We start from the raw sequence: 418,202 nt of genomic DNA, 5'->3' as shown, positions 1-418,202 counted from the left end.
TCTTTCTCTAAACACAATTGCAAGTGCAACGAGGAACTTTTCGTGAATAAATGTAAGTGCAACGAGGATTAAAGTGCCACGAGAAAAGAGAGAAGAAAGCAAAAGAAAAAGGAGGTTTTAGAAGTGGAAGGATCAATAAGAGATATGATGTAAGTCATTAATATAAATTATTTATTACATTCATTATTTATTATATTGTTGCGTCCCCGCGTCCCGTCCCGCTGAATGTATTCGTCACCCGTTGAATTCTTTCGAAGAAGATCGTTTTCGCGCGCGTTGTCAAGATATTGTTATAAACAACGACTGTCAGAGAGTCTAAGCCTAGCTGTCAAGTGGTGCGGACGCGCGTCTATTTGTGATCCGTTTTACGATTATTCTGAATTCTTGTATGTTACTCGCGATTTATTAAAATTCTTGTGTACCTTAAATCGCGTTATTATTTACGAGTACACGAGCGTCAGCGTATGTCGATTGTCGCGCGCGTTCGATATATATCGTTCCGCGGACGTAACAATATATAAATTATTTATCATTAGTATATATTCAAAATATACATATTTCACGTTTCGTTTTATTTCTTTGATAGTGATTCAATAGTGATTTTAAATTGTAACATATATAATACATACACTTATAAAAAATATTCCATTTTATTTTAAAATAATTAAAACATTTATAAAATTTTTTATTAATTATTATTTTCAGATACTTCTTATATTTCATAAAACATTTCATATTAATATATTTATTTAAATATTTCATGTATAAAAAAATAGAAATTTTTTTATTCATCATATTTTTAAAAGTTTATATCTAAGAAATATAAATTATTTTGTAATTATGCAATTTATAATATTAAAATATATCTATTTAAAAGTAAAAATGTAAAAATTAATTCCGCGCAATAATTAGTTTTAAAATCAATTATTTTGAACATTGCTTTATATAATAGATTTTTTCTCTTATCTTTTATATTTTTATTTATCGTTTATTTGCGAATTAAAATTAATATAGTTTATTACAAAATATATTATATATTATATTATATATAAAATATTATATATAATATAACCCTCCCATGGGGTACACCTTGTCGCGGTGGGAGGGCTTAGTACTTGGATGGTGCCTTGAGGTTTGTCTTAAAATTTTCTATTTATGACAAATCTTAAGGTGCTTGAATGGGAAGCTAAGTACCCTTTCCGTCGTCGGTGCTGTCAACGTGTCGCGGACGGCGGCGTCTCGTTACCGCGTTTTCGCGTTTAGCTTTCTCGCGTCATCGCGTTTTCGCGCTTCCGCGTTGGACATTTTCGTATAAATCCCAATTTCATTATTTTAGAGTCTCTACTTCCGATGCCAACTAACTAGGATTTCGAGTTTGCACACGTTGCTATGCAACGTACACTCGTGCTTCGTGCTTCGTCAAGTGATTCGGCCCGAATTCGTTAGAAGTCGATCGATTGCTCGGAATGGTCGTCAATGGGTTCCTTCTCTTTGCTCGTCTACAGCCACACGCACTGCGTGTGTTAACCCTGTCGAGGAGTCGAGTGGATTCCCCTAGGCACGATTTTCGCTCGGTAAAAGGGGTTGCCTCCCCATTTTCTAAATTGCTGAATGTTAGCATTTAAAAAATGTGGGTATCCTCTTCTTTTGCCGTCTACCAGCCTGGTGTAGCCATATCCTGCATTGCGGGAAACTTCGTGTTCCGGACGAAGCACCTGAAATCGTGCTTAGCGGGTCCAGGTTCGGTACGAGATAGGATAATTATGCGCGAAAAAGAGTTGGTGAACATCATTTTCCTCTATTTCCGTCAATCGTTTCGTCTTCTTTCCGGTTTGGGCTTAGTCCTTGCTCGTTGTATCGTTGCATTCCTGACCTGTTGGCTCGAAGCTGATTCTCATAAGTGAAATGGGATTTTCGCTCGTACCGAAACCGGGAGTGCCGTTCAAAGTATATACATATTAAGTATATACATCGCGCGACCAAATAGAAAATTTTTTAACGTATCGAAATAGTGCGGAAACCGTTTAGTATCGCGCGCAAAAGTGCGAAAATAGCGATATAAAAATATCGCTCGTGAGTACGGGAGTGCCGTTAAGTATCGCGCGTCTAACTGAGAGGAGGAGGAGGCCTAGGAGAGGCATCAGGCTCCGGCAGAGCAACCTTCTGGTAAGCAATTTATTTATTTGTAATTTGTAATTGTATTATATATTAAATATTAAATATATTTATTATAATTTAAATTAAACAATTAATCGCAACAATTAATTTGATGTTTTTATTTATATTTTTTCATTTATATTTAAATAAGAGAGAATTAAAGAAAAAGATTTTTAAATTAAAGCTATAATCTTGTAAAGGTGTAAGCTTTTATAAAGTTAGAGAATTATTAGTAATGTTTTTTAAAATTTATAGAATTATTTTATTAATCTGCTATTATTATATGCATCGAATATAAAATTTAATATATACAATAATTTTTGAAATATTAATTATTTTGAACGCTGCTACATTAGAATCTTCTTTTGTATGTTATAGATCGATGCAACAACCCTGATGATCTGAGAGGAGGAGCAGGCCTAGGAGAGGCATCCTGCACCGGCGGAACAACCTGATGGTGAATATTATTATTTATATATTAATTGTTATAAATCGTTAACTTGTTATAAACGAATAATAATTCGATCTTATTATTTAAATGAATTAAAGAGAAAGATTTTTATAGAAGTGATAAAATTTTCTATTTAAAAAACAGTTTCAAAAATTTATAAAATTTTTCCATACGTGTTTATCTGCTTATTATTTTACACATCGGATATAAAATTCCGCGCGATAAAAATATTAATTGCATTTTGTGAGCATTATTATAAATGAATTTTATATTTGTATGTTACAGACAACTAGCTTCGATAACAACAACTCCGCCGTTGCGCATCAGTGCCGGTGAGTGAAAAAAACTTTTATTTAACTTTAAGGTAACGGATTCGTAGAAATTGTAGATGTAAATTGTAGATTGTAGATAAATCCGTTGCCTTAAAATGGATGAGCTAGGATGGATTAAATTAAATAAATTAAATTAAATAATTAAATTAAATAAATTAAATTAAATAATTAAATCATATTAATTAAATTAAATTAAATAATTTAACAAGTTCTTTCGAACTTATGCTTTGCATCTACTGCGAAAATATATTGAAATATTAATTAAAAAAAGAAGAGATCAAGAAAAGATTTTGTTGTAAAGATTTTGTCTAACTTATTAAATAAAGGACACGCATTAACAATTATCAATTTTACCAATTTTTGATGCTAATTTATTCTTATAATACGCACTTATCTTCTAATTGCTCATAGCTTATCCATCGTAGAATTTGTTTGTAGATATTGTTTTTAAACTTTACTTTAACTTAATATAAAGCCAAATGATTAATTAATTAAATAATTTGTAATATGATAAATACACATATTAATATTATATTTTATTATAAAATATAATTTATAGGAATTTGTAGTAATTTGGCTTTATTTCAGTTAAAATAAAGTTATATTCAATATTTAACGAACGATCGTGAAATCGAACGATCGTTACTAAATGAGCGTAAATATTTCACGCTCTTTTGCCAGTAATTATCTGGCAAAAAAAGAAGTAATTATCTCCTTCTTCGATCTCTGATTAGAGATCGAGAATGAAAGTGGCCAGGATCAACGAAAGGTAGGTTCAACTGGCCTGAAGAGTACGGTTAGGGTACGCGGTTAGGGCACGCGGTTAGGGCATGTGACTAAAATATATACATGATTAGGTGAGGTGATGATTAGAGATAGGTTCCTCAAATCTCGAATAATTTTAGTTAATCAGGAAGTAGGGTTGTTAAGGCTATTAAGTAAAATCATTAGAATTCTTCTATTAATATTAGGGTTGTTAGGGCTCTTAAGATCATTAGAATTCTGTAATAGTAGGATTGTTAGAGCTATTAAAATTATTAGAATTCTTTAATAGTAGGGTTGTTAGGGCTATAAGAAAGATTCATTCTTTCTTTTAATATTCCAATAATCCTAGAGGTAAATTAAAATTATTTTAATTAAGTTGAATTTATTTTTAAAAACGGTGTGAAAATAAATATAACATGTTTTAAAAATAAAAATGTTTTAAAAGTGAAATTTAAATTATCAAAATTATCTTCAGAAATATTAAAGAAATTGCATAATTATTAACGTTTAAGAAATCTTAACATGTTATATTTTATTTTAAAACTTAAAAATATATGTGTATTAAATCAAATATAATATTTAATCCAAATGTTAATGCTATCAATATCAAATTATTATATCGATGTTATTGAATATTTGAATAAGTCGAATATTATTATTTGATGTTGATAGCATCATAAATTTGTAAATTGTAAATTGTAAATTGTAAATTGTAAATTGTAAATAGTTATAATTGTATTTTAATTATAATCTAACATTGATATTTTAATTGTAAAATACAATACAATTATGACTATAATTATATTATATGAAATTGTATTTACGATTGTAAATTCTTATGTAAATTACACGAAAAATTATCGAAAGTATACGTATAATGATTACATAATAGTAATTAACATAATAGTAATTCATTAAATTAAAATATTTGTTTCTGTAGTATATATTTTTGAAATATTCATAAAAGAATAACTGTTTGTATTTTCACGTTAGAGAGTCATTAATAAATTCGGAAAATTTTTATATAGAATGTAAAAATTCGATGCTAAATTAATGATTAAATATAAGCATTATAAAATTTGACGGACACCTTCGTTACAGAATCGCGAGTCAATTATTATAAATTTAATGATATGCTTTCCGTTAGCTTTATTTATTTGTGAATTCCATATCGCGCGGAACTGAATATTCTTAAAATAAATTATTAAAGTATGATTGCGAAAACACCATACTTTTTCCGCGTCCTTTTTGCGTTCTTGTACAAGATTACCATTTTAACAAAAGAATTTTATCGCTGTCCCTCTCGTCAAATAATATTTCTAAATATTGCTAATTAAATATAAAGAAATGTTGAATAAGAGAGTGAAGATTCGATGTGATAAGTCAACGATTAAATATTAGCTTCACAAAATTTAACGATCACCTTCAATATTATAGAATCGCGAGTTAATTATTATGAATTTAATAATTTGTTTTTTCAGTTATATTTGTATTTACGAATTTTTTTTTTTCGTATCGGAAAATATTCATAAATAAATTAATAAATTACCGTTGCGAAAACATCGTGTTTTTCTCGCGTTCTTTTTCGCGTACTTAGACGAGATTGTCGTTTTAATAAAAGAATTATCGTTGTTCCCTTCGTTAAATAAACGTTAATGAAAGTTGCGTGGCTCGTACCGCCGAGGAGTCGAAGTGATTTTCATCATGGAGAATTATTTCTCACCGGTTCTTGTGAGATCCATTCGCGACGTCTAGTTCGGTGCCCTGTTGAAAATTGGGGATTTTTATTGTAGGAATGGAACTAATTCCAGGTTTTCCTGGCAATTTCCGACAGCAATGATTTCGGTAGTCATTCAACGACGAACGCCATACGTTTCTTTAAAGTCGAATTAATTTAAATAATATATATTTAGATGTGAGAGAAATGCATCTATTCTTTTCTTCGTTAAAAATGTTCTGTCATTATTAGGATTGGTATTATTATTGCCTAATGCCAGAAATATTGAATAGTAGATTAAATATGGATATAGCGTTGTGTATAAATTTTTATTTTTCAAGTAATTTCATATTGTAATAGTTTTTATTAACTGTTTGATAAAAATGATTACGAACGAATATATTTTATTATTAATTATTAATTATTTCTAGGTACTGAGGATATTAATATTAGTTTTTAGTTTCTTTTAAGAAACTATTTACAGGTATTGGACATCCATCGCCATTTTAGAATATTAGTTTTTAGATATATACCATTTTTTATATGTATGTATAATAAAATACATGCACAAATTAACGTATCCAAAACATTTTTATAATTTTTATTAATATTATATATTATATATACGCGAAATTATACATGAATGTTACATAAAATGTGCGAGTACTTGAAAATTTCGAGACAAATCGAATGGGTATCCCTATATCAGTAAGATATTGATTAAAAGAAAAGAAATTATTAATTTAAGCATTATAAGAATAAGAATCTAGAGAATTAATCTAGAATTAATTATATATATAAAATTATTTGATTTATTTTGCACGCTATTTGAATTGAAATATTTTAAATCTTGCTGTTATCGGGTTCGATTCGTCTCGCGCGCGCGAACGGTACCCCAAATTACGTGTTCGCACATTTAACACAAACTCCAGTGATGCATGTATTTTATTATTTATAAATATAATGGTTCGTAATCACATTTGTATAAAAAAAATGGTTATATTCATTTATTTTTCAATAAAGAAATATATTTCTTAATAATGTAAGAACATGTTTTCTGACGTGAATATCAATTTCGTGAATTGAAGATAATGACGAGGGATAATTGTCGTTGATTTATTACTGAAATCATTGCTATTGGGAATAGTCCGGAAGATCCGGGATTTGTTCCCTCCTACAGTGAAGTTCCCGACGTTCAATGGATCACTTAACTTTTCTTCGCAGATTGATCTTGCGAAATCTGATGTAGAAACAAGATGTTAATCGTTCTCCATTTTTAAGATCGCTCCTCTTTTTATCGGATATTATCGGTATGTCACTCGCGTATCTGCATTTGAATATTTTGAATATTATCGATTTATTTATTTGTCGTGTTTTATCGCGAATTTTAAATCGCGATTTATCTTATAAAAATTCGCAAATATATCGGTCGGTGAATTGTATATTCGCAAACATTACAGACCTCAAATGTTTATCGAAATATCTTCGATTTTCTATATTTACGTGACAATAATTATATCACGCTCGTGTCTATTGAGAGCTTCGATTATTATACCATAAAAATTATACGTATCGCGATCAAATATTCCGCATATTATCGATTTATTTATTCATCGCGTTTTCTCGTGAATTCGAATCGCGATTTATCTTGTAAAGATTCGTAAATGGCAGTGAGTTCTATATTCGTAAATATTACAGACATCAAATTGTCTGTCGAAATATCTTTACATTTATGTGATAATAATTATATCGCGCGCGATTATAATGTCTATTGAAGCTTCGATTATTATATTATAAAAATTATACATATCGCAATCGGATATTCCGAATATTATCGATTTATTTAATCGTCGCGTTTTCTCGGGAATTTTAAATCGCGATTTATCTTATAATTTAACGTTATCTTATAATTTAATCGTTGACTTATACATCGAAGCTTTTTCTCTTTTACCATGTCTTTGAATATTGTCTTTAATGAGTCCGCACAAAATGCGCCAGTAATGCAAATACTTTCTTCTACAATCGTAGAAATGATTTTATTAATGACTCTTTTGATCACGATTGTTTACGTTACATATAATTACGTTACATTAAATTCTATTATTGCATATCTATTATTAATAATAAATGTCGTGTAATTAATTATTCTCGTCTAAACTACGTAAAAATTTTTAGTAAATTTTATATTATACGTATATTTTGGACATTTTCGTGTAATAAATTATTCCATGTAATAAATTATTTTGTATTAAATTTCATTTCGTGTAATAAATTATTCCATGTAATAAATTATTATGTATTAAATTATATTTTACATAAACTTTTTTATTAAACCCTATGTATTGAAAAAAAATAAAAAAAATTTTTCCTCCTCGATATATCTCTACCTTAACGAAGGCATTTGCCAGGTGAGAAGGTTTGAGTACTCTAATGAACCTAAGAGCTATGCCGGCGATAACACACGCCGATATTCATATAGAATTCTATTCTTATGTTTAAAATTATCTTAAGTATCTTAGATTGCTTCTGAAGGTTCCGTTTAGTTAGTAAAATAAGTTATATAATAAGTTATATAATAAGTTATATAATAAATAGTTATATAACATTTTCCAACTTACTTAAATATAAGAGTGAATTATGAATCTTAAGACGATCTTAAATATAAGAGTGAATTATGAATATTGGCCGTCGTTACCGGCAGGGACACTCATGCCGGACAGGTCGAAGGGGAAGAGTCAGACTAAGAGAGATACCAATATTATTTATATATTAATATATATTAATTATTTATTATATTAATATATTAATTAATACATATTAATTAATATATAATATTATTTATTATATTATTATGTTAATATTTTTGAGTAAAATGAAGCAAAAGAGACAATAATCGAAAGAATAAAGAAAAATAGACTTCAGCAATTTGAATATTTGTTAAAAATGCCTGAAGACAACAAATGGCCACAGAAAGTATTCCGATGGACATCACAAGAAGAAGAAGCGTTTCTATAATTTTTAGGACGAGGCAGTGCGACAGTTCATAACAATCCGAAGATTCTAAGGAAAAGATGCATTGGACAGAGACGCATAATGATTAGACATGTAAAAAGACAGCTTGCAAAGAGTAATAAAATTTACTAATAATATAATAATAATATATTTTGTAATTATGTTATACTTTATTATTAAGTACATTGTATTATATAATATAGAGCATTTTAAATATAAAAAATATTGCAGCAATGAAGATTATAATAAAATATTATGTGATTATAATATTATAATATTATATATATATATATATATATATATATATATATATAATTGTATATTGTTAATCGTGCTAAGGAAGGGCCAAAGACGATCCGAAATATTCGTTATTTTTGTAGTTTTTTAGTTCAAAATAAACAACAATTAATAAGAAGGAAATGTTGTTTCTTTCCTGCGCTCCAACTACCGCGCTGTGGCATTTATGTGCAATTTTGATTTAATTAATATGAAATAAATTTTTATGAGGGAAAATTATTTTTTGATATTTATATAGAGTCAAATATAATTCGTTTCCGACGTTTCATCTATTTTTCAATCATTTAAACATAATTCGGATTAAAAACGCGCACTTTAAAACGTCGAATGGTAGAATCGTCTAAATAATTAACATATAACGAAAAGCTCCATAAAAGATACATTAATCTTTTAATAAATAATTATGTAATTAATCTATATAATCTAAAATATTTCTCTATACTTTAATATTCCGCGCATATATTTATTAAAGAATGTAAAATATTTCGATGATGAACGGACAATAACATCTTGGCCTTGGTGGCGTAAACAACAGCGCGCTAATATTTATATGCCATATGACTTTGGTATTATTCGCACAGTGACACTCGAGCAAAGATAGTGATACAAAATACTTTGTATATTATCGAATTAATAATTAAATGATTATTACATATCATGACTTCAATTACATTAATCTGTCGATCTTATAATTCGTGTTAATATACATATATTATACATATATCAACAATGAAAATAGCATTTAACAAGTAGTATTGAATTTGGCCCAATATAAATGTCGAGCGAATACGTCCCTCGTGTGTTCTCTATCTCTTACAATATAATAAAGTATATTTCTTGTATAATTATTCCGCGATGAGGCATGCCGTGCAAGGTATCTCGCAATTGTTTTATAATTATAATTAGTCGTATTTTCGAGAGTGAGTGCCACGAAAAAATAACAAAGGACGAACAAGGGAGGAAAAGGATATTGGGAAAGGCATATAGGTCAGGCAGCATACGGAGTAATGAAATTGCGTGGTAAATGATTTATAAATTTTTTATATCATTTATATTATTTTTTAATTAAAAAAATTACTATCGTAAAATATTATTAAAATTATTATTACCTGATTAGTAAAATTATGATTACCTAATGGATATATCGTTACGTTTTGAACGGCTTCAACAAATCTAAAATAATAAATACTTTATCACGAAATATATTTAACTATATGTATTATTAAAGAAGTAATTTTATTCGTATAAAACATATAGTAATTTTATTCGTATCACTATCTATATGTTACTGAAAATTCATTGCCGAAATATGTATTTTACGTACTATAAGATATGTATACAGGATATCTGATAACTTTTTGTAGTCCCGAAGTGTGAAGGTAGATTGGCTCAAATTAAGAAGGAAGGTGCTCTGTTTTGCAATATTAGTAATAATTAACGAAAAACTAATTAAAGAAAAGCGGCCAATTTGGGTGAGGCAATGAGAGTCGTCCGATTATAACCTTATACTAGGCGCGCGGCGAAGAGTGGGGAAAGAGTGGTAAGTTGGGGCACATTGTTTAATAAATAATCAATTTTAATTAATAAATTAAAATACTTCTATAATTTATTTAATATTACGTAATAGTGTATATTTTATAATATATAAAATATTTCGGCAACAAATTATCAATAACATAGTGTTCGACTTTGGCAATATAAAATATAAACAGTAGCGCGCTATACGTTACCGCTTTGTTATCATTCGCAGGATGACTCTCGAGTAATAAAGTAGTGGTGAGAAACGCTTCGTATATTGTAATTTTTTTACTAAACACGATTACGATTAGTATCGAAACATAATTTGCTATAATTATTAATAAAAATTAATTAATTAAAAATTAATTAACGACATAAAACTGTATCGTAACTATAAATCTTTATCGAATCGCAATCATTCATTATCGCGATTAAAAATTGATATAGGGAATACATAAAAGAGTATATGTAGAGTATATGAGAATTAATTATGCTATGATCTTTCGATCATTGCTGCTTATTATAATATTCTTTAACAATATTAGAATTAAATATATTTCGACCAATGTTTTAAATTTTCTCAATCCTTGTTAATTAAACACACAATTTAATCGAGAACCGATTAAATTATAAGAATATTAAAATATTAAATAATTCAAATAATCCAAAATATTAAATAATCACTTCGACTGTTGCGATTTTTACGGACAATAATTATTATTTTAATATTTAGAATCACAAATATATTTCATCCGTGTTACTTTATCGTTCTTAATAATCTAAATATAATTTGGATTGCGAGAAAACACGAAGTAAAACAATCGAATTATAGATGCAAATAATTAGCATAACGAAAAGCTCCGTGATAAATTGTTTAATAAATAATCAATTTTAATGAATAAATTAGAATACGTCATTAATTTAATATTCTGCGTTAATGTATATTTTATAATATATAAAATATTTCAGCAACAAATTATCGATAACACGGAGTTCGACTTTGGCAATATAAAATATAAACAGTAGCGTCCTATACGTTATCCCTTTGTCATCATTCGCACGGTGACTCTCGAGTAATAAAGTAGTGGTAAGAAACGCTTCGTATATTCTAATTTTTTTACTAAATACGATTACGATTAGTATCGAAACATAATTTGCTATAAATATTAATAAAAATTAATAAATTAAAAATTAATTAACGACATGAAACTGTATCGTAACGATAAATCTTTATCGAATCGCAATCATTCATTACCGCGATTAAAAACTGATACAGGGAATACATAAAAGAGTACATGAGAATTAATTATGCTATGATCTTTCGATCATTGCTGCTTATTATAATATTTCTTTAACAATATTAGAATTAAATATATTTCGACAAATGTTTTAAATTTTCTCAATCCTTGTTAATTAAACACACAATTTAATCGAGAACCGATTAAATTATAGGAATCTAAAATATTAAATAATCACTTCGATCGTTGCGATTTTTACGGACAATAATTATTATTTTAATATTTAGAGTCACAAATATATTTCATCCGAGTTACGTTATCGTTCTACTTGATAATCTAAATATAATTTGGATTGTGAAAGAACACGAAGTAAAACAATCGAATTATAGATGCAAATAATTAGCATAACGAAAGGCTCCGTGATAAATTGTTTAATAAATAATCAATTTTAATGAATAAATTAGAATACATCATTAATTTAATATTCTGCGTTAATGTATATTTTATAATATATAAAATATTTCAGCAACGAATTATCGATAACACGGCATTCGACTTTGGCAATATAAAATATAAACAGTAGTGCCCTATACGTTACTGAATGGTTTAATAAATAATCAATTAATCTTAATCAATAAATTAAAATACTTCTATAATTTAATATTCCGCGCACGAATATTTTATATTACAGAAAATATTTCGGCAACGAGAGAATTATCAATAACACCGTGTTCGACCTTGATAAACAGTATCGTGCTATTGTTAATATGTTACACGGCTTTATTAATGTTTTTGACTTACGATCATTCGCACAGTAACCTTGAGCAATAAAGTAGTGACGTTTCATATATTATCAAATTCTTTCTTTACATAGTCGATCTTGGCGATATAAACAGTACCGCGGTAATGTTTCTGACTTACGGTCATTCGCACAGTAACTTTGAGCAATAAAGTAGTGACGTTTCATATATTATCAAATTCTTCCTTTACATAGTCGACCCTGGCGATATAAACAGTACCGCGGTAATATTCTTGACTTACGATCATTCGCTCAGTGGCTCTTGAGCAGTGAAGTAGTGATGTGAGACGTTTCATATATTACCAAATTCTTTCTCTAAACACAATTGCAAGTGCAACGAGGAATTTTTCGTGAATAAATGTAAGTGCAACGAGGATTAAAGTGCCACGAGAAAAGAGAGAAGAAAGCAAAAGAAAAAGGAGGTTTTAGAAGTGGAAGGATCAATAAGAGATATGATGTAAGTCATTAATATAAATTATTTATTACATTCATTATTTATTATATTGTTGCGTCCCCGCGTCCCGTCCCGCTGAATGTATTCGTCACCCGTTGAATTCTTTCGAAGAAGATCGTTTTCGCGCGCGTTGTGAAGATATTGTTATAAACAACGACTGTCAGAGAGTCTAAGCCTAGCTGTCAAGTGGTGCGGACGCGCGTCTATTTGTGATCCGTTTTACGATTATTCTGAATTCTTGTATGTTACTCGCGTTTTATTAAAATTCTTGTGTACCTTAAATCGCGTTATTATTTACGAGTGCACGAGCGTCAGCGTATGTCGATTGTCGCGCGCGTTCGATATATATCGTTCCGCGGACGTAACAATATATAAATTATTTATCATTAGTATATATTCAAAATATACATATTTCACGTTTCGTTTTATTTCTTTGATAGTGATTCAATAGTGATTTTAAATTGTAACATATATAATACATACACTTATAAAAAATATTCCATTTTATTTTAAAATAATTAAAACATTTATAAAATTTTTTATTAATTATTATTTTCAGATACTTCTTATATTTCATAAAACATTTCATATTAATATATTTATTTAAATATTTCATGTATAAAAAAATAGAAATTTTTTTATTCATCATATTTTTAAAAGTTTATATCTAAGAAATATAAATTATTTTGTAATTATGCAATTTATAACATTAAAATATATCTATTTAAAAGTAATAATGTAAAAATTAATTCCGCGCAATAATTAGTTTTAAAATCAATTATTTTGAACATTGCTTTATATAATATATTTTTTCTCTTATCTTTTATATTTTTATTTATCGTTTATTTGCGAATTAAAATTTATATAGTTTATTACAAAATATATTATATATTATATTATATATAAAATATTATATATAATATAACCCTCCCATGGGGTACACCTTGTCGCGGTGGGAGGGCTTAGTACTTGGATGGTGCCTTGAGGTTTGTCTTAAATTTTTCTATTTATGACAAATCTTAAGGTGCTTGAATGGGAAACTAAGTACCCTTTCCGTCGTCGGTGCCGTCAACGTGTCGCGGACGGCGGCGTCTCGTTACCGCGTTTTGGCATTTAGCTTTCTCGCGTCATCGCGTTTTCGCGCTTCCGCGTTGGACATTTTCGTATAAATCCCAATTTCATTATTTTTAACGAGTCTCTACTTCCGATGCCAACTAACTAGGATTTCGAGTTTGCACACGTTGCTATGCAACGTACACTCGTGCTTCGTGCTTCGTCAAGTGATTCGGCCCGAATTCGTTAGAAGTCGATCGATTGCTCGGAATGGTCGTTAATGGGTTCCTTCTCTTTGCTCGTCTACAGCCACACGCACTGCGTGTGTTAACCCTGTCGAGGAGTCGAGTGGATTCCCCTAGGCACGATTTTCGCTCGGTAAAAGAGGTTGCCTCCCCATTTTCTAAATTGCTGAATGTTAGCATTTAAAAAATGTGGGTATCCTCTTCTTTTGCCGTCTACCAGCCTGGTGTAGCCATATCCTGCATTGCGGGAAACTTCGTGTTCCGGGCGAAGCACCTGAAATCGTGCTTAGCGGGTCCAGGTTCGGTACGAGATAGGATAATTATGCGCGAAAAAGAGTTGGTGAACTTCATTTTCCTCTATTTCCGTCAATCGTTTCGTCTTCTTTCCGGTTTGGGCTTAGTCCTTGCTCGTTGTATCGTTGCATTCCTGACCTGTTGGCTCAAAGCTGATTCTCATAAGTGAAATGGGATTTTTGCTCGTACCGAAACCGGGAGTGCCGTTCAAAGTATATACATATTAAGTATATACATCGCGCGACCAAATAGAAAATATTTTATCGCATCGAAATAGTGCGGAAACCGTTTAGTATCGCGCGTAAAAGTGCGAAAATAGCGATATAAAAATATCGCTCGTGAGTGCGGGAGTGCCGTTAAGTATCGCGCGTCTAACTGAGAGGAGGAGGAGGCCTAGGAGAGGCATCAGGCTCCGGCAGAGCAACCTTCTGGTAAGCAATTTATTTATTTGTAATTTGTAATTGTATTTGTAATTATATATTAAATATTAAATATATTTATTATAATTTAAATTAAACAATTAATCGCAACAATTAATTTGATGTTTTTATTTATATTTTTTCATTTATATTTAAATAAGAGAGAATTAAAGAAAAAGATTTTTAAATTAAAGCTATAATCTTGTAAAGGTGTAAGCTTTTATAAAGTTAGAGAATTATTAGTAATGTTTTTTAAAATTTATAGAATTATTTTATTAATCTGCTATTATTATATGCATCGAATATAAAATTTAATATATACAATAATTTTTGAAATATTAATTATTTTGAACGCTGCTACATTAGAATCTTCTTTTGTATGTTATAGATCGATGCAACAACCCTGATGATCTGAGAGGAGGAGCAGGCCTAGGAGAGGCATCCTGCACCGGCGGAACAACCTGATGGTGAATATTATTATTTATATATTAATTGTTATAAATCGTTAACTTGTTATAAACGAATAATAATTCGATCTTATTATTTAAATGAATTAAAGAGAAAGATTTTTATAGAAGTGATAAAATTTTCTATTTAAAAAACAGTTTCAAAAATTTATAAAATTTTTCCGTACGTGTTTATCTGCTTATTATTTTACACATCGGATATAAAATTCCGCGCGATAAAAATTTGTTTAAATATTAATTGCATTTTGTGAGCATTATTATAAATGTATTTTATTTTTGTATGTTACAGACAACTAGCTTCGATAACAACAACTCCGCTGTTGCGCATCAGTGCCGGTGAGTGAAAAAAACTTTTATTTAACTTTAAGGTAACGGATTCGTAGAAATTGTAGATGTAGATTGTAGATTGTAGATAAATCCGTTGCCTTAAAATGGATGAGCTAGGATGGATTAAATTAAATAAATTAAATTAAATAATTAAATTAAATAAATTAAATTAAATAATTAAATCATATTAATTAAATTAAATTAAATAATTTAACAAGTTCTTTCGAACTTATGCTTTGCATCTACTGCGAAAATATATTGAAATATTAATTAAAAAAAGAAGAGATCAAGAAAAGATTTTGTTGTAAAGATTTTGTCTAACTTATTAAATAAAGGACACGCATTAACAATTATTAATTTTACCAATTTTTGATGCTAATTTATTCTTATAATACGCACTTATTTTCTAATTGCTCATAGCTTATCCATCGTAGAATTTGTTTGTAGATATTGTTTTTAAACTTTACTTTAACTTAATATAAAGCCAAATGATTAATTAATTAAATAATTTGTAATATGATAAATACACATATTAATATTATATTTTATTATAAAATATAATTTATAGAAATTTGTAGTAATTTGGCTTTATTTCAGTTAAAATAAAGTTATATTCAATATTTAACGAACGATCGTGAAATCGAACGATCGTTACTAAATGAGCGTAAATATTTCACGCTCTTTTGCCAGTAATTATCTGGCAAAAGAAGGAGTAATTATCTCCTTCTTCGATCTCTGATTAGAGATCGAGAATGAAAGTGGCCAGGATCAACGAAAGGTAGGTTCAACTGGCCTGAAGAGTACGGTTAGGGTACGCGGTTAGGGCACGCGGTTAGGGCACGCGGTTAGGGCACGCGGTTAAGGCACGCGGTTAGGGCACGTGACTAAAATATATACATGATTAGGTGAGGTGATGATTAGAGATAGGTTCCTCAAATCTCGAATAATTTTAGTTAATCAGGAAGTAGGGTTGTTAAGGCTATTAAGTAAAATCATTAGAATTCTTCTATTAATATTAGGGTTGTTAGGGCTCTTAAGATCATTAGAATTCTGTAATAGTAGGATTGTTAGAGCTATTAAAATTATTAGAATTTTTTAATAGTAGGGTTGTTAGGGCTATAAGAAAGATTCATTCTTTCTTTTAATATTCCAATAATCCTAGAGGTAAATTAAAATTATTTTAATTAAGTTGAATTTATTTTTAAAAACGATGTGAAAATAAATATAACATGTTTTAAAAATAAAAATGTTTTAAAAGTGAAATTTAAATTATCAAAATTATCTTCAGAAATATTAAAGAAATTGCATAATTATTAACGTTTAAGAAATCTTAACATGTTATATTTTATTTTAAAACTTAAAAATATATGTGTATTAAATCAAATATAATATTTAATCCAAATGTTAATGCTATCAATATCAAATTATTATATCGATGTTATTGAATATTTGAATAAATCGAATATTATTATTTGATATTGATAGCATCATAAATTTGTAAATTGTAAATTGTAAATTGTAAATAGTTATAATTGTATTTGAATTATAATCTAACATTGATATTTTAATTGTAAAATACAATACAATTATGACTATAATTATATTATATGAAATTGTATTTACGATTGTAAATTCTTATGTAAATTACACGAAAAATTATCGAAAGTATACGTATAATGATTACATAATAGTAATTAACATAATAGTAATTCATTAAATTAAAATATTTGTTTCTGTAGTATATATTTTTGAAATATTCATAAAAGAATAACTGTTTGTATTTTCACGTTAGAGAGTCATTAATAAATTCGGAAAATTTTTATATAGAATGTAAAAATTCGATGCTAAATTAATGATTAAATATAAGCATTATAAAATTTGACGTACACCTTCGTTACAGAATCGCGAGTCAATTATTATAAATTTAATGATATGCTTTCCGTTAGCTTTATTTATTTGTGAATTCCATATCGCGCGGAACTGAATATTCTTAAAATAAATTATTAAAGTATGATTGCAAAAATACCGTGCTTTTTCCGCGTTCTTTTTGCGTTCTTGTACAAGATTACCATTTTAACAAAAGAATTTTATCGCTGTCCCTCTCGTCAGATAATATTCCTAAATATTGCTAATTAAATATAAAGAAATGTTGAATAAGAGAGTGAAGATTCGATGTGATAAGTCAACGATTAAATATTAGCTTCACAAAATTTAACGATCACCTTCGATATTATAGAACCGCGAGTTAATTATTATGAATTTAATAATTTGTTTTTTCAGTTATATTTGTATTTACGAATTTTTTTTTTCGTATCGGAAAATATTCATAAATTAATTAATAAATTACCGTTGCGAAAACATCGTGTTTTTCTCGCGTTCTTTTTCGCGTACTTAGACGAGATTGTCGTTTTAATAAAAGAATTATCGTTGTTCCTTCCGTTAAATAAACGTTAATGAAAGTTGCGTGGCTCGTACCGCCGAGGAGTCGAAGTGATTTTCATCATGGAGAATTATTTCTCACCGGTTCTTGTGAGATCCATTCGCGACGTCTAGTTCGGTGCCCTGTTGAAAATTGGGGATTTTTATTGTAGGAATGGAACTAATCCCAGGTTTTCCTGGCAATTTCCGACAGCAATGATTTCGGTAGTCATTCAACGACGAACGCCATACGTTTCTTTAAAGTCGAATTAATTTAAATAATATATATTTAGATGTGAGAGAAATGCATCTATTCTTTTCTTCGTTAAAAATGTTCTGTCATTATTAGGATTGGTATTATTATTGCCTAATGCCAGAAATATTGAATAGTAGATTAAATATGGATATAGCGTTGTGTATAAATTTTTATTTTTCAAGTAATTTCATATTGTAATAGTTTTTATTAACTGTTTGATAAAAATGATTACGAACGAATATATTTTATTATTAATTATTAATTATTTCTAGGTACTGAGGATATTAATATTAGTTTTTAGTTTCTTTTAAGAAACTATTTACAGGTATTGGACATCCATCGCCATTTTAGAATATTAGTTTTTAGATATATACCATTTTATATGTATGTATAATTAAATACATGCACAAATTAACGTATCCAAAACATTTTTATAATTTTTATTAATATTATATATTATATATACGCGAAATTATACATGAATGTTACATAAAATGTGCGAGTACTTGAAAATTTCGAGACAAATCGAATGGGTATCCCTATATCAGTAAGATATTGATCAAAAGAAAAGAAATTATTAATTTAAGCATTATAAGAATAAGAATCTAGAGAATTAATCTAGAATTAATTATATATATAAAATTATTTGATTTATTTTGCACGCTATTTGAATTGAAATATTTTAAATCTTGCTGTTATCGGGTTCGATTCGTCTCGCGCGCGCGAACGGTACCCCAAATTACGTGTTCGCACATTTAACACAAACTCCAATGATGCATGTATTTTATTATTTATAAATATAATCGTTCGTAATCACATTTCTATAAAAAAAATCGTTATATCCATTTATTTTTCAATAAAGAAATATATTTCTTAATAATGTAAGAACATGTTTTCTGACGTGAATATCAATTTCGTGAATTGAAGATGACGAGGGATAATTGTCATTGATTTATTATTGAAATCATTGCTATCGGGAATAGTCCGGAAGATCCAGGATTCGTTCCCTCCTACAGTGAAGTTCCCGACGTTCAATGGATCACTTAACTTTTTTTCGCAGATTGATCTTGCGAAATCTGATGAAAAACAAGATGCTAATCGTTTTCCATTTTTAAGATCGCTCCTCTTTTTATCGCATATTACCGGTATATCACCCGCGTATTTGATAACTTCGATTATTATATTATAAAAATTATATGCAATTAAATATTTGAAATATTATCGATTTATTTATTCGTCGCGTTTTCTCGTGAATTCAAGTCACGATTTATCTTATAAAGGATTCGCAAATGAATCGGACAGTGAGTACTATATTCGTAAACATTATAGACATCAAATTGTCTGTCGAAATATTTTCGCATTTATATGATATTAATTATATCGCGCGCGATAATAATGTCTATTGAGGGCGCTTCGATTATTATATTATAAAAGATATACATATCGCAATCGGATATTCCAGATATTATCGATTTATTTATTCGTCGGGAATTTTAAATCGCGATTTATTTTATAATTTAATATTTTATAATTTAATCGTTGACTTACATCGAATCTTTGTCTATCTTTCCACGTCTTTGAATATTGTCTTTAATCCCGCGCAAAATGCACCAATGATGCAAATACTTTCTCCTACAATCGAAGAAACGATCAATAATTTTATTAATGACTTTTTTGATCATGATTATTTATATTTATACATTATTTATATAAATCTAATTAAATTCTATTAAATTCTATTATTGTATGTCGATTATTAATAATAAATATCGCGTAATTAATCATCACTAATCAGTCTTGTCTGGTCTATATAAAAATTTTTAGTAAATTTTATATTATACGTATACTTTGGACACTTTCGTGTAATTCTGTATAATAAATTTTATTTTGTATTAAATTTCAAATATTTTATATTAAATTTGTATTATATTTTGTAATATACATTGTATATTATATTTTGTAATATACATTGTATATTATATTTTGTAATATACATTGTATATTATATATTCTGTATTAAATTTTGTAATATATTTTGTAATATATTTAGTAATATATATATTTGTAATGTAATTATTTTTATACTACATAATTTAATATATTATTTAATAATTATATTTAATAATTTAATATTTTGTAATGTGTTTTTTATGTAAATTGCAAATTATAATTATAATTTACGTTGTATACATTATAATTATGTAATATATATTTTATATATGTATTATATTCTCTGTTTGGAAACTCTGTATTAAAAGAAAATAAAAATAAAATAAAAAAAATTTTCCTCCTCAATGTATCTCCCCACCTTAACGAAGACATTTGCTGGGTGAGGAGGTTTCAGTACTCTTATGAACCTGAGAGCTATGCCGGCGGTAACATACGCTGATATTCATATTCTTATATTTAAATTCATTTTAATAATGATCTTAGATCGCGTCTTAAGATTCCGTACAGTTATTAAAATAGTTGTGTAACAATTTCCAACGCATGGGCACACACATACATATAGGTAAGTAATTTATAAATATTATTTATCACGTTTATATATTATTTTCAAAATAATGATTTAATTGTTTTATAAATAATCAATTAAATAATCTATAAATGTTAAAATTCTTCATTAATATTTCGCGTGTATAATATATAATGCATAGAATATTTCGGCAACGAATTACCAATAATATGTTCAGCTTTGTTGATATAAACAGTAACGCGTTATTGTTTACATATTACGGTCTCGTTGTCGTGTGTGTGTGTGTGTGTGTGTGTGTGTGTGTATGTGTGTGTGTGTGTGTGTGTGTGTGTGTGTGTGCGTGTGTGTGTATGTGTGTGTGTGTGTATAGATGTAAAAATGTTTTAAGGCTTCAAAATTACAGTTATATTAAATTTTAAGATTACCTTTGATTAAATAAATCCCAGTATGGGTCCTAGGTGATTGTGCGAATAGTTCCCAGAGACCGGGTATTAGTGTTCAAAGATGAGTCGTCTGAGAGGTTTTTTAGTTGCCCAACACTACCCCATCAGATCCGATCGATGGGATGTGCTATAAAGTGTATTTCTCCCTGCGCGAAAAAACAAAATTGAATTAATTAATACATTATTCAAAAACAATCGAATAAATTTAAATAATTAGCTCCGTGATGAATTGTTTAATAAATAATCAAATTTAATCAATAAATTAAAATACTTTTACAATTTAATATTCTGCTTGTGTATATTTTATAGTATATAAAATATTTCGGCAATGAATTATAAATAACATTATGTTCGACTTTGATAACGTAAACAATAGCGTGCTATTGTTTGTACATTACGGTTTTGCTATCATTTGTTCGGTGACATTCGAGCAGTAAAGTAACGATGGGAAATGCTTCGTATGTTAATTAATTGTTTAATAAATAATCGTTTAATTAATCTATAAATTGAAAAACTTCTACAATTTAATATTTTCATGTATATATTATAGTACGTAAAATATTTCGGCAACGAATTATCAATAACACGGTGTTCGACTTTTGACAATATAAACAATAGCACGCTATTATTAATATGTTACGGCTTTGTTATCATTCGCACGGTGATACTCGAGCAATAAAGTGGTACGAAACGCTTCGCATATTGTCGAATTTTTTTCTAAATACGATTACGATTAATATCGAAACAATTTGATATAATTATTAATAATTAAAAATTAATTAACTTATGAAAAACGACATAAAATTGTATCGCAGCGATAAATCCTTATCGAATCGTAATCATTAATTACTGCGAATAACAATTGAAACAGAGGATACATAAAAGGAGATAAAAGAATTAATTTTGTTATAATCTTTCAATTATTAATGCTTATTATAATAATTTCTCTAACGATACTTATTAAAATTAAATAAATTTCGATCAATTTTAAATTTTCTTAATCGGCAATCACTCATAGAATATTTCAACGACGAATTATAACAATAACATAGTATAAGTCAGCCTTGGCGATATAAACAGTATCGCGATAATGTTTATGACACGATCATTCGCACAGTATCCTTGAACAATAAAGTAGTGACGTTTCATATATTATCAAATTCTTCCTTTCCATAGTCAACCTTAGCGATATAAACAGTACCGCGGTAATGTTTCTGACTTACGATCATTCGCTCAGTGGCTCTCGAGCAGTGAGGTAGTGATGTGAGACGTTCCATATTATCAAATTCTTTCTTTAACGACAATTGCAAGTGCAACGAGAAACTTTTCGTGAGTGAGTGTAAGTGCAACGAGGAGTTCAATCGAGTGTAATGAGGATTGAAGTGTCACGAGGAAAAAGCGAAAAAAGCAAAAGAAAAAAGGAGATCTTGGAAATGGATGGATCAATAAGATATGATGTAAGTCATTAATATTTTAATTATTTATTACATTAATTATTTATTATATTGTTGCGTCCCCGCATCCCATCCCCTTGGATGTATTCGTCACCCGTTGAATTCTTTCGGCGGGAAGTACGTCGACGGAATAAGATTGTTTTCGCGCGCGTTGTCAAGATGTTATAAACAATGACTGTCAGAGAGTCTGAGCCCAGCTGTCAAACTGTGCGGACGCGCGTCTATCTGTGATCCGTTTTACGATTATTCTGAATTTTTCTGAAGCGTGTGTCGATCGATTGTGTCACACGCGTTCGATATATATCGTTTCGCGGACGCAACAATGTATAAATTATTTATCAATAGTATATATTGTTGTATAACAACGACGGTCAGCTGAGTAGAAGGATAGCTGTCAAGCTATTCTTCCGGACGCGTTTTACATTACGGGTCGTTAACGCGAGATTTCCCCTGTTATTATTTGTTGTTTGTGTATTCTGTGTTTCTAATTAAAATTCTTAATTTCCGTTAAGAGTGTCTTGTTATTTTACGCGGTACGCGAGTGCCCGATTGTGTTGAACGTGCTCCGATATCTCGAAGTCGCCGCCGCGAATGTAACAATATATTGAAAATTTATATATTTCTCGTTTGGTTTTATTTCTTTAATTGTAATTCAATAGTGATTTTAAATTGTAATATAGAAAAAATAGAAAAAAATAGAAATTTTTTTATTTATCATATTTTTAAAAGTTTATATCTAAGAAATATAAATTATTTTGTAATATGAAATTTATAACATTAAAATATATCTATTTAAAAGTAAAAATGTAAAAATTAATTGCGCGCAATAATTAGTTTTAAAATAAATTATTTTGAACATTGCTTTATATAATAGATTTTCTCTTATCTTTTATATTTTTATTTATCGTTTATATTTGCGAATTAAAATTTATATAGTATATTACAAAATAAATTATATATTATATTATATATAAAATTATATATAATATAACCCTCCCATGGGGTACACCTTGTCGCGGTGGGAGGGCTTAGTACTTGGATGGTGCCTTGAGGTTTATCTTAAATTTTTCTATTTATGATAAATCTTAAGGAGCCTGAAGGGGAAGCCAAGTACCCTTTCGCGTCGTCGGTGCCGTCAACGTGCCGCGGACGGCAAGCGCTTCGTTACCGCGTTTTCGCGTTGTAGTATTCTCGCGTCGTCGCGTTTTCGCGAAACTTTTGGACTTTTTCATATAAAATTCCAATTTCATTTATTGTCACGAGTCTCTACTTCAGATGCCAATTAACTGGGATGTTTCACCGAGTTTGCACACGTTGCTATGCAACGTACACTCGCGCCTTGTGCATCGCGGCACTTGGTGATGCCGGCCGCGCAGAACGTATGTCCAGTACAAAATGTACATGGGCGCGCGGGTTCGAGCTTCGCGCTCGATCGGCTTAGTGATGGTCACGCTCTACTTCGTCAAGTGATTCGGCCCGAATTGTCTAGGACTCGATCGATTGTTCGGAATGGTCGTTAATGGGTCCCTTCTCTTTGCTCGTCTACAGCCACACGCCCAGCGTGTGTTAACCCTGTCGAGGAGTCGAGTGGATTCCCCTAGGCACGATTTTCGCTCGGTAAAAGGGGTTGCCTCCCCATTTTCTAAATTGCTGAATGTTAGCATTTAAAAAATGTGGGTATCCTCTTCTTTTACCGTCTACTAGCCTTGTGTACTGCGCTAGTGATATAGCATCCGTGCGGGTCACCTGAAATCGTGCTTAGCGGGTCCAGGTTCGATATGAGATAGGATAATTATGCGCGAAAAAGAGCTGGTGAACTTCATTTTCCTCTATTTCCGTCAATCGTTTCGTCTTCTTTCCGGTTTGGGCCTAGTCCTTGCTCGTTGTATCGTTGCATTCCCGACCGGTTGGCTCGAAGCTGATTCTCATAAGTGAAATGGGATTTTCGCTCGTACCGAAACCGGGTGCCGTTAAAAGTATATACATATTAAGTACATACACGCGCGATCAAATATACAATTTTTAATCGCATCGAAATAGTGCGGACATCGTTAAGTATCGCGCGTAAAATAGCGGAAATAGCGATATAAAAATATCGCTCGTGAGTGCGGGAATGTCGTTGAAAGTATCGCGCGTTAACATCAGAGAAGGAGGAAGTCTGGGAGAGACATCAGGCACCGGTAAAGCAACTCTATGGTAAATAAATTATATTACTTATATATAATTATTTATTAATTTCTACGCGAGATTTAAATTAAGTAATTAATCGCGTAATTTAACTTTTTATTTACATGACTTAAACAAGAGAAAAAAGCGAGAAATTTTTACATGAAAACTGTAATCTAAAAGTTTTTACTTTTGAATAGCTTTTAATAGTATTATTAAATCATTAAACTTATTAAAAAGAATTATAATTTATTAATAGAATTATAATTATAAACTTCTTAATAGAAATATTAAATTATTAGTTAATAGTAGAATCTTTTTCAAAATTTATAAAATTGTTTATCTACTTATTGTTATATGCGTTGGATATAAAATTAAATACATATAATAATAATTTTTTGAAATGTTAATTTTTTGACCGTAACTACAATTGGAATCTTCTTTGTATGTTACAGATCAATGAACTATTGTGAGAGGAGGAGGAGGCCTGGGAGAGGCATCTTGCATCGGCGAAGCAACTTGACGGTGAATATTTATTATTTGTATATCGATTGTTATAAATCGCACAATAATAGTAGAATCTTTTTCAAAATTTATAAAATTGTTTATCTGCTTATTGTTATATGCGTTGGATATAAAATTAAATACATATAATAATAATTTTTTGAAATGTTAATTTTTTGACCATAACTACAATTGGAATCTTCTTTGTATGTTACAGATCAATGAACTATTGTGAGAGGAGGAGGAGGAGGCCTGGGAGAGGCATCTTGCATCGGCAACTTGATGGTGAATATTTATTATTTGTATATCGATTGTTATAAATCGCACAATAATTCGTTCTTATAATTTAAAGGAATTAAAGAAAAAATTAAAGAGAAAGATTTTTATAAAAATCATATTAAAAATTTCTATTTAAAAAATAATTTCAAACTTTATAAATTCTTTCCATACGTGTTTATATCTGCTTATTATTATACACACCGGATATGAAATTCCGCACAATAATAATTTTTTGAAATATTGATTGTATTTTGAGCTGTGTTATAAATGAATTTTATATTTGCATGTTACAGACGTAGTTTCAATAACGACAACATATGGTAGTTTCGATAAAGACAACTCCGTAACTTCGATAACAACCCTGTAACTTCGATAACAACAACTCCGTTATTGCACATCAATGGCCCGGTGAGTGACAAAAACTTTTATTTAATTTTAATGTAACGGATCCATAGAGATTGCAGATGTAGATTGTAGATAAATCCGTTGCCTTAAAATGGATGAGCTAGGATAGTTTAAATTAAATAATTTTTAATAGATTCGTTCGAAATGTAATGCATCACGAAAATATATTGCAGTATTTTAATTATAAAGAAAGAAGATCGAGAAAAGATTATTTTTGTATAAATTTTACCTAATTTATTGAAAAGAACACTAAAAGTTTTATCAATTACATCTGATGCTAATTTATTTTTATAACGCGCATTTATCTTATTCACTTATCTTATTTCTAATATCTTATAGCTCATCCATTATAGAATTTGTTGTAGATATTGTTTTTAAGCTTAATATAAAGCCAAATAATTCATTAATGAAATAACTTGTAATATGATAAATGTAATATGATTAATGTTATACACATATTAATTTTATATTTTATTATAAATTGTGTATTACTATAAAAATTTATTATTTATATATATTATTATAATATCAATCAATTTTTATTGGTAATCTGGACAGAGGTTTTTATATTATCAGAATTTTATATATTATACTAGGCTGCTAACAACTAAAGTCAGGATAACCATTTACAATTGGGCAGGATACATATACAGATTAGATTAATATATACATATTGTGTCATTTCATTTCGCCGGCATTTATTAAAATAAATATAAACTGCAACGAGATAAAAATAAATATAAGCAGTTATAAAATATTAAAATATAGTATTAAAATAAATATACAAGCAATAATTATATAAATTACAATTTTGCATCTTTCGAAAGTGACAGTGTTATGTTAAATTCTGTGATACCCGGAATAAATTCTGCCCAATTATAAACGGTTGCTCTTGTTTTATATTTTACCATATGAAATATGGCCGTGTTAGCACTCTAATACAATATATAGAAATTTGTAATTTGGCTTTATTTCAGTTTAAAAAATGAAATTGAATTTATTTTCAAAAATGCTTTAAAAATAAAATCTAAATTATTTAAATTATTTTTTTCAGGAATATTAAGAAAATTGTACATAATTATTAGTGTTTAAGAAATATCATGAATACATTCTTATGCAAATTACACGAAAAATTATCCAAAATATACGTATAATAATTATATAATAATAATTTATTAAATTAACGTATTTAATTCTATATATTTATTGAAATAATTATAAAAGAGTAACTGTTTGTATTTCCATATCAAAGAGTCATTAATAAATTCGGAAAATTTTTATATATAAATTTTAGATATATATGTATAATTTTATATATTTTAAATTTCATAAATATTTGATTAGAAACTTTACAAATATTGCTAATTTTCGTGTCGGTATTAAATATAAAAAATGTAAAAATGTAAAAATACGATGTTAAATTAATGATTAAATACAAGCTTCACAAAATTTGACGAACGTCTTCGTTATAGAATCGCGGCTCAATTATAAATTTAATGATACACTTTTCGTTAGATTTATCTATTTATGAATTCCATATCGCGCGGAACTGAATATTCATTAAATAAATTATGATAGCGAAAATACCGTGCTTTCTCCGCGTTCTTTTCGCGTTTTTAGACGAGATTGCCGTTTTAATAAAGGATCTTATTGCCGTCCCTCTCAAATAATATTCTTAAATATTGCTAATTAAAAATAAAAAAATATCGAATAAAAGTATAAAGAGTCGATGTTAAGTTAGCGATTAAGTATTAGCATCACAAAATTTAACGATCGCCTTCAATATTATAGAATCGCGCGTTAATTATTATGAATTTAATAATTTATTTTTTCAGTTATTATATTGGTACATTTACGAATTTCGTGCCGGAAAATATTCATTAATAAATTAATAAATTACGGTTGCGAAAACACCGTGTTTTTCCTTCGTTCTTTTCGCGTTCTTAGACTAAATTGCCATTTTAATAAAGGATCTTATCGCTGTCCCTTTCGTGAAATAATATTCCTGAATATTGCGCTAATTAAATAAAAGAAATATGGAATAAGAGTGTGAAGATTCGATGTTAAGTCAACGATTAAATATTAGCTTCATAAAATTAAACGATCACCTTCGATATTATAGAATCGCGAGTTAATTATTATGAATTTAATAATTTGTTTCTTCGGTTATATTTGTGTATTTACGAATTTCGTATCGGAAAATATTTATAAATAAATTAATCAATTACGGTTGCGAAAACAACGTGTTTTTCCCTCGTTCTTTTCGCGTTCTTAGACGAGATTGTCGTTGTAATATAAGAGTCTTATCGTTGTTTTTTTCGTTAGGTAAACGTTAATGAAAGTTGCGTGACTCGTACCGCCGAGGAGTCGAAACGATTTTCATCATGGAGAATTATTTCTTATCAGTTTTTGTAAGATCCATTCGCGACGTCTAGTTCGGTGCCTCGTTGAAAATTGGGAATTTTTATTGTAAGATTGGAACTAATCCTAGGTTTTCCTGGCAATTTCCGACAGCAATGATTTCGGTAGTCATTCAACGACGAACGCCATACGCTTCTTTAAAGTCGAATTAATTTAAATAATATATATTTAGATGTGAGAGAAAATGCATCTATTTTTTTCTTCTCGTTAAAAATGTTCTGTCATTATTAGGATTGGTATTATTATTGTCTAATGCCAGAAAGATTTAATAGTAGATTAAATATGGATATAGCGTTGTGTATAAATTTTTATTTTTCAAGTAATTTCATATTGTAATAGTTTTTATTAATTGTTTGATCAAAATGATTACGAACGAATATATTTTATTATTAATTATTAATTATTTCTAGGTACTGGGGATATTAATATTAGTTTTTAGTTTCTTTTAAGAAACTATTTGCAGGTATTGGACATCCATCGCCATTTTAGAATATTAGTTTTTAGATATATACCATTTTATATATATGTATAATAAAATACATGCACAAATTAACGTATCCAAAATATTTTTATAATATTTATTAATATTATATATTATATATACGCGAAATTATACATGAATGTTACATAAAATGTGCGAATACTTAAAAATTTTGAGACGAATCGAATGGGTACCCTTATATCAGCAAGATATTGATTAAAAGAAAAAAAATTATTAATTTAAACATTATAAGAATAAGAATTTAGAAAATTAATCTAGAATTAATTATATATTTAAAATTATTTTATTTATTTTATTTTGCACACTATTCGAATTGAAATTTTTTAAATCTTGCTGTTATCGGGTTCGATTCGTCTCGCGCGCGCAAACGGTACCCCAAAATTATTGTGTTCGCACATTTAACACAAACTTCAATGGTGCATGGATTTTATTATTTATAAATATAATCGTTCGTAATCACATTTCTATAAAAAAAATCGTTATATCCATTTAATTTTCAATAAAGAAATATATTTCTTAATAATGAAAGAACATGTTTTCTGACGTGCATATCAATTTCGTGAATAGAAGATAATGACGAGGGAATTGTCGTTGATTTATTACTAAAATCATTGCTATTGGGAATAGTCCGGAAGATCCGGGATTCGTTCCCTCCTACAGTGAAGTTCCCGACGTTCAATGGATCACTTAACTTTTCTTCGCAGATTGATCTTGCGAAATCTGATGAGAAACAAGATGTTAATCGTTCTCCATTTTTAAGATCGCTCCTCTTTTATTGGATATTACCGGTATGTCATCCACGTATCAAATGACGTCGAATTATATTATAAGAATTATGCGCAATCGTATATTTTGAATATTATAGATTTATTTATTCGTGTCTATTGAGGGCGCTTCGATTATCATATTATAAAAATTAATACATGTCGTAATCGGATATTCCGAATATTATCGATTTATTTTATTCGTCGCGTTTTCTCGTAAATTTAAATCGCGATTTATCTTATAAAGATTCGCAAATGACTCGGATAGTGAGAACTATATTGGCAAACATTATAGACATCAAATTGTCTGTCGAAATATCTTCGCATTTATGATAATAATTATATCGCGCGCGATAATAATGTCTATCGAGAGCGCTTCGGTTATTATATTATAAAAATTAATATAGTTATCGCGCAATCGGATATTCCGAATATTACCGATTTATTTATTTGTCGCGTTTTCTCGGGAATTTTAAATCGTGATTTATCTTATAATTTAATTGTTGACTTATATATCGAACCTTTGTTTATCCTTCTACGTCTTTGAATATTGTTTTTAATAGTCCGCGCAAAAGGCGCTAGTAGTGCGAATATTTTTTGCTACTATTTAAAAGACAATCGGTAATTTTATTAATGAATGTTTTAATCGCGATTATTTACAAATTGTGTGATAATTTGAGTGATAATAATATATCGCGCACGCGTCTTGATGATTTCGATTATCATATTATAAAATTTTTCCATTTTATCTTATTTTTAACTAATCATACGCGAGATAGGATATGTATCTTATTTGACGGCGTTTATATAAAATTGCGTGTTAATCGCAAATAAATCGGATAGTGAATTTTATATTTGCAAATATTACAGACCTCGAATGTCTGTCGAAATATATCTTCGCACTTATATGTGACAGCATAATTATATTGCGCGCGTATCTATTGAGGACTTCGCGATTATTATATTATAAAAATTATACGTATCGAATATTCCGTGTATTATCAATTTATTTATTCGTCGCGTTTTCTCACGAATTTTAAATCACGATTTATCTACTTAATCGCTGACTTACATCGAAACTTTGTCTATCTTTCCACGTGTTTGAATATTGTCTTTTATAGTCTGCGCTAGTAGTGCAAATATTTTTTTTCTACTATTTAAATAGACGATAATTTTATTAATGATTAATCGCGACTATTTAAATCATTATATAAATCTTATTAAACTCTACTAATACATCGACAATTAGAGATATAGTTAGATAGTTAAATTATTAGAGAGGGACTTCGATAAAATCATTCGTTCCGTTATTCTCTATTAAGCGTGACGAACAACGCGATTTTTTAATTATATGTTAATTATATTCAAAATTGTAAAGTCTTAAGATTCATTTTATTTCATTTAACTAATCATGCGCGAGATGCAACATGTATTTTCAATATGTATTTTTTCAATCGCGACATTTATATAAAATAGCGTATTAATCGCAAACAAAACGCAAATAAATTCGCAAATATTACAGACCTTAAATGTCTGTCGAAATGTCTTCGCACTTGTGTGTGATAGTAATTATATCGCGCGTATCTATAGCGGCACCGATTATATTATAAAAATTATACATATCGCAATCGAATATTCCGAATATTGTCGATTTATTTATTTGTCGCGTCTTCTCGCGAATTGTAAATCGTGATTTATCTTCTAAAAATTCGCAAATAAATCAGACAATAAATTCTATATTCGTAAATATTATAGATCTCGAAATATCTTCGTATTTGTTTGATAATAATTACGTCGCGCGCTGTCTATCGACGGTTTCAATTTTCATATTATACAAAAATTATGCGTATCGTAATCGAATATTCCTAATATTATCGATTTATTTATTCGTTATTTTTTCTCGCAAATTTTAAATCGTCATTTATCTTGTATTTAAATCATTGATTTATAATCGACGCTTGCTCTATCTTTTCGCGTTTTGAATATTGATAACCTACATAAAATGCGCCAGTAATGCAAATACTTTTCTCTACAATCCAAAAAACGATCAATAATTTTATTAATGACTCTTTTGATTACGATTATTTACGTTTAAACGTTATTTATATAAAACTATTTTCTATTCTTAAATTCTATTATTGTATGTCAATTATTAATAATAAATATCGCGTAATTCATCATTGCTAATCAGTCTTGTTTGGACTATGTAGAAATTTTTAATAAATTTTATATTATTCATATATTTTGGATACTTTCGTATAATTCTTTGTAATAAATTAAAATTATTTTTAAAAAATAAAATTGAATTTAGTTTTAAAAAAGTTTTAAAAATGAAATCTAAATTTTCAAAATTATTTTCAAGAAGATTAAACAAATTGTATAATTATAAATATTCAAGATATATTTTAAAAATTAAAAAAATATCATATATATGTGTAAATTAATATATAGCTATAATATTAAGTCCAAATATTAATGCTATTAATATCAAATTATTTATGTTATTAAACATTTGAATAAATCGAGTATATATTTGATATTGATAACATCATAAATTGTATTTTGTAAATTGTAAATAGTTATAATTGTATATTAATTATAATCTAATATTGATATTTTTAATTATTGACATAGTTTTGTATAAAATACAATTATAACTATAATGATATTACATAAAATTGTATTTACGATTTCAAATTACGTGAATACATTCTTGTAAATTACACGAAAATTTATTGAAAGTATACGTATAACGATTATATAATATTAATGTAAAAATTCGATACTAAATTAATGATCGAATATAAGCTTTACAAAATTTGACGAACGCCTTCGTTATAGAATCGCGATTCAATTATTATAAATTTAATGATATGCTTTTCGTTAGATTTATCTATTTATGAATTTCATGTCACGCGGAACTGAATACTCGTATTCGTAAAATAAATTAATAAATTATGATTGCGAAATTCCGTGCTCTTTCCGCGTTCTTTTCGCGTAGTTATACAAGATTATCGTTTTAACAAAAGAATTTTATCGCTGTCCCTCTCGTCAGATAATATTCCTAAATATTGCTATTTAAATATAAAGAAATATCGAATAAGAGTGAAGATTCGATGTGATAAGTCAACGATTAAATATTAGCTTCACAAAATTTATCGCGATCACCTTCGCTATTAAAGAATCGCGAATTAATTATTATGAGTCTAATAATTTGTTCCTTCAGTTATATTTATATTTACGAATTTCGTATCGAAAAATATTCATAAATAAATTAATAAATTACGGTTGCGAAAACACGGTGTTTTTCCCGCGTTCTTTTCGCGTTCTTAGACGAGATTGTCGTTGTTCCTTTCGTTAAATAAACGTTAATGAAAGTTGCGTGGCTCGTACCGCCGAGGAGTCGAAACGATTTTCATCATGGAGAATTTTTTCTCATCGGTTCTTGTGAGATCCATTCGCGACGTCTAGTTCGGTGCCCTGTTGAAAATTAAGAATTTTTATTGTAAGATCCCACAATGGCTCTTATGTGGCACGCGCATTTAATGCGTTGAACGCATTGCGTCGTCGGTGCCGTCAACGTGTCGCGAACGGCGGCGTCTCGTTACCGCGTTTTCGCGTTTAGCTTTCTCGCGTCATCGCGTTTTCGCGAAACTTTTGGACTTTTTCATATAACATCCCAATTTCATTTATTGTCACGAGTCTCTACTTCAGATGCCAATTAACTGGGATGTTTCACCGAGTTTGCACACGTTGCTATGCAACGTACACTCGCGCCTTGTGCATCGCGGCACTTGGTGATGCCGGCCGCGCAGAACGTATGTCCAGTACAAAATGTACATGGGCGCGCGGGTTCGAGCTTCGCGCTCGATCGGCTTAGTGATGGTCACGCTCTACTTCGTCAAGTGATTCGGCCCGAATTGTCTAGGACTCGATCGATTGTTCGGAATGGTCGTTAATGGGTCCCTTCTCTTTGCTCGTCTACAGCCACACGCCCAGCGTGTGTTAACCCTGTCGAGGAGTCGAGTGGATTCCCCTAGGCACGATTTTCGCTCGGTAAAAGGGGTTGTCTCCCCATTTTCTAAATTGCTGAATGTTAGCATTTAAAAAATGTGGGTACCCTCTTCTTTTACCGTCTACTAGCCTTGTGTACTGCGCTAGTGATATAGCATCCGTGCGGGTCACCTGAAATCGTGCTTAGCGGGTCCAGGTTCGATATGAGATAGGATAATTATGCGCGAAAAAGAGCTGGTGAACTTCATTTTCCTCTATTTCCGTCAATCGTTTCGTCTTCTTTCCGGTTTGGACCTAGTCCTTGCTCGTTGTATCGTTGCATTCCCGACCGGTTGGCTCGAAGCTGATTTTCGTAAGTGAAATGGGATTTTCGCTCGTACCGAAACCGGGAATGCTGTCCAAAGTATATACATATTAAGTATATACATCGCGCGATCAAATATAAAAATTATATGTATCGTGATCAAATATTCCGCATATTATCGACTTATTTATTCGTCGCGTTTTCTCGTGAATTCAAATCATGATTTATCTTATAAAGATAATTCGCAAATGACTCGGACAGTGAGTACTATATTCGTAAACATTACAGACATCAAATTGTCTGTCGAAATATCTTCGCATTTATGTGATAATAATTATATCGCACGCGATAATAATGTCTATTGAGGGCGCTTTGATTATTATATTATAAAAGATATACATATCGAAATCGGATATTCCGAATATTATCGATTTATTTAGTCGTCGCGTTTTCTCGAGAATTTTAAATCGCGATTTATCTTATAACTTAATATTATCTTAATTTAATCGTTGACTTGTACGTCGAAGCTTTGTCTATCTTTCCACGTGTTTGAATATTGTCTTTTATAGTCTGCGCTAATAGTGCAAATATTTTTCTTTACTATTTAAAAAGACGATAATTTTATTAATGATTAATCGCGATTGTTTAAATTATTTAAATCTTATTAAATTCTACTAATACATCGACAGTTAGAGATATAGTTAGATAGTTAAATTATTAGAGAGGGACTTTGATAAAATCATTCGTTCCGTTATTCCCTATTAAACGTGGCGAACAACGCGATTTTTTAATTATATGTTAATTACATTTAAAATATGTAAAGTCTTAAGATTCATTTTATTTCATTTAACTAATTATGCGCGAGATGCAATATTTATTTTCAACATGTATTTTTTCAATCGCGACATTTATATAAAATAGACATTTATATTAATCGCAAATAAATTCGCAAATATTACAGACCTTAAATGTCTGTTGAAATGTCTTCGCACTTGTGTGTGATAGTAATTATATCGCGCGTGTTTATTAGGGCTCCGATTATATTATAAAAATTATACATACCGCAATCAAATATTCCGAATATTGTCGATTTATTTATTTGTCGCGTCTTCTCGGAAATTGTAAATCGCGATATATCTTCTAAAAATTCGCAAATATATCAGACAATAAATTCTATATCCGCAAATATTATAGATCTCAAATGTCTCGAAATATTTTCGCATTTGTTTGATAATAATTATGTCGCGCGCTGTCTGTTGGCGGTTTCGATTATCATATTACAAAAATTATGCATATCGTAATCGAATATTCCTAATATTATCGATTTATTTATTCGTTATCGTATTTATCCGTTTTTTCGCGAATTTTAAATCGTTATTGATCTTGTATTTTAATGTATTTTGACTTACATCGAAGCTTGATCTATCTTTTCGCGTTTTGAATAAAATTCTATTATGTCGATTAATAATAATAAATATCGCGTAATTCATCATCGCTAATCAGTCTTGTTTGTAGAACTTTTTAATAAATTTTATAGTATACGTATATTTTAAATACTTTCGTGTAATTCTTTGTAATAAATTAAAATTGTTTTTAAAAAATTAAATGTAATTTATTTTTAAAAATATTTTAAAAATGAAATTTAAATTATCAGTTATTTTCAAAAAGATAAAACAAATTGCATAATTGTAAATGTTCAAAATATATTTTAACATGTTATATTTTATTTAAAAAATTAAAAATTAAATATATAATTTACACATATATGTGATATATAATATTAAGTCCAAATGTTAATGCTGTCAATATCAAATTATTTATGTTATTAAACATTTGAATAAAACGAATCCATTTATTTGATATTGATAACATCATAAATTCTGTATTTTGTAAATTGTAATTTGTAAGTAGTAAATTGTGTTTTATAAATTGTAAATAGTTATAATTGTATATTAATTATAATTTAATATTGATATTTTTAATTATTGATATTTTTGATATTGATATTTAATATTGATATTTTTATTTTATTGAGATAATTGTATATAAAATACAATTATAACTATAATTATATTATATAAAATTGTATTTAAGATTGTCAATTATATCAATGCATTCTTATGTAAATTACAGGAAAAATGGTCGAAAGTATACGTATAATGGTTATAGAATAGTAATTTGTTAAATTAACATATTTGTTTCTATAGTAAATATTTTTGAAATATTCATAAAAGAGTAACTATTTATATATTCATATCAAAGAATCATTAATAAATTCGGGAAATTTTTATATGAAATGTAAAAATTCGATGCTAAATTAATGATTAAATGTAAGCTTTATAAAATATGACGAACGTCTTTGTTATAGAATCGCGAGTCAATTATTATAAATTTAATGATATACTTTTCGTTAGATTTATCTATTTATGAATTCCATATTGCGCGGAACTGAATACTCGTCTTCGTAAAATAAATGAATAAATTATGATTACGAAAATACCATGCTTTTTCCGCGTTCTTTTCGCGTTGTTTTCGCATTCTTATACAAAATTATTGTTTTAACAAAAGAATTTTATCCCTCTCGTTAGATAATATTCCTAAATATTGCTAATTATATATAAAGAAATATCGAATAAGTGAAGATTCGATGTTATAAGTCAACGATTAAATATTAGCTTCACAGAATTTAACGATCACCTTCGATATTATAAAATCGCGAGTTAATTATTATGAATTTAATAATTTGTTTCTTCGGTTATATTTGTGTATTTACGAATTTCGTATCGGAAAATATTTATAAATAAATTAATAAATTACGGTTGCGAAAACACCGTTCTTTTCCCTCGTTCTCTTCGCGTTCTTAGACGAGATTGTCGTTGTAATATAAGAGTCTTATCGTTGTTTTTTTCGTTAGGTAAACGTTAATGAAAGTTGCGTGACTCGTACCGCCGAGGAGTCGAAACGATTTTCATCATGGAGAATTATTTCTTATCAGTTTTTGTAAGATCCATTCGCGACGTCTAGTTCGGTGCCTCGTTGAAAATTGGGAATTTTTATTGTAAGATTGGAACTAATCCCAGGTTTTCCTGGCAATTTCCGACAGCAATGATTTCGGTAGTCATTCAACGACCATACGCTTCTTTAAAGTCGAATTAATTTAAATAATATATATTTAGATGTGAGAGAAAATGCATCTATTTTTTTCTTCTCGTTAAAAATGTTCTGTCATTATTAGGATTGGTATTATTATTGTCTAATGCCAGAAAGATTTAATAGTAGATTAAATATGGATATAGCGTTGTGTATAAATTTTTATTTTTCAAGTAATTTCATATTGTAATAGTTTTTATTAATTGTTTGATCAAAATGATTACGAACGAATATATTTTATTATTAATTATTAATTATTTCTAGGTACTGGGGATATTAATATTAGTTTTTAGTTTCTTTTAAGAAACTATTTGCAGGTATTGGACATCCATCGCCATTTTAGAATATTAGTTTTTAGATATATACCATTTTATACATATGTATAATAAAATACATGCACAAATTAACGTATCCAAAATATTTTTATAATATTTATTAATATTATATATTATATATACGCGAAATTATACATGAATGTTACATAAAATGTGCGAATACTTAAAAATTTTGAGACGAATCGAATGGGTACCCTTATATCAGCAAGATATTGATTAAAAGAAAAAAAATTATTAATTTAAACATTATAAGAATAAGAATTTAGAAAATTAATCAAGAATTAATTATATATTTAAAATTATTTTATTTATTTTATTTTGCACACTATTCGAATTGAAATTTTTTAAATCTTGCTGTTATCGGGTTCGATTCGTCTTGCGCGCGCAAACGGTACCCCAAAATTATTGTGTTCGCACATTTAACACAAACTTCAATGGTGCATGGATTTTATTATTTATAAATATAATCGTTCGTAATCACATTTCTATAAAAAAAAATCGTTATATCCATTTAATTTTCAATAAAGAAATATATTTCTTAATAATGAAAGAACATGTTTTCTGACGTGCATATCAATTTCGTGAATAGAAAATAATGACGAGGGAATTGTCGTTGATTTATTACTGAAATCATTGCTATTGGGAATAGTCCGGAAGATCCGGGATTCGTTCCCTCCTACAGTGAAGTTCCCGACGTTCAATGGATCACTTAACTTTTTTTCGCAGATTGATCTTGCGAAATCTGATGAGAAACAAGATGCTAATCGTTCTCCATTTTTAAGATCGCTCTTCTTTTTATCGGATATTACCGGTATGTCACTCGCGTATCTGCATTTGAATATTTTGAATATTATCGATTTATTTATTTGTCGTGTTTTATTGCAAATTTTAAATCGCGAATTTTAAATCGCGATTTATCTTATAAAAATTCGCAAATATATCGGTCGGTGAATTGTATATTCGCAAACATTACAGACCTCAAATGTTTATCGAAATATCTTCGATTTTCTATATTTACGTGACAATAATTATATCAGGCTCGTGTCTATTGAGAGCTTCGATTATTATACCATAAAAATTATACGTATCGCGATCAAATATTCCGCATATTATCGATTTATTTATTCGTCGCATTTTCTCGTGAATTCGAATCGCGATTTATCTTGTAAAGATTCGTAAATGACAGTGAGTTCTATATTCGTAAATATTACAGACATCAAATTGTCTGTCGAAATATCTTTACATTTATGTGATAATAATTATATCGCGCGCGATTATAATGTCTATTGAAGCTTCGATTATTATATTATAAAAATTATACATATCGCAATCGGATATTCCGAATATTATCGATTTATTTAATCGTCGCGTTTTCTCGGGAATTTTAAATCGCGATTTATCTTATAATTTAACGTTATCTTATAATTTAATCGTTGACTTATACATCGAAGCTTTTTCTCTTTTACCATGTCTTTGAATATTGTCTTTAATGAGTCCGCACAAAATGCGCCAGTAATGCAAATACTTTCTTCTACAATCGTAGAAATGATTTTATTAATGACTCTTTTGATCACGATTATTTACGTTACATATAATTACGTTACATTAAATTCTATTATTGCATATCTATTATTAATAATAAATGTCGTGTAATTAATTATTCTCGTCTAAACTACGTAAAAATTTTTAGTAAATTTTATATTATACGTATATTTTGGACATTTTCGTGTAATAAATTATTCCATGTAATAAATTATTTTGTATTAAATTTCATTTCGTGTAATAAATTATTCCATGTAATAAATTATTTTGTATTAAATTATATTTTACATAAACTTTTTTATTAAACCCTATGTATTGAAAAAAAATAAAAAATAAAAAAAATTTTTCCTCCTCGATATATCTCTACCTTAACGAAGGCATTTGCCAGGTGAGGATGTTTGAGTACTCTAATGAACCTAAGAGCTATGCCGGCGATAACACACGCCGATATTCATATAGAATTCTATTCTTATGTTTAAAATAATCTTAAGTATCTTAGATTGCTTCTTAAGGTTCCGTTTAGTTAGTAACATAAGTTATATAATAAGTTATATAATAAGTTATATAATAAATAGTTATATAACATTTTCCAACTTACTTAAATATAAGAGTGAATTATGAATCTTAAGACGATCTTAAATATAAGAGTGAATTATGAATATTGGCCGTCGTTACCGGCAGGGACACTCATGCCGGACAGGTCGAAGGGGAAGAGTCAGACTAAGAGAGATACCAATATTATTTATATATTAATATATATTAATTATTTATTATATTAATATATTAATTAATACATATTAATTAATATATAATATTATTTATTATATTATTATGTTAATATTTTTGAGTAAAATGAAGCAAAAGAGACAATAATCGAAAGAATAAAGAAAAATAGACTTCAGCAATTTGAATATTTGTTAAAAATGCCTGAAGACAACAAATGGCCACAGAAAGTATTCCGATGGACATCACAAGAAGAAGAAGCGTTTCTATAGTTTTTAGGACGAGGCAGTGCGACAGTTCATAACAATCCGAAGATTCTAAGAAAAAGATGCATTGGACAGAGACGCATAATGATTAGACATGTAAAAAGACAGCTTGCAAAGAGTAATAAAATTTACTAATAATGTAATAATAATATATTTTGTAATTATGTTATACTTTATTATTAAGTACATTGTATTATATAATATAGAGCATTTTAAATATAAAAAATATTGCAGCAATGAAGATTATAATAAAATATTATGTGATTATAATATTATAATATTATATATATATATATATATATATATATATATATATATATATAATTGTATATTGTTAATCGTGCTAAGGAAGGGCCAAAGACGATCCGAAATATTCGTTATTTTTGTAGTTTTTTAGTTCGAAATAAACAACAATTAATAAGAAGGAAATGTTGTTTCTTTCCTGCGCTCCAACTACCGCGCTGTGGCATTTATGTGCAATTTTGATTTAATTAATATGAAATAAATTTTTATGAGGGAAAATTATTTTTTGATATTTATATAGAGTCAAATATAATTCGTTTCCGACGTTTCATCTATTTTTCAATCATTTAAACATAATTCGGATTAAAAACGCGCACTTTAAAACGTCGAATGGTAGAATCGTCTAAATAATTAACATATAACGAAAAGCTCCATAAAAGATACATTAATCTTTTAATAAATAATTATGTAATTAATCTATATAATCTAAAATATTTCTCTATACTTTAATATTCCGCGCATATATTTATTAAAGAATGTAAAATATTTCGATGATGAACGGACAATAACATCTTGGCCTTGGTGGCGTAAACAACAGCGCGCTAATATTTATATGCCACGACTTTGGTATTATTCGCACAGTGACACTCGAGCAAAGATAGTGATACAAAATACTTTGTATATTATCGAATTAATAATTAAATGATTATTACATATCATGACTTCAATTATATTAATCTTTCGATCTTATAATTCGTGTTAATATACATATATTATACATATATCAACAATGAAAATAGCATTTAACAAGTAGTATTGAATTTGGCCCAATATAAATGTCGAGCGAATACGTCCCTCGTGTGTTCTCTATCTCTTACAATATAATAAAGTATATTTCTTGTATAATTATTCCGCGATGAGGCATGCCGTGCAAGGTATCTCGCAATTGTTTTATAATTATAATTAGTCGTATTTTCGAGAGTGAGTGCCACGAAAAAATAACAAAGGACGAACAAGGGAGGAAAAGGATATTGGGAAAGGCATATAGGTCAGGCAACATACGGAGTAATGAAATTGCGTGGTAAATGATTTATAAATTTTTTATATCATTTATATTATTTTTTAATTAAAAAAATTACTATCGTAAAATATTATTAAAATTATTATTACCTGATTAGTAAAATTATGATTACCTAATGGATATATCGTTACGTTTTGAACGGCTTCAACGAATCTAAAATAATAAATTATACTTTATCACGAAATATATTTGACTATATGTATTATTAAAGAAGTAATTTTACTCGTATAAAACATATAGTAATTTTATTCGTATCACTATCTATATGTTATTGAAAATTTATTGCCGAAATATGTATTTTACGTACTATAAGATATGTATACAGGATATCTGATAACTTTTTGTAGTCCCGAAGTGTGAAGGTAGATTGGCTCAAATTAAGAAGGAAGGTGCTCTGTTTTGCAATATTAGTAATAATTAACGAAAAATTAATTAAAGAAAAGCGGCCAATTTGGGTGAGGCAATGAGAGTTGTCCGATTATAACCTTATACTAGGCGCGCGGCGGAGAGTGGGGAAGGAGTGGTAAGTTGGGGCACATTGTTTAATAAATAATCAATTTTAATTAATAAATTAAAATACTTCTATAATTTATTTAATATTACGCAATAGTGTATATTTTATAATATATAAAATATTTCGGCAACAAATTATCAATAACATAGTGTTCGATTTTGGCAATATAAAATATAAACAGTAGCGCGCTATACGTTACCGCTTTGTTATCATTCGCAGGATGACTCTCGAGTAATAAAGTAGTGGTGAGAAACGCTTCGTATATTGTAATTTTTTTACTAAACACGATTACGATTAGTATCGAAACATAATTTGCTATAATTATTAATAAAAATTAATTAATTAAAAATTAATTAACGACATGAAACTGTATCGTAACGATAAATCTTTATCGAATCGCAATCATTCATTACCGCGATTAAAAATTGATACAGGGAATACATAAAAGAGTATATGAGAATTAATTATGCTATGATCTTTCGATCATTGCTGCTTATTATAATATTCTTTAACAATATTAGAATTAAATATATTTCGACCAATGTTTTAAATTTTCTCAATCCTTGTTAATTAAACACACAATTTAATCGAGAACCGATTAAATTATAAGAATATTAAAATATTAAATAATCCAAATAATCCAAAATATTAAATAATCACTTCGACCGTTGCGATTTTTACGGACAATAATTATTATTTTAATATTTAGAATCACAAATATATTTCATCCGTGTTACTTTATCGTTCTTAATAATCTAAATATAATTTGGATTGCGAGAAAACACGAAGTAAAACAATCGAATTATAGATGCAAATAATTAGCATAACGAAAGGCTCCGTGATAAATTGTTTAATAAATAATCAATTTTAATGAATAAATTAGAATACGTCATTAATTTTATATTCTGCGTTAATGTATATTTTATAATATATAAAATATTTCAGCAACAAATTATCGATAACACGGCGTTCGACTTTAGCAATGTAAAATATAAACAGTAGCGTCCTATACGTTATCCCTTTGTCATCATTCGCACGGTGACTCTCGAGTAATAAAGTAGTGGTAAGAAACGCTTCGTATATTCTAATTTTTTTACTGAATACGATTACGATTAGTATCGAAACATAATTTGCTATAAATATTAATAAAAATTAATTAATTAAAAATTAATTAACGACATGAAACTGTATCGTAACGTAAATCTTTATCGAATCGCAATCATTCATTACCGCGATTAAAAATTGATACAGGGAATACATAAAAGAGTACATGAGAATTAATTATGCTATGATCTTTCGATCATTGCTGCTTATTACAATATTTCTTTAACAATATTAGAATTAAATATATTTCGACAAATGTTTAAAATTTTCTCAATCCTTGTTAATTAAACACACAATTTAATCGAGAACCGATTAAATTATAGGAATCTAAAATATTAAATAATCACTTCGATCGTTGCGATTTTTACGGACAATAATTATTATTTTAATATTTAGAGTCACAAATATATTTCATCCGAGTTACGTTATCGTTCTACTTGATAATCTAAATATAATTTGGATTGTGAAAGAACACGAAGTAAAACAATCGAATTATAGATGCAAATAATTAGCACAACGAAAGGCTCCGTGATAAATTGTTTAATAAATAATCAATTTTAATGAATAAATTAGAATACGTCATTAATTTAATATTCTGCGTTAATGTATATTTTATAATATATAAAATATTTCAGCAACGAATTATCGATAACACGGCATTCGACTTTGGCAATATAAAATATAAACAGTAGTGCCCTATACGTTACTGAATGGTTTAATAAATAATCAATTAACCTTAATCAATAAATTAAAATACTTCTATAATTTAATATTCCGCGCACGAATATTTTATATTACAGAAAATATTTCGGCAACGAGAGAATTATCAATAACACCGTGTTCGACCTTGATAAACAGTATCGCGCTATTGTTAATATGTTACACGGCTTTATTAATGTTTTTGACTTACGATCATTCGCACAGTAACCTTGAGCAATAAAGTAGTGACGTTTCATATATTATCAAATTCTTTCTTTACATAGTCGATCTTGGCGATATAAACAGTACCGCGGTAATGTTTCTGACTTACGGTCATTCGCACAGTAACTTTGAGCAATAAAGTAGTGACGTTTCATATATTATCAAATTCTTCCTTTACATAGTCGACCCTGGCGATATAAACAGTACCGCGGTAATATTCTTGACTTACGATCATTCGCTCAGTGGCTCTTGAGCAGTGAAGTAGTGATGTGAGACGTTTCATATATTACCAAATTCTTTCTCTAAACACAATTGCAAGTGCAACGAGGAATTTTTCGTGAATAAATGTAAGTGCAACGAGGATTAAAGTGCCACGAGAAAAGAGAGAAGAAAGCAAAAGAAAAAGGAGGTTTTAGAAGTGGAAGGATCAATAAGAGATATGATGTAAGTCATTAATATAAATTATTTATTACATTCATTATTTATTATATTGTTGCGTCCCCGCGTCCCGTCCCGCTGAATGTATTCGTCACCCGTTGAATTCTTTCGAAGAAGATCGTTTTCGCGCGCGTTGTCAAGATATTGTTATAAACAACGACTGTCAGAGAGTCTAAGCCTAGCTGTCAAGTGGTGCGGACGCGCGTCTATTTGTGATCCGTTTTACGATTATTCTGAATTCTTGTATGTTACTCGCGTTTTATTAAAATTCTTGTGTACCTTAAATCGCGTTATTATTTACGAGTGCACGAGCGTCAGCGTATGTCGATTGTCGCGCGCGTTCGATATATATCGTTCCGCGGACGTAACAATATATAAATTATTTATCATTAGTATATATTCAAAATATACATATTTCACGTTTCGTTTTATTTCTTTGATAGTGATTCAATAGTGATTTTAAATTGTAACATATATAATACATACACTTATAAAAAATATTCCATTTTATTTTAAAATAATTAAAACATTTATAAAATTTTTTATTAATTATTATTTTCAGATACTTCTTATATTTCATAAAACATTTCATATTAATATATTTATTTAAATATTTCATGTATAAAAAAATAGAAATTTTTTTATTCATCATATTTTTAAAAGTTTATATCTAAGAAATATAAATTATTTTGTAATTATGCAATTTATAACATTAAAATATATCTATTTAAAAGTAATAATGTAAAAATTAATTCCGCGCAATAATTAGTTTTAAAATCAATTATTTTGAACATTGCTTTATATAATATATTTTTTCTCTTATCTTTTATATTTTTATTTATCGTTTATTTGCGAATTAAAATTTATATAGTTTATTACAAAATATATTATATATTATATTATATATAAAATATTATATATAATATAACCCTCCCATGGGGTACACCTTGTCGCGGTGGGAGGGCTTAGTACTTGGATGGTGCCTTGAGGTTTGTCTTAAATTTTTCTATTTATGACAAATCTTAAGGTGCTTGAATGGGAAACTAAGTACCCTTTCCGTCGTCGGTGCCGTCAACGTGTCGCGGACGGCGGCGTCTCGTTACCGCGTTTTGGCATTTAGCTTTCTCGCGTCATCGCGTTTTCGCGCTTCCGCGTTGGACATTTTCGTATAAATCCCAATTTCATTATTTTTAACGAGTCTCTACTTCCGATGCCAACTAACTAGGATTTCGAGTTTGCACACGTTGCTATGCAACGTACACTCGTGCTTCGTGCTTCGTCAAGTGATTCGGCCCGAATTCGTTAGAAGTCGATCGATTGCTCGGAATGGTCGTTAATGGGTTCCTTCTCTTTGCTCGTCTACAGCCACACGCACTGCGTGTGTTAACCCTGTCGAGGAGTCGAGTGGATTCCCCTAGGCACGATTTTCGCTCGGTAAAAGAGGTTGCCTCCCCATTTTCTAAATTGCTGAATGTTAGCATTTAAAAAATGTGGGTATCCTCTTCTTTTGCCGTCTACCAGCCTGGTGTAGCCATATCCTGCATTGCGGGAAACTTCGTGTTCCGGGCGAAGCACCTGAAATCGTGCTTAGCGGGTCCAGGTTCGGTACGAGATAGGATAATTATGCGCGAAAAAGAGTTGGTGAACTTCATTTTCCTCTATTTCCGTCAATCGTTTCGTCTTCTTTCCGGTTTGGGCTTAGTCCTTGCTCGTTGTATCGTTGCATTCCTGACCTGTTGGCTCAAAGCTGATTCTCATAAGTGAAATGGGATTTTCGCTCGTACCGAAACCGGGAGTGCCGTTCAAAGTATATACATATTAAGTATATACATCGCGCGACCAAATAGAAAATTTTTTATCGCATCGAAATAGTGCGGAAACCGTTTAGTATCGCGCGTAAAAGTGCGAAAATAGCGATATAAAAATATCGCTCGTGAGTGCGGGAGTGCCGTTAAGTATCGCGCGTCTAACTGAGAGGAGGAGGAGGCCTAGGAGAGGCATCAGGCTCCGGCAGAGCAACCTTCTGGTAAGCAATTTATTTATTTGTAATTTGTAATTGTATTTGTAATTATATATTAAATATTAAATATATTTATTATAATTTAAATTAAACAATTAATCGCAACAATTAATTTGATGTTTTTATTTATATTTTTTCATTTATATTTAAATAAGAGGGAATTAAAGAAAAAGATTTTTAAATTAAAGCTATAATCTTGTAAAGGTGTAAGCTTTTATAAAGTTAGAGAATTATTAGTAATGTTTTTTAAAATTTATAGAATTATTTTATTAATCTGCTATTATTATATGCATCGAATATAAAATTTAATATATACAATAATTTTTGAAATATTAATTATTTTGAACGCTGCTACATTAGAATCTTCTTTTGTATGTTATAGATCGATGCAACAACCCTGATGATCTGAGAGGAGGAGCAGGCCTAGGAGAGGCATCCTGCACCGGCGGAACAACCTGATGGTGAATATTATTATTTATATATTAATTGTTATAAATCGTTAACTTGTTATAAACGAATAATAATTCGATCTTATTATTTAAATGAATTAAAGAGAAAGATTTTTATAGAAGTGATAAAATTTTCTATTTAAAAAACGGTTTCAAAAATTTATAAAATTTTTCCATACGTGTTTATCTGCTTATTATTTTACACATCGGATATAAAGTTCCGCGCGATAAAAATATTAATTGCATTTTGTGAGCATTATTATAAATGAATTTTATATTTGTATGTTACAGACAACTAGCTTCAATAACAACAACTCCGCCGTTGCGCATCAGTGCCGGTGAGTGAAAAAAACTTTTATTTAACTTTAAGGTAACGGATTCGTAGAAATTGTAGATGTAGATTGTAGATTGTAGATAAATCCGTTGCCTTAAAATGGATGAGCTAGGATGGATTAAATTAAATAAATTAAATTAAATAATTAAATTAAATAAATTAAATTAAATAATTAAATCATATTAATTAAATTAAATTAAATAATTTAACAAGTTCTTTCGAACTTATGCTTTGCATCTACTGCGAAAATATATTGAAATATTAATTAAAAAAAGAAGAGATCAAGAAAAGATTTTGTTGTAAAGATTTTGTCTAACTTATTAAATAAAGGACACGCATTAACAATTATTAATTTTACCAATTGTTGATGCTAATTTATTCTTATAATACGCACTTATCTTCTAATTGCTCATAGCTTATCCATCGTAGAATTTGTTTGTAGATATTGTTTTTAAACTTTACTTTAACTTAATATAAAGCCAAATGATTAATTAATTAAATAATTTGTAATATGATAAATACACATATTAATTTTATATTTTATTATAAAATATAATTTATAGAAATTTGTAGTAATTTGGCTTTATTTCAGTTAAAATAAAGTTATATTCAATATTTAACGAACGATCGTGAAATCGAACGATCGTTACTAAATGAGTGTAAATATTTCACGCTCTTTTGCCAGTAATTATCTGGCAAAAAAAGGAGTAATTATCTCCTTCTTCGATCTCTGATTAGAGATCGAGAATGAAAGTGGCCAGGATCAACGAAAGGTAGGTTCAACTGGCCTGAAGAGTACGGTTAGGGTACGCGGTTAGGGCACGCGGTTAGGGCACGTGACTAAAATATATACATGATTAGGTGAGGTGATGATTAGAGATAGGTTCCTCAAATCTCGAATAATTTTAGTTAATCAGGAAGTAGGGTTGTTAAGGCTATTAAGTAAAATCATTAGAATTCTTCTATTAATATTAGGGTTGTTAGGGCTCTTAAGATCATTAGAATTCTGTAATAGTAGGATTGTTAGAGCTATTAAAATTATTAGAATTCTTTAATAGTAGGGTTGTTAGCTATAAGAGAGATTCATTCTTTCTTTTAATATTCCAATAATCCTAGAGGTAAATTAAAATTATTTTAATTAAGTTGAATTTATTTTTAAAAACGGTGTGAAAATAAATATAACATGTTTTAAAAATAAAAATGTTTTAAAAGTGAAATTTAAATTATCAAAATTATCTTCAGAAATATTAAAGAAATTGCATAATTATTAACGTTTAAGAAATCTTAACATGTTATATTTTATTTTAAAACTTAAAAATATATGTGTATTAAATCAAATATAATATTTAATCCAAATGTTAATGCTATCAATATCAAATTATTATATCGATGTTATTGAATATTTGAATAAGTCGAATATTATTATTTGATATTGATAGCATCATAAATTTGTAAATTGTAAATTGTAAATTGTAAAATGTAAATTGTAAATTGTAAATTGTAAATTGTAAATAGTTATAATTGTATTTTAATTATAATCTAACATTGATATTTTAATTGTAAAATACAATACAATTATGACTATAATTATATTATATGAAATTGTATTTACGATTGTAAATTCTTATGTAAATTACACGAAAAATTATCGAAAGTATACGTATAATGATTACATAATAGTAATTAACATAATAGTAATTCATTAAATTAAAATATTTGTTTCTGTAGTATATATTTTTGAAATATTCATAAAAGAATAACTGTTTGTATTTTCACGTTAGAGAGTCATTAATAAATTCGGAAAATTTTTATATAGAATGTAAAAATTCGATGCTAAATTAATGATTAAATATAAGCATTATAAAATTTGACGGACACCTTCGTTACAGAATCGCGAGTCAATTATTATAAATTTAATGATATGCTTTCCGTTAGCTTTATTTATTTGTGAATTCCATATCGCGCGGAACTGAATATTCTTAAAATAAATTATTAAAGTATGATTGCGAAAATACCATACTTTTTCCGCGTCCTTTTTGCGTTCTTGTACAAGATTACCATTTTAACAAAAGAATTTTATCGCTGTCCCTCTCGTCAAATAATATTTCTAAATATTGCTAATTAAATATAAAGAAATGTTGAATAAGAGAGTGAAGATTCGATGTGATAAGTCAACGATTAAATATTAGCTTCACAAAATTTAACGATCACCTTCGATATTATAGAATCGCGAGTTAATTATTATGAATTTAATAATTTGTTTTTTCAGTTATATTTGTATTTACGAATTTTTTTTTTTCGTATCGGAAAATATTCATAAATAAATTAATAAATTACCGTTGCGAAAACATCGTGTTTTTCTCGCGTTCTTTTTCGCGTACTTAGACGAGATTGTCGTTTTAATAAAAGAATTATCGTTGTTCCCTTCGTTAAATAAACGTTAATGAAAGTTGCGTGGCTCGTACCGCCGAGGAGTCGAAGTGATTTTCATCATGGAGAATTATTTCTCACCGGTTCTTGTGAGATCCATTCGCGACGTCTAGTTCGGTGCCCTGTTGAAAATTGGGGATTTTTATTGTAGGAATGGAACTAATCCCAGGTTTTCCTGGCAATTTCCGACAGCAATGATTTCGGTAGTCATTCAACGACGAACGCCATACGTTTCTTTAAAGTCGAATTAATTTAAATAATATATATTTAGATGTGAGAGAAATGCATCTATTCTTTTCTTCGTTAAAAATGTTCTGTCATTATTAGGATTGGTATTATTATTGCCTAATGCCAGAAATATTGAATAGTAGATTAAATATGGATATAGCGTTGTGTATAAATTTTTATTTTTCAAGTAATTTCATATTGTAATAGTTTTTATTAACTGTTTGATAAAAATGATTACGAACGAATATATTTTATTATTAATTATTAATTATTTCTAGGTACTGAGGATATTAATATTAGTTTTTAGTTTCTTTTAAGAAACTATTTACAGGTATTGGACATCCATCGCCATTTTAGAATATTAGTTTTTAGATATATACCATTTTTTATATGTATGTATAATAAAATACATGCACAAATTAACGTATCCAAAACATTTTTATAATTTTTATTAATATTATATATTATATATACGCGAAATTATACATGAATGTTACATAAAATGTGCGAATACTTGAAAATTTCGAGACAAATCGAATGGGTATCCCTATATCAGTAAGATATTGATTAAAAGAAAATTATTAATTTAAGCATTATAAGAATAAGAATCTAGAGAATTAATCTAGAATTAATTATATATATAAAATTATTTGATTTATTTTGCACGCTATTTGAATTGAAATATTTTAAATCTTGCTGTTATCGGGTTCGATTCGTCTCGCGCGCGCGAACGGTACCCCAAATTACGTGTTCGCACATTTAACACAAACTCCAATGATGCATGTATTTTATTATTTATAAATATAATCGTTCGTAATCACATTTCTATAAAAAAAATCGTTATATCCATTTATTTTTCAATAAAGAAATATATTTCTTAATAATGTAAGAACATGTTTTTTGACGTGAATATCAATTTCGTGAATTGAAGATGACGAGGGATAATTGTCATTGATTTATTATTGAAATCATTGCTATCGGGAATAGTCCGGAAGATCCAGGATTCGTTCCCTTTTACAGTGAAGTTCCCGACGTTCAATGGATCACTTAACTTTTCTTCGCGAATTGATCTTGCGAAATCTGATGTAGAAAGAAGATGTTAATCGTTCTCCATTTTTAAAATCGCTCCTCTTTTTATCGAATATTACCGGTATGTCATTCGCGTATCTGTAATTAAATATTTTGAATATTATCGATTTATTTATTCGTTGCGTTTTATCGCGAATTTTAAATCGTGATTTATCTTATAAGAATTCGTAAGTAAATCGGTCGGTGAATTGTATATTTGCAAACATTACAGACCTCAAATGATTGTCGAAATATTTTTGATTTTCTATACTTAGGTGATAATAATTATATCGCGCTCGTGTCTATTGAGAGCTTCGATTATTATATTATAAGAATTATACGTATCGCGATCAAATATTCCGCATATTATCGACTTATTTATTCGTCGCGTTTTCTCGGGAATTTTAAATCGCGATTTATCCTGTAATTAATATTATCTTATAATTTAATTAATCGATAACTTATACATTGAAGCTTTGTCGATCTTTCCACATCTTTGAATATTGTTTTTAATAGTCCGCGCAAAATATGCTAGTAGTGCAAATATTTTCTTCTATAATTTAAAAGACGATCGATAACTTTATTAATGCCTCTTTTAATCGCGATTGTTTACATTATATAAATCTTATTAAACTCTACTATTACATCGATAGTTAGAGATATAGTTGGATAATTAGATTATTAGAGGGACCTTGATAAAATCATTCCGTTATTCTCTATTAAACGTGGCGATAACGCGATTTTTTAATTATATATTAATTATATTTAAAATTATAAAGTCTTAAGATTCATTTTATTTCATTTAACTAATCATGCGCGAGATGCAACATGTATTTTCAATATGTATTTTTTCAATCGCGACATTTATATAAAATAGCGTATTAATCGCAAACAAAACGCAAATAAATTCGCAAATATTACAGACCTCAAATGTCTCGAAATATCTTTACATTTGTGTAATAGTAATTATGTCGCGCGCGTGTCTATTGATGGTTTCGATTATCATATTATAAAAATTATACGTATCTCGCAATCGGATATTTCGATTATTGTCGATTATTTATTCGTCGCATTTACTCGCGAATTTTAAATCGCGATTTATTTTATATTTTAATTATTGATTTACATCGAAGCTTATTCTATCTTTTCGCGTTTTGAATATTTCCTTTGATAATTTACACAAAATACGCCAGTAATACAAATACTTTCTTCTACAATCGAAGAAATAATCAATAATTTTATTAATGACTCTTTTGATTACGATTATTTACGTTACATAAAACTTATTAAATTCTATTATTGCATATCGATTATTAATAATAAATATCGCGTAATTAATCATCGATGATTAATCGATCGTTAATCAGTCTTGTCTGGACTATGTAAAAATTTTTAGTAAATTATTAGTAAATTTTATATTATACGTATATTTTGGACATTTTCGTGTAATAAATTATTCCATGTAATAAATTATTTTGTATTACGTTTCAAATTATATTTTACATTAACTTTTGTATTAAACTCTGTATAAAATTAAAAAAAATTTTTCCTCCTCGATGGTATTTTCACCTTAACGAAGGCATTTGCCGGGTGAGGAGGTTTGAGTACTCTAATGAACCTGAGAGCTATGCCGGCGGTAATGTACATCGATATTCATATAAATTATTCTTATATTTAAGATCATCTCTTAAGTACTTAAGATTCTACTCGGCTAATAAAATGGTCATATAACATTTTCAAACTTTACTTAAAATGATCTTAAATATAAGAAGACTATAAATATCGATCGTAGTATTATTACCCATGCTGGACAGGTCGAAGGGGAAGAGTCAGACTAAGAGAGATACCAAAATTATATAAATATATATTATATTAGTTATATTAATATTTTTGAATAAAATGAAAGAAAAATACCTAATATAACTTTTAATTTTGTATTTCAAATTAAATTATTATTATTTTAGACATAATAATTTCCTTTCTTTGCATTTCTATTGTAATCTAATCTACTAATCGATTGTTTCTCTTTGATTTAAATTTGCGATGATTAACCGCTTCGTGAAGAAAATCGCTCTGACGTCAGACTGCACGTCATTTTCACGCAGTGAAAGTCGTACGGACTATATTCGCACCTCTTTATTCGTCTTTTAAAAATAAATAACAATATATAAAAATAAATCCAATATACTGTGCATTTTCTTGAGCACGTTATTGAATTGAAATTGCACGAAAGAGGAAAAGAAGAACAAGACTATGAATAGATATTTCCATCCTTTACTAAAGAAAACCAAAAATATCTCTCAATTTTTTCTTTCTTCGGGCAAGTCTACATATATGACCAATATGATTAATTGATTCTATCTTTATATATTTATCATTATGTGTTATTAATTAAAGCCGTAGATAATGTTCAGAAATCAAAGTCGCGCGAATGTTGAGCGCAGTAATGGCCATGCGCAGAAACGAATGCGCACCGGTTCGGCCGCCATATTAGTTCGCTCCATTGCTACGTCATACGTGAATCGGAGTCATACGCAATTACGCGGATCGTCGTACATCCGCATTTTTCGCGTCTTTTAACCGTAAATAAACGAATATCGCGAGTGAACAAGCGTCGAGAATGTCCAAGGATAATCGCGCGACTTTTATAACATGTCGATGGAAGCGCGGGACAGCTGTTTTTGACAGTTGGTGACGGCGTGATCGCGAAGGTGGAGCGAAGTCGCGTCGCGTTATTCGCGTCCTTGATGATGATTATCGGTTGCGAGCGAGTATCGGGAGTGCCGAATAAAGTGTCGCGCGTTCGCGTTGATGATATCGTGTGAGTTTGCGTGCATCAAGATCGAAATAGGACGTCCCGAGGCGAGCGAACGGAGCGGCCTGTGAAACAGCCGGTGAACGGTGAGTTGATTTGATTTATCATATTTGCGTGACAATTCGTGCTCATTCGACGCTTATACAGCATCGCGATGTCCCGAATTACGTTCGGGCAAATCGGCGCCGCATCATAATTCGATGCGACGCGATGCAATTCAAGTAAAGTCGATCGAGTGAAGATGGTTAGGCTTGAAATGATTTGAAGTTTATTTTGTATACGCGCGTGCAGTGCTGGCGCAGCCTATCTTGTAGGGCTGCCAACTGTCAAATGATAATTTTTTCGATCTAACCCAACCTAACCTCTCAATGTCTTCAGATGTCGAATGTAAACACGAGCATATGTTGCGTGGATTTTACCATGCTTTTAAAAATAATATTTAATCATTAGTGTAATACATTTTATTACATAGTATATCAATCGTATTAAATGTGCGACTTAACAGTGGTACAGTTTTACACATTTTAATGAGAAGCATATAATATAATTGGTTAGGTTAGATTAAATTAATCAAAACAAGCTGCTGAGATGATGCATTTAACGTAATAGTATTAATTTGACGAATGTGCAGCTACTGAAGTTAAATGATATTTATGGATACATTTTTAAAGTAATCATGAGTGTTGTGTCTTATCTCAATTACATGAAACTAAAATACAAAATATTTATGTATTTCACATTAACGTTATGCATTACAAGTACTATATTACTTATATTTCAATTGTATTCAACCATATTATTTCATCGATGAAGCTTTTCATATACCGCAGATAATACAATACTATGCATGGAATACGCAGGTAATACATGGCACAAAAATAACTTGCTCTCAAGTATTGTGCGCAATTCTCAAAAATAAATCAAATTAAATTATTTTCAGGGATCCAAAAATCATTACATTGCCAGTTTTGTATCTTATTACAACTGCGATATTATCACCTTTTAATATGTGCGATATTACATACACAAGATGTATAAATTTATTTGGAACGTGCCTAAATTTTTATCTTGTTTATAACATTAGAAGAGAAAATTGCAATCTAATGAAACAGCGGTGGAATAATTGGTTGATGACACTGGCCTACAATATTACTCTTTCCATCATTATACTTTTGGTGCTTTTTTTATTATGCGGATGTTATATTCGTAAATGTAGTACTTGTAATGTTGTTTATTATATTGTTTCGGAAACATCACAAGAAGATTATTCATGAGAAAAATCGCGATATTTTTTGAAATATTGTGTATAGCGGTTCAAATATTGATATATTTTTAGAATTTGTAGAGTACTATCCAGAATTTTCCAATTAAAAAGCCAGACATGTGAAAAAATTTTTTTTCATAGAAAAAATAGTAAAAATATAACGTTCAAAAATTACATTTATATAAAGTTTATTTTTATATTAATTTATTTATATGTATTACACATTACTTTTTTATTATACATATATAATGGTATATTATTTTTTTTTTATTTTACATAATTAATACTTATAAACATATACATGTAATATACTGTAAACACTACAAAAATCAAACATCGTAAATCAAAATAAAAAATCATATTAATTTGTTGTTGAAATTTTGTACATATACTAAATGACGATGTAATGTGTATATACATATATGTATATATACCTATGAAGAGAGAGAAGAAAAGAGAGGACTACAAAATTCATTTAAATTAAAAATTTATTTACATTTATATACAGCATTAGTGCTACCGGTATTTCGTGCACATAGCACGGAACAGAACCGGAAATTGTGCACGTTATATGTTACCCTCTGGGAACATTCGTCGATCTTAGCTTTGTAGTTCACATCCACGTGTTTAGTGTTCACAGAGAGCGTATCGCTTTCAGGGATCATCTAAAAGCGAGCGTCATAATAGCTTTCGATCTTGTCCACGGTCTTACATACAGGTCTGGAAACTCCGGTGGTGGGGGAAGTCTCACTTAGTGTGTCCGTTTTTCGGGAGTTCACAGTTTGCCTGCTGGGTTCGCTGCGATCTAGAAGTCGCATTTAGACGTATGTTAGAGAGAGAACGACTACTGCCGTCTATCTCTGTCTCTCTCGCTCGTATTGCGACTTCTAGTCGAAAAACGGACACACTAAGTGAGACCTCCCCCACCACTAAAAAAGGCCTGAGTTTCCAGACCTGTATGTAAGACCGTGATCTTGTCTCTCTGGAGTTACATAGTTGAAAACGTGTTTTTGTAGTGTTTATGGTAATTATAAATTATAATGCAAATAAGTATGCATTAAACAATGGAAAGTGGCAGTCACAGTTGTTTTATTACTGCGCCTGGATTCTGTCCGGATTGTGGTTCGATTTTGCCATTACTTGATGAAAATAAAGCTACCGTTGTATGTTTCGCATGCAAAAGGGAATGGAATTCTGAAAGTACGTATTCCGAGATACAAGAAAGTATGTAAGCGAGATACTCGAGTCTCAATTATTTAAAAAATACATGACTTAGAGTTTCATTGAAATGTCACTCAAGTATGCTATTGTGAAATCTTTCACATTCAAAATTAAGTAATAGAGTTATTATATTCAATTATAATTACAAGAATTTACATTCGTTTGAAGTCAGGTTTTGGTTTTTCAGCATTCGGGGATATGAAAATGACACATACAATTCATTTTAATTCTAAAGACACTTATATATCCGCCAGAGAAGCAGATGATAGTGACGATGATGCGGATGGGCCAATTGTAGAACGACCATGTCCTCAGTGTAAAAACGATAAAATGTCATATGCTACATTACAATTAAGATCTGCTGATGAAGGGCAAACTGTATTTTACACGTGTACTAAGTGCAAGTATGTTTCTATGCAAAACAATATTATCACTTATATAGACTATTTATATTTGTTTATATTAATCCCTTGCGGTTAGATAGGCGCTGATCGCCAAAGCTTTTTCAGCACTATATAATCCGCAAGAGGATTAAAATAAAATATATCAGATTTTTATATTGCTCATAATATTTTATTAATAAATAATTTATCTTATATTTGCAGATACAAAGAAACAGAGAATTCTTAAAGTAAAATTTTTTATTACATATATTATTTTGCGTAAAGTACTTATTATAACAAATATATGATTTTTTTATTTCTTTTACTTCCCTTTCTTTATATTATATGAGATAATATATTGAAGAAATATAAAATTCTTGATGACAATTGTAATTTTTTAATTTTTTTTGAAATTTGATATTCTGCGCATTTTTATTAGAAAGTATGTGTGATATTAATCTACTAGTTTATTATTAAATGTTTATTATTAATCAATCCACATAAATGCTTATAACAGGATAGTTAAGATATAAACACTTCATCTCTTAATAAAACATAGAGCTTTATTTATAATACACTCAACAAATAGTGGTGAAAGAGAGTACATCTGTCATAATTTTATAACTCTACTGGGCCATTGTTACAATATCTTCTTTCTAACAATGCTTTATTACCTTAGTGTTCAATTACCTTAAGTGTTCAATTAAGTAATTCTCTATGTACAACATGTGTGTCAGGATAAAAGTTAACAATTATTTTAATAAATTCATCTTGATCCACTCTTGAAATTGTTACAGTGGTCCTTGTATTAAAAAACTTTAATAGTTAGAGAATTTGTCGATAGTTTCTTATTTAGGTATATATAATATATATTGTGTGCATTTACACATTGGCACTAATATTTGCCCATAATCTAATAATAATAAGAAATAGATATGATATCTCATTTTAAGAAAAAGATGTCTCGATAAACTAATTGCTGTCTAAAGTTTATATTTAGTTCTTATATAAACTATAGAAATACAAATATGATATAAAGTGATGTAATTGCACTTTCTTAATACTCTGGTATACCCACAAACATTAGAATAGAGGAAAATAAAATTTATATTTGTAACTAAAAGATTTCTTCAATTTAATTAATACATATATGGAATGTGTGAATTCTTATTTCTACAACTAAAATTTAACACACATCAAAAATTTTTAAAAAGCTTGCTCTCTTAAAATCTGCCTATCTTTGAAGAAAATTTGAATCGATTTTACTTTAAATTTTACAGATTTTATTGTAGTATTTTCAAGACTATAGAGAATTTTAAAGTAAAGAGGGAGAACTGCGGAAAATATTTTAAATTTACTTCGTTATTTAATTATATACGATTTCATCATCATTTAACATATTTGAGATATCAACAGCATTTGTTAATCTTGACAACAAAAATTTTTGCCATGGTAAGATAGAGTCCAAAGATCTCGAAAGATAGGATTTTATTATTTATACATCTCTCGCATGAAAACACGTGTTCCTAATAATCTATGTATTAAAATAATATTATTAGAATTAATATTTTTACAACGCTGTTATCAAACGTGATGCTCACACTTCCCAATATTATGCTCGATAGCATGTAATACATATGTCTTATAAAAAACATACATTTTAATAATTTGTATATATTATCATATACCTTTATTACATGTTCTCTTTGCAAATGCTTTGTACATATTTTTATAATGAAATAGCTCTTTCTTAAAATGTGCAACAATTTCATCATGATTAAACTGATCTATCATGATACTAAAAATAATATCTATAGTTATCTATAACTATAGATCGTTATAAAACATTCCTTTTACGTATATTTTCGACTTTGAAATAACTTGGTTACTATTTTGCATATAATTTTCATATATAATTTTTCGGTTACCATGAATTGTATTTTGTGTTGTCACACTTTCTTCCAAATTACATTATACATTAACAACGTTACAATAGTTGATCATAAAACAGTGCTGTGAAAATATGTAACGCTTCAAGAACAGTTCTTTCTAAATACATTTTAAAAATTAAGTGGCACAATTCCATCTTTTTTTTGTATGCAAAAGTTTGATTTTTACATTATATATTAATTGATTACATTGTCGGCGAATGTTGTAGAGTTCAATCAGCAAATTTGTGCTTGTACAATATTCTTACTTTATCTTTCGATTAGCACAACAGTATAATTATATAGCACTAGCATCATCAATATCGTATATCAGAGTAAGCGAGATTAATTTATTCTCTTTTATGAAACTTTTACTTAACTTTTTGCTGAGTATTCCAGAGCCTTAAGATAACATATATGAGTTCAGAAAATTCAGTTTTGCACAAAAATTAAAATTGCTTATAGCATTTAAAAAATATTGATTATAAATATATTATCGAAAGTTTAAATGTTGCATTGTAGATATTTAACAGATGCGTTTCAAATATGAATATGAATAGTTTACATGTCGCGTTGAATAGGCCGTAATAATTGTTTTAGAGGATCGTCGGTAATATTATTGTCGGACAGTATACGCAGTATACAATAACGTACTTTGGTTTTTTATCATCAGAAATATATCAAGACATACATATAAGAAATTATTTGCGAAAAAGAAAAAATATTTTAAACAGCTTAATGTACATATACATACATACATACATATATATATATATATATATATATATATATATATATATATATAAATTATATATATAAATAAATTGAAAAATATTGCATATCCATATTTCATAAAATAATAACATATTTCATATTATATGTGATATTTTCTTAAATGTTAACCACATTAAAAATATTCTTAATTTTTTCCTGAAATTTTAATATAGAAGATTTTAATATAGAAGATATCTTTTATTTTATTAAATTCTATATCATATGAAACTATTGGTTCTTGAAAATAATGTTTGTTTCTATTTTACTTCAAATGCGATATCAAATCTGATTCATAAAATTAGATTTTTCAAAAATGTTAGCCTCGTCTTAAGATGTACTAGCTGAACTCATATATGTAAATATTTTAATTGTAGTAATTTAATTTAACGTTGTACCAAAGAAGAAAAGAGACTGCGGTAAATAGTAAAAAAATTGAACGAATTCAAATAAGGAACACGATATTCCAGATGATCAAATGTGTATATATTTAATTCAACTAGTTTTTAAAAATGCAATTTTTAATTTTAAGATGCAAAATCTTTCATTAAATCGATACAATTAAATAATATTGACAGATGTTATTAAATGGAATTCTGCCAGTATCGAATCGCGAAACTATGAACTTACAATTAGTCGTGTCAATAATCAATGTTCATTTGATCATCCGGAAAACAACAGTTCATGCATTAATACAACATTCAAAGAATGCTAAGCTAAATCAAGTCGCGAATGTAAGTACAATAGCATTGCAACGATACGATATAATACTTTGTGGAATGTGAATAGTTAGGCGACGGAGCCCGCGCCGTGATTAGGCCTTCGATGCACCGTTTAACCGGGTATCTTAAAAAACGTATCAAACATGTTTCTCACAGACCTGCCCTGCGTAGTTTTTTTTCTTGATTCTGGTTAAGTCAAATTATTCTACCTCTTTTTTTTTCGCTCTTTTTCTCTCTTTCTCTCTCATCTTTCCACTCTCCCTTGTAATTTCATCGCTATGTACATTTTCTAAAAACGCTCATGTTACATATTGTACATAAACTCTGTACATACGATAGATTATTTACAAATTGGTAAATGTGAGGCAGGTGGTGTACAGCGTCTAGATTGTCATCACTATTCCATGCTCCGATCATGATGATGTTTGAAAGCATTCGTCGAGAAAGTTTTCTAGCGAGTGATACAGATGCGCTCGCGATTGGGCGATACCGTGGTCCTCGTCTGTATAAGTCTGCGAAGCACAATTATATTTATTTATCATTTCTATAGATTAAATTATATTTGTCACATCTCGATATTCATTGAGAATTGAATGAGACGCGTACCTGTTGTCTGAAGAGGATATCTTTCTGTTCCAACACTTTCGCAAGCATAAGCGATTGTTGGTAGTGCACATTGTCGTCTAGAGTCCCGTGAATTAAATAGTACATCTTATTTTTAATATTTTCAACTTTGTTGAGTAACTGGCCTTGCTCGTAACCCTGTAGATTATCAGGAACGGTTGGTAAACCCATAAACCGCTCGGTATAAATCGAATCTGTAAATTAAACAATCATGATTATCTTAATAAAAATTGATTACGCAAATTTGCTGAACAAAAAATGGAAGAACAAAAATCGGTCCAGATATTCGCACACACAGACACACATACGCTATTATATATGCGCGAAATATTTTATGCAGAAATTGCACAACTGACGCCGCATAAGTCTTTCTAACATCACCCTGTAAATCACGTATATTTTTCTCGCGTGTTCTAATGAGGGGAGGTAATGCTGACACGAATTTAAAGTAGTTGAAAAAGTAACATTAAAGCTGCAGCAGCACGTCTTTTTCACGGAGCATATTTTTCTTCGTTAAAATGTCGCCGCGTAAAAAATTCTTAGACAAATCCGAGGACCAAAAAGACTTAACATTCTCCACAAGTTTCTTGACAACATTCCCTTATAATAAAAAGTGTCAAGCGTATAATGGAAAAATTCTTCTTCGTGATGTTACTGATATATCACAATAAGCTAGAATACGTTGCAGGTTTGATTAATTTTTTATTTTTTCTATTTTTATCTCTTTATAAAGATTTCAAACGGGATATCTAGAACGAATCGGTAAATTTCAAAATGATTCAGCTCAATCTAAGATTAGATTTTACACCAATCGATTTTATTTAATTATATAACTAATATTTAATTCTAAATTCAGTTTCAAGATACAAGTTCTTTCCTACTTAACGCTGAAAATCCAACCACTTGTTGATAGAAAAGTTTTCCGGCTTTTATGTTATCGTAAATCAGGATTGCCTTATAAGAAGAAGAGTAACTTTACGGCACAGCTTTTGTTTTAGTTGTTTATTAAGAATCCTTTCTTTCTTTATTGGCCATCGTTAAAACAACCTGTATTATGCGTTAAGTAAGATTTAATAAATAACGAAAGAGGAAGAGAGTTATGCAGCTATCCTCATAAAATAATCCTGATTTACGATATCGAATCATTTTTCTTTTCTGTGACAGAACTTTAAATTAAATGTTATACCGTGAAATAAATTGCCATCGTGTGTTGTGTCATTAGTTTGGTTTTAATTACTTTATTACGTACCATAAAGGGCCCAATCCGTAACGGGCGCGACGGACATTCCACACTTGAAGACACCCTTTAAATCCATGGCGAGTGTCATGCCGGTCGCGTATCCACCATAACTCCAACCCCATATCGCCGTTCTTGTACGGTCGATGAAGGATAATTTGTCCTGCAGATGTCTAAGAAAAAAAAATGTTATATTTTATAAATGCTATTCGTGATATAAAATATTATTGAAAATATATGTTAAATTAGATATATGATTATTTATAATATATAATTGTGTGAATTTCGCAAAAAAATGCCAGTAGGAATCTAGTAATTCCATTTATATCGCAAATTACCTCAGCATAAGAAAAATGACTGTGGAAGAGAAAGAAAAATGTGAAAAAATGAGGATTTTTCTACTTACAAATTTTAAAACACGATATTTAAAGGAATTTTTCCGTGATAAAATCTTTTATCTCCATCTAAGCTCAAGCGGATCGCGCAGAAAAGCGCTACGAGATTACCTCTTTTCGTCGAAGAATACCATAACGCTCGTAAAAAGACAATCCTTTTCTCACTAAAAAGCATGAACACGGAATAATCGAGCACTTTGATAAGAATCGATGTTACTTTGTAATTTCTGCTTCCCTTTCTCCATTATCTTGCGTGCACTCTGCCCGATTATACATGCGATCAATGTGCTTCGCGTTAAAGAACATGGGGCATATAATCACCTTTCGCAAATTGTACGTGGATTACAATTTTCTATAAACTAGCGCATTATAATATATTATTACAATTATTTATAATTATTAAAAATTATTATTATTATTATTAATAAATAATTTATTATTATTAAAAATTCTCGAGAAGCCTAATTATCAATGTTTTAATAATTGTATTTTTAAATCGAATTTCTTCGTTTAGAACATACATCATAAATAATAATTTTTCTCAGAGATACTAATATAAAATCTTACAAATAAGCATATTTAGACAAATTTGATAAGGTTTATTTTGCATTTAATTTCGAATTTGCATTAATTTTGCTCTCTCTCTCTCTCTGACAGCATCTTATTTCTTCGATTATTCACTACTATAAAGGCAAAATTTTGAGAAAAGAAATTCAATCACAATATTCTTAGAGAGAAACGCACAGCACACAATTCGATCGAACACATCGACAGGCGAGAGGTGTGCGCGGTGACGATACCTCCGGGACCGTCCTATATATTTTTTAGATCTCCGTCGGAGATCGAGTGCCGCGTCCTGCCTCATGATTTCCGGAAACCCGGAGAGGGTTCCGCGCGCGAAGTGCCGCGCATCGCTCCCTTCATCCCCTTCATCCCTTCGACCCCCTCCCCGGGATAGAGTGGAAGAGAAAAGAAAGGGAAGAGAATTCGTATTTCTTCCTTCCAATCTCTTCGGACTATTGTCTCTGGCATCTCGTGTGTTCGATAATAATGGCCCCGCCGGGATCAGGGTGCCCATACCTATGCTCGGTCGAGCGCCCGTAGAAATAGTAACGGCTCCTCGTGCGGCGACGCGCGGCAGATTTCGTTTGCCCTCCTCCCGTGCCCCCGGCTCGGTGAAATTTATTTACCTCGTAAATCGACCGGCGGTACGTTGAATTCTATTTCTTCTCATAAGGAGAAAAAAACAAGAGGGAGAGAGGGAAAAAGAGAGAGAAAACTCGAACCGAAACTGCGCTTCCCCTCTTTCGTTTCGCACACACGTTACGTATCCTAGAATACGTATTTCGGGTCCTACGACGGTATTCCGGATGACCCTTTGTTTCGCCTTTTGCTCACCCATTGCTCGCTTGTTGCTTATCGAAAACGCCGCGACTCGATCACTGCGTGAATTTAAAGCAGGATTTTTCCGGCGCTTCGAATAAAGTCGCATCCGGGCTTAAATCATTGGGAGGTTTCGGAGGGATTAAATGAAATTGGGAAGGAGCGCGATAAAAACAAATACTAAAGAGCAAAGAAATAGATGTTTAAATCGCGATTATGGGATGACGACGTATTTTAAGATCTGATTTGGAATATCTCCTTTTTTATTATTACAAGGAGCAAAATACATATTTTATGCAACTTTCACGTCTTGTATTTCAGGAAATATAATTGCTTATCGGCATCAAATTTTTTTTCTCTAACATAAAAAAATCTTGTAACAAAATTTTTGAATTTCTCAAATATTTTTAAAATTATTTTTTTCAATATAATTAGAAGTATACATATCTTTATTACCTGATGCCGTTTATAAATATATTTTCTGAAATCTCACGTATTGCATTAATTTGTTCTTAGAAAATTTTTGGTATCTTTGCTTTCTATATAATTGTCATCTAATTCTGCAATATTCAGTCTCAATTAACTACAAGTTCATTTGCAGTCCACTCTCCCTTGGAGCAAACGATTGCTAATCGTTTCCTTTCAAGGGTTCATTTACGCTTATGAGGGGTGCGTCGCGTCGTCCCCAAGATTTTCGCGTTTCAACGCCGATTACAGCACTCGTTATTCACCGGTTAAGCGATCGTGGAAACAAGTGGGTAGGACTGGTTAGTTCGGTTGGCCGACTCGATGACGGAACAAAGGCAGACAGAAAGGGAACAAAACGCAGGGGTTTCGCGAAGAGGTCGCCGAGCGGCGAGCGGGTGGATGGAGCGGAGGGTTGCGAATGCGAGAAACGAAGAGGGAGAGATTCGCCGCAAAATGATGCGTAGGTTGAAAAGAGTCGGACGATTCCGCAATCGTTTGGAACGATTCCAAGTTCGCGGCTCGCTTTTTACGAGCCGGACGCCATGCGATGCCTCGGCAAAACACCATGCCGGAAAAATGTACGGATAGAGAATACGCTACTCGCGTTTTCGTGTATCTTTACATTGCGTGTCTGTGCTCACAATTGCGAAATTCGACGATAGAGAAGCGTGATAGTGAGGGTGACGATAATTTCAAACATTGTCCACCGTATCTGTTTGTCAGAGAAGTGACTTTTTGATTTCTCGGGAGATTTAAAAGCTTGTCACCCTATTAGTAATGCGAAAATTTCCGAAGTTCATGCACTAAGATTTTACTGACACTCTTCTTAAAGTTTTATGGAGATCGTCAGAAGTGGAAAATGCATCACAAATAATTCAATATATAATTTTTTCTTTTTTTTTTTAAGTGCAAGTATAAAATATGATATTCAAATTTCGTTTTATTTACACAATGACCTAGTATCTTTCAAATAAACGCTTATCATAGTAAAAGCATCATACAGGTATGTCGATTACTTTTGGTCTATTCAATATTTAAATACTGAATTTAAAATGCACACGAATATCTCCAGATATCTCTCAGATGTTCCTTGAATTTCCTTTTATTTATGAATATTTCAGTCCATAAAAGGGAATAAGCCGATGTACAAAAGTAGAGTTTCGTGGTTTTTTTTAGAAGAAATTAATTATTTATATAACAAACTAGATTATTATTTTTAGAGAAGCAACTGAGTTTTCTTATCTGTATATTGAGATTTCTATCATGATATAAGAAAAGACGGACCATACTTTGTCCTCTCTTACATTACAAATAAAGAAGTCGCTCGTCAAGTGAAGAAATAATGAAGTTATAAAAGTCGGTACTTCGGTGAAGAAATAATGAAGTTACAAAAGTATTCGGAACAATACAAAAAGAAAAAGCGAGTTTGTAGCAATATGTGTCTGTTATTATTAACATTATTCGAAAGGGGAGTCAAGGAAAAAGTGGAAAAACGACAAAGCAAATAAAGGAAAATACCGTTATTCGATTCCATCAAAATTTACTATTTATGCCATCGCGTTTTATCTCCGGTATATCTTCTCTCTCGCATCCACTTAATTCAACATTTATTTCGAACATTGCCACGAACCTCGACACTTGGGGAACTTCTTGTTGCTATTGCCTAAATTACAGTGATTCCGCGCCGAGATTTGCGGAAATGTCAGCCTACGCGCGATGTCGAGTTTGCGGCTTCGCGGTTGCAGCGCGTTGTCGTTTAAACGGTAAAGTATGACTCTCCCGGTGGTGGAATAAGCATTATTCATCACGGCCGGAAGTTTGATGTTTCGGTTTAAAGATGGACGAGCGTATAAGTGGCGGAATTGTATGCCACCGGGCCTGCCCATTCTCTCTATCTCTCTTTTTCTCTCCCGGCATCGAGATAAATTACTTTGGCGGCAGCCGGTGAAAATACGAGAGGAGAACCCTCTTTCCCTTTCCCCGGAGCGGAAGGGAAGAGGGTCAGCCGATAAATTCAGATGAAAGTACGAGCAATTTTCTTCTTGTTAACGCACGCCGCGGTTCACGGACATCCGGGCCGTGAAAAGAACTTTGTTAAACCCGCGCTCTCTGTTCGTTCTGATCGTTACCGGAGTTGGATTAGTTAACTTAGGGGGTTTAGCGGATTACTCCGATCGCGGGACGATAAGTCACTTCGGAAAGTAGAGGCCGCAACTCTATAATTAGGTTTGTCCTAAAGCGAAACTTTGCTCGCTACGCTTTCAACGATGGACGCTACCAGCTGTTTCCAGCCACGGATTTCGGCCTGCGATGGCTCGTTCGTTATTCTTAACGTCGTCGAGCGGCTAAGAAGTACACGTCTGAGGTAATTTCCGGTTAACGAGCCTCCTGCATCTCAAACGAATATGCGCCCTGACTACCAGCACCGGGATTAAAACCGAATTATATGTGACCACCTAAAGCTAAACCATTGTTGAGAAACCAACCGGGAATGTATTAAGAGAATTTAGAATAACGGAATGGTCGGTTATACATTTCGAGAGAAATCAAGCGAAATTTAATGAGTTTTAAATTCGAGATCTCAGGTGAGATGTTAACAATAAATTTTGTTTTGACAGTTCTCGGTACATCTTTCGATAATTGTGGAAGACTTGAAAATCTGTAATGAAAATTATACTCTTACAACGATAAATTCTCTCACCTGGTAACGTTAATCTGGTCGAAAATTTCGACGGTACCGAGCTGCCGGTATCCGGCGAACAGCATGTCGTTGCCCATTAATCCAGAGCCGCGGCCGTCGATGGCAGCATATATAATGCTTTTGTTTGTCACAAGATACATGCCCCAGTCCATGTTAAACTTCTCCGTCACCTGATACGAGTCTGGTCCACCGTACCTAGAAAGAGGAGAATTAGATTGTAAGACACAGGTTATCATAGACAATTATTGTCGCGGCATTTTTTTTCGTTAATAAATGTCGCGCATATATTTTTATTCGTACGTTTTGTAAATTTAATTCCTGATATTTGAACGAATTAAAATACAAAAAAAATTACTAGCAATTCTGTTATTATTGATTTATGGTATATTGCTTGGAGTATCATGCTGGAAAATTTTTTTGGATAATTGTATAAATTTTTGTATTTTAAATAAAAAAAGTAATATATGTGATCTCTTCTTATAATATAGTTACAGGAAAATTTTAAAATATAATTTTAAAATTTAATTTTAAAATATAAAATAAATATTAATATAAAATAATATAATATAATAATATAAAATATAAAATGAATAATAATTTAAATTTAAAATATTAAAAAGCAAGCTCTATATTCGCGACATTTGCTTATTGTTGGCCAAAAGAAATTGACCTTTCCTTTAATTAAAAATCCAGCCAGATTCGGCGATTGTAGTAGGCTACGCTTTCTCGATTATTTCACGAAATTCCCTCGGTTTTCACGCTCATTATTGCTCTCGACGGTCGTTTGCGGGAAATCTCAGGTGCCACTTGAGGGATTCCTCGAGAGAAGGCTCGAGAGGACGAGCACAGAGAGAAAGAGAGAAAGGAATCGAAGACGATGGCGAGAATTAGGAAATGGAAGTTCACGGAGGAAGATGGCTTTTCTGATACGGCATCTTTCGAATAGAGCAACCGACAGTAAAGCGGAAATAGAGACAGATAGTAACGATCCCGTAGATGGTGTGATGTAAGCGCGAATGTGTGCCTGAGTATGATGGCGTGGCAGTAACATGAAACATTATGGCACGTTCGAGGCGAAATGGACCATACGACGACAACCGATGATCTGCTCTATCGGATACCAACTCATAGAGGAGAACGATGAACGTAAGACAGAAAGATAAAGATGCTCCAGAAAAAAGAGAAACAGATTTTGGATCGTTTGTTCATTAAAAAAAGTACGTGTACCTTTTTTAATTAGTTTAATTAATTTCCGTAATATGTTTTTATTTTTCTATATTTTTAAATGAATTTATGAGAGACAAAAGTGTCTGTGAACATTATAATTATTAATTCCAGATGATTAATATAATCAAAATGTATGCTAAATTAATTGCAATGCTGCATTGCATAATTTTTTTAATTCAAGATAGAATTTTTCATATTCCGTTAAAATCCAAAAATCATGCGTTCTTTCTATTCTCGATTCGTGTAAATTAGTAAGACATATGGTGGTTTTTAAAAAATATCAACCTAAGTCATTAATAACAAAATAAAGTAACATTATAATAAAGCGAATTGGATAAAAAAGAGGATATGATCGGGACTGCATTGCGAATGGGAACGCGATACATCGAGTGGTGCTTTTTATCGTGTCGATGTTGTTTCATCGTAACGATGGAGACCGCTGCGAGCTTACATGGAAAACTCATTAAGTGCAGAAACACGTGAAAATAAAGTACTAATGTCATTAACTCGTGTATTTAAATCTTAATACGTTCGCCGTTATCGTCCATTTTAAAAAGAGAAAAAAGTAGAAGAAAGGACATTTTTTTCTCTTATGCACCTTAATGTAAGAAATTCTTTGATTATGTATCACTTTTAAAATAATACGACATAAATTTTAACTTTTTTAACATATCGATTAACTTTCCGCGCCAATCATTCATTTTTCTGGCATCGCAACTTTAGTATCGTGAAAGATGCGACTTTTGAGCTTGATGATTCATTGTCTATTCCGGCAACACAGATTCGTATAGCGCGAACAATACGCGATCGATAATCTAGACGTAGGAAATTTCATCAGATGTGAGAAACTAGAGAGAAAACAAGCGATCGTCCGGATACCTGTGATATGTGAAAAGTCGGCGGAATCCAATATATCGCTTCGAACACGAAGACACTACAATTACTCGACTATAAAGCGAACGGGAGCTCAAACTTCTCTTTATTCGCCATCGTCAAGCGAACGAGACGCGTTCATCGTGGCAATAGTTCCTCTGAAAGTCTAGCTTTTAGTTACGTTGTTTCCCTCCGCACCGTCCTGCATTTTCCAGTCGGTAAAAGTCTAAATCTAATACGGATAATATGATGTATATAGCATTTGCAATGTATGTAAATTATCCATTAATTGTCATGTACGAAGAATTTATTGAAGGTATATATGTTTATTGAAAATATGAATGTTTCGTTCTCTATCTTGTATCTTTTTTATAAGAAGATTATTATATATTTTAAGAATATTTTATAATAAAATATTTCATAATAGTTTATATTTTATAATATTTTATTATATAATATTTTAATATATATTTTAATCTTCACAAATTAAGCAATCCCTTAAAACTGAAGATATTCTTTTAGAATTTTTTCTTTCAATGAAAAACGGGATGACAATTAATGTAAATTGATCATACGTTTGAGAAATTTTTCTAAAATTAATTACAATCGTCTATAAAATATTACACAGTGAAATAATAAATATAGGATCCTTTAAGATTTCTCGTTAAATATATTTTTGCGGATGTGCGCAATTAAACTCTACTAAATTATCTAAATTTTGATTATCTTTAGCAAACAGAGAAATTGTTGAATATATTTTTCGTTACTATCTTCCTTCTGACCGTTAATGCATAATGCGAAGCTTGCACTTTAGAAACGCGAACATCGCAACACACATAACTTTTACCACAAACTCTTTGTACTTTCAAAAGTTCAGACCTGTCTACAAATTAGGTGTTATTAGAATTTATACCAGAAAGTTATATCAACCTTTCTAGAGCGTGTCGAGCTTACCGCGTACATGTGTTTTTTCTGAGAAACGCATAAAGCTCGCCATAATGACTAGTCGAATTATTTTTTCCGATAGAAAAAGAAGTGTACTACCTTGACAATATTTTTCATTAATGTAATTATGGACGAGTACGGGTCAGAATCGATAACGGTCCGCTTTTATCGGGGAAGCCGCTCAAGTTTTCGTTCGTGAGAGTGAATACGGAATGACTCATCGCTTCATGGTTTTACATCCTGCCCTAATTCAGGCCACGTAAAGGAGAGCTTCGTTTTCACGTCACGGCGCAGATTGCGTTCCGCTGCTGCACGTTCGTCATTGCTCTCCATTACGCTTATCTCGCGGCTGCATTATGACGGAACCGATTGATGATGCCCGCGGAGTGCGTTGTCACATTTCTTGTCGCTTCTCGAAAAATATGGGTGCTTTTAAGTGTACGAGAGACGCGCGACGCCGAAAAGCGACTAATGTAAGAACGGTTGGGGTGGTTAGAAAGTGCCACTATGTCGGGCATGACAATTTGCCAGAATACACGGTATATCTCTGATATATTTTATCGATAGAATTTTATCGGTCACGGGGTTAAATGATTAAGAATATCTTTCGCTCTGTACCTTAAGAAGTTTTCTGCGAAATCTCAAAGTAATTCTGTGTACAATACATATAATCTTAAAATATTTATCTTAATTTTAGCAGAGATTAAGCGAATTATAAAATTATTGTTTAATTTATTCAAAAATTTATATATATAAATATATAATATAAATATTAATTAATATTCATAAGCATCTGAATATTATTTGTAAACTTTGATTTTTGAGCGAGATACAGCAATACGTTACTTTCGTATATCTTTATCAGAAAAAGAGAGAGAGAAAAAACTATGTTCATTGGAAAAATTAAAGAACTTACACATAAACCAGCATGGGATACTTGGTGGCACCGCTCAAATCAGCACCGGGCGGTATCAGGAGCCTCACCTGGGCATTAAAGCCACCAGGAACTGGGATTTTGTATTTCCGGACGATCGGCTGCGATCTCTCCACTATTATCTCAGTTACCACGTCATTATCCTCCCACACGAAGAACCACGTGGAATTCTGAAAATGAGAAAATGCTGATTTAATATACAGAGGATAGCTTCAAATGACAGCATAATGCAAGATTTATAGAGATTATTTTATGCTTACGAATATACGTATAAATATATGCAATTTTCTAATAATAATGCTAAAAATCGTGCAAATTAAATATTATTAATCATGCAAATTTTTTAATGCATAATAAATAAATATATATACAATATATTATGTATATATAATTTATACATATTTTATATATTTATATGTGGTTAAATTAATCACGTCTATCTTAATAATAACATCATCTTCTCAACACACTCGATTTTCCTTTCATCTTTATCCTCCACCTTGGATCATCAATTGTCGGTTGCCTCCTAATTTCGACGCCAGCATAACCATAATAGATTATACCGAGGGCGGAGAATAACACATCGTCAACACACAGAGACATCGCAAACTTACGACGAAGTCGTAAGACCAGAAGAACCTTTAACGGTTTGCCTTCCCTAAAGTGCTTCGCAACTTCAGTCGACACTTGCCTCCCCCTTCTTCTCCCGAAGATTTGCCGATCGGAATCGATTCGGTCCAAAGGGCAACTACTTTTGTAAGTAGTTGTCCGAAGTTCCTCTTTTTTTTCCTCGGTGAAGATCGCGAGAGGGAAAGAAGATTCGCGGTATAGCCCGGTAAAAAAATTGCATTAGAAGACCGAGCCAATGCTCGGCAAAGGGCGTCGCTAAAGTTCCGGGTTTCCGTTTTTGCGCCGAGTTTACTCGCGCGAATTCTATGGCCATCCCTCTCTCTTTCTCTCTCTCTCTCTCTCTCTCTCTCTCTCTCTCTCTCTCGGGAAAGAGGGATAGATCGGGGCAAATGTAGCGCGCAATCTGCGAGCTTTTGTACGTCGGGCACTCGACGGGAGACGCCGCCGTTTGCTCGATTCTGTGATGGTGAATCTCGATTTTGCATCGCAGCGAACTTTTTCTCGCGAAATCGGCATTTGCCGAAGTTTCGTCGCTGAATGACAGGCGATCCGCGAGGCGTTTCCGGCTTTTGTGAGAGGGAATCTCGTGCCGATCGCGATATGACGTAGCGATATCGATTTTCGATTGAGACGGGAATATATATATGTATACACATTTCTTTTTTTCGTTTTTTTCTCGCGAATTTTTCGCCGCCTCAACAGGGTGACTGGAAGTGTGTTTGCGCGCATGTTTCGCGTAGAGTGGAAATTGATAAAATTTTAGAGAAAAGCCAAGAAGTGACAAACCATCTCTGCTTTTACCGCGCGTAAATTTCACGCTTATTTTAACTCTCTAGAAAACATAAAAAGCAAGAGACATTTTTCTCAAAGTTATAAGATAAAAAAAAAACGTGTTTTCTCCTGTTATTTTTAAAAAATTATTTAAAAATTTTACAGTTAAATTTTAGTTGAAACAATATTTAATTTAACTTCTTACACAAAGCATTTAATAATGAATATTAGAAAACTTATGAAGAGAAAAAAACGGAATCAACCATATTTTCCTTCAATCTCTTGTGTATTAATTTATCTATTTCTGAACGCTTGATATTTTTTCTTTCCTCTAAAAAATATGGGGTGGAAGTTCAAATCATAATATGTAACTATTATTTATTGTCGATTACGGAATCTCAGCCACGATATAAAACCGTGATACCGGAAATGACCACGAATCTGAGTTGTTATAAATATATACAAGAGGTTAAAAAAATTGACTTTAAATTATAATCTCGCTACGTCAAATAAATACACGAATTTGTAGCCAGGCGATGACGGGAGAATCGCTTCGACACAACAGGAAATAACGAAGTATAATATCGAAAAGTTATACACGATCAATTGATATCGCTTTGAACCTTTTGTAAATTTCAATAATGCCGATATCATAATATCTACGTAATTGGATCGGCATGCAAAAGTACATCATAAATCACATCAGAGTGCGGCAAAGATGGGCAAAGGGATTCCAGAGAGAATTTTGCACGTGTTTGCGAACTTCGTGCATGCACGCGCAATATCCACGTGAAACAAATTACTCTATTAGTTCCAGCACAAATTGGATTAAAAATGTGCACCGTCATATTACAGTCTTATAGCGGTCTCTTTTATGGAAAATATGCAATGAAATATTTGTAATTCAATAATAAGCGTTTGGTTCAAATAAACATGGATGTATTTTGCAGTTTGTTACAATTGTAAGGTAAATAAAATAGATAAATTTAATACGATAATAATGTACCCTTAAACCGTTAAAATAATATAAAGATTGCAAAAAAGCAATAAAAAGATGTTAAAGAAAGTTTATACTTTTAAAAGTATTATTAATAAGACTTCAATATTGAATTATTGATTGAGTAGTTTATAAGATTTAAGAAAGCGCAATTTCTCTTGTGGCTGCAATTAATTTCATAGATTTTTAATAATTAGTCGATGTAGACGTTACACGAATCAAGAAAGAGAAATGCGGGAATTTATCCGCGTTAATTGAAAACGGCCAAAGTCGAACGGAAGCGTCGACAGATCGATTCGCACGGTGTAAAAGCGCGAATTTCATCGGCGAAGTCGCTCTTTAACGTAATTGGATTAATGTTCATTGTCGACGGTTTCCCGAGCGAGAAGACCAATTATCAGCGTTAAGCGGTCGCGCGAAAATAAGGGAAAAGAAGGGAAACAAAGACGCCGGATAGTCAGATTTTCGCCAAGTTCGCTCTCTCCGCTCCGTCGATCGCGATAAAGCACGTAGATTCGTGCCCGACATCTTACGTTAGTCGTCCCCGAAGTTCAATGACTTCCACTTCTCCTTCGCGTCTGCATCTGTCGCTACGATAATCAGATTACAAGGGAATCGTCCGATGCATATCTTATTTCTTCTTTGGCGAATCGAGACATTTCAAAGACATTTCTAAGTGTAATGTAATTTAAAGATCCAATATAGCTCTCTGTCGCTCTCTCTCTCTTTTTCTTTCCCTTTCTCTTCACATATATTTATATTTAATTATTTATTATAAATTTAAATTAATAAATTTAATTTATAATAAATTTAAATTAATAAATTTAATTTATAATAAATTTAAATTAATAAATTTAATTTATTATAAATTAAATTTATTATAAGTTACATTTATTATAAATTAAATTTATTATAAATTTATTAATTATTAATTTTGGACTTTCTCGCTCTCTTAATATATGAATAAATTGCTATTGTTGTGGTCTCGCACAATTTGTGACGTTTCGATTTATCTGTCATCATATATAAAGTCGACGAAAGAGTTTGATTATCGAAAGTAATGAAACTTTCATCCGATCGCGAAACTTTTTCTGGCGTGCGGTTAGATTGGCGAATAAGCAAATGGACGGATAGATTATTAGATAGACTGTGGGAAGAGAGGGAAAAGAGAAGTCAGTTCGAAAAGAGAGGAGTTTCCTCTCTTGAATATATTTAAATTCTTAAGTCATTTTCGATCAATTCATGAGAAAGATACGAGAGCAATGTAATAGAGATGCGGTTGTTGAAAAGGAAACGAGATGCGCGAAATAATATTTTATAAGATAACAACTTGTATTCAAAACATTACTGTAATGTGCACATTAATATACTCGCTGCTGAATATGCTCTTGTCGAAGTTCATATTCAGAGGCCAGTAATTGGAGCTTGTAATAAGGGAATGAGAAATGAACGTGCGTTTGCATTAATACGAGTTAATGAAGTGATGTTTATACGTATGTGAATAACGATAGGTTTCAATGTCGGTTGTCGTTAATGGGTGAATTAAACTTGCTAATCGTAATTTACTAAAATGAACCTACACTTCATTTGTCTACATCATGACGAGTATTATGATTGGGAAATAAACGGAGAATCGATTTAAATAATGGAATTAAAGTCACGTGTAGTACGAAATCATTAGAATTATGCGCGAAAAACGATGTATGAATAAGTTTTACTTAATTTTCTGCAACTTATTTTTTTTTCTTCTCGATACTTGTTAATGCTCTCATAAATATTTCTTAATCCACATTGAATTATGCGTTGCAAAGAATATCAACGTATGTTAGAACTTATTAATATTGAATAGGAATATTATTTTAATAAACATGCATAATTTTCGATATCTGCACGACGTGATTACTATCGTACTTTCAATGAAAAAGTATACTGTAGAAACGATGATATCGCGATGTAAATGCATTCTAAGTGGATGGAAAATGAAATCATAATAGTGTTTCTTTTATATGAATGTAACATGAATACAACATGAATATAACTTATATGAATTTACAGATATACTTAATAAGATAATATATATAAGATTATATATAATGTATGTTTAAAAATTATCTTTGATAATTTTAATAAATCGTTCGAACAATATAAAATAAATAACAAAATAAAATATAATAATATGAAATAAATAAAATAATAATAAATTTTTCTCTTTAAAAAAATACAAAGAAACCATGGTCGTTACAATATTTTCAATATTTAATATAGAATATCTTAACACGTTAAATTTCCGTAATTGTAATTGTAATAAAAAATCAAGTTACATAAAGTTTATTTAGAGATTTAACGCTTAAATTTTTTAGGTAAATGATGTAAGCGACTTTATTATTCGCGTAAATTTGAAGATAATGAAGAAAAATGTTTAGCGTGTAACAAATTTTATTTCATGCTGTTACATTTTGTCCACTCTATATGTTACTAAGTTTATACGCATTCGGAATCGTCGATGCCTATTATCGTTCGCTGCTGATTGCGCCACATTTCTGTCAATCTGTTTTATTTACATAGCGAAATTAGAAATCGATCCAAAACGTGACCAGATCGAGAAACGAGCACGCGGTCAAACAGCGATAAATAGAGACAAAATATTTTTTGACAGCTTATGCAACACCCCTTCAAATTCAAATATCGATAATAATAATTTAACCTTCGATATATAAGAATGCGTTTCGAAAAATTTGCACCGCTATGCAATTTCTAATTACACTATCGAACGCGCATAACAACGAAGTGCTCGTTCGCGCCGAGATAAATGGCCTTTTAGTTTTCGCGCTTAATACCCTCCTCTTACGCGGTGGAAACGAATTCGAAAACAATACGAGGAAATATTTATATCCACAGCGCTCGCGGCTTAATGTATCGTTATTACGCCGGTACTATTGTGCGTTGCATTCTCATGCATTGTCATGCTTTTTACGGAGACAGTAACAGTGTCGCGATAATCTGTCTCGGCGTGATTCCGATCCGATTAGGCCAAGCGAATCGTATCGCGGGCGCAATGTGTTTTGCGTGCAGAATTTCGAGGACCAGCTTTGTATACATGACTCGCTAAGGGAGACAGAGAGAGCGTGTATGCAAGAGAGAGAGAGAGAGAGAGGGGGAGAGAGAGAATGTACTGTGCAAGCTCGTATATTATTCACAGAACAGTACCGGGACTCAACCGTACATAGTACGAGCGCATTCTATTGCTGTAACAATTTATTCGATTCGGCGGTCTGATAGGTGACCGGGACCTCGTGTACCTCTCACTAGCAGAATTACGCGGCTGTCATCCATACGTCTATATCACATGCAAATACGCGAGAGAGCGATACGAAAAGATCATTGTGTTCGCGGTTCCCCGGATATAATGTAACGATTTGCGCAACTGCATTGGAGAGCAGAAGGAATTTCGCAGAATGCACACGCGAATCTCCTCTATCTCTCTTTCTCTTCCTATTTACATAGGATCAAATTTGTATAAACTTCGACTGCGTGCAGTGTAATGCTTAATGAAATGCGTTTATCAAACGCGCGCTGCGGCACAATAACATTGAATTTAAAGCTGAAACTAATACGAAGATGGGAATACACGAAATATCCGTTGCGTTCTTTTGGCTTGTGAAATTAGAGGTATAATCTGATGTGGTAATTATATTTTGAATAGAATGTTAATTATTTCAAGGTTAATTTCACATGCATATTTTAAATATATTTTCTATGCATACTGTTTCATTTATTTTTTATAAAAAATAATAATATAATTTTTTATAAAAAATAATAATTCACACTATTATACATATGATATTTATTATTATATAAAAATATAATATCGAAATACAAGTCTCGACATTTATATCTTTTTTATCAAACATGTTATTTGGTTTCATTATTTTTTTTAACACAATGTTATCGTTGCCAAAATTAAATTATTGAGAAATTTTATCTTTTGCAGAAACTTTTTATTTCGATAGAAAATTTAAACTTTTAAAAATACTGCGCAAAGTGTTTTAAAAATGTATAGATAACACATACCTTATTGTAGATCCTTATGTCGGGCACTCCAGGGCCAGCACAAGTGAGCACATAATGCGAATTGTCAGTGGAGAATACAGCACTGTTGTACAAACAGCGACTGCCGTCCTTCTCTCTGACAATGCTACAAGTCAAACACACTGACTTGTGGTCCGCATCTAACAACGACACTCTATATAAATGCTGAACCGCCGAATCGTCTTTCGAAGTTGCCAAGTAATACCTGCAAAATAGAAGAAAGAAATATTCTTTTCAATAAATATTCATAAATTTGACAGATCTATTAATTAACTTTTTTGCGAATAATCGTAATATTCTCAAAAAATTATTTTTATCATTATTTTTCTCTTTTAAAATTGACTCTTATTTTTATATGCAATGTACAATAATCTGACAAAGAGATCATCGTTTTACGTGAACATACGTATGTGTGCGAGAGAGAAAAATGCGCGCATTAGAATAATGTCGCCGCTAAGAAATTAGCCCTTCGGCATCTGCATTATGGGACATGGAGAACACCTGTTGCGACCCTAAGATATTCGCGATAGAGGGGTTGGCGAAGACAAATTGTCCACCAAGCTCGATGCCGTCTCACCAAGACGATATTCCGCGCGAGAATATATATTTAGTCGACTATTATTATCCCTCGCGTCTCCCTCGCTGATTCTCCTCTCCCTCAAGTGACAAAGATATTTCGCGAAACGCCAGCCCGATTAATACTCAAGAACATTGCACAGAGGTACGCAATTTCCATATGGACCGCAGTCTATTAGGATGCCAATTTATTGAGTTGTTCCCGTTCTGTCCTATCAAGCGGCTACCGTTGACAGAATGCTACCATTAGATACAATCAGAAAGCTGATGGTGTAAATTGCGACTATTGACTGACCGCTGCTTGCCGGTAGCTACCGCTCTGATGCGATTACGCATTAATCAAATCTATTGTTCTCCGTCGGTCCTCAATGTTCTCTCGGCAAGCGATACGCTAAAAGAACCGACTCTTTCTTTCGATATTCAAAGATCTCGCTAACGTAGGATAGAGGGTCGAAAAATACGCCTGAGAAAATTATATGAACAATACTTTGTTCTTATCTCCCTAATTATATTTAATATGTAGCTCGAAGAAAATTTTTATTCGAGATAAAGAATAAATTTTATTTTGAACTTGATTCGTGAAAATATTTCTTCAGCTTCGAAAATTTATAATTTTCAATATAAGGGATGATAAAATAATACATTTTCATGTCAGCGCTACCTTGCAATTTCCAGTTCACTCGATAGTGTATGAAAACGCGTATCTTGTGTGAGATTATTACATATTTAACGAGATAAGAGGACCCTTCGAAGTTTCGAAGCCCAAAGACCAAGGGCATGTTCATGAATCCTCTATCGCCCGCGAAAACCGAGGGGGAAACCTAGGCAAACACGTTAAGTCGCCAGCATTTCCGTCGGGCTGGCAAGATAGATGACTCGGGGTTATTTAGAATGGATTAATTCGAGCATCCTGTTAATTTAGCCTATCGCATCAATCTTGAACGACCTCGAGCTGCGCGCTGCCGTCATTCACCCGCGCGTATCCGCGAATTCGCAACTTCTGCGGGCTCTCCGCCTCGCGCCTTTCCGCGAAAATGAAGATCGATCGATTTCAAGCAAGTCGTTTCCGGAACCCCCGGGACCCTCGGGACTCCGCCCGGCAGCTGATACTTCATTGTCATAATCGGGGATGACAGTATTATGGCGGGATTAAATTCTGCGGTTGGATGTATCCAATAGGCAAAGATATGTCGCATCTTTACAGCAAATTACGGGCATTTACAGCAAATTCGTACGTCAAAGGAATTCCGAAAGCAAATTGCGAATATTCCATAATTTCCTATGAATTATAATCCGTATGGACAAGCGGAGTAGCCTTAAATTAAGATCGTTATAATTTTTACATAATTTGGAATTATTCAAGAGAAAACGATATCGAGATTTTAGAGATTTTTTACGCGATCGCAAATTCCAAAATGAATGATGACAAACAACATCTTTTATATTTAATAATTACAATAAATGATTGCATAAGTTCCATGAAATTTCAGAAAATCTTTCTTAAATGGATAAAGAAGTACATAAAATAAAATGAAGAATTTTCTGATGATTTAATTGAGCGGAATTCGCTCGTCCTGCCTGGTCGATTCGGATAACCGATAGAGCAATTTTTCTTCTCTTCGTGGTGGTCTCTCTCGCTTCCCTTCCTCTAGCTTCTAGCGCATTACTACAATTGATCCCGGTACATTAGTTACGCCAAGTAATATATCTACTGCTGTGCCATTTAATTACAGACAGCAGCTTCTCGAGCGGCTCAAAGTAGCGATCTTTCGAGCGCGGCAAGTATTTCCTAATGAAATTAGTCAACAAATCCATCGTCCGGGGATTGCTGATAAGTATAAACTCAGCACATGCCAATTTTATCTCGTTCATGAAGTATTAACAGCGTCTTCGTCTTGCTATTCGGGTGCGACTTTGGCAGTTGCCGATTCGCCAAGTTTCCAAATTGCAAAGTTAACTTGCAGTTACTGTGCGATATTAAAAGCTAATACCGAAAGCTGCAAGTTTCGGAAATCTGGAGCTAAACCCGGAATTACATTGCATACATATCGGATATGTGCCCACCCCCTCCAAGTCATAATGACAGATTAAATGTATTCGTTATACAACTTTTATGATACGTGCATATTGATATTGCTGCTTGATTTTCAAATGAGCATAAAATCGAAATAATCCCAATAAGTGATCGATCATTGGCCCTTTCAATTTTGAGACACGAAATTAAATAAATCAAAAATTTTCTGCAGAAAATTATTATCGTAAATCTTATATTAGACATCGTTCTTCCCCTTTTTATTCACTACTTTTCAAATTCTATTTCGTAGATAATTCCGCGATAAATTCTGCCGTGTTTATCGCACGTCGGAGATCGGAGGTTGAATAAACGTCCAATCCTTCTGGTAATCTGTTTATCGATAATAGAGTTCATTGTTTCATCGGAAGTCGCTTCTAAGCGCAATATTACACGTTGCAACAATGTTTACGCATATATTCCGTAATACAGCGATTCACGGGCGCACCTCGTAATTTCGCCGGAACTTCTTTGCATAAAGGCGTAGGCGTAGGCGACATTTTACACGGCAATTTTCACCGTAGCGCACGCGTGCGCGAATCCACGCTTGCGAAGCGCCGTTCCAAGTTATCTGTCTTACGAAACGCGATGAAACTTTCAACGGCGCAATTTAAAGTTGGCCTATCGCGATAGACTGCTCGTTCGCGCGTCGCAAGGAACCCTTTCTCAGGCGAACTCAAAGTATATCTATTTCAGGTTGTTCACCCATTTGTGACGATAACTTGTTATTGTTCACGTTACACGCCGTTTATCGATCCTGTGGTACACGCACGTGCGATAAATTCTCACGTAATAAGGGAGGGAAAGAGTGTAATAAAAATCGCGACTTTCTTCCGTTCCAGTTTCTGGCATTTATATTGGACATTTTTACGTTCATGCAGAGCCTATATATATGTTAATATAAAAAGAGTGTGAAATGACCGGTTTTAATTTCGACAGAAATGTAATGGAAGTTTAGAATTTTACGAACGCAAAATTTAGTTACGTAAAATGATATTTTTTAAAATTAATTTACATTGTAACGAAGAGCAATCTTTGGCTTTAACATCCTGTCAACTGTCATTACGATGTTACAGTGTGATAACCGTATTCTTGATGCTTTGATCTCGAGTTTCATTATACAGGTTTAATTGCGTATGAATGCCAGAGTCTGTAGTCCGAATAAAAAAGGTCGAGAAATGAGATTATGGACCGTCAGGATGAGAATTATGAATATTTAGTACAAGCGCTCGCACGAGAGCAGTTTCACATATTCGGATAGCTTGCAAGGTGTTGTTAGACTCGAGTCAAAATTAATACTCATGAAAGAAATTAGAAATTCTTGAGGATCCATTTGATTAATCATCTTCTAATTCTGAATACGATTCATTAAATTAAAAAAAACCTAAGCATGTAAAATATATATTTTTACAGAAAAGTCGAAAGAATATAATCCTTTACCCTCGTACAAAAAAATAGAAATTAAAAATAAAAAATTAAATAAAAATAAATTAAAGTTAATTTAATGCTATACTTTTTAATCGTAGTAAAAATGAAAGTGAAATCAAATCTTTATTATATATAAAAAAATGAAGTATAATATTTGATGTCACAGTTTAGACATAATTATAAAATCAGATAAAATTACATTGCTTTATTAAACGCATGTTGCATAGTCGTGTATTAAAGTTTCTATAACGTATGTACTGGAAATTCCGCGGAAGCCTTTGGGAGTCGCTAACATTGAATATTTAAACAATGCGGTTTCAGAAACATTCGGCCCCAAAAGACTTGACGTAATTATCACGTCACAATGATCGATGCGATCCATTTCGCCTAATTTTTCGATACATACATCACGAGTTTACTTTGAATTATCCTCCCCATTAATTTCGAAAATGGAACCTCTCTATCCTTCCTGAGACTTTAACGAAAGGCGTTGCGGCCAGTGCTCGCGCCGCGGTATTGTCAGAACAATCTACGTTATATAAACGGATAACGGCAGAAATTCTTCCGATGAGGTAGCGAGTATCGTTATTGCTTTCAATGGTAGAGGGGAGATGGGGGACCTCGATTATTTCCCCCTTTCCCCTCCTCCTCTTTCCGCGCGTTCCACCGCAAACTGATGGACGTTTCGCGGATTCTTTCCAACAGCGGCGGTCCCACGTGTAACGATCGCTCGTTTACGTTATATACAGCTGCAAGTGAACGCCCCAGAAATAACGGAAAGGAAGGGAGCTTTCTCGGGGAACCGCGATATAATATTTGTTCGACAGTCTCGTCGGCGAGAATACGGACGGCCGCGCTCACCGTCTTTTGTGCTTCGTCGCGTTTGTGATTTGTTGCCACCATCCGTTCGGTCGAGCGGCGACATTTCGTCGATAATAGCTTAAATTGGCTGAAAAACGTTTTCATAATCGAATATCGTCATGTGCATGAAAAGCGTCGATCTATCGCCCTGAAAAGCTGCGCCGAGCGGAAACTTCACGTTTCGCTGATTCACTACGCGATCATTATTCTCATTCGTTTGATGTGTCATTAACGAAACTTTGATGATATGCTCCGCATTTCATTTTTTTTTCAATTTTAAATCTCATTTATTTACAATTTTGATTCTTAAACCTTGTCTCTCTCTCTCTCTTTCCCTCAACCGCATTCCGTTAAAATAAAGCTCCCTTGGAATTAAACGAGGAATAAAGTTTCATTATCTTTTTGTTTGCTGAAGTTAAATTCTGAAAAACTCTAGTCTTAAGCCACTTAGGAACTTGGAAACTTTGGGTACCTAGATATCTCTTTTATCAAGAGAAAATTTGAGACCTAATTGTATGCGGAATATTAAATTTCATGTAAGATTCTGTTTTAACGAAGAGAAATTAGTTTACAATGTAAAATTAGCATAGAACGATGTACTTGAATTCTTATTGGCAGTTTTTATTTTGTCTTCACTATTTTCGCGATCCTGAAGACAGTAGCCATGTTCACTCAAGATAGACTTCTCTGTTCCTTAATTGGTTTGTTCAATGGATCGAAAAGTTAATCAGACTCTATCGATTTTCGTCGTATTTAACTTCAGGAGCTAAAAGAGATTAAGATGCGACAGCTGCGTGACATAATTCCGTTCGGATGATAACACCAGAAACTTTTATCAGAGGGGAGAGACTCTTGCAGGTTGATTAACATTTGAGGATTAAATCGAAATATTCTTCCCTCATGGCGGGATCGTGAGAAGGTGCCCATTCGTCGAGAGAAATAATGCACCGAACTTTTGAGCAGTTTATTCCAAATCTTAAACAACGCAAGAGAGAGAGGAAGAGATAAAGAAAGAGAAAGAGAGAGAACAGCCGGACGAGAGTGGCCGCGCCTTTGAATAGTGAGGGTGTTAAAAACTTTTATAAAAGTTGAAATTGAAATAGCGAGAGTGAAAGCTTCTCTCTCTTTCTCTGTCCTCGGAAACACGAGAATATCATCGTGTATGAGTTTTTCCCGCTCAGCCTTATTTTATTAGGATTCTACCTGCGGCGGAATAAATTGAATATACCGACGAATACGAAATATCCCGCAGCGCTTGTTTTTCTAAATACACTTCTACTTCACGTCAATATGTAACGCGAGTAATTTCACGAAGTGGACGTTAAGTATCACGATTCTTATTCCACGATTTAAATTAAAGCGAAATGTACGTTTCATCGATATGCGAAATTAAAACCAGAATACATGGGGGCGCCAAATGTATATTAAATTATTAATTTAATTATCCAAATTAATCAGCTTTTTATTTTTTCCGCGTACAAAATGTGAGATTTAAATTTATCATTCTCAAAAAATTTTCATCTTTCATCTCCACTATATATTTAATTTCTTCGGAATATATATCATTTAAACAAAAGATAATTATGATAATAAATTGGTCAAAAATCGAATGCGTTAAGAAGAGAAAGAATCGTATGAATCGCGATGTAGGAGAAGCTAGAGACCCTGGAATCATGGTACATCCTGCGGGACATCCTGGGGGGTTCAGGGTTAACGAGTGCGCGCGACGACTAGAATAATAAGGTCGGTTAATAGAACGGGCGTAACCGCGTCTCTCACTCGGTGTTTATCTCCGGATTGCAGCGACGTTTCCATTTGGCCTCGCCAATGGCGGAAAGCTTTCGGAAACAGCTCACGAACGTTCCCCACGTATGCACGAGGGGGTTCTTGCGGTAGCGAGGCCTGTCCGTTCGCGGAGGCTGGCAGACGTGCGAGTTAATTCGACCTTTCGTTCGGGGAAACAACGTGAAGCAGTCGGGGTATTAAATCTTGGGCCGTTTAACGTGCTTAATATCTCACCCCTAGGTGTCTCGCCCCGGTTTAGGATGCAACAGCGATTAACGCGTGTCACTGCAATTACATACTTAATCGCCCCCCTCTATCGGACGAGTATTTGCGCGTGAAATTACTTCAAACTCATGCGAATTTAGGATTTACGCTTAAATTGAATTATATAATGTTTGCGTTTAATTAATCGAAGGATCGTGATTTCCCGCCGATTTTAATCGCGATTAAACCGACTCTCTCTAGACGATCGACAGCCACATTATTAGACAGACAGATTTTACCATCGAATTTAGATGCCTAATGGATTCGAATGCGGATGATATTGATTGCACGAGATACTAATACAACGATATACGAGCGCGGTAATATCGACGAATTCCGGCGCACGCGAATGTGATCGTATTGCGGATTCCGCGCATTGATTACGCGTTACGCCGCTCGCAGGCCGCAAACGCAACGCGCCACTGAATAACTCCTCAACTCTCTCGCCGTCCTCTGTGTTTACACCGTCCTAATGATTAATTCATGCGCGTTATCCGAATGCGGACCCGGCGTTGCTTGATGCCTGGCTTTCTTGCACGAACGAAATGACGTGTAACGAAATGACTTCGTTAAATTCATCGTGCACGTACGCATAATGACGGAAAACTGGAGCGAACGTATCGGGACCTCTCTCTAGGATGTTGTTTCGAAATTCTGTATCGCAATTTTGGACGAAATTTCTTCGCAATTCATTTTGCGTATCGATATTAGATATTTTATTATTTATTATTTTATTATTTTTTATTATTTTATTATTTTATTATTATTTTATTATATTATTATTTTTATATTTATTATATTATTATTATATTATTATTATTTTATTTTATTATATTATTATTTTTATATTTATTATATATATTATTATTTTTTTATTATTAGATATTATTTTTTTATTTTAATATAAAACAAGAAACGACAGGAAGAAGATTTAAATCATCGAGAGCTATCATCGAGAACTTTTATATTATTAGCAACTAGTACGCCTGTTTGTTTCGATCGCGAATTGTTTGAAATTTCAGGCACTCTTCCGTGCAACGAGACGCAACGAACTTTAAGCGATCATTAATACCCGATGGAAGCGATTTTTCCGTGAGATAGAGAGGAGAGGGGATATCTCGAGGAAACGTTCGACAGGAAGTCGTCGTCGTCGTCGTCGTCGTTGCCGACAACGACATTTCAACTTTCTGATCGCGCGATCTGCCGATAATTCGATTCCCGTCGGCCACTTCCATCGAGCGTTAATCGACCGACGCGGATTTCGAGACGCGAAAAAAGCGGAAGAAGCCGACGACGACGACGACGCCGATGACGACAACCGGCGCGGCGAGTCGCTCGCTCGGTTCTCTCGACGGAGATCTCGTTTAATTTATGAACGTGTAATTAAGTCAGCCGCTTCTTGCGAGGCGAGGTCAACCTACCGAGAGGATCCATTTACCCTCCGTCCTCTCCCTCTCGGTCCCTCTCATCCCTCGAAGCCGCGACGATATTACGCAACTTCCCCGATCCGCGCCATCGTCGCGGAGAGAGTTCTGCTTTCACTTCGTATATTACTTCCGAGTCATTTCGCGTGTTCGCTATCTTTCCAAACGTCATCGGTCGCGATAAGCACTCGCGAAGAAACCGAGTTTCTCGAGGGCTCTTCATAATATGGGCCTAGCATATGTACACAACAGTTCTCTATCCGAGAGAAGCAGAAGTATGTAAGGTCAAAAACCTATCTTTTAAGAAAAAAAAGCTTGCAAAAATCCAGAGTCAATAATACTAATTAATATTAATATAATAATATAATATAATATTAATATAATAATAATTCGATAAATTATATAAAATTCAATTAGAGAAAAATTCGTACATGTAATAAAACAGATTACAAATGTGAATAACACGAATAAAGTGCATCATTTTGCACAGCTAATACTTTTGTGAAAACTCTAAATATTAGTTCCGTAATAAATTTCTAATCTAATTTTTTTTGTGATAGATAATTTCCAAGATCGATTGCTTAATTTTAAAATTAAATATAATTTTAATTATAAACAGCTATATTTTTTAATACATTTTTATCTTAATGTAAATATGTGATTAACATCTTGTGATTAAAATCTTGAGCGACGAATAAGCTATATGTTGACGCTACTGATCCTCAATTATCTATGTTCCATTAAATTATGCATCGGCAATAAATCGATTGAACTTCGACAATCCCATTTCGCAGCAAGAAGAAGCTAAGATTGCCGGAAAGTTTCCAAAGAAGTGAAAACGTGATCTATTTGGTTCAATCGCTAATAGTAGATTATCGAGGAGGAAGTTTTAAGTAATTGAATTGATCTGGCTTTTCTTGGAAAAACTTTCCTTCGAAGCTTCGAATAATTATATCGCTTATACCATATAGATATTTAAATCGCTAAAGACTTGTGTCGCTAATGCTTTCTAATTCGATCCGAGTATCACTTTTTAAATTGTGTTCGCATCAAAACAAGTTCACAATTTAATTCCTCAACTTAGCAAATGTAACTTTCAATGAATCGTTTATGATAAGTAGCTTAAAGTAACAAAAAATTGTCCATCTTAACGAAATTATCAAGAATATAGAATCAAGAAAATGTCAAAGAAATTGAGAATATCATTTAATTAGCAACGCACGGAATATTTGCGTTTAACTTACAGATACGAGTCCTCCTGATCCCACGATATTATTTCCGTCACGACAAAATAGCCAGATGTAAGAGCGGTGGTGGTCGGGTTGCCGCTAGTTGCATTCGTAACGAGCACAATGTGTCGCCAATTGCTGCCGTTCTTTTGTTTCTGCGGTAAAATCAGAAGGAAGGACGTACCGTCCTCGTTGAACATGGGTGCCTCGAACTGTTCCACCCAGCCATTTTTTTCGCTATGCGAAAGCGCCTGAAAGCAAGATATTTTCTCATTAATAAAATTGTGCTCTGTCAACTTATTCAAATTCAATCTTTGTTCGTAAAAGACTATTAAAATTTCAATATCATATCTGTATTCGTTCTATATTTTTGACAAATTAAATCAGCTTTGTATTTTTCACAAACATCTAAGCCAAGTTTCAATATAGAATTAATAAAATGACCCAGAAAGGGGGATATTTATTTTTTTTTCTGATGATGTAAAAAGAGTAAAGTCAAAGTAATTACAGTCTCTTGACGCTTTTACTTTTTTTATGAACATTTTTCGACATAACATTTAATTTGCGTTAATATAAAAAAATATTTCATGGAAAAAACATCTTTTGTGAAGTTAATATAACGTGCAATCAATTTTATTACAGAATTTTGTTGTATAAAATCTTTGTTGATTTATTTATGTTTATAAAATTCAAAGTTTTGTAAAAAAAAAGTTGCGAAAGATTCGACTGCAAAACTACAAATTAGACAAGTCGCAGGCATATTAATTAAAATATTATATATTGTTCAATCAAAAGAAGAGCACTCGTCTAAATTAAGCCTGCGAAGGTTCGAGTAGAAAGGAAGAGGAAGAGCGGAGTTTCCGCAAAACTGACTATCGAATGAACCTGTAGCCGGGATCGTAAGATCACCCTCGATGAGAACGAGGTGGTACTTACTATCGTGCAATTTGGTTGCAGGCTGTCGACGTCGCAGAGCTGGAAATACGCCCTGTTCTGGACGCGGTTCATCCAAGTCGCATACACGAGATTGTCCGTGGGAAAGTCCACCGCCGACAGAATCCTCTCGGTGGTAGATAGCTCTGGCGGATGTTCGATCTCCACCAAGGTCACGTTACCCTGCATCACCATCAGGAGATCGACGCAATATAATTTGATCGTTGGATTCGTCGTGCCACTCTGGAACGGGAAAAACATTTGTGAAAGGTACGTTGGTCGATACCAATAAAGGTAAAAATAACCAAAGAAATAAAATAAATGGAGAAAAGTACAATTACCAATAAGAAAAAGTCAATCAATTCGTGACTAATAAAGTAAAGTGCATTTATCAAGAAAATATTGCTTTTTTATAAATTATTCCATATAAAGAGATTTAAAAGAGATTTTAGAATCAATATTAAAAGAAATTTTAGCTGTTTTAACTAATTGACTAGTTAATTAATTGACTGTTTTAATTAACTGAATAGTTTGACTCTTCGAAAGTAAAATATTGTAGTTTTGCGGGGCGTAAGATTTAAAAATATTCACGTATATACATATTTACAAGAAAATGCAATTTTCTTGTAAAGTGCGTCAAGTTGTTGTTTGCAAGGCTGTTTACATGTGAAAGTGTTTTAATGAAATTGGAAACATAAATCTTCGATTCTCTGTTTGCCATAGCTGTTCCTTTACTGATTACTTTAAGTGCATCTGAAATCCTGAATCTTAATACTGAAAGTTTTAATGACAATCCTGTTTGATACGGGGAGACATGAAGCGCTGTAATTGCTGTTCGCAGTGTTTATTCGTTTGTTTGACTTCACGATATTCTACTAATATTAATTTACCGACGAGTAAAATTACTCTTGTGCTTCATTAAAAAGTAACGTGGTTCCGCTCGAGTCGCGGTTGTCTTGTTCGTGTGCAACTTAAGTAAGATTCTTGATTACGCCTTAATAAATTATAAAAGTTTTCACACGTATACACACATCCTAACTTTCAGCAAAGCAGCATCAATTTAATAACCGAAAGAAACATTTCATTTTTTGATAAAAATTTTGTATAGTAAAAGCGCAAATTTAACATAATTAAATTTGCGATATAAAATTCTATAAAAATTCTGCCATTATTACTATGAGAAATTCTCTCGTATTGTATATATTTAATTCATACTTTATGTTTCACGCTATTGCGAAAGCAATGCGTGTAATTTAAGATTCTTTTATTTAGCTGCCCTTAAAATTTCGGTTTTATATTATTTACTTTTATTATATATATAAACCACAATATCATATTATTATTTTATACATTATATAGATATCTAAATCAAGAGTACATATAAATAATATATGAGTGTATTACTTTATTATCTATTATGCATTAATTAAAAAGGAAAGCATAAGGTCGATAAAACATATTTCTCGATAAAACGCAGAAATTTTTGAACTCGATGCAAATTTCGTATATTCGTATTTAATGCCTTTGTCGATAATATTGGCATTTTCCAAATGGCGTAAATGTATGTTACGAGCTATTTCACATAATGACCTATTTGCGAATCGTAAAATCAAATTATTCGAGTCTCTCAAACACATATTTGCATTTTATTATAATTTCAAGAATATGAAATTCTGCGCCGATACAAATATTTACAAAACACAAGCTCGTTCGTTTTCGTACATTTTATATTTGACTAGAGTAAAACGTTTATACGATTCCATTTACGCGGTAGTTATCACGAACAGAATAAAATTAACAAGACTCGGGTATAAATAAAGTTTACTCCCATTAAAGTATTTCCTAAAGCATGAGCTTTAAAGCACAATAAAGTTTCAAACGGAAGAAATCCAAATAAATGTATATTAATGCTTTCCTCCGCGGAAATGACAGAATGGCGGTTTATACGTCAAGCGAAATGAATCACTCGGGACTGACGAGATCGTGACTTTAATCCATCCAAGAGGCCTGGAAGTTTATGTACTTATAGAATCGCTTCTCTAAAAGACGGCAGTGGCACTCGGAATAAAACTGTACGTCAAACTTTGAATTCTATTGCGCTCTGGAAGAGAAATTGATTTCGCCGTGAACTTTATTCGGATATACGTGACGGCAAAAAATATCGAGAGTATTTGTCATAATCTTACGATTTTCATCTCGCCGTTCCATCAATTGTGCGCACAATGTATCACAGAAATAAAGATTCTTATAACAATTGCCTTATAGATTATAATAGGATTCTCGTTTAAATATTTAATCTCGTTCAAATATTTAATCTCGTTCAAATATTTAATCTTTCATATATTTAATCTCGTTTAAATATTTAATCTTTCATAATCATCGACGACAATTTTAAAAATTTTAATTACGCGCACAATGTATCACAGAAATAAAGATTCTTATAGCAATTGCCTTATAGATTATAATACGATTCTCGTTTAAATATTTAATCTTTCATCATCGACAATTTAAAAAATTTTTTAAATTTTGAAATATCTATGATGTAATCAACAAATATAATTATTTCTGTAATATTAAAATATTATATGTACACATTTTATGATTGTTTTATAAAAGAATTAAATGTATAACTTTATTAATTGATGGAAACAGCGAAAACACTTATGCATGCAAGTAGAAGTGTTTCTATTCAATATTAGATGTCATTTTTTCGACTCGCTTGTCTACTCTTGTTTGCGAGCAATTTTCCATCTCGCGGTTCATCGTTCGAAGACAAAGATGTCACGCAAAAGGTTGAATCAACGGCGGATATTTTTCACGTCATGCCAAGACTTTTTGCGGTTGACGTCAATCGCGAGTTATGAAAAGACATTGAAAAATGCAGAGGTGCCACGTTCACGTTCCTCTCATCTTTTCAGGATGTAAACTTCGGTTAGAGGGCTTTTCATATCTCGGACGACGGCAGCGCGACGCGAAGATTCGCGAGGAGACAAAGTAAAGGAGACGTTTCCGAGAGCGTCTAACGTGGGGAATCGCTGCTTTTTAAAGTGACATTATGTTTTGCGAGAAATTTTATTTTATTTTTCCCGAATAAGAGCACGAACGCTTCTTCGCACGGGAAGATAATCAATTGAAACGGTAAATATTAAAAATGCAAAATGTGTAACGAACATGTAATTCGCGAATATATTATACATGAAAAAATATCGCAGAAAAGATACATAAAATAACCTGTTTGTAGCAAAATAATTTAAACTTTCGTGTGTGCTTGTAATTCAAATTAACCCACGGAGCTATTGCATCATTTTAAATACAACGAATAATTTTCCGCTAAAACCATAAAAATAATAATGATATTCGACGTGAATTTGAAATCTACAAAATAAAACAACTGTATCGGAAAAATATTTTTCTATCATATATAATGAAAACAATGGAGAGCAGTGATATATAAGATTAATATTTACTTTAATACTTACTTTAGGATAGTGGATTGGTATCGACGAGGTGTATTGGAAAGTTAAGCTTCCGGGATATCCGTAAAACGGTATGGTCATAATGGGAGTATTCGAGTCATCGAAATAGCCAAAGGCTAATTTGTTGCCGTTCGGAGAAAACCAAAGCGCTTTGTTCGAGCTGAATACTTCCTCTGTAACAATAAACAAATGAATAGGAAATTAAATGACAGGTTATTGAATTCATTTGGCTTTAAACATAGAATTTATAGAAGCAAGAGATTGAAATGCATACATAATTCTGTATTTTTCTTGTAAATATTGAAATTGTTGCAACGATAATATTCTCTGCTGCAAATGTACACGTAAGTATCTAATAAAAAACCTTGCATAATTATTATTACATAAAGATTCGACGCGATTTTTCACGAGAGGAAAATATTTTTCATTTAATCACAAACCAGCATCGTTCTCCCCTGGGTCGAAGTGCAGCCTCGATGCACATTAGCGTGTAATAAATAAACAAAATAAATGAAGCGCGAAAAGGCTCGCAGCAACCCTCTTGTTTTTTTCATTTTTTCCGTCCATCGTTTTAATCGAAAAATCGGCGGAAACTGACGACGGGTGAAATTATTATGGATATATATTGCACGCATCTTCCTATCGATTTTACTCTGTAGCGCTCTGTATACTCTTTTTTTACGCAAAGTATTGTTGGATCCTGTAACATTGTACGAAGCGAGAAATTACGAGGATCGTTTCGTCGTCCTGTAACGCGAAGTTCACGAGCAAAGTTCATCACGGGGCATTCCACTCGGTGTATAATTATAGAGCATATCGACGAGCGCATAGAATATGTATCTACGAAGGGAGGATCGCGTCCCTTTTCCCTTTTTATTTTGATAAATAAAGCGTGAACGAGGAAAGGAAGAGACTCCTGTTTGATATTGGTACTCTCTTGCTTTACTCTGTTCCTGCAGTCTCGCATAACCAATCTCATCAAAGACTCGCGTATATATTGACTTCAAAATTGAAGCGATACTATTCCGCAGCACTTTGCTAGTTTGTAGTAGTACCTCGTTATTCTGCAGTACCTCGCTATTCTGTAATATTTCGCTATTCTGTAATATTTCGCTATTCTGCAGTATTTTGCTAGTCTGTAATACTTCACTATACCTCATTATTTTATAATACCTCGCTATGTATTATTCTATATGTATTATTCTATAGTATTTCGCTATTTTATAATTTCTCGCTATAAGAGAAAATAGGATGATTAATATTGTTTTTGATTCAGTAAAAAGCAAATTTGCTGCGAATTTCCTTTCGCCATTCAATTCGCGTCTCGATAAACAAAGCGTAAACGCTTAGAAAAGTTCTTTAATCAGCGTTAATATCACTTTTTTCCCACACGTTGCAAATAAGGAGCCTGCGACAAAGGGAGAGACCGCACCCTCCCTCCCTCTTTGTCGGTTCGTAGAAAAATCGCTGATGTAATAAGCGCCCGGGTTCATAGAGCGTGCAGGAACATCGGAAAGGAGCCGAACGAGTTACGGGGGAACCGAGTGGAAACTCTTTATTTCGTTTCCTCTCAAAAGAGGGGAAACTACGGCTTGCGAGCGCACTAGGACGTAAATATCCAGTTTTCAAGCCGCGAGGAGCATCGTAGGAAAGAAAAAGAGAGAAGAGAAGAACGAATAGGCAAGGAAAGAAGAGAGAGAGAAGGAGACACTGGCAGATTAACCCTATGATACATGTTCTCTGAAATGAAGGTTTATAAAAGAAAAAAGGAGCGAGAAAAATTATTGCGGGATATTTAATTTAGATATACCGTAGAAAGATAGTTCAAACAGGTCTGTGAAAATTGCGTGGAAGGAGATGAGATTTGATAAAAAAATACGCAGAGTATCGCGCGTAAAGAGAAAAAAAAGGTAGTCGTTACCGAATATGAAAGATCCTACCTTACACACACATATATGATACACACAATTTAAAATTAAAAGAGATTTGTGAAAGCTTCTACATCTTTAAATTCTACCAGATATTAAAAACAAAAAATAGATTTGTGTTGAAGAGCATAAAGCATGATGAATTTTGAATAAAAATAGTGACTTTTTCCTAATTTCCATGATTTTTTAAGCTTTTCGATTAACGTTACACATGCTTATATATAAATCCGCTCTTGAGAGATGTGGAACCAGCAAAATGGGAGAAGTTAACATATTTCGAGAACGTCGGCGAGACCTTTGAGACTCCCGTTGGATCCGGTTCGCGACGTTGCGAGACGGGAAGAAACGTGAGAGAAAAGCATGGGCAAAAAGCTCCGTCGCTGGCAAACCTGAAGAAGCAGAAGGTAACAAAGGGAAGAGAGAAGTGGAGAAGAGAATGGCAAAAGATCGCAGCGAAGGAGGAAGGGAAAATGCACAAAGACGCGACGCTGCGATGCGCAGCTCGCTGGACGTGACTAGGGAGAAAAATATCCCGAGGGTGAAATTCCGGGCGGACGTGGATGTGTTGTTTGCGTACGTGTGTGTGTGTGTGTATGTGTGCGTGTGTGAGACTGCGACGACGGGATAAGGAAGCTGCCGGATCTGAATGGCACGCGAGGAAAAACGACGCTCGACCGGCAAGTCCTGTCGAGCGACCGATAAATCCGGTTTGGCAGGCCCGCCGACCAATTACTTACGTCCGGTAGTGTCTATCCGGAATAAACTTTTTTACAACTCCTCGCGCGGTTTCATTGAGCTACGTAAGTCCGAGTAATCTTCCCGGATAGATGGTGGGTGGTCGCTCGCCATTTTAGATGTACGAGGATAAGAATGCTTTAATACGCGAAATAAAAAAGCGCGCTCGATAAAAACGCGTTCAAATGCATTATTTAAGCTCCTCAATCTTAATAAACTTTCCGAGATGACTACAGATGAACGAGCACTTGCTTGAAGATTTGTAGAATATTTTTCTTTGAAAATTGTATGTATTCCGATACAATTTCAGTGGGAAAAAATTTGTCGGATATAATATCCAAGTTTCGTGAATTTTGAAAAAAATTCAAACAGATAACAAGACATGACTTTTAATTAGAATAATACTCGATACAATTACATAATTAAAAATACGTGCGCTTTGCGTAAACCAATATTGTACGTGAAATAAATTGCTTTTAGTTATTACTCAGGCACTAAGTTTTCTGTTATGGTACGAGAGTTCCCGGTATATAAATGCATCTCGCACTGCCATATAGTGCTCAAAGGTTAAATAAACTCTGTGAAAAATAGCGAAACCAATCCAACCTTTCTCCGAGAGATATTCCCATCGAGATTGTCAAACATGTCGCGAGGGTACGAGATGGCGCATACACGATGGGAAATGTAAAATATCCCCCGCAATTCGTATTTACGGTTTGCAACGGGGAGGATAACGCATATCCCGCGCATAGAATATAAATCTTGCGCGAGGACATTTCTATCGAGGAGCATCGCACGCGCGCCCACCGTCATGCGAGGAGAAACATTTCGGAATCCGATCAAAAATCGGAATCCCGTAAAGGAAGGAAGAACGAAGGGGAAAGGGAGCCATTAGCCATCCGGGATTTGGAGAAAAGGATTCTCTCTAAATCCTCGCCGCTCTATTAATGTCACATTCGCCATTGTTGAAAGAAGTAGAAAGCGCGGATTTCCATTTTACACGGGATGTATTAATGTCAGAGCGATCTCTCTCGCGCCAGATCTTACGGCTAAGTGATGATTCTGCAGATATCTGATACGTATTTCATTTATTCACTTCCTCCCCAATCGTAGATAAGCATTACATTTTCTCATCTCCTGAATAAACGAGAGAAAATTTCAAAAAAAAATACAAATACAGAGAGAGGAATATATTTTAGTATCTGATAATGTAAAGCATATCATTTTTGTTTCTTTCGATGAAGAGAAAATCGGAATAAGCTCGATTGAAGCGATTGAACGTGAAATATATTTTCGAGGAAAAAATGAATCTTTCAAATTTTTCTCGTGAATTATTAAATTATAAATAATTATATGTATTTGAGAAATACAGCGGCTACGAAAATTATGCCGATCAAATGCATATATAACGATGTAACATACCTCGCGCGGTCAGCGGGAAACAAACAATTGTAATTGATCAAGTAACGTGACGGTAATGTAAACCGAATTATTACGCGCCAACAAAAAGCCTTTAATAATTAATCCAGCACGGAATGCGCCTGACATATGGTTTACCTTCCACAAATTTCCGGCGTAGTCCCCGGGTTTTACCCGGGGTTACCGTGTAATTTACCGTATAATATCACCATAAATGTAAGATACGACATCTTCATCAGTATCTATCTCGTAACATGAATACCTCCACATCGTTATAATACATTAGATCGATATAATTTATGGTAATTTCAAAATATGCCTCGTTATTGCAAATTTACGTGTACTGTGTGTATAAAAAGTATTGAATAAAATTAATATTTATATAATCATGTAATATTGTATCACAATATTAATATCCAATTTAATTATTGTGCTATGTATAATGTGTACTCTTCTAAATTAATTTAATTAATCTTAAAGTGAGAAAAAAATTTTTTTACTCCAAATTGAAAAAGATTAAATAATTTTACCAGTATTAATATTATTACCAGTATTATTATTGAAAAATTGTTGCAGTGTTTTAATAATGAAATAATGATTAATATTAAAAAACATCATTTTCGACGAACTTATATTCAATGTGTAAGCGCCTAAGAATTTTGAGTTAGGCCTGTACTTGCGAAAAAAAATATATATATACATATCTTAAGGAATGCGTGCCCCACGCTATCCCTATGATAGCACAACACCACCTGTGGCGATAACGGAAAATTTAATTTCGATGTTCGAGCAGTTAGCGAAAGATCGTCTAACGGTGCGCATAATAATTATTTCGGTGTGAATAATTATTTCCGCGATCACAATTTAAATAAACGGCTACAAGAGTGATGTACGGATGGATTCTCTCGTCTGGACGTGTCGAATAAAAATTTTCAACGCACGTAAGTCTGTCTACCAATACACCAAACACCAGCTAGGAAAATCTCAAAGCTACAATAGGTACTAGATATACGTATATCGTCAGCGAAACCCTTGGCTGACGGGAACAAAATATGGACTATTGAAAAGTTCATTCTTGGTATGCTTGTAGAGAGCGGCGGTTTGACACTTTTTGACGACTCTTTCGTGGCTGTTCGACTGTGTAAAATCGCGAGCCTGCACCATACACGAGATGAAACGTTTTTCGCATCGCCTGCGGTTATTGCGAATCGATTTCTAGTGACGTAATAACTACGAATCTTTTCGAACGATTATATGTATGTACGTTACGGACCTTTTGTTGTAAAGTGAGCTCTTTTTAAAACGCTTTCTAGACCGGTCTTTTTTATAAAAAACCTGGACCTTCTCTATTTAACTTAATTTTATTTATTTAATAATTTTTATTAATTTAATTTAATTTTACAATTTTTTAGATTATTTTGTTATATATATTTTTTATATTATTTAATTCGTAGAAAATATTCACGTGTATTTTTCCGACGTAATTCATATTCATGCTCCTTTCATTCAAGTCAAAATCCTGTTTCTGTTACTTTTAACAATATATGCGCCACGTATGGGTGACTCGCCAATTAATTGTCATCGTCGTATTAATTAATCATCGCTATTCGTAATGGATTTAACGACCGATAACGTAGTCGGCAGTTTGTCATTAGCTCGCGCTACGACCACGACGTGCATTCAAACGGCATTCACAAACATGGACGTCCGATAGCATTTCCATTACGATGTCCACAAATACTCGGAGATATCGGCGAGATATTTAAACACCAACGTGCCACTGACACTCGTGAATTAGCCATATTAAATATGATTATGCATGAAAGATGATATGTCAGTATCTTTTGTAAAGTGAAGAAAATTTGTGTACCGCAAAGCGTGTCTCCGATTTTTTAAATGCATTCTACACACAGTTCAATGTATAAAATATAATATAAAACGTTCTCATTAGTTTCTTTTACTTAATGAAAAATGATGTATATCTTATAGTGTTACTAATATTATTATTTCATACAGTATTCATAAAACATTATGTTATATATGTTGTATGTTTCACATATTTAATGTGAATAATTAAAAATGTGAATAAATGAAATATCGTTAATGAGCAATAAAAATATAAATTATATAACTTTTGAAAGAGAGAGACATAAATACTAAAAACTTTTAAAATTGGAAGCTCTATCCTGTGTATTTTCTGGCTTGCTATAAAATAAAATAAAAAAGAATAAAAAAGAAAAGAACTTGGACATCAGCCAACTATTCATTGCGCTTTTTCACGACTCGATGAAACGAGCACCAAACTGCACAATTGAACTTGTGAATAGTGAAATTTTCAGTTTGAGGTTTTCGCTGATGCAATTCGGATATTCCTTTGTAAATGCATAGAACACATAGGTCTGTTAATTTTATATTAAAGAAAAGAAGAGAAAAAATGTACAGTTAAATTGCTCGTGTTACTGCACGAATGAAACTAACGCGACATAACTGACTTTTTCAATGATTCCCATTCTAGATATATTTTCTCTTCGATTTTTCTTTTACAAACAGAAACTACATTGGGAATACAACGCGTAAAATATATCGCATCTCAACTAATTAAGCGATAACATATTAACAATTATTAACATTAGATTCAATCAGCTAATGTAAATAATATTTTATTTATCGTACAAATAATTAATCTTTAATTATTTAGTTTCTATTTGGTTTTGATAAGCTTTTAACTTAATTATTACACATCATTTTACTTGAATTTTAAATAAAATATCAGTTTAGTATGTTTTAAAATTACTAATTAACAAATTATATCACAGTTATTAATATAATATTAAAATTTTTGCGTTATGCTAAGCAACATCCTGAAAATCTTAAATGACATTGTTGCTTTCATTAAAATTTACACGCTACTTATTATATTCTCGCTCGACATGCAAATATCTTTACTCGCGTGCTGTTTTTAAAATGTACGTAATTTAAAATACACATAATTTGAAACGCGCTATGCTCTTGTATCGCACCCTTATTATTGACCGCGACGTTTATGGCAGTCACGGAATTCCTGTCCTATTCTGAAAATCAACGACCACAGTGTTGTTTTGGTTCCCTTGATATCGTATCTACGTATAGATATATCACGAAGTTATCAGTTCCCTGTAGAATCCACCTCAATCTCGTACATTTACAACGCCATTTCCGGCAGCGAAAACAAAACGCGTCGCATCGTGCTCGACCAAACGACGCGATTCACTCGCAACTTTTGCGATAAATCAACAACAGAGATGCGTAAACAATTTCTATCATTTATCCATGTGGAGAGATCAATCATAGAGCGCTGGCGGCACGATTTAATTATATAGCATGATTGTTGACCGATCGAAAGATTATAAATGCGAGAGGACCGCAAACGCCGTAAATCTATTATACTATAATAATAATCTCACAAATAAGTGTTCGTTTTTTTTTCAAATTACTCTTATTTTTATCTGTTGCAATTTTATGCCATTTACAAAATTTGAATATTTTTATATATTTCTTACTATATTTTATTCCATTTTATATCTTTCTTTAAAAAAATATCATATTAAAAATATAAAAAAATCGCAGAACGCAAAGAGAAAATTTTTTTATGTTCCCGATGGATGCGTAAAAAATTCACGGATAATTAAACAATCCCCAATAATTGATAAAACTAAATGCAACGATTGCGTTCGCGAAAATGCGCGAATAAATACGACGAGATATGGATCTTTCGCATCGGTCAACACGCAAAACTGTTGGCCTTGCGAGGCAATCGTTTGGGATATACACATAAAAGCGTGGCGTGATTCTGCATTTTAAATTATACCCCGGCTTTTTCCGTTGCTTTTCAACAGCGGCAGCTGCTCCAATCCAGCTGCCAATAGCACGGGACGGTTATGAATCCGGACAATTTGCCGCGTTTATCCCTTTAAATATAGACGCGCGCCCCGTTGATCCACTTGTCGTTTGTGATATTAAGCGCGTTTTTTCATAGCCGCCGGTATTTTTATGCAGATTCGTCGAAAAAAGAAAAACACCGATATAACAATCGCGCAAGCAATAATCTCCGATCATCGCCGCTGATTGTTGTCGATATCAAAACTCCTTTTATTGCGCAATATACGATATAAATTTTTTAATTAATGAGAGATTCTTTAGCTATACGATATAAATTATTTAATTAATGAGATACTTTAGCTATTAATAAAATCATTATTTTAATGTTCAAATGTTTCTAATGTTTCTAGTGTTTATTCTAGTGCAAATCCTTTCGTGTATGGATGCAAAAATATTGTACAAATGATATAAATATACGTATTTCAGTTGAATTATAAATACAATATCACGATACGATTAAAATAGGGAAAAAGCCGTTCTTTACGTTTTCTTCTGCTCGTTTCTCTGCGCGAAATGCTTTTACGCGTGAAATCGATGCGCAACTTTACTATCGCCGTGACATACGATATTCATGATGATGAACGTCACTCAGGATATAGGAACTAAATCTAGTGGAAGTGACCGTAACCCGTCAAAGTGTTCCCTCTCACATTGTTCGTGGACTTGCTTCTTGATTGATGAATTTTTATGCGATTCATCCGTTGATTCCCGCCGTTATCGCGGCGCGTATGGTAAAATGAGGTGTGACATCGAAAGGGACAAGCTAAGGGTGAAAAAAGAGCATGGCTGATGAAAGCTCGGGAATATGCAAACGCGGATGAGCCTTTTGGAGCACGTCAGCTACGCCAATTATTGTACAACTGAGTCTCTTTCGCGATGCATTATCATCATCGCGCAAAGCGAAAGTTTCGATTGACGAGTCTCCTTATTTTCTGAATATAATTTCAATAAAAATTTCATGGGAGATAAGGTTTTAATAATTTTATTAAATATATTCTATGATAAGCATATTCGACCATCATCTGGAATATATGCAATTCCGTAGAGAATCCGTTGGCTGATTTAGTTTCCAATCCAATCGAAAGAATTGGACTTGAAAGAATTGACAAAAGTAAAAAGAGACAGCGCGCGTGTCTAGAGATCAACTGCGATAGTTTTTCTCTCCGGAGAAAATCCGCCGTATTAATTTGCATTTCTAATGAGCCTGATTACCCTAGAGTTAATTTCTTATTACAATGCGAGAAAAGAGTAGAATAATCAGCAACAAAGCGTTTTCCATTAATTTCACGCACGTCTAAATTAAACGGAATTATACAGGGACCAATCGAATTATTTGACGAATTTTGTATCATTTTCCAAATTTTTCGCACACCACTGCGCTCCTCTCTTTCCTCTCTCGTATGTTTTCATGGAAAATAAATGAAATATTTTTGAATGGAAGGAAGAGAGATGTACGTATTGTAAAAACAAATTCCTCAAAGAGACAAATATTGCGTGATTTACTCAACCGTTGATATAGATACACGAGCACGATAAATCGAGATCCCTAGTTTCAGCCATACGTACACAGCGGATCACGATATATCGACATTTTCACTTAACGGGATTATATTAACCCAGTTTAATTTGTCGTCTTTTTCATTCAATTATTAGCGCGCTCTTTTATTTTCGAATTAAAAAAAAATTTCAGGGACTTTAACAATGAAATTATGCGATAGTCGCGAGCTACTGAAGAGATTCTTTGCGCAAGATTTTTGTGACGTGAAGAGTATTTATTAAGTTATTTCAATAAATATAAAATATTATATTTTATTAATTAATATATAAATAATATATATATACATATATAACTAATATAAATTTTTCTCACTCTATTAGATGAAGCTACTCACCCTCGTACACCCAGTCTGGTACTCCGTTGTAGATGGTGCCGAACACTCCCGTGTTGGTTATCTGATAGTCATCGGCCTTTTCTGCCTCCGGTCTGTAGTAAATATTATTCTGATACACGTAGATCAGGGCATTGCCACGTGGTCCCCAGGTAGCGAGCTGCAACGGCGTAGATTCGTTCGCTGCCAATATCGTCTCCGCCCTGCAAACATAATTATAACGAGAGCCTCGGTTAGCGCAGTAAAAATAATCGCTTCTCATTCATTCATGATTATTTTTTTCGCGTTTTTCAAGGAGGTTTACCATTCGTGTTTTCGCATCTCGCGAAAAAAGCCACCATCACGTTCCACCCGCTTTTTCGCGTATTTCGCTTTTCCCGCAGCAAATAAAAAGTTCATCAGTTAGCATTTTTCTCCCCTCGAAAGACGGATGGTTATAGCGAAAACATTACGACTCTGCATAAATATGTCTGTTTTATTATTTTAGTGACAAAAGTGACAAACAAAAGAAAGATACCATGAAGAAGCGAATAGTACGTTACTATTTTTAATTCAAGAAAGGAAAAATTATGAAATAGGAGAGCCAAATAGGACACGAAATAAACTTCTCATTTATTTTTTATCTTTTGATTTCGCTAATGTATATCGCTGACACATTTTTTCACGGAAAAATGATATACACGTTACGAAATATCAAGTATAAAACACAAAAAAATAGAGAGGTTGCAATTACCTCCGAATTAATTGTATTTCTTTCTACGCTCACTTCTCGCACGATTTTCCATCGATTTTGATCGGGTATATATATAAATTCGTCACTACAAACTACGGAAACTATTGAGATTTGGGTTTGCGAAATCAAAACAGAGACAAAGCAGAAGGAGAAGGAAGATATCAGGACGTCGGAACACGTCCACCTTGTTATTGTTTAGCGTTCGTGACCGATCGCCGCAAAGCAACAATGACGTCACTGTGTCTCGGTTGAACAATGCCGTAACTCTCGGTATGATTTTAGACAGAGAGAGAGAGAGAGAGAGAGAGAGAGAGAGAGGGGAGGGGGCATGGTCCTAGTTTGAAACTACCGGACAACCAAGAGATGTAGCCTCGCATAACTACGGCTCCGTATTGTTCCTGTTAGTTTCGGCCAGCGGAACGTAATACACAGGCCGCAAATTCTTCGTCAAAGGTTTCAGAACTTAAACAATGGCGGGGATTATTACCGGTCAGGGAATGATCAAATAAAACGGCGAATAAGTAATTATTCTGGGAATAATTACAACTGTAATTCAGAAATGCAATTAATCTCGGAACCCGTGTGTGCCAGCGCGCAGGCTATTTCCGCTTTCTGGTTAACAAGTACATTTAGGCAACCGTGTTTATTGGTGCTTTCAGCAAGCGGCAAAAACTATTGTGGAATTATATATTATCGTCGGCGATTAATTATCCCTTATGTTAATGCATGTATTAATTACTCGTGTAAATGAATATTCCATTACAATAATTATCGACGATTTTTTTTTAAATTTTAGTACGTCCGAAGTGAATTTAAATGTATCTAAGGGAGATAATCGAATAGATATTTTCAATTTCAAAATATCAATACTTTTTACAATTCTCTCGTAAACCGAATGATTAATCTTTATCGAGCAATTTCCATCAAGACTGAAGACCTCTGACGCTCGTTCGCGAGTAGGTAGAAGCTGTGTACAAAGAGCTTGAGAAAAGCCGATTAAGGGAAGTTGATTTTTGCCTTCGTACTTGATAAAAATGCCACAGTAAATATCATCCTGACAATTGACAAAAAAACATTGAAGTCGCTGTTTACTCAAGCCAAAGCTGAGGATTTTGTGATTATAGTTTTGTAATCGTCTTCTATTTTATATAAGGATAAATTTTTTTATTTATAAAGATAAATTTATTCATGAAAAAATTTCCCTTTGGTTATATAATAATGTTATATTAAAAAAAAAATAAAAAAATACGAAGAAAGAAGAAAAATAAAACATATAACAAAAAAAGGAAATGAAAAACAGATGCAAAGAAATTAGTTATAGTTTTATATGTCATAAATATTTAATTTTCTAAATTTAAATTAAAATAAATAAATTCATAATATTATGCATTAAATTTTCTAAATCGCAAGATCTTATCTTAAATCTTGGATAAAATTCTTTTAAATTTTTACGCGAGGCATTGTATCCTGCATCGCACAATTACGATGGTTTATCTAAAATACTCTGCAAAAAGTGTGACAATGTCATTTTTACGCTTGTGAGCGCTATTTTCTTTCACTACCATTTAGAGTAAGAGTTTTATTCATTTGAAATAAAAGTTTTGAAGTCTCGATCTGATTCCCTCTCTTTCTCTAGATGGCAAATTGCCAACTATCACCAGCATCCACTTCTGTATACAGAAAACTATCAGAATCCATTTTCTCGTAAGAATTGTTGGCAAATACGATATATCAAGCAAGAAACGAATAAATCGATGTTCAACTATTGAAGTCACTGAACTTCCTGACGCTAATAGATCAAAAATAGAAATAATTGTGCGAAAACACAATCTCTCTCGATAAAATAACAAGTGTATTCTTGTAATTATATCATAATTTTTCAATTCATTGATTGCTGCAAAATCGAAATGTGTATTTTGTATATTTATGTCCTAGTGATTGAACAAATTAATCTCTCTCTTCCTCTCTTTCTCTCTGTATTAAATTTTTTATAAATCTCTTGAATAATTTAAAATTTAAATAAACTTTTTTTTATTGCGAAAAACAATTTATATTTTCATTATGTTCCATACTTTTCATGGAAACTTGTTTTGATGGAAATTCCAATCAACATCGATAAAAGAGTCTCAAACATTGTAAAAATGCAACTTTCATTTTATGTCGCGTAATATTTATTTTATGTCCCACAAAAGCATGTTTTTATATATGTTTTTTAAATGTATATGCATATATATGCTTATGTATACATTCAAAAAAGAGAGCAAGGAAAAGTCTCTTTTCTATAAATAATAAAGTCGAAAACCATTTGCGAATATAAAGATCTGCTACACATTCTACAATTCATTCCAAGACGACTTTTAGAATTTTAAGCGAAATAGACAAACGTTTATTATTATATAAACTATCATTTTGTTTTATCTACCTCTAAAATTTAATTTTGAAAAACTGAGGAGCTTTTAATGTATTTATTGAGAAGATAATCTCATATTAAATTTTAAATTAATAAGAGAAAGTAGTCTTGTATACATGAGATGCGACAAAACTATTTCGTATTTTTAAATATATAAAAATATATATTCCATTTTTTAAATATGATTTAAAAATATTTCTCCATTTAAAAATATTCCAGAATTTGTAATACACAACAATGTTTACTTTTTTAAGGAAAAAATAATGTAAATTAAATTTTAAAAAATTAAGGTAAATTAATTAAAGTTTCTCAAATCTTGGCATTAAAAAATTTTTATAATATATACGTCAAAAATCATAAGAAACTCCTCATATTATTAAATACTAGGATTCATATATAATCCATGTATGTGTATGTGAACTTTAATATACTGTTCTGAGACCGAGATAAATTTCCGAGTCCTTAAAAAAAATGAATCAGACCACACTGTTGCACTGATCCGTTCAATTGCTTCTACCTCGCCGTCATATAGAAAAACGGGCTTTTTCCGGCTGGATTCGCGCAATGACCCTCCCCCTCTTTTATCCACTGGCGTTTCATTCGCGCCAGCCGGCCGTGGAAAATCGATGAAAAGCGTATGCGCGACTTGACTGCCGTCGTGTCGTCGGTGGATAACGTTCGTCGTCCCGCGGTGAACTTCTTCCCGAAAAGCCATAAATAAAGGCGCCGGTATTCATGCGGCGTACAAACCGGGTTTATGGCGGGACAGGGTTCGCCTGGTCTGGCCTGGCCTCGCCTCGCCTTGCCTTGCCTAGCGTGGAATATATAGCGAGGAAACTCACGGCTTATTTACTCTCTCTCTCTCTCTCTCTTTCGCCCCAAAATACACATACACGCACGCCCACACGTCCACCTGTATCGTCATCCCGGCTTTTATCGCGACACCGAAAGCCAAAAACGACGGCGGATTTACTGGCCCCCTCGACCGTTTTCCGCACCCGTGATTGTCGCCACGCGTGAACAAACTATCGCGGCAATGACGAAATTTGCAAGGAAACGTTCGCGCGGTTGATCCGGGATAATTGGGAATGAGACTTTTGATAACATCCTATCCTATTGCGCTTTCGTGATATCGCGGTAACATTGAACAAATAATTTCCGGGAAGCGCTTTCGACATTTAGGAAAATATATTAACGTCCGTGGTTATTAAGAGGGAAGAAAGAGGGAGAGAGCGTGTATAGTTAAAATAAACTCCAATTATTTTCGTAAATTGAAGAATTAACTGGTTTTAGAGAAGCTTATGATGTAATTCTAGATAAAAAATTTTTTGGAAAATGAAAATGTTAAATATCCGTCAAATAATTTTTTTCTTTGCGATATAACTACTGTGTTATATTAAAAGATATATAATTAATAATCTATACAATGCTAAAAAAATAAAACACGCATCTTCTAATATATTTTCCATATCAATATGCATTTAATTTAATGTCGTCGAAAAATATTATTATTAGCGATAAAAATAACCGTTCGGTGTGTAAATTTTCATTGTGCTTTGTACGACGAAACTATGGGATTCGAAATACACATATACAGCGATATGATATAACATAAATGCAATATTATAATCGCGGAAACGGTAGCGAAAACGCTTTATCTAAGTACAAAATAATGTTTTTTGGCACGAGTTCGTATTCCCGTATCGAATAAAAGCCGATATGTACAGCAAATATATGCAAATGAGCATAAATTTTGCGCAAGGGATTTATTTCCGGCGCGCGTTATATACATCTCGAAAAATGTCTCTCATTTTCGTGGCATTCGTTCCACGGAGAAAATCGCTTTTTCACGTCAAAACGCAAAGCATAACATACAAAACAACGAAATGTAAGATTATGACATTGACTATCGCGAGCGATATATCGTATATCAGAAGCGAGCATATTTCTCGTCTTCATAAGAATATCGCGTTTGTCTTTTCATTCCCGTGCGAAGCTATCGTCGAAAATGGAGTTGTCGCAATGCAGTGGTCGTACAATAAATCTTATTTATCTGCAAAATTCGTCATAAAACGCACGATTTAACATTTTACGTGACATCGAGACATTACTTCTCTCTTCATATATATTTTTTATAAGGATTATAAATAGTATTATATATATTTTTTATAAGGATTATAAATAGTATTATATATATTTTTTATAAAGATTATAAAAATTAGTATATTATATACAAAACAGTTAATATAGGTAAGATGAGTAAAAAATACACGTACCACTAATTATGATTTTAAGTTATGTTTACATCGTATTTTTATCATATATAATTTTTAATTACTTCGCGTCTTCTCTAAGAATTTTAATTATTCAGAGACTCCGGGGAAGCCCTATATTTCCTTGCCTAAAATGATCTCAAAGCTAAAATGATCTCAAAGCTAAAATTCTATGTTCAAAGTACATCTCGAAATACTCCGCCCGTCAAGACTACTTCGTTTGCGCTCTTTATCTAGAAATTTTACTCTCTCCGAAAACCAACCATGTAACTCAAACTCGACAGCAAGTTATGTACACATGTATACGTACCCTTGTTACAGTCACGCGGTTAAACCTCGAAATGCGAGGCGACTGTACGTAAGGATGACAAGCGGCCTTTGCGTTTGCGAGACACGCTCGAAACGGAGCGTGATTTGATCTGCATGACTATTTGAGAGTGATGATCTCAAGCACGATGGTAAAGCCCGGCAAGAGATTCACCTGGCGTGGAAGCCGCGGGCATCCGCACATAAAGGCGAATCTCGCGGAATTGCCGCGCTCTCGGCTTTACAACTAGGATGTCTAGGATGTCGTGGTTTCGCGTGAATGAACCTCAGGATCCTTCGAAGAGGGCTCCTCTTCGGGGAAGTACGAACGAGGACGAATCTCGAGAAAGTACTCGCGGTTTCGCGATCGCGTGAGAAATTGATCGTCGAAATTTTGCGAGTTTCACAGGTGACCCACTTCCTTGGATGACTTAAATTCTGGAGGAAGTTTGTAATATATGAAGAGAAAGAGGAAGCGGGATTGTCTTGAAAGTTATATATTAATTCCGTCTATATTATCGATAAAAAAAGTAATCTTTAATTATTGCGATTAATTTCAATTTTTAATTATGCTAAATAGAGAGCGCATTTATTTCTTGTAAATCCTATTCCTATTAATCTATAACTTCCTATAAATAAACGTCACGAGAAACAATACTATTTAATATGTATACATGATATATATACATAACAATCATACTGATAAGTAAACAAATATGCAAATAGTGAGATATGGACAAAATATATGTACAAATAAATTTAACAAAGGCATGATGAATCGCTATTTGAAATTGATGGAATCGCTATTGAAATTGATTCTAACAACTTAATTAATATTAAACTCAAATTAATAATATTGACAATATTATCAAAATTAACTGAGAATTTAATAAACTCCAGAATCTAGCACAAACGAGAGGATATATTTTGCAATATAAAATATCATCTCCAGGCAAATCTAATCAAGTCGAATCTGAGAAAAAGTATGATTCAAAAAATTAAAGCAAAGAGGGTAGAGACTTTCTCGTTAAAAGGGAAGAGAAATTTATGTTGCCTTTGCAAGACCAGCAAACGTCGCAACCGTGGAAAGCGCAATCGGGCGAATAAGTTTAGGCCTTAAAAGGTAGTTTTAGCTTTTTTTCCCCCAGGGGAGGAGGAGGGAAGACGAGCGAGGAAGGGGAACGAGGGATTGCGGCGGTCGGGGATGGCGATAATCGTGATATAACCGCTCCTAAATGCTGAGTTAATGATCAAATCCGCGAAGGAAAGTTCTCAGACGTGGAACGGGCAGAGGGATAAGGGGTAAGGATAAGGGTAAGGTAAAGCGGTGACGGTAAGACGAGCCGGGATTAAATTCGTGCACAGTTTGTAATTTGCACGCGCGGTACTACGCCCCCAGCTTTTCCAACTTTCCCCTTCTCTCCTTTCCCTCTCCTTCCTCTTCCTCCCCTCGCTCGGCTCACGGGGGCCGAGATTAAAATGCAAATCTGAACTTGATCACGGAATAAATTTGAGATATGATTGTCGCAAAACGCCGCCGAGACACGGCTCGTTTACTTACAGTGTTTCCAGATTCACAATCCTGTAATGGGCCAGGTACGTATGACGGTACAGCTGAAACAAAGAGGACAGAGAGAGACACGTTAGTAAATTTCCCGAAATTAGTTGCGATTAAATACATAAGAAATTTAAAAGACCTTCTTTTGGAAAAATGTGCGCGCGTAAAACGTCTCAAGTGGATATGCAAAGTTATCTCTTGCCAAGTTCAGTCTCTCTTTTCATTTCCTTTATCAAATGTATCTCTTGAGATAAATTAATTATATTATTCCACAGTTCTTTCCTGCCTTCCAGCTTATTTTTAAGGAACTATTTTTTTTATATTACACCTCCATTTCGCAATGTCTCTTAAAAGAAACTTATTTCGAATTATTTTTTTACGAATTGTCAGTAGAATTAACTTTGAGAATACTTTATATACTTTCGATAAACTTATTTCCGACAGTGAAAAATCGATCAAACGCTGGGAGAGCAACGACATACAAATGATGGAAATTTCTACCTCGGAACTCGTTGCGTTAAAAAGATCCGCTTCCGTGCAAACCATCTGAGCGTGACCGAGGGGTAACGCAAAATACGATAACATGCCATCCCATGCACGGATTCTATTTCGTTACCGCATTTTGCCGTGGGTTACCCCAACAGTTTCCCGCTCTACCGTGTGTTACTAGCCATAAAAACCTCTCGCTCGCGTTACTCGCGTCATTCACGTGGCACAGATAGCACAAAAATATAATAAAGGCGGCGTTGATAAAAATATCGTACGTATCCAAGTCCAGCTCGTTCTTTTCTCACGCGTATATGTGAGATTAACATGTAAGATGAAAGTAATAAACAAGGTTGTCGTGTAATGAAGGGACGATTAATGAATCATAAACGGCAAAATGCTTTATTAGATGAGAAAAATAAACTAACATACTTCTAAAAGAGAATTACTGATTTATAAAAATACAAAAAAATGGACATCTATCTCAAATTAGATTTTAAATAACTTTAATAATAACGTAATTATTTAGTGTGTGTGTGTGTTTGTGTGCACGTAAAAATAATATAAATATATTTTTAGAATTTATTGATTTTTAATATAAATGTTTAAATTCTAGCTTATATAATATATATAATTTCCAGACATTTTATGAGATCAAATCGATGAATTCAAAGCCGATTACAGTGTAAACTAAGAGTCTAGTAAATACCAACTATGAACTTTTATCGAATACTGTTCTATTAGATATCAAGTCCACAAACTTTGAAGCTGTACTCGCTACACTCGCAAGAAGCAACTCGATTCTTAGAAAGTCGTTTAATCCATACCTCACGTCCCTTACAGCTTTTCTCCCTTATGCACTAATAATAATCATAGTAATAAAAGCAATAAACGGCTTAAAGCAATAAACGTGCGTCTGAAGTTTAAACAGCAAACAGTGCAAGCAACATAAACGCACGTGCGAATTTATCGGCGGTGACGTAAAACACGCTTAGAAATTTAATGGTTAAACTTTCTGATAGTGAATCACGAGTTATTATTAAATATTTCGAGGACGAGTCTTTTAATTTAGGATAATAAAATAGGATATCAATAGATAATTTTAATGCTAAATTATATACATGGGCTAGCTTTCGGAAAAATATATAAAAATATTTTTTTTGACTTTCTTAATATTTCAACTTGTGGTCATATCTATTTAAATATCTATTTAAATAATTCTCATATATTAACAAAGAAAAAATTTCGCAACGATAACCGCTATATTATACGACAAGATTTATTACGAATATTTTACTTGGTTTAAATAATAAAAGTTTTAGAGAAAAAATACAATTTTTTATTTAATAATAAATGTGTGATTTGATTTTCTCATTTATTTCCAAATATATACTTAATAAATATTTGCAGTTAGAGGATCAAAGAAATTGTAATATATCCATAATGATTAGAGGAACTATTGGCGTGTTAATTGGCGCAGGTAGGTAGACAGGTAAATAGGTAGGTAGGTATGTAGGTAGGTAGGTAGGTAGGCAGGTAGTAGGTAGGTAGGTAGGTAGGTAGATATAGCGCTTGTGGCTGGGAACGGTCCAGCCATTCCCATGGGAACATTTCAGAACCGGGAGATCCAGGCATCCGATAGAGAGGCAGAGAGAGAAAGAGAGAGAGAGAGAGAGAGAACTGGCCGTCGAACGAACCATCGACAGCGCGATACGGAAGGATTCATGGTGTGCACCGCGCGCTATTTTGCCTCCATTAACTCTCTTTCGGGGCAGACCTATAAATCATGGGCCGCCTGATAAGGTCGAGCAACGCCATTTTCACGTGTTGCGGCTGCGTTCGCTATCGGGCGCGGGCTCGTTTCCATCGCATTATTCCCGCCTTCAACACCCTGCCCGAGGTACACTGCCCTCCATTAACCCTTTCGGTGTTCCAGTCTTCCTAAGAGTGAACACGTTCTTTCGTCGTGTGTAATATGCAACACGCTAGCATATAATTTCAGGATTATCCGCCGGCGAGTTGTATTTATGAATACATTCCCAGTGCTTTAGCATAACATCACATGTGATTTCTGAATGAATTTAAACATTTTTTTTTTCTTCGAAGATTATTCACTATTTTCTTTTTAATCTTTGTATTTTTTCCTTACACATATAATTATAATAATAGTCTGATCTATTTAAATGTAAACCAAAATAAACATTATAAATGAAATAATTATTATAAATGAAATAATTATATATAATGGATATAAATGTAATATTATAATTATAAAATTTATTAATAATTATAAAATATATACATAGATATATTAATTCCTAAAGTTTATATAACTTTTCAACAAGATTCGCGATGAAAATCTATCTTTAACAAAATTGAGTGACTAGTAGTGTTGAGAGAGAATCTGAAATAAGTTAAACAAATTCGTTAAACGGATTCAAAAAGTAACGATGAATTGGGATTTGTCTAAAATTTACTGCCAACTTGTTGCTACACCTCGTAAAGATTACGATCGAATAAAGACTCGTTCGTTCCCTCGCGAGAATTCGTCGAAGCGAATGAGATATTGCGGGCAAGAAAGTCTATGTATAGAATTAAGAAAGAGATTCTTATGTCTCTCGTAAGATACAAAAGCGTTTATAATGTATCCCAAAAATGTTACAATAAAATGTGATTGAAATTTCAAGATTCCGTTCAATAAGTATTACGATCATGTCGTAAAATTTATTACCGGAAATACGACTTCCGAAAGATTTCACATCTATATAAACGCCGTATTATCTGAGTTATATTTTATTACATTGTAGAATCGTTGTATGCTGTATTCTAGTATTTTTTATCATCGTATTCATATTTCGTCGCGAATTTAAACCATAGGGGAGGAAAATGAAAAATGGATCTCGAAATGAAAATCGCGTTAGGGATTAATCAAGACTCACGTTATGTGAATCGAAAAATGACAAACCAGTCTATTGTTGATGCGATTGAAATGATACGAACAAGTGGCCGATATATTTTCCAAATGTAAAAAATTTTGAAAATTTTTTAAAAATTTCAATTTTTTAACGAAAATGTAACATTGGGAATAAAATAGAATATCACATATTGTTAAAAATATTAGATATTTATTGAGACAGAGAGAGAGAGAGAAATTATTATTTACATATTAAAGGTATTTGTAATGTATTATAATCCTAAAAGAATTTAGGGAATTTTAAAATAATGTATTTAATATGTATAATAATGTATTTAATAATTTATTATAATATATATATAAGTTTTTTCATGATTAAAAAAATTTAAAATTTTATGCTCTAATTTAATACTTCATTGATTTCTTACACATTGAGGAAAAAATAATGTTGAATCAACATCAGTGTAATTGGAATTCATTTTATTAATTCAATAATCAAATCATAGCGTATTGATTTGATTAATAATGTTATTGAATTAATAAAAATGTTAATTATACTGATGTTGATTTCACATTATTTTTTTCTCAATGGAGTTTTTTTCACAAATATAGAAAAAGAAAAAAGAAATAAAATTATATACAGTCGAATTTACAAACTCTTATTTAAATTTCTCAATTATTACTTATTATTTTGTTAATTGACTACGTTTAATTAACTGATAAATCCTTCTTCAATCGAAACAAAACTGATACCTTCATATCCAGAAACGAAATGACAGTTTACTCGATAAAATATATATTTCTCAAGCGGTAAACAATTGCAATCTACGAGAACAAAGTATGTGAGTTTCGCTCCTCGAGTAGTAAGAGGATTAAAGATATTCGTTGTTCGGCGAATGATTACTTCATTTTCAGCGGTCGGCTGGCGCAAGCCGTTATACAAAATTGAGAGCACCGGTATTTCTTGGCGTTGTACGACACCGGCGGGAATACGGGGCGGAAAAGAGTTTAAAGCGGGATTTAATGTTTCTTGGGCGGGTTACAGCAGGGGAGGTTTGTTGGATCCGCGCTCGCGCGCGGGAGCACAATTCCTAACGCGGAATTAATTCCCGCAGCGCCGCGGGACACGCGTTCCGTTCTACCGGAAGCACGGCGCTTTCCTCGCTTCGATTCGCGCGATTTAAGCATGGATGGGCAAGAATAGCTGCGAGAAGAGGGGTGTATTGTTTGCGAGAATAAGCCCGTACAAACGCACGTACGAGCGAGTGGACAGACGATCGTATAATCTCCACACGAGCGTTTACTTTCCACGCTACCGGGCAAGAAGAGTTTCACTTCGTCCCTTGGTTTCATCCTTTTTACGAGAGAAAAAAAAACAAAATTCGCGTATAATTTCTTACGCGAGAAAAATCCAACAATTGACGCGGAGCTTTTCGGATTCGTCGCATTTTCAGCCCCATATCTCATTCATTATAAATGAGCGGCTTACGCATTGCAAATTGTACAATTTTTGTCTACCTAAAGTGCCTTAATTTAGAAACTTTCTAATTAGCAATAAATAATATGTTACAATAAAAACATGTTTAATTAATTAACAATTTTGATACGTCTCTCATTGATGATATATTATGATCGACAATGATCCTATATATTACCTTGAACTCGATGAACAATCTGTTTGATGATCAAAATTTGATTGTGCAGGATGTTATATGTAATAGAATGAGTATGAAAAGATCCTTCGTTTGCTATTGATAGCGATAGTCGTGCTTTTCACGATGCCATACAATGCTATATAATAGAATATATGATCGACAGATAATTGCCTAAGCGTTTCATTGCGATAATTAGTGAATTTCTAATTAGAATAAATTTATATTACTGACAAGTAACATTATATGACACATAATAATAAATAATATATAATAACAAAATAAGATGAAACAAGATGTAAACAATTATCAGGTATATTTTCTTCTCTCTTTCCTTCCCAATTTTTCAAAACACACCTACCTACATGGCAATATTTTATTAACCGATTATTTGATGGATAAAATGACGCACTGCAATAACTGATGCTCGTAAAAAATTGCCTAATCGTTTCATTGCGATAATTTATACATACATATAATTTTTACTTGATTTAAACTAAATTATTAATTTCAATTTATACATACATATAATTTTTACTCAATTTAAACTAAATTATTAGTGAATTTCTAATTAGAAGAAATTTATATTATTGACAAATAACATTATATGATACATAATAATAAATAATATATAGTAACAAAATAAGAAACAAGTTGTAAACAATTATCAGGAATATTTTCTTTTCTCTTTCCTCCCCAATTTTCCAAAGCACACGTACCTACATGGCAATATTTTATTAACCGATTATTTGATGGATAAAATGACGATACGCTACAATAACCGATGCTCATAAAAAAACATCTATAAGCAATAGTAGCGAGCGCAAAAATATCGCGTAAATTCTTGCCACGAATGCATCTGGACAGCGCCTGAGCTTTGGTAATGCAGTCTGCGGTTGCTGTTGTTGGTTTCGCGCGTTTTTCCGCCGGCGCACTTAATTTCCCAGAGGCGAACCACCCATTTGGTTTTCGGTTAGCTGGCCGCGCTCCAATACAAGTGGCCGACCGTCAGCCGTACAAATCGCTAATGTCGCTAAAAACTAAAAGCGTCTCCCGCGTAGGGTCGATTAAACGGATAGATGCTAATTAAGAAACTTTCGTACGAAAAGCGTGTATACGATTTTATGCCCGGTACAGTTTCGCCGCAATTAATTCTTAGCACATAACTCACTCGATTTAATTTCCCAGAAGAATGAGAGCGTGCACGTTAGCTTTTCTTGGTTTTATAATATCGCTTAAATATACAAGCGCGGGTAAAATGTGCGTGAAATAACGAGAAATGTAAGATTTAAATTTTAATGATGCCCTGAACAAACTTTTGACGTCGTAACGTTTCTTAAGTTGTTTTTCTAATGTGCATTTTCGTTGGACGGTGAACACATATATAAATGCAGTTGGACCTCAGAATAAATATTACGCATGAAACGTTCCGCAAAACTTGTGTGAGTCATGCATCATACTTATGCTAATGTAACTCGTAAGTTACACAACTATTACTGTTAAAAAATGTTTCAAAAATTAAAATTCCGTAATAAAATGTTTATTACTCCAGAATTTCTTTTCTCTCACGATAAGAATTTAATTTTCTGCCGGCAAAAAGTATAAATCAAAGTGAGTACGAGGGAGTAAAGTTAACGTGAACATTGTGAAATAATTAAGATGCATCGATCGATACTGTAAAAAGAATAAAACTCTTATATACTACTTATAAAGTTTTAAATATTCTTCTCTGAGGAATATTTTTAGGAGCCTGATAAATTTATTATTAATTCCATTATTTTATATAAATTTACTATTACTTTGTAATAATAAATAAATTCATGTTTAAATTTATTATTTCAAGGTTCTAAATATTCCTCTCTCCAACCTGAGATAAATTTTATTATTAAAAAAAAAATACTAAAGGTAGAACATAGCACATCTCGAGTCGCACAGTATATCATAATAAAAAATAACAAACAACGATAAAGCATTTCGTATATCTTGTAATTTTATCGCGGGAAAGAGTAAGAATTTTCGTCGAAAAATTGTCAAAAAATTTCGCGAGATGATTTTAGATTCGAATTTTACTGCAGGAGCTCGGATCACGGACATTTATACTTGCCGTTCCTCGCCAAATAGCCGTCCATCATGGAGAGCGAATGAAGCACTTTTACGATACTGGGTCACGTTTCGATTTTCGCCCCGGTGATTCGCCTTATCCCGAAAACGAGCGATTTATTCCGAAGGGTCTCTCACACGCCGTATCTTCGGCATGTGAATCGACTACGGAATCAAACTTGTTCGTACGAAATGTATCCAGTTTCAGGATGCGAGCGTAAGTATCGAGGCCAGTCACGCACCGAATCAGATCAGTCCCGCTTCGAATCAGACCTTCGCGGTCTATATTGGACCAGTAATAATTGATAGATCATTGATGGCAAAGATTTACAAGAACTTGGTTGAACATCCTCGCATGTGTGTGAAGTTGGCATCTCAAGTCTCAGCATCTCACAAATAAACGTCAGATTTTGTTGCATCCAGCATAGTTCTACAGTTCCTGATAGGTTTTAACAATAGTTCCGTCGAATTAATTATAAATATTTAACTTTTAAAAAATGAGATGCCAACTTCCGAAAACATCCAACAGCATCTCATCATATTTCAAATATCTGATCACAAAGCAGTAATATTCCGCAGAGTTCTATCGCCTACGCACATTCTGTCAATAGTTCTGACGATTAAACTTCGTAGAAAATAATTTGTCATCACAAAACATATTTACGCGTACAGGGGTGAGATGCTGGTCGTAAATCACAAGTTCTGACGATTTTAATTGTTTTTTATAGTAAATTGATACTTCCTCTTTACGGTAGAAAAGAGTTCTCGATGATACAGATCTCGATTAATAATTAATTTTTTAAACAATTTAGAATCAACGATATGCCCGGCCTATACGTGTAGATATGAGATGCTATCCCTAAATCGGCAGTTCTAGCGATCTTAAATAATTTTTCTAGTACATTAATATTCCCCCTTCACGCTTGAAAAGAATTCTGGGCGATACAATTAGGATTTAATTTTTTTAAACAATTTAAAACCAACCAGATGCTCAGCCTATACGTATAGGTATGAGATGCTGGTCGTAAATCGACAGTTCCGGCGATTTTAATTGTTTTTTCTAGTAAATTGATACTTCCTCTTCACGGTAGAAAAGAGTTCTCGATGATACAGTTAATAATTAATTTTTTAAACAATTTAGAATCAACGAGATGCCCGGCCTATACGTGTAGATATGAGATGCTATCCCTAAATCGGCAGTTCTAGCGATCTTAAATAATTTTTCTAGTAAATTAATATTCTCCCTTCACGCTTGAAAAGAGTTCTGGGCGATACAATTAGGATTTAATTTTTTTAAACAATTTAAAACCAACGAGATGCTCAGCCTATACGTATAGGTATGAGATGCTGGTCGTAAATTTTTATTTAATTTTTTTATTAATTTTTGTTTTATTACGCAAATGTATTTTGTTTTATTACGTTAACTATATTTAGTTTTATTACGTGAATATCTTCAGAGCAAAAGCAAACTTTTATAAGATAATCAAAGAAAAAATTTATAAAATATTTAAGCATAGGATAAGAATACTAAAAAGGAAAAACAAAAAAATATATATAAAAAATTACAAAAAAAAATTTTAAATAAAAAAAAACGAAAAAATGGAGCCAAATCTTATCACGTCCCCGTCGTTGGTTCCGGGTAATGCAAAGAGTAAGAAAAATCAATCCGACAAATAAAATATAAATATGCAATCAATAGGAAATTTTGAAAAACAAGTACGAAAATCGATTGGAGCACTTGTAGAACTAGAATTTACATCTGCTACAGCATATCACAAACAATTGGTTTCACATTTTACATGAAACATTCATAAGAAAATGACAGAAATAAGACGAAAAATTTCACGATTTGTGTGGTATAGACTTTTCTCATATTTGTGTGATAGAGTCTAGTATTATCAGGCAGAACTAATTTAAAGGCAAAACTAGTTTTAAAAAATCGCCGATTTATAGCCAGCCTCTCATATCTATTCGCACAAGCAGGGCATTAGAAGAACCATTTGAAATCGCTAGAACTGCCGATTTAGGACTAGCATCTCATGTATAGGCCGGGCATCTCGTTGATTCTAAATTGTTTAAAAAATTAATTATTAACTGTATCATCGAGAACTCTTTTCTACCGTGAAGAGGAAGTATCAATTTACTAGAAAAAACAATTAAAATCGCCGGAACTGTCGATTTACGACCAGCATCTCATACCTATACGTATAGACTGAGCATCTCGTTGGTTCTAAATTGTTTAAAAGAATTAAATCCTAATTGTATCGCCCAGAACTCTTTTCAAGCGTGAAGGGGGAATATTAATTTACTAGAAAAATTATTTAAGATCGCTAGAACTGCTGATTTAGGGATAGCATCTCATATCTACATGTATAGGCCGGGCATCTCGTTGATTCTAAATTGTTTAAAAAATTAATTATTAACTGTATCATCGAGAACTCTTTTCTACCGTGAAGAGGAAGTATCAATTTACTAGAAAAAACAATTAAAATCGCCGGAACTGTCGATTTACGACCAGCATCTCATACCTATACGTATAGGCTGAGCATCTCGTTGGTTCTAAATTGTTTAAAAGAATTAAATCCTAATTGTATCGCCCAGAACTCTTTTCAAGCGTGAAGGGGGAATATTAATTTACTAGAAAAATTATTTAAGATCGCTAGAACTGCCGATTTAGGGATAGCATTTCATATCTACACGTATAGGCCGGGCATATCGTTGATTCTAAATTGTTTAAAAAATTAATTATTAATCGAGATCTGTATCATCGAGAACTCTTTTCTACCGTAAAGAGGAAGTATCAATTTACTATAAAAAACAATTAAAATCGTCAGAACTTGTGATTTACGACCAGCATCTCACCCCTGTACGCGTAAATATGTTTTGTGATGACAAATTATTTTCTACGAAGTTTAATCGTCAGAACTATTGACAGAATGTGCGTAGGCGATAGAACTCTGCGGAATATTACTGCTTTGTGATCAGATATTTGAAATATGATGAGATGCTGTTGGATGTTTTCGGAAGTTGGCATCTCATTTTTTAAAAGTTAAATATTTATAATTAATTCGACGGAACTATTGTTAAAACCTATCAGGAACTGTAGAACTATGCTGGATGCAACAAAATCTGACGTTTATTTGTGAGATGCTGAGACTTGAGATGCTAACTTCACACACATCATCCTCGCGATAGCAAGTTAAATATTGATCCTGCGAATAAGTTTTCGTATAGTTCAATCCACGTATCATATAATCAACATCGTATGAAAAGTTTTAGAGATATAATTCCTAAGATATTAAGAAAATTGTTGTAAACTAAAGTGCAGAAAAAATAAGTGCATATCAAAATATGAAAATACAGACATAATCAAGGCATTCAATTGCATCGCAAGTATTTGGAAATAAACTTGTATGAAAAGGATAATATATTTTTCTATATTTCTTCCCCGTTTTTTTTATAAAAAATGGATTCCGGATCTAATCCACATCAGTTTAAAGAGATCAAATCTCGAAAAGTGCAGTAGGTATCATTAACGTGAATTTTCTGCACGTCATTCATCCGCCGTAACCGGGATTAGAGCAGTTTGGATTATGCGCGACAAATGAAATAATTAATTTGTCAACTGAAAGCGCGGATTTCAGCGCGAATTAATTAATTACGAGAGACGCGCGGTGATTAAGGAATAAAAGTCGCTGCACGATGTTGTTTTATGCTTTGGAGAAGATAATGCGCACGATTAAACTTCGAATTAAACGTCAGACGCACAGTCGCGGTTGAGAATCTAAAATATTCCATAAATAAATATTCTCTCATCATAAATATTCTCTCTATACCATAAATCTTAATTCACACACACATTTCACACGAGATAAAATTTCTTAAATTCTCGATTCAATCTCAGTTATTGCACGTTAATTATTTTATAAATTAAAAGAATTGTAAAAAGGTATAATATTAATTAAGTTCATTTCTTTTAACACGATTATACAAAGCGTTGGAATAATTATGGAATATTTCTATAAATATATTAATATAGATTATAATATGTGTCTGCGGCTCGAGCTCCAGCTTTCGAGCTTCGAAGTCAAGACTGCAACCATTCGACCAAAGATCGTTAATGTCTTCTTAACGGTACGTTTGCTCGCTTCTTAATAGCACATCGTCGATGTTTATCCAGCTTCTCATAGTCGTCTCGATGTTACATTAATGCGTTAAATGGCGCGTCGCATTGCAAAAGGAATGAGGAATTTAGATTGCACAGGCGATGAGTACTTACTCGCAATATCGATTTAGCTGCGATATCGAACGAAGGCGCGTCGCACAATAAATGTCAACGGGACCCCGCTCGTGGTCTCCGGACGGTCTGATCATAATCGATTTTATCTACTGCACCGAGTTTCGCTCGCAGCAATCCCGTATATATATCGTATATCGAATGCGTCCGCGTAATAAAATCTCAACGTTCGTTTTTATTGGCGTGCTTTAAAAAAAGAAGGGCTCTTTCTCACGAACGTCGACGGTGCATACGGACCGAAAGCGTTTGTCTCGATTCCGCTGCACGAGATGCACATTAAGATTACGTGCGCCGGCACGTTCCTCGAGTACTTGGCGATAAGTATATGGAACATTTTCCAAATTTATTACTATCTGCGACTCTTTCCATCTATCTTTATCGATTGCGCGAAAAGTAAGTGCAAAATCGTAAATATTGACTTTAACGTTGTAAACAGCAACGAGTAAGAAGAAAGGTAATTTAATATCTAAAAAATGTCTCTCTCTTAAAAATACAATTAATGAAAAATAATAAATGTGCATTTGTTATTCGAGTAATTAATTGGTTAAAAGTAAAAATTTTTCATTATATTAACTTTTTCATCGCATTTTTATGATTGCGAATGCAATGAAAACAGTTAGCTTAAAGAGAACATTTTAATAGCCTTTCATCTGAGATTTTAATTAAGAAAAATTGTTATGCATTAATATTTTTCATATTGCTTATTAAAATACACAATAAAAGCAACGACACCCTAAATGGAAAATGTAACAAAATATTTTACATTCGTTATCGAGTTCCATCATCATGAAAAGTCTGGTGAAAAGTTTGACGAAATAAACGAATGCTGACGGTTTCATAAGCAGTGCATTAATTATACTACTAAAAATGATCAAAGTTGGAAATAAAAAGTAGGTCGGAGAGATTTATCATGTGTTATAAATAATTGAAAATTTTTCGACATGTTTTACATGGTTGAACCATTTTAGATACAGACTGATTATTTTCCCTATTTAAATATTTCGACGAAATAAAACCATGAAAAACTCAGGAAAATTCTAAAACGACAATAGTTTCCTTTCTTCTCTCGCCTTTTTTAAAATCTCTGTGTTATTTTCTCGTCTGAATTATATCACCGAAAAATATATCACCCTCCGTTTTCTTATTTATATATCAAGGGAGCAATAATCGCGAGCGACTGTTTCTCGCGTCGAGAAAAATCGCGTCTCGTTTCAATACACGACCAATTCACGCGAGTGGACTGCCAACCCCCTTCCTCCCCGATATCCTCAGAGTAGTGCATTAAGAATTGATTCTAATGCTCCACTCGTGGTTTGTATCGTACGGGAGATGCATGAGGGACCATGAACACCGGGTACACCGGATACTTATATTGTCTGACGCGACCATCGGAAATTTCGGCTGCCGTGCGCTCTGTGGACCCACATAATGTAAATCAAGAAGCGATGCATATGCACCGATTGCGCTCCATTCGACGCATATGGGTCCTTTATTGGTTAATATCGTCGAACATTATCGGTCAGACGAGTTCGCGTAATCGCAACTTTTTCGGTTTCATCGACGTCGTATAATTCGCCGATAAATTCGGCCGATTAACGAAGGTATTTTAATAAGGGAGAATCTCTTGAAAAAAAAATCATTATAATAGTTGTCAGATTTTTAGATAATTTTAGGAAGACGTATAAAAAATGAATTTTTTGATATTTTTTAATTTACGTGTAATCTATTTTTTTATTTGATTAAAAGCAAATATAATGTGGCGTTAAAATTTTTATGATTATTGAATGGAAAAAAATCATATGATTGAAAAAGGAAACATTATCTTTTTTCATCCGTTTGTTCCTGTCATTAAAGTAACAATTTATATATTTTCTGAGCGATTCAATTTACAGAGTTGACATTCGATAACCTATCCTACCGTACCTACCCTTATTATAGCGCCGGTATTAGACGGGACGATATTTTTGCTCTCGATAGGATCCAATCTTCGTCAACGTATCATGTCATTGCGGTAAAGAGGAGCGCAAACTTATGATAAACAGTAAGCTACTAACGATTTATATAAACAAACTTGTTGAAAGTGGAATATATTGAAGGTTTAAAACCACTAAAAGGATTGAACCGCATGTTTTTCTTTTTCAAGAATGAGTTTTGCACAGCAATGATAAAAAATATGTAATATCTATTTGCAGACATATTTAAATAAGTACTTTCACATATTTCTCTAGAGAATTATATATATTTATATAAAATTCTTCTTTTTTTTAAATATATAAGATTTAGATTGGAGTCATAATTGAATGCATAAATAAAAATATAACAAGTCGAAAATACCTTTCTTTTCCTCTTTCTTTTAAAAATGTTTAATATTAAATATCATGTTATATATTGTCCCCAAGTCATATAACATTACTGTCCTTTTCTTTTCTTCAAAAAGATATAAAGGTATAAAGGGCGTTTTTATACACGCTTTCTTTAACGTGATACGGGGCTCTTTTCATAAACACCTGCCTCGGTTGTTTTCTGTGAAAATATTGTTGTAGTATAAAGTAAACGTAAATAAAATATTACGTTTTTTGAAAATAATTTTTTAACATTTGGCGAAATGAGGGAATTTTTACGTTTAATAATCATAAATTCAATATTTTTTCATTTGCTCGAAAATTGTTCACGATTCAACTGTCGTGTGAGAAATATTGAACATTTTTTCGTAAGAAATCTCAGAGTTATATAGGTGCTTTTTCGCTGCTACTCCAACTGGCTTTTCTCGATCAAAGCACTCGCCTGTCCAGCGAGGCGTTGGTCCGAAAAACATCCACGAAAAAAAAAAGTGAAAGCAACCTTTATATATATATACATATATATAGTGCATCGCTGGAATCGGCAGGACGCCTCTCTGAATTACCGGTGTGTCCCTTTCAGGAAAACTGGTAATATGTCACCCGTATGAAGCTCAGCGGGCCATTTCCCATGGGTATAAACGGAGATGCGATGAATATAACGACCAAGTAGATCGTTGCATCAAAGGGCTACAGATTGCACAACAGCTATCAAACCACTCGGGATACATCTACTCTATTTATCTGATAAAATCGCTAGTACGCGGACGCTCATCTTTAACGTTAATTAATGTTTTCAAAATTGATGAGTTCCAAGATACTTACAACAAGCATATAATCGATTCTTATTTATAATAAATGATTTAGAAACGAAGCTTCCACGAATGAAATTCAAAACGTGATGCAAATGAATACGTTAAAATTTACTTGTAAATTATTTCGATTGTTTTTCATTAGCTTTAATTAATTTTTCCTTAAATTATAATTAAAATTATTCTTTTGATATAAAAGAAGATATTGTGTATATATTATTATCACATACTTGTGAGGTAAAAATGCGATATAAAATAGAAAAGTTTTATACGCATAAAATTATTCGAAATATAAATTTTGGAAAGCTTCTTTTTAAGCGCACAAGAGGATCTAGAATTTGATGTAATTAATTTCAAATATTATACATTAATATATACACACGTATATCGAATATTATCCATACGAATTATTAAATCACACAACCGTATAATTTCAACTCCTATTATCGTTATTGACTGTCCTTTCGCTTCTATAACTAGCAAAGCCTCAACCTGTTCAATGAAACTAAACGTAAAAGTATTGCTATGCATAATTATTTCGAGTCAACCAGGCAATTAATTATTATAATCAGCTTTGGGCGTTCTTCTATTTGGGCGTTCAATTTCCTCTTTATTGTGCAATAACAAGTATGTATTATGCACAATCATGAGATAAGTATAAACATATTAACAATATTAGATAACAATAAAAATAAATTTTATTTCAGCACATAATTGACCGATATGATATTTTCAGAGCGGTTCAAACTATAAAAAATATTGGCAAAAAACACGCGTCCCAATTAAAATATAAATATATTTCGTAATTTTGTAATCTTTATTATTTTATCGCAATATTATTTTATTCATAACTGTAATATATACAAAATAATATCACTATAATATTTATTACGATGAAATAGATAATCTTTTAAGTTTAATACATGATGAATGAATATTTTATTTTTCATTAATTGTATTTAGAATTAAACTTTATAATATTTACTCGTTATACCGAGAACTTGTTAATGATAACATTTTGCGAAATATGAAACTTGATGCGCAATGTAACTTGCGTATTCCACATAGTAGCATACCAACTTCAAGACCTCATTTTCGAAACATTTCCAGCTTACTTAACGTTATTCAAAGTGTCCGTTTCCTTTCTTGTTACAAGGTAGTATTTGTCTAAATAACCATCTGGGAATATTTTCCTTGATTATCCTGTGGGACTTTTATATTGAAAAGGATAGTTAGGTCATTCCCTTTTGAGCGATGAATCCCTGAGTCTGTATTTCTACATGTTTATATTTTCATCAAAACGAGACTATTAATTTACCTTTACTTTAATTATTCTGAAAAATGAAAAAAAGAAGTTGTATGACAAAAAAATCTGGCAATTTTTTACGGTCAGTTTTCAACAAAAATATATAATACGGCAGAATAGTATTAAAATAAAGATTATATTATAGTTATAAAGGAGACGAGTTTATAACATGACGACGAAAAAATGCAGCTCAGGAATAATCGCGTTACCGAATATCCCCAGAATTCATGAAATCGATGAAATATATCAAATAAATTGAACTTTCGCACGTGACGCATTGTACCTACGCTACAGCCCTAATCCTTTGACGTGCGTTAAGCCGTGAATTAATTTTTCGTAACGCTGTGCCAACGACGTTTCGCTCAACTTTAAACGCGGGTGACTGGCGATTTTTCAAACGCATGTCACACCTGGTGACGCCACGCTGATGGCTACGTGTCCTGTCGGCGTCTAAAATTACACGACATCATTTGTTTTTAGTTTCGCTAACCGAGATTTTTTGGCAACCGATAAACACGAAAATTTTCGCTAAAAAATTTAACCTTTTTACTCCAATCATTTTATATTTTTCCACAAAAAAGCTTGTAAAACTAGTATAAAAGCCCGAAAAAAAAAGAGAAAATTCGCAATATTGAAAATCTCGTAAAAATTCTGTAGTAAAATTTCATAAAAACTTTGTTGTAGATTTATAAAACTCCACATTACAAAAAAAAGTAATCTTATATAAACTTTGTGAGTAGTAAATTCAAATATTAAAAAGACAAATATAGATGTCTTGTTTATTAAAACTATAAAGTTTGTCCTCAAAGGTAAAATATAATACGCGCACCGAATGGGGTTTTCCTCTGCATTCTCCCTCTCTCCATCAAGGAAGCCTTAATCCTATTTATACGAAGCGAAGGTTGAACAAATCCGAGCTAACCGAAGACACGACCATCGTCGAATATCCGATGCAGCCGTGCGGCGCGTTTGCATTTCTGTCGACTGCTTCTGTAGAAATCTACTCTAGAGCCCCGAAAACGGATGCAATAATAGCACCTAGTGTGAGAATGTTGTCACCGAATCCTCCTCTTTATGAGTCTCGCTTTATCTTATCCCTTTCCACAATCGTGTTCTCTCGGTACACGTACAATGCCTGATACTCTAGGAAGTTTGCGAGAATGTGGCTGGGTTAGTAAAGAGAGAAACAGTCTTTTTAACTTGAAATTTTAACAAACTACGCTGGCAAAGCCAATAGCCTCGCGAAAGACTCCAAGTGCTATTTGCGAGACAACAGGATGTAAAGAATACTTTCTTTCCTGTGTTAAATAAATAAAATATTCCAAAGAAGCAGATATATAAGGAAAGAATTTTCGATATATGACTTATTTAATCGTAAATTATATATGACTTATTTAATCGTAAATTATAAAATGTAAAGTATAATTTCGCGAATAATTTTTAGAGTATTAGGTGATTAAGCCTCGAGAATAAATCTGTGTATCTGTGCTCGTGCATAATGTAATTCCGACCGAAGCAAGGCAATCTCTGATATTCGGATACGCGGCCGTCATTAGCATGTTGAAGAGCAAAGTTTATTATGAGCAACAAGATTAGGAAGCGTGGTATATAGCAGAAATTCTATCCCGAAATGCCATTATTGCATCCGCTTTACACACGTCCATTTGCGCGGCCCTTCACTCAGGACGGTGCGATCCGCGCTATCCTTCCTACACTCGCATACACGTAATTGTACAAGAACAAAGCGACGCGGTCAGTGACAATGGTGACACACCGGGCGTGCCGGAATTTAGATACGTTAATGACATTGTTCGAATCCTGCGGTGAACAATTCGACTGCGGCTGAGCGCGTCTCTTGCGAATGCGGCGTTAGGTTCGTTATTGCACGGAGCTGACCCCTCGTCGGGTTGTATAGCCGAAAGATGACGATGATGGGAATCATTGAAGCGTTCATTGGAACGTCCGTTGCTAGGATTGATCGCGTTTATCGTCAAATTGTCAGCGTGCTATCGTTCAAACGTTGACTATTACGAGTGCATGTGGTTTTTAGAGGAAAATTTTGAATTATAGACAAATGTCGTGTGATAAGTTCTTTCTCTCTCGTTTTCTCTCGTTAATATTTTAAATTTTAAATTTCATTCCACAGTCGTCCTTAAAAATGTAAATAACTTTGCAACGCAGTAAATACAACCGCATAAATTTTTTCTTGGAAATTAAAATTAATTCGGCTAATTTTTTCGCAAATTTAATGGACGCGGTAAATATTGAATTTGTGAAAGAAAAATTGATGGGATGTTTCTTAGAAATAAAGATAATAGTCGCGAAAAAATACCAAACAATACTGGTTTATTTTCATTCCTCGCGCATATTCTGCCAGTTTCAGATTTTATCGCGGAATTTTCTTTTTCGAAAAAAAATATTCGTTGCGGCGTAGCATGTTTGTTTTCATAGAATGAGTTTTGCTAGATTGCGTTTGTCGCGTTTCACGCATCAAATCAATGTCAATATTGAGCAATCGATGTCTATCGCATGGATAGACATAGTGGCTGTACAGTAGTGAACGGATAATGAATTATGAGCCCATTGAGAAGCATCGTAATGATCGTTACGTCATCGAATACCAACTCGCACGATGCGATCGCCAACATTTGTGCGTTCTAACTTACTTGTTTTTCACCCCTTTTATTCAACCAGCTTTATCGTAAAATGTTAACTATACGAATCATGTATTAATTATAAACAAGAATAAAAATATTTATTAAAAATTTACTAACAATAAGAAATTTAATTTTTTATTTGCCATCCGTGCTTAATTTTTATTAAAATGTGTCATGTATGTTTTTCGAGGAAGAACTAATGTTTTTTTCAATTAACAATCACATAAATATATGACAAATATATAAAATTTCTCTTGTTATGGAACTTGCAGGAAAGAGCTACGATAAAATAACTGAATTTTGCGCTTTCCCAATGTTTGCTTCTTTCAATGAACGAGATATGTTATTGCTTATATTATCGCTCCGATGAACGATTCAACTATAAACCGAGAAATATAAATTTTCACGATACGTTGTGAATTTATCGTGTTGCTTTTATTCCGTGTTTTTAAAAATACGATCAAACACACTCATAAGCGCGCTCGCAGAAATTCCAAGCGAATAATAAGCGCAATGATAAGTCTTCCCATCATCGGTTCGACAATTTTCCCACGTCTTATGACGTGAGAGATAACTGTTACGATTAAACGGGGGGAGGAGACGGAAGGTAATAAGTCATGGCGAGGAAAAGGAAAGCGGAAAACGCGGTGGCAGTTGCAGCTGCGGTTCCAACGACGGCAGTTATTGCTTACGTTATGCGAACGCGACGTGAATTCGAGATCGCAGAGAAGAGGCGGAATCGATATCGCCGCTGCCGGAATCGCGTTGACGTTTTAACGGGCCACTCTGACCTGAAATTTCGCGAAAAGCTCCTCTCCTCGGTCGATCCCGAAGAGAACGCGGTACGTGATACTTCCCTGGCCGCGTTCTTCATCGAAAACCGAGAGGGTTCTCATCGTAATTGATCGGCCATCTATTTTCCAGTGAGAGTCATTATATTTCGACATCCCGGGGCTACAAAGACCGGCCAATTTCCATTAGCAACTTTAATTAATTAACGACCGACAAGCATGGTAAATTAATGCGCTCTCGTCTATGGATAACGGTGAAAAATTGATCTCACTCTTGATTCTGATCGTCGGCGGATTTAACGATCGAACGGCGAGAAAATTTGAATCGCAAAAATTTGAATATCGAGCTCTACAGCCTTGTTCGGTGGAACGAATAAACGTGGGGCGCGTTACATACAGGCGACGGAATTTTTGCCGGAAACTATTTAGTTTGTCATTTTGAATTGTACGGAACAATATGTTTGAACGCTCTTCGAAACAATCGCGCTGCAATTGACATTGAATTAAAAAGGAATTTTCATAAGCACGTTATTGGCAATAAAATGCGTGCGTTGCATCTGTGTCGTAAAAAGCTTTCATCGAGCGAATAAAAACAAATGGAACAAAATAAAATATGTACGTGTCATAATCTTAATTATAAAACAAATTTTATATTTAATTAATATGAAATTAAGAGGATTTAAAAGAGCAAGTGAAATTTGCACCCCCCTCGTCGTTACGTGCAAACGAGAGAATAAAACGATTTTTAGCACATAATGTGTATTAATTGATATTAAAAAACTCGATTAATTTAATTATATATTTGATGAAAAATATTTCGCTCGATTGATTGCAAGAAATGAGTACCATTGAAAATAATCGCGCGATTTTTGCGCGCCAAATTTCGCAACGCTCGACCCGATAAGTTCGTCGAGCCGTCCAAGCTTTTATCGCTATCGAATATCAAAATAAAATGTAACGATCGAGATGACCGTCACAGGTATCGATGACAATCGCCGGGCATTAAATCTTCGCAACTGGCGCCGCCGTTCGCGAGAATGACGATAACGGATATGACGGAGTATCCTGTTCGAGAGAGGGGCGATTCCGCGATCGCATAAACGCGCAAACGTCTCGTTAAAATCATCGATGAACCGGCTTCCATCCCTATCCTCCTTCCCCGCCTCTCCCCGTCGCGCGGGAACCCCATGTCCCCCGATCCGTTTACCGTATGGATGCTCGGATTGATGTTACGGTCTCGGAACACGTGTACGTAACTACTACGTAACACGGCCCCATCGTTTATCGAAATCACGAACACATGGCGCTGTCGCGCCGGAGTTCTTTATGGGCCCCACATCCTTTTATTTCCCCCTGCGACTTGGACTGTTTACGAACATCCGCGATCCATCGATTGTCCGTCGAATGAAGCTCAATCAATTCTCGCGTTTTTTAAAAAAGATACGATCTCTTTTCAAAGCGACTTGTAAACTCGGCCTCTGACGCAACTTTAATATCTAAAACTGTATAATGTTTATTATTGCATTAAATTATATTTAAAAATGTATAGAAATTTTAATAATATTAAATAATGTTAAATGTTATTAATTAATTTAATATTATTTAATAATATTAAATAAAAATGATTTAAAATCCGTAGCATTTCTAGCTTTTAAGTTAAATTGATAAGCGACGAGAATTTTGTATCTTAAGATAAAAAATAAACTTTTTCCGCGTGATTATTAAATATTCTATATATTTATTGTTTGTATAATACTTTCAATTTAAAAATAAAAATCACATTCGCATCAATATCGAGCAACAATAATTTCTAGAAGACAATACTTGCTAAAATAAAATGGAAATAAACATCAGAACTGCGGATAGATTCTGAATAAATATATCGACTAAATAAATAATGTCATCGAATATTGATATATACATTCGTACAAATATACATATAATATGATCAATGCTGCGAAATGCGGAGTATCGGTAATTCAAATAAACAGGGGCTGATGGGCGACAGGTACAGCACTATGACAGCTTTCCCGCGGCATTTAACGGCTTATCGGCGAGCCAATTCGAAGATATCAATAGCCATCGGGGTTACGCGTAAGTAAGTGTCTGTGTGTGTGCGCGGGAGAGACGGACGAGTGGCATGAATTAGTCGTAAAATTCTCGACAGAGCGCTGTCGCATCCGATACATCCCCGTTTATGCTTACACCGGCATCGCGTCTGGCCCGTCCGCCTGCTTTACTACTGACAGTAGTAACTGTCGCCCGCCCGCGCTCCCGATCCGCTCGCGCTACTGACAGCGGTAGCTTCCGGCGTCCCGAATCATCCGTGTCGCCAGTAGCGAGAGTCCGTTATCGGTCATCCGGAGGCCAGTAATGGACCGCATATGCGACCGAAAGAGCACGCGATCGTGATGGAGATATACACGGAGGCGATTACGTCGGGATTACGCCCGATACCGTCCCGTACGTTCGGTATCTATTTTGTCCCGCAGCATTTTCGCGCATTATCCCCGATTAGACGCGACTCGCGTCGCTTAATCCTCGATCGTGCTCGCGAGCTATAGATTACGAGCATGACTAGTTATATTTTCTCTCGCGCGTTTATCGGAGGAGTTTATACGGGCTTCCAAATAATCTTCACATGCGCCGAGTTTGATAGAATATGTATAGAACATATGATAATAAGAGCCTCGCATTTTTCGTGCACTTTTCCCTTCGCGAATTTTTGTCAATAATATATTACATCTATGTTTATCGATATATAAAAATTCGTGCAGCGATCGTGAATACGTTTCGCGATATTACATACGGAATGCGCATCCTTCCGATAGATAAGCTGCCCCGAAAATATATTTACTTCGTGATAAATGCTTCAATTGCTCCTGCAGATCGAATTCTTTCCAAAGCAGTTGCATTTTCGTGAATTTTTCATGTCCCAGATATCAATCTTAATAAGCGTGTTTCAATCCTTTGAATGAATTTTCCACACCAAGTAGAGAAAAAAATTTTCTCTCTTTTATGTCGAGAAATGCCCGTTAATTATATAAACTTTTTTGAAAACTGGAATTTTCTCTGAAGATTTTCATTACCGGGCCATTTGGACTTTAGCCCAGATATGTGAAGTTTCTAAATCATGTCAAAGAATATATATCTCTGATGTATACGTATTTTATAAATTTTATATTTCTTTTATATTTCTATTATAATTGAACTTCCTTTTAATTATATTTCCTTTCTAAAATTAAAAATACAAAAAATCTGATGACAGAAAGAGCCTAGCAATAGCAAACTAATTAACTCGAAATATATTTCGTTGCTATTTATACATTAGTATTTATACACTTCTTATTTTTAATTACTTCAGTTGTCAAAGAACGTGATAAACAATAAATAATGTATTTAAATATTTGCCAAATAATGTATAATTTAAAAAATGTGTATTAAAACCACAAGTCGGACAATATCTTCTCGTTACATTGGAAAGCGGATACAGTGAAAAAAGTGCATAACGAGGAAACGAATCTCGAGATTCCATGAGGATGGCAATCTGCCTTAATCAGTCGCGATAAGATTAAAACAACCGTAAGAAGCGAGATAGGGGATATATATGGGGTCGAGATGCCATTGAACGCGGACTTAATGCTGCTGGAATGCAACGTCATTCGGTCGGACGCACTGCGCTGGAATTACACGCCAACGTCATCGGTAACTATGTCTAAGTATCGCCGGCATAAATTCCGAATTAGCGAGAGAGCGCGGTATAAATCCTGGATTAGAACCGAGCAAGTAGTCCGAGGAACTTGGGAGACTTCGTCGAGGCGAACGAGAGTTGGCGAAAGAAAAATTCGATCGCGAGCGCGCGTTCCTTGGATGTGGGCCAAGAACGTCACGACGGTAAGAAACGATTCGAGTAATTCATAATTCTAATGGTCAGATTGTGTGCCACAGTGGATGAGATATTCTCCTAATATCGAACCGAGGAGAATGCGATGTTATCGATCATTATCGTTTAAAGACAAATATGAGACAAATATGATTTCATTTTGAAAGTTGTTAAAAGTTAGCTTTCCTCCGATTTTTATCGTATCTTCATTGCTTGAAATAAGTGCAATTAAAAATAGTATCTTATAACTGTTTATTACACTTTAATCGATAAAATAGCTCGGCAATTTGTGATAAATGACTGAGTAAATATAAGAATTTAAAATAATCTTGATTCGTTGGAAATTATTTTCAATTTATATTATGATGATTAGTACAATAATTAGTAAATTAATTAAACTTATTTAATAAAACAATGTTAACATCTTGTATAATGTAAATACTATAATTGAAGCATCGAAAGTAAATGAAATAAACCATTATTCTCGGACTAAAAAGATTTTTTAATTAAAAACATGTAATATTTATAATCGAAACAAATATTTCGTGCAATTTACGGTGAGTTTCATTCACTTTATATATCTCTGCATTATATACATGTAAAGTATTTATTTAACTGCGATTATTTCAAGATTTAATTTTTATCAACAAATACTGTTAAAAATAACTCTAGCAGATCGTAATGAGATTAGTTACATATTAAATAAAAATATATTTATATTTAATGTAGCCTTCAATGTTATGATGATCTATTTTATTTGTAGACAGAGAGCACATTGAAAAACATGCAAACAGTAAGAAACAAAAACATATTATATCATTTGTTTCTGTCTTAGTTGCGAATTTGTTATTTTCCCATACATTTTTCAGGACGTGCATACAGAGAGCATAAAAAAGTTGAGCAACATAAAACAAAGAAAGTCGAGATAAAAAGAAAATTCTTGGAAAGTAAATGTTCATCAGTATTCTCGGAAATGCAAACAAAGGAGAATTATGTTTTGAGTTCTCTGTTATAAGTTAATTATATTGTTATCCTCTAGAATGTCTACTAATTGGGTAGAAAAAAATAATAAAATATGAAAATCCAAGTATTACATGCAATACGGATTAAATCTGGATCAAATAAATTTATGATAAATTCAATAAAAATATCACATCAAAAATCTATTATAAAAATAAATCGATCTAAAATATGCCAAATTAACATAGTTTCGAAAATACAAAATATTATGCACATCTTGAAAAATTATAATTCCATTAAAAAAACATTCAGTTTGTCATAAAATAAAATAAATAATAAAATGCAATTAATAGCAATAAATACTATTATTTAAAAAAAAAAGAAATTAAAAGTAATTGTAATTCTTTTATGTACAAGAAATTTTTTGCGAATGTAGTTCTATCAGAAAGTACGAAACAAAAAATGTTCTTTTTGCCATAAAGAGTATTATCCCTTCCTCCTCCTTGAAGCACTAATGACGCAAAAAGCGCGCATGTAACATATACTATAGCGTGCTGGTACTCGACTAAAGGTTTCCCTAATGGTACAAGAAACAGCAAACGCTTTGTTTTCGTATTCTTTTTGTGTCATCGACGGTCGGAGACTCAGTAGTCTATATGAGGTCCTTTATGCGGTCATATATGAGGCTCGCAGATGCACCTGGTATCGTTATCTTAAAGACAGAACGTCGTAAAATATTCTGTCGCGTCGCGAGCATCTCTTGCAGAATATTTTCCATGTAATAAAGATAATAAGAAAAAAAATATCGCGATTTTCTTGCACGATTTTTTTATTAAGAAAAATACATAGAAAACTATAGCTTCATTATTTTTGAAATACACATTTGTGAATGTAAACACACATATCAGAAATAAAAATGGAAAGCTACATAATTCTAGAACAAAACTTGTGTTTCTTATTATTAAAATTTTTTCCGAAATTAATTAAAGAAACTTAATTGATTAATAACCTCTACTTTTGTTTAAAAATTATCGAATTGTTTATAGAGCACAAAATATGAATAAGTCATTTAAATCATCGTTATACCTGTTGGTAGTGTATTGCAAAAGTTTCTATTATCGATATAACATAATCCCTCACTTCTATCCCTTCTATTCTCCTCCCTCTCCTTTGAGCTCTAAATCAAATCGAAACGGAATATTTTGCGCACAACGGGATTAAGAAAAATTATCTATCCGATTTATCACCGATAATCCCCATGATCATGGATTGTAAATTCAACAGAAACGCTGTTTAATTAATGGTGAATATACGTGGATCGTGGCGGGATTACGCCGCTGGCGTTTGACGTTAAAAGTTGACGCAGAGATATAGCGAGATCGGCGAGAAATAGCACGTCGGTGCGATGGCGTCTGTATGTACTGATAAAAAAAATTAATTGAATATGCCGGCGAAGCATGAAATGTGAACCGACACAATGGACTGCGAGTATAATTCTGTCCGTTTAATTGAAAAAAGATCCACATTTAATTTCGAACTAATCAACTGTAGCACTTCTTTAGTCAGATTGAATGGAAAGGAACGGCGCGAGAGAAAGAGAAACTCGCGGTTGATCAATGTCAAAAATCAATTATACGCGATATCGTTTAACGATAAAATTGATCAATTCTATATAAATGTCTCTTTTATTTAAAGATAAAACCTATATTCTTCTTTAATTAAATCAATTCTATTATATGTATAAATATTATTTATTTATTAAAAATAAAGTTTCCAGACGCAATGATGAATTTTAATAAATCGACGAAGAGAGAGAGAGAGAGAGAGAGAGAGAGAGAGAGAGAGAAAGAGATTTTGCTACGCTGTAAATTAATCTTTTAATGCAAAATGTTAGCATATTTTTCTTACAGGAAAAATTTAGTATGCCTTAACTTTAATAAGTAGTTTCACTCTGTACGTTTCATATAAAATCCAAATTTCAAGTTAATAAATTTTATGAGTAAAAAAATTCGCGGACGTTAATATAATTATATGCTTTTGTTGTTTTATATGATAAAAGAGATTAAAAAGAGCAAAATGTAATATTATATCTGCGTTATGCTTCGAGTACATAACGTCATTCTTCTTAAAATAATACGCGAAATCCATTCGCACGTAAGGCGTAATGCACTTAATTCATAAAAATGGAGTAAGTACTGGAAAACTCCGCAACATTAATAGTGCATAATTTCAAGGTATTAGAGATATGCCTTGCGCCAGATGCTGTTTCTAATATCGCAGCACCGTGCGGAGAGAAAAATTAATAAAACGGAATTTTTAACGAAGAAAAATATCAGCAGATGAAAACTTTTAATTACTTCTAATGAGAAAAATCTCCACTCTGTGTCCAGTTTTTATCCTCTGTTTAGATATCGCGGTAAGTTTAATCGATATGCCCTGCAAAAAGAGAGGGAGAGATAGAGAAGAGCACGAGAGTGCTTTTATACACATATTTCGGATTTCACGGGGGAATTTATACGACGGTTTACATAATTATATGCGGTACAGAGAATTCAATTAAGGGTGTCAATTTAATTAGTTATGCATATCAATATCATCATAATATTATAAGTACGATAAATATATTTTAATACATCAGGATCATTTTTTTAAATATTATTATTAATAAACTGCTCAATTATTATAAATTGTAAAATTATTACTAATTATGAAAATGATAAGCAATTATATACGTGCTATTTTTAAATTTGTAATAAGATGATTAATCACATCACATGTCCAAATTGTGTAATTTATAAAAATAATTATTTAAAAAAAAACTGCTATAAAAGTAATTTATTCTCCTACGTTTCTATTGGTTTTTAACAGTATAATATTAAAATACAGTAATTTACAACATATACATGTCTTTTCAATTCTCTCTGTCTTGTTTCTTTCTCACTAAATCTTCCGGAATCATATTAGCCCAACCCAGCAATCTATTCAATCTCGCAAAATGCTCCAGCATTTACTACTCTCCGAGTAAGCAGATCGGTAGCCTCGGCGATTTCCTCGCTGGCATCCGGTCTTTCTTCGGAAATCCAGATGGTTCGTCCAGAACATAACTCAGGATTTCACGTACGTCGCGCCGGTAACAACGCGGCTACACGGTGGACCATAGAGAGACGCACAGAGACACACACACACACATATACATATATGAAGGAGCGGATGAAAGGGCGTGACGAGGCAGGGGAAGCAAGAAGGGAGAGATATGGTAGTGGTAATGTATGCAATTGGACTGACCGGCGTTGTTGGTCGGTTATGGGTGGTGATGCCAGGGCACGACGGTTTCCTGGTCCAGCAGGGACAGAGAAGAGAGGAGCGGAGGGAGACGAGGGTCGTCGCAGACAATCCTAGAATCCCCACGTGGCGCGACCGCGCCGGTATTATATGGTGTTTAGTTTGCCATGGTGCGTACTCGTGATTTAACTTCTCTCTCTCCCTCTCTCTGTCTGTCTGTCTGTCTCTCTTTCTCTCTCTTCACTCATGATCGCGTCGAATTAACTTGATCGCGCCGTGTCAAGGGCAGTCGAAACGACATTAATCCGCGCATGGGGTTGGCCGAATGTATAAACGAAAATTACAATCGCACGCAAACGTACATTTTGTTCGCGAGAACGTTATTTGAATTTCGGTATATATTTTTTTTTCCGGCATTGTTGCGATGATCGAAACATATTTGAAATACGATTTAAAGCAACGCTTCAAAAAGAATTAAAATAATAGAAAATCTTGTATTGTTCAGTACAAGAGACGCAAATAAAAATTAAAAAATGTGTATTATATTTTTATCTATAATATTATATTTTATATAAGATATAAAATTTCATGTATTTTTACTTTTTTTGGAGAAAATATATAAATTTTATACATACTCTCTGGGTATTAAAATGATGAATTCAGATGAAATTTGTACATTTTAAAACAAATCCTTAAAAAATGCGTAAATAAATCCTATTTTAACGATGCTAACAAAAAATTAGCAGCTTAAGTCAAAAATTGCAATACAGATAAACTATGTGTAAATTCTTTTCACATCCAAAATTAAGCAAAATATGTAAAATCTTTATTAAGCTTGACATTATCTTGTAGAAGATTTATTATAAATCTAGTTAGCCAACACTGTTACTTTTGATATTTTAATTTTACACTGAGCATGTTTTTTCTCTCTTTTCATGTTTTTCAAAACAAGTATTAAAAACTAGAGAGAGAGACTGATCTCTTTTCTGTAAAAAAAAGGAAAAGAAAACGTATCAAAAACTTAAAACACAAGTAGCTTGCAAAATATGCCAAGTTGAATGTTAAACGGTAAAAGAAAAATATTCAGTTTTACATATACAGTTTTCGACTTTGTACTTATAATGCTTAAAACACATTGTTTTAAATGAATTTTATATATCGCTAGATTAAACAAACTTCGCATCACTTTGATTATTGCGCAACCTTAAGCTACTACGCGATTTATCCGAATGCATCCGCTCGGAATGCGAATGCATGGAGTTTCGAAAATGGCCTCAGTTCCCTATATAATTACTAGTCTTTGGAAGTTTAAGCGGTTTCCTACGCTGACGTACAGTCGGATCGCTTGACGAACGATACTTGGAGAAGAGTAACAAAAGAAAAGGAACAAGACGTTTATTACAGTTATTCGGTTCGGTAATCCGGATTATTTTCGGATAATGTCCCTTTGCCTTTACAATTGTTTCATTATACATAAGCTTTTCTTTTAAAATTTTAAGATTGCTTACGGACTTCACCGAGAATCTGAATTTTGATTAATGTTAGCATCAATAAAAATTCTTTCTATCATTTAGTTCTAGGATTATATGGAATGAGAAAGTGCCATTTCGTATATACACAAATTACACAAATTTTTATTCGTAATATACACAAATTATACAAATTTTTAAAGTATTATAACTGATGTCAACTGAAGGTACATGCAACTTTCAATATTTCTCATTAAATATATCAAATTGTGGTATTTGAAATGAATAACTTATTTCATAAAGAAAGATAAAATTTTAACGTTACTGGAAAAAAATAATCACACAATATAAATACGAAAATCTTACTAAAATCTAAATAACCAAAATCTAAATTACCAAAAAAATCTTACTAAAATCTAAATAATTAATTTGCAATTTATTCAAAAATATAGAGAGTTATTATTACGAGGAAGCACTCCTTCATTAACATTAATATTAGAGTTCGCAGTCTATCGTTGAGTTTATTACGGGAGCATCAGACATGCAAAGTCAGAAATTACCTGCTCGCCTAAGGCTGAGCCGAGAACAATTATATCGCACTGCTGTAATCTTCATTTACATATGTTTGCGAGGAGAGTTGCGCCGCCAGCATAGGAATTATTACGTCATCAAATACAAAGCCAATTTGATTTTAATTAAATAATAAAGTATAAACCCATCTGAATCAACGTTTCTTTTATCGCACAATCACATATTTCTTTAACGTAACGCATCTAATACTTGAAATTATTTTAATCTGTCAAAAATTTAAAGCGCGCTTACCTTTTGATAGTTGAGGGCAAGCAATAGATACTTCTTATCGGCAGATAATTGGTGATCGAAGCTCGACAACAGAGCCTGTAAAAATAAAAAGTAACAAATTATTATTAATCAAAAACGTTGCTAAGCATTACACGTACATAGCTCGACTTAATAAGTTTCTAGTTCCTCAGTAAATACAATATTTCGAAAAACGAAATGAAAAATATAGTGGACATAGAGACAATGTGTATCACATAGTTCTATAAATGTAATGACTTTGCCATACAATTGCTTTGTTGGATTCGACATCGTTTGGGAGCACACAAAACGATTATCCTCCGAATTATAGTCTGCATTTGATGCTTAATTAATTTGCCGTGTAAATTAACGGTATCCCATCATAAAGGATTAAAATGCAAACATGACCGCTGCTAGCTAATTACGACACCGGAAATTAGTTACTATCTGTACAAACAGATGATGTCGTAGTGTAAGAACGAGAAGATGCATTAATTAATCCAATAAAAAAAAATTATAAGGAGAGAAGTCGGAAAATCTCGCGTGTCGAGCCGCAATGATTGACGTCAAATACGAAATCGTGCTCACCCAGATAGAGCTTGTCGCTTATTACGCTTATAAAGCGAGTTAGCGGGACGAGCATGGGACGAATGCGGGACGACCGCATCAAAAGAGGCATTATTATGCCGCGACGATCCGGAACGGTTTGTCGAAATCACGACGAGTAAATTACGATCACGCGCGGGACGAATTGTTGAATGAGCTACGACGACGACCCTCCTCCGATGGGATGACTGTCGTTAAACGGAAGTCGCGAGATCCGAGAACGAAACTGTCGTTTCCCGACAGTTGGTCGCTCGGTGGACCGACCGACTGGATGATGGTTCCAGTTTAACCGTATCATCGCGATCATAATACGGTAATAACTGCGGCGGGGTCCACGCAAATGTCATTATTACTTTAATAGGACAAGTTTATTCGTATGATAAATGCGGTTGACGAGGTCACGTTTCTATGTAATAAAATTATTTCGCGTTTCGATTCCCGCTGTTGAGTTGCGGTGCATTTTCTGTTGATCTGAAAGATCGAATTTATATGCAAATTTAGGAAAATTAAGTTTCAGATCTTCAAAAGCGCCGTAAATTAATTTTGCTTGGAAAAAACCCACTGATTTTTCAAAGTTGGGTATTATACGTTGAATAAAAGAAGAAGAGACTTTTTTAAATATATCTTTAAATGCGCAAAGGTCAATATGTCACAAATTATTAATCTGATTATATTAATAAAAATAAAAAAAATTATTCAAAAATCTGTTTATCAAAACCTTATATTAAATTTTTGTAATGAATTACATTAAAATGTAGCCAGTAAAGAAATGTATTTATAAAGAAGAAATTTTTAGCTAGCATAATTTATTATCTTTGTTACATACGCATGTTTCTCCAGATTAATAAATTTCTTAGAAGGAAAAGGAAAGAAAAAATCAGATACGATATTGGCATGAAAACAAAGTGGCAGTGACAGTTTTATTATGTTATATAATAAAGTTATGATTCCATTAGCAACTTTTCTAACTCATTTTAAAGTGTTCAGCTGGGACAGCTTGGCACGTATTAATAAACTTGTTACTCCTCAACATGCAAAATTTTTATACGAAACATACAGAAATAAAATGCAAATTTAAACTGTCACGCAGTTCAAAATCTATCCTTTCGTACTGAAAAAAATACGTATGTATGCAGACAAAATTTTATTCTTATAATATCTTGGATAATCACATCGTGAAAGAATTCATTTTAAAGAAATAAACATACGTTCGCACGAAATCCGATTTAAAAAAAATTAATTCGATGTGAAAAGATTAATTTCTAACATTTCTAATTAATTTATCTAATCTTAATTTAAGTAATTAGTTTAAGTAACACCCGATATATCGGGTTAATAACAAAAAACCGTGAATTTTCTCGAGAGTAGTCTTGGAAAGAATATATTTGGACAATTGTATTTGATGAGCCTATTCTCTCTCGGTGTATTCCAAGCGAATGCTCTATATATACGCGAGCAAAGCTGCACGGGTCATAAACTCCCTAATAGCTTTCAGACTAATAGCGAGAATGCCCCGATAAGGCCGTTCGTCTAAACTACAAGAAGGAGTCAGACTACGCGCTTGAAGCACTTCTGAAGATTTCGAGCATTGCAGCGAACGGAAGATTTCATTGAGAAGAAGAGAAAGGGACGATGAAAAAATAAAATTTCAGAGCGTCAAGCCTTTGCAGTTTCGCTTTAGTGCCTCTCTCTCGATCTATAGTTAGTTGAAAAATCAGTTTGTTTCGCTTACTGATTACGATGTAATGAGAGGAAAGAGGAATTAACCGAAGAGAAATCGCCTTTTCACCTCGCCGTTTATGAAATTTGAGAGAAATGTAAGGGGAATCGCGTACGAGCTTTGAAGTAAATTTATTATATATTATATTTATTATATTTATTATATATGTTAATAAAAAAATTATTGAATAATCATGTTAGTTTCTATCAGTTTTTGTATATTTTTATAATAATTTTTATAAAATTATTAATAAATATCAATAATTTTTTTATTGACATATATAATAAATTATCCCCCATATCGCGAGATACTTGATGAATATAGTGAGATAACGCGAATTCGTATAGTGCGGTAAAAAACTGCGACACACCTTGCATATGAATCATCCCCATGCAACGTGATAAATAAATTTCGAATTTAATAGAAACATTTTTTACGTTTCTTTGACAATGTATTTCGAAAATTTTGGACAACTCATAAATATTGTATGATAACGAATCCCTATAATAATCCCTAGAATAACGTGAAATAACGTATTCATCCTGCCATAGATGTTTACTATTTATGCGTATGCAAAAATATTGTCGTAAATCACGAATCATTAAAAAAAAAACGCGATAATGTTTAATGAAGGAGTAGAAAATCCGAGACAAAAATATATAGTTGCGATATATCAAAAAAGCGCGGGTGCGACAAATAATTTCACTTTACGATACGTAAATTCCACGAATAAATCATTCAAAGCTCGCGTGTCCCGAAGACACCTCGTAATGTTGAATCTCGAGGAGATGGGTATCGTACTCTACGCAGATGTCGTAATGAATCATTTTACAAGCTGCTACCCACCTACCCACCTATGCACGTGAACGAGGATCGTCGACGATAGATTGCGGGCGTCGGAACGTGAAAGATAACGAGCAATTACCGTCACCGGCCGCGATCTCTTCCGCGGGAATAACGATGGGATGTTACCGATGCACGCGTTACAATCCCCCCCCCCCCCCCCCGGCCGCATCGAGAAATAATTTCCCCCTTTCCGATCTCGCATAACCGCTGCTTTCGCATTCGATCCGCACACGCGGCTTCCGCTTTCATACGTGCGGATAATGGGAAGAGCCGGGGCGGTTTTAATTGATCGCGAGCGCGGATATGAATTAGTGGAACGGGAAGAGAGAAAATCTCACGGGAGAAAGAAAGATAGGGCGGGGGACACGTACGAGAGAGATATTATGTTTTCGTTGGTGTATTTCGGTCGTTATCTGCGCGATTTCGGAAGTGAAGCGAGCCATTGCGACGGCGGGTTCCAACGATTAATTCGGTGCCCACCCCGGCTATTCGTTTCGCGCAGTTTCTATTTAATCGCACGCATGTTAATTGTTGCGCATACATTAGCGCACGTGCGGTAATATTCTTTCGCGAAATGAAATACAACGTAATATTAATTGTTCTAATAACACAGTAACATATACATATATATTATTATTTTAAACATATATACATATAATTGATACACATATTGTTAATACTGTGTATTGTTTTATTTGTTTAAATATTACCAAATTACTGCACGTTAACAATTTTTGCTTTTATACTTTAATATAAATTTAGTACATAAGCCCGATTTTTAATTATTTCCCATATGATTAATGATACCTGTACATGTATATTGTCATGAAACATTTATGAAATAATTAAAAGTCAAGCTTATATACTAAATTTATATTAAAGTGCAAAAGCAAAATCGATTGTGCATTAATTAGATTGGTAATGAAACAAATAAAATAATATATATAAATAAATAGAATAATATATTAATATTCTTGTATATTCACATATATTATTATATTAATATTATTAGTAGGACTGTAATAAGAGAAGTAAAATTGGTTTTAAATTACAGACGGAAAATTTTTCGAATATCAAACTTTGAGTAGTCCCCTTTTATATTATTTACTTTTATATTATTTACACATGTAACGTGCAGAAATCTGAGAAAACTTACGGGATTGTTGGAGTCCAACAGGATCTTGGATGTGTCCGAACTGACGTTGTAGATCAGCAAATTACCTATCTCGTCCCGGTAGAGGATCTCATCTCCTGCAACAAAAGAGGATACGTATATACGTTTATACGTATATACGGAAATTAAATTTTAAATTAATTCATTCGTATGACGAGAGATGGGGTATTCTTATCTTACATTTCATACTGTTTCGTATATCGTGCGTGATTCGCAATTCCACCTATATATATACGTTTAAAATTTCTTTTATTCGCACAAAATTTCATTTTCTCCGCACACACGTAGATTAGAAGTAAATTTACCGATTTTGAATCTCGGTACATTAGAAAAAAGATTTGTCTGCTTAAAGAGAATAATACATTTCAAAAAGTAACACGTCGTACCATAAAAATGCCATATATGAGTTTGAGATGTATTAAAAATATCGATACTTTGTGGAAATATAAAAATATAAAAATGTAATATAAAATTAATAGAAATAATATATTATTCTAGATATTTTTTTAACTTTGCCTATCTAATTCCAAAAGTTCCTTAAATATTTTTATAAATTTTTTCTCTTTAATCAATTTCCGCAAACCACACTCATTCTTTCCTCCATTAAAGACTCCATTAAAAAAAATGAACTTTTCCAGTAATGATGATTGATTAATTGTCTCCACATCATCCGGACGCTTTTGTGCACCTTCCTGTGAAAAAAGCCGAGCATGTAGTTTTCTTCAAGCGCAATGGAAGTAGGAGGAAGTTGAAAGGAAGATAAAAGGAAAAAAAGGGAGAGAAAACAGAATACAGGGATGAAAAAGAAAAGAGGGAAAAAAAAGATACGAGTAAATTTCAAGAGATACGCCGTCTTTCTCAAAAATCGGTTTTCGCGAGTCGACGCTTCGTCGTTTCATCAATCTTGGCGAGATCGGCGCCGTAAAAATCCTCGGAATAACAAGCGTTGAGTTAGGTGGCGATAGACCGTGAGTAAGAAATATTTTTATCGTTATCGAAGAGAATAAAGCACGAGAGGGGAAGGAGCGACTACGCGAACTCCTGCAGCGCGAACACCCGCCGGAAAAACATTAGTTCGACAGGTTTTTTTTTTATTGGCAACGTGAAATGCAAAAAGTGCATGGTGAATGTATGACAGCGACAGTAGAGAATAATATCTCGCGCGAAAAATTTCTTTTAATTGTCTTTGAGCGCTCGATCAATAATGCAACAAATTATACGAGACGGATGACGCTTATTTGGCGATGTTTAAAGAGAGTGTCTATTTAAATTAGAGGAGAAAGATGTAAGAAGACCGAAAAATGTTATAATATTTAATCCAATTAATTTTTCACACATATGTATTTATACATCCAATAGAATGTTAAAGAAAATGTTAATGAAAAAGAATGTTTTGTTAAAAAAATATGCAATTATTTTAAATATGATAAATAATAAGTACGTAGTTAATAATATACATCACGTTCTCTTGCTTCTTTTTTTCCTCGCAATCTTATCTTTTTTAAAAAATTACAATTATTTCATTTACCTATAAAATAATCAATATGAATAAATTAAACTCAAAGTTGTACATGCATTATTTCTATGATTTTCATATACGTATGCTCTCCTTTAAAGTACACGTAAAAAAGCGCAACCGCACGTGAAAAACAGGATTTCTCGAAATATCAAACAGACGCACCCCTTTAATGTGAGAGGTCTGCGTGTTTGCGGTATAAACCTCGTTCCGCACGGCTGCTGGTTGTTCGCCCGACCGACAAACAAGGGGTGGCATTGTATTGCAGAACGAATCGCACCGTCCGACGCGACACGGTGAGCTATTTCAACGTACGGATCGTTAGATCGGAGATTTTTCGACGGTAGGAATTTTCTGCCGGGAACTTTGATCCTTTCGAAAAGGTGGCTCGCTGGTCTGCATTTTCACCGATCCTGCTTCGTTTCGATAGAATTTGCATTTCCATACGACAAACAAATGGAACGAACGAAAAGGTTACACAGCGAGTCGACGTTATTATTTTTTTTTTTTACTTTTTTAAAAGTCCGAAGTTGGTCTTTAGAAAACTTTAAATGAAAAACCTTTCTCTTCATTCTCGCATAATTTCATTCACTTTAATGTCTTATTTAATTTAGTTTCGTGCAAAAACGATGAAGGATTGATTTAAAGCGCCTCGGAACAAGCACATGTTCGGCAATATGACGCTATAAAAGTTAAAATACGATATCATGTATCGGAGGAAGATTAATTAACAAAGTTTCCCGAAGCAATACGGATGCGCGTTTGAAGCTCGTTGCCTCTTTCACGTCAGTAGAAGTTCTCATTACTTTCGTAATTATGAGACATGTATTTTATATTTATATATTAACTTTCAAATTGATGCCTAGTAATCGATTTATTACCTTAAAGTATCACATTATCGTTGCAAGTTATAATACATAATGACAAGCAAATACAAAGACAGCTAAATTTTTTTTTAAGTTTTGAAAAATTCATAATTTCAAACGATCGTCTCCTCATGTTTGCTTTTATGTTATTCGCGAAAATATAAGAGTTAACGTTCAGAGAAACAAAGTTATTACTGCAGAAAGAAACTCACATTATATAATTAAAAGAAGAATATTTATGTAACAGAAACATTATAACAAATTATATGACATAATTGCAATGCGAAATAAATTAATTTTGTAATGTAGTTTCCATATCAGTTTCTACATTAATATTCTTAAAAAATTATCGTTCTCTTTGTTATTCAATTATTTCAGATTAATTAATTAATTCATATATAATATAGAAATAATACAGAAAGGAAATAATAAATCATTTCAAAGCTAAATTAAATGTCAACTTAACTCCAATTAATTAAAACCAAAAAATTAATATTTTACAGTTACATTAAATTATAAATCTAACAAATTGAAATAAATCCTCAATTTACATATATTGCGAAATCTTGTCAGAATATTAAAAGAGTGATATAATTTTAACTTTAACGATTTATGTTATGGATATGTATAGTGTTTCTCATGCACACAGAAATATGTATTTCTGATTGACGAAATAATATATATACATATATATATATATATATATATATATATATATATATATATATATATATATATAGAAATCTTAGTAATATTATTATATACATAAGATTCATGCATTTTTTTTTATTTCCATGCTTTTTTCTATTTACTTTGGTTTTAATATCAATGATTCTCTTTCATCAATTTTAATATGATCGAAACATTGATGGATTTTATGCATAGTTAAATTCGACTGTTTGAGATAATTATGCAATTAAATATTTTACACTGCTATTTTCAATTTCTTGTATACAACACTCGACTAAATAGAACCGTTTTGTTGTTCAATTAATTTAATAATGGCGAATTAATTAAGCGTTAAACCTGTAAATATACGGAGGAAATTATAAAGTCGCGTATTAAAATTATAAATAAATTCTACTTTGTGTCACACTCAAAATACACGGCAAATTTTCACAAATAGTTTCGCACGAGCATAATTGTACTGAAAATTTTCGCACATAATTACAGTATATCGATATTTTCCACTTTAATGAACAAAATAGTAACTTTGTACTCTGTTCTACATTTATGAACCAGATGTGCTTAATCAGAATTTGCATTGTATAATTCCTATAATTTATTAAGCTATTCAATCAACGTAATAAAATAAATTAAAAGCAATACGTTTAAAAACAATTAAATGTATAAATCATTAGAAAAATATTTTTTATATAGACGCTAAAAATATTATTACTTTTATTAATATTTCGTAGCTAATAGATAGATGCAAAATTAAATTTTTATAAATTATATATTAATCATGGTACTTTGTAATAAATGTATTTCAAATTAATTTATTTATTTAATTCAAATTAAAAAGAATTAGCTGTCAAAAAAAGTTGTTATTCCAAATTTAAATTAAATTATTTTTGAAAAATCATCTCAAAAAATAGAAATAATAATTTCTACATTCTTTATAAATACGATGAATTGTCTTCGATATTGCTTGTGTGTTATTTGTCTTCTAAATGAGACAGCGGGGCAGAAAATGATTTACATCGAGATGAGCATTATACACCGAGGGGATTTGACCGATTTCTCCTGGCAGATAACGCGTTAACGAGACACACCATCGTATCTTACACGAGGGACACAACAAGAAGACATCCGCCTTTACGGAGCGATGTAGTTTGGATAGGTCTGGAACAGACCCAACGTCTTCTGGGATTTCACGGCGACGGAACAACGGACGGAGGGGGAAAAGAGCCGCGACGTTTACGATTTACCGCTACCGACCGCGTATATCTCGCAAGAAATAGGCCGAAACGAAAAATGCAAACGAAGCGTGAATTTTATAGGTCGGCTTCCGGGGCTCGCAGGAAGCGCTATCAGGCGAAAATATCGCGCGTCAGAGTGGTTTAAGCTCAAACACTTTTTTAATGGAGCCCACATCTCTCTGTACCGGTTGTAAACGATGCCGTTTGAAACACGTGCGCAATGAGCTTTTAACGAGATTTATATATTTCATGTAAATAATTTACCGAGACTTAATTCGCGTCACTGATTTATCTCCATTTGAATCACAAATCGACATATATTATCAATGAGTATAAACTGCAATCGTTGGCTATTACATGCAAAAATTTAAATGAGAAATTCAAAATTTATTTGCAAGTTAATATAGCGATTAAATTATTAATTTACCAATATATAAGTTATTTAAATCAAAAACGAGAATCATTTATTTTAACATTTATTTATCGATATTAATAATATTTGAGATAATTTTTTTATAATGTCAAATCTCTCGTTGACATTATACGTTTCAAAGTATTTCATCTATATTCATCTATAAAGCTAAGAAGCAATATTGCGAGACGTGAAACATTTTTTAATCGAATTCATTAGCAGTTTCTACAAATGTAAATTAATGTTCGCGACGGTTTAGAACTCATCCTCGAGCAGGCGGTAAATCATCATTAAAATCGGGCGTAAATAAATTTGTGCAAAACAATGCTCATTTAATTAATATCCGGGGGCGAATTATTTCTTTTAATGTCGCATCATTACGCGATGATTAATGACGCGTGTTACTCCTGCGTCCCGATTAAACCGACAACGGACGGGAATAAATTTTGCAGCTAGTTTGCCGATCCCGTATGCGTCGGCGGCCTATTTCCCGCGTCTATACGTATATGTGTTCTGCATATTGTTGAAATATGTTTTGTAATGACATACATGCGTCGTCCGTGCACATCCGGCCGGTTGGCGCGTGAAATCTGGCACGGCTGGGACGAAAATGTATATCCGCGAAAATGCGCGACACATTGCCGCACAAGTGGACTTGCCATACGTGTCATTTACATAACCATTTCAGAAGCGGTCATTAAAGAGTCATGTCGCATTTGCGATACAAGAGCGTTATCGTCGACGACGCGAATTTCAAATTTTATCTAGTGGAGTTATTAAAAATCAGCTGTTTAAACTCTCTCACTAGAGCGACGACTCGAAAAAGTTTTGTAAAGAGCTGAAAAATGTTCTCCAGATCTACTCATCGCAACGAAAATATACGAAAAGTTCGCGTTAATACCCGCTAAATTACCCTCCCCTATTGTAACTATATCTGTTAACTATATGTAAACAGTTGCCGGCAGTTATTGCAGCTACTTCGCCGCTGTAGAAAGAATATCGCGTTTACTTCCGTCATATGAAAATATTATTTCGCCTGTAACGTTTGTAACAGTCGCGCATTATGCTTCCGTACAATGAAGAGGAAATACGCAAAGTAGAACTACTAAGTTTTCTTAGGGACGAGAATGTTATGCGCGAAATGCGAAAAGGAGTTGCATTTCGGTGTAAATTTCGCGGTGATGCAAACGCGCTTTACGCCTTGCATCTATTTTCTTTCGTAAACACGTGCAACAGGATGCATATTTTATTCCAAGCAGAATGAAAATGAAAGATGTGGGGCATGAAATGTCAAAATATATGTTATATACATAACAAATACAAATACGGTAAATTAATAATCGTAGATTAAATTCGACGTTATTATAATAGAACGAAATAAAGAAAAAAAAATTAAACTAATAATATGTTTTAATAATTTATCTTATGCTTCTCTAAACATTGATAATACAATTTTTTATTTTCAATTAATTTTATTGGCCAAAATATATATATATATTGAATCTTATCAATAAAAGAGAGAGAGAGAGAATAATGATAAATTTTCAGAGTAATTAAAATAAATCGATTATTTTTTTCAAACAAAACAAATCAAGAATATACTCGTACATACATATATAATCAGCAATGTGATTCTCAATAGAGAAAAATTAAATTAAGATACTGAAAGATAATTTAAAAGCCGGTAACTGCCGCCACCAACATGTAACGGGTGGCAGTGAAAGCTGGCGACGCTAATATAACGCGTGAGCGAAGTCGCACGGGCGCTCTCGCCTCCGAATAGCGAAATAAGAAAGTCTCATCTGTGATTATTAAAGAGTTATATTAAAAAAAAAAAGTTACAAGAGTCGATTCCATCCTTCCGGTTCTTTCGTCCTCATCCTCCGGTACATCTTCGACGAATTTAAATCTATCTTAGGCAGTCGCGGAGTTAAAGAATAGAACATCCAAAATTCTTTCAACATTATATGAAAGAATTAAATCCTAAAACTTTTCTCAGAGCAACAATAAATCTCGATTAAGATTTTAACTTTTGTACCGAAAGTTTTTAATTAATTTACAAAAATTTTTTCATATCGGCAGAATTTTCCTATATTCAAAAGTGCTCAAAACAATAAAAAAATCTGTTACAGGATAAACTAAATAAAAAACACAGCGCAATTATGTCGACAATAAAATGTTATCCTAAAATTGCAATATATTCAATTCTCAACAAAGCAATCATAGAAATCGTTGTTTGAACGTTATTTTAACATATTTTATCAAGTTGGAAATCAGATAATTATGTAATATATTAAAAACGTTAATAGAAAGAATTTTCATTTTAATTAATTAAACAAATACCTACGGATAACGTAATGAAACACGAATATGTTGATTTACGCATTAAAAATTCCTGATATCCGATTCACAATTATTTCAAATTTAATTAAATATAATATTACGGAGTATATGAGCAAATATAAAACGTTTAATTAAAGATATACAAACATTTTTAAATTTTTCGTTCCAACTCGAGTTTCTAATAATTCCTCTCATAATTCCGTCCTCTGTAAACTATAATGATCTTAATGGACAGCACCATTGCTGTCGTAATAAAGATCATAATATTTGACGAGGTCATGCGCGAAAAAAACGTCATCTGACGCAGAATAACCTAGCAACGAATGGTAAGGAAAAAAAGGAAGGGATATCGAAGCAATATGGGAGGCTGACATATGCCGGGCTCGCCCAACGGGACCTGTTACCGAAAGATAACAATGATCCAGTCCGCTTCGCTGGTAGTTTCGCGAGAAACGACGATACCTTCCCGGTGGTTATGGTCGTCTAGACGAATCGCGCGCGCGTTCAGCACGAAAAACTCGTCCCACGGGTACTATAGTCAGCATGACTACACCAAACAACCCCGAAACACCGAAAAAAAAATCATGGACAAATTCCATCCACCGCATCCAAGCGAGGCATTCAATAACTATTTATTTGTTCTCGGCGAATAGCACGAGCGAATAGCATGGGACATTTACGAAAAACATATGGTGTGTGTATATATATATATGTATACTGTATCTCTAGGTGTTGATACATCGTATCTCTGAAGCAGAAATATCTATGCAAAGTGCAAAAACCCTAAAAAAGCTAGGACGCTATAAATCTCTTTTCTTTCGGAGCGTAAAGAAAAATGAAAAATAATTTTAAACTAATGATAAGTTAGTATCTCGTGAAATATTTAAATTAATTTAAATTTCTACTAAATTAATCTATCCATTTTCCAATATGCAGTTGACCGAATTTATTAAAATAGAATTTATTGCATTTTTTATAAATACGGAGGTTTTTATACACGGAGAAAACGACTAAAGTTGATACAATTAAAATTAAAATGTTGCCGTACGGATTGTTGGGACATCCATATTGTTTTGTCTTGTTTTGGAATGTGTGTCTCTTGTTGTGTCTCAATTTATTGTGTTTGTTGTACTAAATGCACATAGTTATCTCTACTATTTCGCCGTAGTTGAGAGTGTGTGGTTGTGACAATCATAGTTGCTGCTAAAGCGCAAGATGTTGTCACATTATCGCACCAACGTTGACCGTACTTGTCATACGTTGGCCGAGTGGCCGGTCGACTTGCATCGACACGATACAGCATAGTGATGCCAGATTCGGTACGTGCAACATACCACTGCATCCTCGACAAACCACACATTAAACAGTGCTAAAGTATAATTTTGATTTTTGATTTTTGTTGTCATGCACGTGCATTGTTGAGCAGTGAAGAAATATATAGTGAAGGGATATATCCCAGTAAAGGAATATATCCCAAGTAACAAAATGTATGTATACATGTTTAATAATAATTCCTAGATAGCTGTACATGTATATTCCAATCACTCCACACTCGTATGATAGTTATTTTCATTTGTCACATCTAATTCACATAGAAGCAACGTTCTATCATACGGTTCCGAAAGCTACATGAAGTGCAAACGGTACCAATTCTTTATGGTTGCTCCAATCATACAGTGTAATAATCTCAACTACAGACAACAAGACTAAATCAATATGGATGTGACAATCACATATAGCTGTACCAAATATTACAATTTTTTATGGTTGCATCTAACCATAATTATGCATTTGGTAACCTTATCGTTTTTTCCGTGTATGTATTTAAAAGTAAAACTCATGAGATTTAAAAATGCTCAGAGCTATATTATAGTTACTTTTAAAATGAAAATCTATCACAAAATAAACGTGAGTGAATGAATAGATTATTTTTAGCTTTAAACATCAAAATGTTGTAATGATAATAGATTCGCAGATTTAAAATTGCGATGTGATATCAAGATGAAATTAATCAAGATATTTAGAACGTAAAGTTAAAAACCGAAAAAGGAGAGATTATATTAAAAAAAATTTTTTAAACAATTTAAAAAATTTATAAATATAAAAGAAATCGGATAGACTAAAATTAACATTCAAAACAAATATATTTCCAATAACTATTTTCTAATAATCTCTTTCGTTCTATTTAAACACATCTTGTGACATTTAAGGATTTAAAAAAAAAGAAATTATCAATGAATGCACATCAAATGTTTTTCTTGGACAAGATTCCGATTCGCGAGTGATATAATTCGGTAGTCTGGTATGTCTACCTCGATCGATCAATACTTCGGAACTTTAACTTTGGAATGCAGAATCCATTCTACGTACATCCGTATATGCATCCTTTGTCCTCTCTTCCCAGCTCTTCTATTTGCTACACATTTCCCCATTACTCGCGAGAATTTCACGCCAAGAATACGTTGATGCTCGGATTTATCCAAGTGAAATGGATATGGAATTTACATTTAAAGTAGTAACGGATAGTAGTAACCTGAATTCACTATATGCACCATCGAAATAAGTTTCACTTTATTTTACTTTTCCGTTCGTTTGTCTCTCAACTTATCTGATTTTCAAATAACTTAATTACTTCATACTAAATAATTATTGCGCGATTTAAGTTAATACATAAATCTTTTTAATCTCTCTCTCTCTCTCTTTTTCCTGTGCACGTGCATGAATTTAGAATAAAAGAAAAAAGATATTAATAGGAGATGAAGCTTTTCAGAGAATAAACGAAGGAAAATCAAATAAGAATTTAAAGACGGATATTGAAATAATATTAAACGTGCAATTTTCACAACCTAATGAATGAAATAAAGTTCAAAATCACATTTCAGCGCTGCCGCGTGATAAGAATATCAGAGAAAGTATGAGAAAGCAGCTGAAGTAAAAAGTGCTGCTCATTAATAAACATCTCACACGACACGATTTTGCTCTTCTACTCTTGTAACATATTACATCATAATCTACATTTGCCTTCATAAAGAGTAATTTGGCCATTTTGGGATTTGGGCAAACATAAAATTTTTAAGAAATATACGAAGAAAATATTATAGTAAAAATTACAATATAATTTTTCTAATTATGGAACATAAAAAAAGAAATATAAAAGAAATATAAAAGAAATCATGATATATTTAGTATAATATAATTATAATTATATAATTAATATAATCTAATTATTCAAATATTTTGATGCACAAACAAATGCATAATTATTAACAAACAATAAGATGAGTGCATAATTTCTATAATAAAATATTCCAACATCGTTACTCCAATTTTATAGTAAATATTCCAGGAGGGAATGTATTTTTCACATGTAATTTATACTGTTAAAATTTTCCTCGTATACATTTAGAGCTTGAAAGAATTATGCAATTTCTTTTAAGTATCTCTACAGAAGCAGAGGTTTTTCTAAATGCTATAGAGTATATTTGAAACTATGCTTCTTGTTGATATAGTCGCATAAATTCATTTTACACAAAATATACAAATTTTTTATATCCTTGCCTAAGTTCCCGAAACTTCCAAATTTCAGGAAATTTCGAATTCCCCGGTGAAGTGAAATACGTACGGTATCTTTTACGTCCAGCTTAATATGATTTTGCGAAAGTTACGATGTGTATGACCGAAAGCAGTCGCTATTCCGAAAGAGCACTTCGAAGAGTAGAGTTACAAGTTTGCGCCAGTTTTATAGTTCGTGCTTCGCGTATTTGCCGTAGGAAATGTCCCGCGTTCACATTTAAGAAGAGTCGAGCAAAGCAAAGGCACAAAATGAAACAAAAGCGAGACGACGGGTAATTTCTACAAACGTTCGATACGTTAATAAAAAATATCCTTTCGATTTCAATTCGTCTCTCGCGCACGCATCATTAAAATTTATCCCCCATGTATAATCGTCTTTTCCCGACACGCGCATTAAGAGTAACAATAACAATTATACGAACAAAATAAACAAAACAGCATTTATTATATTATACAATATTATATTACATCGCGTGGGTGTTATTCGCAGATGATTTGCAATAAGCATCCATTAACGAGGCTTAATTGTCATTAAATAATACATTTAACAGTCACATTGTGTATAATTCAATGGTAATAAACGCGTCACGTTTTGCCGCGACTGATTGTCATGCGTCGCGCAATTAATAATTACTTACACATATCTATGCAAATTATGTAACCCGCTTGCGCCCTACTCCGCGCGCATCGACGTAATCGATGTAACAATATATAATACATCCTGATTGAACTTTACTGGGTGGGTCGTGTGTTTTCGCAACTCACATTATTTATATAAACGTGTCAGTTTCGCCGAAGCCGCGCAGTGTTCCCCCCGCCCTTCCGTCACGGCGCGAATTAATAATTCGCCATCACTCTCGAGGGATGAGCGGCGCTGTTTTATGCAAAACGCGATAAACAATTAGCTGTCGATGTAATAATGAACGGACCGCAAACGATCCGCCAATTATTTCAATCGAATTACGAGGCGGGGTCCAAGCGCGATCGCACTTTTATATTCGACGGCTAACGATCATTGCGTTTAATTGCACAACATTTGTCCCGTCATTCGTCTTGTCGTGCCCTTTTTGTCGCGCAGCTTTTGTCGGAGCCTCCCGGCGCTCTCGGTTCATCCGATCGAAACGCAACGCTACCGTTTTTCGCGCGCGCAGAACGCGAGAGAACCGCGGCTGGCTTTTAATTACTTTTAATTTACTTTATCGATTCTCGTTGCCGTGCCCCGCGCCCGTTAAGTTCTTTCCACCGGTCGCGCTTGTGGTTCCTCGCATATCGAATTTCTATTACATCCGTACCTTTTTCCACTCCTTTGTTTCCCCCGCTCCCGCTGTCCTCATTCGTTGCCGGCGGAATTTCATTCCGATATTATTCGGAGACGCGTCCTACCGGAATAGCGATACTATACTTCTTCATTTATACGTCAATCAGTATAAACAGCGATGTATGAATCGACTAATTAAAATTCCAGCGTCGCAAAAATATTTAACAAATGAATGCAAAAACCGCGTATGCGAGGAGGGATTTAATTATCATTAATTAAAATTCTTAACATTAACGTTCCGTGTAATCGCGATATATAAGTAACGTTATCTTTTACATCTCGCATGTATTTTCTGATAAATTTTTCAGTAATTTTTCATTTTTAAAATTTTATATTTCGTAAGGAATAATCGACCTTGCATTATTTGCGTATAAAAAGATGTAATAACATTCCCTCCGAAACGCAAGTCACTTTTTCGCGCGTCGCTGTAATAGTAATCTGCGAAAAGATGCATTCTTTCGAGAAAGTCTACTCATGCAATGATAATAATCATTGTAAAAAGTCAGCCAAGGCTCTCGACGAGCAGCGTCCCGTCTCGCCTTTTACATTTCGAGGAAATGATACAGCCTCGCGTGCCCTTATAACAGTCTTCCCCTCCTTTCAAACCACAAGATCTTATGAACTTTGAACGCGATATGTAAATTCGTGTTGCAACGAACCGACCCGTTTGTAACTCTCGCTGCCAATAAAACTGGCACATATTCTAATTAAATATATATTTAAAAAATTGGAATATATTCTGATTACTAATTTTAATTATTATAGTTAACATTTAAATTTAATGACTTAATTTCTTTCATTAATTTATATTGATTTATATTTGGAAATTTAGACTTTTAAGCTGAACAATATAATATAATATAATAAAATAATATAATATAATAAAATTAGCAGCGCCAAGTTTTATTAATTAAATTTTTTTTTACTTTTTTGTTTTATATTAATTTGCACAAGTTTTCTTCCTTGTACTTTTATTTATCTTGTACAAATTTTTATCCTTAATTGACGCAATTTTTATATATCACTATTTTTGTAGATAAGACAACAGTTAGATACAATTTGTGCATGAACTTGGCACCTTCTTTTACCTTTTTTTAAAAAAATTAATATTTACGTGCAAATTAGAGCGAGAATCTTGGCAAGCTAAAATAGCGCGATGATTGGAGGATGTATGAATAAACGCGAGGATATGAATATGCGCTTGCATATGGATATACATCAATTTCGATTTCGCGCTTCGCGAATAAATATCACAATCCGATGAAGCATCTTATCAAAAAATAATCCTCCTAGTACCTCATGCTTAAAATTAATTTTACATTATTTATTAGCAATTTTGCACGTAATTTTTTTTAAATATTAAAAAAAATTTTCAATATATTCTTTACTGGACAATAAATAATTAATACGATATAAGCATCTCATTAAAAAATGCTCCTCCTGATTGTACCTCATTGTTTCAATTAATTTTACATTAATTATTAGCAATTTTGTAATTTTTTAAAATATCAAATAAGATTTTTGATATTTCTTTTCTATACAATAAATAATAAAACTATTTTAATAAAAATTTAATAATACAAAAGCCAAATAATTGATCTTAAATAAACGCGTAACGATTCAAATAAAATAAACGTTAGAATTGTGTAAATTTTACTTGGCCTCAATTCTTAAACTGAGCTTTATGAATGAAGTACGCTTCACAAATCAATGTAAGTTAAATATTGATTTAGGTCTGTAATGAATCTGAATTAATCACTTGAGTTTTTGCAAGAAAATTGGAATAACCGAGAAAAGAACGATTAAATGAACCTCGAAAAAGGAACGATTAAATGTGTAATTAAATCAAGTTCTAGGTAATCTACATAAAGCGAAACATTGTTTATATTAAAGATATATTATTATAATATAAGTATTAATATTCATTAATACGAAAGTCCGATAAGACAGTTTTAAATAGTAACGGACAGATTAATTAGACAATGTGCAATATAGAAGAAACGCGATGAAATTATGTCGTATGTTTTCTTTCTGCTAAACAGCGTCAATCTTTATGCACATTTTATTTAGCATTCGAATAAAAATAAGAGAAACAATTATAATATAAATATAATTTTAAAGTGATTGCATTGTACAAAATGCAAGAATAAAAATATGAAGATATTTATTTGTAGAATAATAAAGATTCAATTAAAATATTATTCTTGGTTCAGTTATATAAAGTGTGAAATAAACAAAATATCAACTGTATATTTCCATTCAATTCTATGCTTATTCGTTATTATTTATATTTAATTGGCCACTACATTACTCGAGTCACTTTTTATTTCATAAACTTTTATGATGATGAATATAAAGCGGTTTAAAACATAATTAAGATGTAGCTTCTTTTAAAAAGAGACATATACGTGTCCAAGTGCCGAAAGTGAATTCTTGCTCTTCTCTCTCTCTCTCTCTCTCTTTTTTCTTTGACATTGCCCTATCCGTCTAATGACTGACATCACGCATGGCTGTGTCCGAACTTTTGATTTGTTCGCCACTTTAGCAAGTCTCGCAAAGTCTCTCCTATGGGAATGGCTCGATTCCAAGAGCAGGTCGAGCCTCGCCTGTTGCGGTGAGAGAATTCGCGCAACCAACGCTTCGCGGCTTTATCCACCGAAACGGAAGTTATGCTGACACGACGATAAAAATTTCAGATTATTACTCTGCACAATCGCGTCAGTTATTTCGCCTCTGAAAGTTAATACCGAAATATATTTAACGAATACGATTTTACGATATTTTTTTTATTTATAGGAAAAATGATTCATTCTTTCCGAGATATAACAATTTAAAATAATAAAAATACAAATAAAATATTCAAATAATATTATAATTTAATTATATTTTAATTATTTTTTATAATATTTCAGTTGCAGGAAAAGAATTTTATGTATATAATGTTTGCAACTTTTTAAAATAAAATATTTTTATAGTATCATCAGTGGCACAAGTATAATCAAACATTATCGAAGAGATACTACAAGACACGCGCATACAATACACTTTCAATTTTTTCTTACATTTAATTATAGAAAGCATCGATTTATATTTATTATTGAAATAAATATAAATCGAAATACTGAGTTATTAAAAATATGAAACTTTCTCGATAAACGTTTAATAGGAGAAATTAGAAGATTGATCCGAAGCTAATTGCTTCACCATTCTAATTGTTTCGTATTACCTTTACACGATGGCGTTTCAGTAATTATTGTCAGCGACATCAAAGAAATTCATTTCAATAGTTAATATAATTTTCAGTTAACTATATTTGATTGATCGTAAATAATCATGTGTAATTGTCTCTCGTTTATATTGTACATAAATTGTATCGTAATTGGAAGAAAGCTCGGAAAAATTAAATTTGAAGTTTCATTTTCGCTTCATACAACACCAAATTAAATTTCTCTACGTTCGGAGCTTTTCACTTTTAAATTTGAATATTACCGAATATTAACTCGAGAAGAACCTTGGAATTTTTTATTTTCCACACATCGCTTTTAACTTGGAAATTAATGTGTGATTAATAAATGAATGAGATACTTCCTTTTTTTTCTGACTTTTAGCCGCGATTTCCGGTAGATGCGCCAACTCAGTAATATCCTATACGTGGAGAAGAAACTTTCGACCAGCCGGCTGACCGTTTTAATCCGCGAGTTTTATCTCGGGGATAGAAACGGATTTAATCAGCGGCCATTATGCACGCTCTCGCGCCGCGAATGGTACAACAAAGTTTCTCCTGCGTCGCAGCAGCCAAAGGAAGAGAGCCGGCCTGGTTACCAATTACCACCTTCGAAACTCGCCCCTCGTTTCTTCGTATTGTATCTTAATTAACGGCATTTTTTAGAGGGTATGATATAATAGCCGTCGCTTCCGGCGGCGAATTACTTTCCCTCCTCTCTTTCTTTTTTCGCGTAGAGAATCTCTGCTCCTCTTTGAATGTTTGCGGTTTTTGAATTGACTATATTAGGGTTTGAAAGTTTTCGCAGAGAAGCAAGTTTCCCAGTGATTTATAACGGCTGATGGCCCCATTCTGTCTCCCCAATTTTTAAAGATTCACCGACTAATCGACGACACGTGGCTCTTCTCTTCAACGTTTCTTTTCTTTTTTTATATTTTATATTTTATATTTTTATAAATCTCCTGAATCTCCTGAATTCTATTCTTTACAAAAATGAATATATTTCCCTTCTTTTTTTATTCCGTCGTTTTTGAAACGTACATTGTGCGAATACTTTATAATTAAAATAATTTTATAATTCACATAATAATTCGATTATAATTTCTCATCAAAATTTTAGAGAAGAATCAGTCAAGATACGGTAACAGATGATGGTAAAGTGCCATTCATCAAACTATGACTGTCGCGGTTTGACAAAAATTTCGCTCATCTTCCTGCAATCAATCGAGGAAAGCTTCCGATCCATCATCACCACGTGCGCGCGACATCGGATCTTAATCGCTATTCATCGACAAGACACTCGGTCTAGGAAGATGGTCCGTCGTAATCAAGGGAATTTCGTATAGGCGCTAATTAGCGAATGCAGATCGCGCGTGCGAGATCCAAGCTACTGTCGCAAATTGCAGGCCTGTCCCGCGATACTATATCACGTATATATATGTATATGTATGGAGTTTCCTCGCTCGTGTACATGGGCCATTGATTACCGGCGTTACGTGCGTCAAACACGATTTTAACCCTTCACGCTTGTAGAGTGATACACTTCGCCGCTAACTTCGTCGCGAGTTGAGTCTGTCGTACATGATACTGTCCCCCATGTTTATCTGAGGTAATTGTTATGCAAGAGATAAACGCGATTTATTCCCTAATTTTCTACAACGATATTTCACTGTGCATCACTTCCAGCGAAGAATGCATGACTAAATTAACTTCAACATTTGTAATTAAATTATGAAATAAAAAAGTTCGAGTCATTTATTTAAAGCTTTTTTTCGCAGTTATGGCTATAAGGTTTTGCTTTATTTTATTTTGCACATTTTGAAAAATGAAGAATATAATTCTGCTCTTAATTCGTGTAATTTCGAAATAATATATTTTTATATACGTTATATTAAAAATTATATTTTTTTCATAGGAATATTATGTATTTTTTTCTATTTTTGGGATTCTTGAAAAAATATTATGTTATAAAAAAGTTGATTTTTAATTAATTTGCGATAAATATTACACATGGCCAATTTTAAATATTGTTTAATAGCTAAATATTCCATAAATGTATTTCGCAGTATTCCGCGCACAAAATTATTTATTTTATGATGCAGATATGACGATAATATAAAATTTTTCGGTTCGAAAATTTCAACGAAGATTAACAAATAATTTTTATCTCGTGATAATATATCAATGAAAAACTGTTAAATATTTCTTATAGATAGACGAATTTTAAATTCGCACAATGACAATAAAAGCAAAATGAACAATTATGACAATGTTGTCAACAATATCTCAGTGTTAAATCTAATTGCAAAGTCCGCGAGTTCACTGAAACAATTGTAAAATATGCATCATCTTCTTAAGTTTAGTTCTATTTCTACTTTTATTTGTCAATGTATAATATAACGCAAAAGAATTAAGACAATCACAGAGATGTGACACTTGTTTTAAGCTTTCTAAGTAACTTTGCTCATTTGCTACGAAAGTTTGCATTTTACTTCTCGAATTTCATTTCACATTCTATTCTATATCTCCAAGAAATCCAGATAGATTTTGAACATATAGTCGCAGAGTAGTTCGAAAACTCAAATGCGAAGTAGGTATAGTATTAGATATGCAAAGTCACGTGTTTCTGTTAGGTGTGCGATGATCTCTTACCGTCACGTATTCATACCGTTCGAAAGAGCTAAGCAATTTAACCATTTATAACTGTAGAGAACAATTTTTACAAACATTCCTCGTCTTTTTATTATCTGCTACATAATAAGTTATAGACTCTATTACATTTACTGCATTTTCTTCCTTACAATTTCGTGTAAATGATCATATATTTTTGCAAACGCGCGGCGCAAGTTGTGCGATATTGCAATTAATCATAAGTATAAAAAATATTAATGCTTTTAATTAAACTCTTATTATAAAATTACACAATTATATAAATTCAAATGATGTACATGTAGAAGGTAATATACACATATATAATAATTGTAACATAATATAATAAAATTATGTAACAGAATATGCAGAACTTTACCGAGTCCATTTTAATCGCCAATACACTCCAATAAATACTTTTTCTTAGTACGATAATTTGATAAAAAATGCGCGACACGGGTAGCATAAAATATTCATTTTGTCTACATTTCATTCGTTAAATTTCAATTACAATTTCTTATAAAATATAAAATGTATAACACACGAAATGATCAAACTTAAATCTAATTGAAACTCTAATTTAAACTCTTCGAGTAATCTGTGAATCGGAAAACCCAACAAAATAGATCTCTGTTATTATTTATGTGCGTCTATGTTTGTTCAAATTAAACAGAAATATCTCATGCCAAAGTTATGTATCTCTCGGAAGCATGTCAAGTTGGAATGTTTGTTCCAATTGTAGCAAGACAGGTGGTGAAACCTTTCGACTAGCCACTTCAGTAGAAACTTCTACGTGAAAATCCCTCTTTGTAACACGTTTACGCCCCGTCTCCCATAATACCGAAAATAACAGTATAAAATCCAGCAACGCTTTACCCACTTTGTTTTCCCGGATTATTCGACCGCGCCAATTTGATATTTTAGCACGTGTATTTTTCGAAAAATATAAAATTACAAATATTAATAAAAATATTAGAGAAATATTATTTTTCTAAAATAAAATTATATATGATAGAAAGTCAATATATAAAATATATCAATCAAAATTTAGTTAAAAATTAAACTAAAGATCTCGTCGTTAAAATATCCAATGTATATTTTAATGTAATTTATTAATGTATCTTCATTATTTTATGATTACTAATTATTCAAGATAGAAAGCCATTATTAAAGTATTGATTAAAAAAAAGATTAATCAGAAAACAAATAAAAACACGATATAGTAATTGGCAGGAAATCTTCCGAAACAATCACATAACGCAAGGGTTTGAAACGTGCACAAAATCGGAGCGGACGGAAAGTATAATAGTTGTAGTCTCCAAAGGGACACCGAATAAAATTTTTTTATCAAACTATAAAACGGAAAATCGCGAATAAAACTCAGGTGAGATATGAATCGACAAAGATGATTCGGATATTCGGACAATGCGACGAGTTATCGATCAAATAACGTCAACCATTATTTCTGAGCACCGAAGCGATAAAATATCTCTGCCCACATATTTCTCACTCTTGTGTCCATACCTTCATTAATTTATCGTGTTAGAATTCAATTGTTCTTGCCGCGAAATCGAAATGCCACATTCCGAAACTAATTATCGGGATTGCTAATAGAGCAAATGTATAAATGCGCGGTTAAAAAATATTGTGAAAATTTTATTATTTTTTAAATCCTTATTAAATAATGATAATATTTTTTTATACATTTTTTTATACTTTTAAATAATATTACATGAAGCATAAATTTTCCAAAATGTGCTAATTTAAGAAAGAATTTTGCGTATGAAATTAATAAAAGAATAGTAAAAAATATGACAAGATAAATATTTGCGAAAATAATATGCTATTAGAAAAATATCATCTAACTGTAAATTGAAGAGAAGTGCAGTTGCAATTTTAAAAATTAACAATATCACATTTGTACTTCAAAATACTCATTATTTTATATATACGCATAAGAACTAGAAACACACAACACAATATAACAATTATTTACTTGCTTGCTGATTCAAATAAATAATTATGTAATAACGCTCGTATAATATGCATTGACATAATTACGAGAACGAGACTATATTACAAGATTACAAAATTGCAATTTTGTTACAATCGGAAAATCTCGTTAGCAACGCATTGTACAACCGGTATTGTACAACCGGTGCATTATATTATGATCGTCATGTTCAGTAACTAGTCCTTGTAACGTGATACGCGCGTGAATTGCGAAGAGATCATTTTAACATTCCAACATGTAATTGGCGCCATTCGGAGTTCGGATTTGATTTAATTTAATGTCCCATCGTGGCCAACACACATGGATGATTATCAATTATGTTGCGACTGTATGTACTTATTAACAATTCTAATTAAAATTAAATAAGCGCGTACTTGTTGCTTAACGCTTGCCATGCCGCACGAAATTAAATATAAAAGTGCAATAAAATATTCTGTAATTTGATTGGAGCTATGAATCAAACCGACAATTAAAATGATGTGATGCGGAAATGCATGAAATAGATAGTTAATAAAATAAAATTGAAATAACGGTAGAAAAAATTTTTAATACAATTAATAAAAAAAAATACGAGAATTTTAACGAAAAAAACGTGCCTATTTTTAATTGAAAGATCGAGCTAAAAACGAAGCTAATCACTAAATATTAATTTCATTGTGGGTGTAATATTAAATTACTCAATTTCATTTTAATAAATTTTCCAAATTATACGATAAAATATCAATGTTAATTACATTTAATAAATTATAGCCAGTTAATTAGTTTTAGCTAATCATACTTTTATAGCGTCTAATTAACATGATCAGTTGACGCATATGCACATATCATATACACCACGTTTGATAATTAAATCATGTTTCAATCATAATTCGAATAATACTTAATTAATTATTAATCTTGCTACGATTATTGCTTTCTATTTGATCAATATTCAAAGAATTCAATTTACATTTAACAAATAATCAAGAGATGTTATAGTTTTGAAAATATGTTGTATAATATCTTTAAAAGTCGCCGTCTAAGGAACATTGCGTATAAGCACATATTAAGTCAACTTTTTTTCCAGAAAAGAAATTAATCTCTTAACAAATCAAAAAGATGATATCGTAGCAATTATAAAAGAAAAAAATTAAAAAAACTTTGTCGAATCACTTTATCGCGGCTCGATACAAGAATTCGCGCACGATTCGCAAGAATGTCGAGTACTTTCGAGGGATTACGCGTGTAATCGTACGGTCGGAAAAGATCCGAATGTGCGTTAATCTAATTAGGGCATGCGCCGTCTGAAAACCGACGGACAGGTTTACGGGCGAATGCACGTGAGGTAATTAACCGCGCCTCCTCCCCCCTGCGTCCTGAGTTACCTCAATTTGACGTGAAGTAGATGGTGGGCTGCGGTTCCGTGTAGCATGAAACTCTCATCAACTACCATGATTACCACTATAGAGCACGCTTTTCTCTTCCTGTTTTGCAAACCACCTAATAGCGCTGTCCTTTTTGAAATCCCGATTTTTTCGCTCTCGTCTAAACGTACGAAATGCGCTAATAGCCCCTAATAGCGGTGTTTTCGCCGCGCCCCTAAATTTATTTATAAGTCTCTAAAGGACTAAACTGCTTAAAAGATTTTTTTAAAATCAATCTAGGATCTTGATCTTTTCGAAATAGATATATTGAAATATATATTTAATAATTTGTTAATTTTATCACTAAAACAAAATATAGTTTAGAATTAATATCATTATATGTCTCCCCCAAATGAAATCTTATCAAATGGAACATTTTTCTAATTGTAAGATGCTGATACTTTTATATTTCGCATGAGAATTTGGCACTCCAAAAGAGTTACCGAAACGTTCGCAACCCTAGTGTTAGGGCCGCGTATTATTCGTGATTCGCGGGCCTTTATTTTCGATACCAATCTATCGCACCGTGAACGGATCGCCACGTGTCACTGTACGTTTCTGAGTCTAGAATTAAACTGTGTGGAAGCAAGAACCTTTATATATTTCACACGAACCCAACACCTAGTTTTTGTAAACATTGTTTAGATGAACGTATGCCCTTCACTGCGTTGGCTCTTATTGTCTATTGTTTTCATTTTTATATTTTTGATGTTAAATATTGACAGAAATGCTAGAAATATATTAATAAAAACAAATTTTAATGCAATATATTTTTTTATTAACAATTATTTCGATATATATCGTGTCTTTTGAAGAAAATTAGTTATAATTTATTTTTCTTTTGATTAATTTTAAATTTCTATTTTTATAAAGTTTTAGAGATAGTACCTGCCTACTCATCATCCAAATAATGGCGAGTGAGAATGAAGACATATGTAACATAAAATTAGTAGTCCCAATTAACATGCGAAGCACATATTGGAAATATTTCGGCTTTAAAATAACCGAAAATGAGCAAATTTCTAAAACTCACATAATATGCATTTTATGCAGAAAACATATAATATATTCGCAAAATACGTCGAATATTAGAAGTCACTTGATGCGATATCATAACAACGAGTACGAAAAATTAGACACGGCAATGTCCAAGAAAAATGTAGTGGGCCCTTATATGTGCACTATCTAAATAAAGATGGCACATATAAAACACTTGAGTTCTTTGAAAAATCAAGTATCATAAATGAAGATCTTATTGAAGAAATAAGTGACGAAGAAAAGAATACAGAAAAAGATGATAACACAAAGCCAAACAAAAATATTAAAAAAAAATTTTTTGAATATCAATTGCCGAGCTTCTTTTCACAAATGTAGAAGCAAAAGAAAAAAATGCTGCATGTCAACAAGATCAAAATCGTTTTAACAAATTTAAAAACATTGTTCTGAAAATAATGAGAAGAGATTTGAGCATTGAAGGAGACCAAAGAAAAGAATCCAAAGAAATAGAAAGCCTAAAAGAAAAAATACTTAAACTAAATAATAAAAACGAAGAACTTAAAAAAATAATCTATAAACAAAATATAGAATTGCGAACAATGCGAAATTACATACACGAAGTAAATGGAAACATCCAAGTATTCTGTAGACTTAGGCCTAAAATTTCTACAGAACAAACGAAAGCGCGAGTAGAGACCTATTGTGCTATACATAGGAATACATTTTGAAATGAATATAAAGACTATAATGAATAACCAAATAGAGGTCAGGTCAAGTCAAGTCGAGTGAGAATGAAGGGATGTGTGACACAAAACTAATAGTTCCAATTAATATGCGAAGCATATATTGGAAATATTTTAGCTTTCAAATAACCGAAAATGAGCAAATCTCTAAAACTCACATAATATGCATTTTATGCAGAAAATATATGTATAATACGGGAAGATATGACAAACGCGACAGATTATTTTGTTGCAAATATTGTGAGAATTAATAATTTCATATTACGTTCTTTATTAGTAAATTCTCAACAAATTTAAATTTTGATAAAATTTCGCTCGCATTCGAGTACACGTGATAATAATTCTAGAATTTCTAGTAGAATAGAATTCATTATTATACTATTTTTAATTAATTAAAATATTAATTGAAACCTATCTATATCTGTAAAATTTAATTCATACAAAATTCTATATTTTTAACCTTAGTTTTTAATTAACAAAAATATACTGTAAAATTTTTCATCGGCAAAAAAAATGACTTTCTGTGCGTCAAATTGCAATAATCTTATTCATTAAATAAGATTAATTTATTAATTACAATCGACACGAGTTTAATTTTTATTATCAAACAGAAAAACGAATTAAGGAGAGGATACAAAATAACGTGTTACAGCAAAGAAGATTTCGGATGGTAAAGGAGAATTTCCGACAGGCGCCATTAATACGCCTTACGTTTCCCTGATTCCTTGGCATGGATTCGATCTCGTTACTTTTTAAAAGGCGTTTTATCCTATCGCGAGCTACAAAAGAGAAGAGAAATCGCAAAAAGAGAACGTGAGCTTCTAGATTGAGCGTTGCTTTCATGCGTTGCAGTAATTATATTGATCGAAAGATGTGTTTCGAACTGTGTATGTGGAAACATATTTTGCTATTTCCTGTGATCACTACGAATGCGCGGAACTTTATCATCATTAGGAGAACTACTGAGAGAGTACGGCTTAACACTGATCTCCATTTTAGATACAACAATAACTCTATTGTGTTACTAGCTCATCCAGTTATTTGCTCTTTCTAGATAAAACGTGTGTTTTAGCGTGAAAAAAACATTATACGTAATATACGATTATTATACGTATTATTATTATTTTATACGTAATATACGATTATTATATACGTAATATGTTTCATATTAAATTAATAATTTTACCATTATAAATGATTAATGTTTTTATGATTGAATTTTTTTGGGTGATGCTTGATGGCTGGGATGATTTCACGTCTTATAAGTTAGCGGAACAAAATGGGCGGAATCAATTATAATTGATATTTTTATTTGTTGCTCATTTGTTGCTAAAAAGTTGTCAAAGAAAAAAATTTGTTGCTCTGTAATTTTTTTAAAAAAATCATTTTCCGCTAAAGGAAGATTAAGTTAGCGGAACAATATATATAACAACAAAATTATACGTAATAATAATATAAAAATTTGTTGCTAATTTGTTGCTCTTAAAATATTCAATTTGTTGCTTGCAAAATAAATTTAAACAATAGCGGAAAACTTTTCACAGCGAGCAAAGTTACAAGAGTAAACTATCAGAAAAAAATTTGTTGCTCGCTTAAATTTGGTATTGAGATATTATTTGAATTTGTTGCTCTCGAAATATCCAAGTTTCGAATTTGTTGCTCGCGCAATAAGTTTAAATAATGATGAGAAACCTTTCACAGCGCGCAAAGCTACAAGAGTAAACTACTAGAAAAAAATTTGTTGCTCGCTTAAATTTGGTATTGAGATATTATTTAAATTTGTTGCTCTCGAAATATCCAAGTTTCGAATTTGTTACTCGCGCCATAAGTTTAAATAATGATGAGAAACCTTTCACAGCGTGCAAAGCTACAAGAGTAAACTACTAGAAAAAAATTTGTTGCTCGCTTAAATTTGGTATTGAGATATAGTTTGAATTTGTTGCTTTCGAAATATCCAAGTTCCGAATTTGTTGCTTGCAAAATAAATTTAAATAATGATGAAAAATCTTTCACAGCGTGCAGAGCTACAAGAGTAAACTACTAGAAAAAAATTTGTTGCTCGCTTAAATTTGATATTGAGACATAGTTTGAATTTGTTGCTTTCGAAATATCCAAGTTCCGAATTTGTTGCTTGCAAAATAAATTTAAATAATGATGAAAAACCTTTCACAGCGTGCAAAGCTACAAGAGTAAACTATCAAAAATAAATTTGTTGCTCCCTTAAATTTGGTATTGGAATATAGGTTGAATTTGTTGCTCTCGAAATATCCAAGTTTCGAATTTGTTGCAATAAGTATAAATAATAAACAAATTAAATTACAAGAATATGTATATGACGATACAATAACAATTAATAAGATTTATATGGCCTTGAATACTTGTGCCAAATATATTAAGTAAAAATTCAGTCAATATGTTTTCGATGTAATTTAAACTTTGCACGCTGTGAAAGGTTTTTCGTTATTGTTTAAATTTATTTTGCAACCAACAAATTCGGAACTTGGATATTTCGAAAGCAACAAATTCAACCTATATTCCAATACCAAATTTAAGCGAGCAACAAATTTTTTTCTGATAGTTTACTCTTGTAACTTTGCACGCTGTGAAAGGTTTTTCATCATTATTTAAATTTATTTTGCAAGCAACAAATTCGGAACTTACATATTTCGAAAGCAACAAATTCAACCTATATTCCAATATAAAATTTAAGTGAGCAACAAATTTATTTTTGACAGTTTACTCTTGTAGCTCTGCACGCTGTGAAAGGTTTTTCATCATTATTTAAACTTATGGCGCGAGTAACAAATTCGAAACTTGGATATTTCGAGAGCAACAAATTTAAATAATATCTCAATACCAAATTTAAGCGAGCAACAAATTTTTTTCTAGTAGTTTACTCTTGTAGCTTTGCGCGCTGTGAAAGGTTTCTCATCATTATTTAAACTTATTGCGCGAGCAACAAATTCGAAACTTGGATATTTCGAGAGCAACAAATTCAAATAATATCTCAATACCAAATTTAAGCGAGCAACAAATTTTTTTCTGATAGTTTACTCTTGTAACTTTGCTCGCTGTGAAAAGTTTTCCGCTATTGTTTAAATTTATTTTGCAAGCAACAAATTGAATATTTTAAGAGCAACAAATTAGCAACAAATTAGCAACAAATTTTTATATTATTATTACGTATAATTTTGTTGTTATATATATTGTTCCGCTAACTTAATCTTCCTTTAGCGGAAAATGATTTTTTTAAAAAAATTACAGAGCAACAAATTTTTTTCTTTGGCAACTTTTTAACAACAAATGAGCAACAAATAAAAATATCAATTATAATTGATTCCGCCCATTTTGTACCGCTAACTTATAAGACGTGATGATTTCTTTTCTATAAGCATTTCCTAATATATACATATATTAAAACTATAATACTATAAAAACGCGAGAGTACGATACTTTATTGAACTTATACTTTATTGGCTCGACTCATTCGCGGATTGCTTTCATCGGTCGACGCGAATCCGAATAAAAAACGCGCTCGCGCGACAATTTTGGACGGCGGACATTTAATTTCGATCTCCGAAAGCGGCGAAATATCCCCGCTTGGATTTCCGCTCGCAGTCGGAATTACTCCCGCACGTCCGCGAAGGGATGGGCTGTATTACGTGGGGCTCGTGACGCGTTTTCGAGCAAAAAGAATTAAACGATAGCGGGAAGATACTGGTGGCCGCGCTCGCGCCCGCGTAAATCCATTAAAACCCGTCTTTTGTTCCCGACCTGACGAAAGGATTTATAGGCCGACAGCAGTGTCGGCGGTCGTGCCGTAACAAAGACAAATGGATCCGCGAATGAAGTAGAATGGCCAACGCGCCGCCTCAAATATAAAATTAGTTTGAACTTCACACGCGCTTCACGAGGGGCCGGCCGCGAAGCGCCGACACCGCCATTCACCCGGTAAAAAGGGAGAAAAATATCATATAAATATTCGCCGACGCGCCCGTATCCGCTTTTGTGCGATCCTCCCGTGTCGCGTGAATCATTTATTATTCTCTTTTGATGTTATATAATACGGTATGCGCGGAGGGCGGGGAAGAAAAGAGAGAGAGAGAGAACCCGACAAACTCTGACATACGTTCGTGATATAATTTGACATTTCATTCTCGCGGAAAGACCCGAGCGACTTTTGTCTCACATGCGAGATTTATGGCGTATGATAATTTTATTATACGAGCAAAACGGGGAAAATCGCGCGCATGCCGAAGCCGGGCAAAAACAACTCACCGGGGGCGATGCTCGAAAAAGATTCGCGTACGCCACGAAACACAATAACCGACGTTAACGTATTGGCAAACGAGTTTTTTACGTTCGAAACTCATTTAAGCGGTGTTTTCGTGACGTGAAGCTACCGTTCATGAATTGTAAATTGTTATCACTGCTGATTTAAAAAAGCAGTGACCGCGTTTAAAAATCTTAAAAATGCACAACATGCAGAAAATTTTAAATAGATACAGAAAACGCGAAATAAAAATAGTTTCAAATTTTTTTCTCTTTTTTTTTCCTTCCAGCCATTAAAAACCACCCAAAAAAATTCAATCATAAAAACATTAATTATTTATAATGGCAAAATTATTAATTTAATATGAAACATATTACGAACATATTAAAATAATCATAATCTATATTAAATCGTCAGAAATATTTTCGTAAACTAAAAGACCCATATTTCAATACCTCGTACTTTTAGGTGGTACTTTATGGTACAAATCGTATCTGTCGAAAACTCAATGAAACATGCGAAAAGCAATGTCTAGCTTTATAAAAGATCTGAAAAACCGTTAAAAAAGCAAAAGAATTTATAAAATAAAATACAAGTATAAAAAAAATTATAAAAAATTATATAAAATTTAAAACATCGAAATAATAATAAAGTGCATACAATATAAGAAATTTTGCATAAATTTCATTAAATTTATGGACTGATATATTTATAGATTTTATTTTCTAGATAGATTTTTTTAGATTTTTTTATTTTTATTATTTTATTATTTATATTTATATTATTTAATATTTTATTATTTTATTATTATATTTTTTTCATATAGATTTATAGATTATCGATCATAAGATATATAGATTGAGATACATAGAGAGAGAGAGAGAGAGAGGAGAGAGAGAGAGATTATAAATTTGTAGAAATATAGATTATAGATTTTTAACGTTCAAATTTTAAATATAGATTTTAGAATATCTTTAAAAATAACAAAGTTACCCCTCTCTCTCTCTCTTATGTGATTTTTCATATTCCGTACTTTCACTCCCGTGAGGGTATAAATGAAACGGAAGGCGATACAAACGGGTACAAACGATTAGGAAATAGCACCCGCTTTCAGATTTCGAATATTTCTAAAAATGACAAAGTTGCCCCTTACGCGATTTTTTGATTTTCCATATTTCCACTCCCGTGAGGATACAAACGAAACGAAAGGCGGTACAAACGGATACAAACGATGCTTAATTGAATGCTCTTATTAAATTTATGTTTTTTAAAAGTCGGGTACCAAGTTCATACAGGTCGACAATTTCCCGAAAGCTCACGGCGATTGATTATTTAAAAAGATTGAAACGCGTTATGCGAATAATACGCGGTTTAATTGCGTTGAATGTGCACGAAAGTTTGCTTTTAATGGACGTTGCTCTTTTAAATGAATTTATTTTCCGGAAGAAAATACATATACATGTATTAAAAAATCTCTAGATTAAATGTTGAGTTGTGAAATGAAATTGTAAAACTAAAAGTACGAGGTATGAAATATGGGTGCATTGGATCTTTTAGTTTACGAAAATATTTCTGACGATTTAATATAGATTACGATTATTGTAATATATACGTAATATGTTTCATATTAAATTAATAATTTTTTTACCATTATAAATGATTAATGTTTTTATGATTGAATTTTTTTTGCTCTTATTAAATTTATGTTTTTTAAAAGTCAAATGTTCACACAGGTAAATTGTCGCCGCGTCTCGAGGGAGAAGTTCGTTTCGAAAATTAGATTTCCGGTCGGAATAAAAAATCGGTGGCGAGCATATTTTCGCAGCTTTTTTTTCGCGCCAAGAGAACGTAAGTACAGCACTTACCGCTGATCCACGTGCCATTGAAGCTTTTGGGGGACAACGAACCGGAGAGCCATTCCTCCAGGGATATGCCGGGTGCGCCATTCGTCCTCGACGCAGTCGAATTCGGGCTACCGGTCAAGAGGATCGCCGCAGCGATCACCAGGGCAAGCACGACTATGATGACGATGCCGCAGATCAGCAAACGCCATCGATACCGCTGTTTGTTCTTCGTCATGAGATCCTGCAAAGATAATATCAATAAAAGCGTTAATAAAATTATAATAGAATAATAATTATACATAAATTCGGCATCATAATTTTGATGTGTTTTATCATAATTAAATAAACTTTTTTTTATGAGTTTAATAAAAATTATTATTAAGATAAAACTTGGAAAAAAGTTTGAAAATCATGAGCGAAATAATAAAGTCTGATTGTTAAAATATTAGGTGATTTGTATGTTTATTAGAAATTTTTATCTCAGATCCGCTTTCATTATATTTTATATTACACACATTGAAATAAATATACTTAAAATATATCGTTTTTCTGTACATCACAAAGAATCGTTCCAACGATAGTTCCAACTATATGTACACATTATTATTAATATTATTATTAATCAAATAATGCCAACTGTTTGTAAATATTAATCTAAAAAATACTAAATGATTTTCGGAATTATAACGATTTTATAAAATTCAAAAATTATTACTGCGTAAAATGTTGAAATAAAATTTTTATCTTATTTTCTTTATTTATATATATTTTTATTATATATTTTTATATATTTTTAATTCGAGAAAATTATATATCATATTAATATATGAAAAAATATTGAAATTTCTAAAACTTTTATTTTTTGTAATATAAATCCAATAAAAATAATTATAATGGATTTATGCAGTTCATAAACATATCCTTGCGTAATTAATATCGAAAAATTGTAAAAAAAATAAAAATAATATTATAAATTCAAAATTAAAAATAATATAAAAATCAATTATTTCGCTATTAAAATTATTAAGGATTTAGTTTCATCGATAGCACGATTTTTACCAAAATCAATTCAGGGCTATTGTAAATAAAGTAGAAAATGCTGGAGCATATTTCACTTCAGTTACCAACTATGCAATTGTTTTATTTACATGTATCAACAATTGTTTGTCCAATGTTTTAATTAAAATGTTGCATACGTGTTGTATTATCGGAAAATGAAGTGCATTTTCTCTGCAAAAGTTTTGTAATATCGTTATATTTTGTAATACTCTCGCAGGCTCGCAATATATATAATATAATATAATTGATACATCTCGATATCGAGTTTTTCATATACATTCAATACAAGTTTCAGTATATGGCTTGTATATGCATACGTTTATACAAAAATAAAGTGGCTTTCCAAAAGATTTTTATATATTCCCAATTTATTAAATTACGCTTTTTTTGCAAACACTCTCAAATCTACATATATGTAATAAAATCTATTCTTTTCGAATCATATAAAGATAATTTCGATTTTGTGGGTGTAAATACAAATTGCAGTTTATTTAAAATTTAATTCATATCTTTCACAAAGCTAGACATTCGAAGTTAAATTTATTAATTTATTTAATAATAAAATTCGCGTAAGCGATTTCGTAATCTCGTAACGAAGCAACCTTAGATGATACGTGCCGAATGTGCCGGTCAGAAATTTCGCACATCCGGCAAAAAGCCAGCTTCTCGCTCTAAAATAATGTTCTCGAACGTGCACCCAGCAGAGAGATGCCGCGCGATCGCGATATGAGAAATAGTCGGGAAGGGAATGCGAGAAAGAGTGGAGCAGGCAGTCTCTGTGTAATCCGGTCTTATCGAAAATTGGATTTCGTATTTCCGGAAAAATAAAAGCCAGTGCTGTGCCGCCGCGACGGTGCATGCGAGCCCATATTTATAAATCTTCTTTATCAAAATTAAATTTGATCGGCGCGGACTGCCGGACGTTATCGAACCAAGGCGCCGGCGTTGCGACCTTAACTTCATTTATCACGGACCTTTATACCCGTCGATGACCGAAACGGCCGCGATTCTAACCGAGAGGATTGACCGCAAGATGATCGAGAGAGAGAAATAAAAAAAATATATAATATACGTATATCAAAAGTGACTATTTGTAAAAGCAGTATAAGAAAGAATTGTAATGCCTGAGAATTTTTCAAGAAATATCGACTTTAAATTAATTATATGATACAACGAATATTTAAAGCTAAATTAAAGATTTATGACAGATTATATTTGTAATACCCGATAATGTATTTTGGACGGAATTTTAATCCATTAAAAAATCCATTATTAATTCGAATGCATCTCCGAAATGTCATATGGCTTATTATATGATCGATATTGGTCCGATGATGGACCAGACGATTTTTCCTTCATCCGATATATTTTTTTTCTCCCGATTTCAACTCACAAGTGTGCACATCGTGATTTATGAGCGAGCACCTTGATGGTACCGAATAAGCTTTTCCTATAGAGTGGGAAACGATTTACGGTTCAGCGTTTAGCTCACTGTCGCGTTAAAGAACGCGGCCTTTCCATTTATTATGCGTCGATGAAATGCGGCTGCGACGAGAACCTGTCGGAAGCGACGTGATGGAACCTCAATGAAAACGAGTCATCCAAAGCGTAAGCTGAATTTTAACGAAGAAGTGTGCGTGTTGAAAATTAATGGAAATTAAATTTTCCAATTACTAAGCTCAAATATTGGTTGATCTTTATTACTGAATTACTGAATTACTAAATTAAACATAGATAATCCTCAATTATTCAGTTAAAATATTAGACAATTTTTTAAATTAATTAATTCATCTGCATGTGGTTAAAATTTAATTCTTATTAAATACTTCGAGAAATGATGCCACGAAAATTTCTGTCATATTCAATTTTATTTATACTAATAGAATATATCAAATATATAGATTTTTTTACTTATTCAAATGTAAATTTTTTTAATTATTTGGAAATTGCATGATAGTTAGAATCAATATAAATGACGCATATTTTCTTGTAAATGTAGAAAAATGCAACGTTATAAGATTACAGACATGATGAAACCTTTATCTCCATAAAAAATAGTCTAGTTTAACTATAAAAAATGCACTCGGAGGACACTTTGGCTCTTCCTTCCCTAGAATATATGACCAACAACTATCCTAAATACATCAGCATGGACAGAAGCAGCAATAATAAATAGAACACAATAAATATAGAACGGCATTTCTTAGTTGCGCTCATAAAGTTTCTAATATATCTCCGTAAAAAGCAACGAGCGATTTCTCTCGATACTATTGCTATTAATATATACACGTATATGTGTAGAGTTGCGGCCACGACGGCACTATTATATGAAAGAGATAGTACTCGATTTTCCGATAACGTTCTTACAATGCAACGTTTTATTGGCGCCAATTCCCATGGTTTATCTTCGGATACGCCGTTGAACCGCGCGAGAATAATTAATCGATACTCGTTATGTATGATTTATGATATCGTATTCTGCGGTTACAGCGGTTGTCAAGTTTTAAAATATTCCTGTCACTAACAATTACTACTCGCTAGTCGCTAATAAAGGGAGTAATTGAAACATTGAAACAATATATAGAGAAAATCTAGAAAATTTTTTCACAAAAAATCTGATTAATTATTTTTCAGAAGTTTTATTTTTCAGAATTTTTTAGAAGATATTTAATTATTTATTATATTAATATAATATAATTAATATATTTATGTTAATTAATATATTTATATTATATTATATTAATTAATATATTAATTAATTATTTAATTATTTATTATATTAATAATCCTTTGCATTTCTAATCTTTTTCAAGTCTAATCACTTTTTTTTAATCTCAAGATAAATGCAAATAATTTTAAATTTACATACATCATATATATATTTTAATAGACACTGTATGTCTCAATTAAAAGCTCTCTGAAATTAATCTACGTTATTGCGCAAGCAATATCTGCGCGATATCCTTCCTAATATAATGAAGACGTCAAAAACGTCTTTTGTCTCTCATAATGAACCTTCTCGCCTCGCTTGCATGTATCGGAATACTAATTTCACGCTTCTGTCTCGAAAAACATCATTTCGCGTCGAGAGAGAAGTTTCAGCGTTCCTTAATAAAGCGGCCGCATTAATAAATCCACGACTCTTTTCAATCGGCATTCGACGCGTTCTCGCGTTCTCCATTCATTATTAGTGAAATGAATCCGCCACGAACGCCGTATTCTAATTAGCTCGGTTCTTTTGTTATCACGGTCGCGTTCTCGGCCCAATCAAAAACTAACCGTACACAAGTCGATTATCCTCTCACTGCGTCTGCATTCGTCGTCGCTATTCCGTTGCTTGAATGCAGTTTGAATACCACCGCACACCCCTGGTAATGGTATTACGTGCAAAGTGCCGCAATATCGAACGCGTTCGCTTTTACTTCCGCAAACGTGATCTCTAGAGAGAGCCTCGTTCGCCACCCTATCTTCCTCGCGCGTTTCCCTGTATATATTGCACTCCTTCGAGGAACTCGAATCACCAATTAAGAGACTCAGACTTCCCCTTTGCGTATTCCTTGTGAATTCTGATTAGCTCTCTCTCGCGTGTTCCTTGCGAAAATTAGTTATAAGAGTGGAATTTTGCAAGCTGCAGAAGGTAAGTATACAGGCCAAATTGTCGGGAATAATAGTGAAACTATTTAGAGAGCAAGAGAGATTGTTGTATTTAATCTCTGAAAATTTCATCTTTTGATATTTCACATTGTAATATTTTAATTGTTTTATATTTATTTTTATACTTATTTTAATAGACATAAGATTTAAAAAATCATTACAACTTTATGTGATTTTGATGTAACTGCAGATGGCTTGTAGATACAACAATTTAATACTAAGATTTTTGCACGAAAATAATGTCATTATGTAAAATCGATCTTGAAATTCTATGAGTTTTCAATATCCGCTTTGGTTAATATTTCGCCTCTTTGGCACAATCTTGCCGCAATATCAGCAATGGAAGTCGTAAACTAGTTTGAGTGGAGGCGAATTTTTCATTTTACTAAGTCGCCGCACATTCCGTAGAAACAGTGTTTCTCAAATTAGAGAGTTAGTTTCACAAATTTTTGACATTACTTTGGAAATTTAAGATTTAAGATATTTTAAGATAATTTAAGATAATCTAAGATATTTTGTTTTAATCTGATTGAAACTATTAATAGGATAAAATATGTAAATGACATGATTTGTAGCATCATCTCGCAACAATATTAAAGCATATTCTTTCAATTTACGAGATATAATAATAACATAATTGAAAAGTTAATAATTATAATAGTAACTCTGACACACTTTCAGAAGAAACTAATTAAATATACTAAAATAATTGAAATAATTGATAGCTATTAAAAAGCAATAATTAATAGCTATTAAAAAGCAATAATTGATAGCTATTAAAAAGCAATAATTAATATTTTTGATAAATATTAAATAAAAAAAGTGCAGATAAAATTTATATAAAAATTGTTTTGTATAAACTAGAGATAAAAATTGTAAATTTGAAAAGATTAAAAATTTTTTATTTATTCTATCAATTATTTTCCGTAATATAATATTTTTTCTTCCAGAAACAAATAGATTATTATTCTTGTGTAAAATCTGAAAAAAATTATATAAACTATTGCGCAATGATAATTTTACCGCCACGCAATATATATAATTGTGCATAAATATCTTCCATTTATCGCGGTGTGAGTGAGCACTACTGCAGAATTTATTGTCTTCGGACGTTTATGATGGGGCACGTGGTGCTGCGGAATCACGCTCATACTTTATCTCGAGAATATTGATTTCCGCGGTGGTGTTGCGTGAGCCACGTCGATGGCTGGTGGACGAGCAAAAGGAGCTAAAAAATTTAGCGGATGTGATGGAAGCTGGCCTGGCGAGACGCCAAGTACAGCATCTCGCGCTTTGAGGATCCATAATTTGTAACTGAGCCGTCAACGTGGCGTATTGTTATCGAGGGTGAATCCATCCGCGTCGTGCTCCGAACCGAACTGTAAGTACCGGCTACCATATCGAAATTCTATCCGCTGTAAAAAGAAACGCGCATATCGGAAGCTGACACATTTCGCTGACGTATGTAGTGTCTCTATCTTTGCGACCGGAGAGACGAGCCGAGGGCAAATTGAAATGCACGGTTGCATTGATATGTCAAGTCTGATACTCGCAGACACGTTGGAGCTCGTGAAATTTGAGAAATTTTCTATATATATTTTAAATAATATATATTTAATTATTCCTCGAATCTCAAAATTTTACATCTATAAAACAAATATCATAAAAAATAATTTTAAAAAATTGCATGAAAACTCACCATGAGTTAATTCATATTATTTTAATATAAATTATCTTTCACTAGAAAATTTTAATTTTTAAAATTATTTAAAATAAATCAAATAAAAATACAAATTTAAAATAAATTAAATAAAAATACAAATTTAAAAAAATCGAGAATTGAAGCAGACGTCAAATATATTTTTTGATGAACTTATTGCCAATTTTTGTCGCAAATACTGCAATATATATAGAATGTAAAATTAACTCAAAATCATGTTACAGATAACTAAATTGCATCGTAAAAGGGAAGTCTCGATATTGAGCGATTTTGTGGGTTGCATTCCGCGTAAATATACAATGCAATTCCAAATACATATTCGGTGATATTTGCTCGCATATAGCTCTGTACCTCGGAAATTAAGGTATTTGCTGCAATCGCACGTCGCCCGTCAACGATATCCGCCAAATGACAGTAAATCTCATTGAATCCTATTCAACGGAATAAGCTATGCCGCGTACAAAATTTAGGAGATATGACGTTAATGTCTTGTACATTGATTACGTTGCACAAACCACGCATTTCATAACATGATTGTATCTCTGATATATTATATATACTATGGAAACACAATAATTTCTAAACAAACATCTGATTTTTAGTATAAAATTATTTATATCTCTTTTCTTGCTGTATTTTGACCAATATTTTTTATGCAAATATTTTATTTATCATAGTATGAATAAAAAATTTCTCGCATATTTTGAATTTTAAATAAAAATATCTAGAGATTTATCTTCATTATTAAAATTCTCTAGAAAAATCTAAAATGATATGAAATATATTCTTCAATTCGTATTTTTGATATTTTAACAATGGCTGGATTTTCATCTCGTTTAAAAAAATCAAATAATATATTAAACAAATAAATCATAATTGAAAAATATTTACTCAGGAGCCAGAGCAAACTGTAATTTAAAATTTAAAGAACGGATACGCGCAGAGTTGCCTATAAAAATAGCGCCGTACATATTCAACATCTGCTACTTAATTTTTGCAATGTACCGTCCGCTTAATTGTTCAATTAACATTAACCGACTTCTGGCAACATAACCGCCTCTCTCTCTTCCCCCCTTCTCTCTCTCTCTCTCTCTCTCTACGATCTGTAAATATTCTAGAAAAGTCTTCCCTGCGGACATGCGCTAACTAGATCGCTTCTATGTACCCATTTTATCCGGAGCTGCTCTCATCTCATGACTACAGGATGCGCAGCGAGTTTCGAGCGGCAACAAAAAGGATTTTCCGATAACCGTGCCCGGAGCCCGGTCGAGAACAAGAGTCACATGGTGTTACATTTCTCAAAGCAGATATATCGTCATGAAGCAAACACAGTTGGACTGCAGGGTGGTACGGAATTAAGTTACCTCGTCGCTTTACGCTTGTCGAAGAATCATTCTCTCCGGTTGCTGCTACTGCCAGTCATTAGGGCCAACATTAAAAGCCGAAAGAGAAGCTGGGGTAATTTATTTCGCGTTTCTCCTATCTTTTGTCGCAAACGACAAAATCGCCTCACAGTGATGGAATCTGCGGAAGTTAGACGTGCATTTTTGCTCCTCTCTTACGTCATGGCTTTCACCAGTACGATCACCTCTTCGCTATCTTCCACGGCACTTTATTTTCTCTATCCTCGTCTTATTCTTCCTTTTTGCTCCTTTCCTTTTACATTTATAAGATACTTCCATTCTGTGTTTTTATATTTCCATGCTTATTTGGACTAATTTTTCTCTTTTGCCACATCTTTCTTATTCAACATTTTAATTATTTACTGTTCTCTTATATTTGTTAAATAATTTGATAGAAAATATTAAGTTTTGTATAGTAACAAGGAATTAATCTATAGTATAAAGGAATTATATTTGTTAAATAATTTGATAGAAAATATTAAGTTTTGTATAGTATAAAGGAATTAATCTATTTTATTGTATTCCTCTCTCTACTCTCTTTTTCTCTTATATTTTCTTTCCTAATTTTCTCTCATGATTTTGCCTTCCATTTTCTTACATCCCTTTCTTAGAACTCATCTTTTAAGTGCCTTGCCAGAAACTTGCAACTTCTTTATGATGCTGAACTCGCTCATTTACCTCGCGAGAAGTTTAATGAGACTTACAGACCGAAATGGCACTCAGGCGTTTTATGAGCCGCCGGAAAAGACATTTTATCTTAAAAAAAAGTAAAAAAAACACAAAATTCGCGCCGATTGTGTAACGGATGTGTTTACGATGTGCTTGCGCGAAGTTGTTGCACGAATTTCAAGCCGCGATGGATACGTTTATCGACAGGATTCATCAAACTTCGCGTGCACGCAGCTAACTTTTATATTAAGAAATGAAAAAGAAGTAGTCATTTAAGTCGTTTGTGGATGTTAACTTGTTTCAAGAACAGGAATTTCTACAGACGCGTTGCAGATGAAAAATCTATCGTACTCGAGAAATATTTTGATGGATAATAATATAATTTGATAAAAGAAAAATTTTGTATCATTTTTTAATATTTCGCAGAAAATCCTGGAAACTATTGATGGCTGCGTTAAACATTTAATAGGAGCGTTAAAGCACTTCAACGTGAAAGTTTGAGTAGAACATTGCAGCAACATCTGCTGCCTCTTATATTTTTTTCAAAAATAAAAGTTTTTAAACTGCTAATATTTAAACTTCTTGTCAGTAGTCTGATGATAAATTAATTTCACATTTAAAATATTGTACCCGTTTGTTAATCCAAGAGCACACCGGGTCCATAGATGAGAAAAATAAATTCTGTCATTATCTTTGTGAATAGTCTTCAGCCCTTAATGATCCTCGCAAGAGCCAGGAAACAAAACGTAAGATTTAAAAGCGCTCTGGTAAATATTTCTGTAAAATTTACTCCACGTTAAGAAGCTTTAAGACACGAATGAACGTAATTTTATCTTTTTCAAGAGATTTGCCGGTTGCACAAAACGAGTCAATAACTTCTCTATGTAAGCTTTTATCGTGGAAATCTCGCATCTCTGTTCTCGGACAAACTCTTTACTTCCGTGAAATAAAAGGGGAAAAACTATAACGTAAAATGTATTTGTCTGATTGTGAAGTTCTCGAAGCATTGATCCGGGAAAAACGAAAATTTTGATAACTTATAACGTACAAGCCAAAAACTTGTAGTTTGCTCTTTAAATTTGTTATGTGATATGTTTTGCGGAAGCTAAATAAAAAGATAAAATGCTGTTATAAAAGAGAACATAGTATGAGAGTAAATATGGCGAAAAATTTAACCATCAAATTGAAGATAATATAGATGTAACTAATTTCTAGATGTAACTAATTTCTTCATCTGTCAATGCAATAACTTATCTAAATCAGTGCTGTAAAGTATAGTAAATATAAAATTTCCTATAAAAGTTAAAATTTTCAGAAAATGTTTGCAGTACATATTTAAAAGAAAATAGAAATAATCACATTTTATAAAAAAATATTTTTATATAGATATAAAAAGTCGAGAATAGCAAGTTCAAAGATCTCTGACGAATTATTTATATTTTTATTAAAACAATCAGAAAAAGATGGCATTATAAAAATTTCTATACTTTTGCAAAGAATTACAAATAATTAATAATCTTTTCACTTTTTCTTTTTCTATTTGTATCATTTATATCAATATTGAAGTTAGAGGCAATCATTTTGAATAGAGACAAATTCGGCTTAAACTTCGCAGCGAAATTGATACTAAATCGAAGTCTTGCATTGTGAAAATATTTGCATCGATAAAGGAATTTCGCGAGCCAGAAGGAAATTGGACTGTCTTTGACAATCATTGCTATTCTCTGCTGGTTTCATGACAATGTATTAAGAATCAGATTCTCGACAGCGATTTTCAGCAGAGGTGCCATCGCGGAGCGACAGGATAATTTGTCGTTGCATCTCGGCGCGAATGAAAGGAAAGGACGAAAAAGGAAGTTACAGATAGGATTCGACGTAGACAAATTTTCGCCGACATTTCACGACCGTCCTTCTTATTTTGACAAACGGCACGAAGCGTTAGAAAGAAGAGCGCGTAATCCGAGTTAATTAGACCGCCATTACTGTAAATAAACGCGCGTTAAATCTCGCTCACACCATTCGGTCCTTTACCGCAATAAGTCGACCGAACGACGATATTCCCCCGCGGACACTATAGTCCCGCTAAATCCCGATAAATCCGACCAGTTCTCCATCGGTACGTTTCTCTCCCCCGGAAATCGATGAGAGCGACGAGATATACGAGCTGATTTACATAGCCGTCCGATGTAACTCGCCTTTTTGCCGAGGCGGATTACGCGCTCAATTAATGTTTAATAGGGTCTGAGTTTATGGCGAGAAAAGCAGTGCTTTCTAAATGCTGATTTGTTTCGCGCCTTTCAATGCATCAATCCCAGATGATTATTCATTCGATTCGTGTAACATCTTTCGTCAAATATTGCAATTATAATCGTGAGCCATTCCGTCATTTTTCTATTTTACCAAAAAAAGAACTTTCATGACGGAACATCGATAATTTTATACTATAATTAATAAAAATAAAGCGGTTTTTTCTAAATTACAATTTAGAAATAAATATATAATAAAAAATTATTTTTCAATTAATTAATATTCTTCATATTGCTCCATATTATTGAAAATATTTCCTCAATAATATTAAATATTAATTTTCTGCACAAATCATTTACTTTTTTCGGCAATACATTTTTCGAAATACTTTTATATTTATAGTTCTATATATTTACTCAAGTAACATCCTCTTGAGCAAAAATGATATTTTATTTCTGTTTCAAGATAAAACATGTAGAATTGGAACCGGGCCAGAACGAACCATGCAGATTTTCTGTTGCCTTAGGCCAAAGAAAAACTAAATATAATAGCGTATGCGTACAATGCGCTTTCTTCAAGATAAAGATTTTATATAACGTCGCAGCACATATTCTTTAAAATAAAATCAAAATGCATTAAAAATTCTCACAATACAATTCTATTATCGTGCACATAATTGACGCTTATAAATTCATAAAATCTTCATATTATATAATACCTCATAATTCAAAACGCTGTGAAGGAAACTTTTTAGAATATTCGCATACTTCAGAAATATATTTTTAATTTCACGATATTTTTAAATGTTAATATTTTTTTAATTAATAACATCTAAACCATTATTAGTTCAATTATTATTTTTAATTATTTTTTAATTATTAATTAATTGAACACATAAATGAAATTTTTATTAGAATTAATAATGCACATTAATTTCTGATCGTGTCTCGATTTTATTGAATGTCGTCGATAAAAGGCAATTATAAGGAGTGATAAAAATATTAATGAACAATAAAAAAGCGTCATAAAACATCGACATGAATGTCCGCGAGAGTGATTTATGAACAGATGTTAGTGATTTCTCGACGACATTCAATTACCAATCAAACTGCCCAGATCGGGGAGCTACGAGCGAAATAAGACTTATATACTTTAGGGCAGGGGATCCAAGTCGCGGAGAAGTAATTTAGTGTACCTGACAGACACTATAATCCCTTAACGAAATACACAAGGAAAATAGAGGCGAAATCCTCGAAAAGCGAATCCCCGAAACACACGATCGGCATAAAATGCGCGGACTCCGGACTACGTATGTCGGGATACACGGGCGCGCGTACGTGATGTTGAGTACTGACAGGAAACTGATTGTGGCCTAGAAAGCACCGAATCGGACGAGTCACCAAACGACGATCTGACGACGGGAGTAATTTGCTGCATATGCGTAGCAACGTTGTTTCACGCACGGATAACGAGAGAAATCCAAAGTAAAATTTTGTCCCAAGCAGCGAGCATTTTTGCAACTTGACATTTTGTCTTGACCTTTTCGCGCCGCTGAAAATCAAGTCCAAATTTCATAGCAGATAATGCGTCAGCAGTTCTTCAAATTTGGAATATTCGACCGAAAATTAATAGGACAAGCATATAAATAAGGTAAAATCAGCTGAATAAATATTAATTGATTGATCTCTCTCGAAATAAATGATGAATTTTGCTCGATGCGTCTGAGAAAGAAATAATCTCCAGTCGGAGATTATTTCTTTCTCAGACGCATCGAGAACGCGAGTAACAAGGCTGGTCCATTATCCGCGCTATTATTATCTCTAATCAGAAGCGATTGTGCAAGCTACAGGAGCGTCGAACAGGACATCGAACTGGCTCGTCTCTGAAAATACACAGCGCGTCGAAAAGAAAGAGAGAAAATCTCATCCATAGTCGGAGCTTATCTCGAACGAATCACGGATAAACCGACTTTCGTATGCAGCTTCGCTTTCTTGTGTCGTGAATCGCGAATAGCAAAATTGAGTCGACCTTGCGGAAGATTGAAGATATTTTTTATCGCGTTCCCGATATACACGTTTTCAAAATATGATATTCGCCGAGAAAATCTTTGTGCATTTCTCCAATTATACGATCGCCGATTTGCAATTCTATCGAAATATGTTTTGGGAATTTTATCGGTTTTTTCTCATGTAGCTAAAAAAAGATGCGAGAATAAAATGTAAATTATTACGAAAAATTCAATTTAAAATATGCACAATAATGTAATTTATATTACATTATATTAATTATATTACATTACATTATTACATTATTAGTGCATATTGTGAAAATATCTGAATGAAATATAAATATATATATGACAGTACTCGGCATAAAAACATATTGCCGTCAATGTATTATAGACGCAAATAATTAATTAACAAACAAAGTTTGCCACATCGCGAGTAATTTTATTTTCCCGTAATATAAAGCAGACGATACGCGTACGCGGGTGAGAATTATGGTTGGCATAACTAGTCGTATTAGTTGTCGACGCATTTCCGCTAGAATTCACCGAGAGTGAAAAGACATCATTGTGAAAAAGAAAGTAGCGTGGGGAGAGTTTACGAGGAAACGAAGCTGCGCTCCGGAGGAAAATAGCCAGGTCGTCATTTGTATCCGCCATTATCGTAGCTGCAGGTACTTCCGGCGAATATGCCAACATTAAGCACGTCCAGGTGCACGCCGGCGAGTTCAGTGATGGATAATGTATTTTCGGTACCCGGAGTTAATTTATTTTTCAGAGCCGATAAGTGTACTTTTCGAGGTAAAGCGAAAACGTAATGAATCTATAATACACTTTCCGACATAGTTATGGGAGGTCATTCTCCGATATTGCCCTAATATGACATAAATTATTTTTTTACATAAACTTCTTTCTGATAAAATAAAAAAAATCTCGGAATTTCAAACATCTTGTTTTTTTTACTACGCTGATCACAAGAGAGGATGAAATTTTAAAAATCTCATGAAATAAAATTATATCCTACATAGATAAGATATATTATTTTTTGTCTGATAAATAAATATTTAATAAATAAACAGACACGCGTCAACTAGACTGTTAAAAATTAAAATTTTAACAAGAAAGAATCGATAGTGTTCTAAAGAGAAAGTATCGAATAGGTACTTTCCGTCAGGTTAACGTTAAATTTTCCATCTTCGAGCTTTGGAAAAGTCAAGCTCGCTGCGTCCGTTCCTGAGTTGCTTGTAGCTTGTAGCTTAGTGTTGGCCGCTAAATACGTGAGATCCAATTTGGATCCGCCCCAAAATTCAATAGAGTCATGGTGTATATGCGCCTTCCTGTTACACGAGACGCGGCATCTCCTCGGTGGTATCCAATTTCTGAGCCGCCGTGAAAGAGTATCGTGCACTTTCGCGATATTATCCACGGAACGTCTCTTTTCCCTCCCTTCCTTCCTGCCTCTCCTCTCTTCACGAAGGATCACGAGCAATCCAGTAAATCCGCTATCGTATTCTCGGGCTACTCGGACGAATTAAAAGCCATTGCACCGAGCGTAAGATGGCGAACCGGATAAGGTATTATCTAATTGCGCCGCTCGTTTGGCTCGCTAAAGATGCCGCCGATGTAATTGATGATCAATAAAGATAACGTATCTACCGCGATATTAACCCGCGTTGTGCAATGGCGTGCCATTGCTGCGTAAGGGTTATCGCTACGAAGTAGTACTCCATTCGAATCGGGCAATAGGCGAGATAAATGAATTGAAACGGGGGTGATATAAATTTAAATTCAAAGAGAGAATCCGAAATATTTTGTATGAAAGTAGATCAGTTCGTCGTTTGAAAAACTAAGTCAGTCAATAACAAAAATAAAATAAAATTTTATTTATTCATAATTATATAATTTAATATTTCATTAATTTTTTATTAACAAAATATAATACAAAGAAAAACCACAAATGTCTACTTTTATTATAATTAATTTTTAAATAGTATTTACATATATTAATTTTGTTTTTTTATATTTATAAAATTCTATCAGTTTTTAAAATATAGAATTTGTTATATGTATAAGAAAATTTTCTCTAAACTATCGTTAAGATTCTTTAAAATTTTTATGGAGCTTGAAGCACTTTCACCTGTCAGACATCCTTATGCAATTTCTTATGCAATTTAGCATATCAAATTATCTGGCTTCTCAGATTTATTTCGGATTCGACTCTCAATCTGGATTCGAATTGGATTCCGTACTTCCTAAAGGAGATTCGAATGCAATCTTCCTTTCCGCGATATTATCCGAGACGGAAGCAACCGTCTGCGAAAGGCGGTCAATAAGAATAAATCGACTGCTTTATTCTTGCGGCACTAAACAAATTAGGAGAAATATCCGTGGCATAAGAGAATTACTTTTTCAAAGTTCGTTAATTTTCTCACCTTCAATTTTTATGAAATGAGTTTGGCGACGTGTTCGATATAAGATTTTCGATAACATTTTTTGTTACCTTTATTCTTTTCGAATTTTACTTTTGTACATCTATTTTCTTGCGTTTTCAATTCCGCCGAAATGCTTTTCCCCATCGTCAAAATGCACTCATTTACCTTTTCCGATCAAATTTTATCGGCAAGCTCTTGCACCCAAGGATTTTCTTCACAAATCTGAGAACACAATGTGATATCCGATTTTCGTTTACCAGAGGAAACACCATTTCCAAATTTCTAGTTCTTTCTTTATCAAAATTTCTTGCTGGATAAAAATAACAAATGTGATAAATCTAATTGATATAACTTTATTTTATAATTGTTTCAAATTGTGTACATCCGTATTAATTTTTTACATTAAACATGTGATTTTAATAAATTTTTCTAAAAAGATAGATTATACAAATGGATTATAAAAGGCATTGTGAAAAGTTATTATGTACTTCTGTTTTATTGTTTTTTTTTGCTTCCGTTTTTATATTTATATTGTATCCCACACATACACATTTTTATTATACTATAATATATATATATTTAGACATATTATATAAAAATTCAAAGAATATTATATCATAGCTTATTAATTTGTTGTGTACGGTTATCTCTATGCGATAAATATTTTTCTTATTAATATTTGATTAAATATTTCATGTATTTCAACAGGTAAGTGCACTTCTAATTTCTAATCTTGGAGTTTGTTTATGTTGCTATAATAGGATGGAAGTTCAGTGATTGCGGATGTAACATCAAATGTTGTAAGTTTATGCTACTCGCACTGTGTGCAATGTATATTCGTCTTATTGATAGTTAAGAGGTCTCAAATTTATGTATTATATTTAAAGAAGGATTTTTTTTATGAAATCATATATCTGTTGTAGAATAATTTTTGATTAAATAACATTAAATTGCAATAATTTTTATTTCTTTTATATGTGTAAAAATTTAAAAACGAATAGTGGAATATAACTGTATGTGTATGTATAAGCTTAATGTATGTTTTCTATCGAAAAATTGCTTTTTATTTAAATTATGCTTTTTATTTAAATTTTATATAAATTGCTTTTTATATAAATTTGTTCACCTATAATCTGTAATATTTTTCAAGAAATATTTACTAAAAATGTTATATGTATAAAAATAAATCTTTTTTATACAAAATTATATACATAGAATATAATAAAGCTAAAAATTCATTTCAAAGAAGACAATTGTAGTTTAAATTAATTGTCAAAAATTATTTCACCATTACATTCACACATATGATATATTCCAAATTCTACAATATATTTTGTAATTTATTTTTTTTCACCATAGCATTCTTATTATTCGCATTAAAAGATTATATAAGCAACCACACAAAATCGATAATAGCTTTTTGAGGTCTTGCATCTCGCCTGCGATTGTCAGAACATAATATATCACGCGTCAACTTGTTCGGCGGTAAATAGCGTGCTTCGATTTGTCGTAACAAATCCCACAGGGCATAAATCCTTATTAGAGTGGCACTCGGCTAATTGTGCCCCTACTCTGCCATGCAAGAGGATGTGTGTGGTGCATACAGGAAGGCAGTATCGAGGTTTCATTACAGGCACGCTAACGAGTTGCCGTAAAGTCCGCAATGAGAATTCATGGCAGCTGAATCACGCGTAATCTTATTCTTTTCATTTTTCTTTAGACGAAAAGAAATTTATAGATAAGCTATGCTAGTAAATTTTTCATTTGTATTTTCTTACTACAACGTTTCTGGATTTTACATTTCGTCAATTGTATGCGCGATTCAATTAATTTAAACATGAATTATGCATCATTAAAAAGAGTGTTGGAATTTAATAAAGTTACATTTTTTTAAAATCACACGCTGCATATAAAAAAAATTTTCCTTTCGAATAAGTAAGATATAATTTCTTTTCAAAAAATCTATATTTTGTGTTTATAAGTTCTTTATTTATCGTCGAATCTTTAATTATTATTCAAATTGAATTTCTACTTTCGAAAGAAAAACCTAGAAATTAATTTATCGCGTATATTTCGAGATGTTTTTAAATCTTAATAAAGACTTGAATTTCTCGCGGATTTTTAATTCTTGCGAATTTCATGACGCGGGACAAAAGTACATGATGTTTAAACCGAGTGTTCAAAAGTACAAAAGGGTGGCACGAGCGATCTCTCCGCCGTAAATTTGATTTACGACCAAGAGGCTCAACCTTCCGTCTCGCCGTATAATAAGCAGCAGGATGAAAGTATACGAGGACAATCCCCTCAGGAAGATATACGCGACATAGCGTCGAACCTTTCCTTTCCACTTTAGCGCGTGCCATTGAGAAGAGCCATATGAGAAGATATAGTAGATTAAAAGCATCTTATCGAACGTTACAAAGCATCGGGAAAGCTTTGAGAGACGGGAAAACGCGAATGTGATATCTGCTTTGTGAGATTAAGCGCATTATAAAGTGTGTTGTAAAGTTTATATTAGCTTCTAAAATGAATGGCTTGATGCAAGAACCATGTAGTCCAAAACATAATTAACTAACTTTTAGAAAGAGTCTATAATTATATAAAATAAGTATTATGTAGCTGCACTATCCTTCCCGCGTTTTATATATTTTACGTATCTAATAATTTACGTATCTAGTATTTTAATATCTTATAATTTATCTATTAGTTAGATAGTTTAGTATCTAATAATTTACATATCTTTTTTTCATATCTAATAATAAAAAACGAATACTATATATATATATATATATATATATATATATATTAATTATATGTATAAAAATATATGTCAGCAATTTTTTAAAATTAAATACATTCTCCGTAGAACAAAAAATTTAATATAAAAGATATCTAGGATTTTTCAAAGCTTATGCAAATTAATAATAAATATTTAAAGTTGCAATTTTGTAGCTTATGAAAAAATATTTCGGTAGAGTGATGTCCATCACGCAGCAAATTAAGGGATCAATCACGTTTGATTTACGATGGAGAAGCCCAATTTCTCATGCTCCGTAAAAAAACCGTACGGTGTTCATAATAAGCAGCGAAAATATGGTGGTAATCTTCCCCTTCCGAGAAAATAGCTTCACGTACGCTACCACAGTCTCGTACACGGGGTATATTGGATTAAAAACTTCATATTGAAAATCTTATCGCGCGACACAAAATGCCATAAGTATTCATAAGTTCCGAAAAAGAAGCACCTTGTACGAGTATCGCGTACACGCGTCTAGAGATCAAAATTCACGATACTAGATGTTGGCGCATGAAAAATAAAGTCTGACATTGCGATTCGTATATCGAAGTCACAATTGAATTGAAAACATATTCGAAAATATGAAATAATTATGCGCAAAGATGGCACATTTAACGCTAACATAATCAAAAAGCAGATTCCTCGTCACAAGGTTCATTAAAAATTCTAAACGTACCTTTAAAAATCTCCTAATATTCGTCACAATCGAAACGTAATAATCCTGCGAAGTGGACACTGCCTGTTCGAGCGTCGTCACATGAATGACGTCATATGAAGATCGTTGTCATTGAGCACGACGACATAATAAGCGCAAATTTACTTATCCACTTGTATTAAAATCTTTCTCACATTACTAGTGTATATGTCTTTTAATTTTTTATTTTAATCTAATTATTATAATTCTATTGTAGGAAAGTTATGAAAATGTTAATTGTATTCTTTAATTATTTAAAAAATATATTAAATAAAAATATTATATAATATAAAAATCGTATAAAAATAAAACCTTATCACTAGCTTAAAATAAATCGTTCGATATAAAATATAATTGAAATTCAAAATCTTACGGAAAACCTGTGTATTTACAAAAATATTCTAAAAATATGACATTTAAATAAATATATGCAAAATTATTTCATACTTTTCCAATATCTTTTCACATCAACCCATACTTTGTTCATTTTTCCATGCGGGTATGAATATACATTTATATAAAATTATGTGTCAAAGTTATGTATATCTCTTGAGACGAAGAACTTGGATTAAAGTATGTAAAGTATTAAGCGTTGAGATTTGCGCAAGGAAACTTTTCAAAAGTCATTAAACGAAAAGTTTAATCTATTGTTACATATAACTTCGTCGCATGTAACGACGAGAAGAAGCCAAAATACATTTAAAGTTTGTAAAAGATGGTACATTTAACGCTAACATAATCGAAAAGCAGATTCTTCGTCGCAAGGTTCATTAAAAATTCTAAATGTATCTTTAAAAATCTCCTAATATTCGCAATCGAGACGTAATAATGCTGCTCACGGACATTGTCTGCTGTTCGAAAGTCGTCACATGAATGACAAGGTCGTTGTCACGCGCAAGGTCGTTGTCACTGAGCACGATTGCACAATGTATTTACATCGCAAAATACGAGCGCCAGCCAATGTTTATTTTTCACTCTACTCTCTCTCTCTCTCTCTTCAAACTACAAAACATTTAACAACAAAATAGATATATGGTGAAATATATATTCTGTGTCCATCACATTTCAAATAAATTTCAATGAATAGACTTGAAATAGACCATTATCACTTTAATGTAAATAAAAGAATGTTATTTATAATTTCATGTAGACTGTATTTTTTAGTCAACATTTAATTATCTAATTAAAATATATATATGTAATATTAAAATTAAAAATAACTGCGCTATAAATGATTAAATGAATATAATTCATTACCGAAAAAGCAATTCTAATTGCATTTAAAAAAATTCACGCGTTCTCCCTATAAAATTAAAAAGTTATATGTACATTATTATTTAACGATTTAAATTCTCGCGATAAATTCTTTGTTTTTTGGCGAATTTTTTTCGCGTTTTCAACTCTCGCGACATTTTCAGATCGATGACAAAATGTTGACCCGAGTCACAACAAGGTTTATGCATCTTATTACAAGCAAAAGTCTTTTACCCGATACGCGAACGGAAAATTGGATTCAACGGTAGAAGCCGCAAGAAGAATAGAACGTCTCGTACAAGAAGAGTAATTGCCAAAGCAATTTAACTAGCAGCGATGTTGAACTATACTACTATCCTCGCAATATACCATGCCGTTGATACAAAGGTAAAACATCTCTCGAATGTCGAAAGCTTTTCATTCTGCATCATTAATTCTACGACGTGAAATAATAGCGGAAACTACTAATAAGAGTTGATTATTTCTTACAAATAATTTTTTACAGTTAAGATCTTTTAAGATCATCCCTCTGAGAGCAAAATTTGAAAAAAATCGAGATACAAAAAACTTTTTCTATTTACAATTAATTATCTCCTTCCATCGTTATGTGAGCAATTTGAAACGGATAGCTAATTAAAAGTTGTAGAGTTGCGAGAAAGAAGGAAGGGAAAAAGAGAGAGAGAGACAGAGAAAGAGTCATAGAAAAACTACTCTCTTTTATACATGCGAGTTAACAGAAGCTTCCAGTCTAACTGGAGCAAACGCGGTCACAAAGTGATCTTCATTAGAGCGAAACAGCAAGCTTTTAATTCTGTCATTGCTGTACAGATCATTAATTTCTTTGTTAAACTGTGCTACTTTTAGTAAAATTTATTCTAAAAGTAAGGGAAAAAAAGAAAAAAGATTGCCTGTTAAAACTATCTACTAATTTACTGATATATTTACACGATTGTATAATAAAAATAAATATTAATAAAATAAAATGATAAAATGAGATATTAATAAGATAAAATGATAAAAATATAATTTATTTCACAAACATTTGCTCTCTAATAATGAGGTTATTGTTATTAATGTAATTAAATTATCATCTGTGAGAGAAAGCGTATTTAAAATTAACAATTATACAAAAATAATCTTTCATTTATCTTTTATGAAATTGTGTTTATATGACATATATTTTTTCATACATCACATGAAAAAATAATCATATCGATTATATTAATTATATAAATCTCATAATTTATATAATTGCACGTAAATTAATTTAATTATATATTCTTAATATTTAATTTATTAAATTTGTCATCTTTTTTCCTTAAACAGACAAACAAGCGATACTTTTTTGTACGGGTTAGAGTTCATGGAAGAGAAAGATCTTCCCGGCACAAGTCGGCTGAAATTCCGCGCATTCGTCGCAAATCAATCACCAGGACGCGTAGCTCGGCAAATATCCCTTTCTAAATCTTCTAAAGTAAATGTCATTTGAATAAGAGCGCCTGCTTAACATGCGAAGGTTTTCTTCTAGTTTCATCAAACTTTCAGGCCGCTCTTTGAACTTTGAACTTCACTACCCGGGAAACACTACCCTATGAATGTTCGGAAGCGTTTATGCAGCCGAGTATGAAGAAAGTTACTGGCGGCGCAATGGAAAATCCGACCGCGACTTTTCCCAGCGCGTCTTCAACTTCTGACATGCTGACCTCCACGTCTTGTTCCGTGTTATCGAAGATTCATACTATAGATTCCCCAATGTTTGGAAGACTTTATAATAGAGAGATGGATGATAGAATATAGTAAAAGTTAGCGTAAACAGATAACAAACTTCTTGCTGTATAATCAACGTCTTGCTACATAAATATCGTTCACGGACACACACAATTATTTTTATTTTAAATAAAATTTTCATTCAAAAAATTAAAAAAATAAATTTTTTAAATTCTAATTTAACTTAAAAAAAATAGAGAGAATATTATAATTTATTTGAACTATAGTACGTTAAAAATAGATTTTTTAATATAATGTAGCTCGACAAAATCATTTTCTATACTTTGTTTCCGTTTATTATATATAGATTTTGTCATAGTATCGTGTCGTAAATTTTATTTTAAAGTATTTTTCATATTTTATACATACAATTTCCACTTGATTTATGGAATATATGAAATTGGAAACTATGAAGTCGTAAAAATTGTTGTAAAATAAAAAGAAATAAAATTTTATAATTAACTTTTTAATATTCTCTGCCAGTATATAAATTCTTTTGTTCCTTTCATTCACACGTTATTGCAATTTTTTGCGGTGTATCTACAGTATAAAAGAAATAAAAAGCGAGAATATTAAAATAGTTTTAATTCTCTAAAATACTTTAATTCTTTTGTCTATATATTTATTATATATTTCATATGCATAATTATTGTTAAAATGACAATAAATAAAACATAAGATTTTTCTTTTTTTATTCATTACACGTAAACTCGCATTTCAAATGAAAATTGGTGTCATCTATTCCTCCCACGAAAAAATTGAAATTTCAACGAATTGAGGACACGTAATTTGATGCAATTCTAATGAAATACGAATAACGATTACGAAGCATTGCAGATTCGGTTTCGTTATTGTAGTGAAACTACATCAACAATCATCAACTCGAACTTAGAACGACGAATGAACCTGTAATTTGCGAAGAAACAACAAACACGACGCTTGTTTTCGTCTCGATGTGAAGAACTTTACGCAGACGAGAAAGTCGCTCGTTTCACTGTCGAGTTGAACAACGAAATCTCCAACAGCGAATTTCGAAGAGCGCGACCCCGACGGGCTCATAAAGAGAGATTTTATAACCGCGCGGGAGCCTATTAAAATATACCCGTTCCGACGAATACCATGGCGCACGTTTGAGAGGTTTGCGATTCCTCGTTTAAACCGTCGCAGCACCAGAAATGTGTCTTGGAAATACTTCGACGCCTCGAGCTAACAAAATTTGCTTGTATAATGAAGATACAAACGTAATGAGACCAAAAGTACCTCATTTCGAGTAATCGAAAAATCTCAGTTTGAAAAGCAAAGCGCTAAATTAAAAAATAAGTATATTAAAATTATTTTTTTTATACAGCGTATGACAAAAAGAAAACATATAAAAATTAAATATATACTTTACAAAGATAGTGATAAAGCACAAATATATAAAAACTCTTTTAAAATCTTTACAGCATTGCATCATCTCCGTGCATCCTTTTCATATTTCAGTCAGAATGTCCCTCGTTGCGACTTTGCGAATTTTTGCCCGTAGCTTACCTTTCTTATCTGTTAAGACGATCTTAAATTAAGACTAGATCCCTAAGTGCCAGCGCCAAACTCACCAAAGTTTCCCTCTCGAAAAGTTTCCCTCCGCTAAGTTGCGGCCAAAGTGGCAACGAGCGGTAATAAAGCGGCCGGCGCGTCACGCACTTTTACTACTCGCGATCGCGGAAAACCACGAAATCGTTTGCATCGCTTTGCATAATATCCGCTTACGCGCGAGCAGATCCAAAAGGTGATTCTTGACTCTCGAGCAGATAGCGCGACGACAGCCTCGTTTAATATCGATTTAATTAAATCATTTTCAACGCGTCTCCCCCGCCTCTTACCGTCTCCCATCTCTGAGAGCCATCCTCTCTCTCTGTCCTCCTCATCATCCCTCGCCTCCTCTCCTTCCTCGATTTTACCACCTGTCTGCCATCTTCCCGTCGAGAGCTCTCTTCCCGGAGAAATGCCGCTATCCTCGCGCGTGATTTAATTCTCTCGAGGGAATTTAATTGAGGAGCGGCGCTTCTCAGGACGATACGATGAGGGGCAACCGCCCGCAGCGGTTAGCCCCGTAATATGTTAGCCGCTTAACGTCATTCGCCGGCTATTTTTCACGGATGAAAGCCGCGGTCAGGATCGACGAGTAATGGGAAGTCAAGGTCGGCGGCGAGACGATAAATCGATGAGTCGACGAGATGCGATCGCGAATACTAACTTTGAGAGTAATTATCGCAGTTTAGCAAATCTCATCGATAGCGATGTCATTAGTTATAATTCAATTAATAATGCCTTTTAATACGTGAAGCAATTTTAATATGAGAGATTATTTTATGTCGAATATGTAATATTGCGAATGTTCAAAGCAAGGATAAAATTTAATTTATTACGGACTATTTTTGATTGAAGTTAAATCCTCCACTAATATTAAGTAATGATATATATATAAAATATCCTATATACATAATTTAAAAAATTGAATATTTATATTTTATATAAAGTCTAAAGTACAAATTAATGTTGTAAAAAACTAATATATTTCATAGATATTTCTGGCAAAATTAATCGACTTCGATTCCAATCGTGAAAGTTCATGATTCGCCGAGATTTACGAAAAAAAAGTATTTTCGTCGCGCTTTCGCGCATTATATTCGCTTCGTGGAGTCCGTCACGCGCTAATTTAATTCACTACGGAAATTTAATTATGACGTGTGAATGACGATAAAACATAGCTATGCTTATTACTTCAATATGTTGGCTATTATTTATCGAATATCAAAGCTATTCAGCTTATTTTTAATTAGAAAATGCAGGAAAATATTATGCAGGCAAATAACTGTATAAAAAAATTAATTTCGATCAAATAATAATAAAATTAAATAATAATAAAATATATTACACAACATAATTTATTATATATATAATACTTTAATATATATAAAATATTTCGCATATATGTGTACTCTTTTCTATAGAAATATTTTTATAGATATCTTTTTCGTCTTATTATCCACTTAAAATTTTGGCTAAATATAAATATAATAATATTGATAAATCCATTTTTATAACGATATTGATAGATTCATTTTTTACTGTTTATAGTTGTGACATAATCATTTTTTTTTCGTAACTTTTTCTTTCTTAAACCATGTAGAACTGTTTTAACCAATTTCGGTTCTTCAATTATAATTTAATTTGATGTCTTCACTCTTTCAGTTTTAATTTTAGAAAATTAATTCTAGAAAACAATTTTTGGATTAAAATCGCATCACAAATAATGATTTTAAAACTCTATAAGCCAGAAAATATTTTTATGATTATGTTTATTTTTTCAACAAGAGAAATTAATTTGGTATCAACAATCCTATCATTTATAGAGAGCAACATGATTACTCAATATCCTTACTTTTCACGAAATAAGATTCTGGAATTCCAGTTCATTTTCTTCTCACCACCTTCGTGTAACATTATTAAAAAGAGCACGAGCGACTTTGATAAATGACATTTCCGCCTACTTGAAAAATTGAAATAACTTTTCACGCGGTCTGGGAATACAACATTTCCCCGCCGAATTTCCGACGCGCTCGTATATCTCACCTCGCACAGAACGGGCGGGTTACCTAAATTCGTGAGAAGGAGACTCGATCTTGACTCTCAGAAAATAAAATCTACCTTTCGACGACATAATTCAGGAAACGCCGTCGACCTTTCATCCCCCTCGATATAAAGAAGAATATCATTCGCAAACGATACCGATGAGGAGAAATTTCGCAATCGCGTAACGCGGCGGCCCACATAATTTAATACCTTGGTTAACGTCTTCGTTACCAGCGTTGGCCATCGATACGTGCGAATATTGGATATCGGGATGCGAAATAATATCGATCCAATCAGGAAGCGAGCGATTCAACGCTTTACCTCGGAATTTCATTCATACCGCATACGGAATTCAGAGGAATTCTTATTTAAATTCCATCGATCGCTAATTATATCGCAGAGACTTTGCTGCAATATCCTTTCTTCGTATATCTTTGCGAGCGTTTCGTTTACAATATTAATTTCAATGATGAATACAACATGTGATCGGAATTAACATCTGTTAAAAAATATCTTTGCAAAATCTATTGAATATACTTTTTAAAATTTTGGAAAAAAGAAATACCGAAATTAGGAAAAACTAACATTGATTCAGTAAAATCAATCAATTGAACATTATATGAATAAAATTTAATATTATATGAAATATTAAAATATTACGAATTTGTTTTATTATTGTACATTACGTGGAGAATTAAAATTTGTAATTAAAAGCAATAATTCACCGACTGTACGATGTAAGTAATATAATGCAATGGGCACACTTACAAAAAACTTAACAAAAAAAAGAATACAATTAGTATAAGTAATTAATAATACAATTGTAAATTTCTAATAAACTATAATATATTGATATATTGATTCTATATTGATATAAGAAATAATTAGAGTCAATCTCGTAATAAATAGTAATTATATAAAAATGGCGTAAAATAATAATTGCAGTAGCAACGTAATAAAGTGCTCGCGGCTGTATATGTCAACTATGAATGATTCTCCAGCGATTCTTCTGACCAAGGTTACGGTCATGTCATAGTATAGATGGATCAGAATTGAAAATGATTGATGACCCGAGCATATAAACTTGATTTAACTGATATTTCGTCCTCTCGTTCTTTCAATACCTAACATCTCAACTTTAAATATCAAAATTTAATACTTCAAAATTTATATTGTATCTAATACATTGTTATCATTCTTCACTATATTTATCAATAAAACGCGGAGCTACAATTCTTTTCCCCATATTTAATATCAATGTAGATTGTTTTGCTGTCATGTCGATGTAAAATATTAGCACGGTCAAAACGTTTAATGTTTAAATTTCAAATAAAAGAAAATTGATGCAAGAGTGTGCATTTTTTCACTTCAACACAAATTTAAAAAATTTGCCAGTTTTATCACTTTAACACAAATTTAAAAAAGTTGCCAGTTTTATTTCTAAATCCCTCGTGTCGTTCAATCCGCACGCATTATCACTTTTTTCAATTATCATCGGACCTTCAGGTAATTATCATCAGTTCTCCAGGTATGTTTTAACGAACAAGACGAGAATTACAAGACGAGATGTTGCATCCGCGAAGCAGTTCATACCGGATTCATCTACGCCGAGAAGTGGCGTAACCCATTTTGGCGCGCGGTAATGGGATCATTTCCGACCCAATAAATTTCACTCCGGCAAACTAAACTCGTCTCTCACTGTCGCCTTCTCTCTCCACCCCCCCGCATGTTGTATACCTGTATACCTGCACCTGCATACGCAACCGGAGGAGAGCGTCTTCGCAACGGGAAGTGATGCAAGTGTGTTCAATGTAGCGTATCGGTGAAACGACAATCACTGTCTGAGGCTCGAGAAAACCACAGCGTTCATCCGCAATGGCTTCCGCTACGTCTTGATAGCTTCGAGAGGCGCTGGGCATCAAGTTAATTTCGTAAGGTCTAAGGTTTAATGAAAGAAGTAACGGAGTGGAGCGGAAATGACGGAGGAATAATTTTCCGCGGCGATAAAATTAATAGCTATCATAAAATTATGTAAGAACGTTAAGTACTCATTTTTAATCAAAAGTCGGTTGAAGAATTGCTGTTGTTCATTTTATTATTGGAAAAACTTTGTCTCGATGATCTAAATTACAAATTTCTTCCCTCCTCAGTTATATCATTTATAATGTTCCATAAACTCAAGATTTCTAATTAGCTCATCAAACTCTAAATAAATTGACATATATAAATATTTAAAAGAGTATATATATGTGTGAGTTATGATATTTTTTATATAAATGTAGAAAAATTATTCACTCGAGTAACAGCAACTTGATATTTAAACTATACGAAGATACTTGTTAAACTCTATTATGGTGGTAGAAATACGTTTTCGTGCATAAACGTTTGTTTTTATATGTCTCCGCGGATAGTTGTCGTTATCATTGTCGTTGAGATCTCAATTTCGCAAAATGCTCAACGGCTTAATGGCTTTTCGACAGTTAAGATCTAACCGAGACGAGTATTCCCGAAGAAAACCCCGTTTTTTCCCTGCGGTGGCAACGACGTCGTAACCTTCGTTTTTCTTAAACGCATTCTCGGGTTTATCGCGCAGAACGCGTTTGAAGAAGCTACAAAGTGTATCTTACGTACCGTTCTCCAATTTTCCGTATATTCACAATCGAGGAAACGATAAGCATTATCGAAATGAATTGGCAGTCGACGATATCGTAATCCTCGCGAGAATCTCCCAGAGGATACGTGTAAATGTTTCTCTTGAATATACTTGTATAAAAAATTTCATTTTACGCCGCGTAAAATAATTTATGTCAAATAGTACGAGCGAAATTATATTCTCATCAAATTTATATCAATATTTATTTTTATTTTTTTTTATAGAAATATCAAATTAATCAATCATGTACGTAAACATATAAATATGAACAAAATAAAAAGAAATCTTTATATTTAATAAAAATAAATTTAGATAAAAAAATTTCTTACGCATTATTTGGTGCTTTTATACTTCTAGACTTTCGAGGAAACAGTCTTGTTAGACGTTTATTGAAAGTACTATTGTTGCGTCCGCGGAACGATATCTATCGAACGCGCGCGACACAAAGATCGACACTCGCGTACTCGCTCGCGCACACGCTCGCGCACTCGTAAATAAGAACTCGTATTTTAAAGAGAACACAGGAACTTTAATAACACCAGAATGCAACGGGATAAACAATAATATTCGCTCGGGAAATCCAGACGCGTCCGCGCAGCTTGACAGCTGGGATACGACTCGACTGTCATACGTCTTGTCAACATTCTTCTTAGCAACGCGCTCGAAGACGATCTTCTGCCGAACGTCACGGGTGACCAAATAATCCCCAGGAAAGGAACACAGGGACGCAACACTATGTTTCGGAATATTCGATATATCTTGAAGAGATCTTTGAGGTGCTACGAACTTGCATGAGTACATTACACGAAACCAATAACTTCGTGCTACCTCTGCGAAATTACTCAGGACGGAAATCCGGTACTCCGAGCGGTGCTTAAGACGGAATCCCCCAACTAACCTACGCGCGTCCCCGAGATCCAGATCCCCAAATCTGGTGTAGAGTCTATCCCGTAGCTAAGACTAGACTGTTAGACGCGGGATTTCGCGGGACGTAACCTGGAAAGCTCCGTATCTCATAATCCATGCTCTATGAACCCGACGTAGAGCGGCGTCACGGTGCTAAACGTGTCTATCTAGCGGGCTCTATCGTGTCATTTTACACGTGACACTCGAATAGCGTTCACACGTATGACAGTTATTTCAAAACGCTGTGCCTTTCGCATCACTTTACTTCATATCGCCGGCTGGAGATTCGTTTCAAATAGAAGCAACGTTTCGTGTCTTCAAATTATTAATGAGATATGGAATTACGCTTATGCATCGTGGTAACCAAATTGCTCTTCCGAGAGAGAGAGAGAGAGAGAGGAAGAGAGAGCCAAAGTTTCTACCAACAGAGTTAGTAAGTGAGAAACTCTGAAATTTATAGTAAATACGTAAGGGCACAATTTAATGAAAACCGAGGTGGATGAATCTCTCTTGAGCACATGTCGTATTGTATTTATATATTATCAAATATATTTACACAAAATTTTGAAAGAAAGCAGCAATCTCTTTCAGATTTAAAAAAAAAATTAAAGCGAAAAAATTTAAATAACTATAAGAAATTAGGCTCTGTATATTAAACATAAACTTAAATTTAAACAGGCAGTAAGAGCCAAACGCGGATGGTAGTGCGTAAGTTCAACGAGAATTAAGTTTTCGTTGAAACTTATTTGTGTGCACAGGGCACAAATTTTCTTGGTACGATACCAAGCAAATTTAAAATAATTCTCAATTCGAGACTTTATTTTAATTATTATCCCTCTTTTCCCCCCCTCCGAAAAAATTTAATTTATATATATTTTTTGCATATTTATATATTTATATATTTTTATTTGTTTAACCTAATTATATAATATATAATTCGTAGAAAATCTTCTCTTTAATTCTTAAATAATATCGAGTTTATTTATTAATTTTGTTTTATTTTTATTTATTAATTTAATATTCCTGAGATAAAGATCGATTATTGAGTAATTCTTCTAATTGTACTCACAACTGAGTAGTGCGAATTTAATCTTCTGTTTCGAAATTGAATTTCCAGCTTATCGAGCATGAATTTCGATCAAATTTGCACGATTGATGTAACTGAATCGGCTAAGCTAAACGTTTAACAACTTAAGTGTCATATCTTTGTATACAATTGGTCAAATATTAATCGCGCAATTACAATTATATTTTAAAGAGTTAATTATAGGTAAAATTTGTTTAGCTCTAAAGCTTGTATTTTCTAAAATATTGCAATCCAAATATATTATAATATAAACAAATATGCAACGGTAGAGAAACAATCCTAGCATAATTTATTATACACACTCTCTACCTGCCTTTGTGCAGCAAGTTGAGCGAGAGTTGAACCGAGTTTGCGTCCGAAATCAACACACACTCTCATCAAGCGAAGGTGTTCATTAAAACCGGAAACGTTCGGACGGTGTATCCCCGGCTGGCCTCCGCGCGGTTTCCGGGTAATCGAATATTCGCGTGATCAAGGAGGAACAAGCCGTGCAACGTGATCGCATGTCAATCTAGTCTTCCCGAGTAAGGCCGCAATTAACTAACCTTGATTGAGTGGCCCGAAAGAATGAAGCCGTCCAACTGCAATGTGACGGATGCGACGGTTGCATCCATCATTCGAGGAGCTCGCCCGAAATTGCGGCTTTCCAATCTGGTTGTTCATCGATCGAAATACGCGGTAATTAATTAATTAATTAATTTACGGAGTCTCCGAGTAAGTCAATTTAACTCGTCGAGGGCTTCGAAGAAGGTATGTACGCGTCCATATCTTTCTACCGAGAGAGGTATCAATCTTATTTCACCGTAAAAATCTCGATACGCGATGGATATACGTTACACGGTTGCTTTCGCTCGATGGTTTCTATTTCTGATAATAAAGATTGATTTGAAACGCCGAGTGTACTAATACCATCGTTGAAGGAAGCATCGACCTGCCTGTGCGGGGCGCAAACAAACATCAAGAGAGAGCTTGCTTGACCGCGTCGTGACGCTCGTAGGAAATTACAAGAGCGTACCTGTCAGTAGCTAACGCGATTACAGTCGTCTCTGTAAAGACGAATGTTCCTTTTACGTTGGGCTCCGCCACCTGGTCTTAAGTGCATCCGCGCGTTAACGTCCGAATGACTTTATCCTACGGAATAGAAGTATCACCGGCTAGCTGACGGATATTGCAAGATATCTCGGAACGGTATCTCATTCTAAGTCGAAATGTTGTCGCGGTACTATTATTGCGGTTGTATTGTCCTGGCTTTATTTTCCTGTTTTATTTTCAACCATCAGAAAGAGAGAGCACGTACTTAACGCTAACTATTAAGTAATTATATAATTGTAAATACATAATATTCCTTATTTTGCGAAACAAAGTATGTAGTTTTATTTTTTTTCTTTAGTAATAATAATCAACGTGTATTATATAATTTATATATAAATGCATTTAAAAGAAAAAGATATATCCTATTCCAGTTTAGAGCTCGATTTAAATAAAATTATTTTTTAACGCATTGATAAATAAATCTTAATTAAAAATTCTTTTCTTTTGTTCTCAAAAAAACCGATCGTTTATTTTAAGTACATCTTTGACAATTTTAGATACAGTAAGAAATAAGAGATGAATTTCATTAAATTTTAATAATTTCCTCTTCATTCACTTCAATTTTCTCCAGACTCACACATCAGGAAAAGAAGAATAAATAACATCAATCAATATATCTTTCTGAAAAATGTATCCATGTTTTTTAAGCTTCATATATTCTCTAATTATTTACTCATCATAATCTATTCACACAAAAAATTAAGATGTATTTTTATTTAAAAAAATAAATAAAAATAAATAAAAAATATCTAAGAAAAGGATATAAATTAGAAAATTGTCTTTTACTTGATATTTAAATAAAAGGTAACTTTCAATTTTTTAAATATAAAAACTAAACTATTTTTATCATGCTGAATCAGGAATATAAAAGGAAGAAAATCTTTATTAATTTTATATTTTGACAAAAAAAGATACACTAATATAACTTCATATGTATCTTTCCAGTTGGAATGACAGTAACATTGCTTTCAAGAAATAAAACAAATTTGCATTCATATGGAAATATTTTCTATCTGTTACTTCTCGACCGTCAGAACAGAAAACAGCCTGCGCAATGTTTTCGAATCTATCTCCGATGTCATGCGAGAAAAATATAGAAAGCGAGAAGACACTCGCGCATTCGCGACTTAAAAGACGCAGCTCGCATTTTATTTCGTTTCGAAGAATTATGAGCGACGAACCGACGCGATGTCGCCGCTTCGGCGACGGCGTCGAGACGCCTTTCGTACGAGATATGAACGAAAAGCGCAACGCGCCGCACACCACGTCTATCCACGAGTGCTCCGTTTTGGCTTGGACGTGCGACACGTGTAAACGCGAATTTAAAGGCCGTTACGCGGCCGGCCATGATGAAGCACATGGTGAAACCCGCATCCGCGCTCGGTTAGCTAGCGAAACTTTGTTCAGAAATTCGGTCAACGACTAGAAACGAAAGCACGAAAGCGAGAACTTTAGAGAGCAATCGACTTGTTTAGGATAAATTGTTGCGGAACAAGATTATGATTCATTCGGTGAAAAATGCAAAGAACATGGCTGAAATATTTCATATATAACAGTTAAAATACATTATGCATCTTCCATTAAAGTTTCCAAGATTCATGACAACTTGAAATATGCACTAATTCGTGTTATATGTAATGTATAATTTAAAGAGAGAGAGATAGATAGATCTTAAATATTTTTTAATTACGTTAAAAAACCAAATTTTATTTTTGCTAGCTATTTTTACCTGCATTATAATGATATTAAATAATAAACTGCTGAATAAAACTGCACGTCAAATTTCAATATCGACAGATTAATTTTTAATTGATTCGAAAATGATTTCTCTTCGAAAAAACGTCGATATTATATTTTATTAATTCCATTAAAAATATTTTGCTTTGCCGTGTTTCAAAATTAATCAACTATTAAATGAAAAATTTAAATACAGATCATAAATGATTTGAAAGAAACAAGTATATTGCAAACTGTATGAAATTGAAAGGTACATTGTTAATAGCGTACATTTATCCGTTTTTTCCTCGTGACTGATTCCGAAATGTCAATAAATTACATATTTTGTACTCTAATGGAATTACGTAGGCTTTATGGCAAATCGGTCGTCGATGCCGATCCGGTCTGCACTTTCTACGAATCTTCTCGCTCATGTGCTACATTGAACATCGACAAGAAAGATGGGCGATCAACTCGAGGAGACTTGCAGTAAAAAGTAGTCAAACGCAATCATCTGTTACAGTCTGCGTAACTTTGGAATTATGCAGCTCGACAAATTTTTCCACTTCAACACTTTTTCCCTTCAAGTTTTTTCTATTCTATATATATTTTCTCTTTTCAAATTTAATGCATGATCAAATTTTAATAATATTTTTTATCGCATTAATTAAAATTTAAATAAAATGTTATCTCCCTTATATTTGCAGTGCGCTGATAAATATATATATATGTAATATTTAAGGAATTCGCGAAAGATTGTTTAATGCAAATGAAAGATTATCGCTGGATTTTCAATATTGAGTACAAATGAGCAGAATGAACAATAATTGTAAACGTTGCTTCCATTATTAATGTTCTTTACAGTTCTAATGCGTCACGGTAAAGTTATTAATTATAAACCTTCATTAACTACGAAATAATCCCGTAACAAAGCGCGCATGGCAGAGGGCAGGGGGAACGGCAGCAGCTGCTGTCATTAAATCTATCGCGACCCGGGCAGCATTTGCTGAGGGACCAAGCGAGCGCATGATGCACGATGCATAGCGCAAATTCGGTGCATTAATCAAGCCCCTTCGATATATCGGACATCGATACCGCAACGCACATCGTAGGAGTTGTACGGAGATGAGTAGAGGAGCCATCGATTGATCTCTGATAAATTAAATATACTCGAGAATACATTCGGGCAGCCCGCGCGTTTGAAAGGTAATGGTAACGTTCACTTTTTATTGCCCCTTTTTTCCTTCCTTCTTCCAACTTGCGCCGCCGAATTTACGACAGCAAAAGCGAAGATCGCTCATAAGCCCGGCCCCGTACGCACTATATGTATCGATTACGTGAGCAGCTTCTCGGACGAGAATCTTCCGCCATTCCTACGCTAATAACTTTCGCGAAGCTATCGGAAAGACGACGGGGGGAACGGGGTCCTCCTTTGCCTTCACCAACAGGGCGGACACGGTGCGGCTCTTCATCGTCCGTCGTAAATTTCCGGCCGCGAACAGCACTTTTCGCTGCCGCGCGAACGAGAAAAAGCCGGTAGTCAGCACCGAAAATACTGGCCGCGCGAGCGCACGCAAAAATTTATGACCGTGGACCCCGTGATCGCCGGGGCGGGAACGTCGAGAGCTCACCAAGAGCTCGTGTCTGCGTCTTCGAGGTCCGAGACTGCCGTTTAAAACCTCCTAAATTATAACATGTCAGGTTTTTACATACTTCGCCCACGAATTCTCGGACTTGCCTACAGATTTTTAATCTTAATCGAAGTGTCGGGACATCAACAATTTCGAGGGTATCAAAGAAAGAAAAAATTTCAAATATCTAGATCGAGTTTTTTCTAATATATTAAAATAATTAAAATTAATTACAAATTATCATCGATATATTATGAGTATTATATGTGCTTTCTACGACATTATATATTTCTGTTAATAAATGTACACTCCTGGACAAAATTAACGCATAATTTTTTTTTCACTTTTTCTTTAAAATTTAAATATCAGCTTTTAAAGAAAAAGTGAAATAAAAAATTATGCGTTAATCTTGTCCAGGAGTATATTTTGAAAAATGCACGTAATAACCATCTGATCGCCTCTTCATGAATCATGTTGATAATCTCTATTATTCTAACAACGCGTATGCGCGCATGTGTGTGTGTGTGTAATGCTTCTGTCAAGTGAAGACAAGAGGAAAGCTTATGTTTCACTCCGAGTAGCTGTTTTATAACTGTCCTAGTTTTCCGCTGACGACATTTTTAACAGGTTACGTTAAAAAGAAATATATAGAAAAAAAAGAAAAGGAAAAATCGCGCGCACAGCTGTAATCCTCTCCGAAATCTTCCTCGTATATATATCGGAAATATAATATTTTCTCGAACGCGTTTTCTGATTATGTATATTTCCGAGTGCATTAAACTCGGAAACGTTAATCCGAGTTATGTTTAGATTCGGTCAACGCTACGTGGCTTGAGTAAAAGTTGCGTAAGTGCAACGTCCACCGTTCTAATTTAATTACGAGACCGTGCGCGACGGATATAAATGTCAATTCGTAAAGTTAATTATTACAACTAATGTTGCCCGTCGACATATACGAAAGCAATGTTATGTCATGTGGATGAATGTGCATAGATTCGTATAATTAGATTAAAAACAGAAAAAGTTATCGATTTAATTATAGGTAATAATAACACAAAACTTTTACTTTTACGTTTACATTCAATATTTCAATGTTTTTGTAATAAAAAGTTATGATGTCGATCAATCTTCAGAGAATATGATTATTTAGAAATTATTCAAATGTGTCTTTAAAAATATAATCTAAATATTGATTATTAATATAAATATTAATTAATAATATTAATTTTCAATAATTATAACAACTACTAATAAATGGCAAATATTTATGCCAAATAAATGTGTGCTCGTTAAAACTGATCGCAAATAAACTAAACCAAATAAGCACCTATGATAATCTTTACATGTAAAAAATAGATAAGAGCTAAAGTACGTATTTTTATGTACTTTATCTCGCGTGGCTTGATTAATCAGATATTTGGATTGTCCGATTATTTAACATCAATTAAATTAATGAATATACACAAGATAATAAAATTTTACTCTGGAAAACGTACAACGCTAAAGTAAACTCATCGTAATTACGCAAATGCATCGCGATAGCATAACCTCGCACTTGATTGAGCCATCGTGAATTGTCAAACGCGTGAGCGACAAAACTTGAAATTTGTCACGGCGGAAATCAACTTATGCACTCACCTTCTGACAAAGCTGTTTAATTGTCCGACCTCTTGAACGATCAACGTGGTTGCCCGCTATCTCATTAAACTTCCGCACTAGCGATTTAACTAATTAAAACCATGCAACTCACTGTTCGCGACTCTCTGCTCGGCCAAAGGTAAGTTAATTGATTAAACTTGTCCGACATTTTTCCTGTTTCGTTTCTATATGCACATCCGATTATTGCACGTAGTATCAAAATATATAGATAGCCTTCGAAAGAGAGATAAAATCACTAAAACTTTTCACTAAAACTTTGAGATACGACTATATGAAATGATATTGTGTGTGTAGCCGCGCCTTTGATTAACACGACCGCATTAAAAATATTTATTTTTTTTCACCGGTGAGAGAAGTAGACGAAATCACTGGAGTCCGCGAGAATTAAATTATTTTTATTCAAGAAAACCAAGTCTTCTCTTACGGACAGCCCGAGCGCGTTTCGAACTTCGCGAGACAAAGTAATATTTTTACGGATCGAGGTAAACGCGTGTGTTCCGTAAGACTTCTGGTCGTACACTGAATCGTTTTGAGAACAAGGAATAAGGCTCCCGGTAGCGAAATATCCAAATAAGGCATCGAGCCGGATCGTTCAATTATTTCGACCAATCGTAGATCGACAACGATACCTTGTTCGTCTTGATCTAGATATTGACTTTTCGACGTAGAGTCCGAAAAAACTAAATCAAAAAATCTGCTTTCCGCGAAAATAACATTCCGTTCGAAAATATTCGAGAAGACTCTCTTAAATCTAACAGCTTTATAATATAATACTTTCTCGAACAGCGTGTGGTGTTGAAATATTTTTTTATATCTTATATTTAACTTTTCTCGTTTCTTTTGAGGTATATTTTTTGTTTTATATATTACAGTTATTTCTCTATAATAATACATTCAATGTAGAATTTAAGAAAAATAATTTTAAGATGAAAAAACTTTTCAAAATATTCTTTTTTTAATAAATATCACATATGTTTTATTGCATTAAGTATAGTCATTGTTGAATTGATTATAATTGCCTGACATATAAATAGATTGCTAAACTAGGTACAGTTTTATATTTCTACATATATATCATTTTGATCTTTCAAAATGCAAGACAAATTCATTTCGTTTTGTATAAAAAAATGGAAAACAATTTATTACAATCTTTATTTTGCGTCAAGATTCTTGATTGCAGAATAAGAGATATGACAAATTGTAAATATATAGACAATTCCGATGTATACATTTTTAGTATTTATCTGCTATATATATGTGGATGTGTGTGCGTATATTTTTTATATTTTTCTTTTTATTTTACGAAATTTTATTTGCCGTGAATGCGTGAAAAAATGCATCGTTAAAATTTTATAGCGCGTACTCACACACATTAAGAATCAAATACACGATACACCTGTGATGCAAACAAAGCAAACAATTGCGATGCGTAAACTACGCTGTTAACTATTATGAAAAAAAATGCATACGAGTTGATATAAATCATATTAAAATCTCATTCATAATACCGTTAGAAGAAAGCTTCATATTACTTTGATATAAAATATATATAAAATGTATGTGCAATACATGTATATATAAATTATAATTATAATATTATATGAATATTATTTTAATTATATATTGTATGAATATTATTTTAATTATTTTAATTATATATTATATGAATATTATTTTGATTATATATTATATGAATATTATTTCAATTATATATTATATGAATATTATTTTGATAATTCGGTCAAAGAATCTATCGGGAATTTTCCAAGCACCCTACAGATTTCGATTTATGGGCCACTTGAATCTTATCTTTGTTCCGTTTTCACATCAAGCCAAACTGATAACCGAACTTGAATCACTCCGGTTTCCCTCGCTTCGATTTCACGTTTTTTACACCAAAAACGTTACGTCACCATCGGTGCGACGACAAAGAGAAAAGAGGGTGTCGGATGAGATACGACGACGACGTGAATGGATCCAGCGCGCAGACGGTTTGTCTTCAGTCGTAACAGTACGAACGAGACATGGATTATGCATGCGATTGTCATGACTGATAGCGTCTTGCGAACACCGTTGTATTACTTGTTAGATGTAATAAATGCGCGTTTTGGAGTCTCATATTGACATTTCGAAATTATATACAAGTGATAATTTTTACGTCAATACTGTTTTACGTCAGTACTGTTGAATATTTTTTAAAACAAGATAATTAAAAAATAGACGAGTTTCTCGACAATATCCTCGATCTTTTCACTTTATAGAAATTTAAAATTTGTCTTTCTACATTTAATTTTATTTTATCAAATATATATTGCGTCTATAAACAGAAGATGAAAATACATCGAGTTGTTACTACTCGCAACTGTGAATCACGACAGGATCTCCTGCTACGTCAGACAGAATTCCCTACGATCTCTCAAATGCACGTCGAAGGAACATGCCTCTCAATGCATCTATTGCGTGGCTTGCGCCATGTACACTGTGCATATAGCTCCGCGAGTTTTGCCACGAACTGATTAACTCCGACGCATCCCATCACACCTGAAACCGTACGGAATCGCATCGCGCACCTTGTGTGGCACCGCGCACTTTAATAATGAATTATCCACTACTGTGCACGTCAACGCTTCCCACGTTACAGTTAGAATATCAAAGTAACATTGTCGATTTCGAGAAATATTAAGTTCAAGTGTCTCTCTTTGGTATTCATGATAAATTCTTTGGGTGTAGGTAAGATAATAACTCATAATAATAATTCATAAATAAATATTTGCTTTGTACGACTACAAGCTAAAATTACTCATATACGTGTATAATTGCATTGTGAACTTTCCTATCATGAAATTTGTATTCAATAACTATCAAGTGCAAAGAATTAAGAAGCAGGTACACGTTAAATAGCGAAAAAGGAATTCTCACTTAATTATATGAATATATATAGCGATAATTATGATAATTACAATAGCATTCCTCTATTGTAATTTCATATAATTATTATATTAATTAAGATACAAAATTTTATTATATATAATATAAAATTTTATTAAAATTTTATTATAATAATTCAAGCATTCTTTCATTTTTTAAGATAATAATATCGCTACGTCGATCATTTGTTCACGTTCTGTTTCTTCAAAATGTTGACGGTTTTAACACGCAAAATGTAAGCATTTCTCTCCGTGTAATTATTTTCACTGTGATTTGCAGACAGAACTGGAATTATTGCAATTTCACTGATTTCAACATTCGAGAGTTCAACTAATATGTGATGTTTGAGCTGTAAACTCCAATGTAAATTGGAACTCATCCATATAAAATTTTCGAGTTCGCATACAGATAAACAGGATCAAAGCAAAAATTCTTCACTATCCGGAAATTACATAGGATTTGGATTACGTGTATTTGCAATCGGAATTCATGACATGATATGCGTCTAGAATCGCGTGCGAATAGATATAAATGATCACAAAAAGAAATCTTTGAAACGCGACGCGCGATCAAGTTCTCAAAACCGGTCCACAATTATGCGACATGCATAAATGAAACAAATAGAGAAAAACATAGAGATGAAAAGAAACATTAATTTAAATATTAAATGTTAAATTTCCCTTTGCTTTTACATTAGTCCTCTTATATAACATATAAATAAAATAGAATTAGAATTAGAATTATAATTCAAAAATATATAAGATTTATCATTGTTTGTAATATTTGCTAATACGTAACTTACATTACTAGCAATCATTCTTGAATATTTTGAATATTTTTTGAATATTTTTATAATTTCCAATATATTAAAAAAAATATAAATCTATATGTATATTATATATATTTTAGAGAAGAAATAGTATTTCCATAATATGCAATTAGCAGAAAAAAAATTTGAGCAACTGGAAGAGTTAACATTTTATATTCCTTATAATATATATTAAATTTTTTTTAATATATTAATATAATAAGAAGAACAATTTTGAGTAAATGTATAAGCTTGCGCAAGCAATATACTTTTAAAGAGATTTATTCGAGAAGAGAAGAGAGGAGAGGAAGAGATGAGCGTTTTGAACGTAAAGGGAACAAAGAGATTGTAAAATGGGGCCGCGCGAAATAAAAGAGTCAAGGGGAAAGAGGATGGAGGCAAAACGCGAGGATGAGTGGAGACAATATGCGATTAACCCTTTACAACGGTCGTTCCGTTATTTTTCGCCAAAGATCGGCACAATTTTCACAACAAACAGGCTACCATAAAGTATCGCTACAAGAGTAGAAGCGGCGCTTCTAAAGCGCGAAATGTTGCATTTATTAGACCAGGTGATAAACGACTCGCAGGTGCAGCGAAAGGGCGACTTGAGTAACAAACGCTCAAACTTGAAAACTTGTATTGTCCGATGTATAACGCGATGAGGTCGGAGGCCGCGTCTCTTATTAAAATATTTGTGAATTGTAGACTTTATTTAAGATATATTTGTTAAGCTACCGAGAGTGAAAAATCGTCTTCAAAAATTCTTTACTTACATTTTTACTCTTCTAAAGAACTTACATACGAAATATCACACATGTAAATATTCGAAAACTTGAAATAAATAAGTTAATGTTCTTTTATTTTATTATTCAAATTTATGTGATTTCTAAAAATGTTTCGATCGGATTTTAATTAAGTATCTGTCAATTACTAAATTATCTCTTAATACACATCATCATATATAATAAAGGAGCATCAAGGCATCTTCATCCAAAACAGAAGTGTATGTTTCAGCAATTCTAACTTGTGCTATATTTCATGTAAATATGATCCCCTCTCCAATTAATAGAGCATTATATAGCACAGTTGAGAAAGTGGAAGTAAGTTTCGTGTCTATTAGGGTGAAACGAAACAGACAGACGATGACAAATTACATGTACACAGCAATCACTTACATTTCCTAAGCGAATTTATTCCTCACTCTCTTGTACTGTTAATATCACAGTCAAATGTGCCCTCAAAACAAGCACAATATAAGCTTCATCTCCTCCTTTTATGCCATTAATTTATCTTCTCTTTATTTTTTTAATTAATTGTCTGCTTTTTTTACAGATATTTTACATAGTTTTACGTAAAACTTTATTATAATTTTTAAAATTTGCTATTCATTATCGATTGCATTGTATAAAACTTGGAATTTATTTATAAAATATATATACATGTATAAAAGTTGCAATCATTTTTACAAATTTATTTAATATAGAACGCGATCCTCAAGTTAAAGAAATGTTAATCTTTTGATGCATTCTATTTGAAGTCTCATGCATTAAAGTAACATATTGAAATTATTACTTTATGTAACATAAACAATAAAATGTAATGAAACTAAACCTTTATTGGTATCAGCAAGAGTTTATATATTAAAGTCTCAGTAGAGAAAAATTATCGAGTACATAAATAGAAATTAGGAAAAGACAATGAAAACATTGATTAATTACTCTGCTTCAAAGGAATAAATTTTAGCAACTAGAATTCTTCAGAATCTGTTCGTATAAATTTGTTTATATATTGATTATGTGCATGTTATTATTTAGAATCATATTAAGTCAGCTTCAAGGAACCGAAAGAAATTTGCGTTAACATTTATCGGAAAGCTGTCTGAGAGATATTCTCCCCTCGGGGGAGAAACGCAATTGCCCGCAGTGTGGTACAAATGTCTTTGACGACGGGGGTCGGATACATATCGATACTCGAAGAGAAACACAAGAAGTCAACGGAGAAGTGAACCACGAAACAAACTCAATGTAAGAATTCCATGACAGTTCCAAAAGTAACTCAAAGAATTTTGCCGAAAGGATATGTTGTTGTTGAAGTTATCCAAACTGCCGTCTTTACATTTCATCTTTTCTTGTTTAAAGATTATTTCTGACCGCATTTAAGTATACCAATCGCTGAGATAATATCTCTCGCGTAAAATAAATAATATGATAGAAACAAAATATAATATAAACGAAAAATAATATAATATAATGTAAAAGCGAAATGTAATATAAATAAATTTTGATATAAGTAGATCGATACGTCATGTTTGAAAATTCTATAAATTTTAATATTATTATAAATTATTATAAATTTTCTATAGTTTGGAGATCAAAAAATTACTCTTCCAGCATTTTTAATAAACTATCTTCAAATTCCATAAAAAAATATTGATTTTTAGAAATATTTATCATTATAATGTAAATTATAACAAATATAATACTTATTAGACATATGTGTAAATGTTATTTCGTTTCATAAAGAAATAATCTTTCCTGATTTTGTGCGAAATTAAAAGATTGAAAAGAGATTTTCCACAATTAGAGACTGCGGCTCATCCATCTTAATATAGAAATATGTCAGATTGTACGCTATCCCATGAGATTATCCCTCATTCTAGAATTCGGATTCAAGATTAGAGTGACTGTGTGTGAAATCTATCTTTTATTCACTGTTTCCCACATATCATGCAGCGACCATAAGATTATATTAATACGTAAAGCTACGTCCGTAAAGTACATCCACTAATTCGTGGAATAACACGAGTGACACGAATATATTTATTAGATTAATTTTAATCCATTAAATTAAATTCATTTGTGTTTATCTAACTAATTTCATTATATTAGTTTTTAAATCAGATATACATATACAATTAAACTGAAAGTAATTAAGTTATTGCAATTGTTCATAAATTGAAAAGTAAAGATGTAAATTTTGAAAATTTTTAAATTTTTAAAATTTAAAAATTCTTCATATAAAAAAATATGTAAAATATTTTATAATCAAATATAAATTATTGTAATTTAAAGTACAAAAATGTGTAATTATATATTTTTACGTATTTTATTTAATTTCATATAATTATTATGTTTTTATTATATTATATATGTTGATAATTTGACTTGAATTTAATATATGAATAAAGGATATATTTTAAGTTAAAAAAATATTAACATTTTAAAATTTAATCTCTTGTAATGCTAAAAACCAGATAATGATAAGTTTTTCATCAAGCACAACTCATGCACTTATTCGCTCTAATATTATACTTTTATAAAAATCGTATTGAATATTTCGTGTGTACTTTTCATACATATAACATGCTAAATGTAGGTAGGATGTGCTTTCACCCTGTTGTGCAGAAAAGGGACGATACTATGAAAAATTTAGTTTTGTTCCCTAGTCAATATTACGTGACCACATCAAACGAAAATTTGCGTTTGGGATGCTGTAACTATGTAGAGAAAATGTAAAATATTCAATATAAAATAGCTCTAAATAAAATCTCAAACCAACAGAAACGAGAGAAAGAAATTACTTAACAGAGATTGACTGTGTAACTCTTTCCTATATAATTTCTTCTATTATAATAAGTTAAAATTTGGAAATATTACTTTTTTCTTGATATATAATATGCAATTCGTCTCAATGCAAAGTTCTCTCGTCTAAAATATAACAAACAATTTACAATAAAGAATTAACCTTTTATAAAATACGTACATATTAAAATATATTTGAATTAAGAGATTTCTTTTAAATGATTTAATTTAATCGTCTCGTTTCCTTAAATTTAACTCTCTCGATTATTCAACATATGATTTTATAAACTTTGCAAAAAATTGAACATAAATAAATTCCATTATAACTACATAATAAATTACATTATAACAAAACAATATCATAATCACAAATACTTGTATTGTGTGTGACAAATAAATATGTTAAAAATATTATTTTTCATGTAATTTTCTACCAGAATATTTTCTTGCGAATGAAAAGACAACTTGTGCTAATAAATTAAAGGGAAAAGATATATCTATAGTTCAGATTAATAATGTATTCTCTTATAAATGAACGATAATTTTACACACGTGATGAGAGAAATAATAAGTTGACTTCCCGCGACAATTAGTGTGGAAATGTGGTGTTAACAGTCCTGCTAATACGAATATGTTTGACGACGCACTTTCAACTAATCCATACACCGTCAACATACTCGTTCGACATCCTCTGTCGCACAAATGACGCGGGGTGAAATATAAATCGCTTTAGACGGAACCACTTGCTGAGCAACGCTCAGCACTCTACGCTCATTTCGCATCGGCCGTACGAAAGCCGTTTGCATAACGTCATTATCTTCCATTAAATTCGTCGCTTTCTGGGTTATATATACAGAGAACAACCTGTATATATCCTTTTTCTTTCCAATTATTAGGAGTTATTCGCTCTCGCGTCGACTAATTCTGCGCTGCAAGTTGTAACAATACGACGCCCACGCTCGGTGAGAGAATCGAGAAACAAAAGTAAATTTTCAATTTCCCGATGTTAATGAGCAAACTTTTATTAACGGCGGGCAAAATGGATTATCTGATCGAAGAATGAAAACTGTGAAGTGTTATTACTGTTCAACTAATTATTGCGTATTGCTCGTTTTCTCATTTTCCGCTATAACAATCGATCGACAATCAGATTATTGAGATTCCATGTTCTTCACGTAAAATTGCCTCCGTCAAAATACACATACATTTTCATTTAAAACAATTTCTCTAGTAGTTAAGTAAAAAAATACAGGATTTTCTTATTCGTTTAAATTATTTATTTAAATTAATTAATTTTTATTATTCATTTAATTGTTTAAAATATGAGAAAGTCGTTTCTAAAGTTAATAATTAAGTTAACGATTAAGTCAGATTTAAACGATTCCATTAGTCTCAGATGCACAGACGTCATTTCGGGGATATCTCGCAGAATCAGAAAAAAGGTTTTCAAAATTTTTCGCGCAACCCGACTTGCAAAACAAGCGGATACAGGTGCAATTTTTTCGTACAGCCACGAATTATTATTCCCGCGTGTGCGTCCCATGTCAGTCTTGGTAATTCCATCGTCCAGTCGCGTCGACCATTGTGTATATCCGCGTGTTGCTGCCTATGCAGCTGTGCACCTCCACCTAATAGTCCATGCCGGCGCGAAATTGTCGCTGCGCCAGCAGGAATTTTGATTTGTCGTGAATTCGCCGCATTTCGTTGTCTGCCTATCTCTCGAGAGGTAAAATTGCTTGAACGCACGAATGTCGATGAGACGCATTCATCCTGTTTCTTCTCGTGTTATTTTCGCAATCTTGATAGACGAACTATGATTAGTCCTTGAAGCAACGTGGAATCATGTTTTGATTAATGAAGGAATCCGAAAACATCAACACTTAATCGATCAGTCGAATAATCAGAGTTATGTAGCATGTAAAACGAATTTATGTGTATGTATAATTTCGTGTGTCAACTCGGATTATATTCGCGTTACTGTTTTCATGCGCGGATTGTAAATATCAAGCGCATTGCAATATCCGGTGATTCCAAAAAATACATTGTACAATCAGTGTTTTTGTAGTATTACATTGTCCGTCAAATCAGGTGGCACAAATTAAAGCTTGATATGCGCGCTTCGCGAATGAAGGTATGAAGATAATTGAAATCAATTAGAATAATTGCGATATGAAAGTATTATAAATGTGTATGACACTAGGATATATTTCAATAATAAACACACACAGAACTTAGCAACAAAGTTATAAAATTATTGAAATAATAATTACATATTTTTTAAATAAATACTTATAAAAAATTTTTTTAAAATGATATATTATTTGAAAATATTCATAATTTTTATATTAAATTTTATTTATAGTTTTAATTACATGTATTTTTTCTTTACTAATACATATATATACTCTTGCTCAAAATTAAAGCATAATTTTTTTCACTTTTTCTTTAAAAGCTGATATTTAAATTTTAACGACAAATTTTAAAGAAAAAGTGAAAAAAATATGCGTTAATTTTATCCAGGAGTATATATGTTAGTTATTTAATAATAAAAAATTAAAAACAAAAAAAGAGTCATATATGTATAAAAAAGATTATACGCATATGTTTTCATTTTCATATACATTTAATATTTTGTTTTATTGTTTAACAAATTCCATTGTTGCATCAATCCGAGATAAAAAATCCGATGAGAAGATTAAATGTATGAAAGTTGATTTATATGACAATTTATGTAGCGATTAATCTCTTTCTCTCTCTTTCTCTCTTTCACAACGAACAAGCCAGAAACGACGGCTTGCCATGCTAGCTTTTCTGTTGCAGAAGAGATGAATACCTCGTGTCAAACATGTTATACGCTTTGTCTTTCACGAGCAGCCGATTATTCGGGGTGAACAGAAGAGCAATTTTCGGGGCAACGAATTGGCCCCGAAAAATATATTGTTTCAATAACGTTACCACTGCTACAGTAACTGTTGCATTGCGCGACAGTTGACAGCACAAATTATGGTTTTTCATGTTTGCTCTCGTAATTGAACATTTAGTTAGAAAACTACTTCAATTTTTCAATCAAACCGTGAAATCTGGTATAACGTAACTCTTTGAAATATTTGAACGCATCTCGAATGATATTCTCGTACAAGAAAAAATTACAGAGATAATTAATTCTTTGTGCTTTGCAAATATTTCTGCTTCCAATAAATATTGATAATTTGGAAAATACGAAATATCTCTTAAACAAAAGCTAATCTTAATTTAGTTAAATATTTTTATATTTTCTACTTTATTAAATAGTTTATTAATAGTTCATAGAGCGTGCGATTTTATTAAAATTTATATTAAACTACACACTGCATTATTTCGAGATCATAAATCCTGGATATTTAAAATAAGTTAAAAATTATTTTCATCTTGAAATTAATTCTGAATTATATTTTATAATTTTTTTGCGTAAAATGAAAAATTCCATTACAATATTACAGTCATGTTTTAATCAGAAATAATTTACGCTTTTTATTATTTAATCAGAAGTAACTCACAATTTTTTAATCAACTAAATTTAGATAACAAACTTCAAACTATGGACTGCCTCTCTTCATATTCTCCTTTATTGTCCCCTTGCGACTTCATTATACGCTTCGTTTAATTAATACAGCTTAATCACAGTTTTTTATTATTTTTCATAATATTACAATATATTCAGAATCATCTCTTCGTTAGAAAGAAAACATATTTTTTAATAAAAAGTTTGCTAGTAAATTACAAGCAGTAAAATATTTAAAAATTTTATTCAATTAAAAATAAAATGATAAATCTAGAATTTTTATACTATTAAGCGCGGCAAGCGACAAGTGTTTTATGTAAATTTTTAATAACTCAAATTTAATAATAAATGAAAAAATAACTTTATCTAATAATAACTTCAGGATATAAATTTCGAGATTTTTGCTTTTTGTATGCGCGTTTTTAAAATAAAACATAAATGCAAATGTGATATTCCTCAGGGCAGATTTCTTTTAAATGTAAGCGGCTCTAAGTGTACTTGGCGCGATAACGTGAAAGATAAAATCAAGATAATTTCAAAATTTACAATGCCGCGGCAGTTCCTTTTTTAACCGGTGTTTGAGTGAAACTCAAGTCGATCCTTAAAATACAAGTTGAAAAATGCTGAGTTAGCGCTGCGTTGAAGAGCAGAGGGATTTAAGTGGACCCTCGAAAGCCGCGCTGTTGCCCAGATTGGCGAAGCTTCGACCACAACCGAGGTTTCTTCGATATAACCGAATTAGCAATATCTCGTTGGCGGCCATAATAAGCTGCACTTCGGTAGAATGTAATTTTTTATTTAAATATTTCAAATCTGTCCATTTAATTGTCGAAAAAAAGCTTCAATTTTTACAAAATTAATTATATCTTATTCCTTTATATATTTGTTTTGAGTACGATTTTGTTGGAAAAGGTTGCTATCTAATCTTGGAGAATATTCTGTGTACCGTTACATATACTGACATTTATTTTTCGTAAATTTTTCTTTAACGTTTGTGATTTATGATTTGTATAAAAATAATAAATTAAAATAACGATTTTCTCATTTGATCTCCGCGTACAATTGTGCATCGGAAAGAGAAAATGCGACCACGTTTCGCAGCAAAGTTTACGATATAGATAATAACAGTGACATAACTGGAAGGTGGCAAAGCTGATAACGCGTTGATCATTTTCCAATTTCCGCCCGTTACATAGTTCCATTGGTTCGTATTATACATAATTCCTCGCCATCTTGCTGATGCACTTCGTTGCACTCCAAGTGTTCTCTCTCTCTCTCTCTCTCTCTCTCTCTCTCTCTCTCTCTCTCTCTCTCTCTCTCTCTCTCTCTCTCTCTCTCTCTCTCTCTCTCTCTCTCTCTCTCTCTCTCTCTCTCTCTCTCTCAAAATTATTATCAAGATAATCGAATAAAATATTTTTTTTTAATTTTCTTTTTAATTTTTTAAATAAAATATTCTTGCAATGGTCGCGAGTATCTTATTGTAGAAATCGGCGGTTTTAATTGCGATATCACTTGTTACGGCTGACAGATAATTCAAGATTGCAAAATTAAATTAATTCCATTTGATTAAATGTTTCAATTATAACTTAGTGTAATTCAATAATTATTCTGATTTAATTAACAAGTCTTCAGTAATCGCTTTAAAAATTTAATTATATATAACGAGACCGCGAATCGTCTAATTGGCAAACATTCGAGTCAAACACCTCAAATGATACACATTTACGCGAGATTCGCGTTAAATTATTCGTTTCTCGTTAGACGAAAATTCTCCTCCCCTTCTCTCCAGTTTCTATTTTCACCCTAGACAGCATCGGTCGTCTCACCAATGGTAAGACATGCCGTGATTTGCGTTGTAGCGATCGTAATAAATAACCGCTGCAAACAAGGTTTGTCTGATGTCTTGCCTGATAAATTATTCGCTTCCAACTTAACTTTTGCCGTGAGCTTAGTTTGCGCGAAATCGACCATTAGTCAGTGTCCCACCGGCGCTATTCTCGCGCATCGGGTAGGCGCGTAAAACGAGACAAACTAAAATCGACCATTTATTATGCGGCAGCTGGACTCTGAGCTTTACAGCGAGTGGGAAGCTGGGCGGGTTTTTTTTTCCTCCCGTTGTGCAAATGGCAGGATTGGGTTTCATTATAGCACGAGCGAAGCCGCAGTTCTTATTACTCGTTTGCGCATTTGCAATATTCTTTCTATCGCAATTAGACGTATCAAACGAAGCAGCAACCGATGATAAAAAGTGTGGCGCATCGAAAGATAAATTTAAAATGATAACGTTTGCAAATACCGCGATATTTGTAAACCAAAATTAGTTCTCTCTTTGCGGAATATTTTGCGAATGTTTTGCATGTAGATCGGAGTTGAAGTGTTAGAATAAAACGTTGCATGTATACCAGTGTTAAACATATCGTACCCTCGGAATCTACCATATAATTAATGCAAACATGCCTTGTGTGCGATGTCACATATATGTTTAACCTTCTCTTGCATATCGCGCTAAAATAACTTTGCTAAAATATGATATCAGATGTGACTATATGTTTAAATGCTTGAAAAATGCTTCTTTTGCAGCAACGCGAAATAACGTAATTTGAATTCGTATTATTTACTTTTTCGTATTCGTCAGCTGTTCGTAAAGCTCGCGCAATTTAAACTACATTTTCTGCATTATTTAATATATAACAAATAATAAAAAAGTTTATTACAGCTGTGGTGCAATTTTAGTTACATTTAAGCTACAACAGGAATTCTTCAAGCGAGTAGAAAATTTAGAAAAAAAAAACTTATTCGTATGTTTTTATTGTAAAGGAAAAATCACTTTTAGTTTCTCTAAGAAATGTCTCTATATTATATTTATTACCGAATGTATACATTAGTAAGAAGGAAAAGGTACATCACAAATTATATAATGCGAAATTAATATTTGAAAAAGACGTCTTGCTAGGTAAACATTGTTCGACAAGTAATGCGGAATAGTTTGTTACTAGTCTCCTTTACTAGAATTTTAGCGATAGTATGCTCTTTAACACCAAGCCAGATTCATAGCGAACTCACTGTAGCATCGTGCAACTTTAGACCGGGCCCACTTTGAGCCATTATCCTCGGCGAACAATCTACAGCCGGATAAGTTTGCGGAGGGCTTTTGCACGTCACGGCCGAGTGCAAAGCCAAAGAGCAGAAACCTGGGCGTTCGAGTGAAACTTTCGACAATTAATGCTGGCGATCCTTTGCCAGGATAGCGGGATTTCAATAAGACTGGACGAACATTTAATCCACGAAGTACTTCCGTAGATAATAAAAAGAAAGGCTTGTAATTCCAAGAAAAATGTAAATATAAAATGTCTATTATTGTTACACATTCTAAAGAAAAATTTATAAAATTTCAAAAATTCCCTTGTGCTTTTTGCGAATTAGACATTCTTGCATCGCGGTTTTCAGTGATTAAGAAATTTTATACCTGATTAAAATTTTATATCTAAGACAATTTTTTTCTTAATCCAATTTTTATTACCAATCTCAATGTTGGACATGCATTTATATGAATTATAAACACACATGTCCTCTTTGTTTATTTATTAATGAAAATACGTGAGAGCTCAATATCGGACGATCAACTTTAAAATTAATGTTAATTCCCTTATACATATGTTATGTACGACAAATATATATCCTCTATACATTTTGCATGAAGGCTGACGTGGCAACGCTAAAATAGGCTACTTTTCCGGCACGGAGGAGATCAAAGACTTACTGACGGATACTCATTATCCACCTACATATTCATATAATACGGCTGCAAACGTATGTACATTGTAACTAATTATAAAGTGCCTGCTCGATTAAATGTACGCGTCAACGGGATCTACCTTTGTAAGGATTAAGCAAAGAAGATGCTTTTATTATGTAAATCGTAAAATCATTTTCATGTGTATAGAGGTATTAGTACACAGTTGTAAGTATTACATTAGTATTCTAATAATATGATACAGAAAAGTGTATCAATGAAATGACTTAACATAACTTTGTTTTTTCACTCGTTGATTTTTTTACGTTATATAATGTTATCTCTAGCTTTCTTAGTCTTCCTTGACATATTTTTCTGCATTGAGAAGGAATCTTTTTTTCTCTCCAGTGAAATATATCGTGCCCGGATAGATGTCGACGTTGCTTATTGATAGTACGGCGCTTCGAAGTTTCTCAAGTGGAAATTTCAGCATCGCGAAATATTTTATAGGCGTGGCAAAGTCTTGTTTGCGCAAATCAAAAAAGTAGGTGATGAGAATATTTCCTAAAACATACATTGTTATGTCATATGAATAAATAAATAATGAACAAATTTCATTCATGATAAATTGACGTAATTATTTGTTAATCGGATTGTATTATTTTGCTCCATCGTTTCACCGCAATCGAAATGCCACAATAATTTCTCTCATCAAATGCAAACTGTATCTATTTTACAACCATTCAATGCGTACGATAATTTTCATTAATTTTCAAATAATATCTCGTGGAGCAATCGTTTCAGGTTTCATCAGAAATATCGGGCTACAAAATCTTTTATAATAAAGCTGTGTAAAGTTTCGATCTTAAAATACTAGCTATTTGTCCAAAAAAAATCGATTTTTCAGAATAAAATGTTCGTACATTTTTATTTGAGACAGTGGAGAATTATAAAAAAATATTTTCATTATAAAAAGGAAATATTATATATTATAATTTATTACTTTAATCATACTCATTCTATCGTTTATTTGATATAATTTATTTGATATTTTATCGTAATATTTTTATCGTATTTATTCATTTTATGATATTTATTATTTTAATATTTTCAAATAGTATCAACACACTATAGGTATCTTTTCAATACATTACACATAATTATACATCAAACATATTAAACCGCGTTCTTAATTAATTATTTTCTTGATTCCTTTTTTTTCAAGATAAATATAAAATTATTTACTCTAGATTTTCGAGTGTTTTAAAAAAAAGTACAGCATGTAAGACGACTTTAATATTAATCGTGGATTAAGGCAAAGTATATTTTCGATGAAACGCAAATTTATTCGCCACTCTGCGCGCCGTTTTATCGGTCGTTCCGAAACGCCTGATAGATAGCAAGAATTTCCGAGCGGTTCGTGGGATGTGCGGCACGTGTGCGTTTCTTCCCCGCGGGAAGTACAACTGAAAAGAAATACGAGCACACATACACGTACACACTACGCACACATTGCACTCTTGAGTTTACGAGAAGAAGTGCCCTTAAAATTCAAATTCCACCGGCGAGTCCTACCAGCCGAGATGAAAGTTGCTGTTCTGATCGCGAGATCGGCACGTCTGAATAAATGATGAACAAATTTCGTTGTGATGGAACTTGGCGAAATTTAAATAAATGATAAAGTAGTTTCTGCGCGCCGCGGAATGTTTTACTTTCCCGTTTATCTTTTATAGATTTTACAAATACAGATGACTTCAATCCTAATGTCTCGTGCAAAAGCTTTTCCATATTTTGCATAGAGTGCAATATAAAAAGATTCATAATGTCAATATTACAAGGAGTATAAATTAATATAATTTTCTTCAGAAGCATAATAGGATTATGATAATAAGAAGTATATTGCAAAGAGTAAACTAACATTTTTTTAAATATTAAATACACACAATATATTGCACATTTACAATATCAGTAAAGTTTTCTTCATATTATCATCTACAGTCGATATAGAAATATTGAAAAAAATTTATTTATAATCGACGAGTGTGCAAGTTGCTTATAATCGAATAAATTGCTCGCTTTCATTGTGCAATCCGTTTGTGTAGCAAAAGAATCGCGAGCTTTTTGCATGTCAATAATTATTTAAATCATCTCATCTGTATTGCGGTAAAATGAGATTAAAAACACGCCGAGAGAGACTTTCGTTTTGTTCCCGGGTGTCTGTGCATTATTCCCTTTATTCGCATTCACACAGTAGTGGGATTAAAGTGGACGGTTCAAGATGAAAGATTCTCCTACGCGGCTCCTATTCCTTAGCTACGTATTTTTTGTCGGCATCCAGTACGATACGAGCTTATCGTCGTTAGTTCAGCTATGTCTGTGTGCAAGTATTCGCGAATATCATTTGCATTATCGTGCTTTCGCCTCTTTCACATTCTACAAGCTATACTAGGTTGTTCATCGCGCTTCTTTTCATCTATCGATCTTTTTATTTAAATGTTTTCACGATGAACATGTTGCGTCTATAGTTTTTAACGAACTAAGAATAAAGATCTTTTTGCTCGAGAAAAAAAATGTTATAAAATGAATAAAATATTGTACAAAAATCTTTTTCCACGAGAATCGTTTCTTCCTAAGAAGAAATCAATTTCAAATTGTCCAAGAAATACGCTTGTGCGCATTTTGACCCACAAATCCAGTTAGACTTTGTATACTCACGTACGGTACGTGAGTTGCACTTACCGTAGATACGTGCAAGTACGTCGACAGACGAGAAGATGAAAGGACGAAAAAGGGGAAAGCGGATGATTGAGAGGCTGAAAATACAAGGAAGTCGAATACGTCACGCAATGGCTTTTAATGCCCTCGGAGACGCGATATTCCGCGCACAAGCCGGCGTTTGCAGCGAAATTTGCTGAAAGCACCGTGCAGTTTATTTAATTGTTCCGCAATTCTACGGCACGAGTTGCCATGCCAAATGGCTCTCGCTTTGGTAACCATTCTGGCAGTGCCAAAATATAAGAGAGTGCACAATAAAAACGTGAGAATAATCGAAGACATTTTTCACCCTGTCATTTAAATTCAATAAAAAGAAGCACAAGGAACTCCGTATCCCTTGCTATAATCCTTGGTGGAATCCTTTATATATAAATCACTCACACACAGCTACTTTTTCTCGCCAAATCTAAAATTATTTTTTACTTACGCATTTTCAAGAGCCAAATTTCTTGATTTTATTTTCTCACGTTTTAAAAAAATTACAAGTATATCATATATTCAATATTGGAATATTGTTTTTTATAAACTAAATAAGCAATAAGTCTCTATCGATTATCAATGATAATGCAATTAAAATATTTCAAGCACCACAATTATTACTTAATATAATTTAACCGTATCGTAAACAATGTTTAAAAATTCCTCGATAAAACTGAAGTATAAAAATACAAAAAGCAGCGTGTGTGTTCGCAGGAGAAATTTTCGACAATATTCGTTATATTAATATTCGTTAATATTAATATTCGTTTGTGTATAATTCAATAAAAAAAAAAGAAAAAGAAAAAAAAATACTGATAAACTCCGGCGCAATTTATTTAATCATCGCGCTCTTCGCTGAAAATCTCCATTACGAGCGGCTATTGCGTTTCCCGGTCGTTTTATTGGGTGCGTTTTCCTTCCTCTTTTTTTTCCTGCCGTCAAAGTGATCCATGTAATTGCGCTCTTTTGCATCGACACCGCGACGACAAGGCCGTTTTATCGCGAATATCGAAAAGTGCGCGTCGATCCACGAAAGTGTCGCGCGGGGAATACAGGCTGCTAGAGACGGTGTCCTTAAAAGCTTTCACGAAATTGACGCTCGAACACGTACAAGCGCACACGTATACGTACAGCAAGTGTATGCAAACACATGTACACGTTACCTGACTTTTTTCCCTGGCCAATCTGATATAGTCACAATTTTCTAGATTCCCGCTCAATTTTTCGGCGCCGATAAATTTCGCATTGATATTTAACGTTGTCGAAAATTTTCCCGGAACCTACTTTATGCTTCTTTACTACACAATTTGCTTATCTTTTGGCAACAGTGTGCACTTTTATGTTGGTGGTAAGATCGTAAATTTCATAAGATTGCCTCTGTTGAGACTATGATTAATATATTCTATATATACGAGTACGCGAAGAGAAGCTTACAAGCCAAAAATTCAATGAGGCTACTTTAAATCATGTGTGAATGTAAGGATTTTGTGTTGGCAAAGGTATAACTGAATGAAATCTCTCGTTAACGGTGATATCATCTAAATGGCTGAGACCATAAAACTCATGCTGATAAATTCTTCCATGAAGCACTTTAAATGTAGAAAATAAAAAATAGGTGAAACTACTCGTACATACATGCACTTTTACATTTAATTGTTATCCTTGTTGTACAATAGAGAACGTATTACATGAAATAAATAATATGAAATAAAGAGAAGAAATTATAAAAAAATACAATTCTAAGATATTAATTTAATTTTTAATCTATATTAATTAAAAAAATATTTCGATCAATTAAAGTACAAGGGTAAGTATAAAAATTTGACTGCATAAATTGGATACAATTAATTCACGTTATTAAATTTTCCATAAGCAATTCCATAATTTTATTACGCGGTGCAAAAATATTTTAAAATACAAATTTATTCCTGAATAAATAATAGCGCGTACTTCCAAAGTAAAAACGATGAAAAATATATATTCTCATTGTGTGCCAAATTGGATTTTAAAAAATTCCGTCCATTTTCCAGAAATGCTTCCTTTCATAACTAAGATTTTTCCAGGCTGCAATAAAGCAACGCGTAATTTCGCATGATATACTCAAAAATTAATAAAACTGCGAAAAACCGTCAAACGCGCAAGAGGTACCAAAGCGAAGAATTTTTATTTCGACAAAAGTGACATTTTTGTTAACTCGTCAACGACGTAAAAATCGATGAGGAGCTGCAAAATACACTGCAATATGCGAAACAATATATTTCCAGAACAAACGTCCTCCACATATTACGACGTATTTTGTACGTGTGTCGGAAATCAGCACGCCCGGCCGAAATATAGACGTATAATGACGATATATGCATACGCAGCGAGCAGGAAAACTTATTTACCGTGCGCGTGTATATCGTGAATTATTTGTTGAATTTTTGCCGAGCGCGGCGGAACGCCGGGAATTTTCTCTTGCGAAGATGGAATTTTTCCGCCGGGCACAAAAAGCGAATGTCGACCTTAAGAAATCCCATTCACGTTTAAAAATTCACCGAGGCCGACGAGCTTGTTGAACAAGTGAAAAAGCGCCTTCAACCAAGAGGATATTTACCGCCGAATAATACGTGTCGACAGGTTTTTCTATCGCGCCACGAGGATTCTACTAACGAAATGCGTAAATAACGATAACGTTATCAACGCTACATTTTTTTTCTGTCAGTGATAAATTTCGCTCGTAAAAAAGTATCAACCTGCCGGACGGAAAATAAAGTATGTTTTTTGTTCAAGCGAAACACGCGATCAATTATCCCGTAACAAATTAAACAAGTCTAAAAAATATTATTTAATTATATCATTCATATTTTTTCGCGGAAAAATAAAATATCTGTGTAATGGAAAACAAATAATAACATGTGTGATTTATTAAAGTATTAAAAAAATTTGTAAATAAAGATAAAAATAAATACAATTTTGCCTATACAATAATTTTTAATAACTTGATCAAAGACATCAATACAAATATTTGATTTGCTCGAAAAGTAGATAGTAAGTTTGCTATTTCTATTGAAAGATACCGAAGCTTATATCATCTTTGAAGTAGTCGCTATCAAACTATACTGCGTTGGCAACGTAACAAATGCACCGACTGTAAAACGTAAGTGTTGCTGCTTCCAGAATCTCCAACAGACGCATCTGCAGCAGTATTTCATCAAATATGCAGAAACGGATGAAACATGATGCCTATCTGCGTCTCGGTAATCTCGCTTCCATAAAATAAATTGCGACTGAAGCCGACTTAAATAATTCTACAGACTTAATAGGTTTTCAAATGAACATTGCACATTCTCTGTGATTTATTACAGTACAATGCATGTAACATATTAACGATGTTAAAAATAAATATTTGGATAAATAAAACACTAAGAAAAAATCTTTTTCTTCATTCACGATTGGAATTACGACTTTAAATTCTTTATATAATCAAGAGACATAATTAACTTCCAATCTACTTCCTTCCTTCATTTGATATGCATTAATGCAAATAATAAGACGTTTCATAACATCCTTTATCTTCTTCGCAAACTGATTTGTGTTATAAAAAATACAGGATACTGTGAATTCGTGTTCGAAAAAGCAATCGAACAAAGTTTTCTTCCTGGTTCTCTTCGGGAAAGTCTTTTTGGTGGAATTGAGAATAGAAAAATATAAGTAGTCCAGTTATTTTCGCAGCTCGTGATAAAAAATCATGCCGTTTCGACCAGCGAGAGCCGAGAAAAGAAACAAGAAACTCTTCGCACCACGTGCCGCCTTTCGAGAGCACTCGCCCCCGTAAAAATTTAATATCTAATATAAAATAGTTACAATCCACCGCTCACGACAAACAAATACTTTTCATATCGCACGTGTTTTTCAGAAAAATTTTACTTTTTCGGAAGCCACGTGCCAGATATGTCTGAAATTTCACAGAAAACTTCGTGATTGATCAAAGCCGCCGTTCATTGTTCGCATAGAATTTTCACCGATTTTTTGAATGAACACTGTACATATTAAATGTCACCGCTCGTCAAAAAATCAAAGAACCGTAAATATTAAAAATTAACTATAAATTAATATATATTTTTTATAAATCAATACAATTTCTCAATTTCAGTAGAAGATGTTAAATTTTATTCTGACGCGACAAAATTGAAAATACCATCGTTTCTCGTTCATCTATAAATCTATATTAATTGCAACACATACAGACTTATTTACTTATTAATTACTTTACGAGACAAGATGCTTAATATTTTCAGCAAAATTCAGATTTCTTCGCGCAGAAAAATTTGCAGAATCGATTAATTTCTTTTCAAAACACTGTAGTTTTTATTAAACAGCTGATCTGCGATGTAAGCCGATTTACGAACAATCGCGTTGTAATTTAAATGATATAATCTATATAATGTTACAGCGTCGATTATTTTAACACCGAACAATCTTGTAACGATGGCAAAAAGTATACGTTTTATTGTGTAAAAAGCTTAAGATGAAGCGCTACTTGATTTTCGTTCTCAAGCCCATTTCAGCCCACGATCTTTTTCACTCTCGTAGCTCAGAAAGTAAGTGGCACGAGTCGAAGTTCCTTCTCCGTCTCTAAAAGATTGCCCTCTTGACCTCCGCAACGACCTAGATGTTACTCGTAACATCACGGATTATCATACATATCGTCCTCGAAGGGGCGATGTAAGGCACCGGGTGTCCAACTTTCTGGGGCAAAAGGGAGATCGTATGGAGATTTTACAACGAAATGTGGCGTATAAGATTTGCACACATTTCCGCGTAAACATATGTGGCGAAGAAAAAAAAATTCACTCAACGCAGTTTCCGAAACTGCGTAATTGTTGGAGCGGAAAGAGGATTTTCGTTATTTCCACGGCAGATGGAATTCATTACTTGAAGCAAACAGTGCAAAGAGAGAAAAAGCCGCGCGAGTTTTGCAACGAATGGACAGCGTAATGTAGTTTTCCATCTGGCGATACATGGGACAGTTCGCAATCAAAAGCAACGCTAAAAAGTTACGGTATCCGCATTATATGAGCGAGAACTGCTACGAAAGCGTACAAAAGTGAGAAATTGTTGCTTTCTGTATTGGAAACTGATTTTTTAAAAATTTCAGAAATAATCTTAACGTTAGCTAGTAATCTTTAGGCGAGCTCGTTTACATTAACCATATTACAAATAAATCATTTAATTACAATAAATACAAATATTCGCGAGAGAAATGAATAGTTTCACGATTAAATTTTTTTTTTTTCCAGAAAATAATAAACAAGATGGATCACGGTGCATGATATTGCGCGACGGATATTGTGCCAAAAATCGCTTGGTCTAAATAAGCCTTTGGAGTAATTTCCTTTGCATTCGGTTCAAAAATCATTTTTCCACAAAACCATATCGCGCAATGTTTGATTTAAAATTGTGAATCGAGACTGAACGCTAGCCGAATAAACTACGTTTGCCCCGCTTCGTATAACGGAAGTGGTCAAAGCTTTGTTCCGAGTCCTTCACCCTCCCACGCACATGAGTCGTGGAGTAATAAAAGTTTCTATTGACCGTGTCGCTCTATCTCGCATGTACATACCGAGGTACGTAAGAGACTTAACGTAACGTTAACAAGTGCTTTGTCTGCATTTCATTGGAAATAGCATTATTTGAGTGGCAAGTAGGTATAAGAATTTAACAGAACCCTTTCAATTTCCTCTCTAACAATCCGTTTTAATTGTTCTATCATTCTCATGCGATGAAACTGACGAATTTATCGTTACTATTATTCCTCGTATAAAGAAAATAATTACTGTAAAATAATATTTATTATACACTTGAATATATTTATTATACACGATAAAATATAATAATAAAATAATAAGTATAAGATTATCTATTTGTATTTATATCGAATGATTTGATCTTAACAAAACGATGCATTCTTCTTTATCGCGTCACTAAACAACAATATATTTAGTATGCAATATAATTAGTATGCAAATATAATTAGTATGCAATATAATTAGTATGCACAAGCGAAATACTCTTATCACAAGAGAAATCCTCTTACATTATTCTTTTATTTTTAATTTAACGACAAAAGACAGATGCAAAATACGTTGCCTGCATTGTTACATTTATAATTAATTAAGAAGAGAAATAAGCAGAATATATAACAAAAACAATTAAACTTCAAAAATTAAAAAAGAAGAAAAGAAATGTATTAACTATAATAAAAAAAAATATAATTTTGCATCTATCATGATTAACGCTATGCATTGAATTATAATACGCTATATATAATAATATGCTATATATTTAATTTTTATTTCTTTGAAACATAAGTATGAGAAAGTAGTAAAATGATTGGTCTGGAAAAATAATCATAGAAACGTTGTTGAGTTGCACGAGTTTCTGGATTGTTAATTTATAATAAGAGCGCCAGCGAACGAAGAAAACTTGAGGAAAAGAACTCGATTCTAACAATAAGCGAAACTAATTAGGAGCATTATAATTATATAGCTTTTTACAAAGTTATACGTATCTAACTTTCTAATTTGACATCGTTAGATAGTCATTTTTCAAAATATCTCTTCAATGTTTTCCCGAGCAAAAAATGCTGCTTAACTTGCATAATAAAAATGATCTTTTCTTTGCATAATAAAGCGACCAAGTTTTCACAATAAAAGTAATTAAGCAAATAAGACGCAGTTGACTAGTTGCTCATAGTTAAAAATGTGACTTTTTGTCTTTGTTAAACAACTTTACGAGTATTTGAATCCGCGCGAGAAGTTTATCTGAAGGTGAAACCGATTAATTGAATCCAATAAAATCCAATGCAACTCGCAATAATTACATAAACTAATTATAAAAAATCATAATTATGACGAAAAGTTCTATTGATTTATATTCCTGATATATCTGATTCAAATTATGTGTAATTGAATATAAAAAATATTCGAAGCGTGTAGCTGGCACATTTAGCAAAAAAAATTCTGTGATTTATTAGAAATTCCGTCAGATTGGGAATTAATTAAAACATTTGATTTGCATTCGTCAATATTGAAGTTTTAAAATGCAGTTTAAAAAGGTACAGTTATTTCTTTTAAGTAGATTCCTGTCTGGAAAATAAAAAGTTACACAATCCTATTCTACAGTCTAAGTTAAAAAATTATTCTTAAAACTTTTAAAAATATCTTAAGTAGATAAAGCTCTCAATTCGGTCCTAAAGAGTTTAACTATCCACTACTTATCGTTGCGAATTGAAGCTGTTACGGCTTAACGACAGATGCCGGAAGACTTAGTCGCATGTTAGGACCTCGTGCTGGCTTGTCCTATAATCTGAAAGCTGCGAAAACTACCATCCATGTTATTTCCCACGCGTACTCTATATAATCGTATAAATCGTACAAATTGCTTCAACCAAATACGACCGAGTGTATCCGCGAATAACATTGCTTCTTTCATCTTCTAGGAGAAAGATCAATAAATTGGCTCATACGATAGAGAAAAAAAATATCCGTTAAAAATAAATTCATATTCGCAAAAATAAATATATAGAAAAATCTCCGAAAAAATATCATGTAAAAAATACGATGTAAACGTATCATTATTACGTTTAAATAAAAAACAACGCAAACGTCACAAAAATTGAAAATAAAATTCTCGACCAAATTTGTCGCGTTTTCTACAGCGTAGTTCGAATATTACGTCCTCGCAGGTTGCATTGGTCAGAGACCGCTCGCAGAGTCAAGAGCGGTTAATTGATAACTCCGCGCAATAAGTATAAATTTGCAATTCCGCCGTAGTATGCAAATAAAGTCAATGTTTGGCGCACCGAGCGTCAGCCGACTCCAGTCGACTAATTGATTCCTCGGGGCGCTTCGCAGAGCGCTTACTACTAACCAACCGTCTCAACCGGTGCGCGACACAGCTTCCGGTGTGTTACAGCTTCCGCGTGACGATCTTAACCGGTTAGCTTCCAACACGTTCGACAGTTGTTAAATTCTCCCCATTCCCCGTTCGCGCATCGCCGCCACAGGTTTATCGTTTCTCCCTCTCTCGTGTCGATAAATGCAATATTGTTCCTCGTTAAGTTCCGTCGCGCTACATTATTGGCGATAAACGTATAATCAGCCACACTTGTGCCTCGTCGAAGGTGCAGACTCTAGGGAGGAGCTTCGATAAGATCGTATCTGTCGCGTCTTGCAATGATTTCGCCTCAAATCATTGTCACATCGAGCGAGATTATTAGTTGTCAAGGATTTTATCTTATTCTTAATCTAATCCATCTTGTCAAAAATCCGAAAATAATTTTTAATAAATTCCTTCTACGATTTATTTAATAAATTATATAAAAGGTTTTTTAAATTAAAATTACTGACATTTTAAATTAGATTTACTAACTATTGTATACTAATATTATATACTAATATTATTTCCACTTTATCTTTAATAAAAATACGTTTATTCGGGGGAAAAAATGTTATATATTCCTATAAATATTTAATAATTTCAAACAGGCCAAAAGGGAATGATGTCGGTTACTGAAAATAACCTACAAGTGAATTCAGCCCCCTTCGTAAGATCGGCGGCAATAAATAGTCTATAGCTACTTCTAGTGACGATTGGATTCTCCGGAGAATCGATGCCTGGCTTTTTCGTCCCGCCAGGTTTTCGTCCGTCATTCTTTCCAAGATACCCTTCTACCTTGTACATTTTCATTTTACCGATTCCTTATTCCGTCGCTGACCTTTTCAATCGTATCTTTTTCCCTAGCAAGTTTCCGCCATAACAAACTTTCAATCAAATTTACTGAGGCAAAATAATAAAGTCTCAATTAAAATCCCGAGTTTTAACTTTTAATTTTTCTTTTTAGAATCTTCAAATCTATCTTGCGTTTCGACTAATTCTGTCTATGATTATCCATTGAAGAAATTGTTTCCGAACTCTTCTTGCCTTCTCTGTTTACGCAAACTCGCGCAAGTTGATGTTTTTACTATGTAAATTAATTATATATTTATATTCAATGAGTGTCATTATATTATGTGACATAATACGTTTCTGGTTGAAATAATAAATATTCAATATTAATCATATTACATCAAATATATTCGATTAAATAACTAAAAAATGTTTCATCGAATTATTAATATGCAATGGTACACATATGTTATTAAATAATTAATATGCAGTAGTATTTTCCATTAATAATGAGACAAATAATATAATTATATTAATGCTTTTCATAACAATTTATTGATATACATAATCGTGTCAATTTCATGCTTTGAAAAGACTTATTGTATTTTCAATTATTATACATAATACATTTTAATTTAAAGATAGAAAATTATAGTTTAAGTATTAAAATATTTATACAAACAAAATAAATTATAAGATTTGATGCTTCGAATAAAAATATTAGAATACAAACTCTTTTAAAAATAATAATGATAAAAATAGACTCTCTCAATGAATCTTTCAGCCAATGTTATTCATGCATTTTTATGTGATTTTATAATTTTAGAACTATTTGTGTATTTTGTGTACGTGCCATATTCCGCCATGCGCAAACATTATGGAAAATATCGAAACATCGTAAAATTTACATGAAAATTATATCAATTTCATTTGTAAGGCAAATGCACATCGCTGTACAATTTTACGAAGCGAACATGTTAATAGCTCTTTGTAGTGAATCTGCGGTAGATCTTGTGCTTCGGCGGGTACGCCTGTTCATGAATATTTTACCAATCACATGGCGCAACGTTTCTGCACAATTGTTTACACTTTTGCAACTCATGACAAACGCAAAGTTTATTATTAGTGACAAACGTGACATTCGCGCAAATAACTACAATTTCTATTTCTCGAAATAATTTTCTATATTTCTATATATACATTAAAGAAATCTCTTTAAACAACATAATAATAGCTGATTTAAAAAAAATTTATATGCAAAATCAAGTAAATAAATTTGTTAATTAAAATGGATGCGCTATTGCCATTCAATTCATATACAGAAGATTTATATTATTTACAAATGAATATTAAAATGCATTAACATACTTGTATATTATACATGTACATATGTATTATACATATGTTATACAGAGATATGCAACATTCTCGAACACGTGGCTGTGCAGAGCTTCCGTTCGCTTTAGTGTAATCGATCGCTTATAGTTTGATGCAAAGTAGCCACCAGATTGTAATATGCATTATGTTGATCGATGACTGCTTCATATCGACATGCTGCCGAGAGTTTCAATGTATCGCAATAAAATATAATCAAGAATGAATAAATCGAAGTGATCCGGCGTAAGTGAATAAATCATGTAAAATTAAATAAAATATGATTATTGATAGAGTTATTGCAGCTAATATATATTTAAAATTATATTCATTTAACGTTAAAATAAACATTTAAATAAATAAATCTAATATATTGCGACTTTAATATATTGCGAAAAATAAAACGTATCATTTCTCTCACAAAGTGAAAAAATTTCTCTTATAAAAATATTCGCGTTTAATTGGACAAGCAATATTAAATGCATCCATTTAGACAATTATTATATACAAACGAAATATATTTTATAATTAGATATTATATCAAATTATTAAAGAATTTATTGCGATGTTAAAATAATTTTCAGTCAATTGAAGCTTTAATTCGTTATATAATACATCAAAATTATTTATGAAAAGCATGTTTGCTCAATCAAGAATTTATTGTAAAATTTTATAACTTTACATTCGAACTTCCTTAGCAATGATACGTAAAGTATTGTGCATGTCTATTAATATTTCATCTATTTATACAGAATCGATTTATACAGAAAACTAAAGAAAAAAAGTTAATCTAGAAACCATGTAAGGTCGACATGTTAAGGAATGTTATCAAACACCTGTTACAGTTAAGGTATCTTAACACAATTTCCGAATTGTAGCTACTGATTTCTACGTAACTTTCAAACGAGGGAAGATGACCGGAACTTCCCGTACAACTTTGCTAAGACCTGTAGCTTACTTGAACTCCGTCTTACATATTATCTATTTTCGTCCGCAGTTGTTTCGTAGAATAGCTGCACTTCGCTTGTAAAGACGTATCGGGAATCAGCTTTTGCGAAATGAAAGAAACAACTGTTTTGAAAAGTTTGCGGAAACCCCTCGGGATGTTGCTCACTGGTTAAGCTTTCTATAGCAACTTGTTACGGTTTACCTACTGTTCGACCAATAAAGTAATACATTCACACAACATACGTAGCAATGTAAAAAGTGTCCCGGAAATAAGATACGAGGAACCCAAATAAAGGATTGAATCAGTTTATAAATTCATAGGCTTATTTTTTAATCAATATATTATTTTACTTTTGACAATTGATCGCCATCTTATCGGTAACATTTTTATTTTACCTGTAATTAAAATTAATCACGATTAATCGGCTAAAAAGGATTTGCATAAAAACATAAGAATTTATGTGTATAAGGCGAGAGGTAACCTATAATATATTTTATAGATAAATTGTAAAAAACAATTTCTTTTTTTATAAAAAATGAAAAGAAAAAAAACAGATAAAACAAGAGCACAATAAATACTGTTTTTTTTTTTACAATTTTTTCTGGCGTTTCCAGTTTGTGATAATCTGTTCGTAACCGAATTTTCTGCTATTTGCAGAGTTATCCTATATATTTCATATGTATGTGCAGACATGCGAATAATACATGTAATCGAAGCTATTCCCTTTTGACCTAAATCTTGTAACACGAGGACGAGATAGAAACGTGAGGTAGAAAGCATTTACTTAGCATGGTAAATCTTACTACTACGGTGATAGTATATTTAATCGCCAAAATATAAATATCGCGGTTACTTTGCTGTAAAATATGCTGCGATTCAATATTGCCTTGATATTGATCAACATATAAAATCGTAGATAAGAAATAAATATCTCCAATTATTACACGTATCTAACAAAAAGATGAAAGAAAATATCAGTGAAATTAATATATGCATATATGTAATATATCTCTTTCGTGTAATACCACAACAAAACATCGAAAACTTTAATAAGACTAGCTGTACGTTATTAAACGAATATCGATTTATCGAAGAAAGTTGTCGTGCTTTTATTAATTACCGCATCATTCGCGCAAATAAGATTTTTAGACGTGATATTAATATCAGCTATCAAAGCTTTGTCAAATTCTGACTTTACGGAATACCCAAACTTACGAAGATAAGTATAATGAATGGATTAATAATGTGCTCATTAGTGTACCAGTAAGATTACTTAGTGAAGACATGATTCCCTAAGCTTTATGATCTTGCAATAATGTATGAAAGCAACTTTGTTTAATAACTTTAATACCTTAAACCTTAAACACATATTTAAACAACTAAAAATGTAAGATATAAGAATAGCAAAGCTTATTAAATATTTATAAAAACAAGGAATAAAATTTCTGCCATCAGAAATATCAATAGGACTCGCTGTCACAACTCTTTCGCAAAAGACTCGCAGGTTACTTTATTTCAGACGTTAAAAATTATTGGAATTCGATAAGCGAATTAATTCCTCTGAATTCATTAAATTAAATCTTTCGAGTAGTATATTCGTTCTCAATGGATAGCTGAAGTTACGAGAATTGCGGTACACACCATTTACACGCGGTAAATTTGCATAGAAGTTGGTTTTCGATGGAAAACAATGTAAAAGAGGGATTTCTGAAGTTTAAATGCACGCAATGGTTTGTTATTAGTGGCAACAGCAAGTACGTTAAAATACGCTTGTTAGTTTGAATTTCACTGCAAATGAGATTTGCAGAAATTGTAATTTTTCGAACATGAAATTCAAAATTAAAGTTATACTAACCAAATATATATTATTTGTGTTTATTTTACTCAGTAAATATTTTCCACAATATTTTTCATCACTTATATATGTAAATAATATTAAAACACATTTTCAAAATACTTTCCACTAAATTTAATAATAATTATACAGTTTATATAAAAAATATATAGTTATTAATAATAAGTAATAACTATATAATTATATCAAATAATTATTATCACAGAAATATATATGTATGGATGTAAATAAATATTAAATTGGAAATTTAGGAAATTTATATATATTTAATATACTATCCTTCTTATTAATAATAATCCCAATAGTATTTAACAATTAAATTATAAATAGTTAATTATAAATAATTTTACATATGTGCAATTCGATTCAACTTTTGCATAATCTATAAATTTAATTAGTAAAAAAGTTTGTTAGATCAACAATTATTATCAATGACTCTTTCATTCATCAAATAAAAAATATATATTTAATATAAAGTTTAAGCAATAATTATTAAATACATATATCTGCATTTAATGTTACATTATTGCAATAATCATAACACAAGCATGAAAATATATAACACTATTTATTACTGACGTCATATATAAAGCACGTAAGTACATTGCGCGGAAAATCTCTTGAACATATTTTACTCGTGTATCCAGAATATTTTGCTACATGTTCTCCACGCTGTTTAGCTCTCCCTAGAACGCAATGCTATTTCCCTCTAAGCAAAATGTGTATGTCGTTCTGGTTATTTCGCTTTCATTCCCATACATATGTACGTTTACCCCTTGCTGGAGCATTTGTGGAGTACCTGCTCTCGAAGATAGATTCGTCATAGAATAATAAAACTTAACTGCCTATCGATTGCACATCCAGCCACCTGCGCCTAGATTTCAAGAGAATTTACATAATATTTACATAATATAAATGTTTCGAGCAAAGTAGCACTATAATCGAAAAATGCATAAATAACTATTAAATGTTTATTTCTTATTCATTTGATGTAATATAATTATAATTTTTTAAAGAAAGCATACAAAAAAATACATAAAATAATCCATGAAATTATTATATGAAATATTAAAAGAGACTCCTCATTTAATTTTTAAGTTTCATGAATGAGAATGCTAAAGATATAATTTTTTTTAATTATTCAGATTATAAATTTATTTTGATTATTTAATTGTCATTGAATATTTTGTAATATTCAAATTATTAATCATTAATATTTATATTTGTACTGCTTTTCTATAAATCACATTCGCAGCGAAACTCAACAAACTCATATACTACCATATTAAATAAATTTTATATATTAAACTAAAATATATATTCACTTAAAAATTCAGATCTCATCAATTATAACATTCTATTTTCTATCAATGTCAAGCAATAAATTTTCCACGTGAAGTAAATATACGATAAAAGTGATATTTTTTTTGTAGCAAAAAATTACTGAAAATTACTATATTAAAATATTTTAAAAATAATTATTACAGCAATACAAAGCTTTTTTCTTTTTTTTAACTTTTAACATCAATTTTGTCCAGGCCTGCTTATACAACGATGCATAATATTATAAACATAAAATGTTTTGTTGCGAATAACGCGAATTACGTGACTCGGTTTATTCGCATATAATTAATTTTTGGTATTAATTGTTATTCATTATAATGCACCACCTTCCTTATTTTAAATGATGCGGAAAATAATTTCCCGCAAATCCGCATCGTCATTTGCGGCCTCAATCCTCGCGCATGCAAATTACATGTTAATTAATCACATCTGTAAATCACATGTTACATGTGACATGTGCTACGCTGCTGATGAAAAGGTTAACTCTTAATGACATGAGTATTGTACCTCATTTCTGTGTCATTTTCAGCAGAAAATGAAGAATATCAACTGTATTGAATTCTTAAACGTGTAAGCTTTATTAATGCTACTCTAATTAATTATCTCCAATTTTATATTTAAGACCGATTGCGAGAGAAAAAAGGCATAAAAGATTAATCCACAGCGCAAGTCTTCTTTTGCTTGAAATAATAGTTGAGAGAAAGTAGCAAGGGGTGTTTCACTGACTAAAAATTTGTACATGTATTGCGAATTATCAGGTAATTTCAAGTAATTCCATGTAATGCACCATGTACTCTAAGTAATGCGACGTAATACGAAACAATTCCATGAAATATAAAGTAATTCTATGTAATGCAAATATATTTATTTATAATTTTTTATTTTGCAAAATATACATATTATAAATTTTAAAAAATGTCTTATTTTAAACTTTGTTCCAATTATTAATTAAAAAAAAATCTTTTATTTTAAACTTACGAACATGAACACATATAAAATACAAATAAAATTAGTACAGATCGGAATAAAATCATTAATGATTTTATAAATTATAATATTTAGTTATACATATATTTTTTAATTATTCATTTACCTATATATATAAAATAAATATATACATGAATAATTAAAAAATATATGTATAACTAAATATTATAATTTATAAAATCATTAATGATTTTATTCCGATCTGTACTAATTTTATTTGTATTTTATATGTGTTCATGTTCGTAAATTTAAAATAAAAGATTTTTATTCTAAACTTTTATATATATATATAAGTTTAGAATAAAAATCTTTCATTTTAAATTTACGAACATGAACACATATAAAATACAAATATTTGTACACATATTTGAGTTACATATAGTTAATCATTATATATTCTCTTTAATTCTTTGTATCTTTTTTCAATTAATATTTTTTCATGTCTATTTAAATAAAACGGTTCGGTTCCAATTAGAGTAACTGATCCAAAGAATAAGTATTCATTTTGTACTATTTGAATATCTGTTTCTTTGGGCCATTTATAAACATCTAATTCGGATTTTAAAAATTTAATTTTTGTAGAATTTTCAAATATTTCAATGACTCTTCCAATATAGAATGTGTTATTATAATAGGCAGCATAATATTTTTCCTCATCCAAAAGTCTTAAATTGGAAACAAACTCTTGAGAAATTATTTCACATTCATTTACATGCTGTTTGATACGTTCACAAATTTTAACAAAGTTTGTGATTTTCGTTTGATTTATATCTAAAACAAGATTTCTTTTTGTCTTTGTTCGATCTAATCTGCTTGGAAAATTTGTTATTTTTTGTGGAAGCTAGATAATTTCATCAGAATTGCTGTTGTCATTTTGATTTGCCTCCTTAGTAATTTCACTCTTAGAAAAATCCGAGGAAAAATCCAAGAAAAGACTTGCATTATATGATGTTAGTTGATCATCCGTATAAAGTTGAGTACATATGAAATTAGAACTTTGTGATACATTTTCAATAAAATTAATTTCTTTTTGAATCGAATCATCAACACTTGATGAAGAACATAATGAGACACTTGATAATTTTTCAGCTTCCATACATGTATTTTCTTGAGTGCATTATCATACGGAATTATGACGACATTATTATTACATTCATCAGGTTGTTCATTATTTTTTTCTATTACATTAGATTTTGGATTTACTTGAAGAAAATTTAAAATATTAGAATTTTTTACCATATTTTGACTTTTTATTTTTAAAATGCATTTTAAAATGCTTATTAAAATTTGAAAGAACCCATTTATATTTATTATTTTCAATTTGTGTAAATGTTTTAGAAAAAAAATTGCACTCTGTGCAATTTACATAAGCAGTTTGATTTTTTATTTCTATGCTAATATTATCTAAGTTAGAAAGAGTTTGTGATTTTTTAGCTTCATCATAATCGATGTTTTGTAGGAATTTAATATTATATGTAGGAATTTAATAATATAATTTGAAACTACATTTTTAATATGATTAACAGCATTAGATTTATCGTCTTCAGTTAAATAAGAAGATTTGTTTTTTAGATGTATTAATTGTATCATCAAAATTATTTTTATTACGTTTTATATTTCTATCTTTATTTAAGCATTTACGTTTATTAGACGTGCTTTGATGTTGTGTACTAACGTCACATAAACATTCTAAATTTTTTTCTTGAGTTTTTTCAAGAATAGTAGATTCAAGAAACTTTTTACTACTTTTAATTAATATATTTAATAATTCTTTACGCCTAAATAAAATTTCAAAATATTGTTCTTTTGTCGTGTATATACCAAAAAAATCTTTTTTTTCTTCAGGAGTTAACAATAAAGTTAACTTTTCTTTGGCAAAAGTCTTTCTTCGTTTATTTTGCTTATTGATATGATATTGTCATATCCAGTAAAAAGGAGAAGTTGCTTCAAATAATCAGGAGATACAATATCTTGTAGATTGAACTTTTCTATAAGTTTAACATCGACAATATGGGAGTGGGAATGGTTCTGAACGGCCGCACATGCATACAGACACTGTGTACCGTCCAAAATGACCCCCACTCATCCCCATTCCTATGCTATCGATGCTGCTTCAGACGTAAGCGCGGTAAAATGCGAAATAATACAACGTAATGCGAAGTAATTCGAAGTAATGCAAAGTAATTCGAAGTAATTCGAAGTAATGCGAAGTAATTCGAAGTAATGCATAAGTAATTCCAGGAAAAATGTACATGTATTGCGACAGTGAGACACCCCTTGGAAAGTAGGACAACTTGGTGAAGCGTCATTAATGTGAATCCTACAGAACTTGACATTTTCTTACATAAAATCTTCGTAGATCTTCGTTCAAGTTTTTATTTCCATTTAATAATCCCGCGATATTTTCAACCAAACCCCTGCAAATAGCTTCAGCTCGTGCAAATATCGCTCTTGCTACTAATCGCGGCGAAGATTGGATCGCTACCTCGAAACCGCCTCGACCACGTGGGAAATCATGATTATCGTTAAGTCATAATCGGCGTTTCCTGTAAGTGGTCGAAATTCAGAGGGGACAAATATTTGCCGCGAGGCACAATTAACTTGCATCCGTTTGATTACAAATTATCTCCATCCACCATTAGACGTTGTCGCGATGGAACGCCACAACGAGAATCATGAGAAAAAAGGCCATAAAAATCGAGCGAATTCGTTTCCACGTTCTTTCCCGCCCTCTTAAAACCGAAACGACGCAATTCATCGCCCTAACCCTCGATATATCCCACAAAATGCGTATTAAAGAGTTCATTCAACCAAAGAAACGTAATACCTCGTGATATGTGGCTTCCGTTAAAACGATTTCACGTTAAATACGCACATTTAATAATAATTACAGTAAATATTTTAAAATTGGCAAAAAATAAACACAACGTTATTTTTTCTGTCAAACTTTATCAATAAAGAGAAAATATATATCGCGATATATATGAAATATTCTAGATATATGTCGCTGGCATCTCATTTTATTTTTTATTTTTTAGCGAAATTGTATTTGAAATAAACGTTTAAATATTTTGTGTATTTGTCACTATTCCTCTGTAAAAAACAAGGAGGAACTTGATCAAAAAGTGCACATACGAGTAAGCATCTTGTGTAAATTGCAAAGATTTTTTTTGCGCAACGTTCTACGTGTTGTCTATAACTCCCCTGCAACGGGGTTAAAAGAGTTATAAGAGATTGCGCAAATTCCTCCTTCTTTTCTTACACAAGCATTCAAAGTGCCGACCGCGAAAGCGGAATAACTTTTAAGTGCCTAGCAAAAGGGGGAGTTTACGGACATCTGTTTCTCCAAGTTCTCGTCGCTTTTCTTATTTTCGTTGCTAACAGCTCTGAAAAAGTCGTAGGCAACGCTTTTATACGACATAAAGGAGTAATGTTATGGTTAATTAACAGTAAACCGTCTGTTAATTGCAAACTTTTAATTATATTTTATACAGCAATTAAATGTTTGTTCAACACGGAAATGTCGATTTTTGTCTTTTATATTATATAATACTTTTATCAGATATTAATTAAATTTTACTATATAATTTACTTTTACTCAGATATTAATTAAATTTTTACAAGTGTGTTTATGACATACATTTAATTTTAAAGTTAGAGAAATTCTCTCTCGAAAAATATGTGTTATCATTTATCTCGTGGACTAAATAACTACGATTTAAACTTGATATAAATTTTAAGCGATGATATAGCTGAATACATAATGACTTACATATATGTATATGTTATATACTAATCATTACACGAAAAAGATTTTAATTGCTGATACGAAATTCGTGAATAAAGAATCGAGATGAAATTATCGCGAATTCTAAAATCAGAAAAATAGAGAATCTCTTGTAATTTTTATCTAAAAAATTTTAAATTCCCTATTCAATAATATCAACGATTCTATCAGATAAACATCGAATATGATTTAACAAACGCTAATACGCATTAATGTGCAAATTCGCAGCTTCTCGAAAGTGAGAATCCGCAATTTTCATCGACATTTCGGTGCGTGAGAGCAAACGAAAAGCTGCATCGCTGCATTTATTTATCTCGACGCTGGTAGTGCACAGCCGGTGACTTTAATAATTTTTCTCTCGCGCGCGACCGTTTCTCGGATATATACAGAAAATATTAAGATATTTTATGCCCGGTTTTATTAAAATTTTATGTTCTTCCGACTCGACGGAACGTTTTACTACAGCTGCACCGCGCGCGACTGACATTCCAGAAATCATCTACCGTTTGCGTATATCGACCGGCAAATATAGTACGCCACAAACTGAATCAATGATCTTTATAGGAATTTGCTTTCTTGTTACGCTCCGTTTATTCCCTTTCCCTGATTTATCGGGATATATGTACATATCGTGTCCGATTTTTACGTATCAATAGCTACGTTGCTTAACGATTTCGCAAAAAACTTTATTTATGATAAAAAATAACTATTCGATGTGTTATCACACACATATAATTCCGAGTCGAATAGATAATTATTCTCTTTATTTTTACTCGTTCGCGGAAGTAATTATTCGACGGTCTCTGCGGCTTTGTATAGAGTACTCTTTATACAAAAGTCCGGCATGCTTCATCTCATCCCTGCATTAAATCAGACCTCGGATTTCTGGAGTAGAGCATCCGTGCAAGAACCCGGTGGACGTGCCGGCGAGTGATTTCGCCAACAAATTTCCCGCATCCGAAGCTCTCGGATGCAGAAATATGCAGATTCTCTTCTAGGGGTTAATTCCGTTTGTAGAAACAAAATGGGGTCAGCTGTGCTCCGCGAGCATTCAAGATAGGGCGCACGGTAGTTTTTGCATTACTTTCTCGACTCGACCGAAAATGTCGCGCGTAATTACGAGGTTGCACTTTTACAAATTGTTAATGACACGAATCGCGATGTGTCACTGCGAGAATCCATTTTTACTCGGTCGCAAAGTTTTCCACAAAATCTTTCAAATAAAATTATCGCTTTACCTCGATCGCACGCTACATGTTAATTTTAAAGACACTCTATAGATAGAAAAACCACGAATATATAAATAAATACTAATTATATATAATACTAATTATATATAATACTAATTATATATAATATAATAAATAAAAATTACGAATATATAAATTTTAATATCTTAGAAGTAATAAAAATAAAGCCTCGAAATATTAAATTGATGTTCTCTTCATTTCAAATGTTTACCATGAAAAATAAAATTTAAAAAAATGATATTCGTAAAAATTGTTTAATTCTATATATAACCTTTAACATTTAACTAACATTATCAACTATTGTAATGAATTTTCATCGACTTTTACTGTGAAAACAATTTTCAAATTTATGTCCATAATTGAGTGATCCCGTACATTTATATATGTTTATTTATTGAGTAATATATGTATAGTTGTATATTTTGTCTCTCTTCCTCTTTTTGCCTTTCTCTCTCTTTCTTCCTCCCTCTCCCTTTCACACCATGTTGACAGCTATGCAAACGTGACTTGCGTTATATTTTATAGAAAATTCTGACAAAACGTACACACGTAACTAAAACCGCAATCATGCATAACTCTGTAAAACCGCATTCGATTCAAAACGCTGCGCTGAAAATATTTCTATATCCCGCTGACCAACAATAACTGTGCATTTTATGAAGCAATGTATATACTCATATCCGTAGCTTTAATGCACAAATACTAAAATACCATTTTGTAAACACCAAACCGCGTTTCAAAGGAAAGCACGTTTTAACTCATAATCAACCAACCGAACGATAAAAAAATATAAAAAAATAATATTCAGTTATAAATCATCGTTAAAAAAAGTGCTAAATTTGTGAAAATATCTGAATATCAGCTGTGGAAGATCAATTTTACGTTAGCAGAATTTTAATATAACATTTAATTGCCAAGATATTTAAAATAAACCCGATTTAAATTTGAAGAATTAATGTAGAGATAAAACACAGTAATAAATTTACTGTAAATAATTACGTGATAACTGTTATATCCCCCAAAAAATAAAACCACCAATCTCAATTAATCGAGAAATTAATCGCGGACAACGATCCGATCTAAATCAGTTCTGCTGGCCCGCTTGCGGTATCTTTGTGATGGTTTAACCCGCAACATTGCGCAATTAAAGTTTAATTACATTTGTTGTGACGTAACGACAGCAATTACGCAACCAAACAGTAACTCGGCGTCGAGTAAAGCATAGCATTAATATATCGATATCCGTCGCTACAGTAGATGTACGTCGCTAAAGTTAAGTAATAGATTACTTTCCACCCCGCTGTGACGCAATTGTTAACTCTGCCAATAGAAACTTATCGCATACATTGATTATATATATGTATGACGATCAAATTCATCAATCAAATTTCGTATTTCAAGGTTGATTGCAAATAGATAGATTGAACTACACAGAAAATGATAAGAAATGAAAAGTTGATGATGTTGGTCGCGTCAATACACTGTCATATATGTTGTCTAATAAAATTAGATTTTTCGAGCAATTTATAACTCAAATATTTATACTTGAAAAATCTACAAAGTTCTCTTTGTTCCCAACAGAAACATTTATTCTCATTTATTTAGTCAATAATTTAAAAACTGAAATTCTCTGTTAGATATCATATGCAAAGTGTAATAAATCATCGATATGCAGAGTGTCAAAAATTGATGAGAAATGGATGGGTTAATAAATGACAATTTTTTAACAAAAATATAAAAGCCTACCATTTTTCAAAAGTTAGAATATTCGTTAAAAAATATTTTTGATAATGAGAGCATCAACATAGAATGCACGATTGCAATATCTACTTTTATATATATTTCATTAACTATTCAATCATATCAATATCATATGCTCTAATGGCCTTTAATGAACCATAAATGAAATAACAAGTACACGTCTATTTATTTCATAATTAATCTAATGGCGGTTTTTAATTCAAATGTGAACTAGTGCATGTTAATAAATTAATTTCGGTTAAAATTAAAATTTATCTCTTTGAAATAAACGTTAAAGGCCTGTGTTATATTATAAAAATATAAAATAAAATTTTAAATTAAATTATTAAAATAAAAAAATTAATTAATAAAAAATGTATTAGAACTCATTTATGTTCTCAAGATTTTATCAGCGGTGATTTTTTTTTTAATTTTTCATGTTATATAATTTTACGAAAGTCGAAATTTCCAAAACACAATCCCGATATGCATAATATTTTGAATCATAACTCCTGCAATTGAATGCACATCGCTGATCCAGTTCGGCGGATCCACATCAGTTACAACGGTGAACATCCCTCACGACACTCCCGCTCCGTGTCTACATACATAAGCTATGCATGCGTGTTTATGCAAGTTGATTACCCGTCGCGCACAGCTGTCGGGAATTGTCCGATAGACAAAGGCACGAGGATTCGCCTCGTGGAAGATTTGTGTGAGTGATTGCGCGGCATTATGGCATATCCTGTACAACGAAGGATACTCTTCCGCCAGATCAATATTCCGAATCGATTGCAGTAGATTTGAATCGCAATATTGGGACGAACGATATCGATATATTAACTATAATTTTCTAATGAATAAGATTTTTTCCTCGAGATTTTAGATTTATTTTTGGAAAAAAGCTTGTATCATCTATTCATCTATTTTGACAGAAGAAAATTTCTCTATCAAAAATAGATTCAATATATTATCAATCATCATCGATACAAAAATTGAATTAGACTTAAGAATTTATAATAATAACGCGTTATACGTTATTATAAACTTGCTAATTCGCAGCAACGTTATCGATTTCGATGTCACTTCAACGGTGATGCATGTAAAATGCATAGTGCTTTATATTCTCGACAACGAGCACAAGATTCGCATCTATAACACCGAAGTAATTTAAACTCCGTTGTTGTTGACTTTGCGGAAGAAGTTTATATCTTAATCGTTAAGACATTAAAGTTAAGACATTCTGACATGACATAGATTTATGTTCCGAGTGTAACTAGAACGTATTAGTAGCAAGTTCTAATTAACTAAATATTATATTATGCGACTTTATACTAATAGATAACATATGTGCATAGTGTTTAATTACTTTATAAAATTACACTTGCATTTTATTTCATATTAACAAGTATGCTCTTGATTAATCTGTTTCTTCTTTGATATTAGAATAACGTGGCGCGTTTTAAGGATATAAATAACAGATATAGTTCAAAAATTTAACCCTTATCGTAATTTTGCGAGAAAGAAATTAAATGCCTCTTCTCCCCTCATGTATTTTATTTGAAAAAGTAAAGATAAATAAATACACATGCCGCGACTTTGGCCAATTATTTCGCCGTATTTCATCGCAAAGAGGCACATTACTCGCTGAACGAAACGCTCGAGGTGCGAACGATAAAGTCTTTTAATTTACTGGAAACACAAGAGCCGGTGCTTTAAGAAAGACGAAGTACGAGATAAATCTCGCGCACCGCGCCAATTTGAGAACGAACGAGGAGAATCGCGAAGCTAAAGGATTTTTTTTCACTTCTTGTGACTATATCGCGGGAAGCGCAATTTTATATCAGCCAGCAGCTCCAAATCATAGGAAAACGAGATAGGAAAACAAGCCGGATGTGCTCGAGAGCGTTGTCATTCGTTCGCTATCGTATTCATTTGTACTCTTTCTTTTGCTTCGTCGATTTCATGTCGAACTGGTTAGACGGATACGCGACGTGATTCAATGTTGCTATACAAGTCAAAATAAAAGGAGTCAGAATAAAGGAGTAATTATGTCAACGAACAAATTTCGGAGTAATTATGTTATCAAAGAAAAATTCTGTTATATTTGTGGAAAAAATTATCTTTAAATTGCGATTAAGAGATGTAAATAAATAACAAAATTTTATTCTTATTTTACTTTGAGTAGAAAATTTTTACTCTCCATAATTAAGATTTGAAACATATTTATCAATTGATGGAAAAAATCAATAAGCAGAAATTTTTAATATTTCTCAATCAATTTTTTAGTGCAAATTTATTATTCAACAAAGCAATAAGATTTGCGGAATAAAATGTTTCGAAAACAAAATCTACTTGAAATCTAATGGATTTATCTCATCATTTTATTATACATACGAGTATATCTATTATTCTTATTTTATTTTGAGTAGAAAATTTTTACTCTCCATAATTAAAAGATTTGAAACATATTTATCAATTGATGGAAAAAATCAATAAGCACAAATTTTTAATATTTCTCAATCAATTTTTTAGTGCAAATTTATTACTCAACAAAGCAGTAAGATTTGCGGAATAAAATGTTTCGAAAACAAAATCTACTTGAAATCTAATGGATTTATCTCATCATTTTGTTATACATATATCTACACCATCCATCTTTTATAGGAAATTTAATTTTGATAATCTTCATAATTCAAAACTATTTATGACGTATTTTATTTCTCGACATTTTTCTCGTAAGGAAAAATTATTTCAGCTTTCGAAACTATTGATTACTGCCGTAATACGTCAATAAGTAAACATCTCCATAATGCTTTAACTATGGTACACATGGACCATCTCCGTCGTTGTATCTTCTCGAAGTTCCTCAACATCACCGGGGTCTCGAGCAGTTGCCGCTCGAGGCGACGAACAACGTCGATGCAGTATTTGGGTAGCGATACGACTTCGTCTTACGATGTAACCGCATCTTCGAAGGTATAATATACGCCACCGGCATAAAACACCGAGCCATTATACCATGACGCAGATGCGAATATCGAATTCCGGCTTTGCTTTTGATAAGAAAGGTCGATGAAGAAGTCGCATTTATGACGAGATTTCACATGATACATAGATTCTCGAGTGCACTGCACCCAGCTTCGCAATAATAAACGGATGATTGATGAATATCTCATTGTCAATCCGATAAAATTTATACGGTCGTTCTTTTTTAAACAAAATCTAAGTGTGAATAAATAAAATAAAATAAAATTTATAGGGTCATTCTTTTTTAAGCAAGATCTAAGCGTGAAAAAATAAATTATTAAATCATAACGATAGAGTTTTATATTAATTCTGATTTGATCTTTTCATTGTAAGATTTTGAACCCGTAGATTACACTACCTATCACATAATTTTAAAGAGTATTTAACTTTATCTTTTTGTCTACACACGAATATTATTAATAAAACTATATATTAAATATTATTAATAAAATTTATAGGGTCATTTTTTTAAGCAAAATCTAAGCGTGAAAAAATAAATTATTAATTATAATAATGGAGTTTTATATTAATTCTGATTTGAACTTTTCATTTAAGATTTTGAACACGTAAATTACGCTATCTATCACATAATTTTAAAGAGTATTTAACTTTACTTTTTTTGTCTACACACGAATATTATAATAAAACTATGTATTAAAGTGTGTTTTTAAAAGCAATATTGAACGAATTGATGCATCTTCGAATTCAATCTTCTCTCTCTTTCTCTCAACCTCAGTCATATATTACCTCGTGACGTATATCGTGACTTTCACGGTGCGAAAAATATCGGGGGTTTATTCTCGTAGCTATACACACACTATCAAAGCTATTCCGTAGATCAAACAACGCGCGCCGGATTAAATTCGATGGGGGATGATGTAAATATAATATGTGCGAAACTCGCTGACTTTCGCTTCTCGCGATAGTTCGCCACGTGAAAGTGCTTTTAGATACTAGCAGTAACAACCTGACTTTTTGCCATCATCGAATCATATGATGAACGACCGCGCTTAAACTTTTAATGTTGTCCGAAACTTCCTCAACATTATAATCGTGCGATACGATTCCGTGAAGAAAACTCTAACGAGCGAGAATTTTATTTTTTAAATCCACCACAGAACGACTAACTCGGGTTTTAATTTTCATTATTTCTTGATATATCCAGCTTACTATTAATATCAGTTACTTGCAATAATCAAGTCTTTCCGAAATTTATAATATTAATGTAATGCATCAGAATTTAATTTACAATTTTAGCCTCAACACAAATTAATTATATTTCCTGTTCAATTTAAATTTTGACTCTAATTTCTTGGAAAAAAGAAAAAAAAAAAAAAAAAATATATATATATATATATATATATATATATATATATATATATATATATATATATATATATATATATATATATATATATGTAAAATAATATATAAAAAAAAATTTAATATATAAAAAATAAATAATATATAATAAATAATATATAAAAAAAATATTTCTTGAAAAATAATAAATTTGAATTCTCTCTCTTTCTCTTTCCAGAGTTCTTAAAATATCAAAAAGGAGACTTTAACAAGACGCATATAAAGCACTGGAGCAAACGGTGCCTCGACGAAGAGCGCTAAATAGTTCGAGGTCCGATCAAAATTACAGTAGTAATTCTCTGGTCGGAGAGAGCAAAGAGCTGGAGGCAGATGTACAAACAACCGTCGGTCTTTCTCGTTTCTCCTCTTCCCGGAGGAACAATTTGCTCGTCCGCTTCCTTCCGGCCGACTATAAATCCCGGAGCCGCGAGGCGATATTACGAGAAGTATCAACTTCATATCTCGTAACCGTCGTTTAAATCAAGCTACCAAAACCGCACATTCACGCCTCTTCAATATATCTCAAAATTCTTTGCGAATTTACGCAAAGTAATTTATTTCTATTGTAGCGAGGCAACATTGTTTTTCGAACTATTCGAACCGTCAAATAGACGTAAACGCGAAACAAACGATTATATAAATTTTCAACCAGTAAGTCTTGCAATTTCGACAGTCGAAACGTTCGAGAAATATATTACGCGATAAGATATCAAGAAATAGCGTAAATATTTACGTTTGAATCGTATCAAATTCAGATCCTTGGCGCAAATGAGATCGTCGATTTAACGAAATACGCATGGAAAAAATCAATTGCTTCCACATTTCTCTTAATTATTTATTATGAAATGCATACAGTTTTACTCGTTAAATGATTCATGCACCTTACTAAATTATTTATTATGTGCAAATTGTGTAGTTTCGCTCACGGGCAACGTATGAAAAGCTGGTTTAAACGTTGCAATCAAGCAAGGTAAATACATAAAATGACGCGCAAAACATCGTTCTCGATGCAAAAAGACGGCAAACACAGTGATTTTTTTCAAGCGATACTTTTTACGACGCCAATGAAAGGATACATTCGCGAACTAAACGAACTCGACTCGCGTAAATAACGGCTATAAACATGACATTATCAGTTCAATGCCCTCACGAGATTGACGGCGTTAAATTACGCAATCGATGATTAAAAAGTACGATTTACATATGCTGCGAAAATATATTTGCTATCGCTGACAGAACCATTCGTTTCACATCACGAAAACTGTGCTACATAAGTATGCGTAATGTATACATGAGAGAAGTCGAGAATTTGTAAATTTGTTATGTCCAAATGACTGTATCAGACATCGAGATACTTCAAATGATTAAAGATAAAATTAATATATAATATTAATCTCCAAAAAAATAATATAATTTTAAAATATCTCCCATATTCGTTGTATAACATTTCCGATAATAAAATTTCCATTTTTATTAGCAGTATATGTAAAATAGTTATGAATATTAGTATGATATATTATGTTATACATTGTAAATGAATTTGAACTGCATATTTAAATTGGTTTCTTCACTATGTAATTTTATTTTAATTTAATTGCAAAGATATAATAATAATATAAAAATTTTATTTAAATCAGTTTTATATATTTTTCAAATATTATAGCTACAGTAGTAAAAATTAATTTTTTCTCCATTTTTCAAAATAATTATTTACCTTTTTATTATGCTATAAATTATAAAAACATCCGACAATTTTTCAATCTTCTGTCATATTTTCCTGTTTGCTATTCGTATTATTATCGCATTAATTTATTATTTCGTAAAAAATATTCGTTATTTAATACATTTAATTATAACACATTTAAATATTTTGTTTCACTATGATACAATCATATTTACTTTGTTAAATCTCCTCACAGTGTTGAAGCTTTATATATATATATATATATATATATATATATATATATATATATATATATAAAACTTATTCATCATCCGTTTAATCCAAAAAATAAATAAAAAATAAAAATCTTTCGTACGCGAAAATAAACGATAATAAAATCGCGATTGCGTAATTAAGCCGGTGAACGTGCATCGTATGCTCGCGGTTCCGACCGGACAAGTTATTAGTCGTGACATTAGTTTACGGCATGAATACGCCGGCTTAATTAATTGGCAGCTATTCCCCGGACAGCGTGTAACTACAGATTACCAATTATAGCGACACCCTTCGAAATTTCCGAGAGATGATCGCCTCCCCGGCTTTTCGATCAGTCGCGCGATACACGAGGCGAGAGAGGCTGATTCGATAATATTTACGCGGGTCGAAAATATATCGAAAATTCTCAAATCATTCGACACGTTCGTAAAATGCTTTTATTTATGTACATTCGTTTTTATTCCATGTTCATTACGCACCAATCACGCTTGCAATTATTTCATCGTCGAGAATATTCATTACATGTCATTATTTATTTATCTAAATCAAATTTCATCAAATAAAATTCGCGATTGTTTAAATTATGTTTATTGTTTAAAATATATATTTAAATTATTCTTCAAAGGAAGGAGTTTTTGGCTCGTGAAAATTACTGTTAATTACGATTCATGCGAATCCAGAAAACGAAAATACAGAAAATATAACGCAGTTATATCAAAATTATCACGCGAATAAATATAAATAAATAGTAATAAGTAATAAATAAATTTATTTACCAGCTGATACATCCTCGTAACATCCTCGAGTTCAAATGATGTTGTATCCATATCGTTCAACAGGAGCCAAACATTCACTCACACGTTGAATAAAAAACACATTGATAAAAAAATTCGGCACGTCCGACATATATTTGCGCGAGATTCGACTAAAAAAAATGGACCGATTTCGCTTTCGAACTGGCACGAGATTTGCGACAGAGATGTAAGAGATGATGCTACTGAAATCAAAATAAATTCCGCAAACACGATGACTCCTTAAAATTTTGATTTCCAATTTAACCTTGGCAACACAAAATATCCTTGCGCGAAATATATTTCATATTTTCCTCTCGTGAGAAATAATAAGAGCAATTCAGTTCAGATACAATTTCACTCTTCGACGCGACATACTTTTTCAATCGCGTCCATAAAAAATAGCTAATCACCGTCGCGTACTTTAATTACGTAGAAATTTACTCGATATTATCAATGCTTTACTCGATATAATCACTTGGCATATAATTCGACACTCCCGATACTTATTTATACGTAAAATTCGATCAAAGTCACGGAGCTATTTTACCGAGATCCTTCCGATCGAACTGACGCGCTAGAACTAAGAGGTCGAACATGATAATCAAAATAAGAAATGTAAAAACAGCGTACCTGCTCCCTCCCCACTCTTCCGTGAACATTCCGCGGTCGAGTATGTCCAAAAAAGTGAGCGAATTCTGAGAATCCTAATGTTTTCGATTTTAAGTCACTTTTTTAAAGAGATATATTTTTCTCTCGCGTTTGAAAAATAATGCGGTAAATTTTACATAAGCGGTGGCAATTTCACTCTATTCGCGACGCGATATATTCTTTCCGATCGCGAACTCGCGTATAAAAAAGCAGCTAATTATTGTCGCGTAGTTTGATTAATACAAAATTCACGGATAGTTTCGATGCACGATTGCTTCTAAGACGATTCAACACTCCCGACAGTTTTGCACGCGAAATACGGGGAAAAAATGTGAAATAATTTCCTCGATACTTTTTCAACGCGCTCACGTGAAATGTAATCAACTTAAGTAAAAACAGTAGTGCCAACCTTTTCCCTTCCTTCCTCTTTGCTACTGTGATCACAGATATCTATACTATAACTAGATCGCTAACTCCCATTGATTTTGTACATAAAATGTGTCCCCGAAAACCATGTAATATGGCGGTCGCGCATGCGTAATATTGGTGGAAAACTAATATGGTGGACACTTGTAGCCAGCTAATATTTAAGTTTTCACCTTAAAACTTGTACTTTTTACATTATAAACTTTTAATTTTGTAATAAAATAAATATAAATATATATATAAATGTTATATACATATATTTTTAATCTTTATATATTTTTAATCTTCTATATATATTTTTAATCTTGATTTTAATTATATCATATACCTTTTAAATATATTTTGATATATTTTATCTTTAAAGGCTGTGATAAATTTTAATTAAAAACGAAGAATATTATATATTATTTAAAAATAACTTATATTCAACTGTAAGTTTATACACAAATTACATACTTATGTACATTGTACATAACATCAACCAATCACAAACGTGACTGCTGTCCACCAACGTTACGCATGCGTGAGAATTTAGTACATAAATTTCGTGGACATGTATTTGACGCAAGTTAGCGGTCTAGTATATAGTATAGATGTCTGTGACTGTGATCCATTATTTCGCGCGACGAAATATTACTATTAATTTTTCAAACTCATAATACTTTCTATTATCTCTATATCATCTCTGTATTAAAATAATATTTCTCTCTGAATAATAATACGATTAATTCGATCTACGCGATATCAATTGCATTCTGATATATTCTTTCCGATCGCGGAGAAAATCTAATCATTATCGTGATTAATACGAAACTTGATTAATATGAAAGTCTACTCGATATTTTCGACGTATGATCATCGTTTGTTACACGATGTAATATTCTCGACACACATTGCATGCAAAATTCCATGAAAAATATTGAGTTATTTTGCTAAGATTTTTCTGATGCAACGCGCTATGACTAACAATAAGATGTATGATTATATTAGTAAAAACAAATAGTATCTGTGCTTCCACGATCCTCTGTTATCGCGAACTATTTCAGCGACAGTATGATGTGATAGGCTTCAGAATTATAATATATTTTAATTTCTGTATTAACTCTGTATTAAAAATTTCAAAATTCAGAATGTAATTAATATTTTAATTTTAATTTTTAAGTAAATAATTTTATTTTAATTTTTAAGTAAAATTAAAAAAAATTTTTATATGCTAATAATTTTTAATAATTGTTTCATCTAATTAAAAATCAAATCAATACTTATTAAATCAATTTACATTCTAATCATGAATTCCCGATATGTTTATAGAGCGTTTAAAAATGATCTCAACGTTTCCTGCTTCGCAACAAATTATTATCGATGTTCCGAAAAAAAATTCAATTTTTATCAGATATAAATGCACTATTTTATCATTATTATTATGAAGAAAATCAATGCAGCTTGACAGTAATTTCACGAATGACAAACTTCATAAAGTAATTTAAATAGCATTTTGATTGTACAGTATCTAATTTGTTTATTATAAAATAAACTTAATTTGTTATAATTATAGTTTTATTATAAAAATCAAACAAAACAGCATTAAATTTATTTGCCTCACACACACACACACATATGCACACAATATAACTTCGAATTATTAAATAAATTTATTAAAGATATTAAAATTTTTTTTAATTTGATTTCTCCGTAATTCTTTTCATGTAACATATAAATATAATTTTACGTAAAATAATCCAATATTAAAAAATTTATTAATGGATAATAGAGAAAATTATATATATATTTTAAATAGTATTTATAACCAACTAAAGTCTCATAAAATCTCATTGTTATATTTACAATTCGCATTCCTTTATCTCCATTTATCATAAAATGTCAAAGACATTGAAATAAATTTCGTAAATCTGTTGGCGTACAAAATTCTAATATATTATATGAAAATAATTCAGCGAAAATATATGATGGATTTAATTTCTGGGATAAATCTCACAGAATAATTGGCATTTCCTGAGAAAATCGCCCCTTTAATTTACATTGACAGTGACAAGTGAAACAGACAAGTGAAAATTCACAATTAAATTCATTTATCTTTCAAATGTAAAAATTTACATTTCAAACGTAACTCAAATATATCAGCTTTTAATTCAAGAATAATATATATCAAAGTATATCATTTTATTATAATATCAAAATTAAAAAATTTTTATATAAATTTTTATTAAATTACTTCTCTCTTTATCACGATGTATTTTTCTGCATCTATTTTTCTACAAAATTAAAATAGTCGCTTAATCGCTGCCAAGTAATTTTATAAATATGTTTTATATTGATACTATAAACATATTTTAGAAATTTACACTTTTTTGCAATAAATTTAAAAAAATATTAACAATTAAAATTTTTTGAATAGTTTAGCTATTGCCTTTAATATGTATTTTTGCCGTTCCATATTTAAAATGTAAAATAAGATTTAATGATATTTTCTTTTTTAATTCCCACATTATTCGAATGGCTACAATATCTTGATACACATATACCGATTTTCGTAGCCTTCAGCAATTTCTCTTGGAAATTACATCGTTGAAAGCCATTCTAGCGAGACGTGCGAAACTCGTATGCATAAACTCGCTTAGTTGGCTAAATGACCTGTAGTTACTACTAAAACGAGAAGTGGTTTTCCTTTTGTTCGAGCGAACTCTACCTTAAGGTGTTGGTATATGCTGACGAACAAAGAGCGAATGCGAATCTCAGCAAGATCGCATTTCTGAAACCCAAATTTCTTGCGAAACATACAAAGAACGTAATACAATCGATTTTCCTCTCGCATAATTTTTTATTTTTATTACTTATTACGAGGCACCATAAAAACAGAAAAAACAATTATATATTTATATCTTTATAGAAAGAGAATATATATTTATAAGTAAATATTTTTCTATATTTTTAAATCTTCAACATTTTCATTCATAGAAAAAGATTTGGCTTTATGAATACGGAAATCCATAAAGCTACTTGTTACTGGGCTTTTAGACTTACTGTTGAACATGGTCGCGAGATACAGCTTACGTAAATTTGACTACAAAATCTGACACTACAACATCCGCTAACGTCGGCGTTGACGCAAATTGCAAGCAGGAACGCAATCAATTTTCGTTGCAAAACCTTATTATCATAAACTTTCCTTGTAAATGGAAACTGTCTCCAGTATTACACGTGTATTCACGTATACATATACAATGTTACGACAATTAATATTACTTGTATATTAATATAGCAACAACAGTGACAATAACCATTATTTAAATTATTAATTTAATCAAAATATAAATAGTAATTTTTACAGAATAGCGAAATTTTATTGTAGTTAATCTGTGTGTTTGTATATATATATATATACTAGTATTATTTTAATTAAAAGCGTTTAAATTTCGCAAGCATTTGTCAAATTATGTCTTATATAACAAATAAAAAATTATGGAGAAAATCTTAATAGAGAAAAATCTTCTCTTAAACAAATTACACACATTATATATATTTTAGTTAAAATATTTATCATATAATTAATAAAGATAAATAATATTTCTCATAATTAATGTATTTTAATGCATATTACGTTCTAAAATGTAAACGATGAAGCAGGATAAATATTGTATTCACGATACATAAAATGTTTAATGCATACTGTTGTATACTATTGTATATTATTTAATACATACTGTTGATATCTGCCGCCACAAATGCCCTTTGCACAAAATTATTGTACACAATTTTTACATGCGAATTTTTTTCGCTTGCACAATGGCACAAAAAATACTATCGGTATTCGCCTATCGAAACTCCAAATTTCGTTTTATTTTTATTTTAAAAATCGTTTTATTTTTTGACATTTCGTCTGAAAAAGAGCCACAATCAAATAGCGCCAATTTGCTGTTACTCCTGCGGTGAACTATAACTCTAACAATATTTTTTTCTCTGGATTTCGAATAAGGGAATATTGTGAAAGTTGTTTGCAAAAGATTGAAATTCTCAATACGAACAATTTTTCAAAAAATCCCAAAACATATATTCCGGATATTATAATATCACATTCATTATATAGTTAATTAATATTTCAAATATTCTATATATTTCCTTTGTTGTCTCTTTCACGTAATTTTCAATTTAATAAATTCTTGTTTATTATCAAGAATAAATATGAATTGTTTCATTATCAAGAATAAATATGACATATTTCCAAACAAAAATTCGATACATAATACTGAAGTAAAGACTATAAATATGGAGAATTTATTATTTTATCAAATTAAATTATTATCTTATTAAATTATTAAATATTATTATTTCTCTCTCTTGTGCCATTTAGCATAATATTCATTAAACTATGATGTTATTTAATAACATTTTCATTATTATCGGATTAACAATATCAATAATAAATAAATTATCAATTATCAATAATAAGGAAAATTCTAAAGTAAATGTGAGAAAGAAAATCGCTTCTCACACACACTACATTGATATATTAGGAAAAATATTCTTATATTCATGCATCTTTTTATCAGAATATAGATATCGCGGAAAAATGCAGATTGCTTTTCCGAAATCATGTTGTTCGAAGAATGACTCTATTTCGTCGGCAGAATATGGAATGACGAGACATGCACGAGACGTCGACGCACGCTACTTCACATTCCATGACGTAATGCATAATGTATACATGTATATACATTATGCAGTTCATAGTAAATCATGAGCCCAACTGCGAAAGGGTATGCTAATACCGAGAGGCAAAAAAGTGCTGACTGGAGCCGCGGGCCAAAAGAATATTACGAAATAACGACGAAAAGTGAGGAAGTTTTCGACGGAACCTGCGTATTCTTTCTTCCTGACGTGTTTCATCTTCAACTAACTGTATTTATATTTTATTAACGCCAGTCCTTCGTACGGAACATTGTCATTTACCAGCGTAAAGCTTATGTAAACTGTCCGAGAGTAAAAACTTTCTTTCATCTGAACGTGCAAAAAACGCACAAAGTCGATTCTTCTCAACTCAATTTAAAACTCGATACAAGAAACATTAGCACGTCGTTTTGTTGAAAAAAATTCATGCAAAAAAATATAAAAAATATCTTCATATTGTGCCTTTTTTTGAAATAAATAATTTATTATTTAAGGAGTAAATCTTTAATTCTTCTTAATTAATTTTTCTTGCGTCGAATCTTCTTAATTCGATTACGCTGTATTTCTAATTTTCCAACCGAAATATTTCTTCCTGTTTACATTCTCGTTACTATGCGTCGCTACAAAGTACACTTCGACATGTTGAGTTCCCGTTCCGATCTTCCGGCGAGAGAGACGGCGAGTCGATGGTCGGATAAACGGCGGAGAACCGTCGAGACCGCACGACGCTTAAAATTACGGACGGCGGAAGTTGGTCGAAAGTTGGGCAAAGTTGGCTCATTCCGCGCATGACTAACTGCCCGCTCGTGTATCCGAGCTTCCGTAAACTCTGCGAATACCTGGCACGGATACCTCCCCTCCTCGGAAACAGCCGTACGGCGCATTTTCCGAGGGTGGCCACGTGTCCGTCTACTTCGCGTCATATTTCCGCGCGCTCGAGCGCTCTTGTATAAGGGAGGACGACTTCTCGGGAAAGAAACGTGCGTTGTTTACTAGAAATGTTCGATTGTTGGATTCCTCGATTCTTCGAAAAGCAATCTCTCCAATGTTTTCACGCTTGATTAACTCATACATCGATATTTTTGATATTCAACGGAATAATTTTTAAAAGAATTTATTTTGTTACATGATAAAATGTATCTATTTACTTTACCGCAACGATATTTCTATTGTTCAATATTTATCAAAATATGTTGACAACGTCCGTGTACGTAAACAATCGTAAAGTTTTCAGAATGACTTCATTGCAGGTTCAATCGCGTATGTGAAATCGCAGAGCCATCGATTCACGTGTCCCGCGGCAGATCTTCGTTCTCGATATTTTATCGCAGTCTCCTCTTGTTCGATATTTCGTGCAAGCATAATGGATGCACTGCATACATTGTCGGAGAGGATCTAGGTAAAAATGACAAATATATGAAATGATATGCAAATCCTGGTAAAAGAAAAACGGATCCTCTCGTCGTCATCGTCGCAATTTTCACATTTGTCAAACGAGTCACGGAAAGAGCCAGGTCTCTCTCGCTTATGGCTTTTCCATTAAAGCTGCATCATCAACACCGGCATGATGAGGTCTAGATTTTCATTGTTCGCACGGCATTTCGCTCGGAACGAATGAGAAAATCAACTTATCCGGGCTTTCTCCCTGGCCGCCCTGGGCGCGACGGAAACGTGAGAGAGAAAAATCTTGTAATCGCGCGCCATATATACATCCGACGGGTGTTTCGTTTCCGGTAGAAGTCCACGCGACATGCGTATCACTCACTGTTGAAAGCGCGGAAAGTGTACGCGCGATACGGATGTAAACGTCAAAGTAACACTCTGCCGGGACTTCTTTTTAATGGAGTCTAACCAATTCCACTAAGACGTCTGCAAACGCAGATGCTGCCCGCACAGGGACGAAATTGGCTTAATATCTTTATAGCGTAGAAGCTGGTACAAGCATTATATATATATATATATATGAGACATGAAAAGTAAATGAAAAGCAGAATTGCATGCTTTCCTGCTTTTCATGTATTTGCTTCTTCATTTCAAAGACATTCATCTCTTTGACGTATTTGCAAGTAAAAAAGATTATTAAGAGATTTTATTACAATAGCATAATATATATAATAAAGAATGATTTTTTAAACACTCCAAAATGATTTCCAAACAAAATTTTTGCACTATATTTTACATATTTTAAATACTCAATTTATACATAACTTTACATACATTATTACATAATCAAGTTATCATATTAATCCTTTAATTAAGTATGGTGAGTATCTCGAGTAAAACGAGTAAATCTTACACACGGTTGGATTAGTCTCCGTTATTAAAGTAAAAACGTGAGATATGCTCCACGACACAATGAGTAGAAAATACTGGAAAACACGCAAGCATTTATGTACGTGGATTAATTAAAATAGAGTTATGATACGCGACGGTTTTCTTAAAACAACCGCTTTCAGAGAGAAGGTGTTTCTCCAACTAAATCTTGATAAATGCTAATGTGCGGTATCCAACTTTGCATGCATACGTGTCCTGTCATCGCAAGACGAAAAATGTGCCTTAACTCTTTCAGATTTGCGGTCTACGCAATAAAGAAAAATTTTTCCATCTTTTTTAAACACAAAACGTATGTGTTTTTTAAAAATATAAAGTACCGTTATTTCTCTCTCAATTTATGGATACATGTTGTACTTTGAATCATGCAACATTTTACTTATTATTTACTTTACTTTACATTACATTTACTTTAACTTTAGATAGATTAATAAATACAGAAAATGTATGTATCTATTATTGAATGAAATTATTATTAAACCTCCAAAATTATTATTAAACCTCCAAATTTTGCATTTTACTCCAATGTACTTAGATATTGTCGCTCGTACAATCATCCTTACAATATGCTCGACAATGTACTTGTTATCCGTAGCTCTCGATATTAAGGTGTGATTTATCTTGATCCTGTCTAGAGTTGGGCGCAATTAATCCGCAGCTAGCTCGGAGCCCTAGAATGACCCTTTGTGTTCTCTAGTAATTAAAGCGCCATTGGCTTTATTATAGTAATGTGTGGCGCAATTAAGTCACGCGGTACCGGAGCGCGATGATTCGTCGGGACACAATAGCGATGTGACCCGATTTCGCGAAAATGTCCCTCTCGAAAATATGGCAGGCCAAGTAAAGTAAGAGGGAAAATGTATATGTCGCATTTTGCAGCAAGGATTACGTTACGTGCGCTCGACTAAATTAACTACTTATTATGCAAAATATAGCATGTATTGCTATATTAAACATATGTACGCGTGTAAACATGTATAGGTACAAGATTAATAATCTTATCGTTTCTTGAATCGATCGCGCCCTATTATTTACGATTGAAAAGGCAGATCAGAGATGTTGCTGGAACACGAATAATACGCGGGAAAGATTATCGTGCAAAATATGATTATGACGACCGCGTGCTGCAAAAAGATGCGCGAAATTCGAAGATCGATGAGCTTTAATCCAACGCGAGTACAGAAATGCCGCGCTAATGCGCTGCCGCAAAAAAGTCTTGTAAAGTCTGGAAATACGAAAGCCGTGATCTTCGCGGGCAGCTGGCTACCGCGAAATTGATAGCGCCGGTCGCTACTGCCGAGCGTGCGACCAGCAATTGTTATTAAAAAAAAAAAGGAGGGGAAGGAAAGAAAGATAAAAGAACCCGGACGTTTACGTAATCACGTACATCATGTCGTTGCACGTAAAAGCGCGCGGTTGCTCGCGATCCTCGGCAGTGATTAAGGCCTGATTTATATCTGTCGTCGACGTAGCCGCGCAATTAATAGCGAAAAACAGAAACGGAGACGCCGGACGAGAATTGCTCGTTCATCACGCGAGGCTCGTTCCACCAAAACGCAATAATTAGTAGAACGTACGTCGACGAGGTTCTTACCGGTTACGGTGATACATCTCGACGTATTCTTCGTTAGCGCCCAGACATACATTTAATTAATTTCCGCCTTCCCCTCTAGAGGGGGAGAAAGAAAGAGAGCCCAGAGAAAGTAAATAAAAATTTCAGATGCTCGAGCTCGAATTATATATGTGCAAAATAAATATGTACATTTCTTAAGTATACTTGTTTTGTAAATTAATGCACGGAATAATTTTTTAATCTTTATATAAATTTGAAAATGCAAATGTATGATGAGTAAAAAAACTATTTAATTATATATAACTATTTAATTATATATATAAAAAATATACATATTAATATAATTACAAAAAGTTCAAATGCATGCTGTCTGTTAACCCATTATTAATTTGCTCTGTTAAAGAGAGCCCTGCACATATTTAGGGGGTTAATTGAGATCATCGAAAAATTCTCACGTGACATTTAACGTGATAAGACACATGTATCTCCCCGCGGACAAGGGAATCTCGAAGGACTCGAGTTAAGAAGACAAGATAGGTCAGCAAAGAAATCGTCCTGTTACACGTCGTCGGATCGGAAGATCAGGAACCAATCAGTCGCGATTGGTTGCACGGTCGGCCGCGGGCGGTATTCCCCGGCGATCGGAACCACGTGCCAAATTGCAAATCGATATCTCAATTTACCTCGGCGTCAGACGCAGGTAGACAAATAATACCCTTCTAGGGTAACTTTTCTCCAGAGAACATCTCCGTATGCATCTTGTACCGCTGTCAAAGTTTCATTACATACTATGTAAGAGATGTTTGTATACGCGTAACGTAAATATTTTGAAAGCCGACCTCGTGTTGATTTTGATTTACCTTAAATAAAGAAAATTGAGATCGTACATACAGAAATATATTACTCTTAATTATCAGACGTGATTATTACTCGCGTTATTAAAATGATATTTTTATGTATCTTTGTATTTATTCTCATGTATTCAGTCTGAAAAATCTTAGCACAGACACATACCAAGAGAAATTACTATTTATTGCAATATATATAAGTTTTGAATTTTTTCCACATTTTTATATAAATAATCCCGAAATATTACTAAAAATTATAAAGCTCTTTAAAACTTAATTCTTCCAATTGTTTGTAAAGAAATATTAAAAATGACCGCGTGAAAAATTTTACCATGACGCTTAAAATTTTATTCTGAGTTGACATTTACAGTGTCAACACAAAATAAAATTTTCACCGACCAATCGAGTAATCCTCTTATTAGCGTCGGTCACGTTTCGCGAGTTGATTTCAAGAGAATGCGAAATACGTACACGTAGCGATGCATAGAAAGTCGATATCCCCGTCGACGGTGCTTCGAGGACGCTTCGCGGGGTGGATTGGGACGCGCGCGAATGCAAAACCATCTCTGCGAATTCTATTCAGTGCATCTGACGATGAGACGAAGAGACGAGCGCGGCAGGTGTGCGAGTCGAGATCGCTCTCTTTTCTCGAATATGGATCTTCCCGACGAATTGGTTCACCGCATCGCAACCGCCACGGTATCGTCGTAGCTCGCGAGCTAGAACGCCCCGAAGCGTTCCGTAGCGACCGATCGGAATGATTGCATCTCTCGTCCGACTTTAATGAGACGTTCGAATAAAATACAAGGGGAGAGATAGACGGCGGAACACGAGCGCGATACACCGCACATTGCGATGATGAACGCAATTGCTCTGTATATTAGATTAATATTTCCCATACACTCTTATATCATTATCAATGCCACACATTTTGCGAAATATTAAAAATTTACTATGAATGCCTCGTATGTCTGTCTCGTACAAACAAATTATTTGCTTTTTTAATGATAATTTAACTCACCCAAGATGTACTATTTTAATGAGTTAATACGGTGTGGACACTTACCTGTAACAAAAATGAACCATCATTAATAAAAACATACAATTCTTGAATAACAATTTAAATCATCATTAAACATATGATCGGTGCAACGTTCTTTTATGAACATTTACGTAGAATTTTGTTCACATATTTCACAGAATATGTATTAAATATCATTAATCGTCATATCGAGTAAAAAGTTACAAAATTAAGAAGAAAATATAAACTTTCTATAATACGGATATTAGCAGTAAATAAAATAATAAAAAAATATAATAAAATAATAAAAATAAAATTCAAAATAAAGCATTCAATTTAATATTAATACCATAATAAAATAATAAAAATAAAATTCAAAATAAAGCATTCAATTTAATACTAATACCATAATAAAATAATAAAATAAAATAATAAAAATAAAATTCAAAACAAAGCATTCAATTTAATATTAATACATATTTATAAGCTAAATATGTACACTTAAAAGCTATTTTAGATAAATTAATAAATGCGAAAAAATAACATATTATTAGTATCACAATATAATTAGAAAAACGCTGTTAAATAAAAAAAATTAAAATAAAAATAAGAAAAAATAGTATTAATATGAATCTCATTATTTAGACGAAAGTTTTCCAAGAGAACTTTCAATCGTTAATTATCTAACAAATATTGCTTCAATTTACGAGACTAATTTTGATATTCAATTCCTTGGGCAGTAGATAAGATAATCTTGTGAATTAAATTCGCAAGACTTCGGAAATGACAATAGACCGAGAACCGTTTCTGAAGTCACTGTCACGTAAAATTAATCGAATCTGGACGGCGAATCGACCACGTGGAATTAACTACTCTCTTCGCAAAGCTGCGGTAATTATCACCTTTCTCTTGGTTTTCTGACTATAATTTTAATTAGTAACTATAAAGGAAGCTTACTAATTAAAATTATCTATCATAGCTTAATTTTTATATTAAAAAATGTTTTCCACTTCCGTAGAACAGAAGTAAATGAATGTAAAATATATTTAAAATTTTTATTTTTCCAGATGTATGTATAAAGCATTAATTAAATATAATTCGATGCAGCAATAATATTCCAAGCAAGACCCATGTAGATTTATGTTAACGTTACGCTAACGTTAATTAACATAAAATTCTACTCTGGTAACTCCATGACTAAGAGACAGAGAAGTAAGAACCACGTAAAAAAATGAGATAGCGCAGAACGCAAACACGAAGATGTTTTGTTAAAAAATATCAATACGACTGACGTACGACATGAATCGTCTGCTCAATTCCATTCCTCAACGAACGTCTGCGGCAAACTTTATAAAGATCTTCCTTGCGGTATACAACATCGTTCCGAAACGAGGCAAAAAGGAGGAGACAATTTTCTCTTTCGAATCCTTTGAACATAATGCCCTCAAACAAAGAAGAGCTCGTTCTCTCCTTCCTTTTGTCCCGTACTGAAAATATCGCTCTATTTCCACTACGACATCTTGGTAGGTCCGAATTACTTCGACAGTCATCTCCGTGTCCCGTACAAACGGAAACCTAATTTGTGACTCGGTGATAAACAGCTCGGTATACCGGTTTCCGGCAGCTGGCACAAAGAGAGAAGGAAAAATTAAAGCACTCGCCCGAAAGATACGGCACAGAGGGGATCAGGCAGCATTGTGATAATCATCCACTTTACGTCAGACTACGAGCAATTAATTATAATCGAAGCCATCTTTACTTTTTGTCTCCTCTGTCATTCGAACCCCACGCCGAAACTCCGTCTCATTATTTCTCGTCTTTCAAACGAGACTTTATCTTGTCTCCATCAGCCAATTTCAACAGCATTATGCTGTAGAATTTGTAGGTTAATAATTGTTTCGAATGAACGAATAATAAGTTGCAGCGATTGTGCACAAAATTAGCAAACATTGCATAATATTTATTAAAACGGAAGATAAAAGAAATTTATTCTTTGATAAATATATTTATTCTACGATAAAATGTTTTCCTTCCTTCAAATACATTACTGTAAAAGTATTACTGCAGCATAAAGGCATTGGAAAAAAGGTAAACATAATTAAATTGATTATATAATAACAAATACACGAGTTGTTTCATATAAATGCTACGTAATGAAGGTTTAAATTACCTTCCTTCTAGAGCAAAAGGAAAAAAGAAAAGAACTAATGGCAAAGGATCGAATCACATGAAAGACTGAGCAAATAAGTCAGGTGATCGAAGTTTGACAATTGAAAAAGGTGAATTAGAATCCGTAATACATAGTGAAACACAGCCAGATCAGAAGAAAGGAAGAAATTCTGTGAGAAAAAAACGAATTGAAAGTGGAACTCCGGTTCTATCTAGGACAATAGATCGATAAAGAAGACTGACTGATAGATTTACTACCTCAGACAGTATTTGCTGTAAAGCAGGTGATAGAAACGCGCAACGAAATGAGAGTCAATGTAAAAAATTTGAATTAATGGCAAGAACAGCTTTGAAAAGAACCTTCCAAAATTTCAAACTAAAAGCAAAATTAGGTTAATATATTTTAAAAAAATTTATATTAATTTAAAAGTTGTAATCTCCTTCTTTAACAAAAAAAAGTCACATGTTAAAACATTATTTTTCATGAATTCTTCACAATTAATTTATCATCTATCTATCTGTCTAATTTTTCAAATTTCGATATTATATTTCGCTAAAATGATGTCAAATAATAATTTCTCATATACATTTGTATTTACGCATACATACACAAATACCTTACATATTTTTTCCATTTGCTTAGATTTAAAATATTAATATTTTAATTTTCTTTTAAAAAAATCAATTTTGGATTAATCAAAAAATTGTTTTTTCCACATCTTTTATCATCCATTTTTATCTTTCGAAGTGCAGTTTCCCACAATCGAATTCAGCTAAAATTGAAACAATAAAAATCGATATACCGCGTGAAAATTAGAAAACGTACGATGCCGTTTTGTCCGTATAGACAATAAAACGTGTTTTTGAAAATTGTTAAATCCATTTTACTGAGTGAATCACTGATAAACGAATAGACCACGACATACCTTCTATCGGCGTGTCATTAAACGCACGAACAACTTATACTCACCGATTGTACGATTCTCGAACATCGCGCGCGAATCGTGTCGACTATAAACAAAAGTGTGTCCATATTGGACAATCCAATTTCTACGTTAACTATTTAAATGTTTGCGCGTCCCTCTTTTAAAGTGCGTTACGCCCCATACGTATCACTCACGTATATACCTGTGCAATATGCGCGCGATACGCGCTCGTGAAAATCTATTTAATAGCATTTTTTCGCAATATTCATCTAGCACGATTGTACATTTGTCCGTAAACAATTTGGAATAACTAATGTATTTAGAAATAATAATGTAATTTGACATGTATTATCTTAATTCTTTTTCTTAACATATGTGTGCTAATTTTCACTTAATTTATATTTTTAATCAATTATATTTTTATATAATTATTTATTAAATTTTTATATTATTATATCAAAATTCTGAAAAGAACGAACTTAAAGGGAATAACTAAATTAAAAGCTCTTGAACTTCGATGGTGCTTCAAATATTTCGGGAATATTTCGGGCGGTAAAATATTCATACAGCGGATTTTGCCGGAAAGAGCGGTTTGGAAGATGAAAAATTTATAATGCACCATATATTCAGTAATGTGAAATCGATGATATACACGTCGCGTCGCGTCTAAAAAATGAAAAGTGTATCCGTAACAACGCACGCCTGGTGTCGCTGTTGTGGAAGATTGCCGGGCATTCTTTAAGAGACATTACCATCATGGAAATCGGCGGAATAATGCAAGGCTATCACGCTTGGACGCTTTGCGAACAAGGTAAAGGATGTGCCCGGGAAATCGGCCGTACGGAAACTCCATCGTGAAAGTTATCAACTTGCGTTCTTCGACGCAAGATCTTATTTGAAAAATTTCTAAGCCCTATCTCCCAAGAATTCGCAACATTAATATTCACTATTTATTTCTAAATCGGAATTTTGGTAGAATATATCATCTGATGTAACTTATTAAAATTTGATAAAATTAATATAAAACCTTGCTACATACAATAGCACATTAATGTGCAAGTCTTATTTTCATTTGTATTTATAATTTTGCGAATCTTCTGCTCTTACTAATGTTTTTTAAATTTACTTTTTTTGTTACGTAAACTTGTGATGTGTTCAAAGCTTAATTTTTTCATATCTGATTATATGAGAGAAAATGATATTTAAATCTGACACAACACAAATTTTCTTTAAAAAACATGATAGTCAAAAATCATTTCAAAGGCTAAAAAAATAATAAAAATTTCATTAATTCATATATCCTTTTAATTTTGAGAAAATGATATTTAAATCTGACACACAAATTTTCTTTAAAAAATATGATAGTGAAAAATAATTTCAAAGACTAAACAAATAATAACAATTTCATTAATTTATATATTTGTAGTGCCTTTTAAGTTTGTATAATTAATATGTTATTTTTAATTATAATTTGTGCTAAAGCTGTACAAAAAATAAAACTAAAGTAGACCAATCGATGCTAAAGTCAGACATCTGAAAAAATATTTCACAAATATTACGAATAAATAATACATAACATGAAAATCTAGACATGAACAAGATCATCGCTTAATGATCTTATTAATTTATATTAATTTGCATAAAATGATAATGTAACAAAACAATATACACACATTTGTGTAATAAAATATATTACACAATTTTCTCTTGTGTCTCTTGCATATAAATTAGCGCGTAAGCTGCTCCAACTTTTTCTTTTATATTTGCAAAAAGATGAAAATAGCATCCCGACCACTGCAAGTGTTTCGCGGTCTGGTTCAGCCAGACCGAGTACAAAAGGATTAAGGAGTAAGCTATATCCTGCGAAATGTTAAGCATGCGACACGGCGAGATCTACGGTGGCGTCTGTTACGCGACAAATGGCGCACGACACGTTCCATCGAGCGAGTTTTTCTCTGCAAGCTTCTTACGCGATTCTCACAAAGCTTTATCGACGAGAACTTGGACTAGTATTTCGTAAATGCAGGATTTTGGAGAAGCGTCCAGTGCATCAACGAACGCACGAACGATGTCGAATTTCCCACTGGGAAAGATTTGCAGAGCGGCTTTGCAGAAAGGCTTTGCTCCTCAGTTTCATTCTTCCGCATCTCACCTGTTTATTAAAGGATTCGAAGAATATCATATGCTAATTCTTCGTTAAATTTTGAAATATGATAATGTAGAATATAAATGTCGAAAATATATTTTGCGACATTAGAATTGCAAATTGGGATAAATAATGTTTCAAATTTTTTGAAGAAATTGTAAGCAAACAAACAAAAAACCGCCATTATTTTTCTTCCATTTATGTAATTCTAAAATTACGCATCACACGACAAATAATCTCTAATTTAATACATAACAGTTGTAACTAAGGAGAAACGAAGAAAAGTTATATGATATGTAATTATGGAAATTATAATAGCAAGAGATAAATAATTTAATGACGATAATATAGGAAGCAAGTACACATACACACAAGTAGATTTTCATGCAATCAAGATTGCGTATTTGAATCGCAAATTAGCGATGCGCGACGACAAATTGCACGTCGCAGTCAGCCTCGGTACATCCTCGAAAATCGCCAGATATGCGGCTGTGCGAAATAAAGTCACAAGAGCGTAAAGGTCGGCGCGGTTGCTCGCTATACTTAAGTCATCGCACCAGGGAATTACTGCGGCACATAATTCTCGCATCTCAAACCTATCGATTCTCGACGGGATACTCTTGCGACAGAGGGGCGGCGGGGAAGCTACACTTGGCTTGGCTCGCGACGGTTCTTTGTTCGGGGAAAGGGACGCGAGAAAAAGGATACGAGGAAGGGGAGGCCGTTGGACTCGGGGGAGATAAAAATAATACTCTCGGCGCAACTAACCCCTTCCTGTCCCTTCCCTTTCTCTTCTTTCTCCCGCTTTCCCAGCTTGTCGTCCTTCGATACCCAGGAGTCCGGATCTTCTCATCGCGCTTTCCTTTCCTCGGAATTCCACCCTCTCTCCGGTTTCCTCCTCGGGTGCGCGATCCCTCTTTATCCTCTTATCTCTGGACCGGCACCAACTTTTAACTAGCGCAAAACAAAGGAGTTTTGGCACGTACTTGCCCTGGGCTGCATATTTCACAGTTCCAAGGGAGGGAAACTTCGAGGTCCGATCGTGAAGATCGGCGAAAGCTCCGGGCGAGGGAAATAATGGTGAACGGAGACGAAAAGCTGTCCGAGCGAGCGCATCGCGAGCTACACTGTCCGGTAATGGCAGATTAAAACTTGTAATGAAAGAAACATGTACGTTATTTCGGACTCTTTAACACACATGACAGCGAAAAAATAAAAACTACATATCATTTAAAAATTCTTAGAAATTATTGTACATTGTCCACAATTATATAAGAATATATCATAGAGAATTTGTTTATTTTTAATTAAAAATTTAGGTTCAAAGTGTGTAATTAAGTCAGGAATACTTTGAAACGATGTGTATTGTTATTAGACACCTTGCATTTTATTATTTATAGACAATGGTCAATGTGTTTGTTATGGAATTATATATCCTTTTTGAGATTTAGAGCAACACTTAAATTTGGAAATTACAGTTACGATCGTAAACGTGAAACTCATGCCGATAACGAAAGAGATGCGATACATTACAAAGTGCATCATTGCTTATTACGCGACGTAAAAGCACGCTCGTACGGTGACTCCTCCAATAATTCTTCGTTATTGGCATGTATATTTTCGGGAAATATTTTTATGTTTCCGATAACGAGAGATACGAGTCCTCCTACGAGGAAGCCGATATTCCATCGGATGTTAATCGACTTATTGCCGTTATAAATACTGGTATATTCTCGTTTCTGTCATCTATCTATAAAATTTATGTATATAGATTTTTTTATCTAATTTTAAATTCGAAAGAATTATATATTTTAAATTTATATATTATTATATAAACAAATTATTATTATTATTATCAGTTTAATTATTACACTGCTTCCTATCCTTTTTAAATATAAAAAATAAAATTATTATATTTTTTGTTATTATTATTGCTATTATTAGAAATATAATTTTATTCTTTTTATAATTTCTGTTTTGCGTTTCTCTTGATAAAATACTTAAATTACAAGCGCAAATTTAAAATTATAAATTGATTCTAATTTATTAAATATTTACTACATTTATTTTTTTATATAATATACTGATGTAATATATCGATCCGTCAAAAAATGCAAAAACAAGAAAATGATTAATATATATGTTTCTCGCATCATGTCATTCGTATAGATAAAATATGATCGCGATTAACGATAAAAATATTTCAATCACATTGCACAAAAACATGATAAAACAAATTATTTGTTACTCAGAGATATTTTCAAAATATATACTGTTAGTATATCTTATAAAAAAATAAAATTCAATAAATTTTTACATAGACAAAAAGAATATCCTAATCTTCCAAGAAGATATATACATATAAATATATGTTTAAAAAATTATAATATTATCTTATTATTATATCATATATATATATATATATATATATATATATATATATGTGATAATATGCGATTTTATATATAAATAATCTTATACTATGTAATTATTATAAATTTTCTAAAAATGTGTACCTCTTTTTTATGAAAGAACTTCCGATTATAAAGAAATTTCCGATAAATTACATATAAATTGTAAGTCTTTAGTATGCAAGAAATTAGAATTTAATATTAAATTATCTTTAAATCACATTCTGTTAAAAATTCGAAATTGTGTACATCATTCTTTGATAAATTTTAGTTCATGAAAATCCTGAGACCTTGGTTATGCATCGCCATGTGCCATGCAAAGCAACGTATCGGTAGATGCAGATATTCGTGTACCGAGATATTGGAGAATACTTTATTGGCCAAGCACTAAGCGTTGACAGATGCTGATGCATGCACCTGCATCGCTGGCAACATCGAGCTTTGATGGCGGTCAACGGATGTACGCAAGGTATACTCTCAAGATGTTCGGGTCGAGTCGACGCTGCAATATGTTCCTTACCCTTATCAAAGATCGATAAATTTGCCAGTAGTTCAGAATATTTAAAGAGCTCGCCAGTTTATTGTTAAAGTTATCAAGTATACTTGATATAGAAAATTATTTTTTTTTTATTTACCTAACTTATTTTATAAATTTTTTCTAAAATAATAATGTAATATATAGTTTAACAATTAAAATTCTTTCATAAAGATATCGTTATTGCTAAATTATTCTCATGATGTTATCTAGAAAATATTCATTATTCGCAGAATTAAATCACTTCTTTATCTGACGTCACTGGCATGTTAATAATCATCGGAATTTTCTTAATTAATTTCCATCAAGCACGCATTTTCTTTCAAGCATTTAACGTTATCCTACAAATATATAATATTTTTCTGAGACATTTTTATTTTCGTTTCGTTTTTTACTTTTTTTCTCCCACCGAATTTATTTCAGGATCTTTTCGCTTTTCTGAAGAAGGATTAACGCCACGTCGAGGAATCGAAGATTAAGCGGTTGGTTTAGACATTAACTGTACGATCATTTCAGAAGAACGCTTTTTATAGGGTCGTAAAGTATTCTGTTGTTTTAATACGTAAATCTACTAACATTATGACAGCGTCAATTCAAAGTAATTAAGAAAATAATTTGTTGCCGTAGAAACCAGCGCGTAAATATGCAATTTCACAAAATTATCATAAATTTGGCGTGATATTTTTTAAATAGTTGGAGATTATATTTACCCAAAAAATTTGAAACTAAAATGCTGATTTATCGACCCCCGTAATGTACATGTATATTCGCTTAATTTATGATAAGCTGATTTTATATCTCTTTCGAGCCATTACAATAATAACGAGAATATTTAAATTCATAATATTGCGGATTATTTTCGACATTTTCGCATAACATGCAAATAAGGATAAAATGTAGCTCTGTTCCGTCATCGTGCTATATAAAGTTTTAAAGGCTTAAAGGTTTAAAATCAGACACTTCGTTTTATATTTATATTTATTCTATTTGTTTTATTCAGCACGCATATATATTTCATATTAATACTAAAATATAAAGATTAATATAAATATTATAAAAAATATTAACTGAACATAATAAACTAAATATCTATATTTTAAATTCAGACAATAATATTTTCCTTGAAGAAAATATATGATCGAGTTAAAAAAAAACTTTTGAGCATAAGAGCCAACTATTATTAAATTAATAATATTATTATCGTACAGATATTTATTTATCTTCATATATATTTGTGTATTTAGATATATATTTCAAATAAAAACTGAAATATTAAATGAAATTCGTATAATAATTTTTTTATCTATAGCGTCATTCCTCAAGATAGAATTAATGATACAATAATATTTCAGCAACAAAGTTGATTCGCCATGAATTGCATAAATAGGCTACAAAAATTGCGTAAATCATAAAAGGAATATTTTTGTTACACAATACGAAAAAGAATATTTTTGTGACACAATGCGAAAAGAATGAATGCCAGTTACATCGATGCATCGTAGTATCGAAGTATCGATGAGATATCGCGTAAGGTATAATATACACGAACAACGAAACAACATATTCCATTTATGATTCTACATACGAGAGAATGAGAAAGACAGATAGAGCTATTCATACATATCCCGGCGATAGTATCACCTGGCGTAGCCCGTGAAATAAAAGCTTCGCTTTTCGCCAAGTTGCAACCGTGTCGTGAATATGAAATCTGCCGCAGTCAATCTATACAACCGGAAGCGCATTCAAAGATACAAAACAGTTGCTGATAAACGCATTTTCCATCACCGTCGAAATCGGGATATTGTATTTGACAAGCGTTGCTTTCACAAATATGGCCAATCTCCACCATGTTTCCCGCCATGGTCTATATATATATATATTATATTCCGTATTTTACAGTAGAACATACGCGCTTCCGCCTACAATCTAAAGCCATTAAATTATTGCAGCTGGCAGAAGTAATTTTAGGTAAATAATAATTTTAGCTTCATATTTATTCTCTTTTTAAAATTGATATCAAATTTTATATAAGAGTATTTAAAAATTTCTTTTATATGCAAGGTTCTTTGAGAGCAATAAATATTTCGCAGCATAACACAAAGTATCAAAAAGTAACTCCTTAAAAATATAAGGATAAATCTCTTTAATATTATTTTTTTCTCGATCACAATTATTGAAATATCTATGCATAGTTTTATGCGTTAAGAGAGAGTTACAGATAAATAAAATATAAAATTAATTAAAGTTATTTTCATAGACTCTTGAAAAAAAACACGAAATTTTCAAGTTTTAAAACAGATTTTTCTCACGCAATGAAAAATTTGCAAGTATATTGTTTACTTCATCAACGACATCCTAGCTAATTATTTAATACTTATATATATATACAATAATCTAAAAAGACTTGCTGAAACATATGTTTGTATTTGAATTATTTTAATGATGCAATATTCTAATTTTAATACATAATAAATAAATTATATAAAATAATATAAAAAATAAAATCTTGTTATATATTAAAATAATTTAAATTTTTTAGTGTTTATTTATAATTATATCAATTGTAAATTTTAAATGCGCATAAATTACCCCGCACTGTATTAAGTTTAATTAGAGATATGATGCTTCGCTAAAATCCTGATTTTAGACAGTACATTACGTCATATCATCGACACGGAAGCGCGAAAGCGTATTACAGCTTATGAGGAAGGAAGAAAAGCGCGGATAGGGAAAGGAAGACAGAGAAGACGCCGACAAAGTTTTCCTCAGGCAGGAATTCCATCGCGTGATTCACGAGATTAGGGACTTTGGAGAAAGACCAATGGGATGCACCGATATACGGCCAATAGTTTAGCTCACGGTAACAGCACGTACACGCTCTCGCACGTGTCCCCGTTACCGATTAAAGTGGTAGGAAGAACGTCCGGATTTCGGGATCCCGGCCGATGACTCTCATAGTCGAGCAACTTCGAAGAGAAGAGCGAGTTTTCCAGCGCGACGGTCCTACATGACTGGAGCCGAGCAAGCCAGCCACCTTGCAAGGATCCTCCATTGGCCCGTAGATTTCCGCGCCGATTCTCTCCTTGATTCGCTCGTCGGTATAAGTTCTCCCATCGTTCACTGATGTGAGACGCGTCCCAGATAGGTAGGTGGTTATTTATCAGCTTTTGACTCCGGGTGAAGAAGTTCGCCGAACGAAGCGTAACTTATAAGCATTCGAAGCTTTCAACATTGACTTATTAATTACTGTAATTAATATATCAACGTTAAAAGATTATATTTTTGCCCCAATATTATTGTATAATATTTTATATAATGTATTTTATGTAATTTATTATTATGTAATAATTAAAATGTAAATATAAATTGTTAATGTTATTATAATATAATGATAAATAAATATGAAAACACAAATATGAAAAAAATTACAATTGAGCAAGTTTTCATGAATCATTATCGAGACATCACTGTCGAAGCAAACAACATACTTTCGAATCTTTCGTAAAAAAGAGAATACGAGATTTTTACATCTGTTTAAAAAAGCCCTAAAAAGTATTCTTGATATCTTCCTATCTTTTATACGATAGGAGATTCCTTCTTAGCAATCGAAAAATGCCAAGTTTTCTCCAAGCATTTTATCACACGTGCTATAAATGTTCAAACATGCACTAGCTATCAAATCAGAGATATAAAAATTCAAATTCTGATGCATTACCAGATAATGCACCGCATCTTTTAAGATAAAGGAAAGAAAGAAAGAAGCAAGAGAAGCTGATACAAGCAGAAATGTATAACAAGATTGCTCCGACAATAACATACTGTGATTGCATTACGGTGAAATATCTATATCGTAGAATTTATGACAAAATAATATCCTATTTTTATTCGTTTATATCCAAAGTATTTCTATATCGCAGAATTTATGATAAAATAATATCCTATTTTTATTCGTTTATCCAAAGTATTTCTATCATCTGTAATAAGCAAAAAAAATATTATGTCGAAAAATAAAATTATCCATTTTGCTACAAATAACTCCAATTTACGGAAATATCAGTAACGCAAACGGAATTTATTTTTAATACCGATAGTGAATATTTCTTTGTTTAATAAGAAGAATTAATCTAACAGTAACTCGCTTAAAAGCAATGTCGATAAAACACACATACGTATATTTCGAAATTCGCTTTTGCGGCGAATTATCGATATATCGAAAACGAACGACAAACGAAAAATTGTTATAACATCCGAAGCGATCTCATACGAATCGTCGGATCTACAGTTTCAAAACAGTATTAACTTACTGTCAACGGGAAATTAGAGAACAGTTTGACCGATAAAAAACAGTTGAGAGATAAAGAGCTCGAATGGGAAGAGAATTCGAGCCTATCCTGTAAATAGAGCACGTTAAAGCCGAAAGGCAAATTGGAAGCCCAGTTCGATAGAATCCTCGGATATTTGAGAGTTTCGTATAACGTACATGTTCATGGTATGAAATTACCAAAACAGCCGATCGCTTTGAGGCAATACGCGGAAAATTACAGAAAACTAGGAAAATTTGCCTGGAACATGGGGTGTGATGTTTCATCACTGTTTGAAAACGGCAGAAATTCAGCAGAAATTGATTCACAGAATAATTTAGAAGAGAAAATTTTTCAAACACTATATCGATAATTTAAGTTAGATGAATCTGTTACAGCTCGAATTACTAAAAATTATAATCGTATGAAATAAAAGAAAACAGATATTAAATATCACTCCGAAATAATCGATTATACTATCATTGTTCAGATATCAAAAATGTGCAAAAATCTAAAAATATACTTATATTGTGGTATAACACAATTTTAGTCTTTTTAAACATAAAATTAATAATTAATTTGTAAGTTAAAGAATCGATCTGTAGAAAATTGTTATATGTATTATAGCTCGTATATTAGAATATATAATTTTACATATTTTATATATGTATGTATTATAATTTTATATAATTTTAATAAAATATTAAAATATTATAATATTAATCTAATAAAATATTAAAATATTAAAATATTAAAAAATTACATATATATTTTTTTTCTTAATAATTATACACATCTTCTAATTTCTCTCTCTCTCTCTCTCTCTCTCTCTCTCTCTCTCTCTCTCTCTCTCTCTCTCTTTTTATTCGTGAAACAAAAGAGCTTATAAAGATATTAAATCTTTTTCATATGATGATCGGAGCAGTAAGTAAGACCGAAGCGACTCTCAAATACGAAGACATTGAAAGCTGCAGCAGTGATCACGATACGGTGCGCCAAGTTACGCGAGTATAGAAACCGGATACTTGATCCCTCCCCGTTCTCAGACAATGCAATACGACGATATCGCAATGCCTATATTCCAACATTACTAGATAGGCGGATTTACATGACCAAAGGACGCCGGAGAGAGAGACTGTTATTGCTGACTGCAATTCTCTGTCGCAGTTTAGCAATTGCAATGTTCGCCAGGCGTGCAATACTGAGCGACGCACCTCGGTTTCCTTCCATTATTGCGTCGTCCATGTAATGAACGTTGTTACATCGCATTACGAGCCATAAATCCCCTCAGACGGGCATTTTTGCGAGTGACAATTCTAAATCTCGGGGAAGATCGATTATTATCTGCCAGTGCTAGATACGAGGTAATGTAGAATATGTTACAATTCAATCTTAATATTTTCACATATCTGTCTGATACCCATTACGGATATATTTTTTATTTATTTTTAACATGTAAAGGTATTGTTATCTTTGTTCCTGAATGTATCCTAACAATATATAATTTGTTTTATATATATATATATATTTTTGTTTTATTTAATTAATTAATTAATTAAACAAAGTGAATGCGTACAGAAATACCTTTATATTATAGAATATTATAATAAATATTCATTATATACATATATATAATGAAAAAAAGAGAAACAAACATTAAATTTAAATAATTAAACACGAGACAAAATAGTTTATGCATATAATAATATAAATAGAGAAAAAAATGTTATTGTGGAAGAGAAAATTTTAAAAAATTTTAAAATTTATATCTTTTTCATAAATAAAATACTACATTTTTATATATAAAAAATATATATATATATAAAATAAATTGCGCCAAGCTTTTTCAACATCATATTTAACTTTTAAGTAAAATAAATACAATTCACACAAATTTGAAGGATTAAAAATTTCCGCGAAATGAGAAACTAATATTCATTGTCAGTTGAATGTAATACGCACTGGTGCATATTAAAGGCTATTGTATACACAAATTTATAATAGTATCAGCAATTAATAGAATAGCAAGATAATTAATATTACTAGATATTATATATATATTATTGTTATTTAATAGAAATAACAACTTGTACTATTGATTATCTTACTATTGTGATTATGTGATACACTATTGTGATATACTATTATAAATTAATGTACGAAAGCCTTTAATATGCACCAGTGCACACTAATACCAGTGGCATAATGCTGTATCTCATTATATTTTTTCAATGTTTTTAAATCCGCACAATATTATGAATATCCCATTTTCCAATTTATAGAAATGTGATGTTAGCTTTATGGCCACTTATTGCGCACAATTGCTACTAAATATAATGCAATTTTCTGTATCATTCCATTGCAACGCAATAAAAAAATGGATCGTAAAAATGTAAAGAATAAATCACATTTGGCATATTTTCTTTGTTTTTTTATATTTTTCTATGTATAATATATACAGTTTTATAATTTAATATGTTCTTCTCTATAAATTTGTTTCAATACAAGATCACATATTGATATTCATCTTCATCTAGATGTAATATTTGTTTATATTATTGATATGCATGTAAAATTCAAAATGTACATATATATATATAAATATGTATATACGTTCTAAATAAATGTAATCCATAGAATTAAATAATTAATTTTATCGCACTCTAAATCATAATAGGTATTTTATTTTTTTCTCTTCATTAACAATAATTAACAATCCAGTTAACAGAAAATAATATCTTGTAAAAGTTACTATTTTTTTCAGAGCATGTATAGAATTAAACGCAACTTTCCAATAAAGAGTACTGAATATTATTTCATCATTTATTCCATCGTTTTTCAAATCAAGTCAATGGGGTTATATACTTCATGATTCAAAAGCTTACGAAAATTGCTCGTTCAAAAAAAAAACAAGAAACATTTATTCACTCTATTTTTTTAATATTATTCACACTGACTTTTTAATGACTTTTTATTGTGGGATTTCAACGAAATTAATTATTTCGAAATAACTGTTATTCCTGTAGAACCGTACATGTAAAATATGTGGCTTTTTACCTATTACAAATAGAAAATATTAAACATGAGCCGAAAATATATTTTCAATTTAAACAGAATCAGATTGCAATGTTATTCGAATCAGCGATGTATGTGAAACGTTATGAATTTTCAACATTATAATATATCCGTCCAATATATTAAACCAAACGAATATATTATGTTTTTCTAACATAATTTTTTGCAATTTATATCTCATTTGTCAGTGATAAATTAATTAATTAATGTTATATTTAAAACAAGAGTTCGTTCGCTCATTTACGATGCTTGTTCAGAATCGAAACAATTGTTTTCAATTAATTATTATCGCATAATTGCAAATACAATGAAATAAAATTTGCGCATGAAGTACGACACATTCGCGCGTAATGACTTCCCATTAAAAGCTCTACGAATAATTCATCCATCGCGCTTAAACAAGCCCAATACGCACCGGAAACTCTTACAATCTCACCAATGTAAATTTGCTCAACTTGAAATTTTCAGCGTAGATAGCGCTCTACTCACTTTTATTCCATCAATCTCATTCATTTCCAATGGTAATAACAATGATTAATGTGAAAACTCATTATCTTGAATTAAAAAGTAGCGATAGTTGTAATAAAAAATATTATTTATTCAAAAAAAAATTAGGGATATAAATCTCCCTTGATGTGTGTATAGATAAAATATATTACAATAAGATTATTATAAAAAATATCAAATGTATATATATGTAATCTCATTTTATCGCCTTTCAAACACGCGTTTGTGAAAGCTTGCTTCAAGTTTAAAATTCAAGGTTCAGCCTGTAAACGAAATATTATGTCCCCCCAAATAAATTGAAAATGTTAAAAAATTTTAGGATCGACATAAGTTTGACCTACATCTCCTAAAGCGCTTACGTCATGTAAGCTCGTTCGTAATCCGATACACCTGATTGTAAGATTACGCAGTCAGACTTCTGTACGCGCAAGGAATACATAAACGGTTTACCTTACCAGCATGCTCAGAGATGCATCGTCGTAATATCGAATATGTACTATTCTCAAAGTGATAGATCAGTCAGTTAATATACTATTCGCAATAATATACTTCGCGATGCAACGTTTCATGACACATCGCTTTATTCGCTGCCATAATCGCGAGAAGATAATTTGCAGTAAAAATTAACCGAATGGCTCTTACGGGTAACAAGATAACACAATTGCCTTTAACGACTTCTACTCGACTGCAGTTGTATCGATTATCTCATTATAAGCGAAAACAAAGGCACAAACTACGTCAGACAAAAATGCCATGTGAGATGGCGAGTTATGCAAAATCGCAACTTATTTACAATTATCATATATCTGCGACCATTATTCGCGGTAGAAATATTAAAAATAATTACAGATATAATTTATAAAGAATTTTCATGGAAATTATTAAAATTTTATTTTTATAATTATTCTTCATTTTATATCTTAAAAAATTTCTGCTCCGCGTCTTTTCAAATGTATCTAATATTTAATACAGCATACGAAATCCAAATGTAATGAGGCGGCGACTCTTTCAGCTAAGAGACTCATTTGTTTTTAATTAAAGTAAAAGACATTAAACGCAACGCGTATGCAGGACGGTGAAACGAAGGCCTCTCAAGCTTTAATTCCCGCACTCGTTTAAGCGCAAAGAAAACTGGCGAAAAAATAAAAGCGCGGGTGGAAAAAGGGATATACCTTAGCTGTTCTTGCTCTGCCTTCATCACGTATGCACTGGAAACTAGAATAGTTCGTTACGCGTAATACACACTCTTTGTTGGGGCGCGTTGCTTCTTACGCGCCGTAAAAAGAGGTACAAACAGCCAAGACTGCTCTTATCCTCCTAGGAGTTGCGTATACATTGCTTAAGAATACCTTAGGAAAGCACCTGAACAGAGAAAATTATATCATTTTTTTAATGCAAACATTTTAAATGCGAACAAATTGTTCTTTTTTAATAATAATTGTATTTAATAATTAATTATATACTCGTGATTTGAAGAACAAACAAAATTAAATTGTTTGAATATTTCGATTGCATTTAATATGAATATATGGCATCATTGACATCATTGCACCTTCGATGCATATATGTCACACGATTTATATTTGAAATTATTGTGAAAATTAATAGGAATGTAGTTGAAATTTATTGCTTTATTTTTGTATGAATTAAGGAAATTTTATTTTACAAAGTCTAAATATATTTCTTTTCTCTTTAATGACACAATTTTATAAATGAGTTTTTAGTTGGATAATTTTGCCAATTCTTGTGTCTACATTCGAATCGAGTTCTCATGCAGCATGACTTGGTGGACGTATCGCAATTGACAAAAAGTGGAAACTACTTCGCAGAGTGTCGAATCCCCCTCCTCATAAATCTCGTATTTATTCCTCGGAAGTTTGCACGCAGCAACGTCACTTCCCTTCTCCCGTTCTCGGCCCAGAATCCTTTTTACGCTCAAAGTTTTTCTTGCTTGCCATGGTATGCGATACGATCGGAATAAGAAGGAGGTCGATAAAAACCGTCGAGCGTTTTATAACACGCTGCAAGACAAACGGTATAGTCACGGTGTACACCGACGCAGTTATCGACACAAGAAGAAATATGGAAAATTGCTTTAGAAAAAGGTATTGATCCCCCATAATAAAGGCTATGGCTCAGGATTTTATATTTCAAAATAAATCGACTTAAACGCCCGTCACTATAATAATCCGTGTCATCATATTTCACATAAAATGCATTAATTAAATATTGAAGGGCGCAAATTTTAGAATAATTTTTTATTTAATAAATTTAAATTAAATTAAAATTTTTTATTACAATTGAAAATACAAATTATTACATTCCACTGAAGTTTCCCTCCTGTCCTATAATTTTTCGTTCATAAGTGATTCAAAGGTTTATTAATATTTATTTATATTTGCTAACATCAACAAATAAAAACGAATGCAAAACTGTAATAGATTCAAAATTTAAGATATATCATGTTTCTTATCTCGTAGGATTATACGTTGATCGCGTATGTACTTGTTGAAGCTATACTTATAGTACAAGCTGTTTTCCGATCTAACGATAAGTAAACAATTATAAAAGTGTATAAATGTAAAGGTAAATCAAACCAGATTTTATGTAAGCATTCTTTTTTCGCCATTCTCAAAAATGCATCGTGAAAAAAGTTAAACATTCTTACTTTAAAGACTATTAAATATTTATGGCACGTCGGAATACGCACTTGTAGGAAAGAAACAGTTGAACAATTGAAGAAAGATAGGAAGATTACGACGAAAGATAATTCCGCAAAGCGGCTTATATGCTAATACTTTGAGGTTCAACGGCGAGAGAAAAACATTTCAATTATTCAATTTTAATAATGTACACTCTGTCTCTCTGTAAACTTTTATTAACTTGTAGTAGTCTAATTTGCACAAAGTGAAAATTCCAGAAAGGAGATAAATTTGCTGTTAATTGAATTTTTAAGTATTTACATTAAAAAATCTATTTAATAAATTGAAGCTTATTAAAAGAAAATTAATTATAAAAATTAATTATATTACAAAAATTTATTAAAAAATTGTTTTTCTAATTGAAATGTTTTAATTTAAAGAATTCTTGTGTAATGCAATGTAAAATTTATTTTCTCTATATAAATATTTAATATTGCATTGTTTTTTTTTTTATTAAAAATAAGTGCTTCTCTTTGAGAAAGAATACATAAATATGTATCTCGTATGCGAAACACCTTCAAATATATTGTAAACGTTCAACGCACTCCGACAAGCTTGTGTTTAATTAAGAATGTAAATTAAAATCACGAATATACATTCGTTTTTCATTACGCTACCGAGAATAGAATCAACGTTCGCGATGTATTTCGACGCCAATTTTCTTTTCACAAAAGCACGGTGTATTTTAAAGCGATCATTTGTTTCCTGGAAAGTACTATTGAAGCTACTCTTTGTATTTCGTTCACATAGACGTGAGAGTAAAACGATACGAAGCTATGTCTATTATTTCTATCGTCACCATGCCAGGAATCTGGGACGATTAAACAAGTACGCGAGTGATACACCCTGGCTACAACCCAGTGGATATACATGCCAATTTCATAATGTATATTATCTCTACAATCTCGCATTGATACATATGTATTATTATAAATTTGCAAAGTGACACGAACGAATGCCTGACCTAAAAGAAGAAACTTCTTAAATCTTACAAGAGAGCGACATATATAAAAAATTTTCTCCTTACATCCAAAATTACTTTCGCGATATAAATTTCGCGATATCACAAATAATTACAAACTTTTTCATAATTAAAACTTTAAGTCCACAGGAATTTTGAATCTTAGGTATCTCAAGATTTTTATGTGATTTCTATAGAATATAATTTAATAAAAAAGATGGTCATTGTGAAAGTGAATCTAAGGAATGTTTTTTCAATGATTACTGCTTTGCAAAAATGCACTCCGAAAAAAGCTTTTCAGAGATAGAGAAACGTATCATAGCTTTTATTTTCTCTTCAAGATACAGGTAAATAACCAAACCCATCATAGCGCGTATCTATATTGCTCGCATTATGTATCGGGTGTACAAATAGCTATACGTTTACTTTGTATACGCGCCTCAAGCAGCATTCTATTATAGCAAATATGCGAACGTGGTATAGCGGTCGGGGTGTATTAACACAGCAATTCGAACGTTTACAATCGATATTTGTTAATACTTCACACGACTATTCCTTTGTTAATGCTGTTGCAAATCGGATCATAATTGCGATTCTTAGACTATATCCAATCTAAAATTAACTGTTTTGCAAATAAATATTTTGCATCTCGAATAATTATACACAGTTAAAATAGATTAGAGATTTTTAATTTTAATGTATCGTTATTTAAATTAATACAATACTAAATAATTTTATTTTCCAAAAATGAGAGAGAGAGAGGGAGAGTGAGAAAAGAAACAATTTCTCTTCAAAATATACAAGATGTTTCTTAATAAGTGCGAAAAATTTTAGGAGATTCTTTGTCGAAAATTAATGGGGGTTTTTCATATAAACATATACTTCTACATCCCTCCCTGTGGAGTTACACTCCTCCAAAAATGGGGGTAAAAGTAGGTTTTTATTTTTTCTCAAATTTGGAACAGGTTAAAGAAATGAAATTAGGTGGATATTTTCTATTAGTAAAAAGGTTATTAATTAATATTTTTTTCAATCTCCCGTATTATTATAAGGGGATGAAACTAGCAACTCCTATTCAATTTTGTATCAGAATTTTTTAATATTTATATGAAAAATCCCCCTTAATTTTCGACAAAGAATCATCTCCTAAAATTTTTCGCACTTATTAAGAAACACCCTGTATAAATAGTAACATGAGTTATATTTAAAAAATACAAGATCTCATGACGACAGAGCTTGTGTGTGCAGGCATTTAACTTACATTTAACAACACTTTAACCACAGAAAAGTCAAGAATGAACTAATGTATAATGCAGTTTCCACAGTTCAGCGTGGAGTTAATAGCAGGAATTTTAATCAAGCCGTAACACGCGACGATGCTGCGCGCAATTACATAACTACGGAATGAAATGAAAGCGCGTTCACACACATTACAGGTACATTCAGTCTTTGCATTTCGCGCGACAGCCAAATTCCCGTCCCGTAATTTCGGGACACGTGATCGCGGCTCACGCGCATTTCGCGAATAATCGACGATAAACGCTTTTCGTTCGTTTGACGAAGCTTGGTGTACCATGCCAGTTCCGGCGCAACGTGACCTCCAACAAATTGCCCTTACGGCATAATGCGCTTATCATCGCCGAGAAATTGATCGAATCAAAATGCAAATTCAATGAATTATGCAGCAACGCACTCGACACAATGATTCGCCGCATATATTTATACATGTGGCGAATCGCCGCAAAAACAATATATTCGCAGAAGAGCAATTACATCGCGCAACATCGAACGTAATATAATTGCTTTTTTATCCGCGTAACGCTCGCAAATGAGAAAAAAGCGAACGTTTGTTTCTTTGTACAGGCAAAGCATGTTGTATTTTACTTAATTCTAGCGTAATTATAAAACCATGCGACTGCTATCTGTTTTATATAACAGCTTTATCAGTTTGAAGGTAAATAGAATATTTCTGTTTCTCAGATTAATTAAAGTATCGAGAATTTTTTTCAATAAGTTATCTCAACTTAGCAATGATAACGATAATATTTCTGTTCGGTAATTTATAATTATCGAATTATGAGAAAATGATAAATCAACGATGCCTCTTTTTATTCGTTAAATATATAATTGCGTACATTGTACATTTAAATTGAGACAAATTATAGCTTCAACATTTTATAATTTATAATTGTATCATTTTTTTCGATCTAAAATAAGCGAGGTGTCCTGACATAGAGATAAAAATCAAAATTAATTCTCGTATATTTCTACATCACCCGTCTCTTCGTGCCATTCTACACGCAAACAAGCTTTAAATCACCGAGCATCTTGAAGAAAAATGCTTAACTTGTCTTTTCGCCGCTATTTTTCCATTGTGTCCGGTCCGAGTGTCCATTTAACAGCGAGATTTCATATGTTCTTTTACGGTTATTTCAACTCGTTGCCACGCTAACCCATGATTTACGGCGTACATTTCGCCTCTATAATCCCGCATAATCTAAGCGGATACGCGCGAGCATCAACCAGCAAACTCGCCCTTTCCCTCTTTCTCCCTCTCTCACCGACGACACGGTCGAATTATTACTATCTTCGCGCCTCGCAGTCGAAATTAATTAAGCATATAATGTGCGCCGTCGTGTAGCAGGCGAGTACGAGAATCGCGCGTCTGTCCGCGACGAACGACGAAGTCGCAAATTAGTCAGAATTACAACGAGACATCTCGTGGGTATCGCGGTATGATGCGGTGTCACGAATAATCGAGAATACTCGCGGAGATATTACGGTAAAAGATATGCAAATTGCTCCGTAAAATTTAATAAGTAAATATGTACTCAAACAAGTGCCTGATGTAACTGTAAGAAAAAAATATATCGCGAAAAAAAAGTCAAAAGACGAATCCAGAATCTAAAAATATACGACTTCATTAAGTTAACATGATTTGATAGAGCAATCAATTTGTTGTTCGAGGGGATGTTTCTGATTATTAGTGACGACGAAAATTTTTCAATTCAATGTGACAAAAATTTATCGCTCGAATTCGCATAAAACTGAATCCTGTATCGATGACTAAAGTTCGATGCATTAAAAACTTTATTATTTTATTACTTTCTCTTTCTCTCTCAATGTATTTTTTTTTCTTACGTTAATGACGATGTACGCATGTAATAATATATTGATAATAAAAATTTGTGCGTATTTCTTAGATAGATAGTGTGAGCATAAATCATGATTCTCGCATCAACGAGATTCTAATTTAATTACTGCAAGATACATAAGCATGATGTAACAAGATTTCAAGAGAGGAAACTTTGGTAAGAGTTAATGCCTTAGATCCAAGTTAAATTGATTGCTACAATTAATCTTTAACGCTAAGAAATCAATCCCAAAAAACAAGTACATTGTTAAACTATATGGGACTTTTTGCAAATTGCGTTGCTCGTCTTTTAGTATGTGTGCTGACGCAAATCATTCTCTATCGCAGACATGTACACGTTGTTTAATAAAAAGATATTATATTTGAACGTATACGTGACAAACAATATAACTTCGTGACGATATTGTTTTAATATGAATCGGCAGGTAGTCAAACAAAGTTTAGAATTCTCTATCACCAAAGCTGAAAAATTGCTAAAATCTCTCTCGCAGCGATTTAATATTTGTTTTCATTACCATTCGTTTGAATTTATACAAACTCGAAACTATTTGCACGTCTCTAACGATAAACGGGAGATAAAAACGATTCATAAAGCGAAATGGTTCTCAAATTTTTTTGTACGCCCTCATAGTTGTTGGCTTCATTGATTAAATTCCGAGGATTTATCGGACCGCTCACATGCGCTCGAGACAAAAGGGCTCGCGGAAGCCAAACGGATGCTCGCGAATTAAAGGGCGAAAATCATGTTTGAATCTTGGATGACCGCTTATAAGATTATACGTACAAGAATGCGTCTCTTTTGCTTTTAAATTGCATCGATAAACTGAACTTTTGCAAAATGCAATTACCCACAAAAATATATAATAAAATAATAACAGCAAATATATCATAATTTTCTTTTTTGTAGATGATTATTTTATATTATTTGAAATCGCTTAAATTTGGCATTTTAAGCAAAGACTAATATTGATTGCATTTATTTTTTGTGTTGATGTATTTATCGTATTTATTTCGATAAGAGTTCATTTTGGGGGAGACTTTCCAAGACTTTAATTATATATGACGCTGTTTAAATGCATGCTCATTAGTAAGATAATATCGGCCAATTAAATTCTCAAAATTTGTCACTTGTTAATTGGTCTTGTTTCTTGGAGCAGGGATACAATTACCGAAAAGAAGTATATAAATGTCTAGTATTTCAGAGAACGCGGAGACAATTCTCACACTATAGTGGTCGGAGAAAAAAGATTAGAAGATTGATGAAGAGCCAAGCAAAGAGGCAGACCCAACGATATCAGACACTTGAACTGAACGAGCTTGGATTATTGCGGAGGCCGAACGACATTCTCTCGCAATAAATTATTCGCCTTCCTCGCTAATCTAGTGACTTGGTCTTACCATCGCGATTTATTGATTTGATATTCGATTGAAAAATAAGAGTTCACTCGAGAAACGTGTGCTCTATCTTTTTGCTGCATTTCTATACCTATATTTACTATATTATTATCTATACTAATCTCTAATTATAGTATTATTATTCATTTCTTACATCTATGTGTATGTATGTCTTCTTGAATCACTATTCGATCTTTTCCGCTTGACAATTCCTATATTTTATATTAAAATTATCGTCAAACATTGATTAATAAAATAATTAAAACATATTTTTCGTCACAGAAATTTCTTCTAATATTTAATTATTTAATTAATATTATTTAATTAAATATTTATTATATATTATATTAATTAACATTATTTAATTAAATATTTAATTAAACTGTAAAATTTAATGGCGCAAAAAAATGTCGTCCATTTCCGGATTTTTGTTTCTCTTCGACAATAAAAAATTGCGCGTCCCCGTGTATCGTTTATCTTCGCAAATTTGCGGCAAAACAAGAAATATTTTTATTGTACTATGCAACTCTTTCATACAATGGTTGAAAAAGAGAACCGAGTATTAATTCCGCTAAACTTGTCGGCGCCGATTACATGGGCCGACGAGTATGAATGAGCTTCTACTGTACGATCTGACCGAATAACGCACACTGAACGGTCGAAAACGAGGAGTTTGCTTCCTTCATATGTGACCAACGCTTGCTGACTTCATCGCGTAAAGTCGCTCGGAAAATGAACAGGACGGCGTGTCGCGCGAATGGTTCAGACAATAGCCAGAACCGACGCAAAAATACTCCGTTATACATTTTTCGCGACAGTTTGCGAAAACAATGATGAAACCACGCGTTCACGTTAATTTCACGATTTACCCTCTATTTTGAGAGATGTTAACGCATGCGATCCGCCATCGTTTTCTTCGACTCGCATTCGACTTTTCGAGCCCACTTTAGCGCCTTCTTTTCCCGAGACCGCGTTTCTCATCCATCAATCCAAGATTAGAACGACGACAGTGTTTGCGAACACGAAGGCCTGATTTCTTCACGATCGTTGATTGCTTCGAAATCGACGATTTAAGTATCGAAGAGAGGGAAAAGGGTTTTAACCTTCTTCCTCTCTCCAATACCTGGAGTAATAGCTGGAGAGAATTTCTAACTTGGAGGAAATTTGGAATTCCAAAGGACATCTGAACTCTTACGGATCATTTACTTTCAAAGTGCCGTAAGAGACCAAAATTAAAAAAAAAGACGAGCATATAAAAATAGATATGTATCGTATATGAATTTTTATCAATATTGCATTTTACTGAATATTGTGTTCTAAAATTAGAATTATATTACACACCTTATTTATAACATCGTATTACGTCGAATATATTTTATTCTGCTTTTTTTCATATGATAGGAATGAAAATTATATAATTATAATTTTAATAGGAATATAAGAATAATTAATTATAATTAATATTAATTAATTAATATTAATTATAATAAATATAATTATAATTTGAAATAAAATTATATAAATATAACGGCGTTGACATTCATCGAATTCATCGTATAATCGCGTAAAAAAGGAAGATGAAAGGAAAGCAAGAGGGAAGAGCAGCTGTGATACACAGTGCCAGTTTTACCACGTTTTGCCACGTCGGCCTAAAAAATATATGAATACGCTAACTTCTCGCTTAGAGTAACGTGGACAATATTCCAGAGAGCCAGTCGGAAAGCGAGTGTATCATGCATTAAGGTTTACTGAAACGCGACACCTGGGACCGCGAGATGGTTCGCAAGACACGGTCCTGAGCATTACGAATGTTTTGTATGCAAAGTACACACTTCACAAGTGCATACTCTACAAGTAAAATGAGTTGGTAAGGATGCGCATCGCACGATGATAAGGCTTATTGTGGTGCGTGAGCTTTTTTCGTTTTTTTTTTTCTGTCTGAGAAACCCTCTTCCGCGTTTCTAATCCATCGGCAATTATTCGATTTCAACATACATATCAAGAAAAATCTAACCGTGATTTCGAATAAATAGAATTTCCGAACAGATGTTCGTTCAAAAATGCACCAAAAACTCATTAAATCATTTGAAAATATTTTTAATTGAGAAACATTTTATGATATTCTAAGTAATTAGAAAAAAACAAAAATTATACAAGTTGCTTGATAAAAACATTATGCTTCGAAAATGAAATTTGAAATATTGCATACATCGAGATTAAATCGAAATTAGTTTAATTTAAGTTTCCAGAATAAAATTATTATTTCTGAAATATAATATCGAATTATAGTATAATTATGATTTACACAATAAGAGGTGTACGTAATAATTAAAAATACATAATATTATATTTCTCGCAGTTGAATGTGTTGAACATGTGTTTGAACATTTAATTAAATACTTAACAGAGGTGTATAAATGTGTACATATGATAATTGCATTCAAACGAGCGAAATATAATTATAACAGATACAGTATATATTTAATATGTAAAATGCATAAGATATTTTACCATGAAAACATTAGGATTGATTAAAATAGTTCATATCATGAACGTTGTAAAATTAAATTAAATTGTATTCGGATATAATTTATGATACGATAAATTATATATAAAATATATATATAAAATTATACATATAAAATATATATTTATAACACGTGTCCTTCATTATTATATACATTTATTAATATATATATTTTATATAGAATAAAACAAAATATAGGTATGAGCTTTTCTTTTTCCCGTCACTAAAGATTTTAATTTAATAAAATGTAAAGATACACATCAGAGAGAGTAACCTAAAGTGAGTCTTAAGTACATCCCCTTAAATATACTTTGGCGAAACAGCCGCGATATGCCGCTTGACGGGCAGCATGATCGATCAATGGATAATAGTAGTTCAACACTTGTTTGCGGACTGAGTTACCAATTCCCGGTCAGGCCTGCTGCGGACGTTTGCACGCCAAGTTCGCTTCAACAGGCTTCAGTAATTCAAGCGCGAAGCTCTGCAAGTTAACAGCCCCGCCGGTTGCACGAACGACTAAATTATGATATGTGAATCAAATAATCAGTTTGTTACATATGTCAGTCTCCGTGATGTTAACCGCTCTCGCGGTAAATTTATCTATTCAATCCGTTATTGCTCTCATCTACTCGCTCATGTCCCGTACAATCCTGCGTGTTATATGCATTTTAATATAAAGATTAATAATATAGATATTATATAAATGATGGAGACTAAAATATAAAGTCATTTGTCCAAGCAAGATACATTATCAGAGCGGATGCATTTGCAATGTTAGTGATCGATTAATAAACGTGTTAGCAAATATGTATTACATTAAAATTTAAAATCGCGACATTAAAATTTATAATACAATTTCTCGGCGATAAAAGAGTATAATTTATGGAAGCATAATTCAAACTAAACCGACAGAACAAAGCTTGGCTCGCCAGATATACTGCAACTATAATAAAATATACCATTATAATTATTATGCTAAATAATATACTGAAATTTGCAAAATTTAAAGCGTTGCATATAATCTCTTAAAATCTCGCGTATGAATTTCATGTGAATGTAACTACAATAAATTGCATGCAATTATCGTAAAATTTCTCAACAACATATAATTTAACGAACGAAAAAGTTTTAATAAAAATTCAAATTTACAACAAGTAGTAGGTATTTCTTTCGCGTTGTTATTAGCAACAACTTTTATAAAAGAAGATGCAAAAACGGATTGTGTCATGAAAAAGAATATTATGAGGATACGTATAATATCGCTGATTTTTCTCAAAATTCTCTGAGCAAGATAAATTTTGCAAGAAATTTTTTAAAAGTTGGCATGCTCTAGCCGCAAAATATTTGTCTAAAGTTTCACGAAAGTAGGTGAACCGAAGACCAAGCTCTGCGCTCATTAGTACTAATATACGATGGTGCAATGTTTAATAATATCAGTTTATGGTTAAATACTGCAGGTGAATTTCTCACCAAGAAAAAAAATTCTCAAGAGGAAATGGTAAGCTCGGCATAATAAAAAGGTAAAAATGAAATGAATTATATCACAATTATTAGTTAATATATATACCTCGCAGACAAATATACGCCCTTCCAACGATTACCGCTTTCGACAGTTGCTGCAGAACTCGAAAACAATTGGATTTGGCATTTCATGGCATTTCATGGCATAATAACGCAGACCTAAACCCATCCATAGAACTCTCCAACGACCACTGTATCCGTTTCCTTATTGCTTTTAGCGTTCATGCTCCGTAGATTTACATTTTGTAACAGATATGCATTTCCATAATTTTACTAACTCTGTCAACATAATCCACGTGTACGCTGTCTAATAATTCTCATGTAGATCATGTTGAAATATCTTGTGCAAGAATCTACCAATCTGATCGCAATCTCGACTTTTTTAAAAAGCTTTTATAAATCTAACAATTTTTCATGAATATTTTAATTTTTTAAATATTTTAATTTTTCAAATATTTTGAAAGATAATTTCTTACTTTTTGATTTATTAAGCTCTCAGTGTATCCTGGAATTTTCGACGTTTTACGTTCTTTAATCCTACGGCTTTCAATCTTTCCCATTAAAAATCCCAAGAGCTCGTAATCTTCATAAAGCGAGATTTGTTTTCTCGATCTCTTCCGCAATTAACGCGTTACGCGTTCACTTGGCGCAGCAAACAATGAATTCTAAACGTCATTGCGTACCTTTGCGAAGACGCCTCGGTATGCAAAGAAGTCGACCGAAATCCGATTACGCTGGACAAAATCCCCCGTCGCACCCGCAGAGAGGTAGAAGCGATCCGGTAAGCCGCTCGGCAGGGAAAAACAGCTTTTCGGAACAAACTACTGCAAAATTCGTTCGACCTATGCCACGTACGGTCGGTTTTGCGGCTCGCAGGGCGAACCGCTTCGGCGAAACCGCAAGGGCCATCCACGGCACTACTAGAGAGATCCGCCTGGCCCTCGAACATGCACAGTCTGTTGGGGACGGTTCGCGAACTAAGAACAGCGGATTTCAAACAAGTACAACCGCGACTCGGGCCGCTTCGAGCTCGCAACGCGCCGGCTTAAACAGCTCAAAGCCGCACCGGGCGTATCATAAGAAGCGCATCCGAGCGAATTCAGTGCACCCTGCGTTCTCCCAACTTTTCGCATCCACTCTTTTGTCCCGCTTTCGACCGTCGTCGGCAAGCTGCCCGGCGAATCGATTGTTAAACTCGGAGTGAAATGTCACGGTGCACTATCCTCGGATTAATACCATTTTGATTTACTACAGCCGTTCATCGTGCGATTGAAAGCAAGAACTTTAAGAATATGTACAAATAGGAAAAGACGTAAAAATATAATAAAAAATAAAAATTATATTACAGTAGGAAATATTTCGATATATGACGCTAATCTCGTTTTTGACATTTGTCTCTTTGCGAAGATTCATCTTTAATCATATCTTGACGTAAATAATAATAATATTTCGTTACTCTTTCAGATTTAGCAAAATTACAGTAAATTATTTTCATAACAATTTGAGGATGTCTAATCTATCTTCTCTGTATATTAATAGCAAAACACACATTCTCTTGTTATCCTAAATATATCACCGGACTCTGATGAAATGTTAATTAGATTCTGCTTTCAACACGCACGATTAATCATATTATCACGATGGATACTAATTACCATAGCTTTCTATGCATTAATTATTTCAATATAGAATCTGTTCATTATATCGTGATCTTTAGAACGTGTACAATAGAAGAAGTGTGTCATACATGCAAATTAATATTAATGATGCGAAACGACAAATGTGATCTTGCTTTCTTTTTAAGAAAAAGAAGCATTTATAGCATTTTAGCGTCCATAAAAAATATTCTTACAGATTGCAATATTACAGATAAAAAATGGAGAAAAAATATTCTTATGTAAAAAATATTTTTACAGACTACATATCAAAATTTATGACATACACTTGAATTATTTTTTATGCTACTATTATGTTAAATTTTATACGCTTCAATTTACATGTGCTATTACGTAAACGTAGCAACAATTGCGAGACACAGATTACAATCTTTCTTACATTACTGCCAAGACTTTTCATACTTTCGATATTGCAAGATGGAATCACTTTGCCGGTTAAACTTACGTCGTCGTACATTGAATGCCAGATACAGCTGCGCCTCGGCTTCAATTTCAATGCGCGGAAAATACGAACCGAAGTAACAATAGGATCCACAGAATGTAGAATATAAGGATCGAAGAAGTTACAAACGCGAATGAAAAGCTACTCCAATTTCCAATTTCAAAGAGAGACAAGAGAAGGAAATTACTACGAAGTTACTATTACAAAGAGATATCTATGTAAAATGCCTCAACTCCGAACTGTAATAGTTTTCGCATTTGTGCTTTAACATTTTGCGCTTCGGAATCCTGTGTCAGAATCCTGTGTTGTAATCTTCAAGATTATTTTTTTAATATGCAAAATCGAAAGCTATTTTTAAACCTATTTATAAGCTTCCACTAATGCTTCAAATTTAAAATCATCATTATTCTGAATTTAAATTTCGTTATCTGTATATAATTATGATTAATTAAGCGATAGAGACCTCGAACAGTTTGATGAATAGGATGATAATTCGATTTGCAGCAGGACATAAAAATTGTACTTTGCTAATCCTCGAAGAAATCTCGAATAGTTGTCGTTAAAAGAATCTACAGCTCTTCAGAAAAGAATCTCCCTAACTTGATAAAGAATTTTTACGCAGGTAATTAAACGCTTTAGGATCTCATCAAACAATTGCGCGTATTAGAATATATAGAACTTTGTGTTGTAAAAGATTAAATGACAGAGGAGTATATCGTATACACTTAGTGTCCATAAAAATCGATATTCAATCGCGAAACTCGATAATTCCCTCGTTTAATCCTAAAGTTATCGGATACGATCTCCGGCAAATTCTTACACGTGTTCCTAAAATTCTCCCCGGGGTAAGTTCGAAATTTATATTTTTCTGATAGTTCTCCATGTATCAGAAATAATTAAGATTACGAGAGCGAACCTCACTCTTCTTCTCGATACTTGTTACACTTTATTTATTTTATCTACGTGCCATAAATTCCATAAAACTTTGGTGACAAACTGTTTTCTCTATATAATCGAAAAGGAGAGAGAGAATACAAAAACAAGAATATACTAAAAAAATATTCTCGCACAACGGATCATTCGAACAATCAAATATTAAAATGACCAATTAATTCATATTCGTGCGATCGGAAAAATAATCATGCATAATACATGATTTTCCAATCTTGAGAAATTTTAAATTCCAAATTCGCGAATTTCTGTCATCGATTTTCGCGTCGCGGATATCTCGGAAACGCGATAATTTGCAGATTACAACAATTACAGCCGAGATTTTGACTATTAAATTTTCCGACAGAATCAAACACCGCGGGCTGCTTAACAAACGGGGGAAACAACAAAACGACGCCGCCGGGCGAATGTTTACCGCCCGCGGTCGACCGATCCGTGATTGCATCGAATGCTCTCCCAGGGAACGCACGCGTGCGAGATATGTGCACGCACATGCCATTCTTACTCGGCGCGCAGGCGGCGGGCGGACGAAGAGACCGGCCGGAAATTAATAGAAACTGCAATGGCCCGGTAACTCAATACCATTTATTCGGGACAATACAATGGATTGGCCTAATGCGATGTGGATCAGCGACCAATGGTGGCGGTTACCGAAATAGCCGGGCGGCCCTAACATACATATATACACACAAACCAATCCTTCCCTTATTCCTCTTCAAATAAGAGGATTATGTTCGATTATCGCGTGATCGCCACGAGATCGTAATGCGATTCGTGCGAGTTTATGTGTCAATAGAATATCCGCTGAATGGAACATCGCGTGCTATTTTTTCATACGCGATTAAACGGAAGTAAAAAATCGCTTCAATTATCCAGGCATCGATAGTCTTGAAGAGATATAAGTGATGAAAAATAAAAACTAAATTTTAGAATAAAAGATAGCTGCTTTATTCTTCATTTAATTTCAATTAAATTATCATATAACAAATTTATACATTATTTATGTATAATTTATTTTGTTAGAGAATTATGTAAAAAAATAAAATATTGTACGATGACTTTTTTCATTATATTTAACTTTGCCAAAAATTCTGTCACTAATCATTGAATATCTTGTACAAGAAATCACGGATTTCCTGTCAAAAACCATTGAATTATTAAGCTATTAGAGCCAGTATTGTTAAGCAATATTCGCGTCGAAATGTTAAATCCAATCATATTACGAACCACTCTTTGGTGATTGGATATAAAGAGCGATTATCCATAGAAAAGCCGTTCAGTGAGCATTGTAAAGTCGGTGCCAAGATAATTCGATACCGGAATAGCCGAGTGCTCGCGAGCAATGGAATAATCAGTAGAATAATTGCGGAGTAATTAATGAAGTAATTACTCGAACGCGCATTACAACAGCATAACGCAGTCGCGAGAATGAGCTTCAGGATGTATTACGATATTGCACGGACGATGGGAGAGATGGAGACGATCTCATGGACGACGAGAGGGATTTTCGACAGCAAGGAAGGATATAAAGGCAGCTCTCAAGATGGAAATTAATGAATCGAGCCCGAGACGAGAGGAAATTTTATGGGACACGTGGAGTAAAAACGCTAATTGCTCGTAAAAATGTCATTTAATAATGCCGAAGAAAAACGGATAACAGGCCTATCATTATTTGCTACCATAGAAGTCTTCACGAAAAAAAGGAAAAAAAAAGAGAGAACTCTAGAAGAAGATTGAAATGATAGCGATAAAAATTTATTCTTTAGTTGCGCTTTTCGAGTACGCAGTTAAATGTATGACAACGATAATGAAGTATCTGTTGCCAATTGACCATTATAATAATATATATCGCAAAATTAGAGTTAACTTATATCTCGAGTGAAAAGTATATGATATCGAATAAAAAATGATATTCTATATCAGTAAAATAATATCCTTTATATATATTATCATATATTTATACAATAATTCTCCATTAAACATATTTTTGCTTATAAGCAATTATAATTTACAATTACTTATTTTTCGAATAATTCTGAAATTTCGTTACAAGATAATCATGCGCTATTTTGGAGCTACTGTTAAAAGATTAATATGTAAATTTGGAATCTCTATATATGTAAATCGAATTTCTCGTATGCAAATTTTTTTTACATATACTGCAGTATTTTCTCATTTTAATATAAACTGACGTATACCGATCTTTCTCTAAAAATCTTGTGCGTTCCAATATTTTCGAAAATTACCTGCGCATACAAGGCTATCGCGTACTATACTGTAACTTGCATAGTTATATATGCATAGACAGGAATAATATTGCCATCACATTTTACAAAATTTTATAAAATTTCCATCTTATAATATAAAACATATTTATTTAAACGTCGCATCATTTATAATAATCAAAATTTTTCTTCATGTTATATCATAAAAATTAAAAAATAATCACGATAAAATCAGCTATACAATTCCAGATTAAAAAATGTCTTTGAATTATTTGAAATTGTCCAGAAAAATTGAAGAACTACGTTCGATGGGCAATTTGCCAGCTCACTTTCTATATCCATTCATAAAAGACGAGTCTACTATTATTATAATTTCTACAAAATGTTCCAGACATCTCAAAAAGACCAAAAGACATCTTAAAGACGTCTAAAGGATAATAAAACGTCTTTAAGTCGTGTTTTAAATGTCCTTTAGAGATATACGTGTGTGAATGGTGTAAAATCGACAATACAGTAATACAGTGACCATGCCATGCGTAATTCAGTCGCGGCTACCAATAATCGCCGATATCGTACATCGCGACCTATACATACGTATCTGTTGTGCAGGTGGACGATGGGGATCTTGCATTATGCTAATAATCCGGTCGTACATTACCGGTAAAGTGCCCATTATGCCCCGACCATATAATATTCCATGATTTAATTTCGCAAATTTATCGCCTGGGAGATTAAACGGGCCGAACTTTGGGCTCATACCCCTCGTCTCCTCCCGCCCGCCAACATTCAACCCACCCCTGCGAAGGGAAGGTGGGAAGGAAATATATATACGCGTTCTTCAGAGAAGCGACTTTCTTATACGCGGTCCGACGTGAACACGTAGGCGTGGTCGGAATTTCCGCGAAGAAAGGCGCCGCCGTTAGAAGAGCCCCCTGAGATATTTTGCTACAACAAATTGCGAAAATTAGACAGGCTTAATATCCGAGGAGCGCACTTGTGCGACTAACGAACCGTCTCATATTTTCTTTTCGCGTCATATTTCGTTTCCAAAGATAGATACAAAAGGTTTGATCAACAGGGCCTCTTTATTTTCCTTAATAATTTAGCAATGAGATGACGCTATTTTATCTTATACATCTCCATTCTTCGGCGAAAAATATTATAACACGAGTCAACTTTCGGCGAGCAATAGATTTAATCTTATTCATCTATTATTAGAAAGAATTCTACATATTTAGAAAAAAGCAGAGCTCGATAGTTTTTAAATTTTAAATGGCCCGGAAATGTATTAATATGACTCTTAATTAAAATATTATTTGTAATCATCAATCATATTTACTATTTTTAATATTTTCTAAGAAATGTCGCTAAAGAGAGAATTATTATGTTTGTATAAATATATAAAATATTCAAGAGCGCGCAATCGAAAGCAGGTTACAACCTGAATGTGTCAAGACCATTTGACCAACTTGTTAACTAAACTTTTATGCGGAAATAGTGACAAATTTAATGAGTTCTGTAACATTCTCTTGCAGTCTCCTGTTCACATTTTACACATCAAACATTGAATCTGCATTATAAGTTAACCCCCTATCGCCAAATTAATTTTTTATCTTAAAATACTACTTAAATACTGATTAAATGTTGAAATCAGAGATTAAGTGCTTAAACCGTTTGGCAAAAAATTTGATTAATATTGAGAAAGGAAGAGACTGACTTTATGTAATAAGTTGCTCTCCACTATGTACCAAAAATTTATAAGTAAACCGAATAAAAAAATAAAAACAAAAACATAATAATTAAATGCTAATCAGGTGCTTTAAGAGATCGTTTTAAGGTATATACAAAATGAAATTTTTTAATATTATTTTACTCTTGTTATATTATGTATATATTTACGCAAACGATATTTAAATACGAAATACTGCTAAATGCAATCTAATTTAACGACAAGATATTTTGATGTAATATTGAGAGATGAATATTTTGATACCAATAACTTTCAAGTGTTTAATTTTTTAATAGCTCTTTACTCTTAACATGATCCGTGCAATCGACATTTGAGTACGAAATCTAGCGAATTTTAACTATGTTGTATAAATAAGAATGTTGAATTTTAATAAAATAGAATTAATTTAAATATCTTTAAAAAAAAAGATGTATCGAATGTTGGAGATTTCTCTTACATAAGAGGCATTCCAAGGCCAAGCAGGAGACTTAGTATCCGCTTCATAGAATTGATTTTTTTATACAAAACCAGATATCAGGTATTTTTCCGGAAAGAAAAACCAGTATGCGAACCGGTTTCTTGCCGGTTCCGCGTCATGACTAAAGATATCTCTTGTCTAGTAGCACAGACACTTGAAAGATATAAGTTGAAACGTATTTCAACCAGAAAATAAGATGCAACTTGGTATTTAAAAAGTGTTATATTATCATATAATTAAAACAGAATTAATTTAAATATTATACTAGAATTACATATACACATTTTCATATTTTGAAATCAAATTCTTTAATATAATAATAACAAGCTAATATTATTCTATCTGCAAAATTAAAAAAAAACAATATAGAAAAAGAAATTAAATTCAACAATTTATATAAATAAATATGAATATTAGTAACTATATAATAATATACAAATATTTAACAATATAATTGTTAATTACCCAACTATTTAATAATTACCCCGCATCCATCGCACTTGATAAAAAATCTATGCAACTCTCGCATTTATCTTTAATTTCCGCAGTGAGAATCCGCCATGAAAGCGAATTCGCGCCCGATAATTGTCTCGTTCGTAAAGCCCGACTTAAGATAAAAGGGCGACGTAACTGTTATCCTGATCGAGGTCGGGCCGGACGGATCGATCGCGGGGAATGCTTTTTATTCGACAAACTACCGACGAAACATCTTCGGACATTCCCGTCCGGCACACTAACTATCGATTGTCTTGCATCGGTCTTCGGGAGGAGGAGGAGGAGGGGGAGGGGGAGGAGACGACGGGGTATTGTAACGGACGCGCCGTGTGACCCGGGCACCGCAAACACACCCTAAATACGCAACTAGTACATCGTCGCAGCAAACCGGACCGGATATTGTACGAGGAATACCGCAACAGCCATCGAAACATCGTTCGCATTCGGGTACCTTGAACTACTGATCCTTTCCTCTTCCTCTTCCCTACATATATACCACCCGATGGGTGATTATCCGCTACGATTAACCGCGATGCACCGAGTGTACTTCGCTCGGGATGATGCACCAACTCTCGTCCATCTCATCCTCTTAGATGGATCGAGGCTTAAGACATAAACTAGATCAAGTTGGCCGATAGTTGGAAATGGGAATCACGATTGTGCATCATGCATATCACGGGCGTGTGAGGAAAACCAAGTCTACTTTGCTGAGAACAAGGTTCTCTGATATTAAAGAGTCTACGAATATTCTGATTTATACGATTAGTATCTATTATTCTTTCGTTCACAGTTTGTATTTAAAAAATCATACAACTAAGAGTTTAAACGTCATATGTGTTAATTTCTATTTTTTCAGAATTAAACTGAATTAAATTTAAAGGATTTTTATATATTTTATTTTCATACATATAATATATTAAATATTCAATTCATCATCGATAGAAAAATAAATATAATTTATAAATTTTTATATAATTTCACAAAAAGTCTCTTTTCTCGCATTAAAAATAAAAAACATTTATTTGATGCTTTTTTATTTTTTAAAAATGTTATATAAATGTATATAATATATATTTATATAATATAGTATATATATATATATATATATATATATATATATATATATAATATATATATAATATATTAAATATATTATCACAAAGCTTAAAAATGAATATAATTTTTAAACATATCTATCGTCATTAAATTATAAACTTTTTATGTGTTTCATTATAATTCGTAATAGTGCTTTTTATGATACTTCTTTTCCTACTAGTACGTTTAATACTTCATTTCAATCCACTCTTACTGCCCGCCATAGTCACTGAAATCCCATTCCTACGGTGATACTTTTTCCTTTCGATTTCCGTTACCGACTTCCAACTTCCTTTAGTGAAATTCATTTCATGGGATCTATCATCTCAAACGGCGACCTATTGATTTTTGATGGGTGATATTTTCTATGAAAGTAAATTTTTAGAATTTTAAAGAAATAAACTTTTCGATCGAGTGATAATAATAATACAGGTGCAAACGAAATAAAATTAATTTTTCAAAAATAGATTTTTTAAAAGTAATTTTCTTTTTTGATAAGAAAATGAATATTTTTGCCACATTTGAATTTATATATAGATATTCCACATCAAAATGTAGAAAATAATTAAACGATTTATTTCGTTTAAAGCATAATTCTTCTGGAATTTATTATACGGATGTGGAAATATAATGTATAAATACATAAGATTTTGCACATAAAATTATACAAATATAGCGGCAATATAGTAATATCAATATTTTACTTTTACAATGCACACTCACATTAGAACTGAGCTGAAATTGCGCTACTGAGCAATTTAAGATTCAAGTCAGTGTATGCAGGTGTAATAATACAGAAATGTTTTAAGAGAAGTAACGAAATTTCGTTAACGTTCAGAGCAAATTCTGCGCATCTGTACCATCCAATTTGTTTCAATATCGTTGTTTTGTTTGTTTATATATATAGGCATCGCAGATAAAATTACCCGTACATTTTAATATAATATATTCCTCCGTGTGTAGCGTAGTTCGAGTTGCTGTTTCCGTTACAGCTTCTCTTCCGCTCCAAGTATGTCGGGATACAATACAAAATTCTCGTCCAAAATAATATTCGTGGAAAAACCTCGCTTTCAGGATATACCTGACGCTAATTTTTGTGCTTTGTATTTTTAGTAAAAAAAAAAAACATCTCTTGAATAAATTACGCTTACAAAAATAATGACAACAGAAAACATTTACATTTCGACAAATTTGACTTTCAAGTAGATCATAATTAAACAGAAACGTCAGAAAAATAGTATATAATTAAACATAGATATATTATGTATAAATATTGTATTAATGCACATGTACAAATACATTACAAATGAATCTACTGATATTAATAATTTTTTAAATTAGATAAATGAGAGACGCCTCTCATTAGTTTCAAAACAACGGTACGTATTTTAGTGTTTTTGCTTTAGACACTACATCTTTTTTACATTTATATGCGAGTATAAATTACGAGTTAAAACTATATAACTTGCAGATGTCATCGCCGAGTTGGGAAACTCTTCTATTCCTTCGTGTAAGTACGTACATCTTTTCTACAAAATATCGAGTATCCGTGTTTCGCTCGCCGATTTTATTTCATTACCGTGAGAATACGTGAGTTCGCATAACTTAGAACTATCTGGCGCACTCGTGGAAGAGACGATAAACTGGCTGAGTAGAGGACACCGTTTTCTCCGCCCGTTACGTTGTTTCGTAACGAAATGCGGAATCCCAGCCGCCGCGCCGCCATGTCGCGCGTCTCCGCCTCGTTTATCAGAAAGTTACGTTGTCTACGAGTCGACGTCGCATTTGGTACAACGCGGGACGACCTCGTACCAACAATTCCCCTATACAGTTCGCGACTTCGTTTTGTCGCAGTGACGCACCGCGCGATGGGCATTGCACCACAATTGCGAATTTTGCGAATTTCGCGAATTTCTTACCGTGCACTCTCGATTAGAGCGCGATGCAAGGGAACTTTCTCCAACCTTGAGGACCTCTGAATTTTGCAAAATGCCCCTGCTCACGTAGATACAACCGTATGAGTCGAATCTAACAAATTCGATTCATTGCGAGTCTGATTAAAATTAATTCGATAGATCGAATCGGTCAAATCGGATTTAGCTCGACTTAACTCGGCAAGGAGCCTACAACGGATCGAGTCTTGCTTGCGAGATTAGTGTTATCTTTACTACTAAACGCGCAAGTCGATCTCAACTACTGCCGGAGATAGGGTTTCAAAGAGACATGTACATACATGGATATACCATATGCTTCTATTGCAAGGGATAGTAGATATTAGTCAAATAGATACAACAATTTCACGCTAGTCAAATTATTATAATCGCAAATGTTAAATTGTAATTATTAGTTATTATTTCGAAAACTCACAATTACATTGATATCGTAAAAAACAAAGTCGTTAGCGATAACAAAATACATAGAATCAGTCGTAAAATATTCTTTCGTCGTAGCTTGAAAAATCCCAAGTTGCGACTCGCGAAAAGTAAGCAGTATCTTCTTATCTAGAAGACAGCTTGTTTTTTTTTTCTTAACCGAAATTTACGCTAATCGCCATGCGCTGCGATAAGAGCACGCCCGATAGCGGCGAATATCATCCGAAAAGGTGGTTGCGGCAATGGAAGACGGTAAATCTCAAGCGAAAAGAAGAAAGGGACGGGAATAAAGAGAAAGAGCAAACCATACGAGAAAATCACGAAGGGAGAAAAACAAATAGTCGAGAGCAAAAATGGAGAAGAATAGGAGGGAAAAAGAAAAAGAACGCGCACGCGGACGAGGACGAAAAAAAAACACAAAGCCAGACCAAGAGACAGGAGGAAGGAATGGCGAGGGGGTGAGTTCACGAAAGTGAATAAAAAAGGAACGCGAAGCGAGGAGTGAGTGGAGAGCCGCGAATGCTTGACTGCATAGAGAGTAGTTACTCGACGCACGATATCGCTCCATTAATGGTCACTCCTCTCGCCCTTCTTCCCTTGACATAAGAATTTATTTCTCGACTAGCACCATTCTCGAGGAGTTTTTCAAATGACAGTAATTGTGAAATAACGAACACGAAAGTTATTATGAAACTGTTGAAATAAAAGAACCCATTAAAAGCATCTCTGCCTCGCATACTAAAATTTCACGATAAAGAGACAAGTCTATATTGCAATAATAATTTATATATGTGAAGAATTCAGCAACGACTTAAGTAATTTCTCAAAAATATTTTGCAAATAGAAAAAGAGAGAGAGAACTTTGTGTTAAATTGTTCATAAAATTCCATACATTTTATCGAGCAAATAATTAGAGGGCCTTTTATTAACAATTACCTTTATAATTAGCTCCCAATTATAAATTAATAATTATATAATAATTAAACCACTCTGTTTATAAAGCCCGTTTATAACAATTCTTCTTTTATAATAGTTACAGTAATTTAGAAGTTATTGACACTTGTCTTTTCACTCGCTTCAAAATACATTATTATAAATGATATGGGCAACATTTGTATATATAAGCACTGTATTATGCATTCAAGCTCATTATTGAATAAAGCCAAATTACACATTCATGATCGCGATACCCAAATACATACAATATCAATAAACTTTATTCGACAACGGTGATCGCAATATGAAGCTATTTATGACGAGTCAGTCTCTTCAGAGACGTATGGAGAAACGGAGGGTAATAATTGCCGACAAAATAAGCGCAATCTACATCCGATTATGCATGTACAACGCGTGATGGATCATGCTTTCCAAAACAATAAGCGGGAGAGCCGATCGATTGTCAATACGGAAGAGGATGGGGAAGAGGAACGCATTTAACTGCAACAGGGATATTGTTGTCGACATAATTAGCATCTCGTTATTACGCAACGAAAACTTTCTCTGACAGGTGACAGGCACCACGCGTTCCAATTTTCCGGCCGTGCAACTCGACGTGCGTTACATTAACGAGCAAAGCGATTCCGCACATGAATGAGCTAAAGCGTTAAGGACACTTAAAGAAATACGTATCTCCGAGGTAGACGAACGAGAGAATATCTTGGAAACTTCGATTTGAACTTCGCATTGAAACGTAACAATAGTGATATAATTATCGCGTTCACGAACGATAAATAATTAACGATACACAATTAATGTACTTAAAGTTGGAAGTTCGCGAAATACAAGTTAACTCGCGCATTGGCAACATATCGAGAAAAGATAATTTAAAATTTTATTACATTTATGTTCGTGCCATTAGCACTTTACACTATAATTCTGAAATATGCATCAAACATCGTTTCTGAAGCGTTTTATTGATGAAAAACAGCACACTTTTGATTATTAAAAATAAATTCCTCTTCATTTTATAGATAAAATGAAATTAAAATGTTTTATGTTATGCGAAAATTTTACTCCCGAAAGGGCATCGAGTACAAAGATAAATTTAGAGCCGATCAAGAGCCATCGCAAAAAATCAAGAATCGCGAATCAATTTACAAGCCGTTTTATCAGCGATTGAATCTACTAATAAAACATTTTATCAAAGTATTTCACATAATTTTGCATTTAAACGCTTGAAATATATATTAAAAATCCGGATTTGCCATAATAATGATTATAAATAAAAAATAATGATGCACGAGCATCATTAATTCTTGATATTACATTTCGAAAATAAATTTTGTTAGAAGAGTTGTAGCAAATCTTTCTGCTGCAATTATGCGAACTCTTCAACATAGAAAATATTTTGCTTGCAATGTGTTTTAAAAATGTCAGTTACTAAATTAATTATAAATATATTCAATTAATTAATTGTTAGGACATAACAAAAGATTATGAGATAAAATATGTCTCTCTTCCGTTTCACATCCCGTGTGTCTCCGTTTAAATTAATTCAAATATATTCCATAAGCAGCTTGCATACTCTGTCTTAGCTTATATCACACAATTAACTTAGGAATGCAAGTCTTATCCTAACTCTCGAAATGCCTCTAATACGCTATAAAACCCAACTAGAACGTTTAATTATATAACTGGCTTACACTAGAAGTATATACATTTTACATGTAGCTTATCTTATGTCAGATGTATGTGGCTGTACCGTAATTAAATTATGCTACTGAAGGCAATGAGGGCAATTCATATTTCTCGCTTCAAGAGTGCCTTGACAGCTCTTACTTTCTCAAAATGTAATCCCGTCGTGAAACATTATATTTCGATTATGCTACCGTCTTATGGTAGCGCGCGGTATCTTATATCGCATCTATAAAAGTAATATCGCGCGGAATAAAAGATAGATTTGATTCTGAAACCAAGTGGTTTTTGTCTCAAAAAATATTGCAACCGATATAGTTTCAATGAATTCAATTTTCGATATTAAAAATGTGAAAAATCTATCGTACTTTACGCTAAAGAAATATCAAATAAAAGTATCAAAATATTGAAATAACAAAAGACGGAATATTTGAAATAACAAAAGATGCATCTCTTTTTTCAAAGAAATATATATATAATTCATTGAGATTCTCGCGATGGAAGTCGAAAGGATTCATCGAATTTATACCCGTTTTAATACTTGCGAAAAACAAGAGAGGCCGACGTCCATTGCGCGAAAACGCAGAGAATCAACGTCGGTCAACCGCATCAATCCGACCAATAAACACGATGGGACCAAAAGTCCTTTCACGAGTACTCCACGAGGAAAGAACGACCGGTATGTCAGAGAAACAGAGAGAGAGCAGAAAAGAGAGAGAAAACGAAGTGGCTATTGGTTTTCGAGTGAAACGCGAACGCAGCCTTGTAACGATGCGAGCGCTCGTCCAGGATAACTATATATGCGGCAACTATATAGCACTCGTCCAACTATAACTCTGGTACACGAGCACCACAAAGGTTATCGACAGCTCGATTTTGGGGGATATCATTCTACCTGCGCTTCATCTGGCCGCGATCCAGCGTAATTCGGTGGCTAGCTTTGATAGTCCAACGCTCTCTTTGATTTCGAGGAGATAATGAAGGCCACGCCCGATGACGGCCATGTTATCCGTGATTTTTATCGGACGCGAGTAATCCCACGCGATCGATTTCACATTTAAATGCGATTGCCCATTTTCGGATAAATAAAAGAAAATATCGCTTTTGTTCGTTTGCAGCGAAAATTCATCATAAATCCGTGTAAATCTAAGTCTGGCATATGACTCTGAATAAAATCTCGTTGTGTTTCATTGAAATTTATCGCGCTCGTATATCGCATTACTTCATATACTAATATTATTTATCTTTTAATAAAAAAATTATTATCATCAATATTGTTCGTAAAGCTACTACATTATAAGATTTTAATCAAACATTGATAAGTTGCGCTACTAATAATAAACACAAGTTTGTAATATACAAAATGTATAAGCGCAATAAAAATTATTACTATATAAAATTACTATCGTGAAACTGCTGCTATAAAATCACTGCATAAAATATAGATAAAAAACATTATGTGCAAGAAGCTACAAAAAATAATTATTACAAAATATGCATGCACATATATCTCCTACGCAAGATATAAATGCAATAAAGAATATTATTCCTACTATAAAATATAGATAATAAACAATTTGTGCAAGAGATTAAAAAATAATCATTGTCATAAAATGTATTTTAAAATGCAAAAGTAAGAAGACAGAACTAAAATGATAGTTTCTTATTTGCAAAATTTCAATTTCATTGCATTAAAAAGTCAATTGCAAATTAGCCCGATTTGTTGTTATCTCATTGTATTTGTTAAAACAAATGCTTCTCTGAGATCGATTCCATAAAATAATTAACAATGAAAATTATATAATAATATAATAATTCTATATAATAATAATAATAATAATATTAGAGAGAAAATACATGTAGCAGTAAAATGACTAAAACATTAGTTGGATAACAACAAAGTTCAAAGCGCATTACACGGTGTTTAAGCACTGTTAGTATACTAGAATATACAGAATACCGTCTATCTTGAACATCCTAACGTGCTCAAGATCATTACGGCGAGAATACAGATAGACCATCGGACAGGTCGACGGATGGATATCTCGATAGACAGAGAGATACGTAGGATAATGGGTTTAAACCAGATTCTTAGCGTAAACTATAAAATTATTCGTACATAAATTTCGAATTAAGTTTTGATCTTAGATGAAATTTTAATTTGAAATATATCTATTGCTATTTATTCAAGCAATCTCAAAATCTAAATCAAAATAAGAAAAAGTGAGATTTCATTAAACTAATAAGAAATTTTATATTTCAGTGATATATGTAAGAATATTTTTATATAATTATAACCCTCTTATTTCAATTTTTCCGAAAAGATTTAAAAAAATTACATTTTAAAAGATCTTATATTCTTTTTTTTAATAATTTCTATTTTATTTAATAGTATTCTTTTAATTTCCATTATCCAAAATCTATGATTTATTTTTATGCATTTTCTCTGTAATACAAGTATTGTATTGTCGCGAAACAAGAACTCGGATGATTTCAACGAATGGATAACAATTATGTGTACTGGCTTATCGACCGCCATAATTACGGCGGACAGAACTTCACGAAGCGTAATGACCACTTTTCTTATCGCTCTCACCGTTTCTTACCGCTTACGAGAGTGTCGCCCCAGCAAACGTCCAGAAGGGCAGTTCTTAACTTCGAAATGATTTATACTCGCTGGCAACATAGGAAAGAATTACGAGCATTCCTTCAGTAATCTCCACTGAGAGCGTATATCGTACACGTAAAAACAGTTAAGAGAACCACCGCTGTAAAAAAAATTGAAGGAGCAAAATAATAAAATTTATTGATCAAAAAAAATTGTGGATTTTATCTACAAATATATTTTATTTTATGATCTATGATACGAAATGTAATTTAAATTATAAAGTAAATATGTAATAAAAACGGAAATTGTCTACATTTTATACATATATTTATTTAAAATTGCAAAGAATTTTCAGTCATAATTAAATAAGATAAATTATATATACAAAACTATATTAATTAAATATCAAAATTTTCTTCTTTCATTTAAATTCAAATTGATCTTATTTTTCTTAAAAAAGACATTTATTCAATAATTTTTTAATAATTTAAATATTCCATGTTAAGTATTAAAAAGCTATATATAATAATCTCTCTTGAAATTTCTCCTAAACAAGGGATTCCTGTTATAGATTTTTAAAATAATTTACTACTGTATAAAAATAAAAAAAATCTTTTTTTATAAAATTGTATATGTTAAGGAAGAATGTGGGTCTCTTATACACGAGTTTATCGTGCCCGTGATTTGAGAAAAAAAAGTAATCATTCTTTAAAGTGATTTACTTTGAAGAATATCAATGCGATTGAGTACGTGATTCAAATTAATGAACGAATTACCGTTTCTTCGATCGAGCACACAGTGACCGCATCGATGATTTTCGCGTTATTTCACGCAATCTAATATCCTCACGGGTAATCAACGACACGCCATCGATTCACATACCACGAGAGTCTGGCAGTCCTTTTCTCGCGATAATCACAATAGCCTCACAAATTCATCATCAAATGACGCTAATTATTTCACCGTGTAACATAACACACATTGTCGAGTAAATTTACCAAAATATCAGCTATATTGAGATAGTTCGACATGCAAATTTGATGATAATCGTACATTTAAACTAAAAACAACGATTAATATAATACGTGGTTCATAATTCTGTTTAATTAATTTAATCATTTAATAATAACATATGTATTATATGTATACAAAATACGTGTGATTATATTAAGACACAGGCCTTAATTTAACTTGCATTTCAATTTTGAACCGAGACCAAAAGTTAACAAACAATTACTCGATGTAGAGTTTCTGTAATTATAATAAGTAATTATATTCTGTAATTATATTAAGTAAAATATAATAAATAAAATAAATATACTCTTGAGGAACACAACAGATATCTATTACAATATAATTACAATAAAAAAAATAATTAATATATAATGAACTGTTTTTTCAATTTACATTCATTTTTATAGATAGTTTTCTATTTCAATATTATTAATAATTTAATTAATAGTAATATAATAAGTCTAATAACATTCCAGTTTACTGTTTGTGTATTTGTGTATTTGTAAAATTCATCGGAAGTTCGAATGTAATCTTCTTATCACAACGCGCGTCAACAATTCAGATATTTTTCTACATCGAGTTCCTAATAAATACTAATGCGAATGAATTCAAATTCATATAATCAGAAGAGCGAATTTATTCAACGCAAAACAGTATGCACTGATTGCAATGTATGCGAATGTGCGTGCGTATTTGCCTGGAACATCAATATGCCGCACTGCAGTCACTGATAACGAGTTTGCTTTCTTGCGAAATACTTTAAAAAATATTATGAATCTAATAAATATTTTTAACATTTTATTGTACAGATATTAAAGTATGAGTGTTAAAATGTTTACCGGTTATGCTAAATTTTATTTCTTCTAATATAATATAAACAAATATTTATCTTTTTTTGCATTTTTCACAATAAAATATTACAAATAATAAAATAAAATAATATTGTGTCTGTGAAGAGAAGAAAATAAAGAAATAAAATAATGATGTAATTTTAATTCTTTGTGTTTATTCAATTTCAAAGTTTATACAAGTCAAATGAAAGTAGTGTTGTCAATCTTTATATTGTGTTTCAATTTGATTTTTACTTGTACGATATATATATATATATATATATATATATGTGTGTGCTATTTAATTGGTTATTCAATAATCAAATTGACTTTGTCTGCCCGCATTCGCAGCATCCATAATTCATCAAAATTTAAAGCTGGCAGTTTCCAACATGGCAAAGAATACTGTCGAAACGCTTATAACTGTTCCAATGTCAAGATATGAAGAGAATTTTAACATTCTGGTCTAGATTATAGTCAGATTTATTTATCTAGATTTATTTATCTAGATTATATCAGACATTATTTTGCGATATCAGCGCAATTTTAAAATAAATTAAAAAAAATTTTGATTAAATATTTTTTAAATTATTATTTTTCCCAATAAAAAATGTAAATACAAAAAATTAATATAAGAATATATACAAAAAATTTTGAAAGGATGAAAAGAAGGAAAAAATTGTCTATATATAATCATGTATAAAATTATTTATACACATCTCTCTCTACTTACAATACTTAATTTTTTTATTTGAAAAATCGAAATTTGCAAGCAACGCTTCAAAATATATATGAGGGAAAGCTTGAGAAAGTCCGAACGAGCTTTCCGCGTAGAAAATTTTAAAAGTGATTAATACGCTCGAAAAAAAGAAAAAGAGAAATAGAGAGAGAGAGAGAGAGCTTAGTAAAAATTCAACGAAGGTTCATGAATAATTGCATAAAAATTTCAGAAATATAGGTGTCAAAACTTCATAAACTACTTTCTTGAAAAAAATATTAAAATACGTAATAAATTACATAATAAAAAATGTAAATTTTGTATAATAATTTTATCGAACTATTGCATGTGTGTGAACTATTTTTAAAGATTGCGGGATAGCTGCAATTATTAATGTTTCAAATTAAAATGAATAATTTTTTTCATTAATTATCATCTCGATTGACAAGTTGCAATTACACATATGCGACGCATATCAAATTTCCATTTGCCAAACTACAAAGTTGTAGTAATTAATTATTGATTTAAAACTCACAATTTGTCCGATCGACTAATCACTTGGCATCCATTTTCAAATACGATCCTTCATTTGCTCATTTTAATTGGTCCCCTCTAACTGCGGGCGAAATTCAAGAACAAGCAGCCATGCTGCGACGAAATAAACTCTCGATACCGATGGCTTAATTAAATGGATCAATTTGCATGGTCCGACGTGATTCGTTATCGACATAGGAAAAAAACGGCTCTTTGCTACAAATCCATGGCTTTTAATTCGGTGCGTCGTGTATTTAAGAATCTAATATGAACAAAACTAGTATGAGTCGCTTCTGGAATTTCAAGTTTAAGCGAATAGTTTGCTGTCTACCTCGAGCAATTATTTACATGCGCATTGTTGCAGAAACTTCGTGTTATTATAGTTCTGAAACTAAAACTTGAAGCAAGTGCAAAGTAACTTTGACTTTAAAACGCGAGCCAATTAAAAAAGAAAAAAAGAAGGAAAGAGAAAACATATTGTTGTAGACGGATCATAAATTATTTCGAAATGTAATAATTCTCAAATCAAATAGCAAAATATATTTCATATTAATTTTTAAGCAAATTATATTTCTCTTTTCATATTCAATTAATCACGTAAATAGAACTCATTAAGATTCTGACATATTTCCTTTTTTAAAAAGATAATTACAAGTAGAGTAGTAATTGTTTACACAAAGAACCTCCGACGTACTGAAATCGATTTTTATAAAAGCATGAAGTACAATGAACAGATGAGTATAAAGGATAAAAGAATGTTCTGCGGAAAAGAGTTCCGCCTTTATGTAAGGCGATGAAAAACTCAATTTCGAAGATTAGTCTTGCGCGTCTTGTGGATCCCTTAATGTAAAATTGCATCTGAAGAATTACATGTCAAGAATCACAAACAGAGAAAAATCGTAAATTAACAAAACATAGAGAAGCTATTTATATATTTTATTATATAACAAATAAAATAATATTATAATAATATTAAAAATTATAATATAATATTATTTAAAATAATATATATTATATGCGTTATTTTTTATTTATAATTTAAAACAAATGTAAATATTTCTTTTCATGCAAATATCAATTATGGTGAAAAAAATTGCAAAATTTTTTGCTATTTTATAATTTTATAAAATCTTGATTGATACAAAATGTAAAAACTGATTCAAGATATAAATAAAATTTTTGAATTTTTTATATTTCATTGAATGTTAAGTGTAGATATGCCAGACATTTAACATGACATTTTTTAACATATCAGGCATTTATATTCTACATCGATAACGTCAACTAAGGGGACTATCGGTCAATTTATTCTTATTCAAGATAGACAGCTAATTATTAAGCTTAAAAATTAATTTTTTTAAATTTCATCCCGTTATTTAAATGCTTATATTATTCAAGAATTAAATATTTAACAAAATTAACACCAGAAAAATATCTGCACAAGATATAAATTACACTCGAATCAGTTATATTTCCATAAAAATGTGTAACAGATTTTCAAGTATTTTCTATAAAAATATATTTATTTTAAATATATTATTATTTTCTATAAAAATATATTTTCAAATTTTCTTTTATTATTTATTTTACATATCATTATTTTATTTTAGCGCATTATTTATTTATTAGTATAATTATATATTGCGCAACTTTCAAAATTATAATATACTACCTCTAATAAATATATACGAGTAACATGCTCTTGAAAAGTGTTGCATTATTTAAATACAAATATTAAAATAAATGCGTTGATATTATTTTATGCAAAAAGAAAATGAATTTTTATGTTACATTTAGATAAAATTCAGTATTCTTCTTAACTAATCCAAAACTAAATGTGAAATTAATTTTATTTAAAAAGTTATATTATCATTAAAAATGAAGAAGAAGCTACATAATCATTAAAAATTAAAGATATATTATCATTAAAAACTGAACTTTAAATATTCATCAATACTTGATAATGTATTTATTCCGATAATATAACTATAACGATGATATAGTATGATTGTTTTTATAATGGGACAACATTCGATCCCAAAGGAGGTATTTAATATCGATATTGTACAGTTGTTAAAGCAAATTCGTTGCGCGAATTCTAATTGAAGAGATCGTCTGACGAAGCCTGAATACTAAAATCCACAATTCTTGAAATACGCAATGCGCTTTAATTTCTTTCTAATACTTAATTGACTAAATTCTATGTAATTAAACTAAGCAAATAATGCCAAGTTTTTATATTAATGATTTTTGCGAAATTTTAATTTTAAATTTATCAAAATAATGTAAATTTATATTTAAAAAAGTGAAGACATTAAAATGTGTGTCTATTCTATATTTTTACAAAGAGAAATTTATCTCCGAATCTTTTCGAAAAACTTATAATCGATAAATATAATCTAGTGAGTATTTATTTTGAAAGTAAATATTTACTCGATATTAAGAAGCTAAACTAAGGAGCATTGATGTAACTATCGTTACTTGTCGGCAATGTAAACTAATTAATTAAATCATATGCAATGAACCTATACTGGTGATTATCTGGATTAATTCATTAATGCCATGAACGGCGCAGCTAATGTCATCCATAACGATGCAAACACTTAGGTGTTGTGTGCATGACATGTACGCTACCAACGTATCATGAGTACCATCTATTCCATTATTGTTTATGTTATTTCTCGCAAATCGATATTAAAATTATTCCAACATTTAACTAAATAAATAATCTTATAATTTGTATTCCATAATACACATATGTATGTTAACAATTTTAATTGTTTATAATTTTATTTTTCTTCCGAAATATTGCATAAAATCTCGCAAGATTGAAGCTTAAAATCTTGAAAACTTTTTAATATTTTCTTTTCTATTCACGTAATTATATTTATTTTTTCTTCAGAACTGTTGATCATAAAGTCTTTGGCAAAGATTTTCCACATGACAAATATATCATGCATCAAATTATTCGATCCACTCTCTATTGTAAAAATTGTCTAAGTATTTTATCTCTTGTCCGATATATTTCGAAATTTCTCTCTGCAATCTCTCTATATTTTCGAATCTACGTTTGACTGAATAACCGAAATAAAAAATACTACAGAAAATTTTGAACGCATTCAGCTTTCAACAGTTAGAATAAAATTATAAAATTTGCAAATCAAATACTTTGCAACTGACCTGTATTTTATTCCGATCAAAGAAAAGATTTTATTGTTATAAAAAAATATTCCATAATTTTTATGCAAAACTTATATAGAATAAGTATAAGCTTATTTTAAACGTATGAGTCAATAAATTAAAAAAATTTTGAATAAATATAAATCTTTTTAATCAATTACTATATCAAAATGCATATTTAAAATGATATAACTACCTTAATTCTGTTTTAATAAATTTTATTATCTCTTGACAGTAGATGACATCATTTTCATTCGCACTTTTTTTGAGCGAATAAAATAAAATAAAATATTTTTCCTTTTATCCTATATCCTTTTAACTAAAAAGCGTAAAATACATTCGTCATTTCGCGTGTATTTATTGCAATGTGTGCGTGCTATAAACGAGCTTACGCAACTTACAAATTACAGATAAAAAGTAACTCCGAAGCTCGTAAGAATCGGTCACTTCCAACTTAATCCGAGTAAGGTAAATGACGCAGTAAGCGTAAATGAGAATTAAGAGGGAATCTTGCTTGATCGAGCGTACAGATAAATAGCCGATTGGAAGCCATAGGAGAATCGAAGAGAACATAAGATGGGTGAGTACCAAGACGAGCGAGTGATAGGATTTGTTATAAGCTCCTGACAGAGAAGAGGTAATCTGACCGTCGTCGTCAGTTTATAAAGGACCACAGGAGAGAAACAGGGCGTTCTTTCTCTCGCTCTCGTTTCCTGAGAGCGATTCTCTATCCGCCCTTCTCTCTTCCGCCACACCATTCCTGAAGCACGTGCAAAGCGAGCGTTTCCACCATCCGGAAAATCGACGGTGATAAATACTCGCGGTAGCGTTCGTTGCCATTGTTGCTTGGATCCTCATCAAACAATGGAACGGATAGATAGGTAGAGCCGCGACTTGAATGCGATGGGAGGAAAATCGGTGCGCCGTAAATGTGCGTTTTACTCGTCCAAGACGTCGTTGCCTTTCCCCAGGAAGCGCTCTCTCAAGGAGACATCGATCGTGGCAAACCGTGCGACCACAACGAGAATGCCATCACAGAAATGCAAAGATGCATTTCAAGCCATTCGCTGCCATGATAGTTTGTTTCGTCTTAGAAATCAACAATCGCCATGAAATCTTATTTCCCGGAAATAAAACTTCTCCAAATTTAATTAATATTTTACAGGACAAGTTTAGCTTGTGCGAGAATCGTATTGAAATTTAATTTAAGATAAAACATAGATTTAATTTGTAATTAAAAAATCATATTTTAAATATTATTTAAAATAATATTGTTTAATTATTTAATTCCTAAGCTTGAAATTACACATGCAAAATACACAAGAATAATTTTATTACTTGTATAAATTAAATAGTAAATAATATTTCTTTTATACTCTTTCGATCTTTCGAATTTTATTTTAGTTTCAATCGCTTATATTACAAAAAAACCGGAAGAAAATCCATCCATTTCATGAAAACTTATTTTGAAATTCCCATTCTTCACAATGCCAAGACTTAATCCTTTCTTTCTATTTCATGCTTATTTACATTACACAAAGTTATGTCAGAGGCGGTCCGAAAAGCGACTTATCAGTGCTCTAGTAAATCCGCTGCTGATACAAAGATCCGCAAAAAGCCGAAACACGTCCTTTACAAACCAACAACATCCGGATCTCCGCTTCCATCCTTCGAAACTCTCCCGCCTCTTCACGAGCTTACACAAATCCTATCGCTTAGCTTAATCCCGTGGCCAGATTCACCAAACCTCCTGTTTTTCACCGCGATGGAAAAAATCTGCCTCCTTCCCTCGCTCCGTTCCATCGTTCCAATTTTTCTCGCGGTTCATCCACCTCGCCTTTATACATACCTAACTCGGTAACGAACCGCTTAGCATTTCTATAGGAGATCGAAAACGACGAGGGAATTGCGCATCCATTCGTCGTTCTCGCGTTACGAGCAAACTCGTCAATAACGCGGATTATATTGCTGTATCGAACGAATGAACGAGATACCCATAGTTGGTTGGCAAGCCGGGTATTTTCTTCCGTTAACCCTTGGGCGGGACGGGAAAATTGGCGCCGCGGGAAAATTGTAGCGTCATTACTTGTAGCAGCAACTTCCTTCGCGATATAACCCATTGTTGTCTAGAAGCAAACGCGCTTGCTCATGAGATCGGTGTTCGAAGAGCTTCTTCCCTTTGATGTTTACCCTCGTATTTTATTCAGAAATCATAAGATTACAATATAGGGACCGCAATAATAGCGTGAAAATTCATAATATTAATTTAATATAAAATAGATAAGTAAATTTTGCTTTTATATAATTCTTTGTTTTATATTTCCAAGTAGTTTTTTACAATTTTTTTATATGTTATTATTGCGTCAAAGTTTTTAATTACTAAAGATATGCTTTAAAAAAATATGAATTTGTATTTTTAAATTATGCTTTTATTTATCTTTCTCCGTCTTTAAAAAAAATAGATATCGATGCGAGTTATTTGGATCTCGATGCTACGCTAATAAATACAATGTAATAAATGTAATATGTAACGTACAATAAAAACAAATAATGAAAAATTAGCCGCACTAATATCGCAATCAACGCACGTATCAAAGTATCCGCATAAGTCTCGATGCTTCGAATTCTGAAACGTACATCGCGAGAAGCTTTAGTCGACTGTCCTGATCGAATCGGAGCAAGCTTTTTATACGGTTCTCCCGATGTACTTCGTCCGAAAGCGTGGCACGTCGCGGAATCGCCAAGGAACGTGTCCTCGCAATCCCATTGATGCACATAATGTGCTGAATGTGAGATATTCCGCAATCCATAAAGATGCGATTTTCGTAGAAGCTCGCTGCGATTTCCCGCGCGCGGCAATAAAAGCAATAGTTACAACGGTACGGGTCCGATCGAATGCCATTGAACATTTAATCGAGAATAAGAAGACCATTATTTCCTGTATGAATCCTACTGTTCCTCCTGCTTCAACTCCGATACGTATTTTTTTCCTTTACAGAGACCAAGTGGTATCGCGACGGTCATCATTGACCTCGCAATAAGGGGCTTATTCGTTGCACTCGCGATGGAATTTAGATAGCGACTGTAATGCCACTTTTAAATGACAATAAACGCTTGTTCTATCATACACAGAGACATAGATTATATTGCAAATATTTTCCGTTATATATTTCGCGAAAGGATTAAGTGAATTACTAGAGAACTAATTTTCCGATAAATGAAAACTTTTTCCAGTTTAACAATTCGATAAAAATTGCGTTTCAAGGCGTGCATTAAATAAATCTTAATTACTCTCGTCAAAAGTCTTCCATTGTTTCATCAAAAATTCATTTTTCTTGTTTAAATGTGTCACTTTTATTTTCTGTATCACTGACGCAAAAACTAACTAGATTCCATCTTAGAAAACAATTTACGTGATTTCAGCTATTCACGTGCACGATCTCTTTGGCAAAGGAATCAAATGCATGTCTGGCTCTGTCATCAAGACGAAATAAAAGAATCGCTAGAACGGACTGTATAAAATATAACGTATAGCTAAAAGTGCACAAAGCAAAATTTACGAACGCCATATTAGTTTAAATCATCACAAAGTCGAGTTTTGTAAGCGAATTATTTCGTTCTGCAAATTTCCAAACATCAAAATGCACGAACAAAAATATTTTTAACGAAGTCAAACATTCGTAAATCTACAAGAGCTTGTAGATCGTGCTAACACGATTTATTAAAAATATGTGAATAATAGGAAGTAATACATAGAGTTATTTTTTCTCTACCAACATTTTTGCCATACTTTTTCAATTTTAGCATTTCTAAAAGTGTAGTGATGCACAATAAATAATAATAAAATAATTAAGCAGTGAAGTTAATTCTTGGCGGAAAAAACAAAATCATCGCCAATATATAAGTTTGGGAAGTAAATTTTCGGTAAACTTTTGTCAATAAAAATGAGAAAAGTCTCAACGAGCATTCGCTCGACAATATTCTTATCGTAACATTTCCATAATCCGTTGAAAAGCGGATCACTCGAATCGCGAGCTTTACCGAGATCGATGCCTCAACGCCATATCAATTCGATTCATGCGAATATTTCGCCCGCGGATTCTGTCGCAACAGAAAGAGATCGCGTCAAACGGAAGGGAGGGGAAATATAATCTTGAAAATTCATCGATCTATATTCCACTTATATTCCAGGACTGCTAATATATAGTTCGTCGCATCTTTGATGTGTTCGCCATTCGCTACGGAAGTAGTTTCTTCCAGCTTATCTGCAAAGAGCAGTAGCGGATTTAGAAAACCTAATAGGGCGACACCGCGTCATGAATGCATATCCTAAATTTATTATCGCACGCATGGAATCATCAGTTAATTAATTTATTTTTTTAAATTTAGACATTAATTAATTTTTTTTTAAATTTAGACATTAAACACTTTATTATCAAAAAAAATAAATCTGAAAAGATTTAAAATAATGGAAACTCGACTAACTAATTATATAAAAATAAAAATAAAATATATAATAAAACTATACGTCTAAAAAAATCATTATCATATTTAAAACGATTGCAGAAAATTTCTTTTCTGAAAAACAATAGAAACAATTTGTCTTTGTCTCCTAAAAAGAATCAGAACAGTAAAGAGAAATAAACAGCAAAGGGAAAAAAAACAAAAAGCAAAACGTTCTATTTTTTTGACATTTTTTTCATTTTTAACTTTTTCTGTCCTCGCGTGCAACACTATGGTCCTGACAGAAAGTTCGCAAACTGAAAGGGACAAGAGCAGAATTTATATTAGGATGATATGTCCTTGTTCATCTTGCGATAATTACGCGCTGCGAGTGAGCGAACAAACGAAAGAAACGGCGGGGGACACGTGCCCCGCTGTTCCACTGTTGCTATATCCACTACTGGTAAATAGAAAGCGACCACGAATCCAATCCGCCCTCCACCCCTGCCCCTCTCTCAACGAGGCATCCTTCTGTAACTCTTCTCGCGGCTTCATCCTTTCCCCGTGAGCGCCCCGCTGTGAGTGAGAATTGAATTGGCAGCGACTCAAAGTGCGGCAGAAGCATTCAAAAAAGGTTCATAGAGAGAGAGAGAGAGACATAGTGGATATATATAACACGCGCAGTGTAGATAAGGCTTCCTTTATCATTGCATTATTTAACGCTGACTTTTCGCACGTGTTTTTATTAAAGCAACATTTATGAAAATAACGACAATTAATATTATCAGAAAAATATTTGTAGTGAATATTTTTTTTCTGTTTGAATTTGATCTGTTTTATAAAAAGTAAAATTCATCTCATGCAACTAAAAAAATGTCTAGTCAATAATTATTTAAATATCTCAAAGTCCTTTTATATCACATTTCAAAACAATAAATAACAATACAATAAACAATATGTTTTTTAAAAAAATAACCGAGTATAACTGTGCAAATCGAATGCACGCATTGCATGTAAAATATTTCTGTTTGTATCTTATATGAAAAGTTATTTACTGAAAGAATATGCTATAAAAAATTAAACATGAAAAATTGAAAAAAAGGAATAAAAAATCTTTTCGATAAAATATATTTCCGGTAACGTAATATCATCAATTATCATTTCTTTTTCAATATATCTCTTCTCATCGATTTTTAATTTTAAAGAATCAAATTCACTTATATTTTACCGAAACGTGAATTTTTACACTGCAAAAAAATATGTAAAATTACATGAGCAATAAGTATAAAAGCAATAAAATTATACAATAATTAAGAAATGTTATACTTTTGTTATTAAATATAATTCTGTAATATTTTTTATAGTGTATAAATCAATTAATCAAAAATCATTATTTTCGTTTTCGTTATCTGTCACATGCATCAATCATTTAAATTAAGAGTCTTTATGCTAAAATTCTGATAACCAATTTTCAAGAGAGCTTACAAGCAACCGAAAAAAAGATAAAAAACTTCCGCTAGATTTCTAATGATTATAGGGCCTTATATGTTCGATTGAAGCTTATATGTTTGATTGAGGGTGCTTGAGAAATACTATATTGAGAGGCTCCGATTATTTGAGTTCATGGGAGAACTAAGGCATATTTGATATCCTTTTTCCGAGAGAAATATTACAATAGTCACGTTATTGATTGCGAATAATATTCTTGTCCATTTGCAAAGTTTGCCTTTGGACAGGAAAATGAATGACACCAAAGCAATAATATTAACTGAAATATGCCAGGACTGTAATTATTTGAACAAAATTTAGATAATCTTTTGAATAAACATAAATATTTATGCAATAACGGATATTATGCAATACGATAGAAATAATATGCTAACGGATGACATATGATATATGAATAATACATGCTTGTAATTATATCATTTGCATATAAATGGATTTACATTACTTTCAATTCACTTTCATATTTGCCACTTATAGAGAGAGATTGATACAACATAAATTAAACGAAAAAGTAAAAACTTTAATTGCAAAAAGTGCAATTATATATAAATATATATAAAAGTGCAATTATATATAAATTTATACAATTGTTGCGTCAAATAAATATTTTTAATTTTTCAATATTTGGCTTATGAGTTAATTTTTTTTATATCAAATAAAAAGTATATATTTATTGTCTAATATCAGAGATATTAAATAATAAAAACTTTACAAAAAGAATACGCGTTAATAATAAATGTAATACATCCAAAAATCTATTTTTCTGCTACATTATTATTATAAAATACACAATTTATCGATTCGTTCATAATTCATTCGTATTCTCCAATGAAACAAATTATGTATAAACGGATTAATTGGCGATTCAGGATCGTTAACGTTTCCGTCATTATCAAAACTTCGATTATTGCGGTGGCGAAGTGGTCAATAGTTAAACGATAATTTGACATGCCATGCCGAGTGAGTTCCACCTATCCACGGATAAATTAGCAACAAAAACATGAACATTTGCTATGCATCCAACACCGATCTATGTTTGATCAATCGATCGACGCGCGTCGATTCGATGCGCGTGTAAAAGAACGAAGCATTACGTCGACATTCATAGTCAGCAGGAAATGAAGCATTTATCGATCGTTATACATGCACGTATGTGCCGCTAATATTACGCAATTATTACGGGCGTGATTGCAAAAGATCAATCGCGTACGAACGAGAAATTATAATAGAAACTCGTATCTGATCGAGCTCATGGCTTGTGCGCGAAAAAATGTGAAGAGAGAGAAAAGCGTACGCTATTTTAAAATATATGTCTCTAAATACTTCTTTCTCGATAAGAATTTCTGCTGCAAATAAATTCCGTCTCTATATTTCGCCAATTTCTATTATATTTTATTCGTATTATTCAACTTAACTTGGTATTTTTTATCGAGACAGATAGTCGGCACCCACACACCGCATCAACACTATAAATCCGAAAATAATAAATCCGAGGCGCAACAAATATCGGGAGGAGCTCAAGTATAAAACGCCACACGGATTTTCGAAGAAAAATAAATGGCAGGCATTGTCTCAAGAACAAAATCCTCGAGAGAAAACGTTATCCACTATCGCGGAAATAAAGCTCGCGCGATCGTTGCCAAACCGGTAGTCGAATTTCATGGATGCAGCTAGAACGACAAATCCGCATTCCTAACTGAATTTGCAATCCGCTGCAACATTTTTACTTGCATGAAATAAAACTGGTATTTTTCGTTTAATTTTGTATTTTTTATTTCACTTCAGACACGTAATCTATATCACTTTGGAAATAGAATTGATTTGATTTTTTATTAGCTTAAATATTAATCAATTTTGATACTTCATTTTTTATAAAAATGATCATCCTATCGTAACAAATATTTATTAGTAAAAAGTTCATTAACATTGATACTTTCAGTTGCATAAAAAGGTAACATTATGCAACACACATTCTACATGTACGTCATGAATCCTTTAGTATATAATATAGATAAAATTGTAAATCTCTCGTGGAAACAATCTCTATACATTTTTATTAATTTAGTGAGAAAAATCTCTAATGAAAATCGAGCGCATAATTAAAATCTTAATATAGCCAATAGCAGCGCTTTGCGAAGGCTGCGCTTTTGGAATCACGAGCGCATTTTTCGCGTGCACTCTGTGCTTCATTTCGTTTCATTTACTATTCATAAGAGCATCGCACCCGCGCCCGGGGCTCTTGCAAATATAAACGCCGAACTATAGGCCCTCTCTCTCTCTCTCTTTCCTTTTTTTTATCTCTTTTTTGAACGTGCCTCTATCTCCGCAATCTTTATTGTTATTTCGTGTGTCTCTTTTCATTCTAAGTCTACACCTGAAGACTGAGTTCTGTAGAGTCTACTAAAGTCTACTTCTATTTAATAATTGAAAAAGTACGTGCGGATAAGAAAAAAAACCTTCTTAATTAGAGAAAATAATGAAAAACATAATATTCCTATTATTGTTACACAATATTCTACAGATTTTACATCACATATAAAGTTTTATTATATTTTTATAGAATATGAAGATTATATTGATATTTAATATTAATAAACGTGTGAGACAATTTAAATCGGAAAAATATATTATAAACGTGCACATTTTTTAAATTAAAAGCAAAATACAACTGATTTAACATAACAATGTCGCAAAAATATTTTCTCGGAATGTGCCATCGGAATATATTAAAAATATGTTATTTAATTATAAAAGTAATTCTTTATTATTGCATGGATTTTTAAAAGCATATTCTATATATAATTTAAAATCAATTTCTTTCTCGACAAATCTATTCTTGGCAATAATAATTTTTGAATAATTAACAATTAAAAAGTAAGATACTTCCTCTACAAACTAAGCTTGAAAGGTACAAATATATAACCAAATTATATTCTTAGTTTACATATTTAATTTCACACAAATAGACTTTAACAGAATTTTAATTTAAAGTTTTGACGTTTCATATGTAAGATATTTAAAAGTTGATTTTTTTTTAAATTCTTCAATTTCCAATATCTTTGTTGAGATAAAGATCGACTCCAAATTAAATAAAACGTGCTATTAATCGATATGATCCTAATAAGACATTCTATATAATATCGGGCAAAATTGCTGTTATACGAGGATTTAGACGGGCGTTTCGTTCAAAGTACAATCAAGTTCCTAAGCGCTATTCTAGACGAACGGCGAAGCTTCCAGGTAGCGACTTAATTGACGGCTAATTAGGCGGAACTTTCATGGACCATTAACCGAGAGACGTCTACTTCTACGTGCGATTCCCATGGACATTTAATGGTAATATATTAGATTTGATGTTTTGCGAATAATCATGGGCATCCTGGCAGTTCCCATCGTGAGACACATCTTGTCCTAATGACGAAGGGTTTAACATCGCTGTAACTATCTGGACTAATTGACTATCAAATCACATATTGCCACGCATAGAGAATCTCGCGGTATTCTATGTGTATACAGCTTCGGGAAGCCGCAAACTGTGAGAGTTGCTTTCGCACGTGACCACAGAATATGAATATACTAAATATAGTCGACGCAAATAATTATGTATAATCAATGTACGATTACATAATTATGATTGCAATTTTGACATGTGCGTAACGTAAAAAAATTACAATTTAATAAAGAAGAAAGTAGGCGACTCTTTGCACAGATGTAATTAAAAAGCTAATTATAATAAGTATACGTGAATATTTAATAACACGTTAATTCTGCATTGCTGCTGCATTAATCTTTAATTATTTATACATATGACAAAAAAAAATAAATATCATTTTATATTGTATATAAATTTTATATATATTTTCTCGTTATATTTTTTACGATTTTATTAATATAAAAAAAATAATTAAATAAAAAAAGAATTAATCAAATGGATAAAGAAAGCCTCATCAAATATTTGCAGTATATTTTTCCAATATCATTGTAACTTCCGTTATATTAATATCACTGTAAATACACACTGGGAAAAATATAGCGATTAAATCTCTTTAGGAAATTTCATGCAAATCACGTACGAGACTAATCTCGGCGATAAAAATTGCAAATATGCGTTTAAAGAAATATTAATAAAAGATTATTATATCTTTCCGGAGCAATCGCGTTTTTCAACACAAACTCTAAGGTATCCTTTTAGCGCGATCGGGATTATCCGGTCGTTCAGGCGAGATAACTCGCTTTTCATCGGTTTTCATAGACGGGACACTCCCCGGCGAATGCTCGCTCTTCGGGTCATGCACAACGAGAGCGCGTAGAGCTCGCTCCGTTTATTAGAACTTTGTAAAGGTCGCTGCCGTAGCTCGCCGTCTCATCAACGCGTGACGTGATAAACGAGCGCAGCCGTCACGTGAAAGACGCCCCCGCCGGCCCGTCGTCGTCGTCGTCGTCGCTCGGAGCTCCTCGCAGCACGAACAAGTAAAGGAGGTCCCGTGAAACTTCACCGACATAAAGAGCGCGCGCGCCACAGGAACAGTACAATTTCCGCCCACGTCTCGCCCGCGCTTTTCATGAAGGAAACGTGAATGACGACGGCCACGAAGGAACATTCGGCAAAAAGAAAGCCGGTTGCGCTTCCGCCTTGCATTACGGTAATCATAACTGTAATGCGCGACACAGCGTGTTGCGAAAGTGCGTGTCATATCCCGAAGCGAACGAATGCAAGCTCGCAAACTCAGTACTTTTATCATGTTTATTTAAACAATTTTTATATCGCGGAAAACATACAAAGAATTATACAAAGAATTTTGTATGAGTTGAAAAGAAAATTTCAAAAATGAGCAATGTTACGTGTGCTAAATTAATCGAAATATTTTATCGTGTGTTAACGTCAAAAAATTCATTACAATACAATTATTTATTAAATCGAATTTTTATTGGTCATGCAATTCGCGAAATATTTTCGATAAAAATATTTCGTCTCGATAAAAATATGTTAATGATCAACAGAATTAACCCGTAGAAATTATTAAAAGCGATATCGATCGTCAATAAAATATCTTATCTCTTTGTTCTCTTGTCGTTCTGCAATAATTCATAAACAGCCCAGCTGTTTCCCTGCTGGGAACCGATGGCACAATGTATCATTTGCGGTAATTCTATTATATGCGGTCAATAACTTACCACCAACAGATGACCTATTAATACATTATTCCTCTTTAATTATACATTAGTTCGTATGTGTGCATCATTAAAACGTTGCAAATAAACAAAGAAATTACTACTCGATAATTGCTGCAATTAAACGATTAAAATTCGTTCAACTTCAAGAAGAAAAAAATATCGCTTATCATAAATCAAAATAATGGCTACAAAAACACTAAATCAGTGTGGTACGTTCAAACAAAAGCAAAATTTACCTTGAAACAATAAACTAAAATTACATTCAAAAAATAAAATGAACTGCATATTAAAAAATAAAATGCATTCATAAGTTTTACTATCGGTTTTGTATCAATTTTCTATAAGTACGATTACGCCGAATTATGTAATTCTGTCAAATAGTTTTTGACAAGAAGAATAGATTGTTACAAACATGTCTGCATGAGATCATGTAAAATGCAAAGAGAAGATGAGCGCTCCAAGGCATTTCATACAAAGTGCCTCAAGGGTCGCGTACTTTCTTTTGTCAGCAAGTGCCTCGGCGAATTTCGAGTAAATTTTTCCTCAACATAAATTTCTTTGGACATTAGTTTTCACCATCATAGTTCTTTTTTTCATTTTTAATATTAACTATCTAGTTGACGTTGAAACTATAATTTTTTTAAGCAAAGCTTACTTGCGAGATTCAATTAAAAAAATATTTTGAGTATCCCAAATCTTGCTTTCAAATCTACAAGTTGCTCCAAAATCTTTTAATTTTTAAAATTTAAATTGCTTCTTACTTAATATTAATATCTCAAAGCAGGAACTAAGCCACTAAGAACAATAATATTTCTAATATGAAAGACTATTAATCTTGCATGAGAAGAAACTGATGATCTTAGCCCTACTTTCTCTAAAATTTCACGAGAATAATAAAGGTGAATCCATAAATGCTAAAATAATATTATTGCAAGTAATATTATTAAAATATATTATACACGCAATTTTTTAAATTATAAATGTTTTAATTTTCACACTACAATATTATCAGCTATAAATACAATTTTATTATTCTTTTCATTTCTCGTTACAAACATTTTATCTATATAATATAATTCTCTTTTTTTCTCTCAAATAATACATATATAATTATCACAGTAATAAACAAAAAATATTTTTAAAATATTTTTAAAAAGAGGGACAGAGAAAGAAAAATTTCCAAGATATACATATATGAGGAAGGATAGAGAAGGAAATCTGTATATTTTTTTATGTAAAGCTACAAAATAATCATTACGTAAAAGAATAATAATTCCCTAGCGCGGTCACTCGCAGAGAGAGATTAACCGCGTACAGGTGTGAACGCATCTTAATATTTCCGACGATGAGTCTGGTTCGCGGTACGGTTCGCGGAGAAAGTGCAGCTCGAGGCAACATCGAGGCGCAAAGTTCACCGGGTCCATCGTTAACCATGTTCGTGGAACGGTGAAACTTCGTAACTTACCGGCAGCAAAGTTCCATCGAGAGCGAACTTTTCGCATCCGAGAATCACTTTGTGTGCGCGGCGCCGGCTTTTCCCTTTGAAAACGCGCACGCAAGAAAGAAAGAGAGAGAGGGTATGTCGGTTTGTTCAACGTAACTGCTACTCGCCAAACACATTTGCCATTTCGTCGGCTGAATTTTCATTGTTTGCATAGCCACGTTTGTTACTTTGGTCGTGCGCGAAGTTAACGAATCGAACTTCCATCTCTTATTTTTGCAAGACACGTCGCGCTTCAAAGAAGAAAACACTTTCTGTGCTACGCGGGTCTACTCACGTCTATTTTTTCTTTTTTTCTCGCGACAACGTATCGACAGAAAAACAATAAAAATTAATTTATTAGAAACATTTAAAATAGTAATATAAAATACTGTAAAATATATCTTTTCTGATACATGTAAATTTTCCTTTATGCTAAATATAAAAAATATTGTCAGTATGAAAATTAGTGTTTTGTCTTGTTTAACATAACACAAATGTAATTATACATCTTAAAAGTATCGCAGTTTAAATTCGCTTAATAAATAAACCGGAATATTTACGTTTTATTGCGTAATTTTTTAAATAATTTTTAAAATCCATGTCGAAACAATAAATTTTTGATTAATAATCTCTTTTTATACAGCTAAACAATGATAGAAATGATATTCACATCTGAAAAACATTTTCTTATATTTTTTTTACTAGTAAGAAAGTATAATTATACTTATGTTGTGTTAAATAAAACATTAATATTCATACTTTGACAATATTCTTTCTTCCAAACTGACAATACGAACCATACATCAAGTACAATCTCAAAAATGAATCAATAAATTTACATTTCCTTCCTCGAGATTGCATTTTTATTTTCAATCACGGACAAAATCGGGACAACTGCCAACAAATCGCCATAACTTACAATTTTGAGTGTTGACATAGAACCGCGAGTTGCTGGTTTTATTTCTCCTTATACATGTACATTTATGCATAGCATGTAAGAGTATCATATATTTATATTAAATAATAAATTTATCATATTTTTGTTAAAAACTAAACCAATAGGTATCTCTTTTATATAAAATTATGCTAATGAAAATTACAATTTTATCTTAATACATTCTGTTATTTTCTGATATTCTATTTCAAAAAATCTTTAATTAAATTCATATCTCTGCCATTTATTAATTTACATCATAGTTTCCACACATTAGAAAACGCAGAATAATTCGCGTTTCGCAAAGTTTGCGCAAATTTCGAAAGCAACTCCCTCGATAAAATAATCCTCTCGCTCAGCACTCTCGGTGGAGATTTATCCGCTAAAATTAGTGCGGTTAAAACGCGTAGCACCGCCGTAACGATTACAGAAGCGATTACGCGGATCTCTCGCTATGCAATTGGTACCACTCATTTCCTGCGGGGATGACGGCACTCGGTGTGCGAATTTACCGTGTACACGTAACGGAAGATAAATATGCCAGTATAACTTCGCCGTACAAGCCAATTTGGCAACGAAATGTCATTAGAGAGCGACGTATGTAACGGCGTTAATTGTAATGCCGGTGCGAGAGCGAACGGTGATTCGCTATCACGATTAGTATGTGTAAGTAAACGTAAGACACATTGATCGTCACGGTCAGTATATTCGCAAGATCAATGTTACATCAAAAGTTAAACGTCTAACTTGACTCTTTACTGATTTGCCGTCTCGTGCCGAGTATCTTGACATTTCTTCGATTAATAGAATGCATACGTAAATATTTTTACATCAAGCAATGCATTGATATTAATATTATATGTTTCGAATCAACATAAACACACATGATCGAGAACCAATATAAATAAATAAAAATACAATTATGTCCATTAGTATTGCAAGTTGTATTTAAAATTAAATTTAGGCAATTAATTTTTGTATATAATAAATAGCGAATAAAATTACAAACTTTTTACTTTAGTAGAAATTTATATCTTTTCTATTATATATTTTCATGATTAAAGACTTTTGCTTACAGCAAAAAATTTAACTTCAATTTCCAATTTGATATTTCAATTCTTCTACAATAATGCATCGCATTGATATACGTTTTGTGTTTGCATAATTTCCAATCAGAATAGATAAGAGGAATAATTTTCCATTTCAATGAAAAGAAGACATTGAAAAGAGGAACGCTGCCATGTGTCTTCTATAGTCTCTGCACTGCGTCTTATTATAATTTATCGAAAGAAATTTGATAAGATAAATGTATATTCAATTCATTTCTCGTTCGTATAACACGAAGCATAATATTAATATTAATGCATCGCAGCTGAGGAGTAATTCAAATCGTGCAGATAACTCCCAGAAACTGCTGACAGAGAGGGTCAGGAGTATAAAAGTGTGTCACCAAATAATGTACTCATCTCATTTAAAATCAATGAAATTAAAATAACAATCACACATACCATTCTAACACGATTTTATTAATATTTAACTTAATTAATAATTTATTAATATAATTATTAATATTATTAATTATTATTAATAAATTAATTTTATTAATATTTAACTTAAAATTTGACGATATTTACACATAGTGATCGTGGAAATTAAAATTATAAATATGGAACAAAATTTAATTTTATATTTTACTTTATTTCATATAATCTACCTATAAAATGTTATTCATTGTTATCATTGTTTTCATTGTTATCATTGTTATCATTGTTATCATTGTTATCATTGTAAAGTATCACAAAGATAAAATATTAAAAAGATATTTAAAAATCATTAAAAAATATTTGTAAAATTATTAATTAATAAATTATTTAATTATCTCAAAACAAAAGATAATTTGGGATATTTTCTAAATCACATAATATAATACATATATTAATTTTTTATTTAAAAAATAGTTTAAACTAATCAAAAAAATTATTAATAATAAAAATGGCCTGCACACACATGTATTTATAATTGTATTCCTATTATCCACTAATTAGACTATAGGTGAACATGTCATTGATAATTACCATCCACATTAGAGAGCACGATTATCTAACGTACGATTATCTAACATACGATTTATCGATACAATAATTCGAGCTAAACGCATTCGCGTGATCTGCCATTATGGCATCTCGATGCACAATTATATCCCAAACTTAATCTTAATTAATCGCGGGCATTAGAGGGCATACGTGCGATTAGGTCGTGGGATTGTTGTGCAGTTTATCAATGGAATGTGCCACTCCGAACCGTTTGTTCTCGAGACAGAACTTTGGATCCGCATCCGGTCTTTCTTCGACACTGTGCACGGAGCACTTTGCTAGATTAGAATAAACCGATGCCATCGATGTCTTTATTCGCAGTCACCTAAAACTGTCGACCCTTTTTCGCGCCAAGAGATATATCTTTATGACCGTGACGTTACAGACTTATTTTATAGAAAATGGCATTACTTGAACTTTGATCGTAATATATAGCGAATATTGCACCGCGTTGATATATCAGCACCCAACGAATAGAGACGTGACTGAATAATGTCACGTATGATTTAATAGATAATAGACATTCAAGGCAAAAAAACACATTGCTATACATCATTAATAATTATCATTTTCGATTAAAATATAGTCTATCCAAAAAGAACCTATTGTAGTAACGAATAAAAAATCACGAAATATTAATCACTTTTATCGAATCGATATTACGTAATGATAATAAGTTTCAATAAAACGTAAGCAAAAATTTGTTTCAATTACTTGATTTGATTTCAATATCGAGACAAAATATTCCGCAAATATACCAAATAATTTTGCTTTTATATTTCTTATGTTCTTGTATGTTTTTCGCGTAAGGTATAAATATCCACAGCATCCGCGGAATTCATAAAGCTTTGAAAGAACGAGCCGACTACCACCGCAATAATCGAAAATATTCGCACCTGCCTGCGTATCTCGTATGCGTTCCTGTATCTATATTGCTTATGGATTAGGCGAAATATATGGGTGGCGAAACACACGTTATTGCCGGCGCGTAGGGTAACGTGATAGTTCTCATGGTCGAATTGCTCGGATGCTTCGAGTTCCTGGAAGGCGGTCCGATACGTGGAATTCGGTTTAGGCGATGCCTTAATGGCGATCTTACCCCAAGTATATATATTCTAATATGCACATATAAGCGGTTAACACATTACGGAACCGCAGGTGAATTTGATTCGAGGGGAGGGGGGAGGGGGGCCCGGCGCGTGAATCGATTCGCGGCAATTGATTATCGCAGCGTTTCCTCTCGCACTCGCTCGCATAATGGAGATTCCCCCATCCCGTCGAGATATTTCCCGCCGACAAGATTTACCTTGCTCGGCTCTTACCAAGCTACGGGAAAATGCGCTATGGAGAGACGGGAGATTAATTCGTTTATCCGGTACGTACGAGCGTCGTGACGGGAAGTAGCGACGTTAAAAAAATGCGTCGAGGAATACCTCGCGATGTTACAACAATGACATTCTTTCGAAATACAACTAACTTGACTCGAAGATTAAACGAGTTTGTTTCTACTGACACTCCGATTTGCTCGATTGCGCAATATCAGAAAATATTCATTTATAAATTTATTCTACAATTAAGAAAAAAAAAATAATTAAAAAAGTGGAAATAAAAATAATTTAGAAATTGCGAATATTTAAAGTGGCAAGAAGTTATTATTGTTGAAGAGTGTGATTGTTATTAAAATAATGTATCGAGAAATATCTGATTACAACAATGACATTCTGTCGAAATACAATAACTTGACGATTGAGTTATTTCGATAATTCATTTCTACTAGTATTCTACTAATATTCTGATCTTCGCTCATACATGTGTGCAATATCAGAAAATATTCATTTCTAAATTTATTTTACAGTTAAGAAAAAAAATTATTAAAATTATTCAAAATAGTGGAAAATTATCAAAAAAATAGAAAATAAAAATAATTTAGATTTCATATTTGTAGATGTGTTTCGAAACGCAAATATTTACATTTGCAAAAAGTTATTATTGTCCAATCGATTGCGATTGTTGTTAAATTGTAATCGTATTTATATCCTATATAATATAAGATTCTATATATAATATAAGATCAATTTTTCATGTTCTATTTATAATTGTTGCAATTGTGATTTATATTTTATAATATAGAGTAAATTATTATGTTTTATTTCTAATTGCTAGATACATTTTATCTATTCAGAGACTGAGAGAGAAAAATAATTGAATATAATCTGTCCAGAGACTGAGAGAGAAAATAAATTAAATAACTAGAATAAAATTAAATTATAATTTCTAATAATTAGAATAAGAGAAGATTATAAATAAATGTTACCATTATGAAAATAAAATATAAATAGAATATTTTTATCATACATTCTATCAAATTGTTAAAAAGAAAACATGTAATAAAAAGAAAAAATAAATATTGTTTTTTGAAGATTATATTAATATAATCATTATCTCTCTGACTTTATATTGTTCGATTAATTTTTATTTTTCTATATTACTATTTCATTATTATATTATTAAATATGATTCTTAAAATTTTTAAATATATCTGTTTATTTATTGTATTCTTTTGAAAAGCAGTTTATATTTTTATATTTATTTTTTCTAAGCACTTATATTTAATATTGGAGCTATAATCTGATGCAATTACTAGATTCATAATCATTTTGAACATTATACTTTGTAGATAACAGAAATATGCAAATCATTAATAATTACAACCGTTTATATGATAACAGCAAAACAATAACGTCATCGCAATGCGCATCGTAAAAACGAAAACTACGCTTTTAAGTAAGACTATACATTAACGAGCTCGTTAACGCGACGAAGAAGTTTAAATAAAGAGATAAAGCGAGTCGAGTGCATTGATAACGACGGTCCGAACGCAAAAAATAGAATTTGCGAAATAAAACTGCTGCTGTTCTATGGTAACTGAGCAAAAGTTGCAATAATAAGAAGTTAAATACATTAAAGCAAATACATTAGTCAAATTCATATATTTTGTATATACAGAATATTTGTAATTTTTATCATGCATATTCTTTAAATTTTAATTTTATTTTTTATCAATTTTTATTCATACATTAATTTCGCAGCAGCAATTATGTTTAATATTGTAAATAATTGAGAATAAAAATTTCTTGTACAAGCTAAAGTTTAATTAAGCAATAAAGCTTGTTAATGATTCAAATTCAAGTGGACTTTGCAAAATTTTAATAGGATTTTATGAATATAGAAATACTAAAGATGCTCTTCACGATTTCTTTCAAAAGAAAGAAGTCGTATTTTTTTATTCTTATATACAATTTATATATAAAGAGAAGAATAATGTACGTATATTTATATCTACGTAAATAAGCGTTGTGTTAAAATACGTGTCCATTTACATTCTATCTCTTTTTTTGCGATTATTGTAAATATTTGCTTATACGATCCTAATGGAACCAAAAAACTAAATTAAATAAAAATTTTATTTCTTATTTCACTCGAAACATCGCATTCGGATAATTTCAAATTTAAGCTTTAATATAAATATAAAAAAATATACTTTGCAATTTTAATACAGATATAAAAAAATGCCTAATTAAAAACGAGCTAGTAAAAATTGATATTAATTAGGATTAGGATCGTGCGAATCGAGAAAACGAGAAATCGCAAAGTACGATAGTAATTACATCAAATTATGGCAAATGTAATAAATAAATTTAATAAATAAATGTATTCACCCTGTAATTTAATTCACGTTGCAAAGTGACAGCAACATCGCCGATTGGTCCAAACGCCATTGTATATAGGCACGAAACACTCACACACTTAGTTTCTTTTAATCTCTCTTTGATACTTGAACTTTGTCCTTTGAAAGAAGATTACAGAGAAAATACGCGAAAATTTCCTCGATATCACTTTCGTTCGCGCGCGCGATTCTATTAAAAAAAGCAGATCAATTTCGAAACTTCTGACGATGCGTTATGTCCGAGAGTACAATCCACAATTAAAGTCAACAAAGTCCACAATGCGATAATAAAAACTCGACGGACATAAAATTACGCGGCAGCAGCTTCTCTCGGAAATTCACCGCAACGCGCCATATTTCTTTCGATCGCGAAGCTGCGTAGCGATAAAAAACGGTTAATTACAGCACTCAAAATAACAATATCCTTTAATTTATATAAAAATCTAATCGATATTTTCACCACACGACCGCTCGTTACGTATTCAGCACTCGTTCGTACGCGAAATTCGACGAAAATCACGGAGTTACTCGGAGAGATCCTCCCGATCGACGCGACGCGATAGGACTGAGACGCTAACGTCGCCAAAAAGATCGTACGTACACCTTCCCCCTCCCTTCCCCGCCACGAACTTGGGAGCAACTTCACGTCCGCGAGGCGACATTTTCTTCTCGCGCCCGCGCAAAAAATATCCAATTACTATCGCATATTTCGATTAAATACGAAAGTATATTATGGATAATTTCGATGACGATCACTTCTCACACGATTCGACACTCCCGAGTCACTTGTTTGTGCGCGAAATTTGGAAAAATTACGGAGCTACATCGCCGCGAATCCTCCGACCGAAGCGACGCACTAAAACTATCGTCGCGCTAGTCGAAACAAAAACATAGCGTACCTTCTCCCTCCCCGCCCTTCCGTGAACATTCCGCGGTCGAGTATGTTCAGAAAAAAGCGAGCGAATTCTGAGAATCCTAATGCCTTCGATTTTAAGTCGCTTTTTTAGAGATATTTTTCTCTCGCGTTTGAAAAATAATACGATAAATTTTCCATAAGCGGTGGCAATTTCACTCTACTCGCGACGCGACATATTCTTTCCGATCGCGAACCCGCGCATAAAAAAGCAGCTAATTATTGTCGCGTACTTTTATTAAAAATTCACGGATGGTTTCGATACACGATTGCTTCTAACACGATTCAACACTCCCGATACTCGTTTTCTACGCGAAATTCAGGAAAAAAATACGAAATAATTTCCTCGACACTTTTACGACGCACGTGAAATGTAACCAACTTAAACAAGAAGTAGTGCCAACCTTTCCTCACTTTTTCCCTCCTCCCTTTCTACTATCGTGATCTATTATTTCGACGAAATTTAAACAAGGACAGTAGTACCAACCTTTCCCTCCTTTTTCCTCCTCTCTCTCTCTCTCTCTCTGCTGCCGCGATCTATTATTTCAATAAAAGATTACTAGTAATTTTTCAACATATTATTTTCGTAAAAATTATACTTCTCTGGTAAAAAATAATATGATTAATTCCATTTACGCAGCGACATCATTGCATTCGCGACGTGACTTATTTTTTACGATCGCAAACTCGCGTACCGCCAAGAAATAACTGATGATTATCGCGCATCTAATTAATCCGAAAATTTATTCGATATTTTCGATGCACGATCGCTCGTCGCAAAATTCGACACTCCCGGTATTTGTACGTAAAGCGACGAAAAGCACGGGTTGTCTCGTCAAAACTTTACCGGCCAACGCGACGCGTTAGCCAGGACAAAACTTATCCGTTCTCTCTTTTTTCTCTTCTTCTGTTTCCACGAACGAGTACTTTGACGAAAGTGCACAATAACAGTTATTCAAAATTTTAATGTCTTAAATTTCCAACCGTTTCTTTTTGTACTAAATAAAATATATTCCTCTCTCATGCGTTTGAAAAATAACACGATCAATTTAATTTAAGCAGCAATAAAGTTACTCTATTCACGCGACACATTCTTTTCGATGAACACGCGTTAGTAACAGATAATTATTACGGCAATTAATTTAAAAACAGATTCGATATTTTTAATTCACTACTGCAGGATTTCTGACACATATTTGCACGCGAGATTCAGGAAAAAGCATGGAATAATTCAGATAAGATTTTTCGAGATGTTATGAAACGTCACTATTAAAACAAAAACAGTAATACCAACTTTTCCGCCGTCCTTTCTCTGCTATCGCGGATTTGATATTTCGTCGAAATAAATTATTAATATAATTTTCCAAGTTCATATATAATATTTTAAATTTCGTGCTAAAATCATATTTCTGTCGTGAAAAACAATACGATTAATTCAATTTACGCAGCAACAATATTATTCCATTCGCGACCCGACGTATTTTTTCCGATCGCAAATGCATATATGTTAATAAAGAACAATTAATCATTATCACATACTTCGATCCGTAATATATCTAATTTTCAATCGTTTATTTATCATTTTTGAATTCACACGCGAATTAAACGAAAAATAAAATAATCTCGCCGATATTTTCTACACTAATTCATAAGAGTGCAAAATGCAAAATGCACTTAAGTGTACGTATATGTAATAAGTGCAAAAGATAAATAATTATACCCTAAGACTGCACTAGTCAAGAGAAAAACTAGTTGCATTTTTGGCGCGAAATTTTAACGAAAGTAATATGATGAACATTCTTGAAATGAGATTATATTACGTTAATTAAAGAAAAATATAATTGCTTGAATTGCTTACTTGAATGAAGCCATTTTATATACTTCAATCAAGAAAAATATATTCTTATGATTTAAGATTTAATTTTCTTGAATGGAAAAGAAACAATGTTAGATAGAAAGCAACATTTTTAAATCAAACATTATAATTTGCACTTAAGAAAATGCATATATGCATTTTCTTAAAGTAGAATTAAATAATATATAATTATTTAATTCTACTGATGCATATATGCATTTTCTTAAAGTAGAATTAAATAATATATAATTATTTAATTCTACTTTAAGAAAATTATAATGTTTGATTTAAAAATGTTACTTTCTATCTAACATTGTTTCTTTTCCATTATAGAAGAATATATAATTCTTGAGGTGACAATTACAATATTAAAATCAGACGATAATATTGTTGAAATTTAAAATTATTAAATTTTTCTAAGAAGATTATAAATTGTTGCGTATATACGAAACAATGAACATTAGTTTAAGTATATAAGTTTTGACTTGACACTTTTTTTTTTCTGTGTATGTATTATAGATTCATAACTATAGTATCTCGATTGATGCAAATTTTATTTATATAAGTAATAAATGATAGTATTTTAATTACATTTTGTATTATAAAAAAATAAAGATACGAAATATAAAATAATAAATCCACAAAAATACATAGATAGCTTATTCTTATTCGAAAGTAATTTAAAATATAGAAGAGAGCAGAGAGAGAGAGAGAGAGGGGGGGGGGGGAGAGAGAGAGAGAGAGAGAATATTCGGTGTATATTTATTTTATTATTACACTACTTTCCAATGTGTGCGTGTGTGTCTGCTTTTAAGAATGTACTACGTCATATTATTATTTCGACGCGCGGCGACCTTGTTGATATTCGACGTGACGCGCCGCTTGTAACGTCTTATTAAATATCGAGACGCGGTCGTGAAAAGTACTGCGCTAAATACGATCGTTCCCTAACCTTCTAAAGCGAGTATTCGACCAATGTAATTACTTATTTTTCATAATTAAATGACTCGTAAGCACATCGCAAGGACGATTCAATATTTGCCCAAGTGAAAATACTACTTTTAGACTGAACCGTATCTCGCGTATTTTATGTATAAACATTCTTCACCGATTAAAATATTATAATTTACGTAAGAAAAAAACGTAATATATCGAGCATTAAACAATAGTACGTATGTCTCGGGAAATTTATTAATATTAAATATTATTTACATATTTTTCGAACTGTTAATTTTGAACAGTAGTTACTTTGATTAACGTCGTATCAACGTGAAGTTACTTCCGACGTCGTAAAATACGATGTCACCATAAACGAACGAATCGATCCCGAGTCATACGTCGTCGTGATGTCCGTAATTAGTGGGTAGTAATTAAAATCGTATTTTAATAAATCGCATAACACGACGTTTATTGCGTTAACGAGATATTGCGAGTGCCAAACGAATCGTGGTCTCGAGTGGGGCCAAGTTTCTGCGTCATTTTTCCAGTATGACGTCACCGAGCGCGCGTTTTTCTGCGATTAACGTCGGGAGTGCCGTGTAAAGGACCGTGCGATCGTCGTATTGGGGTAATTAGTACGCGCGTAATTAACTGTGTGTTTACGCGAGTGTAAGTGTGCGAGTGCCACGAGGAAGCAGCAACGAGATAACGAAGGAGGAGGGGACCCAGGACAACGATGGAACAACCATGGGGTAAATATAACCACCCCTTTTTTTACTATACATGTCGCAAATATATTAATAACTAACATTTTTTAATAAAGTTTAATTAAAGCCTTATTTATTATTATATATTTTAGAGATTTAATAGAACGAAAAATTCTATTTGCGCGTAACTTTTCGAAATGTTTATTATATTGCTGTAATATAAATATATTTGCGTGTGATTAATTATACCTTATGGCTGTACTATAGTCTATCGCTCTGCGTATATGTCGATAAATCTAAATTATTTTCTATTTCAATTTTGAAGATAATGGATTTGTGAAGAGCTATATAAAATATAAATATAAAATGCACCTATGGGACAAAAAGTAATAAAAAAAAACGAAACAAAAAATCAAAAATCTTTTCTCGAAAAGTATTAATGTATAAAACTGGCATTTATTATCAAATGTAATTATAAAATATAAAATATTGAAATCGTGATTTGCTCTAGTAGTTATCATATTTAATAGAGAAATTAAAAATTCAAATTAAAAATATAAGAATATTATAGATGAATATTTCATATTTCACAACTCCATTGTCTTAAAATAAATAGGATAGAAAAGATTAGTATACAGATTACAGATATTTAATCTTGGATATCTATGAAAAATTATTTTTCATATACAAACCCACACAAATCTAAAGAAATAAAGGTGTCATTATACGATACCTTTCATACTTTTTGCCAAGCACACAGGCAAAATTTTTAAGGCACATAATTAAAAATACTAATTATATGAAAATATACTATATTATATTATCACACACATTCGAATAATTTCAGTTTCAAATATGCATTATAATAAAATAAATTTCTAAGGTTATCATTTAAATAAATATTAAAAACCGAGAATAAAAGAAATAAAATAAAACTGTAATGAAGAAACTCACGAATGATGAAGATCAAAACATGATATAGATTTATATTACATGAAATAAAAATAAATTAATATTTATAGAAATATATGCAAAGCTGTGTGGGAAAAATTTTTAAATTTTAATATTTAAATATGTGTGCACTGCTTTTTCTTTCTTTCTTTTTCAAGTATATTTTAGAATTTGGGATCTTTATTTGTTTTTTGTTTTTATTTTACGCAGGCGAATATTATGCGTTGTTCTAATTTAAGTCTGTATTTTTTACCTTCCTATATTTTTCTAGAATTAAATATTATATAAATCAGTGCACCCACGAGAAAATAAACAGAAATAAAAGGATAAAAAATATATTTAACAGTATTCCAACGAGATATTTAATAAAAAACGTGCTAGGGTATATTTAATTATGTTTATTTTTATAATGCAACATATTTATTTTAATCTTTCATAATCTGTTCATTTATTGATGGTTTGACCAAGATTATCGATATGAGATTGTCAGAAATACATATATATATGTACATATATCGAACCGTGATAATTTTACTCGGCCTAAAGACCGATACATACACGCGACGGCATTTGTTTTGACTAACGTGGTCGCCTGTCAATGTTATCGCACAGTGCATCGCGCTGATTGGACGTTGCATCGAGATCGCGCCGCGTTTCCCCGCCAAAGGAGGATCTCGCGCGCGATCGAGTCAGTTTCGGAAATTAGGCGATTCACAGCTCCCTTTGACATTCGTAATCTGACGCGTGTCTTGTGATTTAACAGCGGAGAGAAATTTCGTGAAAGTCCATTTCACTATCTGAGTCATATACATCGTGCGTACGGTCGAGTAACACTGAATTTTTCGGATTAAACCAGGTATATCTGAGATAGTAATTGGGGTTAATTCTTGACACAACCTACATAGATCATGTAAACATATATAGATATGAGACGCTCTTGTAGATAAGAAACTAACATTGATAAAAGAAGATATTAGTACAGATGCTTTCCTTGTCTGATTGGTGGGGAGAGTCGGATAAGGAAAGCACCTTTTTTCCTCTTTCACTAATGCTTGCTTCCAATGAGGGCGCGCGGTCTATCTATACTAGATATATAACTATAGGTTAAAGAGAATGTACTACTTTATCCCCGCGTCGCATGTGTCGCTGCGGTTCGGCGCGAAGTTGCCGCTTGAAGTTTTCATATTTTAAGTCACGTCGGGAGTGTCGAACGAAAGAGTGCGGTTGCGTTTCATGTATTTATTCGTTAAAATGTATATAAAAAAATAATCATCGCGAATGATTTGCGGGTGGTAAGCAGTCGTATCGCGTTGATTATCTATCTATGGTCTCTTTTCGATCGATTCGTGTCTGGCGAGTGTCAAGAACAGCCTACGCCAGAAAATGGACAATCGTCGTGTTAGGTTAGCGTCTATGATTGTGATTTGCATTTTTTTTTTTCACGATTGATTCGTATTCGTATTAATATATATATGTATTTTAAAAAGGCGGATTATTGGTGCAAGAAATCGAGGCAGCAATGAAATAAAGGAGCAGAAGGATAAGGAGGAATGCAGTAGCTCGTAAAGACAGTGCAGCGGCACTGGTGAGTACAATTAATCGTCGCACATTTGCATATACATTGGCATAAAGCCAATCGTTAGTTTATTCTATCTTTGATAACTTAATATTTTTTTGTCGCATTACATCGAGCTTACTTTTTTTGGCACACGTTTTACGGGTAATAATCGTTCTCATGCATTACTGCAAATTAATATTATTGAAAATTAAAATTAGAAAGGAATAAAATGAAAAATTAGAAGTTAAAAAATTAGAATTGGAAAATTAAAATTAGAAAGGAATAAAATAAAATTAATTGAATTGTGAGAAAAAAGATTGATTGAAATAATGTCTCTTTTATATTGTGCATTATATTAGATTAATTAATTTTTTATTTTACTATTAAAGTGACTCAAGTAATACAATTCTAATTTTTTAATTAAAAAAATTTATTGATGAGCAAACGCCGTAAATATGCGCGCCAGATATATTTAATTAATAATTAATATATATAATAAATAAATGAAGATATAATTAATATGTATAATAAATAAATAAGTATATAAAATATATATATATTTATCATATATATTAATTACAATATAATATCTAAAATTAAGTTTTGTATTATTTTTATCGGTAAAAGTTAAAATTAATGGTTTCTTTTATACACTTATTATCCTGTATATAATATAATTATTTTACTTACGACAGGAGAAAATAAGAAAGTTTGAGGTCCTGTATCGATACAATTGATATACCGATATCATACAAATCAATGAATAAACATATTCCTTGAAAATCTCGTTACTTTGAATAAGAATTGCATAGCCACCTGCTGTGCTCGATATATATGATTCTTCTTCTTTTATTTGATAAATATCTGTTCTGCGGTGTAGTTCAATTGATCGTATTTGACAGATTCTGGCGCGCATATTTACGGCGTTCGCCCATCGATCGCGTTAATTTTGCGCTCCGTCAATTTTGCGAAATATCATTTCCATCATTGAGAAAACTACGTACGTTTCAAATAGAACGTCAGTTTTCTCGTTTTCGTATGTATATATAACATTCGTTAAAAATCACCACATCGCAATTTTACGTCACGTTTCTGAATCGATTCATAACTATAGAACACAGTTAAAAATCGAAATAGCAAGCAATATAGAAGTACATGTTCTCATTTGAAAAATATTAAAACTACGGTAATAAAATAATTAAAACTTGAGCAGTACAATCTCGGTGTTTACAAACTTAAAATATTTATTACATTGATATTATATATATAGAAAACAGGATTTTATGAAATATTTATCGTGTAAAATAGGTTTTTATTAAAATTATAATTAAAATTATGCAAGAAATTTTGAAACGTTGGATGGAAATTTTATTTCACTTTAATATTTAATTTTCAATTTTTCCATTTTAATTATTATATTTTTATTTTACATTAATATTTAGTTTTTTTAAATTTTATATGTGCGTTGCATAGTCAATTTTACAAAGAAAATTATTATGGAAATGTTGAAATTTTATGACAGTTTCAAAACAAATGGATGTTTTCCTTTTTTTAAATATATTAACTTTTGTCAGAAATATTTTCAGTCTTTTATATGAAAATTAACATTTTCTATATATAAGGTGTTGTTTGCAATTATAGTAATTTTTAATTTCATTAAACAAATTTCATTTACTACGCTTTCGTTATAATCAAATAGTAATGCTTTATGGTATAAAATACAATTTTGTGAATATTTTGTGAATATTACACAATATTACAAAATACAAATTAAAATATAGAATAATATGAAGTTATTTTTGATGCATGAATATTTCTGCCAAAGTTAATTTTTATTCATAATGGTATATATACAATGAAAAATGACTCATATTCTCATTGGCGATATTTTATCACGTTTTTCGTGTATTTAAAGCATAGAAAATTAAATTATCGAATTATGTGACGTAGAGAGTGTAAATATATTTTATCTTCTATAATAGACTTCAGAAGTTTTTTTATATTATCTTAAAAGACTAGCATATAATACAGACTTGGTGCCACATACAAAACTATATTACTAATTTTCTAAACGCTATTTTACGACACGCGTCGAAACTCTTTAGTCCAAAAAAACGTAAAGGGAACAAAACAGAAAAAGTTTATAACTTACACTCACGTTGGGCTCGCCCTCCGTCATGGTCCTCGAGTTTTCGTCACGAATGGGCGTCTGCACTCAAACAGGGGTAAAATCACTTCTTTTTCTTTCTTTTTTTCTCTCGTTATCACTTTTTCTTCCCTCCTTTCTGCAGTCTCAATTCTCACTATTAGCCGATTTTCCGTCAATCGGCTCGAATTCAATGGATTCAGTTCATTAATCACTGCTTAGCGGTCGGCACGAAAAACGAAACCTGTATTTAATTTTTTACGTAATGTCGCTTTGTATTCCAATGGGAATTGGATACAGAGTCGGATATAGAGAAGAGGAAAAATCGGAATAAAGAGAGAGAACATGCAAAGATTGTCAGCGACCGGGGCTGCGTGTTAGAGTATTAATGTATATATTGCATATGTACTCTGCGAAGGCGGGATCAAGAGTGGAAAATATATATACACTGAGATGAAATCTGTCAGTCTCTTTTTTTTCTCTTTCTCTCTTTTTCTGATGAAAAAAGAGTACTTTCATCCGGTACTTTTTCCATTACTTGCAGTTTTTTTTATTAAATTCCAAAAAATTAGAATATCATATATATCGATTGCGGGAAAATTTGTGTGTTCCACTTTTAATAAATATATTACGTGAGAAAGAATGTGCAATAGATCGATGTCAAGACTACTAAAATTGTGAATATTTTTTAAGAATAATTTTTTTTCATTGATAAATATTTTTTTTGTATTAATTTTTAACTTACATAAATCAGCCTTTGCTTGATTGAAATGATGAATTATTTGGGAAATCATCCAAGAGGAAAAACTAATTTTGAAAGACTAATGATAGAAACTATAAAGCAAATGCGACTATTTCTAGATGTGCTTCCTGAAAAAGCATCATGATAAAGCTCTTGCGACTATTTTAAAATTCGAATTTTAGCTTGCGGATTATACTTTTTAAATTCTCGTGAAAATTTCAGTTGCATTAACGCCAAATGAAGTCAAAAGTGCCTAAAAGTAACCTAATACGTGGAAATCGAGCTTTATACATAATGTACTTTGATTCATAAATCAAAGAGAATAAGCACGATAATAGAATCCGTATTAAATTAGGCATGGCTCATAAAATATTCAAACAACTGTCTAATTGTCACTATATATATAATAATTTATCGGTTGAAAATTGTATAAATATGTTTTATTTCATGGTTTGTAGAAACGGAGAGAAAAAAAGAGAGAAAAGTAGAAACGTATTAAAAAATCGAGGATCGTTTTCCATAATAAATGCTTCCTTATCGCTTAATTTCCATATCACATTTACAGTCTAAATTTTCGTATACGCATTATATGTATGTACCGCGGTGCCTCTCTCATAATTCGATCGGAATAATGAATTAATTCGATATCCGCGCCATCACTGGTGATGAAAGCCACGAGGTGGTAGGAAAGTCCTGACACACCGCGTTGCTCTTTGAACTCGTTTTTTTGGTCGCGACTTTGACGAAGATATATTCCGCTTACGAACGCGCGCTTGTGCGTTCGATATTGACGTGATGAACTGTTTTGAAACTAAAAAAGAGGAGAAGAGAAAGGTGAAAAACATTCTATACAACCGCGCTATTCAAATCACCGCGACGCGGCACGATGTCCCGACGTGCGCCTTTCCACATCCTGAAAATTGTATTTCGCGTGCGCGCCGACTTTTTTGATCAGTGTGACGGCGAAATTAAATAAAAATCACTCCCAGTATATTTATTATATGACGTCCCGATCTCTAGAATCTCAATAAACTTCAATAAAAAAGCGCGATTTTTTATGCAAATTTTTATACGCTTTTGACCAGGACGATTAAATGAGCTCGGTTTGAGCAAGTTTTTCTTAACCAATTACAAAAAAAACGATGTGACCTTTCAAACGTTGAATATTTTACGACGACACATGATAAAAAAATTTATTATTAATTTATAATTGCTGAGTCACATCGTGATGTAATATGTATATAATAAAATGCGTAGATTCGAAGAAATATCATATACTCCTTTTCTTATTTTTAAACTAGCATAAATATTAAAATAATAAATATAATAAATATTAGAATTGTACTAATTGTAAGTGTAAGCTATTAATGATTAAAACCGGCGTGTTTTAATATAAAATATAGATTGCGTCACTATAAAAATTTTATCGGGAGAATTTTGTTATATTTTAACGAGTTTGCGTAGAAAGAATTTTATTTTATCGCACAAAGAGATTATTATCGCTTGTAATTCGATGAGGAGTCGGCGGCACAGAGATGTAATTTTCCAACAAAGGCGTATTTCAATCACCGATGATCGGCGAAGCAACATATATATTCGTTGCACCTGCAGCATGCGCAACAAAAAAATCGGGCAAAAAGCGTACCGAACTATTCAAATTGAAATCCTGCTCCAGTTCTACCTATACCATATCCAACCTCTCGCGTTTCCGCGGGTGTAAGCATGACAGTTCTAGTGATTAATTCCATCTCCAGATCAATTTCTGATTCGCGGACTCAATGCTCGTTTGTCACGCGACGTTTTCTCTCATTGCGCTGGTTATGAAATTTCTATCAAACGAAAAATAAGATAGCGAGAATAGTATTCCTTTCTGAAATTAAATCAATGGAAGAATATCTGATAATTGATAAAATAATCTCTAGATAAAAACCTGCAATCGTGCAAGTTGTAATAATACATATCGCCTCGTATTTTTTCATGTCATCAAATTATTAGCCATTGTATTTAGAGCATAAAAGAGCGACGTTATCAATTTGATATGATTATTGTAAAATAATTACATGTTCAAAATTATATGCATTTATCAACCGTCCGCGACTTATGCTTTATGTCTCCCCCCGTGATCGAAAAATAAGATAGCGAGAATAATATTCCTTTCTGAAATTAAATCAATGGAAGAATATTTGATAATTGATAAAATAATCTCTAGATAAAGAAACCACTGCAATCGCGCGAGTTGTAATAATATACTCCTGGACAAAATTAATGCATAATTTTTTTTCACTTTTTCTTTAAAAGCTGATATTTAAATTTTAACGAAAAATTTTAAAGAAAAAGTGAAAAAAAATTATGCGTTAATTTTGTCCAGGAGTATACATATCGCCTTGTATTTTTTTATGCGATCAAATTATTAGCCTTGTATTAGCATTGCATTTAGAGCATAAAAGAGACGTTATTAATTTGAAATGATTATTATAAAATAATTACATGTTCAAAATTATACGCATTTGCCAACCGTCCGCGACATATGTTTTATGTCTCTCCCCGTGACAACATCGTTATTATGATACGCGACCGATAATACGAAAGAACGTAAATCACATCCTAAAGAAGGAATCCGACCCTTCGTGCCGCGGCCGGCCATTCTTCTCGCCTTTTTACCCCTTCGTTCTCGAGTATTCTCTCTTCTCGACTCGTTTCTCTTCGGCGATTCCACGATATTTCATTCGCGGTCCGCTACAACATCCCTGCCCCTCGTCGTCCACTCGAAAGTGAGGCGTTGTCCAAGGATAAAGTCGACGGTGCGCGTGTTCGCAGGGCTCTCGACGGTTAACCCGAGCACATTGTTCGCGTTGGAAGTAAATCGCCGTCAACGTACGCACCTCGTTGTCGTTTATTACGATCGAATGACAAATATACAAAGTCCCGTAACATGTGCATGGTCGAGATAGGTCCGATATGCGAGCTTTTGCTCGTATAGCGTGCGTGTACATGTCGCAAACACGTTGTCGCGATGTTATATGTGCACATTTTAAATTAGGTAGCCGTGTTTAACACTAAATTGGTCGCGAAATGAACGAATGAAAGTTTTATTGGTCAAAAGTGACATTTTTATTTTTGATGTCGTATGGGATAATGTACATTTGACGCGATAACATGTTTTCGACACGATCTTCCCGTTAAAATATTGATGAAAATGCGTTACAAAATATCTTTTTGATCATAAAATTTTTATGTTAATTGCGTTTAAAATGTACAGACTTTTCACGTACATTTCCATGCAATTTGTAACGAAATGTCAAAATAAACGTCGGTTCGATCAAGAGGAAACATCAGCCGGTAAATTTGTGATGCAATTTATATTACGGTCGAAAAAGGAGAGAAGAATACTTCAATCGGTTTCGGTTAAAACTCCCACAAATGTCCCGATTGACCCAATCGAATATTTATCGTGCAAACTTAATTTCGTAATAAAAATTTACGATTTTACCGCGGCTTGTTCTTCGTCATTCAGGCTGTGATAATAGCTTATTGTATTATGTGTAAATATCAGCGCTTGACTTTTCATACTTTGAATTTAATATTTGGATAACAAAAATGGAAACTATTTGCTGGAATACGTTATTATGGCATCGATACTCGCGATTGGCTAGGTTTGCTCGCCGCGAGAATAGCTTTCGAAGCACAGAATCGCCGATTTTATCGAACGTAATAACGCAATTTGCCCAGCGACGTGCCTGTATTAATCGACAATACACGCCACCGTGATTGGGCGAAAATAATTTCGTTAGCCCACGGGAAATTCTAGCGCGTGTTTACAGTAAGCTCCCTTCGGTATTACTTTTAAATCGACAGAAATCGCGATTAGCACTCGATTTGGCACCTGTCTTGGAAAATTTAAATGTCACACATTTTAGACTTTATTGCTGGACATAAATAATATTAAATACATATATATATATGTGTGTGTGTATGTATGCATGTATGTATTATATATACATATTATTCAGAAAATATATTCAGATTTATAATAGTCAAAATTAAAAATTTAATAACAAGTCTGCTAAACTTGATATTGTTTAGTAAATTTATTTCAATTTTAAATTCATAATTTTTAATTGTGATTAATTATTTGTGGCAATTAAATCTCAAATTATAAATCTTTGTTAATAAACTTAAGATTTCCAAACAAGATAAAGAGATAATAATACATATTAGCTTATTTATCATATAACTAATTTATGCATATAATTTAAACCTCACATTTTATTGTAGTTAATATTAAATTTTAATTGCAAAAACAATTATTCAGAGCACACAAATTTAAGCATATAAAAACTAACATGATTAGAATGGTACGAAACATTTTACAGTGATATTATTAGATTAGGAAATGTGCATTTAAAAAATGCATTATTAATAAATAATTATTTAAAATTTACCAGGTAATCCTTTTTCTTTTCTAAAAGGTGATATCATCACGTATTGATACTGTTATCTATACATGATATACAATGAATACAGTTTAATTACACATATGCAAATGTCGAAAGTAGGATTGATTATATAATCGCAATTGTGATATCAGAGATTAAATGTCATACTATTTAAACGATACAAAATAAGCGAATAATTTGCTGATAAATAACGCGATATACCCGTCATAAAGCGCGACTCTCTCTTGATATCATCTATTAATAAAATGATACAAATCGGTGTAGTACAAAATAACTGTTTGCATAAATAGATTCGTAATCTGTTATGATTGTGTAAATATAATAGATCGTTATTTCTACTTCTAATAAATAATTATAAACAGTAATAAATTCTATAAATGTATTAAATTGTTAATTACAATAAATAAAATATACTAATTACAAATTAATTCCACATATTTAATGAAATGCATACAACATATCACTTCAATTGCAATTACTAATTGATATAATCACTTCTAAAATATGGACATGAAGAATCAAAATGATAGTTTAATTTTATTCTATTTTAATTTCTGCCCTGTGCTTTTTATTATTATTTTATTATTATTCTTATTGTTTTCAATATATTTAATAAATTATCTTGTACACTTTTTTATGGCATAATTCTGCTCCCTTTTTAATCTTAAAAAAAATATATTAAATTCTACTTTGTGTATGTGAATTAATTATGATATATTATCGTATTTATCTTCTGTACTTGTCAGCTGTAAATGTATATCTTGATAGAACGATAACGAAAATAAACTTGCACTAAATATAACTTTTCCGAAATGGGCCAAGAAATATAATATCGAAATCTATTCAATTATGTAGATCATAAGTATATTTTAATAAGTAATTCAATCGCAGTCATAATTTTAGCGAAGAGATAAGTCATCGCTTTTCACGCTTGTCAAACTAATATCTTATTAAATAATAATAAAAAGAGAAAATAATACAGGAATAATAATAATAAAACGATAATAAAAAGATAATGCACTCTAGGATTACTTTTAATATATGTACATACTTCCTAACATCAACTTTTAAATCCGTGATATTTTGTCTTGAGATCATTGTAATACTTCGTCTGGCATAATATCTAAATTCTGTTCTCGTATGTATTTTGCCATTGTGGCACAGCTCCAACTGCACTTTCGCAATCGGCAACGATGTCAAAAGATATGTGCAATTAAAATAGAGTAGGGATTTCTGCGGTTTGCAAAATGTCGAGTTTGTACAATGTTAACTGCTTATATCTCGTGTCCCTGATTTTCAAGAACATAATTTCGCAATATTAACGCATTGACCGTGAACAAGAGAAAGAAACCCACACAGAAAGATATGAGCGAGTCAAGATACACGGATATATCGAAAGTTCGATCTTTCTTCAAGTATAATAACATTAATAACTCTCTCACCTTCGTATCGTTCCATCGTATCGGCCTACGTAAAAATCCTTTCACGGCAATTCTACAATCGAAACCGGTTGGCCTTCTCGTGTAAATATATGCTTATAAATAAATTATTAATCGTAAGATAGGACTTTTTTCTTCTTCCTGATAAACAACACGCAATCAGATCTATCCGTTTATTAATTATTAATTAATATCTGATAGAGAGATTGAGAAGAAGATAAACGAATAATACGACTCTAGAGATTTTTTAATAAATATATAAATTGAGATAATTAAATATTATTTAGAAGAATAGAGAGCTTTTATTTTAATTTTTTTTATATTTATGTTAATAATAATTATCTTCATATTAAAACAATGAAAAAATTTCCAATGGAGAGTATTAGATTTTTAGCAAAAATACTTTTATATTTTAATTATTTTTTAGCTTTTACAATGAGCCTTCTTAATTATTTCTGAGATTAATATTTACATTTATTTACAATTAGAAAATCTTTTTATTGGCTATAAAATATATTAGTAAATACGATAAAAATAATTTTAATTTTATATATAAAAAATTTTAATATTAACATAAATATAACATATGCACGCACGCATATAAATATTGTACAATAATATACAGTATGCTATAATGCAATTTTAATGATAGTATCTCTAGTTATTGCAAATATTATATTATATTTCATTCATGTTAATGTCAAAAAAAACTTGTACATTAACGTGATAGATTTAAATCTAACTGGCTGATATGATTCGAACTTACTATACTTTGCAAATAAACTAAATAACAATTTAACCCGAAATTCAGACTCGCGAAAAGAGAAAGGGCCACAACAAAACAACCATCGATTTCACCGCGTTTAATTATTTCGAGCCACGTGCAATCACGTATGTGACCTATTTCCATATCGCCGCCAGGCGTCGATTTATGTTCAAGAGTTTTCGTAAGAACTCTATGCATAAAGTTCATTGCGTGGAAGAAAAATATATGGATTTGTCCAAATTTGTTCGAAGAAGCAGTTAGGAAAAATCGGAAAAGTTTAAACTCAAGCCGCGTTTGTATATTTTAATTAATTTTATTATGAAATAAAAAATACGCACAATATAAAAATTCTTTGCGCGTGGATAATAATGTAAATACATAGATTAAAATAACGACAATTTCGCGGACAATATAATGCATGCGTTTTGCACGTAAACAGAAAAATACATAACGAATAATTTTTCAGAATTTGCTCTTTGTAAAATATATTGTACTGTAATAATTGAATGAATATTTATTGATCAATTCTAATTTTTTAAATATATGATATATATCAGATAATTACTTATCTCTCTCTTTCAATTTTTATTTCTATAATACAGATATTTTATTTTATTGTAATATTTGCTTTTTTAATATAAAAATTATAGATTTATTTTTGTTCATTTTTTTACTTCTAATTAAAATATTATCATAAAATAAATTAAATATATAGTAACTCGATAAAATTAGAAACGATGAAGAAAAATTATAAGATACATATAATTGCACGAATAATTATTTATTCTAACTGTTTAAAATAGCGCGTATACGTCTCATTATTTCTTGTATTATAATTTCCATGCGGAGACGTTTTATATATTACGATAACAAGAAAAAAACTCTATTACGTTGCAATACGCGCGTTGTTAAATGCACCTTATACGTTATAATTTCATGTATACTGACTGTGGTTGTTGCAAAAACTGCTGTTATCTTTGCAGTTTTCTTTCAAAAATATGATTTATGTACTCTATGTAAAATGCTTGCTGCGATTTCTCGGTTTTGGATAAATACAAAAAAACAAATTCACGTAATATAATGTCGAATCTCAAGTTCGTGTTTCGTAAATATTTTGCATTCACGTACATTCGAAAATCAGGATGCAGATTTATAATTATCGGTTCACAAACAGAATCACCATGCAAATTATGACGCTTACTCGCAAAGAGTGAACTCGCTCCCTTTAATTCGATATGTAACACCGGTTCAATGAGTTTAACTTAATTGGCGACTATTTCTCGACCGTATCAAAACCATTAATCTGATATTCAGTTTGCATATTTAATGCACTTTTGCAATTCTCTCGTTGCTCTATTACATTTGTAATTCGATACGTAGACCGAAATTGGCTTAACAAAGCTCGATGAAATTTTGTAAATCGCTACGGTCCACTAGAATTCTCATATAGTAGCGATAGTATTTCGTGTATACTTCAAAATCGAAATAGCATATTTCTTCTCACCCGCGCGCTTAAATGCAAATTAAAATGAATTCTCATCGGCGCAGATTTATCTCTCGTTTGGCGATCGACTCTTTATTTATTTATATCCCGACCATTTTAAATACGATATTCACGCGCGACGACGATGCTGAATTCGTGCAAACATTTCGCGAAACGTGACCTCAAGCGAAATTTTGCTGCTGTTCCCTTTCGCTTAACTTGGTTTATCAACGAGCGAGCGAACGCTGTATTTTGTACATAATTCGCATATTACGAAGTTAAATTTTCTCGTAGCGAATATGATGGAGAACGGTTATGCTAATATCGTTGAATTCAATGGTGTCTATTTCCGCCTACCTACATTCGCAAATATTCTTGCTCTCGTCAGAATGAGAACGCACGTCGAAAATCATCTAGGAAGAAATTTCGCCTAAATTGCTGTAACAATGATTTAATTTAAGAACCTTATTTCTACCGTGGAATTTTCTATCGTTAAACAACTCGATAATGATGAGACGTGTTTTTGCGTGGAAGAAAAAAATAAATCTCCATTTAACAGACAGATATACATTTCCGCGATAAAGCACTCTGTTCTAGGAAACAATTTTAAGTAAATTGCTTTAACAACAATTTAATTTGAATAGGTATCTCATCTACACGTGAACTTTTGTTTTTAAATAACTCGATAATGAAGCTTGAAATGAAAAGTGTCTGTGTGTGGACAAGAAAATTTTTATTCGACACATAATTGCAAAATTTGTGCATAAAGTACTTATAAGTGCGCTTTAAAATTATAAAAAGAAATTTGAGATAAAATTGTCGTATCATCCTATAATACATATTTAATTAAAAAATTTTAAATATTCTTAAATTTCCGTTGTTATGTGACTTACGAAACTGTAGATTATGAAAAATGTCTTTGCGTGAAAGAAGGAAATTTCTATTTAAGAGATAAGTACCAATTTTTTGCTCGAAAAATGGTGCAAATGCGCTTCAAAAACATTTCGAGAAGAGCTTTATGATAATCGCTTTAATGAAATTTTTGTTTAAGAGTCTTATCTGTTAAGCTGAATTTCTCATTGTCAAATAATTCAGAATAACAGAGCTTGAGAGAATTAAAAATCCTTGTGTATAAAAAAATAATTTCTCTTTAAGAGATGTCTTTAAACATAGAGATATTATGCAGATACACATTTTACGCTTGCGATAAGATATTTTTTCGTTATCACTGCAGATTATAAGCACTGCAATTTATCACTTTGTAAAGATGTCTACCTTTAAATAAAAAATAATGGTGTTGTGTTATGAGAACGTCCCATCGTACGATGTAAACTGTAAGCTTGCATTTTACCATAATTAAATTTTGAAAACATAATACAATTTTTAATAAAACTGAATACTATAATATCTGTTTTTGCACTTAATCTTTAACTTATTCACCATCAAATTTGGCGGTTCTCACCAATCACCGTGCAAAATTTTTATTTAATCAAAATTACACATTTAAAAAAAGAATCTCGAAACTTTGGAGATTTCAAACATAACGAAACTCAATCACAAATATAGCTAATTAAAAATTTAATTGTTAAAGTTTGAATCTTCATTTCTAAATTCAAATTGATAGAATTAAAGCAATTAATTATATAAAATGTTTTCAGTAAAAATATGTCGAATTATAAATAATGATTTATTATGTGTATATGTGTATATTTGTGTGTATGTGTATGTATAATCAATATTTTCAATTATTTATTCGCATTATACAGACAAAAAATGATTAGAATCTTTCAATAAAGATTACAATATTTAAAATAAACACACACATACACTTCTAAATGGCAAAGTTGTAAGATGACACCGTAATATCTCTAATTAAATGATAGAAATAATTATCTTCTGTGATATGCATTATGATAAAAAATATGATCCATCGCAACTGTCATTCCAATAATGATGAAAATAACCGGCTCTATCGCACCTGTCAAAATTTTCAATAGACTATTCAATAAAAGACATTACCGCATTGTCGTATGCCACGTTGAAAACCGTCTTGCGCATCTTGATCACAAACTCCAAAAATGCTCGAACACCCGGGCGACTTTTAAAACGTCGAGAAACGAGCAGCAATCACACAAAATCATCCAGGACGAGCATCAATCGATTCACAATTCTTCTCGATTCGGTAGTTTTATGATGAGTCAGTTTGGCTCTTTGAATGCAAACTAAATACGAGGAAAACCGACAAAATTCTTGATGCTACTAGACACCTACTTCTCGCCTACTCCCACGCTCTTTGCAATTTTTAGAGAAGTGGAGAAATAAAAAGCAATTGCAGGCGAATCATCGATTGAAACGACATCCCCGTTGAAGAACCGATCGGATTATCTTTCGCCAATCGACACACAGATTTCCCCACTGTCAAAATAGGAAGGTAACATCTAGGAGAGGTTCCTACTACGGGATTAAAGCATCCTGACTACTACCGGATCGCAGTCTCAGACAGAAACCAACCGCTCTGTCTGCACAAAAGAACACCTCATCGATCGCGAGCAAGGATCAGCGCGATGATCCCAGTCACTTGGCACACTTCCCCGTTCACACCGAAACCCGGGCGGATTTCCGCGATCGGTGGCGACAAGCTGAAGGCAATACCGGAGCGGAGACCAGCAACCTTCGACGGTCGACGGCGCACTGGCGAGAGACAGCCAGCCGCTTCAGGTTGGGAGCAAGACTACCTTATCGACGCAGGCGTCCTTGACGCAGACGCGCGGAGGGTCGCGGGTTTCGTGTGTGCGCCAGATAGCACAGTATCCCTGAAGAGGTGCAAGAGGTGAGAGGCGCAGGGCAGCGTAGCACAAACTCATCGGTTGTGTAGATACCTGTTGAATGCACTTGGTCGGGGAAAGGTGGGGAGGAAGTGCCACTACTGCGACGAGTCGGAGAAGCATCCGGCGCCGTTGCCGTCGCCGTCGTCGTCGTCGCCGCCGCCGATGCGTCGAGTCAGCAAAAGGATCCTCGAAACAAACGGTCACGGTCGATCGGAGATTCGAAAACCCATCTCTCGGCATGTGCCTCTCTCTCAGCCTCCGAAGTTCTATCCACGCGCGTTCCATTTGCCGCGGTAAATGACGGGAGAATGGAGGACTTGGCCGATGCAAAAATATTACTTTCCCTTTCGATTTATAGAGCTAACGAATCGAGAAGAATTGTGAATCGATTGCTCATCTTGATTTTGTGTGATTGCTGATGGATTGCACTGTACGTTTGCATTATTCGTACCGAAAAATATGAAAAAAATTATTTCGATTTTAGAATATTTCGACGATAATATAATCTATATTTAATCTATATTAAATCTTTTAAATGAATTTTCATACATATTGTCAAATGAAGCTGTTAAATATATTAAATCTTCATTTGTTATTTTAATCAAAAATTAAAAATTTATAAATCATCTAATGTTCGTAGAGTAATCACAGATTAAAGATCTCCACTCAAAACCATTTATGTGTTCATTTAAATGTAAAATGAAGAGGAATCTTTTCATTTTATTACGGCAAGTGCGATAGATCCTTTATAAATTCCACGTTATATTCTTATACTTGCCGCAGGAGCCTTGATATAAGACGGTAAAAGTTTTATAAGTCAATTTCATTCTGAAGGATTGATGTCAATGTCACAGCTGTCACCGACAAGATTTGAAACTTGCTCCGATGAAAGATCGCGCTCACGTTCAAGGAGAAACGGAAAACAGCCTCTGGAAACAGTTAAAAGCTTGGAAATTACATTAGGCAACGATAGGAAGTTACGAATCGAATTGAGACTCGTGATTACGCGGCAGTTCTTTCGCGAGATATAACGGATAGTTGAAAAAGAGAATTGATGGAGCAGGATGTCGGGAATTCTGAATGTGGAATTTACTCTCGCGTCGCACACGAATATTCTCTCGTATCCAAAAGAAATCAAATTGCATCGCCGCGATTCATCGAGATGGAATCACGAAATTTCCCATCCATGAATAATCAAGGTTGACGGACATATCTGAGAATCCGATCGAAAATCTGGACCTGATGAATTCCTCGCGCGTATCTAACAATGTAATTTTGCTGCAACCTCATTACGCACTTGTTACACGAGATATGTGATTTCGACGGGGAAGCCGCGTTTCAGTATCGCATATCAAATGAAATTCGGATTCGGCAGTAAATAAGAGAGCTGAAATTCATACATACATTGAATTCTTTTGCAACTGCAGTTTTGCTGCAAAGTAGTCTCGCATTACATTGATATGTCAGATTGTTTCCATTGTTAATGATAATACTCATGTTAGTAATCAAAAGATAGAGAGATAAGACAGATAAGATATAACAAAGAAACAAAATACAATTACCAGAATAGTATTTCTAACGTTTCAAAAGTACTTTAAAAATATTCTAATTGAGTTGATTAATCAAGCGGAATCTCTGCTGCAAAATAAGAGAATAAATCCTCTTCGCTCTTAAAAAAGCTGCAGTCTTTTTATATAACACAGATTTTTTTAAATCGAATTTTCTTTCTCTTTTGCGCAATTTATTCTATTATATATCAATTAAAGATAAAATAAGAAAAATAAAAATGAAATATATAAAATAAAAATGATAAAATAATTTTTCTTTGAAATATAGATAAATGTCGCGTAACAAGAAGAATAAATAAACTTTCGAGCTTTCTATGGAATTCACAATGTACTGCATAGTTAGAATTTCGGGCGCACCGTTTGTGATGCTCGCCGAGAAAATTACTGCATCCTCTCGTCTTGCAGACGACGATAAAATTATACGGTAAGATTGGCGGAAGTGCAAAGTAAGGGCACGGTAGAAAGTTCCGTTGAAATTTTCAAAATTACGTCTTGCATTGGCCACTTTTCTGGCGCGCGCGACGCCTGCTAGAATAATTATAATAACGGAGGACGCAGAACATTAATTTGATAACAGCCAGGCATTGTTAAATGCGGCGATTTGCACAGCTGAGTACATTCATTATCTTACTCGCCGGTTTGCGTATTTAACCGATAATCCAAATCGCACCCAAACCCCAGCGGTACTTCTTCTAATTTATACATATTCCAAATCAAATTATGGCCTTTGTGACATTCTGCTACGCGCAATTAAGCACGATTTCAAATCTACTTTTTTTTCATTAGATATTTGTGAACCCGTATAATATTTATCTGCTAACTTTGTTGAATTTATTAAAGCATTAATTTACGAGGCATTGTTTATAATACTGACTGATAGCAATAATTAAGGTTAAATAATTTACAGCTAACGGCTATTCATTATTAAGAATTATTAGCATCATAAAAAATAAAGTACACAGAAAACCCGAAAGCAAATAAAGTAAAAACAATATTAGTTTGCGCATTAAAATTTATTTAAATTAAAATTAAAGATACAAAAGGCTGATTAATTAAATTAAATAAATATCTCTTAGATGAATCGCAACTACTTCACTGAAACATAATAAATAAATAATCCTACGAGTTCGGAAAAAATTTAATGCATATATATATCTTGTAAAATAAAAAATTAAAAATATAATATTGTTTGTATAAAGAAATTGCAAACACGAAAAGCAAAATATAATCAATAATTATACGTTAATTTTAAAAGGCACGTCAATTTTGTCACATATTATAAATTACAAAAGTAATGATATTCGAAAAATCTTAAATTGAAGATAAAAATGTCAATTCGCAGATATCGTTGATATTTTTATGATTCTCGTGTCGTACAATCAAGTTAAAAAAAATATTATAAAACTTTAGGACTTTATTCCCCATAGTATGATTTAAAATTAAATTATAATTTCTTTTACTCTCACGTCTCATGAAAATGACTCCCAGTCGGTTGACTATTTCGGTTTGCAACAGCACGTGGCCACCGAATGGAAATAAACAGCTTACGTGCATTCGATATGATCTTGCGATACGCACGGATCTTGAAGAAAATGCGGAAATCAAAAATGAGATTAACACAGCTACGCTAAGATAGGTTTTTCTGTAAATAAGTGTCCATACACGTATACATATATGATGAATTTCTCCCTGAAGAGATGTTGCAATTATATGTTTAGCTAAATGAGTTTTAAGCTTAACGCTCTGTTTCCTGTGAAAATTATAATATATGAGGTCACGTTATATATAGTGATATTTTAGATTTACATAGAGCAGAGATATCTTTCACACACGAAGTTTTTAATCAGATTGAAATTATTTTTTCTTAATGATGAAGAAACAATGTTTTATTTATTAATTAAGCGATTCAATAGTGGATTTTTGAGAATTAGACTTCAAAAATGTAGAAAAATAAAATCTTATTTATTTAACTTTTAATGGATATACCAATTAATTTAATGGATATTATAATTTAATGAATATATATATATGAAATTTCGAATGATATTAAAGATTATATTATTTATAATGATATTAATATTATAAATTGAAAAAAATTACAAAAAATAATATTCCCCAATATTTCTTGTAAACAATAATCAAAACTAAATGAATCAAAGTCATAGAAAAAAAATACATAATTTGCTAAGTACAAGATACGCAAAAATATAAAGAATATATTACTATAAAATATATTTAATGTGAGATAGGTTATTTTTAGTAGACTCGATAAAACGATAAATATTATTTCTCCTTGGTGAAGGAAAATGTATGTATTATTCTTGTGAAAATTACTTGCACTTATAGCACTCCGTAGTAATGAATACATTGCAAAGGCTTCATTAGCATACATCAATAGCCAATTACCATATCTATAAGGTGATAGCGAGTTATTTGACGACGCACAAAGATATTATCATACATTTAGTGATGTTAATACTATGAAAAAGGCAGCTCTATACATATTGATAGACTTTTTACGCGAAAATTGCGGAAAACAGCCGTTTTCAAGCGCTTTCAAAATATTTGATAAAAATTTCGCTTTGCGCAGACTTTATGGATAGCACAGTAAATAGGAATTTTCACATAATGATGTTCTTCCGAACGTGCTGACCATTCATAGGAAATGGATATTATAATTAAAATAATCATGAAATGTAAACTTGACTCTCGTCGATAATTCAAGGTATTAATACTTTAAGAACTGACTAAGTCGTCGAAAATGACGCGTCTTTCGCGAATTAAACTTTAAAAAATAAAAAAATAATAAGACACTTTTTTGTTCCTATCTCGAGAACGGATTGAACTTTAATGTAATTTTAATTTGTGGCTCGATAATTAAAATACTTTCCTTAAAGAAAAACGACTTTACAAGAAATAACGTTATAGGTACGTGTCTATTTTTTGACAATTCTGGGATATTTTTACTAACTTGTAGAACCCCACCCTGATTATAAAACAATAATTATATAAAAATGTCAATTTAACTTTTTCCTCTTTTCATTTTTACGGTATAGGATTATGTATCGAATATATTGGAATATAAAATATATGATAGCGACACACGAGCTTTAGGCGCGTTTTGACGCATCGGAGGAGTCAATAAACGCTGGGCAAGAGCAAAAGTGCCGTGAGACGTCGGCAAAGATACGTCAAAAGATTTTCGCGCGCAAGTCGGGCGGTAAATGAGCTAAACGGCCTCGGGCCAAAGGCCTGGCGTCAAAGGGGAATTCAGCAGCGGCGCGCTAGGTGAAATTCTTGACTCTGCCCTCAGGACAGTGAATTACCACCTCCTAGCACGCCATCTAGATTGCTATTCGCGCGGTCCTGCGTGTGGGAGAGGGTGTTTTCCCTTGCTACGTTTGAGAAAAGACACCGCCGCGCGACAGGGAAATACACTCCTCCCGGAGATGCCTTATTCGCCCTTATTAATGTCTTCGCCTGTTTGCTATTTTTATGAATGTGAAAAACATCGCACATATACATGATCTTTTATATCACAAGTTTGTTTTTGCCGAAAATATAGTGTTTGGATTATTTAATTAAAAATCTTGGAGGTTTGATCTCGGAATATTTAATGGCTGTTATAATTTATAAATTTTCATGATTTAAAAAAGAATATTTACTTAATATTAAAATGTATTTTTTGTACTATTACTTTTCTATCTATATCTATTTTAAATCTAATCTGTATATTATAATTACTTTTAAACATTTGAACTTTTGATAAGCAACAGATTTTTGAAAATCAGTATCTATTATGTTTAATAAAAATTGACAATCATTTAGTCACATTTGATAGTAGAATATTTATTTTATGAGAATATAAAATTTTAAAACATTCTATTTTAGAACGTCTCAGTTAATAATTAAATATTATAATTAAATACGTTTTTACGCGACTGTTAATACTTCCGGTAAATTTAGTTGTTTTGGGCTTTTATTAAAAAATAATTGAATGTCATCCACGTGTTATTTCTCTTCCATGCTTGTGAATGGATCTGGCATCAGAAATTGATGGAATAAACATATCGGAACGCCAGAATATAAAATTAAAAAGGTGCCCTGATAGAGTGGCCACTTGTCGTCACCGGTTGTCTAAGTATTGTCGAATATAATATCGCGCGTTTACGATCAGCAATAGTACATTGTTGGAAAAAAATCGTTAAATGGAAAAATAGGAAGTGACATATTTAATTCGTGATTTTGTAAAAATACAACTAAAATTACATATTATTTGTTAAAGAAATATAATACCGTGTAAATAAATGTCTAATAAAACTAACTTATTCCTATTATATTGACAAGTCTAGTTCCATTCATGTATCTACAATAAAATTTACATATCGAGGAATAAGATATTTTTTTGTCATAATTTTTGCAAAGAGAAAAAAATTAATTTTTTTGTATTTTGTATATAATATTTTGTTTCTCTTATAAAACTCAGATTTCATCATTTGCGCAGAAAATTTGCGTTATGTAGGAAAGAGAGAGAAAGAGAGAGAGAGAGAGAATAAATTTTATATTTTTAAACCAAAAAATATATGTTTCAAAAAAAATATATGTTTCAAAGAAAAAATATGTTGCTTAAACATTATGATTGAAATTTATTCTAGCAACGTAAACTTAAAAAGAGGAGATTACGAAATCGAGATAATCCATTAGCGTAGTTTCATTAATCGTTTTGATCTGTTGAGTTTGCTATCTCGCTTAATGTGTTCTTTTTTTCGTTCTCGCATTTCAAGCAAATTCTGACGGACACTGATATCATCAATTTTCTGTGCGCGCGAAATAAAGTTTTTCATATCGAGGCAGAAACAGTCCGATCAAACTCCTAGTCTTATTTGCTCTTCGGTTGCTGAATTGTCAATACACAATCGAATGAATGCAACCGCATGGAACAAAGTGTGGTCGATTTGAATCTATCGCAAATAATCGAAACCATTGTGGCTCAAACTATTTTTGAAAAAAAAACAGTGTAACACTGAAAGCGACTTGCTTCGAATCACATTCAGATGCATAAAGTAGGACATGTTTTAGCGAGATTTAACACTAGATGGATCTAATGTTTTTTTTATATATGAAAAATTTTAAAACAGAAAAAGTGACTTTCTAATTATAATATTCCTTTCATTTTAAATTAAACGTAAGATATGTAAAAAAGGAAAAAAAATGATTTATAAAAATGTTCGTCAGATTTAACATTAAAATGCAAATACTGATAAACGACCATATCCATTTCCAAGTGGTTCAATGTCGTTCAATTCGTGTATTTTCGTCGCATGTTATGACATCGTACACGAAACATGCATATACGCTGATGTGCGAATATATCTATATTCTATCACACTTTCACGAGTATAGCCGTGCAACTAAATCTCGATATTCGGAGCACGAGCGACGGCTTATTGCGAGCAATTTTATATTGAGAGCATAGGACACGTGGGAATTAGACCTTATGGAAAATCCCATAGCACGTGTTAACTATTGAAAATAATATATCAGATTTATATCTTACATCTTATAGATACAATTGATAGATAACGTAGATAAATTCTTGCTTAGCTAAAAAATTTTTTTATATTATTATTAATCATATATAGAATTATTTTAATTTTACACACAGAATTTCCAACGATTCTTATATTATTATTATTTGTTTTGAAAATTATTTTACAACATTAATGTCACTTCCCAATTTTTCACAATTGAATAAAATTTGCTTATATAAATATTGTATAAATATAGCTATATAATATTGCTTATATAAATACTAATTTTTTATTATAGTTTTATATAAGTTTTAATTTTGGATTAAATTTATCTACATTCATTTAACATTTCTATCTCTAAAATATGTATGCATTTATTTTATTTTGCTTTTTATATGCTTTTGGGGAGAATAAAATAAATTTTAAGATTTATATTCTCTTCTTTATTTTTTAGAAAAAAATATATTGTAAAATTTTGCTCGTTATGATAATCGTAAATACAATAATTATTTTAAAACGTTAATGTTTTAAAAATATATTGTAAAATTTTGCTCATTATGATAATCGTAAATACAATAATTATTTTAAAACATTAATGTTTTAAAATAATTATTGTAAAATTTTGCTCGTTATGAAAATAACTATTGTAAAATTATTGTAAAATTATTGTAAAATTATTGTATAATTTTGCTCGTTATGAAAATAATTATTGTAAAATTTTGCTCATTATGATAATCGTAAATACAATAATTATTTTAAAACATTAATGTTTTAAAATAATTATTGTATTTACGATTAGCATAACGAGCAAAATTTTACAATATATTTTTTTCTAAAAAATAAAGAAGAGAATATAAATCTTAAAATTTATTTTATTCTCCCTAAAAGCATATAAAAAGCAAAATAATAAATGCATACATATTTTAGAGATAGAATTAAATGAATGTAGATAAATTTAATCCAAAATTAAAACTTATATAAGACTATAATAAAAAATTAGTATTTATATAAGCAAATTTTATTCAATTGTAAAAAATTGTTGTGAGCTTTTATTGTAATTTAAACTTTTATCGGGTTTCTGATTTACTTTAAATTAATCGTATTTTAAAATGCTGTTTTTAACTTTTTTTTATTAAATTTATACAAAACTTTTTCAATAATATTTATATAAATATGTCAAAATTAATTATTTGCAGATTTACTCTGTCTGTCTCTCTCTCTCTCTCTCTCTCTCTCTCTCTCTCTCTCTCTCTCTCTTAGACATTAATAATTACAAAGTTTAATTTAACACCCAAATATTTTTTTCTTATTTAAAGGAGAGACTAAAGATTAGCAGAAAAAAATGTCGCCTCTGTATTTTGAACAGAGAAATAAGAAAATGCTTCTTTTTTGTAAATCTTTTATTGATCTGATCATGTTATTGCTCTCTCTCCTTGTCCCTTGCATTTTGTCACTTCCCAGTCGATTATTTGCCATAGACTCGCGGTCGGCGCGAAATAGAAGTATCGATTCGAAACATGGATAACTTCCGCTATTAAAGTATAACGTCGCGGTTTCTAGCATCGGTTAATCGCTGGAAAATCGCGCACCTGTTTCTAAAAGCTGGTGCGAAAGTACCGGCCGTTGAGGCGACGAGCATTTTCTAGACGAGTTATTGCCGAGCACAACATTATTTATCACCATGGTATGCGTTTTCATGGCTATTCCGACGCAGCAACCTAATGGCAACAGCGTTATCCTACACGGACGGTACTCTCAAATACGAAGTCTGGAAGAACTCGATAAAAGCTGAGGATATATAAAAGTGCGCTTTAACGAGACTTCTGGACGCACTTCTAATGTCACGACGGTCGTGAATGAAACCATACTTTTTCCAGATATTGCATAATTAATTGCATTACACAAGTCGGAGTCAATTATAGTAGAAATTGATAGCTTATAAAGGAGAATAGATTTATTGGGCTATTTAAAAGATAAAATATAAGTTGATATATCTATGAAAACAAATAAATATTAAACGTAAATATAATAATAATATAATAAGATTCAATCAACAAATATTTAATTATTATAAAGATTAACTTCATTGTTTTTCTACAACTTGATCTCATTCATAGAGATCATAGAAAACTGTCTTTAGAGTGCAATTAGAATGCACTGCCTCACATCATAATTATCTCGAGTTGTAATCTCGTGTTTTATGAGATGAGATCTCAGACCGAATGTAATTAACCAGTTCACGGCCATAACATACACACCTCTCTCTTAACACTCGTCGCATTACGAAGAGATACTCGCGAAAGCGCGCGAAAACCCTATTATTTTTTAACGGCTCAATTTATGTAACTGCGCCGTAAACCTTAACAAGAATGCCCGGTTATTAAAAGTCCTTGCAAAACGACGAGCGGCGTGGCGCCGAAAAAAAGACCGGAAACGAGGGTCAGAGGCGAAAGAGACTTCACCGACAGTCGGAACTTCACGCGCTCTCGTCGCTGCATCGTGATGCGCGGGGTTGAGTTTAATGCATTCAGTACCAACAAGAGAATACTTACCATGTATGTTACCTCTTTTAGAAGAATCATAGATATGCGTTTTAAAAAATTATCTTGTTTAAAATTCTAAGCATTAATTAACGTACAATTAGATTTAGTTGGAATTAAATGGTGTTTATCAATTAAATTTACTTATAAATTAATTATTTTATGAAATGTCTTATAATAAAAGAATAGAATCTTACAATTTTAAAAATATTTTATATTTATAATATATTAGAATTCGCAATTTTATCTGAATGAAATTATGTAACTTTGGAGCTGAATTTTTCTTCGGAATCATTTTGTCATAAGTTGTAACATTATAATTATTCAATGTGTTCAATATTAAATATTTTAAGATATTATATAAAAGTGCAAATTGGAAGAAATGAAATTTTTTTCATTTTCTTGTAAGAATTTGATACGAAAAATCCTTCATTGATCGTTAAAGCACAAAAATAAAAATTGATAGAAATTTAATTAGAGAAAAAAGCATTAAAAATGTTTTGGTATTTTTAAATATATATATCAAACATTTAAATTATCCCAAGAATATTCAAGAGAATATATTTTCTTACACTATACTTTATAGATTTTTGCTTTACATTAAACTCGAATAAGATCCGAGATTTTGAAGCAATACTGTCAATATACTGTCGAGCGCATCGAGATTCAGCGATTTTACGTGATTCGACTAGATTGACGCGATACGAGGTGAATGGGCATCTACAATGTCTTTCCGTGCGATATACTTTTCGTACTTTAAGGAAAGCATAAAATAGTGAGCCGCAAAGATCTCGAAATAATCTCGTTATTACTAGATATATCCACGTTTCTAAAATTGATTTTGCACAATCGATTACATAATGACACCGAACTTTCACAAATAAAATCTTAATAATAGAAATTGAATAAAAATTAGATTTTTATATAAATAAAATATATATAAAATTTAATTATATACTAATAAATAAATTTATATATATAATTAAATTTTTTGAAATTAAACGTAAATATTATTTTACATTGTTTATACTAAGTAGATGGTCTAATCAGATACAAAGAATATCTGTCGGAAATATGTGAAGGGAATATATGAACGGAATATGCATATGTGAATTAATCGAAGTATCATAAAATCTTCAATATACCGCGCTTGCGCGTTATTCTCTTCGCTGTTAGGATGAGAACATATATGACGCTGTAATATCGACCATAAAACTGTGATGTCCCCTCTCGGATGTAATGGAGAAATAGGAGACTATTATATTTCATATCCGATATATGAGAATCGCATCAATGACGAGATGTCTCGTGCATCCAAAGGCAAAATTTGCCAACAACTGCATTAAACAAAAAAAAGAAAAGGAAAAATTTCAATTTCAATGTCAATCAATAGATTTTATACGATCGACAGTTTTTATATAAAAAAAAAATAAATTTGAAGAATAAAGAAAATTATATTACTTTATTTAAAGAATAAAATTATTGCAGAATCTCTTTAATTAATTGAATGATCTAGTTAGTAAAAATACCGATGGAAGTCATTTGTCACAGCTTTTCAATTTTCAGCGTTGAATATCTTTAAAGTAAACAGCTTTTCTCTTCCCAATTAAAATTCTATCGAGGCAGGATTCATTTGAAATTAAATCAAGAGTATAATTTTTGTATTTATATAAGCCTTCCATTTTGAAAGGCTTATAACTCCAATACTCTGTCTCAACATCTTATATATTAGAATCTTCCCTCCTCTATTTAATTAAGGAATCTCAATTCTTAACGATTATTACTAGAGATAAATCTTGTACAGATATACAATAAGATAATTCAGCAAAATATATTAACGTAATTCATAAAGCACCTTGCCTTATTATAACGTGAACTTCACATGTTTTAACAATAAGTATAACGCGAGATTTAATATTTTAACAGCGTGCTCGTAGGAGAAAAGAGTCGCGAGTTGAGATCGAAGAGAAGAATCTAAAGGATCGTCTAACCTAACAATTTGCAACTGGGAAAGTATCCGCGACATGCGAGCTCGCGAAACACGGTATTCAAGTGCCAATCATTTTTAAACTTTCGCGCAAAAAATATTTCCGCGTAACAATACCGGGCAATCTTGCAAGGATAGAACGGGAAATACAGGTTTGCGTGTTCGCTTTTGCGACCGTTCCTGCGCGAGCGCTTTCTATAAATGTTGAAGAGTTTTCAGAGATCTCTTTATTCCCCTTTCAATTTTCGGCGAATGGATTCGATTGGTCGAGCGGTGTAAATGTTTTGCCGAAATTTGCCGCGCGTGGATTTAAATCACGACGCGCAATTTCTCGCGATACGTTATCCCACGAGGGAATCGAGCCAGGAATGAAGCATGGCCATCGCGTATATACATATAATGGGAGAAACGACTAAACCCCAATATTTCCCGACGCACCGATCGTGCGCCGGAGTGTCATGCCGCGAGGAAATACAAAAACGACTGACCGACTTGATTTTTCTATCATCGTAAATCACAACGAGGATAGCCGGCACATGTTATAATTTATCGCATCGCTCGAAAAAAAAAAATACCGCTGCACACCATCGAGTTTGTGACAATCAAAATATCGAACGCATTATTTTTGAGAGAATAATGCGCATAAAGATTACATGTGGAGGCAAAAAGCGCTATTAAAAATAATATAGAAATTTTGTTTGCTAAATTTTTTTGAATGTATACAGAATATTATGCTACCGATGCACATGCGATTTTTAGAATATTCTTCTTTACGAACACAACATTTTTGTTTTTATTTTAATGATACATGTTATCTCTTGCCCAAAATACAAGTGGATTTAACCGCGATCGTTAGTTGTGTAGGAGGATATTTTTGCACAAATACAACGCTTTCAATTAGGAAACTAAAATATTCGTTCATTGCGTCGAGCGAAAAAAAGAACGAAAAATACTTAAAAGAGAAGAATAGCAAATATTTCAAACGTAAGATATTCTTCTTTGATTTTCATCGAGCTGTCTTTTCCTGCTAATAAATCAGAACTAACCATATTCAAATAACCATAATTCAATGTGAAGTATCGTAATGTCGATATCGCATTGTGTATGTATACGTTTACATGCGTACGCGTTTCAATGAGAAAAAAGAAGAGTGATGTCAGGCCAGTGTCTCGCAGGAGGGTGAATAGATTCTTTGAAACCGATGTTATTCTGTAAACGTGCCTCATTAAAAATAACGAGGTATGGTAGATATGTCAAAGCGAATCCGCTGAATGAAGGGTGGAAACCGTTCAACATTTCTATCGCTCTTCTTAGGTATATATTACGTCAATGTTCGTTAGTCTTGGAGTCGGATAACTTGTTTAAAAAAGGCTAAGAAAGCAAGTGTATTTAAACGGACAGAAAGTATGAATCTATCTTATCTATAATCAATTGGTCTAAAAGTCTTTTCGTTTCATTCTGTTTCATTCTAAAATGGAAATCGTTACGATATGCAAAATTTGATTTTAATTAAATTTTCAGAGATATTGATAAATTATATAGGAACGTATAAATTTACATAATTAAATTTATAGATCATTCCTTTTCATAGTATTTATGTATTCTCAACTTCTTTTTTAATATACTTAAGGAATACTCTCAAGGAGTTCTACAATTATTAAAGTAGATTACTTAAGTTTGTTGAAAAGAAAAGAAAGACTCTCAATATTGCTCAAGAAGAGTCATTAATCACATATGATTATTAATGTTGGTAACGCGTGATGTGAGTTTTGCAAGGAGTGATGTATTATACTAATCGTTTGATATTATCTGTCTTTTTTTTGTTCGATGAATAATTCATACAAATATTAAATTCACAAAGATTGTTGAAGCGAAAACATCAATCATCAGCGGGATTATATCTGATTTCTTACGCAAACATTTTTCCCTCGTTCCAATAATGAACAATTTAATCTAAAAATTATTTCGCGATAAAATATCTATAACGCATAATCGAAAATATAATTATAACTTAAAAACTAATTGAAAAATTGAGAGAGAATTTATTTATATATTGCAAAAGATCTTTATCTTTTATCTTATTACGCCATGATTTATTAAACATGCAAAAAGTTATCTTTATCATCGAAAAAGAACGAAAACAAATAATGGAATAAAGAGATTCCGTATAAGAAATTTTTCACAGATATCGCGAATATTCCTCCTGAGCGGCAATTCTATCAGAATCGAATAGATAAAATATTCCATAGCTGTACCACATTGTAATTCGCATGTCACGAAAAATGACCGTTATAGAGAATTTAAGAGAATCATCTCTAAAGAATTCGCCGTCCAATCATTCAAAAAATGGCGACGAATTTGCATTTTATTTATATTATCTATAATCTTTTTTTATTTATTCCACGTGGATTTTGATCGAATTTGCCAAATTTTTAGTTAAAGATATTTTCTACACATGATTCTACAATGAATATATTGAAATAATAGTTTCGTGCAGTCACACAAATATTGCGGTTTAATGTCATAAAATGAGACAAAAATTGCTCGAGTCAATTAACTAAGAATTAAAAGAAAATCAAAGCTCTTTTTCTTTTAACAATAGAAAACAAGTGCAATTTTGATTTACTCGCAAAAAAAGTTTTATGAGATTAAAAATGCTACAATTTGTCGTTTTCTATATTGTTTTTATTTGTATGTTTCTCATAATATAATCGTAATAATTTCATCGAAACAATTGTCAAAGTGTAACATTTTCTTGTTTGTTTTATATATATGCATGAAATTTACATGGTAGTAGTATGATAAGAATAATCGATCACTCAATGTAACGCTAAGAATATAAGTACAAGTCGTGACTACTTCCTTCAGAAGAAGAAAGTAGTCACGACTTATATTTTTTTATCTGAAAACCTTCGGAAAGCAAAGTTATGTATAAAAGATAGTTTTACATTTTTACTCATTTTATTTTCGCAAAACAATATTTCTAAGAAGATTTGTTATATTTACGATTACCTGTTGCACTTATATGAATTTGACAATAAACTGTTTTTCGACACTATACATAACTATTTGCACGTTTAAAATTCATACAATATTTGTCGAGAATTAAAATTGTTTTCAGTGAATTATTTAAGCAGCTTCCATAATTTTTATGCTTTATTAAGAATAATTTGTTGATACAGATCATCATTCTTTATATGTATATTTTTTTCATGGAATATGAATAAATAAAATAGAAGATATATATAAGAAAATGAGAAATCTAAAAGCGCGAAAGCTATAATCTACATTTTCTTCTGATAATAAACATCTGACCGAATATCCTATATGCTTAATATTAAAATCAAATCTACAATTGTCTATTTAAATTGGATAAATAATTTCTCTTTCTTTCTCTCAATATGTTTAACAGCAAATATATTATTTTCTATTTCGTTCATATTTTTAATATATGCAAGGATATAAAGAGTTATGTATGATGATGCCGTAAATGGGAAGTATAATAAAAGAAACGATTATTGATTCAAAATCGGCGCAGTCGTTATAAAACTGAAAAAATCCCACGCAGGGGGAGACGCAAAATAATCATATTTGAATCATTTCGTGCGAAAATCACAACGCTTAGAGTGGTATGCGGCTGAAACCAAAGGTCCTGGGTCAGGTATAAGTATGCCGACGACGGATGACCTCGGCCGACATTGGCTTCGCCATTGCCATGGACACTGAACTCGGAGTCTGCGAATAATTTATGCCCAGAATTATAGGACGTCGGAGAGAGTGCGGGCAACAATAGCGAGTACCTGGCCGTGTATGCATGCCGTGGGAATTGGCGAGGTGTCAAGTGCGAAAGAGAGAAATAAACGGTCCGATCGATAATTCTCATTGTCGTATATGCACACGTTACAGTTACACGCATCATTGATTTACCATAACGACGCCAAAGTAACGGCCAACAAGAGAAAGTATAAGAAAATAATCAAAGAATATATTTGTCAAGTACGTACTTTATTCAATCTGTTTTTCTTGCACTCTTGATCGAAACAAATATATTCAGAATAATAGTGGGAAGAAAAATAAATTTTGCACATATAAATGTAAATATATACATATAATAAATATACATATAATAAATATATACATATAAATATATACATGCGCGTAAATAAATATAAAAATATAAATACAGAAAAAACTTGCAAGGCTTTTGCAAATAAATGTAACAGCGAGAGACGCAGAAGAGCGATAGAGACTACATATATATTTCTTTTAATCGCTCACAGCCAGTTGAAAGGGTTGAAAGGACAGTTTCCAGTTTTTCATCTGTCTACGAAACAAGAATTTGCCGTAGGCGATTTCATACTAACGGATTACCTTTTGAAGTCTTAATCCCGAATATCTCATGATATGTCGGGAGCGAAAGTAAAAATATTACACCGCGCAGGACTTGTTTTTTTATTCTCTCTTGTGTTTTACATATATTTATGATATATTTAATCTAACAAGAATTTTCTCTGAAAAAATGGCAAATTGATTTGATTGAAAGCATTTCAATTATTAAGAAGATAATTGTCTACATTTTTATAAAATTTGTAGATTACTTGTTTCGCGAAAATAATAAAATAAGGAGCATTGTATTATGCGAAAAAATTTTTCTTATATCATAATAATAAATAAATACCATGTGGTTACGGATATATATGTAATATATATAATATATAATATATAACATTGTGAATCAATGATCCCATAGCTACAAAAGTAACAACAAACGAAGTAACAAGCACAACAAACTAGAGTAATAACTATAACGAGCAAGTATAAGAGTCAAACCTAAGAAATACAAGACATATAGAACGACACTTACTTTCATCTTTGACTTCTTTTATCGTAATTTAATATTAACAGTCGAATTTTGTGTAACGACATGAAAAACGTTAATTACGATATATAATTCCATAAAAAAGTTTATCAATTGTAAAATAATTTTAATTAAAAATTTCCAAATTAATTGAAAAAAATAAGTTGAGATAATAAGTTTACAATGAAAACTCACGGTAATTATCCTCTTTTTAATATAAAAAAATTATGTATAAAATACTATGAGATCTGTTATTTTACATGCAAGTTTCAAACTGTGACTTGAGAGAAAGAGAGAGAGACTTTATATTTATCTATCTTGAAAGGTTCATGTTAAAGTTCGGAATTTTTTCACCGGCTCGGGAAAGAAGTTCATCTTTGAACGTATTCGAAAAACGTCGTGAAAAAATAAGCTTTTTACACTGGCAATTTTTTTCTAATACCGGAAAGATATTTCGCATGTTACAACGGGAACATAAAAATAACTGCAATTTATGCTACCAGAGAGCGAAGCTCTGTTTACAGCTCGCGTCCGCAAAACAGCATCACCGCGCCGCTTCTGCGAGTGATTCTCGGGGTAAATTGGGGACATGCTTAATTCCGCGCCGCGACACGCGACGTGAAAAAGCGGCCATTATGCTGCTCCTGTCGCACACCGCCGAAACAATGGCGCGGTGGCTAATAATAATAATAAGGAAGTCGACCGGTTCTTGACGACGAGGGGTGGCCGCGCGATAAATCGCGCATCCGGATGTTTATAGGGCCGTCAAAATACGCTCGCCTCCGACATTCTCTCCCCGTTACTTTGGGCTCGTGCCTGCGTGTCCTAGTGTTGTACACGGTTTGCTGCAGTGTCGGGTAATAATTCAGCCGTTATTGGCGCGCTACCATAAATTCATGTTACCCGGCACCGTGCATATTAATAATTCCGTGCGTAAAGACGCGTCGCGTCGTTTCGCCGACGATGGCGTCGCTTATCCTCGCTTATCTTATGAAGTCGGCAAACTTTAAGTCTTTAGAAAATATTAATTTGTATATGTGTGCGCTAATTAGATTATCTTACTTTACAGACACTCCCCTTGTATTGTTAACAATGTGATTTATGCATGACATTATTTATTTTTCGATGTTGTCTTAAATATCTTCTCTTAATTACTTGCTAAAAGTAATAGTAGCTACTTTTTTATTAAAAGAAATATGTGCGCAGACAAGTTAGTATAAAATCAGTTATATTACATTATATTAGAATTATATTTTGACAATATTGGAAAGTGAATTTTGAAGCTTGTAGAATTTATTTCTATAATAATTATACAATACGAGCGCTGCGTTTTCTACTTTCTTAAAAAATAAAAGTTATACTAAATATTTCTGCAAAAATAAAATACCTTTATGTTATATAAATAACTAATTTATAAATATTTTCACGAAGATCTATCTTATTGATTAAAGTAAAAAAAATAATGTAAAATCTTTCAAATTGTTAATTCGAGACTTCTATTTCGCAAAATTCTTAATGTGCGTTTATTCATCGTGATTAGTCTGCAATTGTTACTTTTCGGCTTTTAAAATTTTAAAATTTCTAATAAAAAACTGACAGATTTGCTTTAATAATCGAAATTATAAAATAGGAAATATTAATTTCTGATACATTAGTAAATTTATTGATATAAGCTTGTAAAACCGTTATACTTTTGATATTCCGCTATAGAAATACCTCTGCTATGAACACACTTTTGCCATTATCGCAATAGACAATGAAATCTGCAAAGAGAGGCAGGGATTCTCATAAATGAAAATATTAATGAAATAAATATCTTTGACACAAAGAAAAATATATTTGAAAAAGCTTGGAGTCTGGAAGCGCAGAGTGCGCATGTAATATTCCATTGTAGAAAGTAACTTACGTTACGACCACCAAGGGAAACGAAGCAGTGATAATGAAGTTTTGGACACTAAAATCATATTAAAAGTTTACATCATGTTTATAGAGTATCGCGTGTAATGAGATTAGGATCAGGATTATCTCACATGCATTTAGAGAGAACCAAGTCTATAAAAATTTAGTGACATTAAAAATAAAATCAGTAATATGATGTGTGTAATAAATAATTATATTTAATTAGTAATGTATGTTTTAAATTACGAATGCCCTAAAATAACGATATTGTGTATAATAATAAATTTAAAAACAGACCAGAGATACAATTATTTCAATATTAAAGTACAAGGAAATGAAAAATGGATATAATTGTATAGAGATATAAATATAGCGTAATAATTTATTATAATTTTTTGCATAAAATTTAGCGTGTAAATTATAAGTTATCTCTGCGTTCTATATTGAACGCCGTTAGTGCGGCATTATTATCCATGTGGAACAACAACAAACTCATGGCGATTTATCGCTGCAAAACAGGTGTAACAGGTTCACGTTTTGCAAATGTGACAGCATTACATCTTATCCAAACTGTGTGTTTCGACTGTTAAGCTAACTACATTTGCAGTCGTCGTGAATTAACGGTCTCAGGACAATATGCAACAGATACAGGTATAAATACAACATAAATGAAATACATGTTTGCACGATGGAGATACCGCAATTAATGCGTGACGTATCTTAAACACAACTCAAGGATATTTTTTTCATACTTGTTTTGTGTTTGTGATTATAATTATCATATCTAAAGATAACACTATTCATTTATAATGAATCATTTTATAACTCAATAAATCATTTTTATTATAAAGATTCAATTCAATACAACGCTACAATTGAAGAATCAAGTTGTCGAAAAAATAATAGAAGAACTTATAATCTAAAAATATATTTTAAACAAGTTTGTTGATTTTTATTTTGGTATATATGTATTTTGTTAGATTATGTACAAAACATCACACATACTAGATCTCCCTTGGATGCAAGTGCATCCGACACAAAGGGTAACGCAATCCATAGGCTTGACATGAAGAAGAAAAGCAAATAAGCAAATCGTATAAATCGTAGATATAACGATCGCCGCAACGCAACAAGTTCAAAGAAAAATCGACGGCGCGAGTGCCTGTGTTTTGCGCACAGTGACGATCGACGATGGTAAACGAAAAAAAAGAGGAAAAAGAAAAGAGAGAGGCGCAAAGGGTGGTGAACGAGGGGCGGGAATGCAACTCTCTGCAGTACGTGCCTGGGACGTCGACGACGATGAAGTTAGATTTATAGTTCCCTTAGGTGTACTGCATCTCTCTCTTTTAGCTGGAAAGCTCACAGTTTATGTGACACCGACGTCGGATTGACGTACCACAATGTCTGCATACACATGCTTTTATCGATTATCTCCGAGTTCGATACTAGAGGTACAGTATCGCGTGATTTTCTGCAAATTCGTACCTTGTCTGGAAAGAAGTCTGTCTACAGAATTTGTAGTGGTATTTGCGAAGAACAAGTTGGAAATGGAAATGGAATTATACTAATGGCTTCTTAATGTTCTTGGAAAACAGCTAAAAATAATTGAAAAATATCAGTTATTGGTTTTATGACTGAAGAGTAGAAGTTAAATACTGCTAAGCTAAAAATAATATTCTGAGTAAGAAATAAAGAATAATGTAAACATTATTTATTAATTTTATGTTTTGAATTACTTAATACGTGAAATTTATTTTTCCTAAAGAGTTAAATTTAATTAGTTCGCATTAATGTTTCGATCGAGAAAGAATTAAATTAAATTATTTTTTATTAGAGAAAATGGAAAAAAGAGAAATTAGAATTTTTTTCAAATCAATTCCTGATAGGAAAATTTTATTATGGCTCTATAATTCAACTTAAATTTATCAAGTCGTTTTATAAAAAATATTAATATATCTTCTAGTATAAGGAAAATAAACAACTAAAAACAGCTTTTTAGGATTCGATATTGACAACAATAATAAAGCTAAGAGATATGTTAAAAGAAATATGTTCTTCTTTACTCTGTTTAATATACAGTTAAATACTTTTTTACAACTTAATTGATATTTTTAACTTGGAAATATTAAAACATGAAAATATTGTTGAAGAAAAGGATTCTGCAAAGTCCCTTGACAGTTGAAAAGCTGAGAGATTTAGATTTCATCAGTTTGCATATAAAAGCATCTCTAGAGGAAAGAAAGAAATATATATCTCTTCCTTTCACGCATAACAGAAATATTCATCCCACACAGTTTCCATGGCAGGTGTTAGTTGACGTATTGTGCGAATGTTCCAATATTCCCCATAGATCTAGAGCTAACGAGGTTGCTCGGGTTATCCGCGTTCGCTCCAGACTACCAATATCGAATTCCAGATACCGTGGATCTCATTTAGTAAGGATGATGAACGCAGTCCGCTAACTTTACATCACTTCAATGCGGAATGATGTTACGAACGAATTGGGTCATTTGAATATAAAGTATAACGCGACGAGACGATGTCTTTTGCTTTTCAAACGACGAGCACTAAACACAGTGTCTTAGAATTATCAAATTGTTTTTTTAGTTATAGATATTGGGAAACAAAAATTCTATTAATAACGAGGAAGCCAGTAAAATTATAAAGTTATTTATTGTTAATAAATATGGGAATATATCCTGATTTTAAATCTAATACGAAAATATGAGATGTTTATCTAAATCTAAAATAAAATTGTATAAATATAATATCTCACAAATTAAATATTTTATACTGACTATGAAGATATGTAGCTAATAATAAAAAATAAAACAATTGTAAAATATTTATGATAATATAACAATGTATATTACGATTATCGTGGCGCCATCTCTTAGCTTTCAAAAGGAGCATTCTGATAATTGACAAGTCTATGATAACACGACGAAGCTGTAAAGGCCGTATTTCTTTCTAGTTTTGCAATTCATAAAACGTAAAACAGTTTAGATTTAGATAGTCAGTGACTGTACCTCGTTTTAGTTTTTCTTGTATATATTTTCAGGGAAAAAAAATTAATATTTTTTCAAACGATTTATTTTTTTAGTAATCCTATACAGAATATACAGAGTAAAATTGAACTGTCAAATACGCCATTCTCGCAGTATGAAATACGTTTTTGTACATAAAAATGGAAAAAAATTTAACTCTCTCTCGTCTGGCAAGACAAATTTGACGACTAGTGTCCTGTGTTTAATTGCAATTCTATAATATCGTTTAAGCCGCGAATAAATTTCAATTGATACTTTATATTAAATAATCAAATATGGAATCAACAGTACCAAATCTCACAGTGTTTCTAATTTACACTTTCTTTGCTTTATATGTTTCATGTTTGATTAAAGGAGCGAATAATGATTATTAGAAAATAAAAGTCATTTGAATGATGTTGCGAATCAATTATATTTCATGATCAACACGAGAAAAATCTTCGAATCTTTGTATATTTCACAATCAGCGAGATTAGTATTGGCCGAAAAATTAAGAAAGACCCTAGCGCGTAATGCATAAACATTTATTTACTTTCGAAACGTAATATTAAACATCCTTCTTTATTAAAAATCTAAGAAAGTAGATGTTTTCATTTGTATTTAATTTTTTATATAATTCTGCGTTAAATTTTGATTAAAAAGATTCGAGATATTTTTGAAATTATTTATTTTTATTGAAAGAAATTATTATAAAATCTATGTATAATATTACATGTATATATAATATTAAATTTATTGTATAATATTACAAAGATAATATTACACGTTTATATATGTAGATAAAATTTTATATATTTTTTATATTATGCCCTAAAATGGCTATACTTTGTAGACTAATATTTTCTTTTAAATAAAAAACATAAAAAAGATATGTTTTTAAATTTTTATTTTTATTTTTGAATCTCGAAATTTAATGCAAATTTGCAGAATTACATCTCGTTTATGAAACACGCAACATCTGGTATACTTTACTTGATGGATATTTTGTTAAGCAATTTTCCAAAAAAATTGCTCTTATATAAATATCAGGAAAAATGACATTATAATTTTTCCTTATTGCTATGAACGCATTAAGACACTATACATATTAATATAATTGCCTACATATTAACTTAATTAAATAATAATTATCAAAAAAAATAAATTATTTAAATTATTTTTATGAAAAAGTAATTTTTTAATATCTTGTATGATAATGTAAAACAGCTGATTTTTATTTTTACCGATCATTTCTGTAAAACGACTGCAATTTAACGACTGTACGTGCTACTCATGCGATAATTATGTAAATAAGTTATAACCACTCGCACAGTCGTAATATTTGCACAGATGCATTCCTGTCAGGCTTTGAATTGATAAAATATAAATAATGAATACGCATATATGTATGTCGAAATATATATGCCAAGCATTTAAAATGACATCAAAATTTGTTTTAAATGTCAAAACTCAAATTTTTTTAAATTCTTGTCTACGTAAGGAAAACAAAGTTGATAACAACAACGCGATGAGCGCATATTTATGCAAATCTCAATGCTAATTTACGGTGAATCTGCATCGTAATTATGAATCATGTCATTTATCTTCTTAATGAAATTCGCAGAAAGATGCCGAACGACATGTTTCGGCGCGTTTAATGAGATGTGAAATCGCCTGCGATGTTTTAATCCCTTAATAATGTATAAACGTGTAATCTTTTAATACCTAGTTTTAATCACCATAAATGTAAGCTTCTAAGCAGATTTCACTAACATCATTTGTTGTCCTACATGCCACAAACTACGATAAACTATAAAACTATATAAAACAAATTCACGCATTGGGAATTATAATTTCATACAATATTACATGAAATTATTGAAATTTCTGTTAATCCATCATATTGTGTGAATCATACTGAAATATGAATTAGATTTCTTTTTACTTAATTATTCTCAGTGAAATATCTCCTATCGCTAACTTCTGGAAAAGTATTATATTTCAGAAAGAATTGTAAATATCGATTACAGCACTTTCAAAGGTTAAAGTTCAAGTGTCAGAGAGAGAGATTAAGTTACGGGTCAAGCGTCAATTGATTTTTAATCGTACACATACATATAAGACATGCTATATTGATCAAAATCACACGGTTATTTGTCGAGGATACATTTTCAAACAATGACATTGAGATTTATTATTGCGATATAATCTTAATTATTTTGTTTTGCTAAGTTTGTGCTGAAGATCGCAAAAATTTATAATCTTTGCTTTTCACGAAGTAGAGCTTATCAATAAACACTATATTAAATTACAATAAAAAAATCATAACGATAAATAAACATTAAATATTTAATAATTGGAGGACATATATTTTTAAAATATAATTTTTTGCATATTATATGAGATGATATGACAACTAAAAATCACACGTAACTACTATATCCAAAAGAAGAAGTAGAAAGAAATCTTTAAAGTATTCTGTCATTATAAATTTCGCAAGATAATATAAAGATTTATATTCGTAATAATGTTTAAAGAAAACGAAAGAGAAAGTAATCTTACCGTCTCATCCCGGCCAGTTTCTTTCCCTCGCCTACGTGTATTCGCGTTAACTATCGCGCTATTCATAGTACGGCGGATTAACGGGTAGTAATCCTCCTCGTCGCTACTCTCACTACTGACATTTCCATCAATGATTTTCTCGTCCGTTAATTGCATCGTATATTGATGCGCGTAATGTCTCACTGCCATTCTTCTGCTGGAGATTGTCACTTTCGTTAGCAATCACTGATATTTGAGCACGTACATTTGCAAAACACGACGTTGTTATTCTGCTACCGAAGCAGTTCTATTCAAACACTGTCAACGAATGAAAAATGATATAGAGAGATGAATGACGTAGAGAGAAATCTAACAACGCGGCAAGAATATGAAAATATTCCGATTTTTCGATTATATTTCCGAACTTTCGATTATATATCAATTTTTATCAAGATATTGTAACATATAATAATTTATTTAATAAAATAAAATATATTCGAGACAGCAATGCTATTAGTAAAGCTAATGATATGAAAAAATAATAATATTGATCATTAATATATCATTAAATTTATATTAATATTTAATTAATGACTGTAAGTGTAATGATCGAAAAAAATGATACTTTTAATATTATTTTATTTATTTATTAGATTATTTATTTTTTATTTATTTATTTATTATTACCGGAAGACTGATTTATTTGAAAAATTTATTTAGGATATTTAAACAACATGTCTATAGTTTCGATATAATTTAACATTATCTTTCACACAATCACTTTGCACATTGCGTATGACAAGTGAACATTATAACTCGTCAAACGAGATTCTAATAGAGTCGCCGGAAACTCGACGTAGGCCCAGACACATAAATACATTCATTACGATTAAATTGCACTTGGAACATCCGGACACTTGTTTTAACCTGGTAACACAGATTTCTGATTAAATAACTATTTATAATTTATGTTGATTACACTCCAATTTTCTACATTATGACGTCATATAGAACTCTAAAACGCAGTATAAATCGAGTTTTAGAGTTCTAGGATATAATTTAAACTTGTTACACAATTTTCTTATCATTCTAGGAATGAGTAAAAGAATAAATAATATTTATCTGAAAAATATATGTGAAAGATGTCATTTATGAACTCATCCTATACGCGTGCAATGCATATTACTTTTTTCTCGTTAAAATGTTCATACACATACGTACACAAAACGTATATCTGAACGTACGAAGATAATAAATTATCAACAGAAACTATGTTCAGCATTTTAAAAATGTACATTTAAATGTCACGTTTTTTTTCGGGTCTGTTTTAACAGCCGCCAACAAAGTATCTTATCTGTCACTAGGCATAAAGAATATCCAAGTTCTTCGTTCAAGAAATATACAAATATATATGTATTGATTCACTGAACAATGCATGTAGATTAATATTTTGATCGAACATTAATTAATTGCTCTATTTCTTCGATAATTTGATAGAAGCTCATCCTCACATTTCTTGTCCATTCATGGAGAACACGCGTTGAAATCGCCAACTTTATTTCATATTATTCTACGAAGCTTTATACGTACAAGTAAATTTATAAAATAATCGAAAAAAATAGCAAAAATGTTAGAGATGAGATAAAGATAAAAATTCTTCTAGTTTTCAATGAAAAATATCATTTAAAAATGCGTAAAAAATATATTCTATTATGCAAACAGATTCGAGACGCAGTCTTTTTAATTCACACTTTTATGCGAAATTTCGCGAAATCTATCGAGCTAAAAACTTTCATGAAGCAAAAGGCAACCGCGCGTATCTGGCTGATGCGAACTGATTCATAGTATGTATCACATGGCAACTCTCGCGATTCTCAGTGAAAGCACAATCTTTCTATACTGTTCGCATACTAGTCCATGTTGCAGTAATAAAATAATATTCGCGGCCTCCGCATCGAAAAGAATATCCAGCTTTGAAACTATACACATTGTGTTAATGTACATTTATCTATTGTATTTTTTATCTTTAATCGCATTTGGTATTCGTTATTTATCTCAAAGAGACACGTGTACAATTTAATGAAGAAAACGACCTATTCATACTTGATAAACTATCAAAATTTTTGGTTTTAATTATTTATTATATGTGATTAATTAAAAATCTCTTGCGTGTGTGTTGTGTGCGATAAATAATATTTTTAAACTAATTTTATAAAATTACATGAATAAACTAATATAAAATAGCGCTGCAACATGTCGACATAGTAGTACGATAATAATAGTGTTGTCTGTCCGCAGACAATAGCACTTCTGCAAGATAATAATTACTGCGGTAATTATACAAATTGCGAATGATTTCATAACACTGAATCGTAAATTCGCATCATAGCGTACGTATGATGTAACAAAACTTCCGGTCAACTTCAGTGATAGAATTTTCATGAATTTTGAATCAATTTTTAAAAATAATGTCGAGTCTTTTACAACTTTATCGATTATATTTTTCGATTATTTCTTTTTTAAATAAACAACGAGTGATGCTATTTTTGTTGCTTTATGACTCGTGGTATCGCAGTCTGAAATTTACATCGATTCCTTGATACCTCGTTGAAATTAACAAGTTTTTATCGTGAATTTTCTCGCATTTGTATATATTTTCCGACCGCGAAACTTTTAAAGCGACACGCGACGCCGCCGTTTTCCAACTGACAGGCGTAGGAGAAAGGATACACGTTGAAACGCTCGTGCACACATGGCCATGACACGCTGTTTGACATCGGCTTATCGGTGTTACGACCACTCAGCTGAGCCGGTGCCAAGCTAGCGAGCACGTAACATAATTTGCGTAAGATTTGCGACTAATCTCTTAAGCGATTTGTTTTCTAATTATGGAGAAATATTTAAAGAGTAGAATTTCATTTATGAGAATTGTTTGTTCTTTGTTTTAATAAAGAACAATTTATTAGTGCTTCTATGGTTCTATGGATATGGTCAGATATATTATAAATATTTCGATGTTAAAGTGGAGAATTTCGTTTTAGTAATATTATATGTATATGTGATAAATACTATAAATAAAATAAATTAAAATTAGAAGAATTAAAATATAGAGTAATTTAAAAAATATTTGTATAATAATAATTTAAAACTTTTTTAAAAATTTTGATTTTATGGAATTATATAAAAAATGTTTGTTTAAAAAAAAATTTTATTTTCTCCCCAATATTTATTATACTGTTATTATCAAAATTAATTTCTTTAAAAAAAGTTGAATTAACGTACGTAGAAAACAAAGTTCATTGACGTAATGTACTGTCGGTAATGAATTATTTTGATCTAGTTGTTACATGACAGTACCACAGATGGAACAAAGTTGTAAATATTGAGCACTGTTTTCATTTAAGTACGTATAGGTTATAATGGATAACAAGAAGAATAAGAACAATAATTGTGCGACATAAAAATTCTATCATATTTCTTGTGTGTATAGAAATGTATTGAATACAAATTAAGTTTTTATGAAATGAGAGATTTGAAAATTACATAAAATTTATTTATAAAAAAATATGGCCAAACAGATTGTACAACGAATGATCATAAATCTGCTGAAAGCAGATCAGTCTCAGCAGCAACTTTTGAGGCTTGCTTTGCCATTGCATTTAAAGGAATATTGGCTCGTTAGGTTTGTTTCACAAAACAAACTACTGTACAAAGATGTGGATGTGTTAGATCATACGTGCGAAGTATCAAATTATGATGCATACCTGACAAATTACAAACCTATTGTGCGAATTATGGTACAAACTCTCAAAGAAATATTAGATACAACACCATCTGAGACCAATAAAATTCTTGCAGACAATCCACAACTTAAAAAAAGAACCAGAGCTAATGTTTTGAACAATTATTATAATCTTATAGATGCTGGTGTACAGAAAAACACTATTATGAAAAATACCTGGTTATTGGCGCATGAAAATAATAGACTCAAAGATAAACTCAATTGTATTAAAATACTTAATATGAACAATGATCAACTTATACCATGGCTACGTTTGACTCAAGAAGAATTAATAACTTTTGTATTTCATACACAAAATGATATGAATTTTTATACATACAATAAAATTGAACATCTTGCTCATAGATTAGAGGTATAAATTTAATGTAGTTATTGAATGGTATTAATGTATAAATTGCACTGTTAGTAAATTATTGTATTATATGAAGTGGGACATTTTATATAAAATATTTTTTTCTCATAAGGAAATTTATATTTAAAATATGGAAAATTAAAAATAAAAGTTATATATGATATAAAAATATTGTTTCAATAAAATATTACATCATATCTGATTCTATGCACATAATAACAATAATTCTAAGATAATATTTCTTTTCCTAGTGCAGCATAGAAAAATTATGTGAGTTAACAGTACGACATACTTTCTTATTAAAAATTCCAATTTCCTACATAGACAAGAAGTTGAACATATTACATGGTAAGGGAATTATATAAATTAAATCATAGAATAGAATAGAAAAGATATCTATAAACATTTGAAAAACTAAATAAAATTTTTATTTTAACAGAATATGATATAAATAACAAATATATATTAAAAGATTTATGGGTACTACGATACAGTGAAAATCATATACGTCACAGATGTGAATTGTACAAAGATACACAAGATTTAGAAGTAAAAACATGGGCTATAAGATGTCCACTTAGAATTATAGCAAGGTAGGTTTTGAAGGGATATCTTTTTATTTTTACTTTTTGTATTATTGCTGTCTTGTGTTTTTGAAATTAATCCTGCATATTTCATTGCTGACTTTGTCAAAATTAAATTTCAAATATTATCTTCACTACTCCTTATTATTTCTGCAATTTTCTTAATTTATATTTTATATTCTTTAAATATAAGATGGAAAAGAAAAGATGTGTGTTTACACAAACTTTGTCATGCGCATAAAATAAATAAAATGTAAATTATCATTGATTTCTTCATGTGCACAGAGCCATTCAAAGGAATAATGTAAAACGCAGTTTAATGACGAATTATTCAAGTGTTAATGAATTTTTGATAAATAAATTAAAGGTCGATGAAGAAACGCTCAATCTCGCGATCACAAAATCGCCAAGTATTTTACAAGTGAATTTAATGAAATTGAATCAATTAATTAACATATTACATCAAAATGGAATTACTAGCAATGAGATATTACAACATATACGAATCTTTTACTTCAACTTCGAAACTATACAGAACCGAATTAAAATTTTGAAGAAAGAAGGTCTTGTTCCAAGACTTACTGTGCTAATACTAGCTGAGCAATCTTTTGAGCGGTACGTAACAGTAACATAAAAATCATAAATGATAGTAATAATAGAACATCTATACAGTTTGGAAAATAGTTATAAAATATATTGACTGTGTTTTCAATTTATTTTTTATAGATATATTAAGAAGAATCATCTACAGCAAGAAATATTGCAAGAGCATAAAGATGTTAAAGGATATTTAATTGATAAATTAAACGTTGATGAAAAACTTCTCGAAAAAGCAATTGCAAAGCGACCGACCATTTTGCGAGTAAATGTACCAAAAATAGATCAATTGATTGATTTATTGCAACAAAATGGCATAACGGGTAAAGAAATATTACGTCAGTCACGAATTTTTTATTTTAATACAGAAACTCTACGCAAACGAATTGAAATGTTAAAAAATGTCGGTCTGTTACCAAAAATCACTATAATAATGTATTCTCAAAAAGATTTGGAAGACTATATTAAGGATAAATTACATAAAATTGAAAATAAAAAATCTGAAAAATTATTAATTTGCACGAAAACTAATATTAAATAAATTTATTCTTTTAATATATTAACAATTATTTTTTATAATATGTAATATATGTATTATAAAAATAGAAATATATTCCGAAATTTTAGACGAATTTATTTACAAGTTTAATAACAAATGAAAGAATGAGACAGCAAGAACCTGATCAACTGTGTGTGTTATGTTATTAATACAAATCTTGTATCGAATAAAGTGATATTGTATATGTATACTTGCATTTTTGCATTATTTATACTCTTCTTATTTCTTACGTTCCGATATTGATTTTCAATAGTTAAAGATTAAAACAAATTTTGTTAAGAAATTAGAAGACTTCACTTTTATTCATATGATTCATGAAGTACACTAGTCTCAAAAAAAGTTAACAGGAGTATCAAAAGCACAAAATAAGAAAATTAAAGTGTTATACTATATCAATGTTTTCTTACAAATGTTAAAATATTAGAAAGAAAATATAAAAAAAGTTAATTTTCTTAAGCAAAGTTGCCTTGTAAAAATATAAATGATAGAAAAAAGGTACTTTATTTGCACATTGCATTAATGTCATGTCCATTGATATCTATCAAACCACTGCTTTTGCAAAGTTTGAATAGATCTGGCATGTGATTGTCATTCAAAATTGCAAAATTTTTAGCAAGAAGTTCCTTTTTCAAAGAAGATCCTATCATGTCGGAATAACCAAGTAATTTTGTTCCAATTCGAAGATCATCTAACCAAATTGTATTTCCGAGGTGAAGGCAAACCTGTGAATAATTGAATGATTATATTTTCTTCTTTCTATTGTATATTTTTCACTTGCAATTGTGTAAAAACTTACTTTTCCAATAATATAAGACCTTTCATCAAAATTTTTTGAGAACCATTTATGAACTGCTTCATTAGCACAATAATTCCACATGTATTCCTTATCAGGTGGTGCTACACCAGCTAAAAATATTTCTACAATATGTGTTGGAAGATTTGATAATTTCTCAGGAATATGCATTAATTTGCATACCTAAAATATTAAAAACGATAAGTTTATAAAACAAAAGAATATAAGAATTATAAGAAGAATATGCTTACAAATCCATTTACATTTACATTTTGTATTTAACATTAAACATGATTCTTGTAAATTATCTTTGAATCTATTACACATATACATAAAAGGTACAATTTTAGTGAAATATTATTTAATTAAATACTTAATGTGCAATTTGAATACAAGCTTTATAAATGAATATAGGCTAATGATCTTACATCAATGCTTTCATGTATAACACCACTATCGATGCATCTCACATCTACAAATTTTACTTTGTCTTCAGAACTATCTTTATCATATCTGATACGCATAATTTGTACTCGTTTAAATGTGTCCATAGATTCCTCTAAAGCACAGATATCACCCACGTTCGTCGAGATACATACTTTCCTATAATAATTATTTATTAAGAAAATAAATCATAAATAAACTCAAAGAATGTAGAGAGGTAGATAACATAATTCTAAAAAAAATCGTCTATTATCACATATACCTGTTTTCAACGTTTTGATAATACTCTTGTATTTTAAGTGCAGTTTCCATATACTCTGTGTCACAAAATTTAATTTTTTTTGACTCATTTGTACATGACATGTATTCGATTATTCTTGCAGAGAAATGCGTCGTATCGTGAATATACATCACCATCAATATCACCTTGTCATTTCTGTGAGAATGAGATTTAATAGAACATTGGATATATATATATATATATATATATATATATATATATATATATATATATGTATGTATATATATCAATACAATAAGATAATAGAAAATTACTTACATCTGTATGTTTGTCATTGGTGTATCGATTTTAGGAAGCATGTAATGCCTGAATACACAAACATTTTTCTCATGACAGAAACCAAATGATTTCACATTATCACATATAGCATATTCCTTTTTGTCTTTTTCTAGTGTAACTGCTATTCGCTAAAATTATATTTTATAACAAATTATGGCAAATATTGATATTTTAACAAGTAACATTTTGTTAACTTACATCACTACTTTCCAATAAGTCTGGAGATATTACAATTTTCATTCGTTGCATTAATTTCACTAAACTTACAAATTGTTGATTATTTCTTTCATCGATAAATATGCTAAATTTACATTTTGTAGCATCCTGAAATTTATCAAAATGTATTAATTGTGGAATATAACACATACACACACGCGCGCGCGCGCGCGTGAGTGTGTATGTGTATTTAAATATAAATATTAAATAATGAGTTCATAATAAATTAAGAACAGGAAAAAATTTTATTTTTAATTTTAGATATATTTTTTAATAATTACCTGTGTCAAATGATCTAAAAGTACAGAAAACCTATAATTGAATAGATTTTTGAATTTTAACTGTACAGAATGATGTATCAGCCATTGAATATCAGTAAAATTGAGATCAGATAGAACTGCATCAGTACATATGAGTACTGGATACAAGGCACGTACACATGCTTTCCAACTGTCTTGTAAAGCTGTAAAATAAAGTATATGCAAATTTTGCAAATTAAGGGAAGATTAATAATTAAGATTAAAAATATACTAATTAAATTAATGATTAGTAAATTTAGATATAATAATAAAATAACATTCTGAATATAATTAAAATGTCACTCTTATACCTCGTATATCAGACAACTTCATCTCTTCGTGAATTAGCAGAGTTTTCTTTGTTGAAAGTAAAAAGGTATTTAATTCTTCGGCTTCTTTAGCATTTATACATATTATCATTGTTTTCATTGTAGTATAATCATCCTTTAGTATATCTAATATTAAAAAGAAAAGGATATTTTTTTATGCTACAGTTAATCAATGTTAATATAATCAAACGTTCACATAAGTATCAATTTTACATAGTTTACTTACCTGATATTTTTTGGTTTTTACCTATAGAATTCAAAATATACAATTGTGGACGTACAGATTTAAAAATAACAGCTTCTAAAAATGATGTAATACATATATATGGATTGTACATTGCCAGAGATATAAATTTCTTAATCTCGGGTGTCCAGGTTGTTCCTGATATAATTATTTGTAGTGTTGGTCTATTGTCACCTTGTGACTCACGGTTTTCAATTACTTTATGTTTCTTGAATAATTCTCCTATCTATTAAAATGTCTTATTAATTTTTTTAAATAAGTAATGCTAATATAATGCAACTTTCTCTCTCTCTTTCTTACCGATTTATAATATTTATCCAAAATTACGTCAATATTGTCAAGAACTAAATAAGAAAGCCTGTCAAATGACAGTAAATTTTTATTTTCGTTCAAGAATCGAGCTAGATATTGCGGTGTGGCTATTAAGATTTGACAACCTCTATATATAGATGCCTGAAAAAAGTAAAAATGATTAGTTTTCATGCATCATTTTTTGATGTTTACTAAATGTTTTTTGTAAAAATGTATATAAATTAATTTACCGCTATTGATATAGATGTCTTGCCATTAAATGCAGCTACAGATTTTACATTATCAAAAGAACGCAAAAATGACATACACAATGAGTGAATATTGATTACTTCAGAAGATGAAGAGCACAAAATTAGTGCTAGTGGACGAGTTGCGCTATATGATACTTCCTAATATAATATAAATTTAACACATATATTTTGTTCATATTATGACATTATAAGACAATTCAGAAAGTTAAATTTTAACATTATTAATCATTTTCACATATTAAATAACAAAGATCGTTACCTTTTGACGCATGGCTACTAGACCACAAACACTCATTACACATCCGCTAGTTTTACCACATTGTGATGGTCCAATAGCAACAATGTTTAAACCATTATTTATAGCTGGCCATATATAAGACTGGAGCTTTCTTGGTCTCGAAGATTTGAAATATTCATTCCAACCCTAAAACAGAGATATTAGAAAATATACTATTTTACATATATATTCTCTCTCAGTATGCTCTTAATCAATTAATATTCAGCTAGATTTAGTATATTCTTAATTAATTATCAATGACTAAATACCTGACTTGATTATATATTACCTTATGTATTCCTTGTGGATATCTGAGATCTCTAACATCACTTAAAATCCCACAATTCATCGTGCTCTGTATCAAGACTTTCTCACTGATAAGAAAAAAATGAAGCTTAAAAAATAAAATCTTTATAAATTTTCAAAAAAAAACATTCTTACCTTAGACAGAATTCCTTAAGGGAATAATTAACTTGTGCGCGATTAACTTGTCTTGCGTTATTTCTATTTTTCTCATTACGTGAAAATTTTATTTGTATGTGATCTTTTATATTTTCCTTAGATTGAGAATAATTGTCAACAAGTTGTAACAAATCTATAATAATTACACCATGAGACATTGCATGTTACTTGAATATTATTAAATACTATATTTTAAGAAATTTTTAAATATAGGAATATTATAATCTAATAACATCAATATATACCTCCTTCCATATAAGTTGCATAAAAATTAATAATTAAAGCTTCGCTTAATGATATGATATCAATGTTATTAATGGTAAGATAAAATTCTCCATATTCTCTTCCATTTTTCTCATCTGTGACTAAATGGTCAAAGTATATGATTTTAGATTCATATAACAAATCTTCGGCAAATTGAATTGCTTCTTCGCTCCATTCTTCTACAACACTTTAAATAATAGCTATTTTTTAATAACATTTTATTAAATACAAAATATTAAAAATAATAAACCTTACATGGCTGTAGACTTTGAATTATTAGAAGAACCATTAGAAACATTCTTTCTCATACGAATCGGCACAATATTGAATACACCAACTGTTTTCGTTAAATATTTTTCAGGGATAAAGTTTTGTGGCACTATACAAAATTGATCCCTAGTTAATTCTATGCTAATACCATGATCCACTAAAAGAATATAGTATATCTCATCTTGCTTTTTAATATATTTTATTAAACCGCGGCAGACAAATGATGGTAACTCCACTTCAACTGTACATTTACTACTTTGTACAATAACTACCTGCAAGTAAATATAATAAAAAAGATAATTTTTTACACTAAGTATAATGCAATTAATTTAAAATAATTAATTATGTAAGATATTAGTCATTCAATTAATTATAATTTAAATACAAACAGTATAAATAAAACAAAGAGTATACATAACAAGGAGTATACATAAAACTTACATCATCAACTTTGGGATTTTGTACATTATATTTCCCTCTCAAATAGTCTTCAGTTTTCATAAAACTCAACAATTTTCTTTGGATTCTATCAAGTTTATCTGCATGCTGCTGAATTTCATAAGCTCTTATTATATGTGGATGCTGTACAGTTGTTACTTTAATTATTGTGACTGTAGTAGGAATAACGTCTGAAAGTATATATAAGTTGAAATATAGATTTAACATACAGATGAATGATTTTATACATTAAGATATTATTGCTCTAAATTGTTAAGTGTTTAAAAATATTACCTTGATGATTGAGAGATTTAATCATTTTTTGTATTTCAAGAGACCTATTATTCTGAAGTAAGGAAGCTTGCGATGTTTCCTGTTTGAAAAATTCAAATATCCTTTTATATTTAGATCATTTCATTAATATATATGTTTTTTGTTGTTATATCTTTTCTATTATTAATTGCATATCTATCACATTTTATCTTACCTTTTCATTATATGCAGTTGCAGATTTCTCGATATGAATGGCCGGCATTTTTTATGCATTCAAGAGATTAGAATCATAAACAAATATCTTTGCTAAGTGTTGTAATTTAGTTTTAAAGTATATTTTGAAGCATACTAGAAGTATACTAGAAGATAACCTATAAAAGTTCATAGCAATACAATTTCATTTAAAAAAAATATATATATATATATAATTTTCTTTTTTAGAGAAGTTATTTTAAGAACTTAGTTGAATATTTCTCTCGTAAAATTTGAAAAAATAAAACTGCGTGATTTACAATACAATATTTTTTGCTAATTATTTACGTACTACGTATGAGACACAATGACACATGATGAGGTATTTTATTTCAACATTTATGATAATTCTCAAGTCTTCTTTTAAAAGAAATAAAGAACGAAAAAATATTGTATTGCAATTAAAAAAAAGTTTCAAATGCATTGCCGAATCAATTAGATGTTCAACACTAAGTTATAACATGTTCATCAGGAAAGAAATCTCGATAATAATTAAACAGCCGATAATAATCGTATCACTTCTCGTGTGCACGTAATTAAACTGAATAGAAAAGTTCTTTATCGTTTTGCGACTTTCGTAATAATTAATAAAGATCGACGCGCGAGTACAAACACGTGGCGAAAAGAGACAGTCCACTGTCAAGTGGTCACTAATTACGAGGCGCGTAACGAAGCGTTAGGATTTGGGAGTTTAGGAGGGGGCAAATGACAACAATGGACGTTTTTCAGCAAGATGATGACACACAGGACACAGTATAAGCAGTGAATGATTTCATCCTTGTTTACCCATACAGCCCATATAGCACACAAAGATTGTATACACATTGCAGCAATCTTTCACCGCAATATTGCAACGTTGCAAATTCACTGCAAAATGTTGCTGCACCATTGTTGTGGGATTGCAGCAACGTTAAAATGTCCGCTTTTAGGAATATTGCAATGTAAGATTGTAACAATGTTACGGTGCAACGTATTTGTAATATTAAAACGCGTTTTGCTACAAATGCAGACACCGTTTTAAATTTAATAAATAAAAAGTATAAATTGGTATAAGTGGCAATGCGAGTCTAGTGTCGAAATTATTACACCGCTATTTATTGTACAAAAGACAATCATATAAGAAAATACATATAATAAATATACATTTGAGTAAGTTACGAACGTTTCGACCCTATTTTTGGGTCATCTTCAGCGCAAATTTAAATTAAGTAATGAAATAATATAAAATTGGAGTCAAGCATACGAGTGCTGTCTAATAATACGTTTCAGTTGAATGATGCGGTATCTCATTGTTGTTTTGACGATGTCTGCAATTTAAACAACCCGAATCTGTCAGCAAATAAAATACATCAAACCGAACAACAGTTTGAATTGATAAAATAACTTAAATAAATTAGGATAAAAAAGTAGACTAAATAAATAAATAAGAGTTCTAAAATTTAAAAAATTTTGTTAAAAAATTAAAAAATTACGGAATTAAACCTGTATAAAGGAACAATAAAAAATTACTTACTTCCAGACATCGAAAACATTGGCAGACAATAAAAGTGAAGAGAGACCGACCATCATCACAACAACAAAAATAAACTTAATAAATAAACTTTGAAAATAAAAAAAAATGTTTAAGAAAGATAGGAAAAAATGCCTTTAAAAAAACATCTATTAGTATTTTTTATTAGATGTTTTTTAAATATTTATCTCAATAATATATATACAATTATTTTACATACATTCGACACCAGAATATTTTAATACGTGCAATAAATGAATTATTTCCTATTTACCCATTTAATTAAGAAAAATCTGTTTAATATTCTGAAACCCAATGAAGGATCCAGATTATTAAACAAATTATTTGTTTAATAATCTAGATCTCTCATTAGGATTCAGAATATTAAGTAAACTAAGTCAGTTTATCAGAAATTAAACTGACACAAGATAAGAAATATAATTACTACATTAATCCTTTGTAAACCTTATATCCACCTTAGATGAATTCGAATACGAGTTAGTTAAATTGGGTGTCGCCGCGTAGCGGCAAGTAAAGAAACACATGTTATACATTTTCGTTATGTTAAAATGTTGCTGCAATATTGCCAAAGTAATATTACAAAATAATATCTCTGCAATATTTCTGCAGCATTACACTGCAATGTGCAATGTTGTAACATTGCTGCAATGTTAGCAATGGAGTCGAAAAAATTGCTAACATACATAGGTTTATCGTCGAGTCAAAATTTAGGTAACAAAAATGAAAAATTATTTACAATTAAAATAGATAATCCATAAAGTGATAAAGAAAGAATTTCGCAAATATAACTTTAACGTCGCTGTGGCAATGCCTGCGAGTCCGCATGCTACTCACCTGTGCTCCCAAACACAGATCGGAGCCGAGTAAAAAAGGTGGAGAAAAAAGCAAAATATTCTCGGAATAATACGAGCGATGATACCCCAAGAAGATCAGCCTCGCAGCCGAGAATAAAGCGTCTTATTTTGCAATCAATATTAAATCCAAAAAGATGATAAGCAGGATCTGAAAAAATTAAAAACAGGCAGAGCAACACGCGTTCCCACAACCGAAAGCCAAGCAAAGCAAAAAACAGTGTAAACAAAAAAAGTCATAGGCCCGTATTCAGAACGCGCTTATAAAGATGTTAGTGCTAGATAGTTAGTTTTATGTAAAACAGATACTTCTATTGGATAACAACGCACTAACATCTTTATAAGCGCGTTCTGAATACGGGCCATAATGAATAAAAATAAAATAAGAATTATGAGAAAATTAATAGAGCGCAATACATACGAGTAATGAATTATGCAGGAAAAGCAAGACAAAAGCAAGCATATCACGAAAAATCGGCGACAGAAAGCGAACGATGTATCGCATGCGAAACGGCGCAACATACTGAGCTGAGCGAAAAGAAGCTTTAGGCATACCGATGGAAAGGAGGGGGAGGGGACAGAAATTCAGGTACGGAGCGAGCAAAGAAAGTAGCCATAATTATTTGGAAGGAAAAGATTTTATAATAGGAAGATAAGCATTGTCTAAATTGATGGTGTCATTTTGTACATTCAAACTATTTTTTTGCAGTGTAATGTGAATCATTTCAGAGATGATTCTCCTTAAAAACGAAGGATCTTCATCTAAAATTTTTACTTCATCCCAATTAAATTCGTGCCCCTCTAACCTGTGTTGAGAGACAACTGAAAGGGATTCGAAGGGCCTATTAATGTTAGATATATGTTCCTTGACTCTGGTGTTGAGCTGTCTGCTGGTCTGTCCCACATAAGATGCTGTACAATTTTCGCAGCAGATTTTATAAACCACATTAGAATGATTTACAAATGGCAAAGGATCCTCGTAAGCTTTAATAAAACGATTTAATTTGTTTAAAACCACAAATGCTAATGATTTGTTCAGCTTCGCGGCGATATCTTTGAAATGTTTAGAGACACCATCAATAAGTGGAATAACAAAAAAGAAACGAGAGGAAGGAGGAGGAGAAGCAGGAGAAGGGGGGGAACGATATTACTACATATTAGAGATTTAATTCTATGTGTCACAGTAGTGAAAATGAATTCTGCAGGATAACCATTCATAAGAAGTGTGTCAAAAATAAATTTAAAATTCTTTTCGTGATAACGCGGATGAGATAATTTAAAAATTTTATCAGTGAGTCCAATGACTACACCCTCCGAGCGTGACATTGCATCATGATTCCTGTGTTATTGCGGTTTTTTTGTAATATTTTTATAGCATTGAAAAGGATCCGGAGAGGATCGAAACGTCTGCGCTTATTTATATATTGATTATTGCGACTGTTTATTCTTTACTTTTCTTAAACAGTATTATGTACGCATCTTAATACATCTTGCACTTAATATATTATCTGTATTTTGCGTCGACCATCTACGCGAGTGGTTCATTTTGCCTTGTTATTATTAATTATTGTAAGATAATTGTATATATATTATTGAGATAAATATTTAATAAGAAATATTTATAGATAAAAAATTAATTATTAATAAATTTATTAATAAAAAACATAAATAGATATCTTTTTAAAGGCGTGAAATTTTTTTAAAGGGAAATGTTTTTTCCTATCTTTCATAAACATCTTTTAAATATTTTCAAAGTTTATGTATTAAATTTAAAACGGTCTGCATTTGTAGCAAAACGCGTTTTACTATTACAAATACATTGCACCGTAACATTACTACAATCTCACATTGCAATATTGCTAAAAGCGGATATTTTTGCTGCAATCCTACAGCAATGGTGCAGCAACATTTTGCAGTGAATTTGCAATGTTGGAATATTGCGGTGAAAGATTGCTGCAATATGTATGCAATCTTTGTGTGCTGTATGGGTATATTCGGCAACCAAAGATGAAGTGATTCACTGTGTTACACTGTGTCAATTGTTTCTTGTTGAAAAAAACGCCTAATAACAAATAAATTGTGCGTAATTCTTGCATTTTAGCAACCATCACGTGACATATACTACTGTCTCTTTTTTCCGCACGCTAATATTCGCACGAATTGGTCAAACAAATTAATTATTGTGAAAATCGCAAAATGATAGAAGACTTTTCTATTCACAATTAGTTTAACTCACACTCTACTCTACATGAGAGGTGATATGATTATGACCCCGGACATCCTATATATACAGACTTGTTTTGATTCAATGATAGCAACATCCATTCGTCATGTCTTTCTGTTCTATTTACAATTTTTGAAAAAGCGTACTCCTCTGTCCAATCATGATCAATTATAGGATTTTCTAATCAATGGAATATTCTAAAACAGATAGAGCAAATGATATCCTTTCATAGGTATTTATGATTGATTCAATAAGTTCTCTTTTTGAGTGTATTGATCATTTTATTTAACTTCTCTCGCGCAATATGCAAAACGAAGCAATTAATTAAAATATATGAAAAAATTGCATTTTATATTTATAAACTCTCCTTCCCTTCATAAAAACAAATAATTTTTATATTCATCAAATTAATAATAATAAACTATAATTATATGTATTTTCTTGTTAATTGATTGATATATTCTGTTGCATATACTGAAAACAATGGTTTGAACAAAATCTGACTAGTAAAAAGTGTCTTTATAAAGAGTAAAAAAAGAAAACATATATAGGTACAGGAGAGAAACAATGGATCTTAAATACAAATGAAAATGCATTTATTGTCATACGAAATGAATACAAAAAATACAAGAATTACATGTGTACAATACTAAATGCATTTATCGCCTACTTCGACTTACCAATCGTTTCGCTTACGGTGAATCGCGCGATACTACACTACAATCGCGATTTGTATTAAAGAGGGCACATATATATATTGTATATAAAGTATAAAAAATATATATATGTACACTCTGTCTATTAATATACATATATATTGGTTAGTGTAATTATAAATAAAGGTACGACGAAAAAGAGAGAGAAAGAGAAAGAGTACACGCTTGAAATATCGTCGCCTTTGTCCTCTCTCTCTCTCTGGTTTGTCCTCGCAATTCTTCCATTTACGACGATAACTTATTTGCCAGGGTTCGCCGCGGTCGCCTTTCACAAACGGATACCTGGGTTCCGGGATGCGACAAAGTTGAGGAGCTCGTCGCTGTCCTCGCATACGAAAGGTTTGACGTGGTGACATGCCACGTCGTGCCACTTGATGCCATCATTGTAAAAGTTGTTCAGTATAGACAAACAAGACTCGTCGTTGCCCTGTAAGTAAACGAGATAATTATAATAAATCTTACGATTAGACTGACTTCGAGATAATTATAACGAGATAATTATAATAAATCTTACGATTAGATTGACTTCGGAAAAAATTGAATAAGTTTTTATTCTTGGAAAGTTAGATATGTTACATTTAATTGAAAAAAAAAGTAGTTCAAAAATACACATTTTGTTCAAATTTTCTTTTAATTAGAATGCAATATTTCTAATTTCCAAATATAATAGTGGTTCTTATCTGATTATTGGAAAAATATTAATTTTGCATGTTTTAATTTTTAATTCATAAATGAGATAAATTTGATATAAAATAATCAATTTTTATTTTAAAAAACTAATATATTTTTTTCTTTTACATAATATTATTGAAATAGCAAAAAGCTTTTAAAACATATTAAGCATTAAAAGAAAGATACATGAATTTCATTTTTTTTTAATTCTCAATGAAATGTTGAAAGATCAGGTACATGTAGTATCTAGTTTATAACGAGAGCCTTTAAAAATATATTAAAGGTCACATATAAGAGCATCGCTGAATCCGAAGATGCCAAAACACTTTCACTCTCTCTATCCTACAAGAATATAAATCAGAGTTTCACGAGGTCAGCGCCAAACGTGCGTTACGAAAGCATGTTGGAGCCAATTGCTCCACTTGGCAAAACCTTCGCGGTAATTCCTTCTTTATATTAAATATTTTTTATAACTTAAGCAATCCATTTGTAAAATATATGTTGAAATATACATAAAGGTCCTTGTTTACGTGGAATTATACATGCAATTATCTAAATATTAAAAATATAAAAATTTTGAAAGTAAAAAAAATATCATACCTGTGCAGCTTCGCGGTTGTCTGGTTGTGGTTGACCATATCCTCCAGTGTTGCTCCAGTCTCCAGTGTTACGCTGGCTCGTCGGCCCAATCTTGGCGCCAGATCCAGACCAGAACCATCCGTTAACGTTCTGGGGCTGAAGATCTGGTCGGTCGCAGCCATTGAAGTTGCACTTGCGGCCGGACGTCCAAATGTATCTCACATTTCCTAATTAAACGATAGTATCAATATAACACAAATTTAAAAGTTTATAATTCATGCAATTAATGTGTGACCAAAAATTAATGTGAAGAAATATTTGCTAGGAACAAGAGCAAGAAAACGCGAATTTTTTATATAAATCTGTGGAAACAAATAATTAAATTTCTTATTATCTGAATCGATGTCAGCAACCGATGTCAGCTATAAATTATACGTTGACAACTTTTCAATCTCTGTCACTCTTGATGCATTGATTATTTTCACCCGGATATCCGCGTCACTTGTGACCGCAATAGAATCTTCTTTTCCTAGATATAAAATTATCCAAAATATGATGGCAGGTATTCATAAATACTAAATGAGGCTCAAGGAAGCATGGATAAATAACTATCATTTTCTTAATAATACCATGTATCTCAATCATAAATAGCATCTTATTATCTGAACAATAACTCAAACAACCTCGTATAAAATATCGTATATTCGAATTGCAATTCGATTTATAATTAAAAGAAATTATTAACTGACGTATCTCTATCGTATAATTATACGTGCTATGTAATTACCTTGCGATGGCCGTATTTTATCATTTAATTTTGTACAAAATACTTTTTTGCTGAAATTGCTGAAATTCTGCGAATCTGTATGCACCGAGCATGTTTTGGACTCGAGATGAACATCTTTCAATGAATTATTTACATAAAGATAGACTTGTATAAATTTTGAAAATTTAAATTACTTTTTGAAGTCTGTGCATTTGATCTCGCAGAGTTGCACGCAAATTAATTAAATAAATCGCAGCGCGCTATTAAATTCTTCGGAAGCATCCGCCACCGTTCGTTGACCTGTCAGATGCCTTAAATTTAATTTCTAGCCCGACATTTCCTTATTTTATCTTCCTTATTATATTTTTAACTGCGGTTTTCCGTGGCATGCGGAATTTTTCATCTATTGAATAATTAACTCGCATCCAACAATCTAGGTTTATTACAAAGCACGATGCTTGTTCATTATTAATTATAGCTCAATTAATAATCTTTATTATTTTACTAATAATTATTAATTTATCTTCCTTTTCTAGAGAGACAATTTGATTATTTATAATATAGATAAAAAGAAGGAAAATTTAGTGTTGTACAGTTAAAATTTTTTTCTAAAAGTCTGCATTAATTTAAACAGTCTTGATTAATCAATATCAATTGATTCATTTATAACTGAAAATACTCGAAGAAGAAATTAAAATAGATATATGGATATATAATAATTATTGTTTGAACGGGAAATTAATTAGAATTACTTGAAAGTTCGAGAGAAAAGAAAGTGTGTAAGATAATATATTAAGTGAAAACGTGTGAAATCTTGGCGAAAACTCTTATTATTATAGGGGAGAGAGAGAAGAATATTGATATACATTAATTATCTAACATATATTACATGGAGAGAGAGAGAGAAGAATATTAATATACATAAATTATCTAACAAAAGAAAGGCATAAAATTTCAAGTAATAAATCTCAAGTAATAAAGATTATATATATAAAATATGGACTTTAATGACTATTTAATACAAATTGATCTAACATCGCTGCTTTTGTGTGTGCATATGTGTATGTTGTCATGCAAAATATATCTCTTTAAAACGATACAAAAATCCTGCTTTAAAATAATCAATTATATTATATATTATTTATTAGAGAGACCGAAATATATTAAATCATCATTAAAAATCATCATTATATTCTGTATTTCAATATTGATTGCTCGAATCAAAGTTAATCGATAGTCATTTTAGAGGCAACGAATGTTTCGTTATCGCCGATGACTAACGAGACTCCAAGCTCAAGGAAGACAAATCGTTGAATTACAAGTACCTACATAAAGTCCCTTTCACGTCGGCTCCTTTTTCTACACAGAGCATCAACGGTCAAGTGAAAGTGACCCGCTTAACCGAGTATAGGGGTATACGAGCATCTAGTCATCTGCGAGTCTAAATTGCAACTGAAATTCCTCATCGAGAAGGTTCAAACGGGGTCGTAGAGAAATGACGAAGAGAAATGACGAGCCAAGGCACGAAACGTTACGCCACCGAATCTGCGGACGCGCCTAATCTCGCTCGTTTTCGCTACCCCTTCGTGATATTTAATCGCGCAGCAACATTGTGCAATCATTTGCGCCCGCAAATTGACCGAAGAAGATTCCGCTTTTACTTCTCACGCGCTCGAGAGCCTTCTTTATTGTATTCGTAGGCTCGACAAAGTTGCAGCGTGAAAATTTCCCCGCGGACAAAGAAACGCGAAATGAACGTTAATGAGATTCTATGACGCCTTTCGAATCTTTAATTTAAACGGACTCGGATTTTACATGAATTATGTATGATAATTTTCGTTTAGCAAACAAGAAATAGAAGCACTAATAAAAATTATGTAATCGATATTATGTATAAATAGAAGCACTAAAAAAAATTATGTAATCGATATTTCATATCGATCGGAATTCATCGGAAATTGCGAGAATATTAATGTGACATTGACATAGTTTGTGTTAAGAAAATATTTTCTTCACAATCGCTAAATTGTAAAAGTCAAGAAGTAATTAATTGATCATGATCGCGATTTTCAATCAGATTACAATTATGATCAATTAATTACTTCTTGACTTTTACAATTTAACGATTATCTGACCTATTATAAAGCTCATCTCCATGAATATATGTATAAAAATTGATTAAACAATTATTTTTTTAATAAAAATATTTTACGTAGCTAGGAATAATCGCGCGTTATTTTAAATTTGTAATTGAAAGAATATTTAAAAAGTTGCCGACGAATTGAATTTAATCTTTCAACTTAATGTCACAAGATTTAATATATAATTTGTGCCATAGAGAGAATGTGAATATTTTTACAATTTTAAAATTATTATTTTACAAAACTTCGGCCCAAATACAAATGAAAAAGGTTACGATAAAAATATTTTCAGATCTTAATGGATTAAGTTATGTATGTGAAGAGTAATTTATTCATTTTCACGAAAGTCTTGCAAAAGGTTATACATTTTTACTTAGGACTCGATAAATCTTCATACCTCAACATTTTTATTAAGAAAGCGTTAAGAGTCATCAGAAAGGATTTGTTAGCTAAAGTTTGATGAGACGTTTGGCTACCGGCTACATTGCATCACTCGAATAATCAACGATTAAATCTACCATTTACTAATTCTTGTCGAAATCACCAATTCACGAATTGGCCTCTCTTGATTATTCGCAAGAGATTATATAAGATTATAAATTTTCATAAGACATATATACATATATATGGATTGGCAAAGAAGCAACAACAATTTTGAATTTGTCATCGCGGCAGCTCACCTCTCGCTAGTCTCTGCTTGATGAATTCGTTCTCCTGAGGAGTCTCCAGGGACACGGCGTCCATGCAATGACGACGGCAAATATTACGAGCATCCAGCCAGTCTACCTCGAGACTTCTGGTCGGCTGATGTTCCCAGCTGAAGAAATACGAATGAAGGACTCCTCTGCCATCTCTATATGACGAGTGACGGACACCTGAAGAATGGGCACGTTAATGCATCATCAATAATATAGTTAGTTGTGATTGTATCTCAGTTAATCGATTAATGACAGCTTCGTTTGACATGTTCATCAAATTTATTACACAATTCAGAGAAATATATATAGACTTAGAAAAATGCTGCACGCGTTTTTATACAACTAAAGAATGTAGAACTATTGCTAAATGATTTTGTACCATGAAATCATACGTTACAGAAGATAAATGGAACACACATCCTATGTACTGCAATCGTTTGACGGCTTAACGTGAATTAATTTGCATGAAGCCGCCGTGAGTTACGACACAACGAACGCATTTTAATGAATGAAGAACACTTCTCTTTTCGTCTCTCTTTCTCTCTCTTTCTTAACTCTGGTTTCCCATTATTTTCTACTTAATTAGTTACTGCAACTGTTAACTAAGGAAAGAAAAGATTGCGAAATGTCACTGAAAATACTTACGATTCGCGCAGCTTCGCGGATCGGGCAAGGCTAAACGACGCTGGGCATTCACGACGACGATGCCGACGAGGAGCAAGCAGATGGCCCTCATACTCCCGAACCTTGAAAAGAGAAACAGAACGGTTGTTTATAGGTCAATTTCGCAATACATATCATCGATCTTTATTTATGAATCTTTAGGCAATTTATTGACTTATGTCTAAACCAAAATTATTTAGAATTCTGAGTGCCAAAAAAAAGTTTTCAAATTACATTCCATTCATATACACATAACTAATTATTTCATAAAATATTGTACTTATTAAACTTCGTGAAATATTTGCATCAATGCAAATATGTTGTCGTAATTTGACTAAATTATATTACATTATATAAGGTCTCCAAATGTGAGCCCTTGAAACTTGAAATTTTCGTCATTTCTAGGCAAGCATTGATTATTAATCAGTATGATGCCGCAATTTCGTTTAATACGTGCAAAACATTCACAATGCAACGTACATGCGTATATTTAATTAGCGTAATACAAATGAGAACTATCGTGATTACTATTGCAATCATTCTAGAAAGTGGAAAAATCAGGCGTTTTTGATGTATCATCAAAATGATACTTTTTTAATACTTTTTATAAGTTTATAACTTAGTTTCATCTATTAAAAAATGTGCTAAAAGTTGCCTAGTGTTGAAAAAAATTAATGTTTGATAATTAATATAATAAAAATTAACTTTTTATATATTTGATTTATTCATATTATTCTATATATCGATTAATACGTGAAACATATCTATAGGATTTAAATGATTTTGCCGTTTACAAATTATTTCATGAAATTATTTCCATTGTTAATTTAACTCTGTTTATTAGAAAATATGATAAAATATGATAAAAGTATAACAGTATAAATGCAAGCCTGTTAGAAAGTTCCGACAATGATAATTTTATATTGTATTTATATTCATTTTTAAGCAAATAGTTATTACGTAAATTCAGGGCACACGGCAGAGGCAAACAACATATCATAGACTAGAATAGAATCATGGAATTCGTAAGAAAGTCGGTAATTCTTTCGGGAAATGGGAACACTGAACATTTGCCAACGCTATTGAATATGTGTCCAGCAGTTCGAGGTTACGGGGTTACAAGGCTTTTATGATGCCTGCATGTGTGCTGAATTTGCGCAACGCAATCCTATAAATCATTAAAATTTTTGACATAATTTCTGCAATTTTCTTAAATATAGTGTTTTATAGCTTTCTTAATCACATTTAAAATATATAGTATCTCATGAATTATGTTAAAGAAAAATAAAATTTATAATTAAATAATATTAAAATTAAAAATTTGAAATTAAAATACATTTCGATGTATTTTTAGAGAAAGATATATTCTTAATGAAATTCATTAGAAATAGTTCTCGTTACATCTTTATAATTTTCTTCAAAATTAGTATACAACATTAAAAGAACTGTTATTTAAATAAAAGCTCTTTATTAGATACAAGAGCTATTATATAGGATGGGAGATAAAAATTATAATATGTTATATTTAGAATATCTTTTTTCATATATTGTATTTAATTTGTATGACTAAAGTAGTACTTTTCAGACTTTCTTAATCAATTATTAGAAAAAAATTATTATATTTTAACTATTAGAAATTCTATTTTCTCTCGTGAAACAATCGTTTTATAATTGTTGTCTATTTCGCGATTAATCAATGTTCTAGCTCGATTCGATTAAAGTAAACGGCGAATCGAATTATAACTTCCGGATTGATTTCGCGCGACACGTAAACGTCGGCGCTTCGTGATGGTTTTACTAATGACTGTTATTCATCGTCAGGACAAATGCGAGGCGAACCACTTTCTAGAAAATCAAACGATACGACAGCCACTACAAAATGTATCTATAAAGCGACCAAGTAAAAGCGATCTATGATCACCCAGATCATCGTTCCAATTAATTGCCATTATCTTTAATTCGGAAAGCAATACTTTGCATGATTGTAAAAGCTATCAAGTTGTTTTCTTATGATCTCTTAATTTAATTGTAACCTAAATTCAAACTGACAAATACGCTTTTAAGAAATTATTCAAAGAACGAAATTTTCGCATCAATATTCGCAGTAAAATTAGAAGATATGATTAGTATTTAACTGCAATCTAAAACTATTATAATGATTTAATGATATTTCAATGAAATTAAATGAACAATCCTTGTAAGAAATAGGTGCAGGTGATGTCTACTTTATTTATGATGAAAACAACTTTGTTATAAAGGAAAATAAATTTTTAAATAATTATTGATCAAAAGTAATTATCATCCAGTCACATAAAAATTTATATGAAGAGAATATTAAGAGAAAGATTATTCAGAATTATTTATTATTGATTATCTAATTTGATAAACTTGTATAACTAAGTACACACATACACACAATATATATATACACACGATGAGTAGAGTCATGAATTTGCTAAATATAAGGGAAAATAAACTTTCAAATTATTAATAGAAAATAATTAAAAATCATCAAGTTATATAAAAGTTTATATTAGAAAGATTATTCATTGTTGAATTATTTATTACTGATTATCTAGTTTGTGACAAATTTGTATATCTAAGTACACGACAAATAGTCATTTGAATTCTAAATATCTGATTTAATCACTGCACATCCATATTTATTAACCATCGTATATTAGAGGCTCGCGACTATAATACACTTTCTTTTTTAAAAATAATGGGCTGGTTTGTCTCGAAAGTCTACATGTGTGGCGTTTTTGCATGATAATAATCATTAATATTTATATATCATTGAATCCATAACACTGACAACGTGTATGAGAAAATCTCCAGCTGGGAAAAATTAAGAACGTAAAAACTTTAACAAACAATGCAACCAAATCTCGGAGCTCACGTTTTGGTATAAGAAAAAAGTTAAATGAAGAAGAACATTGTGTCGCTATTCATCCGATTCATTCTTCCACAATAGAAGGATTCTTTGACAATCATTTCCTTCGCGCGTAGCCGTCAATTAGGATGGAAGTGTAAGTGTTATTATAATAACTGTAATAAAACATGTATTGTGCCATGACATGCGATAGCGCGTTAAATGTATACCGCGTGAAATGGAGTGTTCAGATCGAAAGTTGATAGCTCATCGCCAGAATAGAGGTTGATGGGTTATGAGAGCGGCAATACGTATTAACGAGATAAGACATCGTGTATTTAATGATCGATTTTAATGAATGAGGCCGGGTATAAAGTGAAATAAATTCATACATTGGATAAATTGAGAATAAAATTGTTGATATCCTTTTCACGTAACTCTCTTATATCTTGTCTTACAATTAAATTAATCTTAGAGATTTTATTGTATTATTTTCACTCCATTTCACTTTCAACATATTTAGATTGGAACAGTTTTCTCTTTTATATAAAAATAAAATAGTAATAATAAAAAATAAAACTATATATATTGATGGTTGAGAAAATACATATTTATATGATATATATATTGCAATTTAAAAAATATCTGTTATATGTTAATTTAATCGGTTTTTCGTTTCTAGCAGATTATAATTATATTTATTTTTTTTTATATATTATTTTTATATAATATATTTATAATATATTTATAATTATATTTATTTTTTATATATTATTTCTATAATTATATTTATTTTTTAAATATGCGTTTAGAAGAATAAAAACTATTGAATACTCGTCAATGCACTTTTGCTATAGGATAGATAACGCAACAGATAAAAAGGTTAACGATGTCTTAATGATATTTATTAGATCCCTCTTTTCTAGATGTCAATTCAATTTTCTCAATGTGAGAAGTGCTATGCGGACATAGCGCTAACATACTCAACAATCGTCAAGTGATCTCAACGAGTATTCCCTTTTTTTATAGTTTGTCATTGCAAAACTTGCCGTTACATCATTCTCGAACTCTCGTCACCTGGTGATCTTGCATCAACGTCTCCTCGGGATTGTTCCGATACTTCAATTGAGATACTCAAAGAAGATCATAATTTTCTCGTGAAAGACACGAGAATGAAAGAGAGAGAAAGAGAAGAAAGAGGAACGTCTCGAGTTTATTCAAATATGATCAGCAAACGAATGCTATGAATTTGGTTGTTATCGAGTCTTGGTTGTGCAAAATCCCTTGCGAAAGAACATTTCTATGCACGAAAGCAAACAGACTTCAGTAATATGTCTTCATTATACATGTCCTCACCTACGCAATTTTCCTCTTTGAAATGCATCTCCTCTCGTATGCGATGCGTTTATTTTTTTATGCAATAAACCTTTAATCAACACTATTCTTCTACTATTCTTCAAACAGTATATTTATTTACAAAGCAATTTATTTTGCACCGTGCGATCAGCTGTTTAATAGAATCAGCCGAAATCAAAATAAGATGTAAGAATTGAGAGATAATTGCTAGTAAATAATAATTGGGCAATAACTTAAATATGTTGAGTATTTTAGTATTATATCTGTATAATACTTCTCGTCATCGAGAAAATTTAATTAATATCTAGAAAGAAAGGATTTAATAATGTAATTAAAACATCGTTAACCTTTCACCTGATGCATTATAATTATATAATAACAAATAATGCGATTCTTGGTAAGAAAAATAGCAGTGAAGGTAATATAAGATTAATATATATATTATCAAAATATCAATATATTATATATTATCAAAAAAATTATCTTTCCGAGACTAATAAAATATATTATGCTCCAACATTCATTTAAAACTAGATAAAAAGAATATTATTTTCTATAATTCGTTGTATATTTGTTTATATAAACACGTGAGAATTAAAATAATCCATATATTTAAACTATATAAATTATATTTAATTTTATAAACTGTTAAATTATATTTAACCTAGGCATGTGCGGGGTAAAGTTGGAAAAGAAAAGATCAATCGATGGGATTCAGAGTTGGAGTCCAGTGACCCCGTAACCACATTGTTGGATTCTTTGCGGTTCACGTCGATCGTTGAGAAAATTCCAACGCTATTTCTTCGCGTAAGGAATAATTCCTAGTAGACAGAAGCGAAGATTTTTGTCTTTCCCCCCTGAAAATTATATATAATGCAACCTAGACTAATAGAAAGAGAATAATAATTCTCGAGCTTTTTTCATGGAGCTAATGATACTACCGTGAATAATCAACTCTTCTCACATTCTTTATTGTTTCTCATCTTATCCAGACGCGGAAGCGCTAACGTTACAATGTATCGTTATTACATGATGCAATGGCAGCTAATTAATGTAATGCAAACGTAGACGCTAATTCGTTATGGTGCGCCATTATATTACTTTTCACAAATCAAGAGATACGATATTTCACCGTTTCTTAAAAAACAGGACGTTTCGTAATGGTAATTAAACCATCGCTTTTATGTGGAATAACCATGTTGGCAGGGTAGAATTAACTATCACTATGAAAGTTCCTTAATATTATTTCATTATGTCATTTTTTTGAAAAGAATAATTTTGTATAACAAATTACATTTTTTCGCGAGAATCTTTTCACTTTTTATCGAGAAGGAAACAAAGAAAAATACGTTTCAAAATTTTAAATAAAGCTTATGTATTAAGTTATGAATTTAAAGATATCTCTGTTTTTATTATGTGATGATAGTATAGTAGTAATATTAAAGAGTTAATTTTTTTGAACTCTTTACTTGCAGCTAAAAAAGTGAAAGTAGTCGAAATTTAAAATATTATAATATTTTAAGCAAGAGAGAATAAATATAATAATTATAAAACTATTTAATATAGATCATATGTGTAATCAATAAAATTGTATATAATTATGATATTTTCTAGAGAAGTGCGAACACAGAGTAAATACGGCTAATATCTGTTATTCGTAATCTACGAGAAGATAATAGGATGTTCGCGGTATCTTTAGAAACGAGACGTTCACAACCAGTGAAACTTGATGTGATTTTGCAATGCGTTTTTTTTTTATCTAATTTTTATCAGGCAACTGACTTTCCTCGAATCACGGTTGCCAGTCTCAGCGAGGGGCTGCAACTTTCTAAACCATTCGTGACACTCGCATCACGAAGTGGCGGTCTCGGATGAACATCGCCATCGAAGATATATCTCATTAGACCTCTTTTAGATACTTGCAGTATGTTTCCGCGCCATAATTGAAAAAGCATTTTGAAAATAACACGATTTCTCGATATTTCTCTTCGAAAATCAAAATAGGTAGTTGAATTATAAAAGGATATAACTAAAATACAAAAGCGATGTACAAATTCAATATAATATCTACAATACATTATCATTAAAATATTGTAAATATTGTTCAATTCGCAAACAATACATTTTAAATATAAAGCAATTTTCATTGCTGCAAAATTATATAATTATTTTAATCATTGAATTTGCTGGTTTTATTCAAAAATATTTTTTATATCTGTTATTTAAACAGACTGAACAATATTTCAGAAACTAGAAATGCCCAAATTATATAATAATTAAATTATATGTGTGTGTGCTCGAGTTTTATAAATACTTTTATGAATTGCAGCCACTTTTTTATAGTATTATTGATTTTGATGTAGATATAAAATCTGAACAAAAATAATTTTCTAAAAATCTGTAGTCTATTTCGTCAAATTTTTAATATTTTTAAAAGTGGATAGTAACACTATGATTAGGCTTATGCATTTTTTATTATATATGTCACAAAATTAAAATTCTTAAACGCATTTTTCTCTGTTTTCTTTTTGAAAAAAAATTTCCACGAAAAGATGTAATTATACATATATATAATGATCAATGTCTAGTCTAAAGATAAAAGCAACAAGTATTTAAATGCCAAAAAGTGGCATGAAATATTCAAGATGATTTTCGTATTACGTGATTATTTTGTATGAATTAGAATTATGTGAAGTACACAAAAATTGAAAGTTCCGAAACAAGATTTTTTAATGACAATAAAAAGCCTTTGATGTAAATTCGCGATACAAAGTTAAGATAAATTTATAGGTCATTAATAAGTCCGAGAAGTCGCGAATGGGAAATTTTTTCAACGAATGCAAATGAGCGAAATATTGAAATCCATCGAAATCGAATCGAAGAATTCCGGAACTTCGGAATTAAGATGGTACCGATTGCTCTTTCACGAGATGCATATTGATGCTAATTTTAAACACGCACGTAAATTACCCAATATAATTAACATATTACATAGTCAGTGATATAATATAAAATTATATCTGAATATAAAAAAATCTGATCTTAAATCATGAATATATTATGTTCTAATTAAATCTGCATACTATGTATATTACATATCATATTGATGAAGGTGAAAAAGTAATGCTCTGTCCGTAAAATTGTATTTTTTTAAGAAAATGTGATGAGAGAGAGAGATAAAAAGCCAAAGGGATGCGTTCATTGTACATGGTTATCAAGAGCCGCGCTTTGTTCTCATCGGTCGATTCAATATGGCGCAGTAATAGAAAGGAAAGTTGTTCCAGAATCGACTCATTAGTCCGGTTATCTTCTTTCGTCGAAGACACGTGCATCGCCCGAGGGTTTGCGAACGAGATGAAGAAGAAGAAGAACATCGTCGCCGAGAGTACGATCTTGAAGTTTGGTACCGTTATGAGCCACCGGGTATACACTCCCTAGCGGCTTTTCGTTTCTCTCGGGAAGAAATGTGCGAATTTGCTATTTTACTAATTAAAGCATACGTTCTTTTTTTGCAAATTTCATATCAGGTATTTATATCTCGATATTGTTTTGGATTATATTATTTTATATTATATTATCTTTTATGTAATTTTATTTTTATTGCTAAGTTTTATAAAATGTAAATTAATGATAATTTTTAGAATATTTTAATATAGTAATATCTTTTTTTAAATATTTTATTTGCAAAAGTTTTTAATTCAGCTGAAGCCTCAACCTCAAGACATTTTAATAATGAATATTGAATATTATGTAAATATATTCTGTATATTTTATATTTACTGTTTAATTGAAAGTTTTGAATTATCTAATTTTATCTGTTATGGGGAGGGGGAGAATTACCTGCTTCTTGCATCATGGTCTTTAATTATAACTCAAGTATATCATAATGTCTTGCATGGTGCATGTATGTGTTAGACACGCGTGATGCACTTTCTAGTCTAAAAAGCATCAAGATACATGGTAACTATTTTTTAATGGCAATGTGTTGTCGCGTTATGATTTATATGATTTATATAAATAATAAATTTATTTAATTTATTAATAAATTTATATATAAATAATAAATTTATTTAATTTATTAATAAATTTATATATTATTATGAGACTATCTATTATTATGAGAATAATAGAATTGCGTTAATATAATATACTGAAACTTATGCATAATAATTAATACAACACGCGTTGGCCTAGAGATTTTTTCATTTATCAATTTTATTTCTTTCTAAAAGAAATTATCAGAATAGCTTTTATTTTCGCTTCATCATAGATATTTTTTTCCTGTCGTAAAATATTAATTGCTACTTTTCCACGCTGTAAGCATGAGAGGTGTGCTTTTCTTTCATTATTTTTTGCAATAATCGTATCACATTATGAAAAACAATGCAGGCTATTGGACATGTTTGGTTAACATTTGTGGTTTGCGGTAAACTAAAGGCACGTCGCGGTCAAAGTGACGGAGATTAATAATGCTCGCCACGTTGAAAGCAGATGCTCTGACCGTTTACTTTACTCAGTGTTTCTCTTGCAGAGGTATCGATTCCGTACCCCTGTAATTTGAATGTGAGTAACCGCGCGCTACAGTAATTTGCTTTACACATACTAGTTACGTTATAACAAGCTACAATGTAATATCTATCTGCTACTTACATGGCAGTCGTTAAAATAATTCTAATGATTATTCAATTATAGAGAAACCTTTGTGCCCCAAACAGCATAGCATATATTTACAGAATTAAGATTCAGAATTTTTCACTGGCCAAATAATTGTAGAGATAAAAATTGTATTTTTTTATATGTCGAGCAAATTAGAATTTTGTTAATTTTGTTTTCTAATAAATTAACGAGGAGATTTAAAATTTCTAATCGATAATGAAATTTTAATCATGAGATCAGAAATTCTAATTTGCTATCTAAAATGTACACATCGCAGAGAGTTTACAAGGATTTCTTCTACTTCGACAAGTCTACAAGGATTTCTTCTACTTGGACAAGTAGTGGTAACGACTATCACGGGCAATATCAAAACCGTCGTGTCGTCGTGACATCTGTCCGACTTGACGTCGAGCTTTCCAAGTATTTGTGAGACGCGACCGCCGTCGTGCCATTCACGCGAACAGGAACGAGAATGAGAATGAGTATGAGAATGAGAACCGTAGGTGTAGGAAAACGACACTCACTAAATAGTGAATGTGTGCATGCCTCTACACATACGTGTATGTGTGCGAACCACATCGCGTTGTAACCGTTAGCTGGCCGGCTTTACGTCCAGCCGACTCTCTTCCAGGAGTCTCTTACAGTTTGTCCGAGGTGGACTTTTGTTAACGGCAATGTTGGTATCCCGCGTTCTATGGACTGTGTCTGGATTCTGGTGAACCCGACACGGCAAAAACGAGACGAATCAAGTTCATAAAAAAAAAGACAGATTCCACTTCGTTAATGACTCCCCTCGTCTGAACGATATCGGGGTTTACTACTTGATACTTAAGAAGACTTTAGAAATGCGTTCATGAGTCACATCGTGAATTTAAAAGCAGAAGATGGCAATCTCGAGTTTCCATCCTTAATTACATCGAATCAATTGGATAATCTTCACCTTTCTTCCTCTTAATGGAAGATATGATGCAAAATTACTGCCATCAATCGCGTAGAATCAGCGTGTTTTCAACGTATTTTTATTCGATATAAGTTATTTTTTTAATCCTCGTTAAATTTCTATCTTAACTTTCTATAATGTATGATATTTTATACAATTTTATTTCAAATTGTATTATATTTAAGTACAAGTATTACACTGATATAAAAAATAGAATACTATTCTTTAGAATATGCCATATAATCATGAATGTTAAAATTAATTTCTAATTTCTGACTTCTTACAGATTTATACCTTACAGATTTATACCTTATATATTCTATAGTTTTATATTTTGATATATTTTTAAATTAAAACAATGCGTAATTTAAAATCTCTTTTTTTTCAAATAAATTTAATATAAAATATAAAAATATATCTCAAGAGCGATTTAAAACAAAATAAAAATATTCAAGTAATATTACACTGACTTTTTTAAAAAGTTGCTTAATTAATACTTTCCTAAAAAAAAAAAAAAAAAACATCAAGTATATACACTTGAAAAAGCGTTTACAGATTCGAAATCCTTTGATGGTAATTACACCTTTGCCTACCTAATTCACAGAAACGATATTAATCTCTTTTCTTTTGCTTTGTTTTGTGTGATGCAGATCTTCTTAAGGAGGGATCGTGTCAACTCATTTTACCTACATAAAGTGTCGAAATCTTGCGATAGCGCAAAGTGTACAATCATGTACGCTTTTCACTCGTCGCTTTGTGTGAGAAGATAAATCGCAATTATCTTAAAAATGTGAAATTTACTTTATTAGAAAACAGGACGCCATTTTCCCGATTTCCATTAACCTGTCATATGTCAGAATTTGCAACAAAGTATAAGAATATTTTTTATTCTACAACACATTAAATGCTTATATTAATCAGAAGAGAGTTTTTAAATCTAAAAAAAATACAGGGAAGTGCGATAAATGATACAAGTGAAAGGAAACTTCAAAGGGGATAAATCATTAGGGAAATATTAAAAAAACAATTTCTTTTGCATAAATAACATATTTAACGTCCTGTGCGTACAACGAAACAAATTGAGAGTCTAAAAATATTTATATCCATAAATGCAAGTGTGTATAATCCGCACAATCGTTTACGTAATCGTGCAATTTTATTTGAAGATACCACGCGAATAAAAAAAAATAAAATGTCAGGAAACTCTCTTGATACAAAATGAAACATGTTTCGAAATAATGATTAAGAGCATTAAATTCTCCTGGTGAGAGGCAACATGTTTTTTCATAGTTGATTTAAACATTGCATAAACGACCGATGTAAAAGCATTCTGGCATCGATTTCGCAAAATAACATTTTAATGATCCAAAGAATTTAAATTCAGCTACTAGTTTGCAAAACCAGTTAATATTAACAAATTAATTTGAAGCTCAAAGATAGTAAAAATAGGTTTATAGCATGATTGGTATAGTTACTTGTAAGCATGTAAAGAGAATTTTATGATGCTAACTTTATCATGTACATATTTATTATTATTATTTCATCAATAACTGAAATAGATTATTTGGACTTCCTAAAATTTCGAGAAAGTGATTTTTCATCAATTTTGAATTGAATAAAGAATTTTGCTTTTATTATAAAATTTTAAATGCTTCAATTTTTATTTTAATAGTAAATGTTTTCCTCTAGTTTCTACTTATTAATTTATCTTTACTTTAAATATAAAATTTTTGATATTTAAATTAATCTATATACATTGTGTGTTATTCACGTTATAGAGATTTATCTCTCTTTTTAACATCCAAAAATAATTCATCACTCCTAAAAAAATTGATAAATATGGTTCTACTCGAATGCCTTTTTTTCATTCTGAATTAGCGAGGAAACATGTAGAGCAAAATAAAGTCAATCGAAATAAGGACATGCTACTGATGAGGAATTGAAGATTCGAAGATACTTTCGAAACACGGTCACATCAAGATGAAAAAAAAATCGTCCAATCAATAATGCGTTGGCGTAATTCGAACAATATGAATTATTCGTACAATTAATTTGCAGAAATTTAGCAAATCGTTTTTACAACAAGCTTAAAATGGTTGTATACATACAAATATTTAGGAATATCTGATATTAATTTTAATAACATATCGATATTAATTTTTAATTAACTAACTAAGAAATCGGGATATCAATAACTTTCTTTATATTGTAAGTAATTTATTAATTAAAAAACAAACTTTTATCAAAAGATTTGGCTTATTCACGTTCATCCTTAAATACAAAATTTTTATCGTTATCAATGCAGCAAACTTTGGATCTATATATCAATGATGTTATTATTTAAATACATCTATCTAATATATATAAGTTTATATGTTTTTGCGATGTTCCTATCATCGTAAAAATTGTCCACATATTGTCGGACAGTAAATCGAGTAGATCCGTTACTTACAACTTTGGATGCAGCATCTTGCATATAAACTTTCACGAGCGACCGTTTACTTATATCATTAATAAATCGAAGACCCCGTACGAGATAGACTAACGCGAGAATATTAATCTTGAATACACGTTGTTATTTATTCAGCATCGACACTCAATATTATAAATTAAAAGCCGAGAAATAATTAAAAAAATTCCACAAATAATTTCGAAGAATTTAAAAAAAAATAGGAGACATTCTACATTTTTCTAAAGAAAATTTATACTTAAAATCACCTTTATAAAAAATCTAGCGTAAAAGAGACCTTTTGTTAAATTGAGTTAAAGAGTAACTGGAACAGATTTGTCTAATTTATTCTTTTTTATGTGAATATCATATTTTCTAATTGTATACTTTCTTCGTTAAAATTGACTTTGTCATCTCTGTTGGTATAAAATTAATATCATGCATCTTTCTACCTATTATTAACATAATTACGAGAGACACCAGACATGTTTTCACTACATAAAAGTTAATAACAAACGACATACTCATTACAACTTTTAGTTCTGAGAAAATAGCACTTTACTTTTCGGGAATTAATTTGAAACTGAGTTGCATAAATATTTAATATTAAGTGTTAAAGAATATCAAAGTCTTGAAGCTTTTGTCAAGAAAGTACATCAAATTCATTAAAAAATCGATCATTAAAATCAATATCGGATATTCTGACTTATTTTACATAATGAAATATTTACTTTAAATGAGTTTTTTGCGCATTTTTGATGCAAAAGTTGAAAAGCTCGTTGATTTCAATCTACAATTTGGATATAATGAGCATGACTTTAAAATTGAAATGCAACATCCTGTCATCACCTTGTATAAACCGCGAATTGAGTAACATGCGTGTTAGACCTAAGATGTAACTTTCAACCACGTCAACTAAACAAAAGCTCGTAAATCGTTGGCGCAACATTACTACATTAGATTCTCATGCAATATACTATTTTTCTTGATGTATTGCGCCTTTATCCGAAATGAGGAAGATTCCCGAGCTTGTATAAATCATTATGTCATATCTTTGGCAAGTTAGGACTATCAACTGTCAGGTATTTAATATTTTGATAATTTTGTTAGGAAGGGCATGGCACATACACACGCGTGTTGATGAAATTTATCAGGACTTGAAGCCCACATAACTTCAGTGAGTTCAATGTTCGATATTGCAACAGAAAGATATGCCTTATATTTCTATTCTCGCGTCAGTGTCATAGAGACATTTTTTGAATATATACAATGCTTTTCACCATTTTACGAATGTTTATAAAAGATTGTCGAAATTTTCGATAGAAATATATAAAACTGCTCTTTGAATTAAAAACATTTTACCAATTAGAAATTAAATATTGAGAGAGAGAGAAGAGGGAACTGTTTATAAGGGAATAATTTATAAGCTTATCTCATTCTTGCTTTGAAATCTTGAAATAAAAATGATTTGAGAATCTTTAGTCGAGTTTATTACTTCTCTATTTTGTATTTGTATTGAGACGTTGGTATCAAATAGCATCGAAATTTAAATTCATAGTCGAATAAAATATTTTACTTACAGAAGAAGCGGTCCTTGAGGATGTTGTGAAATTTTGAAGATAGTCGATGATCCCCTTCTTTCTGGCTAGTCGCCTTTTTCCCTGATCGGATTTACCTAGGGACGACAGCTGAGAAAGAGACTTCGATGTCAAACGATGATGATGACGATAGGAGGAATCGAGGGTCGAGAGTGCGAAGCGCAGGATCTGATGAATCGCAAATACGGGAAAGGAATGAACTGGCGGACGGTCGCGATGAGCCGGTATATAGTCGGCCCACATTCCCTAGTGGTACGAGTAACCTAAATTACTCCCACCAGAACGGGGCATCATCCTCATCAGGTAGACGTTGGGTTCTCCACAGGTGGGATACGAACCCCACCTGTTCGTCGACATCGGGAATTGTACTTGTACATACCGGTTCGTATAGCGATAGCATTATCGTCCACCTTTTCGTCCTCTTCGTCTTTATCCCCACCAAGGAGATTTGTCGACGATCATCGTCGTTTCGAAAATCTCCTCTTATCCCGGCGGTGTGATCTTCGATCATGCAAGAGTGCAATCCCTTGTCTCCTGAGATGAGAAAAAGAATCTCGTTGAATGAGTATAACTGGTAAGCCCTGATTCCAGTAAATGTCAAATTACGTAATATTATTTTATCGATGCAAAAATCGCATTAATAATCGATCGAATAATCGATCGATTAAATATTTATTTAATTATGTAATGACGTTGAATTGACTCGTTTGAATGAGAACAGTTGCTATTTTTGTTTATTAGAACGGATTTCATCAAGTTGTCATTTAAATGGCAAGATTAACATTTTGAAGTCTGAATATCAAAATTAGAGAAATTTGTC

The 418,202-nt window shown here is 31.7% G+C and overlaps 5 protein-coding genes and 5 long non-coding RNA genes across 26 annotated transcripts; 6 read left to right on the top strand and 4 right to left on the bottom strand.

Moving 5' to 3' along the window:
- The first annotated feature begins 2,090 nt into the window (after positions 1-2,090).
- Positions 2,091-3,043, top strand: LOC145965568 (uncharacterized). Its single transcript, XR_014436765.1, has 3 exons — positions 2,091-2,166; positions 2,536-2,614; positions 2,894-3,043. It is a non-coding gene; the product is annotated as an uncharacterized LOC145965568 (long non-coding RNA).
- Positions 3,044-14,635: 11,592 nt separating this feature from the next.
- Positions 14,636-15,660, top strand: LOC145965696 (uncharacterized). The gene is made up of 3 exons (XR_014436776.1): positions 14,636-14,763; positions 15,140-15,218; positions 15,508-15,660. It is a non-coding gene; the product is annotated as an uncharacterized LOC145965696 (long non-coding RNA).
- A 29,917-nt stretch (positions 15,661-45,577) lies between these two features.
- On the top strand, positions 45,578-47,145 carry LOC145965519 (uncharacterized). Its single transcript, XR_014436749.1, has 3 exons — positions 45,578-46,294; positions 46,671-46,749; positions 47,029-47,145. It is a non-coding gene; the product is annotated as an uncharacterized LOC145965519 (long non-coding RNA).
- A 6,174-nt stretch (positions 47,146-53,319) lies between these two features.
- Positions 53,320-56,867, top strand: Rpi12 (RNA polymerase I subunit RpI12). Of its 3 annotated transcripts, none has more exons than XM_083088854.1 (4): positions 53,320-53,698; positions 55,893-56,100; positions 56,285-56,501; positions 56,703-56,867. In XM_083088854.1, the coding sequence occupies exons 2-4, from the start codon at positions 55,941-55,943 to the stop codon at positions 56,725-56,727; spliced, it is 402 nt and encodes a 133-aa protein (XP_082944980.1). In that variant the 5' UTR covers positions 53,320-53,698; positions 55,893-55,940; the 3' UTR covers positions 56,728-56,867. The 3 variants fall into 3 exon arrangements, with proteins under 3 accessions (XP_082944980.1, XP_082944979.1, XP_082944981.1); XM_083088853.1 differs by lacking the exon at positions 53,320-53,698 and adding an exon at positions 55,614-55,832; XM_083088855.1 differs by lacking the exon at positions 53,320-53,698 and having other exon boundaries at positions 55,623-56,076.
- A 156-nt stretch (positions 56,868-57,023) lies between these two features.
- Positions 57,024-383,765, bottom strand: LOC145965350 (venom dipeptidyl peptidase 4). Of its 9 annotated transcripts, none has more exons than XM_083088819.1 (16): positions 383,676-383,765; positions 381,094-381,390; positions 171,621-171,840; positions 142,487-142,581; positions 138,162-138,236; positions 108,395-108,447; positions 101,115-101,314; positions 91,226-91,395; positions 87,750-87,989; positions 86,829-87,064; positions 77,158-77,380; positions 70,671-70,858; positions 66,710-66,904; positions 61,775-61,935; positions 60,508-60,719; positions 57,024-60,413 (listed from the first exon to the last, which is right to left on the bottom strand). In XM_083088819.1, exons 2-16 carry the CDS (start codon positions 381,280-381,282, stop codon positions 60,315-60,317), a joined length of 2,556 nt encoding a protein of 851 aa, XP_082944945.1. In that variant the 5' UTR covers positions 381,283-381,390; positions 383,676-383,765; the 3' UTR covers positions 57,024-60,314. The 9 variants fall into 9 exon arrangements, with proteins under 9 accessions (XP_082944945.1, XP_082944946.1, XP_082944950.1 ...); XM_083088820.1 differs by having other exon boundaries at positions 383,660-383,747; XM_083088824.1 differs by lacking the exons at positions 381,094-381,390; positions 383,676-383,765 and adding exons at positions 345,414-345,651; positions 356,314-356,999.
- On the bottom strand, positions 191,238-200,164 carry LOC145965364 (uncharacterized). Its single transcript, XR_014436679.1, has 4 exons — positions 199,898-200,164; positions 199,547-199,678; positions 198,653-198,853; positions 191,238-191,281 (listed from the first exon to the last, which is right to left on the bottom strand). It is a non-coding gene; the product is annotated as an uncharacterized LOC145965364 (long non-coding RNA).
- Positions 342,303-359,081, top strand: LOC145965366 (uncharacterized). The gene is made up of 3 exons (XR_014436680.1): positions 342,303-342,559; positions 343,191-343,288; positions 358,959-359,081. It is a non-coding gene; the product is annotated as an uncharacterized LOC145965366 (long non-coding RNA).
- A 688-nt stretch (positions 383,766-384,453) lies between the features above and the next one.
- LOC145965353 (transcription termination factor, mitochondrial-like) lies at positions 384,454-387,154 on the top strand. The gene is made up of 5 exons (XM_083088832.1): positions 384,454-385,226; positions 385,478-385,574; positions 385,666-385,819; positions 386,096-386,425; positions 386,537-387,154. The coding sequence occupies exons 1-5, from the start codon at positions 384,639-384,641 to the stop codon at positions 386,946-386,948; spliced, it is 1,581 nt and encodes a 526-aa protein (XP_082944958.1). The 5' UTR covers positions 384,454-384,638; the 3' UTR covers positions 386,949-387,154.
- LOC145965348 (putative ATP-dependent RNA helicase TDRD12) lies at positions 387,025-397,535 on the bottom strand. Of its 6 annotated transcripts, XM_083088815.1 has the most exons (21): positions 395,474-396,431; positions 395,036-395,203; positions 392,633-392,789; positions 392,440-392,518; positions 392,149-392,336; positions 391,693-391,979; positions 391,419-391,624; positions 391,153-391,306; positions 391,001-391,085; positions 390,694-390,858; positions 390,414-390,572; positions 390,172-390,324; positions 389,854-390,097; positions 389,610-389,753; positions 389,281-389,462; positions 388,982-389,107; positions 388,763-388,911; positions 388,466-388,639; positions 388,188-388,362; positions 387,763-387,942; positions 387,025-387,688 (listed from the first exon to the last, which is right to left on the bottom strand). In XM_083088815.1, exons 3-21 carry the CDS (start codon positions 392,678-392,680, stop codon positions 387,467-387,469), a joined length of 3,120 nt encoding a protein of 1,039 aa, XP_082944941.1. In that variant the 5' UTR covers positions 392,681-392,789; positions 395,036-395,203; positions 395,474-396,431; the 3' UTR covers positions 387,025-387,466. The 6 variants fall into 6 exon arrangements, with proteins under 6 accessions (XP_082944941.1, XP_082944943.1, XP_082944942.1 ...); XM_083088817.1 differs by lacking the exons at positions 395,036-395,203; positions 395,474-396,431 and adding an exon at positions 397,289-397,535; XM_083088816.1 differs by lacking the exon at positions 395,474-396,431 and having other exon boundaries at positions 395,036-395,323.
- Positions 397,536-397,855: 320 nt separating this feature from the next.
- Ctl5 (C-type lectin 5) lies at positions 397,856-417,977 on the bottom strand. Of its 2 annotated transcripts, none has more exons than XM_083088846.1 (6): positions 417,762-417,977; positions 417,365-417,628; positions 403,494-403,594; positions 402,831-403,025; positions 399,265-399,470; positions 397,856-398,419 (listed from the first exon to the last, which is right to left on the bottom strand). In XM_083088846.1, exons 3-6 carry the CDS (start codon positions 403,582-403,584, stop codon positions 398,261-398,263), a joined length of 651 nt encoding a protein of 216 aa, XP_082944972.1. In that variant the 5' UTR covers positions 403,585-403,594; positions 417,365-417,628; positions 417,762-417,977; the 3' UTR covers positions 397,856-398,260. The 2 variants fall into 2 exon arrangements, with proteins under 2 accessions (XP_082944972.1, XP_082944973.1); XM_083088847.1 differs by having other exon boundaries at positions 417,365-417,550.
- Positions 417,978-418,202: the final 225 nt, after the last annotated feature.

Source organism: Camponotus vicinus, unplaced genomic scaffold (genome assembly GCF_025532165.1).
Source record: "Camponotus vicinus isolate PSW18456_S1 unplaced genomic scaffold, iyCamVici1.0 SCAF_14, whole genome shotgun sequence".
In the NCBI taxonomy this organism is placed as follows: Eukaryota; Metazoa; Arthropoda; class Insecta; order Hymenoptera; family Formicidae; genus Camponotus; species Camponotus vicinus.
This window is presented reverse-complemented; position numbering and strand designations above follow the sequence as displayed.

Excerpts from the sequence above, each read along its gene's own strand:
- Rpi12 (XM_083088854.1), top strand. The coding sequence starts at position 55,941 with ATGGAAAGTGGCAGTCACAGTTGTTTTATTACTGCGCCTGGATTCTGT. Across the intron at positions 56,101-56,284 it reads GTATTCCGAGATACAAGAAA|CATTCGGGGATATGAAAATG; the intron begins GTATGTAAGCGA and ends TTGGTTTTTCAG. Across the intron at positions 56,502-56,702 it reads TACACGTGTACTAAGTGCAA|ATACAAAGAAACAGAGAATT; the intron begins GTATGTTTCTAT and ends TTATATTTGCAG.
- LOC145965350 (XM_083088819.1), bottom strand. The coding sequence starts at position 381,282 with ATGGCAGTGAGACATTACGCGCATCAATATACGATGCAATTAACGGAC. Across the intron at positions 101,315-108,394 it reads ATTGTGAATCTGGAAACACT|GGCGGAGACGATATTGGCAG; the intron begins GTAAGTAAACGA and ends TTATGTTTGCAG. Across the intron at positions 91,396-101,114 it reads ACCAGACTGGGTGTACGAGG|AGGAAGTATTCAGCTCGAAC; the intron begins GTGAGTAGCTTC and ends TTATTGTTACAG.
- LOC145965353 (XM_083088832.1), top strand. The coding sequence starts at position 384,639 with ATGGCCAAACAGATTGTACAACGAATGATCATAAATCTGCTGAAAGCA. Across the intron at positions 385,575-385,665 it reads GAAGTTGAACATATTACATG|AATATGATATAAATAACAAA; the intron begins GTAAGGGAATTA and ends TTATTTTAACAG. Across the intron at positions 386,426-386,536 it reads GCTGAGCAATCTTTTGAGCG|ATATATTAAGAAGAATCATC; the intron begins GTACGTAACAGT and ends TATTTTTTATAG.
- LOC145965348 (XM_083088817.1), bottom strand. The coding sequence starts at position 392,680 with ATGCCGGCCATTCATATCGAGAAATCTGCAACTGCATATAATGAAAAG. Across the intron at positions 389,463-389,609 it reads GAAGTTGTCTGATATACGAG|CTTTACAAGACAGTTGGAAA; the intron begins GTATAAGAGTGA and ends TTTATTTTACAG. Across the intron at positions 389,108-389,280 it reads TTTTAGATCATTTGACACAG|GATGCTACAAAATGTAAATT; the intron begins GTAATTATTAAA and ends GATAAATTTCAG.
- Ctl5 (XM_083088846.1), bottom strand. The coding sequence starts at position 403,584 with ATGAGGGCCATCTGCTTGCTCCTCGTCGGCATCGTCGTCGTGAATGCC. Across the intron at positions 403,026-403,493 it reads TCCGCGAAGCTGCGCGAATC|GTGTCCGTCACTCGTCATAT; the intron begins GTAAGTATTTTC and ends CCCATTCTTCAG. Across the intron at positions 398,420-399,264 it reads ACAACCGCGAAGCTGCACAG|GGCAACGACGAGTCTTGTTT; the intron begins GTATGATATTTT and ends GTTTACTTACAG.